The following is a 493,740-nucleotide window of genomic DNA, read 5'->3' on the forward strand; positions in this document are numbered from 1 at the left end:
TAAGAAAACTTACATAAATTACAAGAGCAGTCTATGGGAGATATTTATGTTAAGAGGTGATGCAATACTTTGCCCGATAAAATCAATTATTTTTTACATTTCTGAACTAGTAAGTTAGTATTAGTAAAGATTTAGAAAAATGTCACCCTGAAACTTTAGATGACAATTTTGCTATATTGTAAAATAATCATGATAGACTTTTTTAGAAGGCATTTGAAGTCAGAGGACTGATATGACTGCTCTCTTCAGTTCAAACATTTTCTTTTCTCAGGAAGGGTGTGTGTATGTATGTACTGGGAGGTAGTTGAGGTATGTCTGATTTATAAGTTAGGACTTTTCATTGATAATGTCTCCTCCCTAGTCCAAATCAGTTTTTGAATTAATTCTCTCGGATTTAAAAAAAGGAAATGAAATAAAAAATTCCAATTGCATATCATGAAAATAACCTCTCATAACATTGACAGAAAAGTTGATATTTTCAAGGTGAGATTTTCTTTTGATGTATCAGGTAATTTACCAAAGATGAAAGGAAGTTTACAGTAAATTGGTTTGGCCATGACAAGAAATGTTGTTACTAAGACTATAAAAAATCTTTGATTTTCATTTAGAACTTTTAGAAATGTTTTGTATGTCAGAAGTTAAACTATCCAGGGGGAAATATTCATTTCATTTTAATTTGAACAGATAGTTCAGATGAACAATCACCAAAGAGATCATTTGAAAACCCATCAGAGGAAGACATGTATTTTAGGGGAAGATTGTAATCTGATTCCTTGTTTTGTTCTTCATCTTGAAAATCCTTGATTCTCCACTCTTGCGAAGAATTCTCAATAATACGTGAGGGCTAGATATTTTTATTTATTTCTCTAAGGTTAAAAAAAATCCAAATAATATGCACTATAATTTATCTCCCCTTGAAGAACAGGAAGAAGAGGATCACACACAGATTATTTTCTATATGCCCTCCAGATTCTTTCTAGAAAGAGACATCTAGCCTAATTCATTATCACTAATATCTAGAAAAGTTTTAACCAATCAAATTATCAAACATTTTTTTACTGCCGTTGATCTTAAGCAGCATCTAACTTGAAAGATTCTGTAGAGTCCATTTTCAAAGCATCAAGTCTCTCTGCAGTTTCTTGTCTGCCTTGGGCAGGTAAATGAATATCATTTCAGATTTCCTTTTGGCTTCTTTTGCCTGCTAGTTCAGAAGTATGGGAAGTAAGAGGGGTTAATACTAGTTTCTAAACATTTCTGCCACACGCAATTATTTCAATACCCCTCTCTGGTGTTGTGTCTGAAAAAGGGGTGGCCGAGCCTGCAGCCCGCAGCGCCAGACAGTCAGCCGGATCCACCCCTGGGCACAGTTGTCAGAGGGAAAAGATTCTGCTTCCAAACTTGATTAAAAACAGCCTACCAGTTTCTGCCCCGTTAAGGCACTGCGTGGCTTGAGAAGCTGAGTAAGCTGCCTGGGATGGGAGAGGAGTGGCTGAGGTCTATATCTCTGTCAGTTGGGAATCCAGAGAAGCTTGAAAAAAGCAGCGGATAGTGGGTTGTAGAAGGACAACTTGTCCATCAAAATCTGCAGTTAAAATCCACTTCACATGATTTAGGTGCTGAAAAAGTGATTTTACTTTGTGATTTTTCACCTTAATTTGAAGGGGAAAAGGGAACACATGCACACGACAAAAACCTACCTACATGCTTGGGAAATGTTGTTTCTGAGTTACTTTTTTTTTTCTTCCTGTTGGCAAATACTTAAAAATATCCTTCTCTCCCTTAAGTTATATTCTGGATGATACAATTAAAAGAAAAATACTAAGATAGAAAAATATCCTAGAAATAATGAATGTGTAGGTTCGGTGAATAAAATAGATGCCTGTCAGCATCTTCTTAAAGATACCCTGCTGTTGTTGCTTGTGATATTTTTATGGTAAAAACTAAAGACATCCAAACAGGATTCAAATATGAAGAGAAGTGGGAGGTTTCCTGATGTGTTTCAATAATAAAATGAAAATCGAGTCTGTATGTGCCTGTGTGTTCCCCTTCGATTTGAAATTTTATTCCAGAAAGTACTACAACTTGTTACTTTTTTTGTGGGCACAGGAGGAGGAAAAATATGATACATTGGGGGATTTTTCGGTAGAGCTGTGTTTAGTTTTAATTTTCCTGTATTTTAAAATAAACACTTTGACCAAAGCATGTTTGATCTTTGCAAGAAGGAAATATACATTGTGGAGGAATGTGCAGCGGTTGGGTATGAAAATGGGGTTGTGACTCACAGCTGCAGGCTGAAAAAAAAGGCGTCGTGGTGTCAGCCAGAGGTGTTCAGTCTAATAATTCAAGCTGTAAACTGTATCCCCTAAAATTACCTACATAATAAATCATTGTGTGAAGAAAAAAAGTTTGGACTGGAAAGTGTAAGTGAAACAGAATCCTCAGGAGACTTCAATACTGGGACCTATTGACAATGATGTGAAATAGAGGTTTATTTTGTCCCAAACTTTGAAGATCAAAATAATACTGGAAATAATTCTAATACAGCTGTTTTTTTGTTTTGGTTTGTTTTGGTTTTGCCCTGAGTTGCATAGTCTGTTGCAGAAATGGGGTTGCATTTTTTTTCCTCTCCTGATCACACAGCTGAAACTGCTTTATGGGATTTAGTCAATTTATATATTTTCAAGAGAAAACTCAATTTAAAAATGGGTCTATTTTAAGAAAAACAGCATAACTGAGTTATCAAATGCATATTAAGAATGGAGGCAGAAATGGTTCTGGAAATTCCCTTAGGTTCCTATCTCAGATTTCACTGTTGCTTACAGGTACCAAAGAAAACACTGCAATTAAGTAAACTGATGAATTAGCTTGCCTAAGAATTCACTGCTAGATTGAAACATTTAGACACTGCGGTTGGCAAAGCAGTGTCAAATCCTGGAGACTTGAGAAACGGGAACGTTTGTGGATGGAATACACCCGTCTGGAGTAGAAAGGAGCTCAGTGCCTGGAGAAAAGATGCAATTGTGAAGAGGAAGTTTAAAGGCCAAGGACACACGAAGTCTTTGAAACAATAAGGGTGAGGAAGTCAAGAAGCAGACTCGCCAAAGCCACATTGAAACAATTTATTTTATAGGATCCCCTACATTTCCAGAATTAGTGAGCAGAAGAAGCGCCCTGCTGCGAACTCGGGCTGTGGGCTCTCGCGCTCACACGAGCACTGGGAAAGGGATAAAGTCAAGTTGACGCGGGTCTCTTTCGCCTGGGCATTTCAAATGAAAATATAAGAAGGAGGGCGGGGAGAGAGGGAGACAAAACGGAGCTCGAAAAGACCGACTCCGAAGTCTGCAATAAAGATTAACTGGAAAAAGGAAGTCCATAGCAATTAAAACTCCTACCCTGGCTCATTAGTATTCATGACCGAATGTCCAGCTTTTCTGTTTATCTTTCTCCCAAGATCAATATCCGAGCAGCGTGGGTCTGGGAAGAGCCCAAGCCCGGCCCTGCGTGCGCCTGACCTCTCGCGCCCTCCCTACAGGTCAGAGCATCTTCAGAACCGCCGGGCCAACGCCGCGCCCAGGATCATTAAAGCCACCATTCATCTGCCGGCAGGGAGAGGGAGGGGAGGCCTGGGTTGGGGGGATGGGGGTGGGGGCAACCGGCAAACAGACCCAAACGACTCCAAAGAGTTTCGAGAAACCACACTCCACCACACCAACCACTGTGGGCCCAGTGGGCCGGGAGAAAGAAAAGAAAACGAACGAAACGCCGCGCGTTTGCAGCAAGAGGCCCAGCGCGGCTCCTGGCCAGGCGGTTGCTGGCTCGGCCTGGTTCCAGACCCAAGATTTGAGGGGGGTTGGGGGGCATGGGGCAGGCAACATAAGAACCTCTCCACACCCTCCCCTATAGAAGACCCCACGCCCACTCCCAGCCCCGCGCGGTCTGTAGCCGCCCCAGGCCTCCACCAGCCTCTGAGGAGCAACCCAGTCGGGGAGCGTTAACTAGGATGATTATCTTTGACATTATTAACATTATTATTATTTCTACCCCCAACCTCTCTGGCGGCGTGGCGCCCTGTTCTGCTCCCCTGGGCCACCAGGTTTGGCCTCGGGGACAGGAAAATACTGGCGTCGAGAGGTTAGGAAAAGAAGAGGCTAAGGGCAGGGGTTGGAGGAAGGGGGCTAGGGTTAGAAAACTCTTTCTCTTCCTCCTGGCTTAACAGAGAGGTAAAGGAGCGACCTCCCAAAGCACACCCGGGAGTCAGTGGGTGCGAGGGGAGTCCGGACAGTCTGGCCTATCACATTCCCAAGGAAGTGGGCCTGAGGGATCCGGACTGTGTGCGGGGATCCCCCACCCAACTTGTCTCACACTGGTGACTCAAAGTGCGGGTTTCGGAAATAAGGCCCAGGCAGTAGACTCTCAAAAGCCAAGTTGGATGGAGAGTTCAGGGCAGGCCGGGGCCCTTTCGTAGGGGGTGGGGGAGCTGGAAAAGAGTGGAAGGGAGAGGGGGGCCTCTTTTGCTGGGTCTTCCCCCTACGCGTCCCCAATCTCTGCAGCTCGGGTCCATCCCACGCACGCGAATGTGTGCCTGGGGGATGCCGAAGGAGGCGAGCATATGTGAGTGCATGTGTGTGTGTGTGTGTGTGTGCATGTTGAGGCGTGGAGAGAGATTGTGAGAGAGAATGTGTGTGTATGCAGGGGATCTGTCTGTGTGAGTGCACGCAAGTGAATGCGGCATCCCCCCACCCCCACCCCCAGCTCTGGCCTGGTGGCTGCGGGACGCGGGACGAGGGCAGGATGCAGGGCTGGAGACGAAGTGAGGGGTCACCTCTTCAAAAGCTCGTCGAGCCCTGGGAACAAAAGGGAAACGTACAAGGGCGACGAGGTGGCCCCAGCACGGACAGTGCGCGGACTGGGCCCTGAGGGGCGGGGCGGGAGTGGGAGGACCCTGGCTTCGCGTGCCCTGCCCGAGGTCTGCGCCGCGGAGGAGCAGGGGCGGAGCGGGGCGTGGACCCTGCGGCCGCAGTCACTCCACAGCCTTGACCGTGAACTCGAACCCTCGGGCTGCCCTGGTTATGGTTTACAGAAGTTCTCATTCGTAACACCCTGTTCAAATTGCCAAGGCTGCCTTTTCTTTCACAGGAGCCCAGCGGGACGACCGACCACTCGATCCAGTCTGGAAGGATCTAGATTCTTCCCTAAAATAAAACCCCTGCAACAATCTGTTGGAGGCATGGGGAGGGGTTTAGCGAGGAGGGCCACACGTCTCCAGCCCTGTTCTAAGCTGCCAGTTAAAAATAGAAACCGTTCATTGCGGTCTGCTGGGGGTAGCAGTGGGCCGAGGAGCTCCAAGTTTCTATGGAACCAAAGCAGTATCAGACTATATAATCAATCAATCCTCAAGTATTCATTGAACGCATATTTTGGATCCCGTGGGTCGCTTTCCGGGGCACGTGTCCATTTAAGTAAAAAGGCATCCAAGGGTTCAACCAAGTCTTGGTGAGGTATTATTTTGGGGCCTTTATTGCTTAGCTCTTGCACACAGGCCTAGCGCGCCCTTTGGGTTACTTTGGTGGTGTGACAGAGAGGAGAGTCCCAAGTGAGTACTTGGGGAGCTCCCGCGTGTCCAGGTGTGCTACTGGTGCGCTCACCAGGGACCCACCAGAGCACACCTCCCCCAGTCAGTCCTGCCTGCTCAGCCGGGCGACCGATCACTTGGAAAACCCAGGCCTTCCTAGCCACCCCTGGAATGCGGGAGAACAGCGCGGGGTACAGGGAAACCCGGAACTCCGGTCCAGCCTGTAATCTGCCCTAGATATCACAGTTTTGTGCGGAAAATACACCATTTGGTACTGAAAACATCCGTCTGAAAAAGACAAAAGGGGCGGGGGTGGGGAGGAGGAGGAAGAGAGAAGGTGCCAGCAGAAAGGAAAGGGGCTGGGACAGCGGGGACGGGGTGTGCAGGGCCTGGGACCTGTTTCCTCTACTCGCGTCCCGCGGGGCCTCGACCTTACCAGCCTCCCCCTTGCGCCCAGAGCAGAATCAACCCGGCCTCTGCTCCAAGAGTGACCTCCTCCCCGCCTGGGACTTGGGGGACTGCATTGAACCGGGAGAAGCTGATACCGATGCCAGTTATCATTGTGGTCATTAATAATGCAGTGAGGATCACGATAATTAATAATAATAATGATGGTCCTCCCGAGGGGGCTCCAGCTGCCTCCGGATAAAGCGGCTCTCGCGTGAGGGGAGTTATTTGGTGGTGGATGGAGCGGAGCGCAGAGGGAGCGAGCTTGGGCGCTCTGAAGTTCAAGTTGATGGCTGTGACCGGCAGAAACCGTCCTCAGGCGGAGGCAGTCGAGCCACCCTGCGGGCAGCGAACCAGAGGCGCAGTTCTGGATCCCTGAGGGAAGCGAAGATGGGATTCAGTTTTCTAGTTCTGGAGTCCAGAAGAGGGCAGGTTAGAATTCAGGTCCATTTAGGCGGGGGGGGGGGGGGGGGGAGTAAACGCACGCATCCCCCATCCCCCAGGCCCAGGCACCTCTTTGCGACGCAGAATCTTGGGCCGCCAGCCCCCCTCGCTCTTTCCATGTCGAGCAATTCTGACTCCTTTGACCACTTTTGCCATCTCCCCTTTCCCCCATCCAGTCTCCGGGATTCGAAGGGCCGGAGAGAAAGGCGTGGAGTGGGCCACACCATCGGGTCGGTGACTAATGTGGACAAAGCCGTGGGACGCAAGGACCGGGGGACTGGGAGCCATTTTGCGGGAAAGCTGCTCCCATTCGCTCCTCACATCCTAGGGTGCACTAGGAAACCGCTCCCAGGCTGCGATCTTCCTCCGCACGCCAGGCGCCTTCCCATTTTTATTTCCTGCTGAAAACTAGGATCAGCGCCCCCGGACCGAAAGGGCCCTCCGGTAGCTCTCCGACATTGAGCGCTAGAAAGCCAGCCAGCCAACTCAAGATTGAGGGCGTCTGCCTCTTCTTGCCGTTTTCCTTCTTCTTCTGCCAAATGAGAAGAAAAGCCCCAAGCCTTGAGCTGGTACTAAAGTTGCCTACCTACTTCCGTTCCACTCCTCTCTTTAGACTAGGGAGGTGCCTCAAAACCAATAATTTTCACACAAAAATGAAGTTTAAAACATTTAGGATAGACGATCTCATTCTTGCCCAAGTTATGATAAATATTTAATGTGATTTCTTCACCCCCTCCTCTGGAGGTGGCCCAAGGTGGGGGGTGGGGATGGGGTTGAAAAACTAAATGCTTTTCCCCACAGCTTATAATGTATTCAATGAAATCTCCCAAGGATCAGTAACATATGCCAATTATTTTAATAATTTTCCTTAATATTATTAGGGGTTATAAATTTGACTTTAATAGGGGGTTGATTGCTTCAGGAGCTGGTGCTTGGGCAGCAAGTTGGGCCACGGGAGAGGGCTAGCTGGGCCTCTGTCACCCTCTGGGGGACACACACACACACACACACACACACACACCCCAGGCTGGAGTCTTTCCCTCCCCATTGAATAGGTGGCCTCCAGGAGGTCAGGGTTACCCTTCTCTCCAAACGGCCCTCTGGCCTAGCCTGCCGGGCCCTGCAGCTTAGTCGACTACCGAAGGGGAAAGAGAGAGAAGCAGTGGTCTCCGCCGCAGCCACTCGTGCCCTGGGTCTCCCCCCGCAGAGTCCCGAGAGCCCGCTGGGCGACCCTAGGGAGGTGTAGCCACCAAGGCCCGCCGAATCTACTCAGTACTGGGGGCGGGGGTGTGACTCAGGGACTGTCAGGGACTCTCCGAGGATACTCAGGAAGAGATGGAGATGTTTTGATGTCTCAGGGATTTAAAAATCATTTCCCCCATTCCTACCCTTTGATTATTAAAACTATTTTTACCTTCTTCCCTAGAGCATCTGGTTTGAAATCTGACAAATTCTTGCAGGGGAAGGGAGTAAAGCTGCAAAACTTCTAGACAAACTGGTGGTTGGTGCTCTGCCTCACTTCCACCTGACCATTTTAATCTTTTTCTTATTCTATTTTACTGAATTCTTGAAGGGATTCTCTTTTGTCTTGGGCCAACGGTTTGTTGCTTGCTTAAATTCAAATGTACTCTCTATCACCTTCTTCTCTTGACCATCCTAGGTATTGGCGCACAGCAGTTGTGCAGATAAGCAAAATTTCTTTTTTTTTTTTTTTTTAAGATTTTGTTTATTTATTTGAGAGAGAGCACATGAGAGGGGGGAGGGTCAGAGGGAGAAGCAGACTCCCTGCCGAGCAGGGAGCCCGATGTGGGACTCGATCCCGGGACTCCAGGATCATGACCTGAGCCGAAGGCAGTCGCTTAACCAACTGAGCCACCCAGGCGCCCGATAAGCAAAATTTCTTGAGCAAGCTCTCTAAAATTTCAAGAAAAAAGTTTTGGTAGAAAAGGGTCCTTAAACTATAATCACTGGGCCAAGTTCAAAAACAAAGTACTCAGCTCAGTTTTAAACGTGCAATTAAAAATAACTATACCTCAGCTTTTCAGAGGGAGGGAGAGGAAAGGGGGCAGGGAAGAGGGAAAACAAAGAATAAGGAAATGTTTAGTGCTCTTAAATCCAGTCCAAATAGCTGAAAGAAAGGCATTCCCTCAGATAATGGAGCCATTAGAAACTCTGAAGGTTCCTGCCGCCATTCCTCACAGGGCCTTTCCAAAAATTTAATTCACTCTCAGCTACAAACAAAGGACATAGAAAATAATTTTGAGACTTTCTGCCAAAGGGGCAGTTTGGCCTGGTTTCTATGCATACATACACCTTCCTCCCCAGAATGCAAGGTGGTACCTCCCATTCATTTAGGCAGCTGATGCATACCCACATCAACCCTCAGCTGCCCCCTTCCCATTTTCTTTAATAACTTTGCTAGAAAAAAATAGTATGTTCATGCAGTTTCAACACATTTTATTATATTTCTGTATGCATTACTCTCAAAACATATCACAAGAAATGATCAAACCACTTAAAACCTTCAAATAAAAAATCTGAAACAGTTTATGCCCACAATTGTACATATTTATAGTTAAGAAACATTCTTTATAAATATTGTTTCCTCTGTAGCAAGTTAATACCATAATTTAATTACAAATGGATAAATATGGTAACGGGTATTTACAGAAGGAAGGGTGTTATTACGGAAAAGCTAACGGCACGACGTTTATTTTCCCCCACAATCTTTCATACAGGAACTAACAAATTGAACTTGCAAAAGCACTAAAACATCACATGTAAACCCAGCTAACAGAAAAATACATTCACAAGCGTTGGTGGTGGTGGTGTGTGTGTGCGCTGTGGATCAATGTGTTGAAGAAACAGAAGGGAGACTTTGGCACGGCTCGGTTTTTTTCCAGTCTATAGTTGCATGAAGTTTACAATCAAGTTGCCTCATAAAGGAACACAATATTCAATACCACAATACAAAATAAACCATTTTCTTCCACATTACTTAAAAAGAAACCGGGTAAACTAAAAAGAGAAAAAGAAAAAGCCCATCACTTGGGGAAGGGAAGGGAAGAAAGGCAGGAAGGAACGCAATCCGGAGAGTTACAAATGGACAAACTTCTATACACCGAGAAGCCATTAAAACCACCTTGGAGAAGGAAGGAGTTCGCTATGTACAGTTTGTCAGAAGACTGGGAACTGGGAGAGAAGGAAAGAGGGCATGGGGGGGGGGTGATTAAGGATGGGGGTTTGGTTCAATATTTTTATGGGTTTTTTATTTTTTAAATTTTTTATTTCTTATTTTATGTTTTCAGCTTCTGAGACTCCGGGAGGGATATTTTTGCTTTTCATGCCTAGATTATTTTTTTTTAAAAAAAAACTTTTAAAAATCCTTCTGCTGGTAAAATCATTTTCATCATCATAAAAATCAGATTCATAATTTTAACAACACATCGCAGGGTGCCCTCGGCGCTGGCCACCCGGAGGGCTGCGCCAGGGTGGGGACTGGGAGAGGGAGAGAGGCCCCGGCCTCTCACACGTACCATTCATTGAAGTTGGAGGAGAGGCCGCTGTGGCCCCCGGCTGTCCCGCTGCCCCCGCCAGAGCTGCCGCCGCCCCCGCCGCCCGCCCCGCCGCCGCCCCCGCCGCTGCCTCCGCCGGAGCCGCCGCCCGCGCCGCCGCCGCCCGAGCCTCCGCCCCGGTGCACCGCGGACACGGCCGCCGCCGCCGCCGCCGCCGCCGCCGCGGCCGCCGCCGGGGAGAGGTTAGAGCTGTTCTGGGGCTCGGCGCTGGGGGACACCAGCCCCGGGGGCGTGGACGACTCGTAGCCCGAGCTGGCGGCCGGGGAGGACTCAGAGCCCTGCGGGGAGGACTCATGGACCTGCAAGACAAAAGCCGGGAGGGGAGACCAAAGGGGACTGGGTGTGAGTGCAGCTGCTGTGGGGCCGAGTTCCCGGGGGGAGCACCCCCAGAAATGCCCTTCCCCCCGCTACTTCCACGCCGTCCGGGCCCCGGGGAACCCTGGCCTTCCCAGACTGGCAAGGGTGGTCCAGGCCGGACCCGCGCCGCGGGCCAGCCGCCTCGCACTCCTCCCGGCCTCCCCGGTGGTACCTTCATGTGTTTCCGCAGTGAGCTGGGGTGCGTGTAGGACTTGTCGCACATCTTGCACAGATAGGGCTTATCGGAGGTGTGGACGTGCATGTGCTTCTTCCTGTCGCTGCTGTTGGCGAAGCGCCGGTCGCAGCCCTCGAACTCACACTGGAAGGGTTTCTCCCCTGTGGATAGAAACAGAGGCGCTTGCTGCCCACACCCAGAGCTTCCCGGAGCCCCCACCCACTCTAGAAGGAGCAAGGCCGCTGCAAGAAGGAAAGAGGAACTAGAAGGGCCTGGGTCGCTTACCAGGTCGGATCGCCTCTGTGGCAAAACTAAGATGAAATTAACTGCCTTTCCCACCTGACAGTCCTGCTCATTTACTTCATATTTTAATTTTCTTCCAGACTGACACCCATTTCCTCAGATTTATAATGAATTTGGGGTAGCACCCGGCCCTGCCCACCTTTCTACAGGACTCCTTGGATTCGCAGCTTCTAACAAACTGGTCTGGCCATGGAGAAGCTGTTATTATGACAAAATATTTAGGGCATTATCAAAATCACGCAGGCTGCTGGGCTGCTGTCGGTTTGTCTCTGGGGCCAACAGGCAATTACATTTGGAGTTGCTATGTTGTTTGGGGATGGGGCTGTGGATCATAACTGAGCCAGTATTTTTTCATCCAAAATTCTGCAAATTAAATTAACCGTTATTCTAGTCTCACTTCTAGTCATTTAAAAATAAGTCGGGGAAAAAGGTACATATTAGAGATAAGACAGCATCTAGCGATGGCAGAGGCACAGGCTGGGCAGTGGGGGTGGGGGACGTCAGCAAAGGCTTTCAAAATCTCCCTGTTTAATTTTCTGGCGGTCCCTGCATCCTGTTGCCAGAATTCCAAATGCTTGGAGTCATTTAGAGGTGTGAGAACTCAAACATCGTTCCTCTTGGAAAGGGGACCATTTAACGTTAAATTCCATTAGCACCTAAATTGTTTTTTAAAGACATCCGCTCAGACATAGGACTCGAAAGCATTTCATGCAAATAAATTTCTCAAATTTTAAACCTTGTTAAAAGCTTGTCTCGCACCTCGGCTCCCTCCCTTCCCGGAAGAGAACAATAGGCCGCTGGCGCATCCCCACTTTGGGGTAAATATTGACGGGGGAAGTTGCTAAAACATTTGGCTTTCTTTTAGGAAATCGTCTGGCACGATTTTGGCTGGGACCTGGTCAGAGATGAATAATCTATGAGTCGAGAGGCGCGTTCTTTTGCAGCTCCCTCCTCTCACGCGATTGCCCCGCGGGACCGTACTGCCCCGGGGTTTTCTCTGACTGGGCTGTTGGTCCAAGTTTGGAATCGCAAACCCTCTGGTTTTTCACAAACTACTGCGAACCCACCGTAAAGCCCCGCGACCTACCCCGAAATGGGCTTTAAAAACACTTTTTTCTTTTTTTAAACGAGAAATACTCTACAGCTTCGGCTCACAACAGACTCATTTAATGGGAAAACAGTCCCGGGAAGGACTTTTGGACCGCGAGTAAAAGAAGTGGGAAAACACACAAGCCACCCAAACACAGACACACAGCCGGAGCTGAAAAGCACATCCAGACAAGCTGGCAAAATCCTCTCTAGGCTCGATTCCCGGGCACCGAGTTGGAGAGCAGTTTTATTTTGTGCGTTCTATTTAGAACGGAAATCATTAACCGGGGCTGAGCAAACGAAGCAATTACATCACCCAAAACATACATTTGATGTTATACCGATCATTTAAAACCCAATTTCCGTACATGGAAAAACCCAGCCCGATAATATTCTTTCTTTCTCCAACAAAAACAAGCCTCTGACTGTCTCGCACACACAAAAACACCTCCCATCCCAGAGCAGGAACTGGCGGTCTGCGCGTTTCCCCCAGCCAACCAACCACAGCCTCTCTCTCCCCCGCGCCCCAACCCGTCCCGGCCCTCAGTTACCTGTGTGGGTCCTTTTGTGGATCTTGAGGTTCTCGGAGCGCGCGAAGACCTTGCCGCAGCCCGGGAAGGGGCAGGGGAAGGGTTTCTCGCCCGTGTGCACGCGGATGTGGTTGACCAGTTTGTATTTGGCCTTGAAGGGTTTGCCCTCGCGCGGACACTCCTCCCAGAAGCAGACGTGGTTGCTCTGCTCCGGGCCGCCGACGTGCTCCACGGAAACGTGGGTCACCAGCTCGTGCATGGTGCTGAAAGTTTTGTTGCAGCTCTTCTTGGGGTTGCTCAGCTGCTCGGGGTCGATCCACTTGCAGATGAGCTCCTGTTTGATGCACTGCTGCCGCATGTAGCGGAAAAAGGCACCAGGGTGGTGGTGGTGGTGGTGGTGGTGGGCCGCGGCCGCTGCCATGTTCATACCCATGTTCATATTCATGGGACCGTACTGGTTGTGGAGCTGCGCCGCCGAGTAGGGGTCGGTCCGCGGGCTGGCCACCTGGCGGTACTGCTCCGAGCGCCCGAACACCTCGCCGGGCAGCCCCAGGCGCATCTGCCCGTTGAGCACATTCTGCGAGCCGTGCGGCCCGTGCTGCTCCGGGAGGCCGGGGAAGAGGAGGTGGCCCTGCGCGTCCGAGTGCGCATGGTGCAGGCCGCCCGCTCCTGGCCCAAACAGCCCGTGCTGCCCGCCGCCCGGCGCCGAGTCCCCGAAGCCCCGGCTGCGGAACAGGAAGTCCCGGGTGGAGTTGAAAGGCGGCCCGGAGTAGGAGCCGACGTGCGCCGCATGGGGCCCAAGCGCGGCGGCTGCAGCGGCAGCCGCGGCAGAGCCAGGGTAGGCGCCGGGGCCCTGCGACGTGAACGCCGAGCTCTGGCCCGGGGACAGCTCGTGCGCGCCTGGGTTGAGCTTGAAGGCGCCCATGTGCGCGGCCGCTGAGTCCACGAAGCCGTTCTGCGCCGCGGCCAGGCTCAGTTCGCGGTCCTGCATCTCGGCAGCCGCCGCCGCAGCCGCCGCGGCCGAGTGGTGATGGTGGCGCGCGAAGCTGCCCACCCCGATGGCCGGGAACTGCGGCCCCGCGTCCAGGAGCATGGCCAGCGCGCCCACCCGCCCCGCCGGCCCCGGCGAGCCCCGCGCCTCCTCCGCTCCCACTCCCGCCCCGCGCGCGGTGCGTCCAGCGGCCGCCCGGCTCCGAGCGCAGGCGGCGGTTGTGGTGGCGGCTTCAGCCCCGGGAGCCGCGCTCCTGCGCCCGCCGCCTCCGCCGCCGCCTGGATCTGCCTCGGGCGGCCGGGCGCGGAGCGAAGGCGCGGAGAGGAAGAGGAGGAGGAGGCGGCGGCGGAGGAGGCGCGGGAGGAGGAGGAGGAGGAGGTGGAGGAGGAGAAGAGTCCAAAGCCAGGCGGAGAACCAAAGTGTATTAAAGGAGCTGCGGCGGGGGCGGGCGCCGCGGGCGGGCGGGCAGGGCAGGGGAGGGCGGGCGGGAGGAGGGAGCGGGAGGGAGGTGTGGGGAGCGGAGTGGAGAGGGGGGCCAACGGGGGGCGAGCGCAGCGCCGCGGCCCCCACCCCTGCGCGCACCCGCGCGCGCACGCACACACTCACTCGCTCGCACGCCCCGCGGACCCCGGGCCCGGCAGCGCCAAGCGGCGCCCGCAGAATGAAATCACAGCAGCGGCGGGGCCACCGTGCCGGAACGCGGCGGCCGTGCACGGGCCGGGCAGGCGGGCGAGGAGGGGACGGAGGCGAGCTCCGCGCTTGGCGCCCTGACCCGGCGCGCCCACGGCTCCACCTGACCGCGGCGGGGGCACTGGGGCGGCGGGCGGAGGCCGAGCGTCCTCTCCCCGGCGCGCTGGGTCGGCCGCTCCCTCCCCCGCGGCCCTACTCGAGCCGCTCCGCGCGCGGCGGCTATTGTTTCGCGCAGCGGCCGCGGTGTTTAGCCCTCCTCGTCCTCCGCGCTTGGCATTGGCTGCGCCTCGCGTAGTAAACTTGCAGCAGCCACGAATTCCCCCAGATGAAGGAAGCTGCCGCGCCGCGCCTCTCCCTCTTTCTTTAAGTTGTGCGGGAGGAGGAGGCGGGGGAGGAGGAGAGATGGGGGCTGTGGGAGGGGAGAAGGCTTACAGAGGGAGGGGAGAAGGGGAGACTAGGCTGAAAAACAATAACAACAATAAAAAAGTGATCTCTAGCTCGCTCGCTTCCTCTCGCCGGTCGGTCAAACGCTGGACCCGGAGCGGGCAGCCGCGCTCCCGAGGACCGACCGGAGTCCGAGATCCGAGCAAGTGCGAAGAAGCCAAAGCAGGTCCCCCTCTTTCGGGTGCGGTGGGCTCCGCTCGGTACCTCCGCCTCTGTTTATTTCGGTGGGCTCTGCAGCCGACGCCGCAGCCTTTTATTTTTATTTTATTTATTTATTTATTTATTTTTTTGTCTCCTCCTTTTCCTCTCCCCTCCCCCGCTTGCCCCCGCGTCTCCCGCCCGAGCCTCCCTCCCTCCCGCTCTCCTTCCCGCTCTCCCTCCCGCTCCAGGCCGGGACTCACGGTCACACCGCCCCTTTAACGGCGGCTCCCGCCCCGCCCGCCCTTCCGTCGCCACCATTGGCCGCCGAGGCCCCGTCAATCCAGCGCCCCCGCCCCGCGGTTGGTTCGCCCCTCCTCCCCCGCTCTGCCGAAGCTCCCCGCTGCCCCCGCAGCCGCGGATCCCGCGGGTAGTCACAGCCAGCCCGGCCTGCCAGCCTACAGCTCCTCGCCCGCGCGGCCGGCCCTGCGGCTCCTGTTCGCGGCCGGCCGCGGCTCTCCCCGGAGCCGGGAGGCCCGCGTAATGCTGGCCCGGGCCGCGGGGTCACTGTGCCCTTGGCTGGGTCCGGAGGAGACAGCACCCTGCACTCGCGCCCTTCTGCAGAGGCCGCCGACTCCCCGGGGACCCGAGCCGTTCCCGGCGGGCACCGAAAGCCGGCAACCGTGGTCACTCGAGAACTTGGCTAGCAACCGGGTTCGCCGGCGGGAGATTGCACAAGCCGGGACTCTACAGGCCCCGGGCCCAGTCGGGAGCGCGCGGCGGGGACGGCCCGGGGACCCGTCCCGGGATCGGTTGGCACGCTCCCTATCTACCCCCCGCCCTTTTTAAACTTACTCTGTGGTATTGAAAACACAGGTGCTGGATGGTGGGCCTAGGTAAAGCCAGACATGCCCCTTCCTCCTACTCCCTGGACACTCACCCAGACACCGCCCCCCTCCCTGGCGGTGGCCCCCACCCGCGGTTCAGCGCGCTCCGCTCCCCCCGCCGCTCGCGTCCTGCTCCGATTACAGCAGTAAACACTGGGCAGCGGCCCCCGTGAGGGAGGGGGTTGATTGGAAGTCGTTTAAAGGCAGTGTTATCCTCGGGGTGGATGCCCAGATGCCCCGGCCGCTGCCACAGTGGGGTGGGAATTATGGGGACGCCGGAGGCGCGCGGCGAAGCAAGGCTCAGGCTGGAGTTTGGCCGAGGTTCAGGCTCAGGGCCTCCAGAGAAGAAACCTCCAGACTGGTAGGGCTTAAACCTTCTAGAAGATATTTATCACTCCTTCTGCAGGACCTGGGAACGCCCCCCGCCCCCCATCTTCGGGCGGTGGCGGGGCCGGGCGGCTGCTAGTGCCGCGCCAGGCCTGCCTCTCGGCTCTGGGGCTACAGCCGTCCCCCGGGCTCCCGGTTGGCCGTTGGGGACATTTCCTGTCCCGCTGCGGAAAGCTTGCGCTCCCAGAGGTAACCGGAGAGGGTACGCCGGGCCCGGAGGCTGCAGAGGTGTGAATGAAAGGCCTGAAGCCAGCGCCTTTCTTCGCCTAGCTGGCTAGAGGACTGCTTTTATTTACAAATCGCTGAGAGTTGAGATAAAATTCAAGTCAGAGAAAATAATCAACATGCATTTAAAATTTTCATGTTGAAATGAAATCAACAAAAACGCCGGAAGACAACTCTAGCTCGCTATTGCTGGGAGAACCCGGGCTCTCTCCGCCGGCCCTGGCAGCCACTCCCGGCTTAAGCGGGTCTCTGAAGGTCGGAGCTGGCGGAAGCCCCTTGCGTAAGGTGCCCTGTGTCCTCCCGCTGCCCCCACCCCATTGCCGTTGGAGGGGGGCAAGAAGGTCTGGGTCATCTTGTCTGAAAGCCCGAGATTTTTGTCTGGAAGCTGGAGATTCTTGCCTTACCTCAAAGGAGGAAATGTTCCTCATTTCCACACACCTCGCTATTGGGGGGGGGGGCAAATGCCAAACTGCCCCCCTAAGTAGAGAGGGCATCGAGAGAGAGACAGAGACAGAGAAAAGAGAAAATCTCCAAGGAGAAAGGCTGCCTTGCTGTATCGAATCAATAAAAAAATTGCCCAATGCACAGCCTTTCACATTTACTTTATTCATCAATTTATATGGGGGTGGGGAGGAATTGAAAAAGCTTACTCCAAAAATATTTACTAAATAAAATATTTTCTTAGAGACTGGTCATCCTTCACATCTAGAAACCTCACTTCCCTCCTTTTCTCAAGCCACCAGACTTCAAGTTTTCCTCCTTTCCCACTTTCTCTCCTCCTCCCCAGTCCTCTGTCTCTCTCCTCTTTGCCCCATTCTCTCCTTTCGCTTTGATTCGCCTTTTGCAGCGTCCGCGGTTCCGGCTGATGCGGCTGGGCGCTCGCTGACTCTAGGCTCCGGGGACCGCGCACGGCCGGGCGGTGGGGCCGACTCCTTAATTCCCGCGGGAGAGCCCGCGGGCTGGGCCCTCCTAGCTATTCTTTCCCGGCTCCAGTTCTCCTCTCTCTGCGGGACACAGGGGAGCTGAGCCAAGTTCAAAGTCATGTCGCCTTCCCCGCTTAGAAGTGCTTTATTTCTCTACTAACCGCAAAACCCCTTTCTCCCATGACACAGTAATTCTTTTCTTTTCTTTTCTTTTTTTTAAAGGAAGAAAAAGGGAAGAGAGACAACGAGAGCAAGAAAGCAAGGGGGGAAAACCTGCAAAGGCTTTCAAAGTCATTGCCTCAAAAGTAGATTTGGGCTTCTTGGCCGAAGGGAAAAAAGCGGCTAAGAGGCGTTCTGCACCTTGTGAGTGATCAGTTTTTCAACAGGTTTCTGGAAGGGCCCGCCTTGACGGTGTCAGACCCACGGGACACACGACTGTCTCCACCGGGCAAATATGTCCCCTCTTTGTAAGTTTTCCAAAATTGTTCTTTGATAATCTCACGGAGGCTCCCCGGGGCCGGTGCCTGGGGCTGGCGTGAGTCGAGGCTTTGCTGCATGTGGATGGCCCTGCAGGGCCGGCCCCCGGGCGCATGGGCTGGCGTCCATTTCCCCCGCAATGCGATAGAGAATTCGGGTTGTCTTCAAAAAAACGGCAAATGCTTTCAAACACCCGGGCACTCATTCGCTGAGCACCTCGTTGCGGTTTGTGGGCCTCTGTGAACAGTTGACTGACTTCTTTTGTAGCATGACCAGTATTTTGTGCGTACATACACATAAAAACAGTGTATACGTACACACAACATACTCTCACACACACATAGGTATATCTTGCTGGTCAGGAGAGGCCAAAAACAAACAAGCAAACAAAACTGACCTTTACGATGGAAAGCAGAAACATGCTGTGGTCATACCATTTAAATTTTTAATTTCCTCTTAAGGAAAGGGGTGGGAATGGGGTAAAGATGGGAGAAACAAATGTGGAATCAGCTGTCTATACACACAAGACCAAAAAAAAAAAAAAAAGAGGATTTTAGCACCATCTTCTGTATCACAGACTCATAAATTCAACAAGATCATCAACAGGATATTAAGTTGCAGGGCACCTTTGATTCAGCCCTCTCAGCCACTCCTGGGCTGGGCGACCCCTGACCCATGAAGGACCACATGTGTGGTGGGAGAGCCTCCTCTGTAAAACCCACCTAGAACAAAAGTTCTTTGTCAGAGCTTCAGAGAAGCATAATGTAAAAAAAAAAAAAAAGAGGAAAATTTGTAATGTAAAAGAAGGGGAAATCATGAAAATCTCAGCCAGTGTTGTAACTTTTAAATACCATTGTTAAGAAGGGGGAGGTCGAATGGAGGCGGGGAGGTATCATAGGATAAGGCCCTCTCCAGTCTGTTCACAGAACTTCTCTTCTTCTACAGTTAAAATTTACTGTTCTGTAACTGGGCTTATAAAAAGTCTCTCTATAAAATATATGCTCACCAGCAGTTTAGTGATGGGGATGCAAATGTTTGTCTATTTGTCATTAGGGACTCAGGGGATAAAAAAAATAGTCGACATTTCTATGTGACAGTGGTTGTGGTTTTGCAAAAGGAAGACAACTAACTAATTGTCGTGACTTTGTCCTCTTTCCTGATGGGAGTGTTTCTACTGCTGCAAAACAAAGCAAAACAAAAACAAACCAGAAAACAGGAGGCATTAGCTTACATGAATGTGTTTAATTATTTTGAGGACCGTTATCCTTTGGGCTCCCAAATGAACTACATCCAGGGAGGTTGAATCCTGGTGGCAGGAGAGCAGCTTTCCAATAAACTGCAGTATTATTGCAATAGACTTTGTAATACAATTTATGCTGTCATTCATAAATAACAATGCCATATGTCAACCATATTGCTTCCACAAGTAAATCCGTCAACGTGTCACTATTTGATTTGCCTCAACAGCTTCTTCAAATATTGAAGTATAGATATTGGAAGGGGTGTGGAACGGGGGAAAGTGCCCACCAAATCTGAGATTAAAAAAAAAAACAAAACCCAAACAGCAACACTCCACACAATCTCGACTCCTCCTTCATCTCCCATCTAAAAACATCCTAAAAGATAAAGAATGAAAGGGAGGAAAAGTGCATCTTGGGTCCAATATAAATAAATATTGGGTGGTTATATGAACCGTGAACACATAAAGGACTTCTGTGGTTCCTGCTTTGACCTTCTAAGCATATTTTCAAGCACAACAATTAGGCATTTCCCAAGAAATTACCAATCCTAATGGTCAAATGTGGGTCAAAGGCCAATCTCCTACAACCCCCATCTCTGAGGGTAAAAATGATTGATAACCAAATGAGAATATTTGACGACAGGCCAATTTTACTCAACTTATTTTTTAATAATGGGAAAGTAAAGAGAGCCATAATTTTTCAAGGGCTTTTAAGCACTAAGGTCAGGGAGACACGGGATGGGTCCCCATTCTTGACTATCCAAAATAAACAAACCCCAAATCCAACGTTTCAGTCACAGCTACATAATCTCAGTCTTGTGCCTAAAAAAAAAAAAAAAAAAAATCCTCATTAAGTCCAGGTACATGGGACAGGGATCATAAACTTTAGCAAGAAGCACATTTTTAGGTTACTTTCAGCCCCGCAGGTATCCGTGAAGCCTGAGGAATCAGGGCGAGCTCAGAAGGGCGGGAAGGAGAGGCAACCCTGGGAGAGACGCTCAGAGGGCTGAGAATTGCCCGGCGCTTAGGAGCACCAAGGCCCCCGGGCAGGCTCGAAGCTCCCAGGAGGTTAGACCGCGAGTGGTGAAGGCTGGAGGACGGGGGTATTTGCCGACAGCAAGCCGGGCAAGGGGCCCAGAGAAGTGGCCCAGTACCTCACTGCCTAGACGCCTTGCAAGCGGGGTTTGAGAAAAGCCTTGAACCCGAAGTCCTCATCACTTCCGGCATGGCAAAGCTCAATGAAAAGGAACCTTTGTGGGCCCCTTAGCCCACCTTGCCTGGGCTTTAGAGAGGTCTGAGTGTACTCCTCCCCCACCTTCTCCAGTGTCTGCTAGTAACCCTCCTCCTCCCTGTTGAGCACCCACTGGCGCCCTTGGGCTGGGCTCCCTTGATCCCTGGAATAATTCAGGGCACCCTGTTCGCCCTTGAACGTGCCTCTGGCGTGGCCCAAATGGCACTAGGTGCTCCAAACCCGCCGGGCACCCAGTCCTTCTGCAAGGTGGCCGCCCTCGCGGAAACCACGCGGGACTGGCGAGCGGTAAAGCAATTGCAAGGGCAATAAAAAGCAGCTCAGTGGGTCCCCCAGATCCTTTCTTGTCCACCTCACTGTCCCCGGCTTACCCCCTCCCTCCGCCTGCAGAAACAATCAAACAAAGGCTCAAAAGCCAGGAAATGTCCAATTCACTTCCCTTAGAGTTTATTAATCGCCCACACCCATCACAGGGACACTTGGCTGTGCTCAGTGAGGAACGGAGGGCTCCGGGGAGCCTCAGTCACCACCACCCCTGCGCAGCGGGAAGCCACCAGCGCCAGCCTGGGCATCCCCGAGACCGGGTCCTATAGCCTCAAGGCGGCTGAGCGCGGCGGGGCCGCCGGGTTCGGGCCAGCTCGGCCTTCACAGTCCCTCCTCGGCCTCCTCCTGCCTTTGTTTGGCTCTGGAAGGAGGTTGGGATTCCGGGTGCAACAGGGAAGTCTGAAAATCGATGCTCCCGAAGAGCACCTGTTGACCCCAGAAAGGGCATTTCCATAGATTGCCACGTTGCTGCCCCCACACAAGCACCTCCGCGGCAAAAGCGCAGATAAGGGCATGAGTTTTAGGGTCGGCCCTGACAACCAGCAGCACCGCAGAATCATGGAACATGGGGCTGAATCCACAGATGGGAACTGGCATAACGACTTCTATACACTCCTGCATGCCTTCTTTTTTTTTTTTTTTTTGGAAACCATTATTATTTTCTTCAACGCCCTGGAAATTGCTGGTGTTTATTTAGGAAGTGTGACACAGTTATTGGGTTCTTAGAAACTCGGGATGTTAAGGGGGTTTGATTTGGCTCCCAAATGGCTTGAAAAAGAAACAGCGCACCTGGGGTCAGGCGGGTCATCACAATAACAAAAAGCGCGTCTACAAAATAAAAAGCTCTTTTATAAAGAAAGGCAATCCCGGAAATCCACTGCGAGCCTTCCTGGTGACCATCTAGCTAGGCCTATTCTCAGGTTTAATTGGCAGGCGGTTTATTGGCGCCTTATTGGTGTTGATTGAAATTTTGCTCCCAGTTCTTTCTTTTAAGAATTAGCATCTCAAGTCGATTTACCTGAGTCAATTATCTTTTTAGAGTCTGGGTTTGGCCATAAATTTGCAAATATTCATTAAACGCACTTTGTAAATATCCCTCTTTCCAATCGCCACCCAAATGTCTATTATTTCCTAAGAAAGTCTTTTCTTTTTTAAGGCTTCCATAAAAAGAAATTGATCAGGGAGCTATATTTGAATTAAGACATATTAAATCGATGACAGATACATATCATGCTGTGTTTAACAAGAGTTGTACAAGGAGGCGGGTTCCAGATTCCGCACGGCTCTGCTGCACCATTATTCACATTTTTACAGCCTTTCCTTCATGCCTTCACCCATTAAACCATTAAATTTCAGCAATTCAATAAAACAAAGCAGTTATAATTTTGAGGAAAAGCTATTTTGGAGGGGGTGGAGGTACCCATTTTATTGCACAATAAAAATGCTCAGTAGTCCATATTAAAAGGTAGGTTGTGTTTATTTTCTTCTTTCTTTATTCGTTCATTTTTTGTTTGTTTTTACTTATAACCTGCAGGATTGAATGCAAAGCTGCTATTATGGAAGTAGTGATGATCATTGCCAAGAAATTCAAATAAGGGAAACTCCTTTGAAATGTTCTGAGAGAGGATGGAGACAGTGGTGACAATTCCAAATACGCTTTCCCAGAAACCATCCATAGAGATGGCAGTCCTCACTACACTTTTGCCTGGTTGGCTTGAGACGTTTTAAGTCTTTGAAAGGAAAATTGTGAAAGGACTCATCCTCTCCAAATACAGATGCGGATTTTGTCGCTGCTGTTTATTAATTTTTTTTCGTTGTGTTTGCACTCATGCCTTTCTTATTTCCCCGTATTTGAACTTCATTGAGGCTTAAAGAACAAACCTATTTGAAATTTGATTGTAGTATTTTCTTTGTTTGCTTGTCAGTTTTATAAGAGGAATGACATTCCCAAGGCTCACAGGGAAGTTCCCTGTTAAACATTGCTCACACCGATGTAAATGGGGCTATCGAATCAGTTCTTTTGAAAATATTTCTTACCACTTCCCAGGACCATCTCCTAGGACCATAAAGATGATGGCTTTATGCAGTCTATTTTTACTTGGACTGCAAACGAATTAAACTGGTAACTTGTTTTTTGCATCCCCAAAGGGGGGGAAATCACATTTTAGTCATTATCACTTTTTTACAAATAATCTTATGCAGGGCAACAAAATAAAAATTTAAACCCCTGACTTTCAATTTTTTAGCATCTTGGAACATCACAAAATCTTAAAGTGTTTTCTTTTTAAGATCTGAAGTGATACTTTTGGGCAGCAACAACCCTAAAGTTTGGGGATGCCACATTTCTCCACCCCACCCCCCAGAAGTGATGCAGGAACCTATTTCTCTTTTTAAAGAGGTGTGATAACAAACAAATCCTTTGAAAAGGATGGGGCTTGTTTTTTGTTTTTTGTTTTTAAAGCCAGTTTATATAGTTTTCAAATAAGACAAATCGCCTTCTCTATTAGTTTACTAGAAAACGATGAGTTTTCTATTTCTAAGGTAAAGGGTTATTCTATTAGTAAGTAAATATCGAAAGTATTGCTTGATTTTAAAATATTCATTTTATTGGATCAGTTTTAATTTGTGGTCCTTTCAATGAAACTGAGGCACACATATGGAGTGCTTTCTGGGCTGGAAAGAAATTCTGCGTAAAGGATATTGTTTACTTAGCCGCTACCCTCTGGAGAGATGCTGTTTGGCCTGCCCCTGCCACTGTATCTCAGAGAGGCAAAAGTTAGAATCGCTGCCCAATGTTCTCCCACCCCCACCCGTAGATCTAATTGAAAGTGGCAGATCTAGAACTGAGGAGCAGTGAGATTACACTTCGAGCCAACTCCTTTGAACCACGTTGAAAAGGACTGCAGGAGCTAAAAAGTCGAGGTAAAACGGTTCCTTTTCGGGAAAGATTTATTTTGACTTCACCTGGTGTCTTGCGGAGCCAAATCGCTTAAATTGTTTTTGCAACCAATAGGACTTTAATATCCTTCCTCATTCCGTCGCCTGTCGCTGCGCCCTACGTGAGCGCTCGGCAGATTGGGTGTCCTTCCCAAATAAGAAGTTTCTAGCATCACCTCCACAAGTACGACGACGGCTATACTCTGTTCACCTTCCTCCTCCAGAGAGCAGCCCAGGGCTCTTCCAACGGAGGAGGTAGAAAGTGTTTGCATGGTGGAGGAGACGCTGCGTGCGGTGAGGCGGAGGTTTTTGAAGCTGGGGGCTATCCCCCTCCCTCCTTTTGTCCGGGGGTTGGGGGTGTCCCCAGCCCTTACCCACGCCGCGCCCTTCGGCCGCGTGCCGGCGCACGCTCTCCGAAAGGCGCGTCATGGGAACGCGGGGCGCTGCGCGCGCAGGCCCAGCGCAAACTTTCTGCAAGTGCAACTTGGGCATCCCCTGGAAGGCGGGGACGCAGGGCTCCAGGGGAGGAGGGGGCGCGAAGCGAAAGCGAAGGAGGCTGCGAGCACGGGGGCGGATCCCTGCTGGGCCGAAGGCCTGAATGGGAGCCAATCCGGCAGCCGTGGCTGCTGCCAATCACGCTGTTCCCTCCAATCCCACCCGTGCCATTTCCAAAAATCTCGGTCCCACTGTGCAGCTCAAATGTGGTGTTCGCTCTGCCAATCGCTGGAGGACAGAGTGGGAACAGGAATAAGCAGAGTTAGGCCAGGACAAAGAAGTTAAAGAGAGCCTAATATATACATGTTTTTGAAGGTGGGCAGAGGGAAAAAAAGTCCCCCCAGTGAGGGTCTATGGGTCTGATTGTGTAGTTCTGATGGAGCCCCCCTTGAGCAAGACGAACCCGCCAGCGCTGAGATTAGCGGATTTGGCAACGGCTCAGGCCAGGCCGCTTCAGAATATGACAGGCTTCCCGGCGCTGGCCAGCCCGCCCTCCCACTCCCAACTCCGCGCCACAGCCACGCACCTCCGCCCTCGGGACCTGAGCGCTGACCCCGGCGTGGCCATCACTCCGCTCGGACCGGAGCACATGGCTCAAGCGAGCGCGGCCGGCCTCAGCCCTCCCTCCCAGGCGCTCCCGGCACAGCCCGAGGCGCCGGCGGCCGCCGCCCGCGCTGCAGCCTCGGTCGCGCACCCCGGCGCCTGCACCTACCCCGGTGGCGGGGGCAGCAGCCGCGCGCAGCCCTCCGCGCCCCCGCCCCCAGCCCCTCCTCTTCCTCCCTCCCCTTCACCCCCTCCTCCTCCCCCTCCCCCTCCCCCTGCCCTCTCGGGCTACACCACCACCGACAGTGGCGGCGGCGGCAGCAGCGGCAAAGGCCACAGCAGGGACTTCGTCCTCCGGAGGGACCTTTCCGCCACGGCCCCCGCGGCGGCCATGCACGGGGTCCCGCTTGGAGGGGAGCAGCGGTCTGGCACGGGCTCCCCCCAGCACTCGGCCCCGCCTCCCCACTCGGCCGGCATGTTCATCTCGGCCAGCGGCACCTACGCGGGCCCGGACGGCAGCGGCGGCGGGGGCCCGGCGCTCTTCCCTGCGCTGCACGACGCTCCGGGAGCCCCCGGCGGCCACCCGCACCCGCTCAACGGCCAGATGCGCCTGGGGCTGGCGGCGGCAGCGGCAGCCGCCGCGGCTGAGCTGTACGGCCGCACCGAGCCGCCCTTCGCGCCGCGCTCCGGGGATGCGCACTACGGGGCGGTGGCGGCTGCTGCAGCCGCCGCCCTGCACGGCTACGGAGCCGTGAACTTAAACCTGAACCTGGCGGCCGCGGCTGCGGCCGCGGCGGCCGGGCCGGGGCCCCACCTGCAGCACCACGCGCCGCCCCCGGCGCCGCCGCCGCCGCCGCCGGCGCCCGCGCAGCACCCGCACCACCCCCACCTCCCAGGGGCGGCCGGGGCCTTCCTGCGCTACATGCGGCAGCCAATCAAGCAGGAGCTCATCTGCAAGTGGATCGACCCCGACGAGCTGGCCGGGCCACCGCCGCCGCCGCCACCACCACCGCCCCCGGCCGGCGGCGCCAAGCCCTGCTCCAAAACTTTCGGCACCATGCACGAGCTGGTGAACCACGTCACGGTGGAGCACGTGGGCGGCCCCGAGCAGAGCAACCACGTCTGCTTCTGGGAGGACTGTCCGCGCGAGGGCAAGCCCTTCAAGGCCAAATACAAGCTCATCAACCACATCCGCGTGCACACGGGCGAGAAGCCCTTTCCCTGCCCGTTCCCGGGCTGCGGCAAGGTCTTCGCGCGCTCCGAGAACCTCAAGATCCACAAGCGCACTCATACAGGTGGGTGTCTGTCCCCGGCCGCGTCGCCGCCGCCGCCTCCCGCGCCGCCGCCGCTTCCGCCGCTGCTTCTCTTTCTCCTCCTCCTCCTGCTCGCCTTAATTTTTCCCTCCTTCTGCTGCTTCTCTTCGCATACGTATAACCCGGACATGTGACTTCTTTTTTTTCTCTCCCCCCCTTTTTTTCTATGAATAAGTAATTCGATAGCACACACAGGCCCCGCGCTGGGTTCCCACACGGTGGAGTCTCCAGCGCGTCCACAGCCCCTCGGCCGGGACCGGCAACGCGCTCCAGCCGCCGCCGCCGCCGCCCCGGAACAGAAGCAGCAGCAGTCGGAGCAGGAAGGCGCCCAGGACGGTCGGCAGCCCCCATTCGCCCGGCCCCGGGAACCTGGGGAGGGCGATGGGGAAGGGAGGCCGGAGCCGGCACCGCCCCGGTGGCTCTTCCCTCCTCCCCACCCGGTGGCAGACCCCTTGCGGTCGCCGTGCTCCGAAGAGCGAGCGTGCGAGGGGGCACGTGGGATTTGCTCCAGTATTGAGGCCACTAGGCCCAGCTCGATGCGGCCCCAACAGGAGGGGAGGGGTCCCGTCCCTCCGGGGCGTGGTGCAAAATGCCAAAGGAATGCGCCCATGGGCCCTCGAAGACCTCCCCCACACGCACTCACGCACCCCACAGGTACATCTTCACGTGCACACAACCCACAAACCACTTTACGCAACCGTATCTGATACTACCCATCTCTGCCTCATTGCTGGAACGCCCATATGCTCTGACACACTCCTCTTCCACATACACCCTCACGCACACTTCCTCATTTACACACCTTCATACACACCGATGCTCATACACGTAACATCACACACCTCTATCACACACATTCACACATGCCCGAGAAGGTGCTGGAGAAATTTGCTCTGTCCTTTCAAAAAAGGTTCTAGTTGGAGGAGAACAGGGTGAGCTAAAGTCTCCTGCGGTCGTTGGTACCTGCCCCGCGGAGGAACTTGGGGGGAAACCCCCGGCGCCGTGGCGACCCCTCCCACCCCAGTCCCCATCCTACCCCCCCCCCGTGAAGGCGGCTGCGGCGTGGGCCGGTGGGGTGTTTCCTGTGGGTCGTGTGCCCCCATCTAACGGGCGAGCGCTTTGGGCGGAAGCGCTGATGAGCGCGAGCAGTCGGGATTTATAGGGACAGACAATATTACCCCTCGGAGGACACTTAAGTAACTGGAGTTTACATTCAGTAATTACTTAGCTGATTTATCGGCGCTGGGCGGCGAGGAGGCAGCCGCCGCGCGTGGGCCCAACGCCTGGCTAGCGGCCGGGGCCGAGGGCACCAGGGGGCACCAGGGGCATCTGCGGGCGAAGCCGGGTCGGGGTGACCCAGGCCCGGCCCGGCGCCTTGCAACTGTCGGCCAACATCTGACAGGCCTCATGCGGACCGATGATGGGCCGGGAAGAAGTCTTCCCGGGAACTCCCTGGGCCATCCCCGTTTTTCGAATCGGGATCGGTCCGCCCTAGGGAGTTTTCCAAAAGGAAAAACTTCCCTTGAGGCTTTTGGAAAAACTCCCGTGGCCCGCTTAGGCAGCTGTTTGCCCCTATGCCCAGCACTTGCCGCCGGGACAGGGGCCTGGGACCGTAAAGGAGGCACGCGGGGCGCAGGAGGTGAAGCTGCCCCCAGCCCCGTCCCCAGTGGGCACCCTGAAAGCAGAGCCTGCGTCTTCGGGCCCTTCCCGCCTTTCCAGGCCTCAGAGAGAGAGTGGACCTTTCTTTTCGCGGCGGCCGGAGCTGAGGGCAGTTTCTGCCCGGGTGGAGCAAGGAACTGGAATTGCGGCCGCGGAAGCTGCCCGGGGTCCCCGCTCCCTCGGACGTCGGCCCGGGGGAGAGGGGCGTGCGCGCGCGCGCACGCCGGGGCGGAGATCCAGGACGCTGGGGGGCCCCCCGGGCCGTGGTGCTTTCTGGTTCCACGGCGTGCGCAGGGTTACCTCTCCGGCCGGGCTGCCGGAGACCGCGTGCTTCTCGCCGGGGCCCTCGGGGAGGGATGCCAGCGACTCACGTTTGTGCTCAAACCCGCGCCTGGGGATTTTGGCGGTCCTTGGGCCGCCTAGCCCTGGCGCATTGTGTGCGGCGAGGGACCATCCGGGACCCCCCTCCCCCCACCACCACGGCGCTCTCCCTTTTGGGGGTTATCAGGGATCCCGGAACAGATTGATCAAAGGAAATAATCCCCCGGCCACTCCTGAAGGCCCATTTCCTGACCCACGTGCCCCCAATTCGGTTTATAACCTTCCTTTGGGCCGGACTCGAGTTCTCTCCGGGAGTAGCTCACGTAGCGTCCCTTACTCTCAAATTCTGCAAGTAGTTAAATTCTGATTGACCCCTCTGTCAGATTCTGAAATGTAAACACTGGGGTCTCTCACCCTTTCCAGTTAGCTAGAATTTGCTCACTGCCCCCCTTAGGCCCCCTGAATAAAACAGGCAATCCTTTCACCTTTACTTCCCCCACCCTTCTACTTTCTTCCTCTACCTGTCTTCATCCCTACTTTTCTACTTCCCCCCCCCCCCCTCCATTCCACATCTCCCTTCACTGGGCCTAATTACTTGTCTTTATCGTGGGCAGTGGCGGGGCCAGCAGAGTTGAAGCTGTGTGCCTTCTTCACAATCCGGGATATGTAGCGAGCACCGAAAGAGAACTCCACAGACAGCACTGCATATTTCCAAAGGATGAATAAAGCCACTTAGGCCTACATATTGAAGAAAGGCTGATTAAAAATTTTTAAATAATGCTACATTAAATTAGTATTATCTCCAATTTAAAGTAGAACACAAGTCAGGACAGATAACTGATGTTTTGGTAAAAAGTGATTAACATTTTTTGTTGGTGTTGCAGCTCATCTGCAGAGAAGGTTGTGATGATTGTGTTATGTTGTGTTTTTCCCTGTATAGATCAACGCAGGGCGTATATTTGAATAATATCTGATTTCATGTTTAGACAGTAATTCCAGGTGGGATAAGTTATATTCCTGGCATCTGAATACTTCCAGACCTGTTACTACGCTCTGGCGCCGAACCAGTTAGCATTGGTGAAATTAAAACAGCAACAACAAACACTGCACTGAAATATTTGTATAAGAAAATTCACCACAAAAATTTATAAACACTAAGCTGTTTTAATAGTTATTTTTTTTTTTTAATATATATTATCCCAAACCAAGGAAAAAGCCATACCTCATGAGCCACCAGAGTAGCTGCCGGAATGTAGAGAAATTCAACTTTATTTTAAAAATCATGTAAATATGAGGGAAGTATTATTGAACAAAAATATGTCTGAGATGACTTGTTCAATCATGACTAAATACATCAAGTTCATAGATACTTAGGTGAGAGAGAAAATTCATACTGTTACCTGCTGTCTTCCTTTTTTGCTTTTTAATGCCAAAGGTATATGGCTGAATTTTTATTAAGCATTTCCACTTCCTGCAGTAGGGGCCTTGTGTTTAAAGGCATTGTGTTCCTGAGGTGGTTAGAGCAGCGTCAAGGGGCGATGGGCCAAAGACTGGTAAACAGTCCCTTTTCTGCTGCGTAAGTAAGGTAGGAAGCTGTCAGCCTCGGTTTCCATAGAGCATCAGGTACATGCTCGCTTCTGGTGGAGGCTTGTGGGCCTTACTAACATTTGCTAAGGTTCTGTTCCGTAGGCTCTTAATTGCTCTGCAAGTTGGGAGGGAAGGTGGTAGAATGAAGAGGAGATCGGCCTAGTCTCTGCCCAGCCAGGCTTGTAAAAAATCTAGTGATGGGATTGTGTGTTTCACAGGTGCCTTTGTTTCTGAAGAGAACAGGATTTGGCTTTATTTCATTTCCTTTTCCATCAGTGGAATCCTGGGGCCGCTCTGAAACAAAATGCCATTATTATAATTTTATGGCACCACCCCCACTTCACTTTTAATTTAGTGGACTTGCTTACTTTTCTTCTCTTCTTCTTATATCCTTCCCCCAAGCTGTGGATTTGGAGGAATCATTTTATCAGCATTTATCTTGACAGGAGATCTGCTTATATTTTTGCAGGTACAGACCCTGAGGGCAGTGAGGACCTGGGTATTTGGGTCCTCATTGGGTTTTGGTGTTGCCTCCTGGACCATGCCCTAGCCATTCCCGCCCCCCCACCCCCCCAGCCCTGTGGTACTGCATGGACTGACATCTAGCCTCTTACCAGGTCCAGGGAGAGCCTCCAGGCTCATCCCTGAAGTATCCCTTCCCTGTTGCCTTTTGGAACATAGGGATTAGGAGTAGAAACCAGGCCGGGGATTGGTCTTCAAGAGAATGGGAAATGCTTCCAGATTTCTGCTCCAAGATTTCTCTCTCAAGTGAGGGGTCTCTGGAAAGCAATTGTTGACCTTCGCTATGTTTTGTTGCAGGGGAAAAGCCTTTCAAATGTGAATTTGATGGCTGTGACAGGAAATTTGCCAATAGCAGCGATCGGAAGAAACATTCCCACGTCCACACCAGCGACAAGCCCTACTACTGCAAGATCCGAGGCTGTGACAAGTCCTACACTCACCCCAGCTCTCTGAGGAAGCACATGAAGATTCACTGCAAGTCCCCACCACCTTCTCCAGGGGCCCTTGGTTACTCATCAGTGGGGACTCCAGTGGGTGCCCCCTTGTCCCCTGCGCTGGACCCAACCAGGAGTCGCTCTAGCACTCTGTCCCCTCAGGTGACCAACCTCAATGAGTGGTATGTTTGCCAGGCCAGTGGAGCACCCAGCCACCTTCACACACCTTCCAGCAATGGAAGTACTTCGGAGTCTGAAGATGAGGAGATGTATGGGAACTCGGAAGTTGCGCGGACGATACATTAGAATTTTCTTGTAATAATAATAATAAGTCATAAGTGGGAGTCCTTGGACCATATCCTAACCTGAGACAATGCCGAGCCTGAGACAAACCCTTGACTCAGACTTGCCACCGGGTCTAATTAGCCCTATTTATTCAGTATGAAACCCTATGGTGTTTGTACATTTAATTAATTTAATTAAGATATTTGGGCTTTTTTTTCCTTCCTTCTTCTTCTTAGAAAACAAACAAAAAAAACCAACCAAGCTGGACTTGTACGTTGCAGGGGGGACAGGGCTAGGAGCAGAATGTACCAAGGGTTAATGGAGATACACACTGCCAATGCAATATACGTGTACTTTGAAAGGAGCGAGAAAAAGCATGAAGTCCGAACTCCACAGAGCAACAAGGCCCTCTGCATTTCCTGCCGTGCCTCCAGAATGCCTTTAACACCATACCGTGGGCTTCTTCGGAGCCTCTTCACCTCCTCCTTGGGCCCTAATTCTAAAAAGGCCTCTTGATTGTAAACCACACACTTGCTGCATTGCCAACAGATCTGAGGCTGTACCTGTGTCCAAAAATCTTTGTAAAAACCCTTTAAGTCCTGATAGTTGTAATTTTAAATTTCCACTCTTTTATTACTGATCTCATCTTAACACGCTATTTTTATACAGGATTGTTTCCTCAGTACCCCGCTTGTATGATTTAAAGAAAAAAAGATGCAGCAAACTTAGTACGTCTCCATTTATTGTGCTACTGTGATTGTTCCAGCAAAAAAGTGGAGAGAGGAGAAAGCTGCTGCAGTAGGCAACTGTGAAACTGTGATATTTTGTGAAATAGAAGAAATTCAAGTGCTTTCTTTTTTCTCTCTCTCTCTTTTTTTTTTAATCTGAAATCTCAGATGCCGCCTCTTGACTGGGTCCAAACTTCTCGTGTAATAAAAAGATCAGTCTTAGATAAGTTTTTTGGGGATGCCAAAATTAACAGGCAAGTCTGAGGAGGTGTGATGTTGGCAACATGCCTATTTTTGGGGAAAACTATTGTTTTTAAAACAGGCCAAGCCCTCTTTTATACTGTTGTATCAACCTTTTAAAAAGTCTTTATTTTTCAGTGCCCGAAACTGCATTTTCATGCATTTTTTTTTTCCCACCTGAGCACTGAGCACACGGAACTGGATCCCATCTGAAAATGACAAGTGTGTGAAGTGTATGATTTACATTAAAAGAGGGGAGGGAGTTGCTATACATATTAAAATTTTTAAAAGGTTTATAGTTACCACCAAACACTGATGAATGTGTGACCTCTGACAGAGCTGTCAGGCCAGAATAAAAAAGGTCAAGGACCTAGGACAATAACTCTTAGTCAATTTATTTTCAGTTCGTGCAGCACATCTCCTGCAAAATATAGTCCCATCATAAACATCATACAAATATCCTAAAGAGCACTAATTTATCCTCAGAGACCCTGAAGCCACCCCCTCCCCAGGGTTTGTAGAACTTTGTTTTGTGTGCTGTGAGTGGTTGATGCGGTCTTGTCATTGTTAATAACTTGTATGTGAACACTATTATTTGTACAGTTGAATTAATTTATTTTCAGACATCATCCTTTGTTTTTCCTGGAAGAGTTCAGAGCACACCAAAGAATTATATTATACATTTTGGTGAAAGATTGTTGTTTATGACCCACGGTTTATTTAAGGAAAAAAAAAAAGGAAAGAAAATGGGGGAATATATTTTTAAGCTTACTTGAATGAACAACGTAATGTGAAAACCAGGACTCTTCCTGCATGTCTTTTTTGCATTGTGTTGACAAGATTATATATAGTTTATAGATATATTATATTACTAGTACAGTGCATGGTGCTGTCACTTTGAAAGCCTTTCAATGTTGTCTTCAGATTGTTAACAGTGGATATGAAACATGCAGACCCTCCTTTATAAAGAAAAAGACCATAAAACTTGAATATAAAATAATTCTACATTTTTTAAAGTTTATTTGATTTTCATATTATTCACTTTCAAAGCTCTTTCAAATAGACAAAGTAGCTATGAACTTTGGGGGGATAATTTATCGTAAACTTATTAGAACAAAATATTCCTGATTTATAATGAGTTGTTTTATTTATACAACTTTTTCAATGGTAGTTTGCACTATTCTTTATTATGCTACAGGTTTATTTATTATGAAACAAAGGAATATGTATTTTATGTATTTTGCCATGCATAGGTTTACTCTGCCACAGATTTATTGGTTCCTGATACACCTAAAATGAAAACTTAAAATGTGTACCTCCAATAGAAAGAAAGCAAGAATGATTATGAAGTAAAAAATTTAATAAAGGTATTCTTCCTATGTATTGTTTATGTTTTACCTAATGGTATATTTCTGCCATTCTCTTACAAACAGAACAGGTTGCTGACCAGTGAACATTGGGTTCTCTTGAGCTCTTTATTCTTAGCCTCTCCCCAAGCAATAAAATATTTGTACAGCTTGGTTTAATTTACAATCTAATCTAGAAAATACAATGTATATATGAAGACTAAGCCCTGTAAGTTGCATGTAACACTAGCATAAATCTTAGGGGTTACTGCAGTCATTTGTTAATAATATCCTTTGTGATCCTAATCACTGAAAATCTGAGAAGTGAATTTGAGCATTTCTTCGGTGCCTAGCTTCTGAAGTAAAAGGGTAAAAATGAAGAAAAGATGCAGGAGTGAGAGGCTTCCAGACACAAAAGAAGGTAAAATCAGGACTTGGGATGGGTGCGGAGTTAAAAGCATGCTGAATGAAGATTGGGCATCAAATACCTCTCACCATCAGGTAATGGGGGTTGGGGGGTGGGGGCTGCTTCCAGTTTGATTGTGTATTTGCAAGTTGAGCTGATCTAGGAATCCTAACTCAGCATTTTTAGGCATGTGGTAGCTAGAAATTAGACTCATGGCAACAAAATATCCAAGTGGCTCAAACTAATGTAATTGGCTATGCACATGAACAGGGCTGATCGTGGGCTTGTTTTTCAGTTAGCTGATACAAAACTGATAAAAGGCAAATAGTTAAAAAAAAGAAAAAAAACAATTGGTAGTAATGTCAATAAGCAGTTCTCTGAAAGGTTATGGTGGTTTTTAAAAGTCAGGTTTGTTAATGTAGTGAAGGTGAAACCCATCGCAAAGAGTTGTTTTAAGCCAGATGACAATAACCAGCACACGAAGTAAAAAACACCCATAGCTAAGGGCCCCAATCAATGGGAAAACTTATAGCTCTCTAATGAAGTTTCTCGTGAAAGGGGTGACACAAAGCCACCAAGACATGAATCATTCATGGGAAATATAAAAGATAAAAGATATCTGACAATGAGCAGAACCTTGTATAGAGTGTATAAAACAAGTTTCCCCTTCTTATTTTCTGCTTTAAAACGCACAATCTCCCACTCCCAGAGTTCTCTGTCCAGTCTATAGAGTTAAAATTGACCACTGCTCGTCCTCTGCCACTTCAAAGTAATTTAGTCCAGAACGGAAGGCTTGGCGCTTGGACAATCTTCATGGTGTGTTAAGATTTCTATGGCAATTGGCAAGCAAGACGTCCCCATCTGAATATGTCTCAAAGAAAGCCACTTATTGACACTAAGTTGGCTATCATCAAAGACTTCATCTCTCCTAGGCAAAACGTCGCCCTTGTGGCCCTCACAAACATTTTAAATCATCTACCTTTGTTTTCCGGGCTAGGAGAATCTTCCAACACATGGTTATTTGTAGTGGATGTCTATCTTTTCCCCATTCAGGACTTTCTTTGGTAAAACTCATGCTCCAAAAATCTAAAGCACTGAGAAATAGCTTGAGGGTGGGAATTCTATTCTTTTAAGGAGTTGGAGATGGCCACACAAGAGGGATAGCACTGGGGACAGGAAAGGAGGAGGCCCAAAGTCCTTGAGAGTGAGGCCCAACTATCTGCCCATGTGTTTTCGTACGGCAGTCTTGTCATTTACTAAATCTTGCATTTTGTGGAAGTTGTTTGAGACCATAGTGGTTCATTCTGCCTATCTACCTACCCACCTAGCATCTAATCTATTATCTATCTATCTATCTATCTATCTATCTATCTATCTATCATCTCTTTCTCTATGAAATGGGATGAGAGATGTTCCCCCTGAAGGAATTTTTAGCCCAGTTTGGTTAGGAAATAGGACTGGGGGGAGGGGGGAGATAATCTGTTTTTTCCAGTGATCATCTAAATCAGAGGAAAGGAAAGCTGAATACAAGAGAAACAATCCAGTCGCTTATTAATACTTTCAGCCCGTCACATCACACTCCCTATCATCTACCAAAATAGACACATGGCCCTGAAAACCCACCCTCCGGAGCTGGAGGGATGGCTAAGGAGACCCACAGTGACACTGCCCTGGGGTTACCAGCCCACCACTTTCCCTACGTGAACAAAAACTCACAGACCATCCCCCCCCCCACATGCCCACGCCCAAACACTCCCGGGGCACACACATTCACACAGGGCACAAGTGCCTAATCAGGCAGGGAGAAGTTCAAAGACATGTTCTTTGAAATTCAAACTAGTGCTTTTATGGCACACCCACGCCGAGCGTGAGGATTGCTATGGCAATGGGCTGGGCCAGGGCAGTCGCGGGCAGAGGCTCCGCAGCGATTGGAGACACTCTATTAAGATACAGTTGCAGTGACCTGTACTTTCATGCCAACTTAGCGCCCTCGATTTTCACCTCGTCGGAAATACACGTATTACATATAATGTTGCCCATATAATATGACACGCACGACTTATATAATAACATAAGTCTTTCCACCCACTTGTTGTTACGATCGCCCATTGAACCTGCTAGCTCGCGAGAAAGGGGAGAGGGAGACAGGGGAGAGGAAGAGAGAAAGCCGGGTGGGGGTGGGGTGGGCGCACTTAGAGGAGGGGACCGAGCGGGGGGCACCCGGGTTCCAGTTCCTCTTCCTTCTCTCCCCACCTAAGTACTTTTATTTGCAGAGCGATTGTTCTTTGTTTATTTAATACAAGTACTGTGTGAATGGTGAAAAATAAACACGATGAAAAATAACCAAACAGATGATTCCTCCGAGTGAAAAAGCCCGGACTTAATAAAAGTGCGAAGCAGTCACCGCTGAATGAGAAACCCTTTGAAGTGGAACTTATTATAGGAGGAATACTTTGGGGTTGCCTTAACGACGCCGCTGAATCGAAAGCGCTCGCCTTTGTCAGCGATTTGTTCTCCTTTGCTGGGGTGCCCGGAGAAATTACTTACATGGGCTGCCTTAACATGCAGCCTGCAAATCAGTAACTTTGCAGCTCAGACTTGCAGACGCCACTCGGCAACGGACAAAAAGAAGTCAGGGGGAAATGCACCGAGCTTTCACGCCGAGCCTCTGGGGATGGGGGCGCACGGGCGTGTTGGGGGCGGCAGAAAAGAAGTTGTATTACAACTGGCCCCCCTCACCGGGTCTCCCCCACCTCCCCCGCCCCCCGGAGCCGGAGCCGGGCCGGGCCGGCCGCCGGGGCCTCGCGGGTTGCAGGGGAGGCCCGGCCTCTCCCGGGCCCTCCAGCGAGGGGCGCTCTTCCACGTGCTGGCCCGGGCGCGGGACTTTCCCAGCGGTCCCGGCTATATTTAATAAGGGTCGTTTATCACCCAGGCGCTTTGAAGGGTCGCCTCCAGCCCTGTGCCCATTAGAAAGGCGGAGGTGACATTTAAACTCCGTTTTCAAGGATCGCGGGGGGATTTCAATGAAAAGGCAACTCGTTTGTCTTATGAGCCTGGAAACAACCCCCTTCTCGCTCCTTTTGACCACATGGCATAACTCAAAAACAATAGTTCAAAAGTGAAATGGCATCGTGGTGTTCACTCGGAGACAGGCCCCCATCTAGCACCAGAGAAAAGGGGTAGTCCGCAAGACAATGTGCTTTTTGTGTCCGACTCTGTCACAAGGATTGTGTTGTTTGCTTTGGAGGCTGCGCCTGTTATACTTTGCTGAAAGTGCTTGTGTTAAACAAGAGTTATAAGTCATCCAAAACAACAAACATTTTGATTTTCTTTGCCTAAAGGGCTTTCCCTGGCTATGGGCACCGTGAAAAAATAATGTCCTTGCTGAGAAAGGACCACCAGTAGTAGCATTAGAAGCGGGCGCATTAAATATTGAATGACACGGGGAAAAAGAGCTTGTCGAGGGGCACTCAGCCTTAAAGTCTTTCTTCAACTTTGTCTTCGGTGGCTGCTGGACTATTTAAGATGGTATTAATTAAGGCCGCTTCGGATGCCGCCGAGCCCGCCGGCCCCTCGGCCGCGCTCGGTCAATGGGCCTGTGTCCCTGCGCTGTGCTCACGCGTTGGCTGAGCCGAGTGCAAATGTCACTTCTCATTTGGAGGCTGAAGAGAAGGGCCCATCCTACATTAAGGGCAGCAGGGAGGCAGTCCTCAGCAGGCGTTAAAGGAATACGAGGGCCTGGGGTGAGGGCAGGGGAGGCGGGAACAAAATGGGAACATCTGCCCTGAGCCCGGGGAGGTGCACCACTTTGGGCACATTTGGGAGAGTGCAGTTTAGCCAACAAGGGCCACGCGGGGACTCGCTGGGTTGGAACGCTCACTTTCGTCTGCTCCTGCGTGGAGAAAATTACCCGCCCCCCCCCCCCCAGCCCTGCAAAAATCCATTAGGCCGTCTGGCGGGGCGTTATTGTACAAAGGGGCCAGCTTGCACAAAGAAAGACAAAAGCTTGGTGCAAGCAGGCGTCTTCACTGACTTCCCCCTCGCCCTTAAGGTCCCCTTCCCAGATCACAAAGCCCAAAGGAGCTTCGCCGCCGAGGACCTCCGCTCCAATTTACAGATGGTGAAACTGAGACCTCAAGCAAGCCTCCCTCAAGGGAAGATTTTTGTTAATATTCCCTCCAGGCGATGGGAAGACCAAAGACCCAGACCCAGTGCAGTGCTCTTTCAAGGGAGCAGAGAACCGTGCCAAAACCTCCCCTCTTCCCCAAGGCCAAGCGTTTGACTCAAAATCAAATGGAAGTTGATTTCAGCAGCTGGAAATTACTAATATTAAAAAAAAAAAAAGTGAAGACGCTTACTAACTGTGACATAAATGAAATGAGTACTTTAAGAAACTTTGTGAACTCTCCGTTCTTGACAAGGAGAGACAAGACTTGGCTGGGTAGAGGGGTGCAGGGGACCCTGGCCGATTGACTTCTTCGGCGAGAAGCCCCACGGGCGGCCCTGCCCCTGGTGTGGAGTCCCAGACGGACATGGGCTTTCTCTTTCATTACAAGGTACCCGGAAGGGGAGGGAAGATGCAGCCAAACGCTCTGTCGTGCCCTTGCTGCGGAGTGCAGGGGGTTAGCATACTTAACTTTAGATGCGTTTGCAATGTCTGCTTCTCCATCTAGGGGCTGTGTCCCCTCAGGGGTCCCCCCAGGCTAAGAGATAAGGGGAGGTTACATTTCCCACCAGAGCCATCCCGCAGAAGAAGAAGTTCCCACCTTCCTGCAGGGGCTGGGCTCCGTGTGCGAGGGGGAGGGAGGTAGCCTCGGGCCTGCGGCCTACACAGTCAGCCCCACTGGGAGCTGGGGGCGTCGCTCTAGGGCGGAACCGCCAGGCCAGGTCAGGGCGCTGGCAGAAGTGGGAGGTGGGGATGAGGAGAAAGGGCTGTGCCAGACCAGCCCCCTTCTCCCGCAGCTGGTCTGCAAACCCCAAGACTAGGGCTCCCATGTCCAACTGCCCCCTTGGGTGATCTTTTTTGCACCTTTTTCTTCGGCCCCCTTCTCCCTGCCTCTACTACTTTTTTGCACGAACAGGCCGCAGGCCAGGGTAAAGGATGTAAAAACGTGGCCTTTTGGCCTGAAACGCAAGGGCGCGCGCGCGCGCACACACACACACACACACTCTCTCTCTCTCTCTCACACACACACACACACGCACACTCATGTACAACTCAACCCCCTCCGCCCCCGCCCTAGCCAGTGCACTGGGCACACGCTCGGGTTCCAGGCACCTTGCCAAGAGCGCGCGAGCACCCTGCGTGGCACACTGGCTGCAGTTCCTGCACGAAGTGGCGGGGGTGGGGTGAGGAGGGAGGGGTGGGCGGCGGTGGACGCCGCCGACTGCTGGCGGTGCGCACAAGTTCAGCGCTCAACTTCCCGCTCTTAACGAGACCCGGGATCCCTTTGGAGAGGCCCTCGGGAGCTGGCGGCGGGGCTGGGAGTGGCGTGGGTAAGCTGGCCGGCGCGGGGCGCGGGCGGCGGGGCACGAGGGCGCGACAGGAGGAGGGCGCGAGGGTGCCCGCGGCCGGCCGGGCGCTCCGAGAAGTCAGCGCGAGCAGCTGTGACTTCACCTATTAGCCCCGATGTCTTTCCGAGGAGCCTGGCGGAGTTAAACAGCCCACAATGGGCGCTCTGGGGCGCCTCCAGCCTGACCTCCACCCGGGTTTAATAGTTTCATAGGAACTTCATTAAATCAATTACTTAGTGAGCACATCATCATTTATTTGTAATTAGCAGCGAGGAGCGTGTTCTCTCCCCCAGCCCGCGGCCCGGGTCCCAGCGGGGTTGGCGGAGTTGTGCAAGCACTTTTGTTTGCTCGAGTGTTGACTCCCGGCATTATTCGGCGCGGATAATCTTTACGTCTTAATCTAGCATTCAGGGGGCGAAGGGAAAACAAACAGGGCGCAGGCCCGAGGCCAGCCCTGCGGCCCCAGCTGCCCGCCGACCCCGGCCGACGCTGGGCGCGCGGGGCGACTCCGCTGCCGCCCTTCTCCCCGGCGGAGCGGGCGAGGGGCCCCGCGGGGGCGGAGGGGCTGCGGGGCCGGTGCCAGGCCCGGGGGACTCGCAGGGGCGCAGCAGAGGAGAGGAAGGAGCGAAAAGCAGAAGCCAGGGGCAGGGAAGCGCGTCCTGCAAAGCGAGCACAAAAGGAAAGCGTCCAGGCTCGTGCGTGTGTGCGGGCGGCGCTGAGGGCGACTGCGTGTGTGCGCACGTGTGTGTGTGCGCAGGATGTGCGTGAAATCACATCCATCTCAGCTGCCGGGGCGGGGAGGCGAGCGCGGGCAGGAGGTGCGGGCCTGGCGCGCGGGGGCAGCTCGCTGGGTGTCCAGGCTGCAAAAGCGCTTTAATTTGGGGACGGCGGCGGCCCACAGATCACGAGCCGCGTGGTTAGGGAGGAGGGGGAGTTGCCGAAAGCCGGGCAGGAACCCGAGCGTGCGCAGCGACGCGAGCAAAGGCTCCACGAGGAGTCGTGATTCCTTTCGAGTGTAACCACCTTCCCCCACAGGCCCCGGCGCCCGCCAAGTACCGTGCGGACCTGACGGGTGTCGCCTCCCGGGCCAGAAACGGGGGGCGACGCGCCCCTGCGCCCTTGCCCCAGACCCAGTTTCCGCTCCAAGTGGGAGAAGTCCTTCCAGCACAGGAAACGCTCGACTTCTGCGGAGATCCCAGCTCAGGAAACGGCGAGGCCAGGGAGGGCCGGGGGAGAGGAAGGGTCACTGATGAGGATCCGATTCTCCCGGGAGCGGGCGAGTGGGGACAACTGCGAGGTTAGGAAAAGGCCCACGGGAATACACCCCACGACTGAGCTTCCAGAAGCCCTTGGTCCATGGGGGTCCTTGAGGTTACCCTCCTAGGTGGGCCCCCGTGTATCTGTGTTTTTGAGAAGAAGTCTTAAATTTCTCCACTGGTTTTTGTGGCCAGGCGTGTTTGATTCAGTGAAATACTTGGAGGTAGTGAATGTGTAGAGGTGGTTGTTGCCTTGTTGGTGATCTTCCGACCTGTGGTTTCCGTACAGACTCAATCAGTTTGGAGTGTTTGTGCTCTGGGCCCAGAGAGTGCATCAGGGGGTGGCTGCTTGGTGACAGGGTTTGTCCTGTGGGGACTGGATTCAGCTGGCTGTGGTTGTGCTCCTGGGGCTGGCAGCTTAGCTTGTCAGGGACCCAGACATGGGCTCTCCTGAGGCCTCCAGTCTGTTGAGCCAAAACCCCTGACAACTCCTTGTTTGGGCTCCTGGGAGAGTGTCTTAAGCCTCCAGCTTCCTCAGTCTCCCCCTTTTCTCCTGCTTCCCTAGGGTCTCACCAACCTAAACTCATTCTGTTCCTTTTTCCAGCCTCCTTTTTGTAAAGTTGACTCACTGGTCACTTGGCCCTCAACCCCCTGGGTCTTAGGCAGCCTAGTGCCTGCTGGACACAAGGATGAGAAAGAGGCAGGCGGTAGCTCAGATCCTGTCTCGGAGTAGGCCCCCTTGAATTGCAGAGGTCCCGCTGAGACCCCCAGCTGCTGCCGACCGACCCCGGATAGTCTGAGACCTTGGGTCCAGCCTGAAAAACAGGAAATGGATCCAGAGGAAAACTATCAACCCACAGGTTCAGCAATCCTGGAGAAGCCCCTTTTAAATATGAAAGCACTTTGCAGCTTTGCATACTCTCCCTGCCCCTCAAGTGAGTCCATGCTGAAGTAGTTAAAACGGTCAAGCTTCCAGAAGAATTACAAGCAAAACCAAATGTGTATGCACAAAGCAAAATACGATTTTTTAAAAATTTATCTCCAAATACTGTAAACACAAATACTTTTTGGAGTTGACATGTTTCTGCTCTGGTATAATCTGGTATACCTGTGCATATTAAGTGTATATTTGATCAGATAAGTCTACACACACACACACACACACACACACACACACACACACTATTATAGCACATTTAAATCCAACCTGGCAAATGATCAGGGCCGCCTACACATCTACCCATCCTGGACCCAACCAAATTTAGGACATACTTGAAGGAAACAAAACTGAGAAAGACTGCATTTAAAATAAAATTAAAATGTAATTCACCCCTGAGTTCTTTCTCTACTTCTCCCCTTCCCACCCCCCACCTCCAGCACTGTTTAATAAAATCATTTGGAGAAAGGAAGGCAAGTCAGGCAAGGATTTTAGGAGCTGGCAGGGAATTTGGTGAAGTGGTTGATTTAGAAAATATGGCTGCTGGCTGCAAAGTTTTCTTAGTGATACTCAGATTATGCATCTCTCTCCCTGCTCCAAGTCCTAACGGCTTTTAACCGAGTAACTGGCTCACATCTCAGGCTCTGTACTGGCTACCTCAACTGGGCTGCACCCTGGGGCCATCCCACCTGAGGCCGTCCCTCTATATTGGGAGCCCTGTGCTCTGTGTGCTCTTCTCCCCACCTTCTTCCAGTGGGGCTCCCCCTATAGGCTGTGTAGGACTCTTCTGGCCGGCTCCCCTTTTTTGTGTGTTTGGGGGTACTTGCCGTTGGGCCCATCAGCCTGAAAATTTATAGGCACCACGCTCCATTCTGTCCTCATCTCTATGGAGGGCTCCGAACATGCTTCTCATACCAGCTGTGGGTTTCACCTTTCCGACCTGCAGGGAGAACTGGCACCGACGTGTTATAGATGCAAACTGGGCCAAAGCCTGTGTGAGGGGACCCAGGAGCTCTTGGTTGCCTGGTTCGGGTAATGGAGTATAAGGGAAATTCAAAGGAGGATCCAGGGAGACTTTTAATGAGAAGGATTATGCCAATGTTTTTCTCCTTTCAGGGGGAGAGGGTGAGGGTTTGACTGCTCTGTCCATTTTTTTTCTAAAATTTTTTTTTTTTAAAGATTTTACTTATTTATTTGAGAGGGAGAGAGTGAGAGAGAACACAAATGGTAGGGAGGGGCAGAGGGAGAGGGAGAAGCAGACTCCCCACCAAGGGAGAAGCCTGATGTGGGGCTCAATCCCAGAACCCTGAGATCATGACCTGAGCTGAAGGCAGATGCTTAACCAAATGAGCCACCTAAGGCGCCCCCTAAAGATTTTATTTTTATTTTATTTTATTTTTTTTAAAGATTTTTTTTTTTTTTTTTTTTTATTTGACAGAGCGAGATACACAGCGAGAGAGAGAACACAAGCAGGGGAGTGGGAGAGGGAGAAGCAGGCTTCCCGCTGAGCAGGGAGCCCGATGCGGGGCTCGATCCCAGGACCCCGGGATCATGACCTGAGCCGAAGGCAGACGCTTAACGACTGAGCCACCCAGGCGCCACCTAAAGATTTTATTTTTAAGTAATCTCTACACCCAACATGAGGCTCGAACTCACAGCCCCAAGATCAAGAGTCACATGCTCTACTGACCTAGCCAGACTGGCACCCCATGCTCTGGTCATTTCTTAAATAAACTGACCCCAAAGAACAAGTTAGCAAAACCTGTGGTCTGTGTCCAGTGTCTGTTGTGTTACTGAGAGAAACTTCTGGATAGGCGCCAGCCTCAGATTGGGCCACCCCTCTCTGCCTTCCATAGAAATGTACCTCGAAAAATCTCCAGCATCTGTGGCCACAGGCAGGGAGACTGGAGCGTTGATTTTCTGAGATTTCTCCCACCTGAATGATGCCAGTTAGAGACGGAGCAGAGAAATTGCATCATGAAAAATGTCATTCTTGTTTCCTTAAGTTCCTTTTTGAGTTTGGAATGGGGTTTTCATGGGAAGACTTCCCTGGGCTGCTTGGGTGTCTGGGAAGTGCAGATACAAAACCTTCCTCTTTCTCTTTTTTTTTTTTTTTAAGATTTTATTTTTAAGGGGCGCCTGGGTGGCTCAGTTAAGTGTCTGCCTTCAGCTCAGGTCATGATCCTGGGGTCCTGGGATTGAGCCCCACATCAGGCTCCCTGCTTAGTGGGAAGCCTGCTTCTCCCTCTCCCTCTGCCTGCCGCTCCCCCCCCTCACTTGCGCTCGAATGCCCTCTCTCCCTCTCTCTCTGTCAAGTAAATAAATAATCTCTACACCCAACATGGGGCTCAAACTCACAGCCTTGAGATGGAGAGTCGAATGTTCCATCCACTGAGCCAGCCAGGTGCCCCAACACTTGTCATTTTTTTTTTTTAAGATTTTTATTTATTTGAGAGAGAGAATGAGACAGAGAGAGAGAGCATGAGAGGGGGGAGGGGGGAAGCAGACTCCCTGCTGAGCAGGGAGCCCGATGCGGGACTCGATCCTGGGACTCCAGGATCATGACCTGAGCCGAAGGCAGTCGCTTAACCAACTGAGCCACCCAGGTGCCCCCACTTGTCATTTTCTTAAGGACAAAGGAACCCCAGCATGGCTGGTTCAGCCTTGGGTGTCCGTGTAGCTCCAGGGCCTGGACACAGAGCTGCAGGCCCTGTGCAGAGGGACACAAGGCGGTGGGGGGGGTGCGGGGGGGCATGGAAGGCTGGAGAGAAGCCTCAAGTCCATCACTCACATGCTTTTCTCCTCCCATTTGAAAAATTCCGGTAAAATAAATATAACATGAAATTTACCATGTGAACCATTTTTAAGTATATAGTTCTGTGACACTGAGTGCATTCCCTGTGTTGGGTACCCATCAGCACCCCCATCTCCAGAACTGTGTCATCTTCCCAAACAGACTGTGTACCCTCTTCTTCTAGGCACTGATAGCCTCTGTTCTACTTTGTGTCTCCGTGAAATCTCACCGCTCTAGGCACCTCACGTAAGTGAAGCCATACAGTATGCGTCCTTCTGTGACTGGCTTTTCCCACTGAGCCTAATGTCCTCAAGGTTCATCCATGTTGTAGCAGGTGTCAGATCTCCATTCCTTTTTATGGCTGAGTGATATTCCAGCACACGGATCTATGACATTTTATTTATCTGTTCATCCGTCAATGGACATTTGGGTTGTTTCCACCTTTTTGGCTGTTGTGAGTAATGCTGCTGGGAACAGAGGTGTGCTTGCATGCTTTTTTTATATGTTCATAGATACCTATATAAGACAGCTTTTTATGAACCGATGTAAAACACTTTAAACGAAAGGGGAGCTCAGCCAATGATTTAAATATCACATTTCTCACTGGGATCTGGCTTTCCGAGGTCAACCAAGTGCAGCTGGAATTCAAGGGTGAGCCAGAGTGTCGTGTGTTCCCGTGTGCGCGCGCGCGCGTGCGTGTGTGTCCAGCCCTACCCAATACTGCTGCTTCAGAGGCACTATTAACACATTAATATTATCAATAGCAGGCAGTGCCTGAGCCATTAGGGATTTATGAAAACATCTGAAGCGAGTCGTTTCAAAGCGCTGATTTGTTTTATAGTCAGTATTACATTTTATGACAGGCTCCTTTACCAGCAAAATGAGCGTATAAGCGTCATACGCAGCTCAGCCGACGGAAACCGGTGCCCTGCCCTGCCCTGCCACTTGTGTTCCAGATCCCTTGGGAAGCTCGGGCAGTTTGCAGCTGGCTACCGACCCTTGGCCGAAGGGTCGGCCCCCCTTACTTTCCCAGCTATGTGCAAACGGCAGCCCCATCCCTCGTATGTGGTCTTCCTCAGACTTGGGGCAGAGTAAGAAAGGCAGCGTCCAGGAGACCAAGGCCAAACAGAGACGTTTTTCTGGCCACTTCTGCTTTCCTGTTGTGATTTTTTTTTTTTCTTTCCTGATTTTCCCGAGCCTCACAGGGCAGATCCTCTGGATCTGCATAGATAGTGTCCGCACTGCACAGAAGGTGGTGCCTGAGGAAAGGGACAAACGGGTCACCCGGTGGAGGTGGGTGTGTGTCTCTCAGCTCCCCTCACGCTCCCTCTGCATTCAGACCTCGGCCGAAGCCCACTCTGGAGTGAGGGCGGCCGGGTGGGGTGGAGCGAAAGGGCGCACCTCCCCTCCTTCCACCTTTACCCCGAAGCTGGGACCTGTGGGTCCACTCCCACGGGGCTCCTCTCTGGGAGGGAGATGGCTCTAGAAAGTTCCTTCCCAACATTCCCAGGAAGCAGCGTTTGTAATCTTTTACAGCAGCTGTTTAACATTTCCCTACCTAGTTATTAAACACGAAAGGGAGTAAATTAAAATGGCAAAGTAAAATGAAATAAAAGCCGTCTTTTCTTTCTGTAAAGAGACAACACCTAATTAAGGAATATTTGAATCCCACAAAAATGCAGACTCTCATGGGTGACATAAAACTTCTTTTAAACCAGGAACAAAACCCAGAAAATTGGGGACAGGCCCAAGAGGTAGTCCTTTACAACACAAAGCTCCTTCCTCCCGGGACTTTTGACTTGTTTCTCCCTTCCTTTTTTTCCCCCTTCCACAGTCCTGGGGGAGGATTAAACTCAAAAGAGTCCTTTGAGCGAAGGTTTCTGGGCTGCAGCCAGCCAGCCCCTCCTCCAGCAGAGCTGCTCTTCCCCCCCCCCCGCCCTTGCCCTCCCCTGGGCTTCTCAGCCCCCCACTCACCGGCCCTCCCTGCTTCTCTCTTTGTCCCTTACCCGCTCTGGGTTTTTTGATTTTCGTTTTTTTGGTTTTTGCCATGCTTTCTCTAACTCCCCCATCTTTTCCAGGAGCTTTCTGAAAGGACACCCCCTCCAACCTCCAGTTTCCCTAAATATCCCACAGCTGGGAGAATGGGACTTTCATCCTCCTTCTTATCTTGTTCTTGATTAGATACCAGGAGCCTTGGCCTCTGTGGGTCATTCCACCCTAGGGCCCCAATGCAGTCCTTCCCAGCCTGAGCCCCACCTTCTTCCACGGGCCGTGTTCTCCTCATGACACCAGAAGCCCAGCTTTGGCCTCCGCTCTTGGCCACTGTTGAGATGCCCTTAACTTAGGAACTCTGTCCGGTGCACCTGCCAGGAACAGAAGTCGGGGAGTGCGCGGGGTGCTCAACCCCACCGAGGTGGGAGAAGTGGGCTGCCCTCAGGCCGGGAAGCTGCCTCCTGTCTTCATTTTGCTCAGGCGGCCTTTCCGGGAGGACAGCCAAGGCTGGGAGCACTCTGGGGCTAGGACGGGGTTCTTCCTCTGGTTGCTGGTCTCCTTCGCTCTCCCAGGAGCTATTCTTTTGAGAGAGTATCGTTCTTGCTGTTCAGTCCCCGTCCGTGGGGCGAAAGAAAAGTAAGGACAGGGAGGCTAAAAATAGACGGATTGACATGTCTTGAAATGTCCGCAACTTAAAGAAATTCTCGTCATACCGCCTCTCAAGTTTGACTTGGATGGCTTGCAAGTCCTGCAGAATTTTCCCCAACCTCACAATGCATAGGATGGAGCCAGAGGTTCCCAGATTCCTGCTCATTAGACTAAACAGTCAGAGGAAGTCAGTTTTTCCTTTCAAGAAATAAGGAGAGGCTATTTTGTTGGTATTTCCTTTTGGGGATGGATCCTGTGTCTGGCTCCGCCTTTGAAAAGAGTGGATGCGGATGCTCCGGACGGGCGAGGACACGGCCACGGCATGTGACAGAAGCAGTGTCCGCTTGTCCCTGACGCCGGTGTGTCCGTCTCTGCCTCCAGCTCTGGAGCCGGCCTCTTAGTGCGGGCCTGCCTTCTCTCTTCTTCTCCGAACCATGCAGCTAGAGAAAGTCCAAGTTCTTTAGTTCCTCTACATTAAAATGCTTTGCATATATTTCTTTTTTAAGAAAGATTTTATTTATTTATTTTAGAGAGAGAAAGAGAACGGGGGGCGGGGAGGGACAGAGCGAGAGAGAGAATCTCAAGCAGACTCCCCGCTGGGCAGGGAGCCCGACGTGGGACTTGATCCCAGGACCCTGGGATCATGACCTGAGACGAAGGCAGTCGCTTAACCCACTGAGCCACCCAGGTGCCCTGCATATAATATTTCTTTTTTTTTTTTTTAAGATTTTATTTATTTATTTGAGAGAGAGAGAATGAGAGACAGAGAGCATGAGAGGGAGGAGGGTCAGAGGGAGAAGCAGACTCCCTGCCGAGCAGGGAGCCCGATGCGGGACTCGATCCCGGGACTCCAGGATCATGACCTGAGCCGAAGGCAGTCGCTTAACCAACTGAGCCACCCAGGCGCCCTGCATATAATATTTCTGACCAAAACCCTGGGTGGGGTTTTTAGGAAAAGACCACAGCGATAAAGCTGTCTGACATCTCTGACGTATCTCCCTAACCCTCCCTAACCTTGCACGGGTCCTGACTCAGGTACCGCTCCTTGACAGGACAGAGGGCAGGCTCTATCATTCTCATTTCAGGGGTGAGGGAATGGACTCACATGGCAGTAAGGGTAGAACCCAATGAGTTCAAGTCCTTTTTTTTTTTTTTTTTTTAACCAAAGCATAATAGACAGGAAAAAAAAAAAAAAAACTAGGAAGAAAGTGATATTGTGATGTGGTGACCAGCTCTCTCATGTTTTCTGATGTAATAGGATCAGCAGATGACCATGGTCCTATCAGCGGCTCTCCTTCAAAAAAACCCCAAAAAACAAAAAACCATCCTTCTTTACATAGATGGGTGAATGGGGTAAAATTGACGTTTGCCCGACCCTATTCCTAGGCGATGCTCCGGGCTGTGGTGCGTCTTCTCTCACGTACAACATAACCTTTCCACGGAGAAGGCCCTCATCGGCCTTTTCGTTGAACTTCACCTTCTCTCAGAAGTCAGCCCTTCCACCATCCCTGTCTAGTCCTGCATGACCTCGCCTTCCTTAGAATACAGAAGGCCAGGCCGATAGTGTCCTCTGGAGCCATGCCCTTTACCTCATGTAACTCGCTTGAATCCACAGCAAGGCCCGGACACGGATGCTTTCATTACGTCTGTGTTGTAGATGAGGAAACTGAAGCACAGAGAGAGAAAAAGTCCAGTTCAAGGTCACACAGCTTGAAGTGGCTGAGCTGGGATTCGAGCCTCACTAGTCTGGGCTCCAGAGTCCGATGCTGCCTTTCGGCTCTTACCCTGCTAGGCATCTCTCTCTCTCTCTCTTTTTTTAAAAAGATCTATTTATTTATTTTCAGAGAGCCTGAGTGGGGGGAGGGGCAGAGGGAGAGGAAGAGAGAATCTCAAGCAGACTCCCAAGCTGGGCGCAGAGCCTGACGTGGGGCTTGATCTCATGACACTGAGATCATGACCTGAGCCAAAACCAAGAGTCGGTCGTTCCAACTGACTGAGCCACCCAGGCGCCCCTCCTGCTAGGCATCTCACACGGATTATCTCCCAACTCAGTGAGTGCCCCTCCCCACATGAAGCCAGACCATCCCTGTATAGCGCATGTACTCTTCTCCCTAAGGTGTGTAAAAACACGTTTTTATCCTTCTTAAGCAATTGTAAGCTGCTTGAGAGTGGTGACTGTGGTAATCAGCTTTAAATGTCCTGAGCTACCTATTGCTTATACAATGTAATAATAGATACACATATTTTTGCAATCAAGCCAAATCAACTGGAAAAATCATGTGTTCCCCAGGGGTTCATTGAGTACCAACTATGCAACAAGCACTTATTAGACCCTGGTGAGCAAGTCAGATAAAGATTTCTGCTATTAAGAAACTTAATTTTAGGGGCACCTGGGTGGCTCAGTCGGTTAAGCGTCTGCCTTCGGCTCAGGTCATGATTCTGGGGTCCTGGGATCGAGTCCCGCATTGGGCTCCCTGCTCTTCGGGGAGTCTGCTTCTCCCTCTGCCTCTGCCGCTCCCCCTGCTTATGTTCCCTCTCTTGCTGTCTCTCTGTCAAATAAATAAATAAAATCTTTAAAAAATAAAAAATTAAAAAAAAAGAAACTTAATTTTAGTGAGAGAAACACGATAAACAGATGAAACAAGAAAACTACCAGGTAGCACATTTGGAAAATTAAAATAGGATACGATAGAGAATGATAGGGGGGAGGTACTACTTGAGAATGGGGGATCAGAAAGGACTTCTCTGGGAAAACAAGATCTAAGGCAGGCTATGAATGACTAGAAGGAGTGAGACATGCAGAGAGTAGAGAAAGTTCTAGGCCAAGGGATTAGTTCATGCAAAGGCTCAGAGGCGGGAAGGAGATTGCTGTCCAATTTCTTTAACAATTTGCAGGATTTCCCAACTTCAGTACTTAGCTTGAGCTACCATGACAAATGACTATGGACTAGGTGGCTTAAACAACAGACATTTGTTTATTTTTTTAAAGATTTTATTTATTTATTTGAGAGAGTGAGAGCAAGAGCACAAGCAGGGTAAATGGCAGAGGGAGAAGCAGGCTCCCCGCTGAGCAGGGAGCCGGACGCAGGACTCAATCCCTGGACTCCGGGATCATGACCGGAGCTCAAGGCAGATGCTAAACCGACTGGGCCACCCAAGTGCCCCTGACATTTCTTTAAAAAAAAAAAAAAAAAAGATTTATTTATTTATTTTAGAGAGAAAAAGAGAGCGGCGGTGGGGGCGGGCAGAGGGAGAGGGAGAGAATCCTCAAGCAGACTCCTCACTGAGCACAGAGCCCGATGCGGGGCTGGATCCCAGGACCCCGGGATCATGACCTGAGCCGAAGGCAGCCACTTAACCGACTAAACCATCCGGCGTCGCAAATTGAAGTATTTTTATTTATCTACAAAGAGCACTAAGGTAGGTGGCCTGGGTATCTGCAGTTAAGGCGGGTATCCTAGATGACCTATTCAGGGAAGTTCACCTAGTCCCCTTACTGCAGCCTGTATCCTTCGCACACTGCCGGAGACCCCCCCAGAGTTCCCATATTGAGGCTGTATTCCCAGATCACACATCGTTCGGTTTGAGCGGAGGCAGCAAGAACGAGAACCCTGGCCACATTTCCTCAGATGGCCCCATAGAGCTGCCGGTGAGCCACCTTGCTCTCTCGGATGCAGCGAGCCAAAAAGTCAGAGAGTTTTTGATAAAAGCAGGACATCTCCTCCCTCATTAACGGGAGGGAAGGTGCAGAATCTGGCCGGAGGTAGGGGTAGGCTGGTGGTCTTGTCAATAGGAAGATAAGGGAGTGTCTGTTGATTGCTCACAGTTGCTCACTGAGGCTGGAGAGAGAGCCGAGGGGTAAGAGTGCAGGAGGAGATGGGAGAAAGTGTGCAGAGTCATCTGAAGAGTGGGAAAGTGCAAGGCTAGGGGGTATGTTGGGGTTGATGGCTGGTGCCAAATGTCCACGTGCTGTTTGTCCCCTTGAATTAAAGTGACACCAGCCAGCAACAGTGAGCAGTTTTTTTAAACTGTATTGTGGTAAAGTACACACGGCATGAAATTTACCACGTTAACCTTTTTCAAGTGTACGGTTCGGTGGCATTAAGTTCTTTCACACGGGTGTGCAACTGGCACCACCATCCTTCTCCAGATCCTTTTCGCTGTCCCAAGCTGAGACTCTGCATCTACTAAAGCTCCTGGGACCTGCATGTTGGGGTGCAGACATGGTTGGGTGCACAGCTGAGTTACGTAGGCTTGCTGAGGAGGAAGGAGAGGGCAGTTACAGGTGTCTGCGAGGTGGGGGCTACCGGGGTGGACCACGTAACTCAGGCTGGGAGGGCATGAGGAGGTGACCGATGGTGTCTCCGGAGTCCAAAAGATGGTGCTGTCGCTTTTCCTTTCTTGTGATGCCGTAGATGGCAGGAGTCAAAACTCATTTCAAATTTATTAATTAACATGGTTCCCTATTGCTCTTGACATCCCTGAAGAATGCTCTACACAAAAGTCCAAAGTAGCCGCTTGAGGCCACCCAGCATCACCTCCTCCCCATGCATGCCACAGGTCCCGAGGAAACATGCAGCCAATTAGGTAAGAGAAGACGCATATGGTGTTTATTTGGGGTAAGAGGTACGTTTTCTATGAATAGCATAGCTATGTGAACAGACAGGCTGACAGATGATTCCACTTTATCTGATCACACAATATGGGCATCCACACTGTGTGAAAACCCCCAAAGCTTCAGGAATTTGCAAATGTCCTTCTTCCTTTCTGCATCTCAGTCCTTGCTTTTCCCTTCAAGACTGAAGTGGAGGTAGAAAGGCCCTTTCTCGAAAGCTGTGGGCTTTCTGCTCTGACATTTCCTCAGACCTCACTTCTTTGGTGCTTTTCATGTCCCGGGCTGTTTTCTGCATTTTTGATGAAATCATCTCTTCTTTGCAATACGCTGATTAATCCTATCTGGTGATTGAGTTTTCTGACTTTGCCTGTGTATTTATACTTTTGGCCTACAAACTTTGTTCCTGGAAGATGCAGTTGTGCTGTGTATAAGGCTACACCTTAGAAGGGAACGTTGGTCTGGGCCATCCCCACAGCACAGACGTCCTTGATGAGGAGGCAGAAAGACACAGGGGGTGGGTTTTTCCACAATGGGGGAAGCTGAAGGAGGTCACACTTCATATCATGACATTGGATTAAGCAATTGATAGATAAACCTAATCTCACACGAATGATGTTTCCAGTGATACTTTAGCAGATATAGGCGGGCATCAGAATGGCACTGGAGTGACCCCACAGTGCTACCTCGAATTTCGGATCAGCGATGCAGAACTTTCTGCAATAATGGCGATGTTCAGTCATGGCTGTCCAGCAGGGTCCTGTGTCTCTTGAGCTCTTGAAACGTGGCTAGTGCAATCGAGGCGCTGACATTTTAATTTTATTTAATTTGAATTTAAATGGCCACATGGGACTAGTAGCTACCATATTGGACAGTGGAGCTCGTAGTAAGTACCAACTCACTAATCACTTACAAGCTTTTCAAATAATGTAACATCATTTTAATTAGATCTACTCGGTATCTAAGTGATCATGGTTGTCTTTGGCTGTGAGTAATAGGGCCATACAGGTGAGGGTTTATATTTCTCCCACAGCAGCAAGGGCAGTGGTGGGCAGCGAAGGACTGGACTGGTGGGTTGGACAGGCCTTGGGGAGATCTTTTGCCTTCCGGCTTTGCTATCCTTGGGGTGTGACTTTCATCCTCAAGATTGTGAGAAGGCTCTCTAGAACCAACTCTGGGTCCTAGGCAGGAAGAAAGAAGATGGAGAAAGAGCAGAGGGCAAACAAAAAGCTTTGCAAATCAAAGTGGCACGACTCCCGTGGCCCAGAAGTTGGCAAGAAAGAGCACAGTTACTCATGCTAGTGCCCTTCAACCAGCAATCCCACTTCTAGGAATCTGTCCCGAATGGTATCAGGCATAATACAAAATGACTCATGCAGAAGATTACTTACTGTGGCATAATTGGTGATTTAAAAAAACCCCCTGGAAATAACCCAGGTGCCCATCAATAAGGGACTGTTTGGATAACTCATAGTATAGCCACACAATCAAATACTGTGCAGTAAAAAAGAAAGAGGAAGCACTACCCATACAGCTATGGGGTGATCGCCAAGATTATGAAATAAAGATCGCCAAGAATATGAAATAAAGAACAAGAACAGCATAGGCATCCATGTAGATAGTGTTGATATATATCCTTTTATGCGCACGCATGCACGCACACGCACCTGCTCATACTCGCAAGGGAGACACAGGGAAAAGAAACACGAATGACTGGAGAGGGACAAGGGAACAAGGCAGGGAGGCAAAGATGGAGGTGAGACAGCTCTGAATTTCATACTTTTTGCCTTTCAAATCATGTAAATGCTTGCATTTCCAAAGCCTAACATAAGAAGTGGTTGAAAAAAGAAGAGTCACCCAGACATGTTCTCTTTCGGTTCCTTGGCCAGACTTGGGTCGCACGGCCACAGCCAGCTGCCAGGGTGTGTGGGAGGTGAGTATTTTACTGGGCAGGTGGTTCCTCCAAGCCCAATCCGGATTCGGTGAAAGGGAAAGAGGGGAGGGGACGAGACCTTGGGCAGCAACATGCCAGGTCTGCCGTAGCTGCCCCAGGGCCAGGGCCTCTCGCCCGGGCCACAACTGTCCGTGGCCGGGACTGCTTCGGGCCACCATTGCAGCTGTGCGGGCGGTCCACCCAACTCTGTGGCCAGGTAGGCGGGCCTGTTTTCATCATCCTCTTTCCATACAGCGGGAAACCGAGTGTAAGGCGACTGAGCCACTCACACAAGGCAGCGAGTAGCAGAGGACAGAAGGGAGCCCTCGGTCGGTTTCTGTGGCCCGAAGTCGAGCCCCTCCCAGCAGGCAGTGCTGGCCACCACCAGCCGAATAATCCACTGTGACTTCACATGTTCTCTTGGAAAAAGTGATCTGAAAAGTAGCACGTTTAAAAGTATCTAACGGGGCGCCTGGGTGGCTCAGTAGTTAAGCGTCTGCTTTCGGCTCAGGTTGTGATCCCAGGGTCCTGGGATCGAGCCCCGCATCGGGCTCCCTGCTCAGCGGGAAGCCTGCTTCTCTCTCTCCCACCCCCTCTGCCTGTGTTCCCTCTCTCGCTGTGTCTCTCTCTGTCAAATAAATAATAAATAAACAAATAAATAAAAGTATCTAACAAGGGGCGCCTGGGTGGCTCAGTCGGTGGTTAAGCGTCTGCCTTCAGCTCAGGTCATGATCCCGGGGTCCTCGGATCGAGCCCCGGGTCAGGCTCTGCACTCAGTGGGAAGTCTGCTTCTCCCTCTCCCTCTGCCCCTTCCTCCACTCGTGCTCTCTCTCTCTCTCTCAAATAAATAGATAAAATCTTTAAAAAATAAAATAAAATAAAGCTCTGGTCCTGTAGCTACCGAGTTTGGTGGGGTGGACAGGTAAGGAGAGGGCATTTTGACAGGGAGAAGGCCGTTTTCTTTAATCACCACGCATGGAGATTACATGTACCATGTGTGATAGAGTTTTGCAGATACGGTTAGTGGTCCGTCAGCATTAGGTCTGAATTATGTGACTTGAGGAACATCTGGGTCTGTACTGTTTTCTCTTTAACAGAGGAGACCTCCTCTAAGTATTTAAAATAGCACAGAAGCACCTTTTGGTACATTCTCCTTTGTTTTATGAAGCATTCCAGAGATTCAGAAACGAAGACAGGTGGGGGTGGCAAGCTCCTAAGCAGGACTTGAAAAGTGCATTTTTTTTGTCCTCGGAGAGTTTTAAATACAGTATATTGAAGAACTGTCAGGGAGATAACAGAAACGAGAGACTTTTGATATTTAGTTTGAAACAAAGCATAGGGACATGAGATTCCAATATAACGAAGGGAGGGATTTCAAAAGAGCAAGTGGGCCACATTTCCCGGTTTTTACTGTCACATATCAAACAAAGCCCAACTTACAAAACCGCCGCCAGTCTGCTGTCTCTCTCTGCCAGGGGACCTCGCCCGCAAGCGCCAGGAGGCCTTCGCAGGCCCCTTTACCTTTTGGTGTCTTTGGTCCCTCACTCAGGGGAACTTAGCCTCACTCAGACATGGTCAAGGGTATTTTCTGTATCCTGAAGCTGGTCTGTGTGCCTGGTATGCCAAACTGTCTTTGACAATATTGGGTCCCACTCACACTCGTCTTCTACATGAGTGAGGTGGTAGAGAGGCTGGCACGCGAGCAGGGCGAAGAGTTCAAGTCCATGCAAAGAAGAGTAAGATTCTGTCAGATCACAGGGAACTAATTCATGGGTCAGCGAGGGAGGGCTGTATGCAGATGAACAGTGTGAGCCACATGAAAACAAGCTGATTTTTCTTTTTTTTTAAATTTAAAAAAATTTACTTATTTGACAGAGAGAGAGAGAGAGAGAGTTAGCAAGAGCAGGAACACAGGCAGGGATAGTGGGAGAGGGAGAAGCAGGCTTCCCGCTGAGCAGGGAGCCCAATGCAGGGCTCGATCCCAGGACCCTGAGATTATGACCTGACGCTTAACGACTGAGCCACCCAGGCGCCCCACAAGCTGATTTTTCTAACACGGTATTTGCAAAGTGCTCTAGGAACACTGAAGGTGGGACAACTCTCTGACATCACGAAAGCTTGAGGAGGTGACTCTAGGCTGGGTTTTAAAGGATGAATAAGAATGGAAGCAGGCAAGAGTAAGGGGAACGTCCTAGGCAGCAGGAACATTCATGAAAACCCACAGGGTTGTAAGTGGACTGTTGGGTTTGATGTTCAATGGGGAGGAGGGCTGGGAGCTAGTCGGGGTAATGAGGCTGGGAAATAAATTAGAGTTCGACGATGAAGGACACTTACAGGTTAAAATGTAAAACTAAGGTCAGGGATGCATAGTTGCACAACTTTGGGGGGCGCTATTGGTAGCCTAGCTTGTGTGAATAGTGCCGTAGTGTTAGGGCATGCATAGGCTGTGTGACTGTACCCATTGGCTCAGTTAATGTCTCATTGAGAGATTACTTCTGGAAGGTACACCGACAACTCTATGTATTTTAGTTTACTTCTTTTTTTTTTTTTTTAAAGTAGGCGCCACGCCCAGTGTGGAGCCCAGTGTGGGGCTTGAACTCACGACTGTGAGATCAAGACCTGAGCTTAGATCAACAGTCCGACTTAGCCGACTGGGCCACCCAGGTGCCCCTTATCTAACTTAATTCTTTAACTACCCCATGAGGTAAATTCTATTTCCATTCCCATTGAGAGATGAGGATACTGAAGCACACACTGAGGTCAGCTTGGGCTAGGACAAAGTGGTGGAAGTGGGATTTAATCCAAGCCACTTGCTTCGGAGTGCAAGGCAGGGTGCCTCCCAACTTTTGTCCCAGATGGCTCATCGGCAGTGACGTTATATGACACAATAGGGTAAATACCACAGCTGCTTGGAACCTGAAGGGCCTTGGCCCAGGGACTCCTGTGTCCCAGGCTATGCCCTGGCCACCCTGATGGCTGAGGGGGTGCTCAGGGTCTTGGCGCACCTGTGACTCATTTCCACAGCACACCTGGGGGGCAGGTGGACGTCAGCTCTAGGGGATACACTTGAGGTCGTTTTTCAGCTAAATTCTGGTTATATTACAATTAAGCTCTCAAATGGGGTGCAGAAAAACAATCCTTACTTTAGGGCTCTGGATATTTGATTCTCTGTTTTGTAGTTTTGTAGGTCAAGGGACAAAAGGATTGTGAAAAATCATGGGCTCTGGAGATACACAAATCAGGTCTTTGTCATGTCACCTGGGTCCAAGTATTTGCTGGCTCTGCGGCTCAGTTTCTTTATAGTAAAAAAGGCCAGAATGAAAAGACACTTCATAGATTTGTTGTATTAAATGCAGTAGTTTACGGGGCGCCTGGGTGGTGCAGTCAGGCGTCCGACTCTTGGTTTCAGCTAGGGTCGTGATCTCAGGGTCATGGGATTGAGCCCCGAGTTGGGCTCTGCACCCAGCACGGAGTCTGCTTGAGATTCTCTCTCCCTCTCCCTCTAGCCCTTCCCTCCCCCACTATCTCTCTAAAATAAATAAATAAATCTTTTTTTTCCCACCTCCATTATTTATTTATATGATGTTACTAAGAGTCAAGGCTCTAAATTACACAGCAGGGGCGCCTGGGTTGCTCAGTTGTTAAGCGTCTGCCTTTGGCTCAGGTCATGATCCCAGGGGCCTGGGATTGAGCCCCGCATCGGGCTCCCTGCTCAGCGGGAAGCCTGCTTCTCCCTCTCCCACTCCCCCTGCTTGTGTTCCCTCTCTCGCTGTGACTCTCTCTGTCAAGTAAATAAATAAAATCTTTTTTTTTTTTTTTAAGATTTCATTTGTTTATTTGAGAGAGAGAGAGAGAGCACAAGCCAGGAGGAGTGGCAGAGGGAGAGGGAGAAGCAGGCTCTCCGCTGAGCAGGGAGCCCGACGTGGGGCTTAATCCCAGGACTCTGGGATCATGACCTGAGCCGAAGGCAGACACTCAACTGACTGAGCCACCCAGGTGCCCCAATAAATAAAATCTTAAAAAAAAAAAATTACACAGCAATTGATGAGTCCAGTGCACATGGATAAAGTTATCGCAGATTGGCCCTGCTATAGCTGTTGAAATCACATAAATTTTTTAAATTTAATTTTATTATTTTGTTAATCACCATACATTACATCATTAGTTTTTGATGTAGTGTTCCATGATTCATTGTTTGCGTATAACACCCAGTGCTCCATTCAGAACGTGCCCTCTTTAATACCCATCACCAGGCTAGCCCATCCCCCCACCCCCCTCCCCTCTAGAACCCTCAGTTTGTTTCTCAGAGTCCATAGTCTCTCATGGTTTGTCTCCACCTCCTATTTCCCCCCCTTCATTTTCCCCTTCCTACTATTTTCTTTTCTTTTTCTTTTTCTTTTTTTTTTTTTAACATATAATGTATTATTTGTTTCAGGGGTACAGGTCTGTGATTCATCAGTCTTACACAATTCACAGCGCTCACCATAGCACATACCCTCCCCAGTGTCTATCACCCAGCCACCCCATCCCTTATAAATCTTTAAAAATAAATAAATAAGTGAGTAAATACATAAATGCAGTAGTTTATATAAAGCCGCTGGGATGGCCCCACAGTAAGTGCCAACCTCTGTGTCTCCTTGCTGCCCCCTCTCCTGTGGATACTCCTGGCAGGGCATCCCAGTGATGTCATGCTGGAGGGCCCTGTCAGGAAAGCCACTTATCTTTATTTATGGGGACCCTGCCAGTGACACCACCCTTTATTTTTTTAAAAAGATTTTATTTATTTGAGAGGCAGAGTGAGAGAGAGAGAACGAGCCGGGGGAGTGGGAGCAGGAGAGGGAGAAGCAGGCTCCCTGCTGAGCAGGGACCTCGATGTGGGGCTGGATCCCAGGACCCTGGGATCATGACCTGAGCCGAAGGCAGACGCTTGACCAACTGAGCCACCCAGGCGTCCCTCAGCTTCACCATTTTTAAGTGTACATTTCACTAGTGTTAAGTACATTCACATTATGGTGAAACAGATCTCCCGATCTTTCTACCTTGTGATCTGAAACTCCCCCCTACTGAAAAGCAACCCCCTGGCCCCTGTGCCCTGAGCCCCTGGCTACCACCTTCATCATTTAATGTTTCAGAGGGCAGTTCAGTTTCCTAACAAGATGAACATTCTGCCCTGCTAGTCTAGCAGGTTGCTTTTGAAATTAGGACTACGTTAAACACTCCCATGTTACAGGCTGGTCAGAGTTACTGTGTCTTTTATTTTTATTTTTTTAAAGATTATTTATTTATTTATTTGACAGAGAGAGATACAGCGAGAGAGGGAACACAAGCAGGGGGAGTGGGAGGGGGAAGCAGGCTCCCCACTGAGCAGGGAGCCCGATGTGGGGCTCGATCCCAGGACCCTGGGATCATGACCCGAGCCGAAGGCAGACACCTAACGACTGAGCCACTCAGGCGCCCCGTTACTGTGTCTTTTAACAAAGATTAGCATTCAGAAGAGATGAAGATCAGCGATACCACTCGAAGACACATGTACCTCACATACCATCCAGATCTTTTTTTTTTTTAAAGTAAGCTCTATGCCCAACATGGAGCTCAAACTCATGACCCTGACATCAAGAGTCATATGCTCTCCCGACTGAGCCAGGCAGGTGCCCATACCACTCAGATCTTTTTTATCCTAATAGTTGATTTATGCCACATTCACCCAGTGGTCCGAAAGGACCCTCGGTTTTGCGGGCTCCCTAAAAGGTGTGTTACTGATGTCGGCACACTGATTAGGTGAAGTCTGAACGGACGACTCGCTGCTGGAAGGGTAAGTCAGTGAATAGCACAAGCATCTTCCTCAATGTTGGAAGACAGTCATACCCCCTGCCCAGCACACCATGGGGGACCAAACCCATGAAATTCTCAGGGAATGAAAATAACATGGTATCTCTGCTAGATTCAGTCCCTTGCCCTAAGAAGGGGCTCATGCATGCTAATCAATAAAAAATAGAACAACTCTGGGGGAGCAGGAAGGAGAATCCTAAGGAGTGACAGCCAAGGGGTGTTGTTCAGACTCTGCAAAATCAAGTTTGTATTGTTCACTATTATCTGTATGGTTCTGGCCCATTCATAAAATATCAACAGTAAAAGGCCCCTTTTCCCAAATAAGTTGCTCTGGGAAATAGAAATCAGCCCACAACAACTGAATCACTGGGAAGAGGCCTCTCAGGTCTGGTTGCGTGTCACCGTCTCTGCCTTGTTTGGGCGTCATCAGGGAGTGAGGTGCCATTTTATTTTTTCACAGTGTGTGTGCTTGTGTGAATGTGTGTGTGTGGTGAGGTGTGTGTTTGCTTTTCTTCTACAGGTGGGAGCTTCCGACATGCTTTGCTGGCAGTAACAACGTTCCGGCTGCCCCAATGTCCCTTTCTTGTTAATATGTTTTCTGAGCTGGTGTGTTGCCGGGCCCTTGTCCAGAAGATAAGAATCTGCTTTCCTTGGCTGTCCATGCCTGTTTCTGGGGCCAGAAGCAGCATTTGTCTTTCTGCTGGTGGGCTCTTACTCATGTTGACTGGTGAGAGTTTTCTGGATCCCACACCCTGATGGTAGAGTTTGGCTTCACTTGCAAGAAAGCCTCCCTCTTCCCTGTCCAGCAAGCTTCCCTGTTTTGTTCCCACTCCTCATCAAGCTCCTGCCTCCTCCTTTTCCCTCTCTACTTCCCATCCGATCTCTGTGACTTTTGTTTCTTCCTTTTGGCTCCCCTGTTCATGGTATAAATTCGGGACCTGGGCAGACACTTGAATGTTTTTCAGTGACCACAAGTCATGCATCCCTGCCTCTGCTTGGTACTTTCTGTGCCCACCTAAGGGACAATTAATAATAAATCAGTGAAATGTGTTTCAGTGAATCTCTTGCTTGCAATTCTTGGAGACAGCTCTGAGGGAGGTAGAAGGAAGGGGCAGCCCTTCAAACAGCTTTGTGCTGATTGGTGTCTATAAATAGTAAACGGGGTTAGAACTAAGGCAAGGGGGAAGGCTTTAAGGAAATATGGAGACCTGAGGCTCAGCATATTCTTAGTTACCCTGGGTCAGTACAGGACTCGAATGTTCCCTGGGTATACGGCTGCCAGAGCAAATAAGGGATGTCAGTGGAGGAGAATGAGAAAGAGGAGACAAGACCCAGTCCAAGACAGCAAGCGTGAGTGTTTGCTGGGCGACTGTGGGATAGAGAGGACCAGGAAGCATGTCAGTTTTCATAGTTTTTGTCAATCAGAAAAAAATATGGGCTGCAACTAAAACATGGCATGGAGAGGGACAAGCCTCTGTAGTGATGAACTTCACAGGAAGACCCAAAGCAACACTTAGGCTCCAACCACAGGCCCAAGGGAAGGCCAGGAGAGGATGAGAAGAGTGAGCTGGAGTTGGGCCAGAGGGACGGGGATGGACCGACGGACCTGCGGACAGCTTGGCACAGCCCTGCCCTGGTGTGGTCAGCAGGAGGTCACAACAGGAAGTCCTTCATGAAGCACATTGAATTCTTCCAAAGTTTCCCACTTCCACCCTTCTGCAAAATCCGATTCATATCTCTCCGTGTCACATTCTCTCCAGCTTATCACTAGTTACTAGTCTGGTAATTCGTGCTTTCATTCGACCAGCGTTGCTATAAAGGGCCACATTCATGACCTCCCAGCTGACTTTGTGGGATAGAAACAGGTGTGAACAAGCCATTCATTCTCATTCTACTGGCTTGGGGAGGAGGCTCTGATGGGTTCTGACAGATGGACTTAAGATGTGGGGGTGCCTGGCTGGCTCAGTTGGTGGAGTGTGCGACTCTTGATCTCAGAATTGTGGGTTTGAGCCCCACAATGGGTGTAGAGATTACTTAAAAATAAAATCTTAAAAAAAAAAAAAAGATGTCCACAAAGAATGGAACGTCATGCGTAGGTGCATTTCATAAGTGAAGATTATGGTAATCCCTGTTCCAGGGGAATGGAATTGTGTGCACTTAATGTAGCATATAATACTTTATTTGTATAATACTTGTTAATCATATCCAGTCCAGTAGATTCTGCAGGATGAAACATCCCAAACACTATGGCTGATGATCCCTGCATACTGCTGCCCTGTAATTTATGGAATACGTGGGAACATGTTCTTAATGGTGTTCCACGTGAGGTGGGAGTGTTTTCGGAGGTCTGACTGAGGACACAAAGTCTGGTGGTGCCCTGACACCTTCAAGCCTTAGACGGTTCTCTATTTCTCCTCCTGGCGGAGGTTCTGATGCAGGTGGGGCTGGGGATCTTGGTGAGAAAGTGTGTTTTGAAGCAGTAAGTGTTGAGGTTCCTTTTGATTCCACACTCTTTTAGGAGCTGGGTTAGTTAGCCCAAGGTGAATTCTCCGTTACCTGTCTGCACGTGTGGACAAACACCAAGTTCATTATCTTCTGTTGAAAATATACTATTATGATTAATACCTACGTTAATTAGGTGCTTATTATATACCACGCTTCATACACACATATGCTAAGTGCTTTATACAGTAGTCTCAGTCATTCCTGAAAACAGACCCATTAGGGAGGAACCCTATTATTATTCCCGTTTTACAAATGAGGAAACAGAGGCTTAAGGTTACATGGCTTGGTCATAGAAGAAATGGCAGAGGCAGCTCTGTCTGATTCCAAAGCCCACACTCCAACCTGTAAACGAGACTGCCTCTCACATCAAGTCTTGGGGTCTGAGTGATTTATTTTCATGTCTAGTAGGGTCTCAAGACCACCATCTCCTTATCCGTCTTACGTCTGCTCCCCAAACACCGGCCCTGCTCCTCTTTTGCTCGGAATTAATGATGGTGGATGACTGCAAGGACATCCGGCGGCCTCCCCCTGGTCAGCTCCCCAGTCCAAACCAAATGGTGAGATCAAGCCCGTTGGGGTGTCATTTCCTCACCCCTCCACAAGTAATTCAGTTGTTTCTGCTTGTCAGACGCTTCTGTTTCCTTGCTAAGCCCGTGTTAGTCATCGGGATATGTCAGGATGTGAATGGATTTACCGTGTTCCAACAGCTGCCGGGCTGCAAACGCCAGGCCCACACGTGGCAGAAACGAGCGGGGCGGGCGGTGGGGGGGAGCCGACGGCCAGGATCCCTGAGGTTCTGTCCCTGAGACCAGAGAGCGGATGCTGCGGGAGAAACCAGTGCTCTGATACTCAGGAGCGATCTGCCCCCGTTCGGCTCCCACCCTGGCCAAGGGATGAGACATTCTGTGTGCGGCGAGGAGACGGCCCTGTAAAAACTGTCCTCTGCGAGGTGTGGTTCTTCCCCACTTGGAACGGAGCCCATCCGTCCAGCAGCGACTGAAGTAACACCGGGCAGCCAGCAGAGGAGTGTCCATTGTCACACGCACATTTGGACCGCAGGTAGTCTGCATGGGCCCCTGTGATTCAAGGCAAAACAGCCTCTTCGGCGATGGGGAGGCAGGGAGCGAAAGTGGCGGTTGTGATTCCAACAACCAGAAGCATTGTTTTTCTAAGAATTTCCGCCAGGGGCCATTGAGGACTCTGTGTGCGGCACCTACGGGAGATGTCGAAATGTAGGCAGCGATCGGATTCCAAACTAAACACCCAGGTGCTGCGGGCAGGCGGGAGAGGCAGCCAAATCATATCTGTATTTGGGAAAGACCAGAATTTGATCGTATTTGATGCTCTTTAATGGAAACCCTCCTCACAGGCTTTCCCCCGATCATGAATTGGACGCCGGGGTTTAAAGCTAACAGGCCACTGGAGCTCAGAAAAGAGTCTGCTTTGAACTGCTAGTCTCAGAATTTCCTAGATTGGGCTATTATGATGTGGTCACATGGGGATTTTTTTTTTTTTTTTTTTACTGTTTTTACACACAGTGGGACCTTAGCTTACATCTGGCTTGCTGTGAGCACCGGTCAGACTATAGCAAACATTTTCTCCTTTCCCTAAATAATAACTTTAATATCACCGAGGGAGAGAATCAAGATGGTGTCATCCAGGACCAAGACTTATAAAAGACTTCTCAGACGCCTGCCTGGGTGGCTTAGTTGGTTAAGCGTCTGACTCTTGATTTGGCTCCGGTCATGATCTCATGGGTCCTGGGATGAAGCCCCATGGTGGGTTCTGTGCTCAGCAGGGAGTCTGCTTGAGATTCTCTCTCCATCTGCCCCTCCCCCTGCTCTGTTTCTCTGTTTATATAAATAAATATTTATTTATCTGAGAGAGAGAGAGAAAGAGAGCATGAGCGGAGGGAGGGGCAGACGGAGAGGGAGAAGGTTTACTTCTGGGGCTTGGGGCGCTGGCCTTTGCGGACAAGCCCGGGGCCACAGACAGCCGAAGGCCAAGCCATTGCGAGATCACCGAGTCGAAGCTGAGGGTGGACACTGGGGAGAGGAGCACCATCTGGGGCTCGGGCACCAGGGACGCAGAGCTGAGGCCTGTGCTTTGCTGTCAGGGTCCGGGTGAAGCAAGCCAGAGCAAGTTCAGGTCCTGGATGAGTACGAGTGCTCTGTAGTGTGCATGGACACAACAGGTGGGGTTCTAGGGATGGCAGGAAGGAGGGTGATTTTTTTTAACAATTTTGTTTTGGTAAAATATACGTGACATACAATTTTCTATATTAAAGATTTTTAAGAATATGGTCCAGTGGCATTAAGAACATTTACATTGAAAAAAAAAAAAACATTCACGGTGTTGTGTGGCCATCACCGCCATCCGTCTCCAGAACTTTTTCACCTTCCCCACTCAACTGAAACTCTATATACATAAAACAATAGTACCTCATTTCCCCCAGTCCCTGGCAACCACCATTCCACGTTCTGTCTCTATGAACTTGACTCCTCTAGGTGTACCGCATAGAAGAGGAATCATAGAGTTTGTGTCCTTTTGTGACTGGCTTATTTCACGGAGCATAATGTCCTCAAGGTTCATCCCTGCTGTAGGATGTGTCAGAATGTCCTTCCTCTTTAGGGCTGAATAATATCCCATTGTGTGCCAACACTGCATTTGGTTTATCCATTCATCTGTCAGTGGACATTTGGGTTGTTTCCACCTTTCAGTGATTGTGAGTAATGCCATGAGGGACATAGGTGTACCATCATCTATTAGGGTCTCTGCTTTCAATTTGTTGAGGTACATCCCCAGAAGTGGAAGTGCTGGGTCATATGGTAATTTTTTTTTTTTAAGGATTTTATTTATTTTTTGACAGAGAGAGCCAGCTAGAGAGGGAGAGCACAAGCAGGGGGAGTGGGGGAGGGAGAAGCAGGCTTCCCGCTGAGCAGGGAGCCCGATGTGGGGCTTGATCCCAGGACCCTGGGACCGTGACCTGAGCCGAAGGCAGACGCTTAACGACTCAGCCACCCAGGCGCCCCTCATACGGTAATTCTATATTTATTTATTTATTATCATTATTTTTTTTTTTTAGAGAGGGAGATGGGGCAAGGGGCAGAGGGAAAGGGGGAGAGAGAATCTTTAGCAGGCTCCACGCCCAGTGCGGAGCCCGACTCGAGCTTGATCTCACGACCAGAGCTGAAACCAAGAGTCGGAGGCTTAACCGACTGAGGCACCCAGGCACCCAGAGGAGACACTGATTTTAAAGGCATCTTTAGAATCAGTCTCTAAACAAAAGGCATGATTAGCACAATGCATGGCACATGCTGAATGTTCAATAGCCTATGATAATAGCAATGTCCCTCCTTTAAGGAACTAGCAATTTAAGTGTGTAAGACCAGGTGGTTTGAGTTTCCTAGGTTCTGTGCTCCCTCTAGGGCTGTATTTGGAGACAGGTGGCAACCGTGACATGGGATTTCATGGGCCCCAACATGTCCCCCTGGCCCCAGAGGTGGTCTGTACCAGGTTGGCATGGTGCCTGACGTCCCCAGCAGGAAACCTACCTGTTAACATGGTGCGCACAGTGGCTGGCTGTCGCCTGGCACAGAGTCCTGGGAAGGTGGGCTGGGGTACGTGTGTTTGGGAAAGGCCGGGAGAAGAGCTGAAGCTGGAGACAGGCAGCCTGGGATGGAGGGAAGCCCAGGGGAGGCAGGTTGTTAGGGGCCAGCACTTCTGTTCTTGGGTCAGTGGCTGCAATACGGAGAAATGTCACCACACATGTCAGAATTCTTGTGTGGGTTTATACTGTTTGCACGATTCCCATTCACTCCATGACCCCTCAGAGGCTCTGTCTCCCATTCACCTTCTTTCTGTCCCATCCTGACAGCACCCAAGCACACATCTCTACTTCCTAGCTTTCTCCCACTTCTTTAGGAATTAGTACCTGTAATTTTACCACCAGGAGCTTTACTAGAAAATTGAAAAGGCTTGATTCATCCTAGTTCTAGATGGCAAGTAGCTCCAGGCTAAATGTGCTAAGGGGGATTTGAGCATAAAGCCAGGATTCTAGAGAGCCCACATATTTGTTCCCTCCACATTTTTTTTTTGAGATTTTATTTATTGGGCGCCTGGGTGGCTCAGTTGGTTAAGCGACTGCCTTCGGCTCAGGTCGTGATCCTGGAGTCCCGGGATCGAGTCCCGCGTCAGGCTCCCTGCTCAGCGGGGAGTCTGCTTCTCCCTCTGACCCTCCTCCCTCTCATGCTCTCTGTCTCTCATTCTCTCTCTCGCAAATAAATAAAATCTTAAAAATTAAAAAAAAAAGATTTTATTTATTTATTTGACAGAGAGAGACACAGCGAGAGAGGGAACACAAGCAGGGGGAGTGGGAGAGGGAGAAGAGGCTTCCCGCTGAGCAGAGAGCCCGATGTGGGGCTCTATCCCAGGACCCTGGGACCATGACCTGAGCCGAAGGCAGACACTTAACCGACTGAGCCACCCAGGCGCCCCCCACTTATTTTTCTTATTGTGCATTTATGTTTTAAGAGAGAAAAGAAATATGAGAAAATGAAAGGCCCCCACCAGGGTTCCAGGCAGACCTTCATGATTGCTGATCTCATGCTGTAGCCATTGCATTGCACGTTTCCCTATCACTTCTTCCCTATGAGACTGTTGGGGATTTGCAAACTGATCCTCCTGAGGCTTTGAAAATCCTGTGTCGAGAAACGTATTAGGTTAATATCAAGTAGAAAGCACATATTTACTTAGAGATGGTCAAACCACAGAAGTATAGACGAGGGACACCTGGCTGGCTCAATTGGTGGAGCACATGACTCTTGATCTCCAGGTTGTGAGTTCGAGCCCCATGCTGGGTATAGAGATTACTTAAAAAATAAAATCTGTAGGGGCGCCTGGGTGGCTCAGTTGGTTAAGTGTCTGACTCTTGATTGCTGCTCAGGTTGTGATCTCAGGGTTGTGAGATCGAGCCCTGCTTTAGGCTCCGTACTGAGTGTGGAGCCTGCTTGAGATTCTCTCTCTCCCTCTCCCTCTGCCCCTCCCCTCTGCGTTCTTTCTCTCTCTCTAAAAATAAATAAATAAATCTTTCTAGTAAAAAATAATTAAAATCTTTTTAAAAAGAAGTAAAATGAAAGCAGCTTTAGCTATTAGATTGAGCAAAAGGAAAATGAAAAGATGTTAAAACATACTTTGAACTCTTAAGTGAAAAAATACAAAAGGAAAAGGAAAGTTTCATTACCATTATATCTTTAGCAACCAAAAGTAAGAGAAAATGGGGCACCTGGGTGGCTCAGTCAGTTAAGTGTCCAACTCTTGGTTTTGGCTCAGGTGGTGATCTCATGGGTAAGATCATGGGATCAGCCCAGCATGGGGCTCCGTGCTCAGCGGGGAGTCTGCTTTATGATTCTCTCCCTCTGCTCCTCCCCCCATTCGCTACCATGTGCATGTTCTCTCCAAAATAAATAAATAAATCTTTAAAAAAAAAAAAAAGTAAGCAGGACACCTGGGTGGCTCAGTCAGTTAAGCATCTGCCTTCAGCTCAGGTCATGATCCCAGGGTCCTGGGATCGAGCCCCGTGTCGGGCTCCCTGCTCAGCATGGAGTCTGCTTCTCCCTCTCCTCCCTGCTCGTGCTCTCTCTCGCTATCTCTGTCGCTCTTTCTCAAATAAATAAATAAAATCTTAAAAAAATTTTTAAAAAGTAAGAGAAAATGGAAACAGACATCACCATAATGAAGTTCAAGTGGCTCCTGTTGACAAAATAAGAAATATTGTTAATCATCAGTATCACACAAATTTGAGGTCCTTGGGATATCTGGATATCTCAATCAAGTTAAATTGGCATGATCTACATCGTAGATGATTTGAGTAAGAGGCGGATTTTGGGGTGTGCTTAATGTTTCATTTATTTATAATCACCCTGCAAATGTCTACAGTATGCCCCCACTCCCAACTGTGTTCATCTCTCCCTTCAAAAGCCGGAGCGCACTTAAGGTTAGTGAATAATAACCAGTAAATCCTCTGTTGTAATGGATGCAGATGGGAGTGCAGCATTTCTTTTTCTGTCAACTCAGCAAACATTTTTAAAAACAATATTTAATTTTTTTGGCAACTTGCAAATCTACATTATTTTATTCTAAAAAAGAAAGTAATATTTTCTATATTTATTTTATTTTGGGGACCCCATCACATAGTTTTTTCTAACTCCAGATATTGGCTAAAATAGTCCCTTTTAAAATGACGGCTAGTGATTTTTCAGGCATTTTTTCAAATACATTCCATTTCTAAAGTACATAGAAAAGTGATAGGATGGCTTTCTTAAGGGATTTGCCAGAGATTATATCCTTCAAGTAAAGTGATCCTGAATTCAGTCTGGTTGTCAGTTTCATTAAGAAGGAAGTGGCTCATCTCGTATAAATATTCTTCAGCAACGTTCTGTAATGCTGACAGTAATGCTTTCTAGGAGCACCCAGATGGGGGACCTTTCTAACTGCAGCTGGAAATAGTCTAAGAAGAATTAATTTGTTAATTCAGAATGTGGTGGTAGGTTTCAAGAAAAGACTTCTTTGTGGGTCTGTGGTTTTTCTTGGACAGCAAAGTGAAATCTGCGGACCTAGGGGCTTGGTGACAGTGACAGGTTTAGCAGACTCTCCCAGTGCCACCCCGAAAGGAGAGCAACACCCATATTCTTGATCTTCCATTCCTTATTTTATGCCACATAACCTCCTGGTTAGTAACACTGTAGTTATATATTTAAGAAACATGTGCTTAGGGCGCCCTGGTGGCTCAGTCAGTTAAGCGTCTGCCTTCGGCTCAGGTCATGATCCCGGGGTCCTGGGATCGAGCCCCTCATCAGGCTCCCTGCTCAGCAGGGGGTCTGCTTCTCCCTTTCCCTTTGCCTCTCCCCTTGCTTGTGCTCTCTCTCTTAAATGAATAAATAAAATCTTAAAAAAAAAAATAAGGCCCTAGAAATGAGGAAAGAGACGCAGAAAGCAAAGATGGTAGATGGGATAAAAGTGAAGAAAGAGTTTAGGGATGCCTAGTTGGCTCAGTCAGTGGAGCATGTGCTTCTTGATCTCAGAGTCATAAGTTCAAGCCCCATGTTGGGCATGGAGCTTACTTAAAAAAAAAAAAAAAAAGCAAAAAAAGTGAGGAGTTTATGCAGTGCTTCCCAACTTGTTATACACTGTGGCATACAGAGAAAATGTTTTTATAGCAACTGGGCAGCACTTGGCAGGAGATGATCAGCTTAGAAGTTGCAGCCATTCCTGGCCCTGTCCAGCTATAGAGACCCAGGTATACACCTTATAATCTGTTCTTGCATGTTGGTTGGGGGAATCCCTGGTCTAGTGAACATCATGAATGTACAGCGACAAGATGGAGGTCTTGGAGCCCTTTGAGAATCTGATTAAAGTAATGTGTCCACTCCCTAGAAACACCATAAACGTGCATACACATAGAATTTTGCCCACAATTTCCAGGGATTCGTAGAATTGCTCAAGTCCACTTCTGGACCTCAGGATGAGAACTCTTGCTTTAGATCATTAACTGAAGAAAGAGTGTTGATGAAGAAATGAAGGCAAAGGATAAATTCAGCCACTTGGATCAAAAATCCACCTAAAGAATGACAGAATCACAGACTCTTAGGGTTTTCAAAGACCCTTTTTATAAAGCTCTGGCTTTGGAAATGGTTCAAAGGCTGGGGACACCAAGCAGAAAATATCCAGGCCAAGTAATTAGATTCAAACAATTGAGCACGTTGCGATGGTTGAGCAGATTGCTTAGCTCCACGTTGTCTACCTTTTTAAAGGTATTGATGTTAACTTGGTCAGGATGATGACTTGGTAAATGGTCAGTTCAGTGGCAAATTTAGTTTCTGAATCCCTTCCTTCCCAACATTTTTCAAGGGGAACCTTCTCTAATTTCCTCAACATGTGTGGCGGGATGGGGAGGGTGTGGTGGAGTACGCTTTCGCATGGGCTTCCAAGTTGGACAGAGGCTGCTGGGGGCACTCACTGTTCCCAGGGCTCTGCTGCATGGTTCATAATCAGTCATTCTGACTGACTCAGCCCGACTTGCCCAAATAAGCCATACGCACCCTTAGAGCACCTAGAGGGGGAAGATGATGGGTACTCAAAACAAGACATTGAGGACTAAATGCCTTCCTAATTATTTCTGAAACAAAAAAGCCAGCTCTCAAAAGACTAAATGGTGAGTAAGGGATGGAGTGGCAGTGTTACCTTGACTAATGTGTGACTTCTGTTAGTTTACGTTCAGGTCTCACATCACTTGAAAGTTGTCTCTTAGCAAAACACAGCCTGGAGGGAAATCTTGCCAGTGTCATGCTCTGGTGAGTTAATATGCATTTAAACAGTTTTATAACAGATTATTTACCAACGGGAACAGAATGCCTTGGCACGGGATGCCTTTGAGAGAGCTGTCCTAGTGCGCTCGCTAATTCCATATTTCAAAATAATTTCCACATTACCTTCTACCTCTTGAAGGTTCTCTCAAACTCTTCCCTCTACCGGTGAAATGAAAGAAGTGACAAGAAGGTGAGATTATGTTGCCCTCTGGTGTCAGCCAACACAAAAGAAAGAGCTAGAACTCAGGAAGGGATAAGAAGTAGAAGGAAGATAGAAAGAAGACACTCATACCAGGAGAAAGGTGGAGACATAGAGAGGGAAGGGAATGAAGAGGGAAGAAGGGAGATAGGCGTGGTGTGCCGTACCCACCGCATCCTCTTGTCACTGGTGAATGAGGGTATTTCAACTCCCCCTTCGCTGAGAAGGAGTGATACCGCCCTGGCATTTGTCTAATAAATCTCGTGCCTCTGTGATCTGTGATGGGGAAGAGTAGGTTCATGGAGGGATGGCGCTTGGCCTTTCTCTTTGGGGGACTAATGGGGAAGAGAATTGGGTGATGGCCAACCATCAGAATTGCAGATACATATCTGAAAACCCACCTCTTCCTTAAGATGGAGACCAGCCGGAGATTTCCATTCCTTTTAGGGATTCTACCAGTAATCCCCAAGGTGGGCAGGGCCTCACTGTCTGGCCTTTTAGTATATGCCTGGGCTTGAGGGCCTTGTGGGGGAGGGGAAGTGACAGCACCACCAGCCCCTGGAGCTCCTCCTCGCCCCAGCTCTTCCCCTCGTGCCACATTACCAAACTTTGCCTACCCTTTGGCTGTGCTTGCCAGAGCACGTGAGCAAGGAATGGTTGGCTTGTCCAGCCTATTAAATCTTGACTCATTTTTTAATGTGTCTATCCTGTCATTGACTTTTGGTGCCCTATAGAGGGACAAGCATTATGTCTTCTTGCTGCAAGCTGTGGAAAGGCAGTGGAATATTGTTAATGACTTTTTTACAGAAACAATTGATGACTTTAAAGAATCAATGGAAGCCGAAGGCAAAAATGTGGGTAAAGTTGGGGCAGAGGCATGGGGAGATCAAGTATTCCATCTCTGGTCAAGATTAGAGGAGATAACAGAGCCATGGAAAGGAATCCTTTGGGCAGGAGAGCTCTATGAGGAAGAAGGCGAGGGCTGGGGATGTTTGGTTAACTGGAAAAAGAAGAGATGTGAAGTTGGGAGAATGAGGTGCCATCCGGTGCAAGTCCCTGTTGTAGATTCTCTTGGTTTCTTCAAATCTTAGTTCAAAAGTTAGTAAACCTGGGACTTCTGATGGATTCCTCAGTCTGGCAGAACTCTTGAGTGAAAGAGGATTAGTAGTCTAGCTCCTAGCACCTGGTAAATTCAGGACATGTTATCGTACGGATGGATGTAATATCGCAACTGATTTTATTATCGGCTTTTAAATAGAAGGCATGTGTATGGATGGTAAATAATAAGAGAAAAAGGGAAAACAGATGGCTACCCCCCCTACCATGTCCCCACTATGTCCATGTAAGAAACTCAGGTTAGGGCTAGTCAGAGTTGTGGAAAACATGGAAGACTGGGAATTACAAGAGAAGTCTAGAGGGAGAAAAGAAAACCAGTGGAATAATTTTCAAAAATAGCTAATTCATGGATTTGTAAATTATTTTATTTAGTTATTATGCAGTTGAAACAAAAGTCGGCGTAATAGTAGTTTCCCCACATTCTATTCTACAGGCAAGGCAATACACAGGGGATTGGGTCAGGTACCCCACTGGGCACTTCCTCTTTCTACCCCCCACCAATTTCTCCCACAGGTGAGACAGCTTAGTTGATGCATATGAATACCCAAGATTGGCTTTCAGGTCAAAGAAAGTGCAGAAGGACATTCTGAGCCCTATGTGATGTGATGTGATGTGATGTGTGTGCAATCCTACCCATTTTAAGCAGGTGCCTTCCAGGAAGTGTATGCTTTTGAACTTTAGGTTCCAAGTACCCATCCACCTGGAGCCACTTACCTTGCATTTGCTCCCTCAAAGCACGTGGCTTAGTTTACTCGACTCTAGCACTGGCTTTGCCTGTAACCTTAGTGCTCTTTTCTAGAAAAAGATTTGGTGAGACTTATTAAATTCAGACTACGTTGTTCCTTAAGAAGTTGGTTCGTTTTGGCTCATTTTATTTGTCAGAATGTGAGCTCTACCGCTATGGATCAATGATTTTGTGAAACCTCGCTCCACCCCACCCCCACCCCGCCCCATCTTTCTTTGTAAGCCAAAGCGATTTTGTATCACCCAAGCAACAAAGTGATTTACGAAATGAAAGAGAGGGACAATCTATTCCAATGGTTAAGAGGCAATAAAAAATATTTATGTGTCCCTGGCTGATGTTGACTTTTGGAGAGCGTTCACTTGTAAACTCAAAGCTGGGGAAAATGAAAGATGAAAAAGCCAGCCCTTGGGGTTCTAATTCTGAACACAGATCTTCTTAGGAAAAAAAAAATCATCCTTGTTTTGGTTTCAGATTCTGCATTTGTCAAGCGAAGTTATTAGCTTGGCCTCCTCTATCAGCACTGCTGATTTTCATAAGGCTGATTCTCAGACCCGGGGCTCCGAGGTTGGCAGTCTGAGGAGAGGCGGTGGGCCATGCTGGGGGTTTCCTGGGGCACGCACGGGTGGGGGTAGGGTGGGTTGTTGAATTTGAATTCTTCCTAGGCCTCATCTTTTCTTTTTATCTTCCTTCGTCTCTCGAATGATAATGCCCTCGTGAAGCAAAACATTTTTTAAATTAAACACCAGATGGTTATATAGGCTTGGCTCTTTCTCCTGCTGACATCTTGCACCTTGCCGAACGCTACCTGAAGCCCAGTGTTGGGGGTGCAGAGATTTAGGGCCGATGGGTCGGATTGTAATCTGCGTGCACCCCAGCTGATGAATCGGTGGTAAGGCTTTGCTCTGTAATATTTGTACGGAAAATGCAATGTTTGCACAATAAAGCTCTCCAGATTTTTTAAGCCGTAGGAGTGAGGCCAGTTTACAATCAATGATAACATGTTTCCCGTGCTGCCATTACCACAAATAGTATCTTATTTCAGCAAAATGGTGGCAGTCAGCAGGAGGTCCAACAATGCAGATTTTAATCAGAAAATTTAATTTTATATACAATTCACAGTTTGTGCACGGTGAGAAATGTTTCTCACTGCATGAACTTTCAGGACTCGGCTCTGAGCAAAAGGAGTTTCAATTTATGTAACGCCTTTCTCAGCAAACAATACCCCAAAGCACTTCCTGGTAATATATGCTCATGCTGCTCGGGAAGCTACTGCAGCAGTCCTTCGTAAAATTACCCAGGATATTTATTTGGAGCAATTAAAAGAAGCACTGCGTTCCACACAAATCCATTTTAATGCAGACGTTATGTCGGCCGCCGTTTCAACGCCGGCTCCCTCTGACAGCACCACCACCCTGTGCTCCCTTGGCCCAGATTTGCTCCCTTGTACGGCAGCTTTCCGCCTGGGCTCATCTCATTCTCCCGGTAACTTGTAAACTCTCAGAAGAGAAGTCTATAATGGAAGTGTTGACAGGGCCTTTACAGGAAGGGCCCTGGGTTTGGAGGCACTGAATCACAGGCTGGGCCCAGGAAGTGGTGGGTGCCGGGAGGGCCAGGAGGGCCACTTGGCTGTCTCGCAGATGACCCAGAGATGCCAGCCCTTGACTGATTTGCTGCTCTTGAGCAGGGCCTGGGGCTACAGGGTGCCAGGCTGCTTTTTCTGGAAGGGCAGCAGGACCCGCTCCTCTCTGTGAGGTGCGGGGATATCACACACGTATTTGGTAAGAGCAGGCAAAGGCCGTCAGAAGGAGGAGGCAGAGTCAGAGGGAGGAGGCAGGGTCAGAGGGAAGAGGCAGGGTCAGAGGGAGGAGGCAGGGTCAGAGGGAGGAGGCAGGGTCAGAGGGTGGAGGCAGAGTCAGAGGGAGGAGGCAGGGTCAGAGGGAAGAGGCAGGGTCAGAGGGAGGAGGCAGAGGCAGAGGGAGGAGGCAGGGTCAGAGGGAGGAGGCAGGATCAGAGGGTAGAGGCAGAGTCAGAGGGAGGAGGTAGAGTCAGGGAGGAGGCAGAGTCAGAGGGAGGAGTCAGAGTCAGAGGGAGGAGGCAGAGGCAGAGGAAGGAGGCAGGGTCAGAGGGAGGAGGCAGAGGCAGAGGGAGGAGGCAGGGTCAGAGGGAGGAGGCAGGGTCAGAGGAAGGAGGCAGAGGCAGAGGGAGGAGGTAGAGGGAGGAGGCAGTGGCAGAGGGTGGAGGCCATGGCTAAGCTCAGGGCACAACCTTCCCATCTGCGGAAGGGACAGGAACTCATAATTCATCGCCCATCCCCTGGGATGGAGGTGATGAGCGTGGCTCCAGAAATGGAAAGTCTTGGGTAAGTCAGCCCCGCCTTCAGAGGAGCTGGCGAAGGCAGACAGGTGGGACGCCATCTGCCTGGTCTTGCCCCTGGTCCCTGCCAGGAGACACCCTCTCCGCTTATGGGAGCAAAGTGCCCCCTCCGTTGTTCCCTAGTAGGGCCTGTGACGGAGTCACTCCCCATCCCTCAAGCCGGCCTACACCTCTTCCCCATTGGTGGAGCCTACATGACCTTGAGTTCATGGACAGTTAATCCTGTGTTGGGGGCAGGGGGGTAACAGTGGCTTAAGCAGGAGCACCCCAGCCCTGTTTTATGTTATGCTGGGACCCTGGGGGTGAAGCCATGAAGGCATGTGCTGTGTCTCCACAGGGTACATATTTCTGTTTTGCTTTCCATGTGGTCTTGTGCTTTCTACGCTTCATGCTTGTCTTCTGGACCAGACTGTGAACGTTTGAAGGAAGGGATTATGTTTTACTGTGTATAAGCACCTGAAACAGGAGGAGCTTCCGGAAGAATCCTGACAACCAGCGGTATGATTTTAGGAATCAGTCACATTGTATTTGACTCATTCTCTATCTGTGGGTCTGGCTCCACCACCAGAGTGAGCTGCTAAGGGTGGGACCCTGAGTTACACATTTTATATCCCTAGCATCTCACACAAGAGAGAGGAGAACATCTTCCATTTGGTTTGGGAATTCATTAACTGATTCACTGATGCCTTCAACAAAAATTTATTAAGGGCCAGCACCATGCTGGATGCCAGGAACCAACAAGTAGCTATGCCTTCTGTCTCTGTAGTTTTAATTCCTACCTCACAAGAGTATGTGTAGAAAAATGATGTTGCCATTTTTTTAAATGGGACACATTTGTCTATTTTACAAAAAAACCCCAAAAACCAACCCCACGCGGTTCCTTGTCACTGCAACTTATCAATCCTTCCTTATTGTAGCGTGAGATGAAATAAAGTTGCAAACCGTTACTTTATTCCAATCGTACTGACCAAAGGCATTGGTTGCCCATATTAGTCAGATCTAATACTTACAGTTAAGAGAAAGCCCTTCTGGTGTGGAGCTGATGGAAGAACGATCAGGCTCCCACAATGCAAGGTGGGGTCGTTTCTTCCCCTTTTGTTATATGAAAAGCTTCAAGCATTACTAAGTGATGACAGATAGTACACTTGGCTTCTGATATTTCTTTGAAGACCTGCCTGTAGCGTGCTGCTTGGAAGCAGGAATGATTCCACAAATGGCCAGGGAGCCACCTCTAAACCGCCCTTCACACCAGGTCCAGGTGTGTAAACAGAGCAGATGGGCCCTCCGCCCTGGAAGAAGGAGAGCTGGAGTGGAGTATTACAGTTTTCAGAATCCATTCTTCCCCTCCGAGGCAGTATCTCAAAAATTCCCTCCAACTGTTTTTCTCCTCTGAAGCTGCTAATTGCATCAGAGATCCTTCCTTACAGAGAAGGAAAAGGGTCTTCCCAAGCCCCCACAGGAAGTGGGTGCCAGAGTGGGGACTGGGACTCAGGTAGTTTCTTGCAAATCTTGGGTGGCCGTCCACCACCCAGCACACCTGAGCCTGTCCTCCCTGTGATGAGAAGTGGCCGTGGTGGCCAAGTCAGAAGGAGCCCCTTAGAAGTGCATGCCCAGAGTCCTGGCAGCAGGATGTTTCGGGTCATGCGAAGACTACCTGCTGGGGCCTCTCTTTTCAGGGTCTTCTCGGTGTGTCCATATATAATGATCAAAAAGCAGTGTTTCAATAGATCTGTATTTGTAATTAGCTCCAACTTAGTTTTTATTTATTTTTTATTTTTTTAAAGATTTTATTTATTTATTTCACAGAGAGACACAGCAAGAGAGGGAACACAAGCAGGGGGAATGGGAGAGGGAGAAGCAGGCTTCCTGCCAAGCAGGGAGCCCGATGCGGGGCTCGATCCCAGGACCCTGGGACCATGGCCCGAGCCGAAGGCAGACGCTTAACGACTGAGCCACCCAGGCGCCCCCAACTTAGTTTTTAAAAATTTGACATATATGTATATATATATTTTTAAGATTTTATTTATTTATTTGACAGAGAGAGCGAGAGAGCACAGTAGGGGGAACAGTAGAGGGAGAGGGAGAAGCAGGCTTTCTGCGGAGCAGGGAGCCCGATGCAGGGCTTGATCCCAGGACCCTGGGATCATGACCTGAGCCGAAGGCAGACGCTTAACCATCTGAGCCACCCAGGCGCCCCTGACATATATATTTTTTAAGATTGTATTTTTAAGTAACCTCTTCACCCCATGTGGGGCTCGAACTCATGACCCAGGAATCAAGAGTTGCACGCTCCACCGACTGAGCCAGCCAGGTGCCCCCAAAATTTGAAATGTATTTAATGAAAAATTTGGAAATACAAAAATGTAAAAGGAAGAATCTCATCACCCAAACACAGTAATTGCTAACATTTTGGTGTATTTTCTTCTGATGTGGTTTCTTTTTAACATGGTTGTAATCGCATCGTAATACTAATAGCAGCTAACATCTGTTGAGAGCCTACTATATGTCAGGTCCTGTTCTTTCTATGTCTTATCTCATTTAAGTTTCCTATCAACCTATCAGGTAGTTCCTATTATTACCCCCATTTCGCAGATAATAAAACTGAGGTACAGTGAGGTAAGTACCAGTGGTAGATAGTAAGTGGGAGAGCCAAGCAGTCCATATCCAGACTCGGCATCTGGAGCTTGGTATCTGTTTTTGAACCTGACTTTATATTAAAAGCACTTTCTTATTTTCTTTGGAAACGCCAGTTTTCATGGCTGCCTAATAGTCCATCAAACAAATGTCCCATGGTTTGCTTAACCACGCCTCAATAATTAATTCATTTATTCATTTTTAAATTTTTGTTTATTTATTTGACAGAGAGAGAGAGAGCACAAGCAGGGGGGAGCGGCAGGCAGAGGGAGAAACAGGCTCCCGGCTGAGCAAGGAGCCCGATACAGGGCTCGATCCCAGGACCCCGGGATCATGAGCTGAGCTGAAGGCAGACGCTTCACTGACTGAGCCACCCAGGCGTCCCCACACCTCAATAATTTAAATGATACAACTGTGAATCAAGTAGTCTTTGTGAATGAGGCTTTTTCTACATTTGGGATCACAGAATTTTCTTGGGATAAATCCCCAGATCTAGATTTAAGAGGTACAAGAAAATGATGACAAGTCCATTGGTACATACCGCCCAATATTTTCCAGGCTGGCTGCACCTGGTCTCACTGCCACCAGCCACGTGAGTGTTGGCCCCAGAGCTTACCACTCATAAAATGATTGATTCATTTGATAGGCAAAAACATATTGCTTTCAACAGTTCTTGCCATGAAAAAATTTTAATCTTTTTATAAACATCCGTTTTTATGGCTGCATGCAGCATTTACCTGTAAGATACTTGTAAGTTCCCTTCTTTTTATTCCCTCTTTTGGTTTCAGACCTGGAGCTAGGTTCTTGGTTCATCTGCATGTTTGTTATAAGGGATAATCAAGAGTAGTTAGAACAGAATGGGGGTGGGGGGAGCCAGAATAAGGAAGGCTCAACTCCCCACCCTGCTTTCACTCCTGACAGAAACTTCTGGACCATTGAGGACTTAGGGCCATCTCTAGGATTGCCCTCCTAGCCATCACGAACGCAGTGACATCACTTAACCACAGGCACATCATAGAAGCTCAATAAATACCTTTGGAGGGGTGAATCAATGGACTGTTCTAGCTCAGTCTGCCAAACCTTTACCTACCCTCCCCTAGCAACTCTATAGCTTGAATCACTGCACCTCAGTGTTCCCTTTGGTTAAAAAAAAAAAAAAAAAAAAGGTTTGCATCTGTGATCCCAGGTCCTGGCCTTATTAGGATCTTAGAGGAGTGGCCAACCAGAGGTCTTTTAGCCCAAGGCAAATAACTGAGATCAAAGCCTCCTGGATCTCTCCGGGGAGGTCCTTGCCTGAGAGGACCAGGACCTCAAGTCAAAAAAGACTGGGCTCTCCCCTTCCCTTTGTGACCTGCGAGCTTGCCATCCCTGATGGGAAAAGGGGAGAAGGAGGCAGATTAGGGGGAGCGGGAAAGGTGAGGGAGGTGATGTTCTTGGGGGAGGCCGATGAGGGCAAGTGTTTACAAAGATGGCTCAAAGGCTTGCTGAGCCCCCGGCTTCTTACTGTAAGGAGCCCTTGCTGGGCACGACCTCTCTTGCTCTCTCGGGGCCTTCAGAGATGCTGGCTAAGCTCACTCCTGCCTTCAGGGACTGGGGGACTCACTCAGATGAGTTGTTACTTGACATCCCTGACTCCATTTCTATAAACACTGTACAATGTAAAATTCAAGTGTTTTGAGATCTTCGGATGTCAACTGGGACAAATATTGCTTTTTGCCTGTACGTTTTAAATGTATGTTAAAAATTTGCTGAGTATTAGTCATGAAGTATGATGCTGCCACTGAAGAGGTCGAATTTTAAGTGAAATGTAGAGGAGGGTAGCCACTCACATAAGTGTACCTTAGTTTAAAAATTAAGTGTAAGACATTTTAAGACTAGGATTATACCAACCTCTTCTGTGAATCAGTCAGGGATGTGAATGTGTATAACATTAGAAAGTATGTCGCATGGGAGAAATCAGTCAACTATTTTAGAATTAACGTGGCCCTAAACAGAATTATGGAAACTTACTTGTTACTTACTTATAAGTAAGTTTGCTTCTAAAGTTTAGCCTGGCTAAGAGTTCCCAAACTATGTTACAGCATAATTAGACTTAGACCCCTAATGTAAAAGCCACATTTAATCTTGCAGAGTTTTGCTTGGTTGTTTTTCTTTTTAATCTGCAAAATGACAGGTCAGACCAGAGTCTGATTTAATGAGTCTCGGTGGGGCCTAGACATTGGTATTTATTAAATGCCCACCACGTAATTCTAACGTGCAGCCAGGGTCAAGAACCATTGGCCTAGAGGATCTCTAAAGTCCTTCTCTGGCACCTAAATGCTGTGATTTCTATAATTTTAAAATTTATATCAAAGTCAGTAAGAAAATCAGGTTCACTTCACAAAGCATTCTGCTTAAAAACATCTTCCCAAATTCAGAGGTCTCAGAAATCCTAAAATGAAACTTACTTCATAACTGACCCAATCCAACCCCATGAGGTATTTTGGGCAGATGTTATGAATTTTTGAAAATTTATGTTTGCCCTACATTTCAACATTCCTAAATGAGTTTTAAGGCAATTACAAAAAAAAAATTTTTTTTTTTCACCTTTGAGAGTCAAGATGTGGTCAAAGTTTTTGATTTGGAAATCAGAAGGATCCAATGAAATGTTTATGGATAAAGATAGAGGAGAAATGAAGATATTGAATCTTAGCTGGTAGCTTGGGATGACAACTCCCTATGTGTGAGTGTGTGTTCGCACATGAGCCTCTGCTGGGATCAGGGAGGAGCAGTTGATGTTGGGGGAGGTGGGAGGAGCTCATAGACACTAAGAGGACAGATGGTGGCAGTCCGTAGCCATGGGGCCAGGATGCTACTAATTTCAAGGCAGTGTCCACCTAGGAACCGTTCTTATTGAAGACTACGTTCCCAGAACCATCAAGTTTTTAAAATGTCGTTCAGCTGGAGATGGTTTTTATTTTGTTGTTATAAAGCCCAGGCATCCACACTAAAGGCTCAAATAACCACATCCTTACTTGTCTACTCACAAGTGTATCTGCGGAAAGAGGCTGAAACCTCTCCACGAATAAGTCAGGAAACAGATAGATGCAAGTTTGGTATTTAGATTAGAAATACAAGTGAAAGAAGGAACATTACCATCAGAAGTGTGCATTTCTAAAGATTCATTTGAAAGTTTTGAAAAAAAGTAAAGCTCATGCCCTGGGGCTTCTGGGAGTATGTACAAAATACAATAATTAAATTAAGTCCAGCAGTTAAAATTCCTCATAAAAAGAAAAAGCTGGAGCGCTTCCCAATGGGGAATGCTTGACTTAAAAGAAAGGTTTTACTCTGTGGCCTGAAGGTCAACAAACTGGGACTCTGTGGGAATGTATAAAATTTCTTAAAGGGTTCTTCCGTCTTTGTTTTGTTGAAAGAAAATAAAAGATTAAAAAGGGACAAGTTTTGAAAATTCAAAAAATGAAGGTGCAGACCTAAAATCATCATGATTTTTATAAATGCAGCACCAGAGGCTATGAAAACACGCTCTTTTCTGAGTACTAATCTAACACATATGCTCTTTGAGGAGGAAGGAAAAAGACCAATGGTTCCGTTTGAACAAACCATTTTAAAATGTGCTTGTTTTCAGAAGCAGTGCATGCAAATTCATGGCCCATTCATTTGCTACTTATTTTGGAGATATTTACCTTAAATATTCTCATAAATATATTTCACAATTTAAAATTCCTTAGATGACACAAAGACTAATTGATTTTTAAAAGATTTTTACAAAGCAAAGGTGTAAAAAATGATTTGGCGGTTCACATCCTTAGTTACCTAAAATGGAATATTTATCATAATTTGAAAATATCTGTTTTTATAAATAATCACTATTGCTACCTCTCTGGTAATGTTCCCCTCCCCACCCCCAGAAGGAATACAGTTAAGAACACAATAGAAATGAGGGGTGGCCTGGGTGGCTCAGTCGTTAAGCGTCTACCTTAAGCTCAGGTCATGGTCCCAGGGCCCTGGGATCGAGCCCCACATCGAGCCCCACATCGAGCCCCACATCGAGCCCCACATTGGGCTCCCTGCTCTGCGGGAAGCCTGCTTCTCCCTCTCCCGCTCCTCCTGCTTGTGTTCCCTCTCTTGCTGTGTCTCTTCCTCTGTCAAATAAATAAATAAATAAATAATCTTTTTAAAAAAAGAACACAATAGAAATCAAATTTTATATCCTTGAACTTTGTTACTTATAAGTATCATGAATTTCAGGTTGCATACTCAAATAATTTCTACTAAAACATAAGGAGCCAGTAATGCGGGATCCTCATCTTTATTGCTTAGATAGAATCTGAATGCTGCCTTTGCATTAGGACAGCATGATCAAATGCAGGACATCAGGAATAGCAGTTTTGGCAGCAATATTTAATTTACTGAATAATTAGCAGCCTCGTTGGCATTTCTACTTTGATTCCCAAAGTACAATATTAGCTGTCCCCTGCACTCGGGCTCTCTGCAGTAAAATGGGCTAATAAAGTTCCTGTGCCAAGTTCACAGTAAATGAAGGACTATGGAGCATCCTGGAAACAGCCCCCGATTTAGGATGCTAGATTTACCTCCAAAACATGGACACAGAATTAGAAAAAAAATTGTTACCCCATTTCGTTTTCTTTGCTACATTTGTTGATTTTGCATTTGGAATGGCAAGGGGAGGTAGGAAAGTAAGACTATAAGGAAAAGCGAAGTAGAAGCAGACCAAGAGCAGACACAGGGATCAGAGAGGAGAGATGAGACAGAGAATGAAGGCGACGGAGGAGGGGCCAAAGCAGTGAGGTTGGAGCCAAGAGGAGGCCCAGAGAGCTAACACAGCTTGGTGAGTGCACCCTCTGTCCTTCAGAGCTACATCCTGCTCCTTCATCCCTCCACTGGGATTCCTATCTTCAGACCACCCAAGACATTCTCCAGCCACTCAGACCAGTCCTCAGTGGGCAGTCACGCAAAATGTTCCATCTAGGGGGTGATCCAGGGCCTGCAGGAGCCAGGGGGCCATGGAGGCCCACTTCAAGGTGGCATTTGCCCGGTGGTGGAGTCTCCTGACTGCGTCTGATGACTAGTTGTTTCAGTTGTGATGAGCTCAGATACCTTTGCTGGGTCCGGGACTGTGTCTGAGGGAGGCAGTTATTGAAAACGAGGTTTCAGGGGCCCCTGGCTGGCTCGGTCCGTGGAGTGTGTCACTCTTGATCTCGGGGTTGTAAGTTCAAGCCCCACGTTGGGCGTGGAGCCTACCTAAAAAAAAAAAAGAAAAAGAGGTTTCAGCTTTTTTCTCATTGTTTCAAAAAACTTATTTGGAGCTTCCTTAGTGGGGAACTTAATGTAAAACCAGAAATCTGAGGAGTTCTTGGGTGTGGAGCTGTGTGGTTTAGCGGTTTAATTTCAAGACATCCAGACATTCGTTGTAGGCTTGGTTTTGCCAGCGGTGTGACCTTGAGCAAGTCCACTGAAAGGGCCAATATTTGCGCAGCTCCAGGAGGCCACTCATAGTCTATGTTTTCTATGTGGATGGAGCCCCCTTCCGCCAGGAATCGGTACTGCATAATCTTCCCGAGCTTCAGTGACGACAAAATCAGGGTGGTTGGACAGGATGCTAACATGAATTTGTAGTCAGAACAGCTCTATAGCGAGAGAAATTTCCATGGTCCAGGAATGGGACTAGGAGGTTCTGAACAACAACCACAAAAGAGCCACAACGCTCCCCTGGAATGCGCATGGCTGTTGGGAGTGTGCCACCATGCCCAGCGGGTCCAGGGGTCGGTCCCACCAGTATGTTTTCCTGTGAGGCCAGAGCCTTCACTGGCCAATAAAAGTGAACGAGAAAATGGGGTTCACCTGATAGAAATTCACTTTCCAGCCAGCTTTGCTGTGGGTGGGGGGTCCGGGGGGGGGGAAGGGGGACGGGGGTTCCCGTCCTGGACTGCAGCACAGGCTGGGCACCGAGATGGAAATTATCTGACCTTTCCTGAATGCCTGAAAGCGTGATGCTAGTACTTTCGGAAAAATACCATATTTATTTGTTTGTTTGTTTTTATTTATTTGACATTATTCTTTTCTAAAGATGATTTTTTTTTTAAATCGTGGTAAAATCTCCACATCACCGGATGCAAGCTGCCCCGAGGAGGCTGAGAGTCTGGGCAGTGCAGCTGAGGCAGATGCTGCCGGGTGGCTGACAGCTGGGGGCTGTCTGCTGACCTCCCCGTCCCCGGCCTGTCCCCGGCCCGGCCGGCCAAGCGAGTGGGGACGGGCCGAGGGGCACCCGGCTGGTGCATTTCCGTGCCCGCTGCCTCCTCCTAGCAACTCTCTGAGTTAGGTATTATTGTTCTAGTTGAAGAAACTGATACTCAGAGAGAATAAACGACTTGTCTGAATGTGACACAACCTGGTCATCGGAAAGCCAGGATTAGAACCTAAGTGTCTGTGGGAGGAAAGACTCTGTTCCTGATTCGAATGATCACCCTTGGAGCGAACCTTGCTGGGGGTGAGAGGTGAGCAGGAGAGGGATGCGGAGATGCGTGGCAGCGTCCAGGATTCAGGGCATCCACACTCTTTGGGGGACACACACACATAACAGCCACCATCCGATCCAGGGCAATGGAAGGACTGGGGGAGGGTCCTCGAGTCGTCTGTGGGCAGCTGGGGACACCTCACAGACGTGACCTTCCAGGTATGCCTTGCAAAGTGGTTAGGAGTTTGTTGGGGGAGAGGAGGGGGTTGCAGCTTACGCACAGGATTTTGCAGAAGAGGGTCGGGAACTCCCGCCAGTCGCAGCCCGGCTGCTCGTGGCCACAGCCCCTTGACAGAGGTGACGCGGCTCTGGCGTGGAAATGCCGGTGGGGCTGCTGCTGGTGGGAGCTCCCTCAAGCCAGACGGGGAGATGCGTCGCAGAGTCTCCCCCCACGCCGCCGCCGGAAGCTGCTGCACGAATTCCAGTCCCTGGAAACCCACTGGAGGAAACGGGTGTGGTCCTTTCCTCATTTGGGAGTTCGGGGTATGAACACAGTTTCCCCGGAGAATCTAAGCCAGAAATTCATGTTAGCTTTTATGTTCTTCCTTCCCTGGAACTCAAAAGAGCCCATTAAAAAAAAATAAAATTAAGGGGCGCCTGGGTGGCTCAGTCGTTAAGCGTCTGCCTTCGGCTCAGGTCATGATCCCAGGGTCCTGGGATCGAGCCCCGCATCGGGCTCCCTGCTCGGTGGGAAGCCTGCTTCTCCCTCTCCCACTCCCCCTGCTTGTGTTCCCTCTCTCGCTGTGTCTCTCTCTGTCAAATAAATAAATAAAATCTTTTTAAAAAAATTAAGCCACATACCTAGAGTGTGTAGTCTTCTGAAGAAACTCTCCACCACAAGGCTATCTGAAATTGAATGTTCATTTTTCTCTTGATTCTGTGTCTGAATAACTAAGGCAATTTCTTCATTGTTTCAAAACAAAACAGAACCTGGCCAAACCCGCTCTGTGGCATTATGTAGACCAAAAAATCCAGTTTGTTTTCACTGAATTTCTCCCCTTTAGCTAGATATTTTAACATCTGTTGGTGTTTGGTCTTCCTTGTTTTTCACAAGATGGAGTTTTCAGTATATCAGCTCTCTCACAACATGTAATGAGAGGAATCTTGAAAATTCCTTCCAGGGCTTAGACTAATCTCCGGGACCAGTTTTCTATATGTTTACATGTTGCACACACAGTGTGAGAAATTGATTTTGACCAGTGGAGAAGCCTAACATGGTTACGGACTCGCTCTAGGTCAATAGGCACAGGTACTCCAAGGGTGAGTTTTCTGTCCTTTCTGTTAAATAGAAAGCTCTGTCTTTGACTTACGGTTCAGCACTAAAACCAAGGGAACTTCCTTGGTTCCTGAACAAGAGCTCATACTGGAGAAAGGCACCCCCGGTTGGCCAAATTCTGTCCTAAGCTGGAGCACAGCTTTCCACTTCCCTGTGTACGGCTAAGGGGAGAACGGGACAAGCCTGAGTGTTTGTTCCCTTAGTAAGTCGGACAGAGTGTTTACAAGCTGACTTTACTCTTCAGACTTCAGGCAGGACTCCCGGCTTCAGGATTGCAGCCTGGCCGAGCTCCTAGAGACCAAAAGAGGAGGGGAGAAGGAGAGAAAATGGGTGCAAGAAGTGGCTGGTTTTCCAAGCATATGGTCTCTAGTTTTTCACATGTTTTAAATTCTTAATCCGCACCTCTCTGGTTACCTTCACTACTGTCGTCAATGGCACTTTTGTTGCGGCATTTGACATTATTTTACGCCTTTGCTCTTCCTTTGACTTCACACAAGAGCGTTTTAATTTTGAAAGAAAAGTGCATCCGGAACCAGTCCTACGACTTTCATGCTAGCTGGCTGCTTGGCACTGGGTCGGGCTCAACAGATGTTTGTTGAATGAATAAACGAATGAATGAATGGATCCTCTGAAAAAAGTTCAGAGAAATCCTTACTTTCAGGAAAGTTTTCTTGTTTTTGTTTTGTTTCGTTTTTAAACTCGGGATTATCACTTATAGTATCCTCTATGGATTTGACAGGGAAATTGGAAAAGTTGGTTTTTGAATCTTTTGAAGATTCAAAAAGCAAAAGCAAAAAAAGCCATCTAAAATGGAATGCTCATTTTTCTCTTGATTCTAATACCGTGTTTGAATATCGTGGGAAATTCAACTCAATGACTGAAAGCAGGGGGACCCGAATCCTCCGCAGGTCCCTCTGGCCACGAAGCCGGATTGGAGCCCGACAGACTAAGGGCGCGCGGGGGTCTGGTCAAGGAGATCTGGGCCCAGAGATGCGCCAGTCGCTTGCAGGGTCCCTAGGGCTCGTCCTTGCTCCCGGCCCAGGCGCTGACTTCGGGGCTGGAGGGACATAGGGGCCGGCCGGTCCCCAGGGCAGGCGCGAGGGCCCCGCGCAGGTGTCCGGCCTGTGCGCGGGGTGCGCCAGGGGTGCTGGGGGCCTGGGAGACCCGAGAGAGACGTTATTGTTACACTGTAACGAGTCTGATTAACATGCTCCTGACACTTTCCCTTAGTTTCTCCGGCTCCTAGCAACAGCTCACAAAGGCGCGGGATTGTCCCGGGCTCCGCGGGGACACGGGGCAGCCTTTGATCTGCCACCATTACAGCGGGGCTGCGCGACAGGCTCGCGGGTTCCGGGCGGCCCGCGGCGGGCGGGCGAGCGGGGCCCGCAGTCCCGGCGCACTGGGCTCCCCCGGCCCAGGCCGCGCCCCGCGGGGAAGGGACGGCGCGCCTCCGGAGGGCGCGCGCGGTGCCTCCGGGGCCGCCAGTCTCCGCGGCCAGGTGCCCTCGCGCGCCGCCGGCCGCCCGCGGTCCTCGGGAAGTGCCGGCGGCGGGGGACGCGGACTCGGCGTGGCCGGGCCCCGCGGGCGCACGTCCTTCCGACGGGGCGCGCTGCCCGGCTCGCCGAGCCCTTCCCGTCGGAGGGAGCGAACACCGAGCCGCTCCCTTACAAACAAAAATTTCAAAAGGAAGGGCGCGAGCGACAGATCCCTTGTCTTTTACAAGACTTGTAAACAGTTTTTTGTTTTTGTTTTTTTTTTTAAATAAAAATTCTGCAGGCTTCAGCCCGCTTAGCTGGAACGGGGTCGGATCGACAGCAAACGACCACAAAAGGCGCTAACGACGATTTCAGTCTCTTCCCACACATCACACTCTTTATGTCGTTGGCAGTTCTTACCGATTCGGAAGGAAATATGCTGCCAGATAATTGCTGGAATGTAAACAAACTACCACCACCAAACATCCACAATCACCCATCACAGGACAGCAAAAAGCTGCCCGGTACCACGGCGCAAGCTTTCAGGTACTAAGTTAGGTATTTTAATTGCCATTTTGTTCGCTCTGTTCGCCCCCCACCCCCGTCCCGAGTTAAAATAAAGCGCGGAAAGGAAGATTAAAGTTTTAACATTTAAATGTTGAGCTCTGCTAATTACTTTCCTCCACTTTCCCCCGAAACTGCAATGTGAAAACCTTTCACCGGGGGAGGGTCTCTGGGCTGGGAGGACAGTGTCCCCGAGCCTGGGGCATAAACTCCGCGGTGACAGACCGGCTCGGTGCCCCTCGCCGGCATTAATATGCACGAGATCCTGCTGGTAATCTTATAACCTGTTTTGTACGATCAGTTGCCTTCCAAGTACCAGAGGTAAAACTGAAAACTAAAAACGGACGACAGTTAGCTTTCCAAGATGAACGGAAACCATAAAACCAGAATGTCCTTCGAATTAAAAAGCATGTGTTCTTTTTTATCCTCTTAAGACATAGTTAGAAAATATAACGTCTCCAGTGAAGGTCAGTTTCCCCAACGAGGAACGAGGGCAGAACTATTAAGGGTTAATGTGTTAAAGATGATGATAACAGGTATATTTTAGAAAAGGAAACAGACAAACCCTACATGGTCTGTTCCATTTACCCAGCAAGATATGGCAAGCAACGAGCTACTTTCAAATTCAAATAGGAGGTGGTGAAGTCTTCTTGAGGAAGCTTTTCCCAGCCTGTCCCTGGAGGAGAGGACCTGAGGGCAGCGAGCGGTTCAATACTTGGAAATCTGAAGGGAACTGCACCCAGATGCCGAGGAAATTCCCAACTTGTGCTCACAGACAGTGCGGGACTCCGCTGGCGTTTCCCCCTCACCATTTCAATAAAACATGATTGTATTGATATAATCCTCTATACATTAAAATGAGGTTGTCACAGATTGTCATTAAGACCTCAGTAAAACAATGAAGACATTATTGGGCACCCCCCCTCAGGCAAGGTATTAGGGGAATAAAACAATCTACACCACACGGGTCCTATTGAGATTAATGAAAAAATTATGCAAAAAAAAATCTCAATTTCATTTTCCCGTGACAGGGCTTTGCATACATACAGTCCTGCCCCGCACCTGATGATTTATTAAACTAATCTACAGTGATCACCACTGATGTTCTCAACTCAATCTTGTCCTGGCTCATTTTCTAAGTAATTGTTTCTCATTAGTTCTGATAATGTTTTAATAGTGTTACCCATAATTTAGCCCCCAAGAATTAATAACAAGGGGGTGATATGGCGAAGCGGCTTATGATGAGCTACACAAAATATAAACAGGTATGGTTTTTAATTAATCAGATGGCTGTGAGGTCCTCTTCTTGTAGTCCACTGCCAACTGGAGGAGTTCCCCAGGACCTCTGACCCTAACTAAACCCTCTTCTGGGGGCCCTCGGTCAGGGTTTCTGCTCGGAGTGGGACCAGAGCAGAGTGGTCTAGATTTTTGGCTCTAGTGGATCCTAGTCTCATGCTATGACCATAATTGGGAACACAGGGTTACGAGGAAGATGATAAATGTGACATTTGGGTGTCAGGTAAAGGTGTGGTGACCAGTCGGTCCCACACTGTAGGGGATCTAGGAACCCACGGGCCTGTTGGTGATGGCGGTGGGGAGTCCTAGCCACGTCCCGGCTCTCAGCACCACCCCGAGAGGGACCTTACTGGGGGGTGCTGCTTTTCCTATGACTGTTGCCCGCCGCCCCGACGGCCTAAAGCCCAGTGTGACTGGAGGCCAGTCTTCTTCCCACACTGGCTAAGATACCGTCCTCCTCCTTCCGGCCGCGCCATGTGAGGATGCGGCTAGCTCCCACCTTCCTTTCTAGCTAACTCGGGGACAGCACAGGATGGCCAAGGTGAAGAGTGACAGTGCTCTCAGGAGGGGCTGGAGAGAGGGGTGCACAGAGGAGAGGAGACCCTCCCCTGCCCAAGGCAGGCCGGGACCCCAGCTTAGCACATCCCGTCCCCGTTCAAGAGCTGTGGCCTCAGATCCCAGGTTTGGGATTATTAGTTGGTGTTTCCAGAATGTGTTTCCCCAGAACCGTCCTGCCTGGATCCGGTTCCTTCCGCCCGCCTGGCAGGACTGAATCATCCCCTTCCTTCAGTGCACTGGGTGGGTGGGGGTTGCGGGACGGTGTGTGGGCCTCTCCCACTCGGCTTGGGGTCCATGGCGCCCCTCCTTGTATATAACCTTCCACTCCACTTACCTCGCGGCTTCCTGCAGGAACTGCAAGAAGCAGGGGCAGAGCAGACCCCTGGTTGGGCCATACAGTTGGGGCCAGGGAGGAAATAAACAACTAGGGTGTAGGAGGAGGTGAAAAATGAAAATAAAAAAACAACTGTTTTCTATTTACAAATTTAAAGAAACAGAACAGCCTTCCCCGCGGTGTTTGTCTAAGAGTAGCAGCTTTGCGGCTGTGTAGGTCATGAAAAGGTTGGTGTAGAGTTTAAAACTTCCCATTCTGTTAATTTCTTAAAGAACAGTCGTCCAGAGTCTCAACACAAAAGCTCATGATTTAATGAGGAGCAGAAACAAAATCTCTGATTGTTGGTGTTTCAAATTTCATTGGCGTCCTCTGGCAAACACAAGTTGATCCTTCCCAGCTTCAATACCCTTTAGCCTTCAGTATAAGAGCACATGCTGAATAGGGAAGAATGGCTGGTTGTTATGTTTATTTACCCTTACTACAAGCTGGGTTAACCTCTTCAAAACAGCTTTACTAAGCCCGTTAACCACACCGCCCATATGACCTGCCGCAGCATCTCTAATGTGATGCAAATCTCGCAGGGGACCATATGCACCAGCTCGGCCGCATTGTGTCTTCTTAGAGGCTACAAGTTTATTGCTGAGGGGGCCCTGTCCCGGCCATACATTTACAGGGGGAAGCGGCCTCAATGGCAAACAGTTAAATGGGGAAATTAAGGGAGAGAATGGATGGTCTTGTGTTTCTGCACATTTTTTTTTTAATTGCTGGTAACTGTTGACCCAAAGCATTCACCCAGGATGAGGGCTTTCATAGTTCTCATCTACCGGTTCAAATGTATGGATGTTTCATTTTGGGAGGTGGAGGTTAAGAGTAATCAGCTTTGAAGATTTATTTTTAGAAGCTATCTGATACTTAAGTTTTCTATGCCATCTCTCATTTTATCAGATTTCTAGTGAAATAAACATAACCCCTTCATTTAACTACTATTTTTTTTTAAAGATTTTATTTATTTATTTGACAGAGAGAGACACAGCAAGAGACGGAACACAAGCAGGGGGAGTGGGAGAAGGAGAAGCAGGCTCTCCGCTGAGCAGGGAGCCTGATGCGGGGCTCGATCCCAGGACCCTGGGATCATGACCCGAGCCCAAGGCAGACGCTTAACGACTGAGGCACAAGACTGGCCTTAAAATTATTTACAGTGTCGACTAATGAACAATGTGGGAAACAACTAACATGAGAAATGTGAAGGGAGCGGACATATTCGAGAAAGATCTGTTTCATTAAAGACCTAACATCCCCCCAGCCCATCTCTCTCCACTATTTTATCTCCCTGTGAAATCATAAGTGCATATTTGTAACACATTAATGAGCAATAAAGTCCTAAGCTTGGAATCAAAAAGGAGAAAGTTCATTTTTAGAGGAATAACTGGCCAGTGAGATAATACACCCACAAAAATTGTGATTAACATTGTAACCATTTGAACTGTAAATGGGAGAAAGGTTCCAATCCGGCATACTAACAAGTTGCCTTGAGTATTATGGTTTGTCTTTAAGAAACCCGCTGTATATGTTCAGCCCACCCGATGAGAGCTTCATTTAACAGATCATTTTTCCTTGATGGATGTGGCAAGCGTAACAATGTTCTGGGCTTGCTTCAGTAACGGCTTGTCGATCATACTCCCTTGGAAAGTAAAGGCTCCCTGGAAAACAGAGAACACAAACTTCCTGAAAGAATGTTCAGAAATTATAGGCTTCCTTTCTATGCACACTTGTACAACAAGAACATTTTAGATTCTACCTGAATTATATTGACTTTCCTACCCAACTTTTGAGAAAGCCGAAGTAAATTACAGGGGAAAGATTTCTTTTTTCCTCCTAAAGAGGGAAAAAAAGCCAAACAAACCCTTCAGCATTTTAATGGAGGGGAAAAGCATCACACAGAAGGTATTTGAAACTGTTCATTTAACTCTTGAAATCAAGCAGAAAACAACTATGGAAGGAAATGCAAATACTTCCTTATATAGTTTTTAAAATATTGCATAGAACTTTAAAAATAGTAACATGCTCTGGTCACCAATTGTTGTTTGAAAAAATAACTGATCAGTTTAATGGCAAAATGCTTCCTTCTTGTAACATAACTGAGGGGTAACACTACCAGGTGATGAGAAAATGTAAGGTAGGACTGTACTTAATAAAAAGAGATTCCTCTGTTGGTATATACATGCTGAAGAGGACTAGAATGACAAGGGACATGAGCCTATAACAAAGAAGTCACAGGTCTGTTGAATGGTGAGTCTGGAAAGAATTTCTGAGAACTCCTAGTTTATCCCCATTTTACGGATACATTTTCTTTTAAGCTTCTGCAAATACTTAGTGAATGTGCATGTGATCTATGTCCTGTTCTAGATGAGGAAACTGAGGCCCAGGGTAGTTAAGTGATTTTCCAAGGTATGTGACTAGGAGAAGTTAGAGCTGGAGTTAATACTTGGGTATTGGAACCTCAAGCCTTTATTAGAAACCCCCATATTAAGGTAACGAGGTAGTGTCTTTACTGCATCAGAAAAAAAACAATTAACTGGACAGAAGGCAGTATGCCCAGAATCTGAAGTTCATGTCTGGTTATTTACATTCTTTTAATCACTTCTTCTTGCTGTTTACAATCACAGCTCTTCTCTTCCTTCCTTCCACCTGTTGGCAAGGATGCTGGTGGATGGGAGCGATCATCATTCTTGCTGATGGTCCATCTGCGTATACTGCTGCCCATTTCTGATTTCACAAGTACCACCTCTTGACAGACAATGTTGTCATTACTCAGAAGTTCTGGGATGGGGCTCCTGGTCTCTCTGAAAACCCTTATCTCCCACAATTACAAGAATTACACATAGGACGGAGATTTTAAAAAGTGGCAGGGAATCCTTAGTAATGACTTTGGAATTTATTTTTTTAATTATTTTTTAAATGTTTTATTTATTTATTCATGAGAGTCAGAGAGAGAGAGAGAGAGAGGGGCAGAGGCAGAGGCAGAGGGCGAAGCAGGCTTCCCGCCCAGCAGGGAGCCCGATGCGGGACTCGATCCCAGGACTCTGGGATCATGACCTGAGCCGAAGGCAGATGCCCAACCGTCTGAGCCACCCAGGTGCCCCTAGAATTTATTTTTCAATCAAGAGAGATTTAAAAGCCACTGGGATTAGAGTTTTCACCAGTAGGTACCTAACCTTCTCAGCCTTAGAATGATAAATCTGATTCATATGAGCACCTGTGCTGGCCTAAAATCCTGTACCTGAAGTCATTTTCCAACCCTCTCATTTTTACTATTTATATTTCTAGATTGACTTTTGCCTAATTTCATTCAGCCTAGAGTGAATTTTGGTCATCTCTGTGACCATGATGAATTTTATGAATTCAGTTAGAAGTTCCAAGGATGTTCCATGGGTTAGCATAGCATGTGAAATCAGGGCGGGGGACTCACGCTGTTTTACAAGGCAATAGTCTAGTTTTCTTATTGGAGTAAATGATGAAGACCAAAGGCCTCCTGGTTATCCGCTCACCAAGTGGATTATGGCCCTGTAAAACAGCACATCTGTCCTGCTAAGGTTTAAATAATAGGCTGGAGAGACAAAATTAGAATAGATGCACATGAAATCAAAACGATGCACAGAGAATCAAAATGACGGCCTTGGGTTTATGCCATGTTTCCCAAATCTGCTTTGGGTTCCACGTGCACATCAAAGATGCAAAATATTTCATAGAGATCATTTCTTTCTTTTACAGTGGCAGATTTTGCTTGACTTCCTTCATTAAGCCTAAGCTGAAAAACAAAGTTCAACATTTTTGTTTGTCTCCTTCATCTCTACAAATTGAGGATCTTAGTGTTACGAATTAGACCGCCTAAAATGAATATCCTCCTGCTTTCACATATCGACCTATAATATGGTTGGGGTTTTTAACATAAGGATCTACATGTGAAATGTGAATGGGTCTGTTGGTCAGGATCTGGTAAAAATGCAGTCTGACAAATGTTACTTGGATTTGTGGGGAGGGTTTGAAACAGTCCTTAATGAATGATTAGAGATAAGTTTCCATTTTACAGCCCAGTGCTTTCCTGAGAAATTGGCACACCATTTCAAAAAATAAAGAGAGGCTCCATCAGCTTGAAGATTCAGACTATAATTTGGTTTAAAATGCCTTTAAATAGTAACTTATTCATAGTTAACTACCTTAACAACCAGGACTACCACAATAATAATAGCTATAATTTTTTGAGCAGTTGCTAGATCAGTGACTGAGCCAGAGACTTGACAAGCTTTATTTCATGTAACGCTCATAAGAACACTGCAAGGGAGATACTATTATGCAACCCTATCACAAATTTCTTTTAAAAAATTCTTTTTCTTTTTAATTGTGGCAAAAACACATAAAATAAAATTTATCACCTTAACCACTTTGAAATGTACACTTTACTAATGTTAAGTATATTTGCATTGCTGTGCAACAGATCTCCAGAAATTTTTCATCCTGCAGAACTGAAACTCTCTACCTATTAAACAACTTACTCCCCATCCCCTCTCTGGAAGCCCCTGGCAGCCACCATTCTATTTTGTTTCTGTTAAGTCTTGTATCTATCCCCATTTTGTAACTGAGGGAACTGGGGCACAAGGAACTTAAGAAACGGATACATGCCTTCCCTGTAGCTACTGAGGTGTAGAATTGGGACAGAAGCTAGCTCTAGCTGATCCAAAGGGCGTGCTCCAGGCTTATACCCTAGGCTTATAGATTGAAAAGTGTTTTTTCTTCTTCTTCTTCTTTTTTTTTTTTTTAAGATTTTATTTATTTATTTATTTGAGAGAGAGAGAGACAGAGAGACAGAGAGAGCATGAGCTGCGGGAGAGGGAGAGGGAGAAGCACACTCCCCGCTGAGCAGGGAGCCTGATGGGGGGGCTGCATCCCAAGAACCTGGGATCATGACCTGATCCAAAGGCAGATGCTTGACCAACTGAGCCACCCAGGCACCCCTAGATTGAAAAGTGTTTTCTGAGTGGGTTTCCTGACCAACTGGATCAGAACCCATCTGAGGGGGACGGTAGGGGATGTGGCTTGTTAAAATGCATATAGGGCCCCATCCTATATGGTGTGATGCAGAAGGCTGGAGGTGGAGGCTTGGCCAGGAATCATCTCAGGATTCTAAAGCACATTCAAGTTGCAGAAGTGCTGTGTTTTAGCTCCCCTGCTTAGAAATAATTAGGCTGACTTTGATATGGATCCGGCCTGATCCCTGCCCTCAAGGAGCGTGTGCTGGAGGAGACAGGAAAAAAAAGAAGCAGGTGCCATAAAATGCAAAAAGAATCAGGAAAAAGGCCAGCGTGATGAGCACAGAGAGATCTGAGGGTCTGAAACGAGTGCCCTTCTTGTGCACTCAGGATCACTGTCGCCAGTTCCCACACTTCATGTGGGGGTGATACTGTGTCCCTAGCGCAGATCATGCGTTCCCGGCTAGACTTGCCATGGAGCTCTGTACGCAATGGGCTCTTACTCAACAGTTACCTATCAAGTTACTCGTAGTAAATCCCTGGTCAATCACTTTGGCACATTTTACTATACACATGTTTAGGGTTTCAGACTCCTGGAAGTGAAGGGCAACACCATCTTAGCATATCTGTTATCTGTACAGCAAAGAAAACAAGTACTCTTAGGCTAGGGTTTTTCTAACAACTCACTCATTGCCCGTTGCTAAGATAAGCATCGAGATAAAATGAATTCTGCCAGACCCGGAAGTTCTTCATCGGGGTGAGTCTGACTTACAGTTTAATAGCAAAAGGAGAGATGATGGGGGTGGCTGTGATGACAGTAATCGTCCACAGGAAACATTCAGAGGAATGTTATATATCATATATACCACGTATATATTGCTTCTCTGGCACTTAATGCTTGAGAACTTCTTCTCTAGAGTACTAAAAGGTTAATTTACTAGAAACACGAATGGATCTAATTCTTTCCCTACTCACTTTCATTTTCAAATCATGTCTCTGAGCACTCGGGGAGTTCTCTCGGGCGTTCCAGTGATGGTGGCGCTCTGTTGGCCCAAATGATAATGCTTGAGAACAGCTGTCATAGTCCTTTTGTAGGGTGACACTCCTCTCGTATGACTGACTCTAAGCCTAATGCCCAGTGAAATATTTGCCTCACAGCAGTTCCCAGTGAATTCCTAAAACTTTCGTCAGCATTGGCCATTATGAAATTTCTTTTCAGGATCTTCTTGGTTGTGCCCTCTATTTGCTCAAATCTTGCAGGCCCAGCGTGGCCTGTGATGAGCTCTTCCTTACTCACAAAATCAGCGGCTCCTTCCTACTACTCAAAAAGGGGGAGGGGGTATGATACACCACTGAGGTATTCTGATGGACACTTTCGTTCTTCTGTCTTTCCTATTTTTCACCCTATCACCCTGGAGAGTCCTTGGACAGGCCCTAGGACAGCCCTTGGTCACCCCATGATTTGGTTATGACATTCCTTTTAAGGATGTTAGTTTGGGTGCCAGGTACCCACAGCGCAGTGGGAAGGTCTCACTGAGAAACTGCTGAGACGCTGACTGGGGAGTTGCACCTTCCTAATTGGGATCTTGTTGTGATCTTTCTAAAACACTGGGTAGGATCATCCATTTGCTTAAACCTGGCTTTGGCTCCCTCTGGACTTACAAAATCAAGTGCAATCTCCTAAGCAGGGATCCCAGGACTCCCCATGAGTAGACCAGACCCTGCCTCCGGTCTCAGCTTTGTCTCCTGCCAGTCCACCCGCATCCACACCCACTCACACTCTTCTGTACCTCTCTCATATGCTCTGTTCTCTGCTCTCAAGGACCTTTCCCTGTCTTTCCTGTAAACTCCTCATCCTTCAAAATGTCAGAAGATGTCAGGTCTATGAAGTGTTTCTAGAATTCCCTGGTAGGGCTAAATTCTCCTTCCTTTTTTCCTTTCTTTTTTTTTTAAGTAAACTCCATGTCTAATATGGGGCTTGAACTCACGACCCTGAGATCAAGAGTCACATGCTCCGGGCGCCTGGCTGGCTCAGTTGGTAGGGTGTGCAACTCTTAATCTCGGGGTCGTGAGCTCAAGCCCCATATTGGTCATAGAGCTTACTTAAAAAAAAAAAAAAGAGTCACATGCTCTGCTGAGCCAGCCAGGCGCCCCTCTTCTTCCTTTCTCTGTACAGCCTCCCATTACAGCCCTTGTCACACTCCATTGTAATGATTTGTTTACACTGCTGTCTTTCTCACTAAGCTGTGAGACTCTTGAGGAAGGGGCCATGTCTCATAGATCTTTGAATGCCCAGAACCCAGTACTCAAAACATGGTTTGGAGTGGAGCCTGGCTCTTTTGTGGGGCTCGAGTTGGGTGGCTGAGGGGAGAGTGATTTGGGAAGATGCTATCTATCTTACCTGTCTCCTCTCCTTCCTTCCGCAAGCATCTTTCTGTGCCGCTTGATCTTTCCTCGGTCTGGTAATACCGGTCAGTTGGCTAGCACTTGCTGAGCCTCCAGTAGGACACGGTGACTTTCCCTAACAAATGTGATGCTGGGTTGGGGTCAGGTTAACTCATGCAAGTGATGTAACAGTTAAAGGGCAAGCAAGTCTGTCATATTTGTGGTACTTAAGGACTGAGGAGCTACGGAGAAACGGGGCCATCAAAATGGAGGTGGTTTGGCTAGGGAAAGGCTTTGAGGAACAGTTACATTTAAAGTCAGGTTTAGAAGGTCAGGGATGCCAAAGGAACAAGAGAGGGGTGGGGGATACTGGGAACAGCACATAGAGACACACCAGTGGGGTTGACTTTCTCTGTTCTGCAGGAGCCCTCCATGCCTCTGGTCACCAGTGATTCAATAGATCAAGCAAATGAAAAGATCACAGTATGAGATACTGCATCGGTCTATGGCTGAATGGGATTCTCTAGGATCTAAGGAAAGGGAGCCTGATCCAGCCTATATTAAGATGGATGATTGCTGGTTCTGTTCCTCATTAGCTGCTTGACTTTCCTTATGCAGGAAGGACTTAGCTTCTTCTTGATGAAGCTGGACTGGAACCCACCGGAATCCCTCTGTTCTTGTTGCATGCCCTGGTGGACCCACTATTTGCTCCTTCCTGGACCTTGAGGGGAAGAGGTTGAACCACCTGTTTCCTTTCCTTTATTCTGGGCATTCTCCCTCTGTCTAAGGGTGCTCTAGGGATCCAACAATGGGAAAGCTAAGAGCTGGCCCGGTCCAGCTTTGCTTCTGAGTGGGACCATCATAGATAGGTTGACCTGGGCACCAGGGGGAGGGATGGATATTCATTCTCCGTTGAGGAGGAAATATGGATTCTCTCAAGCCTACGCTCTACTTCAACTATAGACCTTAGTAAGGCCTGGAATATTTACTTCCAAACTGAAAATTGGGGAGGTGCAATCTTATTAGTAAGACCCACTGCCAAAAAAAGAGATTCATCTGATAGTACTTTATGATTTTACAAAACATTTCAAAGACATCTTCTTACTTGCAGGAGGCAGGGCATGGTAATTTCTGTTTTACGGATGCAAAAACTGCAGTTCAGATTTCGTTAACCTTTTTAAAGGAACTTATGGGAAGGATAGGACTAGAATCTAAGGTTTATCACCCCAAATCCCAAACTCTTTCCCCTATTTGGTGTACTCCAAAGTATGACTGGTAACAATGCTGAGATGGTTACAGAAAAATATTTAAATATAACACTTTTAAAAAATATATATTTATTTTACATGATACTGTATATTTAAAAATTTTATTTTGATGTGATTTACAAAAAATAACTACCATATCTAAACTGTTACTTCAGAGGTATTATTACTTAGGATGAGGCTGAAAAAAATGATACGTAGGTAAGGTGCAGATAAGCAAATATGTGAAAATGTAATTTTATTTCACTTTATTGTTTAAGATTTTATTTATTTATTTCTTTGAGAGAGAGCAAGCAAGCGAGCACGGGGGCAGGGAAGGAGCAGAGGGAGAGGGACAAGCAGACTCTGTGCTGAGCTGGAGCCCAATGCAGGGCTCCATCTCATGACCCTGAGGTTACCACCTGAGCTGAAATCAAGAGTTGGACACTCAACCAACTGAGCCACCCAGGTGCCCTGAAAATGTAATTTTAATAAATGAATTTGGGAACAACTGAAATATAACATGCTTCTATCCTGAGTTTCCACTTGACAGCTTTTACTATAATTATGACACCAGAAATACTGAAGGATATTTTCAGTGAGAAGAAAATCAATAATAAATATGTGAATGACATTTTAAGTCCTCAAAATACCTAAAGCATATGTAAGAAGGACTAAAGGAGGTGACATTTGATCCTTGTATATGCTTCTGAGTATCAGGAACCCTCTGCTTTATAGATACACATTTTTTTAAATTGCCATTAAGAGAGTAAACGGATATTTCTGAAGACTTGGGAAATAGGGAACACATTTTTCTTATTTTAACACTTAAGTTGTAGTGATAATTTGATAGGTATTTTAATAATATTTTGAATTAAAATTCAATAGCCAATTACTGCTATGGCCAGAGAATTTCAAGGCTAATGTAGCTCTATATGAATTTCTACAAGTTCAACTGAAGCCATTCTGCATGGTCAACAATTCACATTGGGCTGATGTGTCATTACTATTAGTACTGAAATTCTGACAGATGATGTTCCATGGCCTTTGATGGGGAAGCCCTTTAAATGATTCCTAAGAATGTAATAGTTGGAATATCCGAATGGGGGTTACTTTTGCACCAAACTGGGGAATGCAGTGACCACTCAGGCCTGTTGAACTGCTTGGGAAGGCCCCTCAGACATGGCCTCAGAAGGGGTGTGGGGTGTGGGGAATCCTGCATCCTGGGCAGCCTATCAGATTTATTTTCCAGTTTCTGAAAGGTGAAAAAACCTGGAGAAGCTCCCTTCTTATCCTTCCCATCTTTTCCCCTGTAGTTCTCTGACTATAAGAACTCAGAGCACAGAACCATCAATGGGGTATGAAAGGCAGGGCCCTGGTGCAGGCAGTTCTACTAGCGAAGTCAGTGTGGCCCAAGAGGACACAGCAAGGATCACCTGTCTAGGCAGCCCCTCTGTGACTTTCCACCCAACAGAAATGGACAACTTTCTAGGATGGGCATTCTGAGTGGTATTCTGTAGCTTGCAGCTGAAACAAAAAGTGCACACAGATACATACAGAGAAAGGCTCTTGCTTCTCTGGGTTCTCCCATTTAAGGCACCTTGATGGAGAGGTTAGGAATATGGCCTTTGAGGTCGTCTACACCTTGAATCCAAGCTCTGCTTTTTCCTAGCTCTGTGTGATCCACAGCAAACAATGCTATACTTCCCTGAACCTCAGTTTCTTCACCTGTAAGATGGGGATGAAAATCCCTCCCTTTCAGAATTGCTGTGAGCATTAAGTAAATTAGTGTATGCGATGGCCTGTCACTGAACAGGCTGTCAGTCCATGGGACCTGCAACTGGTATCCCCACTCACTACCCTTGCTGTCGCCACTGCTGTGACTGTGTCCCCCGACACGGACTGCTGTCACCACCACCCCCATCACTGTTGTTACTGCCAGTGCTGATGTCAGCCAGAGAGGATTTAATTCCATTTATCACAGAAAGGTGCAGTGAGAAGCACAGTATTTGAATTGTAACAGGATTTTATGATTTCAGAGTAGCTTTAAGGGTTCTGAGGGGCATCAACATTCTTTTTTTTTTTTTTTTTAAGATTTTACTTATTTATTTGCCAGAGAGAGAGAGAGATTGAGAGAGGGAACACAAGCAGGGGGAGTGGGAGAGGGAGAAGCAGGCTTCCCGCTGAGCAGGGAGCCCGATGCGGGGCTCGATCCCAGGACCCTGGGATCATGACCTGAGCCGAAGGCAGACGCTTAACGGACTGAGCCACCCAGGCGCCCTGGGACATCAACATTCTTGAAGATGGAGTGAGTAGAGGCCAACTCATGCCTAAAGCTTCCTGCCCCCTCTAAACTATAAATCATAGATTGAATTGTCCCTTTAAGAAACTAGAATCAGATGCTATATATAATTTGACACAGCATCAGTATTTACTGAAGACAAATACATTTAAAAGAATTTAAAAACTTAGAATATCGGCTGAGGAGATACCAATCAAAGGCAGGTGATCTGAAATTGGGAACATCGCTTACACTGGAGGAGGTAGTAAAACAGAAAGACGGTGTTTCCAGCAAGAGAGAGCAGGAGAATGAAGAGGACTAGCGAAGACACATGGCCTGATGCATTTACAAAAAGGAGGAAATTCCTTGGGATGTGGAAATTGAGTGAATGTAAAATGACATTCATTAACATTTTGCTTTTTAAAAAGGAAGCATGAAATCATTTAGCTTTAGTTCTGCACAGAAAATAGAAACACTTGTGTTATCCACTGGTAAGATTATTTGGGGACTTTACCAACAGTTTTAGGAAGTGGAAAGAGAAAAGAAGAAACAGTGGAAGGCTTGAAAGATGAATTTGGCAGGGAAGACGGAGGTGGCTGGACAGTAGGGAGGAGAGCAGAGGTGAATGTTTGGGTCAATTATGTTAATATGTGACCAGTCCTGAGTTGTCTACTTGCCCAGATGGAGGGTCTCAGTGGATCAGAGCCATCCTTACTTTACAAACGGACAGGGGAGACCAAAGGTGCCTTTGTTTTGAAAGTTCTTCTCAGAGCCCATGAAATGTAGGCTGCAAGATTTATCTTTAAAAATATTCAGGCAGAATGATCAGGTAGGGACAGACAAGTCTTTATTTTAAATATCTTTTGATAAGGGAATTTGGAAAAAGTATGCCATGTGGAAAGCTACCTACTGAGGTGAAACAATCGGATTTATAAGCATATTGCAATTTAAAGGAGTTTCCACATTTGCTAGCACATTAGATGTTGTACTTAATTTTCTGTTTTGTTTTTTTTATAGCTTTACTGAGGTATAATTTGCATACCATAAAATTTGCCCATTGTTAAGTGTATAATTGGTTGATTTTTAGCAATTATATAGGGTTCTGCAGCTATCACCTTCCACTCAGATTTTTTTTAAACCAGAGATCTTATTTGAAAATATTTTTGGGGCGCCTGGGTGGCTCAGTCGTTAAGTGTCTGCCTTCGGCTCAGGTCATGATCCCAGGGTCCTGGAATCGAGCCCCGCATCGGGCTCCCTGCTCTGCGGGAAGCCTGCTTCTCCCTCTCCCACTCCCCCTGCTTGTGTTCCCTCTCTCACTGTGTCTCTCTCTGTCAAATAAATAAATTAAAAAAAAAAAAAGAAAATATTTTTATTTTTAACATCGAGTTAAATGTGTAAACGTTTTTATTTAATTTAGAATATTTCATGTCTAATTTAAGCTGGTATTGCCTATGAGAAAAGCAGAGAATGTAAGTCATTTTATTTTATTTTATTTTTTTTAAAGATTTTATTTATTTATTTGGCAGAGAGAGACACAGGGAGAGAGGAAACACAAGCAGGGGGAGTGGGAGAGGGAGAAGCAGGCCTCCCACCGAGCAGGGAGCCCGATGCGGGACTCGATCCCAGGACGCTGGGATCATGACCTGAGCCTAAGGCAGACGCTTAACGACTGAGCCACCCAGGCGCCCCACATGTAAGTCATTTTAAAGCAGCTTGCAGCTAAGAGCAATAATGTTAAACGTCTTCTATTTTATACACCATAGGCTTATTCTTTCTTTGGAAAACACATCTAAATGAACTAACATTAGCTCAAAGTCACTTTAAATTTTAAACATTTATTAAAATGTAACTGATGAGCAATGATAAAATAATTGGTGAAAATATTTTTTCAATTATTCTAGAAGGAAACAAAAGTGTTTTAACTGTTATACGTAGAGCAAGTAATTTCTTTCTGACACTGTCAGAAATTTAGAAACCAGTTAGCCAAATAGTACTTACTAAATGCATATTGTATACCTATTTCTGTCCAAGAGGCTGTGGGGAGGTATGTGATTCAGTAGACCGAATTCCTTACTCTCTAGGGTAGTGGTGAGAAATTTCCCTACTTTCTTTTCATTCAGGCCCACTAACCTAAAATGGAAAAAAAAAATTATAGAAACTCTTGATTTACATTTTTTAATAAAATAAGAATCCCATTTGCCTCCTTTTAATATAAAAAGAATTACAAAATTCTTTAATAAGTACAACAAAAAATTCAAAGAATGCTCTGAACTTCTTATAATCGACTAAAGGAGAGAAGGCAACGGATGGTGGTGGGGTGTAGAGATGACGTGAGAGGAAAGGAAGATAAAGAGGAAGCAAGTAAGGACTCATGGAAAGGAAAACGAGGAAGGAACAGTAAAAGCCATACAGAGAAACACACATCCAGACCCACACATACAAAAAGGGAGAAATACTCTTACGAGAAAAAAGAGAGAAGATGTCCAAAGAGTAAAACCATCCTTTCATGGCCCTTGTTTCGATCTTGCTATGAAAGACACTGAAAGCCATGGTGTGTTTGTGCAACCACAGGTGTTAAGTGAGACACAGGACATTGGGAACCTGTCCTTCGAGCGAGATGAAATGGAGCTCGGGGCTAGATATGGCCTCTTTGCCAAGGGCTCCCAGTCTAGCTCGGAGAGTTTCCAATCTACGTGGGGAGATGGAACGAATGATGACTAATAAAACAGAGCAGGGCTTGCAGTAATCAGAGCCAAGAAGTCTTTCTGGGGCAGGACAGAATTGAGAAGGAGGGTGCGATGTGGGGAATAATAGCAGGGAGGGTTGGGAAGGCACACAGATACTCTGTGCTCTTTCCCTCCTCATCCGTTTTTGCTCATGCAAGGAAAAAAAAGTGTATGACTAAGAGAAAGATACTAATCTTAACTAACCAAATTCACATTTTGTTTGTGACTGAACAGTTTTAAGGCTCTATCTAGTTTTGGTCATTAGTGTGGGGTTCAGTGTGACCCAAGTGAAGCCACATTTATGCTAACTGTTCATACCTTTATTTACAAAGTTAGCCCGGAATGCTGCTAAGGGCTCTATCACCACCTTGGCTGTGAGTGACCGCAGGTAACTTCTAAACCCTTCTTGAGTCTCAGTGTCTTAAGCTGTAAACTGAAAGGATTTAACTGGTAGATTTCTGAGATTTTATCCAACTAAAAGAATTATATTTTTAATTGAAACTGAGCAAACAAATATCCTGAGAATATAAATCAGAATAGAAATACTCTGATTAAAATATCTCTAAGAGCGTGTTCTAAATTAAGGACGAAGCAAACAACTTTAGAAAACATCAGATTTAACCTACGTATACAATTTCTTATCTTCTAATACTGAACCATTTGCCACTAAAACTATGTGAAATAGGATATATCAGCACTAGAATTGTATTGCCTTAGTTTAAATGTTTAGAAATCTGCGATTTGTTGCTAATCAGATCAACCCTGAAGTCCTCATTGGCACACTCTCAGCTTTTTAACGAATTTGACTTTTTAAAGTCAAAATTATGGCATATAGTTCTAAAAATATTAAATGAACAAGAAAATAAGAGGAGAAATGTAATAACCGAGCATCTCAAAAGTAGAGTTGTATCCCTTCAGTTTTCATTTTCACTAGAAATCGCTCGGTTCTGATTTTAGTATTCCTACTTACAAATAAAGGGGGGAAAGGCTGTGGGTGGTGGGATGCATGGGTGTGGGAGGGTACATTGTTGTCTATTAGTGGAATCAACCCTTTCAGCAGACAAAGACAACAACCAAATCTTTAGATGGTTTATTTGATCTGCGTGAAAGAGTGGCAGTGGGATTTCTGGCACTTGAATAAGCGGAAACAATATTTTTGGCTAGAGAGACTTCTGAGTTCTCTCAGGGAGCCTTCTAGAAGGCCATCTGGCCCAAACAGTATTTCTTTTGTAAAGCCCTGCATTTGGAAACACAAATGAAAGGTGTATGAGCAGCAATCAGATACCTATGAAAATAATTTGCTTTCAATACTTGGGGGGGGGGTTATTATTCTTTGTAATTCTCTAGATGAAAAGACTTACATGAGGGAAAAAAGCCCCTCTTTCTTTATTAAGATATAAATTCCCAGTTTATATTCCAGTAGAGGATTTGCTTATTAAGGTAAACTTATTAATTTGCTCTATGGTTTTCTCATGAGTGAAATTAGAATGTTTCAGTGATATTTACAGTTGTTATGTCAAGGTGTGACCTTGTTTTTGACCTTTATAATTGTTAATTGAACCTAGATTTTAAAGATGAACATTTCCCGTTCCTTGGTTTTTAGCTAGCTTGTGAAGCTCTAACAAATGAAAAATATTGAAAAAGTTAAACGAAATCATTCCAAAACCAAATTATAATGATAATGCGTAAAACTGAAAATGAAGCAAAGCTGTATTTATACTCAGATACTGCAGAAAATAGGAATTTACCTAGCAAAGTACCTTTAAAATCTATCACATGTAATATACTTTGCTATTCTTTCACATTTTTCTTTAGAGTCTCCACACAGAAAGAAATGTTAAATTCTTATATTAAGATACCTTAGGATTACTGATCAATCATTTCCTTTAGCTGTCATTTTTGCCCAAGAAGAAATGAATACAAAAAGAGCAAAAATGAGCACTGAGTTTATAATAGAGACTTGAAAAAATATACTGTATCATAATACATGAATGTATATATATTGCGTAAATATTTATATGTACTTATATGTAAGTTATAGTTTCCATTGATATATAGTAATATTAACTAAATATTTGCTTGAGATGTTTTTATTTCAGTTACCCAATTTTCGTACTATACACAATTTTAAGTTGATAAAAAAAGAACTGTAAAAATCCCATTTTTAAGAAGCAATAATAAATTCAGTTCTGAATGGAGAATTTTCAAATAGTGGCATTACCACTGTTATGGAAAAGATGATAAATAAAATTAACCTTTAAGAAAATCTTCTATAGGCTTAAAATAAATCACATGGGAAGTGATTTATCCTGGCTGAAGTTTCTACCAAATAATTTGAAGCTAAAATTATTAATGACATGCAGGTTGTATCTCAAAATATATTTTTCTGGAAGGACTGGAGAAAAACTCAAGTTTGATGAATATTGCGGCTATATATCTCGCAACTGATGTCGGCTAAGTTTGACATATTTTAGCTTATGGGAATTAAAATAGAAGCATAGAGTATGTGAAATGTTTAAGCTTTTTCCAACGGATTTTAATAAGAGAAGATGACTTTGAGTCCCTAATGTCAATCTATAGCCTAATTCTTATTAGGGGGGACTATTGTGCCAGGAAAAATGCTTTTGCCTGTAAATATCTATAGTTTCCTGAAACAAAGCAGTCACAAGCACCACTATCCGCCAAACAGTGACAGATTATATGAGCAGATTATTATTTCTTAACGTAAAGTATTTTTCACCTGACATTAGACTAAGGGGCATCAGACTTTATTTCCTAAGAACTTCTAATTAAAACGAAACAACAAAAAATTCTGTGACACCAAAGACAGTTCTCCAATAATTTATCTACTTTGTGATCTAAGTATTCCCACAAATTTTATTATTTGGAAGGAACAGAAAAAAAGGTACAACTTTTATTTTTGATAATTATTTTTATTACAATATTGCTATTGTTATTATTATTATACAACAGTACTAATTATTATCACTATAGAAAACACAAAGGACCCAGCATTACCTGCAAACTTCAGCTATACCTCTGGTCTTAGGGCAGAATATAATTTAGGATGGGAGCAGAAGTAGAGAAAAGCAAAATATATAATTTTGCCTTCTTGGGTCATCTCTACTTAAAAACATTACTTGAATGAAATTTTCATCGGAGGGGAAAAAAGGTCTTTTGAAAATCTGTAACTGTCTCACTAGGACACAAACTATCAGTTTACCATCCTTAACAGAGTCACCTGTGCTTTGGACAAAGTATCCGAGGGTGTATGTTTTCATCAGCGATTCACATTCGAAATAAAACAGATTAGATGTTTGTTGGAAGCAATACTTTCTACAATTGAGCAACCTATTTATACTAAATCTTTACGAACAGAACACACATTATTTAAACCCCAAGACCCTTCAAGACCCAGAGTCACCTACCTGCAGACCCAATTTTTGTGACCAGCCAATTTATAGGCAAAGTGAAAGAAACATGCGAACTGGATAAAATAACCATATGTCCCCACTGGAAGCCCCATTACTTGAAGCATTTAAACCTTGCTGGACAAAGCACCAGGAGAATTTGCTGTAGGAAACAAACCTACGCCAATGGGGCAGGGAGGAAATGACCTAATGGTGAGTCTCCCTTCTGCTCTAATTTCTGTGGTTCTGTGTTAAGAAAAGCTGTCCCACCACACTGTTGTGAAAGCTTATGCCCCAACAAAACAGCATTTCTTATTAAAAAAAAAAAAAAAAAAGCCAGTTCAGAATTTAACATTTAAGTTGCCATCATCAAAAGGCAAGGACACTTTGGGACAATTTTGTTCGGGAACACTTTTAAGATACAATGGAAAAGTATTTTTTCCTTCGTTCGAGAACTGAAAATGCCAGCAAAAGAGTGTGTTTCTAGTTTGAATTTTGTTTGCTGGCGACCCGAGGTTTAGGGTAACCTCTTCCATACTCCTGGCTGCTTACAATGCTAAGTGGCATCCTTTGATGTTATTCAATGTGAAACCCAGTGTAGGCGGTTAATGGAGGCAGTGTTGGCCCCGACTGGAACTCTGCTTGGTCTGCCATTTTGATGGCCCATATTCTGCCTCAGTTTCTTCTTTCAGTAGGAAGTATTTATCAGCGGACGTAAGGTACACACAGAGGTAGAGAACATTCAGCGTGTGCAGAAGTAAAGGTGTGACAGGGGGCGTGGATGGAGGTCTTTGCATGCATGAATGAAAAAGTACATGGCCCTTCTCTCGCCGTAAATATTTATGTGCATTCATGGAGGCACTGGGTTTTGGAGTCAAGATATAGAAATGGACATTAAAACAATGTGATTTCCAAAACATATTTCTATAAACTGCAGTGTTTTTCTGATAGCCACTCCTGACTTGAAATGAAAGAATGCTATTTATCCTGAAATTGGTGTAAGTCCAAATGGGAGGTTTCCAATGTCACATATTTTGCCTTTTGATTTTAAGTGCCAGTTTGTGTAAAGACGAGCCTGTGAGTGTGTGAGGGTGAGCAAGAATACAAGGTCGGAGCTGAAGGCAGGTGTCCGTAATGACAGGGAGGGAGTGACCCACTTAATACTGCTACCCACGTTCCCAAGTCCTGGGATTTTCAGGTGTTTTTACTGCCGGTGAAAAGTGCAAGTGATACCTCTCACATTGAGGTATTCAGTTCATCACTGAAGCCAGTTTTGTCTTTTTTTTTTTTCCCCCCCCCGTAAGGGGCTGTTTAACGTTTAGAACCTTGGTAATGTTTCAGCATTCTTTCTTCCCAAGTGCTTTTGCATCGCAGGTATTAAAACTTCACTCCTTATGTAGGTAACAAGGCTGAGTTTAGAGAGTACCTCTAGGATGGATTTATAAATGCAACTTTCCCCCCATTCTCTTACAAAGAGGCAAACGGTATTACTGCAAATAACCTTTAAGATAATTAACTGACAATGCTGCAACTAGCATAAAATCTTCCTTCAGGCGACACCTAATTTAAGTGTTACTGGCACAAAGTGGAGACAGATTGCGCATCACCACTGCAATATTTACATAGCAGAAACCCACAGAGCAGGAAACGCGAGGCTCAATGATGCACTAAATTAGGAACAACCGTACTCCAGTGTTAATTTGCTCTCCGTTCTATCCAGATCTCAGGTCCAGAAATTGGTACAAACACATACACAACCTCCCACTCTTAAATGACTAAACCGGAGGAGCTTTTTGTACATTTTTGCCCCAAAATTAAAATAACTTGAAAATTTATTTCCTCTCTCCACAAGAACCATTTGATCAAACTGTGTTTATTTCATTACAACTTGCTCTCACTTTGATCTAAAATTATTTTCATATGAATGCTGCATCGGAGTCTATAGAGAAAAACTAAACAGACTTCTATTTTCTCAAAGGCTTGCCAATATAGTTTATGAAAAGAATAACCTCTAGAGAGACTTGAGGGCCAGGTAGTGAAATATTCAGAAACTTGGACAGGCAAATTTACCTTAAGCGAATTTCTCCCTGATGAATGCTGTCCCCTCCCACCTCCCCCCTTACAACGCAATGAGTTTTTGAAACGATTCAAACGATATCTAGTTTATGTTTTTCCCCCACAGTATTTTAAACACCAGTTTCACCCAAGGCATTAACAAAACATTTACCTTTCCTAATTGTTGATGTTCTTTAAAGGCAGCGATCAGTTCTTCAGCCCACTTAATTTTTCCAGGGGAAGGAGAAAACTCTTCCTGCACCACGGCAATTTGGTTAGGGTGTATCACCTGCTTACCTGCAAGAAGATTAATAACACCGGAAACACGAAACAACAAACAGATGTTCAAACAAAATGTCTCAACCACGAAAGGCTCCTAATGCTTCACAGTCTGTATGTAAAATAACTAATTATTTTAGAACTTTTTAAAAAGAAAGTAACTGCAATCTGGCAGGCTTTTCCAGAATACCACATAAGAAACACAGAAGAATGGGAGTAATTGTGTTTCTGATCCTATAGAAATGCCACCTTAGTGCAGATAATCTCTCATTTTTAGTTACAGGTGGGTTGACTAGGCAGCTTGTTGACTAATCCTTTGGCTGGAACTTTAAAGGATAATATCTGCAAATTAGAGTGATTATTTTGAGTTAAAGTACAAAAAAATTATATGTTAACTCTTTCAAATTTTACAAGTTGTCTTTTGCTTATTTTGTACCATTATCCCACCTGCCGTGATTTCTTTTAGAAGTGGTCTGTTGTTTTTCATAAAGCTCACAGAAGCAGATGTTACAACCATATTAATATCAAATAGTGGCTTACAATAATATATTTAATTTTCTTTCTTTTAGACAAATATAGCGTGTCATTTCTAACCACTAACAGAAAACTGGATTTCAATGAAAAAATTTTATTCAGTACAGTGGAATAGAAGGCAGATTTGAACACAGTGGTCTCTAGGTTACTCCATTTCAAAATGTTTAAATAAAAAAGTTACTGAAAGTTTCTATATCCATAAACATAACCAGGCTTTCCCTTTTTTCTTGTAGAATGAAGACTGAATATTTCCCTCTTATATAGATATTTAGATACCCCAGAAGAAAGCTGATCTCTGTAGTAATAGCTTTAAAAAAGCCTTCGTTTCAGAGTTTAAGGATCCTAAGGAGAAACATTACACAAACATAACACTCACAGGCTTCTACGAAATCATGCAGTCATTAAAAGGAACAATTTAACAATCGGGGAAGTGTAAAATTTAATCAGGTCATTAATAAAATACAACATAACTTAATGTTATAATAATGATGAGATTGTATTTTATTACATGATAAAATTATGGACATATTTGGTTCTTAAAAATGAATGTGCACTTAATGATAATTTGCTCTCCTAAACATATTCGTCCATTATATCAATTTGCTTTGCTTTTGAAATAGTTGTTTTAACATTTAGCCAGTACAATTTATACCCTCGATGTTTTAAAAAAGATTATTTTTTGTAATTATTCATTATTGAATAGAAAAAAAAACCCCAATATTTGTAAAAATATTTTTTTAGTGTTTCATGGAAAAGAGTTCAAGTGAATAAATATAGCAATACCTTTTCTTCTAGTAGCATAATTAGAACACCTTCACCTTGCTATTATTTCATTCTAATCTGTCAGCATACTAATAAAACATTAAAACCCTGTACAACGAAAGATGCTTTAAATTATTTGAGGAATCGTGCTCACTTCGGCAGCACATATACTAAAATTGAGGAATAATTTCAGGGAACAAATAATACCAGTGATGACAAATGAGAGCTTTTTTCAATAGTAGGTATTGCAATTATATTTAAGTCATCTAATAGTTGTTACAATATTATTAACAGAGGATGTCAGTTCTGGTAGTCATTTTGTACTGATTGTTAGACCTGAATTTTGTAATTTATGTACATAACTTACACAGATGTGTAAAAAGCCAGATTTCACGGGAACTTCTTGGTACAGATACTATGACTTGAGCAAAACATAAACTATCTAGAAATACTGGGAAACCACTGATGGCCTGCAAGTACCGGTATTTTGGTAGTGAGGCTAATTTTAGGATACGCGTTAAGTTTTAGAAATTTGTGCACATCCATGCATGAAGTAATCTGTGGCCGATTCTTGTACACCCCAACAACGGAACATCAGACTTTAATGCCATGTGGGAGTGAAGCAAATATTTTATACAGAAGAGCTGTTATTGGCAAGTTACTGAGGGTGCAAAATTGGAAGACGTTAAAATTTATGACCATGAAATCCTTTTTACAGTACCACTTGATATATCGTGCTTTAAATCAATACCTGTCAAGTCTTTTAGGTGACTGTATGATGGTGTCATTTTTGTCTTCTACAAAAGACTGCAAAAAAGAAGAAAACCTACAGTGCTTCATATTTATCATCTTTCTTCTCAGCATGCAGGACTGCAGTAACTGTGATGACCAAGTCGGCTGTTGAAGCTTTATTCCAAGATTTAGTTTTGGTTTCTTTTTATAAAAATAATTCCTAATGTTAATAGCCACTTATATGGCCAATGCATTGATTTAAATATCAATCCGCATGGACTGTGGCCCCATGAAATAATGACTGCAGAAGAGATGCGCGGCTAACTTATAAAAAAATACAACTCATTAAAAAAATGTATAATTTTTAAAAGTAGAGAAAATCCTTATAGCATAGACTGAGCGTTGCTCCTCAGTGTGAGGGGTAACATGATACCTTCATTAGATTTTAAAACTTTTCAACCACCTGCTTCAGAGAGGGTGTGTATTTCTCCTTCCTTCCTTGCTTTCCTCCCTGCTTGTGCAAAGCCCAAGTTATGGGGCAATTAAATGACAAATAATTAGGACAAACAGATGACAACTGGGTCTAAAATAATCAAAGCCCTTATTGTTTCAAAATACTACAAATAATCTCGTATCTTATTATCAGACTAATTACCTTTTACTGGTATGTAGCAATATAATTGGGACTACAAAGACCTTCTTTCTAAAAATTGTAAAATGGTTATGAAGTGTAGCTCCCTACTTTACTGACTTGTTCACTTGAATATATAATGGGCACTGTACCCACTCTGCCTCCCCATTCTCCCCCTGCTTCCATTTTTGTGTGTGTGTGATTTAATACTCCCTGTTGTTGAGAAACAATAGTGCCAAGCCCATAAGCTCCTCATGCTGAGTTGGGCACAGTCTAGAAAATTTAAATCTGATTTGAAGTAACTTGTCTTCTGCGATTGAATTAGGGACCAATTTAATTCAGCCCTGTTTCTTGGAGAAATTCTCAAACTCCTTTATAAGTTCTGGAGCAAACATTTACCCCAGAGGTAGCTGAGGACACCCAGGTTATACTGAGTGATGGTGATACAGGCCACCATCAATTCAGTGTTTTCAAATTTTTTTTTTTTTTTTATTGAATTAGTGCCCAGTTCGCAGCAACATCTGGCTGCTTGGCAGCCAATGCCACACATTTTAGACCAACAACATCGAGGTCTATTAGGTAGATTTCATGGAGTGTCTCTCCAACTTTTCCATTTGGGCTATGTCCTAACTGGTCATTGGAAAGAGGCAGGTGTAACAGGCCACAGGAACAAGGACGACCTCAGGGCCAGGAGAGAGGGACTCTTTCGTTCTTAGTCACTATTAAATGTAGGGAGGATTCATTTATTAATAATTCAGATGATTGGAAAATATTTCTCTATAAGAGATCACATTTATTTACTCATTTATTTGTTAAACAAATTTGGGGAATCACATTTTGTTTTCACTCTTCATGTTAAAAACACAAAAACAAATGTCAGAACTTTATTTAAGTCTAATATAACACTAAAATTGTTTCTTAACTTGTTTAATTTTATTCGGGGTTAAACCATCGTCCCTTAAGATATGTTTTACATTTAAGGTCACTTTATGAAATATTTCTTTCAGTAATCCCTAACTGGACACATTTCAAAAATGTTTACAAAAGGGATAGCAAGGATGTTTGTCTCTTTTCCTTGTTATTTGAGTTCATTTATGATCATGATATTCTTAGAACTTGCAGCAGAAGAATAAATAAGAATAAAAGAGCTTATGGTGTCTCTTATCCATGGTTGCGTGCATGAGTGTGTGAGTACACACAACTGTGGACGTGTGTTTGTGTGTAGAATCCTATTGTGGTTTTGAAAAAAATGGATTTCTGTTGCAAAAACACAATTTTCGGTTGCTACCCGGACTCCTGGGGATCTGAGTGATCAGACACACCAATCAACAGATATCTGCCTGCGCTCCAGGACCGGATTGCGGGGGGACCTGCAGATCTTAGTGCCAGCCAAAGCCCGTAGGTGTCGCCAGGTGCATAGACACTGGGAGGTGGGAGAGAAATAAGGGGCTTGAAGTGGTAGAAGAATAAAAAACTAGTTATGAGTTAAAAAAAAAAATCAAAGAAGATATCACTGAAGTTTTTTCAAAAATGAATGAATATTTTGAATGTTTGAGGACATTTTTCTTCTCCTCATCAACCCAAATTCTTATGGCAATTCACTCAAAAACACTTCTATAATAGCCTCATCCCTCCTCTAGGGTCAGCAAAACCAAAATACTTAGGAGGACAGGAAAAAAAAAAGGCAACTAATATAAAGAGGAAATAAAATGAGGGCTTCATTGTTTGAGTTGCCCAGCCAAAAGAAAACACAACAGTTTGTTCCGTAGGTTCTTGCCCTCGATGGCTTTTTCACATTTCAAATAGTGGAATAAGTATACCAGATATGTGGCTACATTAGAAACACTAATTTCTGGTTATAGTTCTACTTTTCTGGAATGTTTGCTAATTTAGCTACTGCTTTCTAAGATACCATCAAGAATCATACCGGTAAATCCCATTGCAGCTCCTTCCCTTGACTGCCTGAGGAGCCCCTCTCCATCTCGAAAGTCGATGTACACCAGATCTATGGCCTGCAGACCAAAGGCCTTCGCTGTAACGATAATCTTCTGTCGGGCATACAGAATATCTTGGGTTTCTTTACTACTTGTTGCACCTGCAATGGGATGTGGACAGAAAAGGGAGACATGAACTCTGGTAACCGAACCCAGCCACCTATTGTAAAAACTCGGTTTGTAAAGACCTGGGAATTGCTCCCCAGCAAAATGATGATTCTAATATAAACAAGGAGAGGGATATGTGGAGGCAGAGTTAAATCTCATATGTGTCTATTTATCTTGGAAGGCATCTTGCAGTGTCATTGCTTGTGTGTGCATTAAGAAAAGACCCCTCCTGCATCTCAGGAGATACAACCACAAACGACTTGCTAGGTCACAAATTAACTTCTGGTATATTTTTTCCTTCTTGCCATTGCTTGGAAAATATCAGTTCAAAGACAGCACCACAAAAGGTGGCCGAGCAGCTGTGCAAGGAAATGGTTAACTTCTCTCACTGAGCACAGAAATTCGCGTGCTGTGGATGCAATGCCCTTCCATAACTAAGGGTTCTGAGCCAAACAGCACAGCTTCAGGGTTTGGATGAAGAACTTGGGGAAACGGAAGGGCACTCATTTTGAAAGAGGCAGAAAGTGTCCACTGAACTGTCAGAAACACAAAAGTCCCTTGGAAAGACTGGTATTAAAATAGGTTCCTTTTCTTTCCCCCTAGAGGCGGGTGTGTGGGGTGTCGCTGTTTGTATTTGGACCGTGACACTGCTCAGGGAGAGCTCCAGGCTTCAGGCCCCTGGGACTGTGGTTCTGCAAATGCTCTGTGGCCTTGGCCTCTTTTCTAGGTGTGCCCAGAGTTACTAGTTAAGACCGGAGGCAGAGTGCCCAAGGGATGGGGAAAATCAGTGGAAACAAGCATACTATCTCAATAAATATTTAATAAGAAGAGTTCTAAAATGTATTTTAGGAGGAATTTAAGATCTGTTTAAAATAATATTTGGATACAACATTTAACGTAGAAAATGATTCATTAAAACAAATGTGAAATTGCCTTAAATTTGTGTTAGAAGCCTGGATAGCCCTCAGACTGATGTGAAAACAAAATAAGCAACGGAGAGGTTGTTCACATATTATACTCACTACGAACAAAGTAGATATCATATATTCCCAAACATATCTGAGGTTGCAACAGGCTTTTTATTATTTTATAAATGAAGAGAAGTAATAATATAGTGTTCTGGAAGCAGGACAGCTCTGAGGTGCCCTAAATTATCAGAAAGTATTGTCCATTCAGCTGAAAAACCATTGTCATGGTTGGCAAGTATATATTGTCATGTAAATGTCCATTCATGAAGGGGCAAAGAAAAAATACACACACACACACACACACACACACACAGATACATGCACACATAGAGATTGAAAAAGAGAGAAATGTGTTTGGTACCTATGCTGGCTCGAAAGTCTTCTCCTCCAAAAACGACTGCATCTAGAAAAAGACCCACTTGAGGTCCGGTCTTTAGTGCTTCTTCACACACTGCCTGTAAAAGAGCAGAACAGAACCAAATCTCATAGAAGTGTGCAATTTAGAGAGGAGCAGCATGGTGGATTTCAGTAACAGAAAGATCCAACTCTTAACAGTTTGCTGAAAGCAAACTGGCAGTCCTAAAAATGCAGCCTAAATTTACCCCTTTTGAAAGGCTTTTAATATTGTCCAAGATAAGTATGTTGTATAGATTTGCTTTGCTTAATGGATTACATTAATATAGTTACAAATACATATTAATATAGTTATAATGTTCGAATCACTGTTCATCTAATTTCTAGAGAAACTTTGAATTAACTCATTTTGATCGTACCGTAAATTACTTCTCTTTTTCCAAAATTTGTTTTTGTTTTAAGAGACTCTCAAACAATAAACATAAAACCACAGGAGAGAAGGAAAGAATTTTTAAATCAAATTAATTGGATTATTTGCATTAGGATCAGGATTTCTTAGTAAATGGTCTCAGGATTAAAGACATACAATACAAAAATCTACAACTCCAGAGGGGCAAATAAAAATGCAACAAGTCATCCAAGATGTATTCATTAGCAACTTCCATATTTCTGTGTGAAAATAAAGATTAATAACATTTGTCCTAGATGTAACTGAATCTACCAAGGTGGAGATTCAGCATGCTAATGTATGTGGGTGGGGAAGACCTGAAAATTGGGAGAGGACATTGATTAATTTCAGGGGCTGTAAGTGCTTCTACTTACAATATGGAATAAAATGGTGCAGTGGAGTTTAGAATTCAGTCATCGTATGAATCTAGTCGCATCTAAGGGATATGCTTTGATTGTATCTCAGAATTGTGGGGCAGGCTGGAAGAATTTGTGGTTAGTGGGGTAAATGCGCTGATCATGAGGCTTGAAGCAGCTCCCCAAACATATGCACTCTGCCCCTCCTGCATGGTCCAGTAGGTCTCAAAGTTTTCTCTCGGAGCGCTTACTCACATACTATCTCTCTGGGCAGTTTCCAACTATCTCTTTTCTTTGTTTTTAGGGATTTCTTCCCTCCTGCCTTCTGAGACAGGGTGCTACAATGATGTTCATGAGTCAGGTGAAATGTGAGGCATATTTTGGAAAAGAGTTTAAATGATCAGTGATAAAGGGGAAAAAACAAGCTAGCCATGAAATCGTTAAGGCAAATTGTTGCATGTAACCATACAATGCTGGCAAACACTCGGGTCAGCTAATCTTCCTGAACGCATATCAGGAAATACTTTATGTTCTAATGTGGCAAATTGAAATAATATACTACAAACTATTGATGTATCCTAACCTACAAATAGCAGTCTTACATACTAGACATGATGGATAATGTTGCTACAACGAGGCCAGCAAATTTCCCAATAAAAGGCAATTGTTACAAAAGAATAATTGAAAGTTAATTCATAAGGGCAACAAAATCAATTTTCATGTAGATTTCATCTAAAATATAATTCAAAACATGTTTACATGTGATTATTTAATTGAAATAGGAATCTATAAATATTTCACTTAAATATTTAGGATTGGGAAGTTTCTCTTTGCTATTTAGCCAATCTTTTGTTTTCTGAGATGCTCACAGCCTGGTTTTGGATTATTATAGAGAACAAATGGTGCTCAAGGTTTACTTTGCCTATAAATCTTTCTAGAAAAATATTTTTAAGTAGATGTCAAAATTGAGAACAAAAGTTCCCTTGGGTAATAAATAAAATACTAACTTATTAGTCACATTATGTTCTCTTACCTTAAAATTGAGCAAACCCATTGCAGTTTCCACAAAAGGGATTAAATTCATAGGTTGTTCAAGTTTTCGGCCTTTTAAGTAGAAGGAAAATTTGTCTGAAAACTAAAATCAAAAGTGTCATAGGTGATTAGTAGGGGAAAAAAATGTACAATCACCGAAATGTAGACATAGAAGTAGTATTTAAGTCTTTGGCCTGAGGAAGTAATATCCCAGCCTATTTTGTACACAAAAAAGAATGAAAACAAAACAAAAATAGGAGGAAAGACCAAAGAAAATAGGTAGCAAAGTTCCCACCAAACTAAATAGTAAAACCCCAAGCATTAGAATTTTTTTTTTTTCCCCTAAAGGAGCAATTTGAGGCCTAGGAGTTAGAAGTGGAAAGAGAGATTCTGGAGTTTAAATGCTTTCCTTGAAAACATATTTACGTAAGACCTCTAGCCTTCACTTCGTTAAATGCAAATGGTAGGCCCCCAAAACAGTGAAGTCTTGCTCTACCTGCCATTCTGTTTTTGTTTTGGACCACGCACTGACATCAGTGGAACTGTTAGCAGCCTTCTACGTGGAACCCATATTATTCATTATAGCACTATTATCCTTTGTTCAGAAGGTTTTTCTTCATAATTTTTTAGCTTACCTAGGAAGACCTTAAAAAGGAAGTTTAATTCTTTGAAGACCAAAGCTCGCCAATTTTTTCCATGAGACCAGTTCACAGCTAGCTCTGTGCTGCCAGTGGGGTAGCCCAAATTCCAAAATCTATCATCTGGAAACATACAAAAGCTCTTGCACAGATCTCCACCACCCCCCCTTTCAAAAGGAAAAAAAAAAAAAAAAACCCACCACACTCTAAATTGTAAATCTATTATGTCTATCTAGATCTAATAAGATGTGGGGAGATAAAAAAAAAAAAAAAACACAGGTATGATAAAGCTATTTTTGTAAATAAAGATGAAAACATATATATCCATTTTAAATTTAAGGAATATTCAGCCATTAATGGATATCAAAGGAAAAGGGAATTTTAATCATCTCTCCATTCAGTCTCAGTTGGGTAAATCATATCTAAGAGATTTGCATAAATATAAACCATCAAAGACTTTTCATCTTCAAAGGGGGTTTCAAGACCCTATAAGCTTTGTACTGTAATCATGGCAGGTCACCACCCTGCAGGAATAGGGCTGCTATGGCAACATAAAAAAACTAATGCTTAAGGCTTAGCATAATATTCTGACTAATAGAAAGGAAACTCATTTTAAAAGCTGGCAGCCTATTTACCAGAAGCAGGATTAGAGGTGTTATTTCCCCTTTTAGCTGCCCCCTCCTTGCTTGTGCAGCACCCCCCCCTAAAAAATCTAATCACTGGGATCTTTAAAAAGCTTTTGAGCAATTTGCAGTAACTTTACAATTAGGCTAAAATAAATCACAGCTTTCAGTAATGAAGAATTATTCCCAGTTGCTCCCATTGCCCCTCCCTTCCTCAGACACCATCATCATCACCTCCTTAGTAACTTTTCAAGGGAAGGAATAACTCAACCAAAATAGCAAGAAAGAAGAGAAGGCTACAATGTAAGGAGACAAAATGTATAATATTACGGGAAAGTGAAAATAAAACCTAATTTATGTCACATTTAAGCTAGAAAATGGGTAGTGAAAGATTAGCGGTTTTGGTGTTATATCTGCACTGGAAGAACTTTTTTTTTCTCACTAAAAAAAACAAAAACAAAAACAAAAAACACCAAAAAAACGTGCAACATTACTTGCCCCATTCTTTGCGATAACAGTTGTAACTCCAAGAATCATAAAGTTTAAAACTAGTTAAGTACTTTACAATATATTTCCTGTTCTTAGAAAAATCTCTAATGCCTTCTGTTTTTAAGCCAACAGGGACATTTAAAAATTAAATATTCTGGCCCATTCTCCTTCTCCTCCTCCCCTTCTTTCTTAAAAAATTGCATTAAGTACTGCCACAAAAGGTAACTAGTGGAGAAGTTTCAATTAATTTTTTCAAAAGGAGACGATTAAATGTTTCCGGCCTGGTAAAGTGTTCATTTCAGTGAGGTGGAGGGGCTGGGGAGGGGGGTGGAGGAAAAGAAGGGGAAAAAATCACAAAGAGATTGGGGAGGAGATGAAGTAGCAGGGCTCAGCAATTCTTTCAATTCCAGTGCACACCCAATAGTGTGTTGGAAGAATGCACACTGTTCGGGATTTGTGGGAGAATTGTCCCACGACAAAGAAGGCAGAGTCGCGCTTGTTATAGTCCAATAAGCCGTGCCAGTCAAACAAGAACCCACACTAGCGACAAAAGGCCGGCAAGAGATTCTCACACAAAAGGAAACAAGGAAGCCCATCTTTCAGTTGTGCATCAGGCTCTGGGTTTTATGCTTCACATAAATACAAACGGAGAGGAAAAAATAAACAGCCCAAAAGACTTCTGTTAACTAGAAATCCTGTTTCTATCCAAGGATTTAAAACAGCGAACAGAAGCTGTAGCTCAAGGCTGGGGTGGGTCCTCCCCTCTTAAATGAAGGGTAATAACGGTGATAAACAGGCATTAACATGAAACCAAAAGGGAACAGTGGCTTCAGATTCCATTTCAATCAATTTAAGACACATTCAAATGGGGTAGGAGGCCTCGGGGATTGTAGCCTACTGTAACCAGTATCTCCCAGCTTCTGAGGGGTGACCTTGGAGAGAAGAACTCCAGTTTAGAAAGTAAATATGGGTCCTTGAACATGGGGCCTTCAAGAAGACTCCAACACGGAGCTGTCCAGCAGAAAAAATAATGGCAGCCACAGATGTAATTCTGAATTTTCTAGGAGCTCCATTAAAAGAGGAAAATGAAATAGGTGAGTTTCATTTGAATAATGCTTGTTCAACCCAATAGACCTGAAATATTAATCATTTTGACATGTGATCGATATAAAAACTACTGAGATAATTTACATTCTTTTGGGGGGAGGGGGCTGCTAAGTCTTCAAAACCCCATGTGTATTTTACACTTACAGCACATCTCAATTTGGACTTGCCACATTTTAAGCGCTCAGTAGCCACGTGGGGCGGGCGGCCAGAGCACTGGAAAGTACAGATTCGACGACTCTACATGCCTGGAAAAGGTGAGCAGCTTCCTCTGGTAGTACAACTATTCGGTGTATTGCTGCATCTGCAGCCACAGCCTTAGAGATAATCCCAGATGTGGCATCAAGACCCTGCGCCCACAGCCGTGTCCCAGGCCCGCTGCCCCCGAGCAGCCCAATGGGCAGGTATTTTATTCGGCAGAGATCTGCAAAATCATAGCAACCCCTAAATAAAATCTAGCCTCCCCCTCCTTGAACAATGAAAACAATCATAGTATAATTAGGCCCATTTCAAAGTTTTCTTAAGTCATTTGACATGCCAGGTTTTTATTGGCTGAAAAGTCTGTCATGAAACACACACACACCTGTCAGCAATTTAAAAAGGACGGACTAGAGAGCTGTTCAGGAAATAATATCTGTGCTAATTAAAACCACTAGTTGAAAGCTTCCTGTTTCTTCCTCTAGTTGCCCTCAGGAGTGACCTTGCCCTCTCCTCCTCTAGGTTCGTTTTATCATTCGTGGCTAATGTGCCTTTGCTGTCTATGAAGACTGCAAATGAACCTGGGTGGGAGCCATTTACTTCACTGCTCTTCCGGTGGAGGTTAGGGCCTGGCGGGCCGTGAGGAGCGATCCAGTTCGGGGGCAAGCCAGTTTCGAGGATTGCTCTGTGAGGCTTCCGAGGAGGCTGTTCTGGCCAAACCGCAAGTCTGAGTGCGGAGCGGCCGCATCATCCCGTGGGCAGAGTTGTTCCTCTGAACACTCTGGGCAAAGCCAGGCTCTCCTTGTGTGAAGGGAACAGTCTCTTGGGCTCCCTCCTTTCCTTTAGCTCCCTTTCTCTCTGCTCCATGCGTGTGTTTTCAAAATCTGCGGCACCCGAATCCTTCCCTTCTGCTACCCCTTCAGAGCTCCTCCTGAGCCTTTAATTAAAGCAAAGCATTAGCTTACTCACCCACTGGATTTCTTCAGGACTTTCCACCTTGGGCAGCATGAGGCTAGAGGGAAGGACCCGGGACTGCAGGAGGGTCTCCAGGTCCCCTTCGGCCAGACCGCTGGACACCGAGTTGACTCTCACACACTTTTCGGTTGGGCCCAGATCAAAGTCTTCAAGCGTTTTTACTATTCTCAGTCGAGCTTCATTCTATCAATGTCAATAAAATGTACCTCCTAAGTTTATTTATCATCGAGAGCAAACAATCCAACTGACCGTGGACCTGCTATATGGATTCAGAATCTGAGCACCATGACTGTATCTACACATTTCCCGTCCAGCAAATAAATGGTATTTGAAATAAGTTGTGCAATCTGACAGACAAGAGATTGATTTCCAAACTTCACTCACGATGACTGTAACAGAGATGACAGCCGCTGTTGTGCGTACTGGTGCACTTCTTAAATAGTACTGTGCCCTCGCTCGTTAGCATTGCTTTCCAACTACGAGGGTAAAATAACTAATAGGTAACGTTTATTGAGCATTTACTAAGCTCTAGGCAAGGTTCTAAGTCTTCTCCTGCATTTTCTCATTTAATAAATATAGGGAACTACATAACACATGGATAACGGTAGTCTCGTCTGTCAGCATATTCACATTAGGGAAAAAATAAGGATTTGTTTTTCTCTTTCCACATGCGTCATGTTTTTTAGTCACTTAAAATTTTTTTTGCAAGTGAGTTGAATTTTGACATTCAATTAAGAAGGCGCTTACAGGAAAATGACACTCCACAGTACAAAAAAGCTCCAACTTATTCAGATGGAAGGCAATAATGCCACCAAGAAATCCCTTCATGAAGTGGAAAACAAATACTTTTTTTTCCCTTTGATTTGACAGTCTGTGCTCCATAGTTAAGAAAAGCTGAAAGGTTGAAAGCCTGCTTCAGTATGTGAATTGTCCCTAGAAAAACTGTATGAAACCAAACATGTTATTTACTGGCTCTGAGTTGGGGTGTTGAAGGTGGGGAAGGGGGTGGGGAGAGAAAGGAGCGTATTGAGGGGCTGGGGGGTGGCGTCAAGAGAAAGAAAGCACTTGGGGTCATTACTTCCTGCCAATTTCAGTTTCAAAAACAAATTCCTTCAACTTGCCAACAGCCCTCAACAAATTCTCATTGTCAGAATGAACACTTATCAAAAGTAGTTTCATTTGGGAAGGGTTTTTATGATACTAATAAAACTTTAAAGCTTCTCACTGCTGACGAATGTGGTTTAAAAAAAAAAAAAGTCTTAACAATATACAGCCATTTGAACAGCAATACTTACCTGGGAAAATAGCAAACCACAGCGGAGACAAAAAGAGAATTATGAGAGCTGATATTGGGTCTAAGTCTAATCAACAAGACAAGCCAGGACAGTAGATTTAAAGCAGACGGATGTAGGTCTACGACCGAGCGGGAGCAGGGAAGGCTTCCAAATGTGGTCTGAGTTAAACAGTGTGAGGAAACAGTGGCTTAGAGTTGTCAGGTCAGATGGAAACGGAATACGTAGACCAGTTTAAGACAGCCCTGCGGAGCCCTGATTTACAGAGCTCTGACTGCAGATAATTAGGCCAAGCTTAGACAAAAGCAAGAGAGCGCGCACGCTGGCTAAGTGAAGGACGATGCGGCCAACAGTGGCCTGGCTCCACATCATGCCGTTGGCTATTCCACAGCTATAAGACTCATCCGCTTGCTCTGCCATGCCTTCTTTTTACATTCACTAACTAGGAAAATCCGAAGGTGAAGAGCGGAAGTGAGCTCAGTGTCATGGTTCCAAGAACATCTAGAGCTGTCGAGAGAAACGCCTTCAGCTCTTTGGCAGTGCGGGCATTTAGATCCATGGCCTCCGAGAACCTAAAATGTGTTATGCTCCATGTGGCCCGCACAGCTGCAGACTCAGGATTGCTCTCCAGCTTGTAAATATTTCAACTTCCAGGATATCTTTCAGTAGCAGGTTGGGCTTGTCAAGGGTCTACTGGGACAGAGTGAATGGAAAATGGAAAGGAACGAACTAGATCATTTAGCCTGAAAGGCATTTTAAAACTTGGATTACTTGAATCGTCATCTACACTCTGCTTTAATCTGTGTGTGCGCCCAAGGTGCAGGATCCCTGGCAACGTCAACTTCCTAAATTGTTCATGTTGGTGTCGAACAAAATCTGACCTCTAAGCTGTTTTGTTGTTTCCATTTGGGTTAGAAAGGGACTGTTTGTTCAAAGCTCGTGTTCTAAACCCGTTTGGGATTTTAACTAAAGTCAGATTACCATGGTTTCAGCACATTCCGGTTTACTTAGTAAAATTCAACCCTTGTGAAATTGGCTGCAAATGAAGTACCTAATTCCAATTTTAGGCATAATCTGATTAGTACTTTTCATGTTATAATAATGAACAGTGACTACTCAGCATTTTGTTAGACTTTTTTTTTTTTTGGCTCAGAATGAAAACAAGCTCTTTCCACTTCATCATTCTGTACCTTTCCAAAAAAAGCTGATGGCTTTGGAGGTATATTGCCACACAACACCCTTATTAACAGGCTGTTGCTTGCTGCAATTTACATAAACTAAGTGTGCATCCCTCTGCTATGTATCCCAAAATATCCAACATCTTCACTGAAATTTACACCAACCAACAAGTATGTTGATTTTTTCTTTTTTTCTTTTTGGTGCTTTAATGGTGAAATATGTTACTGTGCTAGCAAACACACCCATACCATCTGTTGGGTGAGAGGAAGACAGTTTCTAAGAACAATTAAGTTTAGTTCTGGGTGCTCAGCTAGAGAGAGCCACCATCCGCCCAGTTGTGAAAAGAAAGAAATTCTGTTCATTCTGTTCTCTCCCTCCCTCTCTCCCTGATACCAGTCTCTCTTTCTCACAGCTCTCTCCTTTGCATCACCTTGCTCCCCTCACATTTTCACTCTCTCTCTCTTTTTCCTTGGCTTCTGTTTGGCCCTGACTATCCTTCCAATTTCTTTTCTTTTTTTTTTTTTTTTAAAGATTTTATTTATTTATTTGACAGAGAGAGAGACATAGCGAGAGAGGGAACACAAGCAGGGCATGAGTGGGAGAGCTAGAAGCAGGCTTCCCGCTGAGCAGGGAGCCCGATGCAGGGCTCGATCCCAGGACCCCGGGATCATGACCTGAGCCGAAGGCAGACGCTTAACGACTGAGCCACCCAGGCGCCCCATATCCTTCCAATTTCTGTCTCATTCAGGGGATCAGTAAGACACGACCTGGCAGACACCCCCTTCTCCGAAGGGCTATATAAGTGATCTGCTGAGATTATTGGGAGGTAATGTTCCCTGGCAAAAGAAGGAAGAGGAAATTAAAGCAAAAAGAGGCTCCTCAAAAAAGACCTTTTTTGGGGGGGAAGGGGTGTCTTACAGAACGGCCTTGGTAAGCATTTCTTAATGTAGGGTGAACTTGTCCCACTAAAATCCAAAAAAAACCAGAATAATGGAATTCAGGCCTTTCTCGACAGTTACATTAGATCTTTGCAGAGACTAATTATCACAGTGTGTTCTACAGCATGTCTGATTCCAGAGGTGAACTCTGCAGAGGTCACAAAGAAAGTTGGCACCGATCAGAATCGTCACTGTCCCCTGTTCTAAATAAAAAGTGGTGTCACCAAACTTCCCGCAGCCAATCGATATTTCGTGCCGCAGGCTGCTCAGTGCAGTGGACCAGTGGCTAATAAACTTGTCCCTATACATAAGCCACCGTATTATGTGCCTCTGTCTGGGCCAGGAACCAAGGCGTGCTCTGATTTCAGAGACCCGGTTCTTATCACCTGGGGAAGAGAAACGCTCGGGTGACGTAAGAAAGCGGCTAAATCAACCATCGCCAAGACCTGCAGACTCCAAAATTAAAGGAGAAAATATGCGTGCAGTTGGTTCAATTGGCACCCATTAAAGCTAATAACTAATCATCCTCGCAAGTTTCTAGCTCCGAATGATCAAATCTGCAAAGAAAACAACATCCGTCCACTTTTACACTCCAGTGGAAGAGGTGGTCCCTCGCGGCAGGGCGGCACAGTCTCGCCATCTGGAGAATAAATCGAGTGTGAAGTACAGTATAGTTTGGGACCAAGCTCCGTGGCGGCAGCTCAGCAGTGAGTTCATTAGTTCCCAACTTCCAGGGATTAGAGCGGCATCAATTCTACTGTCGGATCGGAAGAGACAGACAGGATACGAGATTCAAGGAGGATTGTGACAACCAGGAGGAGCCCCTTGGGTTTATTTATAAAACTACAAAGTATAAACATACCCAAATAAGTGCCTTAAATAATAGCATTATCACAGTTTCATAACATCTGAATTAACACCTTCCCCTTCTCCCACACCACCCCCTCAACCTCGTGTGTTAATGTATAGTCCTTTTCAGAGGAAACCGCAAGGGCGCCCTGGATGCAACAGGAGCAGGGAGAAGGCCGAGCGGCAGAACCCAGATTTGGTAATTAAGAAATATGAAAGACCTCCTAGACTCCAGGGAGATGCATAACCTTGGTGATTTTTAAAAATGTGCAATTAATATTTCATCGTTCAAAAGGCAAACTGCGAGGCCACAGCCTCAAAAACACTAGTGAATTCTGTCTTTTCTGAATGTGTCCATCTTATTTCCATTGTATCTGATTTGTAAAACGATGTCACAGGCCCGGAGTGCAACGAACTTTGGGCAGACGGCCTTGCTATCGGTATCTATGCGAAAAAATTTTTGAAAATGTTGAGGTCATTTGGTTTGGAGTGAACTTTTCCGTGGAAGGATCTCCTTTTTCACACAACTTCTTTTATACATTTATATTAAAAAAAAAAAAAAAAAAAAGAAGAAGTGCTTGTGACATAAAACAGGTCATCGCTTGTAAACTATGTTATTGTATTTTTCTCATAAATGTATAAAAATTTATTACAGGATCCCGGAGACCGTGGTAGTGACTGCATTGGACAAAAGGCAAATAAATTCTCATTAATTATTACAACGTGGTAGTGTTTCTTTAGGAAGGTGATAGTGTTGAGTTTTCTATCCCTTTGTTTTTTCCACATGATAAAGAAATCTTGGTTTGTTTCTGAAAGAAGAAAACCGACAACAGTACTGCATGTACCATGAGTCAACTGGTTTAAAATTTCATTCACGGGTAACACCAAAGGCACAGGTAATTGGACTTCATGAAAATTAAGAAGTATTTGTACATCAAGAGACACTATGAACAGAGGAAAAAAGGCAACCCACAGATTGGGAGAAAATATTTGCAAATCATATAACTGATAAAGGATTCATATCTAGAATATATACAGATCTCCTCACACTCAACAACAAAAAAACAACACAATTCAAAAAAAACCCCCAAAAAACAAAAAACCAACACAATTCAATGGGCAAAGGACTTGAATAGACATTTCTCCAAAGAAGATATACGGATGGCCAATAAGCACATGAAAAGATGCTCAACATCACTGATCATTAGGGAAACGCAAATCACAACTACACTGAGATACCAGTTCACGACCATTAGGATGGCTACTGTGAAAAAAAAGAAACCAGAAAAAAACAAGTGTTGGTGAGGATGTGGATAAATTGGAACCCTAGTGCGCTGTTGGTGGGAATGTAAATTATAGCCACTATAGAAAATAGTATGGCAGTTCCTCAAAAAATTAAAAATAGAATTACCATATGATCATCAGTGCCCCTTCTGGGTATATATCCCAAAGCACTAAAGGCAGGGTCTTAAAGAGATTATTTGTGACACCTGTGTTTATAGCAGCATTATTCATCATTGCTGAAATGTGGAAGCAACCTAAGTGTCCACTGACAGAAGAACGGCTAAGCAAAATGTGTTATACATGTACAATGAAATATTATTCAACTTTAAAGAGAGAGGAAATTCTGACAGATGCTACAACATGGATGAACCTTGAGGACATTAGGGTAAGTGAAATAAGCCAGTCACAGAAAGACAAATACTGTTGTGATTCCACATCAATGAGGTACTTAGAGTAGTCAGAACGTAGAATAGTGGTTGCCAGGTGCTGGGGGGAGGAGGGAATGGGGAGTTAGTGTTTCATGAGCACAACATTTCAGTTTTACAAGATGAAGAGTTATAGGGATGGAGGGCGACATGGCTGCACAACAGTGTGAATGTTCCAGTAACAACTGAATAGTACCCTTAAACATGGGTAAGGTGGGAAATTTTGTTATATATACAATACCACAATAAAAAAAAGTGAAAAATTTTTCACTCACTGATTTATCCCACAAATTATTACATTCTAGGCACTCTGTTTATTCTGAAAGTGTAGACTTGGGTAGAGCAAAGTTTCTGATGTGTTAATTATAAAAGGTACATTAAAACACACATTTATAGTGAAATGCCAAATCAACTTTCATTCAAAGGACTAAGAAGGCTCAGGGTGTATGGACAGATAGTTCATAATATGCAACTGGCATTTCTGCCCCTCAGAGATTTAATGGAACAAGAGAAAACCCCACAAGAAACAACACTAGAATACAATAAATCTATGAAAAGAATTTATTTGGAAGGTCTCCGAGCAATTAAAAATATTTTTTAAAGACATTTAAAAAATGGCTTTAAGTCATACAGGCCTATACTTTCATCAAAATTCACAGAAAGTATGCTTAAAATTTGTGTTTCATTTTATATAATTTTTACCACAAAAGAGCAAAGAGAATAGTAACCAGTTTTGAAGGGTAGTCAATGATATACACACAGAAGTATTTGAGGGGAAGTCTACTGCTGCTGTCTGCAACTTACTTTGAAATTAATTAAAAAGTAAATGAATTGATGGATGGATAGAAGGATAGCTAGGTGGACAAGTTTTTACTCTGTAAAACATTAATGGGAGAATATAGGAGGTGGGTATAAGGGTATTCATTGTACAGTCTTTCAACTTTTGTGATGTTTAAAGTTTTTGTAATACAACTTGGGGAAAAAAATTTCTTAAAGCGCCTCTAAAATGTTGGGGCGCCTGGGTGGCTCAGTCGTTAAGCATCTGCCTTCGGCTCAGGTCATGATCCCAGGGTCCTGGGATCGAGCCCCGCATCGGGCTCCGGGCTCCGCGGGAAGCCTGCTTCTCCCTCTCCCACTCCCCCTGCTTGTGTTCCCTCTCTCACTGTGTCTCTCTCTGTCAAATAAATAAATAAAATCAAAAAAAAATTTATAAAAAAATAAATAACATGTTGCTAATTTTTGGAGCTGATTGGTGAATACATGGGGACTCTTGACACAATTCTCTTTACATTTGCATATACAGATCTTCCTCAACTTATGATGGGGTTATGTCCCAATAAACTCATTGTAAGTTGAAAATATCGTAAGTCAATAAATACTGTAAGTGGAAAATGTGTTTAATTCACCTAACCTACTGAACGTCATATGTGAGTGTAGCCTACCTTAAACGTGCTCAGAACACTTATGCTAGTCTACAGTTGGGCAAAATCATCTAACACAAAGCCTGTTTAATAATGAAATGTTGAATATCTCAAGTAATTTGTTGAATACTGTACTGAAAGTGAAAAAACAGAGGGGCTGTACGGTACAGATGCATTGGTTGTTTACCTTGGTGATCATGGGGCTGACTGGGAGCTCAGGCTCCCTGCTGCTGCCCAGCATCATCACAGAGGATCTTACTGCCTATTGCTAGCCCAAAAAAGATCCAAATTCAAAATTTAAAGTGCAGCTGCTACTGAATGTGTATCACTTTTGCACCACTGTAAAGTTGAAAAATCCTAAATTGAACCATCATAAGTTGGGGACCATCTATATTAGAATATTTCCACAATAAAATGTTAAAAACTAGTTAATGATGTATATCATATGATTTCACTCATACGTGGAATTTTTAAAAAGATTTTATTTATTTATTTATTTGAGAGAGAGAGAGCGGGGGTAGGAGCAGAGGGAGAGGGACAAGCAGACTCCGTGCTCAGCGTGGAGCCCGATGTGGGCCTTGATCCCATGACCCTGAGATCTTGACCTGAGCTGAAATCAAGAGTTGGACACCTAACCAACTCAGCCACCGAGGCACCCCTCATATGCGGAATTTCAGAAACAAAACAAATTAACAAAAAAAGAGACAAAAACAGACTCTTAAATACAGAGAACAAATTGGTCCTTGCCAGAAGGGAGGTAAGTGGGAGGACGGGTGAAACAGATAAAGGGGATCAAGAGGACACTTTGATGAGCACTGAGTAATGTACAGAACTGTTCGATCATTGTATTGCACACCTGAAATTAATGTGACACTGTATGTTAATTATACTTCAATTAAAAAAAACAAGTTAATGGCAAGTTAACTTCATTTTACTTGTTATTTGTGGGAAATAATTTGGGGGAGATTATTTTTAGGCTTGTGATTTTTTTTTGGTTAACTAATCAATGGCTGTTGGTGTATTCATAGTTGTGCAACCATTGCCACAATCAATTTTAGAATATTTTTATCATCCCCACAAGAAGCCCCATATTCTTTAAGCAGTTACTTCCATATCCCCGCAACCCTCCCAGGTCTAGGCAACCACTAATCTATCTTGTTTCTCTGTAGATCTGCTTATTCTGAACATTTCATATAAATGGAATCATGCAATATGTGATCGTTTGACTGGTTAGTACAATGTTTCAAGGTCTGTCACGCTGTAGCCTATATCAGAACTTCCTTCTTTATTGCCAAATAATATTCCACTGTATGGATATACCACTTCTAGTTCATCTATTATCAGTTAATGAACATTTGGTTTGTTTTGGCCTTTGGCTACTAGGAAAAATGCTGCTACGAACATTCATGTACAAGTTTTTGTATGGTTATCTGTTTTCTTTTTTTAAAGATTTTATTTATTTATTTATTTATTTATTTATTTATTTATTTATTTATCTATCAATCAGAGAGAGAGAGACAGAGCACAAGCAGGGGGAGCGGCAGGCAGAGGGAGAAGCAGGCTCCCCTCTGAGCAGGGAGCCCGATGCAGGGCTCGATCCCAGGACCCCAGGACCTGAGCCGAAGGCAGACGCTTAACTGAATGAGCCACTCAGGCATCCCTGGTTATCTGTTTTCATTTCTCTTGGGTACGTACCTAGGAGAAAGTAGAATTGCTGGGTCATAAGGTAACTCTAATCTTCTGAGGAACTATTAACTGTTTCCAAAGCGGCTGTGTCAATTTATATTCTGACCAGCAGCGTATGAAGGTTCCAATTGCTTTCTACATCCTCACCAACACTTGTTAAGATCTTTTTGATTAGAGCCATCCTAGTGGGTGTGAAGTGGTCTCTCACCATGCTCATTGTGGTTTTGATTTGCATTTCCCTGATGACTAATGATGTTGAGTACCTTTTCATGTGCTTTTTCGCCAATTTTATATCTTCTTTGGAGAAAGATCTATTTCAAATCCTTTGCTCATTTAAAAAAACTATGGTAAAATACATACAACATAAAATTTTCCATTTTAACCATTTTTAGGTGGGGAGGGGCAGAGGGAGAGACAGAATCCCAAGCAGACCCTGTGCTAAGTGCAGAGGCCTATGCAGGGCTCGATCTCACAACCCTGAGGTCATGACCTGAACTGAAATCAAGAGTCAGACGCTTAACTGACTGAGCCACCAGGTACCCCTATTTTAACAATTAAAAAAAATATTTCATTTATTCATTTGAGACACTGAGATACAGAGAGAGAGAGAGCATGAGCAGGGGGAGAGGCAGAGGGAGAGGGAGAAGCAGGCTCCTCGCTGAGCCAGGAGCCCAACGTGGGGCTCGATCCCAGGACCCTGGGATCATGACCCGAGCAGAAGGCAGACGCTTAACTATCAGAGCCAGCCAGGCGCCCCTTAACCATTTTTAAGTGTACCATTCGATGGTCTTAATTACTGTCACAATGTTGTGCAACCATCATGATTACCTATATCCAACACTTTTTAATCACTCCAAACAGAAACTCTGTAAGCATTAAGCAATACTTCCTAATTCCCACCTACCCCCCAGCCAGGAACCTCTAATCTACTTTCTGTATCCATTCTTTTGGGTATATATCTAGGAATAGAACTGCTGGGTCCAATCCATCACCTTTACCCCCTCTACTCTTTTACTTTGCCTTCTCCCCACCTGCTTCTGATGGATCCTCCTCAACTGTATGTGACAGGTCTTATGGGGTTTTTTGAGGACCTTGCCAGGCATCCCCATGCCTCTGAGGTGCCTAAAACCCAAACTCATATGGAAACGTGGAGCCAGTGTCGAGAAGATGGCTCTCATGGGCACAACTGCCTAAACTTTTTCCATTTCTTAACTTTGATTTAATACTGCGGCTTTGAGGTATATTTTGCACACAACCTTTTCTTTTTTTAAAGATTTATTTATTTGAGAGAGAGAGAATAAGAGAGAGAGAGACAGCGTACGCACAAGAGGGGGGACAGTCAGGGAGAAGCAGACTCCCCGCTGAGCAGAGAGCCCGATGTGGGACTTGATCCTGGAACTCCAAGATCATGACCTGAGCCGAAGGCAGATGCTTAACCGACTGAGCCACCCGGGTGCCCTGCACACAACATTTTCAAAAGACAAAGTATTTACCTACTAAAAGCATGTATTGCCTTTCTCCATGCGAATAACAACCGCCATGCCCAGATTTGTCTGTGGAGCTCTGGAGCCTTCCTACTCTTACTATTTTCTTTCTTCGCACTCATCACTTGTTCTCACAGCCTCAGAGGGGCGATGGTATAAGTTCTGGTCTCTAGCAGGGCAGCAGAGGCATAAGGGCCATGGGACCTGTTCTAGGCGGAACAGTCTGTGAGTGGAGGAACGGGGTGCTTTGGCATGCTTTCCCCTGAGGGGGCCACTAGCCACGTCTACATGATGTGAAGGATTCAGAGGAAAGAAAACTAGACAACATCATCACTCGTTAGGTGTTTTATTGCTCAAGGCCAAACATCCAGATACTTGAAAACATTTTAGATAACCGATAGGATTTGTCCTTTTCTTTGTTTGTGATTCTGACAAGAAAATTTCCTGAATACTATCCCTAGATTCTGTCTGATGTCTCTGGTCTGGTACATTTAAAAATTTTTAACCAGTAGGAGAGGGATCAATCAAATGCTATCCACTGTGCTGGCTGCTGGGAACAGGTGTGGAGGGATAGGGAAAGATAGATAAATAAGTTTATATTGATATATAAATCAACAGAGGAGTGTGTCATCTAGTTGTGGCAATGAAAGACCCGTAGAATGAGAAGTGAAATAGTTCAAGTCGGTGCAACAGACAATAGGACCACGGGACTTAGAAACAGGAGGGGGCACTTCAGGCTCAGATAGGAGGCAGGGGAGCTGGGAATCTCGATAGGAGCAGAGGAGGGGCTAGCACCCAGCAGAGAGCCAGAAAAGGGCAGAGGGCAGAGGCAGGAGTAGTAAGTGAATCAAGAGGCAGGTGGTCAGTACGTACGAGGTTAGGTAGGGAAGGTGCTAGCACCGGGAGATGGACAGAAAGACGAGAGATTCCCAGATGGGCTGGGGTGAGCCCCCATTTAGGGATATAAGGGCTGAAGCCTTATATTTCCTCCCCCATTGAGGGAGGAAAGGGTTGTAGGGTTGGTGGGACAAGAATCGCAGTTCAGTTGAGAAAGTCCTCTCCACAGTGGAAGCTGCTAGTGCCCAGGCCTGGACTGGGAGAAGGTCCATCACCCACCATCCCTTGAGTGCTAAGTGAAGAAGCTCCCTGCCTGAGCCTGCTCTGTCCACACGGGCAACTTCTCCATCTTGGGAGCCTGAAGCACTTTTATCGCCAGAGGGCTTCTAGTCCTGAAGCTACTCGATTTTGTCTTTGGAATGGGTGTTTTTACATGGGTCTCTGATCTGGGATTCAGAGTACAGTACAGGGATAGTACAATGCATCTTCTTTTCTGAAAAAGAAATGTAAAGTATATATGGAGTGGGAACGAGGCCCACCGCCCTCCCTTTTGCCTTCTAATTGGTCTCGCTCTGCCCCGAGGACGGCGAAGAGGCTCTCTTCCCACCTGGTGCAAAGCACAGCCCCAAGCAAAGCTGCCCTCTCCCCCTCAACTTGCTAGATTTGGGTTTCTCCAGTCTCTGCATTAGAGAAGGTAATTAACTATTTGGGTTTAAAAGCCCTCCTGCTAGGTTGCAGTCTGCGTGGGAGAATAAAAGTAAACAACCGAAAGGGAACGTGTCACCAAAGGACTGTGCACCTACCTTTCTTCATTATAAGGATGAAAAGGTTGCCATTTGTCACAGGTGCCATGGACTACCCACCCACACAGGGCAGGGTCTGCGGGCCTTTCATTCTTTTTGAATGATAAGTCAAGAGTGACCGGGTCGTCATGTAATGAGGCAGCCCTGCCGTGGTTTCCGACGCGCATGAGCTAACAGCCATGTCACCTGGCCTGAGCAGTTCCAGTATGATACTTATAACTGTTCTGGCTGATTGACATCCTTTAGTTTACAAGCCCACTTGAGATCCATTGCTAGTAACTAATCCGAACTGTCCCCTAATCTAAGTATTAAGAACCAATTTCCTTAAAAAGCCAAAGCTTCCCTTCTATGTGGGGAAACATCTGTTTTCCTGCCCGTCCCAATTATGGAAGCGAATCGGGCCCACTTGTCCCCACGGCCGCGCTAAGGTGGGTCACACAGGAGCTCCGCTGCGTCCACGGTGCAGCCAGGAAATTCCTGTCTCTGAGCCAACTGCTTCCACAACACTTCTCTAAGGTGCTGACACAAAGAATCTTGTCTCCATAAGTAGGAGGTTATGAAAGCTTACAGATAGAATTGTACATGTCTAATGATAAGGCACAAACAGCCTTGCAACTCAACAAACCAAAATAACGGGCATTTCAGCTAGCTCTAGGCACAAGGTCTTGACTTCACATTTTGGGGAAGAAGCTTTACTCTGTGGAAGAAGAGCATCCTAAACAGGATTCTTAATTAGTTTTCCTGGCAGCCACGAATGAAGAAATCAGGTAACTGAATAAGCTCTGTGATGGCAGCGATCGAACACGAAGAAGTATTTCTTGCAATACACCAAACTGGATCATTATTCCCACAAACTACTTTTAATGTAGTTGAGGCTTTAAAATGAAAAGGAATTTTAAAATCCCCTGCATGATTTTACCAGTTGGTTCTATCTTTGTAGATTTTGATTTCTGTTGCTCAAATATATACCCACACTCCATTTTATAGTAGCTAATCATTTATTCTTCATGGTTTGTTGTTGTTGCTGTTTGTCTCACTTCCTAATTATTTCCCAAAGAAAGTGGCCATTAAAAAGGCTTTGTTTCTTTTAGGTGGCAAGTTCATAGGTATTTTATTTTATTATTATTATTACTGTTGTTTTTTAAAGATTCATTTATTTGAGAGAGAGAGAGTGGGGGGAGAGGCGGAGGAGAGAATCTTCAGGCAGACTCCCGCTGAGCACGAAGCCCACGTGGGGCTCGATCCCACAACCCATGAAATCAGGACCTGAGCCGAAACCGAGTCTGACACTCAACCGACTGAGCCACCCAGGCACCTCTATTATTTTTTTAAGATTTTATTTTTAACTAATCTCTACACCCAACGTGAAGCTCGAACTCACAACCCTGAGATCCAGAGTCACATGCTCCACCAACCGAGCCAGCCAGTTGCCCCCAAATTTATAGATATTTTAAAGAGTAGAACTTCTCCATCTTACTCTTTGACATTTTGTTTTATTCTAAAATCAACAAGGAAAAGAGAAGAAAAATATAATGTGGAAAATTGAAGAATGGAGGATGATGATGGACATCAGAACATTTTATTTTTTCAAAAGGCAGATTCTGCCCTTTGGGAACTGTGGTTTGGTTATAGCAAAGGGCCCTTCACAAGGACCACACCACACAGGAGGAGGTTTCTCCTTGCAATCTACTGGAGCATGCCATATTCCTCTGCAAATAGGTAGCATGGAGAAAGTGGCAGAGCCTAGTGTCATCTTACCTAGCTCAGGGACACCAGCTCTTCTATAATTCCAGGATTTCCTTGAGAAAAATGCTAATAAAACAATGCAGTGGCCTGCACCACACTTGATTTTCATTGTGTTGTACACCTTGTCTTCTAGCCAGCTCTTCATGTTCACTTTCTCGGCAGTTTCATTCCTTCACTGGTGCCAGGCAGGCTCAGTGCGGAACCACTTGGGTTTTCTTCCCTCTTTTATCGCCCAGTAAATTTTCATAAAGCATTTAACGTGAGAACAAGCAGGTTAATTTACCATGCCGGTGAGCCAGGCTCTCGGAAGGCTCCCTGCAACACTGCCACGTTTTGGCGTCAGAGTCAGAGGCCTCGGTCCCAGCGGCGGGGAAGCTTGCCAGAGTCTTCCCTGTGCAGACACCAGGTGTGATCTAGCGTAACAGATTGCGTGGACGCTCAGCAGCTTCTATAATCCGTGCGTCAGGACCAAACTGTATCCTTCGTGCAAGATGAAGATGAAAGTCTCAGGGGCTAAAAGCTCTGCCAGGAAAGGCTTCTGCACATACAGGAAGTAGGAACATCATCCCACCTTGCAACACATGCCTGGTTTCAGGGACATCAAAGTCCTTTTTAACAATGTTAGTACCTTGTTGGAATGCCCTGTTAAATCACAATGCTGTTTTTCCCTAACTATAGGTGGACAACGAGAACCACACATTAAAAAAATATCCAAAAAATAGGGGTGCCTGGGTGGCTTGGTCGGTTAAGCATCTGACTTCGGCTTAGGTCATGATCTCGGGGTCCTGGGATCGAGCCCTGTGTTGGGCTCCCTGCTCAGCAGGGAGTCTGCTTGTGCCTCTGCCCCTCCCCCTGCTCATGTTCTCTCTCTCTCTAATAAATAAATAAAATCTTTATTTATTTATTTTTAAAGATTTTATTTATTTATTTGACGGAGAGAGACACAGTGAGAGAGGGAACACAAGCAGGGGGGAGTGGGAGAGGGAGAAGCAGGCTTCCCGCGGAGCAAGGAGCCCGATGCGGGGCTCGATCCCAGGACCCTGGGATCATGACCTGAGCCGAAGGCAGACGCTTAACGACTGAGCCTCCCAGATGCCCCATAAATAAAATCTTTAAAAAATAAATCCAAAAAATAGAATTATAAGGAAATTTAAAATGTATTAAATCCAGCCTTTAAAATATACCTGGTCAGTTGCCCAAATCACATATGAAGTCTTGGTCGACAGTGACTTTGAACACTGATGCTCCAGAGGTCAGCCCTTGGGATGTTGCTTAGGGAAGACGTTCAGGGAGAGGCCAAGCTTTGATGCTAGACATTGCGGATCTCAAAGATGAGAATAGCATGTCCCCTGCAGATGGCAAGCTTAGTGAGCCTTTAGAAAAGGACAGGCCTTGGGGCGCCTGGGTGGCTCAGTCATTGGGCGTCTGCCTTCGGCTCAGGTCATGATCCCAGGGTCCTGGGATCGAGCCCCGCATCGGGCTCCCTGCTCGGCGGGAAGCCTGCTTCTCCCTCTCCCACTCCCCCCTGCTTGTGTTCCCTCTCTCACTGTCTCACTGTTTCTCTGTCAAAAAATAAATAAAATCTTAAAAAAAAAAAAGATTTTATTTATCTATTTGACAGAGAGAGAGACAGCGAGAGAGGGAACACAAGCAGGGGGAGTGGGAGAGGGAGAAGCAGGCTTCCCGCCGAGCCCGACATGCGGCTCGATCCCAGGACCCTGGGATCATGACCTGAGCCGAAGGCAGACGCCCAATGACTGAGCCACCCAGGTGGCCCTAAATAAAATCTTAAAAAAAAAAAAAAAGAAAAGAAAAGGACAGGCCTGAAGCAGAGGTAACCCCACAGGGAGAGCGACTGAAGGCACGTGGAAGGTGATTTTAGGACAAGCTTAGCAAACACAAGCCAAAATTACCAGCCTTTTTGTTTAGACCACTGCCATGTGTAATTTAATGCTTAGTGATGTGCAGTTAGTAAATGCAGAAGACAAATGGCATCCCAGTGGCAATGCTGAGTAATATGGCTTTAGAAGAAAGTACATATATATATATGTATATATATATGTTCACACATTCAGAATCACTGGATAACAAGAATGTAAATGTGGTTTTTTTTTAGATTTTTTTGGGCATAGTTCACACACAGTGTTACATTGGTTTCAGGTGTACAACATAGTGATTCTGTTTCTCTATACGTTATGCTCTGCTCACTGCAAGTGTGGCTGCCATCAGTCACCATACAACGCTATTACAGTATCATTGGCTGTATTCCCTACTCTGAGCCTTTTAATCCCGTGACGTCTTCATTTCATAACTGGAAGCCTGTATCTCACACTCCCCTTCACCCATTTTGCCCATCCCCAATCTCCCTTCCTGCTGGTAACCATTAGTTTATTCTCTGTATTTACAGGTCTGATTCTGTTGTTTTTTTTTTTGTTTATTCATTTGTTTTGTTTGTTCGGATTCCACATATGAGTGAAATCATATGGGATTTATCTTTCTCAGCCTGACTTATTAGACTTAGCAAAATACCTTCCAGATCCATCCATGTTGTCACAAATGGCAAGATTTTGTCTTTTTTATCGCTGTGTAATATTCCTGTGTGTGTGTGTGTGTGTGTGTGTGTGTGTGTGTGTGTGTGTAATGGATCTTCCTTATCCATTCATCTATCAATGGACACTTAGGTTGCTTCCATATTTTGGCTATTGTAAAAAATGCTTTAATAAACATAGGGGTGCATTTTATCTCTTCAAATTAGTGCTTTTGGGGGCGCCTGGGTGGCTAGGTCGGTTGGGCGGCTGCCTTCGGCTCAGGTCATGATCCCAGGGTCCTGGGATCGAGCCCCGCATCGGGCTCCCTGCTCATCCGGGAGCCTGCTTCTCTTTCTCCCACTGTCTACTGCTCTGCCTACTTGTGCTCGCGCGCTCTCTCTCTCTGTTAAATAAATGAACAAAATCTTTTTTAAAAATTAGCGTTTTTATTTTCTTTGGATAAATACCCAGTAGTGGAATAATTGGATCCTACAGTATTTCTATTTTTAATTTTTTGAGGAACCTCCATGCTATTTTCCACGGTGGCTGTTATATTCCCACCAACAGTGCAGGAGAGTTTGTTTCTACACATCCTCGCCGACACTTGTTATTTCTTGTCTTTTTGAACAGTGATGTAAATGTTACACAGTACTTATTTATTTAAAAAAATTTTTTTTAAAAAAGATTTTATTTATTTATTTGACAGAGAGAGACACAGCGAGAGAGGGAACACAAGCAGGGGGAGTGGGAGAGGGAGAAGCAGGCTTCCCGTGGAGCAGGGAGCCCGATGCGGGGCTCGATCCCAGGACCCCGGGATCATGACCTGAGCCGAAGGCAGATGCTTAACGACTGAGCCACCCAGGCGCCCCACAGTACTTTTTAAACTTGATTTTATACCCTCTTGTTTTTTTCATTCATTCATTTATTTTTTAAAGTAATCTCCACAACCAGCGTGGCGCTCAGACTCATAGCCCCGAAAGCAAGAGTCACATGCTCTACCGACTGAGCCAGCCAGGCGCCTGACGGAGCACGTTTCTTAACTTCTTGCTCAAAGGGCTTGCATCTCATTTGCCCTAACAGCAGTCCTGAGGTGTAGACAGGGCAGGTTTTATCACCTGTGTTTGCTTGAAGAACATGAAGGTTACAAGAGTTAACTTTTTCAGAGATTGCACAGCTAGTCAGCGGTTGAGGTGATGCAGAACTCAAGTGTCGTGCTCCCAATCTTGTGCCCTGTCTGTGGAGTCCCTCCTTGCATCTTACAGGATCTGGGAGATACCCAGTAGCCTATAATAAACTATTTTGTTTTCTGCTTTAACACGGTAAAGCAGATTCTGGGACTGGCTCAGATGACCAGTACAGGGATCATCTTAACATGCATCACCTGCTTTCTTCACCCAACAACAGGCAGAGTCTATCTCTAAGAAGGAGAAAATCTCCACCATCATTTGTAATGACTGCACAATATTCTATTGCATAGATATGCCACAATTTATCAAATCGATCCTCTAATGACTAAGATTTTAAATTTCCCCAATTTTTTGCTATTCATTCATTCATTCATTCATTCATTTTACTCAACAGATATTTACTGAATACTCTTTATGTGGCAGGTTCTATTTTAGGTAACGGAGATAACAGACCACAGGTCCCTGCCTACATGGAAGTTACATTCCAGTTAGGAAAGCAATTAATAAACAGGTGAACCAATAAATCACTGAAGCCTATGAAAAGATCTATTAAGAGGACAGAATTTAGTAATGGGATAGCAAGCTGGGGGGCAGTTGTACTTGACTAGGGCAGCGAAACAGCTTCTTTGTGGCTGTGACATTTGTCCTGATACCTAAAAGATTATACATAAAGCTGTAATGAATATCCCAGAACATTCATTCAGAGCACTTGTCTGAATATTCCCTTAGGATAAATCCTAGAAGTGCAAATGCTAGGTCAAATTACACGCTCATTTAGGCTCCGAAGGACTGGCCATGAAATTCCGACTCTAAGAGACTCCCTCTAAACCAGCTCTGGATCCAGCAAGTCTTACTTCCAACTGTGCAACTGCCTGGCTCGGTAAGAGACTGGGCAGTTTCTTAACCTCACTGTGACTCAGTTTCCTCATCTGAAAAGTGGGAACATTAATAGTGCCCAACTCAGGGATTGGTGAGGATTAAAAATGGTGTAATATAAGCGGTTAATAAATGTTAGATTTAAAACAAAATACATGCTCGTTTTAATTTGTATATGAAAACTGCTTTTTTAAAAAGGACCGTCCAAATTTAAAATCCCTTTTCCTGGCGCCCACTCACTTGGCGCTCTGAGCTCATACTAGCTTGCCCTGTTTTTGATAACCTAGTGTCCTCAGACCAGGACTATAACCACGTGATGACAGGGAGTGTATCTCATGGCTCTTGTGTCCCCAATGCCTAACTGAAAGGAAAACACATGGGGTTGGTCTCCTGGCACTAAGGAGAGTCCTGAAAGGGGCCAAATTTACTCACAGATAATGGAAGCTAGCCTGTCCACTGAAACATAGAACTTTCATTTTGAATAAAATCAGATAATAAGTATCTAGAGTCTACTTTCCTATGGGTGCTGTGGCCTTTAGGTTACTGGGTTCTTCAGGAAGACAGGTAGGTGTATTGTGCTCACACATTGCTTGATTTAAAAAATAAATAAATACATGGCAACCTGCTAAATGTTTTTGTTCCAACTTAGAAACCCCAAACTTGGAATCTTGAATCAGTGCCTCAGCAGGAATTAAAGACCACAGGTTGCAGATGGCAAATGACTTACTGCAATCTGAAACGGTCTATATTGCTGGTATAAAATGTGACCACGTTCCATTTCTTCCTTTGTCCATCTGCTGCTGTTTTGGTCTAGGAACAAGGATGATTTTAAAGATTTAAATTTGGACTCTGTGTAAGCTGATTTCTCAAGCCATATTTAATATATTTTGGCAACAAACACTACTTTGGTCATGTTTGACTAAGAAGGCAGGAAGGAGTGAGAGGTTTTTGATCTTTTTTCAAGTTGTATGCATTTTTGAATGGAGGTGGTTGTGATTAAGGTGGTGATATATAGATAGTGAGTTAAAAAATTTTTTTTTATTACAGAATGGAGAGCAAGGGATAGGGAGGAAAATGAAGGAATGAAGACTGCAAGGAACAAGAGCCCAGAATGTCTCTTGGTTTCTCTTTCATCTTAGGCATATTAGTCTTGCCTCCACAACCAGGTAAAGGAGATGAACTCATTGAGGTGTGACCATGATTTGAAGCCCTCAGAGTTCCTAGGGTAGGGCAGGACAAAGAACAGGTGCCCTATCTGGAAAGATTACCTAGAGAGTCAGATGTGGAATATGCTTGCTCGCATGTTTTCTCTCTCTTTCTCATACACACACATACACACACATTGTTTTTTCCATGTCTGTTAGGTTGTTGCAGTAAGAAGCAGGTACCCCATTCTTAGGTATGATGGATTCTTTCTTACATTTTGTAAACATGATCAGTAACTGAGGTCCTGGAGGTAAGAATCACAGAGAATCAGGGTCTTAGAGTGGGGAGGGGTCTTCAAAATTACCCCCCAAGAAGCTCTGGCCAGGGCAGGACCCCCATCTATCCTCTTGGCAAGTGATTTTTCTGCTTCAGTGTAAGCATGGCCATGGACAGTCGTACAAAGTCCTCGGGATGGTTACTCTGTTTCCTAAGTTTTCAGTCTTCCAACACTCCTCGTTCTCATGGCTGTTTCTCTGAAAGCCTATGACACAATTCAACCTCCTCGCACCACTGAGTTGCCCTCCTCTGGACACATCCAGATTCGGCCATGTTCTTTCTAAACTCAGAACCGGGAGTCCCATTGCTCTTCATCTGGATGTTAGGTGAGGCATGACAGCCAGCTGGCTGGCCAGTTAACTCCTAAGAAGGCTGGTGAAACTGCTGTTTGACTAGGATGTTAGACTTTTTATCCACTCAATGTGCTTAACAACATGGCTTTCATTACAGTGTTCTTAAATTCAGCCGTTGCAAACAACAATTTTTCAGTTTTTCAAAAGGGTTTTAAGAATGTTATATGTGTAAAAACTTATAATAGGGCGCCTGGGTGGCTCAGTTGGTTAAGCGACTGCCTTCGGCTCAGGTCATGATCCTGGAGTCCCTGGATTGAGTCCCGCATCAGGCTCCCTGCTCGGCAGGGAGTCTGCTTCTCCCTCTGACCCTCCCCCCTCTCATGTGCTTGCTCTCTCTCATTCTCTCTCTCTCAAATAAATAAATAAATAATCTTTAAAAAAAAAAAAAACTTATAATAAATACGGGGAAATTACCGTAACTCATCAAAGTCAGTCTTTCTCCTAAAGATAAACGACAATATGTATATTCAGAATTATTCTTTAGGCAACTCATTTTTATCTGCCATGGAAAATATGCCACAGATGGAGGCATTCCCAAGACAAAAATTTGAGGTGTTTGGGGCCTCAGTTTCTAAACTGACAAGATGAGTTCTGAGTTGCCTTCTGGCTTTAACATTCAACATTCTCTGTATAACCCTACTCTGGTCAATTGTTTCAAGAAAACCCTTTCTTTCAAATCATAGAAATACACACCTTTATTACCTCCTTTTGGGTAGAAGTAATAACATACTGCTGGATTAACATTTCAACTTGGTATGTATTTTATAGTAGAAAAATGCAAAATATCCAATATTTTGAGTATTCTGTAGTTTTAAATATAAAAACTTTCAATCTTTGTCATTTTGGATAGAATAAGTTTTTAAAAAATTAGCTGAAATTTATTATTAGCCTTTATATATACATGTAGTATATGATTATGCATAATCAAAGAACAGATAATGCCTACCCATCTTTAAGCTGGATTAAAGAAGCATTAATGGATATTAAAGCTACTGGGATTTTGAGGACTTAAAACCTAGTTCTGCAAGATGAACACATTCTGGAAATTGGTTGTACAATAATGTGAATAAACTTCATACTACTGAGCTGTACACTTAGAAATGGCTATATTGGTATATTTCATGTGATTTTTTTTTTTTTTTTTACCACAACTAAAAGTATTTAAAAATGCATCCTTCTTCGGGTGCCTGGTTGGCTCAGTTGGAAGAGCATGTGACTCTTGATCTTGTGGTTGCAAGTTCAGCCCCACGTTGGGTGTAGAGATCACTTAAATAAATTTTAAAAATGCACCCTTCCTGCAGTAAACGGGAATGAAAAATTGCAACACAAGGTGATGTACATGCAACAGGCAACATCACACGGTGGTCGTTCAGGGTGTAGTGAGACTGCTCGTGGCCCCAGCACCCATTCGTGCTCCTTTGCGTTTTACCAGGGTATGTATAAATGGTTTACTTCTCAAAACCTGCATGGCCCAGCCCCACATGTGGCTAGGATATAAATGTAACAGAAATGGTGTGTGCAATGTTTAATCCCTTAAGGAAGCCACTTGCCCTCCACTCTCTCTTCTCCCATCTAACAGGCTGGAGCTCAAACACAGTACGGAGCCAGTTGCAGCCACATAGATTAAGGTGTCATAACAACAAGGTAGAAGCGACTTGGTCTCTCAATGACCTCAAGGAAGAGTGCTGCCTACCCACCTGGACCACCCTCCTGCCTCTGCGGTGTTAGATGAAAGAGAAATAAACCTCATTTGGTTTGAGCCCCTGCAGCATTGGGTCTTTTTATTACAGCAGCTGAGGCTGTACATTAACACAAAAGAAGACAATAATCACCTGCACATAAAGGGTGGGGGTGAAGGTGAGAGCAGAGTATGCAGCTGGGGGAAGAAGACTGTCTGGGAGAACATAACAACATGAAGGTAGGCTCCGCTACAAAGTCCAGCTTCCCAGCCTCTAAGTCCTGGGCACTGACTGGCGATCCTTGTATTGGTCCTAGATAATTCCCTTTCTCGTTGCTGTGTGTGTGTGTCGGGAGCTGGGAGGCATGTTCCAAAAATGGAGGAAGGAGAAACAGTAGAACAGGTGGAATTTTGGAGTCTGTATGTGTAATGACTAATTTGATTTTTAGATGTGTTTGTGTAGGATTTCAATAAAAAATGCCTCTTGACCATCAAAATTCTGAACCAACTGAACAATTAGACAAAAGAGTCAGTATGAGGAGAATTAAAACACCTCCTTTATTTTTGATAAACGCTGACCCAAGGACACAGTTTAGTGAAAGATCATACTGATTTTCTAATACTGAACTGTGAAGTTGGACTGACCATTACATCGCTATGGCAGGGGCTCAAAGATTCTAATGCAGTATAACAATGGGGGCTTATTTAATCCTTCTTTCCCTTTAGGGGCACCTGTGTGGCTCAGTTGGTTAAGCTCTGCCTTTGGCTCAGGTCATGATCCCGGGGTCCTCGGATTGAGCCCCTCGTCAGGCTCCCTGCTCAGTGGGGAGTCTGCTTCTCCCTCTGCCCTTCCCCTTGTTTGTGCTCTCTTGCACTCTTGCTCAAATAAATAAATAAATAAATAATCTTTAAAAAAATCCTTCTTTCCCTTTAAACTATAAGAGCTGGTGGAGTAAAGAAATATAAACTATTTAATGAAAAATAATGCATTCTTTCATTTTTAAATCCCCCCCCCCCGCTTTTTTCTTTAACAGGTTGGTGACATATCTCACACTTAGTTGACCTCCACTGGTGGTCAAATGGAGTGATTTTTGATGTTCTGCTGTCTTTCTAGAACTATACTCCTGATTCTGATTGTGATAAGGAGTAAACAGCCAACTTGCCCTGTCCACGTAAGGGATGAGTTCTTCAGTTCCCTCAGAAGGTAACTTCAGGACTAGAGAAGCCTGTCTGACAATGAACTTCCTTTCCAGGGTATGTCTCAGTTTTTATATAAATCTGAATACACTGGCTCACACCCAGCTAAGTCAGTCCATACTACCATCTACTGAAATGACTCATCCACACGTTGGTTTCTTCTGCTGGATAGCATGTTGTAGGTCTCTAATAAATGTTTGTTAAATTGAATTGAATAATAAGAAAAAGAAGTACAAGTAAGGTAACAGTGGAGTCTAAAGTGGGTTCTTTCAAGAGATCATCTTAAGATGTGAAAAGAGAAACAAGTGGTACAACCCTGTCCAAGGTAAATGCCTTCATAGTTTTTCTGATGGAAGTGAATCATCAAAGCAGAGTTACTCAGATACTGAATTGGATTTGGAAAAACAAGCAAGTATACAATGTGCTGTTATTAAAAAAATCACTCATTTGGAAACAAATCCAATATTGTCACAAACATAAAGATGTTCACCCTCAACTGTGAACTAGTAAACTGATTAACATCATATTTTCAATTTGAAATGAAGACTATGTTGGGAAACAGTTGTTAAAAGATGTATTGAGACAGAGCTTTTGAGAAAAGACAGGCCAACAAATTCTGGCCTAAAGATCAGATAGTTGACTGTTTGATAAATATATAATAAAACAGCAGAATTTTTTGGTACTATTACTCTATGAAGCTGAAAGGCCCTACAATGGAGAGGTTATTGGAAAGTATGGATCTGATACAGAAATGAAGTTACCAAACAAAGCCGAGGATGAAGGAATATCACAATGAAGCCCTTTTCTCTGATAATGGGGTGTTTACTTCTACAAAAAATCTTAAGGAAACAGTGGTTCATTCAGAAGGTGGAATTTATGGACAGCCTTTTTTTTTTTTTTTAAGACTTTATTTATTTATTTGACAGAGAAAGAGAGCACAAGCAGGAGGAGTGGCAGGCAGAGGGAGAGGGAGAAGCAGACTCCCCGCCGAGTGAGGAGCCTGATGCAGGGCTCGATCCCAGGACGCTGGGATCACGAACTGAGCCGAAGGCAGACTCCCAACTGACTGAGCCACCCAGGCGCACCTTACGGATAGCTCTTATGTGAGCAAAAATGTTTATCTCAAAAGAGATCTAATATTCCTATTTAATAATATTATTAGTATGTTCTAAGTCAGCGTTCTTTGACTTTTGTTATCAGTAAGACCAACTATGAAGTTAATAGGAAAAGAGATATTAGAGTTCTCGATTAATGATGTCCATCCTTTGAGATGTACTCATCTGAAGTATATTAGTTTCCTAAGGCTGCCATAACCAATTACCACAAACTCCGGCTGCTTCAAACACCAGGAATTTATTCTCTCACAGCTCTGAAGAGCAGAAATTTGGAGTGGAGGTGTCGACAGGGCTGTCTCCTTGCCTAGAGAATCCTTCCTGGCCACTCCCAGCTTGTGCGAGCTGCAGTGCTTATGGCTGTGTCACTCTCATCTCTGCCTTTCTCGCCACATGGCCTTCTCCTCTGTGTCACTTAAAAGGACACCTGACATTGGATGATCAAGGATGATCTTATCTCAACGACTTAACTGCATCTGTAGAGACCCTTCTTCCAAATAAGGTTGCATTTACAGGTTCTGGGGATTAGGATATGGATGTGGCTTTTGAGAGCCACAGTTAGTATATATATATAAATATATATTTTTTATTTATTTAGTCATTCGTTTGTTTGTTTATTTATTTGTTTATTTGAGAGAGAGAGAGAGAGAGTGAGTGCACGCATGAGTGGGAGGAGGGGCAGAGGTGAAGGGAGAGGAAGAGGCAAAGAATCCCAAGCAGACACCTTCCTGAGCACAGAGCTCAACTCCGGGCTCGATCACGAATCTGAGATCATGACCTGAGCTAAAATCAAGAGTTGGATGCTCAACCAACTGAGCCACCCAGGCACCCCAGTAATTGAGGTATATTATTTTAATCATTCCATGCCTTCATATACTTGCAAGAATATCTTCAGATGGGTAAATAACAAAAGGCTTCCAATTCTTTTTTTTTTCAAGTTTGTTTGTCTATTTATTTATTTATTTATTTATTTAAAATATTTTATTTATTTATTCATAAGAGACAGAGAGAGAGAGAGAGAGAGGCAGAGGGAGAAGCAGGCTCCCTGCTGAGCAGGGAGCCTGATGCGGGACTCGATCCCCGGAGTCTGGGATCATGACCTGAGCCAAAGGCAGACGCTTAACCATCTGAGCCACCCAGGTGCCCTGTTTGTCTATTTAAGTAATCTCCACACCCAATGTGGAGCTCGAAACCACAACCCCGAGATCAAGAGTTGCGTGCTCTACTGACTGAGCCAGCCAGGTGCCCCAAAGTTTCCAGTTCTTAGAGTCAGAAATCAACAAGCATTGGGCTGTGGTAGCCAAGAACCATAGGTTAGCTAAAAGATGACAATACAATTATTTTATTAAATCACGGTTAATAACAAATGAAACTGGACTTGTCTAACAGACTTGCCATCAACAAATATTATGTGCAAAACTATTGACTGTGTTGTTTTTCACAGCACAGAACCAGAACTGCTGAGAGAACCGAATATATGATTTTAAACCTAGGTTGATTTTTTTTTCTCACTCTTGAAAGCAGTACTTTGTGAAAGCAGTTCTTACAGCCTTGTTTTCAATCAGCTAGAAATGTTTTATATATGACTCTAATCTAGCGTCCTAATTGTACTGTTTTCTGATTTGTATTTATGTCTTGAGATAGTAACTTTTTAAATAAAAATAAACCTACCCCCCAAAATGAACATGAACAGTGGAATGAATGGTTCCTTAAAAGAGCTACTAGAAAATATGTTAATAAAGGTGACTTCTCCCTTTTCCATCCTCCCTCTCCTCCCCACCTCTGTTTAGGTGAACAGAGCCTGGACTACCTTAGGTCTTTGGCAAGGTCTCTAGGAGTGTCACTGTATGACAGGAAACAGGGCTCAGTGCTGTCGGAGTCAGAGGGTAGTTGAGTTGGACAGGCCTTAGAGGTGACCTGGGACAACCCTAACCTCACACATGACTCCCCTCTGCAATATTTCTGGCCCGAGGGGCACCCACAACCACATGAATGCCTCTAAGTCTATCTCCTTGTTCTTGGCTAGCTCTAACTACTATACTGTAGACCACAGTGCTGTCTGGAGCCATATTCATCCTCCCCATTTATTCTGTGCATCAGTGCCTGATCTCTCCCCTCTTGCTGCTTACCTCCATTGAAAGAGCACTGGTTAAGGGGAAGAGGAAAGTAGTACTTCTGATCCACAGTCTTTAGGCTGTGTGCTTGGGGAAATTCTTTCTACCAAGAATGCTGGTTTTTCCATGTAAGCCTCGTAAATACCTTTTATCATCCAAAGAATGTATTTTTAGATAGTTGGCTAAGGTCTGAATCATAAAATCATACAATTTTTTAAAAGATTTTATTTATTTATTTAATTGACACACAGAGAGAGAGACAGCGAGAGAGGGAACACAAGCAGGGGGCAGTGGGAGAGGGAGAAGCAGGCTCCCTGCCAACGAGGGAGCCCGATACGGGGCTCAATCCCAGGACCCTGGAATCATGACCCGAGCCGAAGGCAGTCGCTTAACCAATTGAGCCACCCAGGCGCCCCTAAAATCATACAATTTTAGGGCTGAAGAAAGCTCAGCAATTATCTGGTCGCTTTAGAAACAAGGAGATAAAAGTCCCAGAGAGATCAACAAATTACTGAAGGCCACTCAACATGATGCGGGCAGAGCCAGGACTAGAACTCAAGTCTGCTGATGCCTATACAAGCGCTTTTCCACCGCATCACACACAGTACAGAATGTGACGCACAGCTTGCTCCCACGTGAATTAGTCTTGAGATGTTGGCTTCATTGGTGTCAATTAATGAGATAATCAACCTTCTATGGTCTGAATGTTTGTGTCTCCCCAAAATCTGTATGTTGAAGCCCTAACATCCAATGTGATGGTATCTGGAGGTAAAGCCTTTGGGAGGTAATTAGGTCATGAGGGCAAATACCTTGAGTGGGATTAGCGCCCTTAAAAGAAGAGACACAGGAGTGATGACCTTTCTCTATGCATGTGAGGAAAAGTCAAGAAAACAGTCATCTGGGGCACCTGGGTGGCTCAGTCGTTAAGCGTCTGCCTTCAGCTCAGGTCATGATCCCAGGGTCCTGGGATCGAGCCCCGCATCGGGCTCCCTGATTGGCAGGAAGCCTGCCTTAGAGGAAAGGTAAAGTACCTGGAGTTAATGTCCCCACTTATAACTGTTCTGTAACTTATCAAATGTCATCATTTGAGTCCAAAGCACTTGTTGGCTTAGAAAATAAGTCTCCTCTCTTCCTCTGTAGTACTCAACTCTAAGATTAAGCAGGAACCCAAGGTCAACAACAAGAACAATAAAAAAGCTGTTTTTTATTAAAACTCATTACTGTCCATAAAATAAAGTATATCTCTTGGGAACAGTAAAGCCATCAACTAGCTACTCGTAAATGAGAAAGGCATTTTCTGGTTGACACAGTGAGCGAGAAAGACCCAGATGGTGGATCCTTTTGGCATAGACTTATCTGCTCCGGCTGTCTAATACATTTCTCCGCTGCGTTAACTCTTCCTCCATCAGAACCATCACAGCAGTTTGCTTATTTCCAAGGAAGACAAAAACAAAGGATTTTGTCTGTAGGATTCCTACCTTCCTCCTTCAACACTGGGGAGGCCTATTCACTCCTAGAGGCAACTGCAATGACCTGGATCCTTTGGTGACAAATCTCAAAGCTCTGGCCCATGCAAGATTCAATACAGTCTCTTCCTCATGAAACAGGAAAGGGGACTAGACTCTTGGAGGCTACGTTACCTGGGCTGGACCTGATTCCTGATGGAAGATTCAGAATTTATTTTAAAAAGGGTTTTGGCTTATTGGATGGAGCATGTTGCATGACTGCTGGCTGAAGAATGAGTCCCTTGGGCTTGCGGCCCTGTCTTCTTTCATGAGGAATCCCTGCCAATCCAGGATTTGTGAACTGCTTCTGCCAGCCAGTCTCTAATATAGCATATGTACAAAGCCAATTTTTGGACACCATGATGGAGCCTGGCATCTCTGCAGCCCTCCATGTTTGTAATGCTTACAGTGAAATAACAAGTAGCTAGCAAGACAGAAAAAAATATGACAAGAAAAGGCTTTCTAAATTCACAGATAAATTGTCTATGTATTATATATGTATATGAGTCCCCCTCCTGCTTTTCCAATATAAACTTCCCCCATGTAAATCCTTGTAGTTATTTCATTTAGATTTTCAATCTGGGATGCACTTAGCAATAGCCAACAGTGACAAAGATAAAACCCTGCTCCCCACTGAGAACATCTGATTTTTTAAATGTAGAAATGCTGCTCTTTACAAAATAGGACATTTCCCTTTTAATTAGTTTCAAAATATACCCAAATAATTTGCAACTAGGAAATGATACCATTTTAGAGTACTTAAAAATAATTCTCATGCATGCAAAGCCAATTTGATGAAAGGCACAAACCAGTGAAACCTTCAGTTTTTAAAGAAACTGAACTGTTTCTGTGGGGACAGCGATCACTACCATGGGAAAATTCACCTAACAGCCCTCAGGCTTTGATCATTGTCTTCTCTCAGAAAACCCCAGTCTAAGGTATTTTCTGAATATCCGGGAACAACCGCTAATTGAGGCTCAAGTATACCCATCCATCTTTGTTGAAAATATGTATCTTCCAGCCTCCCTGTCTTCTACAGATTTTCTTGCCAACCATCTAGTTTTCTAACAGTCCTTCAAAAAAGAATGGGTAGCCACAAAAGCTCTCTGGTGTCATGTCATGCTATCTTTGAAAAGAAATACATATATTGTGCTCACCCACCCTTTACTGTGCTGGCAATGAGTCCCGGGAGGGGTAGCCATCAGGAGAGGCATTTTGACTTTTGCCTGTGCATGAATGAAATCAAACCTCTGAATAAAAGGGAGGGGAAAACTATATGATCTTCTGATGTGTATTTCTTCCAGTGTGTGGATTATGACAATGACCAACTTTTTAGCTCTTTTGGTAAGTGAGATCCCTGCTCTCCTGGCCAGGTGAGCCACTGCTGATAGGTTTGCTACCATGGGATGAACAAACTCTCCCAAACCATACTCAGTCCTTACCTGCTATGGTAGAAAGAAAGTCTGAGCCCTGCGTGGATAAATATAAATATTTTAGGAGCTTGCCTGATGGTAAGCTTTGCACGGCCATGCAGAAGCCAAGCTTGATTGCCCTGGCCTGGTGTGGGGCTCCCCAGGTGGCAGGGGCTGAGAGCGGGCAGTGCAGTTGGTGGGGGGTGGAAGTGAGTGCCTCCAGTCATTCTGAGTAGCCCCTGGGCTGATTAGTGACGAGGGCTGACAGGCTCTTAAGGGGAGGTCCTGTCCAGTTTCTTTCTGCAGCAGGGATGATGGGCCATGCATGGGGTCCTGAAGCAGAGACTGGGGATTTTTTTGTGTGACCATGACTACATTCCTCATCAACAGGCCACACTCATGGTCTCTTTGGAGGCCACTGACTCGCTGGAGGATTACCATTAAGGGACGTCTGCTCAGTGGCGCCAGGTTCTGTCCCCACCCCTCAGGGGCCAGCATGGTGCCTCCATGCTGCTTGTCCCAAGCCAGACAGAAGGGCAGGGCACCAGGTCTGGGAATTAGAGACGGCGATCGATATGTGTATACGGAACACAGTCACGGACAATTGAAAAGGCTCACACGTAACCCCACTGGGAACTGCTTAAAACTGAAGTCTCTGATAAATGACTCACGGAACCCAGACCCTGACTTAGCCTGCCCGGGAATGGCCAGAGGTGAGGTTCATCACGTTTGTGATTCACAGAGTTCAAGTGACTAGAATCTATGTAAAGGATTCCAGGACTGGCCCTGCAAATAAAAATAACTACTTAAACAGGGAAGAATTTTTCACTCCTGACTGATCTTAAAACCTTGAATTATGAGATCACTACTACCTTTTCAAGTTTGGCGTCAAAGGAAAGACTTACTTCTTTGAAACATAAAGCTTACAACTTGAGTTCTACTGCCTCAGTACCCTGTGACAACTGTCACCTGGCCAGTACACTGGGATTCTTTACTGATGAGCATGTGTGCAGTGGGGAGACCATTTGGCGAATAATTAGAGACTATATAGTTATGAGAACTAAGGCAGATATGGGATTAGAACACAGATGTTTTGAACTTTTGGTTTTTGATGAGGTAAAATCAGTAAGGATTAAAAAAGTATGTACTTCAGTTATATCAAAGTTTAGTAGATTCTCAGATCAGAGTTGGTTTATAATTTGGGGTTGATTTACATAGTTTGTTGTTCTAGTAATGCAGTGATTTTCCTAGTGAAAAGAAAACATTTTGTATCCTGGATTGCTGAGAGTTGGGTTATAACAGAGTTAAAGAAAAAGTAATCTCTGGATAGAGAAAAGCTTTATCAGTCAGGGCTCTCCAGAGAAATAGAACCAACAGGAGATAGATAGATAGACGGATTTATTTTAAGGAATTGGCTTACAAGGTTGTGGACTGACAAGTTCAAAATCTACAAGGTAAGCTGGCATGCTGGAAACTTGGGCAAGAGTTGATGTTATAATCCTGAGGCAGAATTTCTTCTCCCGAGACCTTCAACTGATTGGATGAGACCCACCCACATTATCTAGGGCAATCTACTTTACATAAAGTAAACTGATTATAGATGTTAACCATATCCACAAAATATCTTCTTAGCAACATCTAGATTTGTGTTTGATTAAATAACTGGGTACTATAGCTTTACCAAGTTGACACATAAAACAGATCATCACAATAGATTTCTTTAAAACTGTGAAAAAATAATAAATGTCTCTGTCCATAAAGATTCAGCCTTCTTCCTTTTGGAAGGGTCCTGCAAGCCACATCTCATCAAATGAGGCATGATACACTAACGGACTGCAGCTCTACAGTTTTCCTCACCAGATATCCATGGGAAGAGGATGTAGATTCTGAGTCTTGTACAAATGTTGCACAGAGAAGGGACTGGCAAACAAGCTAAAATGGAGAGGAGGAAGATCATCTATTCTATAGTTTCTATTATGGTTCTACCAGTGTCTCCAAAGTAGCTACTCCAACTACAGCCAACATAGCAATGGTTGTCTGTGTTGCCCACCTGACCAGTTCCTGGCACATGATTTCCCTGAACATTGTTCTCAAATATTCACTAAGTGTGTCCTTTGAGCATGATGCACTCTTAACTCATGGGTAAACCTCAGGAAAGGAGATTATGGATATACTGTATTGGGCCAACAAGTCATGGGTGTTCCCATCCCAAAGAAACATAAGCTTCCTTCCCTGCTAATTATACTCTAAATCTTTCCTTTCATAATTTTGATATTTATAAAGTAGTTTAAACAACAAAGCATCCTTCATCTAAAGAGGACTAAAGCAGATAAGTAATATTCGCATGACACTTTATCATTTATAAAGTGCTTTCACACACACTTATGTTTTATCCTTGAGGATAAAAGTTTGATGGTAACACTCCCATTTAACAGATGATGCCACAAAAAGCTCAAAAAGATTAGCAGCCTCTCCTGATATCACACAGCCATCAGACTGCTGAGCAGGGATCGGAGCTGCAGCCTTCTGCTCCCGGCTACACCTCGGGCTGCCCAGCCCATTCCAGGCCTTGCTGCTGGGGAGCAGCTCAACTCTCCAACCTTAGTTTATGGAGTTACATAAAGGTGGCCAGAATGTAACCGTCCACCAAATCAAGAAGCAACTCTCTGCTTCTGGAAAATCTTCATTGAAGGTATTGCTCCTACATACGGCCAGGCACCCTTTTCCCTTCCATGTGTCTTTCCTGGGTGCAAAGAGCTTTCTCTATTGGAAATCAGTGGGAGGTCTCTGCACAATAAAGAGCAGGGAATGAGAAGCAGGATGTGAATCTATTCCATAAAGTGAAAACTTAACGTCCTAACAAGTAATTAAGAAAAAATTTGAGGTTGTTTCCTCAGCTGATCATCACTGGCAGAGCCAATGATGGATTAAACACTTCTGCTCAGTGGTTTTGACATTCTCAGTCAGGCATATCTTGATGAAATTAGAGATGCAGAAAATATTTTTTGATGGAGTGCAGGGACAAAACAGCTAGAAGGGAAGCCAATTTTGTGTGCAAACTTGTACAGACTGAGATAAAGAGGAAAACAGAAAGCAAGAGAATAAGGAGTGTGTGAGTGTGTATAAATGAAAGAAGATGAAAGCAAGTGATAGAAGGGGAAAGGCTGATGCTCATTAATTAGACTTTAAGATCCTGGCAGCAATAGGTGTGTTTATAAACAATCTTCACTAAAACATACCTTTCCAACTACTGACTGTTTTATTTGCCAAAAAAGTCTCTAATTATTCTCTACTTGTTTCAATCCAAAAGTAGAGAGAGAAATATTAGTAAGTGAACATAACCATTCTTATGATATAACATATTATTTCTGCATTGAGGTTAATATTTCTAATGTTCATCCATTTTTTAAATTATTTTTATTTATTTAAAAGATTTTATTTATTTATTTGACAGAGAGAGATAGTGAGAGCGGGAACACAAGCAGGGGGAGTGGGAGAGGGAGAAACAGGCTTCCCGCCGAGCAGGGAGACTGATGCGGGGCTCGATCCCAGGACCCTGCGATCATGACCTGAGCCGAAGGCAGATGCTTAATGACTGAGCCACCCAGGCGCCCCTCATCCATTTTTTTAAATAAGTAAAACCAAGGCAACTACTAATTTCAAGAAGAACAAGAAAGCAAATATAATCACAGTAAACCATATGTCTCAGTTGTGAAATAAGTATAATAGGTAAACATTGAATATTGCTCTAATCCTAAAATATATTTATACTGGGAGGATGGGGATAAGGAAGAGAGGTGAGAGAGCTCAATCCTCATCTTACATAAAAAGAAGTCAATAGGGGCGCCTGGGTGGCTCAGTTGTTAAGCGTCTGCCTTTGGCTCAGGTCATGATCCCGGGGTCCTGGGATCGAGCCCTGCATTGGGCTCCCTACTCAGCGGGAAGCCTGCTTCTCCCTCTCCCACTCCCCCTGCTTGTGTTCCTGCTCTCGCTGTCTCTCTCTCTGTCAAATAAATAAATAAAATCTTAAAAAAAAAAGAAGTCAATAGATAATATATAAAACTGAAAAATAAGTAACAGTATAAAATGTTATTTAGAAACAGCAAGAAAAGTTAGAAAATTTGAAAATGGTTTCTAGAAAGCACCACTGGGGAAGGGCAGGAAATGGTGAATTTTTTTTTGAGCTTTATTGTAATAGAAAGGAAACCCCTATATCAGCTATGTTTCCCTGACTCCTCAGTACTTTAGGTCACAGTTGTGTAGTAGGTAGGGCATAATATTAATAAGGTCAGAACTATGATCTTGCTCTCTGAGCACATGATTCCTCATCTCATTGCAGTCATGTGCCATTTGTCTGAATGGAAACCGGGCTACAGCAAATGGAGTTGACAAGCACAAATCCACAATCATCACTTACTAAGGTCCACGGGGCTAATCTGTGGGTGTGTTGCACTTGATCTTGTTGATCATGACTCTTTTTTTTTTTTTTAAGATTTTATTTATTCATTTGAGAGAGAGAGAGAGAGTGAGAGAGAGAGCACGAGCAGGGGGAGGGGTAGAGGGAGAAGCAGACTCCCCGCTGAGCTGGGAGCCCAATGTGGGGCTTGATCCCAGGACCCAGAGATCGATCGTGACCTGAGCTGAAGGCAGATGCTTAACCATCTGAGCCACCCAGGCGCCCCTAGCAGGACTCTTTTAAGTCACCATGCCTGCTCCTGACAATGCACCAACACAGACTAGAGAGACCTTCAAGTTTTCATGAGTTTCAGCCTTACTCGTGAACCACTTCCTTGACGACCCTGATCCTCTCCAGTTTTAAGCCTCCCAGACACTAGTTCTGCTGTTTTGCTCTCCTGTTTACATTCTTACATACTCATTTGGACTCAACAGTGTGGACCCTATATTTGTGAAATAGATTACCCCAAAACTTAGTGGCTTAAAACCACAACCATTTTATTTGTTCATGATTCTGTGGGTCAGAATTTGCACTGGCTCATTTGGGTGGTTCTACTGGTCCCACTGGGGGTTGCTTATGTGCATCGTAGTTATCTGGTGGCTTGATTGGGGCTGAATGATCTAAAATGGCCCACCCTACCTGATTTTTAGTGCAGGCTATCATTAGGGCCATCTGTCTCCAGCAAGAGAGCCAGGGATCCTTTATGAGATGGCATTGTTTGAGAAGGGCAAGCCCCAATGTGTTCCTTGGCCAAGACAAGTCACATGGCCTAAGCCAGAATCAATGCAGGAGGGGAGTTCACAAGGGTGTGGATATAGGAGGTGTGAATCACTGGAGTCTACCACAGACGCCTTCCCTGGTTATGGTCTGGGGCCCTGCTTGATTTCTAGGCACCAACCCTCAATGCAGACAGAGCTCTCCCCAGGAAATGGAGGTACCATTTTTTTCTCTCCAAGAAGAATGTAAACTCACTGAGGATTTACTTTTCTCTCTTTTATTACCCATCCATAAACGAAAACAAAGGCAGTGTGCTTTCTATGAAGGAAACTAGGTTCCCCTGAGTCTGATCTCAACACCACTGAGCTAGGCCACACCTAAGAGAGCTGGGGAACAGGCAGCAGCCCTTTAGACTCCATCATGCAGTGCCTTAGTGCTGCCCTGCAATACCCAAACCAGAAGTCCTTGGCTATGCCCTTCATGCAGAGGAATAAGCCTAATTTTCCACAGAAAATGAAAATTAGAGATATACTTATCCAACAACAAGAGCAATTTCAGATAAATTATGCTTATCTGTTCATTCATTTATTTACAGAATAATGTGAATTAAACCAACTAAGCGTCAGGCACTGTGTTAGATGCTTGGCATACAAAGATGAGTATGTTATAGCTCCTGTCTTTAAGTTGCTCAGAACCTATTAAGGGATACAGATAATTACAGACATCCTTCAATGTCCAAATCTAGTCCATTCATGAAAATGGCTGGATGAAAATAGACTGAAAAAGGTTTTGGATAGTGAGAGCCTATATTCCTTCACTGTAAATGGAACCAATAGTATTGTGTTCCCAGCCAACCCCAAAACTCCAATCAATTCCCTCAAGAATTTTTCTTAAAGTTTAATTGCCTACATAACAACTCACTGAGTATTTTCTACATTATGTAAAGGATTTAAAACACTAACTACCTAATTATTTAGCAATGAATGAGCACTCATGGGTATGTTTTTATAGTACATGATACCATACAGTAACAGATACAACTTATGTTCTCCTTCTGGGCCATATTAACATGAGCACAAACAATGTACATAAACACAAACGATGAAATGATATGCTAAGGAACATTTCTCAGAAGACTTAATAACACAAGAAATCTAAATGTTTTTGCCAGCATACACATGCAGCCCCATGTTGGTATTCTGATCCAGATGGTAAATCCTGGGCTAAAGGTTTCTTCAAGTTATTATAGTAATTACTCCAATGGTGAGAATTTAAACAGTGCAGAGTTTTTTACTAATATATATTTTTAAAGATTTTATTTATTTATTTGACAGAGAGATAGCGAGAGCAGGAACACAAGCAGGGGGAGTGGGAGAGGGAGAAGCAGGCTTCCCGCGAAGCAGGGAGCCCGATGTGGGGCTCGATCCCAGGACCCTGGGACCATGACCTGAGCTGAAGGCAGATGCCCAACGACCGAGCCACCCAGGCGCCCCAGTTTTTTACTAATATTGAGACAATGAAGCAACGTGGCAATGATCCCTGTAGAGAGTTATATGACCAAAGGAGGAAACAAAAGTGTAATAAAATATAACCAGGTATATATTCTATGTGCATATGGGCAAGGTGAACAAAGAATACTGAAGCAGCATGTCTACCGTTATTGTGGTAAGTGTCTCAGTGACTTTTTCTACTTGTATTATTCTATTATAATTATTCTCTTGTTCGGCAGTTAAGATTTTTAAAACATGAGCATATGCAAAAACAATGGATGCAAATACAAGTGTGAGTGTATGTGAATGCAAACCACCACCCCCTTCCGTTGTCCCCTGCATGATCTTCAGTGCCTGGTTAGATCACTGCAAGTGGAAAAGGCTGGACACTGGAAAGATCACCTGGATCAGATCTGCTTTAGGGAAGCTGAGATTCTCTGCAACCAGCAGCCATTCAACCCCCATGTCAAAATTTACATATATAAAATATAAGTGCCTTGCATGTATAGTAGGTAGCTGAGGGTGTATTACATTTTTGTAATTTAAATTATACCAAAAAAACACAAGAAGGGCTTGGTATTTGAATGTTCCTGGGGGCACCCGGGGGGCTCAGTCGGTTGAGCGTCCAACTCTTGGTTTTGGCTCAGGTTGTGATCTAAGGGTCCTGGGATCGATCCCCGTACTGGGCTCTGTGCACAGTGCAGAATCTGCTTGAGATTCTTTCTCCCTCTCCCTCTGCACCCCCACCCCCCGCTCTCTCTCTCTCAAATAAATAAATAAATCTTTAAGAAAATAAAAAATAAAGTCCCTGGTAGAGAATTCTTTTGATAAGCAAAGATTACTTTAACTTTACCAGTCACCCTCCTGATTTAAGTGTTTTGATAAGTTGGATTGTCTCAAAGCAGGGTATAACAGCAGCATCTCATACTTGTTTTAGACAATTGTTGTGCATCAGCTTGACGGAATATTAAGCAGTCATTAACATTTATAATTATGAAGACTGTGGTGATGTGGAAAAACTCTTGTGGTGTGTTAAGTAAAAAATAGCTAACTACAAAATTATATTCAAACTATTACTGCAATGAAGTAAAAACGCATGGGGAAGGGCTGGAAAAGAACACAGGGTAAGGAAAGCATTTTTACACACATCACATCTGAAGTGGATTAAGTGGAGCTTTGCACAAAGCAAATCCTACCTTACAGCTATAGAAACTGAAGAGGGTAAATGACTTCACATTTTAGCTACAGTGATATGAGCTGCTATAACAGAAAACCTGCAATCATAGAGGCTTAACACAGTAGCAGCTCCGGTCTTGTTCGTGTTGAATCTAAACTGTGGAGGGGTGGAGGGCGGAGTGGCTGCCTTCTACTCCACCCAGTCTTCCGGGATCCAGGCTGCCAGGATCATCTTTAACCCACAAATTCCAAGGTGTCTCTCTGGCTATTAACAATCGACAAGGAAAAGAACATGGAGGATAGTGAAGTTGTTATGGGTGAGGGCCGGAAGTGATAAACATCACTCTAACCCACATTCCGTGGGTCAAAACTTAATCACACGGCAATATATAACTGCAAAGGAGGCTGGGAAAGATCACCTGCGTGCCTGGAAGAAGTGGAAGTGGGTTTTGGTCAACAGCTGGCTGATCTCTCCCACAGGAATACTCCCCCTCTCTAACCAGACAGGGTAAGAACTGGAAGCCAGTCTTCCTTTCTTGGCTTTGTGCTTACATTTTTGCTTCTCATTCATTCATTTATTCTCTCTCTCTTACACACAAACACATTAAAGATGAAGACTTTATATGTTGAAATCTAAACAAAAGACTATTGTTCTGGAGCACCTGGCTGGCTCAGTCGGAAGAGCATGCGACTCTTGATCTCGGGGTTGTGAGTTCAAGCCCCACATTACTTAAAAATAAAATCTTAAAAAAAAAAAAAAAAGACTGTCGTTCCATATCTAAGGACTCCCAACATACAATCTGATTCTTTTTTAGGAAACCCATTACATTCTCAAGGAAATACTTACCAGGGATAAATCCAGGTTCTGGAACAAGAGTATTCAGCTAAGAACTGAGAAAGAATAAGCAAATGCCTACCGAATCCCATGGCCTTTATATTTTGGGTACCACCCATATCTTTGCTTAGGCACTATCCCATTATCAATGGGTAGGAGGAAAATCAAATCCTACTCGTAGCATCCGTTAAGACCCCCTACCACTTTTCCTGAAATCCCAGCCAGAAGGCACTAGAAAAGAGTTGGCATGTTTATCTTCTCTGGGGCCTGTGTTACTAGGCCCTTGCCCAACTTTTCAGGCCCAAACCCACTGTGGTCATGACCAACAAAAGTAAGGATGTGGTCATTAAGAGCCATTTTCAAGAAAAAAAAAAACATTAAAAGCACATTAAAAGATTATTTGGGGGTTGCATCCTGGAAAACAACCATCTGTCCCAAATTTGGCATTTTTGATGTCAAATGTTATTATTTGGTGAACAAATCAGTTCAAGTCAGAACAAATAACTAGATCTTATTGGTCCTTGGTGGGGCTTGGTAAATACTGCTTATGCCAAATATCAAAGTTAAAGCCAGAGCTTAGATTGGACAATGAGAAAAATAAATTGCTATTTTATATTTCTCTGTCCCCTGCCAAGACGAACCAGTGCAATGCTTTGAACATTTAGGTACTTGGTAAATACTGAGCTAATCATTGTTATTCTGTTTGACTATAATTGAGAAACTACTGAACTAAGTATGGAAAAACATACCTATAGTAAATGCTGCCAGGCTGCTCTGCTTACAGGTGTGTTCTGAACTTTTATAGGTCCGCCCATTTCCTCCTACACACAACATACACACACACACACACACACACACCTATACACCCCTCCACACACACTTATCATACACGCACATACACCATCCACACACACCTATACACACCAATCCCCACACACACACACTATCCAAACCACACACACACACATTTAAACACGAGTTATACCTTTATTCTTGGGAATGCTGCTCCTCACAGCTGTTCCATGGGGTGATCCTAAGTGTCCTGGTGAGCAATCAGGTCAGAAGTCGTCCCCAAGAGGCAGAGTGACCCGATCCAGGCAGGGCGTGCTGCCCCTGAGGCCACTAGAGAAACCTATGCTTCAGGAGGCCCACACTGGCTCACTCTCTCCCTACCTTTTAACACTTGAAAGGGGGAAACCTTGCTTTTGGGATAAAGAAACATCTAGAAGGCTCGATTCCTATTCTCTGAGTTCAGTCTCTATTTCTGACTATATGACCTGGGTAAGTTCCTTACTTATGCCATGGGTTTGGAAGCCCGTGAACCAGGGAGGGCAGTAAACCATAATATCTATGCGATGAAGACGGAGGAGATGGCAACTTGAAGGCGGGCGTCAGAATTATCAGGAAGAAAACCATCTTTTTAAAAAGTATTATTTTAAAAATCACCTTCAATATAGTTAGCATAGAAAGGCTAAGGGTAGAAAGAACTACCTCTGTTCGGTTAAAAAGAAATAAACTATTTGTGCTAGGTGCTAGTAGAAAGATAGCCCTGAGGGTGAGGCTGGGATGGGTTAGGAGTGAGACAAAGAAAACCAAATTTCTCTGCAAAATAAAGTAAGAAGAATGATGAAGTTCCAGTAGTTTGAGAAGGAAGGGGAGAGGGAGAGAGAAAGGTGGTGGGACTTTGGTCCATGACAGTGGCCTATGTTCTGTTTCAAGTGGTTCATTGTGCTATGATGTGCTTTGCAGAAGCTGGAAGACTTGGGGACAGCAGAATGGCCGTCATCTAATTTACAGGTAAGATATATTGAGCACTCATAAGCCAGGCATTAAGTTATGCAGTTAATATGCACATTCTGATTTAATCCTCATACCCACTCTGTGTGACAAGCCTGTGACTATCCTGATTTTATAGATGAGTGCTCAGAGGCTTGCCAAGGGTCAGACACCGAGTAAGTGAGAGCCCAAATCTGAGTATGGCTGATTCCAAAGTCCATCCTATTTATTAGTCACTAGAGCACATTATCCTCATGAACACTGAAAGACCGTAGTTCTAAGCTATGGAGCAGAAATTATTGTGGTTTACTAATTAAGGGCAATAAAAGCATCCCAGAAATGCAGAGTACTAAATAAGTACTAGTATTACTGTTCTTGCACTTGACCACTGACATCTGAAGGAAGCACTGTCATCTAAAATGGAAACGTGACAAGCCAGCAAGGGCTTATTTATGTCACATGAAAATGATATAGTTAAATACTCATGTTTGCATTCCACTGGATATTTATATTCTGAAGACCATGTTCTCAGGCACTGAACTCCCATTAAGGTCAGAATCATTTGCATATCCAGAGAAAATACAGCTATATCATTTCATTTTTTTTCCCCCTGAGACAAAAAGAAGAAAAGTGGTTCAGCATTTTGGCTCAGAATTGTAAAGCAGAAATCATGGTGCCTTTACCACTTCTGCTTCAAAAAGAAGAAATTATAGCCTTTCATTCTCTTAGCAGCATGTAACTAAGGTTTAGATGAGTGAACAGATGCATGCAAAAATCAGCCACGCGCATAGAAAACATTCATTTTCACAATCTGGTAAATCTGCTAGGTACGCATGAAACGGAGCCAAATTGATTTCAGCAGAATGCAATGTCACAGCCTCGACACAACAGGGATCCTTCTCGGCCTCACTCAGTGCCAGGCCTGTTACCATCCAGGGTCCTGGGTGTATTGATCACCCAGTCACGGAGGGTATGTGAATAGTCCCATAAATGGTGGCATGAACCCCAGTTGACTGGCTGGTGTTATTTCCATTCCTATTAACGCACTGGAACATGCAACTATGTTCTTGCTTTTCCCACTTGGAGGCCTATTTTGAGCTTCTTGCTACCCAGCACCTTATTCCTTCTACAGGTAGTTCACTGAACTATGGGAATCTGAAAACAGAAAGTGTCCTTAGGGATCATCTTGTCCAATTCCTTTATTTTATGGATGAGACACAGGGAGAAGAAAATTCTTGCCCAGGCCACATGGGTCATCAACAATGACTCAGACGCCTTCTGACTTCCAAATCCTTGCTTTTTTTCACTTCATGCTGTCTCCATTGAAATCTGGACTCTGCCTACATAAGAGGGAATGTCTGTAATTCCATCAACCTACACATCTATATGTCTATGAAATATTTATAATGCGAAGGGCTCTATTTAGCCTGCTCTTGGATTTCCTGTTTATCTACTGGACCACAGGTCCTCAAACCCATAACAATACAAGCTTACAATCCTTTATTAGAAAATCTCAGAGACAGGGGCGCCCGGGTGGCTCAGTCATTAAGCGTCTGCCTTCGGCTCAGGTCATGGTCCCAGGGTCCTGGGATCGAGCCCCGCATCAGGCTCCCTGCTCAGCGGGAAGCCTGCTTCTCCCTCTCCCACTCCCCCTGCTTGTGTTCCCTCTCTCGCTGTGTCTCTCTCTGTCAAATAAATAAATAAAATCTTTAAAAAGAAAAAAAATAAAATAAATTAAAGAAAATCTCGGAGACAAAGATATTTTGGAGTGAAGCATTTTTTGAACCTTAGAAATGTAAAACAGCACCCAGATAGTCTGTTTAATTTTGCTTCTCCTCAAAACCTGGATCAAAATGTACAACTAGTCAGGCTAAGGCATGGAGTCTACAAACTGTCTCACGTCAGTATAGGTCAGGTTTTGCTGCTAAGTCGGTTGCAAACTTATGATAAAACTTGGTTTTCTCTCTTTGGATTTGGAATTGTGGATAAAGGACTGTGGATTCATGCTACTCTCTTCACACGGGTGGCCTTGAGCAAATATCATGGACCAGTTGGATAGTATCAATCACTTTTATCGGTAAAAGGTGGTTTTTCACTAGCTTCTTCTTGTCAGGACTTTGGTTTCTCTGTAGACTTTGGTTATTCCCCCTGCCTCTCAGTTATAGCCCAGACAACAAAATGGAATGGTCCCACGCTGGACACACCTTAGGGAGCTTGGGTTCAGATGCTGGCTGCCCTGTTTGTTTCTTGGGTTTTTTATGAAATGGATCCTGCTGGGATCACCGGAGGGGCAGGTGATTTATGAGGCAGCTGGGGAGGTCATGGTGGGGACTGGAAGCAGCACCTGTCCTCTTGGGCTTCAGTAAAAGCTGAGCAGGGAGGGCTTGCCACCAGGTCCCCAATGGGCAACTGATCGTGCCTGGGTCTCTGGGCTTTCTCCGGCTCCAACTGCTTCTCAGCTTCCTCCTTCTCATCAGATGGGCAGGTTTCCAGGGCTGTCAGATTTTCTTCTGCCCAAGTTAACAGGGACATTGATTTTGGAGGAAGGGAGGCCCTTCCCCCAGCCCATCCTTCCCTCACTCCTGGCTTAGCCACGCCAGCTCTGTGGCATTGTCCGGTTTTATTAGTACTGCCTGGCTGAGGCCTCCTTTCCCAGGCGGCCCCTGTGATTTCCAGCCCCTCTCCACTTGGCATGTTGACGTGCACTTCTGGTCTCCCAGGGAGAGCCTGCTTACCTGGATAATGGGCACTTGACCCCCTGGTTTCCAAAGTGGGCTTCTGTACCACAGCAGGGCTTGCATCTGTTTTTATTGTTTTCTGGACTGTCGCCGGGAGGGAGTCCTATAAACGTGACCTTGCTTGGCTGGCTTTGGGATTGACGGAAATCAGATCACTTTGGGGGTTCTAATGGGCCTGGACCGAGGAGTTTTGGAGTGACACAGGAAGGTATATCGTGATTGTGAGGAGGCCCTTTGCTCCTTCAGAGCTGGAACATGGCTTTCCTAAAATTTTTCACCTAGCAAAGAATTGTAGGCACCTGTTTCTTTGAGGACTTTCACCACAGGGACAGGAGAATGGAATTTTACTTAGAAAACCATAAAGGTCTTCTAAGAAAAAGAACCCATGTATGTCTTTTGGAGCAATCTGGGTGGGTAGGTTTGGAGAGGAAGTAAGGAAGGAAGGAAGCAAGCAAGCAAGCAAGAGAACATTGTCTCCCACATCTTTTGTGCTCATCACCCTTATTTCTTCTCACTACTATGGTGACAGAATGATGGCCGCCCCATCCACTCTTGCCCAGCTCCAATCCACTGCACTACACCCAGAATGATCTTTTGTAAGACACCACCTCTGTATTTAAAACTCCTAGAGGCCTTCTGTTACTCTTAGAATGCATGTAGTCTTTACCGTGGCCTTTGGCCCTGCATCAACTGGCCCCTGCCCCGCCTCTACTCTCATCCTGCACGACCCCCATGCTCACTAGCCTTCTCAGAGCTTTCCTGCCGCTCCTGGGTCTTTACACACATCTCCCTTCCTGCCCAAAAGGCTCTTTCTCTGTTCCATTCCCCCTGGTATTCCCCCCTTAATCCAGTTATCCCCCCTTCATCCCTTCAGATCCCAGTTCAAATGCCATTTCTCTCCAGCCTGGAATCCTGTTTTCTACTCTTGCAGCACGCTGGACTTTGCCTTCTCATCACCTATCACAATTGACCATTTGTTATTTCAGCAACTGTTGAGCTGACGTCTGTTTCTCTCACCAGCCCATCAGCTCCGTGAGGGGAGGGGCTGGATTTTTGTTTGCTCACAATTTTCACCTCCAGGGCTAGCCTTGCATTCCCAGATCGTAGTTCCTCAATAATTATTTGATGAGTTACCCAGTGAATGATTTATCTAGCTAGTGTGACAAACCCACCAACAATGCTACTCCGATATAAGAAAAAACACCTCCTACTGTGTTCCTCCACTGTAGAATGGAAATTCCACTTGCTGGGAAAACTCGGGCATGGGTTATTCCTGAGAGTCTGGATGAGTGAGCCAGTGTCTCCCCTCCCTGGAGTCGGCTGTGGAGGCTACATCCAGCTTGACATTTCTCTCCTGAAGCTCCAAAGGCCCTCTCTGATGGCAGACTGGCATGTCTTCCCTAGTCTTCATGTTGGCCAAGAGGAACATGTCACATTGGTAATAATGTCAGTAAACTCTGAAGCTGCCAAGGAGAGCAGCAAGCGAAGGCCAAGAGGAAGCCAGCAGAGCCTTAAACATGCAAGCCCTGGAAATGATCTCATTACCAGAGGTGCCAGCCGTCACACCCTGGATGGAAGGGCATAATTGCTGAAAACAGCTAATCACTAACAGCATGACAGCCAAGGGCCTACAGCCGTCCTTTTCTTCACTTCAGGATCTGTCCCACGAGGGGAAAGGCGCCAAAAGAGGAAGCCATGCATGAAGACATAGCTCCTGTCTCAGAGAAAGGGCATTTCTTCCCCAACTTGTACAAGATGCTTTGGGAACCCTCTCTTTATTTGTTACCAAGCTTGAAATCTTGATGCTTTTATCCAAATGTAGTGCCTCTGGACTTCAGAGATGTGATCTTAATTAAGCCCAGGATGGCAGAGGATGGTCTTCTGTGTGACCCTGGCCATGTGCACAAGGGTGTCTCATAAAAGTAACATTTTGCTTTTAGGAGCGTAAGTGGGCAAATGTGGACTGGACACCCATTGTGTAGACACTACTGCATAAGGTTCCTAGGGGGAAAAATAAAATAACTAACAGTCCTCTTTAATTTCTTTGTTTAATTATATTACTATGGTAATCTCTGAAAATACGTGGATGGCTTCATCTAGCAAATATCCACAGAGATATCAAAAGAGAAGTTGTTGCGGGTATCTGGGAGGTGTGTGTACAAAATTAACAAGCATAGCACCTGGATAAATTCAAGCATCTCTCTTCTCCCTAACTTACCTCCCGTAACCATCAGTAGAATACTTTCTGTGTGTCTGGAGCTATACTAGATCGTTAGGACAGAAATGTGGTTGTGGCCTCAAGGAGCTTACATACTAATGGAAGAGAGCCACAGATAAATCAGCAACTATGCTGTGGAGTAGAAAGTACAGGACTGGAGGTGTCAACAGGAGTTTCTTTGAATGTCTGAGGGCAGCTTTTTTTTTTTTTTTTTAAGATTTGATGTATTTATTTGACACAGAGAGAGAGAGAGTGAGAGAGGGAATACAAGCAGGGGGAGTGGGAGAGGGAGAAGCAGGCTTCCCGCAGAGCAGGGAGCCAGATGCGGAGCTCGATCCCAGGATCCTGGGATCATGACCCAAGCTGAAGGCAGACGTGTAATGACTGAGCCACCCAGCGCCCCTGAGGGCAGCTTTTGTACACAGAAAAGACAATGCAGGTTCCTTTGGTTTTAAAAATTATCAATTCAGAAATCTATTTTCCTTAGGTCTTTGAGTTCAGCCTATAATCTTATTATTCTATTTATAAATAAAATGTATTAGTTCAAATTAAATAGATTTAAATAAGTTCAAATCGCAACGGTGTCATTTACAACTTTATTAAATTCCCTTAAACTTTTAAAAACTGTATTTATGATTTAATACCTTCTTTTTCTTAAGTGCTTCAAATACTTGACTGAACAAGCAAAACCTCCCCAAATACTTCAACGGTGCTTATAAATCTGTAAGTTACTGATACTCTGGGAACTGAGGTTGCTTATAGGCCAAAGATCTTCTGTAAGCACACAGGCCCAGGTGATTCTTCCTCTGCCAAGAGGATCCTGAGCCCTCTTATGGTTACCATGACAACAGGGAACTTCAAGTTCATGCCCTTCAGACAGAATCGGTTTTCTTGAGTCTAAATTACAATCGAACCTAATTCTTTCCTCAGCTTTGAGTTGCAACCTTCTCACCCATGTTGCTGCTAACTTTTTTCAACTAATCTCTTTTCATGTTCTTCATATTCTTGATTGGGTCCCAATTTTTAAAAAAATAATTTATTTTGGTAAAATATACCTGACATAAAATTTACCACTTAACTATTTTTAGGTATACATTTTATTTTTTAAAGATTTTATTTATTTATTTGAGAGAGAGAGAGAGAGAGCACGAGTGGGGACTGGGGAGAGGGAGAAGCAGGCTCGCTGCTGAACAGGGAGCCTGACGCAGGGCTGGATCCCAGGACCCTGGGATCATGACCTGAGCTGAAGGCAGATGCTTAACTGGCTGAGCCACCCAGGCGCCCCTAGGCATACATTTTAGTGGTACATTAAGTACATTCACATGGTTGTGCAACCATCACCACCATCCATCGCCAGAACTTTTTTCATCTTCTCAAACTGAAACTCTATACCCATTAAACAATAACTCCCTTTTTGCATTCCCTGCAGGCTGTGGTGACCACCATTCTACTTTCCACACCATTCTACAGTCTCTATGAATCTGACAACTCCAGGTGCTTCATATAAGTGGGATCATACAGTATCTGTCCTTTTGTGACCGGGTCCTTTTCACTTAGCATAATGCCTTTTAAGATTCATACATGTTGTAACGTGTCAGAATTTCCTTTCTTTTTAAGGCTAAATACTATTTCATTGTATGGATACACCACATTTTTAAAAAATGTATTTAATTGAGAGAGAGAGAGAGAGAGAGCAGGGGGAGGGGCAGAGGAAGAGGGAGAGAGAGAATCCCAAGCAGACTCCCCGCTGAGGGTGGAGCCTGATGTGGGGATCGATCTCACAACCCTGAGATCATGATCTGAGATGAAACCAAGAATTGGATGTTTAACTGACTGAGTCACCTAGGCACACCTACACCACATTTTTTAATCCATTTATTCCCTCATGGACATTTGGGTTACTCCTACTTTTTGGCTCTTGTGAATAATACTGCTCTGAATGTGGGTGTGCTGAGTTCTAATTCTTACAGACACTTTAATGCTACCCAAGTGTAAGTTTACATGGATTAAACAGTAAAACAAAGTTAAAATAAATACTTAATGTAGACACACTGGTACATTCCAATACTGCTGCTGAAAATGTATTATCGGGGCACCTGGGTGGCTCAGTCGTTAAGCGTCTGCCTTTGGCTCAGGTCATGATCCCAGGGTCCTGGGATCGAGCCCCGCATCAGGCTCCCTGCTCAGCGGAGAGCCTGCTTCTCCCTCTCCCTCTGCCTGCCGCTCCCCCTGCTTGTGCTCTTTCTCTCCCTCTGTCAAATAAATAAATAAATAAATCTTAAAAAAAAGAAAAAAGAAAATGTATTATCAATCTTTCCAAAAATAATTTTTTATATATCCCTTCTATAAAACATTTTGACAATACATAACAAAAGCCATAAAAATGTTTCTACCCATTGAACTGGTAATCCTAGTCCTGAAATGTATTCTATTTTTTAAAAAAGATTTTATTTATTTATTTGAGAGAGAGAGAGAGAGAGCACGTGTGTGCGTGAGTGGGGGAAGGGGCAGAGGGAGAGGGAGAGGGAATTTGGAGCCTGACGTGGGGCTCGATCTCACCACCCTGAGAACATGACCTGAACCGAAATGAAGAGTCGGAGGCTTAACTGACTGAGCCACCCAGGTGTCCCATGGTCCTGAAATGTATTCTAAAGAAATATAGTCTAGGGGCGCCTGGCTGGCTCAGTCGGTAAAGCATGCGACTCTTGATCTCAAGGTTGTAAGTTCAAGCCCCACGTTGTGTGTAGAGATTACTTAAAAAAGTAAAATCTTAAAAAAAAGAATTATAGCCTAAGGAGGAAAAAGTTATATACATGAAGATCTTTATTGCTAAAGTTATAAAATTTTAAGTTATATACTAATTATATAATAAAATTATATAATAGCTACATCATAAAATTGTAGTGAAAAACTGGAGACAATCTAAATATTCAGCAAGAGGGAAATGGTTACCTGAATTGAAATGAAATCACGGATGCATATTATACATCTATTAAAGTAATAAATAAATTTTGTAGCAATAAAAAAGAATATAAAATTATAACTATGCAATCATGTAAAAATTATGGCTGCAAATGGACAAAGCCTGGAAAAGAACAGGGAAGTACTAAAGTGAATTTTGTAGGAGATTGGTGGATTCAAAATGATTTCTTCCCTTTTAAAAATATTCTTTGTTGTTGGTAAAAGCAATAAAAATTAAAATTTGAAGTAGCTGACAAAACTTGTCCATTAAAAACAAGGGCACCTGCTGGGTTGCTTTGATGATTAAATAAGTTAATGGATGCAAAAGGAGCTAGATCCAGTCTGCAGGCACTCAACAGGGTCTCCCCCCAGCCCTCTCCGCCTCACCCCTCCTTCCTTTCAGCTTTAGTGGCCACTGGCTACAGGATCAACGCTGTTCACACCGTACCACCATACCGCTCTCTTTCTCAGTAAGAGGGTTTCTTTCACTTTTTATTCTTTTTATCTATAACTTCCAGAGCTCAATAGAATCTGGACACTTACATTTTCGGATTCTCTCATCAAAATGAACTTGTTCTTTTCTCCTTACTTAATATATGGTTTTTAAAAAGCATATAATATTAACAGTCTGGCCAATTCCTCCCACTCCCCAAAATTAAACGTAGTTACTACCATAGACCCAGCAATTCCACCTCTGAATATATATCCAAAAGAAGCAAAAATAGGGATTTGAACAGGTTATTTGTACACCCACGTGCCTAGCAGCATTATTCACAACAGCAAAAAGGTGGAAACAACCCAAGTGTCCATCAACAGATAAACAAAATGTAGTCTTTCCATAAAATGGGATATTATTCAGTTTTTATTTTATTTTTTATTAAAGATTTTATTTATTTATTTGACAGACAGAGAGAGAGAAAGAGAGAGAGGGCCAGAGAGAACAAGTGGGGGGGAACAGCAGAGGAAGAAGGAGAAGCAGGCTCCCCGCCGAGCAGGGAGCCCGATGCAGGGCTTGATCCCAAGACCCTGGGATCATGCCATGAGCCGGAGGCAGATGCTTAAGTGAATGAGTCACCCAGGCGCCCCTATTATTCAGTTTTTAAAAGAAAGGAGATTCTGATATACTACAACACGGATGAGCCTTGAGGACATTACGCTAAGTGAAATAAGAAAGTCGTAAAAGGACAAATACTGTATGAAGCCACTTTAATGTGGTACCTAGAATAGACAAATTCACTGAGATGGAAAACAGAATAGTGGACAGCAAGGGCTGGGGGGACGGGAGAATAGGGAGTTAGTGTTTAATGGGGACAAGGTTTCAGTTTGGGATGATGGCTGATGACAAAATTCTGGAGATGGATGGTGGTGACGGTTGCGCAACCCTGTGGATGTACTTAATACCACTGAAGGTACACTAAAAATGGCTAAACCAGTAAATTTTATGTTAGGCATATTTTACCGCAATTCTGAAACGGCATATTAGTATCCCTCCTGGGTCATGTATTAATAATTTACCAAGCACTTTCTAGAGGCAATGCCTTAGGTGAAGATGAGGAGAACGGGAAACTTACAGGTATCGTGGCGGGCAACAGAGAAAGCCTGTAAGGCCGTAAGGCCTTTAAGTTCCCTAAAAACCGCACTGCAGCTGCACAAATCTCATTACTCTGCTTGCATCTACAGGATCACTCCGGTCATCAAGGGAGAGTGGAAAAAACAATTCGAGGTGAGAGGTCAGTTTGGACAACAAGTGGGCGCTGTGGTCATGGTGACAGCAGAGGAGGGAATTTTTTAAAAAGGCTGTAGGGAAGGGTGCCTGGGTGGCTCAGTTGGTTAAGCAACTGCCTTCGGCTCAGGTCATGATCCTGGAGCCCGGGATCGAGTCCTGCATCGGGCTCCCTGCTCAGCAGGGAGTCTGCTTCTCCCTCTCCCGCTCCCCCCTCTTGTGCTCTCTCTCTCTCTCAAATAAATAAATAAAATCTAAAAAAAAAATAAAAATAAAAAAAGGCTGTAGGGAAATCAGCAAAACAGTATCAATAGGAAAACCAACAGAAAAGCTCTCTCCACCTGCCAGAGTCCCAATAGAGTTGAACTAACAGTTCAATGTCAAATCCAGATCTTTGCAAGAGCACTTGGGGGCCAGGTGGTCCAAGCTCCTGCCAGGGGCATTTTGCGATGAGGGCTCGGGGAGGCCTCTGCTTTGTTGATGGGCACTTGCTTTCTCACATTTATGCACTGCTAATTCTTCCTCAGTTCTTTCTCCTGTTGAGTGAAAATCTATATCCAAGTCATTTGCTGACGGAGTCGGCCCTCATTCTGCCCTCTGAAACAGCACTGAACAATTCCACTTGCTCTTCTCTTTGAAGTCTTTTTTGGTTTTGAATCTTCTTTCTTCAGAACTAACAACATCCTCAGCGTCTTCAACTGCTCCTTGTACTCTAGTCTATGGCTCAAAGACCTGAAATCCAGCCATCAGATGTGGTCTGACCAGTACTCTCACCTTCCTTTAGCAGAACATGTTTTCCAATTAGGACTGCTATTGAACCCCACTGTAATTATGACTATGAATGTCTGACTGCTGTGCTAGATTATAAACTACTTGATGTTTCATGGGCAAAGGACCTGGGGGTTATTCATTTCATTATTCATTAATTCAACCTATTGGACCCCCAAGATCAACATGTGAAACACCTCCCAAACGGAAGAAATAACATTTGTTGAGTATGGTGACAGATGGTAACTACACTTATCATGGGAAGCATTGCATAATCTATAAATTGTCAAATCACTATTATGTATACCTGAAACTAATGTAACACTGTATGACAACTACACTTCAATTAAAAAAAAAAAAAAGAACATTTGTCAAGTACCTCATCTGTTTTAGGCACTCTGGTAGGTGTGTTACACAGATAATTTCATTTAAGCCACACACCCACCCCATCAGGGCTGGGGACTTGGGTGGCTCAGTTGGTTGAGCGTCCAAAGCGTCCAACTCTTGATCTTGGCTCAGATCTTGATCTCACGGTTGTGAGTTCAAGCCCTGTGTTGGGCTCTACACTACTTTAAAAAAGCCTACTTTAAAAAAGGGGGGGGGGGCGCCTGGGTGGCTCAGTCGTTAAGCGTCTGCCTTCGGCTCAGGTCATGATCCCAGGGTCCTGGGATCGAGCCCCGCATCGGGCTCCCTGCTCAGCAGGAAGCCTGCTTCTCCCTCTCCCACTCCCCCTGCTTGTGTTCCCTCTCTCGCTGTCTCTCTCTCTGAAAATAAATAAACTCTATAAATAAATAAATAAAAAGAAAGAAAGAAAATCATGGCTAAATTCACACCTATAAGAAGAATTAAAGCCAATGCATCTAGCACCAAAGCATGTATTCTTTCCATACAGTTTCATTTCAGGTAGGATACATTAGACTGCAGAGAATGGAAAACTCAATTCAGACTGGCTCAACTCAACACCAAGGACAGCTGTGTGACAATGTCCACTGGTGGAGGAGCTTCTCAGCTGGCAAAGCCATCAGCTCAGCAATGTCAAGGATGCCTGCTTCTTCTGTACCCCTTTGTACCCACAGCATTGCCTTTGTAGTGACTGTAAAACACACCCCTTTGTCACTGTTAGCAGGAAAGAAAGACTGACTTGCCATGGTTTTAAGAGCAAGGAAAACTTTCCTAGAAACCTTTACAAGCCATTCTACGTCTCACTGTCTATGAAAAGTGATTGCTGGCAACGAAGATGGAATTGCCCTGTTTTGGCCTAGGTGACAGCCCTTGAGTCAGAATAGGTTCCTGGAACTCATTATCTGAAGTTCAATGTCAGAAAAGGGTGTGTCCACCATAGTTTTGCCACCTCTACTTCCACTGAGAGTGGCACGTGCAGGCCTAGTGCTGGGTGCTGGGGATCCAGACGTAATCCCTGTCTGTAGGGGATTTCCAAACTAGGACGAAAGACAAGAAGTACTGTATAGTGCTGCCGAAGCGAGCACAAGGAGTACTGTATAAGTATAAGAGGTGTGATGCGCGTTACAGAAGGGACAGGACGTGGAGCATATGTAGAACAGTCTGGAAAATCACTGAGTCTCAGTGATTCCGGAAGGCCTCCTGAGGAATGATGGTCCCGGAGAGACTCAGACACTGCTGACCAGAGGGTAGTGTACATGGGAAGTCTGGAGTGGAGAGTGAGTTGAACAACTTTCACACTGAACCTTACATCCTTGGGACACCTGTCAGCCAGGGACCAATCATTTGTTTAGTCAGTCATTCATGATGCATTCGTTGCACAAATATCTACCTGCAGCAGATGAGAAGGTGTGCATGTTATTGGTGAAAGGGACTTAAGAGATGATTAGGTCTGTGAATAAGCCATGCCTCACACTTCATCTCTCTCACTAGTCATCCTTTTGTTTATTTGAACTTCCACTGTAGTCTGGACCACCCCAAAAAGGTGAATTTCAAACCACAGGTGGTATCCTTAATGTCTGAGTTAAGTTAAAAAAAAAATTTGGAAAAATGTTTGTTCGTGTCTTCTGTCCATTTCTTGATTGGATCATTTGTTCTTTGGGTGTTGAGTTTGATAAGTTCTTTATAGATTTTGGATACTAGCCCTTTATCTGATATGTCATTTGCAAGTATCTTCTCCCATTCTGTCAGTTGTCTTTTGGTTTTGTTGACTGTTTCTTTTGCTGTGCAAAAGCTTTTTATCGTGATGAAGTCCCAATAGTTCATTTTTGCCCTTGCAACAACATGGATGGAACTGGAGGGTATTATGCTAAGTGAAATAAGTCAATCAGAGAAAGACATGTATCATATGATCTCACTGATATGAGGAATTCCTAATCTCAGGAAATAAACTGAGGGTTGCTGGAGTGGTGGGGGGTGGGAGGGATGGGGTGGCTCGGTGATAGACATTGGGGAGGGTATGTGCTATGGTGAGCGCTGTGAATTATGTAAGACTGTTGAATCACAGACCTGTACCTCTGAAACAAATAATACATTATATGTTAAAAAAAAAAAAAGAAGATAGTAGAAGGGAAAAATGAAGGGGGGGGAATCGGAGGGGGAGATGAACCACGAGAGACTATGGACTCTGAGAAACTGAGGGTTCTAGAGGGGAGGGGGGTGGGGGGACGGGTTAGCCCGGTGATGGGTATTAAAGAGGGCACGTACTGAATGGAGCACTGGGTGTTATACACAAACAATGAATCATGGAACACTACATCAAAAACTAATGATGTAATGTATGGTAATTAACATAACATAATAAAATTTAAAAAAGAAAGAAAAAAAGAATTTGGAATTCTTAAGATGAGGTTTTAAGATTAAAGTATATTTCAGTTATTTGTGTTCTCTTATTAGGTGTTTCTATGGATCGGCCCATTCACTTCTGATTTCAAATCTCAGCATATGCACAAAATGATAATATCAATAAGAATACATGGGGTTTGAATATTGAAGAATACATGGTTTGAAATTCACCTTTTTGGGGTGGTCCAGACTACAGTGGAAGTTCAAATAAACACCTGACTCTTGGTTTCAGCTCACGATTGTGGGGTCGTGAGATCTAGCCCAGGGTAGGGCTCCGTGCTCATTGTGGAGTCTGCTCCAAGAGTCTTTCCCCTCCCTCTCCCTTCCTCTCTGTTCCTCCCCCTGCTCACACGTGCGTGCTCTCTCCCTAAAATAAATAAATAAAAATCTTTTTTAAAAAGTACAAACTGAGGAGAAAAGAGACAAACTGCTTGACACACAGAATTTGGTAAACAAAGCATATAAATTCCGCCTAGCTTTTCTAGGAAATGTTCTATTCTGGATAGCAGTAGATTGTACTTTAAAGACAATTATTTCTATTACTCCTTTTCCAAAACTTTTGGCTTTTCCCAAATCAATCAATAATCAACCAATGTAGCATTTAGTCTGGAAAAAAGAAAAATCCAACTGTCTATTGCAATGTCAATAAAAGAATACCTTAGAACAGTATGGGTCTTGCCATGAGGGGATATATATATATATATATATATATTTTTTTTTTTTTCTTTTTCATTTATTTTGGTAGTAGAAACTGCACTTAGACAATGATGTGTAACTTGCACGTTGGGCGTATTTGAGAAACATCAAAGTAAGAATAGGCAAGGGGCAAAAGTGAAAACAGGCTGCATTTAAAGGTTTTTAATAAACGCTCTTCGCCGCTAGAGCCCAGGCGCTCAGGGGCCGGCGACCGGGGCTCCGACACAGCCAAGCGCAGCCCCAGGCGCAGCCCAAGGGCCACAGCGTTGGTCTTTAACCAAACCCGTCCCCTGCCCTCACCTCTTCCCTCACGGCGGCTCCGCTCCAGTGAAACCTTGTTCTCGGTAAAAAAAAAATCACCTTGTCCTATCAGTTAGGACTCTCTCAAGAAAGGGGCAGAAAACCACCTCCCACAGGCTTAGGCCCAAAGGGACTTGAACGGCTGAAGGGAGTGTTTTCAGGCCAGGGATTTCGCTTCAGGGCTTGCTGGAACCAGGTGCGGACAACGCCCGCAGGGCCGGGTTCTCCACCTCTCAGTCCTAATTTCTCTACAGAGGCTTCATTTCTGGCTCCACGTGGATCCCGGACAGGCTGGGCTACCCAGGTCTGACGGTGGCCGCAGGGCCAGGTTCGCCTCCTCTCACACAAGACCCAGCGAGAAAGAACTCCTGCCCCTTCCTCCCACTAAGTTCCCAGACTGACTCTGATTGGCTAATGTCACGTGTCCAGGCCTGGGCCAATCACTGCGGCCAGAAGAATGCAACTCACTGATTGGTTATCCCTGAATACCTGACTGCAGGGGGGCGGAGAGAGGTGGGGCGGGGCTGGGAATGGAAATCGGGAGCCGTCCTCTGGAAAAGGAAAAATGGATGCTCATTAGCAAATCACAAATGTCTTCTACACCCATTCACATTCTTCCCAGTATTTTCACTCTTGCAGGAGACAAAGCCTTAAAATAAGAGTCTCCACTGGCTCTCTAATCATGGAGTTGCCAGCACTTGGCTGTGGATGGCATTGCTTCCTCCATCCACCAAGCCATCCGGTGGCCACCAGACCACAGGGAAATCAGGCCTCTTCTCCGACATAAGCAAACACATGACATGGCTGCTTCACATGTAATCCTCTAGGAGAAAACCAGGGTGTCGATGTAATTGATAGGCATGTAATTATCACCATTAGTACATGCGGTAGATCTGTACCGGATTATCTACCTCAACACCTAATGTGACTGATACCCATGCGATTAGCTGCCATGAAGACACACCCTCTCCTGCTTCTAATGCAATTACCTTCCTCTGTATAGATGGAATTGGTGCCCACGTGATGACTTGTTCCAGATCCACATGTGATTATGCCTGTGCAATTATCTAACACAATGATATGCCAGTGATTGAAACCCATGTGATTATCTACTAAGATGATACCCATGCAAATGAAAATTGGCAAGTCCTGCAAGCTCTAATAATAACCCTCACCACAAGCCAAAACCAATGGCTAAGACTTAAAGAAAGGTTCTTTAAAAATAAAAAGGCACTTAACCGTGTATATGTGTATGTATGTGGTGTGTATGAGTGTCTATGAGGGAGAGAGATTGAGATTCATCTTTTTGCAGTGTTTAAAACTTAGAATAGGACTATAAAAACGAAAGAAAATAAATGTCTAAGTCATTTTCAGCTCTAGAATTCTTAGATTCTAAGGTCTAATAATAACTGGGGAACTGTTACTGATTTCACAGGAAGTAGCAAAGTATTTACTCCACCACCAATTTGTGTTTTCATTCACAGACTTTGGTTCCCAGTGACTTTTTTGCCTTCGGGTGACCACGTAAGGAAACCAGGAGTAGAAAATTACTGATGTAAATAACCACATACAACTGAAGGTACAGCACTGACATATAAATCAGCAAGGCCCCATTTCCAACTCCAGAGCACGTGCCATTATTACAGACAAGGCCGCACTGAGTTGTTCTTCCCAGCCTCCACTGCTCTTCTTAAAAGGAAACAGTCTAAGTAATAGCATGTTTGGTCATTTATCTTGCTCTTTTTTCCCAATTCGCTCTTCAGACTTTTGAGAAAAGCATGTAATATCCCCATAGAATTTGATGATTTTCTTTGTTATTGTCAAAAAATGCTAATCCATGAAGAGAACCTTTCTGGGTAATGTTAATTCAGCTGCCTGTTTTATAATAGGATTATGTTTTCCAGGATTTAAAAATCCCACTTGTTAGCTACCAAATAGATTTCTACAACAGCTATAAAATCGAATTTAATCCCTATTGGCATTAACAAAATAGCTGAGGTACAATTTATGTCTAACTACACTTAACATCCTACAACCTCCAATAAATATATAACATTTCTTTTGAAGTTATAAAAGGAAACTGTTCAGTGGATAACCAGTCTCGTGGGTCCAATCATGCAATATCTCTAAGGCAGAACAAATGTTGTTTATATACGGTAAGGACTATGGGAAAAATTTACTTAAACGGATTAATCCATGTTTACATGTATTAATGCTCCCTTTTCCTTCAGGCAAATTCAAGTTAAAATGGTCTTCATTTCTCTCATTTAAAAATAGTTATGGGGAAGTCAACTATTCGGTGTGTTAACATTTAAAGAATCTAATTAGGTTCAAATAAATTTCAGAATAGAACACTATAACAAACTTGAGGTAGAGGCTAATATTATATTTCACTTTACAGAGGGGAAGACATTTTTTGGAGGGTGGGCGAAGGTAAGGGAAGGCAAAGGGCCCCCAAAATGATCCTGTGGGACAGTGAGAGTGGTTAGCAGATTCCCTTTTGTCTTTGGCTCTTCATTCCTATATCATCCTCTCTTCAAAAATGGAGTTGAGTTGGCATGAAAGGGCCTTCTGGGAATGCAAAATTCAAGTATGATGAGACAGAGACATATTTCTCCTCCCCCCCCCCCCTCCTCCTTCAGACAGGTGACTCCGGAAGCTTATGGTAGGCCAGATGGGAACAAAGATACGCTGGCAAATATTGTTTCAAGATGAAGGAGAAGAAAACAAGGAAGCTGACATGTAACATATCAAAGAATATTCAGGCACTCGGAAGTTGAACATGAATCTCAGGGCAGTCCAACCTCTTTAAAGATGCAAATTGCAGTCAAACACAGAAAACAGTAGGGTTCTGTTTATCCTTTCACAAAGGGTGCAAACTGCTAATCAGGCTCCATTGCTGGGCTGGCCACTTTGTTTATCAATAAACAGGAAGACAGTTAGACTATAATTTTCCTGCCTAGTACTGGTAGCCAAAAGGAAATGATGGCAGCTTGGTAGTACTGAGTTCCAGTTGCATCAAAACCCAATTATTATTGTAATAATGTATGGGTGTTTGCAAGTCGCACAGGCGCGGTACACATGTCCACAGAATCATGTGAAACATATTGGCAGAGAACGAGCTTGGTGATACACGGACTAAGGGGAGCTGTCAAAATAGGCTGGTCCTCCAAGAGCTCAGCTGTGGAGTGTTGTTTAAAAACACACACACGCTGGAAGAGAGTTAACACGGCAGATATGGAAATCTCCTACATGTTCATGTGACACAATAAAAATATGATTTGACGAAAATCAAAGAACAAATAGGCTTCAAAATGGGAAATTTGGTTGGAATGTGCTGTAATTGCCCCTACAAACTGCTAGCACAGAGTACTCATATACCTTCTAAAAACGGCATTCAGAGTTATTTTCATGTCAACAGGAACTACCTTCCTGAGATACTATAAAACCCCAAATCTCAAATAAAGCACAAGCTCCCAAATCGAACATATAAGAAAGTTCAATAGTACATGTGTTTAGGCATTCAAATTGTCCAAATCATGACCTTAGGGCTTTGTTTGATTTGTCTGTATAGATGCATCGATAAGAGATTAGGATGCATTCCAAACTTCACATAACTCCCAAGATGGGACATGACAAATATAAAATACAAAGAGACTATATTTTCTACAACATCGTGTTCTATTTTTTTTTCAGACTTTAACAAATTTATAGTGCTTCTATTAATGTTGAAATAGTACATGTGTTAATAACAGTTTTTATATTGATCACATGTAACTCATTTATTCATCAAATGTTTGCTGAGTACCTACTATGTACCAAGCCCTTTGGTAAGCTGTGTGGGGGATTCATTGGCACCCTCTTCACCTAGCTGAGTCTACCAGGAAAGCAGATGTGGAACAAGTCATTACATTAAGGTGTAATGACTATTATGATGAAGTAAGTCAGCCACTCTTTTGCTGTGCACCCAACCAGTCTTCACTGCTGTGTCTGGCTCTCCAAAATGCCAAACCACAGCACCTTCCTGGCAACTTGAGATAGGGAACCATAGCTCACTTCTGCTTGGACAAAACTTGAACAAGTGAAAATTCGGTAAGTTCTGGGCGCCTGGGTGGCTCAGTCATTAAGCGTCTGCCTTCGGCTCAGGTCATGATCCCAGTGTCCTGGGATCGAGTCCTACATCGGGCGCCCTGCTCGGCAGGAAGCCTGCTTCTCCCTCCGCCACTCCCCCTGCTGGTGTTCCCTCTCTTGCTGTGTCTCTCTCTGTCAAATAAATAAATAAAATCTTAAAAAAAAAAAAAAAAGAAAATTCGGTAAGTTCTGTATGGCTCTGATAATAACTCTCATTAGCAAGTGTAGTGACCACAAGTGGAGCTCTATGGTGTAGAGCTTCCCCCCTTATTGGTTGTGTGACCTTGGGCAAGTTTGTTAACCTCTCTGTACTCCACTCTCCTTATCTGTCAATGGGAATAACAGCACCTCTTTCATAAAGTTGCTGTGCATATGAAATGAGTGAATTCATGCAAAGCACTTAGAAGTAGTGTTGGCACACAGGAATATTCTAAATGTTCTCTAGTATTGTTCCCACACCAACTTCAGCACCATGGTCAGCTCCAAAGGCTCACTCCAGTTAGGGCAGAGGCCAGAAAAAATGATTGTAGGCCCATCCAAATTCAAAATCCAAGGAGAACCCAAGAAGGAGTTGTGATAATGCCCATACCTGCTCTGACCCTCAGAATTGAAAGCTGATATGTGGAGTATGTCTCCAGGGGAAATGTGGAAAACCCAGTTACACAGCTCCCAGCCCAGGGAGTGGGAGCTCCTGACCAATGGGAGGTCTTAATCTAGTTCTCCCTAACCTTTTCATATCTTGACTCCAAACTTGGGTGCTTCGCACCCACTTCAGGCTCCTTTGCTTTGACAGCCTATTTGGAAGTTCTTCTTGTTCATTGGCTCTACTTTTCTACTCTCCTTCCCCTATGCATCTAGCCATCCGTAGCTCCAAGAAAGAGAGGCTCTTGACACTTGTGCCTTGTACCAGTTGGGCCAGACCATCAGCCTTCTTCTGCTACTATGGAAAGGTGATTAGATAATGTTTAGGAAAGGCTTAGTAGAATAGCCTATTGGGGCTCCATCTGGCTTCATTCTTCTGCCCTGGGAGGCTCCAAGAATTCATGCTTTACTGGAAAAACTTGAGGCATCTTTGGGAAGCCTATTTTCACCTCAGGCCAGCTGCCTGGCTCATCTTTCTCTCGAGGCTTTTCCTCTTCTGACACATATCAAGGAAGGTCTTTTTGGTCTAGTTATCTGGAGCTAATCAATACTTTTACCAAAAATATGTGCTTCTTAGACTAGATCTGGGTGGAAATTTAGGGCACAACTGCTCACTTTTGCAGGTTAATCTATGACCACCGAATGACTCACACAACTGCATCAAATGGGAAAAAGTTGCAAAAACATATTTGAAACAAATGGCATATCTTTATTAGAAAGGCAGGCTATGCCTTCGGTTAGTTCTTGACTTGATATTTGCTCTGACAAGCCACACTTTTCTTTTCCCATTAAAACATTATCTTCCCGGGGCGCCTGTGTGGCTCAGTCCTTAAGCGTCTGCCTTTGGCTCAGGTCATGATCCCAGGGTCCTGGGATTGAGCCCTGCATCTGCTTGGCAGGGAGCCTGCTTCTCCTTCTCCCCTCCTCCTGTTTGTGTTCCCTCTCTCGCTGTGTCTCTCTGTCAAATAAATAAATAAATAAAATCTTAAAACAAAACAAAACAAAACAACAACACCATCTTCCCCAACCTACACAGCAGGTATAGAATAAGAATTAAACTATCATCATTCTGAGAAGCTCTGATGTATTTAAAAATACATGGCAAAAGTGTATTATTTCTTAATCACCTCTCCAGATCAATATGTTAGATTATGCCTTAAAATATACCCACTAATTTATTATTGAAAACATGGGGGGTATTTAATACTTATACATTGTGGCCACTAAAATAGGAAAACTTGAAATATATACCATTCTTTGATACCAAGTATGCCGCACTGCAAAATTTCATGCTGTATCTCCTTCACTTTGGTGGTGGCTATGTGTATTTGGTTCTTTAGTGACAGAGATTTAGCAAACTGAAGCCTCCTGGGCTTATTTTGTAAAAATCACCTGAAGTCCCTTGATAAAAAAGAAGAGATTGTAATTGGTAGCTAAATTTGGAATAGGGCAGTTTAATGATTTTCACTATAGATTCCAAGTTATTTCTTACTTCATTTTGGAGGAAATGACTATAGTTTCCACTTTTATAAAGTTTCAGCTCATTTAAGCTGGGTTCCTTTCTTTCAATCTGAATTTTGAGCTGGAGCTCAAAGATCTGTTCTAGGCTTGGGCTTTCCATAGTCAGGTATACCATGTTATAGACCATACTGTCTTGCTTAATTGGATTCCTGGGAATTGCAGGAAAAGAAATAACTGGCGATTTGAAGCCTGCATTTCTTTGTAAAGAGATTTTGTTGAGCTCATTAAATGGAAATTGCTGACTATTATGACCCTAATAGAGATATTTGAATCCTTGCATTAAAAAGAACCCTGTTTTGAAGAATAAAACAATGAGGGGAGAAAAGGTCAGGGTTTTTGGGGGGGAGGTTAAAGCGATTACTCCACAAAAGGGGAAAGGTTATTTAAGGGTATGAATGGATTGATAAAAGACTGAAAACACTTTACTACTTTTATGAAAACCTGGATAGGTTTTTATATCAGAACCTTTAAGGATCAAAAAGACCTTGCAGAGTTCCTAAGCACAGTTCAGCTTTCCATACTGTTCCAAAAAGACTCACAGATACCCCAATTCCTATTGAAGAAATCTCCCAAGCTCTCAAGTCTTTTAATAAAGGCAAGGCCCCTGGGAGAGGAGCCTTCCATCCCAATTTCACACCCCTATTGAAGAGGAGTTAGCTCCCCACGCCCCTGTATACATTTAATCATTCATTGCATGTCAGTTAGCTTTCTCCCTGTAGGGAGAATACACCTCACTACTCCACTAATTTATTTCAACCAAAGTAACAGCACAGAGGTATTTAAAATTTAGCTAAATGGATTTGTGTGTGCATATGGTAAGTACAAATAGGGGTTTAGTGTCTATATATTGTGTGTGTGTGTGTGTGTATGCACACACCTGTATGTGCAAAAAAAGAAGCCAAATGAGAGAGCACAAATTAGAATACACGTGTTCAGGGTAGAAAAGTACCCTGGATGTCTGGATGTCTGTCTGTATGACAATTAAAGGCACTACAGAGGAACTACTGGATGTCTATCTGTAGGACAATTAAAGGCACTACAGAGGAACTCAAGAGTTAACTGCTTAAAATGATGAGTGTCAGGAAATCATATTCATATTTATCAATTGATAATAAGCCAACGGCCTTGATTGACATTTGGTGTTTCTTTTTTCTTTTCTTTTTTTTTAAGAGTAAGAAGAGAGTGTGTGTGCACGAGTGGGGAGGAGGGGCAGAGGGAGAGAGAGAATCCCAAGCAGGCTCCATGCTCAGCGCCGAGCCCAACTCGGGGCTCAATCCCACGACCCTGAGATCATGATATTTGGTGTTTCTTAATGAGCAACTCACACTCACAAATGCAATGACTCCAGGATTCTGCAGTCTGACAGGTAACAGGGAGCGCTTTCTAAATTACTGTTTGTGAAGAGAACTTAGAAAGTGACTCGCTGTCGGGGATGCAACTGCACTTCCCTTGCCTTCGCAGTGTTGCCTCCAATTGTTATCTCCTTCACAACCACTAACCTTCCTTTAGGCCTCACATATGTACTATATCCAAAGTGGATAGAGGGAGCAGAAGCATCCAAGGAACATGGCTTCATGGAATGATCCTATGGGGGCTTCTGAAGCACAGGCGGTTGCTTAGAAGGCAAATGGCTCCCTCTTGCTTTTTGTGATGGTGGGCAGCTTTGACAAGATGGTCCCCCTGGCAGCCCTAGATCCTCTGCCAAGCAGAGCAAGTGGTGGGGAAGAGAGCTGCTGTTCCAATCCCCACCAACCAGGGGCTTCCTTCAACACTCTGCTGAGGGAAGCTCTGTGACAGTCCTCCTCCTTCTGTTTCCCATAATGAAGAATGTCATTGTAAATGGGTCTTTCCCAGGACCCAGACCACAGCCTAACTCTCCCTTGCTCTAACCATTCTTATGGGGCCCAGGCCCTCACATGCAGATTTGTCTACCTTCCTCTACCATTTTCCTACTCTCTTTTTGCCAAGAAAGTAAATGCAAAGTAAAAATTTATTGCTTAGCTACTCAAGAAAGATAATCTCTTCTCTGGTTTCCTAAGAAAAAAATAAGTAAGATAGTCCTAAGATAGTTGTCTCAAGCCCCCCACTGTTAAGAAATCTGTGAGGGAAGTAGAGAGAGAAAGTGTTTTTTGTTTGTTTGTTTGTCTTTAGAATCTTTCCTTTATTTGTCTACCATTTTAAGAGAAAGGTTAAAAAAATAGCAAAATTGGCAAACTCCATCACATTTAGAACTAAAACCTACCTATGCCAATATATTACCCCATGGGAGTCAAGAATCTAAGGTATGAATCAATACCAGTGAACCTTGGCATTGCAAGGAGACTTGAATTAATGCATCAGACCTTTGGCCAGGAGTATAGTTAAGACAACTGCTCTTTAAGTATTTATCAAACACTCATACAGCGCTTACAGAGGGGATACTGAGGCACAGAGAAGTAGAGTAATTTACCCAAGGGCACACTATTAGGACAAGGTGTTATCAGAGTCCACACACAGGCAGCTTGGCTCCAATATCTGTGTTCTTGACCATCAAATTACTTTCCTCTATGTGAAAGAGACATCTTAAAGAACATACTATCTATTCTCCTAAATTTTCTTTTTTTTTTTTTAAGATGTATTTCTTTATTTGACAGAGAGAGAGACAGCAAGAGAGGGAACACAAGCAAGGGGAATGTGAGAGGGAGAAGCAGGCTTCCTGCTGAGCAGGGAGCCCAATGCGGGGCTGGATCCCAGGACCCTGGGATCGTGACCTGAGCCGAAGGCAGACGCTTAACGACTGAGCCACTCAGGTGCCCCTCTCCTAAATTTTCTAAGCTTTATTCCTTTAAGAATGATACCACTACTTAAAAAAATATTTCTATAGCACTTGAGAGTTTACAAAGTACTTTTCTATTTGAGCCTCACAGCTGGTCCTGTGGTGGGCAGTGCGGGTTTTATTATCACCTATCTCATGGGACACAGAAGGAAACAGAGGCTCTTGAGATTATAGACTCAAGTTTCCTGGCTAGATAGTGTTAAAATTGGGAAATTTAAATAGGCTTTCTGTTGTCAAGTCCTCTACCTCTTCCACTGAACTGGGTTCCTGGTATCAAATCAAGGTGCCCACAAGTGACATCCCAGGTCTTATTATCTTAGGTTCCCATAGAAAAGCCTTCCTTGAATTATAATTCAGAGTTCTTCCTTTGGCTTCCCAAAGGGTAAGTGTAAGACCCCTCATGACTATAAACTCCTAACACATCCCCACTACTTATAAATCAAATTAGAAAAAAAATGATATTATGTTCATGTAAGTTGCTTTTGTCCTTCAGAAGGAAAATTACTCTCAGGAACTATTACAGGAGATCAGAAGACACAAGGAGACATTTCTCCAAGATGAAACATAAAATACTGGATGCTTCTGAACATATTTAGAAGAGATTTAGATAATCAGTGAAGAGGTAAGTTTTGACCTAGTGATAACTGAATATAAAACAAAGTCAGGAAAAAAAAATAATTATGAACTCCAAGGGAAACAACAGGTTGGCAGGAAAAAAAAAGTAATCAGCTTATTACTACATAGTTACACTCTAGATAGTTTTTCCCCTGAATACTAATTTTATCAAAGTTATATAAAATTTTATTGGATGATTGAGGGATAAGGAAATTCACAAATAGTAGTGAGGGTGGTGATGGGGTAAATCCCATAGCAAGGAGTCAATATCATACCTGAAATTGAAAAAATAATTCAAGAAGTATATCACTTAGAGATAGGGGAGTTATTGCCACAAGAGTAAGCTAGAAGAGATAAAAGGGACTGTGTCTGGAGGGGAGAAATGGAATGATGTTTAGGGGCTGTTTTATCTCATAAATATTTGACTCTTTATGTATAAAAATGAATTTTAGACTATTCTTTTTAAGTTTATAATTTAAAAAAATTTTTTAAAGGATAGGTACTTTACTTTGGCAATATGGCAAACCACATTCTCTAAAGGGCCATCCAACCATAAAATGGATACATTTCAACACAAGTACTTTTTATTGCATTGCTAGGCTCATAAGAACGTAAGGGAATTTTCCAGAGGCCAACATAAAAAAACAACAACATAAAATGGGAGTTAACTTCTGATTTATGAAGGGTCAGAAAAATAAGAAAGCTTGGAACTAAATACCTGTATCAGACTTGGAATCTGGATCCTAAATCTGAGATTACTGCAAAGTTGGGGGAGAACAAACTGAGACTCCAAATTAGTAATATCCCTGACTCCCAGCAGAAGCAAACACAAATTCTTGGAGAAAAACTTTCCCATTCTAGGCCTTTGGGATTCCCAAGAACTAATTCTAATCAATATGGGTTCATACCATGAGTATGAGTCAGTGAACAACAAAAAGTGATTTAAAAGCAAAGATAATTGAAATTGGCCATGCCTGGCTGGCTCAGCTGGTAGAGTATCCGACTCTTGATCTCAGGATCATGAGTTCAAGCCCCACATTGGGCATGGAGCCTACTTAAAAAAAAAAAAAAGGAAGAAAAAAGAAAAAGAAATAATTGAAATTGTCAGATTCAGAACTGACCAAGTAGATATGAAAAAAGTCAAACAGAACTTCTAGATATGAAAAATATAACACTTAAAATAAAAATCTCAGAGGATGGGTGAAACAGATTAAATACAACTGAAGAGGATGAAAAAAGTGTTGGCCAGATATGAAAAACTAACCAGCAGTGTAGCACAGACAGACAAGAAGACAGAAAATAGGAAAAGATACTAAGAGGGGTGCCTGGGTGGCTTGGTTGTTTAAGCGACTGCCTTTGGCTCAGGTCATGATCCTGGGGTCCTGGGATCGAGCCCCGCATTGGGCTCCTTGCTCAGCAGGGAACCTGCTTCTCCCTCTCCCTCTACCTGCTACTCCACCTGCTTGTGCTCTCTCTCTCTGTGTCAAATAAATAAATAAATAAATCCTAAAAAAAACCAAAAGTACTAAGAGACAGGAAGGATAGAATGAAAAGCTCCTACATAGGTCTACTTGGCATCTCTGAAGGAAAGAATAGAGAGAATGGAATAGAAGCAATATCTGAATTACTAATGGTAGAAATTTTATAGAACTGATAAAAGACATGAATCCACAAATAAAGGAAAAGCATCTTGTCCTAAGTAAAGGAAGGAAAAGGAGAGAGAAGGGAAGGGGGAATAAGCCAACATCAAATCAATATTTTCTTAAGATTTTATTTATTTATTTATCTATTTGAGAGACAGCCTGTGTGAGTGGGGTGGGGTGGGGAGAGGCAAAGGGGGAAGGAGAAAGAGAATAGCAAGCAGACTCCCCGCTGAGTTTGGAGCCTGACACAGGGCTCAATCTCATGACCTGAGGCAAAACCAAGAGTCAGATGCTTAACCAACTGAGCCCCAAGGTGCCCCAACACTTAGTTAATATTTTAGTGAAAGTTCAGTACACCAAAGACAAGAAGATCTTAAAAGCAGCCAAAGAAGAAAAGGCAACCTTGTTTGTAGACTGACAACAGAGTTCCCAATAGCAATAACAGAAACCAGAAGACAATGAAATAATATCTTCAAAGTTCTGAGAGAAAATAACTGTCAGTCCAGATTTCTCTACCTAGCCAAACAATGAAGACATTTTCAAACAAATAAAAACTGTGAGTTTACCATCAACAAAATTTTGCTATAGGGGAAACTCTGAAGGAGGCACATCAGGAGAAAGAAAGATGACCCCAGAGAGAAGGTCTGAGATGTAAAAGAGGAAATAATGAGCAAGTTAAAGAAGTGATAAAATACGTAGCTTAATCTAAATAAATATTGTATATATAAAGTAATGTAATGATAGCAATAATACAAAATTTGTGAGATTAAAAAGAGATATTGAAATACTAGGCAAAAATAACATCAATTACAAGGGAGAGGATTGGATTTAAAGTTTCATAAAATTCTTGTGTTGTCCAGGAAGAAGGTGCAGGTTAATTTTAGGCTTTGTTAAATATACTTGTAAAATTTCAGAGTTACCAATAAAAGTTAGAAATACAGTCATAACTTCTAAACTAAGAGAGGAAAACATGGACTAAGAAAACAAAACAAAAAAGTCAAATAATCTTTAAAAGGCAGGAAAGATGAGAAAAAAAAAACCATAGAAAGATGAGAAAAATAGGGCAAAAAATAATAATATATATTTAAATCTAAATTTATCAGTAATTACATTAAAAGTAAGTGGAGGGGTGCCTGGCTGTCTCAGTTGGTGGAGCATGCGACTCTTGATCTTGGGGTAATGACTTCAAGCCCCACACTGGGTGTAGAGATTACTTAAACATAAAAATAAAAATAAAAAGTAAGTGGATTAATGTTCCAGTCAGAAGACAGAGATTGTCTACATAGGTATAAAAATTTTAAAAACAATAGGATACATATTTGAAACAAAGATATGGGAAAGGTGAAAGCAAAGGCTAAAAACAATATACTGGGCAGGTGCTAACCAAAAGGAAGCTGGTGTATTCATATCAGACCACAGAAACTTTAAAGCAAGAACATTTTAGTGCCTAATAATAAATGATTCAATATACAAGGAGGATATAATAATTCTGAATTTGTAGATACCCAATAACATAGGCTCAAACTACCAGCAGCAAAAATTGATAGAACTATAGGGGGAAATTGGCAAATTATCCACTGGAGGCTAAACTTCAACTAGCCTCTCAATTACTGATATATCAAGCATATAAAAATCAGTGAAGATTTGGGTATTTGAATAATATAATTAACAAGTTTGGTCCAATGGAAAAATATACAGAACTCTGGTCTAGTAAACAGAAACTACACATTCTTCTTAAGCACATATGAAACATTTGCAAAGATGGCTCACGTAAAGCAGAACTCAACACATTTCTAAAAATCAGCATTATTCAGATTACATTCTCTAACCATCGTTCAACCAAGCTAGAGGTCAGCAATAAAAGAATAAATAAGAAATCTCTCATATGCTTGAAAATTTAAAAATTCTAAGTCCCTACTACTCAAACTGTGGTCTGTGGACCATTGTTGGTCCACAAACTCTGACCATGACCATGACAATAGGAGGTACATAAGAAAGGTGGGTATAAATTTAGAAACTTCTATAGTACTTGACATTGTTTTGACACCCAAGCAGCATTTAATTTTTCTAGCAATTCTTTTTTTTTTTTTTTTGTATTTTATAAAAGTATCAGTCAACAATAGATTAGAAATGTTTAAAAAACAAAAGAAATTAACAACAAATAAAAATAACCAAATTGGTTCTTTACCCCAGAGAGTTTGGGACGTACCCTTTAGTAGCTCCTGGCTCAAGCAAGAGATCAAAATGGGAATTAAAAAATACTTAGAAGCAGGGCACCTGGGTGGCTCAGTCAGTTAAGCATCCGACTTGTGATTTTGACTCAGGTCATGATCTCATGGATTGTGAGATGGAGCTGCCCCCTACCCTCTTCGTCAGGCTCCTTACTCAGCAGAGAGTCTGGCTGGGATTCTCTCTCTCCCTCTCCCGATGCCCTTCCCCCAATTCATGCATGCACGCACTCGCTCTGTCTCTCAAATAAATAAATAAATCTTAAGAAAAAAAATACTTAGAACCAAATGAGAATAAAAAATACATGTTCTTATAGACCTATCTGCTTAGATTATAATTTTTTACTTTTTCCCTGTCTCATCACCAGCCTTTGAGTCCTCCACATTGGGGACCATGCAAGCATCTGTTTTTCCCTCCTTCTTGCCACAGTGCCTGGTTGAGTAGATACTCAATATTTATTTAGATACTGAGTGCCTAAATTTACACATTTAAGCTTAAATATTAAATACATTTAAATATTTACTTAAATTTTACTCAACTAAAATAGCAGCCCTGGAATCCTGTCTCTATTTATTCCATTCCTACCTTCTTGGCCTCACCCAAGTATCATGAGATTCACCAGAAATCTGTGCCTTACTTGGCTTATTTTCACTGTATCCCAGCAAGCAGTGGCTTATGTAGTCCTGTATCTACTCATGCATTTAACAACGAAAAGAAAAAGATAAGAGGGGAGTGGATTCAGTCTTTTTCTCATCCATACTTGGGAAGGTGAGCTGGTGGTGCCATCCTTGACATGAAGGAGCTACTTAAATACAAATTGGATTAGCAGGACAGGATTAGAGGCTGCTGGAAGGTATTACACACTTATAAACTGCTCTGTGGAAACTGCTATTGTTTTCATTACAAGCCCATACTCCACAGTGTCAATCAAATGAAATATTGAATTAGTCTACTAATAAAAAAGAAATAAAATGAGATACAAAATGAAGCAACTTAAGTTTTAATAGTACCAAGGAAGTTGATTAGACAATAACGGTTCAGTTTAGCAAAACTATAATTAGAACATCTGAAATGAAAAAAAGAGAACATCTGAAATGAGTTTTAATATGGATTTCTTCTTAAGAAATAAACTCCTTAAAAATGGTCTCTACTCCATTTTGTTCATCAAGAAGACTAATAATTCAACAAGAAATATGATGAAAAGGTGACTTCAACAAAGAAAAAAAGAATATATGTGCAATATGTGAGAAGTTTCAGATGTATCTGGACATTTCAGATGAATTGAAGTCCCTAGGTCTAAATAGATTACAATCCCAGGACACTAAAAGAATCTGCAGAGGTGAACACAGAGCTCCCATCAGTAATCTTTGAGAAACCATGGAGTACACAAAGGTGACAAAAGATAAAGAGAAGCCAAGGTACAAACTTGCCAAGAAAGGGGGAAATGTTTAATTATGGGATTATGTAGACAGGTGAACTTGACTGAGGCTGATTCCTGGCAAAAATTCTAGGAGCTTCAAATCTTGGTTCTATATTTAATGGCACTGTGACCTTGGACACATCTCAAAACTGCTGTGAGTATTAAATGAGATAATATATAAAAAGCATTTAATACAGCACCTCCTACATAGAAAACTCTTGGTAAATGGTAGCTGTTACTATTTTCCTTTTTTTAAAAATTTATTTATTTTATTTATTTATTTTTTTTAAAGATTTTATTTACTTGACAGAGAGAGGCACAGCGAGAGAGGGAACACAAGCAGGGGGAGTGGGAGAGGGAGAAGCAGGCTTCCCGCCGAGCAGGGAGCTTGATGCGGGGCTCGATCCCAGGACCCTGGGATCATGACCTGAGCCAAAGGCAGACGCTTAACGATGAGCCACCCAGGTGCCCCCTGTTACTATTTTTCTATCTCCAGCACTTCAAAATGAAGATGTTAATAACTAGGTACTGATATGGGTTCTACAAGATCAAGTCTCATCTGCTTAACCTCGTTTTTCTAGCCAGGTGTAAGTGCAGGGGGAGAAGGTATTTCTAGGCAGGTAAATTGGGATGGTATCTTTATTTTGAAATGGAATTAGAAAAAATCTGTTGTAATATCCTTATGAAAAGATTGGATTTTAGGAGCATCAGGTGACTGAATAACCATACTCACAGTATTGATTCACAAAATTGACCTCTCCATGCCTCAGCTTCTATCTGTAGAAACAGTGTAATAGTAGTACCTCACTGGGTTGTTATGCAAATTAAAGCCCTTAGAACAGTGCCTGGCATTTAGTCAGCACTATACAAATATAACATGAACAGAAGCTTCTAGTTGCATGCTTGTGCAGTACTTGGCTCCAACCTCTTCAACATTTCCATCAGAAACTTGTTAAATTTTCATATGATATGCTGGCCAAATTCTCAAATGCTATAAATGATGAATGATGAAATCAAAATCCAGAAAGACCTTGATAGGTAAGGGCTATGAAATAAAATTTATGAGATAAAATTAAGTCCTGGATAGAGATTTTAAGAAAAATTTTTTTACAGGCCCAGCAATTAATGGAAAGTTTAACTACATTAAGAGAACTGGAGTGTCCTGATGAAGACACTGTCTGGATATAAATACAAAGATGGCAGGCACAGCTGGCCCATCATGAATTCTTCCTTCCCCTTCCCTTCCTTAGCTTCCTCGTAAGTAGAGACTCTGGGTAGAAGGATGAGCTTGAGAACACAGGTGAGCAGTAAGGAAATGTGAGGCGAGAATGGACCATATTTCCAACTTATCTGGGTGGCAGGAAACATCGTCTGGTGGATATGGGAAGATAGCCTCAAGATTTGTGAAGAAATATAATTAGAAGTTTATCAGGGTACCTAATGGCTCACTGTGCTACATGCTAAAATAAATTCCCCTCTAATCATGATTACTACAGGATTTATCTAATCTATTTCCTATAGGAAATCAAGCTACTCCCAGGCATTTTATCAAACTTTTTCCTCATAATAATCCCTGTCCCTGACAAAAGAAGATTTTGTCATCCCACAGTATAGATAAGAAATTGAGGCAAAGAAGTAAAGTGAATTGCCCTGGGTTACAAAGAACTGAAATTACAATTTAGAATCTAATCTTAGAGTGCACTACATGAGTTTTGGAAGGGAGCATACTGGAAGCACATTATATCCTTCAAGAAAAGGCCTATTTACCTTAATCTCTGGGAAAAAGAAGATTAATTGTATTTTCCTTGGGGCATGCCAAAGATTTCGAGGAGACGCTTTAGATTCCACATGCTTATTCTAATCCTTTCCCAAATACTTGGAAAGTCTTGATTTGACCATTAGGAAGATGCTGGAATTTAACTTTTTCTTTTTTAATTAAGGCAAATATTTGTTTGCTAGACTCTCCAAGGAAGAATTAATCAAGAAAGCTGTATAGTACAGCCATGCTATTTCAGATCACTTAAGAGAAGAAAGTGTCCAGATGGGCATAAATCCACATGGTCAGCTCCCTCTGTCCCCCAGCCCTACAATCTATTCCCAGACAACCTCACTGTCTAGGTACTAGATAGAGAAAGATCCAGTAAAAACATGTTTTTAACTTAACAAAATTCCATGTAAACATAAATTATTGTTATAATGATTTACACCTAATTACTGAACAAATACATCTTCATTATAAAAACCTGGAAAATGAAGTTAACCAAACCAAATGAAACAAAAAGCACCCATTATGCCACCACCCAGAAAGAACCTCTTGTACCTGTTTGCAATGGGATATTTTTTAAGGCTCAGTTCTCTGGTCAGGCCATGAGGAAATCAGCCAAAAGCTGCAACCCTAAAGTTCTGCAGCTAGTTTCCCTTAAACTAAGTAGTAAAAATGGTGACTTATTTGTAGAAGTCTATCTTTTATTTTCTTGGCACTTGTTCGAAGAGATAAGGCCATTTCTCTATATTAAAAAGAAATAAATTCCTGGGGCGCCTGGGTGGCTCAGTCAGTTGAGCGTCTGACTCTTGGTTTCAGCTCAGGTCTTGATCTCAGGGTCATGAGTTGAAGCCCTGCATTGGGCTCCAGCATGGAGCCTACTTAAAAAAAGAAATAAATTCCTAGTTGCATCTTACTGGTCTAAAAAATTTACACCACAATTCTCGGATTAACTCATTTACCCAAACTGGTAAATTGCACAGCCAAAATGGATTGAGTGTCTATCTCTTTATTAATACATACACGTAGTCACATATACTGAAGGTCATGATTTTAAGTATATTTTTGTTGGGTTCTTCCTTTCTCTTGGAGAAAAGAGACACACACATTCAGAACCCGTAGGAAGGCTGGGTCAAAAATACATCAGTAATCAGTAAAAGGTGACTATGGTGGAGTCTTTTCAACTAGTGAGCAATGTTACCAAGACAGCACCAAATATCAATCCATTTCTTTTTCCCATCCTAAGGAAAAATCATGCTATTACCTTTTTGTTCATAGCCACACCATCCTCGCAGTCGAGCACTGCACAATCTACATTCAGGGAGGGAATCTTCTTTATTTTCTTTTCATCATTTCCAGGTACATAGAGAACTGCCCTCCGGGGAATGTACCTGTGATTGGATGAGGAACTATATCCAAGCCTGGGCACATCAGCTGCCAGAAATGGTTTCCTGCAGGAGACATAATTGGGGTTAGTCTAGAATAGAATCTATTTATAAATTTTTGAAAAACCTTATTTTAATGCAAAATTAAAATAGAAAACATGATAATCTATTTTAATTTCAGCAGATCACAATCACATATAACTACTAGAAAAACAACAATAACAGAAATAACCAAGAAACAAAATGTCATTTTGGCTGAAGTTTAAAAAAATATATAGCACTGTTTATTGAGACGACCTTCAGACAAAAGAAGGAGTGTGTACCTATTTCATCTTGGAAAAACACTTCCAGTATTAATATATTATCCAGATAGTATCTATGGACAAAAAGAAAAGAAATTTATATCCAGAAGGTCCTAAATAACTATCTACAATTATATGAAAATAGAAGCAGAAAATAAACAACTTATGTAAGCATTAGTCTATGGCCCTCTCCCTGCCAATGAGTCTCAAGTAGGCAAATAAGTGATTCAAATTCAATTTTATCAACAGACAAGGATGGGTGGCTACTTTGTTAAGTGAGCAGAAAGAATACGAATGGGAAAAGATCACTACTAGCTCTGGAATCATGGGCAACTTCATTACCGAAAACTTCAGATCCCTCATCGATAAAAATAATACTAATTTTGCAGGTTGTTGAGAGGATTCAGTAAAAGAAAAGAAGGCACATGAAGTGCTCAGTGAGAGCCTGGCAGATGCGGTGGTTGGTGTACCAGGAGTACAGACTGCCGTTATTAGTGGAGAAACTAGCTGTCAATAGCCCCTGCCTTTTTCTGACCCCTGCTCTCTCTTTCCATTCCCTCCTGGACTCAGCTTAGCCTCCTGTGGAAGTAAGAGGAGTTGGTCAGAAGCTTGTTTGGCTCATTACAGCCCTTGCTCCTAACCTGGTCCATAATTTGGTGCTGGGAAAACTACGGTTTAGCCCATAATACATGGTAAAGGAGGGTGAGATCAGGACCAGCTACATAATTTGTGGGCCCAGAGTAAAATGAACATATAGACCCCTGTTCAAAATTTATTAGGAATTTAAAAATGGTGACAGAAGAACATCAAACCAAGCACCAGACCCTTCTAAGCACAGAGCCTTATTTGCACAAAAGGACCTGACATGTGCAAATAAGAAAAAGGGGAAGTCTGCTTGGGATTCTCTCTCTCCCAATCCCTCTGCCCCTCCTGCACGCCCTCTCTCTCTCTCTAAGTAAAATCTTAAAAAAAGTATACATGTTATATAAGACATTTTAATATAAAATATATTATGAAAAAATATATATTATGACCAGCTAATTGAAGAATAACTGAAATATCTGTCATTGTTTTGCATTGACTGAAAATATCTGGTTTATCTTTAAAAAGGAAGAAAATACAATGATTAACAGCAACAATCACATTTTACTTATTCACACTGGAAACCAAAATTTGCAACATACTCATTTCCTTAAAATTGGTAAAAATGCAATTAAAAGAGATGAAATCTTATTTACCAGGAAATGCTTGGGGTAATTACTTTTCATCAGAATTTGTTGTAACTGCACATGTAAAACCCAAAGAGAGGATTGAGAACAGCTCTAGTGGAAAGACCTTACTATACCTCTCACTTCACCTGACAGAGTAAATGTCTGGACATCTCTGTTCACTGGCATCTGACCTTCACTTCATGAAAACTGAGATTTCCTCCATGTGAAATAGCTTCTGACCACCATTTTGGATCCAGCCACTGTGGTCTCCAAGCTACACTATTTGAATCTCAAGCCTGAGCTCCCAGACATAGCTCATGTTGTAAATTATACCACCCTGATATGCTAAGCACTAGAGTAAATCATTCCTAGCACATTTATATGAAGTATAATTTTAAGACAGATGATCACTTTAAAAAAATCTGCCACTGTTAATAATGTTTCTGGTTTCCCAGTCTTCTACAATCATTAAAACACTACTTTGCTCATATCTTCCCCTGCTCAAAATCTGTCAACAGCTCACTACCTATAGGATTAAGTTCACTCTCAGCTGATATTCCTTTTCTCAATTTATATCCCATTATTCCCACTCAGTAAGTATCTACCTTAGGAAACTTAGATTTTGACCATCTCTACTACATGCCACAGTCATTGTTTCCAGAGTACCTTTGCTTCTGCTGTGCTTCTGATGGAAAAGTCTTCCCTCTCAGTTTACTTAAACATTATGGATCCTTCAAGTTCAGTTCAAGTTCCACCTGAATCTTGAGACTTTCTTGACTATTCTTTAAATTTGCTCTTTAAACTCTTATAGCATTTACTACTCCCAACCAAACCAGAACCAGCCAAGAACTGCTACCAAGGATAAAGTTCTGCTATCAAGGCTAAAGTTAATCAAGGTGGCAGAAGCGTTCTGGAAAGGCAACTGATGACACAAATCAAAAGACTTAAAATGTTTCCTACTTTTTGACCCAGTAATTTCAAGTTATTTGACAAAATTCCTTTTGGGAATTGTTATAGACTGAATGTTTGTGTCTTCCTAAAATTTATATGTTGAAACATAATCCCCAGTGTATCTGGAGGTGGGCACTTTGCGAGGTGATTAAGTCTTGAGGAGTGTGCCCTTAGAAAAAAGGCCTCAGAGAGCTCCCTGCCCCCTTATGCCATGTGAGGACATGGTGAAAAGACTGACATCTACAACCAGAAAGTGAGTCCTCATCAGACACCAAATCTGTCGGAGCCTTGATCTTAGACTTCCCAGCCTCCAGAACTGTGAGAAATAAATTTCTGTTGTTTACAGGTCACCCAGTCTATGGTATTCTGCTATAGCAGCTGAAACAAACTAATAGACAGGAATCTATCTTAAGAAAATAATTGGAAATAAGACTAGATATGTATAATATTAAGAAACTGAAAACAACTTTCAGGGGTCCAATGGTAGGATGAATTATAGCATATTCAAGGAATATGATGATATTGTTAAGAATTATGTTTATAAGTATATTTAATGTTAAGATAATTACTGTTATTTTTAAACAGAGGATATAACATTATATATGCAATACACTTCAACTTTGTAAAAAATGCAAGGGAAAATACATGAAAGGAAATACACCAAAATGTTATTAAGGATGCCCCTGAACTGTAGAATTTGGTATTAAGATTTTTCTGCTTCTGCACTTTTTCCTATTTTGCATATTTACTAGAAAAAGCATCACTCTTTTTAAAAAAAAAATCCTTTTTTTAAAGTTTTATTTATTTAAGTAATCTTTACACCCAATGTGGGGCTCAGACTCACAACCCTGAGATCAAGAGTCACATGCTCTTCTGGCTGAGCCAGCCAGGAGCTCCTTAAAAAGAGTTTCTTTTATAACTGGCTTAAAACAAGTCAATAAAACCATTCAAAAGGTCTCAAATGGCAGCATAACATAGTAGAAAGTATTAAGATGGACTATATGCAATTTGGGATATCTGACCATTTTTGACCTACGAAAATGGTAATTTTATATGGTTCAACCCAATACCATGATTGGCATTCAGAAGATGGGATGAGAAGCAAGCTGCCATGTCATTCTAAGTGTTAATTTCCTCTTCGGTGAGAAGCAACATATAGCCACCTCATACAGGGGAGAGTTACCAAAAGCAGTAAAGCACATGCACTTAGTTACTATGATTATCTGAAACTTGTCCTCCCATCTGTGATACTAATCAGCACAGCCTTACATCAGGAATCTTGTCTCCAGCACCCTCAACTAGATCTTGAGCCCTCTGAGGGAGGGGAAGGCCTATGTCTCCATACTGCTCAGCACAGGGCCTCATACATAAGAGGTACAGAATTCCTGTTACCTTATCACCTAAAAAAGCCAGCAATGCAGAGGTGGGTAAAAAGGACGGATCTGCAACCACCTTGTCCTTATTCTTCTTGTGAAGAGTCAAGTTTAGTGGTGACTATAGGCAGGAGGTCATTTTTATTCCCTCTCTCCTTTGCCATCCTGGAAACTTAAATCTGACCCACAGTCTGTTGCTTCTTCTTCATGTTTATCCCCTCCTTTCCGTAAACACAGTGATTACATCCTAGTTTATTTAGGGCCTCATTAACCTAGACTTAGATGACTATGGAAGCCTCTTATTGATCCTGCCTTCCACTATGTTCTTTCATTCGTTCGTTTGTTCATTCGTTCACTCATTCAGCAAACACTAAGTAAGCACCTACTAAGAGACCTATACTGGGTCTCCACTAGCACATGTCAGGTCCTTTTGTGCAAATAAGAAAAAAGGGCTCCCTCACACCTTCCAGCAGGTAGAAGGGCAAAAAGACACATCCTACGCCTGAGGCAGCATGCTTTGGCGAGTGGAGATGAGCTAAAGCTCAGCCCCGACACGTGCCTCTCTGCAGGTACCCCTGATCAGGGCATACCCCACGCAACTGTATGCAGTGGCCCTGACCCACATTGTGCTGAGCGCTGTGGGGAGGTGGCACAAAAGAAACAGGACATGCCCAGAAGGTCCAGGGAAGAACACTCAAAGGATGGCCTGCAAGCAGCTCAGGAAGGCTAAAGGGCGTACATAATGAAGCTCCAGGGAAAAAGTTCAAAGGCAGCAAAACTGTTTGGAATAATGAAAAGAAAGGTGTAGAGGGGGTTTGGGCTTCAGGTTCTATTGCGGACTCTGAGGTCCAGGAGGGAGCTGTCTCTGGGCGGGTGGCAGAAGCCCATCTCGGCTTCCCCAAGCTTCCCTCCTCCCTGTACTGCTGTTGTATCCTTTCCTTCCTCCATCTCCAGCTGTTTCAAAATCTGTTCCATACTTGAGTTGTGCTCAGCACTGACTACTGCGTATGAATACAATTGCAGTAGGTGACAAGAACTAACTTATTTTATCTTACATATTTGGAGTTAGGGCCTCTTGGTAGTCAACATGTAAATGTATTCAAACAATATGCAAAACAGGGGCTTAAGATGAATTGAAAAAAAATCAGGTAGCCTTATGGTGAGTTCTCGCTACAGAGGGATCTTCTTTTGGATATAAGATATCCCCCAGCAGGTCCAGGGCTTCCTCTGGCTGGAAGGGAGCTCTCCTGGCCTTGTTTTGGTTTTCTCCTTTTCCTCCCCAACCTGATAAATTTTTATTAACCACTTATATAACTAAAGGTACCCCTAATGCTACAGGGGTTATCCACCTGGGATTCAATATAACCATCACTCAGGGACCTTTTAAAAATGGTCGGGAGTACTGAGGTGGCTCAGTCAGTTGAGCATCTGACTCTTGATTTTGGCTCAGGTCATGGTCTCAGGATCCAGCCCTGCATTAGGCTCCGTGCTCAGTGGGGAGTCTGCTCCAATTCTCTCTCTTCCTCTCCCTCTGCCCCTCCCCCCACTCACACTCTCTCTCTCTCTCTAAATTAAATCAATAAAATCTTAAAAAAAAAAAAAAGGCCAAAATCAAAACCACAATGAGATATGACCTCACACCAGTCAGAATGGCTAAAATTAACAAGTCGGGAAACAACAAATGTTGGCAAGGATATGGAGAAAGGGGAACCCTCTCACACTGCTGGCAGGAATGCAAGCTGTTGCAGCCTCTCTGGAAAACAGTATGGAGGTTCCTCAAAAAGTTAAGAATAGAGCTACTCTATGACCCAGCAATTGCATGACTAGGTATTTACCCCAAAGATACAAATGTAGTGATCCGAAAGAGCACCTGCACCCCAATGTTTATAGCAGCAATGTCCACAACAGCGAAACTATGGAAAGAGCCCAGATGTCCATTGACAGATGAATGGATAAAGAAGATGTGGTGTGTGTACACACACACACACACACACACACACACATACACACACACACAATGGAATATTACTCAGCCATCAAAAAAGATGAAATCTTGCCATTTGAAACAGCGTGGATGGAACTAGAGGGTTTTATGCTAAGCAAAATAAGTCAATCAGAGAAAAACAATTATCACATGATTTCACTCATATGTGGAATTTAAGAAACAAAACAGAGGATCATAGGGGAAGGGAGGGAAAAATAAATGAGATGAAATCAGAGAGGGAGACAAATTATAAGAGACTCTTAACTATAGGAAACAAACTGAGGGTTGCTGGAGGGGAGGGCACGTGATGTAATGAGCACTGGGTGTTATTTACAACTGATGAATCACTGAACTCTACCTCTGAAACTAATAATACACTATATGTTAGTTAACTGAATTTAAATTAAATTAAACAACAACAACAAAACAAAAGGTCAAATTCTGGAACCCATCCAGTGTAATCAAACTCAATTCATTGGTAATAGGGCCGGGCTGTCTCAGATATATATATTTGAGCTAAGTGCTTACCACTCATGTGTTGCTGCAAACCAGAACTACTGGTCTCTTATCTGCTCTCATGTGAGAATTTCCCATCTCTCATGATAGCATCTACCATCACCACATGGGAGCTTGTTAGAAATGCAGAATCTGGGGCCCCACCCAAGTCCCCCTGAATCAGAAGCTGCATATTAACAAATCTCCAGGGGATGCTTATCACATGAAAGTTTGAGAACCACTGCTCTAGGCTGACTAAACCTGGGGGCATATTGAAATCATCTGGGGAACTTTCAAATACGTTGACATTAAAGCTCCAGCCACAGAAAATTTGGCGTCATTGGTCCGGGGGAAGGACTAGGTTCTGGGACTTCTAAAAGCTCCCTACATGATTCTGATGTGTAGCCAAGTTGGAGGACCACTGTCACTAGATGATTCCAATGTGTAACCACTGCCCTAATACAGGAAATTTTGCTCCAACAAAATTTCTCAAGTCACGTGCTACGGCTATCTACAAGTAGATGCTATGAAAAGAGTAAGATCGTAACTGAAAATGTAGCAAACTTGAAAAAAATCCACATTTAAAGGAAAGTAGTTCTAATAAAACAATAACATGCAAACTGCTAACAATATTTGAAATAACAGTAATAATCAACTAAGCGAATGTCCATTTTAAGATCTGCAATTTGGTATGAGACTTCTAAAACCAACCTAGTGGTTTCTTTATTTAGCTGATATCTAGTACAGAGCTCTCTACTTTGGCTGCCCATTATGATCACCTGGGGAACTTAGAAAAAGAAAAAACCCAGGCCATACTCTGCAACCCAATGAAATCAGAGCCTTGCAGTGAGTCCCAGGCATCAGTGTTTCTTTAAAGCTTTGGGAGAGTCCAAAATGCAGCCAAGGAAGAGAACCCCTGCACGAGCATTTGCAAGTACAACCAAAGTGTCTTACTGGTCCTAGAAAGGACTAAAGGTTGTTGGACTTCAACAGTTGCCAGAATTGAACCCTACCATATTCAGGTAGGGGAGCTGGGTACCAACTATCTAACTTCCCACAAATCAAGTGACTGGGGAATGGTAATTTTGAGAGTGATTGTTTTCTTAGCTTGGAAATCAGGATGTTCTACATCCCCTACTCACTGAATCAGTAGCCATCACCTGCAGGGGCTTGAAGGTGGTGGGGGGTGAACACCAAGAAGTCCTGCTATACTTGGAGCTTCAAACTAGAGTCTTAGATCAAGTCCACAGTGAAATAATAAGCTTGCCTTTGTTAACAGAGAGGAAGTCTCATTTCCAATAGCTTGAGGGGCTGAACCTGCAGCTCCTAGGAAGAAGAGTGAGAAAGGATGGGGGATTTAAAGTAAACAAAATCCCTGCCACCAAGAGGACCCAAAACTCCTCTGGATGCCGAGGGCAGCTAGTGGGGGTGGGGGGATGGGGGGAAGGCTGGGATGGGGGAGTACAAGTGATGAAACTGGGAAGATTCTGCCTGGCCCCCAACTCTTCAGGAACTTCTATTTGTCCTCAGTGCAATGCAGCCAGCGAGGGACAATGCCCCAAGATGAGCAACACTGTACTCTTACTTAGTAGTTTCTCATGACCCATGACCCCTGAGGTAACAAAATCAGTTGAGTTTTGTTACAGCTAATATTATTCTGGATTCAGGTATATTGCTGAATCTTATCTGCTTGCATTTTCCAAGGAGTCACATTTACCCCTACTTGTATCCAATTTAACTCAAATTTATAGTTTTCACAAAAATCACATGGCCACCTGAACAGATGCAGAAAAGAAAACAATTGACAAATTTTTTTTATAATAAAAACACTCAACAAACTAGATCTGAAGGGAAACTCCCAAATCCTGAAAATGAAAGACTAAAGACTAAACTGAAGGCAGTAGACAGAATCCAAAGTTAACAAATATCAGTCACCCAGGCTCTAGTTTCCTGAGACCCACCAGTGCTCCAGCAAAGTGTCCAAACTCATGCTGTTTTGCTTTTGAAGATATAATGAACTCATATTCTAAGAAGAGCCCTGTATATCAGACACTTTTACAAATGCTGGGCCAACTCACTGTTGGCCTATTTAACAAACGTATTTTTATTTAGGTGAAATGTGTTCATACAGCAATTGGAGTTCTTAAAATAGCAATTAGATTTTATTATATCATATTTAATTTTTGTTAGAAAATTTGACAGGCTTTTCAAAGTTGGTTACCTGGGGAAGGGAGGATTTTTTAAAAAGATTTATTTATCTATTTGAGAGAGAGAGAGAGAGAGCAAGTGGGAGGAGGGGCAGAGGGAGAGGGAGAAGAGAGAATCTCAAACAGATTCCCCACTGAGTGCAGAGACTGACATGGGGCTTGATCCCATGACCCCATCATGACCTGAGCTGAATCAAGAGCTGGACACTCAACTGACTGAGCCACCCAGGGGCCCCTGGAAAGGAGGATTTTAGGTCAGTACACACAGGTCACGGACTGGGGCCTGTTGGCTGGATGCTGCTTTCAACCCCAGATCTGATTCTAGTTATCACTAAATAACTAGTGATCACTAGGGGGTTAGAACCCTGGAAAAAGCACAAAGATAAAGAGAGTCTCTGGGATTCTCAGGAATTGACCACTCAGACTGTGTCAGGAGGCTAAGGCACTGAGCGGTCAGAGTCCTTGAGGAGCTGAGAATAGGACCACATGGAATAGGGAGCACGGAGGGCTTGGGAGTGTGGAGAAGACAGCACAGACCCTTGGATGCCCCCTGTGTCCTGGGAACCAACCCATGGAAGCAAGCCACCTCCCTAGGAAGCAAGAGCTACAGGAACTTGGCATTAGAAGAACCTTCTGCTATATACTGTGAGTAGGAGGCTGAGGCAGGTTCTCCTCCAGGAACCCCTCTTCCCCTATTCTTAAGTCAGAGGCACCTTTCCCTGGGCCCTCACAACACCAGGCACTGAGGACCAAGGCCTCAGTACCGACTCTGATGAGACAGCCAGAAGTAGCTCAACAGAAGCTGGAGTTAGAACTGCTCTCCTCCGCCCGGGGTCAGGTTTGCAGGAGTGAAGGCTGGGAACCTGCAGGACCAGGGAGAGGCAGCCCCAGCTCCCTCCCAGGACCCCATGGCTTCTGCCTTGGGAGCCAACCTGGGCTTGCTCATCAGGACCCTGTTGCTTGGCCCAGTTCTCATGGGAGTCAGTAGAGCTCCAGCTGCTACAGCACTTCCCACTGCTTAGAAACTTCTGCTTCTTAGCCTTACCCCCCAACCAGTTGTTCCACGGCACAGGTGCCAGCTAACACACAAGTCCAAGTTCACCACACTCCAGGTGATGTGGAGGGGGCCGTGCCCTGTGGGAGGCAGATGGTCAGCTGGGCTCGCTCCCCCTGCCCTCAAGCTGCTTGCCCAGATTCTACTCCTGTCCTCTGGCCTGGGCGGCTAAGGTGGTGGAATGCCCTGATGCTGGGTCCCCCCCAAGTTATAACCAATGCAGATAGAGAAGCAGCTTGCCTGAGCTCAGGCAAGGGTCCAAATCCAGAGTGTGGGGTGGGCAGAGCAGGACTGAGGGATTAGGCTTGGGCTGGTCTCTTCACAAGCAGCAGAAGCTCTCTGAAAGCCAATGCAGGGCAAAACATGGTGATCAAGGTCCAGGGACCCTCCCCCAGAACTCCATGTCTTCTCCGTGACCCTGATACCTGGCTCTCAGATGCCCTTGCCTCAGCCATGGATGACCTTCATCAAGCACCACCGACTGGCAGGCTCAAGGACTTCCAAGTGTTCCCCTTGTCACATCCCTACTACCATTTCATAAACACAAATGTTTTGATCCCATAAGTTTGGAATCTAATACTTTCTTTGAATCATCTAAAGATTTTTATATATTTATTTGAGAGAGAGAGAGCACGAGCAGAGGCAGAGGGACTCCCCACCGAGCAGGGAGCCTGATGTGGGGCTCGACCCCAGGACTGTGGGACCCCAGGACCGACCCCAAGCCAAAGGCAGATGCTTAACCAACTGAGCCACCTAGGCACCCCTCTTTGAATCATCTAAATGGCAGGCAGTCCAGAGGTGCCTGGGTGGCTCAGTTGGTTAAGCATCTGACTCTTGATTTTAGCTCATGAGCTCAGGGTTGTGAAATTGAGCCCCACACTGGGCTCTGTGCTGGGCATGGAGCCTGCAGAGCCTGTCTGAGATTCTCTCTCCCCCTCTCTCTCTGCCTGTCCCCTCTCCCTCCCTAAAAAAAATTTTAAAAATAAATAAATATAAATAAATAAATAAGGGCCCCTGGGTAGCTCAGTCGGTTAAGCGTCCAACTCTTGATTTAGCTCAGGTCATGATCTCGGGGTCATGAGATTAAGCTCCACATCAGCTTCCACGCTCAGCATGGAGTCTGCTTGTTCCTCTCTCTCTACTCCCCAACCCCCCCCCGCTCTCTCTCTCTCTCTCTCTCTCTCTCTCTCTCTCTCTCGTAAATAAATAAATAAATAAATAAATAAATAAATAAATAAATGGCAGTCCAGACTTAACCAAGTGCAGATAAGAACTTGATTCAGGGCTTTTTTGTTTTGTTTTGTAACTGGCTCCACGCCCAGCGTACAGCCCAATGCGGAGCCTGAACTCACAACCCCCAGACCAAGACCTAAGCCAAGATCAAGAGTTGGTCGATTAACTGACTGAGCTACCTAGGCATCCCAATTCAGGTCTTTTTTTTTTTTTTTTAAAGATTTTTAAATTTTTATTTATTTGACAGAGAGACAGTGTGAGAGGGAACACAAGCAGGAGGAGTGGGAGAGGGAGAAGCAGGCCTCCTGCCAAGCAGGGGGCCCGATGTGGGGCTTGATCCCAGGACCCCGGGATCATGACCTTAGCTGAAGGCAGATGCTTAACGACAGAGCCACCCAGGCGCCCCTCAGTTCAGATCTTTTAAAAGTCATTACATCACTTCTTAAATTCAAAATGGAGTTAAAAAGCAATTATCATGAAGATAATAATGACTTAGGTCACATAATTCATTCCAAATCATTTTATTAAATTCAAGTAAATCAAAAGAAAAATTTTAGGGGCACCTGGGTGGCTCGATAGTTAAGCATCTGCCTTCGGCTCAGGTCATGATCCCAGGGGCCTGGGATTGAGCCCCGAATCAGGCTCCCAGCTCGGCAGGAGGCCTGCTTCTCCCTCTCCCTCTGCCATTCCCTTTGCTTGTGCTCTCTGGCTCTCTCTGTCAAATAAATAAATAAAATCTTAAAAAAAATTTTTTAGTGTACTAATCAAACTCAGTATTAATCATATATTCAATGTATTCAAGCTGTTTACTAGTGCCTTTATAATAGGACTTCAATAATACTAAGATGGTTAATTCTATGTGTCAACTGAACTGGCCCATGGGGTGCCCAAATATTTGTTCTAACTTATTCTGGGTGTGTCTGTGAAGATGTTTCTGCACAAGATTAACATCTGAATTGGTAGACTGAGCAAAACAGATTGCCTTCCCTAATGAGTCCCATTCAATCAGTTGAAGGTCTGAATAGAACAAAAAGGCTAAAGGGTCCTGGGTGGCTCAGTCGGTTAAGCATCTGACTCTTGATTTCAGCTTAGGTCATGATCTCAGGGTTGTGAGCTCAAGCCCCATGTCAGGCTCCGTGCTGGGCGTGGAACCTGCTTAAGATTCTCTCTCTCCCTCTGCCCCTCCCTGTACTGTCCCCCTCTCTCTGAAAAAAAAAAAAAATTTTTTTTTTAAGTGTTAAAAAAAAAACACCACAGAATAAAAAAGCTGACACTCCCTCAAACAGAAGGGAATTCCTCCTGCCTGACTGTCTTCCAGCTGGGACATTGGTTTCTTTTCTTGCCTTTAGACTCAGACTGAGACATCAGTTCTTCCTGGGTCTCAAGCCTGTTGGCCTTCAGACTGGAACTAGAACATTGGCTCTCCTGGGTCTCCCATGTGCTGACTGCAGATCTTGGGACTTGTCAGCCTCCACAACTGCGTGGGCCAATTCCTTATAATATATATAAAATATATTATAAATATATATAAATATATTAATGTTAGTTATATATTAATACATATTTTTATAATATTAATATAATAAATATATAAATATAAATTATATATAAAATATAAAAATATATAAATTATATATATGCACACACATATACATAGTTTATATGCACACATATATACATAGATATATCCCATTGGTTCTGTTTCCCTAGAGAACCCGAAAATAACTCCTATACATTACCAACTAGATAGTTAACATATATGAGGTCTTAACCAGGAGTCAACCAGTTGTGCCTTCCACCCACCTTCACACTGCATCTCCTCATCCTGGCCGAAGACCCTATCACTATCCCAGGTCCTCTCTGCTCCTGTCCAGTCTCCTCCCCACACCACAGCCAGCATGGACCTTTACAAATGTCAATGAGATCATGATATTCCTCTGCTCCAAACAATTTAACAGCTTTCAGGTGTTCTCACATTAAAACCCAAATACCTTACCCTGGCCAACAAGGCCTTGGCTGCCGTGGCCCATCCATCCCCCTCTGCTGCTACCCTCTGTCACAGGGATCTTCCCCCAGTTCCCTGAATGAGCCACATTTTTCCTGCCTGCCTCAGAATGTTCCCACATGCTATCCCCTCTCTCGAAGTTTCTTCTCCTGGATCCTAGCATGTCTAGTTCCCTTTCATCCTTCAAGTCTAAATGTTACCTCCTCAGCAAAGGCTTCCCCAACCCCTTTATACTAAATCAAACTTCTCCTGTGACTCTCTACTCCAGATTCCTGTCTGTTCCTTTCATAGCCTTTCCCCTTTTGAAATGAATGAATTATTGGCCTGTTGACTTGTTTATTGTCTTTCTTCCACAAAACTGACAGAATTTTTCCATTTCTGGTATCCCAGACAGGAACATCCTTTCTATGTGGTAGGGGAAGAGTAGGCAACCCAATGGTCCTTAAAAGGGCGAGGACACATGGCAGTGTGGCCCCTGCAATGCTCCAGACAGACCTCGGGGCCTTGAGGAGTGAGGCAAAGATGGAGGACAGTGAAGACCTTTCCCAACCTGGTAGTGGTGAAGGAGGGAGGTGGCCAGAGCAAGTGCCCAAGGATGGTGGGGCCGGGGGTCTCAGAGCTAGGGGCAGCAGGAGAGGGTGTCTTGGCCTGACTTTGCCTGTGTTCTCAGGTGTTTGTCACTGCCCATTTTCCAAGACCAGCTCTCCAGCCTGCCCACACCCCTCTCAGAAATTCCTTTTCTGCCCAAGTCGGCCCCAGCTAATACTGGTCATATACAACGCTACACACTGGAGTCTGGTCTGCGTCACTCCTGTCATGTACTCTCAGCACTGTGCCTGGCATGTACAGGGACTCAGGGAATGTAAGCTGAATGCAGGGAAGAATAGGCTCGGGGCTAGCTGGGTGGCGGGCTGAGGAATGTTCAAGGAGAAAGGGCCACATATTTCCATTAGCCTCTGTCCTCAGAAGGCTAAAAAGAATAGCAGGTGTGGGGTGCTTGGCTGGCTTAGTTGGTGGAGCATGCAACTCTTGATCTCAGGGTTGTGGGTTTGAGCCCCATATTGGATGTAGAGATTACTTAAAAATAAAATCTTAGAGGAAAAAAAAAGGATAGAAGGCATGATCATTGTAATGCTCTGCAAATTTCACCAAACTTTCTTCCCAAAAGGTACTAATTCTACTCCCACCAGCGGTGCCGGAGACCACCCACCCTCCTGCATACCCTTTTCACTTGTTACACCACAGTGTTGGGACATTCAAGGAGAAGAGGTGTGATGTAGTGAGTGGAGGCTGCATGGAAAGGGCTGGAAGCATGTCTGGCAGGCTCAGATGGTGGAGCATGTGACTCTCGATCTCAGGATTGTGAGTTTGAGCCCCACGTTGAGTGTAGAGATTACTTAAAAAATACAATCTTTAAGAAAAAAAAGAAAGGGGTTGGAGATGTGAAGCCTTGGGGAAAGGTTCATAATGGCCTTATTTGAGCAATGATGAAACAATTTATGGATTTTGACTCTAAGGGCTGATCAAGGTTAAAAATTAAAATTTCTTAGGGCATCTTGCTGGCTCAGCAGGGCATGTGACTCTTGACCTCGGGGTCATGAGTTCAAGCCCCAACTGGGTGTAGAGTTTACTTAAATAATAATAAAATAAAATAAAAATTTCTTATGGAAAAATCTGCAAAAATCCACAGCTATATGACAGATACCTGATGGATTCCTCTATCTGGGGCTAGATCTTTAATCCTTTGAGAGAATTGGAGGTGTGTAACTGAGCTATATCATTGACTCTTCTAAGTTCATACACTAGGAAAAACTGAGCTCTGTGTTGCATGGCCCATGGGTCTGACCTTGCATGACAATTCTGATGCTTACAGAAGAATATATGCAATTAGAATGAGGATAAGAGTCCGTTAACCAATCCTTTCCTACCCCCACAAAGACAGTAAAATTCACCTATGAATTTCAACCATGCTTATGACTTAATAATAGGTATTTATGCCAGCATCTATAATAACTGAGGCCTACTTATATTCTCACTTTGCTAAGTTCCCAAGTGCCCGGAGAGATTCCCTATTCTGAGGAACTGTTTCAGTCACTATGGCAACAGTGCACAGAGAAGGGGGAAGCTTTCCCTGGGCACGAGAGTAAAAGAACAGCTATTTGTCCTCCCATTGGCAGAACAGGGCCATTCGTGAGATTAGCATGTGGTGGAAATACAAATAAGCATGCAGCCCGCTTCAGAAAAGCCGAGAAAACATTTTCAGGGCAAACTCTCTCATGAAGCAATTATATCACACCTTAATCAAGTGCTCCATTGTGTACTGAAATGAAGAAATAGTTTTTTTGTGTCCAAAGGAGACACGTAAGATAGCAGTTTGTGGTCAACTGTGGGTTTGCTTCTAAGCCCTGGGCACAGGATGAGGCAACCCAGGGGCTGTTGACCAGCCTTTCAGCCATTGAGGGGTGCCACGTACAAAGAGGTGGGTTGGTGAGGGAATTCCCTCTTAACCTATCCTTGCCATGGAACGCCAGAAAAAGGGGTGGGCATTGGGTAAAGGGCAGACTTAGCAGGAGTGGGGGTTGGGGGGGAAGAATCCATACTTATGCCCAGTTTGGTAAAGTTTGTGTCATGCTGTTTCAGAGCAGATCTCTGCCTCCTCAGACCATCAGAGTACCAAAAGGCAAAGCAAGTGACCCCTGCAGTGGAGGTCCTTTTTCACATAGAACAAGAAAGCAAACAACCAACCATGTCAAAAATTTAAGATACTCATTATGCTAAGTGAAATAAGCCAGACATAAAAGGACAAATACTGTATGATTCCACCTATACGAGGTACTTGAGAGTACCTCAAGTTCAGACAGGAAGTAGAATGGTGGTGGAATGGGGATGGGGAGTTCTTATTTAATGGGAAGAGAGTTTCAGTTTGGGAAGATTAAAAGTTCTGGAGATGATAGCAATGGTTGCACAACACTGAGAATGTACTTAATGCCACTGAATGGTCCACTTTAAAATAGTTAAAATGGCAAATTGTGTATTATGTATATTTTACCACAATGAAAAAAAAAAACAGTTACCAAATCTGCTTCCCTTGTCATATCCATGCTATCATTTCACAAACGGAAATGTATTATCAAATTCAGTATTGATCATGCATGCAATAAATACTGAGTCCACGGCAAGCTGGCATGGGCTGTGTGTGGGCTGAGCAAACATGGTCACCCGCTATGCGTTCAGCACACCCTCGCTGTCGCGCATGCGTCTGCCTGGTATGGCTGCAGGACTCTAGTTCTCCAGATGCACGCAAGTTTGTGTGGGCTGAGTCCCAGAATCAGGGAATAACCCCTACAACAGTGTGACCATGAATGGGTCCCAAGAAAGGGGGCAAGTTTTCCATGAGAACAGAGACCCACGTTTATACCCCATATGGATTAGTCTTTATTAATAACTGTGGCATGGGCACCTTTCAGAGTTGCTCTTCGTGTGGCGCTCAGGCGTCTGGTAGAACCTCTGAGAGTTAACACGGCCATTTTTCTGAAAGGAAGATGAGGGGAGGGAAGAGTTTGATACTGGCTAAGCCCAGCCAGCCCCGCAGCCGACAAGAGGAAGAGGAGCGCAGGGAGGCTATTTGAGAGGAGGTGAGGGAGAGGAAGAGAATGAGGAAAGGGAAAGGAAGGAGGAGAAAGATGGGGGAAAGTTGGAGTGGATAAGAAAAGTGGCAGTGAAGGAAGGCAGGCGGAAGTGAGGGTGCATAAAGGGACAGTGGGGGAGGGGAGGCAAGAAGAGAGGAGCTTTGTTTTTCCTCAAAGCTCCTTGTTTTGTGTTGAGGAGCGGATGACAATAGAGCATGTGCCTGTTACTGGGTATTCACAGTAATCCCACTTTCTTGCTCTACTTTTGGTGAGAGAAGGAGGAGCAGAAGTTTTATCTGAACGGAAAACTGGAGGGATTTTTTTTTTCTTGGAGTGACACTGAGGTCAAGAGGGAAACCTGCACTCCTTCACTGAACACGTTTAAGAACACAATGCGATTAGCATCTCTTCTGTTTCTGGGCTGATTCCACCCGGGGCTCCTAGAAACACAAAGAAGTCCAAGGATGTTGTTCATTAATAGTTAACTGTTGATGTTGCTGAGGACTTGGTCCAGGAATGACACTCTCCCTCTGCCCACAGAGATTTGATAGATGAATTAACAAGTGTAATCCCACCATCACAAACTATGAGAGATAGTACCTGTCAAGCACAGAACATGGGAGCTTTTTGGTAAATTGTAATAAAAACCTAAAGGATATGCCATCCGATTTCCCTGTGCCTCTATAGAGATATTTGGAGTTCTGGATCATGAATCTCTGAGTGTGAGGAATAAAGAGCATACTTGTTCCATTCCTGACCAAAGGTGAACATTCAGAGGACAGCCGTCTGTTTAGATGGTTCATCGTTTGCATCCCTGCCTAAGAAGATCTGATTCTAAAACAAGTTGCAGAAAAGACAGTATTTCATAGTTAATGTATTAAAACAGCCAGTGGAGAGTAAAGGAAATATTACCATGGGTCCACCAGAAAATTTCATAAAAAAGACCATTCACTAAATTTCTCCATTTAGAGATTCCATTAGTAAATGGGTTATTCTATCTCAAAAACTTATAAATTTAAAGCTGAGATGATTATTTCCTGGCAGAGCTTTAGAGGTAACTGACAATTGTGAACTAGAAAGATCAATTTCTCCTTAACTTTTTTTTAAAGGTCACGAAAGAAGACTGTCAACCTGACAGATGTAACCATGGATTCTTTCACAGAGTTCTTCAAAAGCTCAAAGGCTCCTAAATGTGTCAAATTAATGCATCTCCCCCATGACCGGGTTCTTTGATATGAAAGTAATCATGGGAGATTTTTTTTTCCCCTCCAGAAAATGGCTCTGCAATTTTGAGAAAATAGTTCTCTCCACATCTTAAATTTTTTTTTGTAACTGTCATGAAAATGATGTGGGTTAATGGAATCTCCGTTTTCTCCCTAGATTCTCTCAAAAATTCCTTTCAAGTGTCAATCTCAATGAAATAAGGCCAGAATGCTACATAGCTTAGAATTTTGATATTTTGTTAGCTATAGTCCTTTGATTATCCTGATTTGTAGATTTTGGGAGGATTTAATATTGATCTCTCTCTAGCACTGAATAATTTTTAGAAAAAAACACAGTCTGAGTCTAATTGCCAGACCCATACCACACACACGAAAGCTGTGAATACAAGCTGTGATCACGAATCACGTGTACGTGGCTTTGATTGTGTGGGACCCACAATAAGATTAAGAGTTTTTTTTCCTTCTTAATTATTCAGAGCTAAGTGTGATAAAAATTAAAACTAAACATATGGATGTGATCATGAAGGCTTTTTCTAACATAGTTGGTTGTTGTTTTTTTTCTTTTTAAGTATGTGTAATGTGCTACCGGCACTAATTCCTTTAAATATCTATTTAAGGCCAGACTTCCTAGAATTTGCTCTAATTTTAGGGGAGCTTAGGGTTTCTTTTTTTTTTTTCTTAATCCAGTGCCACACTTAGCATCCACCAGGTCAAAGTACAAAAGAGCTTCTTTTCCTTTTATTTTTAGACTCCCCCAAACCACTCTTTTTATTAAGTTTTTAATTTTAATTCCAGTATAGTTAACCAAAAAACCACTCTTAATGAATATGTATTGTTACTTAGTTTTTGGTGGAATGAACTGGTCAATCATCAGACAGAAACATTTTCATTGTAAATACAAGAGAATAAAATGAAAAATTAAGAGGGGAATCCTTTCTACAAGCTGTATGTCCATGATAATCTATGTTTTGGTTTACTTGTGACTTGATTCACAGTTTTCTAGGATAATGACAAGAGAGATGAAATAGGTTATTTAGAGACCAACATAACCAGACAATTTTTTTATGTTTGTCTTTGGAATGCATTAACTAATTTTAAAAGCTAATTTAATTTTACATTCTATCAGACTAACACTGATATTTGTCTTCCTTTGGAATGTGCTAATGATATGCTATGAGGTAGGTGGCTCAGAAGACCGTTGGGTGACAAGGACAGACCACGTGAGATTGAAAAGTTGTTGAAGGTTTTCATGGCACCAAATGGACAATTTCCAAATGATTCTTCCTCTGGCTCTAGTTTCCAGAAATGCAAGCAAGATACAGGGGAACACTAAGCTACAAGTCAGGAGACCTAAAACATCCATTCTTAGACAGACCAGCCTCAGATTTCTGCTTCTGACTACCTGGCTCATTTCCCAATGACTCCTGGGTACCCTGGTCCCATTCTTCCATCTCATATCTTCTTTCCATTCCCACTTGGGCCTCCCAAAGTTCTTGCTGACTCTACTTCCTAGCTGAACTCACATTTCTTTGCTAACCCCAAGCTCCTAGATTCATTTCCATGGGGAATTCAATTGCCATCCATGTCTTGGAATTGGTCCTAACTCTGCTGGTCATTTCTGCCTTCCCCCTGGTTCGGCTCACTTGGCTTGGGTGAGGCTGGAGGACCTAGCAGAAGGCTGACCGCCCATATGGGCCAACCAGCTCCCAGTCAGTTGATGTTTGATTAGATTATCCTTGCCAGATCTCTGTGCCTGTAATACAAGTTCTAAATACAAGAGGATCTACTTTGGTTCAAAAACCAAATAAGAGAGCAAACTTTGCAGTAGTTTTCCATGGCGCCCAGCATTTTAAAGAAAGCATTTTAAAGAGGCACAACCTTAGAGCTCAGTTTATCCCATTCCCAGCAAGACCAGTAGACTGCAATAACAATCCAAAGGCAGGGAAAACGATAGGATATTAAATTACAGAATACCAACATTTGCATAGTAATTCCCACTAATTAAGAAAGAAAGATATAAGTTGTTTGTTATAAACACCACCAGGTCTTGAGCAAACACCAAGAGCTCACCACAGAGCCAAACCAAGCATTTGTCTAATCAAAGCCACTTTCTAAAGCGTTTTATTAGTACAGCTGCAGAGCACACATTTTATCACACATGCTAATAATCCCAGTTATGGCGCCTACATTTTAATCATTTGTTCTAGGCTTGTTTCTCAAACAATTAACACTAATGAATGATCAGAATACCTCGGATCATATATGTCTAATTGCAGTCAAGAGCAGTTCTTGTCTGCATGTACATTTCAATTTACCTCTGGGGATAATGTTTGTTAATTGTATTTCTTTATACGAAAGCAAAGAAAAAGGCAGTTCAGGCAAAAAGGGACTAAGTGTTCTCCTCTCTCCCTTTGTTCCCACAAGAAGCTAAAGTCACTTCAAGAGGCACTTAATCCCATCATCCGCGGTTAGCATCAATCAAAAAGAATCTGAAGTAAAATGATGCAGCTATATTGTGTAATTAAAAGCAATTCAGGTAGTTATTGCTTGGGGCCCTCTACGGGTCCAAATACTTAAAATGGCCCTGCAGGGATCCTAAACACTGTAGTGTTTTAAATTTGGTCAGCAACAATATCTGGAGGAAAGGGAAGAATATGCAAAAAAACAAAACACAAAAAACAAAACACAAAAAACCTCCTCACAAAATCCCACAAAAACAAAAACCCAAAACAAGAACAAAAAAGCCTACCACCCTGTCCTAGTGTGAACTGTAAAACAAAAGAAAAGAAGAGGGAGAGCAAAAGTCTGAGGTGAAAAAGCCCCACAATCCCCAGCTACAAAACGAAATAAACATAGAAGGGCAGGAAGGAGAAAAAAGAAAACAACTGCTATTTTCCAAATTCAACAGTCCCTGTCCCAACCCAACTTCCGCACTTAAGGAAAAAAATGTGTACCAATGTTGGCTGGGTCTCTTCAACATGAAATGGAACAGCTTTGTAGGATCTATAATATGACAAGCAGAGGCTATCTGAAAACCCAAACTTACTAAGAAAATATGAAGTAAATTTATGGTGTGTCTAATTCCACAGTTACTTATAAAGGCAAGAAGTGAAAAGTACTTTTTAAAAGTTTGGCACAGATTTCTACCGCAATTCACTTAAATCATTAAGAAAAAATAAGTGCTGAAGCTTTCAGGCTTCTTATTTGGCTTCTTAAGCGAACAAGAGTTTAACATAGTGTTTTCTGCTATGTGCCTTTAACAAAGAGCCATCCTTGACAGAAGGTTGGGAACAGGCATAATTCTCTGGTTTTGATTCTTGGCTAAAATATTTTTAAGTAAAAGCACAACTCCTCAAAGGATGTAAGACTAGATGTTAAAATAACAACGTGTGTTTAAGTGTTACCATCATTTCCCCCTTTATAATAAAACCGGGAAAGAACGCTTCCTGTTGATTTACGAAAGAATTTCTGGAAAAAATGCTAAGTGCATGCCTGAATGAGCTATTGGATATTAAGGAACTTTTCAGAAAAGACACCAGGTTACTCTCAGGATAAGGCACATTGTGGAAGCAGATGCAATCACTAGAACGAGGCATTTCACGGCAGGATCTATAACTACTTTCTAAGGTACAAGTTAGTGGCAAATGTAATTGTGGCCTAAAAACTATGTGTGTGCATGTGAGGGTTATATGATTTAACTTTCAAATCACAAAATGATTATCGAGTGAGATATCCAACAACAGTTCGTTTTAACACAGAATTGCCCTCATTTTCCACACAAATATTCTAGCAACTTGAATGCAAAAGCTTACAACTGAAAAATGCAAAAGTATTTCCTCAAAGCTTAAGAACATATATGAAGTACTGATTTGCAAAATGGCAGAATGGAACCAATTGTGTTTCCATCTCTAAAAGAACCAAACTTTTGAAAATCTGTCATTTAAAAAAATCTGCCTACCTGCTTTCCCAACTATAATGATCACAGTGTTAGACAAGTATACTACATACACTCAAATCATTTTGTGCTGTGAGTTAAGTATTTTCTCTAAGTGGGGCGCCTGGCTGGCTCAGTCGGAGGAACATGTGACTCTTGATCTTGGGGTCATGGGTTCGAGCCCCACATTGGATGTAGAGATTACTTAAAAATAAAATCTTTAAAAAAAAAGTATTTTCTGTAAGTTTAAATCTATTGCTTATTATTCAGTGCTGTCTTCGAGTGTCATTCAAAATCATTAACCCTTAATGGGTGGGAATCAAGGATCTGAAATCCCCTCCAACTGCCAGATTCTTATCACCCTTGCCTTCTAGGTAACACACTCCCCATGGGACCGAGAAGAGCAAGTGGATGACAGAAGTGCCCTGCAGGTTACTTGAACCTATACCTCCACCACCAAACTTCTCAGATAATCTGTTTCAAAATCAGGCAGAGGTGCTTCTTTGCTGCAACTGTGCCGCTCAAGATAAGCTACCTGAAGGCAGAGTGCTAAATAAAGACTTTATTTCTGATCCACCGAAGTATCTATTTCGTGTCCTACAGTTTTTTTCACTAACTTATGGATTAAGATAGGCAGGTACTTTCTCTTAGGAAAAGGAAGTGTAATCTTTGTTAACAGGGAACATTTTAAGAACACCCAAAACTGAACTAAACAAAAGGGAGAAAAACGAATTCACTGATAATGAATTTCAGGCAAAAGTCTGTACTGTGATCTGTCCCTTATAACAATCTTTAACACAATTCCCACTGCCAGGTGTTTTATCAATATCATATTTTTTTTCTTCTTGAGTCCCAGGTCTCAGCACTGCTCCCCTTGTTCCTGATGCTCCCCTGGAGCTCCCCAGGGATGATGCCCACCACAACTGGGTCCTTCGGTTCCTGCCATTGATCCAGCTGTGTGCATGCTGACTAAATGCTGCCAGGTCAAGCTGGAGAGCAGGACTTGAAAATTCAGTGCTAATTACTGTGATTACAATCTGTGTGTCAAGCAGCCAAAGCCTCTGGGAAGTGTCCACAGGCAACCTGTCTCTGAATCAAAAATCTCAGTTTGAGAGATGAAGAATCTATACACACTGACTTTCCAGCTCGTTAAGTCATAATATGGGCATCAAGTGTTCATGATACCTTCTCTGGAAGCACATGAAGTAAGGCAAGCCCAGCATTTAGAATGTACAAGACAGAGAGCGGAAATAATCAAACAGAACCCATGAAGCCCCCAAAATAGCAAACACCAGAGTCCTGCAATATCATGCTCAGATGGCGATTTTCTTTTCTTTTTTTTTTTTTAAAGATTTTATTTATTTATTTGACAGAGAGATAGAGAGAGAGCACAAGTAGGCAGAGAAGCAGGCAGAGGTAGAGGGAGAAGCAGGCTCCCCACAGAGCAGGGAGCCCGATGCGGGACTCGATCCCAGGATCCTGGGATCATGACCTGAGCCGAAGGCAGCCACTTAATCGACTGAGCCACCCAGGCGCCCCTAGATGGCGATTTTCTTGAGATGACTTGAGACCCTCTGATCCCAACCAGGAAGTGAGTGGGCAGTTAATGAAAACACACTCATAGGCATCGCTCCGCAAAGAGCAGGGGCAATTATGTCATGAGAAACCTCAAACCCCTTGGTATCCATGTGAGTTGTGTATTAATGACTGAGCTCCCAAAGGCAGATAGACTGGAGTCAGAAAAAGTGATTTCACAAATATATCTTATATGATATTGAAGAATCAAAAAATGTTGATGGGAGGGAATGCTAAACTATCATTTTGTTTTCCTGGGCTCACAAACATTTCTTAAAATAAATTTGAGTCACTTGGGAATAGGTTGAAGAACCAGTGTATTTATAGCTATTTGGGAAGGCAGCTAGTTTTGCTCTGGAGTGCATGGTTCATTTTCCTTTCTTCATAGACTATGTGCAGATATGTTTGTTCCTGTCCAAGTTATACAAATACAGTTCTTTCCAGAGCACGATCTTTAAGTCAGAATTAATCTTTTGAGTCATCATGTAAAATCTTAAAGGAATTTCTATACTTGCAGTAACATTACAATGTTAAGTTTCCAGACACTGCCCAAAAGTTTTGATTTCACATCTAAACCATCACAGGAAACTTTTGTAGCTGGTGAACACCACACAGGCTTTCTATGTGCCCACAACAAGGAAGAGAGGCTTTTGAAGGGACACACTGGCCAGTGTGGTCCCAGGGCAGCAAGCAAAATCTAACCTGTCATTTTGAGCCTGGCCTGAATTGGCCAACACGTGTCGAACATCAGAGAGCCTTTATGAAAATATGACTTCAAATATTTTTCTTTCCTCCTCTCATTTCCGTTTTTCAAGTACTCAGTTCACAAAGTATGTCTGTAAGTGTGTTTATTGGAAAATGAAACCACTTTAAAAAGGCTTAGTTGTTTTATATCAAGAACCCTTAAAAAGGTAATAATTTCAGTATAAACCCATTCTATAAAATACCATTATTTGATTACTTATTTAGGTTATTTGCTGATTATGCAACATAAATAAAATAAAAAAAAAATAGAAGTGATCAAGGGTGCCTGGGTGGCTCAGTTGATTGAGTGTCTGACTCTCGATTTTGGCTCAGGTCATGATCTGAGGGTTGTGAGATCAAGCCCCGCGTTGGGCTCCGTGCTCAGAGTAGAGTCTGCTTGAGATTCTCTCTCTCCTTTTCCCTCTGCCCCTCCCCAAGCTCGTGCTAAATAAATAAATAAATGTGATCATATGTTTGAAGATTTTGTAACTTCAGATGGTAATTTTTCTCTTTTTAAGAATTAAATGAAATCAGTGTTAGCTTGGTAAAACAAATCATTACTAAATTTTAAAAATGCCACTGATGTACACTCTTGTGTACTTTCTGAATTCTCACAAAGACTTCTGTTAATGACACAATGAGAACTGCAGCTGAGTGTCCAACCAGAAGAGAATGCAGAGTGGGACAATGATAGATGTGCTGGTGGCTCATCCCCACCCCCATCCCAGGTGCTGGCCCCCACTCCCTTCTTTCCACAAGACTTTACCAAGCTCCTTTCAAGTGCTTCTGCCACTCAAAGTGAGCAATCTAGTAAGTCAAAACTTTTGCATACCTAATTTTCTTTCTTTTTTTTTTTTTTTTCCCATGTACAATGAGAGAGCCTGCAAATCTCCTTAGTCTGTTTCTGAATCTGAGTCTGTTCAGTCGGCAATAAGAACTCAGCCCTTTGGCTCGTGGACACTGACACGAGTTTATCAGCATCTAGCACGAGGTCTTGTATGTAGCCACACTCATGTTTGTTGACCAACTTACTTACCAACTACCTTACTGGTTAATTGATGGTCATTATCATTGGGTTTCTCCACGGCCAAGAAACCCTTACACTTGTTCCATTTCTCAGATGAATTCTAAGAACTGTCTGTGCTGTACTGTGCAATAGCCATAATCTGTCCCTTGCAGGCTGAAAAACCACTTACTCTACAAGACCACTAAATAGCAAATACACCAAAAATATGCTCTGGTTAATACAAATAAGTACAATGAAGACTGTCTCAGAAATAATTTCAATCAATTTTATACAACTGATCTGTTCTTTCAAGGAGCCCTTAATTTTCTCAATCCCTGATTGAGTTGTTACATGATTCATGAAGGCTTAACTATGAAGATAAAGACAGATATTTCAATCAGGGAATACCCACGATGGTTTAATTAAAGAATTTTTGCATCTCACTTACAAAATATCGCTCCTTAAGTATGGCATGGCATTTATTTAAAATGTCCCAGAGGCAATTAAGTCCTTGATTAACAATAAAATTTTCTTCCTTAACTTCATTCTCAATTACTACGCAGCTCATTTGTCCTTGCCCGGAACTTCAGCACGTGGTACTCAATGGATTTAACTCACATGTAATTCCACACAATCCATCAAAAACAGAAGAATTCAAGTCCACGGGAGCTAGCCGTTCCTAAAAGTTGGAGGTCGTACTTGTGGTGCAGTTTGCCTCACTTTTCACCTGCAACTTGCAGCCTACCCCCATCCAGGGGTGTGTGAGGACTCTCTCTGTGTTATGAGAGAGCAAGGGGACAGTAACCAGGACATAACTCCTAATGCTCAGAGTTCAGTTTTTCTTGAGCTCAAGGAGGAAGGATAGTGATTAATAATACACTTGCCCACTTGATTCCTCCAGTCTGTGCACTGAGGAGAAAGAAAGGGTCATGAGTCCCCAGACCTGCCATCTCTGAATTGTTCTTCCACTTCCCTGGAAAGGAGGTGAGTGGTAGGAAATCAGAGCAGCTAAGTGCATGGGCTCTGGAATCCAGCACACCTGGGTCCGGTGACACCTTCAGCATGTGACTTGGCCTCCCTAAATCTCGGGTTCGTATTATGAGTTGGATATAACAACAGGATTGCTGTGAGAAATCAGTGAATGCAGGTAACACCTGATAAAACACCCCCCACACAAAAAGTCAATCAATAATGGCTACTTTTACTAAAGAGAAGGCACTTTCCCCTCCTCTTCTCTGACCTCTTTGAGTTAGACATGGGGGTCTGGAGCAGAGTGTTGCCTAGGCTTCTTTACCGGTGTGCTGTACACACACACACACACACACACACACACATACACACGGTGAGAGGCACTCTGCCACATCTGGGAAACACACCTACCAACGGGAGTGGGACCCCACAACCATGCTAAGAGTGAGCAGTGCAGAAAATAAAAACGTCGGGTTATATCTCCTCTATGATGCCCTCCAGGTCTTCAGAACTTAGTAGGTGGACAAGCTAGGTACCAATTTTGGCTTATCTGTGAATTTTTTAATCAGCTCTAAAATAATGTTTCATGAGTATCTATGCACATTAATCTCATCTAAAAAGAGAGGAAAATCAAAAGAGTTTTGCCATTCATTTTATCTTAGTGTTAGGTAAATTTTTCTTTCATTGATTCCACAAATAGACATTGGACACCTAAGCCAAGCCCTGGGGATATCAATGAGGCGAGAATCAGCTATCTGGGAAGCTAAAATCTAGCTAGGGAGACAGACCCAAGACAGGGGTCTCTAAGGCAAACAGAGCCCGGAAGCCCAGGAATGAGAGGGGCATTCAAAGAAGCTTCTCAGAGACAGTGACAGCCTTGGAAGGGGGTAGACAAACTCCAGAGGCAGAAAGTGCAGGGTGGATCCAACAGAATGAGGAAGAGCACAGGTAAAATCACTGATTTCATCTCAATTATCACCAGTGATTTTCTTTTTTTTTAAATATAATCTCATTCATATTTTTTTAAAAGATTATTTATTTATTTATTTTAGAGAGAGAGACAGAGCGCACGTGCGGGGGCACGGGGGTAGAGGGCAAGGGAGAGGGACAAGCAGTCTCTGCACTCAGCGCAGGCCCCAGTCTGGGGCTCGATCCCATGACCCTGAGATCATACCTGAGCCAAGTTGGATGCTCGGCCGACTGAGGCACCCAGGTATCCCCCACCAGTGATTTTCTTTCTTCGCAAATGCCATGCCCACCTCTAACTCATGTGTTGCTTTCCTGCATGTGGTGGGGATTCCCAGATGGAAACAGTAGGTATATGAAAACCCAAAACAGTGTCCTTTCTCTGATCCTGTAGTATGTCATAGACAGTGAGCAAAAGAGTGCCAACCCAAATCCTAAATGTTCTGAAGCAAAAAAGCTCCCCTTTTTGCTCTCTGATAAGATTTACTTATACTTTAAAATCATCTTAGAGATGTACGGGACTTGGGGCGCCTGGGTGGCTCAGTCGGTTAAGCGTCTGCCTTCGGCTCAGGTCATGATCCCAGGGTCCTGGGATGGAGCCCCACACTGGGCTCCCTGCTCAGTGGGGAGCCTGCTTGTCCCTCTCTCTGCAGCTCCCTCTGTTTGTCTTCTCTCTCTCTGTCAAATAAATAAAATCTTTTAAAAAAAGACTTAAGTAATAATTCTATTTTAAACAAATATTTCCGACAGAATCGTGTTGAAAAGAGATACAATGAGATTATGTTTTGTATTACCTGAAGCTTAGGAGCAGCATTATTTAGGTACCTCCGAGTGGACAAGGGACCGTGTATCTGTACAGATTCAAAATGTTAAAATACAAGGTAGCAGTACTCATTCTAAGGCAAGCAAACCTAAGTTCTCAACGGTAGACTTTGTTCTTTTTTTTTTTTTTTTTTTAAAGATTTTATTTATTTATTTGACAGAGAGAGACACAGCGAGAGAGGGAACACAAGCAGGGGGAGTGGGAGAGGGAGAAGCAGGCTTCCCGCGGAGCAAGGAGCCCGATGCGGGGCTCGATCCCAGGACCCTGGGATCATGACCTGAGCCGAAGGCAGACGCTTAACGACTGAGCCACCCAGGCGCCCCATAGACTTTGTTCTTTTTAACATCTATGGAATTCTTTATTTACATTTCTCTCTTAATCTCTTCAACAACTGTATGAAATAGATAATATTATCGCCACCTATTTTATATAGGGAAACACATATAAAATTCAGTAACTTTATTTAGTAACTTCAAATTTATTTTATTTAGTAACTTTAAATTTTCAAATGGGCAGCTGCTGACAATATTGTGCCACATTCACAAGTGATACCAGTTTTCTCAGGGCATTGCACAAACCAAAGCATATTAACTTACATCCATATTGATCAGAAGAGCTTCACTATTAAAAAAGAAAATCAAGGGGCGCCTGGGGGGCTCAGTCGCTAAGCATCTGCCTTCGGCTCAGGTCATGATCCCAGAGTCCTGGGATCGAGCCCCACATCGGGCTCCCTGCTCTGCAGGAAGCCTGCTTCTCCCTCTCCCTCTCCCCCTGCTTGTGTTCCCTCTCTTGCTGTGTCTCTCTCTGTCAAATAAATAAATAAAATCTTTAAAAAAAAAATCAAAACATATTCAAACAAGAAATGATAGCCAGGATGCCTCCCCACTCCTTCAAAGTTGCCTCTCTGTAGGACAGTCTAGAATAGGGCTCAGTAAACGTTGTCTGAGAGGGCCAGATAGTAACTATTTCAGATAGTGAGCTGAGAGACAAATGCTGTGATATTACACAGGGACTTGTACAACAAGAGAGAAGGCAAATTTCCACACAATTTTTTACTGATGAAACTCAAAATAAAATTGAATACAACTTTTGGTAATACAGTTCTAGCCGAGAAAAGAATGGCATTCTTTTGTTGCGTGGGGGGGAGGGGTGGCATTTTGCTTAATTGGAGTTAAAGGCACTTGTTCCCTATCACCAAAGCATGTATCTGGAAAAACCATTCTTAGCTCAAGGGCTGTATAAAAATAAGTGGTGAGCAGAAGCTGGCCTGTGGACCCTTGGTTTAGAATATGTATTTAAGAGTTTAGCCTTAGACAAACTTATACACCCTGGAGACCCAGAGTTCACAGACCTAGGACCCAAGTCACAGAGAATCACCACAATCATGGCAACAGAGCAAAATGGCTAAGGCTCAGGTCCTCAGCTTTGAACCACACAGGCCATGTACCAGCCCTGGTTATTATTCAGAGACATCAACAAATAGAAAGTTTCCAGGGCTCCCCACTACCCTCCCGTGGGACTCTCCTTTTTTTATATTACTTGTTAACTTGGGAGGTTTGAAGCTGCTGCCACACCAACTACTTTGTGCTACACTAAAGAAAAGTCAATTTAGTGGAATCACAAAAAAAGTACATTATATTCGTTTCTATTTGTGGCGTTTAAAAAAAAAAAACTCAATTTCTCTCACTTTCCTTACCCCCCCCCCCATCCTGAGGCCAATAAATTTCTTTTTTGGTAAAGTTTTAACAGATCAGTTTTGTGTTCCTAAGTCTATCCAGCATTTCATCGTCCTTTTAAATACAAAACCCAGAAACTCAAGTCTTTTGTGGGCTCCCTGCTCTTTGTGTGATCATAGGGTAGAGGTGGGGGAGGAGAGGGGAGTGGGGTGAGGAGGGAGGTTATTGGCTCACAAAAGTCCAGACAGAATTTGACTAAAAAATGCAGAGCAGGGGAGCAGGGTGGAAGAAATGAATCAGAAATCCCACAAACAGAGGAGGGTTATTTTTCTTTTAAAAGATTAAGGATTGTAGGTTTTCATGCTTACTCAGATGGAACAAGAAAAGATTTTAACTTCTTTGCCTCATTCAGTTTGGCTCTGAACAAAACAAAAGTTGAGCACATTCAAAACATCCATTATAATTTTCTTCTTCCCAACATCTGGTGAAAGATTTGGGGTTACATTCCACTCAGTAATAATCCCAGGGAAGAAAAGTCGAAAGCTCGCCAAACACGGAAAGGCAGAGGGAACTCATAAGGCCTTTCCCTCCCTTTCATGCAGACAGACATTCTAGGTAAAGCTTCCTTGCCATTGTGAGTTAAATTCCAGTTCTAGCATCCAGCCGGACACACAGATTCTAGGTGTTCATAACGAATGGGGGAAACGCACATAGCTGTTTTATAGAAATGTCCAAAGGAGCAGAAGCAGTTTCTTTTGAGGGAAGGTACCATATTTTCCAAATTAGTACAACTCGTAGTTGATGGGCTGACACCCGTTCATCTACATCTATAACGAACTAACACTCCTGATGACTAATAATGCTCTCAGGAAGTAGTTAAACACCCCTAGGTTGTACACTGGTAATACAGAAGATAAAAAGCAAGGGGAATAGGCAAATGAGGAGAGGGAGGAAGTGAAGGCAGTAATTTGGACAATAAAGTGGAAAGAGTTTCAATCACGACAGGGGTTCAGTGCAGCCTGAACAGCCCTCCATCTATGGACAAGTCTGATAGTTTCTCTCCTAGAGTCAGCTCCCCAGTAATTAAAATTTCTTAAAGATTTCTCTTCGAGTGGGGAAAATAGAGATAAAGAACCGATTTTAAGAGCCGTGATTTTAGGGAGTTGTGACTTTAGGAAGCATCCTTTTTGCTGACCCGGGCACCATACTAGGCATACAATGGCTGTTAATTAAATATATAAATGAGTAAATAAATGAGTGCAAAAAACAAGTATCTTAAATTAGCTTTTATATGAATTTCCCTTCCTTAATTGTATGATAGTGATGATAATGCTCTTTAGAGAATTGGAAGAGCAAGTAGAATTATACTCTTTACCTACTAACTAATGTGCATATGTTAATCATTCAAATAGAAAACACTGATATATAGTCAGGAAATTTCTTTTCTTTTTTGTCGTTTTTTAAAAAAAGATTTTATTTTTAAGTAATCTCTACACACCCAACGTGGGGCTCGAACCCACAACCCCGAGATCATGAGTCCCACAACTCCACTGACTGAGCCAACCAGGTGCCCCGTAGTCAAGAGATTTCTAAGGAAGCTGATGTATTTTTAAATATCTTTGGGTGAAATAAAAAGTTGTCCTGTTGACAGCTAGGGTGAAGGTAATGAAAACCTCTTTTATTACAGCACTATATTTTTATATTTAACTCTACTTTTAAGCTCTCAGGATATTTGTAGCACCTAAAGTTTATGGATATGTTCCCAGTGACCATGAACCAGACACAGGTTTTATAAAACTCACTTAAAATAGCAAAATTACAAAACAGTGACTCATTATCATAATCTTCCTGTGGATATAGCTTAAGATACACAGGAAACCAATTTCTCTCTGAAAAGAGAAAAAAGAAGGTAACACCTTTAAAATGCTGCCACATAATGCTGAAATCCTTAAAACAATGTGGTCTGGAAGATGTAGGAGTCTTTACATGTTACATACAGAAATAAGAAAAAAGAAAGAAAGAAAAGAAACAACTATATGCCCTCAACAAAAATAGCAGACTATGCTGCTGAAATCCGAAGTCTTTGGTACTATTTGTGCAAGTGTACCTACACTTCTTGTGCTTCAAAATATGTCATCCCAGTAGCCTCCAACAGAGGAGCATGCAAGTGACAGTTCTCACTAAAAAATGGAAGTACTCGTTCCTGAAAAGCTAAAGCAATGTGAAACCCCGTTGCTGGGGAGTTTGTTATTCAGTGTACTTCCTAGCTAGAAAACAAAGAAATTGGAAGTGCCAGCCCAGGCCTTTTTTTTTTTTAAAGATTTTATTTATTTATTTGAGAGAGGGAGAGCACAAGCTGGGCAGAGAGGCAGAGGGAGAAGCAGACTCCCCGCTGAGCAGGGAGCCCCATGTGGAACTCGATCCCAGGACTCCAGGATCATGACCCAAGCTGAAGGCAGACGCTTAACTGACTGAGCCACCCAGGCGCCCTCAGACCTTTTTTCCCCTCAGGAGATTTCTCAGTTCCCTTCTCCCTGTGGCCCCTCCGTCACCTGCCACTGTCCGTGTTGCCCCACACTCTCCTGCTAGCACGCCCCCCCCCACACCACCTCTATCTTCTCACTTCTGAAACCTCATAGGGCCTTCTCCATCACCTATCACAGCCTAATCAACAGCAATGTTTCTGGTCTTTTGGTGCAATCAGCAGTTCAGTTTTATTTCAATACTTTGAGGCATTCTCCCATTTTTTTTTAAAGCAAGCCAGACAGTCGTGTATTCTGCTGCTAGGCTTTTTATTCAAGAAATTATAAATTAAAGTCAACTTTAATTTTCTTTAAATAAAAGTCAACTTTTAAAGCAGGCTTTGCTAACCCTATTTTGACTCTACTCATCCGTTTAATTCTTTCATCCTCATTTATTTTTCTTCATACGGTGCAAGCTGCCAATATCTGGCCTATATTAACAAAGTACAACAAAGCCATGACCCTCCTCCTTGAACCCCTCCCAGAGAAGCTCACTCTGGGGCTCCTGGGGGCTCACCTCTCAGGCTGGTGTTGTGCTGCCTCCCTCCTACTTCTGGTTTCCAATGTCTTCCTCACTGAGATTCTAGGCTGTGGTCTCTGCACCTTCGCTTCCCTAAAGAATCATCTCATCAGCAGCTCTGCTGCTCCCTGGGCTCTGGGACCCATGTGTGGGCAGCCCCCCTATAAGGTACCACTCAGAGGCCGCCCCATCCCCCAGTCCCACCCTATCTCCACATGGGTAGAGAACCGCCTTGCCCCTCCTCTTCAACCTAGTATGGCCTGTCCTGAGGAAAGACCGAAGGGCAAGTGCTTCAAGTGACAATCCCCAATCCTCACTAACAAAGAGACCAGTGATGGAGCCAACTGTTCTCTGCCCAGACTTGGCTGCCGGGGCTGCCCCCATAGGACCCATTTGCCTGCAGGCCGCCACACTGTCCATGCACTTGCAGGCGGGATGCACACCAGTCCTACCACATACGTTAGTCAAATTTTAAGAGGTGAACAAAGATACTGGATGGAATACATTAAAGCAGGAATGTGATGCCTTCACTGCCCAATGAAGAGGTCAGTTTTGGGGCTTCTGGGTGGCTCAGTCGTTAAACCGCTGCCTTCGGCTCAGGTCATGATCTCAGGGTCCTGGGATCGAGCCCTGCATCGGGCTCCCTGCTCCGCGGGGGGCCTGCTTCTCCCTCTCCCACCCCCCCTGCTTGTGTTCCCTCTCTCACTGTCTCTCTCTGTCAAGTAAAGAAATAAAATCTTAAAAAAAAAAAAAAAAAAAAAAGAGGTCAGTTTCCTGAGTGCCTACTGGTGCACCTTAAGATCCACAACTATGATGACAAGCCCCTGGAAAGATGGGGCCCAACAGCACTCCAGGCCCTGGAAGGATGGTCTGGCAACAACACGAACAACAGTAACAAAGCACTGATTGGGGTGGGGGGGTTGCAGTGGCATTTAGTGGTCAGGACAGTCATATATGCAAAACACTCAAGTACAAGCAAAGTGGTCCAGGATGCAGTGCTCTCCTTTCTCCTTTTTTGTAAACTTTTGTAAACAGAAGAAATCACACTTTGCTAACTGACAGAGAAAGAAAAAGAATGGTTCAATGACTCTGGAGTGTCTCGCCAATGGGCCAATGGCCATTTGCACTTTTCTTTGGTTCCCTCTGGAGGGGAAGAAAGGGGTGGCGATGTATCATCTGGTTTCTCTTTCCCATCCTCCCATTTATGTACATTTCCAAAGCTTACCAAACTCTGAGGATATTCAGCCCCAAAGAGACCCCTGTATCCAAAGGCACACATCTTACTGACCAGATGAAACTGTGCCTCAGAGACACATTTACAGCAAGCACCATCAACTACCACTCCTTGTGTCTTTTCCTTAAAGCATAATTAGTACTCAAGCAGATGGCTAAAAAAGGAGTCCAATCTAAAAGACCTATCTAAAGACAGGTTTAGCAACTGACCTGTAAGTGGAGGGCCTTTTGGCTAAGATCACATACACATTATCTTCATATAAATGGCTGAGTACATTTGCTGGTCATCAACAATGTATAAGGCATACTGCAGCACACAAAAACACACTCTCCCATTTAGGATTCACAGTTTGAAAGGACAAGAAAAATCAGTACAGATCATTCTTTTCAGTGCTACTTGTTTTCCAACTTATTATGAGCAAGAGCATGTAATATAGTCCTTCAACCTGATCTACAAGAAGACGACAATGAGATGGTCCTTGCCATTATGCTTTTTCTAGCTCTAATAGCAAGGCCCTGTAGAACTTCCAGAACATAATTATGCAGAAAGTTTTCAGCCTTCCAAAGCAGAAGCAACAACTGTCTTGAATATCTCAAAAAATCTGCTATGTTTAAGTACTGAGAATGACCCGATTTATACTGAATGGATTTTGAGAAATTCTCATCATAAAACACATGAAAAGCAGTATAATGAGATCTGTAATATTAATTCTAATATCCTCTGTAAATAAAGGCAAAAGGTATCATTTCCTATGGTGTCTATTCTAAGGTAAAAAGGACAATTTTCTTCAGCTAGCATTTATTATACGTTGCCTATGGGAGAGAGAACTAGGTCTATGTTTAAGCCCAGATCTCTTACTTGCCTGTTTCAAAGGAAACAGCTAATTTTCTAGGTGGCCTACTTTTGCTACTTACTGGATCCTAGATCTGACCATAAGGAGGTTTGGGGGAGGCTGAAATGTGCTTGTATTCATTCCTTTTTTCCACTTGGTATCAGAAGATGAGGTGTCCAGAGGATCACAGTCCTCTGATTTTATGAGAAGACCCTACCTGCCCTCTGAGACCTTTATCCAAAAAAGAACCTACAACCCCGGAAGAAATGTGGTGGAAGGCTTGATTTTGTTGAGAAAGTAAAGGCTGTGACCTCTTTCTTCTCAGCAGTCATCATGCTGATTTTGTGTAAAAAGGCAACATTTGGAGTATTTCCACTGTAGGGAATATTAAAAATGTCTGTAATTATGTTTCATATAAGCAAATGAAGCAGGTATTCCCGAGCCTAAAAAGTCTTTGAGGATTTTTCCACAGCATGAGTTTCCAAACAGACACCTTCACAGCCTTTTTGGTGGCACAGAGAAAGTATGACCAGGTAACTTCTCTGGCCATCAGCATGCATGATGGAAATCAGAATGTAAACACTGGATGCCCTGTAGAAACCTATTTCTTGGGAATAAGGGAGTGGGGGGAGGGCCAATCACAGAGGTGTTGCCATGAGCAAAGTCCGGTGGTGGCTCATTCACCATAATCAGAGAACTTAATTCTCATACCAAGCCCTGAGCTGGTGGCTCTTCCCTTTCAGGTAAGGAAAAGTAAGTGACAGCCTTTATCCTTCCCATGACACTACTCTGCCTCCATGGCTCACTCCAGTTTCAAATATGAAAAAAATCTATCGGGGCACCCAGCTGTCTCAGTCGGGAGAGCATGCGACTCTTGACCTCAGGGTTGTGAGTTCGAGCCCCACATTGGGTGTAGAGATTACATAGAGAAATAAACTTTAAAATGTTTTTTAAAAAAGAAAGAAAAAGAAAAAAAAATCTATCAACCATGCAACTTCAGTTAGCATTCCAAGAACTATGGTCAGGCCTGAGTAATCTATTCATAGACATGCTTCACAGAGAACATATTCACTCCCACAGTTAAAGCTGATTATCAAAAACTAACATTCTTAGAGGTTTCCACAGTTTATAATAATCATTGTAAATACAAGTTAAAAACCAATTACATTGACAATGATAACAATGCTATTATAATTCTATGAGACTGGCATAAAGTAGGAGTTTAATAATTAGTATTTAATGAATGAGTAAGTTCAGCTTTGGGTCTCTAATCTAGAAACATTACCAAAACAGAATCTATGAGAAATCTAATATCTTATTCATTTTAAACTAGTAATTTAAAAAGCCCTTATGATTGGCTATTAAATCTTCAGCAGGACAGTAGTAATTATCATGAAATGTACTTTAAAATTAATTCTAAAATCTTGCCTTAACTTGTTGTCATAACATAAACATATCTGTTGTATAAGTTCATGAAAATAAACACAACTACCTCACTTTCCACTGAAAAACAAATGTTTCAACTGGAAGAGAAGGGATTCTATGTATCCACACTTAAAGCTATCTTCCGAAGTCAGGACTATTAACCTGTTGACTTCATGCGCATGTGCAATGGCTGAAATAACGGGACAGAAGACAGCAGCCCTAAGAGCCGATCCAGCGCATCCAGGGAGTAAACCACAAACAAAAAGGGATTTACACACCATCACAATGGCCCCTGGGAGCCGTTCCGGTCCATCAGAACCCAAATCCAACTTTTCAATGACACCTAAATATACAGACACCTTGCATTTGCAATAAAGTAAACATGATACACCCTTTCAAAATCAGCTTATAAAATACAATAGGTATGTGATTGAGTTTTTTTAAACTAAGTGCTTGAAATATACCCTAACTTGCTTCTAGGTCAAAACAACCAAAAGAGCTAACATTTGACCCTGGGTTTCTGCAGCATAGTGCTAAAATGACCCTTCATATCTCTGATGGCCGCTCAACAAAGTTGGTAAATAAAAGGCAACAAATGACAATAGAATCCAATTTCCTACCTGATCCCGACCATCCCTGGGCCAATCTGCAACTCCCCCACAGCAGCCTCTGTGAAAGCACACAGTGGTAGCACTCACTTGTCCCCTTCTTGCTTTTGTTTCCTTTGAGAGCCATCCCTCAAACTTACCCAAGCTGTGCGTTTCTGAGTTAAGAGGCAGATCCCGTACCTTTAAAAAAAGTTAACCATGATAAATCACCATCTTCCTTACTGTTGAGTCTTTTTCCTTCTTTTACACCAAGATTTCTTTCCACCAACCTGAGAGCAGAAACTTCCCTACGCTAAGATCTCATAATGGTCATGTTTAAAGACCAGCCCTGCTTGTCAAAGATTAGAGAGCTGTCTGGAGCATACACTCCTCTTCACCATAGCCAAGTAGGCCCGATAAATGCTAATACTCAGCATGACGCACCAAGAACTTTAAGCCTCAGCAATGCCTAAGCAGAAAGTATCACAAATTTACTGAAATTATCTGTGGCACAAAAGAAAAGAGAAGGAATTAATCAAAGTCTCTCTCTTAATGCAATGTTTGATTGAACTACCCCAATCCCTTTTTAAATAGGATACTGGTGGCAAGTGACCCTGATGGCGTGCCCTAGTGAGATACACAAGGAACACTTGTTCCATTTTTTTCTTTTATGACCTCATTAAGGAGGATTTTGAAGATTGTTCCTGAATATGAGAACAAAGTGTCTTAAGACATCTCTAGCTTTTTATGTCTTTAGCCTTTTACTGCTGGGATGGCCTTTGGGTCTGTGTTTATAACTAGGTACACTCATGCTCACACTTACCTCCCCCCACCAAACAACAATCAAGCAAGGTGATCTGGGGGAAAACAGTCAAAGCTGCACACCTCTAAATGCAGAGATGTGGTATTTTCTCACACTGGAAAGTTTTGCCAAGACCAACTTGGGATCCACTCTCTTTTTTCTTCCTCTCTGAGTTGTAGCTGCCATTAATTAGCTCTGGCGGCTGTTTCAAGGCTCTTATCGAGGGAGGTTACAGACTGCCAAATCTGCTAGTGTGAAAATACTCCACCGCCAGGAACATTTTCCTCTGTTTGTTGATTCCACGCTTCGATTTAATATGGAAGATTATATTTTACAATCAGAAACAAACAAACAGATTTATAACCGAAGACATGAAAGGCAAACAGGGAAAAAGCAAGCCAAGGGCTGAGCCTAAATGTAGTATTTTTATTGACTTCTTAGAAACCAAATAACCTGGCATATTAGTGTGTGCATTCTGCAACAGACATTCAGCCCCATTGTACTACTTAGAAGAGAATAAAAAGAAACCCTACTGTTTGAAACCCAGCGGAACATCCCCACAACAGGGCACAACTGTTCCCTCATGCATGAATGGGAAGGAGATGAAAGAAAAGATGGACTTCTGAGGTACAGCAAAAAACAAAGACAACAAAAGTGCTGATCATGAGGGAATGACACAACTCATTGCAGCAAAAAGGATGAGAGAAAGGAGCTTAGACAATGGTGAGGACAGCTAAGTGACACGTAGGAGAATTGAAAAATCTACAGAAGTGTCTTTTCTCTCCACCGTTGATGAAAAACAATTAAATGTTGGTACATCTGTCATAAAAAAAGATCATTGAAACCTGTTACCATCATTATGTGCGGTAAACTTAACTACCCAAACTGTAACTCTCCAATTAAACGCTGCCACCTTTGTTTCTTACCCTTGCTAAAAGGAAAAGTTTTAATTTCTATGACACTTAATAGCATCTGAATATGCGGTAACAAATTAGAAAGTCTGAGGGGTGCTTAAATGTGTGTACACGTGTATACAAAGTAGTTTAAAACACTCTATGTAAAAGATAGGCTTCGGGAAATTTGTATATAAACTCAGCTTTTGTTTACAAAATATTTTCCTCTTGACTCATATTATAATTATAGAGATATTTGCTCTAAATTTTGGATGAGCTTTCATCTAGTAGCAGCTCCAAACATTCTGGCTTTAAGTTTCTTTGCTCTCAAACCGACTGCCAAGGAGATACTGTTACACTGAATACGAATGAAGGAAGTTCATGATTTAATGCTACTTTTAGGTGAATGCAGTCATTTATACATGATGGGAATAATTACCTTTTGATGTTTCTGTTTTTCTTAGACAGAGGTACACCTGTCCACACTTCACTAATGTTGAGCCCTGCTAATGAAGTGTTCAGTGAGAAAATCCCATCAACCAAATATATTAAAAACCACCATATGAAATCCCCACTAGATGTTTATTGCTCCGGAAGTCCACCAGCCTGGGAAAGTCACACTGTTTTAAAGCGAGCTCCTGAATGTTATTCCTTGCTGGATAACGTGCAGCCCCTCACAAAATCCAAAACCAGCAGTTATTGACTCTGTCAGAATGCCTGATTAATGGATAAACGCTGTAATTGATTAGCAGAGAAGTGTGAATTAAAACAGGGCACGGCATCAATAACCAGCCTCTAACAAAGGTGGCTGACATAAGAAGGAAAACAAGCGCCCACAGCTATATCTCATCAAAGGCACGCTTTTCTTAAAACAGTGGTGAGAAGGGGAACTAAACAGGCCCAGTGTCCTGTTCTCTGCAATTCTTCAGTCTCTCCTCCTGGTAAGCGTGCCGGCAAACGGTATGAGCACTCACTCCTCAGTCCACCTTCCCTCCACCTTTGGATATCAAGTCGTGGAAGGCAGTTAAATGTTCCCATTGTTCCCAGACTTACAGTAAAAGCACATAAGAAGTCCTGTTCTTTCTTCATTTTGTTTACTGGGAACTCTCTTTACTCACATCCTCGTAGAAAAGTAAACTCTAAAAAAAAGAAAAGAAAACAGGAAAAAAAAAAAAAGTAAATTCTGCTTGTTCCAGTGCCCCTGGAGAGATAGTGGGGGTTACTCACTGGAACATTGCTTCCATCTGCTTCTGGAGGTGAAAAACTCATTCATTCATTCATTCATTTATTCAGTCAGTCAGTCAGTCAGTCATCCAGCATCTGGTATGGACTAGTTACTCTTCTGGGCTGAGGAGTACAAAGATGAATAGCTTTATGGCAGGCTGAGTTGATGTAGTCCCCACTGCTGCTTAAATTACACAGAAATATTGGATAATAGAAAGCCAAAAAACAAAAACAAAAACAAACAAACAAAAAAACCCCAACATTTTTTAAGGTTAAATGTACAGCTGAGATTGAAAGAAAAAGGAAAGGGAAATCTTCAAGTGCTAAAACAGCGGGAATTGTAGGGCTGGAACTCCTGGATACTGTAGCCACGGAGGGATATCAGTCCTGGAACAAGGAGTAGGGGCTGGAATATCAACACCCATCTGGGACAGAAGACACGAATTTGAGCGTGTGCAAGGTGAGGGACCTTAGAAAGCTATCTAATCCATGAAAAGGGAACTAGAAGAACTCTGCCCACAAAAGAAATGGCAAAGTAGGCTTGGGTACTGTGAAAATAAACAAAGCCTTCTGTATGAGTCGTCAAAATGGTGAGCCTATGCAAAGAGCAAGGCCAGGCATTAAGTTTATAGCCCCTGGATGGGTTGGAGGTTACAAATAGAGAAATTAAAATTAATTTGAGTTCAAGACCCTGAAACAACTGAGTCTTGGTTTGTAGAAGAAAAATGAAAAGCAGTGCTGCAAGAATGTATCCACAGTCTAGGGCACCTGGACTCCCCGAGACAAAAACAACCCCTGCTGAAGATGAGCTTAAAATAGAGAGTCCCAATCACGTGAAGAAGTAAGCCACCAGGTGGGACAGTGAGCAAGGACAACACAAGGGTGAATAGGTACCTGGGAACTAGAAATAAGTGAAAACCTAAGAAGGAATCTGAAATATACGTTTGAAGTTATTAAAGCAATCCAACAAGGAACAGTAACCATTAAAAAAAAGGGACAGTATTGAAAATACAAATTAATTTGAAAGAGAATCAAATGGCATTTTTAAAAGAAAAAATATAGTCATGAAATTAATAAGTAAAACAGTAGATTAGACATGGCTGATAAGAGAATTAGTAAACTATAGGGTGGATGAAAGGAAGCCATACAAAACATGGTGCAGACAGGTAAGCGACAGAGTCATGAAGATAGATAAGAATTGAACAGTATTAAAAAACAGGAGCAGCTTAAAAATGCAAAAAAAAAAAAAGTCATGAAGATAGGAACAAAAAGGGTAAAATAAGGTATTATAATAAATGTCTAAGAGAGAATAGAAAGAATGAGGATTTATGACAGACATTTTCAGAACTGAAAGAAATATTTAAGTTCTCAGACTGAAGAAGCACGGTCATGAGCTAGATAAACACAAATCAACACCTAAACATATGGCAGTGAACCTACAGAACACCTAATTAAGAAAAAACAACAACAAAAACAAAATAAAAACAAAAGCCAGAAAAGACGAAAAAACAATTTTGCTGCATAATATACTGTTCCCAAGTAGCAAAATAAACCCCAAAATAACGGAAAAATATTTTCCAAGTCCCGAAGGAAAACAACCTTTCGTCTTGAATTCAACTAAGTTATCATTCAAGATAGGGGCAAAATAAACACATTTTTCAGACAAACAAAGGGTGAAAGAAGTTACTACTCTCATACTTTTACTGAGAGAAGTGACCAGAGGTCTATTTCATAATACAAGAGGCTGAGTCCAGAAGAAGGGAGTGGGATCCAAGAAACAATGATGAGCCTGAGGTTGCAAGCAGGTGACTAAATCTACAAGAGCCTTTACTATAAGAAGAAGAAGAAGAACAGCAGCAGCAATAATAATGTCATCTCATGTAAAACAAAGGACCAAAAAAACCAAAACAAAATAAGAAAACCAGTAGTAGGCTCTCATAGCATACCAGACAGAGGACATGAAAGACTAGGGGTATATATCAGGGCTAAAATACTTTAGAACACTTTGTTCAGAAGGAGAATAGAGATTTAGCAGTTAACTTTAGATTTTGTTAAGTTAAATATACATGTTAAAATTATAAAAGTAATCACCCAAAGAAAAAAAAACTAGAATATGTAACTTGCAAATCAATATAAACAAAATTGTAGGAATAAATAAAGCTAAGTAAATTCAATTAAAAGCAGGAAATGAAGGAAAATATAGCAAACAGAATGGTACATTTAAAAAGGGAAAAAACAAAAAATAAAAAATAAATAAAGAGGGAAAAAGGGGCTCCTGGCTGGCTCAGTTGGTGGAGCATGCGACTCTTGATCTCAGGGTTGTGAGTTTGAGCCTCACATTGGGTTACTTAAAAATAAAATTTTTAAGAAAAAAAAGTAAAAAAAAAGGTAGTAATAAAAGAAATTTAATTCCATAAGAAAGCACAATAAATGTAAACACATTAAATATCCCTGTTAAAAGACAGAAAATAATGCAAAGAAAAAAATGGATCAATTTAATACTGATTTGAAAAGATACATCTAAAACATAAGATTGAGGGGTGCCTGGGTGGCTCAGTCGGTTAAGTGGCTGCCTTCAGCTCAGGTCATGATCCTGGGGTCCTGGGATCGAGCCCCACATCTGGCTCCCTGCTCAGCGGAGAGCCTGCTTCTCCCTCTCCCTCTGCCTGCCACTCTGCCTACTTGTGCTCTCTATCTATCTGTCAAATAAATAAATAAAATCTTTAAAAAAATAAAAATAAAACATAAGATTGAAAGTTAAAAAAAATATATATATATATGGTGATAAAGATAGTCAGGGGGCACTCCCTGTTTTGGTCATGATATGTTTGGCACAGACTAGGTTCTTGATAGACATTGCTGAATGAATGACTGAATCAATGAATGTTAATATCAAACAAGATAGAAATCAAGGCAAAAAATATCCTTAGGGATTAAAAAAAAAAAAGGATCATTAGATAATGATAAAAAGATCACTTTATCAGAAAGAAATAATATTCCTTAAACTATAGACACCTGAAATAAATGCAAAAATTACCAGAATTACAGAAGTAATTGACAAATTCAGAGGTAGAAACTGATAGGTCTAAAAAACAAAAATTTGGGGGTACCTGGGTTGCTCAGTCGGTTAAGCATGCGACTTTTGATTTCGGCTCAGGTCATGATCTCAGGGTTGTGAGATTGAGCCCCGTGTCGGGCTCCATGCTGGGTGTGGAGCCTGCTTAAGATTCTCTCCTTCTCCCTTTGCCCCTCCCCACCCATGTGCTCTCTCTCTCTGTGGGGGGGGGGGGAAGAAAGAAAAGAAAAAGAAAAAGAAATTATAAATAATATTAGAAATGAAAAAAACAGGGGTGCCTGGGTAGCTTGGTCAGTTAAGCATCTACCTTCAGCTCAGGTCATGGTCCCCAGGGTCCTGGGATCAAGCCCTACATCGGGCTCCCTGCTTAGCTCATTGGGGAGTCTGCTTCTCCCTCTGTCCCTCCCTCTGTTCATGCTCACGCTCTCTCTCACTCTCAAATAAATAAAATCTTCTATAAAAAAATGAAAAAAACCACAGCATAAATCTACAGGTGCAGAAGAGACCAAGAGAATGCTAGAAACAACTTTGTGGCAATAGGTCTGAAAACAGACAACGTGAACAATTTCCTGGATAAATATAAATAACCAAAAGGGACTCAGTAAGAACCAGGAAACCTGAAGAAATCATGCTATTAAACATACTGAATTAATAATCAAGATATAAACATACACAAGTTGTACAGGTAATTTTAGCAAGTTTTAAGAAGCCTTTAAGAAACAGAATATTCATATCTTATACAAACTGTTTCACAGAAAAGAATGAGAGGGAAAGGTCCTCAACAATTCTTCACAATATATTTGAAGAGAGTATAAAAACCAAGGAAGGAATACAAGAAATTTACAGGCCAGTCTCACCTAAAGCATAAATGCAAAACTCCTGAATTTTAGCAAACCAAATCAAGAAAATTGAAAGAAAAAATTGTTTCATACCAGTAATTTAACATTAGAAGGTATATTAGTATAGTTCACTTCATTAACAAATTAGAGAAGTCTTTTGAACATCTCAAAAGATGTAGGAAAATCATTTATCAAATTCAAGAATGTAAAAGAAAATTTTGTGCATCAAAAGATAGTATAAACAGCAAAAAGGCAACCCACGGAATGGGAGAAAGTTTTTGCAAATCATATATCTGATAAGGGATTAATTTCCAGAATATATACAGAAATCCTAAAATCCAACAACAAAAAACAACATAATTAAAAAAAAAAACTAGTAAATATTCATACAGTTGGCTGGATACTAAATTAAAAGCAGAAACATGCCAGATCAACATGGGTTTATCTCCACTTCCTTTCAAAAACCCACACTGAAGGGGAGGAGTATGAATCCACAGGACCAGATGCAATGGAAGAAACCCCTTTTAAGAAATGTTCACAGGGCGCCTGGGTGGCTCAGTTGGTTAAGCGACTGCCTTCGGCTCAGGTCATGATCCTGGAGTCCCGGAATCAAGTCCCGCATCGGGCTACCTGCTCAGCAGGGAGTCTGCTTCTCCCTCTCCCGCTCCCCCCTCTTGTGCTCACTCTCTCTCTCAAATAAATAAATAAAATCTTTAAAAAAAAAAAAAAGAAATGTTCACAAATTGGGGTGCGTTGGTGGCTCAGTAGGTAAAGCGGTTAAGTGTCTGTCTTTGGCTCAGGTCATGATCCCGGGGTCCTGGGATCTAGTCCTGCATTGGGCTCCCTACTTAGCAGGAATCCTACTTCTCCCTTTCCTTTTCCTGCTGCGCGTGCGCGCGCGTGCCCTCTCTTTCTGTCAAATAAAATCTTAAAAAAAAAATGTCAACAAATTTGGGAAATGGACAGTAAGTTGACAGGTGAAAAGCTAGCTACTAACTGCCTAAAGTACTGGGGCCAAACAGGTGTGGCAGGCCAAAGAAATGCAGTGGCTTTCTATAACACAGCTCTGGAAATGTTTTAGGAACTGAGGTTCCTGGAACCCATGAAGGCAGTGTTGTGGGCGTGAATAAAAGGATTGTTTGCAAATCTGTATAAAGAGCACGAAGACCCTGCTCCTACTAATTTTCCCATGCTAACAAAGGAAAGGAAGTAACTCTCTGGAGAAACTGAACCAAAACAGTTTAGACTTGCGGATGCAAAACACAACAATGAGGAGTTAGTCATGGGAATAAAAACTGGGACCAAGTGAAAGTCAGCATATGGAATGGTAAGGATTCCTCAGGTCCCTTCCCTCCTTGGCTTCCAGAAGGCTGGCAGCCAGGTTATTCCTGTAGGTCGGAGGCTGGAGGATTCCTCTCTGAGAAACAGAGGCCCTACAGACACTGATATTTGGCAATCGCCTGGTGAAGGTGGCAGGTCCCCATCTGATAACCCTACATGAAGCCCATTAGTTAGCACCCACAAAGAACTCTCTATCAATTTTTAAGTTCCTCATTCTTTTTTTTAAAAGATTTTATTTATTTACTTGAGAGAGAGAGAGCACGAGCAGGGGGGCGGGGGGCGGGGACAGAGGAACAGAGGGAGAAGCAGACTCCCTGCAGAGCAGGGAGCTGAACACAGGGCTGGATCTCACGACCCCAGGATCATGACCTGAGCCAAAAGCAGACGCTTAACCGACTGAGCCACCCAGGTGCCCCTAAGTTCCTCATTCTTAAAGATGGACTGGTAGCCACAGTTCATCAGACATTTGATGATAAGTCGCTAACATGAAAGATAAAAAGACTGAAAACAAACTACCAGGCAGAGCACGCAAGAGAAACAGAGAAACTCTGAGTCTTGTATTATTTCATAAAAATTTAAATTTACATTTAAAAAAAATCAAGCAGCATTCCCATACACCAGCAACAATCAAGCACAGATTCTATAAAAAAAGAAACAAGGCTCGCCTTTGTAGCATTCAAATTTTAGTTGGATTGACAGACATGCAATCACAACACAACATGGTAAATGCTAAAATGGAGCCATTTTTTAGACTCAAATTTAGGAAGATACTTTCAAGAAACCTCCTGAAGTCAGATTGATATAGACAGGATTTGAAGAGCTGTACAAACACCCAGGTTGAAATAAAATTCTGAGACCATCGTAAAGGAAAAGAATGTCATCATCAAGGGAAATGACTCAGAAGAGCAGTAACAGGATTTTAGGGTCCAACGGAGGATGAAAAATCCTTTTAGGAAAACGAGAAGGAATATTCAGACATAAAGATGAAGATCTAGGGAGATTAGCATCCTCACTACAGGGGAGAGGGAGGAGAGAATTTAGAGAAGCAGGGCATGATCTACAGCACCGAGAACTGGAGAGTCAACTAGTATGAGGATTAAAAATGGGGCCTTGGATCTCGAAATTCTGAAGGCAGGGGACTTTCAGGGGCAGGTGCAGAGTTAGAGGGGACAAATATGTTCTAATGGACTGAGAATTCAATGCCACTTAGTGGGACGTAGGGAAGGTAGATACAGACCACTCCTCAAAGAAGTTAGGAATCAAGAGAAGTTAGGACACATGTCAAAGGCTTAAAGATGTGGACATAAAGGAAAGTTTATGTCTTACTTCAGTTTTGACAGAGATATGTGTAGAATCTTTTTGCAGACTGTGGGGAAGAAAAATTCCACAGAGGGGCAAGAAGTAAAAAAACCAGGAGAGAAGGGGGCTCAACTGGTGTGCTAAGATTCCCCAAGGAGAAGGAAGAAATGAGAAGGTAGCAACCCTGGAGAGGAAGAATGGCCCCTCACTTGAGAAAGTTAGGGGGGCAGGAAGAAGATCCCAAGTACAGCAGTCGGAGGCTGAGAGACGTATGATGTTTGAGTCATGGCCTGCACTTCTGGAGACAGACAAATACTCTTTTTGCCTTAAAGAACAGGATACTTAGAGGTGCCTGGTGGCTCAGTTGGTTAAGCATCTGCTTTGGCTCAGGTCATGGTCTCGGGGTCCTGGGCTCGAGGCCCATGTTGGGCTCCCTGCTGAGCGGGGAGTCTGCTTGTCTCTCTCCCTCTCCCCCCGTTCATGCTCTCTCTCTCTCTCGCCTCTCACCCAAATAAATAAATAAAATCTTAAAAAAAAAAAAAAGAACAGGATATTTAAGTGAGAGGGAAATTATAGAGACCAAACACAGAGAAACTTGACAATTAAGCAGGTGGATTTTATATATTCCCTGGTGGTGGGGAAACTAGTTGGGAGCTATGGTGACAGTCCTGACGAGAAGAGGCAGATCAAAAGGGTGGTGGCAGTAGCAGGGAGACAAGGGTGGGAGATGATGAGTTCAGAGGTCACAATAACGCATGTGAAAGGACAGTGCAGGAACGGGCCAAGAAAAGGAGTGGGAAAACTGAAAGTGTTTGGAAAAGCAACATCCCTGGAAAAATAACCCCCTTTTACCTCTTTCCTCTACCTGGATTAAAGACTCACAAATTCCCTCGTGTCCTACCTTGACTTCATAACTCTCAATGACAAAGACCACTGACAAAAATGCTGTGCAGTATAAATAATAACAGCTTTATTATTCCCCCAGCTCCACTGGGGCAGAGAAAAGTAGCAGACGGTCCCTGGGAAGAACAAATGTTAGTGCTGCCCAGTCCAGAATGCACCCGGCCACATTGCTCTGGGCCTCTGGAGGGGAAGGAGAATCATTGTCCAATCTCCAGTTTCTTTAAAAACAAACACACAAAGAAAAACCCAAGCCACCAATTTAAAGGTAGCTAAGACTGAAGTCAGCTACTGAAGTACAGTAAGAGGACTCTCTACCAGATCTTTCATATTGCTTCATTTCAGACAGCTGCTCATCTACATTTCCTTTTTTCCCCTTTTTGAAGGTATTTTTATTTACTTACTTAGATTTTTTGAGGTATAACTTCTAAAAGGTGCACAAATCTTAACCATCCACTTGATGTACACATTATAGATGTATAGTCACTCTCAAGATCAAGATACAGAACATTTCCAGCACCCGGAAGACACCTTCATGCACTCCCCAGTCGGAGCACCCTAACAAGGATAGCCATCATCCTGACTCAGACCACCATAGATTGATATAGCGTGGTTCTGAATTTCAAAGAAACAGTATTACATAGTATGTATTCTTTGGTGTCTGATTTCTTTTACTCAGTATTATTGAATTATGAACTTTTTAATATAAAGTCTTTTAAATGTCTATAAGTTCAATGACTTTTTGTTGTAGTTAACAAATATTATGGTGACCATACACTATGCACATCACAGGGGTATGGTGGGAAATTACTGATTGGAAAAGACAGAGGTGGGAGAGGGTCTCCAGGAGTATTAAGAAACAAGGAGCTTGGGGCGCCTGGGTGGCTCAGTTGGTTAAGCGTCTGCCTTCGGCTCCAGTCGTGATCCCAGGTCCTGGGATTGAGCCCCATGTCAGGCTCTCCGCTCAGCAGGGAGCCTGCTTCTCCCTCTCCCTCTGCCTGCCACTCTACCTACTTGTGCTCTCTCTCTGTCAAAGAAATAAATAAAATCTTAAAAAAAAAAAGAAAGAAACAAGGAGCTCTAGGGACGCCTGGGTGGCTCAGTCAGTGGAGAATGCAACTTTTTTTTTCTTTTTAAGATTTACTTATTTATTTTAGAAAGAGAGAGAGAGTGCGAGCAGTGGAGGGAAGGGAGGGGCAGAGGGAGAGAGAGAATCCTTAACCACACTCCCTGCTGAGTGTGGAGCCCTACAGGGGGCTGGATCCCAGAGCCCTGAGATCATGACCAGAGCCAAAATCAGAGTCTGATGCTTAACTGACTGAGCCACCCAGGCACCCCAAGAATGCGACTCTTGATCTCGGGGTTTTAAGTTCGAGCCCCACATTGGATGTAGAGATTACTTACAAATAGAATCTTAAAAAAAAAAAAGAAAAGAAAGAAAGAAACAAGGAACTCTAGACCAGCAGGCCATGACCCCCACAGGCCTAAATCCATGTCTGCCAGTGGGGGTGGTCTCTACCCTATGACAATGAGACCAAGGTCTGGCAAAGGCAGGTAGAAAGCTAATTTTATTTGTTAATTCAACAAATATTTATCTAGCACTTGCAATGTGTTAAACACTCAGGGGGTATTAGGGAGCCGTCAGAGAACAAGACAGACAACTTCTGTCCTTCTGGGGTTTATAGCATAGTGGTGGTAGGAGTGGGGTACGGTCACAAATAAACAAGATAATATTACAGTGTTAAATGCTAAGCAGGAAGTGAACAGTGTGAGAAAGAGGGACAGGATGGCAGGTTGTGTGAAAGGTACATTGGAAAGGGGCAGGGCAACGTCTTTGAGGAGGGATGGCTGAGCTGAGACCCAAAGGATACAAAAACACTGGCTACCTAAAAGGCTGCAGGAGAGCAGACCAGGCAATGGGCAGCAAGTACAAAGGCCCTAAGGCTGGAGTGAGCCCGGTATTGATGAGATACACCACAGAGGAGACCTGTGGGTAGCTGGCGGGTAGTGAGAGGGAACACCAGAAGATGAGGCCAGATGGGTTGGCAGGGAGGGCCCTGGAGAGTAGCACAAAGGTTTGGATTTAATTTCAAGGGCAGTGGGCACTATTAGAGGGTTTTAAGGCAAGGGAATATGATCTGACTTATATTTTTTAAAGATCACTCTGGTCACTGTGTAGATAATGGATCACAGTGGCTTGAGCCCCTGGTTGGACAGATGGTGAAGACCACTACAGAGAAGGTGGACAAGGTAGACGGGGGAATCCAGAGTCAGGTACCTGACATCCAGGTGGAGTGACTGAGTAGCCAATGATCTGGAGACTTCAGCAAACAACAGATTCACCTGTTGGGGCTTGTTAAAACACAGACTTTTGGGTCCTGCTCCCAGCGTTTCTGATTCAGGAGTACAGGCATGGGCTCAAGAATTCACATTTTTAACAAGTGACCAGACAACACTGATGCTGCTGTCTGGGGACTACACATTGAGAATGACCGAAAAAGGCGAATGGACCCAGGAGCCTGGAGCTCTGGTACTCAGGAGAGGCTCCAGACTGGCCAGGTATTTACCGCCTGTTTAAGTACATCACATATTTAAACCTGTGGCAATGGTTGGGCTCTCTCAGGGATTAAGAACACAGAAGGGTAGGGGTCTAAGGGCAGGGCCCTGAGGTTGCTACTGTTTAGAGGTCAGGAAGAAGAGGATGACTGAGGAGAGACAGCCAGTGAGATAGAAGGAAAATCAGATTGGTGCCCAGGAAGCTGTGGTAGGCAGACTGGTTCTCCAAAGATTTCCATGCTCTAATTCCTAGACTCTGTGAATGTTACTTTGCATGGCGAAAGTGACTTTGAAGGTGTAATTATGGTCATGGACCTGAATTATCTGGGTGGGTCGAAACTAATCACATGACCCCGAAACAGTAGAGAACTTTCCCTGGTTAGAGTCAGAAAGAGAGGCAGCAGAAAAGGAGGCAAGAGGATTCCAGGCCTGAGACAGACTCAGCATACTGTTGCTGACTCTGAAATGTGGGGTCCCCATGTGCAAGGACTAGAGAAAGGCCTCTAAGAGCTTAGGTGGTAAGGACATGGGGACCTCAGGCCTAGAGTTGCAAGGATCTGGATTTACCTGCAAACTTAATGAGCTTTGAAGTGGATTCTTCCCCAAAGCCTCCAGTAAGTCTGATGCCTTGATTTTAGCCCAGTGAACCTGGTGTCAGACTTGTAACCTACAGAACTGAGAGATGATAAATAGGTGTTGCTCTAAATGGCTAGTTTTGTGGTAATCTGTTACCACAATGATAGGAAACCAATACAGAAGCCAAGAGAAAAAAAGGGGTTTAAAGGTCAGGAGGTCAATTTTGTCAAATGCTGACAAGAACCAGTAATCTGAGGACAAAGGCGACTGACGGGTCTGGCACTAAGCGCAGTCTTGGTGGCATGGAGCAGGGGAAAGTGGTGTTGAAGTGGGCTGAAGAGAAAATGGAGGGAGAGGGGCTAGAAACAGGACAATTCAGAGTTTATAGTTTGCAGCAACTCTTGTGAAAAGTTTTTCTGCGAAGAGTAGTAATGGGCCCACCTGCTGCAGGAGTGAGATGCGGGACAAAAGGAGGCTTGTTTTAAGATGGGAAAGGACACAGATAAGCTGAGGAGATGATCTGATAGCCAAGGCAACACTGGAGCGAAGAGACGGAATACTCAAAGGAGTCCAGTCCTTGAGTAGGCAGGAGTGGAAGGACTCGGGGAACAAGCAGAAGGGGTGGACCCAGGGCCATTCTTCCTCCGCACCACAGGGCAGCAGGTGCAGCAGATTTTGTGGATTTGGTGATGGGAAAGTGAAGGACACAACCTCATTTTCCCAGGAACTGGGCAGTTTGACCTCAAAGTCCTGTCTGTGTCTAAATTTCTCGGAACGGGCGCTGGCTGGCTCAGTTGGTGGAGCATGCGACTCTTGATCTCAGCATCCTGAGTTCAAGCCCCACCTTGGGCACAGAACTTACTTAAAAATAATAATAATAATCAATAATAATAATAATAAATCTCTCAGGAAGGAAAAAGAGAAGGTGGAAGGTGGAAGTAACCCATTGCTGCCAGGCCTGACCCTTCCAGCAGCAGACAGTTTCTGGGGACTTGACCTCAAGAACTTGCTCTAGCCACATGTCTCACCGCTTCCTCCCTCCAACCACAAGCCCCTCTGCTGATCCTCCCTACCTGTGTGCCTCAACGCACCCCCCAACCATGAACGCCCATGTTCCACCAGGTGCCCATCATGCTCTGCCTGTCCTTGCCACATGCCTCACCACGCTCTGGCCTCCCCACCATGTGCCCCATCACGTTCCACACATCCCCATCCCTTGCTGCATCTCACATGGCCAGACCCTTTCACGTGCCCCATCACACTGGACACATCCCATCACATGCCCCATGCTAGTCCTCACCGCCTACATATCCTGTTGGGAGCGCTTTCCCCACGGGTCCCATCATGCCCCCACCACGTGCCCAGTCACACTCCACCTGTCCCCCTCACGTGCCCTGTAACGCTCTGTCTCCTTCACATGCCTCATCACACTCCGAGCACGCCCACCACGAGCTCCATCATCTCCCACAGCACCTTCCCTCCAGGAGCACCCCCCCCCCCCGATTTCCTTTTTATTGAAAGAAGTCACACATAGAAGCCCACCAAATAAACTCCCACCTCTTGTCAGGACTTTGGGAGAAGGGTAGGCAATCTCTAGGAGTTAACAATTTATAAAGGGTTATGATCTCATAAAGAAAGAAACAGAATTTTTAGGGGCGCCTGGGTGGCTCAGTCGTTAAGCGTCTGCCTTCAGCTCAGGTCATGATCCCAGGGTCCTGGGATCGAGCCCTGCATTGGGCTCCCTGCTCCCCGGGAAGCCTGCTTCTCCCTCTCCCGCTCGCCCTGCTTGTGTTCCCTCTCTTGCTGTGTCTCTTTCTGTCAAATAAATAAAATCTTTAAAAAAAGAAAGAAAGAAAGAAACATCAAGCTGTGAAGGTGAGAAGAAATGTGGTAAGAGAGAAGACAAACTTTTCAACTACAGCTTTTTAGGAACAGACACAGGAATGACAGGGCATAGAAATTTTCTTGAACACCTGTTCTTGCTTGGAATTTTTTTTCATGCTATTTCTTGCTAGGAATTTATTTTCATGCTATGTAAGAAAGAAAAGGGAAAAAATACAAGCTGAAAAAGAGCACATGTATTTCCCTCTGGCCTGGAAATAGAGGCAGATTCTCAGGTCAATGAGAAACACAGTAGGCTGAGAATGATAATGTCAGCTGTATTCATCTGCTAGGGCTGCCCTAACAAAGTACCACAAACTGAGTGGTGTACTTTGAAACAACAAAATGTATTATCTCGCAGTTCTGGAAGCCAAAAGTCTGAAATTGAGGCAGGGATCGCCAAGATGCTAACTTCTATCCATTACTTGCTATATAAAAAGACAGGGTTCTAGGGGCACTAGGCTGGTTCAGCTGGTAGAGCATGTGACTCTTGATCTCAAGGTCCATGAATTCAAACCCCACAATGGGCATAGAGCTCAAAAAAAAAAAAAGAGAAAAGACAGTTCTACCCACCCATTCAGATATCAATAAATAAATGCCCAAGTGAATGAATGAATGAATGAGGTACATGAATGGGAAATAAACAAACTTGGTGGTCATTGAGAATGTCTACACAGTAGAGCTATTGTCCAAAGCACCAGGCAGGGTTCCAGTAGCATCCTTAAATCCAGGGTGAATGCTGAGTGGCACCTAGTACAGAGCCTGGTTGGCTCAGTCGTTAAGCATCTGCCTTGGGCTCAGGTCATGATCCCAGGGTCCTGGGATGGAACCCCGCATCAGGCTCCCTGCTCTGCGGGAAGCCTGCTTCTCCCTCTCCCACTCCCCCTGCTGTGTTCCCTCTCTACTGTCTCTCTCTCTGTCAAAAAAACAAATAAAATCTTAAAAAAAAAAACCCAAAAAACAAAAAACAAATTTCAGGGGCACCTGGGAGTTGGTTTAAGCATCTGCCCTCAGCTCAGGTCATGATCTCCAAGTCCTGGGATCAAGCACCGCATCGGGCTTCCTGCTCAGCAGGGAATCTGCTTCTCTCTCTCTCCCCTTCTGCCCCTCCCCACTGCACGTTCTCTCTCTCTCTCTCTCTCAAATAAATAAATAAAATCTTAAAAAAAAAAACAAATTTCAGGGCAGCTGGGTGGTTCACTCAGTTGAGCGTCGGACTCTTGATCTCAGCTCAGGTTCTGATCTCAGGGTTGGGGTATCAAGCCCCGAGTTGCGCTCCATGCCCAGCAAAGAGTCTGCTTGTCCCTCTCCCTCTGCTCCTGACCCCACTCTTTTTCTATCTCTCATAAATAAATAAATAAATAAAATCTTTAAAACCAAATTCAAAATATGCATTTTTCCCCGAGTTTCTGACTCTAAATGTAGCCACCTTCTCTTTCTTACACTTAGCTGAAGGAGAGCTATCTGCTCCAATACTGAAGGGAAAATTGTGATCAATTTAGTGACGTGCTGGTCTAACATAACATCATAAGAGATTTGAACTTGACTATATGTGACTTTCCCTTCATCAACTGTCTTTATGCCAAATGCCCAAGAAAGATGTAATTACTCCCTATCACCTTCTGTACAATGGTATTCCATTGATAGGTAAGTTTTTGTCTCAGAAAAACATGGCACAGATAACCCAAAATTACTAAGAATCTGAAAGTTATCATAACTCAACCCCCATAACCTCATATTCACTGGAGCCATTCAACAAGGGGCCTCTCAGGATGCAGACCAGGTAAGAGACCTGGAGGATGGTACACTGAATTTACACAAAGTTTTGAAATGGTTTTCGTATTTTTGCACTTCTGCATATAATTTGGCTCAGAGGCACATTGTATCTTTTCCAGAGAAGGAGAGGAAAGATCTGAATGTTATTAACAGCATAAGGAAGGCTTACTTACTTACCGATGGCTCGAGTTTTGACATAAGTAACATCCACAGTGTTTTCTCCTTTACAGTAACCGCCTTCATTGGAAGTTACTGACAATTATGAACACAGTAGTATTTCTACATACATAAGCTTTGGTTTTATTTCACTAAAATATAGAACTTATGGAATGTGAAGGCATTCTATATATCTTTATATATGCTACACATTATCATAAATGCACAAATGTTTTTCTGCCTGTTGACATAAAAGTAGGAAAGTTCCCAACCAATGGATGGGAAAAGAGTAAGGCCAAATTCTCATTCTACTCTAAACCCAGAAGATGAGGGACACCTGGGTGTCTCAGTCAGTTAAGCATCTGCCTTCGGCTCAGGTCATGATCCCAGGGTCCTGGGATCGAGCCCCGCATCGGGCTCCCTGCTCCACGGGAAGCCTGCTTCTCCCTCTCCCACTGGTGATCCCCCTGCTTGTGAGCTCTCTCTCTCTGTCAAATAAATAAATAAAATCTTAAAAAAAAAAAACAAACAAACCCAGAAGATGAGTTTTCAAGGAAAAAACCAATGCTCCATATAAAAGAAAGAAGAAAAAATATATAAATATTAGAGAAAGGGAAACAAACATGAAACAAATGCCATCCAAAAAGATCCACACATCAAAAAACAAGAGTTGAGGGATAAGAAGAAAAAAAAAATCACCCGACTATATACTACGAGGCTCTAGGCAATTAAATAGAGAATGCCCTGTGGAGATGATGGCCTGGGAAGTAAAGGATGAAGGTACAAATGGAAACAAACTGGATGTTACAGCAACCCACAAGATAAAAGAATAAATTTAGAACGCCTGATGTTTTTATGATAGTGTGGGTTCAGTGAAATTTTCATTTCAACTAAATTAACCTGAAGTGGCTTTTTACCAGAAAGTGTCCTTTTCTTTTGAAAAGATACTATATTCACAAGGTTCCAGAAAGGTACCGGAGAGTTCAATAGTGAAAGGTATTCCTCTCAGCCACCCTCTCCCTCTGTCCCCAGTTCACCTCCAAGAAGCCAACCAATGTTATCAGCAACTTGTGTAACCTAGCAAAGTGTTTGCATACAAATTCAGAAGCTCTTGAGGCATCTCCAGGTGCCCAAAGTAAATGAGATGGAGCCGCAGTGGCTATTTTCCAGAGAGCATCTTAAAATCTTTTCCCCTCACCCCTTCTTTAAGGCAGGAAACCTTAATACTCTCAGAATACTGTTTTATCCCGAACTTGCAGGGAATTCTGCATGAGGCTTTGTTTTTTAATGGTGAACCAATTTTCTAAAAGACCCAAATAAGTAAATTAAGGTTAAAAAAAAAAGATTAAGGTGACAGATGTGATGAAAAAGTGTCTAATACATAGATTACTAATAAACAATTGTTGGGGGAGCACCTGGGTGGCTCAGTTGGTTGAGTGATTTCGGCTGGGGTCATGATCTCCCAGTCACGGTATCGAGCACCCCCCCCCCAAATTGGGCTCCCCGCTCAGCGGGGAGTCTGCTTGAAATTCTCTCTCTTCCTCTACCCCCCCACCCATGTGCTCCCTCTCTTTCTCTAAAAATAAATAAATCTTAAAAAAAAAAAAACAATCGTTGGATGAATGTGAAAATGTCTTTAAGATCTGACATACCTAGGTTCTAATCTACCTGCCACTTACCAGGAGTATGACTGAATCTTGCTTTACTCCTTTGTTAAAATGGGGATAAACATACATCCTCGCATAGCTGCTGTCATGTTGTTGGAATTAAATGACACAATATAGATGATGTGGTTGGGGCTCCTGATATGTATTAACTGCTCCGTAAATGGCAGTTACCGTGACTGCAGCCAGGAGCTGTTCGCTATTTGCAACCTCCTATATACTTTTGGTCGCGGAGATCATTGGAGATTTGGTCCCCCTCAGGGCACCCAAGGCTGTCACTGAAACATGCTGGAGCGAGGTGACAAACGACACGGGCTTTACATCCTCCATCATCCTCTGCAACATCACTGAAGCAACGTCAACTTCGTCTCTACTGAGAGGGAAAAATTCACACTGCAAAACTGACATAGACAAAGGAATCTTGACAGTCAGGGAGGAGGAAAAATTCAACTTCTCCATAATGAATAGTAAATCATTTGTTTCAAAGTTTCTTCGTGCTGTGCTGAGAGAGACAAGAGCATCTACTGACCCTGCCCCACAAATACCTTAACACCGAAAAGAAAAGCATTAAAATGCTGATTCATGAGGCCCATTATGTTTATCACTGTAACAAATACACATTTGGATTCACTAAAGCCTCTGGTCTAAGGGGCAGCCCGTTCCACCCACAAGTCGCAAAAAGCCATGACCAGCAACGTCTTCAAGCATTACACCGTGAGAAGGAACACAGGGGCTTCTGCCCCCCCTCAGCGGCTGGGTAGAAGTTGCTGCTATACTTTGTAGCAAAGGGCTCTCCCAGCATTGAACCACCAAGGAGTCACAACACCACCAGCCTTAACAACTCCAACCCAACCTCAGAACCACCCTCACTCTCCTCCATCAGCAGTCCCGTGCCCAACAAGGGGTGTTTACAAGTAACCATTTAGCACCTGCCTCGAGATAGTTTTATACCGCCTTGTTGCTTTTCCTCCTGTGAAGGAGAAGAGGAGAAAGGAGAATGCTGAAAAACATTTTCTCTTCTGCATCACAATTTAAAATAGGAAAATGTAACCACTAGTTGTTGCTTTTTTTTTATAATGGCAACGTTTAAAATCTCTTCCATATCAATGATGAAGAGAAAAAAAAATCTTACTCCCCAAAATGACTCTTTCATAGAACATCAGGGTTAGTTTCTGAGTGGCACGTTTTAAAAACATTTAATCAGTGATCTGAATATATGTCAACACCTTCTGGCGGTGTGCTATAAAATGTGAACCTTGTCAACAGCAACAGAGAAAGGTGACACACTTGGGACACAGAGCTTTTATGCTGACACACAGTAATAATATAATTTTAAAATTTATCATCTGTTTAGCTGCAAGCAACAACAATTAATCTTTTTGACAATTCATACAATGCTTTAAATAACACCTGGGAAGAAAAACGAGACATTCTCATTTTTACTTTCATTGTCTTCCAGGGCTTCATATCTACAAATGCATAGAAAGACACACACAATAAATTTTGTGATTAGGATTAAAATGTTAACAAAAAATATTTCCCTTGTCACCTCATGCCCCTCCTTGCCTCAGTTAATAAAATTACTTAACACGAGAACTGTAAGTGAGAGCAAGTCCCCGAGGAAGTGTGGGCCTCCGAGGGTTCATTTCTGTCACGTCAAATGACATTTTATTCCCAAATCATTTAACCTACGACTTTGCATGACTACTTATAGCTTCAACGGAATTCTGGTGGGGGCCCAGAAATGACATTAATCCCTCTACTAGAAACTCCATCAAGGCATGATGATCCTGAGCCCATGTGATAACAACAATTTAAAAAACATAGCCAGGCAAATTGCCTTCAAAACGCTCAGAAGCGTGTGACTGTCTTGTGTTGTATGGACTGGTGCTTTGAGTGCACTGAGAAGGCTTCAGGAGATTGTGTTAGCGTTAACATCCTTAATTAATCTATTTCCTACCAGACATTAAATCAAATGCATGATACCAAATACACTTGCTGACCCACTGCCCTGCTGACCCCAAGACTGAAAAGCCTGTGGGGTAAAGGAAAGGCAACCTCAGCACAAAAGAGGACCCAAGTGAGAGTAAATCACAAACTTATGAGGAAACAGAATGTGAAAGTTGGGGCAAACAACCCCACTGTCCACACACCTCTTCCCAGCCTTCCAAGACTTCCAAGACTCTGTGCCCACCGTACAGAGAAGGAAACCAGAGTGCTGGCAATTACAACTCCAGGGTTCTCCAAAGCTACATCCAAGTCCCATGAGCTTTCTGTTGTCACACACCCTAAACATCAATTAAGACTCCAAAAGAAGAAAGTAGCTCAAAGAGCTTGGCCAAATGGGGTAAGGCATTACAGTGCAATGGCCCATGGTTTGGGAAAGTACCGGCAGCAGAAAAACGTAGAAAAATATGAACTCTGCTACAAAATATAGAGAAGACAGGGTCAGAAGAAGACATAGATCATGGAATACGGGAATGGACATTTTTGAGAAAAAAAAAACAGCAGAAATTTGAGTATGTGTGGCTCTTTGTCTATATGGCCCTTTTTACTTCCTTCTTTTCTCATCTTTCTTTTCACTCTTGTCTTTTTCCTTCTTTGCCAGGTCTAGGCCTCGCAGAAGTGATTAAATTGAGTTTTACCATGTGCCCTGAGCCTTGTATATTAGGACCTAAATAGTGGACTTTAATTCTAATAATTTTTCCTAACAAATAATCTCTATTAAATGGTTTTGGTCTCAGACTTCTATGTGCCCCATGACTTTGTCCAGATGTTTATTAGAAACAACTACAAAATCTTTTCAGAAAAGACTGAAGGGAAGAGCACGCCATTCTACATAGTACATCAGACTTTCTCTAATGGACACAGCGACTTAGGGACCATCACTCTAAATTTTTATTTTGGGCCTCTAAGCAAAAACTTCATAAAGCCTTCCTTTATCTTTTGTTAATTATTAGTGAACTGATCCCTCACAAGGAAGGGACCCCGATGACATATCCCTTCGTGTCCAGGCTCTAAATGAGCTGCCTGTTGCCTGCGTAGCTTTTGAACTGCAACAGGAACTTTTAAATATGGGTACTTCATTTTGAAAATTATAATTCTAGAACAAATTCAGGATCTGTGAGGGGACTTGTGGAATACCCACTATGGGGACCAGGACCTGAGACTGAGGACTTACAGAATTTGCTGACCTCTGTGCTCCTGATCTTCTGACTTCCTGTCCAGTTTCCTCTTGGTGCCCTCCATAATGTTTGGCCAACTTCCTAGCCCTAAAAAGTGTAAAAATTATTTTCCCACCGAGGAGTTCTTTCCCCCAACTACCAAAGGGAGAAAAAAATCCCCTATACTTAATTGATTGATATATAAATTTCCTTTTTAATTATACCGAGTATTAATATCCACGTCTCAGGCCTGAAACAGAACTCTCCAGCTAGTGGGAAAGGCACTGACGGCTACATATGCAAGAGAACAACTCTTAAAACGTGTTTAATTACAGGGAGCCCCTCACAGCGTGGAACCAGAGCACAGGGATCTCAGAAAGCAATTTTCCATTTAGACTGTGCTCCTCAGCTAATTAAAAAACCAAACGGGCCAGCAGTCTGGACAAGGAGACAATGAACACCCCACACGTTACAACACAGGTAAAGGTATGTGTGAGCCTAAATGGAAATGAAAGCTGCGGGAACCCAAATGTGAAAAGCAGCCATTTATAGCAGTGGCCCTGACGGATGGGTAAGTGCCTGGCTGGCGAATGACACGCTGCCCTCTCACTTCGTGGCTGAAACATGGAAACACTCGGGCCATCTGTTGTGTCTGCAGAGATCTCCAGCTCAGAGCACAGGAAAAAGGCCTGCTCTGGTTGCCGCTGTAATGCACATGCTTACATAGAACATGCTGCCAGCATTTCAGGCTTGAGCCCTCAATGACTGATCTTTTCTCCCCGACTGTTCCATCAGATTTCCCAGGTTTTTACAGGTTTTTTGTTTGTTTCGGGGGTGCAAGACACAGAAGGGATGGAGAATGCAGAGTGGTCGCTGACTTTCAAATGAGTTCAGCTCTACCGTGACGACTGAAATGCCTCATGGATGGAGGAAGGAGGTTCCAACGATTTGGTGCAGGTTTTTGCCAGCTAGAAATCCTGCTTAGCTTCCTTCCATTTACAGTTTATTGCATTAACATTTCTTTTGTGCTGGCTGCTGCTGGGAAGCTATTGTAAATTTGGGCAATTACGACTTTTGTTCCATCTGTCCCTCCCCTCCTTGGTACTGTAACATCAAAGGTGGCCAATTCTGTAGAGGCCACTCTGTCTCTTAAACCCAACCTGAAATAGATGTTATTAGAAATCATAGGCTCTGAGTGAAAGGCAGCAAAATAAATCATAAAGATGCTGCTCCAGCCTTCTGAGAAAATCTTAAAATAAGCTCTCTTAAAACTCCTGCACAATGCTCCCAAGTCAAAGCCTAGATAGGCGTTTTAGGGCCTCCTTGTCCAAATCCCCTGAAAGTAGGTATGTGAACCATGTCAAGCAGGGGGCGTGCCCCCAAATGCTGGGGTGTCCACCAGCCCTGCCTCTGTCTGGGGTTTAGTGGTGCTTAAAATAATCTCTCTTAAAGTATCTGCATAAAACCACAGTGGGTCCTAACTGCTGCTGTGGGGATGAGGCAGCCTGGAGAAATCCCAAGATCCGGGGAAAGGCCCAGCTGCAGATAAGGAAGGTCAGCAACCAGCTGGCAAGCTCAGTGGACAGTACGGAGCTGCTTCTGTTCCTGACAAGCTGTCACTTGCTACAGGGAAGAGAGAGACAGAGAGGGAGAGTGTCCCAGGGGTGCTGGGGACTCCACAGGCAACAGGACATCGCATTGGTCAGCTCCATTCTCAACAACTTTCTGAGAACATACTACACACCGTGGCGGGTGCCGGGCTAGAGAAGGGAAAGGGTTCAAAGATGAAAAAGGACAACCCCTGACTCAAGAAACTTAAAACTTAGTGCAAGAGACAGGCCTAAGGATAACTGACTATAAATTGCTTCATAATTAGTTTGACAATATAGGCACAAAATGCTATGTGTCCCAGTTCTTTGAAATGTTAAACACGGAAGTACCCTATAACCCAGCAATTCCACTCTTAGGTATGCCCAAAAGAAATGAAAACATATATCCACAATGTACACTAATGTTCATAGCATTATTCATAATAGCCAAAATATAGAGACAGCCCAAATGTCCACGATGGATGAATGGAGGGATAAAATGTGGTATATTCCTACAATGCGACATAATTTGGTCATAAAAAGGAATGTAGTGATCCATGCTATAGCAATGATGAACTTTGAAAGCATTACACTAAGTGAAAGAAGCCAGACACAAAAGGGCACAATTATACAATTACATTTATATGAAATGTCCAGAACAGACAAATCTATAGATTCAGAAAGTACATCAGGGTTGCCAGGGGAAGGGAAGAGGGGAATATGGGGAGTAACTGCTAATGGGCATGGGGTTTCCTTCTGGGGTGAGGAAAATGTTCTGGAATTAGTAGTGATTATTGTACAACTTTATGAATAGACTAAAAAACTTTGAATTGTACACTTTAAGAAGGTGAATGTTGGGGCACCTGGGTGGCTCAGTCAACTCAGCATCTGCCTTTGGCTCATGTCATGATCTCCGGGTCCTGGGACTGAGCCCCCCAAGGAGCTCCCCACTCAGCAGGGAGTCTTCTCCCTCACCCTGTGCCCCTCCCCCCCGCTCATGCACATGTGCTCTCTCTCTCAAATAAATAAATAAAATCTTAAAAAAAAAAAAGAAGGTGAATGTTATGGTATTTTAATTGAATGATATCTCAATTAAAACTACTATTTAAAACTGCTATTGGAGGAGCGCCTGGGTGGCTCAGTTGGTTAAGCATCGAACTCTTGATTTCGACTCAGGTCATGATCTCATGGTCATAAGGTCAAGCCTAGTGACAGGCTCCCTACTCAGCAGGGAGTCTGTTTGAGGGCTCTCTCTCTCTCCTTCTGCACCCCCCCCCCGCTCTCTCTCGCTTGCTCTCACTCACTCACTCTCTCTCTCTCAAATAAATAAATAAAATCTTGAAAAAAAGTTAAAAAAAAAACTGCATGGGAGGAGAGGGTTGGGAGTAATTGTGACTCAGGGAACAAGCGTGTTATATATATATATGGCGCCCCTGCTTGTATTAAGAATATGATGAGGGGCAGGGCGCCTGGGTGGCTGTCGGTTGGGCATCTGGCTTCAGCTCAGGTCATGATCTCAGGATCCTGGGATCCAGCTCCAGGACTGGCTTCCTGCTCCGCGGGGAGTCTGCTTCTCCCTCTGCCCCTCCTCCCCACTCATCTATGCGCACTCTCTCTCTCATGCACTCTCTCTCTGAAATAAATAAAATATTAAAAAAAAAAAAAAGAATATGATGAGGGACCCTGGAGTGGCTCAGTTGGTTAAGCAGGTCATGATCTCAGGGTCCTGGGATGGAGCCCTGCACTGGGCTCCCTGCTCAGCGGGCAGTCTGCCTCTCCCTCTAACCCTCTCCTCTGCTTGTGCTCTCTCTCTCTCACTCTCTCTCTCAAATAAACAAATAAAATCTTAAAAAGAAAAAAAAAAAGAACATGGTGAGGATTCTAAGCACTTTCTTAAAATGAAAGAATGAATGAATAAAGAAAATAAACAAATCACTGGATTCATTGCTCAACCTCAATACCTCCTGGACATGAAGGATGGACACTGAATTCCCACATTCTGAAACAATTATTACTCCCTACAGTCCATACAAATAGCATTCTAAAAACTTACGGGCTTAAAGCTCTGTGCAGCAGTGTGGGTTTCAGGTTTTGAAGATTTTAGAAACACCTGTTGTGTTCCCACCACCCCCAGGGATGTGTGTGACCATCACCTGGGGTGCTTGTACTTATTTGTCCTTCAAGCGATTTGGGAGCAGTGACTAAAAAACCTTTTATCTCTATATCCCTAGAACCAGCAGCACACAGACAGGACTCAACAGGTGACTGTGGAAGGAAGGAAGGAAGGAAGGAAGGAAGGAGAGGAAAGGAGGGATGGAGGAAGTCAGTCACTATTTGCTTATAATGAGCTTCTAGCCTAATTCTTCAAGCTTTCGTTTTTCTTTTTATTTTTTTTTTTAAGATTTTATTTTTTAAAATAATCTCTACAACCAATGTGGGGCTTGAACTCACAACTCAAAGATGAAGTGTTGCATGCTCTACTGACTGAGCCAGCCAGGTGCCCCTCTTCAAGCCTCCTTATTTGTCCATTTTCTTATCCGGAGGTGTTAATATACTAAGAAAAAATTGGGGGAGTGCTTGGGTGGCTCAGTCAGTTGAGCGTCTGCTTCGGCTCAGGTCATGATCCCAGGGTCCTGGGATTGAGCCCCAAGGCGTGCTCCCTGCTCAGCGGGGAGCCTGCTTCTCCCTCTGCCCCTCCCCCTGCTTGTGCTTGCTCTTTCTCTCTCCGTCAAATAAATAAATAAAATCTTTAAAAAAAAGAAAGAAAAAAGAAAAGTTTTTGGTATTCTAGTGTCATTTTTACAAGTCAAATTGGTTAAACACTGGCAATTTCCTATGGTTCAATCTAATACACAGTCACAAAAAAGAATATCATTTTGACCCTGTTTCATTACACAAGATACATTTTAAACTTGGGGCTCTGAAAGCTCCTTCAGGGACCACCAACTGAGAGGTAAGGGGGAGGATTTCTGATCCCCAATGAACTCCTACAAAAAAAATAAGTCAGAGTTTCTATATAAGAGTTGGTTTGAGGGGCGCCTGGGTGGCTCAGTCGTTAAGCGTCTGCCTTCGGCTCAGGTCATGATCCCAGGGTCCTGGGATCGAGCCCCACATCGGGCTCCCTGCTCAGCAGAGAGCCTGCTTCTTCCTCTCCCACTCCCCCTGCTTGTGTTCCCTCTCTCGCTGTGTCTCTCTCTGTCAAGTAAATAAATAAAATCTTTATTTGAAAAAAAAAAATGGTCTTTTGGTCAAGGAATCAATGCTTAAGGTTTTTACTTACAGTTCATTCAAAAACCAAAGTGCTTTACAAATTTTCATGCTATCTACCATCAGGACATCTAGGAGAGCCATCTGCAGAAGAGGCTACCATGTTGGAAATTTTGCATGGGGCAGTGGGTTAGAAACTCAAAGCAATAATCCAAGAGTTAGTCAGGAAAAACACTAAATCCAGAAAGTACTTACTAACCCAAGCCTTTCTGCACAGTGTCTCTACCACCCTGCTGCCTCTAACCAAACAGGACACTGTAGGTCTCCATAGGACAGAAAGCTTTTGTTGAAGTAGGAGGCTGACAGCTATTTGTGATGAGGGGTTTTTGTTTATTTGTTTGTTATTCAAATAACTTTCCCCCTGAGGAAATTCAAAGGGAAAATGTCAGAAGTCTGTGATTAATGATTTTTAAAATAGATGGGATCCTCCCTACTGAAAAGTATGTATTGAAAGGGAATCTACCCTACTAAATATTAGATTCTCATAAGTTTGATATTAATTATTTCAAAAGAGTTGTGCTTTTGAGTCCGATAAATGACAGGAGGGTCTAAGTTTCAACATCCTGTTCGGCAACATTCTCAAATCATAATGATAAACAGAACTGGAACACTGATGATGTGACCAACTGGTGATGGGGAGTCGTCCAGTTCTCTTATCCCCCAAGCTGTGCAATATTAATGTGCTTCCTAAAATAGTGTTAAAATTAAAAAAAGAAAAAGAAAAGTACATGCTGTTGGGGACGGGGATAAGGTAGTGATGGGCGGGGGAGGTTAAGGGAAGATTCCAGAAAGAAAAACCTACACCAAAAACTACCTTCTTTTTCTTTTTTTAAGGTTCCTTTTAATCGGCTCTTAAAGCAAAGGCAGAAGCTGAAAACATTCCATGTAAATAAACAGCAAAGAACTCCAAATGCTTAGCCGACCAGAACACCGAAAGAGCTTGTTTGGTACCGCCAGGCATGACCAGCTTTAGTGGATTTAACAATAAAAAAGAAGATGGCGCCAAATGACCAAACTACACGCAACTTTCCCTTCTAGCAAGAAAAGTGGATAAAACTTTCCACTGGGTGTGGGGGGAGGGTCTAGAGAGATAAAATGCTACTTAACACAACAATGTGAATAGCATTTAGGCCACATGCAAATTTCATCCACAGAGCTTGCAAATGGAATGCAATTTACTGCTTAGAGGATGTAACCTATTTGAATCTAGAGAGCTAATTAATAAAACAGTCTAAAACAGTATACAGAGTTAATTGCCATCCCCCTCCTGGTCTATTTCAACTTGGTTCTTTATACTTGCTGTTAAACAAAATTCCAAATATTGTTATAGCAATCATGTTTCAGTTATCTTAAGAAAAGGCAAGTTAGGTTTCGATCAAATTAAGTCTTTTAAAAACACTTGAAAAGTTGAATCTGCTTTTCTCCTCAGAGCTTGTTCTGTGATGGATAAAAATTTCAACTATAAAGGTTTCAAGTCAGGTCGCATCTGGGAAGTAAGAGTAAATAAATGTGACTGTTCAGTAAATAGTGCTAGATTTCTTTTTTTCAATTACTAAGGTTGAAATAATTGAGTACAATCTTCAAAAACCATACTCTCATTTATAGATACAGTTGGGCACATGAGATGTGAAACCTACTCCTTCCTTGCTGTGAGTCATGGAATTAAAGATAGCAGGGATTTTTATCTCCAATTTTCCTCTTGACTTTTTCTTCCCTTAAGCATACCTGCACTAAATAATTTTTGTTTTTCACTGATAACAAGAGAAATTTGAGCCAGATTATTTCCTTTGGGCCAACCTGTCAATGATTACAAGGATACTTTTTCAAAAGATCCTGCAAATAGTGTACCCAAGGCTCATTCTCGATCCTATTTCCCCCTGAAGCTTGCTGAAGGAAAGCATGATGCTTCTCCCTTCTGTCTTGGTATACGGGCTTCGTGCTTCTGGAATCCTGAAATTGATTATGAACTGTGGCCATTTTCCAATAACTAGGCTTAAAATGTCAAAGACTCTCTAAGAGGTTTTTGAGTGTAAGAAGACATTTTATGGGGGTGCCTGGGTGGCTCAGTCGGTCGGCTCAGGTCATGATCCCAGGGTCCTGGTCGGCGGGAGCCTGCTTCTCCCTCTCCTTCCCCGTTCATGCTCTCTTCTTGCTATCTCTGTCGCTATCTCTGCCTCTCTCTCTCTCTCTCAAATAAATAAAATCTTAAAAAAAAAAAAAGAAGAAGAAGAAGAAGAAGACATTTTAAGAATTGTATTAAGCCCCAACGACTAGATCCTGGGAACCCTACCTTTCAGCCAAAGAATAATTTCTAAGAATGGAAGGGGCAATGTCTGGGGTGTGAGGCTTATTCTATGGTGAGTCCTTCAAAACCTGAGTGGGCAAACCTGGAGAATGCAGGTCTTCCCCTGGCCACAGTCCCAAAGGTGCATCTATCTACCACTGGCTTTCGTCAAGATGAATCATGGTGTTGAATAATTTCAGGAAAACAACTCATATGCCAAAATACGATTGCCAAGATATTTGGAATAATGCGATTTAGCACTTCATGTAATTGTACTTTCTGATTTTACAAATAAGGAAAACAGTTGCCTACTGACCATTAGAGCTTTTGTTTTATGCTGTAATTCCTGGAACAGCTATATTCCCTACCCTTTAGGCCCTGTAAAAGCTGGAAGAGATACAATGAGCACACTTCTCTCTAAGTCACCACCTTCTCACTCTCCATTCACATGTTATTCTTCTAGCAATGACAAATTGGTACACTAAAAAATACGTGACTAAAGAAAAACCAAAGGAATGATATCATTAGCGAATGCTAATTCAGATAAAGATACAATGCTTAAAAAGTCCAACTTGTCATATGTAAAATTATTTTAATGACATATTCAAGAAGAACCTGAAGATTATGCTGCCAAGAAGGCAATACGTTTAAGGCAATCCTACAAAGTATATGAAATCACAGACTGTCATATCCTGTAACTATTTTAATTTTAAAAGCTCAGTTTACAAATATATACCAATATTTTTCTCACTTTTAATCACTCCCCCACTGTTTCAGCATAAGAGCTAAAATAACCTAAAACGGCCCCCTAAAACACACACAGCAAGTCTGTTACACAGATCTAGAAAACAAAAAATGTATGAAGGAAAGGATTTTTAAAATAATCTGAAACCGAGTAGCAAAAAAATGTGTATAGATTCTAGGTTTTAGCTACTAATAAAAAATTTTCCTGAGAAAATTGTACTTTAAAGCAACTCTAAATGAAAATGCATATAATTAAGGGAAAGACCATTGCTTCAAACAGATTGACTGTCTTTAACAAGTTTCTCTCTTCCGAGCTACTCAGATATGCTATATTTCCTAATTATCACCTTTTAAGGGCCATCTGGGCCCATTCCTCCCCATCAGGGGGCAATTCCATTTGCATTGTTCCTGGGTTGAGTCATGATCAAGTAGTCTGGTGGTAAAGTTCATTAGAAATTAGAACAGAAGCATTCAACCCAACACAGTAAACCAAGTATCTGATACTCAGGCACCCACAGGAGAGATGCTAAGCACTTCTACACATTCTCACATAACCAACAAGTCTTCCATGTGCATTTTATCAAATTGCTTAAAGAAACATTCAGCCTAGTCCCTGACCAGGTATGAAATGAAAATTTGATTAAGTCTCCTCATACTGCAAAATATTTCTCAATTAAGGCAACATAACTGTAGTCCCTTATGCCTTTTCGTTCAAGTCTATTAAAAACCCTTTAATGATTCCCTCATTTAGCCTACCATTCACTAGCAGTATACTACTTCCTTCCTGTAGAGAACACACAAGAATTATCCTAATTGTATTTTCTGTGAAATGAATGCACATTACAGAGAAAGCGTATCCAACCCACAGACCGACGCTGACGGGTATAGGTTCCAAAGAGCATTCCCTTTTGTCCTCATCAATAGATCATCCTATACATTCACACGCTCTTTACAAACATGTTTGTGAGTCAAAGGCAGACTTGGCCCCTAAATATGCTAGATGGTTTAGGCAGCTTGCCCTTCAGCAGGGCTGATTGGAAAAGGCATGGCTAATTCAAGGCAGCCGTATATAAGAGTTCCTGCTTCATACCTCGTAAGGTCTGATACATAAAACTCAGGAAATAGTTACCTGCTTCATCTTGCAATTTCTGAGCCTAACTTGCAATGGCCATCTTAATCTGAAATGCCAGCCTATTGAGATCAGGAAGGAGCGCTCCCCGCTGAGACCCACAGCCTCATCGAGCTACACCTTAGTCTTGCAAATGAAGACAGCTGCAGCAGGCCCTAATCTATGCAAGGCAGGTGTAGCCCTGGGGCTCTCTGCAAGTGACCCTAGGAGTTCTTAGGGCTGTGAAGTTAAGAAGCTACTGTCATAAAAAGAACGATTTCATAGCCTCTCATTATTGAGGTTACTATGCTTTTTAAAGGAACAATGGCTTATTTCCTCCCATTTGTACCTTGATATTCTCCCCTGCCTTTCTGAAATTCCCTTATTTAGACAGTCCCTAATTCTGACCCCAGCTGGGACACTTCCAATCAGTGGCATAGCTCACACTTAACTGATGCTATTTGCTCAATGTTATGTTGAAAAATTGGTTCTACATCAAGTTCTCCATTTTTTTTTAAGATTTTATTTACTTATTTGAGAGACAGAGAGATCACGAGCGAGAGAGAGAGCACAAGCAGGGAGGAGAGGGAGAAACAGGCTCCCTGTAAGCAGGAAGCCCGACGCAGGGCTCGATCCCAGGACCCTGAGATCATTAACCGCCTGAGCCACCCAGGCGCCCCTCAAGTTCTCCAGTTTTAACACCTATCCTAAAATCTACTATTCAGACATTAGCAGAGATTTCAGGAGAAAACCATGCCTGTAGGATCTTTCCGAGATAATGAATAAAAATAATTCAATACTCCTTAGTAAAAGATCTATAGCAAAACAGTAGCACTGAAACTGAGCCAACAATAATTAACTCAAGAAGTAGTCACCGAGTCCCCCACTTCCTCTCTCATCCTCCTCCCCTCTGAATGTGTTGAAACAAATATATCTATGTTGGAGGCCAGTTCCTAGTCTCGAGTGTCTCCCAAAGGGCCAAGGAAACAGAACTCCAGAGATGTTTCTGCCCTAAGAGGAATTAGAGTGCACCCTGAGTCCTTGGCTGGGTCACCAGCAAGGTCACCAGCTGATTCCATGCCAACCTGTGAGCTGAGCATATGTGTAAGGTTCCAGGCAGAGAGGGAACTCAGCAAACCTTAAGGCTTATCCCTGGGAAGATCCCTCTATCTGACGGAGGGAAGTTTTGCTCAGATGATACTTAAATTATGTAGACTTCAGCAGAAGAGGTAGTTGCAAACCCAAAACCTTGTATGTGATTATACTGAAAGTTTGTCAGTAAATGTCTTTTTTTTTTTAATGGCATTACTTTAAGGCATACTTTAAAAACCTGGGAGCTGATATATTAATTTTGAAATAAAGGTAATAAATATTTTTAAAAATTTGGATTTTCTTAAAGAATTATTTTAGGGGCACCTGGGTGGCCCAGTTGGTTGGGTATCCAGCTCTTGGTTTCAACTTAGTTGTGATCTCAGGTCGCGATCTCAGGGTTTTGAGCCCCGCATCAGGCACCATGCTAAGTGCGGAGTCTGCTTAGGATTCCCTCTCCCTCTGCACGACGCCCCCCCCACCCCACCCCCGCCCCCGGGCGCTAGTTCTCTCTCTTAGATAAATAAATAAATCTTTAAAAAAAAAAATTTAAGAATAATTTTAGAACTTATTTTTTAGTGGTCCTATATATTTTCTTCCCTTTTACTTTTGAAATACACTAACAGGCATTTTTTTTCAATTCCTATAAAACTGTTGAGTTTTTATAAAAGTATAAAATTTGAAACAAGTGCAGAAAGCCTGTAAATGTACCAGAAATACCAGGCTACACTTCCATACCCATTACTTCTAACAATTTCACAAGAAGGAGCACATTTTCATGAGTTGTGTGATGTTTTAGCAACAAGACTCCTATGGGCTTTAATGGAAGTCACACAGCTAAAAGTCCATGCACCACTTTGAAAATTTAAGAGTAATTGCTAAGTCCCCCTTAGAGGGTCATAGAAATATTAAAAACCAAAGTATTTTGCTAAGAACTCCAATTATGCCTGAAGGCTTACATCAGATTTTATAAAATGATTGGTCACATATATAATGTACTCTAAGACTGTTTTATTGGCTGGTTGTTTTCTTTATAAAAGAGGGTCTTTGTGAAATCCTGTCTGAAAGGGAACATACAATACAGTGAACTTCAGTTCTAATGTTCACTTAAGGCCACGGCTCAATCTTACAGGGGAGGTGTATGTGAGAAAAAGATGGATTTAAGAACATTTTATCTTGTTATTTGTAGACTTGGAGGGGATCATTTAGTTCTCTGTTCCATCAGGCTGGTGGATTTTGAGGAAATACATTAAACTGTTGAACATAACCAATCCACCCTGATGAACAGTCTTCCTAAGAATCCGTTTTGACTAGCTGAGCCAGTACAACAGACTCTCTGCGTGTGACGCAGTGGCAGGCTTTGTCTGAGAATCCCCGTCCTAGTAGAACCTCTGATTTCTTTTCAGAATCATGCACAAAAAGGTTTATTAATTTGGGGGAAAAACCCAGCATTTCTACTTTAATTTTTAAAAGAAATTTTGTTTTATTTATTTATTTTTAAAGTATTTTATTTATTTATTTGACAGAGAGAGACACAGCGAGAGAGGGAACACAAGCAGGGGGAGTGGGAGAGGGAGAAGCAGGCTTCCCGCTGAGCAGGGAGCCCGATGCGGGGCTCAATCCCAAGACCCTGGGATCAAGACCTGAGCTGAAGGCAGACGCTTAACGACTGAGCCACCCAGGCGCCCCAGAAATTTTAAATAATTTCAAACTAATAGAAAAGCTGCAAGGATAGCACAAAAAAATTCCTGAATACCCCTTACCCAGATTTGCCAATTGTTAACATTTTTTCACATTTGCTTTATCATTACTGCCCTCTATTGATTGACTGATTGATGTTCATATATTATGTATATATTTATTTTTCTTCTGAACCATTTGTAAATTGTATTCATTGTGTTCCTTTACCCCTAAATACTTCCCCAAACCAAGGATACTCTCCTACACAACTGCACTAAAATGATCAAAATCAGGAAATAGAACAGAGATACAATGCTGTTGTCTATTCTGTAGTCCTTATTGAAATTTCATCAATTGTCCCAATAATGTGATTTATGTCCATTTTTTTCTGACCCAATCCCAAATCACTAACTGCATTTAGTTTTCATGCCTCTTCAGACTCAGTAAATTGCAATACTACGTATTTTTTTTAAAGATTTTATTTATTTATTTGACAGAGAGAGACACAGTGAGAGAGGGAACACAAGAAGGGGGAGCGGGAGAGGGAGAAGCAGGCTTCCCGCGGAGCAGGGAGCCCGATGCGGGGGCTCGATCCCAGGACCCTGGGATCATGACCTGAGCAGAAGGCAGACGCCTAACGACTGAGCCACCCAGGCGCCCCTAAAATTTTTAAAAAGTAATTATTTTTTTCTTTCTTTAATGGGATAAGAAAGAGCACGTAGGAGAGGCACAGTAAAACATCATGAAAAATGTGATGCATTTTCACAACTGAGCTATTTATTTGGTTCAAGCCTGATGCAAACATAACTAAGGTTTCAGGCTAGGGAGACAAACACAAGAGGTCTGTTGTGAGGCCCCAGACTAGACCCTTGATCTCAGTGGCCGCATCATGTCTGTGCTGGTCAGAGGAAAGACTAGGTACGGGGCAAAGGCGCAGTGAGTAGCACTCGAAAACACACTCTAAATTCCTATTCTACCCTGGTGAAATCAGCATCATTCAATGAAGGAAACACACTGGATACCTCAGGATCTTACTTAGGTATAAAACAAATAAGGTTATCTACTAATCCTAACAAACTCTAGGTTTTGGGTTAGGGGGTGAGAGATTTGGTCTGTGAGCTGACCAGTCCTTGGTAATTATTTTTGGGGGCCTTTTATAAGACTTGGTCAACTGAGGCATCATTCTTTTATTCTAATACAACAGAAATATCAGTCAAGCAATTGCTATCCTAACCCCACTAATGCCATTTCATCAGGCTATGTTATTTACCTTCTAAATTGATTCACAAAACATTTTACATGGGATCTATGATATGGGAATACATTTTTACAGAAAGGTGCACTGCATCCTTAGAGACTTGCAGGCATGAGCACCGAGAAGTACAATGGGTGCTCTAGAAATCAAAGATGGGATCAGATATTCTCTTGTGAGTGTGTGGAGGAAGACATTGTTTTTAAGAATGCCCCGCCGTTTGCTGTCATAGGCGTTGCCATTGTGAAATTCTCCCATTAGTAGGTCAACTTCAAGCCACCATTACCCATGAAAATACCAGCCAGTAAAAGCTACTTTATAGCAGTTTGCTTTCATCCAAAGTCATGAATGCAAAAGTTTCTAGCACAAATACTGAAAAATGCAAATTGAGCATCCTAAATTTTTTTTTTAAAGATTTTATTTATTTATTTGACAGAGAGAGACAAAGCAAGAGAAGGAACACAAGCAGGGGGCGTGGGAGAGGGAGAAGCAGGCTTCCCGCTGAGCAGGGAGCCTGATGCGGGGCTCGATCCCAGGAGCCTGGGATCGTGACCTGAGCCAAAGCCAGATGCTTAACGACTGAGCCACCCAGGCGCGCCGACAATCCTAAATTTTTATATTAACTATTGCACCACTAATAAAACATGGCCATTTAGGTATTGTTATTTAGGTTCTAAGTATACACACTGGACAGTAGTAACACTGCTCTTTAAAAAATGCTGTTTCTGGGGTGCCTGGGTGGCTCAGTCATTAAGTGTCTGCCTTCGGCTCAGGTCATGGTCCCAGAGTCCTGGGATCGAGCCCCGCATCAGGCTCCCTGCTCAGCGGGAAGCCTGCTTCTCCCTCTCCTACTCCCCCTGCTTGTGTTCCCTCTCTTGCTGTGTCTCTCTCTGTCAAATAAATAAATAAAATCTTTTTAAAAAAAAATACTGTTTCTCACACCAGGACCTGGTTGGCCAAATATTTTCTTTGGATGAAGTTTAACAATGGGCACCTGGAAATCTAAGGGCAGCTGCTGGATTCTGCATCTAGTTAATGGCCAGAGGAATCCATAGATACGCCTTTCTTCCCATTTCTAGCAGCTATTTCCCTCACTCTACCCGCTCCGTTTTGGAAAGAGAAAAAAATATGGTTTATATAAAGTGGGTTGTGGTTACTCATTACATGACACTTGGACAGATGTGTCATTTGCAGACATAATAGGTCTGTGTTTCACCACCCCCTACACAATTACTCAGATCACCATCTGAGGACCTGTAAGAGTGATTCAAAAGGTAAAATCAAAGTCCCAGCACAGTGGACATCTGAGTAATACTCTGGTAAACAGAAGCACAGATCTGCCAAGTGACGAAGATGTAAGCAGAATACCCCAAAAGGCCACAGTGTTAAAGATGAGGTTGGGGACATGACCATTTCTTGAGGCCTACGGAAAGTTCAAGTCTCCTTTTCTAACATGTATCTAGGGCAGAGTTTAGTTAACTGTACAATTTAGGTCACAAGGCTTTCTCTAAGGAACAGCATATCAGCAATATGAGCAGCTGAAATATTCTGAATGAGAAAACCCAGTTTGCTGCACACATGCTCAGTTTTTCACTGCATGGAGCAAGGATCCAGTACATACTAGATCCTCATCAGATGTCTGTGAGAAACATGCTAAGAAAATTCTCCTGCACTTTCTGTTTTTAAAGAGTTAATCTACGTGAAAATATCAGGAGAGTAAAATATTTCACACTAACTCCTGCCACCTACCTTTTCTCTAATTATACAAAAGATGATTGTAACAAACCCACTCTGGTAGTCTCCTAAAACAAAAAAGATAATAATACTATCCTAATTTTAGTTTTGTCGTAGAAAAGGCAAATTGGTGCATAATTAACAATTTGTTGGTGCAAATACATCTGCATCTTTTAATTGGTGTTAATTAGATTAGGACTAAAATTTCTTTAATCCTCTATCTTGCCTTTTTTGATGCAAACTAATTTTCTCAGCTGGATGTCAAAGTTTCCCATTAATTACACTTTTCTAACAGGAGCGTCTTCAACCAGGGAGAATCAAACATATAGAGAACAGCAGTTTTCAGAAGGACTAGGGACCAACCTTTTGGGGAAAATAATGTGAGAACTGACACCTGGGAGATAACGAGTGAATTCACTCAAATTCACTGGTGAAGCAGGGCTAGCACAATTAGCAAATCAGGGACTGTCCCGTACTTGAGAGCCTCCAGCATTTGGTAGCTGTAAATAACACTCTGAAATGTAACTCTGCCACACAGTGCAGATGTTAGAGCAGACTTTCTGAAACAACAATGACAAAATGTTTAGCCTTACAGTTAAGAAGATAACCTGCTTTTAAATCCCAAGAATAACAATATGCTGCCTTTTAATTCTATTACCTAGGAGCCATTCAAAATACTCAATATACCCACTTTCCGTGGAAAGCGAATGCAAATGTGAACCATCGTAGGTGAACTATGTTCCACATTTCATATGGTTTTCTCCAAATATTGTAACTCTTCTACAATTGTTAACATGTTTGGGGGAAAAGACACAAAATATATTCAATATCCTTTATGGCAAGGTGACCCGAAATAAAATTTTATATAGTCAAAAGGATTTTTGATAGTTCTTTATCCATCTCTTTGACTATGCAGCAGTGATGATTGAAACCTGATGTGTACTGCAAAAAAAGGCTATAAAACATTTTATGTACAAATAAAACAGTAGCCATTAAGTTTTGCTATGAAGTCTGAGTAGATATTCAGCATGAAAACATGATAAAACAACTGTAAACTGATTGTGATCACATGTAATTACAATGACTTGTCTCCAATGAATGACATGAACTAAACATAGTCACAGACTTCTCCAAAATTAATTTGGGCAAAGAACCAAGAGAACACTATATCCTTTCTTCACTAAAGGCATTTTGCCAAATAAATTGCAAACACACAAGCTTTAATAACCACAGCCAAAAAAGCACTTGGGAACTCATTATGGAAATGTTTAAAACCACACACACACACACACACACACACACGTGATCATATTTGATAAAACTCTTTCATATTAATATAATTCCACTGAAAAAGCTATGTTTGAGATTTTTAATTGGTACTCCCCAGAAGTAAATCCAAAGACTGATAGGCAATTACAAGTAGTTGCTTTTTTCTCAAAGTTAATGTATTTGGCTGCCTTTCCTGGCTTCTTTATTTTGGAGATGCTGTAAGAAAATCTACTTGAAAATTTTATGTAGCTCGAAGTAAACAATGACCTAGATTCTGAAATAACCTTATATTCTCAGTAAGCCAATGGCAGGTGGATTCTCTCCTTCACTCTCTGCCCTCTTTGATGGAGCCTACTACTATATAGCATTATGCTCAAAAACAGAACAAAGAGAAATATCCATTCATTTAGCACTGCAGTACCTCAACAGTAACTATGGCTAAAATAGCTCTAGAAATGTAGGGATCTGGGAAAGAAAAAAGGACTACAGGTGCTCTAGGTCCCACTTCTCAACTTTGTCTCATTTTTTTTTTACCTCTAGCTCTGAAATTGTGATAACATTGATATAGGCTATTTGGTAATATTAACAAGAAAGTAGAAATCTAATTCCACTCCTAAGTATATACCCTAGAAAACATATGTCCACACAAAAACTTGTATACAAATGTTCGTAACAGTGTTACAATGACTAAAATGCAGAAACAACCCAAATGTCCATCAACTGATCATCCATACAAGGAAACATTATTTAGCCATAAAAAGAAATAAAGTCCTGGGGCGCCTGGGTGGCTCAGTCACTAAGTGTCTGCCTTCAGCTTAGGTCATGATCCCAGGGTCCTGGGATTGAGCCCCGCACTGGGCTCCCTGCTCCGCAGGAAGCCTGCTTCTCCCTCTCCCACTCCCCCTGCTTGTGTTCCCTCTCTTGCTGTCTCTCTCTCTGTCAAATAAGTAAATAAATAAATCTTTTGAAAGAAAAAAAAGAAATAAAGTAATGATGCATGCTAGAACATGGATGAACCTTGAAAACATTATGCTAAGGGAAAGACATCAGTCACAAAAGACCACATTTTATGATTCCATTTATATGAAATATCCAGAATAGGCAAATACATAGAAACAGAAAATAGATTAGTGGATGCCTAGGCGTGGAGAGTTTGCAGAGCAATGACTGCTAATAGGTATGATGTTTCTTTTAGGGGTGATGAAAATGTTGTAAAATTAACTGTGGTAATGGTCACTCAACTCTGTAAATAGACTAAAAACCATTGAATTGCACACTGTAAGTGGGTAAACTATATGATATATAAATTGCATTTTTTTTTTAAGATTTTATTTATTTATTTGAGAGAGAGAGAACAAGAGAGAGAGAGAGAGCACATGAGAGGGGGGAGGGTCAGAGGGAGAAGCAGATTCCCTGCTGAGCAGGAAGCCCGATGCGGGACTCGATCCTGGGACTCCAGGATCATGACCTGAGCCGAAGGCAGTCGCTTAACCAACTGAGCCACGCAGGCGCCCCATAAATTGCATTTCAATAAAGTTGTTACACATGTATTTTTAAAAGTACCGATCCCTTACACTTTTGGTCCTTTTAATGTATGCTTCAGTAGAAGCATATACAGTATTTCCAGAAGTAAATACAGTATTATTTAAAATTTCTCCTCCTCTGAAGAGGAAAAACCCATACCTCCTCCAAATCTGCTCTTGTTGAGGCCACCAATGACCCCCATGTTGCTAAGTGTATTAGCTAATTCTCAGTTCCTAAATTACTTGACCTACCAGCACCATGTAGCATGAACACCGCCCCCACCCATCTTGATACATTGTGTTCACCTGATTTCCAGGACACACACTCCTTAGTTACAATCCTCTCTTACTGCTTGCTACTTCCCCATCTCCTTTGCTGGATCTTCCCTCCCACTTTCCCCCCACCCTGTCCCTTAATGTTGGGAGTGTCCCACAGTCAGCCCTGGGTCCACAGCCTCACACTCTTCCCACTGGGAGCCCACCTGTTCTTACTGGTTTAAATGCCACCACTATGCTAGCAACTTCCACGTGTAGCTCTCCAGTCCAGGCCACTCTTCCAAATTCTGGACTCCTACATTCAACTGCCAACTTGGCATTTCTACCTGATTTCTAGTAGAGAATCTAAAAGTCAACATGTCCAAAGTTAAACTCCTGATCCTCCTCCTCTGGCCCCAACACCCAAGGAAACCATGTTCCATCTATAGCCTCTCCTATCTCATTTGAAGGCAACTAGAGCCAAAAACCTTGATAGTCACCCTTGACTTCTCTTTTATTTACAACCAAGAAACATTCAATTTGCCAGGAAGTTCTGTTGGTTCTGCTTCAGAATACATCCAAACTACATCTCACCACTTCCCACTCTGGTCTGAAACACCATCAGCCCTCAGCTGGCTCAAGGCAACCACCTCTTGACTGCTCTCCCTGCTTCTTCCCTCGTCCCTTACAGTCTATTCTCAACACTGGTTACAGAGGGATAGGCTTAAAATATGGGTCTTATCATGTCTCTCCTTTGCTCAAAACTCTGTGATAGTTCTCCCTTCACTTGTACTGGAAAAAATCCTTACAGCAATTTGGCACCCAATACTTCCTTCATCTCATCTCTTACTGCTTTGCCACCCCTCTCTCATTCCACTCCAGACCCATAAGCCTCCTTGCTATCCTTAGACACAGGGTGTTCCCTGTGTGTGCCTAGAGCACTCTTCTCCCAGGTATATGCATATATAAGAAGACATACTATAGAAGTCCATCCCTCCTTCAAGCCTTTGCTCATATTTCACCTGCTTAATGGGGCTTATCCTTAGTGTGCTATTTAAGATTGCAGCCTGCTTTCCCTTCCTCACCCCAGAGGAAGTTTCTTGGGCCCAGCTGCCTTTTCTTTCACCATCTTCTAAAATTCTGCATCTATTTATTTATTATCTCTGCTATTTGTTGTCAGGCTGCTAAAACATAAGCTCCAGAAGGGCAGATATTTGTTCTTGTTCACTGATGGATCTCAAATGCCTAGAACAAGGTAGTTCTTCAATATATATTGGTTGGATGAATGAATGACTACTGAAATCCCACTGGACCTATCACCTGCCAACATTTGTGTAACGGTGACTTTATGAGGTAAGGGTATAAAGTTTTGCTACACAGATTTTTACACGAAATGAACAGTGGAGAAAATTGATGTAAAGGGTTATTGCTGCTGTTTAGTATTATGGCCCTGAAACATGCGAGGTGACACAGAGGAGATTCTCTCAACTCCACAAGTCTTACAATAAAACTGTGGATGTTGAGATATTTACATTTGTCTGGCAAATGAAAATTCACAGGTAAAGGAGGAGAATGTGTTCTAGATTTCCCAAGAGCTAAGTACTAACATTTGAAGCAGAGAGAAAAGAGCAGATTATAGAGATGTCCATCAAACTAAAGTGATCTTCGAGATGCGTAGAGTTCTACAGTGGGGCTCCTCTCTGCAATGACATATGGAGATGGTCTTTAAATGGGGAGAGGTCCAAAATATCCTGTGTTACAAAAGGAGAAAAGTTAAAGTGACCTGTCTATCTTGTATATAACACTGGTCTTGTACACAAAATGCATTGCTGAGTTTAGAAACGAGAACATATTGATTTTATTCACAATCTGCAACTTTAGAAATGTTGCATGAAACTTTCCAACGAAGACTGTGGAAGCACTGCCATATCCTAAGTAAAAATTTTATATATTCAAAACTTATTGTTACGGTGTTTCTTTTAAGATTTTGTTTATTCATTTGAGATAGAGAGAGACAGCTAACGGCTAATAATATAGATCTATATTAAAGAGCGATATCGTCTTCTAAAAGACATGAGACATATCCGACACTCAAGCACCACCCAGGAGGCCTGCACCGCCGGCTTCAGAGGTGACAACTCCCAACAAGAAGCAAACTCACCATCCCTGTATTCGTAACTATCGCCAGCACAGGTGGTGCTTGGAGTCAAAATTAAAAATAAAACCATCAATGATCAATTACAATGTATACCTCTGGGCTTCAGCATGGCTAGAATCTAGCTTTTTTTTTTTTTTTTTCTTTTTTCAATCTTTTTTTCTTCTTTAATTACAAAAAGTCCATGTCATGTCCCAATACTAAGTCAAGAGGAGAGCTAGAATTTGCTCAGGCTCCTCGGGAATCACTGTAGTTTATGCTGGGTAAACACACATGAACATTTCTGAGTTCTATACTAGCTCATTAAACAGCTCTTAATATATTCAATATGATTCTTTATAACACACTTTCACATAAACTTTTATGGTTGTCCTGAAGTTTCATTTATATATAAATATCATTTAAAAAGATGACTAGCCCCACAGAATGTGAAGGACTGAATAAAACGATCATGCTTATCATCTCAATATATCCCTTACTATCAGTAAACTTTCAATCACAAACCAAAATGTAGTAAATGGCTTCCATTACGATTGCTATCAATACTAATTATAATAAATCATAATTAATAATTATATGAGTTCTAACATTGTGCCAGGCAATGATCTGAGAAGCGTGGACATTTGGTCTCATTTGTTCATATAACAGTATCCTCATTTTCAAACGAGAGAACTGAGACAGAAAAATCAAATAACTTGCTTGGGGTCACGGGACAACAAATATGGTAACCATATTCTAACTTCCTGGACCTATGTTCTTAGCCATAACTGTCTCTTGCCACCAAATTAAAACCAGGAAGCAAAGGAATGTGCATTAACTGCTCCAAAGTCACAATATCACTTACTAAAAGTTTGCATAGTAAGTTGCTTTCAGAATTGATTCATTTATTCAGAAGTATTCATTGAGTACCTACTACATTTATACTATTAGACACTGAAAAGAAGAATAGAGTAAGACACCGTTCTTGGCCTCAAAGCTGTAGGCTTGTGAGGGAGCTTCCCAAAGGGCAGTCAGAAGCCTGAAGGCATGAGTTGAGAACTGAAGGTGAACTGAGAGAAGATGAGATGAGGACTGTGTGCTTGGCAATGGGGTGCACAAATCAGTGACACGAGTCCAGGTAGAAGGAGAGGCTCTCACACATCTCTTCAATGTACAAATTTGGGTCCCTGTCACCTCCTAATAGAACTTTTGCAATCATTTCCTAACTTTAGCTTTTTGGCTTCCAGTCTTTCCCTGGCCCCCACTGAGCCCTTGAGTTTATCTTATCCACTGCTATGCATTAATCTTCCTAAAATGCAATCATGTCCCTCCCCAGTTTGAAAACTTTCAGAAGCTCCTTCCAGCTCAGTTTCAATTCCTTGGCCTGGTAGTCCAGTCTTTCATTAAGTATCCCATCCTTCATTAAGGGTGGGTCTGATGGATGCTGCTTTTAGGGCATGTGTGTAGAAATTACAAACAGTTGGGGCACCTGGGTGGCTCAGTTGGTTAAGTGTCTGCCTTCAGCTCAGGTCAGATCTCAGGGTCCTGGGATCAAGCCCTATGTCCGGCTCCCTGCTCAGCAGGTAGTCTGCTTTTCCCTTTCCCTCTCCCTTTGCCCCTCCCCCCATTCATACTCTCTCAAATAAATAAATAAAATCTTTTAGTTATGTTTCAGGAAATTATAAACTGCGATGGGAAATTCTACATAATTTGGATAGTGAGAACTTCTTAAGCATCATTAATACACATGGAAATTTCTAACAGGCCTTCCACTAAAATTAAATAATATGAGAAAACATGCCTATAAGGAAACCTAACAGATTCACTAAGACTAAACTTGTCTTGCAGTTTTAGGAACTCTGTGTCTAATCCTGAGATGCGTACTGTGTGGGGTGCAGAATACCGTTTATATCTCAGTAACAGTTCTTAAAAAGCTAAAAATAGGGATCTTTATAGGGAATGAAAAAGAAACTTTATGATATCCATGCAGTTGAAGGCAGGCTCTCAGTGAACTAGGAAATCTTTCAAAGATGAAGAAAATGAAACAATAACTTGAAACCCCCATCCAACTTTACATTTCCTATTTGGAAAACTAGGGTTCTTAGGGATACCCAACTTTTTTAAGCCTTATGACTTTTTTCTTTGATTCTTAAAAGATACTCTGAAAAGAGCCTGTGGAATTCTTGCCAATGGCTAGAGAGGGTTCTAGAAAGAATGGGCAACCCACACGTTCGTCACAGCACTCTGGGTCCTTACTACCTCACCACCTGTTCAAAGCTAAGGCCCTACAAGAACACCAGTGGTTCTGTTCAACAGCTGAGGACACTTCCAGGGGCTCCATCTCCTACCTTCCACTCTGAATCCAGCTTTCAGATTGCTCTGAATCTGACTCTTGTTCCTGTAACTCTTCATCTATGTGAATACCTTGATTTGACTGTACCCTGGCCTTTGAGTTTGGCTTTATCCCTTAATCCTATTTCCTGGTTTGGCTCCTGGACCTGGCCACGAAATGCTCAGTTCAACCTCCAGAAGCCAGGTTGGGGTTGCTGTGCCAGTCTCATGCCAAGGAGGGAATGTAGACACAGGCAATGAAGAGAGCAGTTTTCCTCTTTCTTCTATCTACCAAAACACAGTCATCTAGTCCAAATGGCCAACAGTTCATTAACAGTGAAGTATTATTTTTGCTCATTTTATTTTAAGATTTTATTTATTTATTTGACGGAGAAAGAGACAGCGAGAGAGGGAACACAAGCAGCAGGAGTGGGAGGAGGAGAGGCAGGCTTCCTGCCAAGCAGGGAGCCCGATGTGGGGCTCCATCCCAGGACCCTAGGATCATGACTTGAGCCGAAGGCAGACGCTTAACGACTGAGCCACCCAGGCGTCCCTGCTCCTCACTTTTTAAAGAAGATTTTATTGGGGCGCCTGGGTGGCTCAGTCATTAAGCGTCTGCCTTCGGCTCAGGTCATGATCCCAGAGTCCTGGGATCGAGCCCCGCATCAGGCTCCCTGCTCTGCAGGAAGCCGGCCTCTCCCTCTCCCACTCCCCCTGCTTGTGTTCCCTCTCTTGCTGTGTCTCTTTCTGTCAAATAAATAAATAAAATCTTTAAAAAAAAAAAAGATTTTATTTATTTATTTGAGAAAGAGCACAGCAGGGGGAGGGGCAGAGGGAAAGGGAGAAGGAGACTCCCCACTGAGCGGGGAGCCCATCACGGGGCTCATGACCCTGAGATCATGACCTGAGCTGAACTCAGATGCTTAACTGACTGAGCCACCCAGGTGCCCCTCTGCTCCTCATTTTTAATAATTATTTGGCCTTAGTGAAAATGATGGGTGAAAGCCTCATTTCTCAGGTGACCATAGAATTCTTCAAATATACATATCTCCTTTTGTTCCTAAACAGAACATTTGCCAACTGAAATAGCAGAGAGATTTTAGTCTTTTTTTTTTTTTTAAAGATTCTATTTTTAAGTAATCTCTACACCCAATGTGGGGCTCAAACTTACAACCCTGAGATCAGGAGTCTCATACTCGACTGACTGAGCCAGCCAGGTGCCCTGAGAGATTTCAGTCTTTAGAGGAAATGAGGTGAGTATGGAATGAGTTGACAGGTAAAATTTAAGAGAGAATATTTATTTGGACTATTAGGCGTATATACTCCCAGTCATAAAGGTAAAAAATTGGTTGTTCAGATAATACCAAATACATTATATGACTTCATAATTTTTAATGTGGGCATTAGTTGCTTCCATTAAAATTTTCAATTTTATTCCGTAAATATCCAAAGACTACCTAAGAAATTGAAGCCCATACACAGTGCACATACACACAAAACTGAGTCTTACTAATTACCATCCAGTCCTAAACATGTTACAGAATTAGATGCAGGGTGGCCTCTCCACTCTTCCAATGACAATTTACTGTCTGTAAAAAGCAACATCCTTTAAGCATGATTATAAGCAATCCTTTCCATAATCTGGCTCTCTCTCTCTCTGTGTGTGTGTGTGTGAGAGAGAGAGAGAGAGAGAACGAGGACCGTGATAGTTGAATGGTTACAGTAGACTTAAAATGAAAACAACATATTCTGTGCTTGACGTTCTTCTACTCTATTCAAAACTTACCTAGTTTCATCTCCATGGGATGGTTACAAAGGGTGGTTAGTTAACAAGTGTCAGCTCCCACTGTATTCAGGTATAGCGGTAATTTCTAACAGACCCTGAGTCCCTGAGACCCCCAGAGCTCTAAAGCTTCCAAAGGAACCTCCCCACATAACTTGCGTCTCTGCTGACTTTGGGGTGTACATGAAGGTCATTTAACTTGCCTTGGAAACCCTGTGAAGCAGAATTCTAACATGTTTTCAGTGTGCAGATACTCAGGTGGGGCACAGGACATTGGGACCCATTCCCATGTGCTCTGCCACGCACAAGGGTAAGACATATCAGCATGCCTTCCGTGAGACTCCCAAGTATAGGTTTCTCCCATTATCTGAAAGTAGAGCATTCCTCTGAAACCTTTTGTAAGCTGAAATGGCATAAAGTGAAGAAGCAATTATCATTAATGTATATGGAAAATTTTTTTAGCATTTCCAGGTCCAAAAAATACCCCGTCTTAGGCTTTTCTGATACCTTACAACACATCTTGCTAACAGATGCACAAAATAAATGGACATAAAGCACAAATGCTCACAGACACAGTTCCAAGCTCTGGTGGCCTGATGCTGAGACGCTGAGTGCAGTTCTCGGGGAAGGAGCTTGGTGGGGCTGCTCTGGGTGCTACGGCTTTGCAGTGCCTCTCTAACAGTTCGCTATAAAACCAATGCTGAATGCCATTTTTGCTTTTTTTTGTAAAAGCAAAAATCCTCTTAGGATTTCTTTGAGTTAGTGAAAACAGGGACTAATGTAGGTCTTTCGTAAAAGCAACGTGGCATAACGCAAACTTTCAAAAAGCAGGGATACCTATATAGGGAGCATCAGGTGACAAACAGGAAAACCACCACTAAGCAGCCCAAATACCACCAAGAACATCGTTAAAGAGAGCAGGGAATTTTAAATTTTGTTAATGTAGGTGGGTTTGCCCATTTCTGTTCGCTTTTTGGGGCAGTGCAAATTTTCACACGAATGGTGTAAATTCTGCACTGTATTTTGACACCTACTACATCTGATTCAAATGCAAATAAAAAAAATTGGGTTTGCATAATGAAAAACCATTCATTTTTCCTTTTCCCATCTCAGCAGGAATAGAAAGCAATTCCAAGCCACTCTGCAAATGTATCCAAGGTTAGAGATTTTGGAGGGAGGAGCCAGTCAGCATCTCATGCCCCAAATCACTGAAGCATTTCAGCAAACTAAACTGACTTAAAATAGTAATTTAAGAAAGAGAGGGGAAAAAAACCCTTCAGGGAAAAACCCTGTGAGATTTGTGAATGTTCTGTTGCAGAACAGGTTCTTTCTAAAAGAACCATCTCAGAGAGGCTTATTGTGTTGGATCTGATCTCTGGGTTCCACCCCAGGTGGCACACCCACCAGAGTCATCCCAGTGTGATTAGCATCAGATCACATAAAGCCACCCTGGTGTGGTCAGTTGGCACTTGGTCCTTTGCTGGGGTCTAAGCTCAGCAATGCAATAGTTTCTCTGGGCATCTCCACTCATCCACTCCACTCATCCACTCCACATCCACCCTTCCCAAATGTCCCTCTTCTTCCCTTAACTCCCAATGCCACTACTCTTTATGTGGCCTTCTCAATCTTGCTGCCCAGAAAGTGCTCCAAAGCCCAAGTCTACCAGGCCTCCCTCCTCATGTTCCTTCTAGGAGGTAGACCTGTTTCTGGGAGGCCTCTTCCTTCTTCTTATCTGCAGCTCCTCCAAATGAAACCCACGGTAAAATCCCTCCCCAGACATATCTTGGAAATGATTAATCTCTCAGATTAACCGAATGGGCTCAAATATAAAAATATTTTTAAAAAACAGTAGGGTCGTTAAAGAGTGACAGATTTAAGCGCCATCTGGGCTCGCTGGTCAGGGTGGCGCGAATTCCATCAAACGGCTGAACGGTGCACGATCTGGGAATCCCATCTGTTTTATCTAACATGAATCAGTCCAACAGTTTGGCCATTTTGATGTTAGAGCTGTTTAAAAAAAAAAACCCTGGACATATAATACCAATAGTTTTTCCTTCTCTAAACTTCTAGAATGCAAAATGTGCGCTTGATTATCAGAATTAAAGATAGAAATGAAGCTTGATTTGCTTCTAAGAGCAGCCCTAAAGAAATTCTACATCAACCTTTTTTCATAAAATAATTATTTCCCCAGTTTTATTTTTTTAAAACCTTCGGGACCATATGTGGAGACTTGTTAGGGTTATCATATGAAAGTCTACATTAATAATTTTTTTCACTAAAAACTACATTGATAAGATTTTGGATCTTGTAAAATAGGAAACTTTTGGTTTTCTTTCTCATTGTAATTCTTCCTCTTCTGCTCCTCTCAAAAAAATATTTTTTATGAAAATAATATAAAAATATTATAATGGAAAGTAGTCAAAGATATCACTTAGACAATTTTAATGGTTCTTAAGAAACATTTTTTTAAAACAAGTAAAGCCTTCTCCTAGTTATTATAAAATGTGTTTAACCTTTAGTGCTTTTGGACTGCTTCCCTATCTTGCTGTGCTATAATAATTCTTAGAAACACTAATCAGATTTTCCTGTCCCCAATAACATAGTTCTGTTTCTGAACAGTAGCATTAAATTGCCCCAAAACAAATACCCTGGATATCTAGTCTTTAACAAGCAGGAGAAAAAAATATATGATTTTTAGGAGTAAATATATTTTGACCATTTTGAGATTTCATTTAAAAAATTCATATTTTAAACTACGAATCAGACTATCTTTTAACTGGAAAATATTCTTCTGCTATGATATTGTGATTATGATTTCTATCTTTAAAAACATGGGGGATAATTCTCCTATTTAATTATTATGTAACATATTACAGCATTTTACACATGAAACACATGAAAATGAAACAATAATTAAACTAATATTCATGTGATTATGTATTTAAAGGGGGATTGCACATTGTCATATAATTTTATTCCAGTTTTTTGTCATCTTTTATAACTATGATGTGGCACAAAATAACTTCTTCAGGACTAGATTTGTGTCTTCTAGCCATTTTACATACCAAATACATTTCCTAAAACATAGAATTCTCTGGAAATACAAAGCTGGCACTATGTGGCATGTTATGAGTATGTGCATTTATTGTTTCCTCATCTATAAAACCAGGACAATAATATCTTCCTGTAGGACTCTTTCAGGGATTATATTCGATAATGTTTTTAAAAGTATATTAAAAATTATAAAGTATTAGGCAAAGGTAAGTATTACTAACCCTAATGACAATAGTTTTATATTCTTATGGAACAAAAACTACTGAAAAATAAAACGTCCTTTCTCCCAGTCTCCCTTATGATTAAATCAAGAAGCACATTTATATGAATTCTTTCTTAAACAGCATTTCACACACAATTGGCTTTAAAGTATCCACTTCAGGGAATTACAAAATTTCAGAGAAAAATTATTTCTACTTTTGATAAATTTTAAAATGCAGAAGCAAACAGTAAAATTGTCAGAAACTTTATTTGTATCCTTTACTTTCCTGGAAGTTGCTGTGGCCAATTCAGAACTCTAAGAGCACATGAAAACTTCTGTTCAAGGGGACTGGTCCCAGACCTGAACTGGGATATAGCTCCATGTCCATGACCCTGATCATCTCAGTAAATGTCAGTGGTCAAGAGTTACAATCCATTTAGGCCACAACTAAGACAAATGCTGGGACCACCAACTTCTCTTTTTCCTTCAAGCTTATAAAATAAATGATTTTTTAAAAAAAGGAGAGAACTTTTGGAAGATAAATGCTATTTACAATGTCTTTAAGGAGAGAAACTGCACTATTAAAATTTCGTTAAATTTGCAGTCTTATCCCTCTCAGCATCACCTGAAATAAGACATGGGTCCTAGCATTGGGCTCCCAGTTGCTTCTTTCCCCTTTCCCTGTGGTGACCAAGCCTGTGGCATGCTCCTAGAACAGCAGTAGCAAATGAGATCCATCCAAGCCCAGCTTTAGTGACAATGGAGCAGCTGAAGTTGTCCCTGTGAGATGCCAGCTGGCTTCTGCACAAAGGTAACAAGGTTTCTTTGTTTGTTGTTAATCCCTTTGGCTTCTTATCACCCCCAATTCATGCAGACACGCACTGGACACTTGCATCAGGTGGCTACAGTACTGATGTCTGGTCTCCACAAAAGCGTGGTGCCCACATCCCTAGGCAAATCCCCTACTCTAGAGCCTGGAATACTTGTTCAGCAGGCACACCAAAAAAGAGGTCAGTTACACTTGGTTGCAAGATGGTTCTGCTGCCCAGCAGTAGAACGTGAGGACACGCTAGGCCATGGGATGGGGTAGGCAGCAACGAGTGCTTTGGGTAAAAGTGACAAGCAGTTACAGTCACGGGAGAAATACCACAAAGACATTCTTCCTTGGCCAGGTAAAACGACCCCAATGAAGCAATGTGCATTCAAAGATGCCAACCAGAAAATGTTATTACTTATACCCATGCATGTGGCTAGTATCAAAAGAGGCTCTGTTTGCTCCAGTTTGATACATTGTTCAATCAATGGATACATATCTCTAGGGTTTATAAAGTTAGGAGGAAATATTCCCCTTGAGATTCACCTAAGTAGCACAATGTGAGCTAAGAGAAGTGATAAGCTTGTACTGCCTAATTTTCATTCTAGCATATTCCTTGACAAAATAATCATATTTTGAAATCATAGTTCATTTAACTACATCTCATTCCGTGTGTCTATATGCATTTGAGTAATTTTATTAAACCTTAAATCTTGTTTTATTTATTTATTTTTTAAGATTTTATTTATTTATTTGACAGAGAGAGATACAGCGAGAACAGGAACACAAGCAGGGGGAGTGGCAGAGAGAGAAGCAGGCTTCCCGCTGAGCAGGGAGCCCGACGCGGGGCTCGATCCCAGGACCCTGGGATCATGACACGAGCCGAAGGCAGACGCTTAACGACTGAGCCACCCAGGCGCCCCTAAACCTTGATTTAAAGAAAATGTTCAGTCCTGCAGGACTCTAGCATGAGATGTTCTTTCTTTGTACCAAGATGTACCAATATCTCAGACTTCAGCACTGTATTTTGAGCCACTGAACAGTGGCCCATTTAAAGGTAAATAAGAACCACACATACACAAAAAATAATAGTCTCAATAATGTCTCATTATCCCTTACCAAAACTGGTGTAATGTGCAGTGAGAATTGGGAAATATTTTATAAATGTGCTGTACTATCTAAGTTATTAAATTTGATGGTGGCAAAGGAAAAGATGGCATCACCCATTTGTCAGGTTAACCCATAAATCTGTACTTTTAAATGTGACAATTTGTCAGATTAGCAATGCTAATGAAAAAATAAACCTTCTCCTAAAAATCTTAGTTTTCCACTGACAAATAAAAATCTTTTAAAGACTTAGAAGATATAGGGGCACTCAGCTGGCTCAGTTGCAAGAGCATGCAGCTCTTGATCCCAGGGTCATGAGTTCGAGCCCCACACTAAATAATAGAGATTACTAAAAAACAAACAAACAAACAAACAAACAAACTTAAAAAAGGATAGAAATCTATTTTTTCAAAGCATACATTCAACAAAATAGAACCAATGGTCTAACATCAGTAGCTAATGTGATTCTCTCTCCACAAAAGTAGCTATGGGGAAGAGACACTAGAAAAGATTTAGAATCTATTTGGCTCAAGATAACTGATGAAAATCTATTCATCCCTCAAAAAAAAACCACAAAAAACCACGTTATTATTGCTGTGTCAGCTTTTTAAATAATTTTAAGTGCTAACATCTCATCAAATTACTAAAGATCACACAGCACTATCAAATGTGTGCTGAGATTTATCTTAAAAAATCTCAAACTTCTAAAACTTCTGCAGCTTTAGTAGAAGCATCATAAAGTACTCAACAACTAGAGTAAACCTCTTTAAAGTGACAAAATAGCAAGGAAAGGTCAGGGAGCCAAGCAGGTCAACAAAGTCCTTCTTCCCAATCTGGGGTCATTCTTCCCTCCAGCACTGATTGGTCTCCCAGTAAATTCCACATTAGCTCCTCCCTTCAGCTGCAGCAGAAACACTTGAACTGCCTTCTCTCTCCACAAAAGTTTAGTTTGCTGATTGGGCATGAAACAAAGGGAAGACAGCAGGGGTACAATTTATAAGGGGGCAGGCGAGGTTGACAGGCTATTGTGCTCTGGAGGCATCCACAAGCTGTTAATTCTATTTTAACATCGTTAATAAGACTGTTAACACATCAGACTTTGTTTAGAGACCTTGAAAACATCAACAAACTATTAAACGACCCACCTGAAATAAAATAGTATCCACTTTGGAAGCATCAAATTCATACTTTTTTTTTATCCTTAAAATTGAAAGACTAAAGAAAGGAAAAAGGAAATCCATTACTGTAAAGTGTGTGCAGATACCCCAAATTCTTATGTTTAATACTCTTGAAACACTCTTTTTTATTTTGATGTTATCTTCGATCTATGAATTTTCAAAATAAGGAAGTCATATCAAAATAGAATCACTTCCATGTACATATGCAAAAAGGGATTAAAAACACAAATGCACAGATTTAAATATTTAAAATGAATAATAAATCTGACAGATTAACAGCAGTTAATTTTGCAATAGAATAACGTTTTGAGCTCAGTCTTTAAAGAAATAGGAAAACACCCCACTATACATGGAAAGTTTTGGTATTATACCCTCACGTCCCGCTAAAAAACTGCTAGGTAATTTCAGCAAGAGTAAAAAGTTCCAATTCATGACTTAAGAAAAATAAACTTTCTAAATACTATTTTGCTTTTTCCACCTCCTTTGCTTCACTTAGCTTAATTTTAGGAATTAAGACTATTCAAAGTAAAAAGTACTATGCTTAAAATCAAGGAGACCAAATACCCAGTAATCAATATTCAACAATCAATGTTTATAAAGAAAAAATTTTCAATTTTTTGGTGTAAATGTATTTTTTGGTGTCAAACTCTTTTCAATTAAAATAGTGTATTACTTATGGGATAATCTACTAAAATTACTATAATTGACATTTAACTATTTTTTCATGTAAAGCCAAAAATATATATTACAAAGAATTTGTAATAATATCTTAAAAAAACAATTTTCTGGACACTAGGTATCTGAAATCTAGTGACTGAAAAAACTTGAAGCATTCTGGATGTGGCTTAAAGTATTGATTTTCTAAAACACTGTAATACAAATTTGTAGGTGTTAATTTTAAACATCCTTGCCTGTGATTTAAAACAACAGTTACTTAATACTCTTGCCAGCACCAGAGAGAAAAATTAAAAAGCATGAGAAATTAAGGTGGAATCAAGTTATGTAGACGGGATATAAAGCTTTTCGAAGAGAGCAGGGAATTCTAGGGAATATTTAAATCTTTTGACTCCTTTGAGTGCGGCTGTTTACTGGTGACTAGTGGTGGGCTAGGGTTGGGGGACATGGTGAATGAACACACTGTAGAGGCTACTCACAAACAAGGACGTTAATGTGAGAACACAGACGGGTAAACTTATGGGCAAATGCTGAGGCAACTCTAAATGCAATCTCCGCATTGAACACAACACAAGAGAGTTCTCAACAGGTCAAATGACCAATGAGCAAACGCTGGTTCAAGGCATGGCGACTTCAGGCGACACAGTCTGGGAAAGCATCAATCACCACACATTTTTACAAGTGGAAATCAAGGCAGTAACCCTGAATGATGACCGACGAAGAAATAACATTTGGCTACCACTGTTCAATTGCCTTTCCCAAATACAATGCCGTGCTTATTTCTCCGGCTTCCTACAATCTTTCATGTTTCAGATACACACATTTCAATCCAAGTGTTTCAGTTGCCATAACAACTTCATAAATTTGTTCTCAGATGTCCTTTTTAATCACATCATTTTTAAAAAGCTGGATGGGTCCGGACAGTGCCTCAATTTATTCCGTTCACACCTGGCTCTTGAGGAGTTGGGGTATTTGTTCCTTTATGCTAAGAAGCTCAAACACCTGAAAATAATGTCACTGTTCCTCTCTATCCATAGGTAAAGAATATGTTTTTTAAAAATCTGTTTGTATGTGGCCTTATCATCAAATTTTTAAAACCCAGGCGACAATGCCCAGGAATCGTCCCCTGGTTCGTGAAGTACAGAGATTGCTAACGCTGCCCAGTCGTGTCCAGAAGGGCCCTGTGCACAGAGCAGCCTCTTTATTTCCAGATATCAATTATTTATACTGTCAAACAGGTTTTTGATAGAATCCTAGTGGTTTTAATTGGCTTCTAGTGACTATTACTACCTAGTATCTTTAAAATATTATCCACCTTACGATGGGAAAATAAAACCATGCAAGTATGTAACAGTTTCAACAGCATGCATTAATTTTTTAAATACTTAGCAATATTTTCAGATTTCATTCCAATAAAAAATAAGGCACAGTAACCCTGGCATCGTTAAACAAATGACTTTTGCCAACATCAACAACCAGACAATGGAAAACAGGACTCCACCAACAAACGGAGAACGGGTGTCAAAAAATTCAAGCTGGGATTTTTGCATATGTAGTGAAACTGAAGGCACTTCCCAGAAGGTATTGAAATGCACAGATAAGAACACAAAAGGCCCTGAAGTGGTTCTGAGGGTCACAATTTGCTATTAAACACAGCAGATGGAAACATGTGAAAGTCCACTTGAGTGAACTTTAGAATGCTCAAGTATAAAATAAAATCAAGAGTAATGGACAAGTTAGGGCAATCGACAATTCTAGAGTTTTGTTTTTAATTGCACTATCAGTTTGTTAGAATAGAGACACATACACATATAAATATACACATAATTATATATATATTTAAAATTAGAGGAATGAGGTAGAGGGGAACGCACTGTTTATAACCCCATCTGTCGAAAATTAAAACGCAGGGCGAATGGTATGCAACTAAGTACCAGCAAAAAGTAAATATTGGCTATATTTAAGGAAAGAGATAAGAACAGATGTTATATAAAAAGTTGGACCTTTAACTTCAAAAAACACTACACATCACTAGTTCTCTGCCACTGGAAAAAAATCTTTAATTATGTGAAGAGTGAAGAGAAGGTGAGACTCTTTACCTTTGAATACTAAATTAGGAAGCAGCCGCATCAAAGGCAGGCTTGATCCGTTCTGCCTGAAAAATTAATAGGCTTGACAAGTCCTTTACGGTATCTTCTAGAATTGCAAAAAAAGAGGTTCTAGTGACACCCACAGTCCCAGGAACAAAATGCAGCTGTGAAGGAGGACTTGGGGTTGGGGGAGGGCTTTTTTGTTTGTTTGGGGGGGCGGTTGTTTGTTTTTCTTTCATCACAATGGATAAAGCCTTCGGCCCTGACTCTGCAGAGGATCTACACGACGACTTCCTCCGGCTTCTTCTCCCTCTTCTTCCTCTCTCCAGCCCGCTGCCCCACTGCCCGACGCCTGTCGCCTATGGGAGAAGGCCCGTAGCTACAACAGGGCCTGGCTGGAGGGCCCGGCCACCCCAACCCTGCAGTTTCAAAGGGCAGGGAGTTGAAAAGGAGGGGAGAACTGTGAGAGGGGAAGGGATACTGAGGAGAGACATCAATTCGGCATTCCTCAGTGGCTTCAGATCTTCACACTTGTTTTCTTTCCCCCTCTTCACTCCTGGAAGGGTGAGGCGGGAACCAGCACTTCAAAGGGGAAACTTCTTGGAAGGACTTGTTATCTAGCTCTGCTCTTCCCATCAGCGTGATTAACACCAAAGGTTGTTATTAAATGATAAAAACAAAATTATCTCTCTTAAAGAAAACTACTTTTCAGTTCCTGAGTTGCTTGCTGATGAAGATGTTGGTGTTAAGGAGGGTCGGGAGGGTGACAGCACAAAGGCCTTGACTTAGCTCAGCTCCTTTCAGAAAAATGTAAGCACACCTCTGCAGAGTGGGGGCACACAGGCGGCCTTCTGCTCATACATCAAACTCTCATCCTCGTCTTTTGTCCACCAGCTCTCTGCACCCGACTCCTGTCGCAGGGAGTGGGGAGGGCCCAGAGGGGCCAGAGCTCCAACAGGAAGGGGAGGGACGGAAAAAGGTCGCCAATTCAATAGTAGGAAGCCACCATATGGGGCAGGATAAGGCAGGCACACAGACGGGCTCTGTGTCTGGGACGGAGAGGAAACATGGAGGTTCAAGGCAAATGCCTCCCAATGAAACAAACTTGGCTTGCATTACCGGGCAATGCTGATAAAGAAACTAACCGAAGATGGCTATTTAAAGATGAAGGAAAGCAGAACTGCTAATTCACTTAACAAATGTTAATTGCTCAAAACCAAGCAGCTCAATTTCAAGAGGGCCTAAGGGGCCTAAGAATATAAATTTCAAGAATGCCTAAGAATGTAACTTACAGCACAAAGCACATGCAATATTATCTTCGAAAAATAAAAGATTTTCAGGCTCAAGAATCGACTTAGAACTTTACCTTCATCTTTCTTTTTTTAAGGGTTTAGTTTTTTTCCCATCACCCCCAATTAGGTCAGAATTTAAATAATGCTATTACAATTTAACTATAAGCCATTTATTTCACTGCCTTTTTAAAAGAAAAGATGAAAGCGACCCATGTACCTTATTCCTAAAGAGCTCAAAATCTGAATTTAAAAAAATAGAACATTACTCAACAATCACATAGAAAGTCAAGAAGGGTTTCTGAAAGAGCTATCAAAAGACAATATTTGTATAGAATTTGAGCGTTAGCAGCTAGCCTGACACAGCAAAACCATTGTATTTTCCACTAGTTTTGTTTTGCTACGTACAGCTGTGTTTTCACAGATGCAAAGCCATGTGTCTCCACCAAAAGGTCTAGCCTTCCCTTCAGATGTGAATGCAGATCAAAGGTTCAGACGCAGAAATACAAGATCCTTTTCCCTTTGGAACATGTTTTTATTTTTCTGCAGTGGCTGCAAACCAGAATTTCCATCTGTTGTCCTTCTGCACTATCCAGGTTAACCTTAGCAGTGGGGCTCAGGGCACTGTTATCTCAGCTAAGAAGGGCACAGATGAAGCGCGTCTGCATGGACGCTCCAAACAGCTCCCCAACATGTCCACCCAGCTGAGAGAGAACTGAACAAGGCAGGAGCAGAACCCATTTCAGTTGCTATATAGAAATTCGTTTTTAAATTCCTCTGAAACACCAGATTATAAATTTAAGATGGGGTTTTGCTTTTACACAGCATGCACCCTGATAAAGATAAAAGTATCAACTGATTTCCTGCCTATCTTTACTCCCTCCTATCCCCAGTAGTATGCAACAAGACGTTCTGCATTTGAATCTCCATTTATGGAAAATCCTCTAACAGAAACTTATTTGATAAAAAAATTCATTAATCCTAAGGGATTTTTTATTTTTCATTACAAGTTAGGAACCCATAATTCTGAATGGAAATTCTTTTTTGCCATTTTTTTTTAAGTAGGCTTCACACCCAACAGGGGCTTGAACTCACAGCCCTGAGATCAAGAGTCGAATACTCTACCGACTGAGCCAGCCAGGCACCCCTTGAACAGAAATATTTTTAAATGTTTCTATTACCTACTATTTTTAAATAACTCTTTTCCCCTCAATTTCCATTCCTTGTAGTGCATATATCCTCAGAATGACTGAAGAGAAAAATAAGTTTCTCTGTTCCCCTACTTTGAAAATGGATTTATTGCCATGTAAACATCTGCTTAGGAGAACAGTAAAAATAAAGCACTGAAAAGGTGGGTGGCTTTGAAGTTAATTTTGGCGGGTTTTTAAGGTCACTAAATTGACAGAAAAAGAGAGAGAGAGAGACATATCTACTTATCTGTAGAAGAGCAAGAGAGTTTACAGGGATGAATGGATGGATGGAGATGACAGATACAAAGCTTTGGCTAGTCCTTAGAGAGATTCTACAAAAACCCAAAGTGGAAAGTGTCACGGCCTGGTCCTAACGCTAATGTGTGAGTGCCATCTAGTGGTCTGCCTAGAACTGCACCCCGGTCGAGCTACACTTGGAAACTTCATCCAATGGTCTGTGGCTCTTTACCCCCACTTCTCCACTCCATTTTAGCTCATTCCACTACTCACAACCCTCCTGCCCAATAATTGCCCTAATTACCAAATAAACCAAAAATACAAAAAGCCTTAGAAAACAATATGAGGGATGATCCCAAAGGTTGGGTTGGGTCTCCCAGAAGCAAAATGTTTCACAGGTGTCCCCACACTGAGGGCTGCCTGCAAGCCATGTGGAGAAACTTAAAGGGGCAGTTTCTTTCTTTTTCTTTTTTTAAAGATTTTATTTATTTGACAGAGACACAGCGAGAGAGGGAACACAAGCAGGGGGAGCGGGAGAGGAAGAAGCAGGCTTCCCGCGGAGCGGGGAGCCCAATGTGGGGCTCGATCCCAGGACCCTGGGATCATGACCTGAGCCGAAGGCAGACGCTTAACGACTGAGCCACCCAGGCGCCCCTTAAAGGGGCAGTTTCTACATAAAGAGTTCTTGTGACACCTGAAGGACCAGACTAAATAAACAGAAAGCCCTACTACCTATACCTGCCCACTCTCTGGTGTTAATCTTTGGTGGCAGGGGGATGGGGCGCCTGGGTGGCTCAACTGGTTAAGCGTCTGCCTTCCGCTCAGGTCGTGATCCCAGGATCCCAGGATCGAGCCCCGCATCGGGCTCTCTGCTCCTCAGAGAGTCTGCTTCTCCCTCTCCCTCTGATCCTTCCCCCTCTCGTGCTAATTCTCTTTCACTCTCTCTCTCAAATAAATAAAATCTTTAAAAAAAAAAAAAGATTAATCGTTGGGGGGGGTGGGTAATTAGCTCTATGGCTGGGCATCAGTATTCCTCTGTAGGTACTGAGAGGTAGAGAACAAGAGGCAGGTAGTCTGTTATGGCTGAAAAGTACCTATTCCAACTCTCACTTTCTAGCTCAAGTGACTCAGAAAGGTGAAGGGCCCTCCCCAGGTGACCTGGGGAGACAAGGACTCATTTCATCATTTCCTCCTGCTCTGAGAAGGGGTCAGTCACTGAGAGGAGGGTGAACAGCTCATGTGAGAATGAGCGGGGGCGGGGGGGGGGAACCTATGTTCTTCACAGACTGCTGCGGAGTCCCATGCCAGGGTACATGGCAACTCAGAGGGCTTAGTCAAAGGCAGCCCTGGCACACTAGGGTCTTGTGCAGTGGTAACTGAGACTGATTTTCCTTAGATCACCTGTCTCACTCCTTCTCCCCTCCCTTTCCACTTTAATATAATAAATGGTTACATCACACTATGCCCACACCTGTTCTAAGTTCTTTCAATTTTATCACACCAAATCTTCATAAAAACTCTCTGAGGTAGGTACTATTACTATCATCCCTATCTCACAGAAAAGACAACTGGATTAGAGAGGTGTAGCCAGCTCACAACAGTGGCAGTGCTGGGATTAAGTGCAGGAGTCTGCCTCCAGACTGTGCCATCTCCACAAAAGCACCTTTCCCCTCTATACGAAGACATGGACACTTAAAAGCATTTAACAGTTAAAGAAGGTGTTAAGGGACTAACAGGGTTAGCCCTTGAATATGCAGGGCAAGGGCTGCCATGGTAGTAAGTGCTCCCCAGCAATGTGACTTTGGGCAAGGATGTAACGTCAGAGCATCAGTCTGTCTGACTGTAAAATGGGGCTATGATATCTATTTGGCTGCCTCCAAGTAGCTTGCTGAAAATGCAATGAGATCATCTGTGTGGATATGGTCTGTAAAGTCCAGTGGAACAGAAGTGGTATTCATTTTCATCATGTGAGACCATCCCTGCCGCCTGACATCCAGAGAGGGCCACTCACAAAGACAACAGGCACCAGAAGCAAAGCTGACAGTTTCCATACTTCAAATACTTAAAGTTCCATGGAACCCACAATGTGTCACTTACTGGGATGAGAGGTCGCCCTCATTATCGCCTCCTCCCCACATTATGCCAGGGCCCAAGAGGCAAACTGGATTTAGGAAGCTTGAATTACGAATAATAATGAGAAATAATTGTGCTGATATGAATCCTCCTAAAACAAACACAGTGGTTACTATCTCCAGCCAGCCATCTGAGGCGGCATCCCGCAGTACCTACATGCGTGTGGTGGCCATGCGGGAGGAGAGATGCCCAGAGCTGACTGACCCACATGCTTGTCCCACCCATTAGAGGTCACTGTCCTGGCTTCTTTCTGTGAGTCATACTTTGTGCGCAGACACCCGAAAGAGCATAGCTGTACTGACAATAACAAAATCCAACACTGCAGCACCCGCCATACTCAGAAAAAGTTCTTCCCCCCGACCCTGCTTTATTGAGATATAATTGACATATAATATTGTGTAAATTTAAGATATATAGCATAATTATTTGATATACATATGCATTGCAAAATAATTACAATAAGGTTAACACATCCATCACTTCACGTAATTACCATTTGTGTGTGTGTGTGTGTGTGTGTGTGTGTGTGTGTGTGTAGTGAGAACATTTAAGGTCTATTTACTTCAGTCTGGCAAGGAGAAGGGTTCTCAAGACAGATGGGTCATTGCGTGGAAAGAATGGGTCTGGGCCAGAATCCCGGTTCTGCCAAGCATCACCATGTAATCCCAGTTAAGATCCTTAACTCCCGGGGCGCCTGGGTGGCTCAGTTGGTTAAGCGACTGCCTTCGGCTCAGGTCATGATCCTGGAGTCCCTGGATCGAGTCCCGCATCGGGCTCCCTGCTCGGCAGGGAGTCTGCTTCTCCCTCTGACCCTCCCCACTCTCATGTGCTCTCTCTCATTCTCTTTCTCTCAAATAAATAAATAAAATCTTTAAAAAAAAAAAAAAAAGATCCTTAACTCCCTGGGTCTTGGGCTCATCCAATATGAAACAGGGATCACAACACCTGTCCTATTCAGAGTTCAATGAGATGATGTACTCACGGAGTTCTGCACCAACCTTGGAGGAGGACTCAGTGTATATTCACTGAATGACAGAAAGGAGGGGGCCACCAAAGGATGATGGCAGTGTGCATCGCCATGGGAACTCCACTGTAAGGAGTGTGTAGCATTGTCCACGTTTCCCCCTGTGCATGCTAAAGGCACAGTTTAATGCTTAAGAACACAGATTCTGGAGTCGGGCAGACCCAGGTACACAGGTGCAGCTTTTTTTTTTTTTCCTGTTCTCTCAGTAACCTTGGCCAAGTTTCTTAACTTCAGTAAACATGGTTCCTAATCTATAAAATGGGGCTGACAACAGGACCAAGCTTATTGGACTGTTCCGAAGCATGCAAGTAGGTAACACACTGAGCAGTTTGAAATATAATATGTGTGGCAGAGCGAGGTTTGAGAGATTAACCACTGGGGTTGACCCCACAGGAGTTAACATCAGCACTGTTACTTCTCATTATAGACATTTAAGTTGTGTTAAAATACTCCTTAATTTTAAAATTGTGAGTTGTCTCAATGTGTCTCACTCCCAGTTTTGAGGCCAGAGGCTCTGTGCTCTGCCCACTTTCACTTTCACTCATTGTTCTGATGCGATTGCTTTGGGGACCTTGATAGTAAGCAAGACTATGGTGACATGGAAGCAGGCTAATACACTGGGCAAGAAAAGACTTGAGACCTGATGACTTGGGCTGAACAGGATCACCCCTCCACATATGGGCCTCAGGGCTTGAGTGGAGGCCCCAAGCCCCAGCCCACCCTTCCTCTTAGTGCCCCTGGTTCAGTCCTGTATGTGTGCGGACATGCCAACTTGCACATCTAAGCTCGGTGTGTCACTTCCCAGCCCACCGCACCTGTTAGCTACCCCTCCGGTCTGGGGTGTAAACACGACAGGGCACTGTCTGCCCACCAGGACAGACCCAGGGAGACGCTCATGGACGCCCAGCTAACAGTGACATTTCCCAGCCTCTCCCGTGTCTGGGTATATTCATGAGAGTTGTGGTGGGTGGGGTATGTCAGGGTGAGCCCAAGTATGGGATGCCTGTATAAGGAAGAGCAATCTTCCAGTTCCCCGCGTCATGGGCCAGGTCAGAGCAGCCCTCTTAGGTAAGATGCTGAGGGTAGAAGAGCCACAAGATAAAAGGAACCTGGGTCCTCACAGAGCCATCACATACACACTCTACTACCTACCTACACTTAAAGTGAGAGAGAAATTATTTTAGATAATGGCACTGAATCTGGGGGCCTTTTGGTTACAACATCCAAACCTGTACCCTGACTTATATACTAGTTACTCTACACGTTTGAATGAAATGGGTACGTAGCCCACCGTGCCTAGCATATTATCACTTGAATCAGTCTAATTTTGAGCAGGAGAAAGAACAGGTAAACCAAAACTACACTGTTGGTCCACTAGGACATCTGGAGCACTATGGGATTCCAAGTATGAGGGAAGGTTAATAAAAACTAGCAAGGAGGAAAAAAGAAAAAAAACAGAGAACAAATGGAAAGCCAAGGAGAAAACAATCAGCAACTGCTCACGTGATAGTTTTATTTTTTATTTTTTTAAAGATTGTATTTATTTATTTGAGAAAGAGAGACAGAGAGAGAGCACAAACAGGGGGAGTGGCAGAGGGGGAGGGACAAGCAGACTCCCCACTGAGCAGGGAGCCTGATGCAGGATGCAGGTCTCAATCCCAGGACACCAAGATCATGACCTGAGCCGAAGTCAGATGCTTAACCAACTAAGCCACCCAGGCGCCCCTCATGTGGTAGTTCAAATTTTCAAATAGATGTACATGATTAAGGAGACATCTTAAAATGAAATATCATTATTTCATTTGCTCATAATAATAATGGTGCCATTACCACCAGATGAGTAAACAGGCACAGATACTTGCCCTGCAGTTACAACGGAGTAAATTTTATTTGTTTGTTTATTTATTTATTTACTTACTTATTTATTTTAGAGAGAGAGCACACACGTATGCACGAAGTGGGGGGGGGAGGGTGCTGTGCAAAGGGAGAGGGAGAAAGCGTGGAGCCTGACACCGGGCTCCATCTCACAACCCTGAGATCACGACCTGAAATTAAGAGTTGGACATTTAACTGACTGAGCCATCCAGGCATCCCACAACCGAGTAACTTTAAGTCTAGAATCCTAGGTGCTCCCTCCTAAAGATTTTATTTTATTTTTTTTGGACAGCCATCTTTGTCCCTAGGTTATCTGCCTAATGACAGAGAGTCCTCTGTAGCCAATCAAACACGTCATCCCCACAGTTAACATCTTGAGCAGAGTTAAAGATTAAAAATGCTGGCAGCACATCCATTCTGGTGACTGAGCTGGGACAAGACGAAGGAGTCGTGCTGATGCCAAGATGCCTAGGGTTGCCTTCCCACTGATTTTGTGAGTGTGCCCATATCCTTCCAATAAATCCCTTTTTGCCTGAAAAAGCCAGATTCGGCATCTCTTGCTTAAGAATTTTTGTTGTCTTGGGGCGCCTGGGTGGCTCAGTTGGTTAAGCACCTGCCTTTGACTCAGGTCATGATTCCAGGGTCCTGGGATGGAGCCCCGCGCAGGGCCTGCATCTCCCTCTCCTCCCAGCTTGTGCTCTCTTGCTATCTCTCTCTCTCTCAAATAAATAAATAAAATCTTTAAAAAAATACCTTATTAAAAAAGAATTTGTGTTGCCTTCATTAGGCTGACTCAGTCAGCAGAACCTGTGACTCTTAATCTCCAGGTGTTGAGTTCAAGCTCCACATTGGGCATAGAGCTTACTTAAAAAAAAAAAAAGAATTTTTTTTGCCTTAAAAGAGCCAGCTTTAGTATCTGTTGCTTAACCAAGAATCTTAACTGATAGCCATAACCTAGAATTCCATTAAATTCAAAAAATATTTATTATTCCTGATGCACACTCAGCACCAAGCAGCGCTGGCTTCCAAACAGGTACAAGGACCGGCCCTGTCCTCCAGGAGACTTAATCTAATATGCGAGACAGAATAGGGTACAAAGAACAATAAACGTGAGCAAAGCTATAGGGATGCAGAAGGAGGGTGTCTGTTAGTAGGCTGAGTGTGAGTGATTGCTAAGATGTCATAAGAGGAAGGTGATTTTTTTTTTAAGATTTTATTTATTTGAGAGAGAGAGAGGGCACAAGTCGGGGCAACGGGTGAGGGAGAAGCAGACTCCCTGCTGAGCAGGGAACTGGATGTGGGACTCGGATCACGTCCTAAGCCGAAGGCAGATGCTTAACCGAATGAGCCACCCAGGCACCCGAGGAAGGTGATATTTGATCAGGATTTCACCAAATAGAATATGGGAAGAGGGGTACTATAGGGAGAAGGAACAGCATGAGCAATGGCAAGGAGATGGGCCAGAGCCGGGGTTGGGAGAGCAGGGGATCCTAACAGCAAGAATTTTAATGTGACTGGTGGGTCAAGTACATGGTGTTGGAAGATGATTCTGGAAATTTGGAGTCAGGGTATAAAGGCCACTGTATGGCCATGTAAGGTCTTCATTCTTTAGTGTTGGGAGCTACTGAAACTTTTATTTATTTACTGAAACTTTTAAAAGAGTAGAGCATTGAGATTTGTGTTCAGAGACTTCCTTCTGGAAGACAGACAGGAGGGAGGAGAGACCAGGCAAGAGGAGATAGCGATGAGCAGGGATAACAGTAAGGACGGGATGGCCAGGAGCCATAGGAGAGATAATATAGAATCTAAGGAGTTGGATGGAATCAAGGATAACTCCAAAGATTGCAGCCACAAAAACATGGAAATATGGCCTCAGAGCCATGGCCTTGAGTGGTACAATGACCAGAAAAACACACCAAACACAGAGGCTTCCCTGCTTACCTTACTCCTCAGAAGAACACATCTACCTTTGGCCAAATCAAGACTCAACCTCATCTCTGAATAAGAATTAGCAATACAGTTCCTGATTCCTGAGCAGTGAGGCTAAAAGAGGGTAAAGCCTGAGGTTTCCAACACTGTTCTTTATTACTGCCTCTCTAGAAAAGTATTTTTCTCATGAAGAATCACAGAACATTTAACATATAAGTTCTTCATCAATGTTTCAAATTTTCCCCACCCTTCAAACAGCAAATAAGATTTGCCAAAGAAACCATGACATTGCAAAGGTACAGCTCACTGAAGTCTACTTAACTGTTACCCTTGTTTAGCTTTTTTACCTTCATGACATCATTTTTAAGGGTCTTTGTCTTCTTCACAGAACTGCACCTGGACGATCAAAAATGGGTGCCAATTATGGTATTTTAGTTAAAACTGGTTCCTGCGCATCATTGTCTTTGCTAGAAGAGAGCTGGCACCAGCAACAAAGGGTTGCTATTAATAGTACAACACAGAACACAAGCGGAAAACTTGAGTGAAATTATGTTTTTTAAAACCCAGTGTTTAGTGCCCAGAAAAGGGACAGACTGTGCAGCATCTGTGCTGGGGGGATATGGAACTAATAAATCATTGCCGTTTTTACTACACATAGGCAGAATATCATAGCACAGCCAAAGCCAAACATTTGCTGTCCGAGAAAAATGATTTACATTCCAGGGCTTTTTTTTTTCCCCCCACTCAATTTGAGAGTTTACCCATTTATGCATCCAAAATGATTTTACCAATTTAACTGTCCTATAATCATTAACAGTTTTTTATTTGGGAAGGGTTAAATTTATGAATGAAATATTAATATAAACATATATATACATCCTCATGTTCAAACATAAAACATTCATTTCAAAGTCTGATTTGCAGGTGTAAAGCTGCGTAACATGGAAATTGGGCTGAAAAAAAAAGATATTTTGATGCATATAAAAAGAACTAGTTTTTTAAAAAACTACTAGTGAAGCTGGATGCTAACTATCTCTTATCAGTCCAAGAAAGCAGTAAGAAAAGCATATGTATCTTTTTGCTGAATTAATTTTATCAGATAATCAAAGCAAGTTTATAAAAGACCTTAAACACTGAGGAAGGTAAGATATCCTTCTTCAGTAAATAACAATCTTAGGAAGATTTCTTAAGCTTCAGGCACATTTGGCCACCCTATCTGCTCTGGAATACATTAGTGTAATAAAAAGAGGCTTCTAAATAGTAATGCAGGCAGTTCCACTAATCACATTATCATCATAATGTATTGACAGTGAGAGAAGTCACAGAAAACAAGGACTGACAGGAAAACTGTTTCAGAATTCAAAGAACAATAGGCCATTTATTTTGGCATGCCATAATCATTTTACCTATACATTCTTTTAGAAAACTGGTAAAATTTAGGAAGCAGAGCCCTAGAAGGGCTAATACATATTAGGAGCCTTCCGAACAGTCAGTGGCATTCAAATTTTTGTCCTGGGACTTGAAAAGTTAAAGGCATGGTCCTGCCAATTGTGAGATGCCCTCTCCAACACAGACCACCCACAAGTACGGATTTTCCATCTGGTGAACAAAACAGACAGCTCCTTAATTATTTTTAAAAAGGATTTTTCTCCCTAACATACTTTCTTTATTTGTCTGTGACCTGGAACTTAATGGAAAACCTGGTACATGCCAACTTCATTTCTTATAATGAAACATCCTATTTTATTGTTTTAACTGGGGTTTTTCAAAGGCTCTAAGACAGAAATTATTACCCCCAGAACTAATGCTCCAAACCACCAAGACAATTCCAATGAACAACTGTTTTCTCAGAACAGAGAATATCTTGTTTAAATATTAACCACTGAAGTTTTCTCTCAAAACCAACATGATGAAAATAGGAGGGAAATTATTTTCCATCATTTTTCACTGGGCATCCATACTGCTAGTGTCAAAATCTATGGCTTTTCCAACAAGATGGCCACCTCTGCCAAAAGCATGCTCAGAAATGCCAACTGTAATTAAAATCTGGCACCTGTCTTGGGCACCAAATTTGCTTCTAATATCTCCATGTTGAAATGTGTCTCAGCTTTGAGAGGACGTAAGATGCTTTTTGCCCTCTGCCCTTCGGAAAAACACTCAACTGGAAAAATTGACGGCTGTTATCCCGAAAATTACATTTTTTACATCGTAACTACACTACATCTTCTCTGCTTTCTTTCCCTGAATCTGTTTGTTTAATTAGTCCCAAGAGAATCAGCATACATTCCCTTCACACATTTTGTTTTTATAAACCTCAGGAAAAACAGGCAGTGAAGTTAAGTTCTTCCTAGTACGAAGTTGTGTTGGGGGTGGGGGGTGGCAACATGGATAGATTTCAATAAGAGGTTAGGTCCTATGGAAATGGGAAGCTATAGATGGGGGTGGGGTGCTCCCCTAAGAAGGCTTTTTAGACACCAGATCACTAAATCCTGATTTGATGCATGTTGTCCTCTCTGTTGTCTATAAGCTTGTGCCCCAACTATTGTTTTGTTGAGCTGGGGCTCTCAAAATCTTAGTACGGGTTTTGTTCTTCAAACAATCTGTAGCATTTCCCAAGAAGAAACTCGCTTCTCTCTTATAAGCCTTTCAGATGCTTGACACCTGGCCCCACTTAAAGTGAGGACAGAGCAGTCTTAGGGTCCAGCTATCACACTGGAAGGGTAAATCTGTTGCACAGGTTGACCCCAACAAGCCCCACGGACAAAAGGCCAGAGTGTGAGACCAACCAAGAGCAGATTCACTGGAGGGGAAGCTCCTGGGCAGGGCCCCTGTCCACCTTTCCTACTGTCTTATCCCAGGGCCTAGAAGAGTGCCTTGCACAGAAAGGGTGCTCCATCAACACCTGCTGAAAGAACAGCAGCAGATCTGGGATTAATGTGCTTTTGTAAAGAGCACCTTATATTAACAGAGGGCCACACTGGCTTCAACAGTAAAAGGAACCTGATGATTATAAATTGTTGCAAGTGCAGGAAGATGCACTTCTGAGACTCGTTAAGGGGTGCAGACATGCAGATGTTCTGACCTTTGGACTTGCCAGCCTCCCTCTTCAGAAGCACTGTCAGCGACACCACTTAACCAGGCCACCCAGAGCTCCTAGAACACATCACTCTTCACCAAAATGAAAAAGGGGTAAAGTAGTGTGACAGAATGTTTAAGGTACAAATATATTTTACTATTAAATAATATAGACAGTGTATAAAAGTACTGCCCAATTTATGACAGAGTTCTGCTAAATTAAATTCACTAAGAATTTGCTTCTTAGAACTGAAAATGAATTTTTCTCCATGGAAAAGATGTTACAAATGATGGTTAGGGCCTCAGGAGAGCCCACAAAAACCCATTTAACCCCACAATGTCCCAAAGTGCTGGTTTAACGACACCCAAACACTTATGTAACAGCGTGTTCATGGGAAGAGAATCTGAGTTTAAACTAGGGAACTCCACAGCTATAGGAAAGAGAGACCCAGGACGCTGCTAGCAGCTTGTGGGAGCCCCCCACCTCCCCACCCCGAAAGAAAGCCATCTCCCTGGATCAGAAATTCCTCGAATGCAGCATTTCTCCAAAGTTTTTTACTGCAACCCACAGGAAGAAACATATTTTATACTTTGTGTAAAACGTATTTTATACAAAGTTTTTTACTGCAACCCACAGGAAGAAACATATTTTAAAGATTTTTATATACTTTATAGCTCAGAAACATGCTCAACACCCCCCACACACATATTAAAAGAAACAAGTTTTATAAAACGAAATTTTACATGTGATATACTCTGACCACAAAAATTTCTCTTATAATTCATTTTTTAAATGCTTGTCATGACCTAATAAATTAATTTCCAGCTCACTTATTGGGATCCCCAGTCTGAAACACCATTGCCCTGAACGATCCAAAATGAGGAGCTAAGGGGTAGTGAGTGATGGCTGCCCACAGGTGATTCTTCAACTTCCTATACCACATGACTAAATTTTGAAGTAATTATGAATAAAAAGATAAAAGACAATTTCCTGCAAATGTGTCAGAGATGCACGTGTCCCTTTGTTCACGCTCCCACCTGTTCAATCAATTCCTTTCTCTTCCCTCTCTATCTGATCAAAGATACACATGTTGGCAGAAAACCTGAGGATATAGATAATTATAGATACTAGATAACAGAGACTACAAATCATGCTGACGAAAAGCTGATGATCTGTAAACTTTAAAAAAAAAAAAAGTTTCTGGTTATGCAGAACACATGGATATAATTTAATCAATGTTTGGGCTTTCACCACCGGAGCAATGTGTAAACATTGCTGGTTGTGGGAATGTCATTACTACCCCCTAGGTGCTGCCTCAGGACGCAGACAGAAGCACAGCACGCCAAGCCTCGTAGCCCCTTCATACAGACCTGCTGTTTCTCTCCAGAAAAAAGTCAAAGATTCTGGGTAAAGGGATGACTCTGGGGATTCCAGAGTCAAGTGAGTACCTGAGAGGAACCTCATGAGCCCAGGGGCAAAGTCCTCGTGAAGGCCATGCCCAATGAACACTTGAGTTCAGTAGATTAGAAAAGGGCCAATATTCTGGTTTTCGTGCTGGTGGTAGATTCAAGGAACCTGCTATGACCACTGCCAAGCCCTCCCATGTCTGCTTTGGCTAACGGTGACTGCATATTCCCATCCTCACAAGAGGAGCATTAGCCAAAGACGCAGTACTGGAGGGTCAGAGTGCCCATGGGATGAGACCCTTACCCCTCCTCAGCGAGTGGGCTTCTCAACCAAACCTACCTACAGTCAGAGGTCATAAAATGAGGATTCTTCCCAAAAATCTCTCAGAATCTTGCACCGTGTCTGAGAACTTGGGACCCTTCTAGGAGTTCCTCCTCGGGGAGTCATCTCTGATATGTGTCCTAAGGGTTTTCATTAACACAGGTATGCATTTTTTGCATTCTGTCACATTTTATTTAAAAATTCCATTCAGGGGCACCTGGCTGGCCCAGCCAGTAGAGCATGCAACTCTTGATCTCAGGGTCATAAGTTTGAACCCCATGTTGGACACAGAGTTTACATAAAATAAATAAAATCTTTAAAAAGTAAATAAAAATTCCATTCAAAAAATTGGGGAGCATTATTTTGAAATTCAATTTTAAAAGTTTTAGTTTGAACTGACATTTCAAAAAAGGAAAATGCACCAATCTCATAAACACCTAATTCCATTGAGTTCACCTTGGGCTTCTTATTTCTGTACTTTCATCCCTTCTATTGTAGGACTATTTTTAATAAATAAAGTGATTTTTTTATTGGTATACTAAATAATGGAAAGATGCATATAGTGCCAACACCACAATATAAACAGCTTTGGTTCATTTGGATTCCTATCTTATCCATTTACAATTCATTTTAACCTACGTTATCAATGATGAATTACTCATATATTTTTTAAAGATGTTATTAATTTCTACACCCAACATGGGGCTCAAACTTACAACCTCGACATCAAGACTTGTACTCTCTATTTACTGCGCCAGCCAGGCACCCCTCATATTTTATTTTATTTTATTTTATTTATTTATTTATTTTTTAAATTTTAAAGATTTTTTATTTATTTATTTGACAGAGAGAGACACAGCTAGAGAGGGAACACAAGCAGGGGGAGTGGGAGAGGGAGAAGCAGGCTTCCCGCTGAGCAGGGAGCCCGATGTGGGGCTCGATCCCAGGACCCTGGGATCATGACCTGAGCCGAAGGCAGACACCTAACGACTGAGCCACCCAGGCGCCCCCACCCCTCATATTTTAAAATCAGCAAAAAGCACACTATATCAATTGGGGTTCTATCAACAGCAGATAATGTATGATTATATGTTTGTATTGGTGATCGGAAAAAAGACTCCCAGCAGGACTGAAGGCAAGAATTTTCAGAAGAACCTCCACAGACAAAAATTATATATTTTTCACATTTGGCATTTGTCAATACGGCTCATAAAACCAAACAATGAAAGTTCTGTTAGAAAAACAATAAATGTGAAACAGGGTTAACACTAGGCACTGATTTTTTTCTTTTTTAAAAAAGATTTTATTTATGTATTCGACAGAGAGATAGAGAGAGCCAGAGAGCACAAGTGGGGGGAATGGCAGAGGGAGAGGGAGAAGCAGGCTTCCTGCTGAGCAGGGAGCCCGATGTGGGGCTTGATCCCAGGCCCCTGGAATCAGGACCTGAGCCAAAGGTAGACGCTTAATTAAGACTGAGCTACCCAGGCACCCCCCTGCACTGATTTTTTTTTGGCAAGTCCTCCCATAAAGGAAATATATTTTTAGGAAATGCATCAGTGAGTATTTGGATTTGTACCTCCCACCATATATTCATACACATACATATGTGTTTTTATGTATGTATGTCTATAACTGGGTATAGGCATACATATTTCCAGAACAGTAAAAGTCCTACAGTCCTTAAGATAAAATAGCAGGGGGCACTGCCCATTAAGTTATCAGTTCCAGGCCTTCACTTTCTAATTGACAACTTCAGGGCTACTTTCATCACTTGTCAACTTCAAACTGACACTCAATTTTTCCTTTTAGATGATGTTGCATCTGTAATACAGCAGTGTTTCTGACATACTGCAGCATGTTCTGCTAGGAATATTTCTTCAGAAGCACAGCTTAATAGAAGGTGGAAAGGCAGAAAACCTGCTAAATGTTTTTCACATCTATCAACTACTCAAAAGAATACTGTGGGAAAAAACCCTCATTTTTACACTTAAAATACTTTCCACTAGTCTTAGCAATAATTCCAACTATTTAAAGCGAGTAGATATGGATTTAAATAAAATACAAAAAGGTATCTGTTACAAGAAAAAATATCTTCAGCCTAACCTGGTGGAGATAGTGAACCATTAAAGATGACATTTTATGTCAATTAACATATAAAAGCCACAGCAAAATATATCTGGCTCCAAACTAAATGATTTTTAAAAACCATGAGACAAGCAAAAATACTAAATAGTTAAGTATGCAACTGTCCAGTCTATTAAATTGCCTCATATGAAAAAAATAAATAAAATTGTTTTGATAGGTGATTTGACCTTCAGTTTTCATGATTTAAAAAAAGCAACCCAAAATAAAAGAATCAAACTTAATTAAAAAAAAATTTGTTTTAAGTAATCCCTACACCCAACATGGGGCTTGAACTCATGACCCTGAGATCAAGAATCACATGCTCCACCAACTGAGCCAGCCAGGTGCCCTGAAACTTAATTTTATAAGTATAAAATGTTAGATTAAAATCAGACCATTCTGTTTAATTAAACTCTACACTACTTAGGGAATATGCATTTTCAACTACATGTAGAGCAATCACATGCCTGGAATTTTCCCAGATAATTTCAATTTCAAGTATTTTGTCCCATTATTCACTTCCACAAATGTAATCAAATCATGTGCTCAGTGAATACACCAATTTGTGGTTCTAACAATATAGTCACCTTGTGTAGGCAAAGAGGATAGATAGGTTTTACATTTTATTTGATTTTTGTTTCTGGCTTTCATGTGTTATATATAAATGCATTTAAATCATTGCTAAACCATTGGAGCACTCCTTTAAGAATGACTACAAATGCTTATGTTCTAGAATTGGATTTAGCCAAATAGTTGCTATTATGGTTGTCCGTGTTTATGAAACAATGTATGATTAAAACTTAGTAGAACTATTTCCGCACTTTAGAGGCTTGTACTCCAAAGAGTAACGGAATTTATAAATAATAATACATATGTGTGGGCACTAAATAACATGCTGTGTATATAGAGTGACCACAAGCCCTGGTTAGCCTGAAAGGTTTTGGCTGACTCCTAATGCCCCAGTATCAATATTAATAGCACTCCTTTCACTCTCCAAAGTGTCCATATTTGGATGATAAATTCTAAGGCCACACTATTCATCAATGTGAAGATTGGTAGATTGCTGGTTTTCTTTCTTTTTTTTTTTTAAGTAGGATCCTCGCCCAGCGTGGAGCCCAGGGTGGAGCCCAACATGGGGCTTGAACTCATGAACCTGAGATCAAGACCTGAGCTGAGATCAAGAGTCCAAAGCTTAACCGACTGAGCCACCCAGGCACCCCGATTGTTGGCTTTCTAACAGCATTTTTTATCACTATCATCTTCAAGATCTTCAAGCGGGTGATTTTTCAAAATTTAATTGGCTGTGACCTAAAATTTAGCCTTGCATGAAAGGGTGAACACAAAATACTAGGTCAGCATAGCCTTGTCAAAAGAATTCTACCTTTGGAACAGGACTGGTGGTTGGGATCCCAACTCTGCCTCTCAGTTTCATATTGGGGGAGGTACATACCCCTCTGCTCCTTGGTTCCCTGATCTGGCAATGGATACGGTTAACTGATGTAATGCCAACCAGCACAGGACTTCATAGTCACTAAGGAGGCGCCTATGAGTCATACCACCCCGTTCAAATCCTGGCTCCACCTCTTAGTAGCTAAGTAACCTTGGGCAGAACCAGCCAGGGGGCCCTAATATCAGCCGCTCTGAATAAGAATTAAGCCAGATTGTATGTTGGTGATGTAGGAAAGACGTTATTAGGCTTCGAAGCCGACGGCAAGAAAGAATTCTTGAGACATCTTTGGTGCAAAAAGGTGGTTTTATTAAAGCACGGGGACAGGACCCATGGGCAGAAAGAGCTGCAATGGGGTCATGAGGAGCGGCCCATTATATACTTTCAAGTTGGGAGGGGGTTAGGGATAGCGTAACTCTCTAAGGAATTTTGGAATTCCAGGACCTTGAGGGGGCTAGCTATTGTTGGGAAAAGTTCATGTATTACCGTCTAATAAAACCTTAGTCACGAGACCCTTCAGATGTATATCGGTGGGCCATACGCTTGGGGGATGATTGCCAACACGTATCTTGGAGGCTTTAGAGATAAAGGAAGTTTCCAAAGGAATTCTTATACGTTAAAGTAGACTTACAGGATTTGGGGGGGGGGGTCAGACTAGAATTGCCTTTTGCCCTTAGCAAAGTATTAACATCGAGTGAGTCCCTAGAGGAAGGTCCCTCTGCGTGTTTCAAGGACTTGTCAGGGGGCTCTAGGTAGTGAGGACATTTAATAATTCTTCTTCTGCCTTTGTTTCCCACATCATTGGGATGGCAGTGTTGAGGAGAGAACTTCAGACCTTTCAATTTAATGTACTTTTCAGCTCTCTTTTCATAAAAACCACTCATCTTTCAGCTCTTTTTAATAGTGTTTATTTCTAAGGTGATGTTCTCTATCTGCTCATTCATTGTGTGTATATTTACACACACTTATTTACCATTAAGTCCTTGAACATACTTATGGCTGATGCTTTAATGTCCTTGTCTGTTAATTATAACATATGGATCATCTTGAGTTTGGCTTCAATTAACTGCTTTCCCCCTCGTTTCCTTATCTATATAGTGATTTTTTTCTTAATTTTATTGATATAATTGACATATAATATTGTATTCATTTAAAGTATACAACATAATGATTTGATATAGTGATTCTTGGTAAGACTTTGGACATTATCATTAATATGTTCTAGAGATTCTAGATTCTGTATATTTCTCTGAAGAGTGATTTTTATTCCAGCCAACAGTTAATCTGGCTGAACACAAACACCACACTCTGCCTCCTCTGTGGTGAGCAGCAGCTTGGATTTCTACTCCGTTCTTTCAGCTTCCAGGGGCTGCTTTTCCCCCAGTTCCACTGGAAGTTCCTCTACACACACACATAGCTCAGTGGCTAGCCAAGGATTTGTGCCATTTCATATGTAAATTTTGGAATTTATTCCCTCTTGGCTCCTTTCCCTCCTAACTTTCTGGCTGCTCTGCCAGCCTCTACCTCTGCCTTCTAGCACCTCAATACAGTATGGCTGCAATTTTTGCAGCGTACATAAGGTAGATTTAGAAGTGCCTTCAGGTAAAAAACCATCAAGTTGCAAACTTTATCCAATACAGTCTGTGTTTCAAGGGTAGATTCTACTCTAGTTTCTGCCCGATTGTGCTTGCTCTCCACTGCCTTAAAATAGTTGGCTTTTTTTTTTTAAGATTTTATTTATTTATTTTAAAGAGAGAGAGCATGAGAGAGAGAGAGAGAATGAGTGGGGGCAGGGGCAGAGGGAGAAGCAGTCCCCAAATAGTTGTTTTTTTTTTTGCATGGGGCACCTGGGTGGCTCAGCTGGTTAAGCATCTGCCTTCGGCTCGGGTCATGATCTAGGACTCCTGGGATCGAGCCCTGCATCGGGCTCCCTGCTCAACGGGAGTCTGTTTCTCCCTCTGCCTCTCCCCCCACTCATGTGCACTCTCTCAAATAAATAAAGTCTTTAAAAAAATAAAAATATTTTTTGCAAATTATATAAATGTTATGTACAGTGGGATTAGTGCAATCAAGCTACTTAACCATTCATGGAAACTACCTCATTTTTAATAGCTACATCATTATTATGGTATGACTATACCATAATTTACTTAGCTAACCTCCAATTTATGGACATTTTATATTATCATCTCTTTGGGTAACAATAAAAGAATCCTCCTTTCCAAAGGTGTCCAGACTAGATGACTGAAATATAGTGATTCAGTGAACAGGCTTCAGAAATGGGTTTGGCTTCTGCTCCATCCCTTAGTAAGTATGTAAATTTGGATAAGTCAATTAACTTCCCTGAATCTCATTTTCCTCACATGTAAAATGAACCAAAGGGTTTCCTCATGATAATATTAATACATAAAAGCACAGTGCTTGGCACATAGAGCTCAATAGAGTGTAATCCTCCTCAAAAATAAGAACAGGGTACAGAAGAGGGCAGATCTGGTATTAAGATGAATAGTACAGGGTAAGTGGGGACAAGAGAGATCAGCTGGAATGGGAGGTCACAGGGGAAAGGCGAAAGAGAAGAGAAGAAAAAAGAGAGGCCAAAAATAATATATCTTTGTACAAGATAAGAATCCATCAAATGCTTTTCTGGTTCAGAACTACTTTAATCAACACTTGTAAAATAAGCAAAGTCCCTGCCCACAACTTTTGCACTTTTAGCACTTCTCTGAACCTTCTAGGGTCCTGGTGCCTGAGTTACAACTACAAAAATTGTTTTCAGGAACTGTCCTAGCCAGCAGCCTTCCTAAAGCTTCCCTCAACCTCAGGAAGACCTCACAAAAACATTAATGCTTGCACTACAAGGAGCTCCAGAGTAAAGAAAGGAGAGGAGGCATAAAGAACAGGATGGCTTACAAAGAGGCATTTCACAATTTATCAGGACAATATCTCCCACACTGCCTCTCAGAAAAGCATTGCTTAAGTGGCCCATATGACAGTTAAACAAGGAATGCCCTGAGCTGCTTCTGCAGGAGGGGTGGGGATGTGTGGCCAGCATCCAAGCACACTTCTGCTGGATGAGAACAATCTACTTTCAACCTGGGCCTCACCCTTGGAGGGGTGCAGAACACAGCGGCAGCAAGCAAGGCTACCTAAGTAGAGAAACCATATCCAACCAACTTTGGGCACCTCTCAGAGCTAGCGGGAGTGAACAGAGCCTTTCTTTTCTTTTCTTTTTTTTTTTTTTTTGGACTATTATAAAAGTTTATTTAACAAAAATTCAATATGAAAATGCACACGACCTGATTTTTATACTGTAGTAAAACAGGTACTATGGAGAGGGGACATGTGGAAGGAGTTGATTTCTTCTGATGAACACACCCATTGTTTATACTTGTTCCAAGGCTTCTAACATGATGATACTATTTCCTCGTATTGTTCTGTGGCCCACTAGTTGCCATCTCCACACATTCATCTATCACAAGATTCATAAACGGATGGAACCCCCGCAATATTCCTTGGACATGTCTGCCACCATTTAATTTCAATGATAATTTCTTGTCCATAAATTTTTTCAACTTGGGAGGGTGAGCTTTGCTCATGGTGTCTACTCGGCGAGCTCAAAGATGCCTCCAAATGGAATTTGAGGCGTCCCTCATGCTCCCGTGGTAGGCCCGGCATTCGAACAGAGCCTTTCTGACCACATCACTGGAGAACACCACCCTGGTGATTCTGAACACATATGTTTCCAGAGATTGCCTTCAAAGGAATAAACACCATCTCTGAGCTGACAGACATGTACCGAAGTAGTCTGAGATCCTCAAGAGAGGATCAACATAATATCTCCTTGGGGAAAAAAAAAAAGTCTTATAAAGGAACCAGGCTTAAAATGGGAATCCTGAGCAACAGGAACCTAAGGTCTAAAGACAGTGGTTTCTCCCAGACAATACTTATCTCTTGGTATAGGGCCACCTCTCTCCTGCCCAGTCCCATCGATGTCCTTTGGAAAGAACTAGACCTTGATATGAAGCACAGAAATATTACTGAATGCCTACAATTTTCTCTGGGTCACCCATGGGAATTGGAAAGGCTGTTTCCCACTGGCCAGATTAAGAGACAAGCAACAGGGCTGCAGATGAACCTGGGACTCTCACTGCCACAGGATCCTGGAGCAGGAGGGCCATCACTAAGCCACAGGGACAGCTCTGATCTGATAGGGGGAGAACCAGGGACATTTCAGGTAACTTATCTAACTCCTAGAGGAGGGCAGGCAGTGGGGATGTGGAGCACTGATATTTTATTTTTTTTAAATATTTTATTTATTTGCTTGCTTATTTATTTTTTGAGAAAGAGAGAGTGAGCAAGCATGAGCAAGGGGAGGAGCGGGGGGGGGGGGAATCTCAAGCAGACTCTGCGCTGAGCATGGAGCCCAACATGGGGCTGGATCTCATGACCCTGAGATTATGACCTGAGCCTAAATCAAGAGTCGGACGCTTTACCAACTGAGCTACCCAGGCACCCCAGGGCACTAAGATTTAAAGTTACATTTGGGGGCACCTGGGTGGCTCAGTTGGTTAAGCATCCAACTCTTGATTCAGCTCAGGTCACAACGATATCAGGGCCATAAGATTGAGCCCTGCCTTGAGCTCCACGCTCAGTGCAGAGTGTGCTTGAGATTCTTTCCCCCTCCTTCTCCCTCCCCCTCTGCTCCTCCCCCTGCTCACATGTGCATGTGCTCTCTCTCTCTCTCTCTCTCTCAAATCATAAATAAATCTTTGAACAGGCACATTTGTACTGGTCAGGAGGCAAAGCCTGGAGCACCCTGATACACACATCGTTATGCCCAGGTAGATTCTGTACACTGTTCTCGGTCTGCAAAATGAGTTCTTGAATTCTTACCTAATCTGGTTTTCTTCATGGCTTCAGTTAAAGAATCATTCTTGGGATCATCAGCAGAGATCCTGAAGCTGGGCTGGCCCACACTCAGGGCCATTTGCCATTTCCACATGTGACCAAGAACCTGAATTCTGCCCTAATGTTGGGGAACCCTCCATCTTATGAGCCAATGGAAGCTGGACATGCTTCCCCATTCCCTCAACCCCAAGAGCTCTGCCTGTCACACACACTTGCCCCAGCCCGGGAACTCAGAGTCAGCCACACAAAGAAGCAGAAACCATGCACGAGTAGCTGTTTCAAAGTAAAACCTCCATATTAGCTGTGATACTTAAACCATCTATCATAGCGAACCTAAAGAAAAAAAAACTAACAAAAATATTCAGTTTTACTTGTTCCACTTGCAGCATGGCCCCCTTCCCCTCCACCCTCATCCATGAAGGCACAAAAAGAAAATAACATATCACAGTAACAAGAGAAAATAAGTAGCCATTGTCTCTACCTTTTATAGGCAGATGTTTCATGGGATTTGCCTGCAATACTTAAAGGCACATTTGTGATTTTGATAGCCTAAGACTAAACTGTATTACAAACTGATTACTGTTCAGAGCCTAAAGCTACAGTTTACAAGCTTGTTCTGCCTTCTTTCAGGCCCTCCATGCTTATAAATGACACCTTCCAGTGTCTTAAAGTATGAGAGGCAGCTAGCCCCAAATTCTCAGGCTGCTAATGGTTTCACATAAAATGAGCTCCTACAATTTTATTACCACCCTGGTGCGAATTCACAGGTGAGGGGCCACCAGGGAAAGGATGTGGATATGTCTCTCACTCCTGGCCTCCTAACTTTTCCAAGTGCAAGGAACTTTTCCACTCAATATTTCAAATGATTACTCCAACTCCCAAGGCTGCTGATTAAGCCAAATAGGCTCTACTACATTACTGAGAGAAAGAGGAGTAAGTCATCAAGTCGCCTCTCTGGAGAGTGAGGGGATTTGATTTTGCATTCTAACTTTACCCCTGTAAAGCTGATTAAGCAACCCACTGATCCTTTACATTTTGACTTAAATATACATTTAGTGGGTATTAGTCATTAGAATGTTGACAAGTAACTACTGGAAAATGTTAAATTTCACTTTCCAATCAGATAAGCCAGACACAGGTTTTGTATACATGTATCTCACAACACAAAGATTATTGATACTTGGAAAAGTGGTATTAGCATTAGAGATTCTATAAAGTGCACAATCTGGTACCTCTACATTTACGTGAAGTTTTAACAATATACAAATGCCAAATACAGCACCAATGACTGCTTTTGAAAGAACTCTAGAAGCCTTTAAAACAGGGCTGATTATCAGGAAATACATGAAATTCACATGTTCAGCTATATCGAACTTTGTATGACTATTTCTTTACCTTTGAAAGTGACTTACGGCAGCAGTGCCCGGGGGGCTCAGTTGGTTGAGCATCCGACTCTTGGTTTTGGCTGGGGTCGTGGGGTCGAGCCCTGAGTCGGGCTCTGTGCTCAGCGCAAAGTCGGCTTGAGAGATTCTTTCTCTCCCTCCTCCTCTGCCCTTCTCCCCGCTTATGCAGGCTCAAATAAATAAATAAATAATTTTTTTTTTTTTAAAGAGACTTAAAGCAGGCTAAATAGATAAATGGATAGGCAGTAGGTCTAAGAATATATTTCTCCTGCAGGGGAAAACAACCCAAAGCCATACACACTAAACATAATTTCCCAATTTTCAAAAGCAGTTGATAAATAGTGGCTGCTTAATGAGGGAACTTTATTTTCTCAGTATCTTCTAAAACTAGAAAAGGCAAATTAAATTTTAAATGTAAAACATGTGAAAAACAGTTCAATATAGCAGACTCTACTTTTAGAACTTTTTTCAAATTTCAAATTCAAATAAAACAAAAGTTCACACAAATGGCTTACATAAAAAAGCCTTCAAAAAACAACAAAACTGAACTTAAAACTTACACATAAAACGTTTTCCTTTTTAAGACCAAAGATTGGGGCGCCTGGATGGCTCAGCCGTTGGGCGTCTGCCTTCGGCTCGGGTCATGATCCCGGGGTCCTGGGGTCAAGCCCCACATTGGGCTCCCTGCTCAGCGGGAGGCCTGCTTCTCCCTCTCCCACTCCCCCTTCTTGTGGTTCCTGCTCTCGCTATCTCTCTCTGTCAAATAAATAAATGAAATCTTAAAAAAAAAAAAAGACCAAAGATCATCTAAGAGATCATTTGTCAGAGGCTTAGAAGTACTGAAAACTAAACTAGCTGCCAAAAATTGTTTACTCCGTAGCACATAACACCCACTAAGTGACCTGCAGAGAAAATGCAAGCTTAATTTATTATGCATGCTTCTGGTTTTACTTCCTGTTAAAAGTAATACTCATCACCATATTCTACTCTTTCTTCATGCATTTTATCTTAATCAAAAATAAAGGTAAAGGGGGACACCTGGGTGGCTCAGTCGTTAAGCGTCTGCCTTTGGCTCAGGTCATGATCCCAGGGTCCTGGGATCGAGTCCCACATCAGGCTCCCTGCTCAGTGAGGAGCCTGCTTCTCCCTCTCCCTCTGCCTGCCACTCTGCCTACTTGTCTCTCTATCTCTGTCAAATAAATAAATAAAATCTTAAAAAAATAAAAATAAAAAAATAAAGGCAAAGGAAGGAACACAGGGGAAAAAAGTGGGAGTGGCAAGAAACAAACAAATCAGGATTTCTCAGTCAGAAATTTCAGATAACCTATGCATTAAGAATAAATCTATGGGGTGCCTGGGTGGCTCAGTCAGTTAAGTGTCTGCCATCGGCTCAGGTCATGATCTCAGGATCCTGGGATCAAGTCCCACAATGGGCTCCCTGCTCAGCGGAGAGTCTACTTCTCCCTCTCCCTCTGCCCCTCCCCCTGTTTGCTTTCTCTCTCTCGCTCACTCTCTCTCTCTCTGTTAAATAAATAAACAAATAAATCTAAAGAATAAATCTATGAAGGGGTGCCTGGCTGGCTCAGTCAGTACAGCAATCTTTGGGTTGTGAGTGTGAGAGCCCCACTCTAGGTGTAGAGATTACTTAAAAATAAAATCTTAAAAAAAATAAACCTATAAAAAAAGAATAAATCTATGATAAAGTACATCATGAATACTTTTTTCCTCTCAAAAGTGTAGGATTAAAAATTGGAATTATTACATTTACTATATTCTCAACATATTTTTATATACATAGTAGCTTTTGGGTCTTCCCAGATTCAAAAGCACCAGCCAAAACACAGAGCCAGAGGGAATGCAGAGAACTGACAGCGTTGAGCAAAGGGCCTGCAACAGATAAGCCGGAACTGTAGGCAGTCCTGCAAGTGCAGCAACACCAGGGCCTGCCTGTTAGTCCCAAAGATATAAGCTTTTTGTCAGGGAAGCTCTGGAATGTCATCTGTCTTAAATTACGTCCACCTGGGATTATGTTCCACTGACCAATATGGACAGATTACTGGAATTTGAAAACCTCACTTTTTGGGTAATTGACATTTAAGCTGTTTGAAGTTTCTCATTAAGGTTGCTTAAAAAATTAACAGCAGATGTAGGAAACTAAGTGTATAGTATTCAGAGAAATGAAGTCACCTGAAGGCTCCAAATAACTAGAAGCATTTAAATGTAGTAAGTGCATTAGGAGGAAAGGATGAACTAGCCTGCCCCATAGGCTGCAATTTCATCACTTTTTCTCTATTCCAACTAGGTTTCCCAGCACATTTTAAGTGTAATTGAAAGAAAAGAGAAAGACAAGAGGTTGACATGATGAGGGACTACAACCTAGACCACAGTTCTAAGAGCAAAGCACTAACTTGATGGAGGCTGAGAGAGAGTAAACATCTCCACCGCCTCCCTGTTGGCAACAGGATGTAAATCTGAAATCCTGGGCTGGCTTTGAGGCCCTTTGCCGCCTGGCCCCAAACCCGCTGCTCAGCTTCATACCCAGCCCTTCTGCCGCTAGGCACCCCCGACTCCACAACAACCCCCTCCTCACCCCCCTGCTGTGCCTTTGCATATGCAGTTCCCTCAGCCAGGAATGCCCTTCCCTCTCCTATCATCCTTTCAAATCTGCTCAGAGGTCAACTTCCCTGGGAATAGTCCCCATGCCCTCTAAAGTCACTCCTGCCTCTGCTTTACCACTTCCCATGCCACATTCAGTTTGCTCAATATTTACTAAGTACCCACCATGGGCCACAGCACTATGCTGGCTATTCAAAGAATAAAATATAATAGTGGTAGAATTGTCCTTTCAGGGTCTCATTCCCTGACCCAGGCACCTTAGACTACACACATATCTTACAAAAGATGTGCCAAATAAAGCACCTCCAGGTACCTGGCATGGTGACCTGTGGAAACTTTCTTCCTTCCTCATTTTTAGGAGCTGCCTAGGACTTAGGAAGAGGCATAGTTCTCATCCTTTCCAGGAGAATGTATAAATGAATGCCTGAATAATAAAAAGAAATGTGTTGGGGCGCCTGGGTGCCTCAGTCGTTAAGTGTCTGCCTTCAGCTCAGGTCATGGTCCCAGGGTCCTGGGATCGAGCCCCGCATCGGGCTCCCTGCTCAGCCTGCTTCTCCCTCTCTCACTCCCCCTGCTTGTGTTCCCTCTCTCGCTGTGTCTCTCTCTGTCAAATAAATAAATAAAATCTTACAAAAACAAAAAAAGAAATGTGTTATAAGTACCTCTTACTTAAAAAGAACACGACATCAATATGTTTTAGAATTTCTTGTTGTAAAGAAATGTTCTACGAAGTAAATACTTTTCCCATTTACCTGCAGGATAAAATGAATAATGATTCCTGCAAGAAAATGATTTTGCCCTTACTAAAATAAAAGCCAAATTAAAAAAAAAAAACCCACAGAAAGGACACCACATCAAGCAGTAAGCCATATGGTTGTGAAGATAAAGTTTTTTATCCTTCATTAACAATAATCCTGGAAATACTAACATTTTTACTATGCCTCAAAAACAGTACACTAATTAGTAAAATACAGCTGTGTCAACAGTCCTGTTTCTATCTTTGAAAGTCATTTCTTCAGCTCATGCCTGGGGTCCTCATTTAGCACATTAAATGTGTGTGGAGCCTAAAAACTGCTCATCGCTGCTGGTCACTGGCTAGTTGCTAACGGTGAGCAGTTCCCACATACAACAGAATGTGTGGAGCCAGCCAGCTGGTTTCGGAAACTTGTTGATGAGCAGTTCCACCCAGGCACTGCGCGGAGACAGAAATAAGGAAGCATGGAGCCTTGTCCTCAAGGAGCGTACAGCCCACCAGGCATTGGATCAACAACAGAACTCTGCCCCTATCAGCCTGTGGGTTCATTTAACTAATTCCCAACAGAGAAGTCCGAGAGTAGGAGGCTCTTCTCCAACAGTGGTCAGTAATCCAGTGTTGGTCATACATGTTTATAGCCAAAGCCAGAAGGCCAAGCCTTCGAGGACACCTCACCCTAGTATCAACCAGGGTATCTGGGGTGGGGGTGGGGAATGGTGTGCGGCAGGGAAAATACAAAAACAGAAAAAATTTCAGAATAAAAGCAAATATTGTTTTGGATCCTGCTAAGATTCCTACACTGAACTTAAAGACTGTGACTTTTTTTTTTTTTTAACACATCTTCCAGTTGCTGAGTTGATCCTGAGTTGAGAGAAAGTAGTGTGTTCCCCAGGTGAGAAATTCTGCAATAAACAGAATGTACTTGGGACAGAAACACTGGCTGGAGGGAGATTTATACCACATGAACTCACACAGGCTGGGCTCTTCCAGTGGTTCCTCAATGCCAAGGTAAAGCCATGTCTTGCCATTAAAATATCCCCTCCACCCACAACTCATGTTCGTAAACAAATAATATAGACAAGCACGTGCAGACACCCCTTTACGCTTTCAAAAACTCTTTCAAAAAAAGGAGAATACTAAGGAATGTGAGAACAGCCCTGGACTGTGTTCAAAAACTCAAGCCAAGAAAGAACCTTCAGATTTGACATCTTAAATTAGCAGGAATGTTTAGACAAATCTATAATCTAGGAAAACATACATACACCCACACTCACACATAAAAAGTTTGCCTTTCCACCCTCTCATGTCAAGTGAATAATGAGTAATGAATTCTGTTTACTGTGACCCTATGGTGATTTTTTCATTCAAGAACATTTAATAAGTACCTACTATGTGTCAGGCGCTACACCGGGCACAGACATAAAGAATACACGCGGAGCTTCCAGTCTGGTGGATGAGACCAAACACAAGAGGGAAATGCACCCATGCACATCACATTAAACAGGATGCTCTGAGGGAGGAACATGGGGTTGTGAGGGAAGACATGCTTTAGATGGTCATCCCCCTCCCCAAGGAGGTGGCTTTTATGTATTTATCTTACTTCCTTTTCACATTCATTGTTTATTGATGTTCTTATGAGCCAGGCACCATGCATTCAGTGCATCTCATTTAATTCTAACCACTCTCTGTGGTAAGTAAAAATCTGCTTTACAGATGACAAAACTAAAGGGAGTTGGCTAGTAAGTGGCAGGGCCAGGGCTATCGCTCAGGTTTGTGTGACCTTGGGGAAGTGTCTGAACCCCTTTGACCCTCAAAGCCCATGGTCTGCCTTCCTTGCTGGAAAAAGCAAGAGAAAGCCAATGATGCCAGCATGAGCAGAGTATGGGTGGAAGCATGTGAGCTTCAAGGGGTAGAAGGAACAAGACCAGACATGCCCTAGGGGGCTAAGGGAAGGAGCTCCAAGGATGCTAAGCAGAGGAGTGAAATGAACTGATCTGTGTATTTAAAAATGGTCTGGAGGAAACCACAATGAGATACCACTTTACACCCACTAGGATGGCTACAATAAAAACAATGGAAAGTAACACGTGTTGGCAAGGATGCAGAGAAACTGAAACCCTCATGTACTGCCAGTGAAATGTAAACTGGTGCAGCCACTGTGGAAAAGTTTGATGGTTGCTCAGAAAGTTAAACATAGAATTACCATATGACCCAACAATTCCATAGCTAGGTATATACCTAAAAGAACTGAAAACAGGTACTCAAATACTTACGCATGAATATTCATAACAGCACCATTAACAAGCACCAAAAGGTGGAACAACCCAAATGTCCATCAGCTGATGAATGGACAAACAATATAATATATACCTACAACAGAATACTATTCAGCCACAAAAGAGAATCAAATACTGACTGATACGTGCTACAACATGGATGAGCCTTGAAAACATGCCAGGTGAAAGAAGCCAGTCACAAAAAGCCATATATTATATGATTCCATTTATGTGAAACATCCAGAGCAGGTAGACACAGTGACAGAAAGCAGATTAATAGTTGCCAGGGGCTGGTGGAAGAGGAAACAGGGAGTGACTGCTAAGAGGTAAAAGGTTTTCCTTTGGTGTGATGAAAATATTTTGGAACTAGATAGACTTATAGTTGCACAACATTGTAAATGTACTAAATTGTACATTTTCAAGTGGTTAATTTTATAATATGAATTTTACCTCATTTTTAAAAAAATGGCTTGGAGGGGTACAAGTGGATATAAAAGACCTTTTTCAAAATGGTCCAGATAAGATATGACCTCCACCAGGCTGGTGGCAGTGAAGACAAAGAAAAAGGGACAGATCCAAAAGCTATTTTTGGAGTGGTCCAACAGGTCCTAATAACAGAATATACACGGTAATATCTACGCAGGTGGTGTGTAACATCAAAGGCAATGAGGGAGGTAAGCCGGGCAGCCAATTAGACAGATGCCATAAGCTCAAACCTGAATCTAGGAGAATGGGTACGGGAAGCCTAATAATGGCTCCCTAAAGACGTCCAAGTCCTAACTCTCAGAACCCGTGAAGTCATTAGGTTACATGCCAAAGTGGAATTAAAGGTGCAGATGAAATTAAGGTTGCTAATCAACTGCCCTTGAGATGCAAAGGATAGCCTGGATTATCCAGGTGGGCTCCATTTTAATCAACAAGTTGACCTTATAAGAGGAAGAGTGAAGCAAAAAAAAGAAAAAGAATAAGAAAAAAAGATGGTGGTGGGAGAAGACTTTGACCCACTTTGTTGGCTTTCAAGACAAAGGAAGGGGCCATGAGCCAAAGAATATGGGCAGTCTCTAGAAGCTAAAAAAAGGCAAGGAAATGGATTCTCCCCTAGCCCCTCCAGAAAAGAATGCAGCCTTGCCAACACCTTGGTTTCAGCCCATTGAGACTCATTTCAGACTCCTGACCTCCAGAAGTGTCAGATAATAAATCTGTCCTATTTTAAGCCTCTAAGTTTGTGTCAATCCGTTACAGGAGCAATAGAAAACTAATACAGTGGGGAAGAGTTGACAAGAGGGAAAACTCAACAGACCTGGCAACAGATGGGGTGTGGGCAGGAAAGGGAGATGAAGGCATCAACCATGACTCAGGGTTTTGGTCCCAGATGACCTTAACAGAGGAAATGGCGGCAAGAGCCATTAGAGGGGGTGAGGGCTTCAGAAGGAAGGGACAGATGGCTGCTGTGTGAGAGGGCCAGGGAAGGATGGCTTCTAGGAGGAAGCAGCATTTGGGACAGGTTCTGAAGGATGGGCAGAACCTAAGGATGAGAAGTGGGAGGAAGAGGGTCAGCAAATTGGAGAGGAGAGAGGGTTCAGTGGGTGTGAGGCATGGTGAGAGTTCTGGTTGAATGGTGCAAGGTAAGCCGTACTGGGAGAGATGTTAAAAAGGTGGATGATAAATGAGGAGGCATGTGCACACCATACTCGGGGGTCCCGACTTCATGCAGCCGGCAGTTAGAGGGTATCAGGGAATTTATGCTGTGAAAGGGGGTGATCAGAGCCCACTTTAGGAAACTTAAGGTCAGTAAGAAGTGAGTCTAAGTGGCGAGGGTGGGGGGGGAGGGCAGGGAGCTTTCTAAGGTAAGTCCTCTCCCCAGTCTCAGGCATGTTACCAGGTCACCTGGTAAATCCCTGACTTTTCTGCAGCACAAGGAGACACTGATGACCCAAATTCACAGCCTAGACCCTTGTCCAGAGACTGGAGGACAGGAAGGGCACCACAAGCCTCTCCCATGTCTACATTTGCTTCCCTGGTAGAAGAGAAATTCTCTTTAGTGGCCTGCCTCCTCTGCAGATAAGGCATTTGGGAGGAGTTACAAACATAACATTAGCACATGCTGGTTTTCTCATCTTCACTAGGCATCACTAGGTGAGCTGTGGACTATGAGAGCTAGAACAGGCAGGCCCTGAGAGCACTGAGTGCCACGCACTGGGGTGTTTATGGGTCAGCACGAAAGCACTAGAAGGGCAGGAGACAACTGGAAGGGGATAGAATGCAGGCAAAAATCACATCTCTACTTTTCTGAGTCAATCTTGCAGATCAGACTAAAATTTAGGATATCTACCTCTGCCACTGAGCTCTTCTAGGTTCTGTATTTCCAGTATATCCAAATTATTTCAAAATCATAACCCTCCGTACTGTGGCAGTCAGCAGCCACATGAACTAAGGGCTTGAACAGGGCAGTTGGCAGAAGTTCCTGCTGCAGAGAGGGAGAAAAATGAAGACACCTCCTGTCTGGAAGATCTAAAGGATACAGATGAACAACACACGAACAAAAAACCTCCCAACGCGGAAGGAAGAGTTCAAATCAATTAAGTGCAGACTGAACCCATAAATTTGGGGAAAGCAGAGCTTTTATTATCTTCAATCTCTGTTCAAATTGAGCTGAAATAGACCAAAATAACTAAAAGCTCAAAAAACCATATATTATATTTCTGAGTTCTCCAAAGTTCTCTTGCTTTAGGTCAAAAATTCCTTTCTAGATTATGAAATGTCAACTGGCAGGAGGCACCTAGTCGACCCTCCTTGTTTTAACTGTGAGAAAAATAAGGTTCAATTTAGACAAGGTCCTTGAACAAGGTCAAAGACTAACTACAGGGTCAGCAATGGACTAGAACCCCAGAGTATCTATCCAGGATCTTCTTGCTTATACCAGAGAGTTAGTAATTTGATTTTGTGAACGCTTTTTTTTTTGGCATTTGTAAGAAAAACTTGAACAGCACCAATAGGAATATTAAACCAATTCTGATCTTTCGGAGCTTAAATAAGTTTCTACTTTAATCTGAACTAAAAGTATTTTACTGACAGCAGAAATCACCCTTGGCTGAACTGTGACTCACTGGTATAATTTAAAGATGCTATCACTGTTCCAAAGAAATCCACTTTAGACTCAAAACCTAAACATCACATTTCTGTGCTCTACATAAAACATGCACTAGCAATAGCCAAAAGTTGAAAACAATCCAAATGTCCATTCGTGGAGGAGTGGATAAATAAAATGTGGTATATACATGAAATAAAATATTATTCAGCCTTAAAAAGAAAGGAATCTCTAACATATGCTATAACATGGATGAGCCTTGAGGACATTATGCTAAGTGAAATAAGCCAGACACAAAAGACAAATATTGCATGACTCCACTTATATGAGAATACAGAACAGTCAAATTCATAGAGATAGAAAAGAACACTGGGGGTGCCTGGGTGGCTCAGTCAGTTAAGCATCTGCCTTCGGTTCAGGTCATGATCTCAGGGTCCTGCGATCCAGCCCCGCATTAGTCTCCCTGCTCAATGGAAGTCTGCTTCTCCCTCTCCCCTCCTCCCATTCTTTCTCTCTCTCAAATAAATAAATAAAATCGTTTTTAAAAATTTTAAAAAGGGACACCTGGGTGCTCAGGTTGTGATCCCAGGATCCTGGGATCGAGCCCAGTGTCGGGCTCCCTGCTCAGCAGGGAACCTGCTTCTCCCTCTCCCTCTGCCCCTCCCCTGATTCGTGCTCTCTCTCTTTCTCAAATAAATAAATAAAATCTTTGCAAAAAATTAAAAAAAAAAAAGGAGAACACTGGTTATAGGGGTTGAGGACAGAAGACAATGGAGAGTTATCACATAGTGGGTACAGAGTTTCAGTTTGAGATTATGACTAAGTTCTAGAGATAGATGGTAGTGCTGGTTGTACAACAATGTGAATGTACTTAATGCCACTAAACCATAAACTCAAAAATAGTTAAAATGATAAATTTATGGGGGTACCTGGGTGGCTCAGTCAGTTAAGACTCCAACTCTTGATTTCAGCTCAGGTCATGATCTCAGGGTTGTGAGATCAAGCCCCGAGTCTGGTGGGCTCTGCACTGGGTGTGGAGCCTGCTTAAGATTCTCTCTCCTCCCTCTGCCCCTCCCCATCTCCCTCTCTCTCTCCATCTCTAAAAAAATAATAAAAAAAAAAGATACATTTAAGATAAATTTATGTTATGTATATTTTACTACAATAAAAAAAAGGCACTAATCTCCAGAAGCACTATCTTAAATACTTCATTTCTGAAATCTGTGTTTTTTGTTTTTTTTTTAAAGTAGGGTCCACGCAGGGCTTGAATCATGACCCTGAGGTCAAGACCTGAGCTGAGATCAAGAGTTGGATACCTAACTGACTGAGCCACCCAGGCACCCCCAAATCTGTTTTTCTCTTATTCGGCAAATTTATATATTTACTATGTGCCAGGTAATGTTTTAGGGCTGGGGTATGTAGCAATGGGATAAACGGAACAAGTGCCTGTTCTCATGAATATCTGGGGGGTGGGGGATGATGGGGTGAAGACAGACAATAAACAGATAAACACACACTATGTCAGGTGGAAATGAACGCAATGGAAAAAACATCAGGTAGGGTGAGAGGGAAGAGAGTGTGGGGTCTAGCTGGGGTGGGGGGGAGTTGCTATGTTGTATAGGGCTGTAGGGAAAGACCTCTCCCATGGGTAACATTTGAGGAAAGACTTGAAGGAACGGAGTGCCCCAGGCCAGAGATAGTGCTGCCAAGGAGGCAGTATGGTTGGATGGAGCCAATAGGGGGAGGAGCAATAAGGAGCCCTGGGGCACAGACCTACTTCTTAAGTTTCTTATAAACTTTTCAAGGGAAAAGATCAGTATAGAAATATTTCCTCTGCCATATACGTGTCTTTCATTTGTCTTAGAGAGGGACAGAAAAGGCCTGGCTGGCTCAGTCAGTAGAGCATGTGACTCTTGATCTTGGAGCCGCGAGTTCGAGCCCCATGTTAGGTATAGAGATTACTTAATTAAAAAACATTTTTTTTTAAAGTGACTGAAAAACCAACTCCGCTATTTTTTCTGCAAGAGGCAGGTTTGTAAGGAGACAATTTACATCTCCCATTGCTAGAGCGCCCTCCAGTGCCTCTGTGTGAAAATAGCATTTGGCCCAGATTGTTTTTAATTTCTTAAACTTCTGTATTTGGCCAAAAATAAATACCATCCTTGATACGTATAGCAAGAAGGACATATCATCTTTCTCGCAAATGATACTGTGAGATTAAATAAGAAAACAAGGCAAGTGTGCTTTAAAATAAGCGTGCACTACTTGTAAAGCAGTACAACGGATACATGTGCAATGATACTTTTAAATGACCATATAAACTTTTAAAAGGTTCAATCACAGACCTGTACTCCTAAAACAAATAATACATTATATGTTAATTAACTGAATTTATTTTATTTTTTTTTTAAAAGATTTTATTTATTTACTTGACAGAGAGAGACACAGCGAGAGAGGGAACACAAGCAGGGGGAGTGGGAGAGGGAGAGGCAGGCTTCCTGCTGAGCAGGGAGCCCGATGTAGGACTCAATCCCAGGACCCTGGGATCATGACCTGAGCCGAAGGCAGACGCTTAATGACTGAGCCACCCAGGCGGCCCTAATTAATTGAATTTAAATAAAAAAAACACCTATAAAAAAACTTTTAAAAGGTTCATAGTCTCTTATTTTTTTTAATTCAAATTTTTAGCAATATAGAACTTTCAAACAGTGAACACAATCTACCACTAAACTGTGACCCTAATTTTATTGAAGGGGCAAGTAGGGCAATAAAGTAGAAAGTGTCTTCTAAAATTTCCAATATTTGGGGGCGCCTGGGTGGCTCAGTCAGTTAAGCGTCTGCCTTTGGCTCAGGTCATGATCCCAGGGTCCTGGAATCCAGCCCTGCATCGGGCTCCCTGCTCAGTGGGAAGCCTGCTTCTCCCTCTTCCTGTACCCCTCCTCCCTGCTCGTGTTCTCTCTCTCACTCTCTTTCTCAAATAAATAAATAAAATCTTTAAAACAAAATTTTTTAAAATAAAATAAAATTTCCAATATTTGCATGTTCTGAATATTCATATTTGAAAAGTGTCCAGCAAATACTTACAGAATACTATAGTCACTCAACCTTCTCAGCCAGAACACAGTAAAGGGAAACAGATAAGTAAGACTTGCCCACACTAGCATCCTATTAAAACAGAATTTTTACTTTCTCACAGAGACTGACTCTGAATCCTTTATTATGAAATCAGGCACCTCTGTCAATCTCAAAAGCCTAAGAGGAAGACATTACATATGGTGTAATTCAAAAGAGAACTTGCAGAAGAGGTAAAATTTCATAGCTCTTTACAGAAACACCTACAAGTGAGGTCAGTGTGACAGCCAACACCACAGAGAGAAAAGCCGCCCCTGACAGAGAGCCAGGCGATGGGGTTCTTTCTAGGCCTGACCAGCAAGACAGTCTGGGCTTACTTTACTGTGCTTTACTTTACTGGGCCTGCTGATGCCAAGGAAAATGGGCAGATGGGCCTCCAAAGGGCATATTGCAATCCAGGTATCTTTCGTCTTTCTGGAGGGTGATTTGAAAACAAGCATCAAAAGACTTAAAATGTCCATACTCTGACCCAGCAAGTTCACATACAAAAATTTACCTCCAAGTACATGAGTAAGAGTAACCACAGAGATTTGGCTATAGAGACATTTATCTCTGCATTTCCCAAGAGAGAAAACTTGGAAATAGTTTAAATGGATAACTGGAATTATATACACACAAATATATATACGATAAAGTCACAGAACAATAGTGAAAATCAATGCTCCAAGATTAGGTTAACATCCTAAAATTTAACCAAAATATAAAATCAAAGCAACTAAATAAAAAGCCACCTTAAAACTGACTTATAGGGGCACCTGGGTGGCTCAGTCGTTAAGCGTCTGCCTTCGGCTCAGGTCATGATCCCAGGGTCCTGGGATCGAGTCCCACATCGGGCTCCCTTCTCAGGGGGAAGCCTGCTTCTCCCTCTCCCACTCCCGCTCCTTGTGTTCCTGCTCTCGCTATCTCTGTCTCTGTCAAATAAATAAATAAAATCTTTAAAAAAAAAAAACTGGCTTATAGTGGGAAAAGGAAAGAAGGGAAGAGAGGAGGGAGGGAAGGTGGGGAAAAAGAAAGGAGAGAAAGGAAAGAAGGAGGGAGAGAAGGAGATAAAGAAGGAAAGAGTCTCAATTCTGGAGCCCATTTATTATCTACAGCATTCAAGTGTGTTATTTAATTGATAAGCCATAAAACACTCAAGTAACAACATGAAATAAATTAAACCTGTTTTAATTACAATGGATTTAAATTCATCCCCAGGTGGCCTATATGAAAACATAAGCATTATTTCCTTGATTTTTTTTATTAACTAATAAAATTCTAAACTTAACTCGGCTGAGCAATGTGTAGAGGAATAATGAAGCAAAATGTACCAATAGAACACAACTCCAGTTGCACTCAGGGGCAAGAAAGCATATTGTTTTTACAATTAACAACTCTTCCAATCTTAAGAATATTTATCAAACCTACCAATAACCACTCTCCAAGGAGCCCAGCTTTCTTCTCCCTCACTTCCTAAAATTTTAGCCACACGCATCTGTGGACTTCCTCACAGGGGAGTCACACATAAAAGAGCAGCTCCTAGGGAGCAGCCACCATAACATTCAGTTAAGGGAAACTGTGACCAAAGACTGTTCTTAGAAATTACATCAGTCAGACCCCAGCTGTTGTAAAGCCGTAACTGGAGAAAGTAAGAACCTCAGTGAAGTGCAGATGCTGAGCGGCGCCAGCCACTATGTGGATGCAATCTCACTGACCATGTATGACGTCCTCCACCAGGCTCACCCACAACCAAACACATATGTTCACTTTCTACATTTTCTACAAAGACTCCAGGCACAAACATTTAAGTAAAAATATAGCCAATTCACACTAACCATTCAAGAAAATAGAAGAGAACACCCTCCAATGAATTCTATGTGGCTATTATTATCCCCATACCAAACCCAGAACAAGACAGTACAAAAAAAAACTATAGGCTAATGTTCTTTATGAGCACAGATGCAAATAACTTTAATAAAATGTTAGCAGATTCAATTCAACAATATATAAAAATAATACATCATGAGGCACCTGGGTGGCTCAGTCAGTTAAGCATTTGACTTTCGCTGGGGTCATGATCTCAGTGTCTTGGGATGGAGCTAAGCTTCAGGATCCTCACTCAGTAGGAAATGTTTCTCCCTCCCCCTCTGCCCCTGCCATTGCTCAAACGCTCTCTCAAATAAATAAATAAAATCTTTAAAAAAAAGTCATACATCATGATCAAGTAGAGTTTATTCCAGGAACTCAAGGTTAGCTTAACTTTAAAAATCAATCTAGGGGCACCTGGATGGCTCATTTGGTTGAGCACCTGCCTTCAGCCCGGCTCATGGTCTCAGGGTCCTGGGATCGAGCCCCGTTGTCAGGCTCCCTGCTCAGCGGGGAGCCTGCTTCTCCCTCTCCCTCTGCTGCTCTTCCTGCTTGTGCTATCGCTCTTGCTCTTTCTCTCTCTCATAAATAAGTAAAATCTTAAAAAAAAAAAAATCAATCTAATTCATCATATTAACACATTAAAGAAGAAAAGCCACATGATCACCTCAATGGATACTGAAAAAACATTTTATACACTCAAATCCATTCTTTTTTTTTTAAGATTTTATTTTATTTTTTTAAAGATTTTATTTATTTATTTGACACTGAGAGAGCGAGAGAGGGAACACAAGCAGGGGGGGTGGGGGAGGGAGAAGCAGACTCCCCGTGGGAGCAGGGAGCCCAAAGCGGGGCTCAATCCCAGGACCCTGGCATCATGACCCGAGCCCAAGGCAGACGCCTAACGACTGAGCCACCCAGGCATCCCATATTTTATTTATTTATTTAATAAAGAGAGAGAGAACACAAGCAGGTGGACTGGCAGGCAGAGGGAGAGGGAGAAGCAGGCTCTCCGCTGAGCAGAGAGCCCAGTGTGGGGCTCAATCCCAGGATTCCAGGATCATGACCTGAGCAGGAGGCAGATGCTTAACCGACTGAGCCACCCAGGCGCCCCTCAAATCCATTCTTGGTCAAAATTCTAAGCAGGAGTGACTTCAGCAAAATTGCAGAGAAAGGACCTTCAAAAACCCAATCCTTCATAAAAGCAATGAGAATACTAGCAAAAATTGTCAAAATCAACTTTTTTAGAACTCTAGAAATTAACCAAAGGCTTGCAGCAATCTGGGAGCATTACTTCAAAAAACATGGACGAATCTCAGTAAGAACACAAACTATGTGGGGTTTTTTAACTTACCCGCTCCCTCTTCCCAGTTCAGAGGTAGCCCTGAAAACCAACAGCCACCATCATGGTCTAAAACCAGCTGCCTGGCAGCCACTGGAGGAGGCAAGGCAGGGTTGGAGCTCTTTCAAAGCACCATTTACAGAGAACTGACACTATTTGACCTATCTGGTAGTTCCCTGGAAAACCCCACATGCAAGGCTCACCCAGCTCAGAGCCTGAACAGTGGGCATAGCATTTTCCCTGAGGGTGTTTGTCAAATCAGAAGCAATTATTTAATATCACTGCTACCTGAAATGGCAGATAACAGGGCAAACAACAGGCTAACCAAAAGCTTAAAAGGAAAAGGTGGAGCCAAGAATATACAATGGAGAAGGAACAGTCTCTTCAACAAATAGTGTTGGAGAAACTGGGTAGCCATGTGCAGAAGAAAAAAACTAGACCACTATGTTACTCCATACACAAAAATTAACTCAAATGGATTAAAAATTTGAATATAAGACCGGAAACCATAAAATTCTTAGGAGAAAACATAGGTGGTAAAGTCTTTGACATCAGTCTTAGCAACGTCTTTGTGGATCAGACTTCAAAGGCAAGAAAAACAAAAGCAAAAATAAATAAATGGGACTTACATCAAAGTAAAAAGCTTCAGCACAGCAAAAGAAACCATCAGGAAAATGAAAAGGCAACCTACTGAATGGGAAAAAAAATATCTGCAAACCATATATCCAATAAGGGGTAAATATCCAAAATATATAAAAGGAATTAATCCAACTCAACAACAACAACAACAACAACAAAAAAACAACCTGATTAAGAAATGGGGAGAGAGGGCGCCTGGGGGGCTCAGTTGGTTAAGCAACTGCCTTCAGCTCAGGTCATGATCCTGGAGTCCTGGGATCGAGTCCCACATCAGGCTCTTGGCTCAGCGGGGAGCCTGCTTCTCCCTCTGACCCTCTCCCCTCTCCTGCTCTCTCTCTCACTCAAATAAATAAATAAAATCTTAAAAAAAAAAAAAAAAAGGAAACGGGTAGAGGATCTGAATAGCCATTTTCCAAAGAATATATCCAGATGGCCAATAGGCACATGAAAAGATGCTCAACATCACTAATTACTAGGGAAGTGCAACTCAAAACCAAAATGAGATCTCACCTAATACCTGTAAAAATGGCTATTATCAAAAAGACAAAAAATAACAAGTGTTGGAGAGGATGTAGAGAAAAGGGAACTCTCACACTGTTGGTGGGATTGTAAACAGGTGCAGCCACTGGAAAACGGTACGGAGATTCCTCAAAAAATTAAGAATAGAACTACCATATGACCCAGCTATTCTAATTCTGGGTATTTATCCACATAGGAAAACTTTAGTTAAAAAGATATATACACCCCTGTTTATTGTTATGTTCACTGCAGCATAGTTTACAATAGCCAAGATACAGAAATAAAATGTCCAGCAATAGATGGATAAAAGATGTGTCATATTTATACAATGAAGCCATACTCAGCCAAAGAAGAGAATGAAATCTTGCCATCTACAACAACATGGATGGATCTTAAGGGTATTATGTCAAGCAAAATAAGTCAGATGGATAAAGACAAATACCATAAGATCTTACTCATATGTGGAATCTAAAAAGCAAAAGAAATGAACAAACAAAACAAAAATAATCTCATACAGAGAACAGACTTGTGGTTATGGGTTAAGGGGGTGGGGGGATTGGCAAAATGGGTGAAGAGGGCAACTGTATGGTGATGGATGGTAACTAGACTTGTGGTGGTGATCGCCTTGTATGTAGTGTATGCAGATGTCGAGTTATAAAGCTGTACACCTGAAACTTATACATTTTTTTTTAAAAAAGGAAAAGATGGAAAATGAAATGTCCAAAGGCAGTTTTGAAAGAGTGACATATTCCTGGGATTCTAAAAGGCCACATACATGTGTAGTGGTATTGCTAGCAGACCCACCTTACAAGAAATCCTAAAGGAAGTTCTTCAGGCTGAAAGTAAGTGATCCCAGACAGTAATTCAAATTCACACACATATAAACACACACACAGAGTTAAGTAAGTAAGTATAAATGCATATTCTTGCTCCTTTCTTCTCTTATCTAATTTAAGAAGAAACTATATAAAAGAACATTATATAATTGTGTTGTTAGGTCTGTAACATAGAAATGTAATATATTTACCAATAACAACACAAAGCAGATGAGTGAGAGCAAAGATGTACTAAGCTAAAAAAAAAGGGCACCAGATGGTGACTCAAATCAACAAGAACAAATGAAGAGAACCAGAAATAGTAAATAAGAAGGTAACCATAACAAATACTATAAAGTGTGTATGTACTTGCATCTCCTTCTCTAAGTTTCTTTAAAAGACATAAAATTGGGGCACCTGGCTGGCTCAGTCGGTAGAACATACCACTCAGTCTCAGGGTCGTGAGTTCAAGCCCCACACTAGGTGTGGGGCCTACTTCAAAAATAAACAAATAAATAAAAATAAAAGACATAAAATTATATAAGTAAAACTACAACAACGTATATACTGGGTTTGTAACATATAAATATAATATGTTTAAGTATAATACCATTCAGCCAGGAGTCAGCTTGAGATTCTCTCCCTCTCCCTCTGCTCCTTCCCTGCATGCGCTTGCTCGCTCTCTCTCAAATAAATAAATAAATCTTAAAAAAGAAGAAGAAGAAAAGGTAAGGAAATAGAACTATATAAAAGGAACATTTCTCTATCTTCTGGAATAAGTTAGTATAAATCAAAAGTAGATTCTGGTAAGTTAAGATGGATATGGTAATAATACAATAGAATGTTATCGAACCATAAAAAGGAATGAAATTCTGATACATGCTACAATATGAATGATTCTTGAAAACATTATGCAAAGTGAAATAAGCCAGAAATAAAAGAACAAAAATTACATGATTTCACTTACATGAAATATCTAGAATAAGCAAATTCAGAGAGACAGAAAGTAGATTAGAGATTACCAGGTGCTGGGGAAGCAGTTATTGCTCAATGGGTACAGAGTTTCTGTTTGGAGTGATGAACAAAATTTGGAAACAGATAGTGGCAATGGTTGCACGACAGTGGGAATGTGATAATGCCACTAAATTGTACACTTAGAATGGTTAAAATAACAAAGTTTATGTTACATATATTTTATTTTACCACAATTCTATTTTAAAAATGTATATGATAAGCCCTAGGGTAACCACTAAAAAAACCCTTTAAAAATACAATTAAAAAAGTAAAAAAATAGTTAGAAATCATTAAAGAAATTTATTCACTTAATGCATAAGAAAGCAGTAAGGAAGGAAGAGAGGAACAAAAAAGACATGAGACATACAGAAACCAATACTCAGTAAACACACCACATAAAAGGAAAACTACAGACCAATATCTCTCATGAACATAGATGGAAAACCCTCAAGAAAATTTGAGCAAATCAAATCCAACAATGTATAAAAAGAATTATATACCACGACCAAGTAGGATTTATTCCAGGTATACGAGGCTGGTTTGACATTCAAAAATCAGTGAATGTAATCTGCCACATCAACAGGCTAAACAAGGAAAATCATATGATCATATCAATTGATGCAGAAAAAGAACTTGACAAAATCCAATATCCATTCATGACAAAAAACAAAAACAACTTAACAATGGATCATAGACCTAAGTAGAAAACATAACACTGTAGAACTTTTAGAAGGAAATACAGGAGAAAATCTATGTGACTTTGGATTTGGCAATGAATTCTTAAATATATCAGCAAAAGCGGGAGCGCCAGGGTGGCTCAGCTGGTTAAGCGTCCGACTCTTGGTTTTAGCTCAGGTATTGATCTCAGGGTCCTGAGATCTAGCCTGGCTTCAGGCTCTGTGCTCAGCGGGGAGCCTGCTTGAGGATCCTCTCCCTCTCCCCCTACCCTCTCTCAAAGTAAAATCTTAAAAAACAAACAAAAAACAAACAAAAAATGGTAAAAGCATGGTCCATGAAAGAAAAAAATCAATAAGCGTGGCTTCATTAACATAAAAAACTTCTGCTCTGTAAAAGATACTGTTAAGAGAATGAAGACTAGTCACAGACTGGGAGAAAATATTTGCGAAACATGTATCTTATAAAAGACTTATATCTAAAATATGCAGGGGCGCCTGGGTGGCTCAGTTGGTTAAGCAACTGCCTTCGGCTCAGGTCATGATCCTGGAGTCCCGGGATCGGGTCCCACATTGGGCTCCCTGCTCAGCGGGGAGTCTGCTTCTCCCTCTGATCCTCCCCCTCTCATGCTCTCTGTCTCCCATTCTCTCTCTCAGATAAATAAAAAAAAAAAAAAAAATCTTTAAAATATGCAAAAAATACTTAAAACTCAACAATAAGAAAACAATCCAAGGGGCGCCTGGCTCAGTCGTTAAGCGTCTGCCTTCGGCTCGTGTCACGATCCCAGGGACCTGGGATTGAGCCCTGCATTGGGCTCCCTGCTCGGCGGGAATCCTGCTTCTCCCTCTCCCACCCCCCTTGCTTGTGTTCCCTCTCTCGCTGTGTCTCTCTCTGTCAAATAAATAAATAAAATCTTTAAAAAAAAAGAAAACAATCCAAGAAATAGGCAGAAGATCTAAATAGCTCACCAAAGATACTCAACATCAGTTGACACCAGGGAATTTCAAGTTAAAACAAATTAACATTAAAACAACAACAGTGGGCGCCTGGGTGGCTCAGTTGGTTAAGCGACTGCCTTCGGCTCAGGTCATGATCCTGGAGTCCCGGGATCAAGTCCCGCATCGGGCTCCCTGCTCGGCAGGGAGTCTGCTTCTCCCTCTGACCCTCCCCCCTCTCATGTGCTCTCTCTCTCTCTCTCTCACTCTCTCAAATAAATGAATAAATAAAATCTTTAAAAAAAAAAAAAAAACAACAACAGATCCCACTACACACCTATTAGAATGACTAAACAAATTTTTTTTACTGATAATACTAAATGCTAGCAAGGATGCGACAGCAACAGGAATTTTCATTGATGATGGGAATGCAAAATGGCATAGCACTTTGGAACATAGTTTGGTAGTATTTTACAAAACCCAATTTATACTTTTACCACACAATCATACTCCTAGGTATTTACCCAATTAATCTGAAAACTTATGCACACAGAAAACCTGCACAAGAATGTTTAGAGCAGCTTTATTAAACCTTAATAGAAGCAACTAAAATGTCCTTCAGTAGGTGAACAGATAAACAGATTAACTATGAAACATCTCTAAAATGGAATATTCAGCAACAAAAGAAAATGAGTTAAGAAGCCATGAAAAAAACACAGAGGAACCTTAATGCACATTGCTAAGTGAAGGAAGACTGTCTAAAGGACTATATGACTATATATGACTCCAATTATATGGCATTCTGGAAAAGGCAAAACTTTAGAGACAGAAACATGATCAGTGCTTGCCAGGAGTTTGGGAGGAAGGAGGATGGATGAAGAGATGAAGCACAGGGGATTTTTAGGGAAATAAAATAATTCTGTATAATACTGTTATGGTAGATACATGATATTATGCATTTGTCAAAATCCATAGAATTTTATAGCAAAAAGAGTGAACCTTAATATATGCAATTTAAAAAATTCACCTGGGAGGTAGGGGAATCCCAGGAAAGAATGCAGACTGTGACAAGGGAATCTACTTGTATCACAGATGTATGAAACAACCTCACTGAAGGGGATGGGAGGAAAAAGCACCGACCTAAGTAACTAAGAAAATCTGTAGAGCCTATTAAAGGAAAAGGAACTGCACATAAGTACTGTACTTCGATAGTTTTTTCCCATGGAGTATGGTTTAACAATTCAAATACTGCTATATGTGTATGCTGAAATTGGATGGTGGATGGTGGGAGTCAGGTTTCTTTTCTTTTTTTGGTGGTGGTGCGGGGGAAGGCCAGGTTTCTAACTGTAGTAGTAAAAATTTATTAGTAAGCAAAGGGGAGGAGGCTAGAATGATCCATGTGGTAATGGATTACAATTGGAGGTAATTTGAACTCATGTTTAGCCTAATATAGACACAGTGGTTATATATAGAAATATTTAGGGGCACCTGACTGGCTCAGTCTATAGAGCATGTGACTCTTGATCTCAGGGCCATGAGTTCAAGCTCCACGTTGGGCCCAGAGCTTACCTAAATAATATATGTATTTTTAATATATGCATGGGTCACTATTCACACATATTTTTCTTTGCTCTGTCAGTGGAGAGGGCTTAAAAGACACTCCTACCAGTAGCACTCCTAGGAGTGGGGAGTTATGCTCCCCCAACTTGAGAGCCAGCTATTTACATAAATTGAGCAGTGGCTACAGAAAGCGGAAGGGCCGGAGACAGGATGGAAGGGGAAGCATCAGGGAGAGCATTACAACAGGGGAAAATATTGGAGACTCGGTAGACAAGTCAGGAATGGTCCCTGCCTACCAGCAATGGTGCTAATACTCTAAAAACAGAAGGATAACGCCGCCAGAAGCAGGCCCACTGGCCTGAAGCTTAAGTGCAACCCAACTGGGGTAGAAATTAAGGCATCTGTAAGCAGTTGCCATTTGGCAAGTTGATATTTGGCACCTTCACTGCTCCGATCTCCGTGTGTTCTGAAGGGGTGGAAACTCAGAGGATTTAACCCGGAGTCTAGGCTCCCCGAAGCACCCAGCATGAAAGCCCGCTGCCATGGCCTGAGTAGGACCTGTTAAGTGTGTGGAGAAATAACCAGTGTGCAATAAGGATGGCAAAGAGCACTGTGAGGTAAGTCCCAAGCGCCTTAGAAGTAGGTGACTGTACGTGGTCCCTGGCCATTATTAAACAGGCCCCAGACGCTGGCCTGCAAGAAAAGGGACCTTCTGGAAGGGTCCGCGTATACTGCCTCAGCAGCGTCTCTGGTTCCAGGGGTGATCCCCTGAGCCCAGGGCCATGTACCAGGCTCAGGTCTAGAAAAGGGGAAGGTAGGACGTACAAGACTGGGTAGGCCCAGTGCAGGACACACTGGTGAGGCGGGAAGCACGGTGCAAGCAAATGTGAGGAGTTCTGGACCAGTAGCCATAGACTTGGTCTCGGAACCAAACTCTGCCATTCTCTGCTTTGCGTCACTTAGCCTCCCTAAGCCTGTTTCCTCATCTTTATAAAGAAGTCTTCCGACTTCTTCACACGGTGGTCAGGGAATCAAATGAGATAACGTGTGTGCGTGTGGTTGGCCAACAGGCAACTGCTAGACCAGCGGTTCTCAAAGTGTGGTCCGCGGGCATCTGCGAGTTCCTGAGACCTTTCGAGACGGTCTGAGAGGTCTTCCCTTTTCCAACGAGCGTCTGCCGCAGCCCAGAATCGCTCTGTAAACTTCCTCCAAAACAGCTGATGAGACTCCAACTGTCCTTTATTAAACCAAAGAGATTTTCAAAAATTTAAAACCACGCCCCTCTTTCACTGCATGTGTTAAAATGTTACGGGTTTGTCATTTGTAAGTGAGTATTTTTTAAAAATTCTGTTCTAAGGGCGCCCGGGTGGCTCAGTTGGTTAGGAGACTGCCTTCGGCTCAGGTCAGGATCCCGGAGTCGCGGGATCGAGCCCCGCGTGGGGCTCCCTGCTCGGCGGGAAGCCTGCTTCTCCCCCGACCCTCTTCCCTCTCCTGCTGTTTCTCATTCTCTCTCAAATAAATAAATAAATAAATAAAATCTTTTTTAAAAATCCTGTTTTAATTCCTCACACCGTAAAGATTAAAAGATACCAGAAAAACTCTAAGGGGTCCTCAATAATCTTTCGGCGGGTAAAGGGGTCCTGAGAGCAGTGCGGGAGCCGCTGCGCAGAAGCACCGGGTGGAGGGTGTTCTCGCTCAGCGGGCGAGCCGCCGCTCACAGGCGGACTCCAGGACCCTTCCATACAACAGCCGTTCGTTCGCGGCTTCCACTTGTGGGAGAGACTCGTCGTGTGCTCTGGGGCTGCTAATCCGAACGTTTGTACCCATTTCCCGGGCCCAAGCAAGGACCCTCCCACAGGGAGGCACGCGCAGGAGAGGCGACCGTCGCGGGGCGTCGGCGACCTTGGCAGAGGTCGAGCCGGCGCACGGGAGGCGCGCGGTGCTCCCGGCCGGCGTGGGGGTGGTTCCCGGCAGGGACTGGGGAGGCCGGGCCGGGTGGCGGGGGACTTAGGGACCTGCACTCACAGCCTCGGCAGCACCGCCGCCGCCGTTCCATGGAGCGCTCTCCACAGCGGACGCAACGCCATCTTCCTGACGCGCGCGCCCCGCCTCAGTCCTGTCCTTCCTCATTTCGCCACGCCCCCATGGCCCCGCCCCCAGGTGGGCCCGCCCCCCGCAATCCCACCGCGCCACGCCTCCTCCCCGAAAGCCACGCCCCCTGCCTGACGCACCTGTTCCCACCCCGAGCCCGGGGTGTCCCTGCTGCCAGAAACTTCTCCGCTGTCGTGGCAGGCAGAGTAAGGGCTCCGAGTGGTTGGCCACTTCTTGAGCGGTTTTTCTGGTGACTGAATCCAGTTTTCTCCGTGCCTCTGGGTTTTTTAAGGCGACGTTGAGAGACTGCGTTTTCCCAACCAGAACAGGCCAATTTTTCTAGGGATTAGTTGCTTTTGTTGTTAAAAGTACTACCTAACAAATTTGTGAGCCTCACCGTTTGCACGCCTTAACAGTTAATCCATTATGGGACGTATATTCCTGTAATAGGATCAGAACAGCTGTGGGCAACTTTCTGGGCCAGAGAAATGCTTGCTGAAGACTCGGTCAGCAAACACAACACTTCATTCTAACTCCTTCCTGTCAGTTTTTCAGCAAATACAACTCCTGCCGCTTCACAGTCGGGGGACTGCTAAGGTATTAAAACAGACTTTACTAGCTGTGTGACTTTGGTTAAGTTACTTAAGCTCTCCGTGCCTCAGTTTCCTCCTCTATAAGATGGGAGTATTAACAGTACGCACCTCATAGGTCTAAGGATATCTTGAGTTAATTTATATAAAGAGCTTAAAACCTTGCTGGCCCAGAGCAAGTGCCCAGTAGCGTTAATTCTCATTATTATCATCATGTCAATTCCCTTCTTGAAACTCTTTGGTGGCTTCCAACGGGAAGCATTTAGAATAAAACCGAAGTTCTTCACCACAAACCTGAAGGCTTTAGAGGATCTGGCCCCTGCCTGTCTCTCCACCTTATTTCAGCCCCACATTCTTCCTTCCACTTTTTTTTTTTTTTTAAGATTTTATTTATTCATTTGAGACACAAAGATACAGAGAGAGGGAGAGCACAAGCAGGGGGAGTGGCAGAGGGAGAAGCAGGCTCCGCGCTGAGCCAGGAGCCCAACGTGGGGCTCGATCCCAGGACCCTGGGATCACGACCTGAGCCAAAGGCAGACGCTCAACCATCTGAGCCACCCAGGCGCCCCTCTTTCCACTTCTTTTAAGTTCATTAAGCCATCTCCCACTTCAGGGCCTCCTCCCATGCTGCTCCCATCCCCAGAACCCCAGCTACACCTTCTCATCCTCCAGGATATTTAGACTACCTGCCACCTGCTCCGAGAGGGTTGCGCTGATGACCCAGAGTGTCCTCCCAATCTATTTTACTGCCACAGCAGCCTGATAGTCTCCATCACAGCCCTCAGCACAGTATTTGGGGGTTTGTGAACTCACTTTCTTATTGTTGCCTTTTCCTCAGTGGTTCTCAAGATGGGAGGGAACTGCTGCCCACTGATCAAAGGGGTGGGCTTAAGGGGGCAGGACTAGGGTTGTGTGGGCAATCCCACTCCTAGAAAGGGGGACAGTGCTCTGGTTTAAAAAACACCATCTATAGGAATAGACTGTGAGCTCTTTGAAAACAGGGACCTGGTGTATCTTGTCAGTGCTCTGTGCCCCCAGCACCTGGGTGAGTGACTTGTAACCAGTAAGTATTTAATAACTATAAAATGAAAATGTTCCACAAGCCTCATTATAACTCCAAGAACTGCCATATGAGTAGTTATCTTTATTAAAAATGCCCTGGACCTTATGCCTTTTTAGGTAAAGTAGGACCTCCAGTGACTCATTTGCTGATTCAATTTCTTTCAGATTCTGCTTGAAGAAATTGTAGCTATGCCCATTCTCACCAGGACATCTGTGGTTTTGTTGAGCTTCTTCATGAGATTACTAACTCATAGGTTTTAAGAATTGTTTCCTAATTTTTGTATATTTTAAAATAAAGCTTTATTAACTTCCCATATTTCCGGATATAATAGAGAAAGGAATCCAGAGTTCCTCCTTTGAGGCTAGTCAAATCTGGTTTTATTCACAGCCTCCAAAACTAAAATAAAAATACATGTTTGCCCCCAAGGACATTTTAAAAATATGAAATTTAGCAGAGACTCATTATCCTGTTGAATTAGGCAATCTGGTAGGGTAAAAACCTTGCAGAGGTCTGAGAAAGAAGGATAGGAGCCAGAAACATTACCTCTGGGGCATAATAAGCTCAGGAGTGGCAATGCTGGGCACTAGAATAATAAACCAACACTGATAATTATTGAAGCTGGGTGTCTGGTACACAGGGTGGGAGTGGGGTTGATTACATGTTTCTCACCTCTGTGTATGTTGGAAAATATTCTTAACAAAAAATTAAAATAAAAATCAATTCAACTAATGCTTAGCATAGAAAGAGCCAACGGCAGATTTACCCAAAGCCAAAGGAGGTTAAGCCTCAGGGCCCCTGACTTGAATAGGCCCCTTATAGGTCCCCACCCACCCCAGTGTGTTCACGGGTCATTTTTCTTTGTAAAATGTATGAAAGTGAGATATTTTCACTACCATTGGTCTAGGTGCTTTCCCTGTGTATTCCAACTTACCCTCCCTCAAGCTTCTTTTGTGTTGGGTGGTGTTGGGGTAGCTGCGGCAGTTTTAAAAAATTTTATTCATTTATTTAAGTAATCTCTGCACCCAAAATGGGGCTTGACCTCATGACCCTGAGGTCAAGTGTCACATGCTCTACTGACTGAGCCAGCCAGGCACCCCTTTGGCTGCAGCATTTTGAGGGTCCAGTTAAGCGGAAGTTGAGCTGGGATATATTTGGCTTAGATTTAGTAGAATGTGTTTATGCAGACATGCAAGGCCAGAGGTCATGTCCCAATAAAAATATGCTCGTAAGGCACCTGGCCCAGAAGCATGTGGGTGATAGAGGAGAAAGTTTGAAATATATGAAGCCAGAGACCATCTGTGGCCATCAGATATGTAAAAGCACAAAGAGAATGTTTAGTTCTTATCCATATCTGGTCAACAGGGAAACTCCTGTCTGGAATAAACTCTAATGGCATTGTAGGGGCTTTCACACTGTTGGCCCCGCTCAGCTGGAAGCACTTCTCCCAGAAATTGCTTTGCCTGTGTATTTCCAGGTTGAGATTGTTCAGAAGAGACATCTGCATGAGCTCTGGAAGGTGGAAGTGAAGCAGCAGGTCAGCGTGGGGTACCAGGCACTGTGACCATAGATGCATATGCCTATAGATCTGTGCGTCATCCTGTTGATACGGGGCTCTCAGTGTTAACGTCCTCCCTTTTGAGGTTGTTTACAGATCTCATTACTTTACATTCATATCCACCTAATTTTTTCAACTCAAACAAATTTAAACATTTATAAATGATTCCTGACCTCAAGAAGCTAACTGAATAAAATTCAGAAACATGCTAAACATGGATGAACCTTGAGGACCTCATGCTAAATGAAATAAGCCACACGCACATGCACACACATACACATACAAATACTGTATGAGTCCACTTCTAGGAGTTTCCTAGAGTAATCAAATTCATAGAGACAGAGAATGAGAGTTGCCAGGGGCTGAGAGGAAGTGGGGGTGGGGAATTACTGTTTAATGGGCACAGAATTTCCGTTCTACAAGATGAAAAAAATTCTGGAGATGGATAGTGGTGATGGTTGCACAGCAATGTGAATATACCTCAGGACCCACCTATTTTTCCCATTCACCTGTCTGCCTCTTTCACTAGGCTAAATAGCTTCTTTTGTTTGTTTGTTTAAGATTTTATTTATTTATTTATTTGAGAGAGTGAGAGAGAGCACACGAGCAGAGGCAGATTCTGAGCAGGCTGAGCAGGGAGCCTGATACTTACACTACTGAACTGTACATTTAAAATGGTTAAAAATGATAAATTTTGTTATGTATATTTTACCACAATAAAAAAAAAATTTATTTTTTTTTTTAGAGAGAGAGAGAGAGCTCACTCATGGGGGGGGGTGGCAGCAGGTGGGGAGGGGAGGGTCAGAGAGAGAATCTTAAGCAGATTCCACACCCAGTGCAGGGCTCGAAGCAGGGCTCAACCTCACAACCCTATAACCTGAGCCAAAATCAGGAGTTGGACACTTAACCAATGGAGCCACCCAGACACCCCAAGAAAAAAAGACTTTAAAAAGAATCTATTTAGGGGCGCCTGGGCGGCTCAGTCGGTTAAGCGTCTGCCTTCGGCTTGGGTCATGATCTCAGGGTCTTGGGATCAAGCCCCGCATCAGGCTCCCTGCTCAGCCTGCTCAGAATCTGCCTCTGCTCGTGTGCTCTCTCTCACTCTCTCAAATAAATAAATAAATAAAATCTTAAACAAACAAACAAAAGAAGCTATTTAGCCTAGTGAAAGAGGCAGACAGGTGAATGGGAAAAATAGGTGGGTCCTGAGGTCTGCTGGTGATACGGGGAAAAGTATACAGAAACAGAAAGAACAGAAAGAATCCTGGAATTCCCTCTGCTTGAGAGGGGCGGGACAAGCAGGGGACTTTGCAGAGAAGGGGATAGCCAGCTGGGACTCGCTAGCGAATCTAAACAGACATGTTAGTGTGAATGCCCCAGTCTCAACCAACGTTGCCCTAAAAAATACAGGTCTCCTGAATAGAAGTGCATTACATTGTTACCACTTGGTCTTACAATTGTCATGAAACTCAAATAACTCTTCCTGTTAATCTAAGAAATATTGGACTTTTGTATTGGCTCAACTACGCCTTTGGCAAATAGTCACACCCCAGGAGATACTGGATGAAAATATCTAATCAACCCATGATTTACTGTAACCATTTAAAGCTTAAATAACCATTTGAAGCAGTAACGATTAGGAAAATGAAGCTACATTATTCTTTTGTTATAAACACCAAAGGCTCTTTATTATAATCCACTTTTCCCTTCCTTTGGTGTCTGGCCGATGTAGGTTATTTTCACCAATGTTGAGTCTCAAAGGCTGAAGGGCAGTGTCACTGTTTTAAGACTTCAGAATGCCGCACTTAGAAAGAGACGTATTAGAAGTTCTGTGGAATGATTTTTCAACAGTGGCATAGATAGAACTACACTCTGAGATCATCCATCCCTCCTGCTGCTTGGATACAAAACCCTCCCAGCCTCACCTCCTGGCAGGCACTGCCTTTGATAAGGTGATGACTATGTCTGGCTTTCTTGGGGAGAGAGGAGGAGACTCTCAAATTTAGGCCAAATGCAGAATAACTAACGACCACATTGTGGACCTTCTGAGCCGTAGCTTTCTCTTTAGGAACTGAGGAAGTTAAACTAGCTGACCTCTAAAAATTCCCGTCTGGCTCCCAAACTCTGATTGTATAACGGAGATCCTTTACCAGTCTCAGCCGCCAAAAGTGTGCTGCAGCGCCCCCTAGTGTCCGCAGGCAGAGGGTTTCCCCCCACGCCCACTGGCCGCTCTCCGGTCCCTTCCCTGATCCACTCTTCCTTTCTTCCATAGAACTTACCGTTTCTAAATTACTGAATCTGATGGTGTCTTTGTTGAATGTAAGCCCCATAAGGGCAGGGATTTTTTTCCCCTGTTTTGTTTACTGATGTATCCTGGCACACACCAGATATTTAAAACTCATTTGCTAAACTCAAAGTGTTGAATCTTGAGGCATCCTCTGCCAAAATTATTCTTTACATAATTCCCTGTTACTTTAATTCACTTTGTATGTTATTATCTTGCTCCTCAGTTGCTTTTTTTAATATAATTTTTAAAAATGTTTTAAAGAGATTTTATTTATTTATTTGACAGAGAGAGAGAGAGCAAGCAGCAGAGGGAAAGGGAGAAGCAGACTCCCCGCTGAGCAGGGAGCCCGATGCGGGACTTGATCCCAGGACCCCGGGATCATGACCTGAGCCAAAGGCAGGCGCTTAACTGACGGAGCCACCCAGGTGCCCTGTTTCTTTTTTGTTTGTTTGTTTAAGATTTTATTATTTTTAAGTAATCTCCACTCCCAATGTGGGGCTCAAACTGACAACCCCGAGGTCAAGAGTCGCATGCTCCACCAACTGAGCCAGCCAGGTTGTTTGTTTTTTTTCTTTTTTAAAGATTTATTTATTTGTTTGTTTATTTATTTATTTATTTATTTTAGAAAGAAAGAGGGCAAGCACGACTGGGAGAGGCAGAGGGAGAGGGAGAGAGAATCTCAAGCAGACTGTGCTCTGAGCTTGGAACCCCACACAGGGCTCGATCTCACGACCCTGAGATCATGACCTGAGCTGAAACCAAGAGTCGGATGCTTAACAATTTTGCCACCCAGGCTGTTTCTTAATTGCCTATATGGTAGAAAAATGGCCCCTGAAACTTGTCCACAAGCTAATCCCCAGAACCTCTGAATATGTTACTTTGCAGGTGATGACATTAAGGATCCTGAGGTGGGGAGATTATCCTGGATTATCTGGGTGAGCCCAATGGAATCACTAGTCCTTCAGAGAAGGAGGCAAGGGGGTCAGAGTCCGAACAACAAGATATGACATGAAATCAAGGCTAGAGTGAGGAGTGCCCCAGCCAAGGCATGCAGACGGTTCCAGAAGCTGGAAAAAGCGAGGAAATGGCTCCCCCCTGCAGCCTCCAGAGGAAATGCAGTCTTGCATGCACCTTGATTTTATCCCCACAAGAGCTCCTTCAGACTTCTGACCTCCACAACTGCAAGATAGTAAAGCTGTGTTGTTGTAAGCCACCAAAGTTATGGTAACTTCTCACAGCAGCAATAAGAAACTACTCACTAGTAAAAGAAACCTTCCCAAGAGCACCTCTGCATACAAACTGATTCTCAGAGAGTGCCTTTAAAGTCATTTGTAAATCCAAAGTGACACCGTATTGTTCAAAAGACCAGAGACATTTCATTCAGTTTCGAACAGGGTCAGCAAGTTTAGGCTGTGGCCCAGAGCCTCCTTCAGCGTGAAAGTTTCTAAAGTCAGCAGCTTCGGTAATGTTTCAAGACAGAATTGGAGCCTTTCCTCTATATGTCATTAAAAAAAAGACTCTTCACCCCTGAACCCATTAAATAGAGACACAGAGCACTTATCACTACCTCATATTATGTTATACATTGATTTGCTTATTGCTTGCCATTACTGTTATTTTATTTGTTCACAGTACGTTACTTACCATTAGGATGGAAGCCCCATGAGGGTGGGAACTGAGTTTACCTTGTCTGCTACTGTATTTTCAATGCCTAAAATGATACCTAAGGGGCGCCTGGGTGGCTCAGTCGTTAAGCATCTGCCTTCGGCTCAGGTCATGATCCCAGGGTCCTGGGATCCAGCCCCGCATCGGGCTCCCTGCTCGGCGGGAAGCCTGCTTCTCCCTCTCCCCCTCCCCCTGCTTGTGTTCCCTCTCTCGCTGTCTCTCTCTGTCAAATAAATAAATAAAATCTTTAAAAAAATAAAATAAAATAAAATAAAACGATACCTAAGACACAGTAGATGCTAAATAAATATTTGTGGAATCTGCTTGAGGTTCCATCTCTCTCCCTCTGCCCCTCCCCCACTCTCTTTTTCTCTCCCTCATTCTCTTTCTTAAATAAATAAATAAAATCTTTAAAAAAAAAATTTTTTTTGAGGGTCACCTGGCTGGTTCAGTTGGTAGAGCATGCGATTCTGGATCTCAGGGTCCTGATTTCAGAGCTTGCTTTCTTTCTTTTTTAAGATTTTTTTATTTATTTATTTGAGAGAGAGAGCGAGTAGGAGGGAGAGGAAGAGAAAATCTGAGGCAGACTCCGCGTTGAGTGCAGAGCCTGACTCAGAGCTCAATCCCATGACCCTGAGATCATGACCTGAGCTGAAACCAAGAGTCCCAGGCTTAACTGACTTCGACACTCAGGCGCCCCTAGCAGGCGTAGAGCCTTCTTAAAAAAAATGGTTAAAATTTTTTTGTAATCATGTGTATGTATTACTTATTCAAAACACAAAATTTGAATCATATGAACAATACGGTGAAAAGAAGAAACAAGAAACCACAGTCTAGGGGCACCTGGGTGGTGCAGTGATTGGACTCTTGGTTTCAGCTCAGGTCGTAATATCAGGGTCATGAGAGTGAGATCTGCTGAGCGAGGAGCCCGGTTAGGACTTTCCCTCTCTCTCTGCCCCTCCCTCCCTCCCTCACACACACACACACACACACACACACACACATACACTCTCTCTCTCTAATAAATCAATCTTTAAAAAAAAAGGAAACAAAGAAACCACAGTCTGACCTTCATGAAGCTGTGGATCCCTAACTGGGCCTGGCACCCTGCACCATCTTGGTGTGTGAAGAGTGGGATACTGTAGACACTTTGGCATGCCCATGGCCACTGAATTCTCTGTTTCATATCCCATATTGCATTAAAAACTCCCCAAGTCCCAGCTGCTGTGCAGAGTGAGGGCCTCGCAACTTGCACAGGTGACAATCTTTGCAGGCTCTGTGGACTCGTGATGTTGAACCATATAATGAAGGCTGGTTGGCTAAGACCCTCTGGGTTTTGTGGAATAATCTTTAATGCACCAGACAAGAAGATTGTTAACCAGCCTTATTACTGACAATTTCCTATTACCATGGTAGGCCAGGCAGATGATTTGAAGGATTATCCGGGTGCTGACAAATCCCCTGGGCCCTGACAATCTCATTGACAAAAGAATCAAATCTGTTTATTGCTGATAATAGATGCCATGCCCTCAGGTTTAGTTGTAGGTAACATGTGCATCGCTTTTCATTTTTTCTTTTAGCAATAGGAGCCAAACTTGGATTCATCCTGATAAACTAGGCATTTGGGACTTTATATGATCTAATTGCTCTGAGCTGTTCCTTAATCCCCATTTGCTAAACCTCTGCACCCCTGCCCACAATGGTAAAACTGGCCTTGATCCAGGATGGCAAAATGGTCCATCTAACAAACTGAACCATTTGTTCATAATTGCTCATGTGGCTAAGGTTCCCTAGTCACTCTTCTTGTTTTTATTTGTTGTTCTAAGACTTAGAACAAAAGGACAAAGCAAATCTTGAACTTGTTGCAGTGATAAGCACAAATCCCTGAATGCGAAGCCCATTGCTTCATTCCCGGCTCCCGCTCAGGTAGCTAACACTCAGCAGGTTCTGAAAACCAGTTGTGGGATTGCCTTGTTCATCAACTATCATAATGTCAGTCCTCAGATATCTAAATTTCAACAGGCTACATTTGGAAACACAAAGAGAGATTAATTTTAATCACATCTATAATTCCTTTTGATTTATAAGAAGTAAAATGCCATCTGCCAAGTTCTAAACCTATGCATATGGTTAGTATTTAATCTTACCCATAATATCACAATGAACGTGATTATTTTTTAAAATATTGCTGCACGAGAAACATTTCTAAGCATAAGTTAATGTCTCGCTTGGCAAGATCTGCCTGGCCCTTGATCTAGCAACAGCTCCCCTATGCTTCATACGTGGCGGGTGAAATGCTGATACGCAAGCCCAGACTCAGAGGTGACTCTGGGTGTATCTGTCCCGCGCACAGCGTGCTTCTCTAGGGGCGTGTTTGGACCAGCCTGGTGAGGCAGGCAGTCGGTGGGATCCAAACTCGTCCGGTCCCAATCTGATTTTCTGCCTAATGAGACAATAAAGCTTGCCACGGGATTGCCAGCCTTCCAACAAGCTCCCTATAGAAGGGTTTGTCATCAGTTTCCTTAAAGTCAGAGGACTTTCAGAATTCCTCAGGTGAAAGGTCAAATTATTAAATATTTATTCTCTTTTTAAAAAAAAATCCCATTTAGTACTATATAGGTAATGATATATGTTCGTTAGAAACAAATTTAAACATATGAAAACAAATAAATAGGCATGGAGAGAAAGTTAACACACAAAGGTAATCGTTAATATTCTGGTATCTTCTTTATAGACATGTTCTTACACATTTTTCTGTGTAATGTGTGTATGTATATCTCTTTTTCACTCTAGATTGGCAGATATAGATACACGCACTCATATATATATTTTAAAAATCATATATATATGTATATATATGTTTTGAAACTTGCTCTTTTCCTCTCAAAAATTACTGAAGCATATATTTTAGGTAATATTGTGAAACTCCAACTCATTTGGCATTATTCAGACTTTGGTGGAAAAGAAAAGAAACAAAACACATATGTAAAGGTACTAAAGACAAATCCAGAGAAAATCCCTATGTAAGCTGTGGAAATGAGTCAGAGTATTTGGAAATTAGTTTCTTCTAGTTCAACCTTTTTAACTCTGGCAAGCTTTGAAAAAGATTTTTCACACCATAATTCTTTTATGAGAACATGGCTGGGAAATTCTCCTATTGTCATGCAGTCCTAAACTTAAAGTTTGCCAGATCTAGTTTTTTCTTCTTCTTTTCCTTCTTCTTCTTCTTCTTCTTTTTTTTTTTATTTTAAGCCTTTTAATTTAACTTATTGACCCCGGTATTTTTGCTATATCCATTGCTAGGATCAAATCATTATACTTTTCAAAAGCATTCCTTTAACCTGAGGTCAAACTAATGTGAAATATGAGGAAGTTATAAATAGACTGAAATCTAGAACAACCATAACCCTGATGTACTTTATCTAAATTTTTATAACTTTGAAGTGCACTGAATACAGAAAGAATGCAGAGCTTTTATTTTCCAGTCAGAGAAACCACATACAAAAAAAGAATAAAAAACCATCTCTTTCTCATTTCTGTAGTCAACCTCTTAATCCAAAAAAAGAAAATGGGGGAGGATTCAAGTCAATCCCACAAAAATAAACTGTTGCCATTGTTTATTGAGAAAATAATTCCTGGAGATTTTTTTCCCCCAAAGAACTAAAATAAAAGATCATAAAGAAGATCTATGGCTTGGTTTATTTCCTAGAGGAGAAATTGTTTAACATTTGTTTGTTTTATAAACACTCCCGATAACGAGCAGACCCATAAAACTCCCCCCTCTTTTTTGTGCGGTGGGAAAGCAGCAGCAAGCTAAGTTTGGCCTGCAGTTGGAAGACGGTTTGCTATCTGGGATTGCCCAATCTTGTCCGGCTTCTAGAAGATTCCCAAGGTCCATGAACTGTGTCCTAGATGAATAACACAAAGTCGGGGGTAGGATTGGATGAATGGAGTGAGACCAGACAATAGGAGACTTCGAAATCTAGGGAATGGAGTTTAGATTTCACCCTCTTCTTGGTAGATGGAGTCGATGACTCCAAATCTTCCACCCTCTCTGCTTCAACACCCTTCCATCGGCTCAGTGTGCATAGAGTAAACCCCTTGCTCCTTGACTTCGAGCTTGGCTATATGCCCATTGAAGACCTAGGCCTTGGGAGGCCTCGCCTCTTTCCGGTTGCCCTTTGCACTGTTGCCATCACTGTTAGATGAACAGGCCCCTGGCAAAGCAGACCGCAGTGTGGAGAAGGAGAGACCCGTGGAGCCAAGCCTCCACCTGCAGTGAGAAACAAAGCTGCCGCAGCCCAGATCGGCTGAACCTCAACAGACACACGCACACTTGCCAATAGTAAATACCCATTGTTTTAAGCCCCTGAGTTTTGGGGTGCTCTGCTCTGTTGTATTTTTGTGGTGATACAAATTGAAACTCACTTTAAGCAAAAAAGAATAATAAATTTTCTTTAAAAATACAACCTGTATGAGGCACCTGGGTGGCTTGGTGGTTAAGCGTCCAATTCATTTCAATGACACAGATTTCTTCATACCTTTTCTGTTGTATACATTTCCAGCCAATATGTATATAGTTTCTAAATTAATGTTGTTTGAGTTGGGTTTTTGGCGCTTGAAACCAAGAGTCTTGAGTCAGCAGGTATTCAAGAAATAGTAGGTAATAGGGTTCAGTTGGAAGCGCATGTGACTCTTGATCTCGGGGTCATGAGTTTGAGCCCCACACTGAGTGCAGAGATTACTTAAAAATAAAATCTTAAGAAGAAGAAACAGGAGCTAAACAATGTTCAGTAGAGAATTACCACTTAGAGCTTGCCTGATTTCAAATTCTGTGCTCTGTCCTGTAATGGCTTGAAGCCAAATGGCAGCAGGTCTGGCCCTGCCACCTTTTTGTGTAAGTTTCATTGGAACACAGTCCTGCTCGTTCACTTATGCATCGTCATAGCTGCTACATGCTTTAACAGCAGAGTTGAGCTGGTGCCACAGAGAACATACGGCCTGCAAATCCGAAAATGCTAACTATCTGGGCCCTTTACAGTAGAGTTTATTGATATCTTATCTAGAATATACAAGGAAATTAACAAAAAAAAGGTCAGGAAACCAGTAGCAGAATGGGCCAAGGATATAAAAGGGAAAATATGAAGAAATGCTCAACTTCACTATTAGTCAAAGAGATGCAAATTATATGAGATTCCACTTTACACCCACAACATAGGAAGAATTAGAAAGTCAGGTGTTAGCAATCGTTGAGAAGGATGTAGGGAAATGGAAATTCTTGTGCAGTACAGATTGGATTGTAGAATGTGCAGTGTTCTGGGAGAAGCTGAGCAGGACTTAGTAAAATCCCTGTGTGGTATGCCCAGCAATCCCACTCCTGGGTGCAGCTCTGAGAATCTTTGATCTGGTGTGTGGAGAACGTGCCCAAGGATGCTCATCCTGGCCATTTGTGGAAGGGGGCTGTCGGAGCCGCCTGGTAATATTCAAAAGAAGGGGCAATCGGATGTCCTGGGTGTGGCCTGCAGAGGGCTATGCATCAGCTAGTAGTGAACAAGATGTCCGTGGAGCTGCGTGGGTAGATCATCCTGTAGAGGAGAGAAAAACAGAACAGAATGAGACCCGTAACTCAACACTGTATGTATGTACAATTGTGTATATATATATATTGATGTATATGTATTATATATATATATATTATATATATAATACATATACAAAACAATTCTATGTGTTTTAAAAAATTACGTGCCTATGTACATATCCAAGGACACACACCAAACAGATTACATTGGATGGGGTAGAGTGGGCATGGGAGTAAGGTTTGGAAACTAAGAGAAAAATAAGAGAAGGGCCTTACATATACAGACGACAATGATGGAATTAGCTAAACTCTGTGTATCTGAATTCCAAACACATGGATGTGCACTCACAGTTAAATCAGAGAAAGTGGTGGTAGCTACTAGACTGGAGTCAAATTGGGTGGGTTGCTAGGATGAGAGATGTCTTGAGAATTCTCCAGGGAGTGTTATCACTGGAGTTCTAACAGGAACAAACCTTCACAGGTGAAAATATTTACCTCTATTGGCTCTTCCATTGCAGTATATCCCATTTGTGCCAGTTATCAATGTATTTCCTTGGAGCTCCAAATCCATCCTTCTTTGTCCTGCTATGTGATGCTGAGGCTGGGCCCTGGAAACATTTCTCCTGCCACCTGTCACAAATGGGAAATTTTACCTGCAGCAGGCCCTGGGGGGTTGGTGGAGGGGGGGAGAGAGACACTGCACGTGGAAAGGGCTTTTTGCCCTGGTTCCAGTGTCTTTGGTCTTGTTCCTGCAGCACAGAATGCAAGCTGGTGCAGCCACTCTGGAAAACAGTATGGAGGTTCCTCAAAAAGTTGAAAATAGAGCTACCCTAAGACCCAGCAATTGCACTACTGGGTATTTACCCCAAAGATACAAATGTAATGATTCAAAGGGGCACCTGTACCCCAATGTTTATAGAGCAATGTCCACAATAGCCAAACTATGGGAAGAGCCCAGATGTCCATTGACAGATGAATAGATAAAGAAGATGTGGTGTATATACACAATGGAATACTACTCAACCATCAAAAAAATGAAATCTTGCCATTTGTGATGATGTTGGTGGAACTACAGGGTATTATGCTAAGTGAAATAAGTCAATCAGAGAAAGACAATTATCATATGGTTTCACTAATGTGGAATTTAAGAAACAAAACAGAGGATCATAGGGGAAGAGAGGAAAAGATAAGACAAAATCAGAGAGGGAGACAAACCATAAGAGACTCCTTTTTTTTTTTAATTTAAAGATTTTATTTATTTGACAGAGAGAGACACAGAAGAGAGAGGGAACACAAGCAGGGGGAGTGGGAGAGGGAGAAGCAGGCTTCCCGCGGAGCAGGGAGCCCGATGTGGGGCTCGATCCCAGGTCCCTGGGATCATGACCTGAGCCGAAGGCAGATGCTCAATGACTGAGCCACCCAGGCGCTGCACCATAAGAGACTCTTAATCATAGGAAACAAACTGAGGATTGCTGGAAGGGAGGGAGGTGGGGGATGGGGTCTGGGTGATGGACATTAAGGAGGGCACTTGATGTAATGAGCACTGGCTGTTATATAAGACTGATTAATCACTGAACTCTACCTCTGAAACCAATAATACATTATGTTAATTAATTGAATTTAAATTTTAAAACGTATAAAAAATAAATTTTTAAAAATACATAAATAAATAAATTTTCTCTGTTCAAATTACTGGCATGGATTCTGTCTCCTGATTGGACCATCCTCACAGTAAAACAACAAACAATAACACAACACAAGGCTTTCCCCACTTCTTACTCTTCACAGCTGACCTTCATTGTCTCCTTTGCCAGTCTTCTTAATTCATTGCAATCAGACTCTCCCGAATGAAATAGAAGTTTTATTGACAAATTTCTAATTGCCCAAAGAGGCACCTTTCAGAGGTTTTCTCCCTTAATCACTTCCTCCAGAAAACATTCTTTTCCCTGGTATCACTACCATGTTTCAGACCATATCCTTGAGGCCAATATAGTTCATATACCATAGTAAGAGCAACAATATTGGAATTGGACAAAACTGCCCTGAAACCTCAGCTCTGTCATTTATAAAGCTGCTTGATCCTGATTTTTGTAGGCCTCAGTCAGCCTTCTCATCTGTAAATTGGGGACAATAATGATAATATCTGGTTTGCAAGAGTTTTAAAGAATAAATAAGGTAATCTATGTAAAGCATCAAAACATAGAGCCTGGTAAACAGGAGGTGCTCAGCAATGCTAGTTCCTATATCCCAATGGCCCTCCATCTACCCCTTAGTAGCTGTGAGTGACCCTGGGCTTCCGTTTCTCTTTCTTTCTATCATCGTTCTTGGACAACGTTACCACGCATGAGGCTTGTTAACTACCATCTGCTTACACAGTCATGACTTTAAGATCTATATTTTCTTCCTAGGCCTCTCTCCTAACCCAGAGAGGGGTCTGATGCCGCCTGAGCGCCTATGACACCCAGAATCTCTCTGTGTACCCCGCAACATTAAGCAGGTTCTCGCCTGTACCTGCCTGTGTCCTGGCCACCACTGACTGACCGGGGACCGGTGCCCACGTGAGAGCTGCCACCTCCGGACCGGCCGCAGCAGTTCTCCACCCAAATGGCAAAGCTCTATGCTGACACAGCGACACTGGAGACCCAATCGGATGTCCCTGGGGGCTCTTTGAGACAGAGGAACTCCACATTGGCAGCCAGCCTGAAAGAAAGCAGCAAAAAAGGCAATGTGCAGATCCCTCATGGCAATAACACCTAAGGGTAGGTGGTGGCATCGAGGAGAAGCAGCAATAGTCACGGAAGAGGCAGAGATGTAGGAAGCTCTGTCATATGCAAGTGGAGTTCCTAGAGCCAGTAGCAAAGGACACCTGATGTTGGACCGCTGGAGTGGCTGGGAGTCACTGCTTGTCATGAAGAACATGCCAAGATTCCATGGAGCCTAGACATTGAGATGATTTCCTGTCTTGCTTCTTTTTGTTTCCGTCCCTCCCTCCCTCTCAGAAATACCCTCATAGTTTTTTCCTGATTGTTGTAGTAAGAGATGCGCATTCTCTTTGTTTCTTTACAATCGATGCTGCCACCTGAAAAAATCTGAAAAGGATCTTTGCTTACAACCTGAAGGAGCTTAACTAACATCCCATCAGAGCTTCCGACTCATGTGGATCCACCTACGAAACTGACCGCAGCATTCGCTCTCCCGGATGTCCGGGGAAGGCTGCGTGAGTGCAGGTGTGCGCGCATGCGTACACGCTCACATACAAGCAGGGGCATAAAGGAGGAAGGAGCGAGGCTGGGACGTGGGAAAGCAGCGGCTGAGAAGGCCAGCCGGCGCCTTGAGACAATGCCTTGCCACTGATGTCAATAGATGCAAGTTTTGGTTCTCAAACATTAGTGGGCATCAGAGTCACCTCGATGGCTTGTTGAAACTCAGATTGCTGGACCCCCCTGGCAGAGTTTCTGATCCACGACGTCTGGAATGGGGGCCTTAAGAACCTGCATTTCTAACGAGTTCTCAGGTGGGGCTGATGTTGCCGGTCTGGGAACCACACTGAGAGCCGAGAGTTTCAAGGAGTGAGTGGCTAAGACAATTCAAACCTCCGAGGCTTGGCATGAAGTAATGGACAGATTGAAAAATTTCTATGTTGTCAGTCTCAATTTCCAGAGAATAGCAGATTTTGCGGCTTCCTGTCTTGTGAAAAACATAAAAAAAAAAAAAAAACCCCAACCCAAACCAAACCAAAACAAAACCCACAAAAAAACCCCCAAACCAAAAAAACCCAAAACCCAAAAAACAAAAAAAAACCCAACCCCGTTCCTGCCCCTGGAGTACCCCATTGTCAACAGTGGCAGGTGGCGTGGGTGACTCTTCTTCATTAAAGCTGTCATCACACTGCCCCAGCACCCAGCCCTGACTGGGACGGTCAGAGCAGGTCAGAGACAGTTAATGGGTTAATTGGCATCTCTCTCCCTTGGAATCCCGCACTTTCAGCCGAAGCCCTCAGGTCAAAGGCATTCAGATGCAATAAAGGCAATCTGTGGTCTGAATCCACATTTCAATAGAACAGAAACTCGAAATAATCAGAATCACTTTCAAGGGTGGTTAAGAGAGTCACCTGAAAACAGCTATTATGTGTCCATCATCTAGGTGAAAGTCAAATTGGGCCCAAGGAAGTGACGGCTCCAGAGCTCCCTCAGATGGATATTTTAATTTCAATTCTGTCCCCACTTGAGAGCACATTTCCTTACTGAATATGGGACATTACTGGTTGCCTACCGGATGAGTTTCCTAGGGCCGCCGGAAAAGATGCCCACAAACCAGGAGGCCTAAAGCAGCAGAAATGTTTGTTCTCTCGTAGTTCTGGAGGCTACAAGTCAGAGAGCAAGGCGTCAGCAGCGCCCCCCCCACCCCACCCCAGACCTGTAGGGGAGAACCCTTTCTTCCTCTCCCTGCTTCTGGTACCCGGCCGGCCATCCTTGGGGCTCCTTGGCTTGCAGCCACCTCACTCCAGCTTCTGCCCCTTACCACCCGCTTCCCCCGTGTGTCTCTCTCTTCTCTTCTGGTAAGGACACTAGTCATATTGGATCAGGGCCCACCCTACTCCAGTAGGACCTCAGCTTAGCTAATTGTATCTGCAACAACCCTAGTTCCAAATAAGGTCACATTCTGAGGTATGAAGCTTAGGGCTTTGACTTACCTTTTTTTGAAAGACACAATTAACCCGTAACATCTACCCAGGTCCTTCTACTCTTTTCTCCTTCCTAATCAAACCCAGATTTTCCCAAAAGCATATTAACTGACATACGTATGAGTAAAAATATCCAAGCCGGGACTGGGAAGACCTAGCCTATATGGCATGACTTGTCCCAACAAGTCATTTCTTGTGCACAACAAAATATGCTTGAGGTAACTCATAAATATGCTCTGATAGAGCTTATAACAATGGGGAATCTGGGCAAAGCAACAAGCTTTTAAAAGATGGGGACAGGGGCGCCTGGGTGGCTCAGTCGTTGAGCTTCTGCCTTCGGCTCAGGTCATGATCCCAGGGTCCTGGGATCGAGCCCCACATCAGGCTCCCTGCTTGGCGGGAAGCCTGTTTCTCTCTCTCCCACTCCCCCTGCTTGTGTTCCCTCTCTCGCTGTGTCTCTCTGTCAAATAAATAAATAAAATCTTAAAAAAAAAAAAAGATGGAGACATTAGAATGCCATGCACAGTCATGGCTAATTATCTGCTTTTCTGGCTGTTATCCCCATTAGATCGAGAAGGCTGGCTAGTTATTTATTTATTGAATCTATCTTATATCTTACCATAAAGCCTAACATATAATAGGCACTCAATTTAATAAATCTGTTTTAAATATTATAAAAATGTTAATTTTCCTATTCATTTTCTTCTCCATTGTGAGCTGTCATCTGCCTGTACCACGGAATGAGCAAGGAAGGCTCATACTACAGGAGCTGATGCTGGTTTTCTCAGCTGGGCACCAAGGAAGCGGACACACAGTTTAAGGGTGATCAAGCTGGAACCATATTCAGGGTTTGGCCACAAGTAGGTTAAATAAGACAAAATGGCAAACGCTGAGGCAGAACATGCTGGATTGTTGGCAGAGTCTGTGTTCCCCTTGGACACCAAATCATAATGGGCCCCCAGGAATGTAAACATGGATGAAGTGGGACTCAAGTGGCCTTGCAAGGGGTCAGCTAATGGGGTGATTTCAGCTCCTCTCAGGAAAGACAAGCTGGAGCAGACCCACAGAGGGTTGAGTTCAGGTTCAGTCAGGGATTTAGTGACAGGTTCCTTCCCACGCACGCCTGGCCCACAAAGCTGGATTAGAACTCAGGAGAGCCCCGTGGACCCACTTATACACTGCAAAATAGGCAGGCCAGAAGAACTGTCAAAGATTTGGAAATGGGCAAAAAAGACTATTAGTATTCTCCCAATGAAATGCTGGGGTGTTGTCCTCCAGACTGGCCAGGCGTACCGGATCCTATAAGGGTGTGTGCACATTTGATAGTCTTTGATTGGCCTATTTTACAACCCTGTAGAGGTATTAGTAAACTTGTAGAAAACTGAGTCACGCAAATGTTTCCCGTCTCTAGTGATGCCAAGGAGTCCTGTTCATAGTGATGCAAATTATGTTAGTCCAGTAGGGAATCTAAATCTCTGTAAGTCTAAATCTTATTTGATCTGGTTTTAACATCTTAGTGGGTCTGTCTTAAATTAACGAGTTAAATAAAATCTTTCACATGCAAGCATGTTATAGTCTATAGAAGAGTCAGGATTTTTTTTTACCTTTCAGAATATGATTCTTTGACAGGCAAAGAGGAGTGAAGTGAGATGGGCATGGGCACCCGAAGGCTCAGAGACATAGGCAACTATGGAGAACATCAAGCCAGGGTTGGGGAAGGATGAGAAAGCAGCCTCTGGACGTGTGTGTGGGGAGAATTCAAAAGAGGTGAACTCGGTCATTGGATCTTTCCAATTCTCTTCTCCTCACCTCCTAACACTCTTAACTTCCCTCCCCTTGCTGACTTGAGGCTATATAAATCTCCCCTAGAGAGACCCCCAGGGTCTGGACTCGGCCCCACCACTGCAAGATCCAAAATGCCTTCTTCCATTCCCAGCAAGACCTTCTCCCCAGCTATGAGGATGAAACTGAGTGAAACTCCGTAAGGGCATTTTTTCTCTTCCTTTTGAAAAAAAAATTCTTTAAAAATATTAACTTTTAGATTTATGCTAAATTTATAAAACTGTGGTGGAAATACAACATAATAATTGTCACCCTAAGTGTGCAGTTGAGTGGCATTAAATACATTCATAATATTGTATAACCATTACCACTATCTGTATCTGAAATTTTTCATCAACCCAAACATGAACTCTGTGCTCATTGAACAGTATCTCCCACCTACTCTATTTTCTGTCTCTATGAATTTTTTTTTAAAGATTTTACTTATTTATTTGAGAGAGAGAGAGTGAGCACGAGCAGGGGAAGAGTAGAGGGAGAGAGAGAAGCAGACTCCCCACTGAGCAGGGAGCCTGATGAGGGACTTGATCCCAGGACCCCGTGATCATGACCTGAGCCAAAGGCAGACGCTTAACTGACTGAGCCACCCAGGCGCCCCCGTCTCTATGAAATACGAGGTACTCTGGGTACCTCATATCAGTGGAATGGTACAATATGTGTACTTCTGTGATGGGCTTATTTCACTGAGCGTGATGTTTTCAAGGTCCATCTGTGTTGTAACACATGTCAGAATTCCATTCCTTTTTAAGGCTGAATAGTATCCCATTGTCTCTACATTCACATTGGTTTATCCATTCATCTGTTGATGGTCATTTGGATTGTTCCCACCTTTCGGCTGTTGTGAACAATGCTATGAATATTTTTCTCTTCTTTTTGACTGAGCCTGATTAGAATAAGCATAACACAATCTCTCGGTGGGGCAGGGTGTGCAGTTTGGAGAATGGACATTCTACTTTGCCCTGCCTGCCTCTTCCCAGAAACTAGGATCAGCAGCTTGCTCCTGCTGCGGAAAGACCGCCACCCTCTAGCACGCTTCTCTGCAGAATATGCCAAGGACTTTTTGTTACGTCCCGTCTGTCTCTATCCTAACACTGGCGTCTGAGTTTGCCGCTGCTGCCGACCACGGGCTGGGGGCTTCAACAACACAAAGTTCTTTCTCACAGTTCTGGAGGCTGGAAGTCCAAGATCAAGGTGTTGGCAGGTTTAGTTTCTCCTGACTCCTCTCTCTTCTTCCTGTGTGTTCACATCATCTTCCCCCACGTGTGTCTGTGTCCTCATCTCTTCTTATAAGGACACTGGTCATATTGCATCAAGGTGCACCCATATGACCTCATTTTAACTTAACTACCCCTTTAAAGGCCCTATGTCCAAATACAGTCACATTCTGAGGTACTGGGGGTCAAGACTTCAACATAGGAATTTTAGGGAGACAATTCAGCCCCAAAAGCTGGTAACAAGATTGACAGCATACCACTCTCACAGACCCTGAAAGCTATGAGTCTGTTTGTTTGATGAAACTCAGTTTATGAAATAGGTGCTCATTTATACTGATAGAGCCTGGAATCTGTTTAGTGGACACAAACCAATTAAGACTAGACTCAAACGGCAGAAATCCCCCGGAGCAAATTGCATTAGCTCATTAAATACATACTAGAGCAGGACTTTCTGGCTGCTTCCTGAGAAGAATGTCATTTTCCCTAAGTGGGTGGTGGGGCTTATGGGGTGCTGTCAGTGATGGGGGCAGGGAGGGGCTGGTTGTGGGCACTGTGGGTGACTTTGGCTAAATTGCTTAACTGACCTGGGTCTCAGCTTCCTCTTCTGTGAGGGGGAGGGGGCTCCAAGGTTCCAGTGGTCTTTGGGTCCTTGCTACTTGAACACAGCCCAGGAACCAAGAATATCACATTACGTGGAGCTGGTGAGACATGGAGAATCTCGGGACCCTTCCCAGGCCCAGTGGATCAGAATCTGCATCTTAAGATCTTCAGTTGATTCACAAGCACATGGAAGTCTGAGAAGCACTGATTTAAGACTCACTGGGTCTGGTGGTCATGGAGGGAGACCAAGGAGCCAGTCAGTATGAAACTTAAAATTTCCTCCTCTCAGAGAGCAGGTTGGAGGGAAAATGTCCCACTTCTTAGCAACCGTAAATACACACAGGAAAGACTCCCTTCTTGCAGACAATCCCCTCCCCACCCCATTCAGAGCAGAAAACAAGGATTCAAAAAACTGGGCAATGTGAACACAGGATCTCTCTGTCATTTCTTACAACTGCACATAAATTTATAATTCTCTCAAAAAAGAAAGTGAGAGAAAGAAAAAGAAAGAAATTATTTCTGTCGGGGAAAAAAAAAAGGAGAGCTGTGTCCCGGTCCCCATTAGAGAGATGTGCTTTGATTCTTAACAGTTGAGGAGTTCTGGGTGTTTCTGCTGGGTGTGGCGTGGGAAGGGAGAAAGAAAGGCCATCTTAATTATTCCCTAGATGCCCTATATTTCTATGGAATTAGAGACCATCACTTAGACCATTCTTCCTAGGAAAGTAACTGGTCACCATAGCCCAGGCAGCACATCCCTCAGAACCTGCCAGAAAACCTAAGAAATTACAAGATAGATTCCCTCTCCCCTAGTGGGGGACCACATGTCAGCACCATGTCCTTTACATGAGCCATGCAGGACACTGATCTGTGGCTTCCACACACAGGGGAAGTCTCTCTGGGATGCGCTTCAGCCACACTCCACCAGGTGGCTTGGCCTGGCTCAGGCCTTCCTTGCACTCAGGCCCTGAGTAGCTTCTAAAACTTGCTTTTGACTGAGGAACTCATCAAATTCCATTTGAAGACAGGAGAGAGTTAATGCAACAGTTCATTTTCCTGAGGACTGCTGTGTGCGTACAGACTGAGAGTTCTGGAACTTCCCTCCATGTCATCTCTTGGCGTCCCACCCATTGGATCTTGTTCCTTCAGTGCTTACGGGGTATTCACAGGTTACTGCAGCTTTGTCTCCGGCCCTGCCCAGCGCAGACATGGAAACAAAAAGCACAAACCAAGGGCAACATCCTGAACTCCAATTCGGCCAAGAGGCCACTTGCCTTACTCAGAGAGTAATTGGCATGGTAGCAGGGACTCAGGCTCATTGTCCTCCCTTAACCTCTCCACATTCTATCTCAATGACAGTTACCGTCCAACTGCTACATCCTCTATTTGATTCGCATTTTCTGTTCACTAGAAAACCAGTAAATCTGGGCTCTTCAACTAGCAGGTCCCAGTCAATGAACATTGCTTGGTCAACCTCCAGCTGGTTTTTACTACTGTCCCTTGCCTTGACTGGCGGGGACTCGGGCTTGCCTCCTACCACCCAAGCAATGACTCTAAACCTCAGAATGAACCACACCAGCTCCTTCTGGCTATCCTCTAACGATTCCTCTTTTTTCCATAGTGGTCATGTTAAGATTTTATGAATATAAGGAGTAAACTAGAACAAATAATCCTAAAATTTGTATGGAACCACAAAAGACCCCAAATAACCAAAGCAATCTTGAAAAAGAAAAAACTGGAGGTATCACAATCCCAGATTTCAAGATATACTACAAAGCTGTAGTGATCAAAATAGTATGGTACTGTCACAAAAACAGACACATAGATCAATGGATGTGCCAGAAATAAACTCACATTTACATGGTCAATTAATCTACAACAAAGGAGGCAAGAATATGCAACGAAGAAAAGACAGTATCTTTAAAAAATTGGTGCTGGTTGGGCGCCTGGGTGGCTCAGTTGGTTAAGCGACTGCCTTCGGCTCAGGTCATGATCCTGGAGTCCCTGGATCGAGTCCCGCATCGGGCTCCCTGCTCGGCAGGGAGTCTGCTTCTCCCTCTGACCCTCCCCCTCTCATGTGCTTGCTCTCTCTCATTCTCTCTCTCTCAAATAAATTAAAAAAAAAAAAAAAATCTTTAAAAAAAAAAAAATTGGTGCTGGGAAAACTGGACGGCTACATGCAAAAGAATGAAACTGGACCACTTTCTTACACCATACACAAATATAAATTCAAAATGGATTAAAGACCTAAGTGTGAGACCTGAAACCATAAAAATCCTAGAAAAGAGCACACACAGTAATTTCTCTGACATCAGCTATAGCAATGTTTTTCTAGATATGTCTCCTAACGCAAGGAAAACAAAAGCAAGAATGAGCCACTGGGACTACATCAAAAGGAAAAGCTTCTGCACAGCAAAGGAAACAATCAACTAAACAAAAACACAACCTACTTGAATGGGAGAAGATATTTGCAAATGACATACCTGATAAGAGGTTAATACCATAATATACAAAGAACTTATGCAACTCAACACCAAACAAAAACCTGAATAATCCAATTAAAAATGGGCAGAAGACATGAACACATTTTCCCAAAGAAGACATACAGATGGCCAACAGACACATGAAAAGATGCTCAACATCACTTATCATCAGGGAAAAGCAAATCAAAACCATAATGAGATGTCACCTCACACCTATCAGAATGGCTAAAATAAAAAACACAAGAGGGGCCCCTGGGTGGCTCAGTTAAGCATCTGCCTTCAGCTCAGGTCATAATCTCAGGATCCTGGGATTGAGTCCCGTGTTGGGCTCCCTACTCAGCGGGGAGTCTGGTCTACCCCCCGTTCATGCGCGCTCTCTCTCTCAAATAAATAAATAAATCTTAAAAAAAAAAACCCACAAGAATTTCCAAGTATGTGGGGAAAAAGGAACCCTTGTGTACAGTTGGTGGGAATGTACACTGGTGCAGCCACTGTGGAAAACAGTATGGAGGGTCCTCAAAAAGTTAAAAATAGAGCCACCATGTGACCCAGCAATTCCACTATTGGGTATTTACCCAAAGAATATGAAAACACTAATTTGAAATGATATATCCACCCCTAGGTTTATTGCAACATTATTTACAATAGGCAAATATGGAAGCAATCCAAGTGTCCATCAATTGATGAATAAAGAAGATGTGGTATACATAAACAATGGAATATTACTCAGCCACAAAAAAGAATGAAATCTTGCCATTTGCAACAATATGGGTGGATCTAGAAGGTATAATGCTAAGGGAAATAAGTCAAAGACATATGATTTCACTGAGATGTGGAATTTAAGGAATGAACAAAGAAAAAAGATAAACCAAAAACCACTCTTTTTAAAAAGATTTTATTTTTAAGTAATCTCTACACCCAACATGGGGCTCAAACTCACAACCCTGAGATCAGGAGTCACATATTCTTCCAACCGAGCCAGCCAGGTGCCCCCCCAAAACCAGACTCTTAACTATAGAGAACAAACTGGTGGTTACCAGAGGGGAGGTGGGTGAGGGGATGGGTGAAACAGGTGATGAGGAGTAAGAGGACACTTATCGTGATGAGCACTGAGTAATGTATGGAATTGTTGAATCACTATGTCGTAATCTGAAACAAATATAGCATGGTATGTTAACTATACTGGAATTAAAACTTTAAAAAAATTTCTTTAAAAAGAAAGTAATATGTTACTCTTTATAATGTGTGTACAGGACACTTTCACATTATAGAGAATCTGGCAAAATCAGGATAAATATTGCAAATGCCAAACCATTGCTTATGGGACAAGACATTGGGAGAATCAGAGGTAATTGTCACTTAATATAAAATGACCTAACTCCTTTCTAGCCCTCTGCCACTTGCTGACAGAATTTCACATATATTTACTCATACATAACTACCGCAACCTAGAGATTCAATATTTGAATGTAAAGGTAAGTCAGGAAGGATAAAAGTAGATTTTACAGGGGCACCTGGGTGGCTCAGTCGTTAAGCGACTGCCTTCTGCTCAGATCATGATCTCAGGGTCCTGGGATCGAGCCCCTGCTCGGCAGGAAGCCTGTTTCTCCCTCCCCCACTCCCCCTGCTTGTATTCCCTCTCTCGTGTTCTCTCTTGTCAAATAAATAAAATAAAATCTTTTTAAAAAAAAAGTAGATTTTAAGGATTTTTCACAGCTTTGAAAATAGGCTTCCTCTTCCGATGGAAGACAGCAACTCATAGGCGCTCAGGGAGGCTCTGCCCAACACCCCTTGGGGTTAGTTTGGTGCGGAGTGCTTCACTCTCCTGGGACTATTCTGGGCAGCCAGGGTGTGGCGGGATGTGTTGGGGGAGTTGCTGGGACCTGGAGCCCGAGTTGGGAGGCGGCAGCCCCGTCCCAAAGTTAGCCCCGGCCACAGCACGAGGCATGGGTGAGCGAAGGAAGCAGCCGCGGCAGGGGAGCAGTGTCAGAGGAGCCGAAGGAACCGCACTCCACACCTGTTCACGCTGACCTGTGGGTTTTCTTTTCCAGAAAACAAAGTTCATTCCACTGGTATTCATATGGTTAAAAATGCAACCATTCTGACAGAGATTAAAAGAAACCAAAAATCACACCCGAGGTAGAAATAAATCACTTCTGTGAGTTCTCCTGAAACTGCACTTTGGTGGGGGAGGGGGGGGAGGTGGAGGGGGGGGAGGTGGAGCGAAAGCAGAGGGAGCCCACTGGGCTCCTGAGGCAAATAGGGAGGCGCAAACATCAAGACAGACAGACAAGTGCTGCCATCAGGTTGGTTTTAAGTTTTTTTCAAAGATCGGTAATAAGGGGCCACATTTCTGTGTAGCAACCCATGGAATTAGATGGTGCATCCATTAGTGGGCATCTGGCAATGTTCTCACTGCCATCATGTACTGACGGTGGGTGGCTGAGTTAGGGAGCAATAGAAGTTTCTCTCTTCAAATTTGTTTTGCCAAACAGTTCTTAAGAGGTAGCTGACATCACTTTACGTATTTATTAAATATCACTGAGGTGTCATTTAATAGCAGTGATGCTTTGTACTACACGCCGAACACACTGCACAATAAAACAGAATCCCCACAGCTGCTTTCTTAAAATCCTCACAGTCAACGTTGAAACCAAATACTATTAAAATTGTCATCCAAATAAGGATCCAAATAAGAGGTTTCAAGTAGGTAAATTAAAAATGAAGTCTTAATTTCTGGAAAGATACATAGGAAAGTGTTAACAGTGATTGTCTTCTGGGTGGAGAACTCGGTGACTAGAGGATGAAGATAGATTTTCTCTATACTCTTTAGTACAGTTTGAATTGTGTACCATGTACATGAATTACCTATTCCCAAGGAAAAACTGAATTAAAATAGTGAAAATTAAAATAAATATTCAGAATCTAAGTTGAAACTGTGAATAGTAGCTATCCTGATAAAGTGCTTTTTCTTAAACTTCCAAGGTAAAGGGAAACAAGCTCTACTATTATCCACCCTCTGCATAGCTGTGTGTTAATTCCTTTGAGGAGCCTAGTAAGCATGTGTGGGAGTTAAAAATGCATTTAATCATTTCCCCCCAAAGTTTGACAGAAGTGCGGCAAGGAGGGCCATCTGTTTTGTTTGAATGAGAAATGACCCAGCATTCTGATTTCAATTAGCCTCTTTGTAGCTTTATGTTTGAGCTGGTTCCATGGGTAACAGTTCAAACTAAGTGTAGAGAGGAGCTGGCCAAGTTCTGCCAGTGCTGATTTGTTTTAACAACTGTCAATGATCATGGAACAAGTGTACAAGACAATGTTGCTGGATACCATTAAAATGCATGATTTTATGGAATCAAAACAGCACATTCTAGAACCTGAGAGCTAAAAAAATACGGAAATGGTGTCTTTACGTCATTATATCAAACAATTTAAATATTTAAAATCAGTATCATTTACCTAAATTCTTAGTTTCACTCAATAAATACACACCTCCTATGTGCCAAGTACTGTTGTGCACTGGGCATGAACCAAAGATGATAGAAGCAGTGGTTCCTGCCCTTCAGAAAGAATCCTGTGATCGATTTGGGAGGATAAGCCTGCAAAGTTAAACAATAATCTGAGTAATATTTAAGACAATAATAGAGCTGTCAAATATCATATGTAACTTTACAGATTACTAGGAGTTCAGGGGATGGGAAGGATTACTTGGGCCAAAACGTTTACCCTGGAGGGGTCTGATCAGTAGTGGCAGAGCAGGATTCCAACGCCTGTGGCCCTTTACATCACTTCCGCTCAAATCTCTCACACATACACACACGTGCGCGCGTGCGTTTACAAAGGTGGGCGTACAGCCTCTAGAATGGTTAAAGGTAACCCAAAGACGCATCACTGTGTTGGTGAAGGTCCGAACACCCTGGTGGCTTTAGGGAAGCCAGCCTGAATCTTGGTCCTCGTCCTCACTGCCTCCCAGGGTGTGTTTGTCAAAGACACGAGATTCCCAGGCCCCCATCCTGCACAGATAGATTGCCCAATTCTCTGATACGAGTCATGCAATGGGTCTCAAGGAAGTCATATGAATGGGGGGAAGAGGGGTCATTTTTGATGGCAGCTAGTTTGTGCAGTTCCAGTCATGACTGATTCACTGTTTCCCCGCAGGTAAAGCAAACGCCACTGCGCTCAGGTGCTCCCAGTTCTTACCATCTAGTTTCCTGATGTCCTAAAGGAAGATTCTCCCACCTCAGTTCTGCAGCTTCATGTTTCTTATCATGACTCCTTCTCCTCAGGGGGTTGGTGAGGTTCTTCGAAGTCACATAATCCAGAGCAGAGGAGTAAGTCTGGAGGGTGTCCTTTGACTGCTAGTGGTGGTGGCCACTGAGGACTCTGTGGTGGGGTGTGGTTCGGCAGCAGGATCATGGGATGGGTTCTTCTGAGTCCACAGCTCCTTCCACCCTAGCCCTGCCAAAGCAGGACACAGGAAGCAACTCTCCTGTGGTCAACCCTCGCCCTACCACCTTAGTTTGCTACTGTACCTGAAACAGTCCCAGTCAACACACTGCAACACACCTTGTCTGGCTGCAGCCTTAGCCAGAAAAGAGAGCCTGGTTCACTCTGACTCACTGGCCTATTATTTTCTTCGATAATAATGTTAACAAAAACATTTAGCTTATATTGAGGAAGAAAATCAGATTTGAGTTCTACATAGACATTATTGATTATAAAGTACCAGTAAAAACTAGCTTTTAAAAGTAAACACTAATCCTTCAATCTATCATTTTTTAGTTAAATCTGTCGTATTTTTAATTCTTTCAGAGAAATTAATGACCTATGACCTATTACAGTACTATTTATATAGCACAGTCAAGACCATTCATGTGGCCTAGACTGCTTTCTGCTAAAAATATCCAAAGGAAATAATAAATAGGACTTTCAGGAGCCAATGCTTTCTTCTTTATAAAATAATTCATTATTAATAAAAATGTCAACTATATCAGGGGGCCAAAGAATAAAAGAGAACGAAAGATAATCAAATGTGAGAACAAAGATAGGAAGTTTAAATGGGCAGGACATAGAAATCCAGTAGAATTTCAAAAGCTAGAGAAATGTGCAGAAACAATGATTTTTAGTGTTTGGACTTCAAATTATAGTTAGAGAGCAAATCAGCAGAAGGAAACAGGTTTGACTCTGTCAAAGTAAAAATTTCTGAGAAAGCAAAAAGCTTTATGTTCTACATATAGATTTCATTGCAGGCAGAGATGTTATGGCCACTGTCCAGGCTATAGGAGAAAAATACAGATATGGAAAAATACTTTAATGACATGAATTTACATATTAACGAAATACTAGAATGTCCTGCTATCAATAGGCAAAAAGTGAGGAATGCATTCTGTTAGAGGTCATTTATCCTGTTCATTAAAACCCAAAAGCAGGCCTTTATAAAGCCTTCTAAAGTTAATCATTTAAAAACATCCTTAAGGCCTGTAATGCTTTATAATTTTAAATGTGTTTTGTGACTTGCGGCATTACATATCTTAGCTAGTATATGTAAAAGTATGAGGGACTGATAGCACAGATTTAAGATATTATTTTTCAAGTCAAACATCAACTAGAACTAAGGCACCAGATGCCCATTTATGACCACACAGCAACTTCTGGGCTGTGCACAAGCTTTGCACCTTCTATGGTGTGATCAATACAGAAAGGTCTATCCTGAGCTACTTCCCCCAAGTGCTCCATTACCTACACGGCACCCTTTAGACGCACTCCTTTCACTTATAGCACTGATCATATGCCATAAAACCCAAACTGCACATGTTAGCTAGCGTTACTAATTAAGACTACTTTGAACACGGCATTGCTTAAGATGATCAAATCAGCCAAGAGTTGGGACACAGAGAAAAAGGCCTAACCAGGTAAATTCTGCAGCGACGAGAAAAGAAAAAACGACTCAGACATGCGACGAGAAAAGAAAAAACAACTCAGACATCTTGTGACTGCCCCGTGTTCATGGCACAGTGCCAAGCAAGGCGAGTGAGCTGGAACCACGGCAGCTGACTCCTCAGGCAGTCAAAGCCACAGAGAAGGGGCCGCATCCTCCACAGCCCTTCTTACCACAGGTCTTGCTTCCTCTTCGCTGTCTCCTTCCTCGTCTTTACTCCCTCCTAACTCTTTTCCTTTGATCTTTTTATTTTTCCAATTGCCTCATTTAAGTGTAAAATGTGCTTACTGCAAGGTATAAAGAAAAATAAGTTTTAAATTAAAAAATTCTATCAAAACAGTAAGTTGTCTGTTTTAGTCACTAAGCTAATTGTTCAGGGAAGGAAAAATAAAATTTAAGCTTAATCAACAAAACTAACCTACTTCTGAATACAGTTTTTTAATAAAACCTTCTGTTTAGTCAACCAGCTTATCTCAACTGTACTTTAACAGTATTATATATAAAAAACTAAATATACTTCAACAGATGTAGAAAATAAATTTGAAAGGAACTTCTCTATCTTAGGTCTCTATGTGAGAAGTTAAAAATAACTAGAGCTCCTTCACGCTTCAAAACCAACAGGTTAGGGGGCGCCTGGGTGGCTCAGTTGTTAAGCGACTGCCTTTGGCTCGGGTCATGATCTCAGGGTCCTGGGATCGAGCCCCCACATCGGGCTCCCTGCTCAGCGGGAAGCCTGCTTCTCCCTCTCCCACTCCCCCTGCTTCTGTTCTCTCTCTTGCCGTGTCTCTCTCTGTCAAATAAATAAATAAAATCTTAAAAAACAAAAACAAAGAACCAACAGGTTAGTTTTCTTAAAAAAGGATAACATAAAATTATTGAGTAGGAGCCCAGCAACCTTACTATCTGATTTGTTCTCTCATAAGCAGCAAGCACCAAGCCCCTAAAATACAAGATGAATATTCTTATAGGTGTAAGCAGACTAATGTTTCTGAAATCATCCCAAACTCCTTTTTCCACATAAATGGATTTCAATTAGTCAGATGAATGTGAAAGAGAAATAGTTATTTCTTTTTTTTAAAGATTTTATTTATTTATTTGAGAGAGAGAGAGAGCACGAGTGGGAGGGAGGGGCAGAGGCAGAGGGAGAAGCAGACTCCCCGCTAAGCAGGGAGCCTGAGGGGTGGGGGAGGGGAGGGGCCTCGATCCCAGGACTGTGGCATCATGACCTGAGCTGAAGGCAGATGCTTAACCGACTGAGCCACCCAGGTACCCTAGAAAGTTATTTCTTAACTTTTAAGAAATCAAACTGTGAAATCCAAGTGAAGACAATGTAATCATAAAGAAGGAGATTTGCTAGTCATTGCTAATGTATAAACAAAAACTAAAAGTTAAAAAACTAAAAATGGGGCACCTGGATGACTCAGTCGGTTGGGATTCTAACTCTTGATTTCAGCTCAGGCCATGATCTCAGGGTCTGCGTCAGGTTCCCCACTGGGCCTGAAGCCTTCTTAAAATTCTCTCTCTCCCTCTCCTTCTGCCTCTCTCCTCAGTCCTCCCTCCCTGCTCATGCTCTCTCTCTAAAAAATAGTAATAATAATAATGATTGAGATTTTTATTAAAAAATAAAAAATACTGTATTTTGAAAAACAAGTCAAAAATATAAAATCCTTAATGGCAATGTAGTGAGGCCCACAGTAACTACTAGACTTACATCATTTATCTGGCTAGATGTGCACAACTAAAATTTCTATTACTGCCTAATAATGAAAATCTCAGATTTATCACAAAGCCCAAGAGGCTGGAATTTCATTTAGATCAACCAAGAAAGTGTTACATGAACAAAAATCAGTAAAATCTGATAAAACAGTATACACCATTTTAAAATACCATTAGTAAACAGATTTCTGTTTATAGACTCTCCTTGAATATACAATAGGTAATGATGCAGTGAAGACGTTTTTACAATATTTATTAAGATAACAAATTTATAAATTGAAAGACTCAGAGGCACATAGTTTAAAAGGCCAATACCATGGGAATAATGAAGTCAACACAGAAAAGAAGATATGAACAGTTACAACCAATACAAGATTTTTTTTAAAAGCCACATCCCCCCAATAAACACATCATATGAATCATCCTTCAAAATTACCATGATAAAAAGTTATTTCCTTCAAAGAAAAATAATTCTTTCCACCTACCGAGCCTAGAAAATCCTATTTACAATGAACTGTCCTGCATTTCATCAGTACTGTTTCATATGGCCTCCTCTATTCTGCCATTAAAAGTATTGAAAATTTTATAGCTATTGTATTTACAAATGCACATAATATTTAAATTTGCTCTTCATTGAGAACAACTGAATATATACTTAATCAAATCACAATACAAATGTTTTAGTGTTGAAAACACATTTTGTGGTGACAGGTGTACGGGAAGAGGTGTATTTAGAATTATGTTGTTTCTGAAGGATTACTAGGCCAATAAGTCTGATAAAACTCAAGGTAGTCACAAAAACAGGTCTTTGTTGATGAAGAATTTAATTTATTTCTGTTTTAACTGGACACACTGGCTTCTTCAGTCAACCTTCACCACACTGTATATTTTGGTAACAAACCAAAAGCATGCAAAGAAGCCAATTGTTCCTATAAAAGAAAAAACAAAAATAAACACTTTCCAGAGGAAATTTCATAATTTACCAAAAACACAGACTTAAAATGATTGGTTCCTTTAAAAAAAAGCCACAAAACTATAAACTATTACTTACCAGGAATATACCATAGATCCGTAAGCTTTTTTGAAAAATATACAACTATCTCAAATCAAATTTTTTACAGAAATAGACTTTTAATACTTTAAGATTACCTAAGCTTTCCATAATACATTCTTTTCCTTATTACATGCAAGAAACCTGAAATTAAAAGACGAATAGGATACCAATTTTCCTTTCCTATTTAAGAATATTTTATCACAAAATGGAAAACTGCTATTAAAATTAATTCAAGGTATGACATGAATAGCTTAAACAGAATATCAGATTCATAAAATAATCAAATGGGGATATTTTCTAAGTATAGTTATTGGGAATTATCAGTTTCCAAAGAACTGCAATAAAACTAAACTCAGAAAGTTTTTACAAAGTGTTAAAAGTGATATTAGGATAGAATTAGGATAATAACAAAGATGCACCCCCACTGAATATGAGAGGTGGCGTGCTGTCAAAGGACAGAGCAGCTCTGTCAGGACTGTGTGTATTATCCTCGGACTAGTCAACTGAAATCTCCAAGCCCATTTCTTATTAAAACAGAGATAATTTGGGGGCGCCTGGGTGGCTCAGTTAAGCGTCTGTCTTTGGCTCAGGTCATGATCTCAGGGTCGTGGGATCAAGCCCCGCATCAGGGTTCCCTGCTCAGCGGGGAGCCTGCTTCTCCCTCTCCTACTCCCCCTGCTTGTGTTCCCTCTCTCGCTGTGTCTCTGTCAAATAAATAAAATCTTAAAAAAAAAAAAAATCTTTAAAATAAAATAAAATAGGGGCGCCTAGGTGACTCAGTCGGTTAAGCATCTGCCTTTGGCTCAGGTCATGATCCCAGGGTCCTGGGATCGAGCCCCACGTTGAGCTCCCTGCTCGGCGGGAGTCTGCTTCTCCCTCTCCTCCCTGCTTGTGCTCTCTCTCTCTATCTCTGTCACTTATCTGTCTCTCTCTCTCTCAAATAAATAAAAGCTTTTTAAAAAATAAATAAAATATAATAAAACAGATAATTTCATCTGCCCTATATAATAGAGTAAATGAGATGATTCATGAAAAAAGGTATGCTTTGGTTTTCAAGTACCTTCATCAGTCTAGATTCCAAAAAATTTGAATCCTAGACAGGTGACAAAAATGAGGATCAGTTAAGTAAATGTCTAATGGCCACATGGCTGGCTGGTAGGCAGGATCAGAATGCAAATTCACTTTTTCTGACTTCAAGTACAGTGCTATTTTAAACCTTACCATGCTTAGATTTACTAAACAAATTCAGAGACTCTGTTTTGCAAAGGAATATTTACTAAATTGTGAACTGCTTACCATATTTTTAAAAACTGGGTATTTTTCCAGAATTACCCCCTGAGAATAGAAGTCTAAGTGCTGAAGAACACAGAAGGGGATATACATATCCTTGTGTAAGCTTTATATTTAAAGTTCCAATGTTTTCACTACCGTTTTAAATATAAGACAAAGAAAAAGTATTAAAGGGGATTTTCTAAGTCAAGACTATGGGCTGTTATTATGGGATGTTATCATACATGCCCCTAAAATGTGCCAGTCACTGTGTGTTTTAGAGGACATAAAAATACACCTTTTGGATATTCAAAAGTAAGGTCTGTGAAGAGGCTGGGGCTATTTTAGAAAAGTAATGGTGAAAACATAAATGTATTTAAACAATCTTATGCTTACCAAGAACTTCAAGATAATAAGATATTTAAAGACGAGAAAATACATTTATCACCATATTTGGCAACCTTAGGTTTTGTTCTTAAAATACTTTTAGTATTTTATTTTGTTTTTAATATGGGATAAATATAATGTACATAATGAAAGTGGCATCTTTCCTTATGTGACAGAAGCATTGTTTTGTTTTGTAAAACAGACTGACTTCAATAACATGGTGGTTTGGAGTATTGAAGTAAATACAGATGCATCCCACTTTAGAAACATGCAAGATACTCAAAGAGCTCACCACTCCCCTGTAGAGAGAATTTTTCCCATAAAGTAAAATACACCAAAAGTTATTGGTTAAACTGGTTGATTAATTTGAGGTGGCTCCCAAATTTGGATTATGAAGTTTTACTCTGAATAAATAAAATATGACACTAAAAACCAAGAACATTGAAGTTTTAGGTGTTGGTTAAACTATCTTTCTATCACATGCCTGGAAAAAACAAGAGACATTCACTAAGATCACTACTTTGTGTGTAGGCAAGGAATAAATTTTTTTTTTTTTTTTAAAGATTTTATTTATTTATTCATGAGAGACAGAGAGAGAGAGAGAGAGACAGAGGCAGAGGGAGAAGCAGGCTCCCCGCGGAGCAGGGAGCCCGATGCGGGACTCGATCCCAGGACCCTGGGATCACGACCTGAGCCGAAGGCAGACGCTTAACCGACTGAGCCACCCAGGCGTCCCTAGGCAAGGAATAAATTATTCTATATATGCACTTACGGACACACAGATACAGATGCACAAAAACAGTAATTCCTTGTTTTATAGGCTACCTCTGTTTTACAGACTACTAATTAAGATTTATGGCTGTGGACTAATTAAGATTTATGGCTGTGGACCTATCTTATCTAACACAAGATAAACACCCCCCTCCCCCATACACCTATCCCACTCTCTCTGACCAATGACCTGGAACACAGAATCAGAGTAAGAGCCTGAGGTTCATTCTACGCTGATACAGCAGCAGGGAATTTCAAACCCTACCTAATACTCTCAAATGTTAACAGATGACTAAAAAATAGAACAGTTCTAATTTATTTTTAATTCCCTCTTCCTTTTCAGATCCTATACTTCCTCACAGAGCATACAACACAATCCAAGATAAAATTTTAGATGCACTTTTTTTGTGAAAAAGAAAGGTCCCACAATTTCTTTTTTTTTAGTTTGGTTATTCTATAAATGTTTACCAAGCAACTACTCTAAGGGCTCTAAGATGCAGAAAACTTTTATCTAGTGAACAGATAAGACACACATATGTAACAAATACCACTACAGTTTCCCACCTAGGTACTTGGATTTTAAAGTGGAGATATAAACCTGTAGTTTAAAACTTCTGGAATAAGGAGTGTTCTATGATTGTGTTTTCTTTCTTTCCTTTTTTTTTTTTTTTTAAAGATTTTATTTATTTATTTGACAGAGAGAGACACAGCGAGAGAAGGAACACAAGCAGGGAGAGTGGGAGAGGCAGAAGCAGGCCTCCCTCGGAGCAGGGAGCCTGATGTGGGGCTCGATCCCAGGACCCTGGGATCATGACCTGAGCCGAAGGAAGACGCTTAACGACTGAGCCACCCAGGCGCCCCGGATTGTGTTTTCTTGATGACATTTTTCTCAAGGTCATCTTGACTTCACCCCGTCAATTTCTACTTATCCCTAAAATGAGGTAGCTGAAGCTTTTTACCCTACCTCTGAAACGAGCTTGAGAAAGACTGTACCATTAAGAGGTTACCAGGGGAAAACTTTGGGCAGGTGTGGGTCCAGGTACCCCTGGGCTGGTAGCACAACAATGGAGCCTGTCTAGCCTTCTTCCTTTAGGTTCAGTCCCCTCACTTTTGGTTTACTGACATCCACCTCACAGCGTAGCAGACCAAATAATGCTTAGCTGCATGGAGGGCTAAATATAGGAGTGCTGAGTAGCAGAAGCCTTCATGGATTTATAAAAGGAAAATACTTATAAATAATTTGCCTATAAACTTGTTAACTAAAACCAATCATTTTAATTCTTACCTGTAAAAAGAAAGAAGATCAAAACCATTATCATGGTATAGCCAAAGTACAGAATTGTACTTGCTGTTCCTGTGATCTGCAGTTTTGAAAAGAAGTAGTGTATTGCATATATTAAGAAATAAACTGCAGTAAAGCCACTGGTAAGGAATGAACGCCACTGCCAATGATAATCCTAGGTAGAAAAGAAAAAAAGAACAGGAATTACTTTCCAGTTAATAGATAACATGTAGCTGAACAGAGTTAACAAAGCAAACACAGCTAAGTGAAAGAGCCCCCAAACCTAATTTTTGCTATCATTTCCAGTCTCTTTCCCCTACTGAACTTTGCCCATTTCCCTCCTCACTAAAGATGCTAAGAACCATCCTTTACTTTTGGGGGAGCTACTTAAATACGGGCTAAAATCGTGTTGGAAAATCTTTTTTTTTTTTTTTTAATTTTATTTACTTATTTGACAGAGAGAGAGCGAGCGAGCGAGCACAAGCAGGGGGAGCGGCAGGCAGAGGGAGAGGGAGAAGCAGGCTCCCCACCAAGCAGGGAGCCCAACGCAGGGCTCGATCCCAGGACCCTGGGATCATGACTGGAGCTGAAGGCAGAGGCTTAACCGACTGAGCCAGCCAGGCGCCCCTGAAAAATCTTAAACGGTTTATGTACTTTAAAATGTACTCTTCCCAAAGAAAAGCAATGTACAAGAGCTTACTTACATAGTTCAAAATTAATATTACTTATCTTATAGTCTGGTCAACTCTATATTAGGAAGACGATTATCCTATGAAGGCCTGGTTGAATCTATTTTCAGTTATTACTAACAAAATTTAAACAAGGTCGATTTTTAAAACAGCTCTTCTTACTTTTACATAAAGTAGCTTATCGCTTAGCAGGAGATCTTAAAAAAAAATACTTCACTCTTTCCTACCCCTTGGAATATGTGAAAAATAAATATACTTAAAAAGCATACCAGCACAAATGAGAAAATCTTAAGGAATCCACAACAGAAACTACTATAGCAAATAAATTCAGCAAGTTGCAGGGTACAAGACTGAAATGAAAATCAGCTATGTTTTTATATACTAACAAGGAATAATCTGAAAAGGAAATTTAAAAAATAATTCTATTTACAACAGCATCCAAAAAAATAAAATACCTAGGAACAAATTCAACCAAGGACGTGAAAGACTTATATACTGAAAACTACAAAACATCGGTAAAAAAAAAAACTGAAGATGACTGAAATAAATGGAAAGACATCCCATGTTCATGGACTGCAGGACTTAATACTGTTAAGATGGCAATACTCTCCTAAAAATCTCACAGATTCAATGCATTTCCTATCAGAATTCCAACCACCTTTTTTGCAAGAAAGGAAAAGCTGATCCCAAATTCATATGAAATTTCAAAAGGTCCTGAGTAGCCAAAATAATCTTCACAAAAGAACGAAATGAGAGGGCCTACCCTTCCCAATTCCAGAATTTCCTACAAAGCTATGGTAATCAAAACAGTGTGGTACTGGCGTAAGGATAGCATATATACCACTGGAATAGAATTGATTGAGAATCCAGATATAAATCCATACATCTATGGCCAATGGATTTTCCACAAGGTTACAAGACCATTCAGTGAAGAAAGAATAATAGTCTCCTTAACAAATGGTACTGGAAAAACTGAATATCCAACATGCAAAGGAATGAGGTGGATTCCTAACTAATTACCATAACAAAAAATTAACTCAAAATGGATCAATGACCCAAATATATAAGCTGAAACTATACACTCAGAAAAAAATATAGAGGTAAATTTTCATTGCCTTGGATTTAGCAATGAATTCTTAGATATGGCAACAAAAGAAAAAAATAGATAAATCAGACTTTATCAAAATTAAAAACTTTTGCGTGAAGGCCATTATCAAGTAAAAAATACAACCTACAATATACAAGTATTTGCAAATATATTCTCTAATTGATCTGATAAAGGTCTCGTATTCAGTATTCGGAATATATACAGAACTCTTACAACTCAACAAAAAGATGAACTAACCAGTTCATAAATGGGCAAAAGATCTGAATAGACATTTCTCCAAACAAGATACACAGATGGTCAACAAGCACAAAAAAAGATGCTCAACTGGGAAATGAAAATCAAAACCACAATATGTAGATACCACTTCACACCTACTAGGATGGCTAGAGTTAAAAAAAAAAAAAAAAAAAAAAAAAAAAAAAAAAAGGGGCGCCTGGGTGGCTCAGTTGGTTAAGCGACTGCGTTCGGCTCAGGTCATGATCCTGGAGTCCCTGGATCGAGTCCCGCATCGGGCTCCCTGCTCGGCAGGGAGTCTGCTTCTCCCTCTGACCCTCCCCCCTCTCATGTGCTTGCTCTCTCTCATTCTCTCTCTCTCAAATAAATAAAAAAAAATCTTTAAAAAAAAAAGGAAAATAGCAAGTGTAGAAAAGGATGTGGAGAATTAGAACCCTTGTGCATTGCTGGTAGGAATACAAAATGGTACAGCCACTGTGAGAAACAGTTTGGTGGTTCTGCAAAAAGTTAAAGAATTATCATATGACTCAGCTATTCCACTCCTACATATATACCCCAAAGAACTGAAAACTGGTACTCAAACAAGTATTTGTACATGAATGTTCATAGCAGCACTATTCTCAATAGCCAAAAGGTGGAAACAAACCTAATTTCCATCAACAGATGAATGGATAAATAAATTGGGATATATCTATACAATGGAATATTATTCAGCTATAAAAAGGAACAAAGTACTGAATCTTGAAAAGATTTTGCTAAAGTAAAAGAAGCCAGACACAAAAGGCCACATATCGTAGGATTCCATTTATATGAAATGTCCAGAATAGGTAAATCTCTAGACAGAAAGCAGACTGGTGATTGCCAGGGTCTTGTAGGGAGAGGAGAATGGGAAATAACTGCTTAATAGGTATGAGGTTTTATTTAAGGGTGATGAAAATATTTCAGAACTAGAAAGAGGTAGTAGTTACACAACACCGTAAATGAATGTAGTAAGTGCCCTGAACTGTTCACTTTGAAATGGTTAATTTTAAGTTATGTGAATTTAACATTAAAAAAAAAAAAGCACCTGAAGTTTAATAAAGTTAGATTTAACCTCCTGTATAGACAATAACTATGAAAGAATGATTTAATACAACCCAGACCTCTAAAAATTAATTCTACATAAGAATGCCATCATTTTGCCATGAATATAATTCATTATAATGTAATTGCCGAAATGTTTCAATGTATTTTTCCACTTGAAAATGTTTACTAAATTTTCAGTTTAGAAATATCTATATTTCATAAAGAATATTAATTTTTAATTTAGACATTTAAAAACTCAAAAATGAAAATTCAGCATAATGTGCTATTTTCAGAAAATTAACATTTATAAATTTAAGCTCTAAATAAATAAAAATATACTGAACTGAGATATTATCTTCATCCATTCCTAAAGAGGGCTACATTTGATTTAGGAATACAGGTCAATTTCTATCTTAATAAACACATATTTACAGAAATTATTTCAATTAATAGTATTCAAAGTTGCTTTATGCCAAAATTATAAACACTTTCTACAAATTAAGTGAACATTGCTAATACATACCTCTGCACATAGGTGGAAATAGCAAAGAAGTATAGTTGCTTCTGAACATGTGATCACCAAAATGATGAACACCAGAAATAAGAAGCCAAACATGTAATACATCTGGTGGGACCTGTAACAGACATGTCAAGATGAAACTATAAACATTTTCTCTTTGACACAGTAAATGACACAATCTTTTCACATTCCCTGAACTGGGAAATGTTTGCTTTTTGTCCCAACTAATCAAAGACAACCAATTCTCACAGGTGTAGACAGTGAGGGAGTAGGGGTGGGGCAGCGAGAGGAAAGGATACGGCAATGTCATTGGGTTCTGCCTTCTCACTCAAGTAGAACCTGAAACTCTTATTCAAATATGCTTAGTCTAATTGTCTACCGGGGAGTCAGGTTAAGCTCAATAAAAAATTAACGGACAGGCAGAGCCAAAGTAAAAAAGGTTCCTTTTGGTACATATTGTTTGTTATTGTGACAGAAACAGCTGAACTGTGAAAATGCTATAACAATTGGGAAGGAAAGATACGTTCTAATCGCTAAAAAGTTCAGATTCAGTTCTGACTTTAGGCTACTGCAAACCCTGGTACGGGCTGTAACAGGTCAATGTGATCCAGTGATGACGATATACTGCCGTGTACACACCCTAATGCTAGACCGGCTGATATGCTGCCGTGTACACACCCTAATGCTAGACCGGCTGATATGCTGCCGTGTACACACCCTAATGCTAGACCGGCTGATATACTGCCGTGTACACACCCTAATGCTAGACCGGCTCAAAATTAGCACTATGAGCTTCTCCATGCAAATAAAATCAGAGAATGAAGGAAACCTGGGATTAGTAAGAACTCTGAAGATCACCACCCTTCTCCCAACGCTTGCTCGAATCCCCTTTATACACGGGCTCAGAGTGTCTCCTCTCTGAAGCAGTACAGATTACTTACTGAAGAACAGAGGTTTGGAGAGACAGGTTAATTTTCTGTTACACAGGAGCTATGTGACACAAATAAATTACTTAACATCCAAAGCTTCACCTCTGTCTCTCTAAAATGGGGATAATACCCACCTCATAGAGGTCTGAGAATTAAGAGAATTAATAAGAACTCAATTAATAATAGCTGTTATCACTATTCCTTTTCTCACATGGAAAAGATAAAATAACCTTTTGGCTCTTAAGATTTTTGATTATTGGAGAACAGTTTACCTTTATAAGATACAAACAGTCATCAAGAGAAACAAAAAGAGAAAGCTAATACTACACATAAGGGTAAAGGGAATAAGAAGACTTCACGCTTAGCTTACCAGATACTATTCAGAATGAAGAAAAGCTGTATAAAGATGCAGCCAAAGGGTAAAATCCCTCCCATGATAATACCAGGCAACGGCTTTGTGTAGAAGGACTGCTCAGGAATCTGACGTGGAATCTGATTGGTTCGAACTGGGTGTTCAATGGCCTTCAGTAAAATAAAGAAAGCATTCATAATTATAATCTATTTTAAAAATTCTTCTCTATTATTAGACTATTTGCCTGCTTTTTTCTCAGCTTCCATGCCGACACTATTGGCAATACAAGTCTACTTAAGTCATCAAACTGAAATCTGCATTTAGAAGCAATGACCCAACCACTGTTAGTACAATATTCAGTCTGTCTACTGAAGCAGGCCACCACTGTTTCCAGCAGCTATCCGCTAATGGCTTTAGATAAAGTAAGAAATACACAGAAGGAGATAATATCGTACTTAAAAATAATAGTTAAGACAAAGGAAAGGTTTTCCCTTTTAATTATATACTTGTAAGAAATCAGCTGGTTCTGAAATTATTGTCAATGTATTTTTATTTGGAGACGGGCAATGTCATCTTTATTAAAATAGCTCAATTCTACTAAGACTTAAGAACACAAAGGCAAAAATGAATGGCTATATGAAGCTTTATGACCATAAGCTACTGATAATGTTTTCCCTTTTATAACACATGACATGGTAGTATAAAAATAAGTGAAACCTAAAGTACCTAAAACATAGCTGAGGGGAAAAATGGGTACAGATGTAGAAATTCATTTTCTTGCAAAAACTGCAAAAACATACTTCTACAGTTTCTGTGATGATACATCAAAAACTTAAAACTTGGTATTCTCATTGCGATGATACTTCTGTGGACTGAATTATTTTACAGATATACATATATATGTGTACAGGTAGCGAACCATCATGTCCCTCTTCAGTGTTTATATTTTTAATAGGCATATTTTCAGAATTTCAAGTACTAACTTATCTATGTAATTAAAAAAATTTTAGGGGCGCCTGGGTGGCTCAGTCAGTTAAGTGTCTGCCTTCAGCTCAGGTCATGATCCCAGGGTCCTGGGATCGAGCCCCACATCAGACTCCTTGCTCTGCAGGGAGCCCGCTTCCCCCTCTCCTCCCCACTTGTACTCTCTCACCGTCTCTCCTTCTCTCTCTAATAAATAAATAAAATCTTAAAAAAGATTTATATATCCTTTTTTAAAAGATATATATCCTTTTTTTAAAGACACTTTTCTATCTTGTAAGGTGGCATATGCTAAATTCCTTAGCTGAAAGTTATTTGAATAAATTAACACCTATAAACTTACATTCTTCTTAAAACCGAAGTATGCACCAATAAATGTTAGAGGCACAGATATGCAGAACCAAAGAGCCAATATGGCAACCAATGTTCCAAAAGGAATAGCTGCCGAAGATCCTTCTCCCCAGAGAATCAGATTCATTATAAAGAAGTCAGCAAATACAATCCTGAAAGACACAACAGGCTTTTGGGTAAAACTTGAGTCAGAAGCAAATGATACAGTACCAATCATATGTAATTAATATTATAATTTGTGTTATATACAAAGAAAATGAAATTTCTGAATAATGGGGTACATGAATTTAAAACGTCACTAGAAATTGCCAAATTGCTTTCCAGATTTTTCTGCCTGACTTAAACTCCCACCAGCAGTTTATGAAAGTTACCTCTTCACATATTTTATCATGCTTTGGATTGTCAAGTTTGTTGTTTTAATCTGCATTTCCTGTTGACAACTGCCGCTGAGCATCTTGTGCTTGTTTGCTTTATAGGTATTATTTCTGTGACTTGCTGGTTACATCTACTGTTCATTTTTCATTTTGGTTGTACATTTTTTCCAGATTATAGATGTGAGTTATTTATGTATTCCAGCTACTAATAATTCCTTGTTAAGTATCTTGTTTTCCCAGTTCATAGCTTTTTATGGACCCAAACAAGTGAACGTGTATACTAAATTTCCCTTCAGTCCTTCTTCAATGAGTACCTTTTTAAAAACATGGCTGTAATCATACTGTAATTGTTTCTACATTCCCCACAGTTTTTAATGTGATCAGCCATTAATTTTTCCCTTTATCCTTTGTGTACTTTAAGAGAAGAAAGTCTTTCATAACCTGGGATCATGATGACACTCTTCTATATTTTCTTCTAATCGTTATGCCCGTTACATTTAGACTGCACCTGGAACTGATTGTGTGTGACTGGTAGGAAGAGGGTTTCTCCCTTCATTTAGACAATTTTGCCAGCATCATCTAACACTTCCCCTCCTCTGGTTTGTGATGCCACATCTAGCATGAAGGTTTTCTGTGGCTAATACTCCTGTAAATAGAGTCCTCTTCCCATACAACTACAACTACCATTAAAACATTTAATTTGCTATTGGTAGTATTCAGGATCTTAGAATATTAGCTGATACCTAGCCATACTGCCAAACTCTCTTAATTCTCTATGTTTTATAGTTGAAATTTGTTGATGTTCTCTGTATACAAATTATATCACAAACAGAGATTTTTATTAATATAAGGAAGCATTTCTTTCTCCATTAAATTCTTTTTAAATATGGAAACAATGTTTAATAATATCAAATGCCATTTTGTTGTGTCTACTGTAATAATTATATGCAGGTGTTTACATAAAATTACATGAATTAATTTCGTGTCATTAAGTGGTACTTTTTTCATTAAAGATTTATTTTATTTATTTATTTATTTATTTATTTATTTATTTATTTTTGGGGGAGGGAGGGAGAGGGAGAGCAGGAGCCGAGGGGGAGGGGCAGAGGGAGAAGGATGTGGGACTCAATCCCAGGACCCTGAGCCAAAGGCAGACGCTTAACTGACTGAGCCACCCAGGTACCCCATTAAATGGTACTTCTTTTCTTAGGTGAACACCAATTCTCCCTGCCCCCTTGGGTTCTTGGTGCACTCTTATGCTCTTTTCTTCTCTCTCCCTCTCTCATTACCTCACCATCCTTCTGGTGAACACTTACTTCTAAGGGTGGGATGAAGAAGATAAATCAAAGCAGTGCTGATCAGAGGTATAAAAGAACTGGCTTAGGATAATTTCTATAAAGCCAAAAAAGAAAGGCGTTTCAAGGAGAAAGTACCCCAATCTTAGATAATAATGTAGAAAGAGTGAAGACAGAGAAAATGATTTCTAGATTTAGAAATGGGAATGTTGTTGGTAACCTTTGAGAAAAGTTTTCACTAAAGTGATGGGGAAGACAGACAGATGACGTGGATTTACACTGTAAATGTATGCTGAGAAAAAAGGAATGTAGAATATTTTTTCAAGGCAATTTGTTGGGAACGTAAAAGAAATAAGATAGAGGGAAAAATGCTTATGAGAAGAAGCTCTTTTTAGGATTTGGGAGGCCTAAGTATATTTGTAGGAAAGGAGATGAAACACATGAACAGAACATACAGAAAGGGAGAAAGAGAAGATGCCAGAGATTAGGAGGAATGTCTGAAAGGCAAGATTCTGAAGGAAATCACAGCTGACTTGTCCTGGGAAGAAGAGACACTTCTTTAGTTGACAAAGGATACAGTTTGAGAAAAGCATCTAAAAATCTGAATACAACATGAATGGCTGAGAAGCATGCCATTCTTCACTGGAGGTAATTATCTGAGAGAACTTTATCCCAAACATGTATAAACAACGCAACTGTTGTCACTCTTCCATTTCGGGCCTGCAAATGGAATTCCTGGTTTCTAAATTTACCCTCTGGCTTCCACTGTTGCTGCTGACTACTGCTCAGAGGCTGGTTCTCGTCCACCCGAAACTGGGAGTTGGGAAGAAAGTGGGTTCTATTTCTAGGACCAGACACCAGTCAGATACTTGATATCAAAAGCTATCCTCCAAAGGGTCACAGTTATTTGTTTTTTTATGTGATCGTTGTTTTTTTTTTAAACGCTTGCTATATATTACTCTACTTAATGGAATAAACTCTAAATAAAGGGGTGATACTTTAAAACAATTTTTTATCTTTGAATTATAGTTGGCATACAATGTTATATTAGTTTCAGGTGTACAACAGTGATCTGACAATGCCTATCCATTGCTCAGTTCTCACCATGGTAAATAAAGTCACCATCTGTTACCATTTAATGTTAGTACAATATTATTAACTATGTTCCTTATGCTGTACTTTTCACCTCTGCTGCTTATTTTACAACTGGATGTTTGTACCTCTTAATCCTCTTCATCTATTTTGCCCATCCCCCTCCCCTCCAGCAACCACCAATTTGTCCCCTGTATTTATGAGTCTACTTCTGTTCTGTTCATTTATTTTTAGATTCCACATATAAGTGAAATCTTATGGTATCTGTCTTTCTCTGTCTCACTTATTTCACTTAGCATAATACCCTCTAGGTTCATCCATGTTGTCACCAATGGTGAGATCTCGTTCTTTTTTTTTTTTTTTTTTATAGCTGAGTAATATTCCATTGCATGTGTATATATATTCACACACACCACATCTTCCTTACCCCATTCATCTATGAATGGACACGTAGGTGGCTTAAAAGCGGCAATACTTTTGATAGAAATCTAAAAATGTTCGCTTGCCTAAACTATGTTCAGGTGAAAACCCCTTCTTGTGATTAGGTCAAAAGCTTTCAATGCAGCCTTACACAACAACAGGCCAGACCAACTTACATGGGCTAAGAAACAGACTTTTAAGAAAAGGAATGTAACAATTTCTCATGTGCAAAGATACTTTTTCCAGGGATGCCTGGGTGGCTCAGCCGGTTAAGTGTCTGCCTTCAGCTCAGGGCAGGATCCCAGCATCCCGGAATCGAGTCCTGCACCAGGCTCCCTGATCAGCGGGGAGCCTGCTTCTCCCTCTGCTTGCTGTCCCCCCTTCTTGTGCTCTCGCTCTCTGACAAATAAAATAAAATCTTAAAAAAAAAGAGAGAGAGATACTTTTTCCAGATATGGCATGTGGCGGTCACTGTGCAAATGTTTATTAAATACTCACTTTTTATCCCTTTTTAAAAAATTAAATTCATTTTCTAGAGTACATGGTTTAGAGACAGAAAAGATTCAAGACTTAAGAGATCGAAAATTTGGGAACTAAATTTTATGACTATGTAAGAAAGTTACTACTGAAAAGTTACTATTACTTACCCAGGACAAAGAAATGATGTCAATAAAACGTTTGTTTTCCACTTCTCACCTCCAAAGGCTGTAGAAGAAAACAAAAGTGGGGTAACACACAGACTTCTCTTCAAAGCAAACCAAATGGCCATATGTGTCTAGCATTAAACAAATTTTCAGACAGCACTGGGTGCCCACTCCTAGAAAATCACACCAGCAAATGATGATAATCCCCTCCACAAGTGATCCAGATCAGAGATGCACATCACAGCACTTCCCTGGATAAGCCCTGCTCTCAAGATGTTTCCTTCAGCATAATAAATCTAATATCAAAGGAAGGTCATCAAGACTACTTCTTTACTAATTTTTTTTTATTTCAAAATGAAACAAACCCTTAAGCTCTAGGCCAGTTTGAATCCATGGGACTGGGTAGAGAAAGGGCATACTGGGGATTCTCCTTTACCTTGTAGCCAGTTTCAGAATTTGTTATAAAACTAGGAACCCTCAAGCCTAAAGTGCAACACATTTAAATTTCCACAGCAGGTCTAAATCTTTAGGATTCCTCTGGCATTGCAGTTTCTGGTAGGGGGTTTAAGTGGGGATGGGGAGATCAGTGTGTCAGATTAGGTGACTAAGAAGAGTGAAAGGGTTTTGGCCACTTCACAGAATTTGCTTATGAACTTGTTAATCTCCTTTCACCCTAATTTCTTTTCCCCACTAAAAAAAATTTTTTTAAATATATAGAGTAAAAAATGAAAGTACTCCCTGCTTCCAGTTTAAAAGTTGGAGATAAAACTGGCTGAGATGTGAGAACAGCTTTGATTTTTTAAAAAAGTTTTAATCGTTTATAAGCCAAGTTTAAGTACCACTTGCCCTACAACAAAATGACAAATTATATGTATATCATTTGAATTCACAGCATTACTGATAAAGAGACTATTGTGAAAGTATTAATTCTGGGTTTAACACAATTCCAATCAAAAGTCAAACAATATGTATTGAAACATAAATATTCCATAAAATGAAGTATTTTGTGACTGGGGCCACATGACAGCACCTCTTGGAATGTTCTGCCTGATTAATGTGCAGCTGAGATCTGAAGGACAGACAGGAGTTAAAGAGGGTTGTGTCTGGGCTGGGAGGGAGAATGAGCTGGAACTTTCTAGCAAAGGGAAGAGCATGGGGTGAAGTCCTCAGGCAGATGTGAAGGTACACAGCCCGACAGAGGAACTGAAAGAAAGCTAGCAGAGTTGAGAAAGCTAGAGTGCTGCATGGGAGGCAGGGGTCCAATCACATCTCATATGCGTTAAAACACACATGACACCAATCCTCTGTCCTTTAGTAAAGGATGAAAGGAAAGAAAGAAAGAAAAAAAACCCTGACAAAATCCACAAAGAGTAAAACACAGACACACATACATATAGGACTTCATGTTTTCAGGAGCACTGTATACGGCAAAGTCTAACTAATACTTCTATTTGGGGTTGGGTCTAGCCAACCTCACTATAAGGATGTGTATGTACCCTGACTGTGTTCTACCCCAAACCTTATTCACATCAACCTTAGCTCTGTCTCATCTTCCATCTTTGTTTTTTTCTTTGGTGGGCACTTTTTCCCCCCTAATTTATTATTTAAGTATAACTAACACAATGTTACATTAGTTTCAGGTGTACAACATACTAGTTCCACAATTCTATACATTACTCAGTGTTCACCATTATAAAGTGTAGTCACTGTCACCATATAACAGTATTATTGGCTACACTTCCTATGCTGTACTTTTCACCTCCATGACTTATTTAATAACTGAAAGTCTGTACATCTTAATTCCCTTCATCTATTTCGCCCAAATCCCACCCAACTCCTCTCTAGCAATCACCAGTTTGTTCTCTGTATTTAAGAGTCTATTTTTTTGTTTTTTCTGTTTTTTAGATTCCACATATAAAAAATCATATAAAATATTTGTCTTTTACTGTGCAAAAGGACAATAATATTTATTTTGGTGTAGTTCCTATTGTTTATTTTTGCTTTTGTTTCCCTTGCCTGAGGAAACCTATCCACAGATGTGTCACTAAGGCTGATGTAAAAGATCACGTACCTGTTTGCTCTCTCCTAGGGGCTTATGGTTTCAGGTCTCACATTTAATCCATTTTACATTTATATGTGTATATGGTTTAAGAAAGTGGTCCTGCTTTCCCAACACCATTTTTTAAAGACACTGTCTTTTCCCCACTGTATATTCTTGCCTCCTCTGTCACAGATTCATTGACCATATAAGTGTAAGTTTATTTCTGGGCTTTTTATTCTGTTCCACTGATCTATGTGTCTATTTTTGTGACAGTATCACACTGTTTTAATTATTACAGTTTTGTAGTGTTATCTTGAAATCTTGGATTGTGATACCTCCAGTTTTGTTCTTTCTTCAGATTGCTTTGGCTATTCAGGGTCTTTTTTGATTCCATACAAATTTTAGGTTTATTTGTTCTAGTTCTGTGAAAAATACTATTAGTATTTTGATAAGGATTGCACTGAATCAGCAGATTGCTTTGGGTAGTATGGACATTTGAATGGTATTAATTCTTCTAATCCATGAGCATGGTATATCTTTCCATTTGTTTGTGTCTTCAATTTCTTTCATCAATGTCTTACAGTTTTCAGAGCATGAGTTTTTTACCTCCTCCCTGTCCCTGTCACTTTAAATTACAGATTACCTATGAGGTCATCTCAACAGACTTCAGGATTCCACAGTAACCCTGGCATTCACTGACCCTGGCAAAACTGCTTTCCAAGTCATCTAGTCATAGCCCATCCTTACCCTGTGGCCCTGACACTTTTTTTCACTGAACTTTATTTTACTTTTAGAAAGCAAGAATACAAGAGATTGCAACTAATTATATTATAAAAGCAAATTAAATTATATCAGGGCTCTTTAGCATGACCTCTCTTATTTAAGAAAAGGTATTACTATATATATTACTTATTTTAGTTAATAAATCAGTGATACTCATATTATCTTCCTTTATTAGTCTATACACATTTCTATGAATGTAGCAATCTAAGTTGTTCAGCCAAACCTCTTATGTCAAAACTTAAAAGTAAAAGAATAGAGGGAATGATGGATAAGCAGCACCTAAATTTGCTTACCTCACTGTATAAACCTTTTTTAACAAAATCTAGGGATGGTCATCCACATCACAAGCTTCTTTTATATAAAGATATGTACCTATGATACATACTGGTTCGAGAAAATCACCTACTGGCTCAGGCACAGTGATGGAGCAGATGAGATCCCTGACATGACAGTCAGGGTCGCTCTTACTTACACTTATAAAATCTGGCAGCGACATAGCCTGCAGGCGTGCCCAGCAGGACCCATAGGACCACAGCACAAGTCATCAGTGCTCCTCTGTTGGCAGGTGACAAAAATCCCAGGCAAGCAAAAACTAAAAAATAAGTGATTTTAAGTTACAAATTTCATTACTGTTTCCTTTCTAAAGTGACAGAAGACAGCTTTCATTTTTTAAACAAGAAACCAAATACAATTTCATGAATATACTGTCTTATCATACGGTCACACTAAATCTTAGCAATATTTTAAGGTACTACATCAACAGGATAATAAAGCAAACTCTACTTTGAATATTTCTTGCCGGGGTCCATAAAACCCCACCCTTCCTATTATCAGGGAAGGCTGACTGGGTGCTCACGAGTGCTTTTAGCTCTTCTGATTCAAGTACAGCTTCTTCTTCTTTTTTTTTTTTTTAAGAGAGAGAGGAGGAGGGAGGGAGAGGGGGAGAGGGAAGGAGGGAGGGAGGGAGAGAGAGAGAGAGCGCGCGCGAGCATGAGTTGGGGGAGGGGCAGAAAGAGACGGGGGGGGGGGGGGGGGGGGGAGAGAAAGAGAGTCTCAAGTAGACCCCGTGCTGAGCACAGAGCTGATGCAGGGCTTGATCCCATGACCCTGAGATCATGATCTGAGTTGAAACCAAGAGTTGGATGCTTAACCCGACTGAGCTACCCAAGTGCCCTGTCAAGTACAGCCTTTTAAAATTAATATGAATAAAGATATTCCCACCATGAAATAGTCCCACTTTTGTTCCCTTTAAAATAATACTGGGGGGGGTTGGTGCCTGGGTGGCTCAGGTCATGATCCCAGAGTCCCAGGATCAAGTCCCGCATTAGGCTCCCTGCTCAGCAGGGAGTCTGCTTCTCCCTCTCCCTCTGCTTGTGCTCTCTCTCTCTCTCAAATAAATAAAATCTAAAAAAAAAAATAATAATAATGGGTCCTCGGGGCGCCTGGGTGGCTCAGTCGTTAAGCGTCTGCCTTCGGCTCGGGTCATGATCCCGGGGTCCTGGGATCGAGCCCCGCATCGGGCTCCTCGCTCTGCGGGAAGCCTGCTTCTCCCTCTCACACTCCCCTTGCTTGTGTTCCCTCTCTCACTGTCTCTCTCTCTGTCAAATAAATAAATAAAAATCTTTAAGAAAAAAAAAAAAAAAAAAATAATGGGTCCTCTGCGGTAAAAAATACCTTATAACATTCAAACACAAAAGACAAGACAGAATCTAATTAATGAATAAAACAAGAGAATAAAGATTTCATAGTACCATTAGCTTTCTGAACACAAGTTACTGAAGGACTTGGTCAATAACTTGGGGAAATTCTGGCTTCTACCTTTATTTAGTTGGTTGGTTTTATTTGTTCTTCCTTATATAACCCACCTGACCAGTAAGAATAAAAATGCTATATTTGTAAAGATTCCTGGTTTTAAGCTGGGATTCAGAAGTTATGACTTTGCTCAGTAAGAAATCCAAGTGGCTTTCTAATCCCAGGAACAAGAAAGTTCCCAGTGTTTCCGTGGTGTACAGAATCAAGCACATGCCCACCCATACCTGATCAGCACCGACTAAGGGGCAAGAGGAGAAACTCATAAGCAGGAAACCAACCAGGGTAACTTTAGAAGACCTATCAGAATTTCAACCAAAATGCATCCCCCGCATTCTCCCCAGAACTGAGAAATGGACTGTTCTGAAGGAGAAAGTTCATATTTGAACATTTAAGGAAAATGATCCCTAGGCTCTCTGAAACTTTCCTTCCTCACGAATTCACTTTCTAGCAGACCCCCAACAAGAACGAGATGATGACAGAAGGCAACTCCCAATAAAATTTTCAAGCAGGGGACGCCTGGGTGGCTCAGCTGGTTGAGCGTCTGCCTTTGGCTCGGGTCATGATCCCAGGGTCTTGGGATCGAGTCCTGCATCGGGCTCCTTACTCGGTGGGGAGCCTGCTTCTCCCTCTGCCTGCCGCTCACCCTGCTTGTGCTCTCTCCCTCTGACCAATAAATAAACAAAATCTTTAAAAAAAAAATTTTTTTTTTCAAGCAGAATTCTATCCTGAAGCATCCACTCTGCTCTAGCTCTATCCTGGCTCTGTGGGGATCTAATGCCTTCATGCTATCCTCTGGCTGTGTCCAAACCTCTGTCATGATGCCTTCTCCCAACCTACCCTTTTCGGTATAATATACTTAAGAATTCTAGGCCTACTCATCACAGCTGCATCTCCTTACCAAGTAGATAAAGATACATGTTCTAATTAATCTTCAGATTAGTCTTCAAAGTAAGCCTGAGGTGTAAATCAGTGGTTCTCAAACTTATTCAGGTGCCAGACATTTGGAAGTGAGAATCCTCTTTGTAAAATATTTATATATTTCCATCACAAAAACGTGGAATAATTTTACTAACATAAAATGACTTTAGTATTACATATTTAATATGCAATCAAACATAAGGACAAATGTTCATTAAAAAATTATTAAAAGGTCAGGGATTTCTGAATTCTTCCAGTAATAATTCGTTACTGTTCATCAGTAGAAGGCACCAATAAAGGAAACATAAGGAAAATAAAAGCAAAATTCAGAAAACTCTATTCATAAACCTTTTTTTCTCTTACAATTAGGAAAACTGCAGAAATACTGTATTCCCATACAGCAGCCTCAGAACCACCCCTGTGGCTGATCAATAACTCTACGGGGGGAGGAGGGGCTATTAAAAAAAAAAAAAAAGACTGTCTTAACTGACAAAAATTTAAGTAATAACATTTCTCCCTTGCTTCCTAAATCCTTCCAAGATGAGGAAGGTCTACAAAAAGCTTCCTGCCCCATTCCCTTTTCTCCTTTTTTTTTTCTCAGTGGAAGCCAAAAACGTCTTGGAATCCTAATCATACTGCTCCTGGTAGGGTGGCAGAGGCAACCTGCATGACCCTCGTTCCGAGCCACCAAGACTCAGACCCAGATGGTCTTCAGGTACCTAGTCATCTTCAGCTCCAACTCCATGACAAAGGCTTGGTCTCTATGCAGCTGTAAGGGGGATGTGAAGTCAGTTTTCCGGCACAGCTAACCCTGCCTCCAAGTAATGTATAGCCAAAGCACACAGATTTAAAAGCCAAAAGGACTCTTAGAAACAATCTAGCCTAGCTACACTTAGGAAACCTAGTTTCCACGTTTTTTGTTTTTAAGATTTTATCTATTTATTTTAGAGAGAGAACGTGTGAGTGTGCAAGCAGGGGGAGGGACAGAGGGAGATCATGACCTGAGCTGAAATCAAGAGTTGGATGCTTAACCAACTGAGTCACCCAGGCACACTGGAAAACTGATTCTCAAGTAATTATTTAGAAAAAGTATTTTCTACTTTTTAATTTTCATTGAATACTTACACAGAGTCACAAAAGTCATAATTAAAATCTGTGTCCCTGATCCAAGAAAGACTGATAGCAGCATCCCTTTTCTTGGAGGACGGAATATATCACCATGAACTAGTTTCCAGCCAAATTCTTCCTGGGCATCCTCCTAAAAAGGGAATGAAGTTGTTTAATTGACATGTGGTATCACCAGGACAGCTAGACAGTTTGTTCACTGGTGAATATGCTGATACAGAAAAATTTTTTTAAACTTACGAACGTTAGTATTTATTCCAATTCCAAAGTTTTATGAAGTTTGACTCCCAGAGCTTTATATAGTTTTCTTGAATTGCTTTTAAAGGAATGTTGTATGTTAAGGTCTATAAAAATACATTGAGAAACTTCAAAAAGATATGTAAAATAATGTGATAGTCAAGCTTTATGATCCAACTTGATGACTTAATTTTACTCACATTCCATCCTTTTCAATCTACTTTCACCAATATCCAAAATGAGTGAATGGTATTAGGTTTCACCGCTACTTTGCTGGGTATAGTAGACTTAGCTATGAGCATATGAGTAAGTTTGCCACCAGCCCTAACTGCTCCCCTGATCTCTAGACACACATACACGATTTGCCTAATCACAGCTCCACTTGGTTGGTTAACAAGCACCCTGAGCAGAATCATCCACAACTGCATGGATGCTCTCTCCCCACCTATCCTGTTGCTGCAGCAACAACACCGCCCCACCCCAGTCCCCAGTAGTAACGGCTCCATCGGGCCAGCAGTTCAGTCCCTCAAACCTTGGAATCCTCCTTGAGTCCTTCCTTTTTTTCACATCTTGAATACAGTCCTTTAACAAATCTTCAGCTCTGCCTCCAAAATATTTCAGCAGAACCCAACACTAGCCCCCGGTTCAAGTCATCACCTCTTACCTGGCTACTGTAATACACCACAGTGACCTCTGTGTTCCTGCCCTTGCTTCTATTCAGTTACTTCTCAATACAGCATCCAGCAGGGTCCTTTAACCAACTGGGTGTTTTGGACCAGAAACACTGGGTCATTTATTTTCTTTCCCTCTTCCACCTTTTCCATAGTCAACCAAACAGTATTCCATCCCGCCTTCTAAACACCCGCTGTATCTGTCTGTCCAGCTCCTTTTTTTCTTTCCTGCCACCATCCTATCTCTGGGAGTTCCATAATCACCCCTGGACTGGTTTCTGTACCTTCAATCTTGCCCTGCTCTGAATGATGCTCCACATAATATTCAAAGTGATTTTCCTACATCACAAACCTGGCTATGCAGTGCTGTTTAAAATTCTTTAAGAGCTTCCCTGTGACCTTCAAACTGTATTAGTTACAAGTCCTTCAGACTCTGACCCCCGCTACTTTTTCAGCCTCATTTCTTGACATTTCCTTCAGGATGCATCTCACCTCTACCCCAAATTCCCAAACTTCTACCTTTGTGAGCAACAGACAATGCTACTGATAATACGTTACATTTACACATATTTTTTAGTAAATATAAATCAACTGGAATTTGAAACATGGAAACTTTTATATAGGTACTAATCCTGCTCTTATAATGGCTAATATAAGGCAATAGTAAAAATCAAAATACTTTCATATACACCATGGATTTACACTCTACTTGGTCATTTTTGAGGAATGTACAAACTGAAGTTTTATTAAAAGTACATGGGTTCTATGGGGCGCCTGGGTGGCTCAGATGGTTAAGCGTCTGCCTTCGGCTCAGGTCATGATCCCAGGGTTCTGGGATCGAGCCCCGCATCAGGCTCCTGGCTCAGCAGGGAGTCTGCTTCTTCCTCTCCCTCTGCCTCTCCCACTGCTCATGCTCTCTCTCTCTGTATCTCTGTGTCTCAATGAATAAATAAAATCTTTAAAAAAAAAAAAAAAGCACATGGGTTCTAAATGGATTAAATAAAATTACATTTGGGACTGACTTTAAACAACTGAAAGGGAGGAACTGGTGGGATTCTAAAAAAGACTAAACATGAGCTGAAAACTGTTGGACCAGGGTGATGGGTATACTAATCTCTGTGCTTCTGTGAATGTTTACATTAAAAGTATGAGGGAAAAAAGTACATTCACCTCTTCTTTTAGGTGGGGTAGTATTACAGACGAGGCACCATTTCTGATTACTTTTTTACTGAATAAGCACTAAAAAATTTAGAGTTAAGTAAAAACTAAGTTTTCCATAAAGGGCCAGGTACCCTTTCTTTGGAGAAAACAAATGTGACGAGTTTCTTACTATCCTTGCAGAGATACTCTACTCATACATAAGGAAATGCATGAATACCTTTTCTCATTTTGCATAAATGGTAGCATATTATACACATTATTTCACATCTTGCTGTTTTAGTCTAATAATAAGGAGATGCCTCCACATTCGTATACACAGAATTGCCTCATTCTTTTTAATGATTACATAGTATTCTACTGCAGGGACATTCCATAATTTATAAAATCAGTCCCCTATTAATGAGTATTTGAGTTTCTTAAAATCTTTAGTTATTATAAGCAATAATATATTGTTTTAAAATAAAAAATAGCAGTAATAATAAAAACCTTTGCATCCAAGTTAGTTTCTAAGAACTGAATTGTTGGGTCAAACTATCTACATTATAAACTAACATTGCCAAAGTGCCTTTCATAAGTTACACCAATTTACATTCTCATAAACTACGTATCAAAGTGCTCACGTCCTCAATCCACCAACACATCATCAAACATTTTAATTGCTGCCAGTGCGCCAGAGGAGCAAACAATCTTGCACTGCAGTTTTATTTTGCATTTCTCGTATTATGAATGATGTTATATCTTTTTATATGTTTAAGAACCATCTGTGTTTGCTTTTTAAAGATTTTATTTATTTGTCAGAGGGAGTGTGCGCATGCACAAGTAGGCAGAGCTGCAGGCAGAGGGAGAAGCCGGCTCCCCGCTGAGCAAGGAGCCCGATGCGGGACTCGATCCTCGATCCCAGGACCCTGGGATCATGACCTAAGCTGAAGGCAGACGCTTAACAGACTGAGCCACCCAGGCGTCCCTTGTGTTTCTTTTTTTTTTTTTATTATTATTTTTTTAAAGATTTTATTTATTTATTTATTTGAGAGAGAGAATGAGACAGAGAGCATGAGAGGGGTGAGGGTCAGAGGGAGAAGCAGACTCCCCGCCGAGCAGGGAGCCCGATGCGGGACTCGATCCCGGGACTCCAGGATCATGACCTGAGCCGAAGGCAGTCGCTTAACCAACTGAGCCACCCAGGCGCCCCCTTGTGTTTCTTTTTAATGGACTCTCTTTTCATGTACTATGCCTGGTTTCTTACTGGGCTGATGATTGTTTTTGTAATGATTTTAGGATTTCTTTATTTATGAGGAATTAACTTTTTGTTTGTTACATGTGTTAAATATTTTCCCATTTGACTTTTATCTTTTTACTTAATGGTATTTCTTCCTATTCAAATGTTTTTTGACAGAGTAATCATAGAGCAATCATTTCTTTTATAACTTCTGGCTCTCTGTGATACTTAAAAAATTCTACCCTTCTCCAAGATTTAAAAATAACTTCTCATGTGTCCTAGTATTTTACAGTTTCACACTTTCATTTAACATAAGGAATAAGGTTGGAATCTACCTTATTTTTTAACCAGATGGCCACCCACTTTATCCAATACTATACATCAAATTTGTTTTTTCTCTGCTGATACACTTTTGTTAATCTCCAAATTTTTAGACTCATTATTATTATAAACAGAAAATGTTTACTTGGAATCTTTTTGTTCACCCATTTTTCTAAATTATCTCTTTGGGATTGGTTTTTATTTATTTTCTGCTAAAGTACTTCTATAGAAATTTCTTCAGGTCTGATCGATCGATGGATTGACTGATTCACTGCTAAAGTTTACTTCTATAGATATTCCTTCAGTGACGGTCTGTGGTCCACTATTTCTGTTCATCTGAAAAAGGTATTTCACCTTTATTCTGGAAAGATACCTTCTCTGGGTACATGATTCCATGTAAACAGTTAATTTCTCTCACTGATTTAAGATGTTTTGTCTCTGAGCTTCCATTTCCAATTTAACTGTTTTTCTTTTGCAGATACTCGAATTCTTTTTCCCCCCTCTGCCTGATCTAAGATCTTTTTTCTCTGGTGTTCTATGGTTTTGTCACAGTTGATCTAGATGTGGATTTCTTTTTATTTCTTCTGCTTGGGACACACCGTGTTTCCTTTATCTAAATATTCCTCTTATTTTTTCATATACTTTATACTCTGTAATTAAGAGTTGTAGTATCTGAAATCTTCAGGGGGTTCTAAACATGTTGCTTACTGTAAATTTTTGTGAATTTCTAATAGATCATTTTTTTTAGATTTATTTATTTATTTTAGCGAAGGGGGAAGAGGAGCAGAGGGAGAGGAATAGAGAGAATCCCAAGCAGACTCCCCGCAGAGCACAGAGCCCAGCATGAGGCTCAATCTCATGACCCTGAGATCATGACCTGAGCTGAAATCAAAAGTCAGATGCTCAACTGACTGGGCCACCCAGGCGCCCCTAGATCATATTTTATTGATCTTAAATTGGGGGAATTCTACAAACCTAAATTTGGGAGACTTTACCCCAAAGGATTTCTACTTGATTCTGCCAAGAATCAGAAGGCACTTGCTAACTTAGAATCATTTTGCTCCCCTTCAAGAATCCATGCTTAATACAGGAGGAGACTTGAGGTTCAGCTCCCTTGTTAGTGACCCAAAGTTTAGTCTCCCAGTTGGTTACGTTATATAAGGACTGACTCAAAGGAGAACTCCATCCTCTTGTGCTTGCATTGTTTCCTGCTCTGGTCTCAGCTCACTTTTGTGGGGGGTAGGGTGGAGTTGGAAGATAGTCCTTGGATACCTTTTTACCTATCATGAGCCCAGCAACGCATCAACAAGGCTAGTACATCAAAGAATGACTCATTCGTGCTGTGAATTGTGTAAGACTAATGAATCACAGACCTGTACCTCTGAAACAAATAATATATTATATGTTTAAAAAAAAAAAAAGAAGAAGAAGAAGATAGCAGGAAGGGAAAAATGAAGGGGGGGAAATCGGAGGGGGAGACGAACCATAAGAGACTATGACTCTGAGAAACAAACTGAGGGTTCTAGAGGGGAGGGGGGTGGAGGGATGGGTTAGCCTGGTGATGGGTATTAAAGAGGGCACGTACTGAATGGAGCACTACAAACAATGAGTCACGGAACACTACATCAAAAACTAATGACGTAATGTATGCTGATTAACATAATAAAATAAAATTTAAAAAAGAAAAAAAAAGAGAATGACTCATTCATTCAACAAACATTTACTGAGCACCAACTATAAAAGCACAGCACTGTTTAAAACACCAGAGATACTACAGTGAGTATAACAGAAAAATCCCTCTTGCATACGTGTTCTCACTGGGAAGGCAGACAACTAACAGAACAAGTAAGTAAAATGTAGAGTACATTAGATGGTGATAAGTGCTCCAGAGAAAACTTAGAAGGTATGGATGTGTATGGGGCCAGAAAGGTGCAATTTTAATTTGATGGTCAGGAAGGTCTCACTGGGAAGATCCTATTTCAGTAATGACTAAGTAGGTAAGGGAGCTAGCCATGTAAATACCTGAGGGAGTAAATAACGTCTGAGGCAGAGAGAAAAGCAAGTGTAAAGGCCGGAGGTGTGAGACCATGCCTGACATGTCTGAGGAATACTAAGGAAGCCAGTATGGCTGGAGCAGAGCTCCAAGGGGGCACTGTAGGGCCTACAAACCACTGTGAAGACTCTGGCTTTCACTGAGTGAAATGGGAAGCCACTGGACAGCTGTGAGCAGGAGTGAATGATCTGAGTTATGTCTGAACAGACTTGCTCGGACCACTACAGTAAGGGAGGAAAAAGGAATGGGAGCAAGAGGGGAAGCAGGGTACCACGGCCTCTGTCCCATGGCACCTTGGTACAAATGAAGAAGAAAATAGCATTTGAAATTGCCAATTATGAAGAGTATTTTGAAATTATTTTAATAAAATATTTAATAATCAGTAAAAATAATGGAAAAGAGACTGTAGCGTAGAAATGCTAAAAAGCTTATAAACATTAGTATGTTCTTTTTCTGATTAGGACAGAAAAGTTATGGGGAAAAGACTAAGAAGTCAGGGAAAAGAAAGCAATAAAATCTGAGTTTTTTGTATTCATTACAAGTCACTATGATTCTTGTGGAAATTTTATCAAAGAGCTGCTATACAATGAAAAAGTATAAAATGTATAACATTATGTAACTTTAAGTGTTTTGAGAATAAATGAGACTGGGACATTAAATTACTTTGAATATATCAAAAGGCTAAAATGATAAAATTCAGTGAAAATTAATTTTAAAAAGCTAAACACACACACAAATAAAAACTGCTTAGGAGTTATCCCACTCAACTTTGCTGTTTCACGAGTCGGGTGCAGGCTGGGAATGGAAAATCTGAGAGCTGACAGCATGTCCGTGAGAACAGGGGACAGACCCGGAGCTGGGCACCTACGCTCACTCCGCACCAACGCACTAACACAGATGGAGCTGTGAACAGTGCAGCTCTGAACGCTGGAGCGACTACAGTTCTAGAGAATACCAATTCTTAAGGATCACTTTCTTATTTGAAAAGGTGAATTCAGGATAACTTTTAAGAAGAAAGATTCTGTTTAAAGCCATTATTTCAACTTTTTCCAAAGAACTAAATAAAGACTATCCTTAGCAGGTCAAATGTTTCACTCACCGTAGAATCCATCTGATTATATCTGGCAATATCTTTATGCAGTGTCCGTAGCATAATCATAGCCACCATTCCAGACAAGAAGAGGACAATGACCAGGGAATTCATGATGCTGTAGAAATAAACACGTCAGGATTAATCTGCAGCTTAATTACCTTTTTAAAATATTTCATCAGTAACATTAAAACAGTATTGATCAAAATCGAACTTTGACCTAAAATCCAAGAGATTCAATGAGCTTTGTTCTATTACGTGTCCTTCTGGTGGATACATAACTTTATATACTTATCATAATAATCTCATCATAATCTGTTAAGAACTAGAATTTTTTTATGTGTGGTCAACATTATTAAATAAGTACTATGCCCAAATAAATGCAACACAAGCTGCAGGGATCAACAAAGGTCTGTATCCTCAAGAAATTTATGACAAACAAATTTACTCAGTAAGTTAACGAGTGTCAAAAGCTAGTCAACAAAGCAGAAAAAGGAAAGTGACGGCACCACGAACAGCTCTCCAGATAAAAATTGAATCATGCTCTGAAGAGAATAATAATAATAATAAATAGTCGTAACATGAGCAGTAGCTTCTTCCACTTCAGGTAAGATGCTCAAATGTTCTGTTTCATTCATTCTCCATTAATCCTCAGGGACAGTTTCGTGAGGCAGGTATTTCCAGATAAAGAAATGGGACTCTAAATAACTGGGTGACCTCGCCTGACTCACGAACAGTGACCTGACCAGACTGAACACAATTCAAAAGCCCAGACTTCTGGAGATCTAGAGAGGATTAGAGAATGAAGGAGATGTTCAAAGGGACAAAACATAGAGTAAGCCCAGAGCATAAAGTGGATTAACTCTGTACTCTTACCTAAACCACTGAATGTGGGTATGAGGCATAGATTCCAGAATATAGTCCCATCTGGATGCCCATCTGATGTTTTTATCTTCCTAGGGAGATAAAACAAAAGAAAACAAAACTCTTCAAATAAGCATTTGCTAAAAAAACAAAAAAACAAAAAAAAAAACAACCAACCAAAAAATAAATAAGCATTTGCTGACAAAATATATTAAGAATCCAAACATTTCCACTCATAGCCTGACCTCCCTTTCAGTTAATGAATGTAATTTCTCATTATCATAACTTGGATTAGTCATGAGTTTCAGCAGTAAATAACAAATAATAAAAGAGTTCCTAAAAGTACCTAGTTACCTGTATTTTTTTGAAGTCTTGCTTTAAATTTTAACAAAAGTTTACTTTAGATATCAAAATTTAGAACTATACTAATTTTTTCAGAAAATTGAGTGGTATAATGTATTTTTTATTCTCTTTGATGCCATCTATGCTCATGAGGCACTACAGTCATAACTGAGCATCTGGCAGGTGTCACCCACAATGAGCTCTTAATACCTAGAAAGAAATACATAGTATTCTTTGCCCTAGGTTTGCAAAATTACACACTATACAGGGGAGAGTAAACATCACAACTATACTTGATCGCCAAGACAGTTTATTAAAAACAGAGGTGGAGGGGCCTACGTGGCACAGCCGGTTAAGTGTCTAATTCCTGGTTTGGGCTCAGGTTGTGATCTCAGGGTGGTGAGATCGAGCCCTGCGTCGGGCTCCGCACTCAATGTGGAGTCTGCTTCTCTCCCTCTACCCACCTCCCTCTGACATGCACACTAAAGAATAATCTTTAAAAAAAAAAAAAAAAAAAGAAGTAGAGGTGGAATAGTGCCTCAGATTCTCATAAAGTGAACTTGTACTTTCCTCCTAAGAAACTTCTCCACTAATGAAAACACTCCCTTGAATTCCCTAAGAACCTATATAAATCATCTACTATCAGGGAACACTCCATTAAAGTTTATACTAATTCAGACTTTAAAAGAATGTTGCTTTCCCAAATGCTTGTTACATAATTCTTTGACATTTTCATACCATTATCTATGCCTATTTTCTACATTTTGTCTTTTATGTATCTCTTATGACTTAACATTTAATCAGGTTCAATTCTCCAACTTACTATACTTCTCATTTAAATGGAGACTTAGTTTTGAGTGTGATTATGTTGCCTGGTGCACTGACAAACTATTCCAAATCAGCTCACTAAAAGCTTATCTATGTGACAAGGTTAATCATTAATATTTTTAATTAGTTTAAGTAGTATGAATTTAAAATCAATTTCTGAGTTATACTAGAGATAAAAACAAACTCACCTGGAAGCTAACAGAGTAAGTATAGGCAATTTTGATCTCCCCAGAAGCCTTGTTACTTATATCCATGGGGGGTCCAGAGCAGTCCGGTTTATCTATATGGGTATGCTTGAAGCTGTGGAGGAAACATTTTGGCAAGATGCTGATAAAGTAGTTTTTAAAAATGGGGTAAAGACTAGAGACTCTATATATTTTACAGTGCTACTATAGTCAAAGGCAAAATTATTCCTGTCACATTTAATAGTACAAATATTTACTTCATATAAATAATGGACTTAGTTATAGGTATGTGTAAGAAATTATTATTCAAAATTAGAAACAAACTTTTGAAAGCACTATACTTGAAGAGCATTAAATATCTTTTAAAAAAAGGGGCATCTGGGTGGCTCAGTTGGTTAAGCGTCCAACTCTTGATTTCAGCTCGTCATGATGTTAGGGTCCTGGGATCAAGCCCTACATCTGGCTCCCTGCTCAGCATGGAGTCTGTCTCCCTCTCCCTCTGCCCCTCCCCCATCTCACGAGCGTGGGCTCTCTCTGAAATACATTTTCCAAAGTAAGTATCTTAAAAAAACAAAAACAAACACTGAGGGAGTTTAAATTAACTGCCATCTTATAATGGCATGCATTTTTTTTTTTTTTTTTGAGAGTGCATACATGAGACGGGGGGAGGGGCAGAGAGAGACGGATTTTTTTTTTTTAAAGATTTTATTTATTTTATTTTGAGAGACATTGTGCACGTGAGAGCAGGATGAGGAGGAGGGGGAGAGAAAGAATCTCAAGCAGACTCAGCGCTGATCATGGAGCCTACGACCCTGAGACCATGACTTGAGCCGAAATCAAGAGTCCCAGGCTCAACCAACTGAACCGCACGGGCACCCCGGCATGCATTTCTTTACCAGCAGTGGCATGGGAAAAAGGCTAATTCAATGGTGAGGTGGAGGGGGGTGTGGGGAAACATGAAAAAAAAAAATGGAATACTCAATCAAAAAAAGACAAGTACTTTCATACTAAAAATACTGACAACTGGAAGAAATGCTCTTTCAGTGACTTCTCACACAATGGCATCTAACAGTGCGTGGAGATTTTAGAAATGATAGCACTCATCAGCGCATTTGAGGGGGCACCCGGCTGGCTCAGTCAGATGAGTGTGGGACTCTTGATCTCAGGGTTCTAAGTTCAAGCCCCATGTTGGGTATAGAGATTACTTAAAAAAATGAAATCTTAAAAAAAAAAAAAATCAGCTCATTTGGGCCTCTAATGAGAGGTCAAGTTGCAAAATATTAGAGGCAATGCTTTTCCACTATAAAAGAAAACACTGTCCCAACCACTCACATTCTCCACTCCAAGCTGACACAGCAAAGGTGTCAAAACTTCCTGATTAAAAAACAAAACAAAAAGGCACTTTGGCTTGACCACTTACCTTAACAGGAAAAAAAATATCTGTATGATTTCTCTGGACAACCCACAACACAATAATCAATCACACCAAAGAGAGTTTTAGTAAAATCAATCCTGAAATGCCAGATTATATGTCAGAATACTGATTAAAGAAAAAGTTAATTAGGCCCCAAATATTTATTCTTTGGGAATAATTTTACTCGCATTTACTTACTTTTTAATTTCTTTTTATTTCTTTTCATTTTATTTTTTTAAGTAAGCTGTATGCCCAAAATGGGGTTTGAACTCATGCCCCTGAGATCAAGAGTTGCGTGCTCCACTGACAAAGCCAGCCATGTGCCCCCCTTTAAGTAACCTCTATACCCAATGTGGGGTTCCAACTCCCAACCTCAAGATCAAGAGCCACGTGCTCTTCCGGCTGAACCAGACAGGCACCCCCACATTTATTTACCTGTTTTGTATAGTTACCTTTTTGGTTCAAGTTTGGCAGCCACTAATCTTGCTCCCATGGACCCAGTTTCAACAACATGATAGTATATTTTGATGTCAACGTGGTTGAAGATGTAAAACGTATCTCTTTCATGGAATTCTGACTATGGAACAGAACTTAAAGGTAGAAAACTGGCTATACAAGAGTCAAAACAAAACTTTAAAATGAGGCACAACAAGGAGGAAAATTTGAGCTTAGACAGAGTTTTAATCCTTCCCCATAAAAAAAACCTTTATGTTTTAAGCTTAAACTCTCTATAAGCCACAACTAATTGGCAGAGTACAAATTAGGTTTCTTTAATGCCTTAATTCTTACATAAAAGTAGGTACCTGTTAAAAAGATGTGTATCAAATATTTTCTATCTTTCCACTTACGATAAAACTAACAAAATAAATTTTAAAATATTACATGTTATGAGCATGCTAGATCTTACACATTTCAACACTTTCCCTCCTTGGAAGTTTTATAACCAGACTAAACCAATAACTTAAATTATTTAAGTGTTTCTGGTCAACTGTCCCAGAAGCATTAGCCAATGTAACCAGTTTCATGATCAAGCTTATGCTAACTTCTACCATCAAGTCATATTAATTAAGAGATTAAACTTGATTGACCTGATTACACAACATTTAATATATATTCCCAATAATTTTAATACTTTCTATTATTAACATCTTCACTTTACTATCATTTTTAAATATAAAAGAATGGCCATAAAGGCATTTACCTTTTAAAAAAATAGGTGTAATACCAAACTTCTGCAATATAATATTTTATGGACTTAAATTTGTAATACAAACTTCATGAACTTATAATGAGGTCTTTCTGGTACTCCACTAATCTACTTTTAAAAATATATATGTAAGATTTATGAGTCTAACTTTTAAGAGTCAGAACATACAAAGTCCCAGCCCTTAGCATAGTGCTTAGCACATAACAGACACTTTCAGTGAATACTGAACTAAATCCGAATTATTTTAGTTCTAGAATTAAATTTATACATTGTTAATCTGGCCTACATTTAAGGTCTAAGTAGTTGTGCTTCAGAACATCTGAATTATACTCATCCAATGACTATAACAAATTTTGTCCAGGTAAAGACTGAATCCTTCCATACCAAAAAACCATTTTTAAAAAAAGTAGCACAGAGTTTTTCATGAACTTACATTAATAACACAGGCATCTTTTGCATGGCCTTTATCTGTAATATAACAGCCAATGGGAAATCCAGGATTACAGAACCTCTGACCATCTTCAACATCATAACACCATGTTACAGGCATATTATCCACAATCCTATGCACAGAAATAAGTCAAGTTAGAAATCGTTGAACATGACTAAGAAATAGTGCCCAAAGCTGTGTTACCACTTCATAAAATTTAAATGTCTATAAATACCTTAAGATGTCAAAACTACAATAAAAGAATTTTGATAAGATGTGGTATATTTCATAAGCAACAGCATTATGTCAATATTTGATACACTACAGTGAAGAAAAAAATTTTATAGCTTCTTTGAAACTATAAATGTATATAGGAAAGGGAATTTTATAAATTAATTTACTGCAGTTGCTAATTTAACAATATCATTATCTAGATACATAAGTATAGTTTACCTTTAGCAAAATACTCAAAGCTCTAAGTCAGGTGCAAAGCAATGTATCTAGTTCCTTGGGAATAATCTGATGGAACAGTATAGAAGCAAATGTCCTTTATTACTTGGTAATTCAATAAAAAGGAGAGGAACATAACTGCAAGATGGGAAAATATTTAACTTAAGGGCCAGGTGAAAAGAGTGAAAATTATAGTATTATCTATTAAAGCTGTGTAAATCCAACTTTTGTCTAAAAGAAATGTTGCTATAAAACTAGAGAAACAAAATTTAAAAGTTCTATAGTGAAAAAGAACTTAAGGGATAAAAATAAAGAATAAGTAAAGAATAAGGTTGTGTAGCATTGTCTAACTACATTAAAGTCTGGGCATGTGGTCCCCTATGCCAAGAGCACACTACAGGATACAAATTAAAAAAATTACTAAAATATACTAGCTATATTACAGTCATAAGACAACACTCCAGGGCATGTTTTATTTGTTAATTAATGTATGCCTTAGGAAGTAAAATTATGATTCTATATGCACCCAAGGTATACATTAATGACCTAATAAAACATGTCTCGTCACATTTAAATGCTATTTAATAGTACCCAATATACCAAATTTTAGAATCACCTACACTATTAAGTTGCTTATTATTATAACCAGCAGGCCAGTAGTTCCCATGAAAAAGGCTATAAAATATTAGAAGCATAAAGCAATGCTACATAAAATAAATAATTCAGATTTTTTAGAGGCTTAAACAATCAGTTAATTGCTTTAATTTTTTAGAGAATGAAGTTCAATCAATGAATATATACTAGCAATATATTAATTATAATACCTTTAAACTATCATAGTAGAGAAAGTACTACATAAAAATTATAGTGCTAGTTACAAAATGAGAAATTAAGGAGCAATTTAGACTTTTTAAAAGCAAGCATCCTAAGCTTATCATTTATATGATGCCTTGACACAATAACCTTTTCCTGGCAATAGGAAGCATTAAAAAACAAAACAAAACAAAACAAACAGACAAAAAAACCCCAAACACTTGGAAATAAATATAAGAAAATTTAAAGAATATAATTTTCAATTACTCCCTTGCTAATAAGTTGAGTAAATAAAAATTAAATTCTTTAAATTTTGTAAGTTAGCGAGTTAGTTATTTGAATATACAACACCAAAAATGCTAAAAATCTTATTTTCTATCTGATACAGTGAAAAAAAAAGGACTCAAAAGGATAAAGGTTGAATGGCCCCGTTTTTTTTTTTAACCATCAAGGATTCCTTTCCATTATTTTCCTCTACCTTCCATGGACTCCATTTGAAACACTTCTATTAATGAAATCTCATCTATTTATAACTCATTTCCCCAATAAATTAAATTCCCAGAGTTTCTGATCAGAATGGAATAACCCATGTTACCACAATGCATTCAGAAAATTGTAGCCAAAAGCAAAGAAACTTGGCATTTAAGTTACTCTCTGTAGTTTTAACAAGTGTACATTTACACTGCTAGGATTTCGAATTTTTGAAAACAGCATATCATTCCCCCCCCCCCCCCCACCGCTAGCTTGCTGGGATCCAGGATTGGAACCCACTTGACTAAAATATCTTCAAAGACCCCTCTCTGTCCAATAAGCTATGAACCTAAAAAATTTAAATACTGTGGTAACTAGCTTTATAATACTACTTTTATAAATGAAATGTCAGAACATCTAGAAACTTGGCAAGATGTATAGTTACAAACCATGCAGAGTAGAGTTGAAAGGAATTCAAGTGTCTGGCGCTAAGATCAAAACATTAGTCATTCTCAAAAATCAAGAAGTAGCTTAGGTTATTGACAGAGTAAGCCAAGAAGATCCTCAAATTGTATTCTAACATTCCAAATAAGAATTTCAAGTATTCATTAATTTAGATGAGAAAATTAACTATTCTTAATTAACTGTTCTCTATAATGGGTTGCTGCATTAGCTAATATTCAGTCACTCTAATCATTTGAAAGGTAATACGGTTAAAAATGTCATGGGGAAAACCCCAGCAAGTTTCAAGTTTTTTAGGCAGAATATAGTTTCACACCCATCACAAATTATTGAGTCAATTTCATTATCAAATGCTTTCTAACTTCATAAACTATTTTAAATGATTTATTCTTGTTATTATATGCATTTTGGCATCAAAATAGTACCTATATTAATTGTGTCATGAATCAGCTAAAAATATTTCTAAATACTTTACCGTGAGGAAACTACTGAAGGGGAGGTGTTTTCTAGTACCTTTAGGAGCAAGCCTCTAAACAGTATTCTAAGAACAGAGGGTAGAAGAAATAGCTAAAAATAACCTGTAGGCCTGAAGAGCCGTTCTTTCATTCCACCAACAAATGAGTAGCTGTTAGAGTAAATGGGGGTGGATGGGGCTAACATGAAACTATTTAAGAACTGAGCCTTAGGTATCATTTTGAAGACCGTTAAAGAACAATCTGAAGCAAAGAAAAAGCACCAATTATTTATGAATAAACAAATGTACCCCAAGTTATACTGATTCAGCAATTACATGGTATTCTCACAGTAGCCTAGAAGAAAAAAGCTCTTGGCTTACTAGAAACCAAAGAAATGAGGAGATTTCAAGTTCCTATTTACACTGAGGGTCACATGAGGAAGAAGATGACACAAGTGTAATCAGGCAAGTTTCCTTCCTTATTCTAACAGTGCCCTGCTATGAGAAACCTGTTCCTATATGGTTTAGCAGACTGAACCAGATTCTACCCATCTGGCCAATCAGAGTAAATCCCCCTAATCACAGACTAGTTCGTGGATGGGTAAGTGACCCAAGGCTGCCCCTCCCTAGGACTTTTTTGTTCTGTGTGTATGGAAGGGGAAGGGACAGAATGATAGGCTCCAAGCATAGTTTTGAACCATAGGATCTGGGCATGTCAAACTGAGATCAATGTTTCCTAACCTCCCTCAGTGTGGGCAAATGAGTCAATCTGAGATACTGATAGGACAAACATTCAAGAGTACATGAAGACAGTCTTTCTGTTCACTACCTCCAACACCTTATACTTTTTTGAAGAGGCAAAACATTTGTAAGTTAGGACTCCACATAGAATAAAGGCATTTGTCAGCAAAATTATCTGGAAGAATAATAATGATTACACTTGAAAAGTTGGCTCCTTAGACCCTTTTCTAAATATTCCACATTTGAATTCTGTATAATGACTCAATACTACTTTTATTTTTTTGAGTCAATACTACTTTAGAAGCAAAAATAAAATAGGTTTACATGCTTTTTGATTACAACACAAACTGGTAAAGACCTAGTTAGTGTAACACCATGTGTGTAAAATTAAAACAGGTTACTCAAAATTCAAGTGTTTTATTTGCAGTAGATGCTATTTATCAAACATCAAACATAGTTTAAGTTTGTTTTCCCATGGTCTCTTTCATGGCCTACAAGTATAAAATAACAGTATTTTTCTAGATGACCGATCCAGGTCCTTTTCTCAAAGCATAAATATGCTCTTGTTAACTACATATGAAAAAGAAGGGTGCCCTACGTACCACGTCTATGTACCAAAAGAAGTACCAAATATTACAGTAATCTAAGCAGTTAAGAGATGATATTGTAAGCCATCAACCTTAGTAATCCTTGGCAAGTGGAAGTCATACTTCATGCTATTACTAGCAACAAAAAGGGAAATCAACTGATTTGCTATGTTTTATAGAGTTAATGAAGTAATTTATACATTCAATGAAACAGGTGGCATCTAGGAAAGGAAAATAACAAAAGTCTAAAATCTCCATGTCTTACCAGTGATGTTGATAATTCAGTAACATGCTTTTTTTCAAGAATTCTAACTTTTGTTTGTCTTCAGCTTTCTCTGTATGGTATGTTTTTGTACAGACAAGCTTGCAGGTCTCCTCCTTATTAAATGTAAACTGTATTAAAATAAAGTGAAAAGCAAATTAAAAAATATCTAGGTCCTTCACACTTATGCCATGAGTAAAAGTACTAGTCTCCTTAAGTTACTTCAATGCATTAATATTGATAATATTTTTAAATTTCTCATCGCTCAATCACATTTAAATTTTAATCTTACTGTTTCTCTAAAAATTTAAATCAATTTTTCTTTTGATAAGTAATAGTTTTTATTTTTATTTTTGGTAATTTCAATCCACCCACCTTTTAAATGTAACTGAATCCGAGAAGGGGAAAAAAACTACATGCAGAACAAAATGGAACATCAGTCTTTCTAGTAATAAGCAGACAAGTTTCTATGTCCATATATTCATTTGATGGATATTTATTAAGTGCCCCCTTGTGCCAGGTAAGAGAGATTCAGCAGTAACAGACTATGATGATACAAGAAAAAGTCAGACTTGGATGTCTAAAAATCAGGGTAAACATGATTCTTTTTACTCACATTTGAAAAGGCTGTCAATTTTCAGGATTTTATTTAATAATAAAACTGAAACAAATAGTAATGGATAATTTAAAAGTTAAAAAACTAAGGATTCCTCCAATTTTGGAGTCTAGGACTTATTTCATGTGTGTAAAAATAATGGTATTCATAATATAAGTTTACTTTATTAGGATCCATTTACGGCTTCATTTTAAAAATGTATTTCCTAGTTTTCTAAAGGCTATAATTTACTTTATAAACTAACTATAGTCCATAATTGTATACCATTCCATACACTCAAACTTTATTACAGGTGGTTAAAAAAAACTTGCATATGTTTCACTTTTAAGTAGTCCATTGTTTTGTACATTATTAAAACACCTAAACAGGTTTCTGTGCATCAGCTGACAAGCAAATGCTTTAAGGGTAGACCACTGCTGCCACCTGTCAGCCAAGAGTTTAGTTTTGGTGCATTGCTACTTCTGTAAATGTAGCAATGTCTGTACAATTATTTAATATTCTTAACCTTACATGCATCTTGTAAGTACCTTTTTAAAGAGAGGAAAATGAAAAAAAAAGTACACATACTAAGGAATCAGAGGGATAGGTGTCAAATTTAAATTAAGCAGAGATAGACATTACTAGTTATATGGAGAGTGGCAAATCAATCCAATGCTTACTGGGTTTAGGCAAGTCAACTGTGTGTTCAATTGTGAAGGAAAATAGCAAAACTAGAGAGGATGTTTAATCATAATAATAAACATTTATTAACTCATGTAATCCTCCCAACTTTGAGGTAGTCTCCTTTTCTGAATCTTCATCTTGTGACCTAGTAACACCAAGTGCCCCAAGGCTCAATCCTTGGAATCCTTCTCTTACATTATCTATACCCACTTCCCCTTGGGGATCTCATCAATTCCTGGCTTTAAATACCATTTATATACTAATGATGATTCTCAAAGGTATAGATCTAGCCTGAACCCCTCCTCCAAATTCCAGACACATATATTCAAGTGTTTATTTCACATCCTTAATTAGATGCCTAATTTCCCATTCCCCCCCAAACCTGCTCTTCCCAGAGACTGTCCCATTCTAGAAAACAGAAAGTTCACATCCCACACCCCACATCCTATCCCTCAGCAAATTCTGTTGCGCTTACCTCACCTTCAAAATGTAACCAGTTTCTGAGATTTTGACCACTTCACAACACCTACCTGTCTACCCCATGGTCTGAGCTACTCTCAGGTCATACATATCTCAATGATTTTGAGATCCTCCTAACCAGTCTCCCCTCTTCTCTCCTTGCTCTTTCTCCCATGGTCCATCCTCAACACAGGAGCCCTAGTTAGTGATCCTATTATAATCTAAACCTACTCAAAACCCTTCAGTGCTAACCATCTTGCTCAGATATACAGGCCAAAGTCTTTACAGTGGCCTATGAGTTACTATGTGATTTGGTCCCACTGCTTCTTTGCCCTCATTTCCTGCTATTCTCTATCTTGCTCATTTGCTCAAGTCACACCAACTTTTTTCTGTACCTTGAGCACACCAGGCAAGCTGACACCTTAAGACCATTGCATTTGCTGCTTTCTTCACAGTGAACATTTTCCCAGATATTCACGTGGCTCACTCCCTTGCTTGCTTCAGGTCTTTTGCTCAAATATCACCTTCTCAGCAAGACTTTCACTGGCCCATTTAAAATTGCCAATTCTCCATCCACCTTCCCTGATTTATTTTTTGATAGTTTTTCCATCAGCAACTGATACACTATGTATTTTAGTAATTCATTTTGTTTCCTTCTCCTCATCAGAATATAAGATCCACGAGGGCAGAGATTTTTGTCTCTGGTCTCTGCTGTATGCCACACCTACCACAATGCCTGGCACAAACATGTTAACTGAGTAAATGAATGAATATGATTGGTTAGATTTGGGATGAAATGTGGCTCCAGCTTCACATAACACACACAACCTGGCACTGCTGTTTTTCCGACCTCAACAGAATTCATAAATAAAAGATAGCAAAGCAGCTTTGGGGTTTTGTTTTGTTTCTGGTTTTTCTATTGTTTTTACTGCAGATCTAAAATAAGGCAAAATTCAGTGAAAATAAAGGACAAAGAATCAATACTGAATCAATACTGAAAAATATGGGTCTGGGTGCCTGGGTGGCTCAGCTGGTTAAGCGACTGCCTTCGGCTCAGGTCATGATCCTGGAGTCCTGGGATCGAGTCCCACATTGAGCAGGGAGCCTGCTTCTCCCTCTGACCCTCTCCCCTCTCATGCTGTTTCTCACTCTCTCTAATAAATAAAACCTTTTTTAAAAAAAAAAATGGGTCAGTACATTTATGGCTGGCTTGGACAAATCTAATCTCTCAGCCCCATATTTCTGTTTACCTATATGCCTTGGTCTTAAGAAATGCCTGCTCTGTCACTTTAAGGTTGGGACTTAAAGATTTAATCTTGATCTTAAAAAATTCTAGGAAACTCATAGAAAATATGAGATGTACATCCTTCTTCATTTTGAAGCACTCCTGTCCTCCTATTTTACCTCAACTCCTGATTTACAATTAAATCTGCAAAGTAGTAGCCCTAAAAGAAGGGTCCTTTGTATAAGTAAGGCTGTCTTTCCCTGTAAATAAATATACCCTGGATGGAAGCCTACCATGGAAGTAATTTGCCTTTAAATTCTACCCCAAAGGGACAAAACTTCTCCAGGGCTTTGAATATTTTATTGGTCTTCCCTCTGTTTATCTGCAATCTGCTATGGGCTGTCTACTGCAAGAAACTCCTGCTGTCCCTCAAGTTCACTGAAGATGTTATTGATACTCTTCTCTTCCATCATTTCTCAAGGTGAAGGCATCACTGAACAGAATGTTGGGGCTGAGACACCAAAGGAATATCTTAAGTTGATTGTATAATTTAATAAATCTGCCTGAAAATCACCCTCTCCTATAAAAGCAATGCAATAACTTCCAAAGTAATCTTTCAAAATATCACATCAGGGAGTGATACACAATTAAGATGATAGGTAATTAATATGTTTGCCCTGTTCAGTAACACCCATGTCTATACACTTTGAGTGCCTTTTCTCCCCAGTAACCTCATCCCATATGCCTTCAAATCGGTCTTTGAAAATAAAAAAAAAAAAAAAAATTAAAGTTTTTATTTATTTATTTGAGTGAGAGCGAGCGAGAGAGAAAGCGAGGGAGAGAGAGAGAAAGCAAGAGAGAGAGAGAGAGAGTACAAGCAGGGTGAGGGTCAGAGAGAGAAGCAGACTGCCTGCAGGGAGCCCAATGTGGGACCATGACCTAAGCCCAAGGCAAATGCTTAACCGAATGAGCCACCCAGGCACCCGTCTTTGAAAAAAATTTTAAATTACTGGTATCTTTAGGGTAGAAAATTTTAAATTGCAGTACTTTAAGAGGACTTATGGTTGAAAACTGTAAACTTGTACAATTATGTGGATTAAACTAGCAAACTCTGTGTCTTTTCCCCAGTGCTTCACAGTGCAGTACAGTGCTAGAGGGACTAAGATGGGTAGTGGGACCACTCTAGGTGTGCGGATTTGCTGGACAGATGCTCAGTGCAATGAAGTGCCAAGAAAAATAGATGGCAGTGTTTAGTGAGAAAGCAGAGAAGGCAGCTAACCATAGGGTCTAAGTCACAGAAGACAAGGATGAGACTCTGTGGGAAGGATTAGGCTGGGGAATAAAATTTGGGAGTCAAGTTACAGTGATTAAAACAAATGTGTTCATGCAGACAGATGCCCAAAGTACAGAGTTAAAGGAAAAATGCACAGTGCAGAATAATATGTTAAACCATAAATAAGTAAATCTAATTTTATTTATATGTGCTTGTAAGTGCATGGAAAATTTCAGGAAAGATTAACAAAAAACTGTGATGTGAAACTGGGGGAAAGATAGTCTTGCTTTTCACTTTATATTATTCTATACCATTTAAGTTTTTATATGGCGGTACACTGTTATTATAAACAAGTTTAATTTTTGTAAAAGAGAGTATTATTCTTTGTGTAGCAGGAGAGCAGATATAAAATGAAGAGGGGCAGACCTGTACCCCTGAAACAAATAATACATTATATGTTAATTAAAAAAAATGAACAGGAGACCGTGCAATGTGGAAGGAAAACAGGCTTAAGTGTTAAGAGATTTAAAAGGTAGAATAATTCTGGATGATGATGAAGTACATATATTGAAGAGAATCTCTCATATTGTGCTGAATTTGGTTGAACTGATGTCCTAAAAATGTACTGAGAACATTCCAAATATACTTTCAATGGTCAAAAGAGAAAGGTTAGCTTTCCCAAAACCCAATGGGGGAGCCCAAGTAGTGCTGTATTTGCTAAGAGGCAATATATATAATACGTATGAATACTGTTCCCAAAGGGGGGAAGTAAATGAGGAGCTGCTGGGCCACTTTTCATGACTGAAGGATAGGTTTCTGGTCCCTCTGAAGGTGAGGTAGGGTGTTGGAGTACTATTCTTATCATTTATAATACTGGTATATGAATGTGCATTAAGACAAACTTATCCATGACATATCGTGAGGAGAGGGATCCTTCCAAACTATGAGTTTAAAAAATTATTTCCAGAGGTAAAAGAGAAATGAAATCCTCCTTAGCTATGAGAGCTAAGTTATCTCAGGCTTTTCTGTAGGAAAAAAAGAAGGGAAAAAAAAAAAAAGAAAGAAAAAACAAAGGAATGAAAGAAAGAGAAAGAAGCAACTAAATAACTTCTATATAACACTGAATACAAACCTTATATGGTGAAGGTTCAATTCTTTCCCCGAATAATACCTGACCAAGATTTTCAGATGGGCGTTTTCCTTCTGATGCTTGGCAAAAATCAAACCTGGGGGGGGGGGGAGGGGGAAGAGTATTTAAGCTTTTACACATAAAAGGAAACAATGAAATATCAAACTCCTAGCCAATCTAGAGGGCAGATTAAGTACTGATATTCCAGTAGCTCTAGTCAAAGAATAAGAAAGTTACACTCCAAGTCCCATGTACATTTCCCCCCCAAAAAACCAAAACATCAGAAAATTAGGCCTGAGAATACTTTGATGTCTAACTATCTTTTTGAAGATGTAAATTATAGAATTTAAAAAATTGACACATTATTTTTGTTCATTCCAATGAAAAAATTATTTACATCCTTATTTTTCAAGTGAATTTTGCTAACTTATCTCCTTTTGTTGTAACTTCCTAATCCAAAGTTTTACATAATAATGACATTTCAGGAAGATGTGTCAAAGTTCCTGGGTTTCTGCCTCATCCCAATACACTGGCCAACACATCCCAACATGAGAAGCACGGCGAGACAGACTCTAGAGAACATGAAACTGTGGAGAAGCCATAATCAGTCAGTTGCAAGCTTCTCCGTAATTCCCTTGTGTTATTAACCAGATTTTAATAAAGTTTTCTTTAAACATTACAGCCAAATTTCAGCTTTGCTACAGAAGATTAAAGAACAGTTCTGTGTTCATTTTGGAATGATATGGGAGTATTTGAGACCCATGCAGTGATGGCTACAGATTAGATTACTAAGAGAAAGATGAATCTCAGGTAATAAAAAACTAGGGCTGGGAAATCCTCAAATGAAGACTTTCCATGTACTGGATGTAAGAGATCACTGAGTTTTCCCAGGAATAGCCACAAAGAATAAGGAGATACATTTATTTAACAAAACAAAAGAAACAAAAACTAGAGCATTTATGTCTCTAATAGTTACATAAATGATGGTCCATGCATTCATGAATGTTATACTCTCTTCTTATACATATTTAGGCATATGGATTCTTATAGGATAGTCTTACTTTTTGGTGTGTGCTTTTCTCTACAGAAAACACCTATTTTCTTTTAAAACTTTTAGATACCACAGAAACTTAGAAGCCAACTAAAATTTAAGAACTATGCTTTATACTTAATATGGTATATAGTGGTCAAATGAATAAAGCAAATTTAGGCAGCATTTTTCATAATATCAAAAAATGAAAATAACCAAACGTTCATAGACAAAGAATTAGTGAAACAAATCATACATGACTCTACACAATCTCTACAAAGAAATAATAAACAGGGGCACCAGATTAGGAAAAATTGACAGATGTGGTAAATTTAATGGGAATTAGATATTAAAGGAGAGGCTCAGTTGGTAGAGCATGAGACTCTTGATCTCTCCTCAGGGTCCTGAGTTCAAGCCCCACACTGGGTGATAGCTTACTTTAAAAAAAAAAAGAGGGGCACCTAGGTGGCGCAGTTGGTTAAGTGTCTGACTCTTGGTTTTGGCTCAGGTCCCGGTCTCAGGGTTGTGGGATCAAGCCCCGTGTCCGGCTCCACACTCAGCACAAAGTCTGCTTGGGATTCTCTCTCCCTTTCCCTCTGCCCCTCCCGCTCATGCTCATGCTCTCTCTAAAAGAAATAAATAAATCTTAAAAAAAAAAAAAAAAAGAAAGAAAAGAAAGAATAAACAGCTACAAAAAAGACTAAGGTAACTGTAGCTGTGTATTAACATGGAAAGATGCCCACAATAAACCTAGTGAGAAAAAAGTGCAAAACCACTTTTTGTTTAAAACAAAAATGTATAGATGTGGTTAGGTACATTAAAATATGCAGAGAAAAAGTGTGGAGGAGCAGAAAACAAAGCAATTGTTTCTGGGGATTACGTGGGATATAAGAATTTTATTTAAAACTGTGTGGGGTTTTTTATAATTAAAAAATTTAAAGAAAACACAATGCCTTTTTGTCCACTCAGATAAAAAAGGAAATCCATTGTTTCAGTTGGTGCTTCTACTGTATTGAAAAAAGATCACGTTTCACATTTTAACTCTACCTTGGAAATAATGAATACCCCTTAAAAAATGTTTCCAGGCCTTATACATGTTTAAAATACATATGAATTCGTCCATAACTGTGAAGAAAATAAATATTTAAAAGTACAAAATTCTGATGAGTCAATACAATTTTATATAAAAACCAAGCTGAAAAACTTACGCCGTATATTCATAAGGAAGAACAGATTCCACTGAATCAAGCCTGTTCACGAATAGTTCTATTTCAGCCTGATGAAGAAACACAGAATTAGAATATAAACAAATAGAGATCAAACCTTAAGTCATGCTTAGAACTGAAAAAGAATTTGACATGTTTGAAATGTAGAATTTTATGATATTTAAACATTTCTCCTATAAATCCATTCACTGAGTAGACTTATATGCAATTAAATTACAACAAAATATTTTTAAGAGTTGCAAATACCTCCAATAATTTTTTTTAAGATTTATTTATTTGAGAGAGAAAGAGAGAGAGAGGAGGTGAGTGTGTGTGAGCAGGGGAGGGGCAGGAGAGAATCTTTAAGCAGACTCCTCACTGAGTGCGGAGCCCCATGCAGGGATCAATCTCACAACCCATGAGATCATTACCTGAGCTGAAACCAAGATTCAGAAGTTTAACTGACTGAGCCACCCAGGGGCCACTCCTTTTTTTTTTCCCCCCAACATTTATTTATTCATTTATTTACTTATTTATTTATTATTTGAGAGAGAGAGAGAGAGAGAAGGGTATGAGGATTAAATGAGTTAACATTTATAAAAAACTCCAGTGACTAAAACAAGAAGTGCTATATATTTGTTAAATGAATAAAAACAAATGAATTTAATGATATTCAGAATAGGGAATACCTAAACTACACTGCTCATCTGCTAAAATAAATGCTCACCCAATATTCCTGATATACAGTGTAAGAAAAGACACTAGCCTCTATATACAGTAGTGAGAACAGTATCATGTGCAATCCCTAAAATTGTAAGCAAATGAAATTACTCAATGGTAACACTGCCTCAAACATATACAAAAAATTAAACTGTCTCTGTGCATAAAATATTCTGTCATTAGTCATTTTAGCTAAAAAGATAATGAGACACGACATTTAGGCATTACAGAATGCTTGAATAATTAACACAAATATAAGTAACTGCTGTGAAGGCAAAATTCCCAGTTGATGGCTTACTCTGCCAAAATAATTTTCACTAATTATAAGGGGTCAACACTGCTATGAAGACACTTCAGAATCTAAACACCCTATTTAATATATCTTCATGAAGATTGAAAGGTTTCTAAAAAGATGATCCAGTTCACATCTCTAGATTTCTTTCTAGGAAGGAATACAGCTATTATATTCTATGGAACTTTCTAGGTTTTAAGTTTCAAAAATCTCTAAGAGCCACATTTCCACCACAGAAGTTAAATCCCCTGTGCCACAATTAAGCCTATTCTTACTCTCTCAACCTTGTTCAGTACAAAGTGATCAAGGACAAAGATTTTGAAGCTAGGTTACCTGAGTTTAAATCCTGACTATGACATTTACTAGCTGTGTGATCTTGGGTAAGTTTCTTCACTCAGTTTTTTTCCTTTGTAGAATGGAATAATAACCCTTGCTTCGAGTGTTTTTGAGAAAATTCAAGAGCAGTGCTTGGTACAAAGTACTAAGTATTTACTATTATGCAAGAATGTCCAATAGAACTGTAAGCAATGATGGACATATTTTTTTTTTTTTAAAGATTTTATTTATTTATTTGACTGAGAGAGACACAGCGAGAGAGGGAACACAAGCAGGGGGAGTGGGAGAGGGAGAAGCAGGCTTCCCGCGGAGCAGGGAGCCCGATGCAGGGCTCGATCCCAGGACCCTGGGATCATGACCTGAGCCGAAGGCAGACGCTTAACGACTGAGCCACCCAGGCGCCCCAATGATGGACATATTCTTATCTGCACTGTCAAATACACATGTGGCCATCTGTCACTTAAAATGTGGTTAGAGCTAGGGGCGCCTGGGTGACTTAGTCAGTTGAGCGATGGACTCTTGATTTCGGCTCAAGTCATGATCTCAGGGTCCTGGGATGGAGCCCTGAGTTGGGCTCTGCACTCAGCGGGGAGTCTGCTTCTCCCTCTCTCTCTCTCTCTCTCTGCCCCTTCCCCCCCACACACTTTCCCTCTCTCTCTCCTTTAATATCTAATTCCCATTAAATTTACCACATCTGTCAATTTTTCCTAATCTGGTGAAGCAGCTTCACATTCCACTCCTAATAATAATCGTGTGAGTAAGCATATGTTTTAGCCTTGCTTTGTGATTTATAAGGATGTCTATATTAGGGGCTGCCCACAAATTTTTCCAAAATAACAAACTCCAAAGAACAATTCTTCTTATAAATCTTTCACCTAAAAACAAAATTAATTTTTACACACAACACATAAACAAGTAGGGAACACAAATTCAGTCTAGAGGCAGCATAGCACCAGACTGCTCAGTTCATTTCAAATCCTAAATTTACTCAATAAATATGTGCTTTTGGTCAAGTAGTAATTTTGAATGTGACAAATGTGTGAGGTGATAATAAAACAGATAAGAATATAGAAGCTGGTCCACAGTTGGTACACAATAACTATAAGGTAAATGATTAAATAAACATTGCTACTATTACTATTTCAGAGAAAACAGACATTCCTGAATCTGAGTATTTATCAGTATGAGGATAACCTTGAGGGTCCCCCCACCCGCCCGCTCCCATAAAAGGACACTAAGGCAACAGCCTTCTGATCTACTGTTTATGCCAATTCATTACTCTTTTCTTAGCTATTAGTCTAGGGAAGGGGAAGATGATAATTATCAAGCACAATTCTCATAATAACCTTATGAGCTAGGGATTACTTGCTCTACTTTAAGACAAGGAAGTAAGTTCAAAAGCTGGACTGCTAACTCAAAAAAAAAGTGAGGAAACTCAAGTGCCACTACCATCACTTCTAATTTCTGCTGCTCTCAGTCCTCTACTTTTCTCTTCCTTCTTGTCTCTTCTGACACTTTTCCACATTTACTTTTACAAGAAAGTTAGTCTATCACAAATATCATCACTAAGTTATGGACCTTTTTCTATTATTCAGTGAACTAATCAAAACACACTTGGATATTCAATTCATCCTGGCTATTTCTGTAGCACTTTCATTCTTCCTTTAAATTGTGAGAATCTGAAAATTTAAGAATTATTGTCTCACAAAATGCTAAGAAATGCAAATTACATTTAATGATATATTTAACAAAGAATAGAGCAATTTACAACATATTTGTAAATATGCTACATTTTTTTTTCCAAAGATTTTATTTCTTTATTTGACAGAGAGAGAGACAGCAAGAGAGGGAACACAAGCAGGGGGAGTGGGAGAGGGAGAAGCAGGCTCCCCGCTGAGCAGGGAGCCCAATGTGGGGCTCGATCCCAGGACCCTGGGACCATGACCTGAACCGAAGGCAGATGCTTAACGACTGAGCCACCCAGGCGCCCCAATATGCTACATTTATAATACTCTATATTTTAAGTATCAACTCTTATACTGAAACAAGAAAATTTCAATAATATTTTAAGAATGAGATCCTTGTAGGGACACCTGAGTGGCTCAATCGGTTAAGCTTCTGACTCTTGGTTTCAGCTCACTCAGGTCATGATCTCAGGGTTGTGAGATCGAGCCCAGCATTGGGCTCCGTGCTGGGCGTGGAGCCTGCTTGAGATTTTCTCTCCCTCTCCCTCTGCACCCCCCACCCACCTGCGCACATGCTCTTTCTCAAAAATAATAAATAAATAAATAAATAAATAAATAAAACTGCTTTAATGAACAAAATCCTTGTAATATGGCAGTAGAGAAAAATGTTAAAAATTGGAAGGAGAAAGGAAATGAGACTGCTAGTGAGTTCATGTGGTTTCATGAACGGCAAAAGTATGCAACAGACATCATGACATTCATCCCTAAAAATATAAACACATACATGCGTAAAATAAATAGGAAAAATATAATCAACTGTTGGCTCTAGAGGTCTAGATGGATATACAGGTGATCATTATACTATTCTGTCAACTTTTTTGAATTTTGAAGACTGTCACAATTAAAAGTTGGAAAAAGAAAAGGCTTTAAAGTTGAGAGTAGACTTTATTCTTCCTATGAAGCAACAAAAGCCAAATCAAAGCAATAAGAAATAAAGACAAAAGAGTAAAATTTAGCGTGGAAAGATGTTCTAGACTAGGAAAGATGACTTCAAAATAAGTATTAAATAGGAGGAAACAGAATATGCAATGTACATGAAAACTGAAGAACATTCCCAAGAACAAAAAATCCTGAACCACCACGAGAAAGTCATTCACTCGACACATTTATTTAGTGGCCACAATACTAGACATTATGAGTGATATAATAATACAAAAGACATGAACACTTGCCTTTGAAGAATTTCTAATCCAGGTGGAGAGATAAGACATACATTCAAGAAAGTAAAAGAAAAAAATTACAAAGCTATTTGTAAGTTCTTGGGGTAGTTACTGAAACCCAAGGGATTTAGTTTTTTTTTTTTTTTTAACCATTAAAATAGCAATGTGCTACAAAAGGACAGTATTTGGTTAATTTTATGGTCACTTTCCACTCTAAGTATCTTTATTTCCCATCCAAAAGTTAATTACGTGCATCTCCTTCTGGAAATTTGCCTTTATAATAGAGTCAGCCAACTCTAAAATATCTCTGACATAACCAGAAAGAGCTTTAAAGGTTACTTACTTCACATTCCTGCTTTCAAAGTGTTCCAAACTGAGTTATTACAAGCATGGAAAGTTGTGACAACATTAAACTTTTTAAGGAAGTTACAGATAAATCCTAAAGCAAAACTTAGACAAAGGAAGACTAATTAAATCCCACCCTAAGAAATTTTTTATGGAAATGGTTTAATTTAGAGTGCTATGGTCTCCCTTCTAAATCCTTCTCCTCCCAAATGTACAATTTTTTTCTGGTCCTAACCTACCCATTCTACATCTGATCCCAGCTTTGGTCACAACTATGCTTTGTTTTATAGCTTTAAGCCACGTGTGCCATGACACAGGGCTGCATTTTTTTTTTTTTCCTATTTCCTTGTTCCTTTGGTTTTGCTTTTATTCCACTTGACCTTCCATCACATCGGTCCCAAACCCACCTACAACTGGTTTTCAAGGTAGAAAGAAATATTCTGAGAAGAAATGTAACTCTGAACAAGAATCAAAGCAAGTGACTAGTCACAAAAAGCTCTGAGATACCAAGGCACAGCCACAGAAAAGGAAAACTACGGACAAATGCTTAATATTGGAGGAGTCCACTGTGGGAAAAATTTCAAAGAAGGGAAATCTTAACTCAGACACAATAAAACAATCCCAATGGAAATGCTGGAACGCATAAATGGATGCTCATGAACTTTGAACTATCTGACCAGCAATGCCCAGAAGCTGATCTCCTAGATACTAAGGTTCTTCCTTCTATCCCCATCTCACTGAAAAAGAGAATTTCAACTTTAGATTGTATCAAATAAAGGAATAAATACAAAATCTGACTACTTAAAAATTGGTTACACAGGTTAAAACTGCATCAATTGTGGAAGTCAAGGATAATTAGCAGCCAGGGATCTCCAGGGTGAGGCAGAAGAGGTAGAGAGTATTCAGCATGGAAGAAACAGCAGTACCCCAACGTGGTGTGAAGAGCTCAACCTTCAGAATCAGACACTCTAGGAGTTGTATCTTTGCTTCACCACTTACTAGGTATATACATTTGAGAGAGTTACTCCATCTTCTTCAGCTTCAGTTTCCCCATTTACAAATGACAGGATTGTTCTGAGGATTAACTAAGGCATCCACAAAGTACACAAACTGCAGTCTTTATCGTTATTATTAGCATAGGTGAGAAACAGATTTGAAAGTTGAGAATAAGAGCAAAGAAAATATATTTCAAAAGTTTCCTCCAAAGGCTTTCATCAATACTTAGTTAATTTTAATGGCAACAGAGAAAGACCTTGTAACTTTGTAGAGCACATTTAAAGTTGCTACAATTAACTACAAAGCTTACTAATAGGACACTGATAAAAAAGTGCAAAAAAGAATAAGAAGTAAGAGCTTCAAGAGCGGGGCTCTGGGGCGCCTGGGTGGCTCAGTCGTTAAGCGTCTGCCTTCGGCTCAGGTCATGATCCCAGAGTCCTGGGATCAAGCCCCACATTGGGCTCCCTGCTCGGCGGGAAGCCTGCTTCTCCCTCTCCCACTTCCCCTGCTTGTGTTCCCTCTCTCGCTGTGTCTCTCTCTCTGTCCTATAAATAAATAAATAAAATCTTTAAAAAAAAAAAAAAAGAACGGGGCTCTAAGGTCCACAGAGCACAGACCAGTCTCTAGAATTTATGTGTGTGGGGTGGGGGTTTATAAGCACATGTCTGTGGCTTTGTTTCAGATGTTCAAAAATACACCTTGCGAAGGGCTTCCCTTTGTGGAGAGCCAACAGCAGCAGGACAGTATTTTATCCAAATGGACCTTGCTTGCTTTCCGAATCATAGCTCTCAGATCCACTATAATGAATAATCTCAGTTTTACAATAATTTTATTCAAAAAATTTAATTTCTGAGAGCAAACTTTCTAAGCTCCATGTACTTTTTCCACAGAAAAGAAAAACAATTGTTGGAATGGGAATTTATCATAATCAAAGTCATTCCATGCCAAATTTCGTATTTGAAACATTATCAGTAACCCACATACACTGATTAGTTTCCAGAAGCTAAGAATCAATCTCTTATTCCAGAGAAAACTCTGATAATGTGAAACTAAATACCAATAAGTAAATATATATCAATTTTATCAATAAGTGCAAATGTAATTGTATTTTTTTAGATATTTCAAAATCTTCAAATTGTATCTATGGTCAAATTAAAACAAGTAAAATACACAGTATGTCTGTTCAAAGCAACATTTGGAACTGCTTTCTTCAATTTTACTTATTCCATATTTAGAGGCAACTGTTCCCAAAATAACAGACACACAATTTATTAAACATTTCTAAACATAACTACCAAGAAAGAACATTTAAAAGTCTAATTCTGGTAAAACTGTCACTATAACAGATGACATGATACTATACCTAAAACCTTAAGGACTCCACCAAAAAACTATCGGAAGTAATAAATGAATTCAGTAAAGTTGCAGGACACAATATATAGAAATCTGTCACATTTCTATTCATTAATGAAGTAGCAGAAAGGGAAATTAAGAAAACTATGCCATTTACAATTACCCCCAAAAGAATAAAATACCTAGAAGTAACTTTAACAAAGGACGTGAAAGACCCATACTCTGAAAACTATAGAGCACTGATAAAAGAAACTGAAGATGACACAAACAAATGGAAAGATATATCAGGCTCACGGATTAGAAAAATATTGTTAAAATGTCCATACTACCTAAAGCAATCTATAGATTCAATGTAATCCCTATCAAAATACCAGTAGTATTTTTCACAGAACTAGAACAAATAAACCTAAAATTCATATGGAACCACAAAAGACCCTGAATAGCCAAAGTAATCTGGAGAAAGAACAAAGCTAAAGGATTCAGCAATCCCAGATTTCAAGACATACTACAAAGCTACAGTAATCAAAACAGTATGATCCTGGCACAAAAACACACAGATCAATGCAACAGGATAAAGACCCCAGAAATAAACCCACACTTATATGGTCAATTAATCTACGACAAAGGAGGCAGGAATTTACAACGGGGAAAAGACAGTCTCTTCAATAAATGGTGCTTGGAAGACTGGACCACTTTCTTATACCATACACAAAATGAAACTCAAAATAGATTAAAGATCTAAATGTGAGACCTGAAATCACAAAACTAGAAGAAAACATAGGCAGTAATCTCTTTGACATCAGCCTTAGCAACATATTTACAGATATGTTTCCCCAGGCAAGGGAAACAAAAGCAAAAACAAACTATTGGGACTACACCGAACTACAAAGCTTTTGCACAGCAAAGGAAACCATCAACAAAATGAAAAGAAAACCTACTGGATGGGAGAAGACATATCTGATAAAAGATATATCCGTTAATATCCGAAATATTATATAAAGACCTCGTAGGGCACCTATGTGGCTCAGTCAGTTAAGCATCACCTTCGGCTCAGGTCACGACCCCAGGGTCCTGGGATTGAGTCTCGCAGGGAGTGTGCTTCTCCCTCTGTCCCCCTTCTCTCCCCCTGGCTCATGCTCACTCTCTCTCTTTTTCTCTCTCTCAAAAATAAATAAATAAAATCTTTTAAAAAGAAAAAAGGACCTTGTACAATGTAATACTAAAAAACAAAAAAACCTAATTAAAAAATGGGCAAATGACCTGAATAGACATTTTTCCAAAGACATCCATATGGCCAACAGACACATGAAAAGATGCTCAACATCACTCACCATCAGGGAAATGCAATCAAAACCACAATGAGATATCACCTCACACCTGTCAGAATGGCTAAGATCAAGAAAACAAGAAACAACAAGGTTGGCAAGGATGTGGAGAAAAAGGAACCCTTGTGCACTGTTGGTGGGAATATAAACTGGTGCAGCCACCGTGGAAAACAGGATGGAGGTTCCTCAAAATATTAAAAATAGAAATACCATACAATCCAGTAATTCCACTACTGGGCATTTACCCAAAGAAAACGAAAATGCTAATGTGAAAATACATATGCACCCTATGTTTATTGCAGCATTTTTTATAATAGCCAAGATATGGAAGCAACCTAAGCGTCCATTGATAAAGAAAATGTGGTACACACAGAAATATTACTCAGCCATAAAAAAGAATAAGATCTTGCCATTTGCAACATTACAGACAACCTAGAGGGTCTGATACTAAGTGAAATAAGTCAGACAGACAAAGACAAATACTGTATGATTTCATTCATATGTGTAATCTAAAAAGCAAAACAAAGGAATAAACAACAACAAAAAAAGCAGAAACAGATCCATAAATACAAAGAACATACTGGTGGTTGCCAGAGGGGAAAGGGATGTGGTGTTGGGCAAAATGGATGAAGGGGAGTGGAAGGCACAGGCTTCCAGTTATGGAATGAATAAGTTGCAGGGATGAAAGGTACAGCACAGGGAATATAATCAATGGTATTGAATAGTGTTGTTTGAGAGTTGTAGAGTTGTCCAATTACTACGGTGCACACCTAAAACTAATGTAACTGTGTCAACTACAATTTTTTAAAAAGTATGATTCTGATTGTTTCCTTTTTATTAAAAAATTGTTAAACATTTAAACATTTTTTTTTAAACACCAAGGGGTATATTTGGTCATTTTTCCTTACTGGACAGGAAAGGAATTCTTAATCTTTCATCTAAGAACACAATCTATACATCAAACAGTAAAAAAGTGGCAGATGTTCTGGAGAGTTTAATTGTTAGGTCTGAATTCATGTTGACAAACCAACAATTAATTGAAAGTTAAATGCAGCAACAGTATGCTGCTCACTAATCAGCTATTCGCCATCAGAATGCCACTCAGCACACTGAAGACCAATCTAAAGCTAAACAGCATGCAGCAGCTAACTGAAATGATCAAAACTTTTACAAGGTAGATTAGAACTGCACATTGTACTCTGTGAAGATCTATTAACTTCTGATCAGGGCTTTATTCTATTTATTGCAGTCAACACATTGTCCCTTGATTTTAAGGAAGTAAAATGGATTCTAGAGGAAAAGAACACCACAGTTCAATCCTTTTATTACTATGGTTTCAAAAACTAACAACACAAGACAAATAAAAGAAAAAAATTAAAAGAGAAACCTTAATGGCAATGAAAGTAATACACCGTTAATGTTTTCCATACCATCACACAGCTATTAAAATAAATAAAAATTATAAAATATTCTGGACACATAGGGAATCATTTAGCTAAAGGCATTATAAATCAAACCTATCTTTTTTTTTTCAAACCTATCTTTTTTGAAAGAAACCTGGCAATATTAAATAGAGCTATAAAATTGCTTCTTGCCTTTGACCTAGTAATTTTATATTTGGGAGTATGTAAGTAATTCCTGCTAAATACATTCTAGCAAAGTTATTTATAACAGAAAAAAACTGGGACCAATCTCAATGCCCTATTGGCAAGAAATGGTTAAACAAACCACAGTACAGTAATAGGATAAAATACTATATGGCCAATAAAAACCAGTAAGAATGTGCACTATGTTGATATTCAAATGTATGTACATGTAGTGATAGTAAGTTAAAAAAAAAAAAAAAAGGAATCCACAGAACACAGTCACAGTATTTATGAAGGCTAATAAAGATCATAAATCAGAAGTTAGAGCAATATAAATAGAATTTTGTGTTCACTGGACTCCTATTTCTCTGCCAGTAATTTGAACATAAAATAATTTTGAGAGGAGAAAATGACCAAATTCTCAGGGTTCTTTTGATTGTCTCTCAATAATATACACAGTGAGCTAAATGCAGGACACTGTACATGTAATGACTACACTACAAAAATTACACATGCTGAAGATATACTTGTTTCATCTCTATACTTATGTTTTATAATATCACAACTAATAAATACTGTGCTTTTTCGCTAACAAATGCAAAACACTTTTCAAGGGAAAGAGATAATAAGCAAATATGATCATCCCTATCTTACAGATGGAAAAACTGATGGAAACAGTATCAGTGTCCTACCCAACTCATCCAACTCCTGATTTCCTATGCTAACAGCATCTTCTGGAAATAATTTTTCCCACTCACAATATTTTACTTTTCATTATTTATTTTAAAAATAATTCCCTTCAGCTTTTCTGAAGAGTATATACATGACTGACCTCATTAAATATGAGGGAAAAATCAATACTCTGACTGAAGTAATGAAAATTTGAACTATTTACTGTTTTTCTCCTCTGAGAGGCAAGAGGAAGATACATTAAAGTTTACTTCAAATTCTCTATCCTAGTTAGTCAAATATAGGAAAAAACTGCTAAAGTTCCATCTTTCTGCTCTTCTAACAGTTGTTTCCATTGACCGTGAGAGCAGCTGGTAACAAAGATGAAATCTAAACATTTCAGGAAAAAGAAGTTTTGCCTTGCCTGTTTTATCCCTATAGCTTTGAAAATTAAAAATCCCAAAGAAGTCCCCCAAATTAACCAAAAGTTAACTTAAAAGTAGCTACTTAAAGGTCCTGTTGAGAAACCAAGTATCATCTTAGAGGCAGACCACCTGTAAATTTCACTCATTAATTTTCTAAAGTCCATCTCAAATGTCACTTTCTTTCTGCAGCTTTCCCCTAAAGACACCAATCCACAGATGTTTCCTCATTTGTGTTTTAAGGCACTTTGGACATACATCTTTTATAACATATCAGATTTCAATAATCTGTTCATAAGCGTATGTCCTTTACTTTGAAGTCCCTAGAAGACAGGGATACATTTTTTGTCTCTAAGGCACTAGGAACACAATAGAGGATTGCCGTTAAATTTAAATCGAAAGACCAAACACTAGGTTTTAAAGGTTGGTTACTAAAATATTTAACAGTAAAACCAGTGTGCTTTCAAGACTAGCTCTCTCTTCCACTCGCAAGCACTATATATTCTTTCAGTCATAACAAAGAGTGAAAGCTTCTTGCACTGCAGGGTATGAAAGTTAAACTATGCAAGTGGTAACTGCTGCCTCGAGTAAACCTTAAAGATCTTTAGACATTTTTAGAGATCCAAGATTTTAAAAACGAACTGTAAAATGCTATGAAAAATTTAATAGCTTATTTAATGCCCTAAAATAAGCTTGAAATTCATTGCTACAGTAAAGCTAGCAGTAATAAAATAAACACCAGCTTTTAAAAATAAAATCAAACTTAGTAAATAAACCTATTTATAGACCGTAAAAGTTTGCCGAACGATTACTTGAATTGTTAAAATTATTAATGGTTTCAAAGACACGCTCATGCCCCAATGGTAGGTGTTAGCAACTTAAAAATAATTGTTATGTGCACCGTGATGCTCTACACCGAATAACCTAAAATCAAGTTACTTACGCCTCTTCACTAGCAGTTAGTTTACCTTGAGTGTAAAGATCGTAAGAGATCAAAGTTTTCAAAATTTGCCCTAGGAAGAAAACGCGTTTCTCCTGTCATCTACTCCTTTTAAGTCTTTAAAACACTCTCAGAGAAAACTAACTGGTGGGATCTTATGCATTTTTTGCATGTTAAAAATTTTTTTTTAACTTAAAAGGTAGAAATTAACGGTCTCAACCATTACAGCAACTTTTTATTAATGTAGTTTACGCGGTTTGGGTGTTAAAATTCACAAATAAGCAACAAACTGCTAAGCGTGAAGTTAATATACCAATGTCCTAGAAAGAAACAAGCTCTCAAAACCAACCAGGAGTTCCAAGAAAGTAGAGTAAGACGGGAAGCAATGAAATAAAAAGTATCTGGAAGACCTGGCCGTCCACTTCCTAGTGCGTGACACATGGCTGTGAGCGAACACTCACCCGTGGAATGCTTGCTGACCTGCATGCACCCAACTCCAACAGAGCGCCATACATACAGAGTCCCTGTTTCCTGGCAAACTGAATACAGCTGCTCGTGCTACCTGGACCTCTAGACGGGAGGCGAGCCTGAGGCCCACTGAGTCCCGCAGAATTTACCCCCAAAGGCCGTTCCAGAACCTCCGACCTACGGCCGGGCCGAACCCAAACACTTCTTGGGACACCGGATCCATCCCGGCTACGCCCCCTTCCCCTCGCACCTCAGCTCCCTGGGTAAGGGGAGGCTCCCCGTCGGTCAGAGCACTCAAGGTCCGCCAGGCCTCACCCACCTTACACTCGTCACTCTTTTTTTCTTCTTCGCAGAAGTTGACGGGCGCCAGGCCGGGCAGGTAGAAGGCGGCGCCCGGGCGCGGGCCTGGGGCCGCCTCCAGCAGGAGCAGCACCAGCAGCAGCGACCCCGGCCACCGAGGTTGCGACAACGCCGGCAGCCTCGCGCTCATGACGGCTGTTTCGGGGAAAGGGCAGCCGAGCCGAGGGGGTGAAGAGGGAAGGAGGGACGGGAAGCCTTGGACACGACCACAAGACCGCGGGAGCTGAGCAAGGACGGCTCCACGATGGACAGTTCCGGTTACGCTAGGAGACACCGCCGGTCCCGCAACAGAAACCGAACCGAAGCTCGAGAGAGCATGCGCAACGCCGCCTGCACATGCTCAGTGAGAGGGGCCGCAAGCCCCGGGAGGAGTTTCCGGGAGGGAGCGTGGAGGAAATCCAGTTTCCAGGTTTTCAGCCGGCCGATTGGTGGTTGCCTGCTTCCGCGTTCACGGTCCCATTACAAATTCTGATTTAGAGTTCCCTTGGGGCGTCGGGGAGCACCCCACTGTCGGGCTGGTGCCCCCAGCTTGCCACTTTGGTTCAGTTTCCCATAACAATCACGAGGTTTCCTCCCCACACTGCCCGCAGCACATCAACCCCTGTTACAGGGTTGGTGCTCCAGAAAGTACCTGCGGATGGAGGCGGCGTTGGCGGCGGGAAGAAGTTCGGCAGACACCTGGTTGGGAGCAGGATATGGAAACAAATGGGGAAGAACTAGCCAGAAAGTCTCAAATACTCACTCAGGTGTTTGCACGGACAGGTTCCAAGTATTGGATGCCTTGGGGCATTCTTGCGTGAGACAATGATTGTTTGCACAGAATAAGGATCTCTAAGGATGAGTGGAAATGAGGTGGGGAGAAAAACGAGTAGGCGAACAGAAGATAGTGTTGACATTTCTTCGCAGAGAAAGACAGGCAAGAGTTAAGTGACGAAAGTAGTTCTAGTGAAATAGCAATCTGGTATTACCTTTGAGCAAGTTTCTGTCCCCTTCCTTATTGAAATGACGCGATGACCATGTTTGTATGTGCACTTATGCATTTGTGTTTGTGAATTTTCTTGAGTATTTTTCAAGGAGTAACTTGCTTTTGGTGACATAAAGTCAATTCAGTTGAGCTTTAGAAAGAATACCTTATAAGAATGCATCCACTTAGACTATATAGCGAGGAATCAAAACCCGGGAGTACCTCCAGCTCAAGAATGGGCAAATTTGCTAAATGGGTAATTCAGGAAAGTGGAGCCCCATGAGATTCTATCTAAATTCTTGTGGGTGTTTGCACATTTCCTCCCCTGGAAAGTTTACAACGTTCATTAAATTTTCAAAGGGATCTATGACTCTACAAAAAAGGTTAAGAACCAGTGCTCTGTACTGTGGAGTAATCAGAACAATGAAAGATAAAATGCTTGCAACTACTATCTAGTTAATGTGACCTCGAGCAACTAAATTAATCCAGTCCGGGGTAGTAGAACTGGAAAGAAGAGAGAAAAGAACGTCCATCTTCTTAAGGTTGTTGTGAAGATTAAATGGAAAAAAAAAAAGTATGCTAAACGCTGAGCACAATGCTTAGCACAGAGAAATCGCAGCCATTTTTATAACAAAAGCCAAGCTAGCAGGGGCCTGAGCGTGGTCTTCTTCTCTGCACCCTCTTCCTCCAGCAATTTAATTAACATATCTGTTGAACATCCACTTTGACCTAGGGAAAAGGGTTTATTCTGTACTTGAAGTTAGAGAGACTTCCAACATAAGAGGAAGCAGATGTTTTCCATTTAGAAAGGAGAGGGAAGGAAAAGTAACATTTTTGTTCACTCTTTTATTTTTCCTTGACCTTCACTATCTCACTGCCCACCCCCAACCCTTCTTTGCCTAGTTTTCCCCATCTCAGGAAATGGCACCGCTGCCCCTTGCTCTCAACATACAGTCCAACAAGTTCTGCTCGCTGGGCGCTGAACAAGACTTACATCCTTTCCATGTCGGCAGCCATACCCTAGTCCAAGCCAAAATCTTAGATCCCCTGAACTACTTACTGCCTTTCAATTTCCATTCTTGCCAAGAGCGATCTTATAAAATCTTTAAGTCCCTCAAAACCGTTCTGCTTAAACCCGACACTTCACGCTGCTTGTCACTATCCGGAATTAACGTGGTTATGTTTACAGTCTCACTCCCCGTTTATATGTAAATCTGTGGGAATAAGGACTTTGTCTCTACATCCCACATCTCTACATCCCCAGAGCCTAGAGCAGCGTGTGTGTCACATAAAGGAAACGAGAGGAGCAAGTAAACTGGAAAGCACTACAGGACTAGAACTGGCCGGACCACAGAAATTCTAAATCTGAATTTACGATCGCAGACTTTCAGAGCTGAAATAAACCTCAGGTTTTCCAGATATATTTAATCTTTTATAGAACAAAGGGGAGTGACAGCCCGCAGCCAATTAGCTATTCATTGAGGCTGAGACCGCAGCAGTCTGGGGGTTCAAGGCGGTCCCCAACCTTCTTTCCTCCGAACCCCGCCGCCTCTTTAACCCCAGTAATTCAGCATCACCAAAAACCCGGAGAAGTGGAGTCCTCCTGAATAAATGGTCTCCGGACTCCAGTCGCAAACCTGTCTGACCAGAGCGCGGACAGCGCAGGCGCAGGGCCAGCATGCGGCCCCTCCCCTCCTACCCCGGCGACCTCCTCCCGGCTTCCGCCTCCAGAGTTCAGACACGTCATCCCTCGCGGCCCGGCCCGGTGGGAGGGCAGGGGCGGGGTCCGGCCGCGGGGCGGAGCGGACCCTCATTTCCGGCTCCGGCCTCGCCCGGAAACGCCTTCCCCGGGGTTCCCTTGGTTACCTGGCTCCGGTGTCTGCGCGGTGCCCAGGGCGTGGCTTAGGGAGATCGCCCCACCCTTTCGTCTGGGCTACAAAATGGAGTCCTTACTTTGAGTGGGCTTCTTCCTTGAGCTCTGTCTTGCAGAAAGCTTGAGTGGGGATTCCAATTTCAAACTAGAAAGAAATTAAGTTTTCCTACCATCCTCCCTTTGTGACGCTCCCTTTCTTGAAGTACTAGTACTTCAGATTCGGCTGTAAAACTTGAAGGATATGATTTTCTCCTTTCCTCTGAGACAGCATTTGATGACTCCCGTTTTAGGCTCTTAATAATCTGGCATTTGGTTTTTCCACTCCTCTCTGCCAAAGTAATTTAGACAGCCTGTTTTTCTGCGTTTCCCACGGCTTCTATGTATATTTACTCGCAAATAAAAGTACAGGATGCCTAGTTAAATTTTAACTTAAGATTAACCAATGAACAGTTTTTTTAGTGCATGTACATCCCAAATATTCCGTGGAACATGCATGCATTTTATCTGGCAATCCCACGTCTGTGTCAGGTTCCAGGAAGGGCAGCTGTAGTCTGCTAATTATAATCCTGTAAAAGAGTGAGCTTTCAGGATTTTCTAGAAGATAAAAATCACCTCATTGTTCTTTAATTTCTGGTATAAAACTATGATAGTCCAGGGGACAAAAAGTGAATCATCCATGGTCCCCTTCCCCAGTCTAAATACTGCAACTAGGAAATAAAACTGGCCCTGAACCATAGGCTCTAAATGCAACTCACAGTAGTTCAGAGCCAAGGTATAAGAAATCTTAAAATTTAAGATGAAAGAATGGTTCCCAGGACAAGACTTGATTTAAAAGCTAAAATAGGAGTTGCAATCAGAAGAGGGATTATTCAGCCAGAAGAACCTGGGAAAATGAAAGCCACAGAGGCAAACACCACCAAAAGGTAACTCTGGGAAGACAGTAATGGCCTGGCCCAAAGCCTCCACATCTGCAACATGGGTGGTAGTGTGTCTGTGATACACAGGAACATATTCTAATCATGTAGCTAATTCTACTTTGTATGCCCAGCAGCCAACTTTCCGCTTACAGTGTATTTTGCCATGTAGTTTGCTTACAGGGAGAGAATGTTTGCTGGATTCAAGTAGCTGTTCTGTGGGATTACTGTTGTTTTAACAACTTTATTGAGGTATAATTTACATATCATGCAATTCACTCAGTTTAAGCGTACAATTCAATGATTTTTAGCAAATTTACTGAGTCATGCCATCATCACCATAATACAGATTTAGACCAGCCCCCAACAAGATGACCTTTAACATTTAATCTCCCTTTCCACACACAGCTTTAGGCAACCACAAATCTACTTTCTATCTCTATAAATTTTTCTGTCTCCTCTGGGTTTTTAAAAAAATTAATAATTTTATTTATCCATCCATTTCTGTGTCTGTGGCTAATGTAAATTTGCTCCATAGATAGGTGTATTTTTAGTGTCCTGACAAGTTACCTGTCTCAGGCTGCTAGGTTGTCCTGAAATCTCCAATGTCAATGCCCTCCATCCAAAGGCCATCACGAACACACCAGTGGTTGGGTTCATTACTAGTCAGATTTATTATTCAATAGAGGGAGGGAGGATGCACATCATGGAGAACCATGGGACATCTCAGTAGGAGAGTATTAGAAAGGGACTCATTATAGGATTGGAGCTTTTGTTGGATGATTTGGGGGAGTGTTTACAGAAGTGAAGCTTTGCTCTGGATTGGATGTTGCCAAGAAGCAGGGGTAATTCTTAAGAATGGATATCTTAATGAGCTTATCTAGAAGGTTAGCAGGCTAGACTGAGGATAAAGCTGAAATTGGTAAAGAAACAGAAGTCACTCTTCTTAGCCAGAGTAGGGGGAATGTTTGGTCATTTTTGGTTTGGCCAATGTTCAGGTTTTGTCTGTTCTTTAGACATAATTACAGAGGGGTTGTGTTTTGTCTTGATCATAGTCAAGAGTGGCCTTGTCTGATGTTCATGTTCTGTGAAACTGTTTATACTCAAGGCCTTGCTGTAAGTACCAGGCCAGATCCTCATGTCAGGGACTGTTCTTCTCACCAAGATAATGCCATCCACTTGTCTGGGTAACTAGCCAGCTATTCAGTCCTCTGTATCACTAGATATACTTGCCTTGTTCTTGAAATTTCTGCAAAAATCCTAGACACTGGATAAGCTCCAACCCTCACATTCAGATTGTGATCGTTTTTTTTGGATTTTAAAATGGTTCACCCTTCATCTTGTAAGTGAGGCAGTGAACAACAATATTAGTACTTTATATTTATTTGCTTTCTTTCAGGACCCTGCATCTTTCAAATGCAGTTTAGCCACATTTGCTGTGCGTAAAACCAACAAAGCGTTCCTATCCACAATACAAGAATTCTTGTAAATCAGTTTTTTCAAAGACAAGTAAGTAGAAAAGTGGGCAAGAGATAGAACATCACAAGAGTAGATAGTGGTCAACAAAAATGAAAACATGTTTGACCTCATTACTTATGAGGAAATTGCAAATTAAAACTTCAATGAGATACAGCTACATGGCAGAAGAGCTAAAATTGAAAAGACTGACAACATCAAGTGTTGAGAAGGATGTGGGACAACTGGAAGGCACATACCCTTTCAGTGGGAGTATAAATTGGTGGGAAATTATTTGACACACATATTCTATAGCCCAGGAATTTCACTTCTAGACCTAACTACCTACTTACATTCCACCAAAAGATATGTTCATCAAAATGAGCTCTAATGTTTATCTACAGTAGTATGGATAAATATAATATAGTTCTACCATAGAGTACTATACAGCAATGAAAACAAATTACTATTAAAAACAATAATATGTATTAATCTCACAAACATATTAAGTAAAACAAAGAGAATGAGAACACTTGCAGGATTCCCTTTATATAAAGTTCAAAAACAGGCAAAAGTAATCTATAATGTTAGAGATCAGGATAGTGGTTACCTTTTAAAAGCTATAAAAAGGTGGTGATTAGGGCACCTGGGTGGCTCAGTCGGTTAAGCATCTGCCTTTGGCTCAGGTCATGGTTCCAGGGTCCTGGGATCGAGCCCTGCATCGGGCTGCCTGCTCAGTGGAGAGCCTGCTTCTCCCTCTCCCTCTGCCTGCCGCTCTGCCTACGTGTGCTCTCTCTCTATCTCTCTGCCAAATAAATAAATTAAAAAAAAAAAAAAGAGGTGGTGATTAGGAGGCCATCTTGTGGGGGCTGTTGTAGTGCTGGTAATGTTCTGTATCTTAATCTGGGTGGTAGTTACCTGGGTGCAGCAACTTTGTAATAATTCATAGAGCTGTACACCTATGATCTGTGCACTTTTTTGTATGTATGTTGCAGTTCCAAAAAAGCTAATTAAAATATATATCATTATTGTGAAAAAGTTGGTAATCATTGAAGTTGGGTATTGGGTACAGGAGGGTGATTATACCATTTTCTCCACTTTTATGCATTTGAAATTTTCCACAATAAAAAGTTTAAATATATATATACACACATATGTTTGCATGTATATATATTTATATATGTACATATATATTTATGTATGTGTATTTTTGTATGTATATTTATTTATAAATGTTTGAGTTGCACCTGGACTGGCCAACCTATTCAGAAGTGAACATGATTTTCCAGCGACCACAGCAAATGAATAGAGCCATGTGATTCCTTTATAATATGTTGGATTGGAAATTAGCATATAAGGAGAAAATTCGTGGGCTTAGATGGTATTAGCCAACAAAAGCAATGTACCTAATATGTAAAACAACAATCTGAGTGAGCCTTTATATATATATATGAATATATAGAAATATATTGAATATGTATTATATGTATATTATAAGAAATAGATATAAATATATGGAAGAGAATGCAGATAATATGACAGAACCTTTTATTACAGGCCAAATCCTATTAAAAATGAACTTAGGCTAGGATTACACATTTTTTATTTCATGGGAATGTTTCAAATATGCTAGAAATACATGAGATTTGAATGTCATTCATGAATTGTTTGAGAAAAATGAATATATCTTTCTATACATTTTGCTTTAGACTCCTGGCTAATGATTGATTTGAAATTTTTGAGTATCAGTAGGTATATGTCACTAAGATAAAATGTTGGGCAAAGTTTTTAGAAAAACATCCATAAAAAGAAATAAAGACAAAGGGTGCCTAAAACAGCACACGATTGCATAACAGGTGGTGTAAGGCCCATCACCATGATTACCCTTAAGTAGCTGCTGAATGGGCCAAAATATACATGTTTCCCCAGAAGAAAAATATTTGGGATCAGAAAGTTTATTGAAAATACAGTTTGGACTGAGGGAGTTGGGGAGCATGGACTGAAGGGTGACTGTATAAAAATAACTTGACGGAGTCACAGCCTTGGCCATGTTTTCCTTGAGAGCTAACTTTAGAACATAATTCTCATGTGAGATGAACTTTGCTACTGTATCTGAATTACAACTACCAATACGTACTTGTTTAAACATTTTAGAAACTGATATAAACCAGAAAAAGCTTGTAGGCAAACAGAAACACTTTAACTTCCTCACCTTTTTCCTCCCATACCTATTTACACGGAATGAAGTGGTTTGAATGACCAGACATCTGCCCAGGGACTTACTTTCCTTCTGTTCTGAGAGGATCTCAACTTCACTGAGCGTAAGAATTACCATATACACCCGGTGGGGGCGGGGGAGGGGGTGGGCGGAGAACCTGGGTGGCTTTAGTCAAAGTCCGACTCTTGATTTAGGCTCAGGTCATGATCTCAGGGTCGTGAGATGAAGCCCGGTGTTGGGCTCTCGTGCTCAGCGCTGAGATTCTCTCTCCCTCTCCCTCTGCCCCTCCCCCGACTCACACTCTAAATAAATAAATAAATGAATGAATCACTATATAAGGTAGAAGACAGAACTCCATACATACTGATCTTCGAAAGCTTCTTAAAAGACTTTTATTTTTTGTTTTATTTTTAGGATTTTATTTATTTGAGAAAGAGAGCATGAGCTGGGGGAGGGGCGCAGGGAGAAGCGGACTCCCCTGCTGAGCAGGAAGCCGATGCAGGGCTCCATCCCAGGACTCTGGGATCATGACCTGAGCCAAAGGCAGATGCTTAACCTACTGAGCCACTCAGGTGTCCCTTTAAAGGACTTCTAAAGGCACTTTTGGCCTTACACAATTTTCACCAAATGTGCTGAGTTTAGAACCGAATACCCAATTCAGCCATACTTCACTGCAGTTGTGACTCTTGACTGGGTTGCTAGATAAGATACAGGATACCCAGTTACATTTACATTTCAGATAAATAATAATTTTTCGGGCATAATTATTAAAAATTATTTGTTGTTTGTTTGTTTATTCATTTATTTACTTACTTATTTATTTATCAAGTAAGTTCCACACCCAGCATAAAGCCCAAGGTGGGGCTTGAACTCACAACCCTGAAATCAAGACCTGAGGTCAAGAGTCAGATGTTTAGGGGATGCCTGGGTGGCTCAGTTGGTTTAGCATCAGCCTTCGGCTCAGGTCATGATCTCAGGGTCCTGGGATAGAGCCCCACATCGAGTTCCTGCTCAGTGGGGAGTCTGCTTCTCCTCTCCCTCTGTCCCTCCCCCCTGCTTGTACGAATTCTCTTAAATAAATAAAATCTTAAAAAAAAAAAGTCAGATGCTTAACCGACTGAGCCACACAGGCACCCTTATTTGTTGTTTATTTTTATTTGCTAAATCTGGCAACCCTCACACTAATGGATCCTTCACTTACAAGGATTTGAATGAGGCCTCAAGAAGGGCCTGCACAATTAAGGAACATTGAAATGAAACGCTGGAGGAAAACATTTGCAATAAAAGAGTTATCATAGAATAATAAAAAGATGAACCTTCCCTATATAAAAATGCACAAAGATCCTTAAAACAGAAACAAGGAAGGTGCCCAAAAATGCACAAGGGACACAAAGAGATAATTCACACACATACACAAATATACAAATGGCAAAAAGCACTTAAATAAATATTCAGCCTTACTTGTAATGAAAGAATGGCATTTTTTTAAAAGATTTATTTATTTTTAGAGAGAGAGAGAGCAGGAGCAGGAAAGGCAGAGGGAGAGAGGGAGAGAATCTCAAGCCGACCCCACACTGAGCACAGAGTCTGTTGTGGGGCTTGATTTCACCACCCAAAGATCAGGATCCAAGCACTTAACTGACTGCACCACCCAGGCGTCCCAAGAATGGTTTATTTTTAAAAATCAATGAGATACTTCTTTTAAGCTAACAAGGAAGCAAAGTTAAAAAACAACAATAGTACCCAGTGTTATTTCATACCCTGACGATTTGACTTACATAGGCTTTCTGGAGGACAGTTTGGCATTATGTATTTTTTTAAAGCCTTGAAAATGTGTATAATCTGAAAGAACAATTCCACTTCTCAGTATCTGTCCTAGGAAAACATTTAGAATGTGTGAAAAGATTTAGCTCTAAGGATGTTTTTAACAGTAAAAAATAGAAAACAGGGGTGCCTGGGTGGCTCAGTCAGTTGGGTGTCTGCCTTCGGCTTGGGTCATGATATCAGGGTCCTGGGATCGAGCCCCGAATCGGGCTCCCTGATCAGCAGAGAGTCTGCTTCTCCCTCTCTCTCTGACCCTCCTTACCACTTGTTCTCTCTCTCTCTCTTTCTCTCTGAAAATAAAGAAAGAAAGAGAGAGAGAGAGAAAGAAAGAAGAAAGGAAGGAAGGAAGGAAGGAAGGGAGAAAGCTTTGACCTAAACAGCCACACCTCACCCCTCATACAAATGTGAACTCAAAATGGATCACGCTTCCATGGGAAGCATAAACAAAACAAAACAAAAACAACAACAACAAAAAACAACCTCAGTGTTCAATAGATGAGTTTGTTAAATACATTAAGATTCTACATCTCCATAATGGAGTACTCGGCAGCCATTGGAATTATGCTAAGAACTAATCACATGGAAGATGTCTAAGATACATTGCTAAATGAAAGAGATACATTATAAAATAGCATGCTCATTATGATTTCAGTTTTGTTTTTAGAACGTGTATACCTGGGAGCCTGGGTGGCTCAGTTGGTTGGGCGACTGCCTTCGGCTCAGGTCATGATCCTGAGTCCCAGGATCCAGTCCCGCATCGGGCTCCCTGCTCAGTGGGGAGCCTGCTTCTCCCTCTGACCCTCCCCTCTCTCATGCTCTCTCTCTCATTCTCTCTCTCTCAAATAAATAAATAAAATCTTAAAAAAAAAAACCATGTATACCCATTGTTACAAGAATATGAAGATAAACTACAAACCAGAAATTTGTAAATTGTCTAGCCAACAAAGGATTTGATTTCAATATATAAAGAACTTTCAAAACTCAACAGTAAGGGGGCGCCTGGGTGGCTCAGTTGGTTAAGCGACTGCCTTCGGCTCAGGTCATGATCCTGGAGTCCCTGGATCGAGTCCCGCATCGGGCTCCCTGCTCGGCAGGGAGCCTGCTTCTCCCTCTGACCCTCCCCCCTCTCATGTGCTCTCTCTCTCTCTCTCTCATTCTCTCTGTCTCAAATAAATAAATAAAATCTTTAAAAAAAAAAAAAAAAAACCTCAACAGTAAGGAAAAAAACCCCAATTTAAAAATGATGAAAGACTTGAAGAGATGCTTTATCTAAGAGGATATGTGGATAGCAAATAAAGTACAGTATGTTTAACATTATCAGCCAATAGGACAATGCAAATTGAAACCATGCTGAGATACCACTACATACCATTAGGGTGACTAAAATTAAATGCAGTGACAATAACAAGTGCTGGCAAGGATATAGGGCACCTGGAAGGCTCACACCTTGCTGTTGAGAATGTAACAAGGTACAATATAACAAACTGGAAAACAGTTTGGCAGTTTCTTACAAAGTAAACGTACAGTTACCATAAGACCTAATAATTTCACTCCTATGTATTTAAACTCTAGAAAAATGAAAACTTGGGTTTACTTAAACATTTGTGTACAAATATTTATAGCAGTTCTACTCACAATTACCAGAATGGGAGACAGCCCAAAGGTCTTTTGACCTGTAAATATATAAACAAACCATGATACATTGATACAGTGGAATATTCCGCAGTAAAAAGTAATGAACTATTGACACACACAGCACCTTGGATGAATTTCATACACACTGATGGAAAAAAGCCAATCTCAGCAGATTACACACTCTCTGATTCCATTTATATGAAGTTTCAAAAACCCAAATCTATGGAGACAGGGAAGTGTTTACTAGTGCCAGGGATTAGGGGTAAAGGAAGATATGACCAAAAGGGGATAACAAGAGGAACCTGAGGAGTGAAAAAACTGTTGTATATCCTGATTTTGGTGGGTGTAACATAAATCTGTATGTGTTAAAACTCATAGAAAGAAGTGTTTAAAAATGGAAAATATATATATAAACATAGAAAAAAGAATGAAAGGACACACATACAATTTTTTGGAGTAACTATATTTTTATTGGATTTTAATTTTTATTTATTTTTTAAAATTTAATTTAATTTACATTCAGTTAATTAACATAGAGTGTATTTTTAGTATCAGAGGTAGAGTTTAGTGATTCATCATTTGTAAATAACACCCAGTGCTCATTATATCATCTGCCCTCCCCTTAATGCCCATCACCCAGTTACCCCAACACCCCACCCACCTCCCCTCCAGCAACCCTCAGTTTCCTATGGTTAAGAGTCTCTTTTGGTTTGTCTCCCTCTCTGATTTCATCTTGTTTTATTTTTCTCTCCTTTCCTCTATGCTCCTGTTTTGTTTCTTAAATTCCACATATGAGTGAAATCATATAATTGTCTTTCTCTGATTGACTTGTTTCATTTAGCATAATACCCTCTAGTTCCATCCACATTGTTGCAAATGGCAAGATTTCATTTTTTGATGGCTGAGTAATATTCCATATATATACACACACACACACACACACACACACACACATATATATACATATATACATATATATATATGTATATATACCACATCTTCTTTATCCATTCATCTGTTGATGGACATCTGGGCTCTTTCCATAGTTTGGCTATTGTGGACATTGCTGCTATAAACATTGGGGTGTAGGTGCCCCTTTAGATCACTACATTTGTTATCTTTGGGGTAAATACCTAGTAGTGTAATTACTGGGTCATAGGGTAGCTCTAGTTTTAACTTTGAGGAACTTCCATACTGTTTTCCAGAGGAGCTGTACCAGCTTGCATTCCCACCAGCAGTGTAAGAGGGTTGTCCTTTCTCCACATCCTTGCCAACATTTGTTATTTCTTGATTTGTTAATTTTAGCCATTCTGACTGGTTTGAGGTGGTATCTCATTGTAGATTTGATTTGTATTTCCCTGATGCCGAGTGATGTTGAGCATCTTTCATGTGTCTGTTGGCCATTTGTATGTCTTCTTTGGAGAAATGTCTGTTCATGTCTTCTGCCCATTTCTTGATTGGATTATTGTTCTTTGGGTGTTGAGTTTGATAAGTTCTTTGTAGATTTTTGATACTAACCCTTTATCTGATAAAACATTTGCAAATGTCTTCTCCCATTCTGTAGGTTGTCTTTGGTTTTTTTGACTGTTTCCTTTGCCGTGCAAAAGCTTTTTATCTTGATGAAGTCCCAATAGCTCATTTTGGCCTTTGTTCTCCTTGCCTTTGGAGACAAGGGGACATGGTCAATTAGACAATGTCTAGCAAGAAGTTGCTGCAGCCGAGGTCATAGAGGTTGCTGCTTGTGTTCTCCTCTAGGATTTTGATGGAGTCCTGTCTCACATTTAGGTCTTTCATCCATTTTGAGTTTATTTTTGTGAATGGTGTAAGAAAATGGTCCAGTTTCATTCTTCTGCATGTGCCTGTCCAATTTTCCCAACACCATTTGTTGAAGTGAGACTGTCTTTTTTCCATTGTATATTCTTTCCTGCTTTGTTGAAGATTAGTTGACCATAGAGTTGAGAGTCCATTTCTGGGTTCTCTATTTTGTTCCTTTGATCTACACACATACAATTTTTACCATGGGTTATTTCCATGCAGACAAACACAGGTGATTTCCTCCTTCTTGATTATGGCGTATTTCCAGTTTCAAAAATAATGAACAGATGTTTCATTCATGAAGAGATTTTCTTTAGTAAGTAATATATATATGTAAATAAATCTTATTATAGGAAAACTTCAGTGATGCCTGCCATTATTTCATATTGGTTCAGCCTTTGGGGGGCAAAGAAGTTTCAGTGAGTTATTGGAAAAAATACCTTTTGGATATGATGTTTCCTTTACTTAAGAGAGAAATGAAAGTGCTGTCTTTACTCCCTAAATCTTGTGCTTTGCCACGGGCCACAGCACAAGGTGTCCTGGCCTTCTGCTGTACCGCTAGGTCTCCCATCAGCATCCATTAACCAACAGATTCCACTTCATGGCATGTAGCCAGAATTCCTTGTGAAATGGAAAATGTAGGGGTAATGATACAGTACCATAGATCAAGTATTTGCTTCTTGTTCTCATCATTTCAGTTTGTCTTATAAACAGATCAGAATTTTCACCAACTATTAAGCATTAGGAAACCAGGCATTCCAATAGCACTTGGCTTATATGATTTTGCTTTATGACACTAACCAAACTTGTGCTAGGTAAAATTTTTCAATGGTTTTATCCAAAAATCTAGAGAGAAAAACTTAAGCCAAGTTCCAGGTAGGCATTTGGCCTACTTACTCATTATTTGCCCCCTCCATGACAGAAGCCTGAGATTCTGACAGGAGAACCAGCTCTAAGAGCAGACCCCTAGTTGACCGGGGCAACCAACACTTCCAACCACTCCCTGGGGGACTCCAGCCTCCCTCATCTCTGCGTGCCACGGCAACCAGCAGGAAGTGAGGCTACAGGCATCCTCTAGGCCAACTTGTTTCTCAAAAATCCACAGTTATTATCAGGTATTATGCTTTAGCTTGGCAGTTTGACAGTGAGCAATTGGCTGCCTCGAGCACTATACCACAAGGGGCAAGGATATTACAAAAGTCCAGAATAGACATGTTGTAATTTCTTACGGGTTTGGCCTTGACTCCCATGAATAGTTCTGCAACTCAAACAAAACCAAAATGTTATCTATTTCCACAGCCGCCCAAACATATATGTACATGCGTAGGAAATGTCTCGAAGGCTTCATGCCAGCCTGATGACAATAGTGAAGATTGGAAATAGGGCACTTTAAATTTGTCTGGAACTATTGAAGTTTTTATGTATTATATTATCTGTATACTTTAAAATTAAATCTTAGGATCCTTTTTGGGGGAAGAAAGATGGATAAGATCACTATTTTGTCATTTTATAAGAGCAGATGTTCTGGAGTTAAAGACAGATGAATTTGAGAGGAAGGAGGGTCTTCCATTCTTTCCTTAACTATAGAAGTCCAGAGGAGTATATGCAAATACCTAAAGAAGGAATTAGGATTTGAACAGCACTGAATAGGGAAGGTGGTTTCACAGTTGGGAAAAAAGGCTTAGAGAAATCATACAATAGGATTTGATAGTCTAGTAATACTCAAACAGTTCACAGATTGGATTATTTCTGTTTTTACTGCTGAATGAATGTGAAGTGTTAGAATACCCAGAAACAGGGGCATCTGGGTGGCTTGGTGGGTTAAGCATCTGCCTTCAGCTTGGGTTATGATCTCAGGGTCCTGGGATCGAGCCCAGCATCAGGATCCCTGCTCAGCAGGGAGTCTGCTTCTCCCTCTCCCTCTACCCCACTCATGCTCTCTCTCACTCTCTCTCTCAAATAAATAAATAAATAAGTAAATAAATAAATAAATAAAATCATTAAAAAAAAAAAAAAGAATATCCAGAAACAAAGTAACCACATAAAAGAAGAAAAGAGATGAGATCTGGAGGGGAACAGATGGACAGCTTATGGAGACAGGAGAGCAAGCTGGGGATGAGGGTAGGAGGAATAGGTTCAGAACCACCCACAACCATTTGAGTGTCTAGAGCTCATTTAAGGGGCATGAGAAGCCAGGTGAGGCCTTTTGAGAAAGAGCCTAACTGAATCTGTGTGTCAGCTCAAGAGGAAGGTGGCAACATTTTCTTGGGTAGAAAGTGAAAAGAAAGGTAGGCTTTCACCGATTCCCCACTAAGGGAGGGGTTTCAAAGGTTCCTGTTCCTGAGGAGCTTCCTGTTCAATGAAGGAAGCCAAACAAAAGAATGGTGATAATTTAGGGTGACAAATTACTCATTTTTTAAAAAAAAGATTTTATTTATTTATTTGACAGAGAGCGACAGCAAAAGAGGGAACATAAGTAGGGGGAGTGGGAGAGGGAGAAGCAGGCTTCCCACTGAGCAGGGAGCCTGATGTGGGGCTTGATCCCAGGACCCTGGGACCATGACCTGAGCCAAAGGCAGATGCTCAATGACTGAGCCACCCAGGCACCCTGACAAATTACTCATTATTGGGGAGCTGAGAGGAGGTTGTAACAAAAGTAGCTGGGGAAGGTGTTTGGAGGACTTGGTAACTGGGCGGGACCAGCAGGGTTCGTGTGACTCCAGCACAGAGGACACAACCTGAGGAGGAGGAGAACAGGGACTACTCAGACCAGAAATTTAGATCTGGGGGCAGAGAAGGTTTTAGAGGATTAGCATAATAAAGAAAGAATGGCCCAAGATCTGCCTAGAGGAACATCTTAGAGAAACAAGAGGTGTTGTATATGATCCTAATAACTCCCACAGAAAAGAGAAGACTGAACTAAAGAGTCAATCTTAAGAAAAAGCTGAAATGGGCATAGCACAGGGAATATAGTCAATGGTATTGTGATAGCGTTATATGGTGACAGATGGCAGCTACATTTGTGATGAGCTTGGGGTGTGACAACCCATACCGTTGTTGAGTCACTGTGTTGTACAACTGAAACTGATGTAACACTGTGTGTCAACTATACTTCAATAATAATTTTAAAAACCCAGATACTGCAACAGATTGAATGCAGAAACAGAGAATTGAGTTTTCCGTTAAACCAGACATTAAAGAGACCTGCAAAGGTATTTTAAAAAAGAAAAAGAAAAAAGTGAAGGGTGAAGTCACTGTTTAGTCTTTTGAGACGCTTGCTTCTCAATCTGGTTCAGTGATCACTAACAGCAGAAAGAAGCAGGAGGCTCTTTTCTTCTTCCCTCCCTTCACCATTCCCTCCCTTCTTTCTTCCCCTCCTTCCTTCCTACCATCATTAAGGAATTCTTCTGCAGGAGAATCAAGAATGAGAATGTTTCAAAGGGACCATAACAGATAATATCATGACCTTTTATTAGGAAATTACAGTATGTGATTCAATATAGGAAAATGAGTCACCGTGTTAGGTTAAAAGCAATAGAAGGGATAAATGTTCTACCAGGGAGGGAACAAGCCACTAAAATAAAATACCGTAGTTATTAAATATATCTCATTTTAAGTATTCAGAATTTCTGAGTAAGAAAATTAGATTCCTTGATGATTGCCCTTAAATTCTATTATTTTTTGTATTCTGCATGCAGTCTGACATGTTTTAATAAGAAAATAAGTAGTAGAATAATTAATGTGACCCTCTTTTATATATACATAATTGTACATTTCCTTTTATCAAAACTTAAGATATTATTGTCCAAGATATTACTAAAATCACATGTATATTCAGTGTCTCTCAGAAAACAGAGTTCCAACAATGGTGATAGGTCATTCAATATTTGAAGAAAAACATCTGTTTTTAGAGGAAATGTTCTTCCCTAATGCATTTATTCATTTAATTCATACATTCTTTCAGGTTCTTTGTATGGTACTCTTTAGTAATAAAGTAAAGGAAATTTACACGGAGACGAAGATTTTCTTGCTGGTTGTGTTGGCATAATAAAGCTGAATAGGGACTCAGCGCCTCCAATGGAGCTGTGGGCACAGAGCTTAAGAGAGAGACTTGTATGGTGGGCATCAGAAGAGGACAAAGCCAGCTCAGAAGAATCACTTCCCTACGATTCCCCAAAATAAGTCTCTCCAGCTCCCTGAACTACTTTCTGTCTGATTTTAAAGTTTCCATTCTGTTGAGTGGAAAACATGAATTGAGTGAGAAGCTCTGCAGGGAACCTATGGGGTACACCAAGTAAATAGGATAGTCAATGTCTTTTAGGGGCTCATGATAAAATGGAGGAAAGAGATGTCTGATTAAGACTATAATTACAGAGGTACCTAGGTGGCTCAGTTGGTTAAGCATCTGACTCTTGGTTTTGGCTCAGGTCATGATTTCAGGGTCATGAAATCAAGCCCTGTGTAGGGGTCAGCACTGGGTATGGAGCCTGCTTGAGATTCTCTCTCTCCCTCTGCTCTTCCCCCTGCTCACACACACACACTCACAATCTCTCTCTCTCTCTCTAAAAAAAAAAAAAAAAAAAAAAGACTATAATTATAGATAAAACATGGGAAGTAAAGTAATCAGGGACACAAACAAAGTATAATGGTCATTGAAAATGAGGTGATACATTCTGACCAGAAGACCTAGGAAGTCAATGACAGTAGAATGTCAGCAGGGCCTTCATTGGTGGTTAGGATGTTGACCACTGAGATATTGGGAGGAAAAGGAAAGAGATTCCCACAGTGGACCAGGCATGGGGGCTGAAGAACACAGGATGTATTGAAATATGGCTTGTCCAGTATGCCCAGCCTTGGGTGCAAGATGCGTGAAAGGGAGGAGCGTGTAGTAGATGGTAGTGCTAAGAAAACCAACAGGAACCATATTATGAAATGTGTTGAAGTCTGTTTGGCTTTTATTATTTATTGTATTGGAGAGCCATTGAAGGTTTTCAAGGAATGAAGCAGAATGTCGTTACCTGTTCTTCAGAAAGCTAACTCTAGCAGCAGGATAGAGAACAAATTAGCATGATAGGGTCATTTCTTGCACTGTGTCAAGAGCACCATTCACAGCTCAATAGAATGTAATATAAATGGTGTCTTCTGGAGTTATGCAGTGGAGAGGCCTTGAGAGTGGAGATGGGAGAGCCAGAGTGGTAGCAAGTAGGATGCTTTGATGGCAAGCAGCAGAAGCTGATTCTAACTTAAGGAGGAAAGAGTGGATTTATTGGAAGATTGGAGGCAGCTCAAAGAAAATGCTTACAGGAATCAGAACTATTTCATGGATCTAATGGAGAATCTTTTAAGGACATTGCTTGAGTCACTTTCCATCATTTCCAGTCTTTTTGATACTCTACTCAAGAGTCAAGTTACAGGAAGAGAGGACATGATTAGCCTATCTTAGGTCAGGTATTTACTCTTTGGCCAAGAAAACATAGAGGCATCCTGACTGAGAGTCCTGCCAAGACTTCAGGCAATGGGGGAGGGGGAACTGAGGTGCTGTCACCAAAGGAAGGGGTAGATGCTGGACCAGACAGTCAAAATCAAGGGTGTGAGCTATACCAGTCATGGCAGAGACTGCTACTTGCCCAGCAAATAACTGATCTATTTCTCTTCCTTAGTAAAAAGATACTAATTGTATCCAGGTGACACTACGCCTAGCTAGAAGGATTTATTTCCTAAGCTTCTTTATAGCTAGGCATGGCCATGTGACTAAATTTGCCCTGAGTCCCAAAGCTGGAGGGGAACTCAACAACCAAAACCTCTTTAAAAGGAGGAAGCTATGGCAGGTACCTTTTTTCCTTCCCTCAATCCTTCCTCTTATCTTCTTCCTGAAAAGCAGACATGATGCCCAGAGCACTATCAGCAGTTCTGGGATTGCAGAGCAGAAAGACAAAAGCTTGCGACCTTGATGACATTTGGAGTGGCCATATTGGTACTGGAGCCACTCCCACTGGATTTATAAGAAAGAGAAAAACACTTCTTTGTTTTGAAGCCTCTCTTATTTCCAGCCTTTGTTACTAATGGCTTATTTCTCTCAGGAGCTTAGTAGAATCATAAAGAAGCCATGGCTGTGAGGAAAGCTGAAATTGAAGGGGTACGTGGATAAAAAGTGAGGGAGAGCAGGAATAGCTAGAGCAATAACAAACCAGGAGAGGACAAGGTTATGGAAGCCAGGGGAACTGAGAATTTCAAGAGTTTGAGGGGAACAAAATCCAGGAAGAGATAGTGGTTTGAGTGATTTATACCCCTTGGAAAAATAAATTTGGTATGTGATTGTTGGCAAGAAACAAAAGGATGAGGAAACAGAGGTGGCATGTGTACCTCTAGAATTCCATTCCCAGCTAAACTATCAAGTATGAAAATAAACAAAGATGTATAGGGCTTCAAAATTTTTACCACTTGTGCACCTTTTCTTAAGAAGCTACTGGAATGTGTCCTTTATAAAATGAGGGAGTAAGCCAGGAAAGAAAAAGATATGAAAGTAAGATGTGATACAGAATAATGGGGAAAAGACTTCTCAGAACAATCAGAACAACAGGAAGCACCGTGCAGTAAGCACAGAGAGCTATCTTTCAGTCCAGATTGGAGTAAGAGGACAAAGGAATTTTAAAAGTTTTAAGAAGAAACCTAGGTGGGGGATGGGCTAAATGGGTGATGGGCATTAAGGAGGGAATTTGTGATGAGCACTGGGTATTAGAAGTAAGTGATGAATCACTAACTTCTACTCCTGAAACCAATATTATACTATATGTTAATTAACTATAATTTAAATAAAAATTTGGAAAAATAAAAAATAAAAGAAAAAGAAACCTAATTGATTTCTATGTGTATGACTAATAGAGTTTGGAAGAAAAATTAATATAGGTACATAGAAAACTAAGCAGATGGAAAGATAATTTAGTTGTTAATTCGAGAACAATCAGTTGTGTAGTAGAGGAATTTATTACAGTGCTCCATGTGGTTCAACAGGAAGGAAAACTTGTCCTAATGTAAAGTCCATATTTTAATTTAAGCAATGTCAAACTGTTATTCTGGGAGGATTGTGAAGTGTATGTGTTTGTGATGATATAAGAAAGAATAATACTGATTGATCATAATAGGAGCAAATTGATACCTTACTAGAAAAAAATTAATTTATCATAAACATATTGTTTAGAAATTTGGTAATAAATCTCAGATAAAATAATTAGAAAAGTTGAAAGTGGCCACCTCTGGGAATTTGGAATACAATGGTAACCAAGCCAGACAGAGTTCTTACCCTTGCGGAGAATGGAAGTTGGTGGGAATTATCCACAACTGAATGAACAACTATAAAAAAGTGTAATAGTTCTAAGAGAAGTACAGGAAGCAAATGGGCCAGTTGGGATACAGCTGATCTGTTTTATTGTGTTTTATGTTAAACTGGACTTTGCCAAAAAACTGTATTTGTTTCTATCCTTATTGCTGGAAAACTTTACCAAAAGTATCTGTTGTTCAAAATCTTGACTGTGGTTGGATACATGAAAACACACAGGTGATAAAATTGTGTGGAACTAAACACCCACAGGAGCATAAGTAAAACAAAAGTGAAGATGGGTGGATTGTGCCTATGTCAAATACTGGTGGGGATATTATACTCGTTTTGCGACATATTACCGCTGAAACTGGTTAAGTGTATATTGGATCTCTCTGTTATTTCTTACACGTGAGTCTATCACTCAATAAAAATTTCAGTTAAAAAACGTATTATTGGTTTTGTGGATTCAAGATCTTTCAGGCTGCAAGAAACAAGGGCACATTCAAAGTAGGTCAGGTAATAGGGAATACAGAGTGAGGGCAAATGTTTCAATATCAAAGATAGCTGGCTTCAAAGGAAATCAAAACAGTACTCAAATCATCTGATAGCAACTCGGAAGACACAAAAGTTGAGAGTCTATTGTCCCCTGGGTTAGGGCCCTGTCCCTGTGGATACTTATCAGTGTCTCCACATCGAGTGCTCCTGCCATTACTGATCAACCAGTTTATTGAATCTTCATTCCCTAAGAGAAGACTAAGTTGATTTAACCCTCACTGTCCATGAGAGGATGCTTATGGTAGTCAGAATTCTTGGTTGCATGTAATAAACTCTATGAATTTTCTAGGGCTGCCATTACAGAGCGCTACAAATGGGGTTGCTTAAACAGAAAAGTGTTATCTCACAGTTCTGGAGTCTAGAAGTCCTAGATCAAGATGGTGACTGGGTTGTTTCCTTCTGAGGGCTGCCAGGGAAGGATCGGTTCCAGGCCTTTCTCCTTGGCTTGTAGTTGGCTGTCTTCATGTTCACACGGTGTTCTCTCTATAAATTCAGTCACTCGTATTTGACTAGGGCCCATCATCATGATGTCATCTTAACTAATTATATCTGCAATGACCCTATTTCCAAATAAGGTCACGTTCTGAAGTACCAGGGGTTTGGGCTTCAATGTGTGAATTTTGGGTGGACACGATTCAGCTGATAACACAGACCCAGATCAAAAGAGTTTAAAGGGGGATATTATTGTACATCAGCAGGAAGCATGGGGGTCTCAGGAGCAGTGTGAATCAGGGCCTGGAAGACTACCTTGACCCTGGCCTCTACTTCTAGGTCACAACTTCACTTCTCTTTCGCAGAGTTTACTAAACACGGGGCAGGGAACATGAAGATGGATGCCTCCAGAGATCTGTGTTTCTATCTTCAGAGAGAAGATGAATCTTAGACTCACTGGTTCCAAATTAAAATATTTCAGGATAAAGGTTGTGATTGGCCCAACATGGTTTTGGAACCCACCCCTAAGACTAATTGCTGTGGTCACAATTCTTGCCAAATATGTGCCACATGGTCTGAAGGAATGTTTTATCAAAAGAAGGGAATATTTTTTTGGTAGGGCAAACTAAAGATACAGATTACCTTGTCCCTGCTGGGTCAAGGCCACCTCCAAAGCTGCCTCCTGCTGTTGGACCAGGCCCCCACTAATGGTCTCCTCAGTGTGGCCAGGGTCCCAGTGTGTTGTGACACCGCATGGTGCCAAGCATGGCATGATGTATGGAGGGAACTCTTTAGCAGAGCTCTGTGGTCAAGGCAAGCATTCAAGGTTTTCTCAAAACTGGACGGTGTAGTTAGAAGGCCCATTATATAGATGTAGACATAGATACACATATAATTGCGAGTATAAACTGCAACAACCCCAGGATGACACATAAGCTGTGGGATTTTATAAAACAAGTTTCTAATAGCTTGTTTCCTTATATATTTGTTCTCTCTACTTAAAGTCAAATGCAGAGGAGAATATCCTGGTTAACTGAGCATTGTGCATATTAAGTTCTCCAGTTCATTAAGGTTCCTTATTCTGGAAGTGTACGGATGACTTAAGACCATATATTGGGTGGAAAACCAAACCGAACACTACATTTCCAGAAAACTTATGTCCACACAAAAACCTGCATGCAAATATTGATAGCAGCTTTATTCCGAGTTGCCAAAACCTAGAAACAGCCAAAATGTCCTACAATAGGTGAACAGATAAATAAACTGTCCTACATCCAGACTACGGGATATTACTCAGGGATAAAAAGAAATGAGCTGTGAAGCCATGAAAAGACATGGAGGAAACTCAAATATTGCTAAATGAAAGAAGCCAATCTAAAAAGTCTCCATCCTGTATGATTCCAACTCTATGACATTCTAGAAAAAGCCAAACTACAGAGACGATAAAAAGATCAGCCATATCAAAGATAAACAAGGCTGGATGCTAGCTCAAGTGGTAAGGAAAGATTTCGAAAAATTGCAATAGGGAAGTGAATCTAGAGCGGACCAAACTCAACCTTGATCTTACAGAGGTGCTAGCATTTTAAGGAGAGAAGGAGGGGCAGAGGGAAGGAAAAGTCAGAGAAGTGAAAAATTACAAAAAACAAGAATGGGGGGTTAGTCCGTATAAAACTCATCTGGGTTTGTTAACTGGAACTTGTGGAAGTTAGGCTCCTCCCCTCCCACAGAAGCCAGGGGCTAGGGCCCCTGTCTGCTGATGTCGGCTGGAACAGTGAATTCTTTGGGGAGCCTTGCATTTTCTCAGGCAGGTGCTTTGAGGGGGCTAGGGTCATCCTTGGGATGCTGCCATAAGCTGTTCGCGATTACATTAGCGTTGGTTCCAGTCTTCATAGGCCAAGATGGAAGCCTAGTCGAGAAAGAGCTCAGAGGAGCCTGGTTAGGGTTTAGACAGAATTGTTGTCAGTGGTTACCATGGGTTTGTTTGGTGGGGAGGGAGAGAGGGATCAATAGGAAGAGCACAGGGGATTTTTAGGGCAGTGATACTATTCTGTAGGATACTCTCATGGGAGATACTTGTCATACGTTTGTTAAAACCCACAGAGTGTGTAATACCAAGAGTGGAACTAATGTAAACTGCAGACTTCAGCTAGTAATAATGTATCAACACTGGCTCATCAATGGTAAGAAATGTACCCCATGATACAGGATGTTAATAACAGGGGAAGGATGTCTGGGAAAGAGGGGGATATATGAGGACCTTGGGTACTTTCTGCTAATTTTTTTCTGTCAACCTAAAACTGCTCTAAAAATAAATCTATGTAGTAAAAAAGGGATTCTTCAGATGGTATTTTTAAATTTTCATTAGGTTTGAGATGAATCATTACATGTGAAGTGAATACTACTGTTCTACTTAATACAGTATGTTCCAGACTCGAAGCCACTTTAGCACACTATGTGTAAAGGAAGAATTATTATTGAGAAGTGGATTGCTTCAAATGTAATGCATAATGTTAAAAACGTCTCCAGTAGAAGGTAGCGGGGGCTCCTGGGTGGCGCATTTGGTTAAGCAGCCAACTCTTGATTTCTGTTCGGGTCTGATCTCTGGGTGGTGAGATTAAGCCCGTGGAGCGGGGAGCTCTGCGCTCAGCGGGGAGTCTGCTTGGGTTTCTCTCTCCCTCTCCCTCTGCCCCTCTCCCCCCCACGTGCTCTCTCTCTCTCTCTCTCTCAAATAAATAAATAAATCTTAAAAAAAAAAATAATAAAGTAGAAGGTAGCCTCCTACCCCACATAGACACTGCTCTTAGGAGTTTGAACCTCCCCCTTCTCTGCCCCCACCCCAACCCAACTACTCTCCTTAATTTGATCCTCACAAAAATTTTGTGATAAAAGCATGTGATAAAAAGCAGGGAAGCTCTTACAGTGCCTGCTCAGGACCAGTGCTATGGAGCCTCTGGAGCCTCTGGGGACAATTCTGGGGACAGTGTTCAGCACGTGATTTGGCCGAGTTTCCGTGGGAAACACCCAAAAGGCACCTACTCAATGCCTGACACAGAGGAGGCCCTGAAGAAAAGATATTTTCCCATTGTTCTCTGTAAGGAATATTTGGAAACGGACATCTTTATTTGAGGTAAAGCATTTTTAAATGTGCTCAAACAAAAAGATGTTAAAAAAAAAAGTGTTCTTTAAGGAAAAAAGAGTGTTTTTCCAGAAACTGAGAGTAGCTGCTGAGGAGAGAGCTGACTTGCTTCCTTATTTCCAGGGACTCACTTTATTACGGCATTAGCAAACCTAGTCCCAGGAAAACAGCCTTTGAATGAAAATCCCCAGTATTTGGTGAACATTAAGTAGGGCGCCCTATTTGGGTAATGACTCAGATTCGATATCTAGCTGTCAGCAATACTAGTGTTGGCCTGGTTTCATGAAATCTTTTATTGACTTCGGCATTCTGGTTCAGGTTTTGTTTGTTTTTGTTTTTATTTTATTTTTTCCGTTCTCCACCTGTTTGTGGATAGGTTTTTATGGCTGGTGTGGAATTCCTTATTTTACACATTTATTGATAGTTCATGCTTGAAAGCTGATGAAGGAAATTGAGCTGTTCTATCTATTACCTTACAAGCAGGAGATCCTAGGGAAATGTGTGTGCGACAACCCAGGACCAGCAGAAGTACGAGGGAAACAAGCTTGGAAAAGAGAGGCAATTACCTAAAATTAGATCAAGTAAAAACTGCTCTGTTAGGTAAATCCTGTTGCTAAATTACCTACAGCAAGCTAAGCACAGGATAATACTGTGTTCCATAAAAAAAAGAATTTTAAAGCCTTAGCAACAAGAAAGTGTTTTGAATACCTAGTGTTATCAAGCCCTCTCTTATTTTTCTTTATTACTTTGCCAGCTTGAAAAAAGACATGGGGAAGTATAGAGACCACAGATTTAGGGCATGGAAAAAAGCCCAATTTTTTAAAAAAAAATATTCTCATAAGTACACAAATGAATCACTCTGAGATCAAGGGATGTTTCTGAGAAATTAGTGATCTTTTTCTAGAACTTAATGGACAGACTATGTTTTCAAAACAAACCATTTGTTCTAGTTGCCCTCCTTTAATTGTAAGTGTTAGTGCTTTTACAAAAAGCTTTGGGGTGTCATGGGGTTTGAGCTCCCCAAGAAAACGTCCATAAAACAAGTAATGCAGAACCAAAGAACCGGATATCTTGGCGAAGTTGTAATTACAGCTGTTTGTGAAGTTCTACAGGAATTTCTCCTCCAGGGCTATAAATTCAGCCCAGTAGGAGAAATTTGAACAATATACTTTGTCTAGCTATCTGGCACCTGTTGTGAAAACCTGCAGGCTGTGGAAGGTCCCAGTAAATGGGGACAGAGGACATGGTATTGTCTTTCTTCTCTCTCTCTCTTCTCCCCACACCTACCACACATAATTTTCATAGACAGATATCTGGCTTAAATCAGAGGAGGATCTAATAAATCATTAAAACAGGAATTTTGAAGACTGATGTGATAATTTGGGAAAATGCTTATGATGTAATGTTACTCAAAAGAAGCAAGACACAAAAATGAACTTTGCTGGGATTAAAACTATGTAATAATTGTGCGTATATACAAACAAGGTCTCCCAGAGAGCAGGTAAAAATGAAAAACATCTACTCTCTAGGGAGATTTAAACAAATCTTTCAGGTGGATTTGCTTTAATCTTACGGTGGTTGGTGCAAAATGAAAAAGAAAAGGTAGGCGTGACCTTCAAAATATCAAATAACCTGTATTGTACCCCATGGAGGCCGGTCCACCAAGCAGCGGCCATAACCATGGAGGGTGACAGATGGCGGCAGGTAAACAGCCTCACAAAGCCACGTGGGCAGTGGCCATTTTCCCATGGATCTGGCGCTTACAAATGGGGTGGGAGCTGTTGCTGCCCCAGCGGGATGCTGGTGGTAGTTGCCAGGGCAGCCCCACCAGACGCCTTGCCTGGGGTCAGAGTGGTGGTGGTGAGGGGGGCACTTGGTGCCTGAGCATCACCCAGTTACCAACCAGTACTGTAGTATTTCCATGTTTTAGCGACCGGTGCAGCTGTGACAGGATGGGAGTCCTGAGTCAGAACCATCCTGGGGCGCCTGGGTGGCTCAGTTGGTTAAACATCAGCCTTTGGCTCAGGTCATGATCCCGGGGGCCTGGGATCGAGCCCCGAGTGGGCTCCCTGTTTAGCGGGGAGCCTGCTTCTCCCTCTCCCTCTGCAGCTCCCCCTGCTTGTGCTTGTTCGCTCTCTCTCTGTCAAATAAATAAAATCAGAGAGAGAGAGAGAGAACTATCCTGAAAGAGGGACGCCTGGGTGGCTCAGTCGGTGAAGCATCGGACTCTTGGTTTTGCCTCAGGTCATGATGTCGAGGTTGTGGGATGGAGCCCTGCATTGGGTTCCCTGCTCAATGCGGAGTCTTCTTCAGATTCCTTCTCCCTCTGTCCCTCCCTGCTAGTACACATGCTCACTCTCTTCCTCTCTCTCAAATAAATAAATAAACTCTTTTAAAAAAAGAACTATCCCGGGGCGCCTGGGTGGCTCAGACGGTTGAGCACCTGCCTTCCACTTGGGTCATGGTCCCGGAGTCCTGGGATCAAGCCCCGCATCGGGCTCCCTGCTCAGCGGGGTGCCTGCTTCTCCCTCTCCCTCTGCTCCCCTGCTCCTGCTCTCTCGCTCTCTCTCCATCTCAAATAAATAAATAAAATCTTTAAAAAAAATAACTCTCCTGAAAGAGCGGAAATGGATAATGTTTGTAAAGTCTTTTATTATAATGCCTAGCACATGGTACATAGTCCATAAATGTTGGCTGTTGAAATCGTGTAGCATTCCTGCTTACACTTTTATTCTTATTAATAAGCAAAAAGCACACATGCATATGGAAAGAGAGAGAAAGCTCCATTATCGCCTCCTCTTCTTACGAGGGTGATAATTCCATCATGAGGACCCTACCTTCCTGAGTTAATCTAAACCCAATTACCTCCCAAAGGTGCCACCTCCAAACACTACCACATTGGAGGTTAGGGCTTCTATGTATGAATTTTGAGATACACAAACATTCAGCCCATAATACAGATCTTATGCAGAAATCTTAGAGGGATAGCTACATAGATTAAAGTGGGCTCTAACCATCCACTGGCCCATACAGTCATTTATTTATACACATAGCCATCCTTCCTCCATCCATGCATGCATCCAACCATATAATAAACATTTGTTGATCATCTATCATACCTCAGAAGAACTCACTGTCTAATAGGGAAAATAAATTATACGCTATGTATTCTAAATGCTACACATTCTAAATGCTAAGCAAGATCTATGGGAACTCAATGAGAAAGAAAACTCATATTGATTGAGAATGGCACCAAGTTCTTTACCAATTTACCTGCCTTCGTCCGAATTAAGAAATACATTTCTAGTTCCAAAGTGAAATTAGAATCAGGGTCTTTTTCTTCCAAAGTGCCTTTCATCCTTCTAAGACGCAGTGGGAAAGAAGGGGTAAATCCATCTTGAGCCAAAGAAGGAAATAAAGGTTGCAGCTTCTAAACATCAATGCATGCTGATGATGGAGAGAGATGGAGCTTTCCTCAGGAGACCTACTTCTGTCCTTCTCTGGTTAGTGGAGGAATGCTGCACTCAACAGTGAACTTCATCAGGTTCAAGTAGATGCCCTTGGGGTGTCCTGCCGAGATACACTTTGGGTCTTCCCTCTTCAGGGTCAGCTGGGAGGAGGAGCCCTGGGTCTTCTAAGGAGTGGTCCACGAGGCAGCCTGGCTGGCATTATGAATCCATAGAGAACAGGCAGGCAATTAGAGGCTGCCCAGACAAAAATATCCAACCAGCCCGTTAAAATATTTAGCTGAAAGCTAATCACATATTTATATTTTTAAAAGTATTGCTGCCAAATCTAAAAGCTTTATTATAATCAAGTTGTAATAGCAAACTTCTTACCTAGAGACTTCAAATACTTTAAAGATACTTTAGTAACCAGAGGAAAAACAGCTCATTACAAACAGGTATCTGTTTTGTGGACATAAGTGTGCTATGCTTGGAAACCCTTACTAAGACATAGTTTTATGAGAGAGGTATTATTAATCCCGTATCATAGATAAAGAAACTAAGGCTCAGAAAGTCGATTTGCTCTGTTGATTCCCTTCTCTGGAATAAGCCTATTTTGATCCTCTCTATATCTCTCTAAACTTTTTATTTATGAAAAAAAAAAACTCAAATTACACATAGATTGGGAGAAAGTACAAGAAATTTCCATGTACCCATCACCTAGCTACACCAGTCACCAACTGGTGGTATCTCTTGTTTCATAAAGTAGGACCACCCAAATGAGAAGTATATTATGTCTCTTATTTTCTCTCTCAAACAATTTGCTTAACAAAATCTAGGATTATCTGTATGATTCTTCAGCCCCTTCCTCTGAGATGAACTGTCCAAATGTCTGAGCATTTCTGGAACTCTATTTGATCTTAGGGGCAGATACAGAAGTATTGTTTGTGACCCATAGCCAAGCTCTGTGGGGAGGGCAAAAGGCCAGCTTCAGGAAAGCGAGGACCTCAACTCCCTTTGATGACCTCTCCTGGGGCAATAATGATGGGCCATGTGACCCCCAGTCATAATTCTAAATGGGGATTCAAGCACATTTAATGCACACTTCCTTCTTTATTCTTTAATAGGAATATTAAAACAGTAAGGAAGAATAATTTTTAGACAGAGAGGTTTCTCACAGGAATTTAGCAAATATTATCCAGTCTTTTTTCTTATTGCAATATGTATAATTTATCTTCTGAAAAAGATGTGTAACTGTGACTGAATACCAGTATACAAGAATCACAATTTCCTCATCCTATTTTTTATAGGAAAGACAAAATAATGAACTATATTCAATTTATGAGACTTCAAAGGAGCATCTGACCAAGAGTCTTTCAGAATGTAAGCTTTGGGACGCCTGGGTGGCTCAGTCAGTTAAACATCTGCCTTCGGCTCAGGTCATGATCCCGGAGTCCTGAGTCGGGCTCCTTGCTCAGTGGGGAACCTGCTTCTCCCTCTGCCTTATGTTCCCCCTGCTTGTGCTCTCTCTCCCTGACAAATAAACAAAATCTTTAAAAAAAAAAAGAACGTAAGCTTCATCCAGCAAGCAAATGGTTACAGACACAATCAGAAGCTAAGGCCTGCCTGTCTCTATCTACATTAATCAGCTTTGCTGCAGTAAAAAAATGGCTCCTTCAGAGGAAGAAAACCTTTTCCTCTATGTTCTGTACCCAAAGCCTGTGAATTAAACTGACAAAAGCCAGGTTAACAGGGGGAAAACCCCAGTTTATTTGCATGTGTAACACATATACACATGTGAGTACACAGTGATGAGTAACACAAAGGGACAGTCCGAATTCAGGCTCATAAACCACCTTAATAGGTGAAAGAGTGGAAGAGAAATGCACTCACAGAAAAACATACGACTTTGGGAAAGGTAAGTGGATTTTCAGGAGAACAAAGAGGAGATAAGAAAATCGCTGATAGTATTTGTCTACAGAGGGATGAGCGGTCTGTTTCCTTCAGAGCCATCGATCTCCCCTGGAGAAGGAATTTGGGATAGATTTTATTTCTCTTCTCCTTTCCTGGAAGAGATCTGCCCTAAAAGGGAGTCGATGGCAGTCCTATTTCCCAGAAGGTGCCACTTTTAGTTAGCTTCTTGTAGCAATCTTATAATAATCTTGTTAGCTTCTTATAATAAATATACGCACTCTGGGCTTCTGAGTTGGTTCCCACACCCCCAAATCTCAGTAGCTTCTGGGAGCAAAGGTTTGTTTCTCCATCATGTCACACCTCAGTTGTATACTGCTAACAGCTCTCTTCCGGATGTCTTCTCATTCCAGAATCCAGTCTGAAGGAGCAGCCCCTACGGGGAACATGACATCTTCCCCCCGCAGAAGGAAAACACAAGTCACTGAACCTTGCGGCGCCTCTGAGAGTTTCTATTTGGATGTGGTGTTTGTCACTTCTGCTCAAGTCTTTGCCAAGGCAAGCCATATGGCCATGCTGGCCGTCGGCGAGGCAGGTAAATCGTACCCTTGCCAAGGGGCGGTCACTGCAAGTCACAGAGCACCAAAGAGGGGACTATTACCGGTAAGGGGAGTGAATAACTGGTAACTATACTGTTCATGCAGTTGATCAGAGTCTACAAACATACGCTTTTGAGAATCATCTGTAAAGGTTTGAGTATCGCCTCAAAAAATAATGAGATGTTGGCATTCTGCTTCAGAACTAGTCACGGTGGCTCAATTATAAAAATAACGTTTTATTCCCCTGAGAATCTCCAAAGAAAACTGACCCCCCAGAAGCGGCACCATGTTTGGCCACGGCTGTGCTCCGACATCCGCTGCCTGACGCCAGACCGAGCATCCCGGTGGGGAAGGACTGCTTCTCTCACTTCCCTCCAAGTTTATTTTTTTTATTTTTATTTTTTAATTTTAAAAAAAGATTTTATTTATTTATTTGACAGAGAGAGACACAGAGAGAGAGGGAACACAGGTGGGGGAGTGGGAGAGGGAGAAGCAGGCTTCCTGCCGAGCAGGGAGCCCGATGCGGGGCTCGATCCCAGGACCCTGAGATCATGACCTGAGCCGAAGGCAGACGCTTAAAGACTGAGCCACCCAGGCGCCCCTTCCCTCCAAGTTTAAACCTTTCTGAACAAAATTTTGGGGAAAGGAAATATTATAACTTCTTGTGGCCTACAGTTCCTGTATGATTGATTAATTTATCTTATTGACTATATTGTTTAGACCCTTTGTTTCTTCAGTGATTTATTTCTATTTGATCTGTTGCCCATTAAAAATGAAGGATTAGGGGTGCCTGGCTGGCTCAGTCAGAGGAGCATGTGACTCTTGATCTCGGGGTCATGAGTTCAAGCCCCACATTGGGTACAGAGATTACTTAAATAAATAAAACTTTTTAAAAAATGAAGGAGTAAACTTTACAATTACAACTTTATTTCTACAGATCTATATCTCCCTATCTTTGCATATGTTGTTACTTCTGTCTGGAATGCATTTGCATGACCCCTCTGCTCTACCCCTTTCCTCTCAAACCAATTCCTGCTTATCTTTAAAGCCAAGTTACCACCTCTGTGGACACTTCCCTGATCTCAGTGGTTAATGCTCTCATCCTGGGAATGACCTCTGTGCTTTGCATACACCTTTCTTTGGAGAAAAGAGAATTTAGGGCCACAGAAATGTGAGTGTTATCCAAAGGAAGGTAAAAGTGGAGAGATGGCAGTGGATGAGAGGGGGGAGAGAAAGAGAGAGAGACAGAGAGAGAGAGAGACAGGGAGAGAGTTTAAAGAATGAGCTGAAGGTCAAGGATAGAACCTCGGGGAATTCTCCAGCAGCGAAAGGCAAAGAGAAATACTAGAGTTCACAAGAGAAGGATCCTGCAGAGTCATGGAAACAGTCCTCTCCCTAGTCCCATGAGCAGCTTGACAGTTCATTTCTCAAACCAACTTCCCGAAGACTCTGGCACTGTAACAGATCCACACCACAGCTCAGCCTAGTTCAGGAAACCCAAACTGACTGGCAAGCGTCATGTTTCTATCTCTACCGATCGCTCAGTGCCTTGGCCAGCCCTGGGTTCTGTGCCCACCACTGGGACTGAGGATGAGGGTGAGGGCAAGGGGCCAAGCCCACCCAGACTCCATCATTCATAAGTCCCTTGGTTTCTCTGGCGATATAACTCTGATAAACCCATGGTGTCCTCTCATCCAGTTTGCACCTCATCAAATGTTCAGACTAGCAATGCTGAGTCGTTCATTCAACAAACACTAAATGCTTACCAGGTGCCTGCCACTGTTCTATGGTTGACAATATAGCAATGAAAAAGACAAAGTCCTTGTCCCAAGGACCCCACATTCTAGAGACCCTTGCTCCGTTCCTTAATTTCTCTAGTGGTCCATCACAGGGATGGTCCCGAAATCGTGACATAGAACTGATGGATTTGGTCTTTGAGAAATAGGCATAGACTCCCTCTTCTCCTTACCCTTGAGGGCTCTCTTATATGTCAAAGCTTGCCTCTTTGGGGTTAAATTCTACTAAAGGCATCAAGGAGTAGCCAAGACACGGCATCCTTCCTCAAGTCCTCTACATCTCCAGCCGCAGAAGATACATGGACAGAATTCCAGCACAGAGAGGCATCCGCATAGCCAGGGAATTTCTTACCACTTTATAGGAATCTCTAACTTCCCAGTGAAGAATGGGAGCTTCTCTTGCCTTATCTTGACACAGTCAATTCTACATGGTGGAGTTTGTCCCTTGCATCATCCCGCTCGGAGGTATTTGTTCAGGCTTCTCTGAGTATAAACCATAGAATCTGACCTTGGTTAACTAAAGTAAAAATGGATTTATTCAAAGTACATGGCATAGCTTGCAGAGTCAAAGGAGAAGACAGTATGTTTAGTGTACAGATAAAGAAATATATACAAATACATATAAATATAAATTTATAAATATATATAAAAATATAAATAAATAAATATATATATTTATAGAACATCTAGACTTTTGTAAGGACAAAGGGCAAGTCACAACATATAATATAACCAAAACATATAATATCATGAAAACGACATATGAGTATAAATAAATTATTGGCAAGGTGCACATTAAACTGTCATAGTTGCTAAAGCTATAGCAGAAAGACAACTGGAGTTGGTGGTGACATCAGTGGGGTAGGACTTCACTTTTTACTCCACATACATCTGAGTTGTTTGAATCTTTTATGAACAGAATATATTCATGTATTATTTGGCATAACTAAGTCAAAATTCCTACGATTAAAGTAAAACAATATCAATTTGTTTTAGAATATTTGTAAAATTCAGAAGAAAAAATAATATCCTCTGAAAAGATAATAAAATTCACCAGTAGAGTCATTACTTTCTAGGAGCAAAATCATTTGAAAGGCTGGTCATACACAGGATTCTCTCATTTTGATAAACATTCTGAAAATAGACACCCATCAAGTAACATTTTGTGAAACCAACCTCCAAATAGCTTTAAGCAGTTGACTTAATTTTGTTAACAACTAATAAAGTTCAACCTCAAAATACTTAGAATAACCACAACTGATTGCAAAAGGGTTGAGGGGAAATCTTGACAGACAGAATATTGAACTACTGAAAGGTGTCTCATGCAAGAGAAGTTTCTGGATTGGTGTTTAAAAGAGAGTTTTACCAAACCCCATGACTACGTGCCCTAATTCAACCAATCCCATGTGGTACTGCCACCAAGTTTATTACCTGCTCAAATCAAATCAATATTCTTGGGTATATAAGGCATGCTTCAGTGGTTTCAATTTTCTTTTGTCATCAGAAGGACTGAATAAAAGCTGAAGTAACTAATGGAAATTCCTTTCATTCTTCATCAAGCTGAGTTAGAGGTTTCCTGAAGCCAGATTTTCAACCAACCATATAAATCATTAAAAGCCTCACACCCAGAAAGCCACACACTGCCATTTTCTTCCCTGATGCGCTTTTCCTTGTGCCCTGTGCTGTACTCGTCTTTATTAGCACGGTTATATTATTCATTCTAAAAGTCCCATCCATTTTATAAAGTGTCCTGGGGCTAGGATGCTTTTCCAATCCACTTTTGTTTCAGTGACTATCCCATTACTGTATTTATGCGTCATAGTGCCAAGAAATCATCCCTAATGGCACCATGTAACAAATGTAATAATATTAGCTTTTGAGGTGTTAGGTACGCCTGTGATCTTAGAGAACAACCAACACCACCCACATGAGGATAGTGCAGCCTGGGGAGATTAGGTGACTTGTCCAGCTTATAGCCATCAATGTCTAATGGATTTCCAACAGCAAAGTTGTTTGCCCAGCACCACTTGGATTCTGATTCAAGAGTAGCAAGGAGCCTGGTATGCAGATAGACAAAGGATGAAGGCAGGCCCTGAATCCCTGTGCCTGCAGGCAGTGTTAAGTCTCTTGTGGCATTTTTAAAAAACAGCTTTATTGAGGTATAATTTACATACCATAAAATTCATTTGTTTTGCGTGTAGGATTCAATGATTTTTACTACATTTACAGAGCTGTGCAGACATCACCACAATCCAATCTGAGAACGCTTCCATCACTGCAAAAGAACCTTGGAGCCCATTTGCTGTCATTCCCTGGTCCCACCCTCTAGCCCCAGGTAACCATAAATCTGCCTTCGCTTTCTAGAGATTTTCCTTTTCTGGGCATCTCCTATAAATGGACTCATTTAATATGTGGCCATCTCTCTGCACCATTTTTGTCTTTCTGACCACAATTCCAATTGTCACTTGGCATAGAAGTGTATTCCATTGATTGCTCTCTATTTCTGCCAGGGGTTCCCATCTTGCCTTGATGAGACTTAAGGCACCATTTCATATCCCCTGTAGGGTACTTGTTCATTGACCTGCCTATATCTCCTTGTTCAAACCATTTCAGGCACACCAGCCTGACTTCAAACTGCCAGAACCTCCATTTTTTTTTTTTTTTTTCTATTTTAGTGGTGGGCTGTCTCTGGCTCTCTTTATGGCAGGGGCAGGGAATTAATGCCCCCCAAGAGCAGCCTCAACCAATGGCTGAAGGGAGAAGAGGCATAAATACCCCAGCTCTCTGATCTCTCAGGAGACCTGAAAGGTATGTGCTCTGTACTGACTCAGAGTTTCTGTGGGGAGACCAAGCTCTCCTTGTCCATGGTAGTACCTGGCTTGATTGCTGACCACACACTCATTGCCCTGCCTTCTGGTCTCACTTCCCTACTCCCCTTCCAGTGTTTTCTTTTCCTCCAAAATAATCTACTTGCACTGGAATCCTTGCCTTAGTGTCTAATTCCGAGGAAATGCAAATTAATTCACTCTCCACCATGGGCTCAGTACACAATGAGCCTAATGTAGATGTCCATTCCACCCCTGGCCTTCTTAATTTGGCATGTTTGGCTGCTAAAGGATGATTATCATAAAAAAGACAAGTAATAACTAGTGATGGCAAGGATTTGGAGAATTGGAACACCCATACCCTGGTGGGAATGTAAAATTCCACTGTAGAAAATGGTCTGGCAGTGCCTGAAAAGGTTCAACATAGAACTGATATATGACCCAATGATCCCAATCCTACATATGTACCCAAGAGGAATGAAAACACATATCTACATGTTCTAAAACTTCCAAATGCATGTTCACAGCAGCATATACATAATAGTCAAAAGGTGGAAACAATCCGAATATCTATCATTTGTTAAATGGATAAATGAAATGTATTATATACATATCTACTAACACATGCTACAATATGGATAAACCTTGAAAAGCATATGCCAAGTGAAAGAAGCCAGTCACAAAAGGTCACATATGGTAGACTTCCATTTATATGAAACGTCCAGAACAGGCAAATCTATAGAGATGGAGAGTAAATGAATGGTTGCCTCTGTTGAAGGAGTGCAGATACAGGGCTTGGGAGGTGCTGGCTACCGGCTACAGTCTATCTTTGTGAGATGATGACAATGTTCTGAAATTGATGTGGTGATGATTGCACAACATGTGAATACACTGAATTTACATTGAATTGTATACTTTAAACGGACAAATCTTATAGTATGTGAATTATATCTCAATAATGCTTTTACTAGGAAAACAAACAAAACAGCTGCTAAATAGTGTGGTTATTTAGAAAATTGCCCAGGTCATCCTCTGCTTCTATTAACAAATATGCCTTTGTATCTTGGCTTTCAGATTTCTGGCCTCAAACCCCAAACTTCAAGACATATGGGTGGCAAATATGTGCAAGAGAAAAACAGACAGAAGTTTATTAACCTGTAAACCTCATGTATACATGAGAGAGAGATGCAGGGGAACATGAGTAACTCCCAGAGGTGGCTTAGAACTCAGGCTTAAATGCTATCTTCAGCTAAAGATAAAAGAAAGAAAGGTGTAGGAAGGCCAGTTATGGGGAGGTGCCCAGGAAAAGCAAAATAAACCTGAGTGAGGTTTTTTATGTAGATTTCAATTGGTACCTTCTCCATTGATAACGGTTTAAAGTTGTCTCAGAGATTAACCTTTGTTCTTCCTGGTAAGAAGGCAGGAGTGACACCTTTATAAATTTATGTCCTGTTATTAGGCAAATAAGAAAAGACAGAGAGCTTTTTTAGTATCTGTTTCTTCTCTGTTGCCTTCAGCTCAAAATAATCCTTATGCCAAAGTGGCATATTTTGGTGTGGCATATTCTGCCACTCGTTAATAGCTAACAATCATTAAATATTGACAAAGTGCTGTGCAATGATGAGGGCATGACATACAGTAAATGGTCTTGAAAGCAGAAATTCACTTTCTGTTGAATTGTCACACATTAGGTCTATCAGGGCTTCAGAAAAAAATAAAAGTAGTTAGTTGTTCTTACAAAGACATTGGGGACTTCTGCCAGGCACTGGGTGTGATCTCACACTGTCATTGAGGACAGCAAATTTGGCTCACTTAGAGTCAAAACCTTAACATTTCCTACTAACTAAAGGACAGGGAAAGCGACAAGTCCAAGATCCCTAACTTAGGAGCTGGTGATCCTACATTTATTGCAGCAGACTGGATTACTTTTTCCCCCCTAATACTGAAAATTTCTAAAACTATTTTGAAAATTTTCAAACATACAGCAAAGTTAAAAGAATTTTACAGTGAACACCTTTATACTTACCCCCTAGATTCTACAATTAACATTTTACTATACTTTATCAATATCTATCCCTCTATCTGTCTCTCTACTAATCCATAACCCATCCAATTTTTTTATAAATTGCAAACATCAGTATATCTACCCTTAAATATTTAATTAATCAGAATTCAATATCTGCTTAGTTTTTTTTCCCTTTAGTGTAAAATTTACTTTCAATGAAATGCAAATCTTAAATGTACATTTGCTATATGAAAATGCACATAAACCTGCAAAAGTCTGGATTCATAAACACCAGTGGGGCCTGATTTGCCTTTGACTGGGCTAGGTTGGGCCAGGACTCATCCTCAGGGTCCTGTATGTACAGGGTTGGATCTTCTTTTTACTTACAATTTTCACATTTTGTTCATCATGGATTTTTGCATTGATTTTGATTTTTTTTTAAATGTGTTGTATTAAAATATTATTTATCTTAATAATGGATTTTTTTTTGGCATAGGGTGCTCCTTAAATTTTGCCGTAGGAGCAAATGCTTCATTTGCCTCACCCTGGCCCCTGCCCTGCTAAGTAGGAAGTCCAGGGGAGGGCCTATTTGGAGCAGAGAAAGGCTGAATGGAGCTGAACCCACTTGCTAATCTAGTTCAACATAGAAGCCAGGTAGTTCAATCAATATAAATCATGATTCCAGATCACTTCCCTTGTGCAGTTGATTACTAACCCTGAGTGATAAGCAAGGCACCATCTGCCGATGACAGGTATAGACCAAGTGTCCACCCACCGGCAACGTGAGGGAACCACATTAGGACTAACATTCTCCTGAACTCAGGAGTGAAGGTGGGAGGGTCCCAAATTGGGGTGCAGGGCCTTCTGGGGAGTCTCAGCAATTGGAGAAGGTGTGGGGGAAAGAGTTTGTTTTGTATTAGTCAGGAGACCACCAGGGCTTGAAAATGGGAGCTAGTGGTGGCGCTCTGCTGGGCAGAGAGCTTTACCTGAGCAGCCTGCTGGAGGCGAAATTGAGTAGGAGACCACCATGCTTGTCAGTGTCCCTCCGGGTGCCCTCCCATGCAGCCCACCTGCCCTGGCTGCAGTCTGGGCGTGGGAAGTCAGCTCTTGGGTGAAGAGGGGCTGTGTGCACGCTGCTGGCACTTTATAGTGATGCATGGATTCTGAGTAAACAGCTAAGAGCGTGTAGCTTTGTCCTAGGACCCAGGTCCTTGGTTTTTAGTGATTTCACAGCAGACTCGGGGCAAAGCAGGATGGTATCTGTATGATCTAACTCTAGGAAGTAGGAAATAATAAAGGAGCCCACTATTGCCACACATACATGCAGTGGTAGAAAAAAAGTTTCCCAATGGAAAACTATGCACACTCTTCTGCCTTATCTGATTCTGATTTTCCCCCTTCTGATTCTGAGCTATTTACAACTCTGTGAGCTGTAGATAACTGGTTTCCATGTGAATCCTTGTCTGTCTAGGAGAATTCTAGCTGACTCTCTTCCCCAAATTATGGCAAAACCAGTGTGGCCTCCTTTCAATTCATTTCAACATTTCCTTTACTCCATATAAATTTTTGCTTCTTTTTTTAAAAAAGATTTTATTTATTTATTTGAGAGAGAGAGAGAGCATGAGCAGGGGGGAGGGGCAGAGGGACAAACAGACGCCCCACTGAGCAGGCGGCCCAATGTGGGGCTGAATCCCAAGACCCTGAGATCATGACCTGAGCTGAAGGCAGATGCTTAACCGACCGAGCCACACAAGTGCCCCAAATTTTTGCTTCTTGACTTCTTTATTGAACTAGTGTTATAAAATCCGTCTGATTCCTGAATTGAATGGAGGTGCTAAATAAAACCTTTAACACATGTCCATTCTTCTATTTGCATGAGAGTCATGATTTTATCTTTTCCTGAAATATGTCTTTTAACAGCCCCCACCCTGCCTCTTTCTAAGTCTCTTAGGATCATTAGGTAACATGTAAACTTGGTCTATGTAGCTTTTCCAAGGAGAAGGAAGCATGTGTTTGGGGGAAGCAGGAGAGGATGGGGGCTCACACTGACGGAACAGGTACACTGCTACTTTACAAACAAAATTGAATCCAATTTGCACAACAACCCCATGAAACAGCGATTGCTACCCCATTTTAGAGAGGAGACAACTCATATTCTGAGATAATTTCAGAGATGAGCATTGTTCAGAGATAAGTATTAATGGAAAGAAGTATTCAGGGTGTTCAGAGATAACTATTCATTATTCAGAGATAATATTCAAAGGCAAGTCATTTGACCAACATCACTTACTATGTGCAGTTAGGATTTGAAGCCATATTTGTCTAAACCCAAAATTATGCGATACCATTGCCCTATGATGTAAGGAGGTGGCCCTGCTTCGGGTAGAGCTGTTAGGTTTGGGGACTACTTCTCCCTGGGCTACAGAGATACACAGAGCACCCTCCAGGAATGCTTAGGAGACAGTTGTTGTTAATCACAGGGCTTAGGCAAAGGAAGAAAGAGGTGGCGCTTACCTGCTACAGCATTTCCCACCTTCCCTGGTCCCGGTCCGTCAGAAAAACCAGACAGACAGCCATCTGTGAGGTTTGCTGTCAGGAAGAGCAATGAGTTGGGGGTTAGACGTGTGAACAAGAGGACAAAAATGTCCTGCCTTCACACTGGTCTCCCAGTCAAAACTATAAAATAAGCAACTGAATAGCTCAGCACCCAGTTCATTCAGATAATTTAACAAATATCAAAGTGACCAGACCCTCTGAGAAAAAGCATTCTGGAAGTGTTTCTTTCACTAAGAAAAAAAGGACTACGTTATGTACGCACTAGGAACCCTTTAGATAATGTTCTAGTTGGGTCAGGCAAAGACTTAGAAGGCCCTTTCAAACTGTTATCACTATGGCTCACATTATTAGGTGTTTTGTGTATATCTATAACGTGGTCAGGCTCTTCTTCATTCTTTCTTTCTTTCTTTTCTTTTTTTTTTTTTTTGGAGCTCTACACCCAACGTGGGGCTCAAACTCACAACCCTGAGATCAAGAGTTGCATGCTCTACTGAATGAGCCAGCCAGGCCCCCAGTCAGGCTCTTTTTTTTTTTTTTTTTTTTTGGTGGGGAGGGGTGGGGAGAGGCAGAGGGAGAGGAGAGAGAGAATCTTTTTTTTTTTTTAAGATTTTATTTATTTATTTGAGAGAGAGCGCGTGCAAACAGGGGGAGGAGCAGAGGAAGAGGGACACACGGACTCTGTGCTGAACACGGAGCCTGAAATGGGGATCGATCTCACGACCCTGAAATCGTGACCTATGACCTGAGCAGAAATCAAGAGTCAGAGGCTTAACTGACTGAGCCACCCAGGCGCTCCAGGCTATTCTTTATCTTAATTTCCATTTTATGTTCATTGCATACTTTCACATAGGACATAGAAATTACAAAGTAGTTCCAGCTATAGGATACAGCTTAAAAATAACTTCAGTACCAACTGTTCATTTAAGCATTTAAAAAATGGTATGGAAATTTTAAGAATCAACAATGGTATGGAAATAGGATAGCAAGCCTGCAAATATTTCCATATTCTGATCACAGTGCATACATTATTAATAGTCTAAAAATAATATGAATTTAAAGGAGATTTCTGTTTCTGCAGTGGAGGAAAAAACAGTAAAACAGGCAGCATTAACATATATGAAGCTTTGCGTAGGTGCTCTCGTGCCCTCTGCTGGAAATGTTTGAGTACTGCAGCTCAGGCCGACCCCAGGGCCATGGAGCCTTTGGCATTCTGGTGAAGCCTTCTCAGAATAATGGCCTTAAATGCATAAAATAGAACAAAGAGAATAATAAAGAAAATAATTACGTTTAAATACAGTTATAGGAATATCGACATACCTTAAAACGAATCTGTAAGTTATTTCTTATCTCATTAACTAAAAAAGATGAAGCTTTGGGTCTAATTACTGTAATGTAGTGATGCATTCAACAACATTTTGAGATATTCTGACAATGATAATCTCGTATAAAAATATCTGTGATATCTAGTGGTGACGAAATTTAAGACAGTGTATGTATTCGTTTCCTGGGGTTGCCATAATGAAGTTCCACAAACTGAGTGGTTAAACAACAGAAACGTACTGACTCACATTCTGGAGGCTAGACGTCCAAGAGCCATGTTCCCTCTGAAGCTTCTAGAAGAGATCCTTCCTCTCCTCTTCCAGCTCATGGTAGCCCCGCGTCTTTCCTTGGCTGGCAGCTGCATCTCTTCAACATCTGCCTTGCACATCTGGAAATTCCCTCTGTAAAAGGTAAGGAACTACTCCATTGTTTGAAAACGACTGAACACAATGGCAATGTCCATTAACACACCAGGTCGGGGCGCCTGGGTGGCTCAATCGGTTGAGCGTCTGACTCTTGATCTCAGCTCAGGTCTTGATCTCAGGGCCGTGAGTTCAAGCCCCGTGTTGGGCGCCGTGCCCAGGTTAAATAACCTATGGCACATCTATACCATGAGACACTATGCAATTTGCAAAAGAAAGAAGGACAGAGTTCCTTAAAAACTCCTATGGAATGGTATCCAAGATACGGTGGAATGAAAAAAGCAATTACGCACACACGTGTTGGCTCACAGATGCATAAAATATCCTGCAAGGACATGCACCATGCAGCAACCTGTGTGGGGAGGTGTGCATCTTCCCGCGCCTTCTGACTCTCCAACTCCATGGGTGCGTGACCTCCGCAATAAGCAGACTACAATTTGGGAACATTTTCCAATTACGAGTGTCAGTATTAACTTATTTTGATTCATGTACACAGCCAGCCGCATAAGCATGGCGGGGAGGCGTGGTGCTGTCCCCACACCGCAGGGCGGAGAAGGCGCTGCTCGTAAACCCTCCTCTGACTCATACTGAGCAGCTCTCAGCAGTACAACTGTTCCGGGAGCTAGGCTGCTAGCAGTTTCCGCGGTGTGTCTCTCTGTCTCTATCTCTGTCTCTCGTGTCTTCATGCGTCCCCTCCCCGGGGGGGAAGGAGACTAGGCAATGCAGGGGTGCTGGTGCACAGGGCCATCCCAGGGCCATCCCATGGCACCATAGTAAGGACTTCAGGCCCTGGTAGGAGCTGAAGGGCTGACATGCGTGGGGGCTGCGCTGACTTGCTTTTTGGAGAGAAGGCAGGGTGACCCGGTAGGAACCTCCTGCAATTATCCCAGTAACGTTGCAGGTGAGTGGAATGCAAACATGGGTAGAAAAAGATGCCCCAGGCATTCTCGCAGATCCCCTTAATTACATATCCCTGGACAGAAGTGACATGGGGTAGCTGCCTTGCGCCCGCAGAGGCCACGGTCCCTGGAAGACATTCACCCAAGCCAAACTATAACCGCAGGACCCCTAAGGACCGCAGACCTGTTCCGGCAGCCGAGGCGGCGCTGTCGCGGTGTTCTCTCCACGCCCCCAGCCAGGGGGAGGCCGTGGGCTCCAACCAGCCTTCACCTGCTCGGCGCTGACACGTCTCACCTGCAGCAAGCTAGGCTCGTCTCCTGCTTTGATCCCAGGATGGCTGAAAAATGCCCCCCCCCCCAATAGATATAGCCATGTCACGACCCCTGGAACCTGTAAATGCCATCCTATTTGGAAAAAGAATTCTTGCAAATCTGATTAAGGATCTTGAGATCAGAAGATCATCCCAGATTACCCAGGTGGGCCCTAAATGGCATCACAAGGGTCCTTAGAAGAAAGAGGCAGAGAGGGAGCTTTGACACACACAGCGAGGAGAAAACATCATGAAGGAGGCAGAGGCTGGGGGGATGTGGCTCTGAGCCCAGAAAATGCCCCAGACGCTGGAGGGGACAGGGAATGGATTCTCCCCTAGAGCCTCCGGAAGGAGCAAGGCACTTGGATTTCGGCCCCATGAAACTGATTCTGGACTTGCGCTCTCCAGCAGTGAGAGAGAATTAATGTCTGCTGTGTTAAGGTGCCCAGTCCGTGCTAATTGGTTATGGCAGCTCAGCACACAGCCCATCAGGCCCAGGGTCACGGCGCCCTTCCACCAGTGCGGGCAAGCAAGGGAGGACAGCTTTCCCACGGCTCCCTTGGGCAGGTGGACAAACTGACATCAGTCTGCACTGATGGTGGGAAGGTTCTGGTGGGCAGCTTGGCAGGACAGCTGGTGTGGCTGGTGTCTCTCCTTCTCGGTCTCCCTTCTCTGTCTCCCTGCGCTGTCCCTCGTTCCTGCCTCCTGGGATCACTTCCCAGTCAACCAGATTAACTGCGGCCCAGGCTTTGTCTCAGCTCTGCCTTGAGGGGACTCTGCCCGAGGCAGGTCCATACCTTCAAGACAGATTCAAATGAAATCCAAGAAAAGACTTACAGAATTTGCAAAACTATAACATTTAAAGGGCCAGCTACTTAGGAACTGTTTTATTTTTATTTTTTTTAAATTTTATTTATTGGGGTGCCTGGGTGGCTCGGTCGGTGAGGCATCTGCCTTCGGCTCAGGTCGTGATCCCAGGGTCCTGGGATCGAGCCCCGTGTTGCAGAGGGAGACAATCTTAAGCAGGCTCCCTGCTGAGCACGGAGCCCCACATGGGGCTTGAACTCACAACCCTGCGATCGTGACCTGAGCTGGAACCAAGAGTTGGACACTTAACCAACTGCACCACCCAGGGGCCCCTACTCAGGAACTGTTAAAGGGGCCCCGTGGCACCAACTATTTTATTCTTTACCCATACTCTCAACCAATATTTCCCAGACTGGGGTCTCTTAAAAATTGTTGGCAGAGTGGAGGGAGGAAGGTGGTGCCTTGTCCACACGCCCCTTGAGAATTAAATTTCGCTATGTTTTCATTTCAGTGACCATCTAGAAAAATGGATAGGTTTCTTCTGGACCAACTAAGATGACACCTGCCAGGGAAGCTTCCCCTTGTGTCATACAGGGTGGCTGTGATGGCACCTGGGACCACCTGTGGTTACAGGGGTCTACTTTCATTGAAGTGTCTCAAGGGTCTCAATTTTCTTTGGTTCATAAGAAAGTATTTTCTTTGAAAGGGGCCTGCATGTGACTCACGGAGAAGCACTGTGGTACACAGCTACGGTGTGTGGTGGGGCTTGGTGCAGTGAGTAAGCGGTCGAGGGCAGGGGTTGGGCCTGGGGTTAAGGCCCATTTCCTAAGAGCTGTGTGGCCCTGGACAAGTTACTCAACCTCTCTGAGCTTAGCTTCCTGCTCTAGGAATGGCAGGGCTAACAGTAGTCACACCGCGTATGACTTGATATGACTTATCATATGATATGTCATATCATATGACTTGATATGACTTAGGAACTGTTTTATTCCTAAGTCATATCTGACTTAGCACCATGCCAGGATATAGGGCGAATAGTGTCCTCATAAATAATAACCGTCAGGCAATAGGAAGTATAGGGGTAACAATAACAGTGATCCTAATAATAGCGATAAAACAGGGGTCACGGACATTGACAGAAAGGAAATATTTTCAGTGCTGCGGACCAGGCACCCTGTAATGCTCCATTTCCACCACAAGGGGGCGAAGGCGGAGCTCCAACCATCTTAGGAGCCAGCCTCCCGGCTTACCCTCCGGGAGCAGCTTCATTTACAAAGGAAGACTCCGGGGTCCTGGGTGTCTTAGGTCCTTACTCCCAGGGCCTCCGTTTTTGTTCCCCCTCAATTCTAAAGGCCAGGCTCTCATCCGAAGTAACAATTATAATAATAATAGCTGTCACTTACTGCGTACCTGCAGGGCACTGCGTGAAACTGTATGTGTGAATGTGTGTCTATACACACATGGATGCACACACACACACATTTAAATATATTCTAGGAATTTAGTATATTTCAGCGTGAAGGGTCGAGTTTAAATATTAAGAAGAAAGGTTGTATAGAGAAGCGGATATTCTCACAATCCCAATATTTTATTTTATTAAAGATTTTTTTATTAATTTATTCATGAGAGACAGAGACAGAGAGAGAGAGGGGTGCAGAGGGACAAGCAGGCTCCCCGCGGAGCAGGAAGCCCAATGCAGGACTCGATCCCAGGACGCTGGGATCACGACTGGAACGCAGGCAGCCGCTTAACTGACTGAGCCACCCAGGTGCCCCTCGCAATCCCAATATCCCCTAACCAAGAAGAAATTCTGTAAGGCTGAACTTGGAGCGTTTTCTTCTTTCTGTCCTGCGTGCACACACGCACACACACACAACCACACATGTAACACACATGTCCAAACATACACTTACACACCTCCCTTATGTATCTGAAGGGTAGTTGGGCTCATCAGCACAAGAGGTGCAGAGGGCACAATTATTAAGGGAAGATGTCAGGACTTGAAAGGCTCCCACGTTGGGAAGCCAAGCCCTGATGACTGGGTGTGTGAACCACCCACCAAAGCTCTGGTTCTGCTTACGCTTCTGGTACAAAATTGTGGACGCTGCCCCAAATCAAGAGAGGTGTAGGACAGCCCTGCTGGATTCCACAGATCTCTTATACCTGAGCCAAAGAATCTCTGTGTTATTATTTCCTAAAAATGCTTTGGATCCGATTAAGTTGCCCAGACTTGCAAACCCACCTGACCTCCTGGCTGAGTGCCCAGTTTGACTTCGGCCAAGCAAGGAATTGGTGGCCATTAGGTGGGAGGCACAGGAGTTCCAGCCCTCAGACGGCCTCTGTGAACCTTTGATCTGGGGAAGGGATGGCATGGGGGACTGGCAGCCAGGTTCTCCTCAACCAGACTAAAACCAAGATGATTATATTTCTTCACATAAATCAGAGCACAGAAGAAGATGTCAGGCAGCCTGGAGGAATCCTTTCCTCTCAGTTATTTGCCTCCCTTAAAGAGGTACTCATTACAAGCTGACAGATACCCCGGCAGCTTTCTCGAAGTTTTTGACAGGCGAGCAGATTTTACTATCTGCAAGGCAGAAATCTGAGACAGTATAAATAGGTATACATGGCCACGTCAACTATCGAGAATGTGCTATCAAATTTAGCTCTATCAGTGAGGTCTTTTCTTTGAGGCTTAGAAGCTGGGCAGTTTTTACACTAAGAGCCCCAGGGGCAAAAACCCTGGAAGGCTCAGGCCACTGAGTAAAACGGATGTGAGTACACAGAGAAGAAGGGCTGGAAAGAAATATCATAGCCTATTAACCAACAATGACCTCTGGGGGTTGGAGTTGGCTATGATATTTCTTTTCTTTTTTATTCTTGTAAACATAGTCCAACTGAATCCAAGGCACATGAATTACTTTTATCAGAAAAATAGTTTTAAAGTTCACATTCCTTTTTTTTAAAAAAAAGATTTTATTTTTTGAGAGAGAGACCGAAAGCATGAGCAGGCGGGGAGGGGCAGAGGGAGAAGCCGACTCCCCGCTGAGCGGGGACCCCATCCCAGACCCTAGGACCATGACCTGAGCCGAAGGCAGCTGCTTAACCGACTGAGCCACCCAGGCGCCCATGAAGTTCACATTCTTTCAAGACAGTCCTAGCGGAGCCGACACAGATGAGAAACATGTGGACTATGAATGAGACGAGGCAATCAGCTCACTAACACTCTTTATTCTGATCTCAGGGAGTGTCCGATGTTGTGCGGCAGGACGTGGGGATGCCGAGGAGAAGCCACGGTCCTGCCCTCGAGGAGGGACAGGAAGAAAGGGAACAGACACTTGCTACTTGCTAGGTCCCAAGCGGGTCCTTACATGTGTCGCTCCCTGAGTTCTCTGAGGCCCCCGAGGGGCTGTTTTTATGGTTCTCACTTTATAAGGAGCAAAACGAGGCCCAGAAGGAGCAGCAGCTGGGCCAGGTCACTGGGGGGCCTGGAGGAAATCGCTAAGGTCTGGAGGGCAGTGCGGATGGCGGGAGGGGGGCACGACCCAGCAAGGGTTTCACGCAGGAGTTTCAGGGCCCTCGGTCCCTCGTATTTTGGAAACTGGTAAACTCACCTGAACTTTCGGGAGGCAGAGGGGGTTGGAGCCCAGCTGGGGGCCCTTATTTGCGGAGCACTTTGTGGCCTGGGGAGTGAGAGATGGGCTGCATTTCCAGAGTCTTTTGAGGCTTTTCCCAGTAATCAGTGAAATGCATTTAGTTTAAAGACTGGCTGCCAAGTACCCTTATGAAACTTCAAAGTTGGACTTATTTTTATTGTTTGTCCTGTAAATTCAGGCACATTTCTAATAAACCTGGCAAAAGACTAAGGCATGGCATGAGATTTTTTTTTTTTTTAACATCAAAACCTACTAACCTCCCTACACACATGAGCCATTTAACCTGACTCAGGGGGGCATGTGGTTATCCTCCATCTGTAAAATTGACATTAGCAAATATCAGTGTCTCTCATGCGTGGGCCCTCTGACATCAGGGAGGAGTAGCTCGTGCTTCTGGGAAATTTGGGCTCTGAAACCCTGTTTTTCTTACTGAGTAGGCCTTAAGGTCACCAAATAACCAAATAACCATTCCTTGAGTCAAAAGGCCTTTCTGACCTATGAGTCTTCAAAGGGCATTTCTGTTTATTTCTCCTTTGTGGTGACAAAGTGTGGGTGTGTCCTCTGGGGACCCATTGAATAAATTCACGCAGGGAGATGATTTGTATTAGTCTGCTAGGGTTGGGGTAACAGAGTACCACAGGCTGGGGGGCTTAAGCAATAGAAATGCATTTCCTCACAGTTCTGGAGGCTGGAAGTCCGAGCTCAGGGAGTCGGGAGGGGTGGTTTCCCTAGGCCTCTCTCTGTGACTTCACATGGTCTTCCTGTGTGTGTGTGTGTGTGTGTGTGTGTGTGTGTTCTGACCTCCTCTTCTTAAAAGGACACCAGTCCTATTGGATTAGGGCCACCCTAAATACCTCATTTTAACTTAAATTATCTCTTTAAAGACCCTATCTCCAAATACAGTCATATTCTTAGGTGTTGGGGGTTAGCGCTTCAACAGCTAAATTTGGGGGTTGAAAGTCAGCCCGTAACATCACCAGAGGGAGCAGAGAGGGGCTGGAAATGCTCTGCTTTATACTTCATGGCCCAGACACCAGCCCAAGTCAGGCCCCATGGAGAGGTGACCTTCCTCACCCACTGTGAACTCAAAGACGAACGCTCCGGTGGGGATGCTCCCAGCCCTCTGCCCCCACAAAGCTGGGACCTCATCCTTCCAGCTTGGACCACACTCTGCGGAAAGGGATCCCCATGACAACACCCTGCAGCCCCAGAAGAGGGCAGAGATGGTTTGCACCTGAGCACCCCAGGTGTTGGGTTCTCCACCTGCTCAACGCCGCGAAGCACTTCTGTACCCGCAGGAGTTTCGGTGGGGGATCTTCCTAGGTCACCTAGAGGGCAGGGCAACATGGTGATTTGGAGACACAAATGGCAGACAGATCGGCAGAGTCATGGCCTGCCCCCCACTGGCTGTGGAAGGGTGTGGCTTTATTTATTCACCCATTCAACAAATATTTGCAGGGGGCCAGATCTGTGCTAGGCACAGGTGCTTGGGATTCACTAGCAAACGAAACAGGCAAGGACTCCTGAGCTCACAGAGCTTCCATCCCAACCAGGAGGTGGGGACAGATGCAGCCTCACTCAGAGGTGCTTCCTGTGAAAATGTCCGCTGGGTCCTGGGGAACTGGGAATTCCCGTCCTCCTTCTGCTGAGGGTTTCTGGGTGGTTTCCTGTTTCAGCCCCACAGCCAGGGGAAATTTCTGCTTTTTACTCCTCCGAACTATAAGCTGAGATTCGCACACACTCGATGAGGGATTTTTCTGGTTAAAGGAAAATCTTATGTACCTGTGCCCACTTCTTAATATATCCTGGAAAAGTCAGTTTAAATGTCACTTCCCATGAGAAAACCTTGTCTGACCCCACCAGGCTCTCTTCTGAGCTCTCAAAGCATGAATCACTGTTTGCAGCTGTTTGTCAGGCTCAGCTGTGTCCCTCCCCCAGCCCCTGATCGACTGCAGCAGGTTTCCACCTTGTCCTGTACTTGCCCTGGCCACCAGGGTCCAGCGCAGAGAATATGCTGGGCGAGGGGCGGGGGGACCCGAAGGTGCAGCCAGAACACCTCCCCCTGCCTTCGGTCTGGTCGTTAGGGTCCAGCACTACCCCACTCTGATGCTCACGGGTCTACGACCACGTGATTTCGAGTAGCAACAAATAGAAACGATAGTACCAGCAACAACTCAAGTGTAGTGTGAAAATCTGTTACTTTTCTTGGTGAGGCTAAAATGAAGTGGTTGTTGCCTATGTTCCTAATAGAAGGAAATGCTCAATTTCAGTTAGAGATTAGTAAAAATAGAGAGGTGACCTCTTCCTATTTAAATTCATGGACTTGGGGCACTTGGCTGGCCCAGTGGGTAGAGCATGTGACCCTTGCTCTCAGGGTTGTGAATTCAAGTCCCACATTGGGCGTAGAGATTACTTAAAAAACAAAACAAAACAAAAAAAAAACTTGAAAAAAATAAATTTGTGGACCCCTCAAGTTCTATTTACAGACCCCTTGAAGGACCCACCTGTACTTGATTAAGAGCCTCTAGACTAAATCTTTCTTTTCGCAAGTTGTACTGAGCTCTGGTACCGTGCACCCCCAGTTAGCTCAAGGACCTTGCAGCTTGGGGTGGTCTGAAGTCAGGTGCATTCAGGCCTACCATCTACGTGTACAGTGTCCTCCAGGCAGAGAACTGGGCCCCCCACGCCTCAGTAGCATCAGCAGCAGGGAATTCCAACAAATAGCCCCTGTGCCCAGTAGACTTGCCCTTCTCCCCATTGGTCCTCCTTGGCAGCCCAATGCCAGGGTTTGCTTCGTTTTCTTTTTCTCCTCTCTCCCAAGCACTGCCTGGTTTCACTGGCTTCCCCTTCTTCCTTTCCTCCCTCTCCTCTTCATTCCATAGAGAAGCCAGCCCTGCCACAGTCCTGCTCATCCCAGCAGTTCCGGCTCTTGGACTAATACAAGGTTTTCCTTGGTTAGGCAAGCTATTTACCCAAGTGTTTCTTCCAAACACAACCAGAATTCTCCTCAAGATTAACTTTGATGAATAAAATCTTCATCCTGTTACAACAGGTCAGGTCTTTGAAAAAAATCTTGCTCCTTTGGGCACCTGGGTGGCTCAGTCGGTTAAGCATCCGACTCTTGATCTCAACTCAGGTCTTGACCTCAGGGTCATGAGTTCAAGCCCTGCATTGGGCTCCACATTGGGCATGGAGCCTACTTTAAAAAAAAAAAAAAAAGAAATGAAAAAAACCCTGTGCCTTTGGGATTTTCCCCCACTGATGTGCCCTCCTTGGGGCAAGGACACGACCCATATCCATCACTACCACTTCTCTTTCCTTAACCTTTGACCTTGTTGATTTGGGTTCATAATCTAATGTAGTCCAGGGACCCTACATTAAGCACAAATAATTTATGACGAGGAGGTTTATCTAACAAATGCAAGAATGGGCTATCGTTAGGGGATTTATCAGTGCAGTTCACTACACTGAGCTGTACAGTTAGCTCAATAGACCCCCAAAAAAACATTTGCCAAAGCCGAATATTGTCCATAAAACTCAGAAATCCAGACATGAAAGGCCACATTCCTAACCCTAACTAGGGTATCCACCAGAAACTTGCACAAATCACGATGACATATAATAGTGCGACACTAGAAAGAAGGGATACCTGCCATCACTGCTTCTCTTCACGCTTGCTCTGTGGGTCCTTGACAATAAAATAAGAAAATGGGGCCGGAGTCTAAAGTGGAAAAAAATATATTGTTGCTATTTCAGGTGATGTGATGAACTACCTAGAGAACCCAAGACAACAAATGAGAAGCTAATAGAATTGGGTAGTTGGTAGAATACAAGATCAGTATATACAAATCAGTGGCTTTCACATTCATTAGGATGGCTATTAAGGAAAAAAAAATAAGTGTTGGTGAGGATGTGGAGAAATTGGAACCTTGGTGCATAGCTGGTGGGAATGTAAAATGGTGCAGCCAGGGTGGAAAATAGCATGGTAGGTCCTCAAAAAAATTACACAGAATTGCTGTATGATCCAGCAACTCCATTTCTGGATATATATCTAAAGAAGTGAAAACAGGGACTCGAACAGATATTCGTGCACTGAATATTCATCATGTTCCCAGGAGCATGTCTCACAATAGCCAGAAAGTTGAAGCAACCCAAGTGTCCATCAACAGATGAATGGATGAACAAAAGGTGACATATATGTACCATGGGATGCTGAATAATATAAAGAAGTGAAGGACAGATCCATGCTACAACATGGATGAAACTTGAAGACGTCATGCTAGGTGAAAGAAGCCAGTCACAAAAGGACAAATATTCTGTGGGATTCCTAGAGTGGTCACTCATGAAGACCCAAAGTAGAATGGTGGTCGGCAGGGGCTGGGGGTGGGGCGGAATGGGGAGTTACTGTTTAATGGGTACAGAGTCTACTTGGGAAGATGAAGAAGTTCTGGAGATGGATGGTGCTGATGGTTGCACAACAATGGGAATGTACTGAATGCCACAGAACCATCCACCTAAAAATGGTTAAAATGGTAAATTTTGTGTGTATATTATCATAATATAAAAATCAATGGTTTTCTTAATCACTAACTATAACCAATTAGAAATTGTAAGGGGGAATGGAATCTACTCAGGAGAGCCACAGAATCCATAAGGTAACCAAGAATGAGACCCACGATTGTGTCATTGTCACCGTAATGCCCCAGGCTCGGGAACAGGCAAGACAAATAAATAGAACTGAATGGAGAGTCCAGAGCTCCCATTTATTCCACAGTTAAGAATTTGCCTTATAAACAAAAAAGTGGACATGTGCTCCAAGGTATAGATACAAGGAGGCTCACAGAAATGACATCTGTCAGAGTGAACAATGCCAACAACGTGTTTTTGCGGATGGGGGGTGGTTGAATGACAAATGTCACCTCACCTTTTGCAGCTGGTTTAGAAAGGGGAGCACAGATGTGAGTTCTGACATGAAATCATCTTGGTGATCTGTGGAGAAGCACATTTTCACGTAATTCCTCAAGCATCGGGCATAATCTCATTTGTTTATGAACTAAATAAAAACTATAGATTGGTGTATTTACCTATGGAGGTAAATGCATTAAAAAATGTCTAGAAGTACACATATCAAACTTGTGGTTGTGATTGGTTCTGGGGGGCATTTTCTTTATGAATTTTCCAGGAGAAAGTATTCGTGATTCTATCTATAAGAAACATTCAGAAAAGGCACATCTATTTCTAGAGAGAGAAGATTAGAGGTTGGCTGGGTGTGGGTGGCACGAGGAGTAATCCCAAATGGACACAAGGGATCTTTTTGGGGTGAGGTGGATGTTCTAGAACTGGATTGGGTGATGGCTGCCCAACTCTTACATTTACTCCTCCCACACACAATGTATTGGGCACCGTCTCTAGCAGACACTGTGCTAGAAGGTGGGCCTACAACAGTGAGCAAAAGGAACTTGGGTCTGTCTTCAGAGTTCACAGTTTATTGGGGGAGAGAGATATTAACCTAATCATAACACAAATCAAAACCTGACTCGAAACCTGTAAGGTGTTTGAAGGAAGGGCCCATCATGCAACAGGGGTGCTAACTTAGAGGGGTCCTTGAAGCCCACATGGCTAACCAAGGTGGTACTCAGGCCCAAGGTGGGATGGGTCCCCTTCCTCTTTGGGGCTGTCTTGGGTGGACTTGGGGTGGGTTCTGGCTGGAGCTGGGCCGTGGAGAGCAGGCCAGAGCACTTGACGCCGGCTCTGGTTTTGATGGGCTAAAGAGGAGGCAGGGGTGGGGTATGGGGAAGGGCCCCCTCAAAAGCCCCACCAGGGGCCTGGATGTGGAGACAAGCAGGTGTTCTGAGCACACTTCCTCCTCCCCCACCACCTCCCCCTACGGCCCCTTCTATTTATAGCGCTTCCTCTCCAGATCTCCTCACTTGAGAAGTGCCCTTAACACACACAAACACACAAGAAAAAAATTCTGAAAAATGTCAAACCACAGGTCCTTTCCCCACTCTTCTTTTAAATTTCTAGGTTTGTAGTGTTCCTGGTTGACTCTACAGCAGACAGGTCAAATGGGTGCCCTGGGGTTTGAATAGGTTCAGGGGGAGCTGGTGGTTGGGTCAGGGCTCCTTCTGCCACTTGCTGGGGAGCAACTCCAGGGGCAGGGAATAGGGGGTCCTTCCTCACCAATAAAATAGGAGGCCCTGAAGATGTGGCCACTTGTAACCCGTACATCTGCTGAGGTCAGCAACAACCATCTCAGGAGCCAAGATGAGAGCCAGAAAACGCACAGAATTGAAAGCCAAGATGCCACCACAGTCACCTTCAAGCTGTTTAGAAACATCATCTCCGTCTCTGATTTTTCCACTCTGTAAATTAAGAGTTTAGCGAAACCCGTGTTTTATAGCTTTGATCCAGAGCACACACAACTGTAACAAAAGTTCCACAAAATATTATTTATGCTTACACAATGCGTTTTCTTGTCTACGTGCTTTTCTATTCCTTTTCATTTTTTAAAAATTCTGATCATGAGCCACAAAAATGATTTCAAAACCCACTATAAATAGGTAAAATGGTAAATTTGTTATGTGTGTTTCATCACAATTAAAAAAAATTTTTTTAAACCTTTTGTGGATTTCAGCTGAATGGTTGAAAAATACCGCACTACACAATATCTAACTTCTCCTCTGAATACTATTTTAAAAATCTCATTGTGCAATCACAGAGCGAAAGTTTCTCTTTGACACAGTGTTGAGTTTAAATTTTATTCAGATAATTAAAATTTTTGTCTCCCTCTCTCCCTTTTTCTCTTTTAATATCAAAAAAGGGGGGTATGGACTGAAGCTAAACACACACAAACCCCGTGGCCCAGCAATCCCGCGCTGGGCATTTACGACTGGAAATGAGTGCATATGTTCCCCAAAAGATGTGCCCAAGAATGTTCATAGCACCGCTCGTTGTAATCGGCTCAGCCCGGATACAGCTCAGATGTTCATCAACAGGAAAATGAATAAATAAACACCTGGTACATCTAAACGAAGGAACACGTCCTGCAATGGGTGTGAATGAGCTACAACCATTAACAATATGGAAGAAATGCACCAAAATAATGTTGAGCAAAAGGAGTTGAAAGAGTACATATCAGGTGATTCTATTTATATAAAGTTCAAAATCAGGCAAAATGAATCTAGGGCACAGTGCTAACCTTGGGACGTAGTGACCAGAAGGAGCTTCTGGGCTGCATAGAATGTTCAGGTTTTTTTATCTAGGTGCTAGCACATGGGTGTGTTTGCTGTATGGAAAACTCGTTGATTTGTGCCCCTTTCTGGAAGTATGTTATATATGTCATTTTAAAAAAAGATTTTATTTATTTGACATAGAGAGAACGCCTGCACAAACAGGGGCAGCGGCAGGCAGAGGGAAAAGCGGGCTCCCTGCTGAGAATCCTGGGATCATGACCTGATCCTGGGATCATGATCTGAGCCCAAGGCAGACGCTTAACCAACTGAGCCACCCAGGCACCCAGTATGTTGTATTCCAATAGAAAAGCTTAGTAAAAGAACAGTGAATGATTTAGGAGATACTCCTTTCAGGTTCAAGCTCTGCAATAGGAAAACTAGAGAGAGAAGAACGCATGTGTTCATCTGCAGGCGCATGGATTCTTGGTGACGGACTTGGGCACCGTGCAGGTCCTGGGGAAAGACACTCTTCCTGGAAGAGTGTGGGTCTGGGAGAAAGCCTAACACAGTGATCACAGTTTTTAATCTCAGTTAGTTGTTTCTGTGCTTTTTCAGCTAATAAGCTCACTAATGGAACCAGACAGCACAGTCTGGCCACGGGCAGGGGTGGATCGGGGTTGGGAATTGAGTGGAGCCCAGGGATCTCCCCGGAGTAGCTTTTCTGGCTAAGTTTCTCCTCGGGGCATTTTCCTGTGAAGTTTTTGCAAATGGTCTTCCTTGCCTGCTCCACCCATCCGGCGTTTCCCTTGCAGTCTTGGTTACCGTGCAGGCACAAGTGACTTGTCCCTACCGCTAGAAAAGCAGGTGGATTTCTCTCTCGAATCTTCAACTATGAGTGCCTTGAGCATAAAGGTGCTTAAATCACAATTATTGACTGAAAGAGAAAAAAGAGAGAACTCCCTGAAAATGTGACCTCTTGAAGAAAGAGTACAGGGAAGAGAAAGCACAATGATTTCTAAGGAACGGAGGGTTTCCTTGCATTCTTGGTGTGTGTTGTGTGGAGTGGGAGGTGCCCACACTTTCTTTTTCTTAAAGAGCCTCTGTTTGGGAGGCCACAGACTGGTCTAGGCTTCAGTGTCACTGGTAGCTCCCTGTGGGACGGCGGATGACCCTCATCCCGTCCCTGGGTCTCTCTTCCACATCTGGAATGTGGGAGGATTGGACAGGAGCCCGTGTCGAGGTCCTCTGTCACGTGACCCTGTAGGGCAAAGGAAGACAGAAGGGGTGGCTCATCCCTGGCTGTCATCCCCATGTCCAGCACCATGCGGCTCTCAGCGACCTGTCACCAACTCCACTCCAACGCACCCTGGGTGTCGATGTGTCTTGGACGCACTGTGGCTGGCTCAGGGTACGAAGTAGGTGCTCAAGGAATCCTTGTAGGAAGAAGGCTCTGGATGAGGTGGGAAGACAAGCCAGTAGGAGCTGTGGCAGACGGATTGGATTAGCCGTACCTCACGAGGCTCCAGTGTACCGTAATCACCTGCCAAGCAACTTTTCCATGCCTGGCCCTGTGTCAGACCCTAGAGGGACCAAGATGCAGCAGAGCTCATCGCTTGCCTCAACCGCTCACAATCTGACAGATGGTAGACATTTGCTGCATACACTAACATAGGGATGGGGGGGTGCCAGGGGGCGTCACAAGAGGAGTGTCTCTGTTAGGTGGGGGCGTGAGGGCAGTCACAGTAGACGGCCTGGAGGATATGGTGCCGAAGCTGTCTTGAGCCAGGAGGAGTGAAGCAGAGTTACCAGGAGAGGGAAAATGCATTCCTGCAGAGAGAGTCACAAATGCCAGGTCATGGAATTAGGATTGTGTCCTAAAGCAAAGTAGGGCGGGGACGCCTGGCTGGCTCAGTTGCTAGGGCGTGTGACTCTTGATCTCAGTGTTGTGAGTTCAAGCCTCATGTTGGATATAGAGCGTATTTAAAACAAACAAACAAACAAACAAATAAATAAATAAAAGTAGGACCACTGTGCATGTTAGTCAACTCAGTCTGACAGTGGGACGGAGACCGTAGAGTGGATTGAGCGTCAGGATCAAGAGCCAAGACTGGGAAACAAGAGGCTGTGGCTGGTTTCCTGGAGAGGCATGGTGAGGCTAGGCTACAGGGACTGCCTTGAGCCTGTCCTGGAGGAGACTTGGGGTGGACAGCTCATGGAGGGGGCGGGAGGGTGGTCTGCAAGATGGCCTTGTGGGTGGGGCTCATGGAGATGGACAAATCCAGGAGTGGCAGTGGGCCTGAAGTGTTCAACAGAGCAATCTGATCCCAATGTACCCAGGAGGAGGCCGGGAGACAGATGGACACATGAGTCGTGACTGGAAAGACAGACACAGTTAGTGGTGTGGTTGTCTTTGGTTTCCTGGTGTTTCCCCCCAGCACACAGTGGGACTCCACCTCCCTTCCCTCTAGAAGTGAGGTGTGGCCAGGTGAAATATGAGTGGGAGTGACCCAAAGTGCATTAGTCACTGCTCTCTTTCTCTCTGCTTTGGTGGGGGGATATGTTTGGTAAATTGTTTCTCATCCTCACGGTTATATCTGGGGAACCTCCCTGACTCTCTGACTCCCCAGGACTGGGAAGAACCTCTTTCCCTTAGTGTCCAGAACTCATTCCCTGTGGCATCTGTCTCTCCCCAGATGTCTTGCCTGCCTGCTTATCTGTCTGCTTTCCCAGAAGGAAGGGTCCCTAGCTAGTTCTCGAAGTTCAGCATCACGTAGACATTCCCTGTGGATGAGTTGTCAGGGAGCAAGAATTCCCGTCCCCTCAAAGGTCCTTCTGGCTGGACTAAGAAATAAATTGACACGAGACAGATCAACAGATACAAATCAAACTTAATAGGTGTACGTATGAGAAATCCACACGGACATGGACATTCTAAAGACGGGAAAGATGAGGTCTATATGTTATTCTCAACTAAGGAGAAGGGGGTCGGGGTCTGGGATTTCAGAGGAAAGGAATGCTTGTCACAGAGTGAAAAGAAGAGCAGATGTTTGGTAATTAGATGTTTGCCCTGCCATACCAATGGGTCACTCAGATAAAATTTATCTCTGCTAATAACCCTTATTCTGGAAAAAAAACCCAATTTAGATTCTTCCATGTGGTTAAGGGATGATAAAAGTTTCTCTTGGACTGGCAGGATCTCAAGTGCCTTCAGTTCAAAATAATCCTCATGCCAAAGTGGCACATTCTCGGGGGGGAGGGTGGTCTGTCCTGAACCCTTACAAGTGAATGAATATGTTTTTTAAATGTCCAGAAGTGAGATCAATAATTAAATGGATAAAAAGAAGAGGAAACAAATACATCTGTACCAATCCTTTTCCTCCTGACCGTTTAAAAAAAAAGGAAAAAAGGCACTGGTGTTACAGGGAACACCCCCCCCCCCCCGACCTGGGACGAAGCTCAACCGCCCCCCTCCCACAGCGGCGGTACCCGGAGCTAACCCACACCGTGCCTCTCTGCTTGTGCCCGGGGCTGAAGACGCTCCCGGAGCACAGCTGTGCAAACCACAGAGATGAGATAGGGGTGCCATCTCGGCTTTGCTTGGGCAGGCACAGACCGTTTCAGCAATCAGTGCCACGAGAAGCTGCTTTAAGGGTAATCATGCCCAGGATGGTCCCCAAGTTCAGACATCACCAGCCAAGGCTGCAGCAGCCCCAGGAATAGGGACACCAACTCTTTGCATCCTTCACATCTGCGTGACACTATCGCTTGGCCACCTCCCTACCTCCAGCCCCAGCTGCACCTCCTTGTAATGGAACCTGCCAGAAGCACCTGGATCTTCGATGCCATTGGCCGTGTGGCCTTGGACAAATCACTTAATTTCTCTGAGCCTCCTTTCCTCAACTATGAAATGGGGATAATATTGCCTCTTCGTGGACAAAGCGAGGCATTATATATGGCTAAGGGTGGCTGACAGAGAGTAGGTCTTCAGAGAAGGATGCCATTATTGTTATTGTTATTGCTATGGGTTTCCTGGGCCCGAGTGAACAGAGAAGCCATGTGCTCTCTTCAGGGCCACGTGGGACATGACAAATGGATTACAAGGCAAGAGGCCCGTCGAGCCACCAAGAGAAGGAATCGGGACAGTCAGCAGGTCAGGGAGCCACACTTAGGTCCAGACCCCAGCCTTTGGGGAACAACATTTCCTGAGTCATCCTGTGTTTGGTGCTGAGAGGAAGTGGGGTGTAGGGAATAACGGGCTCTGTGTTGTAAGGGGAGACCTAAAGAGGAGCCAGGAGTCAAGAGCTCAGGTCCAGGGTGCCTGGGTGGCTCAGTTGTTGAGCGTCTGTCTTCAGCTCAGGTCATGATCCCGGGGTCCTGGGATCGAGCCCCACATCGGGCTCCCTGCTCCGAGGGAGGCCTGCTTCTCCCTCTCCCACTCCCCTTGCTTGTGTTCCCTCTCTCGCTCTGTCTCTCTCTGTCAAATAAATAAATAAAATCTTAAAAAAAAAAAAAAGAGCTAAGGTCCAGTCTTGATGCATAAGCTGGGAGGCTTTGGTGGGGGGGAATCTGGTGCTTCAGTTTCCCCATTTGGAAGACAAAAGTGTTACTCTAGATCGAGGGTTCTCCACCTTTCCTTGTGCCATGGACCCCTCAGGTGAAGCCTAAAGACCCTTTTCCAAGTAATGGTTTTAAATGCATAAAATAAAATATATAAGATGACAAAAACAACTCATTAAAATATAGTTAACAAAGTGCTGAAAAAAATAGATTTTGGACAAAATATTACCTATGATTCTTTTTTTTTTTTTTAAGTTTTTTTTTTTAAAGTAATCTCTATACCCAACATGGGGCTCAAACTCCCAACTGTACTGTCTTGCCCTTCTTGGGCTTTCTAGGTCCTTCTAATAGGAGAATCCTAAATGTCTTGAGGACATGGAGGAAGGTTCTCCTAGGGTTCGTGATCTGTGTGTAAGTCAGGCACTCTGGAAATTGCATTAGCTCTTCCTTCTGGGGCGGTAGGAGGAAGTTTCTGGTAAAAGTTTCTGATAAGATAGGGCTCCTTTATGTAAGTTCTCTCTGACAGATCAGGAGATTTGGGGATGTGTTTTGGGGCCCAGTCCACACATGGGGAAAATTGGGTCTCATGGCCTTTGTCAGCGGGAGGTCAGGTTGGGGAGTGTGTTGACCCACATTTTCCAGCACCAGCCCCAGGAATAGCGACACCAACTCTTTGCATCCTTCACATCTGCGTGACACTATCGCTTGGCCACCTCCCTACCTCCAGCCCCAGCAGCAACATCCTCCGCCCACAGGCTGGGGGAAACTGAGGCACGTGGGACACCATGCGGGAGCCTCAGGGGACTGGGAGCGAACGTGTCGGGCTGGGCTGGAGAGCTGGCTGCTGACCCAGGCGGGCTTCCCAGGACGTTCAGCACGATGCGCGCGCTGACATCCCCACGGCGACACCTTAGGAGTGAGGCATGGTCGCAATCACACCATAGGTTTGAGGCCTCCTTTATTAGACAGCCGTGTGGAGAGGAAGACTGTTCTCTGGAAATGGGAGGAAGAAAAGGGGGTGCAAGGGGCGTCTGGCTTGCCCGGCTGGAGAACATCCTGGCCGGTCCTGCCCTCGGAGCACTGCCTCGGGGCTGCGCCTTGGGCTCTCAGGCTCCCTTACAGCATCTGGCCCGGATCACAAGACCCAGGAAATCCCGACAAGGCCACGGCTCCCCTCTGTGGAGGCTGAGAGTGTTGGGGTCCCCAGACGGCACTTCTTGCTTTCCCCAGCTCATCGCTCCCAGTCAGGAGGGAGAACGGTGGCTGTTTGTGAATTTCCTGACAGTCACATATACGGCTTAAATCCCAGCCTGTGGGGGGCACAGAAATGGAACAGAAAGGAAACTGGCTTCCCAGAGTGACTCTCCCCGCCCCTTCTCAGTAGCTGTGGGGGACAGGCCCAGCGGGGAGCCTTGTGGCTGAGCCTGCACGTCCTGTGCAGGGAGATCACCTTGGCCGATAGCCTTGGGTTTTGTTTTTTTCCTTTCTTTCTTCTTTTTCAGCAGGGCTGGGTGAGGGGAGGGAGAGCGTGGAGCCTAGTGGGGTGGTCTGATTCAATTCTGCAGAGCAGAGAGTGCACCTCTGGGCTGCTTGGGAAGGCAGTGGGCCCCCGGACAAGGCCCTACCGGGCACCCTCTGCGCTGCCCTTGGCGAGCAAGGTGAGTTGATCAGAGGTGAGTGTTCCCAGGGCACCAGAAAGGTGCTGGGCTTGGAGTGAAAGGCTCAGATTGTAGCGGCTCCTTGCTGTCTCTTCCTGCTCTGTGGCCAACCGGTCCAGCATCCCTCCCGACCCCAGCTCACCAGTGAGACCCCTGTTATTTCTCGTTTGAACGGAAAGGCAGCTCAGGCCAGAAGGAATGAAGGCCAGCGTCACCGTCAAGTCACTGATGATAGGATTGAGCGCCTCCACCGGGTCAGACCTGGGGGTAACCCTTTGGAAGCCCCTTTGATAGCTCTTCTCTACATGGTTGCACTAACAGATAATCCTTTAACAGGGGCACACCTTGCCCTTGACAATCATTGCTTGGTGAGTCTCAAAAGGCAAATACACTTGTGAGCAGGAAATGCATTAGTAACTTCATATTAAGGTACAAATGACCAGTGTTAGGTCATTTCCTAAGAGCAGGTGGGGGGGAATGGGGTGCATGCTTTGTGCCTGTGGGGGAGGACCCATGAGTGGGGATGACGGGCACAGAGAGGGGCCAAGGAGCACACCTTTGGGCAGGTGTGGGCCAGAGACTGTAGAGCACAGAGTCTGCACCAGTCTGGTCCCACTTGCGGGGCCAAGGAGTTCATGCTGAGGTTTGCATCAAAATCAGTAAGCAAGGGGACAGGAAGGGAGGGCAGGCAGGCAGATCCAAGACGTTAGGGCCTGACAGTGTGCCCCTCTTTCGCTGGCTATTTTGGGTCTGATCTTAGATTCACAGCAGTGACAGCACCCGCCCTCCCCTCCCTGGGGTATGGATGTGACTTCTCTGTGGGTGTCCCTGGGAAGGGAGACCACAGGGCTCCAGCAGGACCCAGTGTCCAGAGCACTTGTGTTGTGCCAAATACCAAAATAAGAAGACTAGCAGAGGCCCACAAGGGCCTGCGAGTCCTGGAGCTGCAGAGGTATAACTGAGGAGTGTCAATCACTGCGAGAAGGGTACCACTGAATGTTCTGGAAGCACCGAGGGAGGAGGGGCTTGTGAATTCTGCAGAGGCTGGGAGGTTTCTGGGAGGATGTGGCACTTATAGGGCCTCAAAGGGGAGGGAAATGGGTACCCTCAGCTGAGGGAGCCAGCAGGTGCGGAGTGAGCCCCCAGGCCTGTGTTGATGTGCCCTGGGGAAGAGGCATATCAGGAATATCGGGACGCGGGGACAGCTGCCATGAGAGGGGACTCTGCAGGACCCAGTCTGGGAAAGGGACACGCATGTTCCAGATGCATCCAACAGCAGCTCTGCGGCTAGAAAAGGTGCTTTTAGATGGTGAGCTGACCTGTGGCTGGGACCCTCCTGAGCTAAACTGGCCCCCTGAGATGGCGCCCCTTGCCCTGCTCAGACTCTTCCACGTGCTCGGGGCACACGGCGGCCCCCACCCCATAGCCCCCGCCTCGCTCAGCCTGGCCTGATGACTGGATTGTTCAGGGAAAGAATGGAAGAAAGAAAAGAAAGAAGAGCCGGCCCTGTTGAGCGGGTGCCGGCAAGCCTCCTGGAGAGTGCTGTGCTCCGTTTCCTCCTTGGAGGTGCTTCCTGCAAACGGCAGCAATACCTGGGGCCACAGCGTTTGCCTGCCCAGGGCGCAGGCGCAGATGCGCAGGCTCAGCGCGCAGGCGCAGGCGCATGTGCGGGCCGCCTTTCCGAGGGCGGGCGGGAGGCCATCTTGAGGGCCGTTTCTCTAAAGTCTCCAGGCGGATTTAAATCTCTGGGTTCAGAGAATCTGAGTCAAGGGTTTCCGATGGACTGTGGTCAGAGCCCCAGGAGGAGCGGGAGGCATGAAGGGAGCTGCTTCTTTCTCCACAGGGTCCATCCTTAACTCTTGAGCTGGGCCACGTGCTGCAGAGACCCTTCCTGCCCGTTCCTCAGACTTGTTGTCCCTGCATGTTCCCCTCTCTTCCCTGGAAGCAGCCCAGGGACTAGAGGTGTGAACGGGTGAGGCTCGGTCCTCAAACCCAGACCTTGGCAGAGGTGGCTTCTTTAGTGCAACCCAAGACGCACACCTCTTTTTAGGCCCCTGAGGCTTGGGGTGCTGGAAAAACAGCTCCCTTCCCTCAGTCCAATTGGTAAAAAGAAAGAAAACACAGAACGAAATAGCAGAAGGGGAATTGCGTGGGTTTTGACATTTATGATTGTACCAGTGATTTACCCACACAGTAGAAAGAAAAGTCTAAAGAACGCTGGTAATGGCTTCTTTTTTTAGCAGTTTTTCACCTGCATGCCTTATCTTTTCAACCAGAGCATAATGTTCAAGTAGTAGAAGCTTGATTCTTTTGCATCTTCTCAATATAACCAGTAGTTGGCATAGCACTTGGGAATTTCTTGATAAAAGGAGAAATATGTTTTAATTCATTTTTTTAGGGAGCCTAAATCATCCATCTCTCTGTCTGAGCATCTACCATCTTGCCAGCCAGCCTTCCGAGGTTCAAAGGGCTTCTCTGTGCTCCTCTCTCTACCTTTCAGCCTGACTTCTCTTACTTTCCATTTGAATGGAGGCCCCTTCTCCATCCGTGTGCAGGGACTAGACAGAGCTTTCCCTGCCTGGGTTAAAATGAGGCACAATCTACAGCAGGCTCCTGCCAGTCAGCCCCAAGGTGATAAAGGAGGGGACAGCTGTGTCCTGATTCAAGTGAGATTTGGGGGCTCACGGAGCTGGTGCCCTTCAAGACTGCATGTGATCACAGATGCTCAGTATTCTCCACCTGGGTCTCTGATCCTGGTTCCACGAGCTACCGTGGTCCTCAGGCAAACTACACGCCCTCTGCGAGCTTCGTGCTTAAGTGTGCTCCGTGGGCACCGTGCCTCAGGCCACACCCACTCTGCTGGGAGCTCTGGGTAGACCTGCCGCAGCTCTTCTCCTTACAGTCACAGTGTGGAAATTTAGAAGTTAAAGGATGATCGGATTGCAGATAGGAATGGATGTGCACACAAAAAAGGCAAGGCTCAGTTAGCAGATTGGGGAAAATGAATTGGAAATAGGAAATCATTAAGACTTTTGACAGACAATCCGATAGAAAAGGGGACAAAATATTCATATAGGCCCCTCGTAAAGAAGATATAAACATGGCCGGTAAACAATTGAGAAGGTCATCATTAGGGAAATGCTGATTAAAACCACAAGAAGATACTCCTCCATGTCCACCAAAATGGTTTGCCTGATAAAGACTGCCAAGGCCAAGTGTTGGAGAGGATGGGGGCGGCGGGAACTCCCATACACTTCTGAGAGTATGAAGAGCAGCGACTTGGGCAAACTATTTGCCAAGCCCTGCTAAAATTAACCATGCACTGGACCTGTGACTCACCAGCTCTACGCTCCTAACTACATACTCAGCAAAAGGTATGTATGTGTTTCCCCTAAGACATCTGAAAGAACAGGCAGAGGGGAATTTTATATGATGTCCCCAAACTGAAAACAGTAGATGGATAAACAGATGGTGGTGCGTTCATACAAGGGAATATCTTACAGCAACGAGACCAAACAGGTGACAACCACACCCAACAACATGGGTGAATCCCACCAGCTAATGTTGACCCCAAAAGGCTGTACGTGTAAGAATACACATATACACAGTGTGTGATTTCACTGGTTTGAAGTTCAGAAGCAGGGGGCGCCTGGGTGGCTCCGTTGGTTGAGCGTCTGCCTTAGGCTCAGGTCATGATCTCAGGGTCCTGGGATTGAGCCCCACGTTGGGCTCCCTGCTCAGCGGGGAGCCTGCTTCTCCATCTACTCCTCCCCCCTGCTTGTGTTATCTCTGTCTCTCTCTCTCTCTCTCTCTCTGTCAAAAAAGAAAAAAAAAGTTCAGAAGCAGACACAACTGAGTTGTGATTTTAGAAGTTAAGACAGTGGTTACCCTGGAGTGGAGATCGAGGTGGGAGGGCACATAGGCGACCTTCTGGGGCGCTGGTGAGCTGTGGTTCCCAATCTCGGTGCTGATGCCATGGATGTATTCACTTGGTGAAAATCGTCAAGCGATTTTATGATTTGTGCACACTTTTTTTTTTTTTTAATTTTTTTATTGTTATGTTAATCCCCATACATTACATCATTAGTTTTAGATATAGTGTTCCATGATTCATTGTTTGTGCATAACACCCAGTGCTCCATGCAGAACGTGCCCTCCTCAATACCCATCACCAGGCTAACCCATCCTCCCAACCCCCTCCCCTCTAGAACCCTCAGTTTGTTTTTCAGAGTCCATTGTCTCTCATGGTTCTTCTCCCCCTCCGATTTCCCCCCCTTCATTCTTCCCCTCCTGCTACATTCTTCTTCTTTTTTTCTTTCTTAACATATATTGCATTATTTGTTTCAGAGGTACAGATCTGAGATTCAACAGTCCTGCACAATTCACAGCGCTTACCAGAACACATACCCTCCCCAGTGTCCATCACCCAGTCACCCCATCCCTCCCACCCCACCCCCCACTCCAGCAACCCTCAGTTTGTTTCCTGAGATTAAGAATTCCTCATATCAGTGAGGTCATATGATACATGTCTTTCTCTGTTTGACTTATTTCGCTCAGCATAATACCCTCCAGTTCCATCCACGTCATTGCAAATGGCAAGATCTTATTCCTTTTGATGGCTGCATAATATTCCATTGTATATATATACCACATCTTCTTTATCCATTCATCTGTTGATGGACATCTTGGCTCTTTCCACAGTTTGGCTATTGTGGACATTGCTGCTATAAACATCGGGGTGCACGTAGCCTTTCGGGTCCCTACTTTTGTATCTTTGGGGTAAATACCCGATTTGTGCACACTTTTGCATGTATGCATTGGGATTTTTATTTTTTTAATTTAATTTTTTAAAAAAGATTTTATTTATTTATTTGACAGAGACACAGCGAGAGAGGGAACACAAGCAGGGGGAGTGGGAGAGGGAGAAGCAGGGTTCCCACGGAGTAGGGAGCCCAATGTGGGGCTCAATCCCAGGACCCCGGGATCATGACCTGAGCAGAAGGCAGACACTTAACGAATGAGCCACCCAGGTGCCCCTGCGTTAGGATTTTTAAATGGTGCAAATTCTTTAATAGTCCTCCTATCAAGAGGCTGGAGCTATGTCCCCTTCTCTTGATTCTGGGTGGGCTTGTGACTCACTTGTAATGGATGGGAGGTGGTGGAGGGGATGAGGCCAGGTCAGAAAAGGTGTTTTGAAGTACAGGGCATTGATAGAAAAACGGAGGTACAGGGAGGCTGACAGATCAGGAGATGATTGCCATTGATAACATAGCTTGTTCCTCATAGATCCAGAGTGGAGGGGGCAGGCCACATCACCAGGAGCCACGGGGTGGGAGGGGGGGAGTAGCAGGGTCAGTCGGGAGAAAGAGAGAGGCAGAAAGGTGGGCAAGAACTGTTACTGTGGCTTCTATAGGAGAAAAACCACGTGAGACAGGGGAGGGCAGACTTAGGGCGGGCTAGTTTGAATCATTTCAGGCGGCTCTGGGACACAGGGGCTGCCCCGTTTTGCCTGGCACCTGGCTCTATGGGTGACTAGGGCAGGTGGGCAGGTGCATAGCGGCCCTGAGCCTGAGAGCCCCATAAAGGAGATGGTTGGGGTGGGACCCTCAATTGATTGGTTTGCATTTGAAAAGTGTGCTCAAGGACTCGGCTGACCCAGGAAGAGGCAGTCCAATAGGGTCAGCAAGTCCACGCCACGTGAAAACGTCAGAATGCAGAAAATAACAGAGCTTCTACCTAGTTTCTGGTAGGTAGCACTTTCCTTTCAAGCCTGGAGCTGCTGGGTAAGAAACCAAGTTACGTTCAGGCTGCTAGGCTGTGAGGAAGACTCAGGAGGATCCCAAGTGCGGGTACTTTCGTTGACACCCCTAGCTGAGGTTCCAGCCAAAAGCCAGCACCAACTGCCACTCATCTGAATGAAGTCCCCCCCAGATGGTCCTAGCCTCTGCCATCAAGTAACCCCCAGCTGCTGACCCTTCCCAGCGGAGGCTCCCCACACCGAGGAGCAGAGAAAAGCCATTCCTACTGTGTTCTGTTCAAAACCTGACTATGAACATAATAAAGTGTGTTTTCAGCTGCTAATTTTGGAGGGGTAATTTGTTACACGGCAAAAGTAACTGGAATAGCGTGTTACACTTCAACAAAAAGTTTGCTTAAAAAGAGAGACGTTTGGGGCGTCTGGGAGGCTCAGTCGTTAAGCGTCTGCCTTCGGCTCAGGTCATGGTCCCAGGGTCCTGGGATCGAGTCCCGCATCGGGCTCCCTGCTCCGCGGGGAGCCTGCTTCTCCCTCTCCCACTCCCCCTGCTTGTGTTCCCTCTCTCGCTGTGTCTCTCTCTCTCTGTCAAATAAATAAATAAAATCTTTTTAAAAAGAGAGAGAGAGACGTTTCTGATATGTATGTTGCTTTAGCACATTATTATTAGTACAGAGGCAATATTATGTTTCTGGTTTTTTTTTTTTTTTTTTTTTTTGTCTCCCCAAGGACCTCGGCGTCAGGGCTCCCAGCACGGGCGGCCCGAGCAGCCCCTCCACAATGTCACATCCTGCCTTGCTCAGCCCCGCCCCGGGCAGTGAGCACGACACTCTCTCTGTTCTGTGCAGCCCTCTGGTCTTCAGTGCCCTGGGAAACAGCCTCGCCCTTGTCACAAGGGCAAGACGGTCAACTCAACAGGTGTGTCCCTGGCCCACCTGGCGGTGTCCGATTTCCTGTTCACCCTGGCCCTGCCTGGAAGGATCACCTATTACGTGCTGGACCCCAGAGGGTCTTTCGGTGACGGACTCTGCAGGCTGACGGCATTCCTCCTCTCCGTGAACACGCCCGGGGCGGGGGGGGGGGGTCACCTCCTGACGTGCGTGAGCGCGCCCCGCTACCTGGCTGGTCCGCCCCCTCCAGGGCCCGCAGCTCCGCAAGGCCCGCGGGCTGCGGCTCGTCTGTGTGGCTCCCTGGGCCTTGGCCTCGCTGCAGACCGAGCGTGCGGCGGCTATGGGGTATGACAGCATCGAGGGAATCCTCAGCTGCCCCTCGTGGTCCTGGTGGCCTGTGCTCTGAGCTTCTGTGGGCCGGTGGGGGTCACGCTGTTTTGTGAGCTGAAGACCCCCTTGCAGCTGTGCAGGACAGGCCGGGGACGCTCGCTGATGAGCCAGAAAGGACGCCAGCAGAGGCTCGCCTGCTCACCCTGGCGCTGCTGGTGGCCGTGGCCGTGGTCGTCGGCCCCTACCACCTCGACGTCATCCAGTTCATGCTGAGAGGGACGCCCTGCCCGCCGTCCCGCCCGGCGCGGAGGGTTTCAGACTGTCCCTGCAGCTCACCAGGCCCCTCATGAACGTGAACTGTGGCAGTGACCCCATCATTTACTACTTCGCATCGACACGGTACAGGAAATGGCTCCTTGGCATCTTAAAACTCAGGGGGTCCGCATCCTCCTCCTCCTCCCAGGGAAGGGCTTCCTCAGAAACGCCAAGTGTCAGCCAGACTGGAGCCTTAGCGCCCTTAGAAGAGAATGAGGTCTGATGAGTCGTTGGCTTTAAGACTGTATCTCTAGGGAGGGGTCCAGGATTGGAGGCCCCAAGCGTAGATTCATCTGAGGGGTGGGTTCTTTAAGAAAAAAAATAGAAGAGAACAAATACAAAATTAGGTGCAGAGTCTTGGATGGTGAGGGGCCCCGCAGCTTGAACTTGTTTAGCTTCATGCTGAAGTACCTCTGATGTTTCACAATAAATACTACGGGAGCTCCTGGGCCTCTGAAGGGGTTTGTGCTGTTTCTTGCTGGAAAAAGAGAATTTGCATAGTAAATGCAGAAAAGACCAAAAGAACGAGGTTTCAAGTTTGGGCAGGCAAAATGTTATAAAGGGCAATAGGACCCCACCCCCCAAGACAAAGTTTATAGAAGCTTAAAGTTAACATTTACAAAAATGCCAAGGTTTTCCTGCAAAGGTCAGAAACACTGGGGATGCACCTCAGTTCCAGACCTGGAGGTGGGGCCCGGAGTGGGAGCGATGCGGGCCGGGGGGGCTCACTTCAGCAGAGCCCACCTCCCGCAGTGGGAAAGCATGGTGTCACCTGCGCAGCCGGGGACAGTGGCCGGGGAAGGGAGGAAAGTCAGAAAAGCAGGTTCAAGTGTCTCATCTGTTTAGTGCCCGTCAGAGCGTATCCACGCAAGCGTTGTTCACATTCGGTCAAGACAAAACTTTCATTGCACCTTCCCGAGTTTAAAGCCACTTACGGAGCATTTTGATTTTGTCGGTTTGTGAAAAGCGACCCGCGCCTCCCTGCTCGGTGGCGCGTCAGCCCCCCCGACCCCCCGCTTCCTTTGGTTTCCGGCCCCGAGCTGCAGGGGTCCTCCGTGGGGTCACCCCGGCCCTTCCCGCAGTGACCCTCTGCTCCTGATGACCCGCGTCGCGTACCTCGCGATTTCTGACATTTTGGGCACTTGATGCTTCCAGCTCGAGCTTCAGGCTCTACTCTCTTGAGGAGGTGTCCCGTGGCCCCGGGGCTGGAAGTCCCTGAGCCATCTGTGGCCAAGCCCCCTTGTCGCTGTCCCCCACAGGGCAGCGCGGGCTCAGCCTGTAATGAGACGTGGTGCTCAGTCCGGTCCCACTGGGTTAGTGGGTCAGGAGTATTCCTCTCATGCAGCGGGATACCCCGCCTCGCACGACAAGCCCCCGGGGGCTCGGGTCAAAGTTCTGGGCACGCTTTTCCTGCGTTCCGCCCCGGCGTCCGGCTCCACTGGACTCTGAGCAGGGAGGACACTCAGGTTTTGAGTTACTATCTGTGGCTGTGGGCCCCTGTGGCCAGACAGGTGCCAGCATTGATGTCACTCTGGGGACATGGTGGCCAAGTGCTCAGTGGAGGCGCTTCTGGCCTGCTGAGGTGGGGCTTGGAGGAGGACCAAAGGCTCAAAGAATGTGGCACTCTGCTCTTGGGGCCCTGTGCATTCAAGATGCACTCAAGATGTGGTCCCCCGCTGCACCCCGCATCAGCCACGCTGCATAAATCCCGGATGCCCACGGTTTGTGTCCACACCTGGCTGGCGTGCAGAGCTTACACTCCCACCCTGTTTGCAGGAACCAGCACTTATCAAAGGGCATGGCGCTGGCAGGAGGGGGCCCGGCCAGCCAGCAGGGTGAGGAGGCGCGACCAGAACAACCTGGTAACCAGGAGGCCTCCGCCCTGGAGAAGGGCCAGGCGCGCAGGGCTGCCCAGACCGGTCCGACTCTGGACATTACAAATCCTTCTCATTCTCTCTAGCGTTTCTCGTAACCTGTCCACCCTGCGCACCAGGCTTCTCAGCTCCAAAGCGGCTCGGTTGGTTTGTTGGAGCACATGGAAGCGGGAAGGAGAAGTCACATCCGGAGGGCATTTGGGAATGAAACGGGATCAGGAAAGAGGACCAGGGTTGTGAGATCTGGCGGAAGCCACCACATGGGCGGGGAGAGGGAGCCGAGCGGGGATGCACCTTTGGTTTGCAACACCAGGCACAGAGGGACAGGGGTTGGCTTGCTTTTCAGATGTGGTCTGATGGGTGTGAGTTATAAAGAGGGACATCTGAGTTCTGAGGGCTGAACTCGCCAGGGATGCTCCAAGGCCGGACTCCAAGTGTGGAATCCTGAGCTCAGGGAGCCAGGAGGGAAGAGTCTCCTGCTGAGGACTCACACTCACGCCTGAGCCTCATTTTCCTTTCTGTAACCATTGGGACTGTAATACCTGTCACATGGGGTTACTGTTGGGGTGGGGGGCGGTCCACGAAACAACGCATGTGTAAGTCCTTTAAAACTAAAGAAATGATTTTTTTTTTAAAAGATTTTATTTATTTGCGAGAGAGAGAATGAGAGACAGAGAGCATGAGAGGGAGGAGGGTCAGAGGGAGAAGCAGACTCCCTGCTGAGCAGGGAGCCCAATGTGGGACTCGATCCCGGGACTCCAGGATCATGACCTGAGCTGAAGGCAGTCGCTTAACCAACTGAGCCACCCAGGCACCCGAAAACTAAAGAAATGATTTAAAATGAAAACGGACTGAGGTCACTGAAGTTTTCTAAGTGGGCTGGCACAACTCAGTGAGGGGATATACATCTCATTATTACTGGGACTAGAAGGTTCCAATGCCCAGGCCACGTCCTAGCCCCTAGGGCAGCAGTTTTCCAAGTGTGGTCTCTGGACAAGCAGCACTAAGAGACTTGCTAGAAATGCACGTTCTCGGGGCGCCTGGGTGACTCAGCCGGTTGGGTGACTTGATTTTGACGCCGGTCATGATCTCAGTCCTGGGATAGAGCCCCATGTCAGGCTCCCCGCTCAGTGAGGAGTCTGCTTTTCCCTCTCCCTCTGCCTCTCCCCCCCACACACCAGTTCACGCATGTACGCATGCACACACACTCTCTCTCAGATAAATAAATAAATCTAAAGACAGAAAGAAGGAAAGAAAGAAAGAAAGAAATGCATATTCTCGGGCCCACCCAGCCCTGCTGCACCAGCCCCTCTGCGGCAGGGGCCGAGCATTCTGTGTTTGAACAAGCGCTCTGGGCAATCCTGTTGCTTGCTCAAGTGTGAGAACCACTGCCCCCGCCCCCACCCCCCGGAGACTGGGCAGCGTCTCTCTTACCCACGGTGCTAGCTTGCTAAAGCAATTGTTACACAGGACTGTCAACTGGGTAGATTAAAACAAATTTATTCTTGCACATTTCTAGAGGTTAAAATTCCAAAGTCAAGGTGTTGATAGGGCTGTTCCTTCTGGGGCCATGAGGGAGACTCTGTCCCAGCCTCACCCCAGCTGCCGGGCATTTGCTGGCAATCTTTGGGGTTCCTTGGCTCGTAAAGCATCACCCGATCTCTGCCTCCATGTTCACATGGCGTTCCTGGTATGTCTCTGTCTTCACATGGCATCTTCTTCTTTTCATAAGGACACCAGCCATCTTGAATTAGGCCCACCCTAATGACCTCGTCTTAATTTAATCACACCTGCAAAGAACCTGCTTCTAATTATGGTCACATTCACAGGTACTGGGGTTTGGGACTTCATCCTATCTTGTGGATGGGTCAAAATTCAACGCATAACACCCACCCATTTCTGGACACCCCAGACTCTTCTGAGTCTCACCCTATCCCTAAACTCTCCCCAGTTCAGAGCCCCACTGTGAAGGTGAGGCTTGGAGGAAGGGGTAAGGGGGCGGGGGTCGGTCTGTTTTAAACCCTAGTTGGTTAAAAAAACTTTAACTGTCATGGTTTATTTTCTGGGCCCTATCCAAGTAACCCCCTGTCAAAATGGAAGCCTCAGAGTGACCCCCTTGAAGGGTCTCCTCACCCTTCCCGTGAGAGATCAGTCCAGAGGACGCTATGAGGCCCAGGGCAGCCCTATAGGTCGGGGCTCTGTGATAATGTCCCCAAGTCCCATTTCCTGGGGGTGTACAAAGGGTCCCCCACCAGCAGAGGTGTGCAGGGGATTCTACCACTGGGTGGAGAGTTTCATGACGACTTCTAGGAATTAATCCCTTGACATTTTAAGGGGGAAGAGCCGAGAGTTTCAGAAATCAAGCTGGTAGATACCCAAATGTTCCTACAGGCTCTTGGCTTTCTCCAGAAAGCACATTTTCACTGAGAATCACATTTCTTTGGCATTGCTGCATACCACAAGTCAACCACTGTCCGGCTTTCAGTACAGTTTTCTTTCTCACTTCACCAAGTGACTGCGTAGGGACAGGCCCAGAGACTGAGAAGTTCCTCTGGCGTGTGATGCTTGCAGGCAGCCGGGCTCAGGGCCGGGCCGTGTCACCCTCAGAGACCCCAGCCCTGCAGTACACGGGTCAGATCACACCTAGGTCACATGAATCCCTCATGACGTGGAGGTCCTGGTTCCTCTGTCATTGTTGAAATCTTGAAAGTCTTGGGGCGCCTGGGTGGATCCATCGGTTAAGCCTCCGACTCTTGATTTCGGCTCAGGTCATGATCTCAGGGTTGTTTTTCTCCTTCTCCTTCTGTCCCTCCCTGCTCCTTACACACTGTCTCTCCAATCAATCAATCAATCCTTTAAAAAAGTCTTGAAAGTCTTGTTTTCTAATGCCAAAGGTCTACACCACGTTCCTGTGCCCACATTCTTTGATTCCAAGAATCCCTGACATGTGTTCAGTAGCCCTGCAATGGGATAGGCAGTGGGAGGCGGTCTCTCCTAGGAAAGTGAGGAACCCTCTGTGTGTTTGCTAATGCCTGATATTATTCCCTTTGGTAGGTTGCACAGAAGGGGTAAAGGGCTAGAAACTTTGCCAGAAATTCAGTCCCAATAAACACTCATCAGCTGAATCCACAAGTGATGGTTACCCCAACCATGGGAGGTGGCTCAGAGAGATGTGCAGAAAGGGCAGGCTGGGGACACCCCGTTTCTGCAGGAATTTTTAATTTTGTCTCTGGGCCACTACTCCTCGTCATTAATTCATATATTTATCAAGCATTATCCTAGGCTCTGGGGACACAGCGGGGGAATAATGGAGACACAGCCCTTAAACCTCATGGACTGTGTGGACCAGCAGGTGACACACTAGGGCGGTCAAACAATGACAGGAGAACATGTTCAGTGTCACATGGGGACTGCTATAGACTAGGG

The 493,740-nt window shown here is 42.9% G+C and overlaps 4 protein-coding genes, 2 long non-coding RNA genes and 1 pseudogene across 12 annotated transcripts; 2 read left to right on the top strand and 5 right to left on the bottom strand.

Annotated features, from left to right (window-relative positions):
- Positions 1-8,909: 8,909 nt before the first annotated feature.
- ZIC2 (Zic family zinc finger 2) lies at positions 8,910-13,585 on the bottom strand. Its single transcript, XM_036090468.2, has 3 exons — positions 12,514-13,585; positions 10,568-10,731; positions 8,910-10,337 (listed from the first exon to the last, which is right to left on the bottom strand). The coding sequence occupies exons 1-3, from the start codon at positions 13,583-13,585 to the stop codon at positions 9,990-9,992; spliced, it is 1,584 nt and encodes a 527-aa protein (XP_035946361.2). The 3' UTR covers positions 8,910-9,989.
- A 10,504-nt stretch (positions 13,586-24,089) lies between these two features.
- Positions 24,090-32,895, top strand: ZIC5 (Zic family zinc finger 5). Its single transcript, XM_036090467.2, has 2 exons — positions 24,090-25,737; positions 30,142-32,895. The coding sequence occupies exons 1-2, from the start codon at positions 24,276-24,278 to the stop codon at positions 30,582-30,584; spliced, it is 1,905 nt and encodes a 634-aa protein (XP_035946360.2). The 5' UTR covers positions 24,090-24,275; the 3' UTR covers positions 30,585-32,895.
- A 5,760-nt stretch (positions 32,896-38,655) lies between these two features.
- Positions 38,656-142,236, top strand: LOC118534525 (uncharacterized). 3 transcript variants are annotated; one of them, XR_013446872.1, is made up of 3 exons: positions 38,656-38,779; positions 86,324-86,568; positions 142,077-142,236. It is a non-coding gene; the product is annotated as an uncharacterized LOC118534525 (long non-coding RNA). The 3 variants fall into 3 exon arrangements; XR_004916724.2 differs by lacking the exon at positions 142,077-142,236 and adding an exon at positions 87,220-87,640; XR_013446871.1 differs by lacking the exons at positions 86,324-86,568; positions 142,077-142,236 and adding exons at positions 119,104-119,211; positions 119,675-119,903 and having other exon boundaries at positions 38,672-38,779.
- CLYBL (citramalyl-CoA lyase) lies at positions 81,032-331,837 on the bottom strand. Of its 5 annotated transcripts, none has more exons than XM_078070130.1 (9): positions 331,725-331,837; positions 192,217-192,403; positions 120,122-120,310; positions 116,102-116,203; positions 114,272-114,365; positions 112,768-112,935; positions 108,075-108,199; positions 90,355-90,474; positions 81,032-81,998 (listed from the first exon to the last, which is right to left on the bottom strand). In XM_078070130.1, exons 1-8 carry the CDS (start codon positions 331,784-331,786, stop codon positions 90,379-90,381), a joined length of 1,023 nt encoding a protein of 340 aa, XP_077926256.1. In that variant the 5' UTR covers positions 331,787-331,837; the 3' UTR covers positions 81,032-81,998; positions 90,355-90,378. The 5 variants fall into 5 exon arrangements, with proteins under 5 accessions (XP_077926256.1, XP_077926257.1, XP_077926259.1 ...); XM_078070131.1 differs by lacking the exon at positions 81,032-81,998 and adding an exon at positions 83,558-83,780; XM_078070133.1 differs by lacking the exon at positions 81,032-81,998 and having other exon boundaries at positions 89,763-90,474; positions 331,715-331,832.
- LOC118554695 (small nuclear ribonucleoprotein G pseudogene) lies at positions 305,491-306,639 on the bottom strand (annotated as a pseudogene).
- A 10,566-nt stretch (positions 331,838-342,403) lies between the features above and the next one.
- On the bottom strand, positions 342,404-345,382 carry LOC118554696 (uncharacterized). Its single transcript, XR_004926604.2, has 2 exons — positions 345,027-345,382; positions 342,404-344,535 (listed from the first exon to the last, which is right to left on the bottom strand). It is a non-coding gene; the product is annotated as an uncharacterized LOC118554696 (long non-coding RNA).
- A 17,856-nt stretch (positions 345,383-363,238) lies between these two features.
- TM9SF2 (transmembrane 9 superfamily member 2) lies at positions 363,239-421,409 on the bottom strand. Its single transcript, XM_036122427.2, has 17 exons — positions 421,034-421,409; positions 408,361-408,428; positions 406,126-406,219; positions 400,761-400,888; positions 396,521-396,650; positions 395,333-395,457; positions 393,470-393,581; positions 392,124-392,203; positions 391,257-391,365; positions 384,499-384,631; positions 381,116-381,235; positions 377,823-377,880; positions 373,987-374,146; positions 372,681-372,832; positions 371,385-371,496; positions 367,769-367,940; positions 363,239-363,931 (listed from the first exon to the last, which is right to left on the bottom strand). The coding sequence occupies exons 1-17, from the start codon at positions 421,202-421,204 to the stop codon at positions 363,864-363,866; spliced, it is 1,992 nt and encodes a 663-aa protein (XP_035978320.1). The 5' UTR covers positions 421,205-421,409; the 3' UTR covers positions 363,239-363,863.
- Positions 421,410-493,740: the final 72,331 nt, after the last annotated feature.

Source organism: Halichoerus grypus, chromosome 4 (genome assembly GCF_964656455.1).
Source record: "Halichoerus grypus chromosome 4, mHalGry1.hap1.1, whole genome shotgun sequence".
In the NCBI taxonomy this organism is placed as follows: Eukaryota; Metazoa; Chordata; class Mammalia; order Carnivora; family Phocidae; genus Halichoerus; species Halichoerus grypus.

Bases quoted from the DNA above. Each gene is read 5' to 3' on its own strand.
- ZIC2 (XM_036090468.2), bottom strand. From the start codon at position 13,585: ATGCTCCTGGACGCGGGGCCGCAGTTCCCGGCCATCGGGGTGGGCAGC. The intron at 10,732-12,513 runs GTAACTGAGGGC...TTCTATCCACAG, and splicing joins CCACAAAAGGACCCACACAG to GGGAGAAACCCTTCCAGTGT. The intron at 10,338-10,567 runs GTACCACCGGGG...TTTGTCTTGCAG, and splicing joins CACTGCGGAAACACATGAAG to GTCCATGAGTCCTCCCCGCA.
- ZIC5 (XM_036090467.2), top strand. From the start codon at position 24,276: ATGGAGCCCCCCTTGAGCAAGACGAACCCGCCAGCGCTGAGATTAGCG. The intron at 25,738-30,141 runs GTGGGTGTCTGT...GTTTTGTTGCAG, and splicing joins CCACAAGCGCACTCATACAG to GGGAAAAGCCTTTCAAATGT.
- CLYBL (XM_078070130.1), bottom strand. From the start codon at position 331,786: ATGGCGTTGCGTCCGCTGTGGAGAGCGCTCCATGGAACGGCGGCGGCG. The intron at 116,204-120,121 runs GTGAGTAAGCTA...TTTTGATTTTAG, and splicing joins GTCCTGAAGAAATCCAGTGG to TTTTCAGACAAATTTTCCTT. The intron at 112,936-114,271 runs GTACCAAACACA...ATCCCATTGCAG, and splicing joins AGACTTTCGAGCCAGCATAG to GTGCAACAAGTAGTAAAGAA.
- TM9SF2 (XM_036122427.2), bottom strand. From the start codon at position 421,204: ATGAGCGCGAGGCTGCCGGCGTTGTCGCAACCTCGGTGGCCGGGGTCG. The intron at 400,889-406,125 runs GTTTGTATTCAG...ATTTTAATACAG, and splicing joins TTGAACCTTCACCATATAAG to TTTACATTTAATAAGGAGGA. The intron at 393,582-395,332 runs GTAACTATACAA...TTTCCTCCACAG, and splicing joins GCCAAACTTGAACCAAAAAG to CTTCAAGCATACCCATATAG.